Source organism: Artemia sp. Qi Xiang Cuo, chromosome 2, assembly GCF_049724085.1.
Source record: "Artemia sp. Qi Xiang Cuo chromosome 2, ASM4972408v1, whole genome shotgun sequence".
Classification (NCBI taxonomy): domain Eukaryota; kingdom Metazoa; phylum Arthropoda; class Branchiopoda; order Anostraca; family Artemiidae; genus Artemia; species Artemia sp. Qi Xiang Cuo.
In genome coordinates, this window is record NC_142795.1 from 16,520,875 (window position 1) to 17,052,111 (window position 531,237).

The 531,237-nt window shown below is 35.7% G+C and overlaps 5 protein-coding genes and 1 pseudogene across 15 annotated transcripts; 2 read left to right on the forward strand and 4 right to left on the reverse strand.

Annotated features, from left to right (window-relative positions):
- The first annotated feature begins 55,368 nt into the window (after window positions 1-55,368).
- LOC148954948 (uncharacterized) lies at window positions 55,369-108,590 on the forward strand. Of its 3 annotated transcripts, none has more exons than XM_089099334.1 (2): window positions 55,369-55,484; window positions 106,269-108,590. In XM_089099334.1, exon 2 carries the CDS (start codon window positions 106,270-106,272, stop codon window positions 106,798-106,800), a length of 531 nt encoding a protein of 176 aa, XP_088955460.1. In that variant the 5' UTR covers window positions 55,369-55,484; window position 106,269; the 3' UTR covers window positions 106,801-108,590. The 3 variants fall into 3 exon arrangements, with proteins under 3 accessions (XP_088955460.1, XP_088955468.1, XP_088955452.1); XM_089099342.1 differs by lacking the exon at window positions 55,369-55,484 and adding an exon at window positions 56,211-56,326; XM_089099326.1 differs by lacking the exon at window positions 55,369-55,484 and adding an exon at window positions 88,968-89,032.
- Window positions 108,591-108,725: 135 nt separating this feature from the next.
- Window positions 108,726-273,376, reverse strand: stac (C2 and C2B_Munc13-like domain-containing protein staccato). 5 transcript variants are annotated; one of them, XM_089099313.1, is made up of 21 exons: window positions 273,238-273,376; window positions 265,480-265,783; window positions 220,368-220,498; window positions 211,100-211,233; window positions 197,365-197,532; window positions 185,408-185,586; window positions 182,676-182,889; window positions 177,251-177,457; window positions 175,769-175,978; window positions 172,377-172,603; window positions 170,218-170,355; window positions 163,367-163,561; window positions 161,347-161,638; window positions 156,567-156,662; window positions 152,080-152,322; window positions 145,434-145,634; window positions 140,422-140,743; window positions 126,937-126,957; window positions 119,592-119,715; window positions 116,039-116,226; window positions 108,726-109,868 (listed from the first exon to the last, which is right to left on the reverse strand). In XM_089099313.1, the coding sequence occupies exons 2-21, from the start codon at window positions 265,779-265,781 to the stop codon at window positions 109,765-109,767; spliced, it is 3,696 nt and encodes a 1,231-aa protein (XP_088955439.1). In that variant the 5' UTR covers window positions 265,782-265,783; window positions 273,238-273,376; the 3' UTR covers window positions 108,726-109,764. The 5 variants fall into 5 exon arrangements, with proteins under 5 accessions (XP_088955439.1, XP_088955431.1, XP_088955406.1 ...); XM_089099305.1 differs by having other exon boundaries at window positions 273,164-273,249; XM_089099280.1 differs by lacking the exons at window positions 265,480-265,783; window positions 273,238-273,376 and adding exons at window positions 225,605-226,504; window positions 235,211-235,428.
- Window positions 273,377-295,129: 21,753 nt separating this feature from the next.
- Window positions 295,130-370,498, reverse strand: LOC148954950 (uncharacterized). Its single transcript, XM_089099353.1, has 7 exons — window positions 370,373-370,498; window positions 335,081-335,211; window positions 317,072-317,204; window positions 310,082-310,217; window positions 306,358-306,438; window positions 298,656-298,825; window positions 295,130-295,604 (listed from the first exon to the last, which is right to left on the reverse strand). The coding sequence occupies exons 2-7, from the start codon at window positions 335,201-335,203 to the stop codon at window positions 295,459-295,461; spliced, it is 789 nt and encodes a 262-aa protein (XP_088955479.1). The 5' UTR covers window positions 335,204-335,211; window positions 370,373-370,498; the 3' UTR covers window positions 295,130-295,458.
- Window positions 370,499-381,258: 10,760 nt separating this feature from the next.
- Window positions 381,259-441,416, forward strand: LOC148954951 (ATP-dependent DNA helicase Q5-like). Of its 4 annotated transcripts, none has more exons than XM_089099389.1 (13): window positions 381,259-381,390; window positions 396,702-396,799; window positions 398,538-398,662; window positions 402,413-402,754; window positions 406,205-406,384; window positions 408,889-409,106; window positions 413,756-414,001; window positions 415,549-415,767; window positions 417,454-417,694; window positions 420,226-420,426; window positions 430,476-430,763; window positions 435,696-436,530; window positions 441,257-441,416. In XM_089099389.1, exons 2-13 carry the CDS (start codon window positions 396,706-396,708, stop codon window positions 441,310-441,312), a joined length of 3,045 nt encoding a protein of 1,014 aa, XP_088955515.1. In that variant the 5' UTR covers window positions 381,259-381,390; window positions 396,702-396,705; the 3' UTR covers window positions 441,313-441,416. The 4 variants fall into 4 exon arrangements, with proteins under 4 accessions (XP_088955515.1, XP_088955507.1, XP_088955498.1 ...); XM_089099381.1 differs by having other exon boundaries at window positions 381,263-381,594; window positions 396,686-396,799; XM_089099372.1 differs by having other exon boundaries at window positions 381,263-381,594.
- A 10,040-nt stretch (window positions 441,417-451,456) lies between these two features.
- Tap42 (immunoglobulin binding protein Tap42) lies at window positions 451,457-521,455 on the reverse strand. Of its 2 annotated transcripts, XM_089107999.1 has the most exons (6): window positions 521,328-521,455; window positions 469,408-469,546; window positions 458,771-458,896; window positions 456,151-456,443; window positions 453,911-454,062; window positions 451,459-451,872 (listed from the first exon to the last, which is right to left on the reverse strand). In XM_089107999.1, exons 1-6 carry the CDS (start codon window positions 521,448-521,450, stop codon window positions 451,659-451,661), a joined length of 1,047 nt encoding a protein of 348 aa, XP_088964125.1. In that variant the 5' UTR covers window positions 521,451-521,455; the 3' UTR covers window positions 451,459-451,658. The 2 variants fall into 2 exon arrangements, with proteins under 2 accessions (XP_088964126.1, XP_088964125.1); XM_089108000.1 differs by lacking the exon at window positions 458,771-458,896 and having other exon boundaries at window positions 451,457-451,872.
- Window positions 484,088-484,923, reverse strand: LOC148954953 (uncharacterized; annotated as a pseudogene).
- Window positions 521,456-531,237: the final 9,782 nt, after the last annotated feature.

The window sequence follows — 531,237 nt, forward strand, 5'->3', positions numbered from 1 at the left end:
GTCTCTATTGTCCAAGACCATATTCATCCCTTTACATGTAATAAGGAATCATTGGTGAATACCATTTCAAATCAATTCGCTGATGAAGCATTGGCAATGAGCCTCCTGAGTGCACGTGCTAGTAGTTTAAAGGCATTGGAAGCATGCTTCGATGGAAAACCCAACCCCTTTTCCAAGGTTAAAGTAAAGACTATGGATTGCGACACAAAACAGGCCAAACGTTCAACGACCAAGACCGGTAGCAGCGTTTATGCTGAATTGGAAACTGTTAAAAGGATTTTGGTTACTGTTGGCACTAGTCCAGGATCTACGCTTGAGATTCTAAGTAAGATCATGCCGCACAAACATTTGCCCTACACCCCAGCAATATTTGAAGCAGTAGCTAGTGAACGTATTAAACTTCGATCGGGTACGAAGTGAAGTTTTCTCGAGTTCATTCGCACCTCTGCAAGTTTAGAAAGTTGGCCTAGCGAAGTACCGATTAACACGGGAACGGGTGTGGTGGTAGATTTCATGCCGTTAATCCGGTCGCAAGTGCCAGACAAAACCAAAACCGTTGAGGTATTTTCGAAACGAATCCTTGCAAGGCTCTTAAATTGACTCGCAAAATCTACAACCGAGCTGCACATTGTAGCTGATTGGTATGACGGAGTTTTCGGTCTTGTAAACATTTCCGGGAATCCTATTGTTCGAAAAGACAGTAGTGGATGTCATGAGCGGAGAGGAAATACAGTGACGAAGAGTTTTATCGTTACAAAGAGCATGGTGCTAGAAAACTGGGATATTTTGCTTATGCAGTCAGAGAGTAAGGCAAGACTTATCGAATGTATTTTTGAATTGTGGATCCATGTCTGTCTTTCTGAATTAAGATTTACCATTTACCTCTCTGGTGGATTCAGTGATAGAATGAAGGTGCTAAAACTGATCCCATCCAAAATGACTTTGGATCCGAACCCGGACTACGAAGCGAACTTGTGCAGCACACATGAAGAAACAGACACGCGTGTTGCTCTCCATGTTGCCGAATGCTACAGAAATGGATGTTCCAAAGTAATTGTTGAAGCAAATGACACAGACATTGTTGTCATTTTATTACAGAACTATCGCGAAATATTTCTCTGCAGGTGTGACCCAGGCTATGAACCCGAGCTCTATGTTCAGTTCCGTGTCAAAGTCTTTCCGATCCAGAAAATTGTGAATAGAACATCGTGGGCTGTTGTAGAGTCAATAGGGCTGCTGCATTGCATTAGTGGATGTGATACGGTCAGTTATTTCTTTTCGAAGGGCAAAAAAATATTTGCTACATATGCTGCTAAATCACAGCTCATTCAAGAAATGGCCGATCTGACACGGAAAGTGAGGAGTTATATCAAAAACATCATTATGTACGAGCCCGAAATCTTGCGTATCTGTACGAAATTGACTGTATCGGTATATAGGAAAAAACAGTCCGAATTTGATTCTCTCAATGACCTCCGAATTCATTTATTTCCCAGAAAAAAGAACTTGAACAGCTTACCCTCAACAGATGGTTCTTTCGTATATCACGTCAAGAGAGCTATGCTTCAGTGGAGCATTATTCTTCAGGCTGTGATTCCTAAGCCCTATATCTTCAACTCACTTGAGTTTAGCTGGACCCATGACGACATATTAGGGGTTAGTCCAGTAACTTCAGTACAGACCATCTGGCCTCTATTTGTTAACAAGGATTCAACCATTTTTTAATGTAAAACTGTGTGCTGTAAAAAGTGCCCTTGTTTGAAGATAAGGACATGCGACATTCTTTGCGCATGTGGTGGGCGATGTGGTGCCGACAGCAAGGATTCGGACGAGGATTAGCGGGATTTTTTTTGTATGTTTGAGGAAAACCGTTGGGATGTGCGGCAATTGCATTTTGACAGGCTGTAACCTGTAGCTTTACTTACAGTACTTAAAATAATAAACACTCTTTAATCATGTTACAGGTTTAAGTTTTCAGCTTCTGTCGATCATGGTTCTTCCGTGTCCGTTTACTACCTTGCAAAGCTTCGTAGGTTCGTTATAATCTGGATTTACAACTATATTTGCAAGAAAATCAGAGTTTATAGCAAATTAAATAGTATATAGCAATTAAAGTTGAAACACGATAACCAAGATAACACTACCCTTGGACTCGGCGTCAAAATTTGGCATAAAAACATGTCACATTTATAAAAAAAGCCTACAAATAAGTAATTAGCCTATAACAAACGAAGTTAAGATTGGGCTGCAAAGTAAAGTTCATATTCGGATTTGGCTTTAAATTATTGCATAAAAGATGTGTCATATCACCATTTTGGACAAATGTATTTTTGCATATATTTTTAGGCTTACACTTTTTCAAAAAATTTTAGACGGCTTCACCGAGCAGTTTAAGCTTTGAACTTTACGGCAATGTGAAGCTAAATACAAAAGGTAAATTCTGGAAAAGAATGAACAACAAAAAATTATTAGAAAGGTACGATATACGTGGTTTAGTTGAAAATGAAACTTGGAATCTTGAGATTTTCGGAGAAAATTAATAAATATTAGCCTATAGCTCTAGGGCTATGCAATATATCGGGAAAATTTAACATATTCTATGAGAAGACAATATTAGGACCAAATTGAGATGTCGCACCACTAAATCGGAGTGGTACAACCTTAGAAAAAAATAAACAATCTGCACACGTTTAATAGGCCTAAAAAGAGTGTTTGTTGGCTTTTACAAGGTCAAGCCTTGATCTCCAGCTCTGCCACCACCCATATTAGCATTCAGCGTGGTCGATATAGTCGGAACCTATTGTCAAACTGACTGTCTTTCTGACCACCTAGTTGTCACATTATAGTGGTCTGGCTCCCGGGCTATTATCGTATTTCCTTTAATGTGCATTCAGAGCAAGAGATCCTCGATGGCAGGAGATTTTAAGAAGGGGGTCGTGGAATCTTTTTGGTACTTACGTAATATACCGACCACACTCAAGAAGTAAAGATTGTTTAATCATAATGAAATTTACTAAAAAATGATGAAAATATAATCCTTTAGAAACAAAATTGTGGAAAGCAGGCCGCCCAGAACGCATTATATTAAAAACCTAACCAACTCTGTATATTAAATAGATAATTAAAGTATACCTGCATAGTAGTTTATCTCACTCAGGTTAAGTTATTATCTCCGAGTGCACACACAAAAACCGGCTTTAAACAGATCATGAACAACAGTGTGGTCGGTTTAATATGCAAGTAACCTTTTTTGTGGAGGATTGAATAAGAGCGATTCACTTTTCAGTTGTTTATGTTACATTTGAAATGGCAGACATTATTACCAAATACTTTCAGCATTTTTGAAATTGAGCTACAGTTTACATTGCCCTTGAAGTATCTTTGTACAGTTCTGTTACATAGGGGTTAGGATCTCGCCTTTTACAGCTGAAAAGCCTGGTTCAATCCCGTAGGAAATCACTACCTGAATTTTGTTAATACTTCAATTTGGTGCAGGAAATAACAAGAGGTGGCAGAAAAATAAATAGAGGAAACAAGTTTGTTGGGGGGGGGGGAGGGTAGCAAGTCGGTAGCAGAGGAATCAGGTTAACCTAGAAATGAGAAATTTTAAACCAAAATCATATAATAAGCAATTGTAAAGGCTATCGAGCCAAAACGGATAGTTTTGGATATAAAAGTACTAAATTTTATTCATTTGATTTGTTGGTAATTTTCTTTGAAACAGAATAAATTTAGTTGATAAACAGATTTTGACAAAATCTCTTTATTTGTTCGACAATCTCAGACTTAACTTGAGTCTTCTGTTGGCTGACCGGTGTAGAGAGGAACTATACTCGCTGCCTCCAGGCTCAAAATTATTGAGCCAAGGTTGGGGGCGTCTTTAGGAAGAACATTCACCGCCAAGGTTTAAAAAGCAGCCGTGGTTCTTCCGTCATCTAGCCCAAGGTCTCCTTTGCGGTGATTTACATCCATGCTGGAGGAACAAAATTGATAAATATTATATGAAAACTTCTGCTGACATTTGTAAAAGAAGAAAGGGGCTACTGGAAGATTGAAATGGCCTTTTTCCAAAATTGCAGCTCACCCACCAGTGATAAGAATTGTGTGTTTGACACAAAATAAAGCAATTCCAGTCACTAAGTTATCCTGTGATACTTTGTTTGTACTACATCAACTGTTCCAATGATTGAGAAAACTGCACGCCAAGGGGCATTTCCATAAAGGAATAAATCCACATACGTATTGTAGATACTTATTTTGATCTTACGGCTGCCGATTGGTTTTGACCAGACTATGCCATACATGCAAACCATGACTGATGGGACCTTCGCTGGATGTGATTGGATTTCATCCACAGTTGAGCCGTAGCATGTTACTGGGGAACCAAATTACGTAAATGACCTGACGATTTTGACTTGGTGAAGAGCTACCTTAAGAAATGAACTGCTGTTAGACGTATGATTGGCCTCAATGAGTATTACTTTGGAGTCTTGTTCCAGTTGATTTTCAGGCAAAATTTGAAGCCTGCTCATTTAGAACCGTTAAGGCTGCTTCAATCTAATTCCCAAATGAGCAGACGAGAACGGTGTCGTCTTCGAACTCAGAGTCCCTGAGAAAACTACTACCAAACTATAGTCCAGAAGTCAGATGCTTCAAGGTTAGCCGTTCATAATATAGTCAATCACACAGTTAAACATCCTGTTAGCTGCAACATATCCATGTCATTCTCCGGTCAGGATTTCAAACATTTGGCTACTATGTTCATTTGCCTGGATGAACCCTCGATGGTCAGAGTAGATCTGCTTGATGAATTACGTGTATTTCTCTGGTAAGCAAGTTCCTTGAAAATGTCAGGGTTCGTAAAAAAAGGGTTGATCAGGAGGTAGATGACGGGTTGCCAAAGATCGTCCTTGTCAGACAACCATCTACGGCCAAACGAATAGTAGGTCTTCCCCTACTTTGGCGTGGATGGGATAGGAGGATCTAGTAAGGAAAGATTTAAAGGAAATAGAAAAAGCTTAAGATAGTGTAAAGAGGAAGGCTTCGAGTAGATTGGAATGGAAGAGAAGCGTGCGTAGCTGTGTTGGCCTCAGGCAGCTTGGTGCTACCATAGGGTGTTAGTAGTAGTAGAACAGAAGGTACTAACAAAATTAGAACGGTATCAAAAGCATATACCAAACCTTTCGGGAGAGCGTTCTTTAAATGAAAAAATGCATGCAGAGCCTCATAATTGTAGACACTCTATCTTAATAGATCCAAGAGGTGAATTCAAGAAAGAGTTTGTTACTTACTTACAATGTTTCAAAGTTTCTTGAATGAAATTTCTGTATTGTGCATCCAAGAGGTGAATTCAACAAAGAGTTTGTTACTTACTTACAATTTTTTCATAATTTTTTGAATGAAATTTCCATATCGTATATCCAAGAGGTGAATTCAAAAAAGACTTTGTTACTTACTTACAATTTTTTCATAATTTCTTGAATGAAATTCCTGTATTGTGTATCCAAGAGGTCAATTCAAGAAGGACTTTATTGCCTACTTACAATTTTTCATAATGTCATGAATGAAATTTCTGTGTTGTGTGTCCAAGAGGTGAATTCAAGAAAGAGTTTGTTACTTACTTACAATTTTTTCATAATTTCTTGAATAAAATGTCTGTATTGTGAATCCAAGAGGCGAATTCAAGAAAGATTCTGTTACTTACTTACTTACAATTTTTTCATAATTTCTTAAATAAAATTTCGGTATTGTGTATTCAAGAGGTGAATTCAGGAAAGAGTTTGTTACTTACTTACAATTTTTTCATAATTTATTGAATAATATATCTGTATAGTGTATACAAGAGGTGAGTTCAAGGAAGAGTTTGTTACTTACATTCAATTTTTCATAATTTCACGATTGGAATTTCTGCATTGTGTATCCGAGAGATGAATTCAAGAAATAGTTCGTTACTTACTTACAATTTTTCATAATTTCTCAAATGAAATTTCTGCGTTGTGTATCCAAGAGGTGAATTCAAGAAATAGTTTGTTACTTACTTACAATTTTTTCCTAATTTCTTGAATGAAATTTCTGTATTAAAGAGGTGAATTCAAGAAGGAGTTTGCTACTTACTTAATATTTTTATTAATTTCTTGAATAAAATTTCTGTATTTTGTATCCAAGAGGTGAATTCACGAAAGAGTTTGTTACTTACAATTTTTTCATAATTTATTGAATAAAATTTCTGTATAGTGTATACAAGAGGTGAATTAACGAAAGAGTTTGTTACTTACATAAAATTTTTCATAATTTCATGAATGAAATTTCTGCATTGTGTATCCAAGAGGTGAATTCAAGAAAGAGTTTGTTACTTACTTAAAATTTTTTCAGAATTTCTTGAATTATTAGCCATTCTGTTCTCATTGAGTGAACATCGAAAGTGGATTATAGCTATTTATGACAGAAACTAAGGAATAAAAGTTGACTGGATTTAAACTGCATTTGAACGCTTGACTAATTACATCTGTGTTACCTGTTTGTGGATATTTGCCAAGTGAAATACCAATTAAGGCAATCAGAGTACCATTTGTCATGGAATAAACTAAAGATTTCACTTCGCGGATTTTGTAGTATTTAAAGATGTCATACGTCAGCCAATCGTCATTCGACAAATTTGTTAATTTATTCGGAGAAAAACTGGACAAAATAATTGCGTTTCAGGTGGAGTTTTCCAGCAAACTAGACTCAATTTCGGCGGAAGTTGTGTCGTTAAAAGTGATGCAACAACCCGTGATTCACGAATAGTTGAACTAGAATCTACACTAGATGAGCAGAAGCTTAAATCTGAAGCTCTAGAGAAACGATTGCTTGCTTTTGAAGTAAAAGACCGAAAGCTTAACTTGTTGGTTCACGGATTACCGGATGAAAAACCTAATGAAACGCCTGAAGCTAATGTGAAAAACCTTTCTACGAATAAGCTAAGAATTGATGATCCAGTATAACAAAGCGCTATCGTATTTATTCTCGTTCGGCAAATATTACTGACTCCCGCCAACGCAAAAGTAAGCAAAAGCAAGTGAAGCCTTTGCTTGTATCGTCTGGGTCCGAAAATGAGATTCAAGCTATAAAGTCAAACGTCAGCAAACTTAAGGCCAGTGGTATCGCTATTTGCACAGACTTGCCGCCTGAACTGAATATCCGAAGAAGTGAGCTATTGGCCAAAGCACGTGAGATGAAAATGAAAGGCGAAATAACGTCTTCTCGGGTTCCTCAAAAAGGCATAGACATATGGCTTGAAATTAAAGGATCTGCTTCGTCTTCGTGGTCTAGCGTCCGGATTAGTTAATGGATTAGTTGTGACATCGATTTTGATTTATTATTGTTCTGCTCGTTTTTTCACTCCTCGCATGCTAGAAATTTTCCGAGGTACCACTTTTTACTCATTAGCCTATCATTTCACATTGATTTTGGTAAGTTTTATGTGTATGATATTATTATGATATAAATTGTTAAATGAGAGAAAATCGGACCGGCTCCATGATTTTGAGAAAAAACAACTTGACCTAAATTAATTATTTAAATCGGTAGGATCAACTGGAGATGAATCTTTTGATCTTTTTATCCAGTCTTTTTCTCGTAGTAAATATATAAATAATGAAAAAATCCTTCCTTTTAATCAGTTAGAATCCTACCGTATCGTGTTTTGGAATTGTAGAGGACTGCTTTGTAGTTTAGATTTTCTATCCACATTCCTTTATAGTAATCGTATTGGTATTCTGGGACTATGTGAGACTTTTCTTAGTGATGGTAATAGTTCTTTGGTTGGTGTATCTGGGTACAGGATAGTTACTAGAAACAGGTCTACCTGTTCGAAAGGTGGACTTGCCGTGTTTATCGACCAAAATCTTCCTATCCGTAAAATTACGGATTTTAATGATTTGTATCAAGAGATGGAGTTTGAATTTTTAATGGTTGAGATCAAGTCTGGTAAGGAGAAGCTACTCCTATGCTTATTTTATCGACCACCGGGATCAAGTGCGTCAAATTTTATTCGTAAGTTGAATGATCTAACACAACGAATGAATCTTAAGAACCATAAAGTGGTTTTAATGGGTGATTTTAATATAGATTTGGGACTGGTGAGTTCGGAGTCCCAAGAGTTAAGATCTCTACCTGTAGATTTACTAACTACTTGCTTTTCTGCCGGATTGGTTCCAATAAAAAGAATACCAACACGTATTAGTGAACAGTCGGCATCAGTTATTGACAACATTTTCACGAATTTTAATCTACATTCGAGTTATGTCGTATTAACTGATGAATCGGATCACTCTATGTTACTTGGTGAATTTTTGATAAATAGACTGAAATCTAACCCGAATATAAGATTAAGAAAGAATATTCATGATAAATAATTAAAAAATTTGAGAGCTAAATGGACTTGTAGCGACTGGACCTCAGCTTATGAAGAAACCAACCCAGATGTAATGGCTACACTATTTATTAAGAAATTCTCTTCTGCCCTTGACTCTACCTACCCCTTTTCGAAAAAGCGCTCCAGGTATGTGACCCCGAAAAAGCCTTGGATCACCCAAGGTTTACTAACGAGTATTGAACACAAAAATATGCTATTCAGGCAATATATTGATAATCCTGATGTACTTGGTACACAATTCAAGAATTATAAAAACACTCTGACAACCCTGCTCAGGGAAGCTAAACAGGCTTACTACCATAAGCAGTTTCAAGAAGCAGAAGGATCGCCAAAGAAGACATGGAAACTGATAAATGAATGCCTGAATAAACAAAAAACTAATACGTTTCCTGAGACCATAACCAAGCCTGATGGAACATCTTCAATATCCCAACAAGAAGTAGCCAACACGTTAAGTGAATTTTTTGCATGCATTGGAGAAGCAACCACAGAGGAATATTATGGCCTTTCAACTGTCGTCACGGATAATTACAAAAAATACCTACCTTCGCCGTCTTGCTCCTCTATGTTTCTGTCGCCAGTCACTGAAGACGAACTGCTAAAGATTGTTCAAGCCATGAAAAACGGTCACTCCGAAGGTCCAGATGGGTCGTCAAATTACCTCATAAAGATTACCATCGATTGCTATGTCGGCGTTATCGCACACATCGTCAGTTCTTCATTTAAAGATGGCATCTTTCCTACTGTCTTCAAGTCGGTGAAGTTTATACCCCTCCACAAAGGTAACGACCCCGAGCTGCCTTCAAACTATCGCCCTATCTCTATTCTCTCTGCTTTTTCGAAAACTATGGAGCGTTGCATCTACAACAGACTGATGGATTATCTGACTAGGTCTAACTTCTTCAACAAATATCAGTTTGGATTTAGGCCTGGGCACTCAACCGAACATTCTATATTGGTTTTGCTACAGTTTTTGAATGATGTGATGGACCGTGATGTGACACCAACTACAATATTTGTGGATGTAAAAAAAACTTTTGACACGATTTGTCATCTGATTCTTCTGGATAAGCTTGACAACTGCAGAATAAGAGGTAATGCTCTCTTACTCATCCAGTCTTACCTCAGTGGTCGGAATTAATTTTCGGATGGAGGTGCAGTAAGATCGGTAAAAACGCCATGTTCTGAAAAAGTAGGAGTACCACAAGGTTCAATTCTTGGACCACTACTATTTTTAATATAAGCCAATGACCTTCTGAACACTATCACCGATGATGGACTTGCTTTACTATTCGCAGACGACACGGCTAATTCTGTCACAGGTTCAGATGAATCATCAGTCAGAGAAAACCTCTGTTTTGGTCTGAAGAAGCTATGGCAATGATTTGCTGGCAACCTCATGGTGTTAAACTCTTCGAAGACCCATTTTATCATCTTCTTTTGAATTTCACATACCGTACCGTCGATTTCCCAAATATCTGTCCGTTTTAACGGAGAACTAGTTACCATTGCCAGGAAGGAGTCTTGTAAGTATCTAGGGCTAAGAGTTGAAGAAATTTTTCTTGGAGACTTCATCTTGATAGGCTAAGGATACAGCTAGGAAGGAATGTGGGGTTACTGCGGTATCTAAAATTCCACCTCCCTTTCCCTACTCTCAAGTCAGTTTATTATTCTCTAATCCATTCTTATTTTAATTATTGTCCGATTTCTTATTTAAATACTTTCAAATCTCTAATTAAGCCCCTTCAACGTCTTTAAAATAATACCATTCGTACGTTAAAAGCACTCCTTCCTTCCCCATCTTCCCTCCCCGATAAATCCCCTACTAAGAGCCTTTATACATTTTTAAGAATATTGCCAGTTGATCTAGTCCTTCCTGTACATTGTGTCCTTTTCAGATTATAACAAATAAAAGAATTATTACTATTGGGTTTAAATTCTAGTAACTTCTCTTCACTTTCTTCTTTCCAGAATAATTATTATTTAGGAGGAAGTTCAGCCAAATTACCTTAACCTATAATCCGAAATGAAAGATCCAGATTTTCTCCTAAAAATTCAATAATAAAGTTCTGGAATATTTATGAAAGTAATATAGATTCGCGTTTTCCTATTCCAGTTTCTAAAGCTAAATTCAAACTATATCTAATAAGTAATTATAATTAACTATTCATTAATTATAAGTCATGTTGGCTGGTGCTATTATTGATAAAAATTTAATTAGGTGGTATTATATTGCTTTGAGGTGTGGGTTGTGGTCTCAGTGTAGTATTTCATTTTCTTCCGAGTATATCTAGTGTATTATTATTTCTTTTCATCATTTGTTATTATTATTGTTATTTCTTTTATTTTTTTAGGGTGCCTGTTGTCGAGTATAACTCACTGTGTAGGCATCCTCTGTAAATATTTTCTTTTCCATTGATTCATATTGTAAAAGTTTTATTTTGTCTTGTATTGATTTAATGAGAAATTAAATGAGCTTGAACTTGAACTTGAATAAAATTTCTGTATTGCATATCCAAGAGGCGAATTCAAGAAGGAGTTTGTTACTGACTTACAATTTTTCATAATTTAATGAATGAAATTTCTGTATTGTGTATCCAAGAGGTGAATTCAAGAAAGAGTTTGTTACTTACATAAAATTTTTTCCTAATTTCTTGAATGAAATGTCTGTGTTGTGTACCCAAGAGGTGTATTCAAGAAAAAGTTTGTTACTTACTTACAATTTTTCATAATTTCTTGAATGAAATTTCTGTATTGTGTATCCAAGAGGTGAATTCGAAAGAGAGTTTGTTACTTAATTACAATATTTCACAATTTCTTTAATAAAATTTCTGCATTGTGTATACGAGGGGTGAATTCAAGAATGAGTTTGTTACTTACAATTTTTTCATAATTTCTTGAATGAAATTTCTGTGTTGTGTATCCAAGAGGTGAATTCAAGAAAGAGTTAGTTACTTACTTAGAGTTTTTTCATAATTTCTTGAATAGAATTTCTATACTGTGCATTCAAGAGGTGAATTCAAGAAAGAGTTTGTTACTTACTTACAATGTTTTCATAATTTCTTGAATAAAATTTCTGTAGTATGTATACAAGAGGTGAATTAAAGAGTTTGCTACTTAAATACAATTTTTCATAATTTCAGGAATGAAATTTCTGCATTGTGTATCCAAGAGGTGAATTCAAGAAATAGTTTGTTACTTACTTACAATTTTTTCCTAATTTCTTGAATGAAATTTCTGTATTGTGTATTAAAGAGGTGAATTCAAGAAAAAGCTTGTTACTTACTTACAATTTTTTCATAATTTCTCGAATGAAATTTCTGTATTTTTTTTATCCAAGAGGTGAATTCCAGAAAGAGTTTGTCACTTACTTACAATTTTTTTGTAATTTCTTGAATGAAATGTCTGTATTGTGTAACCAGGAGGTGAATTCAAGAAAGAGTTTGTTACTTACTTGCAATTTTTTTCACAATTTCTTGAATAAACTTTCTGTTTTGTGTATCCAAAAGGTGAATTCTAGAAAGAGTTTGTTACTTACTTACAATTTTTCACAATTTCTTTAATACAATTTCTGTATTGTGTATCCAAGAGGTGAATTCAAGAAAGAGTTTGTTACTTACTTACAATTTTGCATAATTTCTTGAATAAACTTTCTGTATTGTGTATCCAAGAGGTGAATTCAAGAAAGAGTTTGTTACTTACTTAAATTTTTTCCTAATTTCTTGAATGAAATTTCCATATTGTATATCCAAGAGGTGAATTCAAAAAATACTTTGTTACTTACTTACAATTTTTTCATAATTTCTTGAATGAAATTCCTGTATTTTGTATCCAAGAGGTGAATTCAAGAAAGAGTTTGTTACTTACTTACAATTTTTCATAATTTTTTGAATAAAAATTTCTGTATTGTGTCTTCAAGAGCTGAACTCAAGAAAGATTTTGTTACTTACTTACAATTTTTTCATAATTTCTTGAATAAAATTTCTGTATTGTGTATACAAGATGTGAATTAAAGAAACAGTTTGTTACTTATATAAAATTTTTCATAATTTCATGAATGAAATTACTGAATTGTGTATCCAAAAGATGACTTCAAAAAACAGTTTGTTGCTCACTCAAAATTTTTTCATAATTTCATGAATAAAATTTCTGTATTGTGTATCCAAGAGGCGAATTCAAGAAGGAGTTTGTTACTGACTTACAATTTTTCATAATTTAATGAATGAAATTTCTGTATTGTGTATCCAAGAGGTGAATTCAAGAAAGAGTTTGTTACTTAAATAAAACTTTTTCCTAATTTCTTGAATGAAATGTCTGTGTTGTGTATCCAAGAGGTGAATTCAAGAAAGAGTTTGTTACTTACTTACAATTTTTTCATAATTTCTTGAATGAAATTCCTGTATTGTGTATCCAAGAGGTGAATTCGAGAGAGAGTTTGTTACTTACTTACAATTTTTCATAATTTCTTTAATAAAATTTCTGTATTGTTTATTCAAGAGGTGAATTCAAGAAAGAGTTTGTTACTTACTTACAATTTTTTCATAAATTCTTGAATGAAATTTCTGTATGGTGCATCCAAGAGGTGAATTCAAGTAAGAGTTTGTGACTTACATAAAATTTGTCATAATTTCATGAATAAAATTCCTGCATTGTCTATCCCAGAGGTGAATTCAAGAAAAAGTTTGTTAATTACTTACAATTTTTTCATAGTTTCTTGAATAAAATTTCTATATTGCGTATTAAAAAGGTGAATTCAAGAAAGAGATTGTTACTTACTTACAGTGTTTTCATAATTTCTTGAATAAAATTTCTATACTATGTATACAAGAGGTGAATTAAAGAAAGAGTTTGTTACTTAAATATAGTTTTTCATAATTTCATGAATGAAATTTCTGCATTGTGTATCCAAGCGGTGAATTCAAGAAATAGTTTGTTACTTACTTACAATTTTTTCACAATTTCTTGCATGAAATTTCTGTATTGTGTATTAAAGAGGTGAATTCAAGAAAGAGTTTGCTACTTACTTACAATTTTTTCATAATTTCTTGAATGAAATTTCTGTATTTTTTATCCCAGAGGCGGATTCCAGAAAGAGTTTGTTACTTACTTAAAATTTATTCGCAATTTCTTGAATGAAATTTCTGTAATATGTATCCAAAAGGCGAATTCTAGAAAGAGTTTGTTACTTACTTAAAATTTTTTCATAATTTCTTGAATGAAATTTCTGTATTGTGTATCCAAGAGGTGAATTTAAGAAAGAGTTTATTACTTACTTACAATTTTTTCATATTCCTCTAATGAAATGTCTATATTGTGTATCCAAGAGATGAATTCAAGAAAGAGTTTGTTACTTACTTAAAATTTTTTCATAATTTCTTGAATGAAATGTCTGTATTGTGTGTCCAAGAGGTGAATTCAAGAAAGAGTTTGTTACTTACTTACAATTTTTTATAATTTCTTGAATGAAATTTCTGTATTGTGTATCCAAGAGGAGTGAATTCAAGAAGGAGTTTGTAGCTAACTTAAAATTTTTTTCATAATTTCTTGATTGAAATGTCTGTGTTGTGTATCCAAGAGGTAAATTCAAGAAAGAGTTTGTTACTTACTTACAATTTTTTCATAATTTCTTGAATAAAATTTCTTTACTATGTATACAAGAGGTTAATTAAGGAAAGAGTTTGTTACTTACATACAATTTTTCATAATTTCAGGAATGAAATTTCTGCATTGTGTATCCAAGAGGTGATTCAAGAAAGAGTTTGTTACTTACTTACAGTTTTTGTACAATTTCTTGAATCAAATTTCTGTATTGTGTATCCAAGAGGCAAATTCAAGAAGGAGTTTGTTACTTACTTACAATTTTTTCACAATTTCTTGAATAATATTTCTGTATTGTGTATCCAAGAGGTGAATTCAAGAAAAGAGCTTGTTGCTTACTTACAGTTTTTCATAATTTCATGAATGAAATGTCTGTGTTGTGTATCCAACAGGTAAATCCAAGACTTAGTTTGTTACTTACTTCCAATTTTATCATAATTTCTTGAATGAAATCTCTGTATTGTCTATCCATGAGGTGAATTCAAGAAAGATCTTGTTGCTTACATACAATTTTTCATAATTTCTTGAATGAAATTTCTGTATTGCATATCCAAGAGGCGAATTCAAGAAAGATTTTGTTACTTAATTACAATTTTTCATAATTTCATGAATGAAATTTCTGTATTGTGTATCAAAGAGGTGAATTCAAGAAAGAGTTTGGTACTTACTTACGATTTTTTCATCATTTTTTAAATTAAATTCCCATATTGTGTATCCAAGAGTTGAGTTCAAAAAATACTTTAGTATTTACTTCCAATTTTTTCATAATTTCATGAATGAAATTTCTGTATTGTATATCCAAGAGGTGAATTCAAGAAGGACTTTGTTACCTACTTACAATTTTTTTATAATTTCATGAATGAAATTTCTGTGTTTTATATCCAAGAGGTGAATTCAAGAAAGAGTTTGTTACTTACTTACAATTTTCTTATAATTTCTTGAATAAAATGTCTGTATTGTGTGTTCAGAAGGCAAATTCAAGAAGGGTTTTGGCACTTACTTCCAATTTTTTCATAATTTCTTAAATAAAATTTCTGTATTGTGTATTCAAGAGGTGAATTCAAGAAAGAGTTTGTTACTTACTTACAATTTTTTCATAATTTCTTGAATAAAATTTCTGTATTGTTTATACAAGAAGTGAATTCAAGAAAGAGTTTGTTACTTACATTCAATTTTTCATAATTTCACGATTGGAATTTCTGCATTGTGTATCCGAGAGATGAATTCAAGAAAGAGTTTGATACTTACTTACAATTTTTCATAATTTCTCGAATGAAATGTCTGTATTGTATATCCAAGAGGCGAATTCAAGAAATAGTTTGTTACTTACTTACAATTTTTTCATAATTTCTTGAATGAAATTTCTGTATTAAGTATCCATGAGGTGAATTCAAGAAATAGTTTGTTACTTACTTAATATTTTTATTAATTTCTTGAATAAAATTTCTGTATTTTGTATCCAAGAGGTGAATTCACGAAAGAGTTTGTTACTTACTTACAATTTTTTCATAATTTATTGAATAAAATTTCTGTATAGTGTATACAAGAGGTGAATTAACGAAAGAGTTTGTTACTTACATAAAATTTTTCATAATTTCATGAATGAAATTTCTGCATTGTGTATCCAAGAGGTGAATTCAAGAAAGAGTTTGTTACTTACTTAAATTTTTTTCATAATTTCTTGAATTATTAGCCATTCTGTTCTCATTGAGTGAACATCAAACGTGGATTATAGCTATTTATTAAAGAAACTAAGGAATAAAAGTTGACTGGATTTAAATTACATTTCAGCGCTTGACTAATTCCATCTGTGTTACCTGTTTGTGGATATTTGCCAAGTGAAATACCAATTAAGGTAATCAGAGTACCATTTGTCATAGAATAAACTAAAGATTTCACTTCGCGGATTTGTAGTATTTAAAGATGTCATACGTCAGCCAATCGTCATTCGACAAATTTGTTAATTTATTCGGAGAAAAACTGGACAAAATAATTGCGTTTCAGGTGGAGTTTTCCAGCAAAATAGACTCAATTTCGGCGGAAGTTGTGTCGTTAAAAGTGATGCAACAACCCGTGATTCACGAATAGTTGAACTAGAATCTACACTAGATGAGCAGAAGCTTAAATCTGAAGCTCTAGAGAAACGATTGCTTGCTTTTGAAGTAAAAGACCGAAAGCTTAACTTGTTGGTTCACGGATTACCGGATGAAAAACCTAATGAAACGCCTGAAGCTAATGTGAAAAACGTTTCTACGAATAAGCTAAGAATTGATGATCCAGTATAACAAAGCGCTATCGTATTTATTCTCGTTCGGCAAATATTACTGACTCCCGCCAACGCAAAAGTAAGCAAAAGCAAGTGAAGCCTTTGCTTGTATCGTCTGGGTCCGAAAATGAGATTCAAGCTATAAAGTCAAACGTCAGCAAACTTAAGGCCAGTGGTATCGTTATTTGCACAGACTTGCCGCCTGAACTGATTATCCGAAGAAGTGAGCTCTTGGCCAAAGCACGTGAGATGAAAATGAAAGGCGAAATAACGTTTTCTTGGGTTCGTCAAAAAGGCATAGACATATGGCTTGAAATTAAAGGATCTGCTTCGTCTTCGTGGTCTAGCTTCCGGATTAGTTAATGGATTAATTGTGAAATCGATTTTGATTTATTATTATATTCCACGATTGAAAAAAGAGATTGGAATTGATCTCGTCATGGTACGTTTTTTGTGCCTTGTCATTATGTGTGATTATTTTCATGTTTTCTTTCTTTTCTGTCTAGCTCTAGTTGTGCAAAAAAGTTCTTGTTCTGCTCGTTTTTTCACTCCTCGCATGCTAGAAATTTTCCGAGGTACCACTTTTTACTCATTAGCCTATCATTTCACATTGATTTTGGTAAGTTTTATGTGTATGATATTATTATGATAAAAATTGTTAAATGAGAGAAAATCGGACCAGCTCCATGATTTTGAGAAAAAACAACTTGACCTAAATGAATTATTTAAATAGATAGGATCAACTGGTGATGAATCTTCTGATCTTTTTATCCAGTCTTTTGCGCGTAGTAAATGTATAAATAATTAAAAAATCCTTACATTCAATCAGTTAAAATCCTCCCGTATCATATTGTGGAATTGTAGAGACCTGTTTAGTAGATTAGATTTTCTATCCTCATTTCTTTATAGTAATTGTAATGGTATTCTGGGACTGTGTGAGACTTTTCATAGTGATGGAAATAGTTCTTTGGTTGGTGTATCTGGGTACAGGATAGTTACTAGAAACAGGTCTACCTGTTCGAAAGGTGGACTTGCCGTGTTTATCGACCAGAATCTCCCTATCCGTAAAATTACGGATTCTAATGATTTGTATCAAGAGATGGAGTTTGAATTTTTAATGGTTGAGATCAAGTCTGGTAAGGAGAAGCTACTCCTATGCTTATTTTATCAACCACTGGGATCAAGTACGTCAAACTTTATTCGTAAGTTGAATGATCTAACACAACGGATGAATTTTAAGAACCATAAAGTGGTTTTTATGGGTGATTTTAATATAGATTTGGGACTGGTGAGTTTGGAGTCCCAAGAATTAAGATCTCTACCTGTAGATTTACTAACTACTTACTTTTCTGCCGGATTGGTTCCAATAAAAAGAATACCAACACGTATTAGTGAACAGTCGGCATCAGTTATTGACAGCATTTTCACGAATTTTAATCTACATTCGAGTTATGTCGTATTAACTGATGAATCGGATCACTCTATGTTACTTGGTTATTTTTTGATAAATAGAATGAAATCTAACCCGAATATAAAAGTAAGAAGGACTATTGATGATAAATCATTACAAAATTTGAGAGCTAAATTGACTTGTAGCGACTGGACTTCAGTTTATGAAGAAACCAACCCAGATGCAATGGCTACCCTATTTATTGAGAAATTCTCTTCTGCCCTTGACTCTGCCTGCCCCTTTTTTCGAAAAAGCGCTCCAGGTATGTGACCCCGAAAAAGCCTTGGATCACCCAAGGTTTACTAAAGAGTATTGAACACAAAACTATGCTATTCAGGCAATATATTGATAATCCTGATGTACTTGGTACGCAATTCAAGAATTATAAAAACACTCTGACAACCCTGCTCAGGAAAGCTAAACAGGTTTACTACCATAATTAGTTTCAAGAAGCAGAAGGATCGCCAAAGAAGACATAGACACTGATAAATGAATGCCTGAATAAACAAAAAACTAATACGTTTCCTGAGACCATAACCAGGCCTGGTGGAACATCTTCAAAATCCCAACAAGAAGTAGCCAACACGTTAAGTGAATTTTTTGCATGCATTGGAGAAGCAACCTCAGAGGAAGCTTATGGCCTTTCAACTGTCGTCACGGATAATTACAAAAAATACCTACCTTTGCCGTCTTGCTCTTCTATGTTTCTGTCGCCAGTCACTGAAGACGAACTGCTGGAGATTGTTCAAGCCATGAAAAACGGTCACTCCGAAGGTCCAGATGGGTCGTCAAATTACCTCATAAAGAAGACCATCGATTAATATGTCAGCGTTATCGCACACATCGTATACTCATCCAGTCTTACCTCAGTGGTCGGAATTAATTTTTGGATGGAAGTGCAGTAAGATCAGTAAAAACGCCATGTTCTGAAAAAGTAGGAGTACCACAAGGTTCAATTCTTGGACCACTACTATTTTTAATATAAGCCAATGACCTTCTGGACACTACCACCGATGATGGACTTGCTTTACTATTCGCAGACGACACGGCTAATTCTGTCACAGGTTCAGATGAATCATCCGTCAGAGAAAACCTCTGTTTTGGTCTGAAGAAGCTATGGCAATGATTTTCTGACAACCTCATGGGGTTAAACTCTTCGAAGACCCATTTTATCATCTTCTCTTGAATTTCACATACCGTACCGTCGATTTCCCAAATATCTGTCTGTTTTAACGGAGAACTAGTTACCATTGCCAGGAAGGAGTCTTGTAAATATCTAGGGCTAAGAGTTGAAGAAAATTTATCTTGGAGACTTCATCTTGATAGGTGAAGGATACAGCTAGGAAGGAATGTGGGGTTACTGCGGTATCTAAAATTCCACCTCCCTTTCCCTACTCTCAAGTCAGTTTATTATTCTCTAATCCATTCTTATTTTAATTATTGTCCGATTGCTTATTTAGATACTTTCAAATCTCTAATTAAGCCCCTGCAACGTCTTTAAAATAATACCATTCGTACGTTAAAAGCACTCCTTCCTTCCCCATCTTCCCTCCCCGATAAATCCCCTACTAAGAGCCTTTATACATTTTTAAGAATATTGCCAGTTGATCTAGTCCTTCCTGTACATTGTGTCCTTTTCAGACTAAAACAAATAAAAGAATTATTACCATTGGCTTTAAATTCTAGTAACTTCTCTTTAGTTTCTTTTGTCCAAAATAATTATTGTTTAAGAAGAAGTTCAGCCAAATTACCTTGCCCTAGAATCCGAACTGAAAGATCAAGATTTTCTCCCAAAAATTCAATAATAAAGTTCTGGAATATTTATGAAAGTAATATAGATTCGCGTTTTTCTATTCCAGTTTCTAAAGCTAAATTCAAACTATATCTAATAAGTAATTATAGATAACTATTTATTTATTTGAAGTCATGTTGGCCGATGCTATTGTTGATAAATATTTAATTATGTGGTAATATATTGCTTTGAGGTGTGGGCTGTGGGTTCAGTGTGGTGTCTCATTTTCTTCCGAGCATATCTAGTGTATAATTATTTCTTTTCATCATTTGTTATTATTATTGTTATTTCTTTTATTTTTTTAGGGTGCCTGTTGTCGAGTATAACTCACTGTGTAGGCATCCTCTGTAAATATTTTCTTTTCCATTGATTCATATTGTAAAAGTTTTATTTTGTCTTGTAGTGATTTAATGAGAAATTAAATGAGCTTGAACTTGAACTTGAATGAAATTTCTGCATTGTGTATCCAAGAGGTGAATTCAAGAAATAGTTTGTTACTTACTTACAATTTTTTCATAATTTCTTGAATGAAATTTCTGTATTGTGTATTAAAGAGGTGAATTCAAGAAAAAGTTTTTTACTTACTTACAATTTTTTCATAATTTCTCGAATGAAATTTATGTATTTTTTTTATCCAAGAGGTGAAATCAATAAAGAGTTTGTCACTTACTTACAATTTTTTTGTAATTTCTTGAATGAAATGTCTCTATTGTGTATCCAGGAGGCTAATTCAAAAAAGAATTTGTTACTTACTTACAATTTTTTTCATAATTTCTTGAATGAACTTTCTGTTTTGTGTATCCAAAAGGTGAATTCTAGAAAGAGTTTGTTACTTACTTACAATTTTTCATAATTTCTTGAATGCAATTTCTGTATTGTATGTCCATGAGATGAATACAAGAAAGAGTTTGTTACTTAATTGCAATTTTTTATAATTTCATGAACGAAATTTCTGTGTTTTGTGTCCATGAGGTAAATTCAAGAAAGAGTTTGTTACTTACTTACAATTTCTCATATTTTCTTGAATGAAATTTAAATATCGTATATCCAAGAGGTGAATTCAAGAAAGACTTTGTTACTTACTTACAATTTTTTCATAATTTCTTGTATGAAATTCCTGTGTTGTGCATCCAAGAGGTGAATTCAAGAAATAGGTTGTTACTTACTTATAATTTTTTCATAATTTCTTGAATAAAATTTCTTTATTGTGTATTCAAGAGGTGAACTCAAGAAAGATTTTGTTACTTACTTACAATTTTTTCATAATTTCTTGAATACAATTTCTGTATTGTGTATACAAGATGTGAATTAAAGAAACAGTTTGTTAATTATATAAAATTTTTCATAATTTCATGAATGAAATTTCTGCATTGTGTATCCAAGAGGTGAATTCAAGAAACAGTTTGTTACTTACTTACAATTTTTTCATAATTTCATGAATAAAATTTCTGTATTGTGTATCCAAGAGGCGAATTCAAGAAGGAGTTTGTTACTGACTTACAATTTTTCATAATTTAATGAATGAAATTTCTGTATTGTGTATCCAAGAGGTGAATTCAAAAAACAGTTGGTTACTTAAATAAAATGTTTCATAGTTTCATGAATTAAAATTCTGTATTATGTAATCAAGAGGTGAATTTAAAAAATAGTTTGTTTCTTATTTACAATTTTGTCACAATCTTGAGTTTCGTTCCTGTATTGTGTGTCAAGGAGATGAGTACGAGAAAGAGTTTTTTTGCTACTTACAATTTTTTATAATTTCTTTAATAAAATTTCTGTATTGTGTATCCAAGAGGTGAATTCAAGCAGGAGTTTATTACTTATTTACAATTTTTTCATAATTTCTTGAATGAAATTTCCGTAGTGTGTATTCAAGAGGTGAATTCGAGAGAAAGTTTGTTACTTACTTACAATTTTTTTATAATTTCTTGAATGAAATTTCTGTATTGTGTATCCAAGAGGTGAATTCAAGTAAGAGTTTGTGACTTACATAAAATTTGTCATAATTTCATGAATAAAATTCCTGCATTGTCTATCCCAGAGGTGAATTCAAGAAAAAGTTTGTTAATTACTTACAATTTTTTCATAGTTTCTTGAATAAAATTTCTATATTGCGTATTAAAGAGGTGAATTCAAGAAAGAGTTTGTTACTTACTTACAGTGTTTTCATAATTTCTTGAATGAAATTTCTATACTATGTATACAAGAGGTGAATTAAAGAAAGAGTTTGTTACTTAAATATAGTTTTTCTTAATTTCATGAATGAAATTTCTGCATTGTGTATCAAAGATGTTAATTCAAGAAATAGTTTGTTACTTACTTACAATTTTTTCCCAATTTCTTGAATGAAATTTCTGTATTGTGTATTAAAGAGGTGAATTCAAGAAAGAGTTTGTTACTTACTTACCATTTTTTCATAATTTCTTGAATGAAATTTCTGTATTTTTTATCCCAGAGGCGGACTCCAGAAAGAGTTTGTTACTTACTTAAAATTTATTCGCAATTTCTTGAATGAAATTTCTGTAATATGTATCCAAAAGGCGAATTCTAGAAAGAGTTTGTTACTTACTTACAATTTTTTCATAATTTCTTGAATGAAATTTCTGTATTGTGTATCCAAGAGGTGAATTTAAGAAAGAGTTTATTACTTACTTACAATTTTTTCATATTCCTCTAATGAAATGTCTATATTGTGTATCCAAGAGACGAATTCAAGAAAGAGTTTGTTACTTATTTAAAATTTTATCATAACTTTTTGAATAAAATGTCTGTAATGTTTATCCATGAGGCGAATTCAAGAAAGAATTTGTTACTTACTTACAATTTTTTATAATTTCTTGAATGAAATTTCTGTGTTGTGTATCCAAGAGGAGTGAATTCAAGAAGGAGTTTGTAGCTGACTTAAAAAATTTTTCATAATTTCTTGATTGAAATGTCTGTGTTGTGTATCCGAGAGGTGAATTCAAGAAAGAGTTTGTTACTTACTTACAATTTTTTCATAATTTCTTGAATAAAATTTCTTTACTATGTATACAAGAGGTGAATTAAGGAAAGAGTTTGTTACTTACACACAATTTTTCATAATTTCAGGAATGAAATTTCTGCATTGTGTATCCAAGAGGTGAATTCAAGAAATAGTTTGTTACTTACTTACAATTTTTTCCTAATTTCTTGAATGAAATTTCTATATTGTGTATTAAAGAGGTGAATTCAAGAAAGAGTTTGTTACTTACTTACAGTGTTTTCATAATTTCTTGAATGAAATTTCTATACTATGTATACAAGAGGTGAATTAAAGAAAGAGTTACATTACTTACTTACAGTTTTTTCACAATTTCTTGAATCAAATGTCTGTATTATGTATACAAGAGGCGAATTCAAGAAAAATTTTTTTCCCTACTTATAATTTTTTCATAATTTCTTGAATGATTTTTCTGTATTGTCTATCCAAGAGGTGAATTCAAGAAAGAGTTTGTTACTTACTTATAATTTTTTCATAATTTCTTGAATGAAATGTCTGTATTATGTATCCAACAGGTAAATCCAAGACTTAGTTTGTTACTTACTTCCAATTTTATCATAATTTCTTGAATGAAATCTCTGTATTGTCTATCCATGAGGTGAATTCAAGAAAGATCTTGTTGCTTACATACAGATTTTTCATAATTTCTTGAATGAAATTTCTGTATTGCATATCCAAGAGGCTAATTCAAGAAAGAGTTATTTACTTACTTACAATTTTTTCATAGTTTCTTGAATAGAATTTCTGTATTGTTTATACAAGAAGTGAATTCAAGAAATAGTTTGCTACTTACATACAATTTTTTCATAATTTCTTGAATGAAATTTCTGCATTGTGTATCAAAGAGGTAAATTCAAGAAATAGTTGGTTACTTACTTACAATGTTTTCATAATTTCTTGAATGAAATTTCTGTAATGTGTATCCAAGAGGTGAATTCAAGAAAGAGTTTGTTACTTACTTACAATTTTCTTCTAATTTCTCGAATGAAATGTCTGTATTGTGTATCCATGAGGTGAATTCAAGAAAGAGTTTGTTACTTACATACAATTTTTCATAATTTCTTGAATGAAATTTCTGTATTGTATATACAAGAGGGGAATTCAAGAAAGAGTTTGCTACTTACATACAATTTCTCATAATTTCATCAATGAAATTTCTGCATTGTGTATCCAAGAGGTGAATTCAAGAAAGAGTTTGTTACTTACTTACAATTTTTTCATAATATCTTCTCTTGACATGACACTTATTGCGTTTCATGATCATACACAAATTTTGGCATGGTTTCAGTTGCGTCATGTCTATGAGCAAGCGTAGAGTACGATTGGTACAACCGCAAGCATATTTCATGTCATTTTTTCATAATTTCTTGAATGAAATGTCTCTATTGTGTATCCAAGAGTGGAATTCAAGAAAGAGTTTGTTACGACTTTCTTAAAAGTCAAATACTATTAATAGAATCAGCTATATTCTCGACGTGGATGTCCCTTTTTCTGAAAGCTGAAAACTCTCTATACCTGCGTGTCAGGGCGGGTGTTTGTTTGTCTATGGAGATTTTTGAGAAAAAAATTCATCTCATCTCTCTCAGACTTTGGTAAAAATTATTTTAACGTATCTCATTTTCTAATATATCCTCTATGAGCCTGCTAGTAGTATTATCTATATTTCTTTAAATTCTTTTTCTTACATCACCAACTTTTTAGTAGATATTCTAAGCATTTGAGGTGCTGGTGTACCCTAAAAATAATGGAAATACAACAAAGTAATGTATAATTTATTTTTAATGAAGTAATGACATGTATAATATTAATATAAGAATATGTTTCATACATTATCGTACATTATTAACATCGCTGAACAACTTTAGACATTCTGAATCTGCTCCATAAAATAATTCTTCGTTTTCTCTCTTGATAGTGCCCTCTGTAGAGATATCCATCTTGTCTATGTCTCTTCTTTAGATCTTTCTTTTCTGCTATATTGAACCTTTTTTTGTGAGAGCTTCCTTGTGCTCCTGATCTTCCTTGTAATGGAGAGGATGTCCTTTGTTTGTATTGTTTTTTGTAATATTGATCACTCTCTTCCACTGCAGAAACTGATGAGCCTGCCCTTTTTCTCACCATTTCATCAAAGATTCTTCTTCTCATTTCTTGCAGATTGTCCTTTTTTATTTCGTTTTCCACGATTTCTAAATTTGCTGCATTACTCTCATACGAATTACTGAAGTCATGATAGTGGCCATTACAAATAGCACATTCACAATAAAAAGATATTTCTAACTCAACAGTTTGATCCATGTTAAAATCTGCTATGTTGTTGATTTATGTAACTTTAGTTCTAAATTGGTGCAACCGTGTGGTGTCGATAACCGGCCATAGAGTACCACATGGAAAAGCGAGTTGTGTCTATGAGGAAGCATAGAGTACGATTGGTACATCCGCAAGCATATTTCATATCATTTTAAGATTCAAAAAAAAAATTCTAAGTCCAAAAAAATTCAGTCCAAAAAATGTGCAAAAAAAGTGCAAAAAAGTGATGAGAACATCTAAGAAGGGTAAACTGTGGTTATTTTCAAGTTCAATGGTGAACTTTATATCTGGATCCTGCTGGTTAAAAGTATTGAGAAAGGATCTTAATTTGTCTTCTGTCCCATTCCAAATTATTAAGCAATCATCTACATATCTAATGTAGAGTTGGAGATCCTTGGAAGGATCCAGATATAAAGTTCACCATTGAACTTGAAAATAACCACAGTTTACCCTTCTTAGATGTTCTCATTACCAAATGGGAAACTAGGTTTGACTTGAGTGTATATAGAAAGCCAACTCATAGTGATAGATATCTGAGATATGACTCTTATAACCACCCAATAATTAAAAATTCTGTAGTCTATTCGCTGGTTGATAGAGCGTTTGTAGCGTGTTCCTCTGATTTGGAGCTGAAGGCTGAACTTGATCATATAAGAGATGTTCTTATGGGCAATGGCTACCCCCAACAAGTCATTGATAAGGTTATCTCCAGGAGAAAGATTAGCACAAAAACCAAGAGCTCCCCTAAGACTGAAGAAGATAAACCCTTTTTGTCATTACCTTATATTAAGGGGATTACTGACAATTTAAGCTCCAAACTCACTAAGCTAGGCTTTAAGGTGTTTTTTCCTTCTGGAATGACCGTGTCCTCCTTCTTAAACAAAGGCAAAGATAAGATCACTTCAGATCCACCAGGAGTATATGAGATTCCTTGCAGTTGTGGTGATACCTATATAGGTCGTACCATGAGATCTCTACATCACCGATTAAAAGAACATGCTGATTCCATTGATGCCTGCCTTAAAAAGACAAAGCTTAAGGAGGAAGATACTTTTTCTGCACTAGCCCATCATATTTTTGAAAACCCTTCTCACTCAGTTGATTTTGACCAGGCTCAACTTATTGCTATTGTTCCACAATTCTTAAAGCAGAAAATCAGAGAAGCTCTCGAAATTGTTAAAAACAAACCAGCCATTAATAAAGACAATGGAGAGCTCCGCATCAGTGAAATTTGGGAACCCATTACCCATAGGCTAAGAACTCGCAAAAAACTCCACCCTACTTCTGTAGACCCAACCTTTTTGAGATCTACTAGGATAGCGGCCATCAATGCCTCTACCAAAATCCGGGCCATATTACAACAATATTTCCAGGTTCGACTTATTAATAGTGTTGTTCAGTGATTTTAGTTTTATTTTATTTAGTGATTTTATATTCTGGCAAGAGTCTTGAATTTGAACCTGATGATGACAGGCACAGGTCCTGTCGAAATTATTGTTCCAAGATAACATAATATCTGACATCCATAGCTTAGGTAAGCTTATTACCATTATTATATACTCAATCTGTTTCACCCAAATAATCCTCTAAAATGTCTAAATAATTTTCGCCCAAATAATCCTCTAAAATGTCTCAATCTGTTTCACCCAAATAATCCTTTAAAATGTCTCGGTCTATTTCGCCCAAATAATCCTCTAAAATGTCTCAATCTGTTTCGCCCAAATAATCCTCTAAAATGTCTCAATCTGTTTGACCCAAATAATCTTGTAAAATGTTTCAATCTGTTTCGCCTAAATAATCCCTTAAAAGGACTTAATCTGTTTCACCCAAACAATCCTCTAGAATGTCTCAATCTATTTCGCCCAAATAATCCTCTTGAAAATTATGTATGATGTTCTAGTTACACTATAAAGGCTTCAAAATAATAATAATTTCAGAATTTATCTCTTATTCTAAAGAATTTTAAATTACATATCACCTATACACTAGAATTTACAGGCTTCACGATGAAGCCATAATCATTCCCCTCTATATCTATTGCACTTAGAAACATATTAAATCTAGGTATTAATAATTCTTGGAAGTAAGGTGATGTCACTCCAGTTAGTATTCTAGCCCTCTGAATGGCCTAGAAATAGGCGTGTGATCTTGCACAAATTATGTTATCCCTGGACTGGTACCCTTCTCTCTACTGGTGGAACCTATTGTTAGGATATTGTGAAATATTGATACATTTAGCTCAATGAAAACGGTGTGTTTCCTTAAAAGCTCTTAAAACGGTTTAAATCTATCTCTAATATCACTCCCCCGTCCCTCCTTCCTTCCTGGGTTGATGGCTAGGAAGTCTTTTTTCCCCATGGGTTCCTGAGACAGGGTTACATAAATTTACGTTAAGCATGTTAGACCTTACCGTTTGACACTGGGTGTCTTGTGACATCAATGGAGTGTAGAGGTGTGTCATGGGAGTTTGGCCAAGCATCTTCCCTTTAATAGAACCGGTGACTGCATTGCGTAGAAGTGACGGCTAGAGGGCTCTGCTTGGAGTCTTGCCAGCTGACCGCATTGCACAGGTGTAACGGCTTGAGGGGGTGGTAGCTCCACTTATCTAATTTGCTAAAAAATAGCGGCTGCTAAGGGGAAATATTAGACATTTTCCATAATAGCCGTCTATGGTTTTCAATAGAAAAATCATCGTGGGGGTCTCTATCACCTGGGGAGGCATGTTTGGACCGTATAGTAGGAAAAACACCCGGGAATTTTGCCCAGAAACAAGGGGTGGCATTGGCTAGTAATAGCATTTATTTTCAAATACATCCAAAGCAACATCCAAAAACCAACATAACCATCAAACAACGCAACCATCAACAAACATAACCAAAACACATCAAACGTAACCAAAAAACATGACCAACAAACAACATCCAGCACTCATAACCATCAAACCACATAACCATCAAACATAACCAACAAACATAACCAACAACCATAACCATCAAGCAACAACCAACAAACATAACCAACGGCCATCCACCAACATCCAACAAACATAACCATTAACCAAAAAACATAATCAAGAAACGTCAAACATAACCATCAACAAACATAACCAACAAACATAACCAACAACCATAAAAAAAAACATCAAACAACATAACCATCAAACATAGCCAACAAACATGAACAAGAAACAAAACCAACAATCACATCCAACAAAACATAACCAACAAACATAACCAACATATCCAACAAATATTACCATGTAACATAACCAAGAAACAACATCCAACAATTACATCCAACAAAACATAACCAACATGAACATTTATCATAACCAACATAACCAACAAACATAACCAACAATCATAACCAACAAACATAACCAATAACCATCAAACATTATCAACAATCACATCCAACAAACATAAGCAACAAACATAATCAAGAAACCATATACAACAATCACATCCAACAAAACATAACCAACATGAACATGAATCATAACTAACATAACCAAAAACATGTCCAAAACATGACCAACAAACATAACCAACAACCAACAAACATAACCAACATAACCAACAAATATAACCAGCAATTATAACCAATAAGCAACAATTTAATACTATTTTCCCTGTTGATGCCATGACGTCAGAGGGTTCCCGTGGGAATATTACCAGAGCTGTCACAGGAATTTTGCTAGGGATAGGAATCTTTCCAGGGCGGGAATCCTGTCAGGGGTGGGAATCTTGCCAACTAGAAACAGGGTTTCCGTAGGAATCTTTCCAGGGCTGTCACGGGAATTTTGCCAGATGTGGAAATCTTGCCAGGGCTGTCATAAAAATTTTGATAGGGGTGTTGTGACTTCAGAGGGCTGTAATAGAAATCTAATACTATTTTTCCTATGGATGCTGTGACGTCAGAGGGCTCCGTTTAAAAAAAATTCTGTTTTTCCTACCTGTGCGGTGACGTCAGACGGTTCGTTGAAAATCCAATGCTATTTTCAGAAGGCTCCCGGAATAGCCTAATACCTACAACTTTAAAAAAAAGTGTCCAGATCGGGATTCGAAGGAGGTGGGGTGTCTTCGGATCTATGGATGCCCCACTATTTCTCACATAAGACTTTTCTCTGATGAATGACTTTAATTTTAAGACCAGAACTAAAATATAAAGAGATGATATCAGATAAAATACTGGCTAGCTAAGCCAAATGTGATCGGACCAAGAAGCATTTCAAACGCTTCCGGCTGTAAAGGAGGATTTCACTTAAAAACACAGCTTGATGTTTTAATCTAAAGGGGAAATAGTCATTTGTTTTAGCATTCTGGAGCTGTCGCGTTAAATTCAACTCAATTCAAACACTTTTTAAGTAAATCGCCAACGACTATGTGGCTGTACCCGTCTTTTTGTTTTAGTCCACACTTTGTGTAAAGAGTATTGCATAGGGTGACACTGGCTAGCCGATTGCGCTTTTCGGTCTTGATCGATTTTAAGAGACTAAAGAGTCTTTTACTATGACATTTGAAAATGGCAAACAGAAGAAAAATTTTACTACTTTCAAAAAATTTTCAAACTTCTTGCGTCCAGTTGGCGTTTTTACACTTACGACATATTTTCAGAACAAATTTAGGCCAACACTTTCAACAGTCCATGTCATCTGGGGGACAAAATTAAGTCAATTCTCGTCACTCTCTTTAAATTCTTGCTTTGTTCCATTAAGGAAGTCCAAAGGATGTGAAAAAAAGGTAGCAGGGTTTTGGCTTCTCCTGAAAGAGCGAAAGACGGATTGACAATTTCCACCAACTTGTATATTTCACCTTCAAAGAAGAATATTTCTGCATTTGTGTTACTACTTCTTTGTAGAATTCTCTGTTCATACTCTCGACTTGTTCGCTGGTTTCCGTGAATTGGGGGTCAGACATCAAATCCGAAAGGCAGCTTTTGGTGTTCAAACCAAGACACACCTGTTCAAGTTTAAGGTAAATGTTTTTGCTGACCACGTCTACATTCCTGATGTTTTTTTGTTCCAAAGATAGGAAGCAGCAAGGAAATTCATGCAGAATGTCTTCACTACATATTCTACTCATTTTTCCAACTTGAATAAAATGGTTACCTCACTTTGGAAGAGCGTATTTAATTCGTTGAATATTCCAAGAGCATATTCAACAAACTCAAGCAGTACCAGTAGTAACCGTATACACAGTATCAACCCTACAAGAATATGCAGCGTAGCTTCACGTACACATTGCAAAAAAGCTGGCAAACCTTTACCTATAAATTGGTCAAACACGCTTTGAGAGTATGGTTTTGATTGTATAAGATTTGAACGGGACAAGAAAACCTACGCCTGAGACACTACAGTTACACGTGGACATTTTAAAAAGCGAGATATTTATTATAAATTTGGAACAATATCAATCTTTGGAAACGGTTAACGATAACAAACATGTTTTCAACCAGATGGGTTTTTGAAGCACATTCAGCATGGCGTGTTATATTTTTTTTTTTTTTTTTTTTGGCAATTGACGTTTTTTGTGATAACCAGTACCATTCATTGCGATCATAGTTCTAAAAAAAGGGTTTAGCATTTGCGAATTGGATCGTATGAAGGTGGAGAAAAAAAAGGGGGGTTTAGCATTTGCGAATTGGATTGTAAGAATGATCTTATTTGAATAATAGGGGAAAAAACAGAGCTGGATAACATTTGCGAATTGGATCGTATGAAGGTGGAGAAAAAAAAGATTTAAACTGATTAGTAGTTAAGGAAACCCCGAAGGGCTTGTTAACTCAGGCACTTTATTATAAATTTGAGACAACATTAATCTATGAAAATGGTTAACGATGATGGAATGACATTGTGAGTTGACCTAGCTTTACCTCACCGATGTTTTCTGTATAATACACAAGTGGTGTTTGAATAGTGTTGTCGATTTAAAATAGGGTCTAACGTTATAGTATACTAAAAAGTTGATACTAAGAGAGATGTACATGGCAAGAAAAGAATTATGATAACAGATAGCTTTACTTATTCGATATGTCCTGTATAATACAAAAGTGGTTGGGTTATAGCAGGGGGATATCTTAAAGTACTTTTAGTACTGTACTGTGGGCCAAATTGCTTATGAAAAAACCCGAATGAATTAGTTGAAATAAAAATTTTAACCAGAAATGGCTGAAAAGTGTTTTGGGGGAGATGGGTAGATGGCAGAAGGATGTCTTAGCGTAGTTATAGTGTGAGAGTGGGGGGCGAACTTCTAGCCAAAAACCCAAATGAATGAGCTAAAATAAAATTTTTAACTAGAAATGCCTGAAAAGTGTTTTGGGGGAGATGGGTTGATGGCAGAAGGATAGGTGTGTGTTGTCTGAAACCTTCGATTTGGGATGTGCGGTTTGCTATTTTGGACTTTTCTGAGCTAGGTCTCATAGTATTTCGTAGGTCTGTGTTGTCTGAAATTTATGATTTGAGATGTGTGATTTACTATTTTGGACTTTTCTGAGCCTTGTTTCTTAGTCTTTCGTTGGTGTGTGTTGTCTGAAAACTTTGATTTGGGGTCTTTAGTTTGCAATATCCTGCTTTTCTGAGCTAGGTTTCATAGCCTTTTGTAGGTGTGTGTTGTCTGAAATCTATGATTCGGGATGCTATTTGGTCTTTTCAGAGCTAGGTTTCTTAGTCTCTCATAGGTGTGTGTTGTCTGAAACTTACAATTTGGAGTGGGTAGTTTGCTATTTCTGGCTTTTCAGAGCTAGGTTTCTTAGTCTCTCATAGGTGTGTGTTGTCTAAAACCAACAATTTGGGGATGGGTAGTTTGCTAATTCTGACTTTTATGAGCTAGATCTACTAGTATTTCGCAGGTGTGTGTTGTTTGAAACTTATGATTTGGGGTATGTAAATTACTATTTCGGGCTTTTCTTAGCTAGATTTCTTAGTCTTTCGTTGGTGTGTGTTGTCTGACTCTTATGATTTGGGATGTGTAGTTTGCTATTTCAGGCTTTTATGAGCTAGGTCTCCTAGTATTTCGTAGGTGTGTGTTGTCTGAAACTTATGATTTGGGGTATGTAAATTACTATTTTGGGCTTTTCTGAACTAAGGTTTCTTAGGATTTCGTAGGTGTGTGTTGTCTGAAACTTATGATTTGGGGTGTGTAATTTGCTATTTCCGACTTTTCTTAGCCAGATTTCTTAGTATTTCGTAGGTGTGTGCTGTCTGAAACCTATGATTTGGGATCTTTAGTTTGCAATATCCTGCTTTTCTGAGCTAGGTTTCATAGCCTTTTGTAGGTGTGGGTTGTCTTAAACCTATTATTTGGGATGCTATTTGGGCTTTTCAAAGCTAGGTTTCTTAGTCTCTCATAGGTGTGTGTTGTCTGAAACCTACAATTTGGGGTGGGTAGTTTGCTATTTCTGGCTTTTTAGAGCTAGGTTTCTTAGTCTCTCATAGGTATGTGTTTTCTGAAACCTAAAATTTAGGGTGGGTAGTTTGCTATTTCCGACTTTTATTAGCTAGATCTCCTAATATTTCATATATGTGTGTTGTTTGAAACAGATGATTTGGGGTATTTAAATTACTATTTCGGGCTTTACTGAGCTAGATTTCTTAGTCTTTCGTTGGTGTGTGTTGTCTGAAACTTATGATTTGGGATGTGTAGTTTCCTATTTTTGAATTTGCTGAGTTAGATTTCATAGCCTTTCATAGGTGTGTGTTGTCTGAAACTTATGATTTGGGATGAGTAGTTTTCTATTTTTGACTTTGATAACCTAGGTTTAAGATTATTTCTTAGGTGTCCGTTGCCTGAAACTTATGGTTTGGGATATGTAATTTGCAATTTCTAGCTTTGGTGAGGTACGTCTCTTAGTCTTTCACAGGTGTGAGTTGTCGGAAAACTATAATTTGGGATGTGTGATCTACTATTTCGGGCTTTTCTAAGCTAAGGTTTCTTAGTATTTCGTAGGTGTGTGTTATCTGAAACTTATGATTTGGTGTAATTTGCTATTTTTGACTTTGCTGAGCTACGGTTTCTTAGTATTTTGTAGGTGTGTGTTGCCTGAAACTTATGGTTTGAGAAGTGTAATTTTCTATTTCCGGCATTTATGAGGTAGGTCTCCTAGTATTTCTTAGGTGTGTGATGTCTGAAACTTATGATTTGGGGGATGTAAACTACTATTTCGCACTTTTCTGAGCTAACGTTTCTTAGTATTTCGTAGGTGTGTGTTGTCTGAAACTTATGATTTGGGGTGTGTAATTTGCTATTTCCGACTTTTCTTAGCCAGATTTCTTAGTATTTCGTAGGTGTGTGTTGTCTGAAACTTATGATTTGGGATGGTTAATTTGGTATTTCCAGCTTTTATTAGCTAGGTTTCTTAGTCTTTCGTAGGTATGTGTTGTCTGAAACCTATAAAAATAAACTATTTCCGTAAAATCTGAGCTAATAAGGATTTTTGACCGTAAACTCTAGTTTTGTGCAAGAAAATTATGTAAAATACATTTCATTGACTCATAGGTGAAACTGAAGTCCAGTTATGGATCGAAAAATAAACTATTTCTATAAAATCTGAGCTAATCAGGGTTTTTGACCGTAAACTCTAGTTTTTTGTAAGAAAATTATGGAAAATACAATTCTCTGGTTCAAATTTGAAACTTAAGTCCAGTAATGAATTGAAAAATAAACTATTTCTGTAAAATCTGAGCTAATAAGGGTTTTTGACGGTAAACTCTATTTTTTTGGTAAGAAAATTATGGAAAATACAATTCTTTGGTTCAAATGCGAAACTTAAGTCCAGTTATGGATCGAAAAATAAACTATTTATTTAAAATCTGAGCTAATAAGGGTTTTTGACCGTAAACTCTAGTTTTTTGTAAGAAAATTATGGAAAATACAATTCTCTGGTTCAAATGTAAAACTTAAGTCTATTTTTGGATCGAAAAAAAAAACAATTTCCGTAAAATCTGAGCTAATAAGGGTTTTTGACCGTAAACTCTAGTTTTTTTGTAAGAAAATTATGGAAAATACAATTCTCAGGTTCAAATGTGAAACTTAGGTCCATTTTGGATCGAAAAATAAACTATTTCTGTAAAACCTGAGCTAATAAGGGTTTTTGACCGTAAACTCTAGTTTTTTGATAGAAAATTATGGAAAATACAATTCTCTGGTTCAAATGTGAAACTTAAGTCTATTTTTGGATCGAAAAATAAAACTATTTCCGTAAAACCTGAGCTAATAAGGGTTTTTGACCGTAGACTCTAGTTTCTTGTAAGAAAATTATGGAAAATACAATTCTCTAGTTCAAATGTGAAACTTAAGTCCAGTTTTGGATACTCATAATGATGAGGACTGATGGTTCTAATTCAATATTTTTTTTTTATTCATAAAAACAAAATTTTTTTTTTAAACTTCGAAATTATTCAACTATATTTTTTTTATTTTTTTTTTTACGTATCTTAAAATGACAAAATATGCTTACGGCTCTAACAATTGTGCTCTATGATTGGTCAGAGACACGATTTGGCTTTCCCACTGGTATTCTATGTCCGGTTATCGACACTACCTAGTCTATTGCATGTGTTAAATCAGTATTTTTACGCAGTGGAACGATAAACACATAAGTCATATCTTTAAAAAAAGTGAAGGTGGAGCATTTTAATAAAGTGGGTTCACATAACAAGGTTATTGTAGCATTGAAAGCCGACTAGGAAAAGTATTTAAACTATGAAACAAGTACAAGTGGTAGTACTATTGGAAATGTATGCATGCATTGTCATGACAGTAAGGAATTAAATTTCTTTGGAATAGCGAAAAAATTCAACTGTTATGTTGGTGGTTATGCGAGATTGAGATCTCCAGAGATGATTGCAGTCAAAGAAAATGCCAACATAAAAATAATCGTTGATGATAGAGGACAACTCCTTGCTACTGTTGCAGGTAACACATTACCTACTGATACATCCAATCGTCAGCTTTCGGGTATTAGCATTCAACGGAAGGTCAATAAAAGAAAGGCCTACTCTTCTACAAATATCGTAAACCATATCTTGTCTACGTGCCGAAACTGTTACCTGTGTAAAAATAATAATGTGATAATAGACAGTGAAATTGGCAGAAAAATAAAAAGGGCATTGTCAGAAAATATCACTTTGGAATATAAAGATGAATCGATGAAAAACAAAGCACCAGCAAACGTTACTGCCATTGATCAAACGGTCAATGAACCAAGTAATACCAAAGACGAAAAGCATATTGAGCCTGTTGATGAGACACCAGTAAAAATTGTGTATGATTCAAAATGGAATAAAGATTATTCTACTGATTACGAACTAAGAGAAGACAATAGCTACAATATCAAGAGAGAACCTGGTGAACTATTTTATGGAACAGATTCAAAATGTCCAAAGATAATCATTTATATTAATAATGTATCATAATATATTTTTGTATTAATATTCTACATAGCATTATTTCATTAAAAATATTACATTGTTAGGTGTTCATTATTTTCTGAGTAAGCTAGCATATCAAACGTTTAGAATGTCTATTAAAACATTGGAGATGTAAGAAAAGGAATTTGCATACATCTATTGTCAGACACATGGGATAACATTAACAAAATCTAGGTATCAGAATGAATAAATTCTTCATCAACATCCATTGTTGGATATGTCATTATGAAAAAATTGTAAGTTAGTAAGCAAGTAAGTTAGTAACAAACTTTTTCTTGTATTTACCTCTTGGATACACAATACAGAACTTTAAATAAGGAGGTTATGAAAAAAATTGAAAAGATTCTGTTCTAATATTCACTATGAATTTGAGTCACTTCACTTACTAAAAACAAAACAATATCATAAAACATAAGCATAAGAGCGATTAAATTATATATAAACATCCATTTATGGGACACATAGGAAAAAGTTGTCAAAATCTAAGTGTTAGAGAGAATAAATTTTATTTATCAACATCTTTTGTCAGATACATCGAATAAAATTGACAGAATCTAAGTGTTAGAGTGAATAATTTTTTTTTATCAACATCCTTTGTCAGATACATCAAATAAAATTGGCAAAATCTATATTTCAGAATGAATAAATGCTTTAACAACATCCTTTATCGGATATGTTGGATAAAATTGACAAAATCTAAATATCAGAGGTACTACATTCTATGTCAGCATCCCTTATCTCGGATACATAGGATATAATATCGGATAAAACTGACAAAATCTAAGTATCAGATTGATTAAATTCTATATCAACATCCATTTCTCAGGTATGGGGGATAACATTGAGAAAATCTAGGTATCAGAATGAATAAATTCTTTATCAACATCCGTTGTTGGATATGTCATTATGCCATTATGAAAAAATTGTAAGTAAGTAATTAATTAAGTAAGTAAGTAAGTAAGTAAGTAACAAAATCTTTCTTGAATTCACCTCTTGGATACACAATACAGAAATTTGATTCAGGAAATTGTGAAAAAAAAATTGAACAAATTCTTTATTAACATTCATTATAGATTGAAGTCGCTTCCTAGACAGACAATACAGCAATTTCACAAAATCTAAGTATAAGAGTGATTAAATTCCATATCAACATCCATTTCTCGAATACATAGGAAACAGTTAACAAAATCTAAGTCTTAGAGTGAATAAATTATATTTATCAACATCTTTTGTCAGATACATCGGATAAAATTGACAGAATCTAAGTGTCAGAGTGAATAGTTTTTTCTTATCAACATCCTTTGTCAGATACATCAAATAAAACTGACAAAATCTAAATTTCAGAATGAATAAATGCTTTAACAACATCGTTTATCGGATATGTCGGATAAAATTGACAGAATCTAAGTATCAGAGTGACTAAATTCTATATCAGGATCCTTTTCTCGGATGCATAAGATAAAATATCAGATAAAATTAAAAAAATCTAAGTATCAGATTGATTTTTTATCAACATCTTTTATCAGTTACAACAATTATAATTAACAAAATCTAAATATCAGAGTGAATAAATGCTTTTTCAGCATCCTTTATCGGATATGTTGAATAAAATATGCAAAGTCAACATAGCTTTATTTCATTTTTTAAGGTTAATTTAGACGAGGTTACGTGCACGCACGTAACCTCGTCTAAATTAATTGTGTATCCAAGAGGTGAATTGTGTTTCCAAGAGGTGAATTCAAGAAAGAGTTTGTTACTTACTTACTTACTTACTTACTTACTTAAAATTTTTTCATAATGAGATAATGACATATCCAACAATGGATGTTGATAAAGAATTTATTCATTCTGATACCTAAATTGTGTCAATGTTATCCCATACGTCTGACAATAGATGTATGCAAATTCCTTTTCTGACATCTCCGATGTTTTAATAGACATTCTAAAAGTTTGATATGCTAGCTTACTCTAAAAATAATGAACGCATAACAATGTAATAATTTTAATGAAATAATGCTATGTAGAATATTAATACAAAAATATATTATGATACATTATTAATATCAATGATTAACTTTGGACATTTTGAATCTGTTTCTAAAATAGTTCACCATGTTCTCTCTTGATATTGTAGCTATTGTCTTCTCTTAGTTCGTAATCAGTAGAATAATCATTATTCCATTTTGAGTCATACACACTTTTTACTGGTGTCTCATCAACAGGCTCAATATGCTTTTCGTCTTTGGTATTATTTGGTTCATTGACTGTTTGATCAATGGCAGTAACGTTTGCTGGGGCTTTGCTTTTCATCGATTTTATCTTTATATTCCATAGTAATATTTTCTGACAATACACTTTTTATTTTTCTGGCAATTTCACTGTCTATTATCACATTATTTTTACACAGGTAACAGTTTCGGCACGTAGACAAGATATGGTTTACGATATTAGTAGAAGACTAGGCCTTTCTTTTATTGACCTTCCGTCGAATGCTAGTACCCGAAAGCTGAAGATTGGAGGTATCAGTAGGTAATGTGTTACCTGCAACAGTAGCAAGGAGTTTTCCTCTATCATCAACGATTATTTTTATGTTGGCATTCTCTTTGAGTGCAATCATCTCTGGAGATCTCAATCTCGCATAGCCACCAGCATAAGAGTTGAATTTTTTCGCTATTCCAAAGAAATTTAATTCCTTACTGTCATGAAAATGCATGCATACATTTCCAATAGTGCTACCACTTGTACGTGTTTCATAGTTTAAATACTTCTCCTTGTCGGCATTCAATGCTACAATAACCTTTTTATGTGAACACACTTTATTAAAATGCTCCATCTTCACTTTTTTTTAAAGATATGACTTATGTGCTTATCGTTCCACTGCGTAAAAAATACTGATTTAATACATGCAATTGACTAGGTCGTGTAGATAACCAAACATAGAATACCAGTGGGAAAGCCGCATCGTGTCTCTGACCAATCATAGAGTACAATAGTTAGAGCCGTAAACATATTTCGTCATTTTAAGATACGCACAAAAAAAAATTAAAAAAATAAATAAAGTTGAATAATTTCGAAGTTAAAAAAAAATAGTTTGTTTTTATGAAAAAAATATTGAATTAGAACCATCAGTCCTCATCATTATGAGTATCCAACACTGGACTTAAGTTTCACTGTTGTGAAGGATTATTCTATGGTATTTGGGGGTTGTAGTTGTAGAAGCCTTTATTCTCCCTTTATAGGGGAGATAAACTCTGGCCCTAAGGTAATTAAACTTTGGTAGCGTGCCTTAGGCTATGACCGAACTAATGAGGCGTTTCGACTGGGTATGTTCGAGAGCTAAAGGTAGATTGTAGAGAAGTTGTCTAAAATTAAATACTTTTATTCATTTAACAGATAATAATAATCAGATATATACTTTCTACTGGGACTGGCTGTCCCAAGTAGACCACAAGTCTCAAAAAAACAACAATAATATATAAATAGATACTTAGACACTTACAATGATAAGACAATGTCCCAAAGTATTTCTAAGACAACGGACCAGAGGTCAGTCTGGCATATAGTTAGTATAAGATTTTCCCTTCCGATAAAATGTATCTTTTATACATTTTTATCAACCACACCTTCCCACGTATTCGCTAGGAAGTGGTAATTTCTCAATTTCCCGTTAAACAGAATTTAGCAGGATATGTTCCTTATCTTAATAAAAAGTGGTATTTCAAAACTTCATATTTGCGTCTTATATATTTTTACTAAATTAATAATTAACTAAATTAGAAAGCTTTACCACAATACTCCCCATTTAAAGAAGAATTTTCCCAATTCTCAATATTTTACTTTTAAAACAACTTAATTTCGTTTACAGCTATTTTGCTGCCATCTTTGGGTCATTATGTGCATATACCCTCAATGGGTTTCCTTAGGGCTATGTTTCTGGTCCATTATTGGCCATGTTCTTTTTTCTTTTTTTTGTCGAAGGATTTCAATTTGAAATTCCTCTTTGTTTCTCTTTTTCTCTGTCTCTAGGACTAAGAATTTCTCTTTTACCATCTTGATCTGCATTGTCTGTTTTAATTGACCCCAAGCGGTGTGTACATGATATTAGTGATTTTGCTTGAATTAAATTTATATTAGAATAATCTTATGAATTTTTTTAGTTTAAATTTAATTCCCATTAATAATTGAATTTACCTGTGTGATATGGTTGATATACCGTTTTTTTTGTTTTAGAAATGCCTTGGGTAAATTACATATAACATTATTGATTTTTAAATTTTCACATATATTTTTTTTTTTCAGCACGAAGCATTTTCACATATTTCAATAACATAAGCCATTTGGCTATGTAGCACATTTTCTAGGCCTAAATTAAGTTCTGTTTTTATCTCACTTTCTGACGAACTTGTATTAAAGTCTGTATTACTGCTATAGTTTCCAAAATTTCAGTTGATTGAGTATGCGATGATAGTATCAGGATATATTTGAAGTGTCTTCAAAATTTGTTACTTCCCAAAAATGAGTCAAAATATGATTGAAGGAAAAATGGATCCGAAAAGATGCTACGAAAAAATTTGATTTCCAAAACAAATAGCTAATGCTGTATCTAAAATAAATATCCACATAAGTATACATATAAAGCATATATTTTTACATATATAGCAGAATGGAACACTCAATTTTCGTATATATCAATGCATTCAAAAGTTAATTACTTTTAATTACTTTCTCCACTTTTTTTTAATTACTCCAAAAATAATAACCCACTTAAATCGAAACATTACGTTTCTTGCTTGATTATTTTTAATTTAATACTAAACTGATTATTTCACAATAAAAATTTTTAATTACTTTGACTCGAGGTCAAACATTTACATAAACATCAAATCACTAGTTAAAACTTAAAGTTGATAAAAATATAGTATATATATATATATATATATATATATATATATATATATATATATATATATAAGCATTGTGTAATAACTTACACAATTATGTTAAGTAACAAAAACTTTTACCTAAAAATATATTTGGTTAAAGTTTTAGAAGTTACTTTAAAGCATCAAGCTTTTTTTTTAAAGTCGATTTTTCGCAAAGCAACACTAAAAAGTGGTATAACTTTTTTTTTTTTTTTTTTTTTTTTTTTTTTTTAACGATAGATTATGGTTTTGCGCAGACAGGGTTTCTTATATCCTTCCCCCCGATGGTTTGATGTTTCATAATATACCAAAATTTAAGACCCCATATAAACAATCCCAGAACCACGATAGTAGTTATGAAATACTGTAAACTATAGGCTAAGAAACCTTTATGGTAATTGATTCTTTCTATTTCTGTGTGGAAAATGTGATAATTCGTGTTCATATTATTATTTAGATTTTTGAGTTCTGTAAAAAATCTGGGAGTTTCGACTGTTATTTTTTCCGCTCTTAATACATCAATTAATTTTTTTAATAAATTTTTTGCTTTTCTAATTTCTTCATTATACTTGTAACTATTTGTTGCTTTAAAAAGATTTATGTTGGGTATCGGCTCTATACCCCATTTCTCCATAATTATCTCTGTAATTTTTACCATTGGAGATCATATAATTGTCTCTCTTGTCGTTAAACGACAGGATGGGGGAATATTCATTAGCTCCATCCCTTCTATTCGTATATCTCTTGTATTCTTCAACCCAGAAGAATTTTTGCATCTCAACTGTGCCATATAGGGTTGTGGAACACTGAATATGAAATCATTTTCACTAATATTTTTCCATAGCTCCAGATTAATTGCGCTTACTATATCAACATCACATTCTTTTGGTAGGGAATTTGAGTGATCTACCTCCTCCCAAACTTTAATAGCACAGATTTGCCTTGCGCGTAGATGCGATATAGTTCCTAAGTTGCAAAAGGGAAGTTTATTGTTTTAAAATTTGATTATCTCCTGTTGCTCTGGTATCCTATATTTTAAGTTGGAAATGGCTACATATGGGGGCAAATTATTTATCTTAATACAGCTTATGGTGTTCGTTAATCTTGTAGGGAAAGTATCTATTTGGAACAGTGCGTATTCTTCATTTTTAACTAGGGGTACCTTTAAAAATATCCAAATTAGTGCCTATGTCGTGCCAAAAGTTGCTTAGAGATAGGGGTTATCTTTTTACGGTTTCCCTATAAATTTTTTTTTATATTATTCGTGTCTGGAATTTTTCCTCAGTTTAATTTACGCCTTAGTTTTATACAGTCATTGAGTGTAATTTGTCCCTTTCGTGATATTTTGAATATTACCATGTTCTACGAGTTTATGTGTTTAGTGTCCGAGTAAAATTCCCCACATGCTATTTATTTTTTCCTAGCACGTGGAATTTTACCCGAACATTCAGCCCAAACCTCGTCCAAAGTTTGACTTTTTTTCTGATCTATATTTAGTTAGCTTGGTGGATCCCCCCCAATGACAAGACTCTTAGCATTTTTTTTGTTTTCAAATGCAGTTCTGTCATTGGTGTGTTTCACCTGCAATGTCGTCGCCCTGTTATTTCTGTCAACGGTTGGTTGTTAGTTTATTTGATATGTGAAATTAATTATACCAGAGAAAACTTTGTTTAACACGGTGTTAACTTTTTTTAAATTGTGACTCATTTTATTTAAGGCTTCTCATTTATATATATACCATCCTTACTGGTAAGTGTTTAAATTATTATATATTCTACTATTTATAACAAGATTACAGCTAGCTTCTACATGTAGTCGACTTAATGTAAACTCTTGCTGTTTTTCCTATTATAATTATTTTAAAATTCTTCAAAAACAATTTTTTTTTCAAATTCGGTTTTTCAATATACATATCAAAAGAATCGCCTTTTAATGCTGATTCTAAATATGTATAATTTAATTAGGTTCACTACACCCATTTAAAAGTTACGTGGCCTTACTTATTTCCTTTTTTTTGAAGCGAAGCCTAATATGTTTTGACAGTCTTGACATTTACCGCTCGCGAAATCTTATCTCGTATCGGAAACAAAAGTTTTGCAAGAACCTATGATGTCAATTCAGATCGGAGCTATTAATTTAGCGTTAGAATGTGACGGTCATAATTTTTTACTGGCGATATATATTTGAAGGAAAACTTGATGTTATTTATATACTGATTAAAAAGAAAATTTAGATATTTCTTTAGAGGCTTTTTATCCGTTTTATTTTTATTTAATAGGCTTTTTGTTTCTCTTTTTTTTTTGTTATAATTGTTTTAGTCAAATATTAATCTGCTGGGGGCTGTGCTTTTTCAGCCTTTCTCTGTGTTCTGGTACGAGTATTAAACTCCAAATTTTTGCTTTTCTTCCTAATAATATTGGCGAGTTTTTCCATGGTCTTTATAGTGTGGCTTTCAAGGCTCTGACTCCGAGTGATTTTTTGTTGCCTCGTCAAATATCTTTAATCGTTTTTTTTCTTGATATTTGGCCTTTTTCATAAGTGTTTTAGTGACTTGTGCTGCTGACAAAGGAACTTCTTGCTGCCCCTTTGGTTTCTTTACTGTTCTCCATAATTTTTCTCTCAAGGAAGGTTTTCTTGACGATGGCCCAGGTTTAGCTATATCGGTTTCTGTAGAAGAATTTTCGGTGTCACATTCTGTTAGCTCACGTCTGGTAGATGGCGTTTCTTCCAAAAGCCATTTTTGCGTTAATATTTTAGGTGAGTCTAGTGTATGAAAATCAGATAATTCTTTGGTTTCTTCCAATTTTTCTTCCTCTTTGGATTTAACCTCTGGTTTATTATGTCTTCAACCAGTAGGTTGTGTTTGAGGCTCTTCTATGTCGCTTTCATCGCTAGTATCCGATGAACATTAAACTTTTCCTTTTTTCTCTTGTTTGTTGTGGAAAGTTTGCAGCCAAGACTGGGCTAAATATTCCTTCCACTTCTCCCAACTGTTGTGGTCGTTAAAAAGGTCATAAAATTCATATGGTCTTCTAATATATACTGGATGATATTCATGTCTATCATATTATCTATCTTCTGAATAGTATAGGCTCATGATTTTCCACGGTCTTCTGAAAATATATCCCTTTTTCATTCTCTTATGGTGCACTATTTCTTCCTTTTCCTTATGCTGATGCTTTAGAACATATGTTAAGTTATTTGGTAGAATTTTTATAATCCTGTAGGGTCCATCCCATTTCGGTTTTAACTTTTTTGTTTCTTCCACATTTGTTTTGTAAATTTAAACCAAATCTCCTAAACAGTAACTCGTTTTATTTTTGCTTGTTCTGTCATATTTTTCTTTTTGTTCTGTTTTCGCATCTTCCAGATTGTCTTTAACTTGTTCCATAGCTTTTTTCATTCGCATCACCATCTCTTGCTTATATTGGTCTAGGTTCTAATATATTCTGTCATTTTGTATTTCATCTAAACAAATTCTGGGATCTCTTATATGTTTCAAAAAAATGGCGTTTCTTTTAAGGTACGTGAAAAAGCCGTATTTATTGCAAAGACTACAAATGGTAAATGTTCATCCCAATTTTTATTTTCCTCTCTTGTACTTATTTCCAGCATGTAAGCTAATTCTTTATGCTGACGTTCAACCTTTCTACTAGCTGCTGCCATATAAGACGAGGTAAGACATCGTCTAACCCCAAGATATTCTGTAATTTCGTCTAATAATTTGGCTGTAAAACATGGCCCATTGTCGCTAAGTAAAACTCTAGGGAAAATCCCATGTTCCAGAAATAGGCGATTGACCAAAACTTTCGTAATGGTTTTTGTCTTTTCATCTTTAATTGGAAAAGCGTATAAATATGAATTAAAATGGTCTACTACGGTTAGTACGCACCTATTTCCTTTCCTGGAAACTGGTAAACTTACCCCCAGATCCCCAAATGTCTATTGACATTATTTCTCCTACCCCTGAAGGGGTGGGGTATTGACCTAATTCAGCCCTAGGGGTCTTTGGTTGCGACTTTTGTTTGGCGCACTCTTGGCAGCTTTGTATAAAAGCTTTTACTTTTGAGTACATTTTTGGAAAATAAAATTTACCTTCAGTCTCCCCATAGTTTTTGCTTCTCCCATATGACAGCCAATCGTTGCATGTGCCATCTGTAAAACTTCTCCTTCCAGAGATTTTGGAATTACTGGAATAATTTTTAAGTCAATTTTTCTATGTTCTTGCGATGGTCTATGATATCTTACTAGAAGATTTTTACTTTCGTCCAGATCAAAATTATCTAAGTCCTTTAAAAAATGTTTAAAGTGCTCTAGCAGTTCCGTTCCTTTTGATAAAAAGGATTTCATCGCTAAACAAAAATAATCTTTATTTTGATGCTTCGAAACATTTTCATTAGACAGTATTTCTACCCCTTCCAGTTCGTTCTGGATGGTTGCTATCACATTTTCTTTCTTATCTGGATTTCGTGACAAATAGTCTGGTAAAATATTTGTACGGCCCTTTATATATATTGGGGTATATGAATATGCTTGTAGACGTAGTATCCACCGTGTCAGCCTGGCTGAAGTATTTTGCATCGTATGTAGCCAAACTAATGATTTTCGGTCTACTCGTAAAATAAATTTTTTTCCAAGTAAAAATCGTCGAAACTATTCTGTAAATATTGCCCATGATAAACACTCCCTTTCAACTGTCGAGTATTTATTTTCTGCTTCCGTCAGTGACCTAATGGCGTATTGAACTATTGATTCTACTCCTTCAGAATTTATGTTTAATAATATGGCCCCTATACCGTACCCCGAAGCATCTGTTTGCAAACAGAAGTCTTGTGACATATCTGGTAGTTTTAGTATTGGTGCCAGTAATAATTGCCTTTTTATTTCATTTATTGCTTGTTTTGCTTCCGCTAGACCTGCGAATTTACCTGATTTCTGTAAAAGGTTTGTCGAAGGTTGTGCTATTGTGGCATAATTTTTAATATATCGTCTGAAATAGCTTAACAACCCACAAACTGATCTGAAGCTTTTTTGATCTTTAGGAGGCTGTAAATTTTCTATGACTGTAAATTTTTCCGGATTTGGTGAAATAGTACCTTGGTTTATCAGGTGTCCAAGAAATACTAATTTTGGTACCACTATTTTTAACTTTTCTGGTTTTAATTTTAAACCTGCTTTTTCAAACTTTTCCAGTATTTTCTAAGTCCGACCAAGTGGTCTTCCAAGTTTTTTATTAAACAGAATTACATCATCTAAATAAGCCAAGGTATCTTTTTTTCTTCCTGGTTCGTTATCTTTAAACACCAAATTCATTAGGCGACTAAAACAATTTGGACTAAATGATAAGCCAAATGGCATACGTTCAAATGTGAACGTCCTCCCATCGTCTAAGATTACTGTAGCCTTATGCTTAGTTTCTGCATCTAACGCGATTTGCCAATATCCTGCTATTAAATCAAAACTAGTGTAATATTTTGAACCCCCTAACGAATCTAAAATCGAATCAATTCCTGGTAACTTCATTATGTCTTTAACCGTGACGGCGTTTAGTGATCTAAAGTCTATACATAATCTCCAGGTACTATCTTTTTTCTGACTATTACTAATGGAAAGCACCAATCACTAATACTTTCTTTAATTAATACCTGATATTCCATTTCTTTTATTTGGCTTTCTAGCCATGGCTTTAAATGATAAGGTGTTTTATACGGTGACTTTTTGATTGGAGGGCCCTCTGTGGATATCTTGTGCGTGATTAAGTGAGTTAATCTGTAATCTGCTTTGTGTCTTGCAAAAGTCCATTTAAAATCCCAAAGAGTACTTTCCACCCTTGTTTTTACGTTTTCCGGTAAATGTTTTAAATCAAATTGTTGCAAAAAATCTGTTTTCGACATTCCCTACTCTTTTTGTGGTTGCGGTTTGAATGAGGATAAATGATCGTTGCTAGTGAAGTTTACGCTTAATTCTGGACTGTTTATAGATTTTATTTCCGAATTTGAAATCTTTTTTACTGATCCAAGTTCTACCTGGTTCAGTTTTATTTTATTATTACTTAGATTTGATAGTTTTAAGTACGTTATACCATTTTCGATTTTTATAACTTGATTTTCCACGAAAATCATTGGATATTCTTTTATGGTGTACCCCCTATCACGGCATCCGTTGTTTTAACCTTTCCTTCTTTTTCATTTAATGTAGCTAGAACTTGAGCTGTCGTTCCCCCTTCTATTGTGATTTTTCCGCTTATTTTTAGGTTATAATTTGAACCTTCACTTTCGTTATTTGTTGTTAAGCAAATGTGCCTATTATTTTAATTTGCCTGGTTTATTGTGATTGTATTGGATATGGGTTCCTATACAATCCCATATTTTCTGATGGCATCTACTCCTAGAATACAAGGAAATGGTAGCTGCTTGCATATTATTGCTGTTAATGTTATTTCTATATCCCCTGCACTAAATTTTAGTGGATATTCTCCCAAAATTGTCAGCTTGTGCCCTGTCACTGATGTTAGGGTATTTTGGCATCTGCTTACTCGAGATTTAACACTAGGAGAAAACCTCTTAAAAATTTCCTCTCGAATTAATGATTTAGATGCACCCGTATCTAGTAAACATGGTAAATTTTGAAAACACTCAATTTTAAAACAACGCAGAACCGGTAAATTATTAGTATTTGTATTTGTATCACAATATTCTAAACTATATAGGGGTCTTTGTAAGGAAACAGCTCTGTCGACCCTTACAGGCTGGTTTCTTCGTTTAAATGCCCACTCTTTGGTCAAAAACTTATGAGATTATCCCAGTCTTCTTCAGCGATGCGACTTTTACCCTGGGTATTATTAACTGTTTGCCTTCTAGGTCTAAATTCAGGAATATTGTTATGTGTTTGTCAATTACTATTTGCTCCCTGCCTTCCTAAATTTCTGTCCCCCTGCGTTCTGAATTGGTGTCTTGTCTTGTACGTCTGGCCTTCTTTGTGTATTCTATGCCAGCAATCTGCTGCATAGTGGTTTGGTTTGCTAAAATAATAGCAATAAAATTTTCTATTAAATTGTTTGTTTGTTTCCTGGTTACTTCTAAATATTTTTGATCTGTCCTTGTTGGTTCCCCAACTATCTGTCTTTGGTGGGGGAGGGTGCCCATATTTTTTATAGTTATTAGCCGCTAATCTCTCAAGGTCATGGAATCTGTCAGCTATCTCCCTAGACGGCGACCCTTGGCCTCCGTCGCGCCTTTTTGGTTCACAATTCGGCTCCTCAAAGCTCACCCTTTTTTGTCCCATTTCATATTGTATACTTTCTTGTGCTCCCGTGTTATTTATTGACATTTGGTCAAACTTTTTCATAGCTTCGTCAATTTTTACCTCTGTTTCGACTAGTATTATAGCCTGCTCTAAATTTTCAGGTTTCCGTGATCATATTAGTCTTAATAACTTTTTTGGTAACCCTTGGGTAAAAGTATGTAGTTGTACTTTCTTTATTGTCTCGTCATTTCCGCGTTTTTCTAATCGTAAACACACGGATCTACAAATTTTGTCTGCATATTCCCTGATACTAGTTGAGGTATCGAATGTGACTACCCCTGTTCTTAGCCTCTCGGAGATGCTTGTCTCTATGAATCTTGTTTTAAAAGATTCAATTAGAGTACTAAGGTCCTTGGGCTCTTTCTTCTTAATTGCCTCGAAATGTTTAAGGATGCTTCCCTTTAGTCTGACTACAACGCATTGCTCTTTGACCTTATCCTCAAACGATTCAGCTAGTTCGTCGAAAATTTTTTATTTTTCTATAAACTCATCTACATCTGAATTTCCCGCGCATTTTGGTATAATTTTTGCAATTTAAAGTACTGTTGATAGGGAAGTCATTTTTTCCTCTGGTAAAGCCATCTTATTTCAATCTACTATTTTTATCTAGCCTTCTCGACCCAGTTTTTCTAGCGACCACCAGTTGTTGTGAAGTGTTATTCTATGGTATTTGGGGGTTGTAGTTGTAGAAGCCTTTATTCTCCCTTTATAGGGGAGATAAACTCTGGCCCTAAGGTAATTAAACTTTGGTAGCGTGCCTTAGGCTATGACCGAACTACTGAGGCGTACCGACTGGGTATGTTCGAGGGCTAAAGGTAGATTGTAGAGAATTTGTCTAAAATACAATAATTTTATTCATTTAACATATAATAATAATCAGATATATACTTTCTACTGGGACTGGCTGTCCTAAGTAGACCACAAGTCTCAAAAACTACAATAATATATCAATAGATACTTAGACACTTACAATGATAAGACAAAGTTCCAAAGTATTTCTAAAACAATGGACCAGAGGTCAGTCTGGCATATAGTTAGTATAAGATTTTCCCTTCCGATAAAATGTATCTTTCATACATTTTTATCAACCACACCTTCCCACGTAATCGCTAGGAAGTGATAATTTCTCAATTTCCCGTTAAACAGAATTTAGCAGGATATGTTCCTTATCTTAATAAAATGTGGTATTTCAAAACTTTATATTTGCGTCATATATATTTTTACTAAATTAATAATTAACTAAATTAGAAAGCTTTACCACATCACATTTGAACTAGAGAATTGTATTTTCCATAATTTTCTTAAAAGAAACTAGAGTTTGCGGTCAAAAACCCTTATTAGCTCAGGTTCTACGGAAATAGTTTATTTTTCGATCCAAAAATAGACTTAAGTTTCACATTTGAACCAGAGAATTGTATTTTCCATAATTTTCTTACAAAAAACTAGAGTTTACGGTCAAAAACCCTTATTCGCTCAGGTTTTACAGAAATAGTTTATTTTTCGATCCAAAATGGACTTAAGTCTCACATTAGAACCTGTGAATTGTATTTTCCATAATTTTCTTACAAAAAAACTAGAGTTTACGGTCAAAAACCCTTATTAGCTCAGATTTTACGGAAATAGTTTTATTTTTCGATCCAAAAATAGACTTAAGTCTCACATTTGAGCCAGATAATTGTATTTTCCATAATTTTCTTACAAAGAACTAGAGTTTATGGTCAAAAACCCTTATTAGCTCAGATTTTACAGAGGTAGTTTATTTTTCGATCCATAACTGGACTTAAGTTTCACATTTGAACCAGAGAATTGTATTTTCCATTATTTTCTTACAAAAAACTACGGTCAAAAGCCCTTATTAGCTCAGATTTTACGGAAATAGTTTTATTTTTCAACCCAAAATGGATCTAAGTTTCACATTTGAACCAGAGAATTGTATTTTCCATAATTTTCTTACGAAAAACTATAGTTTACGGTCAAAAACCCTTTTTAGCTCAGATTTTACGGAAATCATTTTATTTTTCGATCCAAAATGGACTTAAATTTCACATTTGAACCAGAGAATTGTATTTTCCATAATTTTTTGACAAAAAAACTAGAGTTTACGGTCAAAAACCCTTATTAGCTCCGATTTTACATAAATAGTTTAGTTTTCGAATCATAACTGGTCTTAAGTTTCACATTTGAACCAGAGAATTGTATTTTCCATAATTTTCTTACAAAAAAACTAGAGTTTACGGTCAAAAACCCTTATTAGCTCAGATTTTACAGAAATAATTTATTTTTCGATCCATAACTGGACTTAAGTTTCACCTATGAGTCAACGAAATGTATTTTTCATAATTTTCTTACACAAAACTAGAGTTTACGGTGAAAAACCCTTATTAGCTCAGATTTTACAGAAATAGTTTATTTTTCGATCCATAACTGGACTTAAGTTTCACATTTGAACCAGAGAATTGTATTTTCCATAGTTTTCTTACAAAAAACTACGGTCAAAAATTCTTATTAGCTTAAATTTTACGGAAATAGTTTTATTTTTTGACCCAAAATGGATCTAAGTTTCACATTTGAACCAGAGAATTGTATTTTCCCTAATTTTCTTACAAAATATTAGAGTTTACGGTCAAAAACCCTTATTAGCTCAGGTTTTACGGAAATAGTTTTATTTTTCGATCCAAAATGGACTTAAGTTTCACATTTGAACCAGAGAATTGTATTTTCATAATTTTCTTACAAAAAAAACTAGAGTTTACGGTCAAAAACCCTTATTAGCTCAGATTTTACAGAAATAGTTTATTTTTCGATTCATAACTGGACTTAAGTTTCACATTTGAACCAGAGAATTGTATTTAACATAATTTTCTTAAAAAAAACTAGAGTTTACGGCCAAAAACCCTTATTAGTTCTGTTTTTATAGTAACAGTTTTTTTTTCGATCCATTACTGGACTTAAGTTTCGCCTATTAGCCAAGGAAATGTATTATCTGTATTGTTGTTACACAAAACTACATTCCACGTTCAAGAACCTTGATTAGCTCAGATTTTACGGAAATAGTTTATTTTTATAGGTTTCAGACAACACATACCTACGAAAGACTAAGAAACCTAGCTAATAAAAGCAGGAAATAGCAAATTAACCATCCCAATTCATAAGTTTCAGACAACACACACCTATGAAAGGCTAAGAAATCTAACTCAGCAAAGTCAAAAATAGCAAACTACACATCCAAAATCATAAGTTTCAGACAACAAACAAACACAACGAAATTGTTTTATTTTTCGATCCAAAAATAGACTTAAGTCTCACATTTGAGCCAGAGAATTGTATTTTCCGTATTTTTCTTACAAAAAACTAGAGTTTACGGTCAAAAACCCTTATTAGCTCAGATTTTACAGAGATAGTTTATTTTTCGATCCATAACTGCACTTAAGTTTCACATTTGAAGCAGAGAATTGTATTTTCCATTATTTTCTTACAAAAAACTACGGTCAAAAACCCTTATTAGCTTAGATTTTACGGAAATAGTTTTATTTTTCGATCCAAAATGGATCTAAGTTTCACATTTGAACCAGAGAATTGTATTTTCCATAATTTTCTTACAAAAAAACTAGAGTTTACGATCAAAAACCCTTATTAGCTCAGATTTTACGGAAATCATTTTATTTTTCGATCCAAAATGGACTTAAATTTCACATTTGAACCAGAGAATTGTATTTTCCATAATTTTTTTACAAAAAAAACTAGAGTTTACGGTCAAAAACCCTTATTAGCTCCGATTTTACATAAATAGTTTAGTTTTCGAATCATAACTGGACTTAAGTTTCACATTTGAACCAGAGTATTGTATTTTCCATAATTTTCTTACAAAAAACTAGAGTTTACGGTCAAAAACCCTTATTAGCTCAGATTTTATAGAAATAGTTTATTTTTCGATCCATAACTGGACTTAAGTTTCACCTATGAGTCAACGGAATGTATTTTTCATAATTTTCTTACACATAACTAGAGTTTACGGTGAAAAACCCTTATTAGCTCAGATTTTACAGAAATAGTTTATTTTTCGATCCATAACTGGACTGAAGTTTCACATTTGAACCAGAGAATTGTATTTTCCATAGTTTTCTTACAAAAAACTACGGTCAAAAATTCTTATTAGCTTAAATTTTACGGAAATAGTTTTATTTTTTGACCCAAAATGGATCTAAGTTTCACATTTGAACCAGAGAATTGTATTTTCCCTAATTTTCTTACAAAATATTAGAGTTTACGGTCAAAAACCCTTATTAGCTCAGGTTTTACGGAAATAGTTTTATTTTTCGATCCAAAATGGACTTAAGTTTCACATTTGAACCAGAGAATTGTATTTTCATAATTTTCTTACAAAAAAGCTAGAGTTTACGGTCAAAAACCCTTATTAGCTCAGATTTTACAGAAATACTTTATTTTTCCATCCATAACTGGACTTAAGTTTCACATTTGAACCAGTGAATTGTATTTAACATAATTTTCTTACAAAAAACTAGAGTTTACGGCCAAAAACCCTTATTAGTTCTGATTTTATAGTAATGGTTTATCTTTCTATCCATCACTAGACTTAAGTTCCGCCTATTAGCCAAAGAAATGTATTATCTGTCTCTTTCTTACGCAATACTAGAGTTCGCGGTCTAGAAATCGTGTTGGATCAGACTTACTTGTAATATTTCGTTTTTAAATATTTCAGATAGCACACACTTGCGAAAGAATAAGACACGTAGTTAAGAAATACAGGAAATAGAAGCCTGACTCCCCAAGTTCATAAGTTTCAGACAACCCACACTTATGAAAGGCTAAGAAATCTAACTCAGCAAAGTCAAAAATAGCAAACTACACATCCAAAATCATAAGTTTCAGACAACAAACACCAACGAAAGACTAAGAAATCTAGCTCAGAAAAGCCCGAAATTGTAATTTACATACCCAAATCACAAGTTTCAGACAACACACACCTACGAAATACTAGGAGATCTAGCTCATAAAAGCCAGAAATAGCAAACTACCCACCCCAAATTGTAGGTTTCAGACAACACACACCTATGAGAGACTAAGAAACCTAGCTCTGAAAAGGCCAAATAGCATCCCAAATCATAGGTTTAAGACAACACACACCTATAAAAGGCTATGAAACCTAGCTCAGAAAAGCAGGATATTGCAAACTAAAGATTCCAAATCATAGGTTTCAGACAACACACACCTACGAAATACTAAGAAATCTTGCTAGGAAAAGTCGGAAATAGCAAATTACATACCCCAAATCATAAGTTTCAGACAACACATACCTACGAAATACTAAGAGACCTAGCTCATAAAAGCCGGAAAGAGCAAACTACACATCCCAAATTATAGGTTTCAGATAAAGCGATCCAGCGGAAGACTAAAAAATCTAGCTTGAAAAAGCCCGAAATAGTTATTAACATACCCCAAATCATAAGTTTCAGACAACACACACCTACGAAATACTAGGAGACCTAGCTCATAAAAGCCAGAAATAGCAAACTACCCCCCCCCAAATTGTTGGTTTCAGACAGCACACACCTATGAGAGACTAAGAAATTTAGCTCTGAAAAGCCCAAAGAGCATCCCATATCATAAGTTTCAGACAACACACACCAACAAAAGGCTAAGAAATATAACTCAGAAAAGCAGGATATTTCAAACTAAAGATCCCAAATCATAGGTTTCAGCCAACACACACCAACGAGAGACTAAGAAACATAGCTCAGAAAAGTCCAAAATAGTAAATCACACATCTCAAATCATATGTTTCAGACAACACAGACCTACGAAACACTATGAAACCTAGCTCAGAAAAGTCCAAAATAGCAAACCGCACATCCCAAATCATAGGTTTCAGACAACACACACCTATCCTTCTGCCATCAACCCATCTCCCCCAAAACACTTTTCAGCCATTTCTAGTTAAAATTTTTATTTCTACTCATTCATTTGGGTTTTTCGATAGCAATTTGCCCCCCACTATCACGCTATAACTACGCTAAGACATCCTTCTGCCATCAACCCATCTCCCCCACAAACTTTTCTGCCATTTCTAGTTAAAAATTTTATTTCAACTCATTCATTCGGGTTTTTTCGTAAGCAATTCAGCTCACAGTACAGCACTATAAGTACTCTAAGACACCCCGCTGCCATCAGCCCACCACTTGTGTATTATACAGAACACATCGAAGAAGTAAAGCTATCCGTTATTAAAATTCTTTTCTTGCCATCCACATCTCTCTTAGTATCATCTTTTAGTACACTATAACGTTAGACCCTATTTTAAATTGACAACACTGTTCAAACACCAATTGTGTATTATACAGAACACATCGGTGAGGTAAAGCTAGGTCAACTCACAATGTCATTCTATCATCGTTAACCATTTTCATAGATTGATGTTGTCTCAAATTTATAATAAATTGCCTGAGTTAACAAGCCCTTCGGGGTTACCTTAACTTCTAATCAGTTTAACTCTTTTTTTTCTCCATCTTCATAGATCCAATTTACAAATGTTATCCAGCTCTGTTTTTTTTCCCTATTATTCAAATAAGATCATTCGTACAGTCCAATTCGCAAATGCTAAACCCCTTTTTTTCTCCACCTTCATACGATCCAATTCGCAAATGCTAAACCCTTTTTTTTTAGCTATGATCGCAATGAATGGTACTTGTTATCAGAAAAAACGTCAATTGCCAAAAAAAAAAAAAAAAAAATAAAACACGCCATGCTGAATGTGCTTCAAAAACCCATCTGGTTGAAAAAATGTTTGTTATCGTTAACCATTTCCAAGGATGGATATTGTTCCAAATTTATAATAAATATCTCGCTTTTTAAAATGTCCACGTGTAACTGTAGTGTCTCAGGCGTAGGTTTTCTTGTCCCGTTCAACAATCACGACCATACTCTCAAAGCGTGCTTGACCACTTTATAGGTAAAGGTTTTCCAGCTTTTTGGCAATGTGCACGTGAAGCTACGCTGCATATTCTTGTAGGGTTGATACTTTGTATACGGTTACTACTAGTAACCGCTGATAGGGATTTATCAGCGTCAAGGGTCAAGGCGTCCCAATTCTCCAACAGGCCTCTTACAGTTTGTTGACAAGAGATGCATCGTTTAGGAGCAAGAGCAACAAACTTTCTTTCGGGAAATTGGGTGAATATTTAAAATTGCTTGTATGCACGTATTCGCTTGGCACTGTGCCTAAAATAAGAAGTTGCAGTTCGACAAAGATCCTCAAATCCTTTAGATAGCTTTTTGCAGGCATATTGATCACACAAATGGGAAAGATGCCTAATTGTCAAGCTGAACAAAGAAGTAATTTGGCATGTTTCTCGATGGCCTATTTCTCCAGCCTATTTCTTTTTTCCTTTTGGTGCATTAGGGTTTCATTGCCTCTGGGATATTTATTTAAATTTCAAACAAATTAGAGACAAAATTGATTAGCCCACAAAATTTTCAGGTAAAATAAAAAAAAATTACCCAAAAACCTATTGAAATTTTCAACCCAATTGGCTTCTTTATTTTCAAACCTTTTTTGTATTTCTTGCTAAATTATGACGTTCACACGAGTTGCTTGGTAATAATTCTGATCTCGTCATCCTAGCAAAAACTGTCAGCTAATAATCAAACATTGGAAAAAGTCTTAAATTATAATTTCATGTTTTACAATAATCAGAACTTTCTAATTTATAGCAAATGGTGCAATATTCCCACTTTTGTCTCAGACGCATCCTTGGAACTCATTGGACTGACAAAATCACAAATCACAAACGGTTTCATCCGAGTAAAAACGAAAGAGCTGCACGTGACTGATTAAATCACAAATATTGGCTGGCAAAACTCGGATCACAGGTTGCGCATGGACAAGGGTCGCCTCCCTCACGATGTGTTGTGCTAGGTCCGTTTCACTACCAGAAAACGTGAGCGACAAAAAACTCAATGGTAGTTCTGGTCTTTTTTACGCCTAGGGTAAAATCTTGATTAGCCACCCCCTTTTGTCTCCTTAAAAATTTTCAGGCAAAATCTTAACAAGATTTTCATTTATTTACAAAATAATTTTCTATTTAATAATTAATATTTTTCAAATCATTTTTTATATATTATCTAAATTATTTAATTATTATTATTTATTTTAATTATTATTATCTAATTAATTTTTAATTTATTTTCATTTTACTAATTAATTAGTTATATATCAATTATTTTAATTTATTAACTGCAACCTCTTCTTTATTGTAATAGAAATAAAATTTTAAAAGTTACAAAGTTACTATAACTGTTAGATAATTTATTTAAAATTTTGCACCTCTAAGATTTCTTCGCCAATCGCAAGTGGTCCTTCCCCTAAAACCACCTATGAAAAAACTAGAGTAGAACAATCTCTGGAGAAGGATGCTGTGGTGTTCATGTCATCAATGTAAGATCTTTATTCAGAGTTTATGGTGTAAAGACCTTTTTTTTTATTTAAACCTTGATTTATTTGCGAAGTATTACAGTCTCTTCCTGACCTACGGCTAATATGTAGATAATATTTAATTCGGTGACCAATACTTATTATTTCAATAAGCGGATTATTTTAGTTTTGCTACTTGATTGAAGATTCCTTTGGGTATTGTAGATATTCTGTGGATCAGCTTATATCTTGAAAACCTGGGAATACCGACCTGAATATGAAGTTTATATTCCACATGCAAAGAAAGTGGTGGCAGAGGAACAGTTCAATGAACAGTTCAATGCAATCAGTGGCTGCACCCCATATATGCTGAAATTATACAGCAACAAAGGTTAGAAAATGCTACTTTGCCCTGTTTGAACTGTTGCACCTATTATCCCAGCTCTCTTCAAGTTTTACCACCAGTTATCCCAGTTAAAACAAGTCCCTACAAGCCATTAGCACAAGAATTTACTCAAGAGACTTTAAGTCTTATGCCCGTGTCACATTATAGTCCCACTTGTCGATAAAATCAAAATTACGCACGACTACAGTGCCAATTCCGTTCGTAATTTTTCGAGTTGAACATTGTTCAACTTTCAAACATATATTCAAACATTCAATTGGAAATTAAAGTAGCTTGTACCCTTTTTAATAGTCGAAAGTGATTGGAAGGCAACTAACACCCCTCACACGCCCACCATTTCCCGAAACACATCCAATTTAGAGATAGCCATTTTGTTCAGCGTAGTTGATTTCTACATAGAAATTATGTTTTTGACGAGGACACTCCCCCCCAGCCTTCAGGGCAAGGGTTGGAAGTTATACCCTGGGGGTATATAAGGTTTTTATAGAAGGCGTTGTCGTAGAAACTTCACAAAATGCTCCTTCGATTGGAAGTTCAATGAGCTAGTACTCTTTTTAATAATCGAAAGTGATCGGAGGGAACTAGCCCCCCCCCCACGCCCATCATTCCCCCAAACACATCCAATCAAAATTTTGAGATATCCATTTTGTTCAGCGTAGTTGATTTCCAAATAGAAAATATGTTTTTGAGGAGGATACTCCCCCGCAACCCTTGGGGCAAGGGTTGTAAGTTATCCCCTGGGGGCATATAAGGTTTTTATAGAACGCGTTGTCGTAGAAACTTCAAAAAGGGTTCATTCGATTGGAAATTGAAATTGAATTGAGTTGAACTGCCCTTTTCAGTAATCGAAAGTGATTGAGAGACAACTAACACCCCTTCCACGCCCACCATTTTCCGAAACACATCCAATCAAAATTTTGATAGAGCCATTTTGTTTAGAGTATTTGATTTCCATGTAAAATTAGGTTTTTGAAAAGGTCAGTCCCCCATAGCCCTCAAGACAAGGGTTGTAAGTTATGCCTTCGGAGAATATAATGTTTTTATAGAAGGTGTTGTCGTAGAAACTTCAAAAAAGGCACATTCGATTAGAAATTCAAAGGGCTAGTGCCCTTTTTAGTAGTCGAAAGTGATTGGAGGGCAACTAACCCCCCTCTGACGCCCACCTTTTCCCCAAACACATCCAATCAAAATTTTGAGATAACCATTTTATTCAAGGTAGTTTGAAGTCCTGGAAATTAGGTCTTTGAGGATGACAACCCCCTCCCCCCCCCATAACCCTCAGGGCAACGGTTGTAAGTTATGCCTTGGGGGCATATAAGGTTCTTATAGAAAGTGTTGTCGTAGAAACTACAAAAAGGGCTCATTCGATTGGAAATTGAAATGACAAGTGCCCTTTTTAATAGTCGAAAGTGATTGGAAGGCAACTAACACCCCTTCCACGCCCATCATTCCCCAAAGACATCCAATCGAAAGTTTTAGATAGCCATTTTGTTCCAGGCAGTTTGAAGTTCATGAAATTGTACTTTTGACCAGGACACTCCCTCAACAGTCTTCGGGGCAAGGGTTATAAGTTATGCCCTGGGGGTATATAAGTTTTTATTGAAATATTTGTCGTAGAAACTTCAAAAAGGGCCATTCCATTGGAAAGTCAAAGGTCTAGTGCCCTTTTTAATAGTCGAAAGTGATTTGAGGGAAATTAACCCCCCTCTCACGCCCACCTTTTCCCCAAACACATCCAATCAAAATTTTAGATAGCCATTTTGTTCAGAGTAGTTGATTCCAGATACAAATTACGTTTTTGAGGAGGACTATCCCCCACAGCCCTCAGGACAAGGGTTGTTAGTTATGCCCTGGGGGCATATGAGGTTTTTATGGAATGCATTGTCATAGAAACTTCAAAAAGGGCTCATTCTATTGGAAATTGAAATGACTAGTGCCCTTTTTAATAGTCGAAAGTGATTGGAAGGCAACTAACCCCCCTTCCACGCCCACCATTTCTCCAAACATATCCAATCAAAGTTTTGAGATAGCCATTTTGTTCCACGCAGATTAAAGTTCAGGAAATTATACCTTTGAGCAGGACACTCCCTCCACAGTCTTCAGAACAAGGGTTAAAAGTTATGCCCTGGGAGCATATAAGGTTTTTACTGAAATCTTCATCGTAAAAACTAGAAAAATGGCTCATTCGATTGGAAAATCATAGGGCTAGTGCCCTTTTTAATAGTCGAAAGTGATTTGAGGGCAACTAACCCCCCTCTTATGCCCACCTTTTCCCCAAACACTTCAAATCAAAATTTTTAGATCGCCATTTTGTTTCACGCAGTTTGAAGTTCAGGAAATTATACCTTTTGAGCAGGACACTCCCCCCTGAGTCTTCAGGGCAAGGGTTATAAGTTTTGCCCTGGGGGCATATAAGTTTTTATGGAAATCTTTGTCGTAGAAACTTGAAAAAGAGCTCTTTCGATTGGAAATTCAAAGGGCCAGTGCCCTTTTTAATAGTCAAAAGTGATTTGAGGGCAAGTAACCCCAATCTCACACCCACCTTTTTCCCAAACACATCCAATCACAATATTTAGATAGCCATTTTATTCAACGTAGTTGAAAGTTTTGGAAATTAGGTCTTTAAGGATGACAACCTCTCCCCCCCACAACCCTCAGGGCAAGTGTTGTAAGTTACGCCCTGGGGGCGTGTAAGGTTTTTATAGAAAGCAATGTTGTAAAAACATCAAAAAGGGGTCCTTCAATTGGAAATTGAAAGGACTAGTGCCCTTTTAATAGTCGGAAGTGATTAAAGGTGATTGAAGTGATTGATATCCAATCAAAATTATTAGATATCCATTTTTTTCAATGTAGTCAAAGGTTCTGGGAATTAGGTCTTTTAGGATGATAACCCCTCCCCCAGAGCCCTCAGTGCAGGGGTTATAAGTTATGCCTTGGGGGCATATAAGGTTTACATAGAAAGTTGTTGTAGAAATTTCAAAAAGGGCTCATTTGTTTGGAAATTGAAATTGTGTGGTAAGATATTTTTTATGGTATTTAAGTGGTGTTGTGGTAGATGCCTTTATTCTCCCTTTATAGGGGAGATAGACTCTGGCCCTAAGGTATTTAAACTTTGGTAGCGTGCCTTAGGCTATGACTGAACTAATGAAGCGTACCAGCAGGGTATTTTCGAGGGACTAAACGTAGATTGAAGAGAGGTTGGGTATAACATAAGACTTTTATTTAGTTAACATATCCTGATGCAAGGTTTGATAATACATATATATTCTACTGAGAAGGTTTGTCCCAAGTATACCACAAGTCTCAGAGAACTACAGTAATATATAATAAGATACTTAAACACTTACAATAAATCAACAATACTCCAATGTATTTCTAAATCAAGGGACCAGATGTCAGTTCAGCATAAAGTTAGTATCCGTCTACCCCTTCCCAGAAAATGTATCTTTTATACATTTTTATCAGCCACATCTTCCTGCACCCAACCGACGCAATAGCTAGGAAGTGGTGATTTCTCAATTTCCCGTTAAGCAGAAACTTGGCAGTATATGTTCCTTATCTTAATAAAACGTAGTATTTCGAAACTTTGTATTTGCGTCTTAATATATTTTTACCAAATTCCAAATTGACTTGATTAGAAGACTTTACCACAATACTCCCAATTTAAAGAAGAGTTGTCCCAACTCTCAATATTTTACTTTAAAACAACTTAATTTTGTTAACAGCTATTATGCTGCAATCTTTGGGTCATTATGTGCATATACCCTCAGTGGGTTTCCTTAGGGTCATGTTTATGGTCCAATATAGGCCATGTTCTTTTTTTTTGTTGAAGGATTTCAATTTGAAATACATCCTTGTTTCTCTCTTTCTCTGTCTCTAGGACTGAAAAATACTCTTTTTACCCTTTTCATATGTATAGTCTGTTTGAGCTTGAACCCACGTAGCTCAAGGCATATATCATCGGTTCTGCAGAAATTAGATTTCAGGTCATCTTATGAACATTTATGATCTATTTGATTTTAAATTTAACCACCATTAATAAATTAATTTATCTGTGCGATATTGTTGATATACTGTTTATTTTTCAGGTTTAGAAATGCCTTGGATAAATTACACATAACAATTTTGGCTTTTAAATTTTCAAATATTTTTCCAGCGCAAAGCATTTTCACATATTTCAATAATATAAAGCCTTTCAGGCTATACAGCACAATCTCTAGGCCTAAATTAAGTTCTAATGTTCATCTCACTTTACGATGATCTGTTAGCAAAGTTTTTAATGCTGCATGGAGTTTCCAAAATATCAGTGGACCAGGTCTGGTTCAGTTTCTGATTGTATGAGATGTTACTATCAGGATGCATTTGACGTAGGTTCAAATTTCGTTATTTTCCAAAAATGCGTCACAAAATGAACAAAATGGATCCGAAAGGATGTTACGAAAAATTTGATTTCCAAAATAAAACTAAGGCTGTATCTAAAATAAATATTCACATTAGAATACACATAAAGCATAAAGTGTTACACATATAGTAAAAAGAACCACTAAATTATGTATATATCACTGCATTCTTTTTTTAATGAAAGTTAATTACTTTTAATTACTTTCTCCTCCTTCTACTCTTAATATATAATTATTAATTACTTAACAGATTGTTTCATAATAAAAATATTTATACGTTGACTAGAAGTCAAACATTTACATATAACATTAAATCACTAGTTAAAACTTAAAGAGAATAAAAATATAGTATATATATATAAGAATTGTGTAATAACTTACACAAGTATTTTTTTAATTCGCAAAACTAGATAGGATATTTAACTACTGGTTAAAAATTAAAGCATTTAAAAAAATGAAACACGGTACAGACAAGCATTTGAATTTATTACAGTTATTGTTTTGTTAATTGCTTATAAAGTATTAATGTAGATTACTTCTTGAATGATACAAAATGCAAAATAAAAAAACAAAATACTCAAAATATTAATTCACTATATTTACAGGGATAGTTTAGGTTAAATATATATATATATATATATATATATATATATATATATATATATATATATATATATATATATATATATATATATATATATATTTAACCTAAACTATCCATGTAAATATAGTGAATTAATATGTTGAGTATTTTTGTTTTTTATTTTGCTTTTTATATCATTCAAGAAGTATTCTACATTAATACTTTATAGGCAATTAACAAAACACTAATTGGAATTAATTCCAATGCTAGTCTATACCGTGATTCATTTTTTTAAATGCTTTAATTTTTAACCAGTTATGTTGATACATAACTTAATTGTTAAAAAAAATACTAATTATGAACCCTAATAATTTATTTAAACACTGCAATACCTGTTCTTTGTACAACTTTTAAATAAGTCCGTCAAGACTTTTATCTGATAAGTCTTAACTGCAACTAAAATATTTACAAAAAAAATAAACTCCAACAAGTACACTATATACTATAACTATAATAACTGTATATTACTATATATACTATAATATACAATAATAACTATAACTGATAACTGTGATTAGCCTCTATATAAGGGCTTGGCAAAAGTTTTCTAAACATCTTTATAACTGTATGTATTTTCTCAACATCATTTGTTACCACTATATAACTTTTCCAAATACGACTATATACATTTTCTTATCTTTATTTTACAACTTTGGTTCTGTTTCGAACCACTTGTGTCACTAACTGTTTTTTAGTTTACAATATGCCTGTTTGTTTATTCAAACTTTTGAGCTTTTTTTTAATTCTTTTCGAATTTTCAGGTGATTGAGAGAGTTAAAAAAAATTATTTGTCTGTAATCTCTTTATATTCCAGCCTTAATGTCCTTTTGGGACAAGGCTCCGTTTACAGCTTGATTTGATAAGCTAAAAAATTAGCTATTCGTCTTTTTACCTGTTATGGCACTATCAATTGACTCTTGCCTGCACCCTGAAGGTTTGCTTACCAGGGCTGCCTTCTGGTAGCTTTTTACAGTGTTTCTAGGTTCTCTGTCATCGGCTACAGCTAAAAGGACTATTATGAACCTGCACACACAATAATTAATTATTTATAGAATTGCCACACTTTTTTTTTATTTGTGGCCATAGTTTCTTCTTGGGCTATTCTGTTCTCAAACAAAGTGGCCCTTCTGCAGAAAATATACCTTGCCTTCACGGCACATGGTTATTAATTAATTTTTTTTACATACAAGTGATAATGACTATTTTCACTTTAACTTCCCAACTTTTAGTTGTCTTGTCTTATGTTTAAACTTCAACTTAGGTCCTTAAGGCTAATAAGGTGCCTTCTTTTAATTTTTTATGTCCTGTTAGTAATTTTTCCGAAAACCACTCCCACATAAGTGAGCGAAAATTTTTCCTGTCTACTTGGAGCATTTCTCCAATATTTTTATTAATCCCGGCCCGAGCTAACCACTGTAACGGTGGCTCCGTAGTATTAATGCAATTATTTTGTACCTATTTAGTACAATTTTTTCAAACTAGTCTTGTTTGGTCAGTTCAATATGCGCATATAACAGAGTTTAACTGACTCCGTTGAATTTCTTTTCCTGTAATTTCGTCTTGCTATATTTTCAACTTGAATCCTTCTCTTTTTTTGATTAATTACTCCAATAAAGCCAAAGGTTTTTTTTAAGTTTTTTTCCGCTTTTTCAGTACAATAGATCTTTTTAAGCCAATAATTTTATGTTTCATGTTTTATTCAATAACTTTTACAAGTTTTTATGCTGATTGCCCTTCGATGGTCAAATTCATTATCTTTTTATTTTTAAGAGGCGGGGGGGGGTGTCTATTGTCGCAACCTGTATTTTTTGAAATTATTTAAATGTCCCCTCCCGAAAGTGTTTGTGTTAGAAAAGTGCTGTCTTTTTCAGCTGATGTTTAGAACACTTTTAATTAAGTTTTGCCCCGCATTTGCTAGTTCTCATTTCTTCATAAAAATGCAATTTTTACGACATTATGGTTACAGATTTTATTTTATTTTTAATTACGATCTTATTTTATTTGCCAAAGAGAGACAACCATTCCCTTTGCAAGGCTATATAGCTTTGAATGCGATTATCACTATATGTGGTTTATTGATAAGCTTAAATACGGGAAAGTTGTATGAATGAATTTATGTTCATTACTGTAAGTTTTTTTGTTGTGTAATGTTATATTTTATTTTCAAAGAAAAGTGGATACGTTTACTTTGTCTTAGGGTTCAACAGATTGGGATTAGGGTGTTTGGGTTGGCACAGGTGACAACCAGTTGTTTAAACTAGGGATCTCCTGTGCCAGTTTGTTTTCTCAGATCCAATACATCGCTAGAGTTAAAATTATTACCTTGAACTACTGTGGTTTGCTTGTGACGATGAGATTTATTTTTGGCTTATTTTAATGGATTTTGTTGTTGGCTTTTACCTCCTGGTAATTTTTTAGGTTATAATTTGTTTTTCATTGCTTTTCATTTTTTTTTACCTAGCAGTTATTTTTGCTTTCTAAGCTTATTCTAAGTTTTGCTTAAACTTTTATAGCGCTTCTTTAAAAAATTTTTTTTCTTTTAACCATTTGTAACTAATAAAAAAGTATTATATTATACTATAGCTAATTATAATAAGATTACAGCTGGCTTGTACATGTAGTCGACTTAATGTTTACTCTTGCTGTTTTCCCATTATAATTATTTTAAATTTCTTCAAAAACATTTTTTTTTTCCAAATTTGACTGAAAGTTTCACCTCAGATAGTCAAAGGTCAGTAGATACTTAGCATTTACTTAACAACCAGAGACCAGCAGTGATTGAGCTCAACTCCAAATTTGCTAGCTTCCAATGACCCTATTTCAGTAGACTACCCTCCTTCTGTTTTTGTTTTTTTTTTAATTACCCCCCAAAATCATTTCTTTTTTCAACTTGTATATCAAACGAATTGCCTTTTAATGCTGATTCTAAATATGTATAATTCAATTAGTTTCACTACACCCATTAAAAGTTACGAGTCAACTATTAACGCCCTGTGTAATTGTTCCCGTGATAAGGTTGGCTTCCTAGACACAATTTATTTGTAGACTAGTTGGGATATAAGGGACTATTGGCTTCACTCTATTTGATTTCTACTATCAGACCGTATTTATCTGATATACACTCTATCTGATATGCGACTAAACTGTACGGATTTATTATTATACTAGACTTGATGGTGGTTCGTTAATGAGTAACCGTAAAACCGGACCAGAATTATCAATATTACCTATCCCAAAAGGATGAATTGCCTTCTCTGTTTGTCCTAATGTGGGCTTATATTTTATGTAAACAAGCATAACAGTTTTCAACACTGGCTCGTTTTACATCTACATGGCTCAAAAGCAGCCATGGTTTAAATTCAAATTTGAACTTTCTTCTGACTCATTTCGCGCAGCTAATTCAGAACTGAACTTTTTCTAACACCATTATTCAAATGAAGGTTCTCTGTGTAGGGAAAGGAGACCCTTTTAAGAGCTATCCCCGTGCCTCCATTTCCTGTGATTATCGGTTTTTCTCATCGAGTTTCTTGCCTTATGCAGACTTCCCATCACAGCTGGGTAACAATTTTTTTTTTTGCTTCCTTCGGCGACTTTTAATAAGATTTCACGTTTGTTTTCTTACTTATAAGGTTACTTTTCTCTTTTTTTCATCCTTTTCCTCAAGTTGTTTCATTACAAATCTATATATCTTTTCCTTCCCTTTGCTTGTGAAACTACAAAACTAACCTAGTGAAACTGCAAAAGTGAAACTACAAAACTAACCTAGTATTCGGATTAGCTTTAACAAAGGTAATTTTATTGCTTATTACGTCGTAAACAGCCATATTTTCAAAGTATCTCTGCTTCTAAAAAACTCGGAAATGGCAGCCTCTAACCTATAATTGTTCGGACCACAATTTATGTGTTTTATTTGCTAAATTGTAGCAGTGTTGTCTTTGAACAATAAGTCTATAGCCTGTACATGTAGTAAAGCTGAATTAGGACCCTATTGCTACTATTATGCCTAAAATTCTTCTGTTTCCACCAACGTTTCATCAGTCCAGCTAGATTTTTTCTTTACGTATTATCTTTTATTTTATTCTTTTAATTCGTGGTACAAAAACTTTATTATCTGGTGATATACGGCACTTCTACACTACAGTTATTACTAACACTAAGAAAATAATAATTATACACTTAATTCTACTTGCTAAAAACAAGATACTGTATTTGTTTTTACAATTCATTATGGAGCCTTTTTTTATTTTTTCTATTGTACCCAAATCTTTGAGGGGACACAAATCTATTTCTAATAGCCAAAGTTCGAGCTAAGCTGCTCGAAGTTTTGCTAATTCGAGCGCCGCTAAAAGCGAAGTCCATTGAAGTTCCCCTTTTGACAAAGCCATTTCTGTTTCAATCTACAATTTTTATTTAGTCAACTCGACCCAGTTTTACCAACTTCCACCAGTTGTGGTAAGGTGGTTTTTTATGATATTTGGGTGATATAGGAGTGGATGCCTTTATTTTCCCTTTATAGGGGAGATAAACTCTGGCCCTAAAGTATTTAAACTTTGGTAGAGTGCCTTAGGCTATGACCGAACTAACGAGGCGTACCAGCTGGGTATTTTCGAGGGATTAAATGTAGATTGAAGAGAGGTTGGGTATAATACAATACTTTTATTCAGTTAACATATACTGATACAAGGTTTGATAATACATATATATTCTACTGAGATGGGTTGTCCCAAGTAGACCACAAGTCTCATAAAGCTACAGTAATATATAATAAGACACTTAAACACTTACAATAATCCGACAATATTCCAAGGTATTTCTAAATCAACGGACCAGATGTCAGTCCGGCATAAAGTTAGTATCAGTCTCCCCCTTCCCATAAAATGTATCTTTTATACATTTTTATCAACCACACCTTCCTGTATCCGACTGACGGAATAGCTAGGAAGTGGTGATTTCTCAATTTCCCATTAAACAGAAACTTGGCAGGATATGTTCCTTATCTTAATAAAAGGTGGTATTTCGAAACTTTGTATTTGCGTCTTAATATGTTTTTACTAAATTCCAAATTGACTTAATTAGAAGGCTTTATCACAATTGCCTTTTTTAATAGTCGAAACTGAGTGGAAAATAATTGACCCCCCTCCCACGCCCACCATTTCCCCAAACACATTCAATCAAGGTTTGGAGATAGCCATTTTGTTCAACGTAATTTAAAGTTCTGGAAATTATGTATTTAAGGATGACAAAACCCCCAGAGCCCCCAGGGCAAAGACTGTAAATTATACCCTGGTGGTATATAAGATTTTTATAGTTAGAGTTGTCCTAAAAACTTTAAAAGGGGCTCATTCAATTGAGAATTGAGAGGGTTAGTGCCCTTTTTAGTTGTCAAAAGTGATTAGAGGGTAACTAACCACCCTCTCACGTGCACCATTCCCCTAAACATATCTAATGATAATTTTGAGATAACCATTGTGTTCAACGTAGTAGAAAGATCTGGAAATTAGGTCTTTGAGGGTGACAACCCCCCCCCCCCAGCCCTCATGGCAAGGGTTGTAAGTTATGCCCTGAGGGCTTATAAGGTTAAAGCGTTGTCGTAGAAACTTCAAAAGGGCTCGTTTGATTGGAAATTGAAAGGGCTAGTGCCTTTTTTAATAGTTGAAAGTGATGGGAGAGTGACTAACGCCCTTCTAACGCCCACCATTTTCCCAAACATATCCAATCAAAATTTTGAGATAGCCATTTTGTTTAATGTAGTTGAAAGTTCTGGAAATTATGTCTTAGAGGATGACAACCACCCTCACAGTCCTTAGGGTAAGGGTTGTAATTTATGCCTTGGGGACATATAAGGTGTTTATAGAAAGCGTTGTCGTAGAAACTCAAAAAGGGCTCATTCGATTGGAAATCAAAAGACCTAGTGCCCTTTTTAATAGTCGAAAGTGATTGGAAGGCTTGAAATTTTTATAGTAAAGATCGATGTGGGTATAGTGTATGATTTTTTTGTTGTTTTTGTTTAGACCAGGGCACTACTTATCGAAGGAGTTGTCGTAGGAACTTCGAAAAGGGCTTATTCGATTAAAAATAGAAAGGACTGATGCCCCTTTTAATTTTCAGAAGTGACTAGAGGGAAACTAATCGCCCTCCTCAGTTCAACCTTTTATTTTTCTTTTTGTTGCAAAATTAAATGATGACATAAGATTAGATCAAAATGAACTTTGTTAGTGCTAATTCGCAATACGATATCTCAGCAGTATTTCAAAAACGATTAAGGGTATTATGTTCAGACTTTTGGGGCTACTTTTGCTCTTAAAATTTAACCAAGTAAAAATAGCGTAAGTGTATCCAAGCTATTAAAGAAAGTAAGCAGATTTTTTTTGCGAATGGTATCAAGTTTTGCATTTCAGGTCAAGTAGAGGAGGTATTAAACGAAATTAAACACTACTATTTGTGTCCAGATTTTTAAAAGTGTGTATGTTGTTAAAAATTGCTAAAAAAAATTTCTCCAGCATACAAATAGCGGACCAAACTATACAGTTTTAAAAGAACAAAAAGATTTAAAGTATTACTTTCTTCTTCCCTGAAAAGACTATGTCAATATAAAACGAACAGAAATTTATTAAAAAAAAACTTTTTCCACAAAAAAAGTTTTTCAAAGAAAAGTAAAGAACTCCATTAAACAAAAAATGAGAAAAAATAAAATCAAATAATCTACGAAGCGTGAAAATACCGCAAATCAGCATCGATAAATAAATGAAACCCAAAACGAACAGAAATTACAATAAATAACCAAGTCAAACTCAAAACGAGCAGAAATTAACATAAGTTGTGCTCAAAACCCCTATGTATTCCCAAGGCCAGAACTTAATTTGCACTTTACTGAAAAAAATATAAATGTTTTTACTTTTATAACTTTAATAAATCAAATAATATTAGCATTTTCATTACTAAATATCAGTATAGGCCTATATATATTAAACTGACAATGCACATTTATTTGTATTCTTTTCAGTAAAGTGCAAATTATGGAATGGCTAGTGCAGCCTATCACAAGCAAATCTGGCACATATTCTTTTAACAGTACACCAAGACCTTTTTGATGTCCAGTATTAACACTGGCATTGTCAAAGGCAATCGCCATCAAATTTTGCAAAGGTATTCCTAGGCTTTCCAAATATCCAAGAATTAGACGTTTTTCCCCTCTTAACTGGCCTCACTTACTTGCAAAAGCCCCAGAAAGTCTTCTCGCACTATATCTTTGGAGTGTTTGTACTGTGCTCTAAGGACCAAGACCTTTTACCAAGAATTATGGGTAGATTCGTCAACTATTAAAGAGATATGAGCTTTCTTCAGTTCACAAAAAAGCACATCTCTTTCTACAAGTGCAATGACGTGTCTAATTATCCCACTTAGTTTTAGTTCTGCCCTGATTGAAGCTTTTACAAAGTTCCGAGTCTCCAAAAGCATTTTTCAGGACTGGGATTAAAGTGTCCATTTTTGTAATGGGAATGTCTTCCAAGATGACCCACGACGTAAGTTTCAAGCCATTGGGAACTTTCTCCCGCGGAAAATTACCCTATGAAGAATTTATGCCGCAAAAAATTCCCCCATGGAGATTTGTTCCAGCGAAAAACTACCCCATTGAGAATTTCTCCCGTAGAAAATCTCCCCCAAGGAAAAGTTTCCCAGATGATTCCAACCAATTTGGAAATTTCCTCTGGGCAATTTTCCCGGAACATTTGCACATTTAAAATTGAGTCGGCAAAGAGAAATTAAGTCAAATAAAAAGAATTTCGAAAAGGAATTCTGGCAAATTCCTCGTGTAAAATTTCCCCTTGAAGGTTCATCCCCGGAAACTTCCTTCCCCACGGAAAATTCTCGACAGTGAAAATACCCCCATTCCCTCGCAGAAAATTACCCCATCCTGAAAAATGTCAATTTACTTACCAATAACAAATACTATATGTAAACAGTGGTTGTCGAGAGTCATGCCATCCCCAAAAACATGGTAATTTACGATTTGCAGTAAGATTCCTTGACTTTTTGGGTGTGTTTCCCCAATTTTCGAAAATCATATATATTTTCTTGGGCTCGTACTTCTAATGGGTAACATTAAACTCAATGAATTTTACATATTTGGAATGAACATAAAAAAGCCAATTCTTTTGATGTACCTATTGTTATCAAAATTCCGCTTTTTAGAGTTTCGGTTACTATTGGGCGAGTCGCTCCTTACTTGCAATTCGTTACCACGCACTGTTTAGTTAATGTGTTTAAAAGTAAAGCAAAGGGAATGTGTCAAAAATGACAATTGCTATATTTTGGCAAAAGTGAACATTTTATTTTCATCTCTCCTTTGTTAGTTCATTCATACAATTCGATCGTGGCCAAAGATAAGAAAAGAAATTGATTTTGTAATGCAAAAGCAACAAAAAGCAGTCACAAGTATCTCTTATCGCTAATCGGATTGATAAATACGAAGAGAAACTATCGTTTAAATTCTGGAAGATAAAATGATGTTTTGAAGACAGCTGTTCAGCTGCATAAACTTAACACGTCACAATTTGCTATAATACCTTAATGTTGGCGTCTAATATTACAACTTTTTACACCATGTGACACCAGATGGGAGTAGCATTCCTTGAGACAGAATTCACTCGAGCTCCGTGTTTTCTGGGGGGGAATGAGGAGGTTTTTAACAGCTAAGTGGTCATTTGTATCGAGTTTTACCAAGTAACATCTAGATTTTGCTAAATTTGGTAGTATAGTGGAACAACATACCACAATCCTAGTGACACAATGTTTGGTTACTGTAGTTTATATAGAGCCATTGGGGAGAAGTCAACCCCCTGTCCTCAGTTTAATGTAATTTTAAAGAAAATCCAAGAGTGAGTTTTGGGTCCTGTACATATGCATCAATCTTAGCTGGCTTAGAAGCTATTTAGCCTTTAAACACATTTTTGGATGAATTTCAATAGAATCTGTTAATCCTAATTTTTAAAGAGACTATTACTCTACTAATTTGTGTTTCCTTTTGGATTGCTCTGGAAAATTATGTCTTTTCTTCTTCGTTTTCTTCGTTTTTATCTACTAATTCTAAAGACTAGTACTAAAATAAGCTCCAAAAGAAGTTTTCACCCTAAAAGCACCCACACTCATTAAGCTGCTAGTCCTCAAATTTTCTTCATTACGACATGATAAATTCAGCAACATAAGGTGATCAGAATGTTTTCAACATTTAATTTACAAATATTTTAAGTGTTTACCTTTAACTAATTTCCAATGTATCGACAGAAATGTATACTTTCAGAATAAATGCCAATAAGGCTCCTCCCCTGTAATTTTGTAAATATCATCAAGGAATAACGCTTATATTGATAAAACTTGCACAGTACAACTAAAGTCATTTCTTTAGTACCTGAGTCAGGACAGTTAGAGTTTAAACTCGGAGAAGTCCCCCCCACAGAAAATTTCTCTGGACCCCCTCCCCCCTCTGTAAATTTTCCCCCACAAGTTAAATTGAGCAGCCAAAAAGAAAGCATGACGAAGAAAAGAAGAAATTTTGGGATATTCTACCTGTATTCCAAAATATGGACAGAATGTGTGATGTAGAATATCCTAAAGTATTTATTCTACGTATTTTAATTATTTTTTCGTGTTTTTGGCACCAAGTTGTCATAGGAGGGTAGGGTAAAGGCTAAAGAAAATGATTAAAAGTGTAACATTAGTGGTTACTGTAAGTGCACAGAGATAACAAGCTGGGACTAAGAAGCACCGATAATTATCGAAAGTATTCGGGAAAATGATGGGCATGGGGTGGGGCATCGTCCCCCCCTATCGCTTTTGAAATATTTTTTTCTTGAATGTGTTCGGGGAAATGGTTGGTGTGAGATTGGAAATAGGAAGCTCTAATGCTCTTTTTAAGAGTCAAAAGTATTCGGAGGGCAACTAGTCCCCCTACACGCCTTGTTTTCCCCAAATACATCCGATCAAAGTTTTGTGATGATTTTCCGTTTTGTTTTTATTTTCTGTTTCTTCTTCTTTTTTGTTTTTTTCGTGCAATTGGTCTGATACCGACAAGAGGCATCACTAATCAAAATGAAGGGGAGGGGCAATTGAATTTAGGAGTGGTTTGTAATTTTTACCGACTGGTTTTGGGAGTGGTAATATGCTGAATTTAATGGTGTGATTTTCATTACGATCGTTTTTTTGTTTTTCCATTTTTTTGAAAATCTGGCAATTTTTTTCAGACTCGTGGCGCTCGATGTGTAACATAAAACTTTACAAACTTCATATTTTTGGGATTAGTATTAAAAAAAAATTTTGATGTATTAATTGTTATGTCATTGTTTAGGGTTTTGGCTACTAATGGCCCAAGTCACTGCTTATGCACAGCTTGTTACCACGAACTGTTTGACTCTACACCACACATTCTACATGTATTTTGGAATATAGGTAGAATTTCCATAATCCCTTCTTTTCTTCATTCTATTTATTTGGCTTAATGTCCCTTTGGCTGCTCAATTTTACATTTGGGGAGATTTTTCCGGCATGAATATGAATTTAAATATAAGGCATGATGAATTTTATATACTTGGAAACAGGGGCGTCGTTGGGGGAGGGGGGGCATTCCCCGTTATAATTTTGGGAAAACAATTATTATATAGCCCATACCCCTTGAATTTCCAGATATGGACCCCTCTTGACCCCCCTCCAGTAAAATACTGAAGCAACGCCCCTTCTCAGAATCATAGGCAGCGCGATAGCGCTGCTTAAGTAAAGAACGATGTGGGGACAATGTATTATTTATTTTTCTTTTTTCTTTTTCTTCTTTCTTTTCCATACCCGGGCACTTCGTATCGAAAGAGTTGTCGTAGAAACTTCAAAAAGGGCTGATTCTATTGGAAATTGGAGTGGCTAGTGCCGTTTTTAATAGTCGAGAGTGATTGGAGGGCAACTAGCCCCCCCCCCCACGCCCATTATTCCCCCGAAAACATCCCATCCAAATGTTGAGATAGCCATTTTGTTCACAGTAATTGATTTCCCGATAGAAAGTATGTTTTTGAAGAGGACACTCCCCCACAAGCCTCGGGGCAAGGGTTTTAAGTTATGCCCTGGGCGCATAGGGTTTTTATAGAAGGCGTTGTCATAGAAACTTTAAAAAAGGCTCATTCGATTGGATATTCAAAGGGCTAGTGCCATCTTTTATATTTGAAAGTGATTGGAGGACAACTAGCCCCCCCACGCCCATCGTTCCCGCCAACACATCCACTCAAAATTGTGAGCTATCCATTTTGTTCAGCGTAGTTGATTTCCTGATAGAAAACATGTTTTTGAGGAGGACACTCCCCAACGACCCTCGGGGCAAGGGTTTTAAGTTATGCCCTGGGGGCATATAAAGTTTTTATAGAAGGCGTTGTCGTAGAAACTTAAAAAAAGGCTCATTCGATTGGAAATTCAAAGGACTTGTGCCCTTTGTAATAGTCGAAAGTGATTGGAGGGCAAATAGTCCCTCCCATGCCCATCATTCCCCCAAACACATCCAATCAAAATTTTGAGATAGCCATTTTGTTCAGCGTAGTTGATTTCCAAATGGAAAATATGTTTTTGAGGAGGACACTCCCCCACAACCCTTGGGGTAAGGGTTTTAAGTTATGCCCTGAGGGCATATAAGAACGATGTTGGCATAATGTATCATTTATTTTTTTGTTCCTTTAGAGCAGGGCACTTCCTATCGAAGAAGTTGTCGCAGAAACTTCGATAAGGGCTCATTCAATTGGAAATTGGAGTGGCTTCTGCCCTTTTTAATAGTCGAAAATGATTGGAAGTCAACTAACACCCCTGCCATGCCCACCATTTCCCAAAACACATCCAGTCAATATTTTGAGATAGCCATTTTGTTCAGCGTAGTTGATTTTCAGATAGAAATTATGTTTTTGAGGAGGAAACTCCCCCACAGCCTTCAGGGTAAGGGTTGCAAGTTATGCCCTGGGGGTATATAAGGTTTTTATAGAAGCCGTTGTCGTTGAACCTTCAAAAAAAGGCTCATTCGATTGGAAATTCAAAGGGCTAGTGCCCTTTTTAATAGTCGAAAGTGATTGGAGGGCAACTAGCCCCCCCCACGCCCGTCATTCCCCCAGACACATCCAATCAAAATTTTGAGATAGCCGTTTTGTTCAGCGTACTTGATTTTCAGATAGAAATTATTTTTTCGAGGAGGGCACTCCCCCACTGCCTTCAGGGCAAGGGTTGTAAGTTATGCCCTGGGGGTATATAAGTTTTTATAGAAAGCGTTGACGTAGAAACTTCAAAAAAGGCTCATTCGATGGAAAATTCAAAGGGCTAGTGCCCTTTTTAATAGTCGAAAGTGATTGGAGGGCAAAAAACCCCCCTCCCTCTCGCGCCGATCTTTTCCCCAAACACATCCAATAAAAATTTTGATACAGCCATTTTATTAAACGTAGTTTTAAGTTCTGTATATTAGATCCTTGAGGATGACAACCCCCTCACATCCCTCCGGACAAGGGTCGTAAGTTATGCCCTGGGGGCATATAAAGTTTTTATATTACGCGTTGTCGTAGAAACTTTAAAAAGGGCTCAATCGATTAGAAATTGAAATGGCTAGTGCCCATTTTAATAGTCGAAAGTAATTGGAAGGTAACCAACACCCCTTTCACGCCCACCATTTCCCAAAACACATCCAATCAAAGTTTTGAGATAGACATTTTGTTCCACGCAGTTTAAAGTTCAGCAAATTATACCTTTCAGCAAGACATTCTCCCCACAGTCTTCAGGGCAAGGGTTATAAGTTTCGCACTGGGGGCATATAAGTTTTGGTTGAAATATTTGTCCTTGGAACTTCAAAAAGGGCTCATTCGAATGGAAATTCAAAGGTCTAGTGCCCTTTTAAATATTCGAAAGTTATTTGAAGGCAACTAGCCCAACTCTCTTGCCCACCTTTTCCTCAAACACATCCAATCAAAATTTTTAGATAGCCATTTTTTTCAGTGTTGTGGATTTCCAGACAGAAATTATGTTTTTGAGGAGGACACTCCCCTAGAGCCCTCAGGGCAAGGGTTTTAAGTTATGCCCTGGGGGCATATAAGGTTTTTATAGAACGCATCGTCGTAGAAACTTCAAAAAGGGCTCTTTCGATATGAAATTGAAATGGCTAGTGTCCTTTTCAGTAGTCGAAAGTGATTGGAAGGCAGCTATAAACCCTTCCACGCCCACCATTTCCCCAAACATATCCAATCAAAATTTTTAGATAGATATTTTGTTCCACGCAGTTTAAAGTTCAGGAAATTATACCTTTGACCAGGACACTCCTCCTACAGTCTTCAGGGCAAGGGTTATAAGTTATGCCCTGGGGGCATAAGTAGAGATGCTCGTCTGGATTTGCCAACGCCCCTGTACCAGACAGGTTTCTGGTTGGTATAGTCTGGTTTGGTGGGTACAATCTGGTTTGGTGGGTATAATCTGGTTTGGTGGGTAAAATCTGGTTTGGTGGGTACAGTCTGGTTTGGCGGGTATAGTCTGGTTTGATGGGTATAGTCTGGTTTAGTGGATATAGTCTTGTTTAGTTTTTCAAAGAGAGTGAGTATTTGACATTTTTGCAAAAAGGGATTCGCAAATTGGACACTATGAACGATATTAATTAATGTTTTGAATAATAGGAGTGTGAATGATTCTAATTAGTGATTGGATTGTATGACGGTGGAGAAAAAAAAGGATTAAACTGATTAACAGTTAAGGTAACCCCGAAAGGGTTGTTAACTCAGGTAATCTGTTATAAATTTGAAACAACATCAGTCTATGAAAACGGCTAACGACGATAGAATGACATTGTGAGTTGGCCTAGCTTTACCTCTCCGATGTGTCAATTTTGGAGTGAAAATAAAAAATACTCAGAATCGAAAATAAATGGGATCTGCCTCAAGGGGAAGGCTCAGAGTCCCTTCCTGCCCCCATTTCTGAGGGATGGGGAGAGGGGGGAGTTAATTTTGGAGGAAAAACCAAAAATGCTCAGAATCGAAAATAAATGGGATCTGCCTAAAGGGCAAGGCTCAGAGGCCCTTCGTTCCCCAATTTCTGAGGGCAGGGGAGGGGGGAGGGTCAATTTTGGAGTGAAAAACAAAAATGCTCAGAATCGAAAATAAATGGGATCTGCCTCACGGGCAAGGCTCAGAGGCCCCTCCTTCCTCCATTTCTGAGGGCAGGGGAGAGGGGGAGTCAATTTTGGAGGGAAAACCAAAAATACTCAGAATCAAAAATAAACGGGATCTGCCTCAAGGGGAAGGCTCAGAGGCCCCTCCGTCCTCCAGTTCTGAGGGCTTGGGTGAGGGGGAGTCAATTTTGGAGGGAAAACCAAAAATACTCAGAATCGAAAATAAACGGGATCTGCCTCAAGGGGAAGGCTCAGAGTCCCTTCGTTCCCCCATTTCTGAGGGCAGAGGAGGGGGGAGGTCAATTTTGGAGGGAAAACCAAAAATACTCAGAATCGAAAATAAACGATATCTGCCTCAAGGGGAAGGCTCAGAGGCCCTTCGTTCCCACATTTCTGAGGGCAGGGGAGGGGGGAGGGTCAATTTTGGAGGGAAAAACAAAAATACTCAGAATCGAAAATAAACGAGATCAGTCTCATGGGCAAGGCTCAGAGGTCCTTCGTTCCGCCATTTCTGAGGGGCAGGAGCGGGAGGGGGGCAATTTTGGGGGGAAAACCAAAAATACTCAGAATCGAAAATAAACGGGAATCTGACTCAAAGGGAAGGCAAAGAGGCCCTTCGTTCCCCAATTTCTGAGGGCAGGAGAGGGGAGGGGGGGGTTAGTTTTGGAGGGAAAACTAAAAATACTCAGAATCGAAAATAAACAGGATCTACCTGAAGGGGAAGGCCTGGGCTGATGTTTGCAAGTCGAAGAATTTGTCTTTGTTGTTTTGAATGTCTAAAGTGCCTGTCTTTCTCTGTTTACATGTCTGATTCTTTTTGTTTGCATGTCCGGGTTGGTGTTTGCAAGTCCAAGTTGTGTTTTCAGACCTACGTTTTTTTTAGATTTTCGCGCGTGTTTGGTTCCCGGGGTTTATTATTTGAGAGGTTAACTTTAGTATTTCGTGATTTGACGTGCCTGAAATCATGAATTAGAATAGTTAATTAGCTAATTGGGTTTTCAGACCTAGTTTTTTAGATTTTCGTGGGTGTTAGGTTCCTGGGATTTATTATTTGAGAAGTTAACTTTAGTATTTCATAGTTTTACTGGCCTGAAATCATGAATTAGAATATTTAATTGGCTGTTTGGGAATTTTCAGACCTAGGTTTTTTAGATTTTCGTGTGTGTTTGACTCCTGGGGTTTATTATTTGAGAAGTTAACTTTAGTATTTTGTGGTTTTACGTGACTGAAATCATGAATTAAAATAGTTAATTAGCTGTTTGGGTTTTCAGACCTAGTTTTTTAGATTTTCGTGGGCATTAGGTTCCTGGGATTTATTATTTGAGAAGTTAACTTTAGTATTTCGTATTTGACGTGCCTGAAATCATGAATTAGAATATTTAATTGGCTGTTTGGGGATTTTCAGACCTAGGTTTTTTAGGTTTTCGTGTGTGTTTGACTCCTGGGGGTTTATTGTTTGAGAAGTTAACTTTCGTATTTTGTGGTTTTACGAGCCTGAAATCATAAATTAGAATATTTAATCAGCTGTTTAGGGTTTTCAGACCTAGGTTTTTCAGATTTTCGTGGATGTTTGATTCCTGGGGTTTATTATTTGAGAAGTTAACTTTAGTATTTTGTAGTTTTACGTACCTGAAATCATGAATTAGAATAGTTAATTACCTGTTTAGGGTTTTCAGACCTAGGTTTTTTAGATTTTCGTTGGTGTTTGTTTCCTGGAGTTTATTATTTGAGAAGTTAACTTTAGTATTTCATGGTTTGACGTACCTGAAATCATGAATTAGAATAGTTAATTATCTGTTTGGGTTTTCAGACCTAGTTTTTTAGATTTTCGTGGGTGTTCGGTTCCTGGGGTTTATTATTTGAGAAGTTAACTTTAGTATTTCGTGATTTGACGTACCTGAAATCATGAATTAGAATAGTTAATTAGCTGTTTGGGTTTTCAGACATAGTTTTTTAGATTTTCATGGGTGTTAGGTTCCTGGGATTTATTATTTGAGAAGTTAACTTTAGTATTTCATGGTTTTACTTGCCTGAAATAATTAATTAGAATATTTAATTGAATGTTTGGGGATTTTCCGACCTAGGTTTCGTAGGTTTTCATGGGTGTTTGTTTCCTGGAGTTTATTATTTGAGAAGTTAACTTCATTATTTTGTGGTTTTACGTGCCTGAAATCATGAAATAGAATAGTTAATTAGCTGTTTGGCTTTTCAGACCTAGTTTTTTAGATTGTCGTGGGTGTGAGTTTCATGGGATTTATTATTTGAGAAGTTAACTATAGTATTTCATGGTTTGACTTGCCTGAAATCATGAATTAGAATATTTAATTGGCTGTTTGGGGATTTTCAGACCTAGGTTTTTTAGGTTTTCGTGGGTGTTTGTTTCCTGGAGTTTATTATTTGAGAAGTTAACTTTAGTATTTTGTAGTTTTACTTGACTGAAATCATGAATTAGAATAGTTAATTAGCTGTTTTGGCTTTCAGACCTAGTTTTTTAGATTTTCGTGGGTGTTAGGTTCCTGAGATTTATTATTTGAGAAGTTAACTTTAGTATTTCATGGTTTGACATGGCTGAAATCATGAATTTGAATATTTAATTGGCTGTTTGGGGATTTTCAGACCTAGATTTTTTAGGTTTTCGTGTATGTTTGTCTCCTGGGATTTATTATTTGAGAAGTTAACTTTAGTATTTTGTGATTTTACGTGCCTGAAATCATTAATTAGAATAGTTAATTAGCTGTTTAGGGTTTTCAGACCTAGGTTTTTTAGATTTTCATGGGTGTTTGTTTCCTGGAGTTTATTATTTGAGAAGTTAACTTTAGTATTTCGGGGTTTGACGTGCCTGAAATCATGAATTAGAATAGTTAATTAACTGTTTGGGTTTTCAGACCTACGTTTTTTAGATTTTCGTGGGCGTATCTGATGAAATAATTTAGGTCGTATGATCAATTTAATTTATTTTTTAATGCACTAGTTTTTCAGTAAGGACATTCGATATCCTAAAAGTGTTTAATTCAAACTTTTACCTTGACCATCGATGTTGTTAGCGGAATTTCAAAAGGATCATTTATGAATGCTGGCGTATCTTATGAAATAATTTAGATCGTATGATCAATTTAATTTATTATTTAATGCAGTGATTTCACCTCTTGGATATACAGTACAGATACTTCATTCAAGAAATTATGAAAAAATCACAAGTAAGTAACAAACTCTTTATTGTTTTCACCTCTTGGATATAGAATGCGGATGTTTCATTCAATAAATTATGAAAAAATTGTAAGCAAGTAAAAAACTCTTTCCTGAAGTCACATCTTGCATACACAATGCAGAAACTTCATTTAAGAAACTATGAAAAAATTGTAAATAAGTAAGTAACAAGTTCTTTCTTGAAGTCACCTCTTGGATACGCAATGCAGAAATTTCATCAAAGAAATTATGAAAAAATTGTAAGTAAGTAGCAAATTCTTTCTTGAATTCACCTGCTGGATCAACAAAAAGACATTTCGTTCAAGAAATTATGACAAAATTCTAAGTAAGTAACAAACTCATTTATTTCATTTTTTAAGGTTAATTTAGACGAGGTTACGTGCGCGCACGTCACCTCGTCTAAATTGACCCTAAAAAATGAAAAAAAGCTAGGTCGACGTTGCATGTGCCTCTCACTCTGTATGCGTGGCCACGATGTGTAACCAATCACCAATCATGTTATAGTATATTTAGCAATCTCCGCTGTCTCTGATTGACCCCTAAAAAAAATGGGGTGTTGTCTAAAAAACCAGTCTGGTTGAAAACGTGGAGTTTTCGTACTGCTCACTTTTTGCAATGTGTAGGAACCAGTGGGGAATACCCGCTCGTTAGGAAAGGTACCAAGGAAAGGCAAGCAAATAGCATGTAGTTTCAAAACGTGTTTAATCACGTGTAGAGGTCCCATAGAATGAAATTTCTGGATTGTGCATGCAAACGGCAAATTCAAGAATGAGTTTTTTTTACTTACTTAGAATTTTGTCATAATTTCTTGAATGAAATGTCTTTTTTTGTATCCAAGAGGTGAAATCAATAAAGAGTTTGTTACTTACTTTCCTTTTTTTTTATAATTTCTTGAATAAAATATCCCTATTGTGTATCCAAGAGGGGAATTCAAGAAAGAGATTGTTACTTACTTGGAATCTGCTCATAATTTCTTGAATGAAATTTCCATATCGTATTGCGCATCCAAGAGGGGACTTCAAGAAAGAGATTGTTACTTACTTAGAATTTTCTCATAATTTCTTCAATGAAATTTCCGTATTGGGTATCCAAGAGGTGTATTCAAGAAAGAGTTTGTTACTTACTTAGAATTTTGTCATAATTTCTTGAACGAAATGTCTTTTTGTTTATCCAGCAGGTGAATTCAAGAAAGAATTTGCTACTTACTTACAATTTTTTTCATAATTTATTTTATGAAATTTCTGTATTGTGTATCCAAGAGGTGACTTCAAAGAGTTTGTTACTTGCTTACAAATTTTCATAAGTTATTGAATGAAATTTCTGTATTGTATATCCAAGAGGTGAAAACAATAAAGAGTTTGTTACTTACTTGCGATTTTTTGTAATTTATTGAATGAAGTATCTGTATTGTATATCCAAGAGGTGAAATCAATAAAGAGTTTGTTACTTACTTACAAATAGTTTCATAATTTCTTGAATGAAATTTCCGTATTGTGTATCCAAGAGTTGACTTTAAGACAGGAGTTGTTACTTACTGAGAATTTTTTCATAGTTTCTGGAATGAAATTTCTACATTGGATATATTAGTCTTGAAAGCTGTAAAGAGTTTGTTACTTACTTAGAATTTTTTTATAACTTCTTGACTAAAATGTTTTTTTGTTTATCAAGAAGGTGAATTCAATAAAGAATTTGCTACTTACTTACAATTTTTTTCATATTTTCTTTAATTAAGTTTCTGTATTGTGTATACAAGAGGTGACTTCAGGAAAAAGCTTGTTACTTGCTGAGAATTTTTTCATAATTTCTTGAATGAAATATCCGCATTGTATATCCAAGAAGTGAAAACAATAAAGAGTTTGTTACTTACTTGTAATTTTTTTCATAATTTATTGAATGAAGTATCCGTATAGTTTATGCAAGAGGTGAAATAAATAAAGAGTTTGTTACTTACTTACAAATATTTTCATAATTTCTTGAATGAAATTTCCATGTTGTGTATCCAAGAGTTGACTTCAAGAAAGAAATTGTTACTTACTGAGAATTTTTTCATAATTTCTTGAATTAAATTTCTACATCGTGTATCTATTTCGTGAAAATAATAAAGAGTTTGTTACTTACTTAGAATTTTGTCATAATGTCTTGAACGAAATGTCTTTTTGTTTATCCAACAGGTGAATTCAGGAAAGAATTTGATACTTAATTACAATTTTTTCATAGTTTCCTTAATGCAATTTCTGTATTGTGCATTCAAAATGTTACTTCAAGAAGCAATTTTTTACTTACTTACTTACATTTTTTTTCATAGTTTCTTAAATGTAGTTTCTGCATTGTGCATCCAAGAGGTGACTTCAGGAAAGAGTTTGTTACTTGCTAAAAATTTTTTCGTAATTTTTTAAATGAAATTTTTTCATTATGTATCCAAGAGGTAAATTCAAGAAAGAGTTTGCTACTTACTTAGAATGTTGTCATAATTTCTTGAACTAAATGTCTTTTTGTTTATCCAGCAGGTGAATTCAAGAAAGAATTTGCTACTTACTTACAATTTTTTCATAGTTCCTTTAATGAAATTTCTGTATTGTGTATCCAAGAAGTGACTTCAAGAAAGAATTTGTTACTTACTTACTTACAATTTTTTTCATTGTTTCTTAAATGAAGTTTCTGCATTGTGTATCCAAGAGGTGACTTCAGGAAAGAGTTTATTACTTGCTTACAATTTTTTCATAATTTCTTAAATGAAATTTCTGCATTGTGTATCCAAGAGGTAACTTCCAGAAAGAGTTTGTTACTTACTTAGAATTTTGTCATAATTTCTTGAACGAAATGTCTTTTTGTTTATCCAGCAGGTGAATTCAAGAAAGAATTTGCTACTTACATACAATTTTTTCATAATTTCTTTAAAGAAATTTCTGCATTGTGTATCCAAGAGGTGAGTTCAAGAAAGAATTTGTTACTTACTTATTTACAATTTTTTCATAGGTTCTTAAATGATGTTCCTGCATTTTGTATCCAAGATGTGACTTCAGGAAAGAGTTTGTTACTTGCTTACAATTTTTTCATAATTTATTGAATGAAATATCTGCATTGTATATCCAAGAGGTGAAAACAATAAAGAGTTTGTTACTTACTTGCGATTTTTTCATAATTTCTTGAATGAAGTATCTGTACTGTATATCCAAGAGGTGAAATCACTGCATTAAATAATTAATTAAATTGATCATACGATCTAAATTATTTCATCAGATACGCCAGCATTCATAAATGATCCTTTTGAAATTGTGCTAACAACATCGATGGTCAAGGTAAAAGTTTGAATTAAACACTTTTAGGATATCGAATGTCCTTACTGAAAAACTAGTGCATTAAAAAATAAATTAAATTGATCATACGACCTAAATTATTTCATCAGATACGCCCACGAAAATCTAAAAAACGTAGATCTGAAAACACAAACAGTTAATTAACTATTCTAATTCATGATTTCAGGCACGTCAAACCCCTAAATACTAAAGTTAACTTCTCAAATAATAAACCACAGGAAACAAACAGCCACGAAAATCTAAAAAACCTAGGTATGAAAATCCCAAACGGGTAATTAACAATTCTAATTCATGATTTCAGGCACGTCAAACAATGAAATACTAAATTAAACTTCTCAAATACTAAATCCCCGGAGTCAAACATACACGAAAACCTAAAAAACCTAGGTCTGAAAATCCCCAAACAGCCAATTAAATATTCTAATTCATGATTTCACCCAAGTCAAACCATGAAATACTAAAGTTAACTTCTCAAATAATAAATCTCAGGAACCTAACACCCACGAAAATCTAAAAAACTAGGTCTGAAAACCAAAACAGCTAATTAACTATTCTAATTCATGATTTCAGGCACGTAAAACTAAAAAATACTAAAGGTAACTTCTCAAATAATAAACTCCAGGAAACAAACACACACGAAAACCTAAAAAACCTAGGTCTGAAAATCCCCAAACAGCCAATTAAATATTCTAATTCATGATTTCAGGCAAGTCAAACCATGAAATACTAGAGTTAACTTCTCAAATAATAAATCCCAGGAACCTAACACCCACGACAATCTTAAAACTAGGTCTGAAAACCCAAACAGCTAATTAACTATTCTAATTCATGATTTCAGGCACGTAAAACCACAAAATACTAAAGTTAACTTCTCAAATAATAAACTCCAGGAAACAAACACCCAAGAAAACCTACAAAACCTAGGTCGGAAAATCCCCAAACAGCCAATTAAATATTCTAATTCATGATTTCAGGCAAGTCAAACCTTGAAATACTAAAGTTAACTTCTCAAATAATAAATCCCAGGAACCTAACACCCATGAAAATCTAAGAAACTATGTCTGAAAACCCAAACAGCTAATTAACTATTCTAATTCATGATTTAAGGCACGTCAAATCACGAAATACAAAAGTTAACTTCTCAAATAATAAACCCCAGGAGACTAACACCCACGAAAATCTAAAAAACTAGGTCTGAAATCCCAAACAGCCAATTATCTATTCTAATTCATGATTCCAGGTACGTCAAACCATGTAATACTAAAGTTAACTTCTCAAATAATAAACTCCAGGAAACAAACACCAACAAAAATCTAAAAAACCTAGGTCTGAAAACCCTAAACAGGTAATTAACTATTCTAAGTCATGATTTCAGGCACGTAAAACCACAAAATACTAAACTTTACTTCTCAAATAATAAACCCCAGGAGTCAAACATCCACGAAAATCTAAAAAACCTAGGTCTGAATACCCTAAACAGCTAATTAAATATTCTAATTTATGATTTCAGGCACGTAAAACCACAAAATACTACTAGGTCTGAAAATCCCCAAACAGCCAATTAAATATTCTAATTCATGATTTCAGGCACGTCAAATACGAAATACTAAAGTTAACTTCTCAAATAATAAATCCCAGGAACCTAATGCCCACGAAAATCTAAAAAACTAGGTCTGAAAACCCAAACAGCTAATTAACTATTCTAATTCATGATTTCAGTCACGTAAAACCACAAAATACTAAAGTTAACTTCTCAAATAATAAACCCCAGGAGTCAAACACACATGAAAATCTAAAATACCTAGGTCTGAAAATTCCCAAACAGCCAATTAAATATTCTAATTCATGATTTCAGGCAAGTCAAACTATGAAATACTAAAGTTAACTTCTCAAATAATAAATCCCAGGAACCTAACACCCACGAAAATCTAAAAAACTAGGTCTGAAAACCCAATTAGCTAATTAACTATTCTAATTCATGATTTCAGGCACGTCAAATCACGAAATACTAAAGTTAACCTCTCAAATAATAAACCCCGGGAACCAAACACGCGCGAAAATCTAAAAAAAACGTAGGTCTGAAAACCCAACTTGGACTTGCAAACACCAACCCGGACATGCAAACAAAAAGAATCAGACATGTAAACAGAGAAAGACAGGCACTTTAGACATTCAAACCAACAAAGACAAATTCTTCGACTTGCAAACATCAGCCCAGGCCTTCCCCTTGAGGTAGATCCCGTTCATTTTCGATTCTGAGTATTTTTGGTTTTCCCTCCAAAATTAACCCCTCCCCACCCCTGCCCTCAGAAATGGGGGAACGAAGGGCCTTTGAGCCTTCCCCTTGAGTCAGATTCCCGTTTATTTTCGATTCTGAGTATTTTTGGTGTTCCCCCCAAAATTGACCCCCGCCCTCGCCGGCCCCTCAGAAATGGAGAAACGAAGGACCTCTGAGCCTTGCCCATGAGACAGATCCCGTTTATTTTCGATTCTGAGTATTTTTGGTTTTCACTCCAAAATTGACCTCCCCCCCTCCCCTGCCCTCAGAAATGGGGGAACGAAGGGCCTCTGAGCCTTCCCCATGAGGCAGATCTCATTTATTTTCGTTTCTGAGTGTTTTTTATTGTAACTCCAAAATTGCCCTCCCCCTCCCCTGTCCTCAGAAATAGGGAAACGAAGGGTGTGCGAGTCTTCCCCGTGAGACAGATCCCGTTTATCTTTAATTCAGAGTATTTTTGGTTTTCCCTACAAAATTGACTCCCCCTCTCCCCTGCCCTCAGAAATGGAGGACGTAGGGGCCTCTGAGCCTTGCCCTTGAGGCAGATCCCGGTTATTTTCGATTATGAGTATTTTTGGTTTTCCCTCCAAAATTGACTTCCCCTCGCCCCGGCCCTCAGAAATGGTGGACGGATGGTCCTCTGAGCCTTGCCCTTGATACAGATCCCGTTTATTTTCATTTCTGAGCATTTTTGGTTTTCCCTCCAAAATTGACCCTCCCCCTCCCCTGCCCTCAGAAATTAGGGAACGAAGGGCCTCTGAGCCTTGCCCTTGAGGCAGATCCCATTTTATTTTTGATTCTGAGCATGTTTGGTTTTCCCTCCAAAATTGACCCTTCCCCCCTCCCCAGCCCACAGAAATTGTGGAACGGAGGGCCTCTGAGCCTTGCCCGTGAGGCCGAGCCCATTTATTTTAGATTCTGAGTATTTTGATTTTAACTCCTCAATTGACACATCGGAGAGGTAAAGCTAGGCCAACTCACAATGTCATTCTATCGTCGTTAGCCGTTTTCATAGACTGATGTTGTTTCAAATTTATAACAGATTACCTGAGTTAACAACCCTTTCGGGGTTACCTTAACTGTTAATCAGTTTAATCCTTTTTTTTTTCCTCCACCGTCATACAATCCAATCACTAATTAGAATCATTCACACTCCTATTATTCAAAACATTAATTAATATCGTTCAGTGTCCAATTTGAGAATCCCTTTTTGCAAAAATGTCAAATACTCACTCTCTTTGAAAAACTAAACCAGACTATATCCACTAAACCAGACTATACCAATCAAACCAGACTATACCCACCAAACCAGACTGTACCCACCAAACCAGATTATACCCACCAAACCAGATTATACCCACCAAACCAGATTGTACCCACCAAACCAGACTATACCCACCAGAAACCTGTCTGGTACAGGGGCGTTGGCAAATCCAGACGAGCATCTCTACTGGCATACAAGGTTTTTATTGAAATCTTTGTCGTAGAAACTTGAAAAAGGGCTTCAGGAAAATAAAAAAATTAAAAGAGATTCAGGAAAATAAATGATTACACGAATCCTTCGCAAATTGCGTAATGCTGTAATATTTTTTTTTTTTTTAATGAAATTTAATCTTTTTATTTTAAACCAAATAGGTTTTTCATTGTTGCGGCTTAAACTCATACTGCTAATTGGATTAACATTTATACAAATTCATATTTTTAAGAATTCATCTAACCACAACGCGGCATAAAAATACTGCTAATATTTATACAAATTAATATTTCTAAGAATTTATTTAACCACAATGACGGACAAAGGGTCATAAGAATTTTCAGTAGTTGTATGCTTGGTAGCTTATTTTATTCTATTTTGTTCAGTAAACTGACCATACATATTTTTTTCACTAAATTCATTTGAATTTTTTCAGTAAAATACAAATTATATTCTAGCTTTTAGAACGCATGGGATTTAGAACCCTACTCATATTAATTTCTGCTCGTTTTGAGTTTGACTTATTTTAATTTCTGTTTGTTTTGGGTTTCACTTATTTATTGATACTGATTTGTTGTAGTTGTATGCTTGGTACATAATTTGATTCTATTTTTGTTCATTTTTGTTTAATGGAGTTCATTATTTTTTTTTGAAAAACTTATTTTGTGGAAAAAGTTTTTTTAATTAATCACCATAAAAAGCAGATTCCTTTGCTCTTTATATTGTTATCGAAACTTATTTCTTAGAGTTTTCTCTGCTATTAGGTCAGTCCTTACTTATAGTTCATGGTAACAAACTGTTTCGAACGTGGCCTAGACACCTTATCTTTCTTTCTTAGTGCAATATGGTTAAATCCTATTATACCTTAGCTCCTCATGCGTCCCCAGTAATCCCTCAAATGCGCTACTAACCACGTCTTCCCACTAGGGTTGGATTATCGCCTGGATGTGTTTAAGGTCTCACGAGTAGGTGTAAAAAAGTATATCACCCCCCCCCCCGTAGAACTTGAAGTTTTTTGTAATTGATTGGAAAGTGCCTTTCTTGTTGTTGTTTTCATTGAAATAGTAAAAAAAAAAAAAAATACATGTCCTCCCTTGATTTTAAAAAATACATTCTTGCCCCCCTCCTCACACACCTACATTTTCGTCAATTTATACCACTGACCAAGCTACTTCCTAGGGCGACATAAGTTCATTTTGATTATTAACACAGTTTTGAACTAGTTCTTCTTTTAAATTACTTTTTTCGTCAATAAATAAGGTTTCCATGATTTTTAAAAGAATTCTTTGTTGTTAATAAATTACATTCACCTCAGAGTGGCTATCAAACAGTTCGTGGTAACGAACAGTAAGTAAGGAGCGACCCGTATCAATGGTAACCGAAACTCTAGAAAGCGGGTTTTTGATACCAATAGATATATCAAAAGAATCACATTTTAATGCTGATTTCAAATATATAACTTCCATCAAGTTTAGTCTCACCCATCAAAAGTTTCGGGCCTGAGAAAATTTGGCTGATTTTCGAAAAAAGGGGGAAAGACCCCCTAAAAGTTATAGAACCTTAATGAAAATCACACCATCATATTAAGCGTATCAGACAACCCTACTGTAGAGGTTTCAAGCTCCTGTCTACAAAAATGTGGAATTTTATGTTTTTTGCCAGAAGAAAGAGCACGGATGCGTGTTAATTTGTTTTTTTGTTGTTTTTTTCCCCAGGGTTGATTGTATCGACCCAGTGGTCCTAGAATATCGTGGGAAGGCTCATTGGAACGGAAATTAAAAGTTCTAGTGCCATTTTTAAGTGACAAAAAAAATGGAGGGCAACTAGGGCCCCTCCCACGCTCATTTTTTCCCAAAGTCACCTGATCAAAATTTTGAGATAGCGATTTTGCTCAGCATGGATGAAAATATGATAAATATGCCCTTTAGGATGACTTAATCCCCCAAAGCCCCCGGGGGTAGGGCTGAAAGTTATGAACTTTGCCCAATGTTAACATATAGTATTGGTTATTAGGAAGTATACAGACGTTTTCAGGGGGATTTTTTCTGGTAGTAGGGGGTGGGTGGGTCAGGGGTTATGTGGGAACATCGTTCCATGAAGGAAGTTTTCATGGGGGAAGGGACATTGCTATGAAGGGGGCGCCGGATTTCCCAGCATTATTTAAAAAAAAGATCAGAAATTAAATATAAAAAAAAACAAGTTTTCCAACTGAAAATAAGGAGTAACATCAAAACTTAAAACGAACAGAAAATATTACGTGTATGATTGGGTTTACCCCCTAATCAATACCTCGCTCTTTAAGCCAAAGATTTTTTAGTACTTTCATAAGAGCTATTTATTCTAAATAACGGCCTTTGTGATTAAGAGGTCATTTTTAAAGAATTTGAATAAAATTCGAACTTTAGCTTAAAGAGCGAGGTATTGACTAATAAAAACGTTCGTAAATAATATTAAACAAGTTTCGAGAAATCCATTTAACCAAATAAAAGTAAAATTAATATGAAAATTTTGTTGTAATTATTCATGTACGGTGAGCCAAAATCAAAACCTGCATTAATTCAAAAACGTACAAAAATTAAATTAAAAAAAACAAGTTTTTTTAACTGAAAGTAAGGAACGACGTTAAAACTTAAAACGAACAGAAATTATTCCGTATATGAAAGGGGCTGTACCCTCGTCAGCGCCTCGCTCTTTACGCTAAAGTTTTTTATTGTTTAAGAAAAATAAGAGTTGTGAGAAAGTCAAACTTTAGCGTAAAGAGCGAGGCGTTGAGAAGGGGACAGCCCCTTTCATATACGGAATAATTTCTATTCTTTTTAAGTTTTAACGTCGCTCCTTACTTTCAGTTAAAAAAACTTGTTTTTTTAATTTAATTTTCTATAAATGAATGAAGTGACTTTAAAGTAAATACGTTATAGTAAAATGACAGTATTATAAGAACATTTATTAATATTTAAAAAAAATTATTTGACAAACTCACATACACTTTTATGAATAATCAAGTTAAATAGCGATTGACTAATGTAATGAGGTCTAATTAGTGATTAATTCATGAGAATTTTAAGCAGGCTTTTTAGGCCAGTCTTGAAGTATTAAATTAAAATAACTTTGTATCGTCAAAATCATTAAATGCAAACGTGAGCTCAGTCTGAATCCTGTGTACATATCGCTAAGTTGTTTTATCCTGTGCTGGCAAATTAGTCCTATTTGCAAGGTTTGTCTTCTTACTTTCTTTTTATTTTTTTATCTAGAATTTTTGTTTTCTTTCTTTAATCTAGAACTACGGAAAAGATATTTTAATAGCCTTTCAGTTTCAGAGTAAATATTGGCGTCAGGTGATCCGTTCACCCCTAAATATATTAACTAAAAAAAGCAAGTTTTTTTTAACTGAAAGTTCGCTCCCTATTCAATACCTCGCTCTTTACGTTAAAGTTCGAATTTTGTTCGTACAAACCCCTGAATCACAAAGGCCGGTTAATTAGAATGGATAGCTCTTTTGAAAGTATTAAAAAAACTTTAGCATAAAGGGCGAGGTATTGATTAGGGGGCGAACCCTATCATATACGTAATAATATCTGTTCGTTTTGATTTTTAATTTTGCTCCTTACTTTCAGTTGAAAAAAAAACTTTTTTTTAATTTATTTTCTGATCGTTTTTTAAATACTGCTGGGAAATCTTCATGGAAATGTCCCTTCCCCCAAGAAAATATCTTCCATGGAAAGATCCTGCCCCGTAACCACTACACCAGCCCCGTCCCCCCCCCCACTAGAAAAAATTTCTCCTGAAAACGCCTGTATACTTCCCAATAACCAACACACTATGTAAACAATGGGCAAAGTTTATAGCTTGCAGCCCTTCCCCCGGGAACTGTGGGGGATTTAATTTCCTCAAAGACATATTAATTAGATTTTCGACTATGCTGAACAACATTGCTATTTCAAAATTTTGATTGGGTGACTTCTGGAAAAAAATGAGCGTGGGAGGGGACCAAGTTGCCCTCCATTTTTTTTTGGTCCCTTAAACGGGCACTAGAACTTTTAATTTCCGTTCGAATAAGCCCTCTCACAATATTCTAGGACTACTGGATCAATACGATCACCCCTGGGAATATAAAAAAAATGAAAAAAGAAACACGCATCCGTGATCTTTCTTCTGGCAAAAAATACAAAGTTCGACAGTTTTGCAGATAGGAGCTTGAAACCTCTATTGTAGGGTTCTCTGATACGCTGAATTTTATGGTGTGATTTTCATTAAAGTTCTATGAGTTTTAGGGGATGTTTCCCCCTTTTTTCGAAAATAAGGCAAATCTTCTCAGGTGTGTAACTTTTGATGGTTAAGACTAAACTTGATGAAACTTATATATTTGAAATCAGCATAAAAATCTGATTCTTCTAATGTATTTATTGGTATCAAAATTCCGTTTTTTAGAGTTTCGGTTACTATTGAGCCGGGTCGCTCCTTATTTACAGTTCGTTACCACGAACTGTTTCATACGTAATCCATATCAAGTAAATGGCTTAGTCATTATAGACAGGGGAAAAAACGAAGGAGACAAAAATTCCCCTAGATTTGAAAAAAAACCTTTTTTGTTTCTCTACTTCAAAGAAATTAAAGTAAATTCCCCATCCCTTGCGATTTCGTGAATTAGCGCCACTAGTTGGTTAATAGACGTTTCTGAGGAGGGGGGGTGAAGACTCATACCGTACTTTCAATGTAATATAAGGTATTATGTTCATATGCATACCCAAATAGAGAGGGGAGGAGTCAGGGGCGGATCCAGTATTTTTTTAGGGGGGGGCGCAAAGTAGGTTGATCCGATAAAAAAATTAGAGGGGGGCGCAAAATAGGTTGATCGGATAAACTTGCACTAGGAACAAATTTAATTAACGCAAACTTGAGTTAATTAAGTGAATTACGCTACTTTAGACTACGCTAGGGGGGGGGGGGTCTCCCTCCCCCTGGATCCACCACTGGGAGGAGTTGGTGCATCCAGTAAATACATAACTTGTTCAAAGCTTTCCCTTGAAAAATTATACCCTGGAATTCATTCTTGACCATTCAAACCCTCCCCCCCCCCATCTCCGAAAAATATTTTAAGATATGGGCTTTCTCAGGGATTATCTATCTCAAAGGGCAGGACATGTGGATCAAGGGCGCCGGCAGAAAATTTTCCAGGGGAGTGGGACCAGACGCCAAAATAGCACAATAGATACTAGTTTAAATGAATAAATAAATCTTGAAACGAGTGAAACTTAAATTGAATATGCAAATCAAGCTTGAACGAAACAAAAATCACCACAACCAAGAGTTTGGGTATTGTCTCCTTCTCTCATTCTAAAAGTCTAAAACTTACTGCGTCATTGCCGCTTTACTGAAAACCAATTTTATTGAAAATATTACCTTTTGTACTTAATATTGCAAATAAACGTTAAAATTACATTAAAATTTTGAACTGATGAGCTTTCAGCAATTAATATCATTGTGCATCAAATATTCAGTTTAATTTATTAGTTCTTTCTAAAATTGTTCAAGACGAATATAGTTTCACTACATACAAGAGTTTGGATACTGCCCCCTTCCTTAACTGTAAAAACCAAAAGCCTACTGTGTCACTGGCGCTTCATTGAAAACAAATTATATTACAAATATTTTCTTTCCAGTTCTTACAGAATTGAAAATGAAAATAAAATTACAGTGAAATAAAATCTTGAATTGGGGAGATCTTTAAACAATTAAGATCATTATATATCAAATATTCGATTTTGTTTTGTTTATACTTCCCAAGGCTGTTCAAGACCCATATAGTTTTCAGTAAAGCGCCAATGACGCAGTAGGTTTTAGACTTTTACAGTAAGAGAAAGAAGTGATATCCAAACTCTTGTTTGTAGTGATTTTTGTTCGTTTCAAGCTTGATTTGCATTTTCGATTTAAGTTTCACACGTTTTAAGATTGATTTATTCATTTATATTAGTATCCATAGTATGTTTTTTTGCATTGATTCTATATTTAAGTTCCGTTCGTTTTGGGTTTCATGTATACTTCAATAGCAAAATAATTTTCTTCGTTTTAAGATTGATTTGTATATTCAATTTAAGCATTACTCACTTTAAGATTTATTTATTTATTTATATTATTACTTGTTGTATGTTTTTTTTTGCTATGATTGTTGATGTAATTTCTGTTCGTTTTGGGTTTCATTTCTTCTTTAATAGTAATTTCTGGTCATTTTGAGGTTGAATTTTAACAGGTATTTGTATCTGCTGATCTTAAGTTTAAAATGGCCTTTATTTTTTTTTTAAAAAATTTTGTTTCGGGAAGTTTTTTTTTAATTAATACTATAGAAATGTCAATCTTTTGGCTACGTTCTAATACACAATATTTAAAATAATTTCAAATTTTGACCATTTTAAATTTATTTACACAAATTAAGTTTCTTTGCTTTCGGCTCCTATTATTTTCTGGTTTATACGAAAATTAGCAGTGAAGCGTCCTGCAATGCTACAGTGATAATACACGGACAGGGATAAAAACATCTCAGTAGAAGGCTATCTTATACTGCCAGGACTCACCAGTGCTGCCACCTAAAACTTTTTTTACATAATTTATGTCTGTTTGTTGTCAGTGAGAATGAAGAAACGGGAATTTTGTCACATTTATGTCTGTTTTCATGGATGGTTATGTGTGTCGGTCAATATATTTGATGGTTTTCATGGATGGTTATGGATGATTTATGGTTTTTGTCAGTGGGAATGGAAAAACAGTATTTTTCTCACTTGAAAAATATGAATTTTGTCACATTCATGGATGTTTTTATGGTTTTTGTCAGTGAGAATGAAAAACAGGAACTTTCTCACATTTATATCTGGTTTATGGTTTTTGTCAGTGAGAATGGAAAAACAGGAACTTTCTCACTTTCATGGATTATTGAGTCATTAATCAAATTGTTTCCGGGCAAGGTTAATTAATGTCTGACAGATGACGTCAAGTTAATTACTGTCTTTGATGTATTTCCAAAGAGAATGTTTCCGAGGCAAAGTTTAGATCACACATGACAGATGATGTCATGATTGATTGATTGACAAGAAAGGGGAATTAATTTGTTGTTTCTAAAGAGAATTGATTTGACACGAAAGGGAACTAATTTGTTGTTTCTAAAGAGAACTGTCTCCAAGCGAATGTTTAGATCTTAGCGATGAAGAGATTGATTCACGATAGGGTTTCCAAATAATTTGAAATGTATCAGCGCAGAGATGCCAAACAAAAGGAACACCCTGAAATTACGCTTAGGGATTATTTGGGCGAAACCGTTTCAGTCATTTTATGGAATTATTTCGGTGAAACAGTCAGAGACATTTTAAAAGATGATTTAAAAGATGATTTTAGAAGAGGATTTGAGAGTGAAACTCTGTGGTCGTTATAATACATAAGTTCCATTTGAACAGTGTTGTGAGGTCCCCTACCACAACCCCAAAGGGTTCCGATCCCCCTACCCCAACCCCGAAGGAAGCCACCGGTCCTCAAAGGTCCCCCGGGCTCCCCAACGGCCCCCGGACCCCCAAAGGCCCTCCCCCTGTCCTCAAAGGTCCCCCAGGCTCCCAAAGGACCCCCGGACCCCCAAAAGCCCTCCCCAGACCCCCAAAGGCCCTCCCCGGACCCCCAAAGGCCCTCACCCGGTCCCCAAAGGTCCACCGGGCTCCCAAAGGACCAATCGGCCCTCAAGTGTCCCCAGACCCCCAAAGGCCCTCCCCAGACCCCCAAAGGCCCTCCCGGACCCCCAAGGCCCTCCACCAGTCCCCAAAGGTCCACAGGGCTCCCAAAGGGCCACCCGGCCCTAAAGGTCCCCCCCCTCACCCACAACATTACTTTACAGCTCTTGAAGGCCACAACACCAAGCAATACTTTTCAAAAGGCATTTCAGAACAAGTTATTTTCTTAGTGTCCCTTCTAAACCTATTTTCCAACTTGAAGTACCCATCCTTCTCACCCACAACTTTAGTTTACAGCTTTTGAAAGCTCCAACACCAAGCAATACTTTTCAAATGGCATTTCAGAACCAGTTCCTCTCTTAATGTCCCTCCTAAACCCATTTTACAAGTTGAAGTTCCCATCCTTTTCACCCACAACTTTACTTTGCAATTTTTTGAATGCCCCAACTCCAAGCAATACTTTTCAAAAGGCATTTCAGAACAAGTTATTTTCTTAATGTCCCTTCTAAACCCATTTTCCAACTTGAAGTACCCATCCTTCTCACCCACGACATTACTTTACAGCTTTTGAATGCCCCAACACCAAGAAATACTTTTCAAAGGGCATTTCAGAACCAGTTCGTTTCTTAATTTCCCTCCTAAACCCATTTTACAAGTTGAAGTACCCAACTTTTTCACCCACAACTTTACTTTACAGCCCTTGAAGGCCACAACACCAAGCAATACTTTTCAAAAGGTATTTCAGAACAAGTTATTTTCTTAATGTCCTTCCTAAACCCATTTTACAAGTTGACGTTCCCATCCTTTTCACCCACAATTTTACTTTACAGCTCTTGAAGGCTCCAACACCAAGCAATACTTTTCAAAAGGCATTTCAGAACAAGTTCTTTTCTTAATATCCCTCCTAAACCCATTTTACAAGTTGAAGTACCATCCTTTCACCCACAACTTTACTTTACAGCTTTTGAATGCCCCAACACCAAGCAATACTTTTCAAAAGGCATTTCAGAACCAGTTCCTTTCTTAATGTCCCTTCTAAACCAATTTTACAAGTTGAAGCATCCTTCCTTTTCACACACAACTTTACTTTACAGTCTTTTGCATACCCCAACACAAAGAAATACTTTTCAAAAGACATTTCAGAACAAGTTTTTTTCTTAATGTCATTCATAGACCAATTTTACAAGTTGAAGCATCCATCCTTTTCACCCACATCTTTACTCTACAGCTTTTTGGATACCTCAACACCAAGAAACACCTTTCAAAAGGCATTTCAGAGCAAGTTCCTTTCTTAAAGTCCCTTCTAAACCCATTTTCCAACTTGAAGCATCCATCCGTTTCACCCTCAACTTTACTTTACAGCTTTTTGGATATCTCAACACCAAGAAATACCTTTCAAAAGTCATTTCAAAACAAGTTTCTTTCTTAATGTCCCTCCTAAACCAATTTTACAAGTTGAAGCATCCGTCATTTTCACCCGCAACTTTTCTTTACAGCTTTTTGGATACCTCAACACCAAGAAATACCATTCAAAAGTCATTTCATAGCAACTTATTTTCTTAATGTCCCTTCTAAACCCATTTTCCAACTTGAAGTAACCATCATTTTCACCCACAACTTTACTTTACAACTTTTTGGATACCTCAACACCAAGCAATACTTTTCAAAAGGCATTTAAGAGCAAGTTCCGTTCTTAAAGTCCATCCTAAACCCATTTTACAAGTTGAAGTACCCGTACTTTTCACCCTCAACTTTCCTTTACAGATTTTTGAATGCGCCAATATCATGCAATACTTTTCAAAGACATTTCAGAACAAGTTCTTTTCATAATTTCCATTGTAAACCCATTTTACAAATTGAAGTACACATCCTTTTAACCCACAACTTTACTTTACAGCTTTTTGAATGCTCCAACACCAAGCAATACTTTTCAAAGGGCATTTCAGAACAAGTTCTTTTCTTAATATCCTTCCTAAGCCCATTCTACATGTTGAAGTTCCCAACCTTTTCACCCGCAACTATACTTTGCAGCTTTTTGGATACCTCAACACCAAGAAATACTTTTAAAAAGATATTTCAGAACAATTTCCTTTCTTAATGTCCCTTCTAAACCCATTTTCTAACTTGAAGTACCCATTCTTTTCACCCACAACTTTACTTTACAGCTTTTTGGATATCCCCAACACCAATAAATACGTTTCAAAAGACATTTCAGAGCAACCTCTCTTCTTAATATTCATTCTAAACCCATTTTCCAACTTGAAGCCTCCTTCCTTTTCACTCACAACTTTACTTTACAGATTTTTGGATACCTCAACATCAAGAAATACCTTTCAAAAGGCATTTCAGAGCAAGTTCCTTTCTTAATGCCCCTTCTAAACCCATTTTCCAGCTTGAAGTACCAATCCTTTTCACCCACAACTTTACTTTACAGCTTTTTGAATGCTTCAACACCAAGCAATACCTTTCAAAGGCATTTCAGAGCAACTTCTTTTCTTAATGTCACTTCTAAACCCATTCTCCAACTTGAAGTACCCATCCTTTTCACTCACAACTTTACTTTACAGCTTTTTGAATGCCTCAACACCAAGCAATACCTTTCAAAGGCATTTCAGAGCAAGTTCCTTTCTTAATGTCCCTCCTAAAACCATTTTACAAGTTGAAGCATCCATCCATTTCACCCACAACTTTACTTTACAGCTTTTTGGATACCTCAACACCAAAATATACCTTTCAAAAGGGATATCAGAGCAACATCCTTTCTTAATGTCCCTTCTAAACCCATTTTCCAACTTGAATTACATGTCTTTTTCACCACAACTTTACTTTACGACTTTTTTCCACACCCAAACATCAAGCAATACTTTTCAAAAGGCTCTATTATATTTTTTCAGAACAAGTTTTTTCTTAATGTCCTTCATAAACCAATTTTACAAGTTGAAGTAGTTATCTTTTTCACCACAACTTTATTTTACGACTTTTTGCACACCTCAAGATCAATCAATACCTCTCAAAAGACATTTCAGAGCAAGTTCCTTTCCTAATGTCCCTCCTAAACCCATTTTACAAGTTAAAGTACTTATCTTTTTCCCCACGACCTTACTTTACGACTTTTTTCCACACCCAAACATCAAGCAATACTTTTCAAAGGCATTTCAGAACCAGTTTTTTCTTAATGTCCTTCCTAAAACAATTTTACAAGTTGAAGTAACCATCCTTTTCACCCACAACTTTACTTTACAGATTTTTGAATGCTCCGACATCAAGCAATACTTTTCAAAAGACATTTCAGAACAAGTTCTTTTCTTAGTGACCGTCCTAAATCCATTTTACAAATTGAAGTACCCATCCTTTTCCTCACAACTGTGCTATAAGGCTTTTCGAATACCCAAACATCAAGCAATACTTTTCAAAAGCATTTCAGAACAAGTTATTTTCTTAATGTCCTTCCTAAACCCATTTTACAAGTTGAAGTAGCCATCCTTTACAACCAACACCAAGCAATACTTTTCAAAAGGCATTTCACAACAAGTTCCTTTCTTAATGTCCCTCCTAAACCCATTTTACAAGTTGAAGCACTCATCCTTTTCACCACAACTTTACTTTACAACTTTTTTCTTAATGTCCCTTCTAAACCCATTTTACAAGTTGAAGTACCCAACTTTTTCACCCAGAACTATACTTCACGGCTTTTTGAATGCCCACAACACCAACCAATACTTTTCAAAAGGCATTTCAGAACAAGTTATTTTCTTAATGTCCTTCCTAAACCCATTTTACAAGTTGAAGTTCCCAACCTTTTCCCCCGCAACTATACTTTACAGCTTTTTGAATGCCATATCATCAAGCAATACTTTTCAAAGACATTTCAGAACAAGTTCTTTTCTTAATGTCCATCCTAAGCCCATTTTACAAGTTGAAGTACCCATCTTTTTCACCACAACTTTACAACTTTTTTCTTAATATCCTTCCTAAACCCATTTTACAAGTTGAAGTTCCCACCCTTTTCACCCACAGCTTTACTTTACAGCTTTTTGAATGCCCCAACTCCAAGCAATACTTTTCAAAAGGCGTTTCAGAACAAGTTATTTTCTCAATGTCCCTTCTAAACCTATTTTCCAACTTGAAGTACCCATCCTTTTCACCCACAACTTTACTTTACAGCTTTTGAATGCCCCAACACCAAGAAATACTTTTCAAAAGGCATTTCAGAACCAGTTCTTTTCTTAATGTCCCTCCTAAACCCATTTTATAAGTTGAAGTACGCATCCTTTTCACCCACAACTTTACTTTACAGCTCTTGAAGGTCACAACACCAAGCAATACTTTTCAAAAGGCATTTCAGAACAAGTTATTTTCTTAATGTCCCTTCTAAACCTATTTTCTAACTTGAAGTACCCATCCTTCTCACCCACAATTTTACTTTACAGCTTTTGAATGCTCCAACACCAAGCAATACTTTTCAAAAGGCATTTCAGAACCAGTTCCTTTCTTAATGTCCCTCCTAAACCCATTTTACAAGTTGAAGTACCCATCCTTTTCACCCACAACTTTACTTTACAGCTTTTGAATGCCCCAACACCTAGCAATACTTTTCAAATGGCATTTCAGAACCAGTTAATTTCTTAATGTCCCTCCTAAACCTATTTTATAAGTTGAAGTACCCATCCTTTTCACACACAACTTTACTTTACAGCTCTTGAAGGTCACAAAACCGAGTAATACTTTTCAAAAGACATTTCAGAAAAACTTATTTTCTTAATGTCCCTTCTAAACCTATTTTCAAACTTGAAGTACCCATCCCTCTCACCCACAACTTTACTTTACAGCTTTTGAATGTCCAACACCAAGCAATACTTTTCAAATGGCATTTCAGAACCAGTTCTTTTCTTAATGTCCCTCCTAAACCCATTTTACAAGTTGAAGTACCCATCCTTTTCACCACAACTTTACTTTACAACTTTTTTCTTAATTTCCCTCCTAAACCCATTTTACAAGTTGAAGTACCCAACTTTTTCACCCAGAACTATACTTCACAGCTTTTTAAATGCCCAAAACACCAAGCAATACTTTTCAAAAGGCATTTCAGAACAAGTTCTTTTCTTAATGTTCCTCCTAAACCCATTTTACAAGTTGAGGTACCTATCCTTTTCACCACAACTTTACTTTACAACTTTTGTGCACACCATAATATCATGCACGTTTCCACTTCAGGTCAGATTTTTTTTATGCACGCCACAATATCATGCAAGTTTCCACTTCAGTTCAGATTTTTCTCAAAGAGATGAAAAAATTTAAAATACTGTTCCAAATTTTTTCATAGAAGATACAAAGTTCAAGTTATCTTCTGAATTTTATTAAAGAACTTGCAGTTCAATTTTAATTTCTCCAAAGAAAATAAAAATCTTCCATTTCAGTTCTTAATTTCACAAAGACAAAAGGAAATTTAAAGTTCTATTTGAAATTTCTCAATGAAGTGAAGAAAAGTTCAAGCTCTCTTTAAATTTTCTCAATGAAAAAGAAATTAGTTTTTGATCAATTCTATTTTTCCTAATAATATAAAAAGGTTCCACTTCAGTTCAGATGTTTCCCCAAAGAAATAAAATTTAAATTCTCCTCCAAATTTTTTGTAGAAGATAGAAAAAGTTACACATTGATCGTGAATATTTCTCTATGAAGATAAGGAGCTAATTTTCTCATTGATGTGAAGAAAAGTTCAAGTTCTTTTCCTAACTATCCATATGAGAAGAAATAAGTTACAGATCAATTCTATTTTTCAAGAAAAATAAAAATTTTCCACTTCAGTTCAGATTTTTCTCAAAGAGATGGAAAAATTTCAAATTACTGTTCTAAATTTTTCATAGAAGATAGAAAAAGTTTTAAATTGATCATAAGAAGTTAACTCAAGTCTGAATTTTATTAAAGAACTTACAGTTCAATTCTAATTTCTCCAGAGAAAAATAAAAATCTTCCACTTCAGTTCTTAATTTCACAAAGACACAAAGAAATTTAAAGTTCTCTTCTGAATTTTCTTAGAGAAAAGAAAAAAGTTATAGTTCAATTCTAATTTTTTTTCAAAGAAAATAAAAAATCTCCAACAAGCATGCATAGTAAGAGAGAAATACAAAGTCGACCTGGGGGGATTTTCCGGCGAGTATGGTTAGGTTAGACTAGATTAAGTTAGGTTTGATTAGGTTAGGTTAAGGCAGGTTAGGTAGGTTATGTTAGGTTAGCTAGCTAACCGTCTCTCCATGTTTAAGTTAGGTTAGGTTAGGCTAGATTAAGTTATGTTAGGTTAGGTTAAGTTAGGTTAGGTTCGCCTACGTACGCGCGCTTACGTAGGCTAACCTAACCTAACTTAACCTAACATAACTTAATCTAGCCTAACCTAACCTAACTTAAACATGGAGAGACGGTTAGCTAGCTAACCTAACCTAACGAGGAGGGCCTTTGGGGGTCTGGGGAGGGCCTTTGGGGGTCCGGGGGCCCTTTGGGAGCCTGGGGGACCTTTGAGGACAGGGGGAGGGCCTTTGGGGGTTCGGGGGCCCTTTGGGAGCCCGGGGGATCTTTGAGGACCGGGGGCTTCCTTTGGGGTGTGGTTAGGAGTATCGGAGCCCTTTGGAATTGGGGTATGGGACCTCACAACATTGTTCAAATGGAGCTTGTGTATTATGACGATCACAGAATTCCATCCTCAAATCCTTTTCTAAACTGATCTTTTAAATCATCTTTTAAATTATTTCTGACTGTTTCACCAAAATAATTCCACAGAATGCCTGAAACAATTTCGCCCAAATAATCCCTAAGCGTAATTTCAGTGTGTTCCGTTTGTTTAGCATCTCTGCGCTGATACATTTCAAATTATTTGGAAACCCTTTCGTGAATCAATCTCTTCATCGCTAAGATCAAACATTCGCTTGGAGACAGTTCTCTTTAGAAACAACAAATTAGTTCCCTTTCGTGTCAAATCAATTCTCTTTAGAAACAACAAATTAATTCCCCTTTCATGTCAATCAATCAATCATGACATCATCTGTCATGTGTGATCTAAACTTTGCCTCGGAAACATTCTCTTTGGAAATACATCAAAGACAGTAATTAATTTGACGTCATCTGTCAGACATTAATTAACCTTGCCCGGAAACAATTTGATTAATGACTCAATAATCCATGAAAGTGAGAAAGTTCCTGTTTTTCCATTCTCACTGACAAAAACCATAAGCCAGACATAAATGTGAGAAAGTTCCTGTTTTTCATTCTCACTGACAAAAACCATAAAAACATCCATGAATGTGACAAAATTCATATTTTTCAAGTGAGAAAAATACTGTATTTTCATTCTCACTGACAAAAACCATAAATCATCCATAACCATCCATGAAAAACATCAAATATATCGACCAACACACATAACCATCCAAGAAAACAGACATAAATGTGAAAAAGTTCCTGTTTCTTCATTCTCACTGACAACAAACAGACATAAATTATGTAAAAAAAAGTTGTAGGTGGCAGCAGGGGTGTCGTCTCGCAGTATAAGATAGCCTTCTACTGAGATGTTTTTATCCCTGTCCGTGTATTATCACTGTAGCATTGCAGGACGCTTCACTGCTAATTTTCGTATAAACCAGAAAATAATAGGAGCCGAAAGCAAAGAAACTTAATTTGTGTAAATAAATTTAAAATGGTAAAAATTTGAAATTAGTTTAAATATTGTGTATTAGAACGTAGCCAAAAGATTGACATTTCTATAGGATTAATTAAAAAAAAACTTCCCGAAAAAAAAGTTTTTCAAAGAAAAGTAAAGGTCGTTTTAAACTTAAGATCAGCAGATACAAATACCTGTTAAAATTCAAAATCAAAATGACCAGAAATTACTATTAAAGAAAAAATGAAACCCAAAACGAACAGATATTAAATAAACAATCATAGCAAAAAAAAACATACAACAAGTAATAATATAAATAAATAAATAAATCTTAAAGTGAGTAATGCTTAAACTGAATATGCAAATCAATCTTAAAACGAAGAAAATTATTTTGCTATTGAAGTATACATGAAACCCAAAACGAACGGAACTTAAATATAGAATCAATGCAAAAAAACATACTATGGATACTAATATAAATGAATAAATAAATCTTAAAACGTGTGAAACTTAAATTGAATATGCAAATCAAGCTTGAAACGAACAAAAATCACTACAAACAAGAGTTTGGATATCACCTCCTTCTCTCACTGTAAAAGTCTAAAACCTACTGCGTCATTGGCGCTTTACTGAAAACTATATGGGTCTTGAACCGCCTTGGGAAGTATAAACAAAACAAAATCGAATATTTGATATATAATGATCTTAATTGTTGAAAGATCTCCCCAATTCAAGATTTTATTTCACTGTAATTTTATTTTCAGTTGTAAAGTAAAGTTGTGGTGAAAACGATGGGTACTTCAACTTGTAAAATGGGTTTAGGAGGGACATTAAGAAAAGAACTGGTTCTGAAATACCTTTTGAAAAGTATTGCTTGGTGTTGGAGCATTCAAAAGCTGTAAAGTAAAATTGTGGGTGAGAAGGATGGGTGCTTCAAGTTAGAAAATAGGTTTACAAGGGACATTAAGAAAATAACTTGTTCTGAAATGCCTTTTGAAAAGTATTGCTTGGTGTTGTGGCGTTCAAGAGCTGTAAAGTAAAGTTGTGGGTGAAAAGGATGGGTACTTCAACTTGTAAAATGGGTTTAGGAGGGACATTAAGAAATGAACTGGTTCTGAAATGTCTTTTGAAAAGTATTGCTTGGTGTTAGTGCATTCAACAGCTGTAAAGTAAAGTTGTGGGTAAAAAGGATGGGTACTTCAACTTGTAAAATCGGTTTAGGAGGGACATTAAGAAAGGAACTTGTTGTGAAATGCCTTTTGAAAAGTATTGCTTGGTGTTGGAGCATTCAAAAGCTGTAAAGTAAAATTGTGGGTGAGAAGGATGGGTACTTCAAGTTAGAAAATAGGTTTAGAAGGGACATTAAGAAAATAACTTGTTCTGAAATGCCTTTTGAAAAGTATTACTTGGTGTTGTGGCCTTCAAGAGCTGTAAAGTAAAGTTGTGGGTGAAAAGGATGGGTACTTCAACTTGTAAAATGGGTTTAGGAGGGACATTAAGAAAGGAACTGGTTCTGAAATGCCTTTTGAAAAGTATTGCTTGGTGTTGGGGCATTCAAAAAGCTGTAAAGTAAAGTTGTGGTTGAAAAGGATGGGAACTTCAACTTGTAAAATGGGTTTAGGAGGGACATTAAGAAAAAAGTTGTAAAGTTGTGGTGAAAAAGATGGGTACTTCAACTTGTAAAATGGGCTTAGGATGGACATTAAGAAAAGAACTTGTTCTGCAATGTCTTTGAAAAGTATTGCTTGATGATATGGCATTCAAAAAGCTGTAAAGTATAGTTGCGGGTGAAAAGGTTGGGAACTTCAACTTGTAAAATGGGTTTAGGAAGGACATTAAGAAAATAACTTGTTCTGAAATACCTTTTGAAAAGTATTGCTTGGTGTTGTGGGCATTCAAAAAGTTGTGAAGTATAGTTTTGGGTGAAAAAGTTGGGTACTTCAACTTGTAAAATGGGTTTAGAAGGGACATTAAGAAAAAAAGTTGTAAAGTAAAGTTGTGGTGAAAAGGATGAGTGCTTCAACTTGTAAAATGGGTTTAGGAGGGACATTAAAAAAGGAACTTGTTGTGAAATGCCTTTTGAAAAGTATTGCTTTGTGTTGGTTGTAAAGGATGGCTACTTCAACTTGTAAAATGGGGTTAGGAAGGACATTAAGAAAATAACTTGTTCTGAAATGCTTTTGAAAAGTATTGCTTGATGTTTGGGTATTCGAAAAGCCTTATAGCAGAGTTGTGAGGAAAAGGATGGGTACTTCAATTTGTAAAATGGATTTAGGACGGTCACTAAGAAAAGAACTTGTTCTGAAATGTCTTTTGAAAAGTATTGCTTGATGTCGGAGCATTCAAAAAGCTGTAAAGTAAAGTTGTGGGTGAAAAGGATGGTTACTTCAACTTGTAAAATTGGTTTAGGAAGGACATTAAGAAAAAACTTGTTCTGAAATGCCTTTGAAAAGTATTGCTTGATGTTTGGGTGTGGAAAAAAGTCGTGTGTGAAAAGGAAGGATGCTTCAACTTGTAAAATGGGTTTAGAAGGGACATTAAGAAAGGAACAGGGTTCTGAAATGCCATTTGAAAAGTATTGCTAGGTGTTGGGGCATTCAAAAGCTGTAAAGTAAAGTTGTGGGTGAAAAGGATGGGTACTTCAACTTGTAAAATGGGTTTAGGAGGGACATTAAGAAAGTAACTTGTTCTGAAATGCCTTTTGAAAAGTATTGCTTGGTGTTGTGGCATTCAATAGCTGTAAAGTAAAGTTGTGGGTGAAAAGGATGGGTACTTCAACTTGTAAAATGGGTTTAGGAGGGACATTAAGAAAAGAACTGGTTCTGAAATGCCTTTTGAAAAGTATTGCTTGTTGTTGGAGCATTCAAAAGCTGTAAAGTAAAATTGTGGGTGAAAAGGTTGGGAACTTCAACTTGTAAAATGAGTTTAGGAAGGACATTAAGAAAATAACTTGTTCTGAAATACCTTTTGAAAAGTATTGCTTGGTGTTGTGGCCTTCAAGAGCTGTAAAGTAAAGTTGTGGTTGAAAAAGTTGGGTACTTCAACTTGTAAAATGGGTTTAGGAGGGACATTAAGAAAGGAACTGGTTCTGAAATGCCTTTTGAAAAGTATTTCGTGGTGTTGGGGCATTCAAAAGCTGTAAAGTCGTGGGTGAGAAGGATGGGTACTTCAAGTTGGAAAATGGGTTTAGAAGGGACATTAAGAAAATAACTTGTTCTGAAATGCCTTTTGAAAAGTATTACTTGGAGTTGGGGCATTCAAAAAGCTGTAAAGTAAAGTTGTGGGTGAAAAGGATGGGAACTTCAACTTGTAAAATGGGTTTAGGAGGGACATTAAGAGAGGAACTGGTTCTGAAATCCCATTTGAAAAGTATTGCTTGGTGTTGGAGCATTCAAAAGCTGTAAAGTAAAGTTGTGGGTGAGAAGGATGGGTACTTCAAGTTGGAAAATAGGTTTAGAAAGGACATTAAGAAAATAACTTGTTCTGAAATGCCTTTTGAAAAGTATTGCTTGGTGTTGTGGCCTTCAAGAGCTGTAAAGTAATGTTGTGGGTGAGGGGGGGACCTTTAGGGCCGGGTGGCACTTGAGGGCCGATTGGTCCTTTGGGAGCCCGGTGGACCTTTGGGGAATGGGTGAGGGCCTTTGGGGGTCCGGGGAGGGCCTTTGGGGGTCTGGGGAGGGCCTTTGGGAGTCTGGGGGCCCTTTGGGAGCCTGGGGGACCTTTGAGGATAGGGGGGGGGCCTTTTGGGGTCCGGGGGCCGTTTGGGAGCCCGGGGGACCTTTGAGGACCGGGGGCTTCCTTCGGGGTTGGGGTGGGGGGATCGGAGCCCTTTGGGGTTGGGGTATGGGACCTCACAACACTGTTCAAATGGAACTTGTGTATTATAACGACCACAGAGTTTCACCCTCAAATCCTCTTCTAAAATCATCTTTTAAATCATCTTTTAAAATGTCTCTAACTGTTTCGCAGAAATAATTCCATAAAATGACTGAAACGGTTTCGCCCAAATAATCCCTAAACGTAATTTCAGCGTGTTCCTTTTGTTTGGCATCTCTGCGCTGATACATTTCAAATTATTTGGAAACCCTTTCGTGAATCAATCTCTTCATCGCTAAGATCTAAACATTCGCTTGGAGACAGTTCTCTTTAGAAACAACAAATTAGTTCCCTTTCGTGTCAAATCAATTCTCTTTAGAAACAACAAATTAATTCCCCTTTCATGTCAATCAATCAATCATGACATCATCTGTCATGTGTGATCTAAACTTTGCCTCGGAAACATTCTCTTTGGAAATACATCAAAGACATTAATTAACTTGACGTCATCTGTCAGACATTAATTAACCTTGCCCGGAAACAATTTGATTAATGACTCAATAATCCATGAAAGTGAGAAAGTTCCTGTTTTTCCATTCTCACTGACAAAAACCATAAACCAGATATAAATGTGAGAAAGTTCCTGTTTTTCATTCTCACTGACAAAAACCATAAAAACATCCATGAATGTGACAAAATTCATTTTTTTCAAGTGAGAAAAATACTGTTTTTCCATTCTCACTGACAAAAACCATAAATCATCCATAACCATCCATGAAAAACATCAAATAAATCGACCCACACACATAACCATCCATGAAAACAGACATAAATGTGATAAAATTCCCGTTTTTTCATTCTCACTGACAACAAACAGACATAAATTATGTAAAAAAAAGTTGTAGGTGGCAGCAGGGGTGTCGTCTCGGAGTATAAGATAGCCTTCTACTCATCTCAAGTCAAAATCGAAACCAACTGACTGTTAGAGAAATTTACGCCTCAGCTACCCGTCATTCAACATCACAAGATGGTTTTCAGATTTGTGATTCGCTTGGAGTTACTAACATTACCAACTATGTAGGTAGATAGATGTTGTATACTGGCCAAAGTGCTGGTTTCACTAAACTTTTCATTACAACCTACCTCTCATGGCTGTAGACCCTTATATGCCCTTACCCGCTTTCTGGGTAAAACTAAACACAATAAATATTGATATTTTTAATTTGTAATTAGTTACACACAGATAAAAATACATAATCTAGGACATTCTTTTTTTTCAGGATGTCTTTGCTAGCAAATATGCCCTCAAGTTTCAGCGAAGTCGCTGCCTCCATTCCTCCAGTTGCCTTAACTCCTTACAGCGGCCCATTAGTTGATACAACGGTTACTGACATCAAAACTACAACCAAGGACAATAAAGGAATAATCATTGGTGATGGAGGCCTTGATCTTGCCCTTGTTCCCTACGCACTTCAAGTATTATTTTCTGTTGGACTAATAACCATCGTTACAGTAGTAACTGTGATTGTGACTGTGACGACCACAAACATTTTCTTTTTGACTTCTGTTAATATAGCCCCAATATTTTTCCCTGGGGCGAAAAATTACAAACCTAGGAAGAAGAAGAAGCCTAAGCGGCCATACCCAGAAATTATATATGAAGGACCATATTATGACTATGATAGTCATGAAGATGAAGCAGAAAAGGACCAAGTAGGGAAGCTTGAAAAATATGGCCCTAAAGTGGCAGAAAAAGTATATCAAAAAGCCATGAAACGAATATTAAAGCGAGAAAAACTGGTTCACAATTAACGTTTTTAGTGCTCTTAGAATAAATGACATATTTGATATTTCCATTGTTTGTTGATTTCTAATTGGTGAACGCCCCTCCCCCCTTTTTTATAAATCTAATTCAGCATCTTTTCCAGTGTTTTGCAGGAAAACATTCTTATTAAAACTATCGGTTGCTAGAAGTCTAGGTTTCGGTTTTTCATTTACCTTTGTACAGTTTCCGTGTAACTTCTTACGAATTTTCACAAGAAAAAGTAGAAAAAACAAATCATACAAGTACGGATTTTAAAGCTGAAAATTTGCAGTTTTTAACACTGCTTTTCACGATTGGCGAGATACATATTTTTTTTCTCTAGTATCTAGAATATTTTTCAGACTGCTACAAAAATATTCCCAGGGGATCGTTGAGGCTCTGTATTCATTTTTGAGACTTTCATTCACCTTCCTCAACTACTTTCCAAGAAAGATGAATTATTCCCACGTAGAATTTTACCAAAAACTTGAATTGAAATGCTTATTCTTCGTTCCGTACCGCCCCTCACATTCTTCGCTGCATACTCCCGTTCCATCCCTTTCTCTTCCTCTGTTTTATGGTAAATTCTATTTTGTATTAATTGTGTTTTACTCTTCTAAAGAGCTGAGTTCCAGTTAACTACTTATGGCTCTCTCTTTTTCTGGTTTCTTTTCTTCCTAGAAAAGATGCAGCGAAAATTTTCTACCTTTCTTCCAGCTTCATTTCTATTTTTCTGCTTTTCTAGACAGCAACACAAAAGGTAAGTTTCAAATTGTATTTTATTTAGCGATATTATAATAACAACAACAACGGATAAATATTATAAATATTTACATAGGTTACTCCATTTCAAGTAGTCAAAGATATGGTCAAAGTCGCGGGAATTTGCTTCAGAGAGGATCCCACACGCAGGAGGTGGCTGCAAATGGACGAAATATTTAGGAAAGAGGGGGGAGCTTCGAGAAAACAATAAAATATTGTTACTGTAAATAATATAAGAAATTGCAGTAAAATTTTGACATTTTTTTTAGAGGGGTGCTGTCCTAACTCTTACCCCTTTATGCATGACTGACATCAGCAATTGTTATCCTTCTTGTACCTTAATTAGAATACTTATAAATTAAAATATACTAATAAATATTAATTTATAGTCTGCCTAATTGTTTCCTGGACAATATGAAATAATTAGTTCAAATTTTGCTAATACACTACAACGAAGGGTAATAACGAAAAATAAAATAAAAATCACTCTCAAATATATTTCAATATAAAGAGACTCGGTCTCCTTTTGTTAAAAAAGTAACTTCCAAAGGAGACTCAATAGAAGGCAACATTTAAACTAATTAAATCGCAAGTGTTTACTAGCTAAACTAAAGCACCAGCCATTTACAAATGTCAATTAATAGTTTGGTTAAATTCTCATTGATGAAGCTACACTTACTAGCAGCGGCTTAACCGGCAGGATTGTTTCAGCCCTTCCAAAATTGAGAAAATTGGTGAATAAACCATTTTTATTGTAAACCTACTCAACAATTCAAGTGTCCTAGCAACTTGTACCTCTTGCTTGATGACTGGGGCACCATTTGTGAGGAGCAACATCCCCCCTCCCCGCCCACAGAATTAAAAAAATACCTTTTTTAGATATTTGTGTGGGGCATATATAATTTTTTAGTATTTCCATTGAAAAAAAACTGCCTCCCCTAGATCTTTAAACAAAGATTTTGTCTCCCTCCTATATTTTTGTCAATTAGCGACCCAGTTTAAAAAATTTCTCCATTCAAAGTAAAAATGTCAATACACTACCGAACAGGTATCAAGAATCAAAACCCATTAAGTAGATTTGTCACACGCTTCAGAAAAATATGATACAAAAGAAAAATTAATGAAATCTTATAAATGGGTGGACGAGCTGAACAATTCTCTTTTTTTGGGAGGGGGGGGGGATCTAACCGGAGATTTTCTCCCCATGGTATTGCTAAGGGCTTGAGACATCAATTGAAAAAAGAGAAAATTCTTAGAGATTGGTGAGTTTCAAGTCTGTTAAATTATATTGTATAAGTATATTATATAGTATAATTATATAGTATATTGATTTGAGGGAAAGCTGTTTTTATGCGCAAAATATTTGCAGATTATTCAGTCATAAAAACAAAAAATAACAGTAAATGTCATTTATTGTCTTAAAATTAGCTTTAGGCAATTAAAAAATTGTCTTTCTTACAAAGAAGACACTAACATATGAGATATGTTTATGATGGCTACAACGCTACAATATTTACCCTGATCTACCATAGTCACTTTCAGAAAAAGTCATCGAGTATTCACGGACTGCGCCAGTTGATTAAACGTGCTGAGTTTAAAACTACAAGCTACCAATCTCATTTTACAAAAACAAAAAACGTCATCTTATTTTGAATTACCACATGCAAATTGAATCAAAATCTGTTTCTTAAACCTAACAGGTTTTGATTTAAAACGACCATAACATAAAACCAACTAAGAGTTCTAACATTTGCCTTATTTTTAAAGAAACGTATGGTCAATTTAATTATTGAGAAAACAGTATTTTTAGACTAAGAATATACTTCTTTTTAAGTAGACTAGTATTTAATCACACTAATTTTTTTTAGCTCTCCTAATCAGGGTTGCCACAAACTTCCTCCAAAAAAATGTTTCCAAGGTTTTTACTTTCAGGGTATACTGCAGTTTTCTTGAAACTAAATCAAAAAAATAGCCTAATTTTTTAATTAGATTGAAACCAATCAAACTGGCCTCTGCATATTTCGTTTGAAAATAATGATTTCACATGCAAAGAAAAGTGCTTTTTCCGATTCAACTGAATAGTCCTGACTCAGCCAATACTTTCATTCCATAATCATAGTATCACTTTTGCTGTCCTTTTGTTGCTCCTAATTTGACTGGAAAATTTCCGTGTGGCAACCCTGCTTACAGCGTACAGGTGAAAATGTTCACTACTTCAACTTCGGATCAATGTTTTTCTTCTCGCGTTTTACAAAATTCTTGGCCAGCCTGTCCCAGCTTCTTAATTCCAGAGTGTCCAGCAAATCGTTTGATTCTAGTTAGAAAAAAAATTAAGTTAATTAAAATTCATTTAAAGTGATTAACACAAAACTGATTGAAATCTACAATTAAACGGACGCCGTTATGCATGAATCACAATCAATTTAAAAAGTTCATGAGTTTTAAACAGACGCTCAGAGCCGTTCCTAGGGTTGGTGGTGCCCGGGACAAAATCAGTTACAGCGTGTCCCTTCTGACTCAAATATAAGAAAAAAAAGCCCAATAAAAATGAAAATATGATCAAAGCGTGCAAGTCCCCAGCTTCATCCCTCCTCAACTTTGGTACCTGGGGCAGCTGACCCGGTCTCCTCTCCTTTCAACGGCTCTGCTGGTGCTTAATCCATCAGTTGTGCGCAGATTATAAGCTCAAAATGCTCACCCCCTCCCCCTCAAACGAAAAAGTAATATAAAAATTATCAGTGAGAAAATGAGTCAAAATCATGAATTAGGGGTTTTCAAGAGATCGGGACTCGAATAAGCTTGCCCAATTCTTCAAATCATTTCAGTTAATAATTCAGCTTTTCGTTAAAAACAGTACAACTTTTTTCCCAAATAAATCTAAAGCTTGAATTCTCTGAGACTGGATGATCAAACTTGTACGAGGAGAGATTTTATACAACAAAAACTGTTTAGTTAGCCACCTTATCATGAATTAAATATAAAAGAACAAATTTTTTTAACTGAAAGTAAGGAGCGACATCAAAACTTAAAACGAACAGAAATTATTCCGTATATGAAAGGGGATGTCCCCTTCTCAACGTCCCGCTCTTTACGCTAAAATTTGACTCTTTCTCACAACTCTACTTTGTAAAACAATAGAAAACTCTAACGTAAAGAGCGGGGTGTTGAATAGGGGACAGCCCTTTCATATACGGAATAATTTCTGTTCTTTTAAAGTTTTAATGTCACTCCTTACTTTCAGTTAAAAAAAACTTGTTTTTTTTTATATTTAATTGAGGTAGAATCGGGATCGAGAAAAATTGTGACAACGCCTCTTTACTAATAGATATACGCTATCATTATCTGGGTTCAGAACTACTAAAGCGTTCGTGCTCTTTAATTGAGTATTTGGGGTTTCATCGAACTGTTGTACAGCAAAAGCTTTATACAAATAAAAAGCTCAAAGGTAGTCGTGAACCGTGACCTTTTCTTTAAATATCGTAATTTTGACGGGGGAAAAGCACTTCATTCTGTTTGTTAGTTTTTTTTTCAAAATGGAAATTACAAATGTTTACTTTTGTAAAAAAAAAAATTAAATTATAAAAAATAACATGAAATTTAAACAAATGAAATTTCCCATTTTAGCAAATGAAACCAGTAAATTTAATTCTCCTGAAACTCAATAGAATTTTAAATATATTTTTTTTTTATTAGTTTTAAAGCCTGAAGTTGTGGCTATTGTGTGTTATTTGTGGCTATTTGAAGTCTTGTATTAGTTATTGAAATAGCATAAAAAAGATCATGAAAAACGTTCTTAGAACCGGGATCACCAGGCATCAAGGGGGAATCAGGGTGTACCTATTACTGGCAAAAATGTTATACTATAACCAGGAATCGGTTTTGCTAAGAAAAATTTTTAGTTTTTTCAATGAACTACTTAGGACTTGATCATATTGTTATGCGGCTGATAGAAATAAGAAGCTAAAAAATAAATCTAAACTTTGCCCTTTTCCTTTGTAGTTGTAACTAAGACGGGGAAAAACAAAATACTTCGTTTTCTTTTGTTTCTTTTTTAATGAGAAATGGAAATAGCAATTCTACTGAGACGTGAAAATTATCCATCTTTCATAGCATAAGCAAAAAAAAAACAGATACAAGCAAGAAAGCGACTTTTCAATGTCAAATATAAATTTTCCTTCAAAGAATACATTAGCGTACAAGTATATAAAACATGCAAAAAAATGTTTTATCCTAGTAAGATAAGATACGATATTATTTATTTTCAAAAGGCTATCACAAGTTCTAATAGAGCCGAATTCTCTTCATATGTCTAAAAGGACAGAAAAGGCTAAACAAAGAAATAAATAATAGAGCAAGAAAAGAAACACCAATCAAGCATGAAAATGGTCAATAAAAATTTTACACATAAAAGAAATCCAAAATCTAAAATGAACTTTGTGCGAATAATGGCAAAAACAGAAAGGGTGGGGGATTAAACAAAATCATAGGCAAGAAAAAAAACTGCCGAATTCGTATTCAAAGTCAAATACCGTAAAATAAAAAAAATACTTAAAATCAAGTCAAATTAACTGTCAAAATAAAATATATACAATTAGAGAAAGGATTACAATTAAAGGTCAAAAATGAAATATAGCATAAATAAATATCAGAAAAGGGCAAAATAAAAGTGACCAAAGATAAAGAAAAAAAAAGAAAAAAAATTACAAATGATCATTGTGGGCATACACCAACAACTAAAATAAGGGACAGAGGAGTTAATTTTGGTGTAGGACATAGTTCAGGAAGCCTGCTCACCGTAGACAGCAGCCTGCTCACCGTAGACAGCAGCCTGCTCACCGTAGACAGCAGCCTGCTCACCGTGATTGAAACAAAACTAGTGACACTTACATATTCTCTACATCATTTGAGTTATTTTTCGAAAATTCATTTTTTTTAAATATGACTTAAGAAATCAGGAAAAATAGAAAAGGAACCAAGGCCGAGGTGGCCTACCACGACAAAACTAAAGAGGAAAATTTTGAAAGTCAACAGGGTCTATGGCTAGTAGGAAGAAAAAGAAGATACAATCAACCGAAAAAGCCGTAAGAACTTCAAAAAGGAAGGTATCTAAAATAGAATTGAGTGAAAATATCAAAACAGTATACAGTACTACATGTTTGACATCAAGCAATATATACAAGAGTAGTACGAAAAATATTTCTGTATGAACAAACCCCGGAAGCAGAATTCATAATACTATAAGATGCTTCTGCAACAACAAAGAAAGGTAATTTCGTGAAGAAGCCAGTGTATCTATTGGTTTGGTTTATTCTGTTCATATTTAAGATTCCTTTTAAGTGGCATTTCTTACATTCTTTCTCTTTTTAAACGCTGAGGGCGCTGTGCTGTGTACGGGTAAAATATTCGGTTGACAATTTCTTCTTTTTCTTCCATAAACCAGTTGTTTTTCAATATTAATTTTTTTAAATCTTTCTCTGAAAAATAAGTTTTCCAGAGAAACTTAAAGAGCTACATTAAACCCAATACGAGCATAATAAATAGATATAAACAATTATTTAGCCTTTAAACGTCTATATCAATAAATCAATAAAACACGGAACGAGCAGAAAATGCAATAGATAATCAAGTAAACTTAAACTAAGAGACACCACCAAAAACAAGAGCAGGGCTAAGGCTCAAAAGCCTTCTAAAGACCAAAGCGTCATTTGCACTTTAGTGAAAACAATTCTCACTTCGAGTCGGTTTTTCTTTGTCATAAAATCAGCCAAAAAAGAACGAAAATCCCCAAACTAAACAGGATTAATGAAACTTACATGAATGTAGTTCAGAGTTTAATACAAATTGATATTTATTTTTGAATGTCTCAGGAATCTTGGGTTTATGAACGTTGTAAAAGAGAAAACATTTTAAAATATATTTCATTTTCAGAAAAGTGCAAATTAAATTCTGGTGTTTAGAAAGCTTAGGGGTCATTAGCTCTACTCCTGTTTGTGGTAGTTTCTGTTCGTTTTAAGTTATATTTGCTGTTCAATGTTCCTTTACATTTGCAGCTGGAGACCTTAAACCGTTAATTTATGCCCTCGGCAATACATTAAATATCGCAGACACCCTTGGCCGTTCCTAAGATATGTTATGGGGGTGAGATACCTTTGATCTAGTTGTGTAGGTGTCTAGAGTCTTTTGATTTTTGTTTTAAATTCCTATCAGCATGCCTTTAATATTTCAATTTAATACCCTTAGCCGCTCTGAGATCTTGCAGATACGCCCTTTGGACACCCTGCATGTCCGTCGTGTCTTTTGGTTTGTCCAAAATCCTCATCAAAATGCCCTGACATTTTCAACTTAATGTTCTCTGTTGTCCTTCATATATTGCTAATACGTTCTTTGGACAACCTAAACGTACTTACTGTGTTTTGATTTAATTCAAGACCCCGCTCAACACCCTCTGAAAATTTCACCTTAATACCCTTAGTCTTTTTGGAGACCCAAGTTCAAACATGAGCCCCTTTCACGATAACAAATCCTATATGTAAATAACGAACAATTTGCATAGATTACAATCCTTGCCCGAAAGGCTGTGGAGAGTCATAGTATCTCCGGAACCATAGTTTTTGGATCTTCCGAATATTTTGAACAAAATATCTATCTCAAAATTCTGATTAAATGTCTTTGGAGATAGGGAGCTAAAAAGAGCGTGAGAGGGGTTGGCTGCCTCCCAATCACTTTTGACTCTTAATCAGGACACTAGAACTTTCAAATCGAATGAGCCCTTTCCGAAGTTTTAATACACTCAAGCGTCCCTTAGATATTGCTGTTTCACCCTTTTGACAGTAGCAGTAACTGTGACAGCCACAGTGGCATAAGTAGTAGTCAAATCCACAGCACCAAGCAATTGCAATCACAGTCATAAGTAGTCACAGTCCTTAACAATCACCGTAGCAGCTGTAAGTAGTTGGAGACGCAGTCACAAGTATTTGCAGTCGCAGTCACAGTCCCAAGTAGTCAAAGTCACAGTCACAAGTACTAACAGGCGCGGTCACAAGTACTCACAGACGCAGTCACAAGTAGTCGCAGTCACAGTCGTAAATGGTAGTAGTAGCAGTGGAAGTAATGGCAGTAGTAGCTCTGGAAGTTTCAAAAATAGCACCCTTACCCGTTCCTCAGATATCGTTGATAGGCTCTTTTGATAACCTACATACACAAACTGTGTTTTAATTTAGTTAGACACCCCGTCAAAATTCGCTTAAGGTTTCACCTTATTATCTTAAGTTTCTTGCGAGACCTAGGATCAAACGTGCCCCTTTTTCGAAATAAAAAAGACTAAATATAAAAACAATAGGTAACTTATATAACTTGCTGCCCTTACCACAAGAGAGGGGGACATGTTACCCCTATCAGCATAGTTATTGAACTTTTTAACCATTTTGAGCAAAATACTTACCTAAGAAAGGGCAAGGGATGGGAACTGGTTGGCCTTTAATAAATTTTAAATCTTAAAAAAGACACTAGAACTTTCAGTTTTAAATCGAATGAGCCACTCTTAAGTTTCTTTGAACACTTGTTACACACGAAGTGGGCTGGAGAATAGGAAAATTATACATAAGAACCCACTTCATCCTCTATTTAGGCAGCACTATTAAGCTGCATTTTAAGCAAACTAAGGAATCAGATTTCTGTTTTTTGTGCTTCAAATTACTAGCATCAAATACGGCCGGACCCATAAGCAGAAATTTATTTCGGAAGGTATGTCAACAGGATGAATCTCCCTACTTAATGTGCACACACTTGTAATACGGCTCCAGTTTAGGCTCATTATAGTACTGCCACAGGCAGTATAGCGATGCTGAGATGACTGGAAATGTAGATTTTATTTTTAATTAATCGTTAAGATGATGGACACATTCAAACCACAATTGCATGCATTTAGAAAGAAATTAATAAACCTTTGCAAGGGACATACAGGCCTAAATATCACATTGGCTGGGTTCTACTTCTTTACTTCGAGACTGCATCAGAAAAGGTCCTCGGATTTTTCAAAGCGTTTTTTTTTTTTTTTTTTTTTTTTTTTTTTTTTTACCAGAGAAATTTTCGAGGAATAACTTTTCTCTTTTTAATAATGAAAGGGATTCAAAGAAAAAAATTAAATATATACATCATGACTGGACGTGTGACTAATAGTACAACTTGGTTGACCTCCCTCAAAATTTCCCTTCTACAACCCCGAGTAATGTTTCTAAAATACAGAGTCTTGGCTCACCTTATTCAAAACCTTTCTTTTCTGTATTAGAAAAAAAATTATGTGGACATAGAAATACGGTATACATTATTACAGAACAAAATAGAAAATACTTACGGGGCCTCGTTAGCCCAATAAGCATACAGTAGGAAGGAATCGGTTTTTGAAGGAGGGGGGTGTAATAAGAACTTTGTTTAGTAATGAAAGAGGTTTGAAGAGAATAATTAGAAAATACACGTTAAACGTACCCGTTGGACGTGTAAGTGGCATTACAACTTGGTTAACTTCCTTCAAATTTTCACTTCCCAAACCTCGAGCAATGTCTCTAAAGTGTAGAAATGCTTCTCCCATGAATTCACTCGATCCAACCAAGTCATAGTCTTTGACAGTGAAGACAACTAGACTATCACCTTTCTGGAGAGCTGGAGCAACAGGACTGAAAAAGGAGATTCAAATAAGCAAAAGCAACATATGGAGCGTGAATAGGTTTTGTAAGCTCAATGGATCACTGGGTTGAAGCCTGAAAGACTGAACTTACATAAACACTCCAGGAAGGAGAGGGCCTCCCCCCACAAAATATCAAGATTTTCAGAATCTTTAGAAAGTATTTTTGTATAATTCGAGATTTTTTTTGTATTATTTTAAATACCCCCTTGAAAAATCAAGGTATTCCGAATCTTTAGGAAGTATATTTTTTTTTATAATTCGAGGTTAGTTTTTTTTTCAAATCCCTCCTTGAAAAATCCAGGTTGAAACAAATTTAAACAAATATTGGGTATTTTATTCATATTGCCAATTATTTGATTGGTATCAAAATTTAAAGGTATCAAATTATAGTACCTTGGCACTATATCCGAGACTTCGATCAAGATTCCACTCAGGGGGAACGCCCCTGGGTGGACACTTTATGATAAAAGGCTTGCCTCTTGCAGAACAGGATGATACCTTTAGGGTTTTCCAGATTGAATAATACAGCTGATTATTAAAATCGCTTTATTTTTAATGCTGGAGTTTACTTTTCTTCTTGTAAAAGGAAACAAAAGGTGTAAAATTTTCACAACATGATTGATTTCTTATTAATTTAGATGAGTTTGGCCTATTTCATTGTTGTGACTGTTTCAGGCCTCATCTCCCTGAAGCTGATGGTGCGTCCCTAATTTGTACGGCTCACGTTATAGCAACTTCGAATTTTCTGCTAAACTTTTATTCTATTCGCAAAAGCTTGTTGAACTTTCTTAGTTCATTTTCTAGCAAATAAAAAGCTAAAAGCGAAAAAAGTAGACTTGTTAGTTAACTGAGTTTTGTTAAATCGAACTCAACTTAGTTTTGGCAAATCTTTCTTATTTACATTAAAGTGACGTATGAAAAGGTTTAACTATAGTAAATACCATGTGTATAGCCTCAGACCCCCCCCCCCCACCTATAGCTTTGTAACTATGGACTTTTAAAATAGCATTGTAGAAATTTTCTGTTCTTTGAGTTAGCTTCCGAAGTGTACTTTCGGGGACCGTAAATGAATTAATGAACACGCCGAAAGTGTAACGTCAAAAGTAGTTCAAAAATTTGTTAAAACTTGTTCAAAGTGAATTAAACTAACAAAATTTTTTGAAGACAATAATAAGTTTTATTACTGAGCCGAATTATAAACCTAAAAAATACATTGGGCAATAAAATCAGACCTAAACAACAAGAAGTTATCAAAAACCAGTAAAGCGTTTTCAGTAAAGCGGGAATGACACGGGTTGTAGTAGCATTCGTGCTGCGAGCAGTTAAATCTGATTATCATACGTAATCATGTTAGGAGCAGCTCTAGCAGCAGAAGTTATGGTAGGAGTGATTGTGCTAATAGTATCTATAGCAAGAGAAGCCGCAGCGAGGAGAGGTCAAGAAAGTAGTGGTCAAAGTAATAGCAGTAGGGGCAGAATTTTTCATTTGAAGCTAGGGTATCTGCAAACCAATATTATTATTTTTTTTTTTTTAATTCAAACTGTAACCACTCATTAATGTAGTTTATTCTCATGGCTGATATTTAGTCATTTAAGGATATTCCCTAAATAATCCTGCGTCGATAGCTATATAACATATTTATAGACACAAAATTGTAAGGGGCTCAAAATTCGAGTTCCAGGCAGTGTGGGGGGGGGAGGACTGAAATCACTTTGATAACTTTTCCCTCGTCAAATTCATTAGCAAGTAGGCAAAAACCTTTGCTTTGACTTAACTCCCGTCCCTCCTCGAAAATCGTTTTGGGGCCCCTTCATTTACTATGTTATTGATATAGTCTCTGTAAGAGCATCTATCTTTAGCCAAGCGAAGAAATTGCGGTGAATCCCGTGGCGAAGAAGAGCCATCGAAGACTATTTTCGGAAGATAGAAATTTGTCATATGTTGGATGTGGCCTAACCACACAAGTTGTCGTATTCTTTTATCTTGAGGCTTTCAAAAAGATTAATATTTGGAGTTCTATCCAGGTATGTAATGCCAGCAATACAGTGAGGTGCTTTTGTTTCAAATGGGGCTAGACACCATTGATCGTCTGTTTGGAAGATCCAAGACTCATGCATGCATATTTTAAGGGAGATAATCAATGTGTCAGAGAGTCTTGTCCTTCATAGAATCGACAAATTCGGAATTCAGTCGTGAGCCAGCGACTGAAGATCCTCAAGGATCTCGTATTTTCGGTCTATCTCAGCAGAATCTAATATAGTACTCATTATTCCTCTGATGGACACAACTGACAAAATTGCCGAAGAAGAAGAGGAAGATTTTATTTGAATAAATCAACATAACAAAAAAACATATACCCCCAACAGAGAGCAAAGCTCGTAAAATTGGGTATTAATTTGGAGGAGTAACAGGACAGTAGTAAGGAACATATTAAACAGTTCTGGAGAAAGTAAGCAGCTCTGCAGAACATCAGTTAATGCTACAAGACTACCAATAAGGCCCCCTCCCACCTTGATACGGATTCTCGACTTTGAGTACATATCTTTGATCAACGATACTAGGTTCTGTGGGGTACCAAAGTAAAGGAGAATGGCCCACAGATCCTTTCTCCACATGAGGTCGAATGCCTTCTGAATGCCAATAAAAGGTTGGAAAATACCGCGTCCAATTTCCTGGTATTCCATTCATAATCTTCATATTTTGCCGCATAGGTCACCAAAAAAGATTAAAATTACTGTCTGTGCTTTATTTTAACAGATAGACAGAGAGCAGAATAATGTGTTTTTATTCCCGTTCACTGCCCGTGTCAAGAGATTCCTAGGCACTTGCCGAGTCTTGACACTCTTGCGGAGTCAACCTAAGCCCCCTACTCATAAAACCGGGTAGTAAATATATAACTGATTGTTTACCTATTTTGGCAGAAACTGGCTGGATATAAGCAAAATCGGTACAAAATTAAACTGCAGGAAAATAGAAGGCAGAAGCCCCTCCCTCAATCTGCCTCTCCTCACACCTAAGAAATTTACACTAAATTTCGGTACTTGGATTTATAATAGATCCGAGTTAAGTTTAAAATTTTCGGAGTAGACGTGTCCGCGGTGAGTTTGTGTTATATTGATGTATCTGGTTCTGCCATTCAGTCTATGGTATTGTTTTCTTAAATGATGCGCAGACGTAGAGTTTTTTTCAGACTGATAGTTTAGTGTTTAAAACTGCTTGGTCCTCTCCTTGTATCCCACAACCAACATAGAAAAAAATACATAAGAAATCGATGTTTACCATGTTTACTTTGTATACTTTATAGAATCCACGTAATATTTAGAACACAAGAATAAATATACTGGCAAAACTTACAATATGAATGTTTCATCAAATAGGGGATATAAGTTGTTCTTGACTACCTTCGTTCGCTCCTTAGCGCTTTCAGGGTACCGTATTGATGGTTCAAGGCGTACTTTCACGTAGGGGTCAGCTTTTCCTGCAAGGATTGTTTATATGAGTAAAATAAAACTAAGACAACCCATCGACAAGGGCATCAATTATTGGGAAGGGGCAGTTGACACCCCCTCCTAGATTTTGAAAATTTTTTATTTTTCATTAAAGAGTGCCTTTTCCTTGTGTTTTTGTTGAAAACTTGAAAATATAAACCACAAAATCCTACCTCTAGACTTTGAAAAACACTCCCTATCCCCTGCACTTCCGTGAGTATACTTCACTACCAGTCAATCTCAAGCATTTTTCAATCTGTGTGTAATTTCTACAGACTTATGCAGTTTTGTATAATCTCTTTTATGAGGGGTATTAAGTAAAATATAAAACTTGAATTCATCGTAGGGTGGTCAACACTAACTTACAGTAAAGGCTAATGAGTCCCTTGAATTTCTGGAGAAGGAGGATTGAAGATAAAGTCACTCTTCAGTACCTAATCTTGCTCTTGCTACTCTCCCAAATGAAAAATATAAAAATAATCTCAAAATGAAAAAAAAAACCATTAGGTGGACTTTCATAGAAACTTTGAAGTCGACTTATTCGATTTGAATTTCAAAGTTCTATTGTCCTTTCTAAGAGCCGAAATCTAGCAAAGAACGAGCCCCGGGGAGTCAGCAGAGTCACTCGATAAGCAGGTCAGATCAGTCAGCAGAGTCACTCAAATATGACATCATCCCCCTGAGAAGCTACTTGCAAAAAGATGCGTGCATTATCTTGTATATGAATATGCAGTCTTTCTAAACATTATATCTTATTTTAATGATGTTCAACCCATGATTGACGTCATTTCTAGTTGTAATCATGGTTTCAGGGATAGCTACATCATGGTTGCGACAACAAATACAAAGAGCGAATAACAGCCGATAGTAACCAAAAACTTAAAAAAGCGTTTTGAAAAAAAACTGCGTACAGACGAAAATTACCATTTGAAGCTGATTAACAAATAGTGATTATTATCTCGATAAATATTAATAGCAAAAGTGTATTGCGAAATCAAACTTAAAAGAATTTCAAACAGTAACCTCAAAAATCTTGAAAATGGTGTTGGATAAAAAAAAATGTACACCGCTGGGGTTAATATTGCAAGAAATCCTATAAAAAAAAAACAACCTATAATTATCGCTTTTTTGCATAGGAAGCACTTATATTTCCTTTTTTTCTTTTCTTTTTTCACTGCTAGCGAAGCACTGGAAGATCCTAGAGAACTCATTTGAAAATAGAATGCTATATCTAGCGTCTTTTGTAAGTAACTAAACATAATATCTAAAATAAAATACAATTTTTGATAGAAACTACATCTTCATACGCAAGATGATATAGCACACATGTATTTTGACAAATGAGGATATAACACTCGTATCTTTTGAAAACTTAATTTTGCTGAGGAGTAATGTCATATTTGAGCGACTCCACTGCCTGACTCCCTGCGGTTTGATCTTACTCTCTAACACATACGATGTCATTTGTAATCTAACCTGTGACAAAAGATACGCGTGTTATATCATCCTGTATATGAAGATATAATTGTTTTGTCAAAAACTGCATTTGATTACAATATTATCTTTCTTTAATTACTAAAGGTAATAGACATACAACATGCTTTCAAATAAAACCTTAAACAACTCTAACAAGAAAAAAAGGAGACACGCCAGTGCGTCCCATGCAAAAAAAGTGATTTTCCTTGTTGTATATCACGTACTTGGTAATTTTTGATAAAATCAGACGGTATGCAATAATTCCATTAGAATGGCAATTGACAATCATAATTTTATACCTATCAAGACTAACAGACATTTAACCTTATCTCAGAAGCTAATAGTAATTATCGTATATGATTTGATATGTGATGACCTAGAAAAATAAAAACTCAGTCAGTAGAGGGTAACTTTGAGATTTACGGCAAATGTACAAGCATGGGCGTACGTAGCTTCTTGTTTAGGGAAGGGGGGGCAGCCAATTATGTGATGAAGGGCGGGGGGGGGGAGCTGAAGTTACATTGGCAGTTCACAAAACCTTATATTTCCAGCAAATTCTATCATATCTATGACATCTTTTTTAATAAGTAATCACCAAAAATCATAAATCCTCAATAAGCTTCAGCATTAATCTTCCTGGATTAGAACTAAAAATTTCCAAGACGTTATGGAATGCTGTTTCTTGGTTGACTTTTATTCTGTCATTCCAGCTGTTTATTTCCAGCTTTTTCAACCATCTACCTTTTATGAACTGCTTTTTGTTTACCCATCTACCTGTTTTCAACTACTTTTTCAACCATCTACGTTGTCAGCCATATCTAGTGTAAATTTGAAGTTCTTGGGGGGGGGGCATCCGCCCCTCTCCGTACGCCCGCGTGTACAAGGCTGAGTGGGCTTTCAGTGCTTGACATCCTGCTTTTGTTTCCTTTAAGAGCAAAATTGTTTATTTGTCCTGTATTGTAATTGTTTTCCAAATTATTTATCAGTCTATCCTCGCTGCTTTTATCTTCCATTTTTCCGGAAAAACTGATGAAAACCCTAACATCGCATAATCCGCGTAAAATTAATATTTACTAAAAGCATATTATGTAATACAGTTGCAGCATTCAATCTGACCCATTTTTCTTATAAAGGTGTTTAATGAAAGGTTCGTTGAAACCACTTGGTGATTTCTTATATCAGATTATATTCAAGCTTTTCAAAATCTTATCTCAACTATGTATCAACTACATTTCAAGAAACCTATCTATCATTCTATCAAAACCTGCAGCCTTTTAATTTACCAATCCTTTCCCAATTCCTCCAAGCTAAAAAAAAAATATTCAGTTAAAAGCTATATAACCGCTATCGTATTGTTTTTATGCCGTTCCCTACCAACCTCCCACCCCGTTCTAAAAACCCTCAAGATACTCAGCCCAAGTCTCCCTATTACTCTTTCTTTATAGAATCTTTGAAGCCAACAAAGTTGAAAGAAATTAGGTTTAAGTCGGACAAAACAATTCGGGGGGGGGGGGGGGGAGTAGAACCCTCTAACCCCTCCCTTCCCCCCTTCGGATACTGACTTGATGCAAACTATTACATTTCTGTGCAAATGTCCTTCCAAAAAAACTACTTCGTTTTCCTTAACTAAATATTACCAACAAAACTAACGAATTGAATAAATGACATTTTACTTTTAAAAGACTAAGATAAAAGTATGATCCATCAGAAGTCAGGGGCGGATCCAGAATTATTTTTAGGGGGGGTGCAAAATAGGTTGATCCGATAAACTTGTGTTAGGAGCAAGTTTAATTAACGCAAACTTGGGTTAATTAGGTAAATTACACTACTTTAGACTATGTTAGGTGGGGAGTGCCCCCCCCCCCCCTGGATCCGCCACTGTCAGAAGTGCCCCAGATACCATAAAATGTACTTGGTAAATTTTGCCATCTACCTGCAGCTTGCACTACTGGTAAATAAATCTTCGTCAGAATGAACAAAAACACACATTGCAGATCTCAATAGTATTTTTGCAACATGAAAGATTGAAGCATATGATTCCCAACAAATTCATTTTTGCTCCCCTTAGAAGTAAAAGCTTGTCACGTGGCTGAACATTTATTTATTTTTATTTGTATTTAACAGGATATTTTAGCTATTCAGAAACTAATGTGACTGAGACTATTTTATTGTTTGCGTTTTTTCTTACTGTGCTGTCAGACACCACTAGCTTTATACATTAATAATCAAAAATAATCCATAAAAGTAAGGGCTTTGTACCAAAAGTGCAATAAATGTTTTATCATCAAACTTCAAAACTAAGACCTGGAGGCCAATTTTACTAAGTCCGCACTAAACTAAGCTTAAGAACATTTTCTATTCTTGCGAACTCTGGAAAATCGGGGTGCTTACGAGGGCAGCTCTGAGCAAAAAAGTAATTTGCAGCGAATTACGATAGATAAAATCTGTTTTGTATCTGTAATATGCTAATAGATTTTGTTACGAGAGTAAGGAAGAATCGCACCAGGGTTGCACACTTTTAGTGTGAAACGCACTCTCTTTTACCTCAGAGGAGAAACTGAAGAGTTAAAATCACTCTTTTTGGGTGTCAGTTTTCATTCCCTTTAAAAGTCAATAGTTGGCAACTTCGTCAGAAAGGCAATTATCCATGGAACAGAGCTGCCAACTTGCAAACTTTTCGTTTGAAATAAACTGTTTTTTGCCTTAGCAAAATCACTTTTTTTTTCCTTGATTTGCACTCTTTTTAGACGTCAGTAGTTAGCAGCCCTGAATCGCACCCCCAAAGACACATTGTATCTCTAAGAAAATCTTTAAAAGTGATTAAAAGCTAACTATAACAGACAGTTGCAATTTTTCCTCCTAGCTCAATGCCCTCCCCCTCCCCAAAGTCAAATTCTCTACTTATGCCCATATATTTACTACATTATTTGTGATGTCATTTTTGGTGTCAATTAAATAAATAAAACAAGTTTTTTAAACTGAAAGTAAGGAACGACATTAAAACTTAAGACGAACAGAAATTATTCCGTATATGAAAGGGGCTGTCCCCTCCTCAACGCCTCGCTCTTTGCGCTAAAGTTTTTATTGTTTTAAAAAATAAAGTTGTGAGACAGACACAAACTTTAGCGTAAAGAGCGAAGCGTTGAGGAGGGGACAGCCCCTTTCATATAAGGAGTAATTTCTGTTCTTTTTAAGTTTTAATGTCGCTCCTTACTTGCAGTTAAAAAAACTAGTTTTTTTTTATTTAATTTCTGATCGTTTTTTAGTTAATGCAGCTTTTATTTGGCTCACCGTCATTGAATAAGTAAACAAAATCTGAATAAAAATTTTACTTTTCTTTTGCTAAATGGCTGTCTCTAAATTTGGTTCTGACGTAATTTACAAATTAACTTACGTAACTAACTTCTATATTCGTATATTTTTCTTCTGGCAAAAAATACAAAGTTGCAGATTTTTGCAGATATGAGCTTGAAACCTATATAATAATGTTTTCTGATACGCTGAATCTGACGGTGTGATTTTCATTAAAATTCTTTCACTTCTAGGGGATATTTCCCCCCTCTTTCAAAAATCAGGTAAATTTTCTCAGGCTCGTAGCCTTTGATGAGTAATACTAAACTTAATAAAATTTATATATTCAAAATCAGCATTATAAGCCCATTCTTTTGATACATTTATTGACATCAAATTCCGTTTTTAAAAGTTCCAATTACTATTGAGCCGTATAGCTTGTTTTTTTTATTGTTTTTTTTATTACGTATATGTTATTACGTATATGAGGGGTTCTCCCCTTAGTCAATACCACGCTCTTTACGTTAAAAGTAAAAAAAAAATTTATTCACAAACCCCTGAATCACAAAGGCCGTTTAATTAGAATAGATAGCTCTTTTGAAAGCACTAAAAAAAAAATGTAGCGTAAAGAGCGAGGTATTGACTTGGGGGAGAACCCCCTCATATAAATAATAATTTCTGTTCGTTTTAAGTTCTAATGTTGCTTCTTACTTTCAGTTGAAAAACTTGTTTTTTTTTAATTTAATTTCTGATCGTTTTTTAAATAATGCTTGGAAATCCGGCACCCCCTTCATAGGAATTCCAGGAATTGGAATTCCAGCCCCCCGCCTCACCAGAAAAAAATCCTTTCTGAAAATGTCTGTATACTTCCCAATAACCAATACAATATGTAAGCAATGGGCAAAGTTCATAACTTGCAGCCCTTCCCCTGGGAACTGTGGGGGATTAAGTCATCCTAAAAGACATATTTATTAGATTTTCGACTATGCTGAACAAAATCGCTATCTCAAAATTTTAATTGGGTGACTTTGAGAAAAAAATTAGCGTGGGAGGGGGCCTAGTTGCCCTCCATTTTTTTGGTCACTTAAAAAGGGCACTAGAACTTTCAATTTCCGTTCCGATGAGCCCTCCTACGATATTCTAGGACCACTGGGTTAATACGATTACCCCTGGGAAAAAGAAAAAAAAAACAAATAAACACGCATCCGTGATCTTTCTTCTAGCAAAAAATGGAAAAATCCACATTTTTGTAGATAGGAGCTTGAAACCTCTACAGTAGGGTTCTCTGATACACTGAATATGATGGTGTAATTTTCATTAAGGTTCTATAGCTTTTAGGGGGTCTTTCCCCCTTTTTTCAAAAATCAGCCAAAATTTATCAGGCGCGTAACTTTTGATGGGTAAGATCAAACTTGATGAATCTTATATATTTGAAATCAGAATTAAAATCTGATTCTTTTTATGTATCTATTGGTATCAAAATTCCGTTTTTTAGAGTTTCTGTTACCATTGAGCCGGGTCGCTCCTTACTTACAGTTCGTTACCACGAACTGTTTGATCATGTCGCCTCAAACAAAATCAAGTTTACAACCCATCCGTAAAAAAAATAACTTTATTAACAATATAATAGAAAACCCGTCTTTACTTTCCCAGTGGAAACGAAATTTGACTTCATTCAGGAGAGATAAAAAATTGAGCTAATAAAAAGTTCTGTAGTATCTAAGCTAAATAAAACGTCTATATGATAATATTAATAGAATTTATAATTTATCTATAATAATTCCAGTAAATTGAAATTTTATATTAATTTGACCGTATTTTAATCTTCTCAATGCTTCTGCGGCTACTACACAAGATATACAAATGTTGTATATACTATATATAGAAATATACAACAAAAAATATTCAAAGGTCTTCCTCACAAGGCTCTATGACCAAGGTCAACAAAATTGCATGGTCATTAAATCTTTAAATCTTTTCTCCACAATTTAAACGCCATTTCATGCTATTACAGTATCAATCACAGGTTAGATTTAATCTTGCAGGTTCGTCTAATCTTATCTAATAATCAAGTTTTTTTTTCTGTGAAACTTGCAAGCTAACAATATCTACAAGGCCAAGCATCAGTCTAGGCAAGCATACGTAACCTTGTAGTCAAGTATACGTAAGTTTGTAGTCAAGTATACGTGACCTTGCGACCAAGTATCCATAGCCTTGGCTATAATATTTACAATCTGAAGCATCTAATGTTATAGCCAAGTATACGTAACCATGTAAGCAAGTATTTGTAACCTTGTTACAAAGGATGCGTAACCTTATGCGGTCAGTAGTGATTAGTTTAAGATAAAACAAGATTGGACTAGTTTAACATAGCAAAGTTAATAAAGGGTGAGAAAGCATCTAACAAGCAGTGGTACTTCTAAATATTCTAGTATAGTACTTACCAGTGCTAAAAATTCCGCCTTCTTTTCAAGTTAGTTGCAAAAAAGAAAAAAAAATATATGAGTGTAAAATTTAGTAATTACTAGCGAAGGTTGTCAAAGAAAACTTGTAAAAATTGAAAAATTGTATGAACAAGACAGAATACTTTTACAGATCATTATAAAATTGGTTATTAGGGTAAACAACAATCAGGCCATCAAATGATTAATCGATGTCAGGTATTGAGCTGGGGAGTTAAAAATTAAAAAGAGAGAAGCAAACTTAAGCTGCACTGTCTTATGCCCTTACCATAGGAACTTTCACTCGTACAAAAGAGATTCATTTATTAATCAACAAAAGCCGGACATAAACTGAAACTGAAAGTCACAGAAAACCGAGAGCTAGGATGATTCATTCAGTCGAAAAGTCACCCAGAGTACCTGCCGACCAGCCAGTCTAAATGATTACGCAAACGGTAAACACTGCAAAGCTAAAATCACTATACAGTCTAGTATTAGGCTCTTACAAGGACCCTCCCTCCAACCCAGAATATCGTCTGATAACATCTTTTTTCTGGCTAAATAATCAAAAGTGGAAAATCTTCGACATTCACGGTAAAAACAAATTCTTTTCCTTATATTTAAATGAATGTGCCAAGAAAAAATATAACAATTTGTTGGCAGCCCCGTTTGTCATTTAACAGCCTTTTTTTCTGTAGCTAATTACTTTGCTTCCCAATTGGAGCGACAATACTGCCACACAATGGCACATTTCCACTAGAAAAATAATCAAACCTCCCCCTCCCCACTACAAGAGTTTCTTGATGCATCATGCAATCCTAGCTGCCTGGAGTCTATATTCAATAGCATTTGCGGGTTCACAGCCCCCTGGGTCAAAAGAACAATTATAGTTGAAACTTCTTCAATAAAAAGATAAAATGAAAGAAATTCTACAAATGTACCTACAATCGGGAGCCAGAGGGATATGTCAAGCAGTTCGCTCAATAGTAACCGAAACCCTAAAAAATGGAATTTTAGCTTCGATGTATGTTCCAAAAGAATTGGATTTTTATGACACATCGAGCTCTGCTCTCTTTATGGCTAAAGTGAAAATTTCGTTATTATAACTATTGTATTAATAATAATAATAGTAATAACATTTATTCAACTACCATCTACAAAAATAGATTATAGCGGCGCACTACAAAAAAGAAAAGAAAAAGAAACCAGCTTCCAAAAAGATAAAGATACGACACTCATTGTACTTCACGACACAAATAAATGCAGGTGAGAAACGTTATCAATCAAATTTAACTTTTAGCACTTAATTATTTCGAATGCTAGGCCATTGTTTGGATGGCTCTCTAAAACCACATTTTCAAGGCGGGAATTCCTATAAAGCTTGGGTATGTGCAGTAAAATTTTGCATATTTCTGGTAGCCCTTTATGACGTTTTCAGTGTCTCTCACTGACAGCAAGTGGGATACACCGGCGAGGTAGATTATGTGTGGTTAGCACACTGAACAATAAATCGAGGCAAGAGATTTTAGTCCAGGACTTTTAGGGTTTGACCCGGACAAAATTGCAATATAAACGGAAATGGTACCAAAATGATCAGAAAAAATTCTGTATAACATACTAAAAGTCCCCATAAATCCGAGTGGGGCGAGTACCTGAAAAACAGGGGAAAAGGGGGAAATGGGGGGGGGGAAATTGGGAAAAATGCCGAACATGCCCAGAAAATAGTTCAAAGTGAGTTTTCTGGGGCTTTCCCATACGCTGATCAAGAAACTGACATCTAAAATTCAGTATAGAATAAAAGTACTACGGAAAACGCGGGGAACAGGCAGAAGAGGGGAAAAAATTTAAAAATACAGGGTAGGGGTAGAAAGCACTTTGAAATATGTTTTCTGGGGTCTTTCTATCTGCTGATCCCGAAACTGACATCTAAAATGAAATAAAGAACATGAGTCCCACCATAACGGGGGAAAAGGGGGGAAGAGGGGAAGAAAAGGGACAATTGAAGTCAGGGTTAGAAATCAGTTTGAAATGTGTTTTCTGGGGTTTTCCTATCTGCTGATCAAGAAACTGACACCTAAAATGAAGGAAAAAAAACGAGAACCATGAAAACCGAACAAAACTGGAGGAAATAACGGAAAAGGGGAAGGGAAGCCTGACTCCTGAGCCAGCTGCTAATGGCTAATAAGTAGGCCTATGGACAAAATAATTCGCTTAAGTATCAAACTTTTACTTTCTTGAATCACAGACATTTCTTACAACCATTTGAATTACTAAACATAAAGAAAACAACCGCTTGGCAGTGATCACAGTATAAAACTTCAGCTATTATAGGTAAAATTTGTACTTTCAAAGACAATATCGTTGAATAAAAAACTAAAAAAAGAACTTCAGTAACTATAGGTAAAATCTGCACTTTTTAAGGCAGTAGAGTTGACTTGAAAAACACAACATTGATGCCACTAGTCGAGCTCCTCGTCTTCGAGAATCTCGTTGTCCCTGTTCAAACAGTTGATACCCTGACATTCTCCGCACACGAACGTACACGCTAATTCATTTTGCTTGTAGCTACACCGTGAGGTCTGGCAGCCTGTCTTGCAGTTGTATCTCACGACACTCAAAAGAGTCTGAAGTACGGGCAACAAATCGGTCATCACAGGTGAACATTTATGGTCTCTGAGGACCCAACCCCAGTCAGCCGGGTCGAGTTCAGCTGGTTCCCCTTTCCAACGGGATACCTGGAGGCGCACTCACTGGGAGTGGAATGAAGCTGCAGCTTCGGTTGGCGGAAGCCTTTCAGGCTTAACAAACGCCGTAGTATTTGACGAAGAAACTTTTTACAAGAAAATTCGATGTCGCAGCTTAGTGAGATCTTCGTTTGATCGTGCTTTATACAAGCTGAGGAGAAGATAGTCACCCGCTTTCACAATTTCATCTCTAGACGATTATTCATTCAGAAACACTTCGCATTTTTTTCTGAATACTTCGCTCTTCTTCAAAAGAGGTAGCACAGCTTGCTTTCCAAGTCCGAAAACTCGTGAGGTCGTGTCACATCCCAAGAGTGCGTGCGCTACCAGAAGTAGCCTGGATACTTCTCCCATTTTTTTTTTTAACTTCGCTGAGGCACCAGAGCCGCGTTATCGCTTCTTTTGCGTTCGTTGACGATTCGAAGTAAAGTGTTTTTGCATTAGGCGGGAGGTGATACAAGCGTAGAATCAGAAGGTCAGTGTCGTTGCCAAGAACTATTGTTTCAGAGTTTTCTGCTTTCGTTACGGCAGTCTTCACGATTAGATAGTCAGCATCGTCCTTCGCATGGACGACTTCAAATCCTTTGACTCTGAGTTTTTCCCTGATGTAGCTTATAATTCGCTGTTTGTTCTGAGAGTTGCTCAAAAACTCTTCCTTCTTTTTCTGGAGCTTCATCCCTAAACTGAAATCGATCACTTGATGCTGGCTTCCCTTACACCGTCAGTTGTGGGTAGCATCTTTCGTGGTTGGACCAGCGCTGTATCCATCGAAGACAACAGTAGGGGAGGTACAGCGTCGAGTAACGAAACTAACAAAGCTGTCACAGATTGAATCATAAGTACCACCAATCTTCCAAGGTACTTGCTGAAGCAGCCAACCTCCGTCAACTACAGCGACACGATCTGACACTGGCAGGTGGTGAATCGAGTCCGTTTTCGCTTCTTTCCACATTGCTTTCGCTAGTGCAGGTTTGTCTGGCTGACGCATTATGCCAGAATTCTCTAACAAAGCGGGCGGATAACTGCACAGTTCGTAACGTAGAGTTTCTGCCATGTCATTTTCAGATGTATGGGCAGCAGTCGAAAGACGTTGAAAAAGCAGTGCAGGGTCGATATGCAAAATCTCGCCATCTATCCTTACGTTCCCATCGGATGCCAGTGTAACGACTTTGTCTTTCTTCCTGAATGAAAAACTTTCGAGGGATTAGCCATCCATGCCCTGGAGGATCAGCTTACCTACAGCTTTAGCATCCTCTGCATTGACGCCTTGTTGGGCAATCAGCCCGGAATCTGTACTTCTAATCTCTGTGGAACTAGTGAAAGGACAGTTCTCTAGAAGGAATTCAAGAAATGTCAGTAGATCCTAAGTACCTCTCTTTATTCGTACTGCGGTTGCAGTAACGTGCTGTTCACTAGAACTGTACTCTAGGCCCGTCAATTTCTGCATTAGATCATTCACTGAAGCGAGCAGTGGCATAGACATTGTCCATATATTTCTCTGAAGCTCAGTCATCCCTTTTCCTCTTGTCAGCCCTCCATCTGTTTTTAGGCTCTTCATCAGCACTGTCTCGATGACGAGGTCTAGAGCCAATCCAGTCCAATAACGATCACTTCGTCGGGCAATAAACTTGCCGCTTGCAAACTGTCCGAAGAGCTGTGGATTCGATGTTTCAAGTTCCTGCATCATCTGAAGAAAAAGACGAACTGACTTGGCATAAAGATTATGCCCCGCAGCAGCGAGGTATGGGAGCATTTCAGAAAGAGAGGATAAGTAGAGATCCCAGTCTCCAGTCCTTTCTGCTTTCAAAAACTTCCGAAAGATCGAAACTATTTCGGAATACTGCATGAATAGTTTCGCAGTTCTGCTGGATTTCAGAGACGATTTTAAGGCTTCGAGGCGTAGCGAAACCACCTGAAGGGCTTCGTGATTAGCCGCTTCTTCCACAGAAATCTTTCCATCCATCAAATCGTCATACATCTGGAAAGACCGTCTCAGAAAACTAGATGTTACTCTCGCTTAATCTTGACGAAACGCAACTATAACCAAAAAGTAAGGCACCTAGGGAAAATAATGAATTAAACTTGGATTAGTACTGAAAGAAGAGTTGCCGATACGCAAAATTATGCTTGACTTAACAAAAAAATCTCGTCGTACCTTGATTTATCCTGCTACCATGTGACATGTGTAAGCATCCACGCAGACTGGGGACTATTGGATGCGCTAGGTGTCAGTCTATCAGGTAGGGTCTTGTCGTCAGCACTGGAACTCCGCGGTGACTAGTCTACCTTGCTTATTTTACTGAATGTCAAATTAGAACAGGATTATGTTGAAGAACCCACGCGCTTGTTGATAACGGCGAGGAATACGGAATAAAGTAATTTCAATATCTTTCCGTATTTCTTTCTCGAGTTTTTTTTTTGCCTTTTCCGAACCTATGGGGTAGCCGAACCTCTATAGATCTCCTGTATTAACATTTGTAAACATTTCCACCTGCTTTCTACCCCTACCCGGTATATTTCCCTTTTTCCCCTCCCTCCCCCCCCATTTCCCCGTTTTATGTTAATCAGTTTTTTAATATCATTTTAGTTCTCAATTTCGTAATCACCAGATAGGAATACCCCAGAAAATATCTTGCAAACCGCTTTCTACCCCTACTCTGTATTCTTCTCTTTTCTCCCCTCTTTCCCCTGTTCCCCCGTTTTCCGTAGTACTCTTTTTCTATACTGAATTTTAGATGTCAATTTCGTAATCAGCGTATGTGAAAACCTCAGAAAACTCACTTTAAACTATTTTCTGGGCATGTTCGGCATTTTTCCCAATTTCCCCCGCATTTCCCCCTTTTCCCCTGTTTTTCGGGTACTCGCCCCACTCGGATTTATGGGGACTTTTAGTATGTTGTACAGAATTTTTTTCTGATCATTTTGGTACCATTTTCGTTTATATTGCAATTTTGTCCGGGTTCGACACTTTTTTGAGCTAAAAGTCCTGGACTATTTCCTGGAGTAGGTTTTTGCAGGATCTGAAATTGTACCTTTCCATTTACTTAGTAACTACTTACTATGCTCGAACTTACTCCATTATGGAGTAGAGCGTTCATCGCTTGCATGTGAGTGACGCTATCGAACGTTTTCGATATATCAATAATGCACATATATAGAGGGGACTTATTTCTTCAGAGTCCATAAGTACGTTAGCCAGAAGGCAAAGAACCTCCGGGCACCCGAGACATTTCTTGAATCTAAGCTGATTGTCTCCAAAGTGTTGAGTATCAAGCTCAGAGAAGATAACATATTCAAACACTTTGCTCAAGATGCACGAGATAATTATGGGTCTATAAGACTTGCATTCGTTTGAATCTTTTCCTTTTTTGCTGATAGATGAGATAATCCCTTTCAGGAAAGAGTTGAGAACAAAACCCCTGGTGACAAACATTTGGAGAATAAGCTTAAAATGCGAATAGAAGCATTCAGGTAAGTGCTTGAGATGTTTTATTGAAAGACCGTAGCAGTCTATCCCATTCTTTGCTTTGGAAAGTACTTTTCTGACAGCTAACTTGATCTTCTCAACGGAAATGGGAACAACGCAATGCTGCCCTGAGAAATGTGCAAGCTAGCTGGAAACTTCATTTTCATACTGATTGGTTACAGTAAGATTCTCATCTCCATACATCGAAATATAGTAAGAGTCCCAATCCTGTAGTGTCAGAGAAGTACTAGATGGACAATCGTCTGGTCTGATTAGGCTTAGCCATGATTTCTTATTTCCAGTGAACTGTTGCTGATAATCCAATACCTCTTCATTTCAGCTTTATATTTGCGTTATGTGCTCCGTTTCAGCTCGAATATAGTCCCGCGTAGCGGTCTACCACAAGCAATACAAATTTTCAGCTATGTTTTTACATGTCATTTTCCGACTGGAGTTCAGAGGATTCGGACCACATCGGTTTTTCTGTCACAATTTTGGCTCGTCTTGTAGGACCCGCTTTTACTTCGGCAACTTTGAGAGCATGGATGACTTGATGGTAATAAGTGTTGAAATTAACCGCGGTTGAGACATTGGAAGGGCCAGAGCATTGTAGATGAAACGGAAGTTTTATGCAACCTAGGACCGAAGCAACAATGGCAACATAAAGGGGAATATTGCATTTCCCCAATTTTGCTTATAGCCCCATTTTCTGGAACAAGCGAAAATAGTGCTCTGTGTTGGCTGCATCTGACACGAAAGTCTGGAATGGTCACTAATCGGATTATCCATGCAAACTGTAACTGGAGGACTAGAAATGGATGTGCATGAAACTACGTGGTCAATATTGGAGCCATTGGAGGTATGACCACTAGTATGTCTGTACGTAAAATCTAGGGACTTCGGCCAAATCTTGAAAGTGGCGGGGAGGCAATTCATAAAAATATAAGATAAAATATTGTCCTTGCATGGGTCACAGTTGAGGTCCCCGGCAATTAGCCATTTACACCCACGAAGCTCAAGACACTCCAAGTGCTGTCTTAGGCCATCTAGTGCTCTTGAGAACTTTGTCAGAGAGACAGTATTGTTGTAGTTAGTAGACAGTGATAAGTTGATGAACTCAATTCCCTCAACAGACATACACAACAGACTACTGCTTGTAAGAGTCGGCTTAGCCAAAAGTTCCTTCCTAGCGTATATTGCCAGGCCTCCGGACGAAAAACCTGCCGTAGATCTCACCGGCTCTACAAAGACATCGTGCGACCGGGATCTGTTCAGGAAGTTTATATTCACCCCAGAAAGCATATACATATATACTTCTGGATATACTTCTGGATAAATAACACGTCATGAATTTGAAGGATGTTATCTATGTTTTTTTCTTTGTTGCGACAACCATTGATATTCAGACTAAAAAGTTGATATTCAGACTAAGAGATCTATTCATTGATTACTTTTATTTCTCAGAATCTCTCTTAATTTAGGACATCTTAGGCTGAAGCAGATTTTTAATATATAAATTAAAGATTTAAATATATAAGATTCATTAAGTTTAGTGTTTTCCGTCAAAAGCTACTAGCCTAAGAAAATTTGCCCGATTTTCAATAAAGATAGGAAACACCCCCAAAAAGTGAAGGAATCTTAATGAAGATCGCACCGTCAGATTCGAAGTTTTTTTTTTTTTTTTTTTTTTTTTTTTTTTTTTTTTGCCAAAAGAAAGATCAGGGATACGAGTTTATTTAATTTTTTTCCCAGGGGTGATGGTACCAAACCAATGGTCCAAGTATATTCAGAGAGGGCTCATTCGAATGACAATTAAAATTTCTAGCGCCCTTTTTAGGTGATTAAACAGATTGGAGAGCATCCATTTTTAGTTTAGGAAATTTTTGATTAAGAGAAAAGTCAAGACTGACAGACTGACTTGAAGGAAGAAAAGGCGAATTGAACTTCAAATACACTAAATATATTAGATATTGCTTTTACCCTAGTTGGGTTATATCTGTGACACAGTTTGTTGATTAAATCACAAGGGGCTCACCCCTTTGGGTCCCTGACGCCTATACACTTGGTGTACGGTTCAATTTTGGCTTGGCTTGTTTTGACAGTGCTTGCTTGAGAGTGCTTATCAACCTGTTTCCAGTGCCTGCCTCTGATTTACTTTGCAAGCTTTATATAGGCTAGCCCACTATTGACTTAGGGTTCTCTCCCTCTGCTTGTACTTGTATTATTTATTTGACTTTGCTTCAGCTGTTTATTTTTAACCTATAGGTATTCTGTTTGTTATGACTGACAGGACGGTTAGTAGTCCTGTTATCCCTGGCCTAAATAATTTTGGTGTAAGGATTCTGATACTAGGAGTAGAAGGTCCAAATGAGACCAGTAAAATACTGACCTTTGGGAGTAGAACAGTTATTGGAAAAAAAACTGTTTGAACACCTCCAAAACATGAGTATAGGGGCCATTATGGCTCAATGCTAGAAAGACTTGGACCTCATGGCTTTATTATCATAATAGCCATGAACCGGTCAGTATCTACTGCCATACTTTCTATGTCAGATATAGCAGTAAATGATTGTCAGGTAAAGTTTATGCTTGCTCCTAACTCCAACCCCAACTCAATCAGAAACAAAAAAGGTATTCCATTTATCTCATCTGAGGAGGTCACCAATATGGATGATTTTATTAGAGAGGTCCAAGATGATGATAGAATCCAACAAGTGACAGTGACCTTCAAAAATCCAAGTCCTATGGTTACCCCTTTGGTTTGCACTTTCTATCAGGATTTCCGGTTCCCACTAAAATCTCTGTTTAGGGCAAAAGCTATACAGTAAAGCAGTTAATCCCCCGGAAAATAGAGTGCTTCAATTGCCAAGGTTTTGGCCACGTGGCTTCTAATTGCCACAGAGGCAGAAGATGTCTACTATGTAGTGGACAACACGCCCTTGAAGAATGTCCCTAATCCAAGATAGTAAAGGAAGAGCAGGTACTTAAGTGCCCAAATTGCAATGGAAAGCATGATACTAACTCCAAGGAGTGTCCAATACTCATGGAAAAGAAAACTATAGTTACTTGCTCATTCACCAATAATGTCCTCATGAGGACTGCTGCTGAGGCTTTGAAGAAATGACTTCCAACTCATACATAACACATCCCCGAGTTACACATATTCTTTCCCTCAACTGACTCCTAGCCAACCTCCAGTTGAGAAACTCAACCTGAGGTACATGACCATGTTTGAAGGTGTTGCAAAGCAGATCTCTCATCTAACTCAGGTTATAACATCTACTTGCAAACTGCTTTCTAAGTTAGCACCAAAACATTTTCAAAATGCAGTCTGTAGCCTGAATAACTCAGTTGAAAACCTAAATAGAGATGGTTCAAGCCTTCCCACAATGTCAGCAGTTACCAGCAGTCCTGGAAAAGCAGAAAGGAAACGCAAAGGAAAGAAGTCTATACCTAGCCCAGAAGGTGCTATAACTAGGCTATTGAGACCTATTCTATCCCCTTCTCAGACAAATGACTTGTTCTCTCTCCACCATTTTTCCTTGATTTTGGCCTGGATGACTAAGCAGAAACCTATTAGGTAATTTGGTTAAGACTACTGGCTTGGTTCATTCCCTAAAATTTTTCCTTTTTTTTTAGAGTTATCTTATTTGTATTTTATTTGTTTATATTTTTATATGTTGATTTAGGTGACAGGTAACAAGTTATTTGTATTATTTATTATAATTGAGCTGCACGAGCATTATGATCGCTGTCTGATAAGGTAAATTGCATTATTTTGGTCCCTGTTTATATTAAATAAAAAAAAGCAAGTTTTTTTTTTACTGAAAATAAGAAACGACATTAAAACTTAAAACAAACAGAAATTAGTCTGTATATGAAAGGGGTTGTCCCCCCGTCAACGCCTCGCTCTTTAGGCTAAAGTGTTTTATTGTTTTCAAAAATAAAGTTGAGACAGAGTCAAACTTCAGCGTAAAGAGCGAGGCGTTGAGGAGAGGACAGCCCCTTTCATATATGGAATAATTTCTGTTCGTTTTAAGTTTTAATGTCACTCCTTACTTTCAGTTAAAAAAAACTGTTTTTTATATATTTAGTTTCTGAACTTTTTGAATTAATGCAGCTTTGATTTTGGCTCACCGCACATAAATAATTAAAACGAAATTCGCATATTAATTTTACTTTTTTTGGCTAAATTGCTTTCTCGAAATTTTGATCTGACGTAACTTACGAATTAACTTACGTAACGAGCTTCTGTATTCCTATATTTTTATTAAGTATATTAGGGGGTTCGCCCCCTAGTCAATACCTCACTCTTTACGCTAAAGTTCAATTTTTTTTTCCAATCTTTAAGAATGACCCCTTAATCACAAAGGCCGTTAATTAGAATGAATAGCTCTGATGAAAGTACCAAAAAAACTTTAGCGTAAAGAGTGAGGTTTTGACTAGGGGGCGAACCCAATCATATACGTAATAGTTTCTGTTCGTTTTAAGTTTTGATGTTGCTCCTTACTTTCAGCTAAAAAAATTGTTTTTTTTTTTTATTTAATTTCTGATCGTTTTTTAAATAATGCTGGGAAATCCGGCGCCCCCTTCATAGCAATGTCCCTTCCCCAGTGAAAACTTCCTCCATGGAAAGATTCTTCCACGTAACCACCGACCCCCCCCCCCCCCCAGTACGAGAAAAAATCACCCCTGAAAACTTCTGTTTATTTCCCAATAACCAATACTATAGGTAAACATTTGGCAAAGTTCATAACTTACAGACCTTCCCCGGGGACTGTGGGGGATTAAATCATCCTCAAAGACCTAGTTTTTATATTTTTCACCCATGCTGAACAAAATGGCTATCTCAAAATTTTGATCGGGTGACTTTGGGAAAAAATGAACGTGGGAGGGGGCCTTGTTGCCTTACATTTTTTGTCACTTAAAAAGGGCACTAGAACTTTTAATTTCCATTCGAAGGAGCCGTCCTGCTATATTTTAAGACCATTGGTTCGATACAATCACCCCTGGAGAAAAAAAAATAAATAAACACTCATCCGTGATCTTTCTTCTGGCAAAAAATACACAATTCCACATTTTTGCAGTAGGGTTCTCTGATATGCTGAATCTGATTGTGTGATTTTCATTAAAGTTCTATAACTTTTAGGGGGTATTTTCCTTTTTTTGAAAACGAGGCAAATTTTCTCAGGCGCGTAACTTTTGATGAGTAAGACTAAACTTGATGAAACTTATATTACAGTTACCATGAACTGTTTGAAATGCAGAAACTTGTTGCTGGTGATTAACTCCTATAAATAGCAAGATATGCGGTAGATGATCCCATATTATTTAAATCTTAGAGGCCCTGATGCCCCGTCACATATTATTTTATTTTAAAGTTATCCTATTAACTATTTTATTTGTTTTAAATATCCTTATTTTATCTGCTTATATTTTTATATCTGGAAGTATGTGACAGGTTATAATATAAAAATGTATTATTTATTATAATAGTGTTGAATATGTACTTTAATTGCTCTACGACAAAGGATAGTTGCATTATTTTGATTCCTATATTTCAATGCAGGCAACTGCTGCAGGTGAATAGCCCCCTACCAATAGCAAGTTAAGTGTTACATGATCTAGTTCAGCAAATATTGACTGAAGTGACACCCAAGCAAGCTAGTCATTACAAAAGGCACAGATAAACCAAGTGATAGGAACGCATACGACCTATTGGTCGAATGCATCAAACCCCAAACAACAAACAACAACAACTAGCTCCCCTCCCATGCCCTTTTTCCCATGAGTCGTCTGATCAAAATTCCGAGATGGCCATTTTGTTCAGAATAGTTTAAAGGTTCAATAGCTATGCTTTTGGGGATAACATGCCCCACAGGCTCTGGGGAAAACAGCAGTAAGTTAAGAAGAGCATGGGGGAGGGGGAAAATTTTCTGTGGCGGTATTTTCCACAAGAATAATCTCCCGAGGAGAGGGAAGTCTCCGGGGATGAACTTTGCAGGGGAAATTTTATACTGCGGGAATTTACCAGAACTCCTATGCGGAGATATCTTTATTTGTCTTACTTTCTCTTTGCCGACTAAATTTTACATGTGCCGATGTTAAGGGTGAATTGTCCGGGGGAAATTTTCAGCAGGGTTCAATTTCCACTGTGGGGGGGGGATTTCCACGGACAATTTTCCATGAAGGAGGGATTTCCAATATGATTTGAAAAACGATCAGAAATTAGTCTTTTTCAAATAAAAGTGTGCTAAGAAGAATTTTTAAGGCAGAATCGTCAACAAGAAATTTTCCAGGGGATTTTCAGCGAGGAAAGAACTGTCCAGGTGTAATTTTCCGAGGGAGAGGAGCCAGGTTTTCCAGCATTATTTGAAAACTAAAAAAAAACTCTTAAAACCCTAAAAAACTCGTTATTGAAAACTCTTGACGCTAAAGTTTGACATTTTGTCCCAGTTCTTTCAGAACGATTCCTGAAACATAACGGCCGTTTAATTAGAATGAGAAGCTTTCTTAAAAGTACTAAAAAAAATTAGCGTGAAAAGCAAGGTGTTGAGGATGGGGTAACCCCCTTCATATACGCATGCAAATTGAACGATGCAAATGAAATTGAAAGCGAAAGCGCACAAAATAGGGACATAAGGTGTAGACTACCCTTTTGAAAGAAGGAACAATATTCATTTTAATTTAGACAGGTTGAGTCGCAACTTGCTTGCGTCACAACTTTTGGACGGCTCTCTGTTTTAAGGAGTTGTGACTAAGAAAAAATAAAAAAAAACTATTGAAAACAAAAGATAGTTGAACTTGTACTCAAATAATTTTTTATATTAAAAAAATATATATATTAAAACAAAAAGTAGTCAAACTTGATCTTAGATAACCTGACATCGGAAATAAACATATTGAAAACAAAATACTCAAATTTACACTTAGATGACCTTTCATACCGGAAAGAAACAGATTGAAAACATAAGATATTCAAATTTATACTTAGATGGACTCTGTTTGACGATTTTTTCTGTGTAAAATATAGTACTATAAGAAATAAACATATTAAAAACATATAATACTTGAACTCTTACTTGGCTGACTTTCGATATCGAAAGAAATAATTCGAAAACGTAAAATATTCAAGCTTGATCTTCGAACACTTTTGATGTCTGGAAGATACATATGAGAACATAAAATAGTCAAATTTATATTTGTATGATATCGCAAAGAAAACCTTGATTTCGCACCTTTGATATCACAAAGAAAAATATTGAAAACATAAAATACCTCCAATATCCATTTTTACAAGTTTTCTGGCATTGAGCACCTCAACAAAGAGATTGGTGCCAGAAAACATTGCTTTAACCGCCAATGCGCCATATGGGGATTCAGCTAAATCTCGCTGCTGCTCATGTCTGTTAATCAGATATCTATGAATAATCTGCCATGTTTCTGCAGCATATATGTCTAACCAGGATTGAACTTCTTTTAATAAGGCTCCTCCCATTAATTCTTCAGTAATTTCTGGATCTTCAATCCCATAGAAGAAAAGGCACGTTGACTTGACTAGATTTGATATATTTTGGAATACTGCAGGTGGCTGCTTCTCCTACAAAAGAAAGGAATATTTGGAACATACCTGGATTCAATTTGACTTATTTTATAAAATACATTTTGACGTATTTTTCTTACAAAATATTGAAACCTCACTATTTTTTCAAAATATTGAAAAAATACTGAGACACACACCTCTGGTGGTTCAGCCATGTATAACGATGTCTTGGAGAATCAATGTTGAACTAATACCTCAACTTTTTACCGTTACCGTTGTGAAGGAAGCTAGCCAGTAGTCAAATGAATGTTATCTGCCATCAAGCTCTATTTGGAGTCGGTCAACGGATTCAGGAAATATGGCAGACGCTGGGTTCAAGGTTGGCTGTCAATCATTGAAGCATTAACTGCAAACCGATTCCACTAGAGTCAGACATACAACGATGTTAAAGACCTTGCAATATGAAACAATTACAGCAAAGCACAAATCTAGAATACACATCTCATTAAAACTTCATATTTAATGCAACTTAGTTGCTCATACTAACTTAAAGCCTTTTCTAGTGGCAAACTTAGACCACCGTAATCCTGACAATAGCTGAACTTAGACTATTCATCAAGGCATGAATTTCTAAGGGACAGGGGGTCACCAGGCCCTCCTCTGCCCCTCTATACCTAATTTTGTCCCCATATATTAATTTTCCCTCCCTAACACTTTTAAGCATAAATAATTTTGATGGTTATATCTGTGATTATGATAATGTAAATCATTATGTTATATACCTTGCTGACCAAAAATCCGAATCCGAGTCCTGGGATGAAGTAGCAATTTTAGAGTCCTCTGATGAAAAAGCTAAATTTTTGCAAGATAAATTAAGAAACAATTGTGAAGAATGCTTTCCTAAGAAAACGCTCAAGCGGTGCAACACAGATCGTCCTTACATAACCCAAGAAATTAAAGATTTGATTCAGTATAAAATTCAACTAAGAAAAGAAGAGAAAATAGGAAATGAAATGCTAATATGCTCCGCAACTAAGTAAGTAAAATGACAAGGAAAGCTGCGGCTGAGTATTACCACAAAAAAATTGATAACCTTTTTGAATCAAAGCCTAGCATGTGGTATAAGGAAATGAAATGAAACGAATTTGTGGAATATCCCCTAAGTGTTGATTTTTGTTCAGATTCTAATGATGAAACAGCTGCTGACCAGTTAAATGGTCATTTGGCCAGAATAATCCAGTCTTTGCCGCGTCTTGATGTAAATAAAACGAACCAAGAGTATAAGAAAATTCCATATGATGTCGTACCTTTACCTACTATTTCTGTGGATCAAGTTTTTACTAAAATAAAGAAACTTAAACGAATTAGTATAACTCCCATATATATTCTGATTGAACTTATAAAAGCATTTCCTGACAATTGACCAAGCCACTACCACAAATTTTTAATTACATCTCAACTTCTTCAGTTTACCCACAGATATGGAAAACGGGGTATGTTACTCCAACCCCTAAAAAGATACTGAACTTAATTTCGATGGTGTGAGGCCAATCACTTTAACCCCCTTGTTCAGCAAAATATACGAAAGTTTTTAGCAAATTGGCTAAAAGCTGAATTTGTACCCCTCCTTGATCCTCATCAGTACGGTAACAGAAAGAATACATCAACATCCCATTATCTAGTCAGTCTTTTTCATTTTATTTTTAAGCATGTTGATGAACCTGGTAAATGGCTAAACAAAATAACAATTGATTTTAATAAGGTTTTCGATTTGATTGATCATAACATTATAATTTCTAAGCTTTTAATTGATTTTAGAGTGAATGCTGCTGTTGTGAGAATGATTCAGAGTTTTTTAATAAATAGGTTCCAAATTTTTAAATATAAGAAGTCTTTCTTTGAACCCGAGCCAGTTTTTTGTGGTGTACCTTAAGGTGCCATTTTGGGTCTTATTATTTATCTAGTCATGATTAATGATATTGCTAAAGATTGTGAAAATTACTGGAAATATCTTGACTAGCCTACACCTGCAGAAATTTGTGAAGCAAATAAATGTAGCAAAGCTCAAATTTTAATTGATAATGTGAACACTAAACCTCCAGTTCAAATATGAAAGTAAATGACAGTAAATCTTCAATTTTAATTATTTCATTTTTAAATTCTTCTGAACCAAATTTTCTACCAACTATCTCTGATTCTCTTAAAGTAAGGAAGATTAAGCTCTTGGGAGTTATTATTACCAGTGATTTAAAGTGGGAAGTAAACACATCTAGTCTAGTAAAAAAGAGTAATACTGGGCTGCAGATGCTCAAGCTTATGTCGAAACATGGCCCCCCTCCAGATCACCTCCTCCGAATAATTACGTCTTTTATTCGCCCAATTCTGGAATATGCAGCTCCTGTATGGAATTTTGAGCTGACTACTGAGCAAAGCGCTAGGATCAAAAGAGCTCAGAAAAGAGCTCTAATGATAGTATCAAAGCAGGCAGAAATGTCGTATGAAGATCTGCTGACAAAGTTTAAAATGCAAACTCTGAAAAAAAGAAGAGAGAAACTCTGCATGGATTTCGGAAGGAAATTGCTGATCCACCCAATCCACAAAACCCTCCCCCCCCCCCCTCAATCCACAACGAAACGACTCCCGCGCAGGGTTACAGTGCCTTTTGAGAAACTTCCGCCGGTATGCTGTGCCCATCAGCGGTTAGCGAAAAGTTTTATACCTAGTTTCGTAAATATGTACAACGAAAATCAGGAGGATTGATTAGTTTTTTTTTTGATATCCAATTTTTAATGTGACTATAATGTGACTATGCTTTTTATAATGCGACTATACCAAAGACATTTGGCAGTGCCATGAAGATTTTGGTGAAAATAAAAGTTTATCTATATATCTATCTGTCCACAAAATCAAAATAGCCTGCTACTCCATTTGATTTAATTCTACCTACTGTAGGATTTTTGCTTATTTGACCAACTATAAGCTGTTCCTTGGAAAATGTGTTTACACCCACAAGGATCTTTGAATTTGTACCAATATAACCTGCTAGGTTAGCATATTTCTGAAGATACTCTTCGGAAGCCAATAAAAGAATTTGTGTTAGTATTCATGGGCTCTTTATCAATGTCTGTTGCGAGGAAACTAGTAGCCCTTGTTGCGAAGAAACTAGTAGCCCTTGTTGCGAGGAAACTAGTAGCCCTTTTTGCGAGGAAACTACTAGGAAGCTGCTAGGTAGTTCTACTTTCCTGCCTTATCACTTTTTGAATATTGCGCTCTCAATTCTCCATTTCTCCAGAAACGATTCGATTTTTTCAACTTTCTAACAATACACCTTTTTAACTGACAAACTTTATGATTTGGAACTATAATTTGAAAACTAACAAACTTTTCAACTGACAAATTTTAAATTTATTAACTAGATTTTAAATACACTATTTTACTGACAGTCTAGATCACGAATAGGCTGTAGCAAACTGACAACCGAAATAGGAAGTTCATAATCTAGACTATAAATTCAACAACTTTCTTCAAAAAAAAAATTTTGAAACCAATTTTGGTGGTTCATGTTTAGAAATTTTACGAAATCATAGTTTAATAATCGATAGTTAAGTTTGATAAGCTTCTTTGTTCGCCCGATAATTTGTCAGCCTGACATATTTTGGAAGCATAACGCATTCCTATAATAATAATAATAATAATCTGTATTTAAAAGCCAATTAAAGCCATATACAAAAAGACAAATACTAAAGAAAAATTACACTTCATTTGACATCCTTCCCATCAATACAAAATTTCCTACTGCCACAATATAACGGGGAGTCCTAGACCTCATTAACTCACAAAGCAGCCTATCTTCCCCCTCCTGGATAATTAATCCCCTTAAATGAGATAGTTGCTTACACCGGAGGAGGAAATGGCCCAACCCATAATCATTTTCCCAACATCTCAAGCAACTACACCCGGCCTCCGGACCTTCCCTCTTTTTCCTTGCAACCTTAGTATAAATTGGAAGACAATTTGCTCGAATCTGAATCCAAATCATTAGATAATTAATGGACAATCCCAGCTTGAAATAAAACTCCTGACCAAAACTCTCTTTTACTTCTCTATACAAAGTAAGACTCGGAGATTTGTCCACAGCTGCTTGCCATAGTTGCACTTCTTGGTCTTCAAGTCTTGTACTAAATTCCTTGAAGAACCGTATTTTAAAACCGTTTTTGTGGATTAAAAAGAATTAGATTAAATGACTCTGCAGAATATAGGCTAGTGAGAGATAAAGAAAGGGAGGAAGAACGAGAGAGAGAGAGAGAGAGAGAGAGAGAGAGAGAGAGAGAGAAAGAGTCAGTATATAAGAAAACAACAATAAACAAAATATACGAAAAAGTAAAAAAGATACCGACAGCTCTCTTTTTATTTAACATTGGGGACTTCTGAGCCACCACTCGTAATTTTTAGCTTTGTAGTATTGGAAAAATACTAAGCGCAAGACGAATTGCACTAACTTTTTTTTATTTAACTATTCGTACAAGCCAACATTTGAGAGCCAAATATACATATTTTGACCTTTAAAATCTGTTTTCATCCTCATGGCAGAATTAGTGGATAAAGGTAGAATAGGGAAATAGGGAATAGTAGAATAGAATAGGGAATAAAGGTAGAATAGGGAATTTTCAATGTAGGGTGCAAGTATTACGCTTGAGAGGAGCCATATCAATTTCTTTGAAAGTCTGAAAGGGAATTGTCTACCCACCTCAATTTTCTCCAAAACTATTTTACAATAGGCCTTCCACGCCAACTCGCAATGAACTGTAAGGCACTGTTGGAATAAATCATCACTAGATAGCCTTTCTTTGGCCATGTTAAGATTAATGTCATACTGGTCAAGAAGTAAATCTCGATTGTCAGAATTATCACAGGCAAACCGGGTAAATTGCAGAACATCTGGCATCATCTAAAAAGAGAGAAATTAGAACAGTGAAATAAAAATTAAAAATCGACGGAATTAGAAAGAAATCTGTTTTATCTTGGAAAGAAAAAAAACAGAGAACTTGTGACATTCTAAAAATGGTCCGAAGAAACTTTTGTTTTTTGGAGCAGAGAACTTCTGGCGTTATCTAAAAAAGGAATTAAAAAAAGAAAAAGAAAAAAAAGAGACAATTTGTTTGTAGTTTTGGCTGCTGTAATTCCAAAATCATTGTTATAAGGCATATAGCGAAGATGAATTGGTTGTAAAAAAAAAAAAAAAAGGGAGAACGAAGGAGAATTTAGAATTTTGCCATCGAGACATAGTTTGTATCATAGCTTCAACTTCGAGCTATCACCACAAACAAAACGGGAGATATTGAAAATTTTGAAATGTGGGAAAACCTTTGCACACCTAAGAAACGTCATGTTAAAATACATAAATTTGACAGAAAAGTGTAGAGGTTTTTTATTCGAGCAGAAGTATTTTTCCTGTTTTCTCGGTGTTTTAGTGCTGCATTCTTTTCTTTAGCGCTAGCGATGTTTTCCTTATGTCTATTCTGTGTTGTATATGCCTTTGTGTTTATTATATTGTCTTTATGTTAGGACAAGCACTGAGTGCTTACCGTTTTGAGCGACAATAAATGAATATAAATTTTCTACACCAGGCAGGTAAGCTAGAGGAAGGCTTAGAAAATGCTCTTGCTTATGTGTCTGTGTCACAGTGCACTACCGTACGTCTGCGCGATAGCGCATACTGCACTTGTCACCTAGAATAATTGCAACTCTTAAAGTTTCTAGCCAGAGTGTATTGGCTGTCCACGCAGGTAGTAATATATGTTTACTCTGATCCGGCACTGCAACCCCCAATAAAGTTTATCTTAATTGTTCTACATCACTACTCTAATGTGGTCATTTCTCTTCAATCAGTAAAGGACAAAATGTTTTTAAAATTTTTGAATATCAGTCTCCATCCACAATTCAGGACCTAACTATCTTAACCTATAAACACTGCTTTCTTCACTATAATAACACCCTAAGCCAGGTGATTACCGTGTCTTCTAATAAAACAATCTGAATTTCAAAATGTAACAACATACAAGTCCAAAATAGTTTTGTGAAGACACGTTGTGTTTGGACCATTAAGTCTTTGTCTAGAATTACAGAACGGTATACTAAGACGTATATTTTTTAAAAGATGTTTAAAAGACGTTATTCACAAAATATCACATCACAAGATCCTTTTCTATTGTACTGTTCTTAAATTTAGAGAAATACAAAGACTTTGACAAACCAAAGCGATTTAGATAATTTTGTTGGAGAATTTTCCTGGAACCAAATTTTTTTCCCAATTATTTTATTAGTTTATTACTTCCTCTTCTACCCCACTCCAAAGTCTATAGCTTTTTCCCCATTTAAAAAGCTATAGTAACATAAATCGTCGAAATTTTCAGAAATTGCCGCCGAAAACGTTTTGGTTTGGTACGTTTAACATCTGATACACCATGAATACATCATGAAACACCAGTGACGGTGAATTTGAACGACGTTAGACTTCAGAGTCAAGAGTAGTATGTCGTAGTATATGGTAGAAAGATAGAAAAGGCTCTTTCCTCGTACATGGGTTAATTTCATTCGTCCAATGAACCTGTCATTCAACTTTCAAAAATCAACCTTTATATATATATATATATATATATATATATATATATATATATATATATATATATATATATATATATATATATATATATATATATATATATATATATATATATATATATATATATATATATATATATATATATATATATATATATATATATATATATATATATAAATAATATATATATATATATATATATATATATATATATATATATATATATATATATATATATATATATATATATATATATATATATATTATATATATATACATAATATATATATACATATATATATACATATATATATATATATCTATATATATATATATATATATATATATATATATATATATATATATATATATATATATATATATATATATATATATATATATATATATATATATATATATATATATATATATATATATATATATAGACCCCGGCGCCGCGCCGGTGGATCGACCGAACGCTGCCGACGAGAGGCCCGGTTGACCGCCGCCAAAGTGTTGTATTGCCACCGGCGTGACGCAGGCACGCCGCCGCCGGCAGAGGCGGCACCGTTCGGTCGACTTTAATTTTTTTTTTACGGCAATTCTTTATTGCGTCAACCGCAAAGTCGGAGCTTTTCCTTCTCGTGTGGTTTAGTATTTCGATTTTCCTGATTAGAAATCAAGCAAAGCTTACACCATCCCCGAATTTTCGGGTATTTCCCCGAAAATCTATACATCACCCTGAAAAAATATTTGGTTCCCCGAATTCCCGAAAATCACGCAATCACGATGTCACCCCTAGTGATTTATCAGCAGTGACTTTCCCTGCCAAATATTACTTTGTATACCATAATTCTTCACTGCTCTCTTGTTCATTAATTTTCGTCTCTTTTGTTACTTTGCATAAAAACCAGACAGATGCAATATGCTATTGCAAATATTGCAATATACACAGTTCTTCATATGTTGACAAAAAAAGTATCGTCTTTATGAAATGAGTTTAAATAATTTCGAATGCAGTTTCCCAATCGCTATTTCTTACATCATTCGTAGTCAGAATTGTATTTTTAAGTAGAATAGAATTATAGAACGCATCCAATACAATACAGCTTCGTCCGTTTTTTGTATTTTTAAATTGACAGCCGACATTTTGTTTCTGCAGCTGAATTGTAAGTTTGCAGATTTTTTTTTTTTTTTTTTTGCTGTTTTTAGATAATAGTTTATTAATTTTTAATAATCAATTTTTGAACACCTGATATAAAATAAAATCTTCTTTCTGGACACTTTTTAGCCCCCCCCCCCCCACCAAAAAAAAAAAAACAGCCTTCGGTTGAGACAAAATTTAGCTATAGACTAAGCTATGTACAAGGTTGGGGAATTAAAGATTGAACCGGAAGTCACCCCAAAAATATGATTCATAAATAAATTGTAAATTAGTGCCTATAAGGGAGGGGGATAGGGGGCTTTCATTTTAAAATGATATTACCTCATTTTTTATTGAAAGCAGGGATGCCAAAAAGATAATTATTTTTTTCATTTAAAGTGGAGACATAAGAAAATGATATTAAATTCCCTATGAAGCCATTGAGATATTTTGATAGACCCAGGTCCCCCCATTAGGACTTCTTCATTGTCTTGGGTATATTACGATTTCTCACAGGCTACCGGCCTAATTTGGCTTTTGTGTGTGCTTCCTTTTAATTCGATTCTTTGGATCTTATGGAATGCCATGGCGAATCTATCACTCAGTTTTCCAATAATTTGAGGTATATCTGAATAATTTTGACATTTTTTTGTTGTCTTTGTACCCCTTTACTCATACCCTCAATTTTTTTTCAAGGGACACTATAGTGACCTTGTTAATTATTCAGTAAATTAGTTTTCTAATGAAAGCTGAGACGGTATCCTATCAAAGTGGTATCCAGAGGGGGGGGGGGTAGGGATTATATAGAGAGGTATTATATTTAAATGATAATAGGTCGAAATTTTATTTATTGAAAGCAGGAATCCCAAAACGTTCATTTTTTTTAACTTAAAGCAGAGACGGCATCCTATCAAGGTGGTATCCAGAGGGGGGGACGGGGGAATTGAGCTATCATATTTAAATGATAATACCTCGATTTTTTTTAAGCAGGGGTGCCAATAAGTTAATTTATTTTTTTTATTTAAAGCAGAGACGGTATCCTATCAAGATGGTATCCAGAAGGGGGGCATAGGGAGTTATTATATTTAAGTGATAGTACCTTGATTTTTTTTTATTGAAAGAAGGGATGCCAAAAAGTTGAAAAGTTGACAAAATTAACAAGATTTTCGTGAGTTATACTTGATACAGTACTTGCATGGTTTTATCGTCCAAAGGGAAAGGGACATATGCGTCCAATCCGGGTTTTTTTCCTATTGATGAAACAGGTTTACTTTGAAAACATTCATTCATATGTACCAGACAGATTCACACTAAAACGAATTGGTGTGACGAAAGCGATGTCGATATCCCCACCTAACGTTGCGCTCGAGTAACAATGGCGCCCTTGGTCCAGTGCCCAAGTTACATAAAAGGCCGGGTCATAATAAAACCTTTCAATTTGGGAGGTCCAAGGAGGAATCTTCGACAGTCTTATGACCTTAGGGTACTAGATGTTGCAATGTTCCTAAGTATCTACAGTGGTTTAAAAAATTCGATCACCCCACAAATGATTACCAAAAATATGCACAAATGTAACATTTGGAATATTATAACATTTTTTTCAAAGTTTTGAAGAAAAGCAAAAAAGTCTAAATACCCCTAACTACGCTTGAAAGCTATTTTAAAAAGAAACTCTTTGGAGATTTCCATGGAAATGACCATAGCAGAAGCTTTGAGCCTGGGTGGGGATCAAAGAGGAGTCTAAGTATTTGGACCACAGGTGACTTATTGTTGCGACTGTCTTAAATTTGGTAACTCTTGTGAGCATTTGGAAATCAAAGCTTAAACTCAATAACTGATACTAACTGTCCTAACATTTTGCTTGGATTAAAAGTGACGAACTAGGATGAACATTTCAAGTTGAAATTTTCAACATCTTCCTGGAGCTACTTCAGTCTGCATATTATTTCATTTAATTACACTTAAAACGGATGAGTTTTTCATTTTTTACCTAAGAAAATAGCTGGCACTTCATTTTTCTTCATAGGGAATAAACTATTAAGTGTTTTTTGTGTCATTGTAATTGAAGTGTTCTCATATGAAGTGCTCATCATGTATTTTTCAATTTGATAAATTTACTCCTTTTAGATACAGTTTATAATTTGACTGGTATTAGGCATTAATCAGTTTATAATTTGGAATGAATCCCCAAAAGAAAAAATGAATAATATCCAAAAGAGCGATAATAAGGCAGCAGTTCAGCCTTAGCCTGCATGACATATTTTCTATAAATAAGCCAAAAAAAACTTTAAAATAAATTTTTTTTTAAATTGTAATCAAAAAGAATTTTTTAATACAAGAAGGCTTAACAGAAATCCAAAAGACCAAAAAAACAATCAATATCTAAGCTGCCCATTTCAAATTTTTTAAATATGACAAAACAGATATAGGAAAAGAACATTATGAAAAAATTAAGCTTCTAAGTTCAAAGTTATATTTAAAGTTTTTACCCGGATAACTTACTAATTTTGTGATACGGTATTTGAATTTTTGTATGCAGCAATGCTCAATTAAAAAACTACTAATTTTGATAATTATTTATGTCAAGAATGCATAGATAATATATACTTCAACTACTCGTATTATGCAAGGATTTTGAAACGCCACAGCCATTTCGTTTCTACCAGATTTCTACTTCTCTTGATGAATAACAAAGAAGACCAGTTCCAGCCAGCGACTTGTGAATTTTTGAACTCATGAATAGGCTCGAATCTGTTGTAAATTTAAGCTGTGATTTGAGAAAGACTAATGAAAACATTAATGTTTGCGGTCAACAGTGATCGCGCAGGCGGCGCGCCGCCAATATCTTACCGGCGGCGCGCCCCCGGCGTCGCTACCGGCGGCGCGGCGTGCTGTTTTTTGCCCCGTCGCCGCCGGTCTTCCTTCATCGACAAAGAGTAACAAGACGGCCGAGGTTTCCAGGACATTTTCCAGATTGGATTAATTAATTACAAACAAAATTACTACTATTATGATAAGTAGCCACCTTTGAACAGACATTAAATTAACGGATACCAAGCAGCTACAATTATAATGCTCTCACAGCCAAAACTTTCAGATTTTCATAAAGACTAGTTTGCGTTGAGAATTCTGAAAAAAATATAACAATATTAGAATAAACTATAAAAGTTACGAGGTTATGTGTTACAGCTAAAGATGCAGAAACAATTCTATGTCGATCTTTCGTAGGTTACGAAGTGTATATATATTGTTATATTAAAATTTGCTTCTTTCTCAGTATTATAGATTTAAAGGTTGTGAGAGTGTTATAATTGTAGCTGCTTGGAATCAGTTAATTTAATGGCTTTTCAAAGGTGGCTACTTATCATAATAGTAGTAATTTTGTTTGTAATCAATTAATCCAATCTGGAAAATGTCCTGGAAACCTCGGCCGTCTTGTTACTCTTTAGCCATTTTTTATAAAAAAAAATATGTTCTAGCATGTTTTTGATTGTTCAGTACCCTGATGGCTTGAATGCAATAGTTTTACAGAGAATAACCGCAAAAATCCAAAACTAAATAAACAGGAAGAAGAAAAGGGGTCAAAAAGTATATTAAAATTTTCTGATAAGACTAATTAGTACTTACTGCTTCACCAAATTCATCCCACATTTCAGAAACCCTTGTCTCTATTGTTTCTGCACAATTAGCTATCAGGGCTTGGACGGTTTTAACATGAGACATTGCAACTGCTTCGTTGTGCAGCGAAGCTAACGCTCGGAGTAGAGCTGAATTTGGACGCCCATCTGACGTTAGTGAAAGACCCAACTCTGGAACTAACGGTTCAATTGAATCTCTTACAAAGATTAAATTATTCACAGCCATTAAAATCTGAAAAATAAAATAAGCCTGTAAATGCTAGAGAAGAGACGCATCTATGTATTAATAAAGCTAACAAGTTTATTAAGCCTCATACAAGCATAGCTGTGAGAACAAAATAGATGTGGACGATGCTTGAAAATCATGAACACAATATATTTCCCAAAAGTATCGATAATTTGATATCGATAGTGTATGTTTTAGGCAACATGAAGCAGGAATTTAACTCACGAATATTTCATACATTAAAATGTGAATATGAAAATAGTCTGTTTTTACTTTAGTTATGTTTTTTTTACACTGACAACCTTGGCAATATTAATAGCTGGGCTTCAGCTACAGTTCAGCTACAATTTGTGAAACATACTATGGATTTTGGAGAACTTTATCTGATGAAAATATCAAAGGAACTATCATATACACGTATGGATAACACTGAAATGAAGTACACCACTTAGCTTATCAGGCACATACATATTTTGGGGAGAAGGCTGGAAGTTTAGGGAGAAGGGATAGCTTTAAAAAAAACACCATAACTGGGCAAACATCAATAATTGGATGGAAGATATATGAAATTATAGGCAAAAGTGAAAAAAACTCCAAATATCTAGATGTATTTGGGGGGGGAGGTAGCACGGGTCCTGAGGAAAAGAAACTGAAGTGAAAATAAAAACGTAAAAAATGGAGAAGAAAGTTGACAAAAGAAAAATATGCACTTCTCTTGGATTATATCATTTTCCCAGCCAAACTAGAGGCTTAGAGAAGGTGACAATTCGGGGGCTTCTGTCCTTGGGTGTAGGGAATTTTAAAACAAAAAAGGCTTCAGGTGATTTGGGTTTGAAATATGTACACATGAAATAGAGATCTAAAATCCCAATTCTATTACAATTCTATTACGGCACACAGCAAAACGTATGATTAAAACAAGAAATAATTATATATTCTTAGGAAAAAATACATGGCAATTTGAACATTTGGTAATTTTATCATTAAGTTTCGAAATCTTAGAAGCAGAATTCAACCATACTGACATTTCTGTCAGAGGATTAACTGACAAAAAAAAGGATACGGCACTAGGCTTTACAGTCTATACCAGTGGTGCTGATTTCCGCTTCTTGGCGCTTTCAGTTCGAGGAATTGCAATGGGGGTTTGGGGCCTGTCATCTTGTGCTTATAGAAACATCCTCCAAATTTCATTGGAAGAAGGAGAAGACAATTCTTTTCCCGATGAGAGAAGAATTCACGAAGAATGCTAACTTTAATATTAATATACAAATTACTATTCGGGTAAATTCCTTTATATTTAAAATTAGCTGATTTAACTAAAATTACTTGAAATTTTCTCAATATAGTTAATCAGATACAAATAATATTCAACCAATCAACTTATTTCGCAAAAAAATACAAAAAAAAGTAATAATGTCAAGGTTCAACACGAGGCGACGTTGGTAACGATACCTAAGGCTTTATTCCCGGTGAACGTTTTTGGTATGCTGTTTTTTGGCAGTCTTGGGACTCTAGCATTTCAGCCCGTCATCCTGTCATCTATCTCCTCGTTCTACAGAGTTTATTACAACTAATTGCAATAATTTACTGAATAAGCGTAAATATTGTGATGTATTGAACGCGATTTGAACATTGTTCTGAATTTATAGCAAAAAAAATCTTGCAACCTCACAGAACCCTTGAAACTAACAAAATATTGTTAGCTTATCCTGATAGATAAATAGACCAAGTTGCTTGCAGATGAGGGATTTTCTATCTGCAAAAGGATGAACTTTGTAACATAATAAGAAAATAACAATTGCAATAAGTCACAATAATCACTTGTGGACACAGTTCAATAAGTGAAATTTGTTATTGAACGCCATAACTAAAATAAACTAACCTCAATAGGCACAAATAAGCGTGGGGCAATATTCACCTTTATTCATCTACCGAATTACATTTTTTAAATTTATTTTGCATTCATTGTTAGATTAAAAGAAACTGAAAATAGGTCAGAAAAATGACCTAATGTTTGTTTAATTTTAGATCCTTCTCAAGATTAAACGAAAAAAAAAGTTTTTTTCAACTGAAAGTAAAGAGCAGCATTAAAACTTAAAACGAACAGAAATGATTATTTATATGAAGGGGTTGCCCCTCCTCAACACTTCACTCTTTAAGCTAAAGTTTTTTGGTAGTTAAAAAACATTCTTATTGTTCAAATTAAATGAACCTTGTGTTTCAGTAGTCGTTCTTACAGAATTGGGACTAAATTTAAACTTTAGCTTAACGAGCGAGGTGTTGAGGAGGGGGCAACCCCTTCATATATGTAATAATATCTGTACCCTCTAGACAATTCAATCCCGGTGAAAATTTACGCCGGACAATTACCCTTAACAGCTCCACGCGTAAAATTGAGACGGAAAAGAGAAAGCAAGACATATAAAATAATTTCTTATAGGAATTCAGGCAAATTTCCCCAGTGTAAAATTTCCCCTGACAAGCTCATAGCCCGGAAAATTCCCTCCCCATGAAAATTCCCCCGTGGAAAAACCCCCAACAGAAAATTCACCCCCACCCCCCACCCCAAAAATGTGTGCATACTTCCCAATAACAAATACTATGCGTAAACAATAGTCAAATTTTATAAATTAAAGTCAATTCCCCTGGGGATTGTGGTGGGAGGGCTTATGTTATATCCAAAGGTACAGCTATTAGGCCTTTCAACTATGATGAACAAAATGGTTATCTAAAAATTTTGATCGGATGATTTTGGGAAAAAACGGATGGGGGAGGGGGCCTAGTTGCCCTCCAATCTTTTTGGTCACTTAAATTGGGACCTAGAACTTTTAATGTCCGTTCGAATGAGTGCTCTCTCGATATTCTAGGACCACTGGATCAATACGATCACCCATGAAAAAAAAAACACGAATTCGTCATCTTTCTTCTGGCAAAAATAAAAAAAAAATCCACATTTTTAGAGATAGGAAGTTAAAACCTCAGAAATGAGGTTCTCTGATACGCTGAATCTGATGGTGTGATTTTCTTTAAGATTCTTCGAGTTTTAGGGGATGTTTCTCCTCTTTTGAAAAATCAGAGAAACTTTCTCAGGCTCGTAACGTTTGATATGTAACACTAAACTTAACAAAAACTTATATATTTGGAATCAGCATATTAAGCCGATTCTTTTAATATATTTGCCGGTATCAAAGTTCCGCTTTTACAGTTTCAGTTACTATTGAGCCGTGAAGAAAAAAAAAATAAACACGCATCCGTATCTTTCTTCTGTAAAAAAAAAATTCACAATTCCGCATTTTTGCAGATAGGAGCTTGAAATCTCTACAGTAAGGTTCTCTGATATTCTGAATCTGACGGAGGGATTCTGATGGTCTTTCCTCCTTTTTTCAAAAATCAGGCATATACTTTCAGGCTCGTAAACTTTAATGGGTAAGACTAAACTTAATAAAATTTATATGCTTAAAATCAGCATAAAAATCCAATTCTTTTGATATACCTATTGGTATCACTCCTTTTTTACAGCTATAACGAACTTATAAAAATTAAAAAAAAACAAAACACAAAATTGCCTCCTTCCTCCCTCTAGATTTGTATATTCACATTTCTCCCCCACCCCAAGGCTAGATTCAAGTGGATTGACGCCCCTGGTGAAAAAAAATTAAGGGATTAAAATCCAACAGAAAGGATATGAGAAGTTCTTAAAGTAGAAAGGTATCAAATAGAAAACCACCAACACCATCTAACACTTGTAGACAGTGTTCCTTTTTTTAGCCTGTCCGAAACTATTACTTACTTGCCTTTTCAGGTACTTTAAAATGTAGGCGAAGGGAAAGAGAGGGGAATTTTGCCACCACTAGACCTATCCACTTAAAACTAACTAGTCTTCTTACCCTACAAAGATTTTCGGAAGCAATGCCTACTTTTAATTTGGCTTAAATAATTATCAAAGATAAAAATAATTCTGCTTAATTATCAATTATAGAGAAATTTCAGTTTGAAACTGTAAATTGCAGATTAATTATGTCAATCATCCATTTTTCTTTGATCATATTTTTCAGAGTGATTAAAATGAATTGTAAAATTCTGGAGATAATAAAATGACTCGTCAGAAACAAAGAAGAGTGCACTTAAGGGTATTGAACCATAGGTGCATACAGCTGCGAGCCTTAAGGGGGAGGGAATTCAGTCATATCTCAAGAAGGAATGATGTCCTCCTCTATGAGGTAAGATTAAAACCAAAAATAATTTCTTACCTCCTCTGTTATTTTGCCACCTATGTGCTCCTGAAGCATTTTATTGAACTTTGTAGCAATAGAAACGGAATAAAAGTCCGCACATCTGCAAATGTCCTGAAAAAAATTATTTCATGTAAATCTTAAAACGTAAAATACTTGTGTAAACACACGGCTAAATTAATTAAGAAATAAAAGAAACGTTAAACAAAAAAGCCCAGTTAAAACTTAAAACTTTATTATGACCAGTCCAAGCTGGTGTAAACAACTTTATGAGTGGTATGATAAAAATTTCTTAGTCAAAATTCAAGCAAAGAGACGTTAATAAATTTAAGATAAATTGTAGGCTTTAGGCTTGAACCTTTTACTATGTTAAAGATGTGATTCCGCCACCTCTTTGTTTGTTAACAATTTAATAAAGGTTTTGTTGACAATTTCAAACAGCTTTAAATAATTTGTAGTTCTTTCAGAGAGAAGGAGGACCTCCTAACCCACCACCCCCCCTCCTCAACAGGAAAAGCGTACAGGAAATCGCTAAATGAAATAGATATTTGTTGTCAAATTATTTTTTTTATTGAAAAAACTAGATCACTATGGGATTGAGCTTTGCAGCGATAGTTTCCCAACAATCGCATCAAGTGTCCAGGAAAGGCTGATCATATTTCAAAAATAATCTAAAATAAAACCCCTTAAGGCCGTTAGTTTTCTATTTGGCCCCAATAACTTTGATTTGGGGACCCCTAGCCCCTGGGCCCTATTTTGAGTCTCGCATCTATGTAGGATGTTACCATGTTTTGTTATGGTTGTTGTATTACATTGTTGTGTTATGGCTATGGTTGTTATACGACGTTCTGGTCGTTGTTATTATGGTGTTTTATCACAGGACATAACACCAAATTTTTTCTGTGAGACCTTTGCTTTCAAATGGACTATTGTCCATTAAAGGAATTTTCACTTTGAAGCCTTAGAGTGCACTCCGATAGCACCGGTTCCATTGGTTTCATACTCTCAAGTCTAAATAGCGATTATGATCATTATAGAAGTTGTGTTTTCATTCTCTCATTTAATATTTTGTCCCTGCTTGATTCTCATTTTTTTGGCTTTCGTCCAAAACATAATTCTGATTCTAAGAAGCTTCTAAATATACCAAGGGTCAAGACTAGTGAAGCAATGATTTAAAAATTTTTGGAATTAAACATATTCTCATGGCTCCAAAATTGTTCTTCGAAATTAACATTTCTAGCTTGAATAGCTGAGGCACAAATTCAGCAGAAAAATTAACATACTAACACTCACACATACTACTAAAAAGATTCCTTCACCGGCTCTTTACTTAGCCTCACTCCACTCGATTGGGTGAAGACCACCCTTGGCCCTTATGCCTAAAATTAACTTTTGCAAAGATGTTTTTCGAAAATGACTATTACATATGAAAAATTTAAGTTCCTAATATTTTCTTTAAAGGGGGACATAGAACGCCAAAAATAAGATAAAAACGACATCTCTACAAAATTTCTCGGGAAAAAAAAACAACGATCAAATTTCGTGTTTTCATACATAGGAACTAGAAATCTCGGCGAGGTGTTTGTAGATAAGCTGAATAAGCCGGTGTAGTTCAAGATCAAACCCCCATCTCCCTTTCTCCCTTTTGATAAAATTGTCCAAATTTCCTCAGGCTCACAGGTTTTTTTTATGACTTTGAAATTAGTGAATTTTGCACATTTAGAATTACCGTAAAATTAAAGCCATCCACTTAGTCAATTTGGTCGTTACCGAACAACACTCCTTCCTCCTCATTTAAGTGACTTAGTCTTGTTAACATTATCAAACCTATCCTCGCAGTCGGAACTCTCAAACCTCTGAAAATTCACTCATTTCAGTAATATTTCAAGCTAGATTACTCAAATTTTCTGCTTGATCTGTAGCATTTATCTTCCTTTATATAACCAAACACTACTATAAACTTTGGTGCGGTCCTTAAGACTTCAAAATAATTCATCTAAGCAAGAACATGGCAGAACTCCTTATTCCATACCATGTCATCCGAAGAGGCATAGTTATTGGACGTTTCAACTATGCTGAAAAAATGGTTATCTCAAAAATAAATTATGGCTTTGGAGTAATAAGGGGTGCAAGGAAGGGGATGGGGACTGGTTGCCCTCCAATGTGGCTGTGCAAACCCAGGACTACCCCTTCCTCTTGAAGGGAGCATTATGACATAGTCCTCAGGAATCTTGTGTAGGGGTAAAAATTTCTTTAGTTAATAAAATTGTCAAACTTGAATTGATAAGTTTAATTTTTGACCTCATGCAATTTGATTCCACACCATGTCATCTACTACTCCGCTTCTGACCCTCAAATATACTTTTAGAGATTCTTTTTTTAAGGGGCTAAATAAAATGGATCGTCGTGAGCACTTAAACGGGCCAAAACAGAACAAAGAGAACCTTAAACGCAGCTATGCTACACCCGAGCCACAATTACAGGCATAGGCGTGGACAAAACAAAAAAATTCGGACAACCACTGGACCGATAATGAATCTCGTACGTAAAATTGTCAGTTGAACTATGTTAACCTTCCAGGCAGGTCTTTGTGACTGACCAATTAGAGTGAAGACTCAAGGCATAATTTTTTTAATTAGAAAGAAACTGGAAGCCCGGAAAATAGTTTTCCTATTATATTGATGAATATGCTCAATTGTACATAGACATAGTATTATTAGATAGTATTTAGGAACAATTTAGCATTGTTGTAGGACTTAAAAACCAATTTCAACCCATTTCAATTTTCCACCTCAATAGTGCGATTTTGACATAATAATGAAACAAAAGCACAAATCATAAACAAATCTTGGCTTTTTTATCAATAAGTGTGACTTCGGTGTGGCTTGGGTCTCAGTCTCATGCTAACAAGTTTACCATACTTATATGGCATATCATTTAGTATAATCTCTAACTTTTTTTTATTATAAATCATCCTTAACTTTGTCCTTGAATTGTCAAACAAATTTCGTTCTTTGTCATGTTCGTTCGCTGCCAAATTTCGTTCACAGCATCAAACAATCACCACTTTTCTATTGAGGTCTCATTCCAACCTTTATCTAGGACAAGTGCAGACTGACAACTTCTTATCGAATTCTTTGCATGGCAATACAATGTTTTACTATAATACTGTTTGGTGGCATCTTCCACATTCCCAGTAATTTTATGGCCTTCATTTCACGTCTCCTAAATCCAGACTTTAATACATTATCTACTACACAGCTGTTCATCTTATTCTCGTAAGATCTATCACTCCGAAACTAAACCTCCTCTTTTTTCCACAAATCTTAAAGCGTTCACACTAATATTTTTAGCTAAATTATAACTTCTGCTGCTAATTCACAAACATTTTTCCCAAAATTATTCCATCCATACAGGGTATTCTACATTTCTAAACTCTCAATTTCATATCTAACTGTTCTTAGGAAGTTCCTCTCAAATAACATCTTGCAGTTTTTCAACGTCATAACTATCCTATAGGTAGCTACCCCTCCTAAATATAAGCCCTAATACAAATACTTTCTTGGTTACCATTGGCTACAGCAGTCTATTTACCATTACTATTTTCCTTTCCAGCACCAAATTCACCTAAACTAGGAAAAGCTTATAATTATTCAAAACCTTTCAGCAATTGATCAAAGTCAACAAATCCTCTTCCTTGGCTAAAACCACATCGTCCTTTGATTAGAACTTCTACTCTAGTAAGTATCAACATACCAAGCAATTTGGCCCCTAAGACAATAAAGCTAATGCTTGTTCCACTTTCATCTTTTTTTATAAAAGGGTTCGTTCCTATGACCCCCTAGGTACTTACATCATATTAAAATTTTCAGTACCCTTCTCTAACTTCATAACCATCGTATTTCAAAATTTATTTACCATACATTCATTACTTATCCTCAAATGATCAATGCAAATGAATACGCAAGAAGCTTGCAATCGTATTTGCAATCAATTAAAAGACTTGTCTTATATATAACATAACAAAATATATAGATAAATATCCTCAAGAGCCATTGCTGACGCTTAGAGCGTCGAATCGACGTTTCAGTTACTGGGTATGTTATACAGGGACAAATAGCAAGCCTGTCACCTAATTTTGTCACAGTGTATTTCTGTCCCTGGTCCCCCTATTACCAAGCAGATCATCAATCCAATGTGCCACAGCAGAGTATTATTTACAAATAGACAAATATTGTACATCACAAGGTTAAAACCCATCCGTGGGATATTTCTCAGTCACCTGTCGCTATTAAAGGAGCTGTTTCGCGTAAGTTACCCGTTGGCACCGTTTTAGCTTTGGCAAGATAAGCTACCTCATTGCTTCTATGACTGACAACTCTGTTTTGAACAAACCAGACTTCCTAAAATTGAGCCAGTCAAACAAATTCTCTTAGTTATTCCCGTTCGTTGCGTTCGTATTAGGTGTTCGACATGATAAGTAAAATTTTGTTTCTACGTCCTCATATAAATATTTTCCCTAACTCGTTTAGAGATTAAAGTACTGTCTATCCTCGTAACAGTTAGGTTACGAATAGGCGATAATCATCTCTGATATTAGTAATCTCCTGTGTACTTGGGCTCTTGAGGCCTCTGTGTTTGACGTAAGGTGGGTATTTTCGCTAGGTTTAACTTCAACTCCGGTCCACCTATATATATCTACCCATTCCTCCAAAATCAATCATACATTGTGAATTTACTATATATCATAACGTAGACCTCTATATATTACAACAAAATAAACAAATAAGAGACTTGCCTCCAGAATTTTCAATACATATGCTAGCGACTCTTCTGGGTTAGGCCATCCAAGTTGTTTCCACGATGTCTTGACTTGATGAAATACTTGTACACAATCCACAGCACTGGTGCTATATTTGTGATACGCATCCACTTGTTTTAAAGTGTCTATCTCAACAGCTTTCTCTATCAGATTAAGTGCTTTGATTGTTGCGATTTGCAACCACTTGGTAATTGCAGAGAAAAACCACCTGTTATACCCGTAAAGGCTCATCTGAGAAATTGTTTCTTCTGGAAAAGGTGTACTCAACCTGAAAAAAACTTCCTTGAAACTGAATTTCACAAAAAAAGACCGTAGTAAGAGATTTTGTTGAGCCGAGTCCTCTTTTTTAGAAAAATGTACTCTGCTTTTTCCATTAAATACATAGTTTTTTTTTTGTTTTTTTTAAATAAAATAATTCCACTTTGTCTCTTCTCAGTGGCACCAATATTTCAAAATAAAACACTATTTAAACCTTTAAAAAAAAACAGAATGCTACCTACACTTTAATTTACTTAAGAATAGCTGCCGAGGAGTGGTTTTCGCATTATTAGTAACAGTGAAGCGCTGTTTATTAAATATACGCATAGGGTGGGGATCGAATTCTTCAAAATAGTGAAGGAAGAAAAGCAAAGTTAGATTAAAAGATGGTAAGTTGAAAAAGGTGGTGGGATTTCAGGAAAGGGCCACAGAGACTACTAGAGAAAAACCTCTTTTATACCTCTTTTATTTACTCTACATCTTATAAACTTTAGAATTTCTTACGGGGGTGGGGTCAAATACTCCATTCTCTATTTAAGGTTTCAAGAATCGTTTCGTTTTAGATCTTGTAAAATTTTGAGTCCACACTAAAAATACGCAACAATCAAACATAAGTCCAACATTAGCTTATCAAAGACACGGTAAGTACTAATGTGTTTTTGTCTTCTTTGATTCTGCATCTACTATTTCTTCTTTCTTTCTCTCCTTCTGTCTTTCTTTAAACTTTCTTCCGTATAATCAGAGATAAGCCTCTCTATTCACTTTTCTACGACAAATAAATGGCAGTATTTAGATAAACTTACGATGAAAGAGTATTATGATCCTAACTAATATAATATCTAGGGCTATAATGAGAGAAAGGTTGAGATGGCTAGGGCACATCCAGCGGGTGAAGGATGATAGATTGAAAAAGATTGATTTTTTCGGCCAACCGTCAAGGGACAAACGAAAAGCAAGTCGTCCCCAATTGGGGTGGGAGGATGTCGTAAGGACAGATTAAAGGGGAATGCGGAGCTTCCTGGATGAGTTTAAAGAGGGAGGCTTTTAATAGATTGGGATGGAGGAGGAGCGTGCGTAGCTGTGTTGGCCTCAGGCAGATTGGTACTGCAGTGAGTTGTTAGTAGTGTAGTATTATAGTATATCAAACGAGTGGATATATCATGTTACTAAATTTTATTTATTTTCTTTAGTTTTTTACAATTGACAATCAAATCTAAAAATCCAAAGACAATGTAATTTTGAATATATTAGTTAGTTTCTCCCAAAGTTCTCTACAAGGGGGAGGAAGAGGAGGAGGGGGAGGAAGAGGAGGTTGAATAGATCTTGGAAGGAAGATTGTTCGATTGTCAACTCCTCTTCCCAAAAAAACTTTCCCATGGACATTGAAAATAATAATTAAGACTAATACATCATTCACACGCCACTAGAAAATCTAGACAAAATAATTTAATTTAACCTTATAATTAACCTTTTTATATAATTATATAAGATAATATAACCTGTTGCTTATAATTTAACCTATTGATTGGTTGGTTCTTCTTGTTTTTTTTTGTTGATATCCAACTTTAACAATTCAGGTTAATTATTATTAACTATTTTGGTGAGAATTAAATACTAAATTAATATCAATCAAATTAATTATTATCTAACATGACAAATTGACGCAGTTAATGGCCTGTGACAACAAATCACGCGGCATCAAAATTCTCACAAAACTCAAAATTATCATTTTACTTACTTGTGGAACTGCTGGAGTAGTAAATAGAGTTCAAACAAGGCTGCGCCCAGCGTTAACCCTTCCTTTTTTCCGGAACCATCCAATAGGAGATCGGCAAATAATCCTGTAGCTTCCTGTACCACAGGATGGGATATTTCTGCAAGCTTTTGATCGAATATCTGATATATTAACATGAAATATGGTGCATTGAGAAATCTGAAAAGTAAAGATATTAGTTGTAAGTTTTAAAAAGGATTCGTCACCATCTTAAATTTAATAAAGACCTAAAACTATTCTATAAAGATCTGAAGTCAAAGTAAAAGAATTGAAGCAGTAAACTAGGATTACGATAGTAGAATTCAAATATAAATCTGAATAGAAGAAGTCTAGTTAGGATAAAATAAGATATTTATTTCAAAAAATGACTATCACAAGCCCCGAAGGGCCGAATTTGCATTTCGGGGTCATATAATAAAAAAAGACATAGAAATAGCACAACAACCAAAAACCTGGCTAAACAATGCCAAAAACAACAATATCAGAAAGGCAAAGCCATTCATTAGTCTAAAAAAACAAAAAGTGTCAAATGTAAGAAAGTTAAAAAGGCACAAATTAAAACAAAACCAAAAAAAATTAGATAAAAATAGTGTTAAAAAGGTTTAAAAAAGAGTATATAAAAAGGGGAGGGAACGGAAGAACCAAACAGACACCAGCATGGGTACCACCAGTACAAAAAAAAAAAAAAAAAAAAATCTAGTGGTTTATTTGATCAGTAATGAGGGGGACAAAAGTTTTTTCATATCTGGAGGCTAAGCAACGGATGAGGGACAAGATAGGGATGGGTTCAGAAACAGTACGTGGCAGGTGGTGTCTGGATGGGGAGTGTCTTTTGGGGAAAATGTTTTCCGTGCGAGGGTTTATTATTGCATTTTTTGCAAAACGGAGGCACAGCGTTCCTCTCCTGTGCTCAAGAGTTTCCAGCTTGGCCTTTTTTTTAGAAGGAGTGAATATGGTACCAAAGATTCTTTAAAAATTATTCTTAGGGCTCTTTTTTGAATAGATTCAATTTTATCTGACTCATTACGGGAGATGCCAGGATTCCAAACTGGACAAGCATATTCAAGATGCGGGCGGACAAAGGAAGTATAAATCCTTAAAGAATGGGATGGGGGGACGTTAAATTTATTCAAGAGCTTAAGGAGAGACATGGACGCATTAGCTCTACGGACAATATCTTTCACGTGGATATCCCACTTTAAATTAGAGGAAATTGTAAGGAAGACAAGTAATTTAAAGGAAGACACAGAAATATCTGGGGGGATAGGGTCAAGGAAGGCGGGAATAGATTTCAAGAAATTTATCGTCATTATATTTGATTTAGTGGAATTTACTTTCATATTTAGGTTCTTAGCTTCATCCGAAATGTGGGTTAGAATTTCAAGGGGGTCACTTTTAATATTCCTGTGACATACTTCGAGGATCAACAACTCATCCACGTATTTCCACCTTTGGGGGAAGTCCTTACCAATATTGTTAATCATGACTAGAAATAAAAGTGGTCCCAATAAGGTTCCTTGAGGAATTCCACAATATATAGGGAGGGGGTTAGAGAAAATATTTTTGTATTTAACAACTTGGGATCTATTTGAAAGAAACAATATAATATTTACTAACAGAGGATCAAGTTTAAAGTTAATCAGTTGTGAACGAATTAGGGTTGTGTAGTCAACCAGGTCAAAAGCTTTTTGGAAATCAACTAAGACAAGGTTCAGCCAGACATTTGATTCATCAAGGTTACTTACGATGGTATGCATTAAGTGCACAAGGTAATGGGTGGTGGAAGTTTTCTTTAAGTTACCAAACTGCCGGGTGTCAATACGCGGACAAATTTTATCCTTAAGCCAGTCACAGAGGAAACCTTCATAAAGTTTGGAAAAAACAGAAGTGAGTGTAATGGGGCGAATGGTGGCGAAAGTCAGACTGGTACATTTTTTAGGGACAGGTGTTGTAAAATCTTGTTTCCAGCAACTTTGGAATTTACCAAATTTTGTGATGTGGCTGAAAAAATTTGATATGGGGTCAGCAATTTTGTCCGAAAAGGCTTTAATCAAGTCAACTGGGATGTCCAAGGGACAAATACTTGATTTTCTAAGCTTTAGGATTTTATTTATAACATCAGAGGGAGAGATAAAGGGGAAGAAAGTTTTGGGAGGAATAGTTGGACTTGAGCCAGTGAAAGGGGGGAAACTTTGCACGATGGAAGCAAGGTACAAGTTCAGATCGTTGGCAGTCTTATTAGGGGGCTCAGGGATATGAAAATCAACTTCGGAAGGACGCATATTTCTTTAATTTTTCTGTATCATTGCTTGGGCTTGTTAGAACATAGATCTTTGACTGTATTATTATAACAATGATAAGCTGCTTTTAATTTTTCTTTAAGAACTTCCTTAGACTATTAGACTCAGTATAATATGACCTGCTTTGAAAGAATTGATTTTTTTTCTTATAAGTATTTTAAAAGACTCAGTAACATAAGGCTTATCTGTAGAACACGTTTTAAATTTTTTCTCAGGGAAGTGGAATTCATAATTACTCCTCAATAGATTTTGGGAGAGACAAAGCCATGTAGTCAACGTCATTTGTTTGATACACAGTGGACCAATTTTCAGTAGTAATCCAGGAGCCAAAATTGAAAAGTCCGGAGTCAGTGAGAGGTCTATAAGCGGTTCAGTTATAGAAAACGACTGTTTAACTTTAGCCAGCGGTGATAGAAAAAGGATAAAGTGGTAACTACCCCCTGGAGGGGGCAGAGTGTTGGCGGGTTTGTAAAACTTCGAAAGATTAGTGCAAATTAAATCAAGAGTGGTATTGCCTTTTGTAATAGGGATATTGACGACCTGTTTTAAATTAAAAGCGTTACATGTAGAATCAAGTCTTATATCGTTTGCGTCACCCATCAGGAAAATTCCTGTATTTGAGTATTTTGATTGTAAGAAGTCAGCACTTGCATGTAATTTTTCGATAAAATTTATTTTGTCAGCGGATCTCTGATTAGGGGAGTAATAAAAACAACAAAAGACAATTAAATTAAAAGGACGCGGCAAGACTTTAGGTCGAACACACACCCACATATCTTCATCAAAGGGATTAAGACACTGAATTGGGATTTCACTGTTATATCAATCATTAAGGATAAAGAACAGAATTCCGCCACCTTTCTTACCCAGAAGGTGGTTTTCTGGTCTGAGTTTAATAAATTGAGAAAAACTGTTAATCTTTAACACGTGCAAATTTTGGAGCTTGAACTTCAGTAATAGCGATTACATCTAATCTATATATTTTAGAAAGGGTGTCTAATTCATTGAGTTTTTCAAAGTTAAGGCTTACAGCGCTGCTCAACAAAAGTGGAGGGAATCGGAAACGGATTGTGAAGGCATTGTTTTTATGCTATACTTTTTTTATATCACAGGTGTGATCATAGGTTCTATTGGAATTCCTGAGAGGGGTCAAACTCGGATAATAAGGTCAAGATACAGGGGGTTCAAATCCGTCTTTTTCAAATACAAATGCACTTAATTGAGCAGGTACTAGCGGATACTCTAAACAGCGGTAACTATTTGAAGTTTTAGAAACTCTGCATGGAGGTGTTAAAAGAGGATTGTTCTGCCTGCTTACTCTTAAACCAGAGTCATACTGGTAGGGTAGCCAGGGGGGATAAAGTGCAAGAGAAGGGAGAAAGGTTTCCTGGTGATCTGGGAATAAGTCAAGTTGGGAGTGTTCTTTAAATGGGGGGTCGGGGGGTAAGATGATGCTGAGGGAGGGAAGTACGGTGGGGGGTGTCTGAGAGGGGAGGGGTTGGGTTTGTTTCGGCAAATAACGAATGAAGTCCAGACCCGGCCGGTAACTTCTTGGACGCACGGAGAAGAAAAGAGTCGAAAGGAAGTGGATTTTTGGGAGGAATATGAGTGAGGGGGGTTTGGGGATGAAACAGTTCACACAGACGCTTGAGAAGTACGTAAATTAACTGTAAGTTGCAAAAGGGATAGTACCTATGTAAAAGGGAAAGCACAAAAAAAAATCAAAATAGTTAGTTTCTCGGAGAAGGAAAAAGTTGTAAAGGAAAAATGTTATAATTACTTAAAAAAGAAGATACATCTTAGACAAACTGAACAAAAAGGTGACTAGGGAACGAGACCAGAATTTAGGGTCAAGCAGAGACCCAGATATTTCCCAGAGCTTCTGCATATCCTCGTGAGAGCATTAGTCATTATCAGAGAGTAGAAATCTCATGGAGCTGTCGCTGTCAGGTCGTAAGCCAGCCTAAGTAGTTATTTAAGATTTGAGAAGAACTATTAGTCCCTAGCATATACTGGTGGGACCGTCTCCCTTTCCACTTTTCTTGGAACCTCTAATCCTTAGATAATTTGACCAGTACATCACACTATAATTTACATCAACATTGTCGTTATTACAATTGACATGGAGATTATGTAATTGAGATCGACAAAGCCAAATTTATAGAAATTTAAATAAAAACTGCATCTTCATACACAAAATGATATAACACATGTACCTACTTTTGAGACACAGGATATGAAATTATTATTATTTGATTTTGTTACCTGATTGTTTGAAATGTCGTCAGGTACAATTTTTAAATGACGCCATATATGGTAGATTACCACCATAAATAAAGTCATTAACAAACATGGTATATTAAAATAAAATTAATTTCTGACAAAACTGTATCTTCATATACAAGATGATGTAATACGAGTATTTCTTGAAAAGTTGCTTTTCTGGGGTATGATGTCATATTTGACTGATTCCATTGCCTGACTCACTTTGACTCTCTGACTCCGTTGTACTAGATTCCAACTAAGAAAAAGCCAAAGGCTCTTTTCGTGATACACATAATAATAATAATTGCCAGAAACTGCATCCTCACATCCATAAGATCCTCGGGAGAAATACAGAAAGGAATAGAAATATGAAAGCATGAAAAACAAGCGTCGTTGACACCTTCTCAGGACCTGAAAATATTCTTTACTTTGCCAGATACGGGGCTGAAATTTTCGTTCTTGGGTTCTTAGACGAGTCAAATGTGGTGGCACGATTTTTATCTAGAGCGCATCCCTTTTTGAAAGTTATACAAATTTTTGGTCCTCTAATCCCTCATAATGAAAATTCCAGGTACGGCCTTGCCTAAAATAACTTTAAAAAACAGAATTTTTCTGATGGAAATAAAGAAAGAAGTTGGAATTTAAAACGATAAAAAATTTTGCCTCACAGTTTATGTTTCATCTGCATAAGAAGAGCGACAAGGTTTACCAGTAGCTCGCTACCATGGATAATTTTTTTTGTATTTTGACGCTATCTCTTACAAAAAGAAAAACACGATGATTTACTTCTTGTCAGGAAGAATGATGCCATCACATTTATGTCGGAACAACTTCATTGTATCCTCTTTCCTGAGTTTTTGTTGGCAACCAAACTTGCCGGTGGCTACTCAGAAACCTGGACGTCCAAGGACAACATAGCAGTCAATGCCATAGATACCAATTGATGGATCGTATTTGATACCAAGATCAAAGTGTAACTGGATGCTAAATCCGAAATTGCCTGTATCAGCAAAAGCCAATCATTTTTTTTTCTAATTTATAATAGAAGAATATCGTAAAAACCAACATTTCATTTATGACAAAGCCTAATATAAAAAATATGAAAATATAAAAAAAATTGAGGTATTTTTTCGCTATGTATTATGTTTCTGTGTGTTTTGTAATTTGTTCTGTTGGTGATATAAAAAATAATATAAAAAAATAATATATATATATATATATATATATATATATATATATATATATATATATATATATATATATATATAATATATTTATAGTATATTTATGACAAAATATATTTATGACAACATTTCAAGGAAAATAGGGACATCCCTAAAAATGAGGCAACGGAGTCACTAAAATAAATCAACATCATACCCAAGAGAAGCAACTGTTCAAAAGGTACGTGAGCTATATCATCTTGTATGTGGAGATACTATTGAGCTGTTTGTTTTTTACAGTAGAAACTTAAGTTGCTCTGGTACCTTTTTCTCTCTTTATCCTTTTTAGTACGCTCTTTCAGGATTATGATCTGTAATTATCTGAAAAGATAGTCCACTAACAGCTACAGATATATAAGTTACCAACGGATATGCTCTAGATTTTACTTTTGTTAGACTTTAATTTGCAAAAACATTCGCTAGATCGGTTTTTCAAGACAGAGGCTCAAAATCACTCATTTATGATTTTAGAACGTAAAGAGTCATATTGACACACTGAGGTATATTGACCCTCTTTGGGTAGTAATTGATGTTATAAGACATAAAATGGCAAAAACGCTACTTAGCTGTGGTTTGTCGAGGTTGGAGGCTCAGAACCTCCTGTTTGTGGTTCTAGACCACGAAAAATCGATCAACTGTCTTAGAAGTTCTGTTTACTTTTATTTTGATCCACCTTCAGCAGAAATTAATGTCTGGTGGCACAAGATGGCAGAAGGAATCTTGTGACCCTGTGGCACACTTTGCTGTGGTACAAGGAATGTTCCAAGAAAAAAAATTAGGATAAAAAACCTCAAGAACTAAAAGAAAAACTCTAAAACGTAGAAAACACAAAATTACGAAGCAAATATCTTGTCATATTCTAAAAGGCCACTCTAACTTGAAACCTCAGGAGGTGGCTCATTGAAGTATACAGAAATATTTTGCATAAAAAAAGGATAAATACAAAGATAATTGACATGTCATCAAGTGAATGGCGATTCTGCTAATCTGTCCATAATCATCCACAAGTAGTATAGGGATTACTTACTCACAAAAAATGACGTTGTAGTGATCTAACGCCCTTCTTAGATCGGCTAACGCTTTGTTTGCGAGAGAAACTGCATGCTCAAGACGAGTACTAACATCACTTCCTTCTTTCCGCGTTGTGTCAATTACGTATTGCATCCTTAAAAAGACCGAAGTTGGAAATAAAATTTTAAATTAGCACCATACAATGCATTTACTGAAGCTTTAAGGTGTAAGAGTTTTTATTTGTAAAGCAGGGTCGTAAGTTAAGGTGGAATATCGGAAATGGGAGAAGGTGGAAAACAAGATGAAATAAGAAACGGTAAATCGGAAAACTGACCATAGTTCTTTTATGTTCCCCAGTCGAAAAACTTAAAGTTATGCGAGTCATATATTAATAAGGATCAAATCAAAACTGACTTGACCGCGTAGGTTTTCTAGTAACTTTATTGTCTATCTTATTGCGAATTGTTCACTAAATGTTTTCATAGACTGTGGTATTCGGCAATCAAACGATTTGGTTGCAGCCCTTGTGGCAACACAAACCTACTAATAATTGGCACAAATGTTTTCAGAATGTGAAAGAAAAATTTTTTGCTCTGAATTGGGATTCTATATCAAGGTGATCGTGGTAACAATTTTAAATCAAAAGCTAAAGAAAATTGACAGAATACCCTTACGTCTTTTCCGCTGATTAAAGTTTGTATTATTTCATCTTTCACTTAGAGAACATAACAGACCCTGATTCTATTCAGTTCCATTTTTGAAGTGAACACTAGAGTTGTTTCAAGAAAGACATCGCTTTTTTGAAAAGCTTTGCAGAGCTTTTCTCGACATTTCATTGGTCTATTAGTGAAGAATAATTCTAGATTTATCGATGTATCGATGTATCGATCTTTTGCTGCCTCGCTTGCCACTTCCCCCAGATGTTGAACATGTAGTTTTTGGGTGTTTTCATTGAAAATTGTCTTTTCCGAGTATTGCCATTGTAAAAGCTGAAAAAACGAAAAATCTGCTTCCCTTCATGCTTAAGTTTGGAAAATATATTCCCCCCCCCCCCGCTATATTTTCGTGAATTGATCCCATTGTAGAAACCACTGTTATTTTCTTTAATATATTTTGTATGTGACGAAAAATTATGCATTATTTTTGACGAAAACAAGAAGCATGTGACGAAACTTTCGAGGCAGATCACACAGCTTCACTCAAACAAAATAATGAACCAAGTTATCAGGACAATTTCTTCTGATTGAAACATTCTTCCTTATCTATGACCATTAATATGTTTGATTCTTTGGCCTTTGACAAACCCATCTGACTAATAAGACTGTTTTACGGTCCCATCCAACGTAGAAGATTAAGCAAACTATGTGACGAAAAGAAAAATTTTGCTTACAACTTTGACCCCTAAAATACATTTTCATTAGAGGAAATCCGCAGAAATATCCTAAAATCCCAACAAATTAGAACTTATGATTCTACTGTTTTTAAAATTTCTTCATGGCTTCATTCCAACAACATTAAAAACAAAGTTGTATAGATGGCTTCTCCTGGCAATAACCAACCTCATCTTTTTTTACCTTTGATCTTTGAAAAGATCAATATTTTTTTTAGAAAAATCTTCCAAAATCTAGGGTTTTGACAGTCAGGCCTCAATAAACTATAATAATTTTAGCGGATGTAAATTTTTCTGACATGGACCAACGTTGTCAAATCGGCACAATTGCAAATTTTTCGGTACCATTTAGGGGTCCTAGTACAATGTGGTCCATTTGGATATTTTATGAAAAAATCTTAAATTTCTGGTACATTTCGGTACATTTTGATTGCGTTTGCCTGGTTAAGCTTTGCTTTTCGCATTTTCGGAAATCCTCCGGTCACTTCATATGATGTAAGCAAAACAGAAGAGATTTTGTCGAACGAAAACGAGAGGACTAAAAAATTGCAAATTTTAAGAATCTCCGCAAGAGAAAACAGCACGCCAAATTAATTTCTTAGTGAGGATGAAGATGTGAACGAAGCAAAAAGATTGTTTACTTTTCAGCTTATTTGATATTTTTTTGTCTTTGGATACTGACATTAAATGCATTAATTGTGCCATATCTTTTGCGGCACAAGTTTGGACATAAAAGCGGTATAGGTTATCCCACAACGTTGGCAAAGCTGAACTAGACCACCAACCATTCGAGAGTTCCACTCAGGACAGCCACCTGCATCCGTTCTTTAATATCAGATAGCTTTGGGGGATTGTTTCTTTTTCTATCCAGCTGCACAACCACTGATAGACATTTGATCAAACATCGAAGTTGGTCAGGACCAGCTAATTCATAATGGATTTTCCTGTGTTTTCTTGTAATCTCAGTACAATATTCTGAAAATTTGTCCATCGCGTGCCACAGATACTCTTCCTAGAAAAATTGAAGAATTTTCAAAACAGTTATACATTGTTAGCTGGGCAGGCAATCATTTCTTGCGGCAAGTGGGCAAGCTAAAAAACAAAACAAAAACTAAAAAGAATGGACGAATTAAAAGAAAAATAAGGGGCAATAACGCATACAAAGTTCGCTAAAATCTCAATATTACAGGTGAGAGCCTCAACCCCAACGACCTCCTCTATGAACGTAACTACTAGTGGTAAACGTTTCCTCTTATAACAATTTCCACCCTCAAATCCTAATTGTCCTGAATTTCAGGGAACCTCTTATTCAGTCCTACTCAAGTGTAAAATATAATTTGTTCGTTATTAAGCCTTAAAAAAAAAAAATCCGACGGAGGTGCCTGATCCAGAGGCCAACTCGGTTAGCTCGTCAGCTAACGTTAACATTGGCCAATCCATTTTTTACTCAGCAATATTTGTAGAGGTAAGGGTAAAAGTGGTTTCACAGTAACATAGAGTAATAAAAGCCACGTAGTAGGGAAGTACGACCTTGATCAGTCCCTTAGAAATAGCTCTGTATTCCGAGCCCGGACCACACAGACCCTTTGGCCATTTGTCGTAGGAGAACAGAGTCCGCAAGGAACGATGCAGACCCTGAAGTAGAACGGTATTTTCTGCGTGGCCTGATGTCCCCTCCCCTTTTTTCCTACATGCATTTAGAGATACCATGAAAGATTTTTTTTTCCGCTTTTCCATCCAGAGTGTTTCCTTCCTTGTCCACTACAACATTGTTTCACGGACAGACTGAAGTGTCTGCTTTGCTTCGCGTTCGGAATAGCTCTGTATTCCGAATCCGGACCACGCAGACCCTCAGGTTAAGTGTTGGAGGAGAACAGAATCCTTGGCCCCTCCTCTATCCTATATCATGTACTAGACAAAGATGTTTAACTTTAAGGAAACATTAGGGCTATAAACTAATTCAAGGGATTGCCAAAAATATTTGTAATAGAAGAATATTTCGATTGTTTGCCCAGATATAAGTTGAGAAAATTGAATAATTTCTACATCTATGTACTAGATGTACCTTGTCAGGAAGGGGGGCACCTTCTTCCCCCATAGCTTTGTTTATGAAAAAAAAAGGTCGCAGTTGCTATTGTGGATATTTCCTTTTCTAGAGAAAGAAAAGGAAGGAAAAACAATAGAAGGATATATTTGGTAGCTTTGTCCGGGTTTAAAATTACAGGAAAAATTACTAGGTCCATTCACAGAGTTGCATTACCAAGTTTAATAGGAATAAAATAATTGCAAAAATTTTGAAACTAAAGTATACAAGCAGCGGAGGCACCACCGGCTTCTCTTCTTCTCCTTTCTTGTGGCTCCTCCTCCTCCTTTCCTCCTGTTCTTCTCCTTTCACCAAGTGTTCTGTGCCTCGCCTGGCATTTCATTCAGATGTTACGTGAGAGTTTTTTGTGCGTAAACTCTCCAGACTCCCAACACAACTGGCTGATATTATCGGATAATATCGGTAAAATTAAAAAGCCTAGACAGCTTTAAGATTTTAATAGGTAATGCTAGATAGGATGGAATGTTCATTTTCCTGATTTTCCATCTTTTTTTGCCTTAAAGACCAACCTGACTTCCTCTTCTAGTCTGTTAGAAATATGAATTGGTCACTCTGTATTAATTTGATGTTGTGGAAATTTTGTGCTAAATACTGCGGAAATTATGATTAATACTGCAATATGATGACGATTGTGATTACAATCATAGTCCGTATTAAATTAAAAAAGCAAGTTTTTTTTTCAACTGAAAGTAAGGAGCAACATTAAAACCTAAAACGAACAGAAATTATTACGTATATTAGGAGGGTTGCCCCCTCCTTAAAGCCTCACTCTTTACAACAAAGTGACTTAGCACTTAAGACAAACTTCTTATTGTTCTAATTAAACGAACTTTGTGTTTCAGCAGTCGCTCTGAAAGAATTGGAGAAATCGAACTTTAGCGTAAAGAACGAGGTGTTAAGGAGGGAGCAACCCCCATAAAATACCTAATAATTTCTGTTCGTTTTAAGTTTTAACATTTCTCTTTACTTTCAGTTGAAAAAACTTGTTTTTTAATTTAATTTCTGATCGCTTCAACAAAAAAAATGCCAGGATGTCTGGTTCCACTTCCACGGAAAAATCCCCCTCCGCACGGAATTATCCTCTGGAAAATTCAATCCTGGCGAAAAATTACCCCTTATTATCTCCACACGTAAAATTGAATCGGTAAAGAGAAAGCAAGACATATAAAGAAATTTCGTATAGAAATTCTGGCAAATTCCCCCTGTGCAAAATTTTCCCTGAAAAGTTCACCTTCTGGAAACTTCCCTCTCCATGAAAACTTTTCCCTGTTCAAAATCCCCCAGCAGAAAATTCGCTCTCCCCTCCCCACCCTAAATATGTATGCATACTCTCCAACAACAAATTCTATATGTAAACAATGTGCAAACGTTATAACTTAAAGATCTTTCCCCAGGGGCGGTGGGGGGGGGTCATGTTATCTTCAAAGACATAGTTATTGGGCCTTTCAACTATACTGAACAAAATAGCTATCTAAAAATTCTGATCAGACAATTTTGAGAAAAAAGTGGCGTGGGAGAGGGCCTCATTGCCCTCCAATTTTTTGGTCACTTAAATAGGACACTAGAACTTTGTATTTCCGTTAGAATGATCCTGCTCCCAACGTACTAGGCTCAGTGGATCTATATGATCACCCCTGAGAAAAAACAAAAAACAAAACACGAATCCGGGATCTTTCTTCTCGCAAAAATTACAAAATTCCACGTTTTTGCAGACAGGGGCTTGGAACCTCTATAATAGGGTTCTTTGATACGCTGAATCTGACGGTGTGATTTTCATTAAAAATTCTAGGACTCCCTAGAACTTTTCCTAGAATCTTTCCTCCTTTTTTCGAAAATCAGACGAATTTTCTCAGGCTCTTAACTTTTGATGGGCAAAACTAAACTTAATGAAACTTATATGTTTGGAATCAGCATAATAAGCCAATTCTTTTGATATATCTGTTGGTATTAAAATTCCGTTTTTTAGAGTTTCGATTACTATTGAGCCGGGTCGTTCCTTATTTACAGGTCGTTGCCACGAACGGTTTGATTAAGAACGGTGTATAGCACAAAGTAAGAAGTTCAGATTCGTACCTGATCTGCTGAATATTTTTCCTCCTCGATAGTCCTTTTAATTCGTTCCAAGATGGGTAAAAATTGCAAAGGGTCAAGAGCACGATGCAAATTAATATCAAATAACGACTTCCATCGAACTAGGTCAGATTCGTATGAAGTAAGGCCGTGATGGCATGCATGCTGGACAATGATCTGTCGAGCTTCTGCTGGCAACATTCCAAACCAGTCCTACAAATATGAATAGTAAGAAAAGTGACAAATAAAAATTGACAAGAAGACAAATAAATCAACTGATCACCCATTTGCTGCCACCTAATGCATATATCGGAGGGCCACGTGTGCCTCAGAGTTTCGCCGCGCATGACACAGTCCCCCCAAGGCTTGGCACACGTCACCCAGTGTATTTGATTTCTGAGAACCGACATCCCCTCGGATAATATACTCTTTTTAGAAAAATAATATAATGAATGGAAAAATACAGATGAGGTATACTACAGGTTTTCGTTTGATAACGATCATTTTAAGAACTATGTTTCATTGTAACATTGTAATTTAACATTATACATTTTATAATGATACTAATTGCAACATTAATGTTAGTCCATAGACATTCCAGTGAATTCAATTTATATTTGTGCAACACCAGGTCTTGGTGTATTTATGCATTGTTTTCTTCGTAAAAAAAGAAAAAATTAAGGTCTCAGTTTATTTGTATGTGTCAGTATGCCTTTTTCCCTCGTAGTTGTTTTTATCGCTAAAAGAATTGTCGTTCATTAACACCGTCCAGCCACTGGACGTCCTGCCCAATGTCAGACCGGGAGGATCGGTATTTTGACGAATACACTGCAGAGATAGGATGTAAACGGGGGAGGGGGGTTCATACCTCGGGGGGGGTGATAATCCTTAAAATATAAGCACTGACTGTGATGCAAGAATTGCGCCCTTGTATTCACCTAGGGACTGTAGCGGCCAAAACAAAGGGCCGCTACACCTTGATGGAGAAGGCCTTCCGTCATTCAGGTTTGAACAATACCCTCCATAGTTTCTAGGTGCACAAAAAGGACCACAATATTTTATTTTCCCTCGCGCCTTTGTTTTTTTAGAATATGAAATAAGCAAGAAATTCCACAAAAAAGAATAAAAAGCATGATATATATAGCTGTCAAAACATTTAGAAAGGATACCGCCTGTAGCTCCCATTAAATGTTTCCTCGGGCGCAAAGTATTAAGTCTACTTAAACCCTCGAAATAACAAAAACTGATTTTCATTTTATAAGTAGAATTCATAAAAATTTCGCTTTCTTATTTTTTTCAGAATTCCGCTTTCTTATAGCCTTTAGTTTTTAGTTTTATGCTTTTAGTTTCTGAACGTTATCAACGGTGTGTCTCTTAACTCAAGTTAGTATACCATTTTATGTTTATTGTGTTTACATTGAAAAGTATTCAACATTTATAATTTTGTTTTAACACCAGTTGAAAAAATCAAATTCAACACTTTACCTCATCTTTTCGAATTTCATGGTCATAAATATAACGTAGAAACTGTTCGTGTTTGATCATAGCAGGTAGAGTGTATAATCCTTTTGCATTGGAACTTGTTAATGCCAAGTGCAGCCTCAATTCACCTCTATTTTTCTTTGATTTATTAGCATCTGGATTCTTTCCTTCGATTAAATACCACCTTTCGATTCCACTGGCGGGAACACTCTGTAAAAAAGAAGCTAAGTTTTTTCTTATGAAACCTTTTATATATTTAAATTGGTCATACAATATTAAAAATAATCCTCACAAGCAGCAGAGTTTATGCTTGGGGTGGAAAACACTTAATTAACAAAGTTTTGAAAAAAAAAGAAAAAAAAGAAAGACAGTTCTTTACTGGAATCCAGACGCAAAACCTAATCTCAAGTACACCAAAAATAAAATTGATAAGCCCACAGGAAACTTATTTTCAGAATATTACATACGAGGTCTAATCAAAAAGTGAAGAGACTGTTAATAAAAATATACTTATTTATTAGAAAAAGTTATTTACATTCAATCACCTTCAAAATGTGCTCCTTCTGAGTCTATACATGCTGTCCAACGTTCCTGGAAGCCAGTTTTAGAAACTCCTCGTAGCTGCTCCGTCGTATTCTGTTTTATTTCATCTACATCTTGAAAACGTTTACTCTTAAGCGCCATTTTTATCTTTGGGAATAAAAAAATCACATGGATCTAGGTCTGGTGAATAGGGGGTTGAGACACAACTGAGATATAATGTTTGGCCAAAAATGGCAGGACAACATGGGCTGAATGGGCTGGTACAATATCGCGATGCAATTTCTAGCTACCAGACTCTTTAAACTCGGGTCTTTTTCTTCGTACAGCGTCTCGTAAACGGCGAAGAACCTCAAAGTAGTAATTCTTTGTTATAGTCTGTCCTTCTGGAGCATACTCATGATGAACAACATCTTGGTACACTTTCACTTGACTCCAAACTTGACGAGCTCTTTTGGGTCGTGATGGATTATGTGTCTTCAACTGCGAAGATTATACATTTATTTCAGGATCGTATCCATACGAGTCTCGTCACAAGTTATAATTGATAAAAAAATCATTAGATTCAGAACACTATCGAATCAGTGGCGATCTGTTTTCGGTTTTCCTTTTGCTCATCTGACAGCAGTTTTCGGATAAATTGGTTGCAGCTCTTCTCATGTCTCTCATAGTCGTCATTATGGTTTGAACTGACCCAAATGACATTTGGAACTTATAACTAAGTTCCAAATGACTAAGATTGTCAAACGACGGGTTACCTCGTATTGCTGTTCGTATTTTTTGGATCATTTCCTCATTGCGGCTTGTTAAGGGGCGTCCTTCACGTTCATCACTTTCAACAGCTGTTCTACCCTCTTTATATCGTTTAAACCATTCAAAAATGTGAGCACGGGACATGGTTTCATCTCTATAAGCTAGCAATAACATTTGGTAGATTTCAGTAATGAAGTCCGACAGAACGTAAAAGCACAATTTACTTGATCGTACCTAGAGGCTGACTGAGACAATTTTAATCTAACCTATGTCTAATATATTTTCCCAATGTATGCATACAATTTTTGTTTCATCATATAATTAATTACCAGCTTTACCCCTCACTCCATATGAATAAAAAAAATTATCTGGGTGTGACAGTCCTACAAGCATTAAGGCCATGCGGTATCTTAAAGAATCACCCTATCTCGTCGATTATAAACCTTTTAAGCTTAGTTTTACCGAACTATTCAATATTAATTGGACGGTCTCGCCATAACTTTTAGAACTTGGACATGAGATCCAAATAAACAACAGAAAACTAAAAGTTGACATACTTTCCCGGATATCTTAGAAAATCTATTTAGCCTCCCAAATTTTGTGCTGAAGATAGAAATATTCAATTAGATTTGCATCATCAGAAAGTGTGATTTTTTTTTGATTAAACGGATCAGTAGTCATTAACTTTTTTTAGCATACCTGCTCAGAAAACGCTAAAAATCAATTCAAAGTAATTATCATTTGAACATTTTCCCCGCTTTGGGGGTCTCTTGTAGTGTTTACCCGCTTCGATTGACAAACTCGCCGACAAAAGGAAAATAAAAATTCACTGTCTTTTCAGTCAAATTTACTGTCAAACCATAAATTCTTGAAAACTTTCGACGATCGCTAGTCTTCTGGGAAGTTTCGCTAATGGAGCCTTTGTCTCTGAGACGGTTAGCCGACGCTGAGGTTCGTAAAATGATTTTTAAGATATCGCATCACTTTAAGACTAAACGTTTGGTTGGTATCATGCTTGTGGAAAGCAACCCTATCAGGACATTCAAATACAGAAAATAAATCCAAAAAGCACTCAGACATTTTTTACAATTTCTATTCTTATGCAAGAAAAAAAACACGTGAAGGCCAATGGTTATTGAAGAACTGAAATTTATAATTCAATTCAATTTGTTTATAACCTGTCGAAACAAAAAAGGGCGCAAGTCCCCTAAATGACAGAGTACATAAGAGAAATAAAAGAAAAAAGACAAGAAAACTTATACACTGAACAAAAATAAGTAAACAAAAATAAGAACAAAAATAATGTTTTTTTAATTTAATATCAATTATTAACAAAAACTTAGCACCCCCTCCTAATACCACGGCGTGACATGGAGGAAGGATGTATTTCAAACATTCCTTCTTATACTGTCTTTGGTATTATTTTGCGTTTTTCTTTCTCTTTTTTGTACAATAGATTTATATAAAACACAGATATATTTATTAAGTGAGGCGGTTGAGGTGAGGATTGCAATGTCATATCACTTTCTAGATGAAGCTGATAAATTTATTCAAGATTTATCCCTAGATACTAAAGCTACAAAAGAAATAAAATAATTTTATATAAAATGTTTAATAAAACATTTTTATATAAACTGTTTTACAAAATAAGAAAATAAAGATATTTTTGCCCCTAAACCCATCTTAGGTCTATTCATACTTGAAAATGAAATTTCCTGGGAATTTTCTTTTGGTAGTTTCAAAATTACGAAGCTTTTAGAATAGTAGTTTTCACCAATGTTGCCTCGCTAGAGCCGCAAAGAATAAATAAGCAAAACAGATTAGCTAAATTTGATACTGCTTTTCGTCCGAAAAAATTCAAACCTTTAGAATGTTGATTCCCAAAGACAACTAAGAAAAGTAATATTTTAGTCAAAGGAAAGCAACATTTTCTTAAGCTATTTGCTGCTATACGTTTTTAGCTTATTTTTAAATAGTTTTTCACTCAAGTTTCTTTTTCCATAATTTGGCGCATGCAACTACCAAAAACTGGATATTCAACTTTTTCGTAATATTTGATATATTTATATAATATAAGGGTATATTATTGCGCATACCCTTATACCCATATATACCCATACACACATGATTGTGTGAGTTTCCCTTTAACCCCCTCAAAGGATCAGAATTCTTTTTTGCCGTCCTTGGCTAATAAAGTATAATCCTCGAACTAAATAATGAACATAATGAAAAATGAAAAAAAAACAATTCACCTTTTTAAAACCAAGCTGGGCTAGCTTACGCAATATCAGACTTATATTTTTAAAGCAACTTGCAGCTTTCTAATAGCCCTGAGAATTGATGCCTCAGCTCGTAGGAATTTACGTATTTTTTTTAATATATAGATACATGTAGATATACATAGAATATAGAACATATAGATAAATACATAGATAGAATATAGATAACATAGATTAAAATGGATAAATAGAGATAATATAGAAAAACTGATTTTTCTATACAGTCTTCTTCTGAGTGTGTTTGAAGTGTTTGAACAAGCCTTCACCTATTTAAGACAATTTTCTTCTTTCTGTTTTTTTTTTTTTTTTTTTTTTTAATTGAGAGCGCATTTTCTTGACTGTCTCTGAAAGCATTCTAAAATCACGTTTTGAAGGGTAAACAGTCCATAAAATTCCCTAGTTTTATATAAGATTGAACTGCTTTTGGTTAATTTAGGTGTTGGTCGAGCAATCCGAGGGTTGACTTGCACGGGATTAAGCAATATTGTAACCAAACTTAATGTGCAGTTTTAGATGCCAAGATGTGGCTGAAGAGGAACTTTGGCAATTAAACCGTTGCCTGTTCACAAGAAAGTGCCAAGCACTGGTATCAATGGAAAGTGGACTTATAGTTTAAAAGTAAGACATATGTACAGACTTTTCCTAATATCAACTTTAGTTTGCTCTCAAAGCTAAACAAGTTTTCACCGAAACACAAATATTGGTGTTGTGGCATTTTAAAAGCACAAAAATTATTTAAATATGTGACTTTAATAATTAACTTTGCAAGCCAAAGCAGCAAAATTCCTCTTTAAATACATTTTATTTATCAAAAAGTAACTCAAGCCCCAGTGCCAAGGCTCAGTGACGCACAGCAGTAACTCTGAAACGCAGATCAAAGGTTCAGAGTGGCACCAACAACTTTGTCAATCAGATTCGACTTGAACGCTTTAAAATTGCAACAAAACACTACAAAGTAAAAGAATTTAAGAGTAAAAACGAAACCTGTAAGTTTCTTCAATAAAGAATCAATCTGGACGATCTTCCAGATTTACAATTTGTTGTTGCATTCTTATTGTTGTTTTTGAGTTTTTTGTGCTATTTTAAACATTTGTTTCAATTTTAAAGTCAAATTTTTGAACTTTCCGCCCGATTAATATGTTTCTAAAAATTGCTAACTCTATAGATTTCTATTGGCTAAGAATTTTGTTTCCATGAACAAAAAAAAATAATAGTAAAAATTGAAATGGCGGAAACAAATCTTTAGTCAATTACTGTTACTCTACTGTTACTACACTGTTTTATCCGTATAATATTGAATATGGGCGAATATTCTTGCAAAAATTAATACACTACCTTTTCCTTATCTGATTAATCTGATTTGTAATCGATGCCCACGTTGGCTCGGTAATTTTAACTTATATTTCATACTATCTGTTTTAACCCGATAATTTGAAATAATTTATTTCATACTTTCGGTTCATCCAAAAAGATTTTGAAAACAAACTTGGTTCGTCTAAATTGATTGAAACGTTGTAACGTCAATTTCAACGTCAATCTTTAACGTTGCGCATTTTGTTTGACTTGGTCAATCTTCAGACCCTAGCAGTATCTAATGATAATGAAATACCAGGTTCAATTTTAGCAGTTTTTATCATAACTTCTGTTTTTATTCTTATATCCAATTCTAGGCCTTTAATTTTATTCTTCTCATAAAGTTTAGATACTGGCCTTTACTTTTAGTATAAATTCATCTACAGCCTAGTGGATTTCATTTCATTCATGAAAAATAGCATTTAAACTTAAGTGGAGCTTTAAACAAATAAAATAGAAAACCATATTCTAACTGTGCTTTAAATAAAAAGAACAGAACTTACCTTAAGTGGCACAACAACACTTCCAAGAAACTCATGGTTTTGATTATTTCCGTTTGAGGAGCTACGAATACCAGTAACGTCTTTGAACAATTTACCAAAACCTCTCATAGATTTGATTTCAGATATTTGACCCAGTCTTTCAACCACACTCTGCTCTGGATCATAATCGTAAAGTTCAAGATGGAGCGTTTCAGCCTGCGGATTTCGAACTTCTCTGAAAAATTAAAATCAATTAAAATGCTGAATTTTTACAAGCCCTTTACTCTTGGCGGACGCTATAGACAAAGCTAGGCTGAATAATAAGCTAAATGTTAAGAAAGTCAACGTATGTTAAGTAAAATATACATTTTAGTCTGAATAATCAGTATGATCAATAGTAATAGAGTTCTGGAACTAGATATTTGTTCACAGTCGTTTTGAAGGACGGAACCTAAATTTTTTTGCGCGCAGTCAAGTTGGTGTTGCGGATGCAGTTAGGTTGTGCTTGTGTATGAGTATTCCTTAGAAAACCCATTCAAATGTCTTTCAGAGCCTACAGCCAATAAACCCTAATCTTCGACAGGAGAGAGATCGTAGGTTCAAAAATCCTGAACGGGAGAAAAACAAATAAACTGAATTTAACTTCTTTATCAGTTCTAAGGTATCAATTCAGTTGCTGCATTTGAAAACTCGCTGAGTTAATTTTAAAAACAGTCATTTTAATTTTTTTTTTTCGTTTTGTTCCTTTGGGTTTAGCTTAGGAAGAAAGTCTCAAAAAGATTAAAAAATACGCAACTTAATTATTTAATTTTTGGTCTTTTTTATACTCATGTATACTCAATAATGAGAAAAATACACACATTTAAAGTCTTTAAGTCATTCGGACCTTATTTACGGACCCTTCATTCATTGAAAGGGTGAAATTTTAATAGCCAAATCATTTAAGTACCAAAGGTGTGACATAATGAACAATATAAAACTAAATTTTCCTAAAAAAAACACAAATACCGAACAGTTCAATCATTTCCTTATGAATATCAAGGTTAGAACTTACCCAGCTAGATATGTGGAGCCTTAGGATGTTGTACGGTGACACTAGGGGTGTCATGAAATTCACCAGAAGAGTCTTGGGGATTTTTGAAACCCTCCTTCCCCTCCACTAATCAACTAATTTGGTTAATCACCTAAAGGAAATTTTTTGTCTTTTTTTAGGTCGAACTACGGCTAGCGTTATATGCAAGGAAAATTGCCAACATTTTTTATCAAAGAGGAAATAAAACTTCAAATCTGAAGTAAAAAATAATTTATCTGATATACATTTATTTTAAAGTAAATAACCTTACTATTCAGCCTCAGTAGCCCCTTGCACCACGTCTTCTATTTTGAATCAATTGATTTTAATCATATTAAATGCTCTCAGTTTCATTTTTGTCCATGTGTGATAAGACTCTCGATTTTATTTTGAGGAAGGGGGGGGGGCTCCATCTTCCTCAACCCTCGCTATTTACGCTAAAGTGTGCCTTTTCAGCCCAATCTTTTAAGAACGACTCCTGAAAGGCAAGGGTCGCTACTAAAAAATTTGGCGAGCGAGGGTTGAGGAAGGGATAGCCCTTCCTCATATACGGAATAATTTCTGTTCATTTTAAGTTTTAATGTTGCTCCTTACTTTCAACTGGATTTTTTTATTTAATCTTATAAAAGGATTACATAAAAGAAATGAAAAAAAGATACGATTGGTTTTTGGTTCAAACTCTCTGATATTTGAACCAAAAACCAAAACCTAAATTGAAAAACTATGGAATAAACTATTTCCATGAAATACAAAGAATTTTGTCATGGGCAATTTTTATGAGCAATTTTCCGTTTGAGCTTCTACTGCGAAACTATCTGATTAAAAAAAAAAACAAAAAAAAAAAAACACGTGTTGTATTATTAAAATTATTAAATACGAAACCTTTAGGCCTATCTTAATTTTCCTAACAAATTTCACAGAAAATTCAGAGTAGCATTTATTTTATACTTCTTCTCAAAAAAGGCTGCACTGTACTTCAAAATTGGACGTAAAAAAAAAGCAGGAGGGCAAGAAGAATATACAATATTTCGAAAGGGATATTTGTAGGTCAAATGATGCAAAATGCTCATTATTGAACTGAAGTCTTCAGGCTACCCCTTCACTAAAGGATGGCTCATGTCTTCGATAACATAGCTTGTCAGAAGCACAGATCAAAGTTCGTGCTTGCACTCTGCACCTCTAGGTTGCTGCAACCCCTAGGCACCTATAACCAATTAAAATTCATTGAGAATAGTTGACAGTTATTTCGATTATAGAAAACTTTTTTTTATAGATATTTATGTTTATTCTACGAAAATAAAACGGCAATCTATATAAGGTAGGAGATGAAATCTCATACTCAAAAATCAGTGCTCTATAGACTGATATGTTTGTCATCAGGGAGTGAGGGAAAAATTATCCACCATTAAAAGTTCACCTAAACCCAAAATAGGGGGGTAGGTGTATTTTGAAATTCTGCCCTAGACATAGATACGGGTAATATAATTTCAGGCAAATTTTTTAAAGAAAATTAATCAAGTTAAACAGTATTTGGTAGCCATGAGTTCGCCTGATATCAGACAAAAGCACTTCAATTTTCAGGAATGTCATAGTAGCAAAAAATGTTTTTTGTATAGAAATTGTAATATTATTCGTATATTCGCTTAGGAAATACAACATGAATGGAACAAAAAATTCTTACAAAATGAAGTTTTCCTTCCAAACTGGATTTAAATCTGTCTCTTTGTACGTGGATCTTGACTTGTGACTTGGATTACTCGATGTCCAGGTAATACAATATGGATCACTTGTCCCTCTAACATCTTTTCCTCTCAAATTTCGTGCTTCTATCAATCCAAGCTTCAATAGAACTTGCGGAGGCTAAAATAAAAAGAAAATATAAATATAGAAGTATGCAATAATATGTAATACAAAGAAAAAGCGAGAAAAAAAGACAGCAGAAGAGAAGAGTGATAACAGGTTCCATCAGAAGGATCATGCTTGTTAGATGGCTGATATTCTATCAGAGCGAGTCTCCCTGAGAGTTATGATATTAGCACCACTATGAACATCAAATCAATCAACAAACCGCAGAGGACAAAATCGTGTGACAATTCAATTACTTGTTTTAGTTCGATTCTGAATTTTTTTTTTCCATTGGCTGCGTTTACATTTCCATGCACCTCAGCATTTTCACTATCCTGACAAACGCCCTACAAGGATAGGCTGGGTATCAAAGGTTTGAGCTGTTCCGGTGCTGTAAGATAGTTTGGAGTCTCCTCTCCGTCAAAACATCTTTCCTCCGTCCCTATCCTCGAAAGGAATATCCTGCTCGCGTGGCTTCATAGTGGCATAAGGGCGGACCTTTCACGAGTTTGCCTTTCCAGAATAGTGCTGAAGAAAATATTGCTGCTTGTCAGATAGTTGGTGTAGAAGGAACGTTACTGATGTAACAATCAAACAAAAAATATGCAGGGCAAAATCTTGGAGATATGCAGGATTTCTGTTTCCTTCAGTAAAATGATTAGCAATATGCAGCCTCTACTGATTTCTTAATCAATTTCATTTCCTTTTCTTAAGCAGTGTACATTTTTCAGCTGCATAATCACTTGCTCTTCCCAGCATTGCAATCTGATTTTTCAAACCCATGTGACTGTAATTATTAGAAATTTCTTTTCTTTACCTTCTTTTGTTTTGCAAACGATTTTCTTGAGGGATCTTAAGGTGCAACTGATGATAATAGAAGGGCAGACAAAGTAAAATCCTAGGAGCAACTCATTTTGGGAATTACCAATCTCATTAAGTCTAAACCTCGATAATTTGTCATAAAAATCATTCAAGTAATGAACTTTAGTTTCACTGTCGACTGATTATATTTTAGCCAACATTGATTCAAATGAACCGCCTCCCTAGTACAAATGGTTAATTTACTCACCTATATATGATAGGTGTTTTCAAGCTCTTATCTCTACTCCTAAGCTAAATAATTAACTTTTCTTGAAGGAGGGACACATGGGTGTCAGCAGGAGAATCAGATGGGAAAGAAACCCCTAACAAACAAGAAGACAGTAAAACAATGTTTAAAAACAGAAACATATGAAGCATTTCCACTAAATCTTAAAAAAAACCTTAAGGTAGAACCAATAATAATAAACAACCTTAAATCCTTGGAGCAGTTCATTTTGGAAATTTCCAATCTCATTGTCTTTAACTCAACCAATTTTCATAAAAAATAATTCAAGTAAAGAACTAAGGTTTTATTGCTAAATTACTATATTTCCGTCAATACTGATTCAAAACCCACCCGCTGCCTAGTAAAAAAAAAAAAAAATGGCGCATATATATATATATATATATATATATATATATATATATATATATATATATATATATATATATATATATATATATATATATATATATATATATATTAAATAGATGGCATGATAGTACCTTTTTGTGCAAAGTCAGTAAGAAATAGGTTAAGTATTTAATATATGCTATGCTTTGCCGGCTGTAGATCTAGTTTTTGTTTCTGCCTAAACTAATTGTGAGAAGTATTTTGTTGAGTACTCAAATATCAGTTTTCATTATTCATTAGTACTATATTATTTGAAGCAGTCACAGCATTTTGCATTTTTTTTTTGTTTTTATAAGAAAAAGTAGAAAGACTCATTCAAATTTTAATATTAATCGCCATCTATATAACTTTATTCATTTACCTAGGGTAATTAAATTAGCGAGCTGTAATACGGATCTCAGTTTCCTCTGTTTCTTGGATACCCAGACTAAAAGGCTGCTTTTCCAATTTTAGTTCCCAGAGGGCACAAGTCTGGTCAAAAGGACCGATGTTCAGTAGAAGTAAGAATAATGGTACAATAATGCAATTATATAGTTGGTAATCGTTTCCCAGGGGGTGGGAACTATGAAATTAGGTGATATAGAATACATTTACTCTGGCAGGAAGGGTGGGGTGAATAAGCAGGGAGTAGAACTTATGATGAATAAGATAGCTGCTATGTCTTGTTTAGGCTGGGAAGGTATTAATAATACAATACTTATTGCTCATTTTATGACTAAAAAGTTCAGGGTATCAGCCATATTAGTATATGCCCCTGTAAAACCGACTGATGGAGAGAGTAGTAACTCAGATGAATTTTGCTTACAGCTACAGGAAAACATAGACAGGCTCCCAGGTAGGAATATGGTATTTTTATTAGGGAATTTTAATGTCCAGGTAGATAGAAATAGGGATAGATAATATCCTAGCCGTAGTAAATTCGGTATAGGAAAAGGAAACAGTAATGGTTACAGACTGTTGCAATTTTGATAGGTATAATAATCCAGCTATAACTAACACAGTATTTGGTCATAAAATGGCCCATATGCTAACATGGTATTCACGTGATTGTAAGACAGGAAACCTTATTGATTATGCTATTGTAAACCGAAGACTGTCAGGATCAATACAAGATACAAGGGTATATAGGAGTGTATGTCATCGATGTTAAAAGTAAAGATCACCATCTAGTAGTATCTAGGGTTACTTTAAAGCTGAAGTTTAAGAAGGCTAACTACCTTCTGGAAAGACATAACGTTGGTAGATTCCAGGACGAGAATTTGAGAGAAACTTTCCAGGAACAGCTGAATACTGAAGAGTTTAAATTTGACAATATAGAAGATGGATGGAATAATTGTAGAAAAATAGTTTGCGATGTCGCTGATGGTGTCTTAGGGAAGAAAGTTAGAAACGCAGCTAGGGATATTAGTGAAAGTGCTTTATATTTAACAGAGAGGAAAAGGGACTCGTACAAGAATTATTTGAGTGATAGATCATATCATATCATCATATGAAAATAAGAGGAATGTAAAGAAAGTTGAGAAAGAATTAAAATATGAATTAAGGAGGTGTTAAGTGGAAGCAATGGATACGATTGCCGAAGATCTTAAAGATGCATCGAGTAAAACATTGTACTGACATGTTAATAAATTGAGAGGGAGTAGTCAATCTGGACTTGTCCCAGTTAAAGATAAGAATGGGGCCACAATCAGTGATAAGGGAAGACTTAGAGAGAAATGGGAAGACCATTTTGAGAGTGTGCTAAACAGAAGGAGTTACGGGGAAAGATATAGAAAAGAATGAAAACGTTTGTGAAACTGTGGACGTGAAGGAAGATTTGTCACTTTTCCTCCATAAGAAAGGGGAGAAGGTTAAGTGTGATAATTATAAAGGCATTAGCTTGGTTTCTTTAGGAATCAAATAAGTTTGTATGATGGTACTTTACAGACTTAGAGATGCTGTAGATAATGCTTTAAGAGAAGAACAGTGTTGTTTTAAGAAGGGTAGAGAATACGTCGTTCAAAATTTCTGTCTTAGATTAACAATTGAGAAGTGCCTGAGTCGTCAGACCCCGTTAGTCTTCAGTTTTATAGATAGCGAGCAAGTGTTTAGTTCATCTGATAGAAGAGTTTTTGCAAAGGTCCTGTCCTTGTATGGTATACCAGATAAATTTATTAAAGTAATTATTGCTATGTACGAGAATAACACTGCTGCGGTTAAGGTAGCAAATGCGGTTAGTAGCTGGTTTCGTATTAAATCAGGAGTTAAGCATACGTTCTATCTCGATTTACATCGACCATTATGACAGACTTTGTCCTAAGGAACCCAACAAAGGCAATGGGAGAACAAAGAAACAAATATGGAAGTAAAACTCTCCTCGACTTGGATGGTGGTAATGATTGTGAGGATCCAATCATCACATTGATGTTGTGAGCATCCTAGATGAAAATACTAGCAAAATGAATAAATTTTTGGAAGTTTTACGAGTTCATGGTGCAAGAATAGGTTTAAAATTAATGTTAAGAAGACTAAGCCGCTAAGACTAGGAACAACGGAAGATGAAGAGGTGATATTGGGTAATGAGAAGATCAGCAAAGCGGGCAGCCTCATATAGCTTGGTAGGTCTTATTAGTAAACACGGTAGGTGCTGTGAAGATGTTAAAAGCAAAACAACCTAAGCTCCAGGGTTTTTTTCACAGTTGAAAAAAATTTAAAATAATAGGAAGATAAGTCTGCGAACCAAGGTTAGAATATCATAAGCTATAGAGATGAGTGGTCAAATATGGCTCTGAAGCGTGGGCGCTCCGAAAAATGGAGGTTTTGCTTTATGTTTTCCAAAGAAATTGCCTACGGATTGTTTTGGGTACCCGACTGACTGACCGTATCTTAAATAGTTAGTTTCTTAAAAAATGCTGAGGTACCCCACTTCTTAGTGCTATAATAAGAGAAAGGATGAGATGGCTAGGACACTTTCGGCAGATGAAAGATGACAGATTGCCCAAGATTGTTTTTGTCGGCCAACCATCTAAGGCCAAACAAAAAACAGGTCGTCCCCGAATGGAGTGGGAAGATATCGTAAGGAACGATTTAAGGAAAATAGAAACTTCTTGAGAGGGTGCAAAAAGAGAGGCTTTGAATAGATTGGATTGGAAGGGGAGCGTGCGTAGCTATTTGGCAGCTGGTGGCTTGGTGCTGCAGTGAGTTGTTAGTAATAGTAGAGGTAGTAGCAGTTGTTTCGCAAATTGAACATTTCTTATATCCATTATCAGGTTAAGCGTTGAAACTTGAGCTAATTTGTATTCAGTAACGTATATTGGGAAGAACCCGCAGTATTGGGTTTAAGGGCGGGTCCAAGATAGCCAGAAAAATTTTTCACCTAAAATTCTTCGCTTGTTCAGACAAAAACAACCATTTGTCATCATAACTTTCCCCCATGGGTTTACACGACTCTTTTCTCTGTTCAACTTTTTCTGGCTTAGAATAGGGTAGTGAAAACCAGTTTATTCTAAAATTGTCAATCTCTTTAAGTCGAGAAAGAACAGTTCGTCTGGGAAAATAATTAAGCCCTATTCCCACTTGGCACTTTACACACAAAATAGATTAGGCGATGAAACATCCGTTTTGTAATTTTTTTTTTTTTTTTTTTTTTTTTGAAAATCTATACTTCTTATTTGTTCATCGTTTTGTCAGTAAAATGCCAAATAAAAATAGGGTATTAGTTATTTTCAGCTTCCAAAAAATTATGACATTTGAAAGTAGTTAATTTGTTTAATGAAGATTTGTAGCTTACTAGACTCAAGATAATATATAAAATATATCTCTGTAATAGCAATAAAATATATACCAAATATACATAATCATAGTATTAAGTTTATGCTCAATATACACTAAATATATGTGCTGTAAAGATGTGTTGTAAAAGTATAATTAAAAGATTCCAGTAAATTGGAACAGTACTTAATTTTCAAACATTATTATTGAAAATCTATTAAAAATATATTTTGTGCTAATTAAAGGGCAAATGAAACTAGTCGTTGTTGACTCAACTTTCTACGATCATTCAATTCTTTTTGGTTCTGGAATTTGTCAACTTCCTAAAAAAAGAATTGAATAGAATACGGATTAATTATTTAAGATTTTGGCCATTATATGTCCTTACGTAAATGGAAAGGTCTGATGTTACGGGCAAAACTGTAAATAAACTGGCTCTTATTGAAAGTCGTGCTATTGAAAGTTAGAGCTTTCCCTTTTGTCTTGCTGGTTATCTGCCCATTTCTTTCGCAAATTGCCAAACAAAAAAGAGCTTACTTTGCCGGCTGTCATAAAAAATCATAATATTTACTTTCTCCTTCTAATAGACGATATGAAGAGGCAGAATAAAACATGGTCCTTCAGAATGATGTAATACCTCTTATAACATTCTTTTGAGGATACTTAGTCATAAGCACTTGAGAGGTTATCAAGAAGTACCGTTAGCATTTAATATACCAACCAGCGTGGGAAATCTCAGTTATTAAATTTTCTTTCTCCAAATGACTGAACAGATCTATAGTTATACTACAAGTCTGTTATATTTTAATTTTTTGAGTTGTCTTTTTCTTCTTGTTTGGATTGCTATTGAGGCACTTTCACATCATCCTCACTGGAATCAAATTTTGAGCCTTGCAATGTGTTGATACGGCTGAGCTCAAACTCTGGGCCCCGTGTTACCAAGCTGAGATCAATCCCACTACGCCACTATTGGACTTCTGAATAACTATCAAATGAGAGATGTGGCATCGCCACAAATGTCTGAGAGTACGCTGGGTATTAAAATGCTCAGAGAAAGTGCAACTAACAATTTTATAGCAATCTCCCTTAATTGTATTTAGATCTTCTTAACATTCTGAATATGTAAAAATATTTATCCTTCTGAATAATCCAACAGTTCGTGGTAACGAGCTGTAAATAAGGAGCGACTCGCCCCAATAGTAACCGAAACTCTAAAAAACGAATTTTAATAACAATTAATGCATCAATACAATCCAATAACTATGCCTCTGGGGATGACATGACCCTCCATAGCCCCTGGTGAAAGGAATATAAGTTATATAATTTGTCAATTGTTTACATGTAGTATTCCTTATTGGGAAATGCACGGTTGTTTTTTTTTGGGGGGGGGGGGGGATTTCTGTGTGTGTGTGGGGGGGGGGATTTCTCTCGGGGAAAATTTTTCATGGGGAGAAAAGTTTCCGGGGACAATCTTTTAGGGGAAATTCTAAACGGGAAGGGAGGGGGGATCAAATTATGCAATTTGAACATTGTTTACATATAGTATTTGTGATTGGGAAACATACAAAAACAATCTAAGGGGAACTTTATATAGGGGGGGATTTTCAGGGGGAGATTCCTCACGGAGGAAGGGGAATTCCCATCATGATTTAAAATACAAACAGAAATTAAATTAATAAAATCATTTGAATGTAAGGAGAATTTTCCAGGGGGACTTGTCCGGGGGCAGTTTGCAGCCAGAAGGGAATGGCCCAGGGAGAATTTGCAAGATAGAGGAATTTAAGTGGGGATGAACTTTACATGAGGGAATTTCATCGGGAGGAATTTTTTGTGACGGACATATTTTCCGGGGGGGGGGAGATTTTTCACAGAGAAGGGAGGTGGGTTTCCCGGCATAATTGGAAAAACGATCAGAAATTTAAAAAAAGATTTTTTTTTCCAACTGAATGTAAGGACCAGAATTAAAAGTTAAAACGAACAGAAATTATTTGTAATACGAGGGTGGCTACCAATTCCTCAGCCCTTGCTCTTTACAGTGAAGTTTGACCCTTTGGCTCAATTCTTTAAAAATGGTTTCTAAAACGCAAGAGCTGTTTAATTAGAATAATACGCTTTTTTAAATCACTAAAAACCTTAATTGCAACGAGCAAGGGTTGAGGAAGGGGCAGCTCCCCTCATATACGACATAATTTCCGTTCGTTTTAAGTTGTAATGTTGCTCCTTACTTTCAGTTAAGAATTTTTTAATTTGATTATAAAAAGGGTCACTTTTGCTATTAACGAAATACCTACACAAAGTTTACAAAATCTTCATATATCCAGGGAAAGTGAAAATGATAAATATATACCAAAATCCGAAGCATGTTTCCGGATTTGCTTAATATTCTATTCTGAATAGTTTATTCATCCGAATAATCCTGAATGATGTGTGCAACTCAACTCCGTTTGACTCAACCTGTTTAATTCAGCCTTCGTTCGACTAAACCTCAGTCAAACTCAATTCCATTTAACTCAATCCCCAAGCAACTCAACTCCAGTTTAAATCAACCCCCCCCCCCCCCCTGCAGCTCAGCCCCCATTCAATTCAACTCCTGTTTGACACAATATACATTCAAATTGGCAATGATTAAGTTTGAATTAGCACAGATTAGAAGCTAAAATTTTGTTTTATCTTCACTTGCAGTTCCCACCTTATATTGCAATTAAATATAAAAAAAAAGTTTCCTTTAACTGAAAGTAAGGAGCGACATTAAAAATTAAAACGAACAGAAATTATTCTGTACATGAAAGGGGCTGTTCCCTCCTCAACGCCTCGCTCTTTACGCTAAAGTTTGACTCTTTCTCACAACTTTATTTTAAAAAAAAACTATACAAAAATTTATCGCAAAGAGCCAGGCATTAAGTAGGGGACAGCCCCTTTCATATATGGAATAATTTCTGTTCGTCTTAAGTTTTAATGTCACTCCTTACTTTCAGTTAAAAAAACTTGTTTTTTTATTTAATTTTTGATCGTGTTTTAAATAATGCAGGGAAATCCGGCACTTTCTTCATAGCAATGTCCCTTCCCCCATGGAAAAAACCTCCCACGTAACCCCCCCACCAACTACCAGAAAAGATCCCGCTAAAAACGTCTGTATCAAACAGTTTGTGGCAACGAGCTGTAAGTAAGGAGCGATGTGGCTTAATAGTAACCGAAACTGTAAGAAACCGAGTCATGATAATAATAGATACATCAAAAGAATCGAATTTTGATGCTTAGTCAAAATATATAAAATTCATTAAGTTTAATGTTTCCCATCAAAATTTACGGGGCTGAGAAAATTTGCCTAATTATTGAAAAAAGAGGGAAACACCCCTAAGAAATCAAGTGATCTTAATGAAAATCACACCATGAGATTCAGGATATTAGAAAACCCTACTGTAGAGGTTACAAGCTCCTATATACAAAAATGTGGAATTTTGAAATTTTTGTCAGAAGCAAGATCACGGATGCGTGTTAATTTGTTTGTTTTTTTTCATGGGTGATCGTATCAAACCAGTGAACCTAGAAGATCGGGAGAGGGCTCATTGATCGGAAATCAAAATTTCTAGTGCTCTTTTGAAGTGACCAAAATATTTGAGGGCAGCTATTGAAAAACTATCAAAAATTAAATTTCAAAAAACAAGTTTTTTCAACTGAAAGTAAGGAGCAACATAAAAACTTACAACGAACAGAAATTATTACGTATATAAGGGGTTTGCCCCCTCCTCAGTACATCGCTCTTTACGCTAAAGTGTTTTTTGAATTTGTAAAAAGCTTATAATTCTATTTAAATGGTTCTTGTGTATCAGCCGTCATTCTTGAATAATTTGAACAAAAAGTCGAACTTTAGCGTAAAGAGCGAGGAACTGAGAAGGGGCAATCCCCTTATATAAATAATAATTTCTGCTCGTTTTAAGTTTTAATGATCCTCCTTATTTTCAGTTGAAAAACTTGTTTTTTTATCTAATACGTCCCAATAACCAATACTATATGTAAACATCGGGCAAAGTTCATAACTTGCAGCCCTTCCCCCGGAGACTTTGGGGGATTAAGTCATCCTCAAAGACATAGTTATTATATTTTTCGACCATGCTGAACAAAACGGTTATCCCGAAATTTATATTGGATGACTTTGGGAAAGAAATTAGCGTGGAAGGGGGCTTAGTTGCCCCCCCATTTTTTCGGTCACTTAAAAAGGGCACTAGAGTTTTTAATCTTCGTTCGAATGAGGCCTTCCACGATATTCTAGGGTCACTAGGTCGACACGATCACCCCTGGGGACAAAAAAAAAACAACAACAACAAAAAAACAAATAAACACGCATCCGTGTGATCTTTCTTCTGGCAAAAAATACAAAATTCAACATTTTTGCAGATAGGAGCTTGGAACCTCAATGGTAGGGTTCTCTGATACGCTGAAACTGATGGTGTGAATTTCATTGATGTTCTATGATTTTTAGGGGTGTTTCTCCCTTTTTCGAAAATAAGGCAAATTTTCTCAGGCACGTCACTTTTGATGGGTATGACAAAACTAACGAAACTTATATATATTTGAAATCAACATAAAAATCCGATTCTTTTGATGTATCTATTGGTATCAAAATTCCGTTTTTTAGATTTTCGGTTACTATTGAGCCGGGTCGCTCCTTACTTACAGTTCTTTACCAGGAACTGTTTGATTCCCTAAACTTAAGGTCAAACCAGATATTTTTATAATTTTACAGGGTTTAAGCTTTAAGTGAAATCAGGCTTTTTAAGGTTTTTTGGTAAAGGTTTTAGCGATAGATTAAGGTAGGATAAGTTATTGTTTTTTATTGCTTTTTTTTACAAGGTCAGGGGATAGTATTCCTTAACGCAACTTTAAAAAAAAGCAGCATAAATTAAAAACACTTATATGAGAATTGACCAGTAAATAAAGATCATTTCATTCGAGTCAAGTATTATCACTTCCAACAATAAGGGCTGAGTTGTATTTTCTAGTTATATAGTTTATTTAACGAGGGTTGATCTGAAGGGGGGTTGATTGGACGATAGTTGAGTTGCATGATGTGGGGGGGGGGTTGAGTTACATGGGGTTAGGTTAACGGGGTTGAGTTAAATGAGGGTTAAATTGTACGGAGATTGAATCGAATGAGGATGGAGTTGCATGGAGGTTGAGTAAAATAGGGTGATTTGAATGGAAGCTGATTTAAACAGGGCTGAGTTAAACGACAGCTGAGTTAAACGTGGGTTGAGTTAAACGGGCTTTCCTTTCCAAGGAAGCCAGTCTGAATATTTATCTTCCTGAATAATTACCAGACGGATATATTTAAATTTTATCTATTCCGTTAGATGTGATTGTACCGGCTCATACCAGCACAAATGGGGGAGGGAAGTTGAAGTCCCGACCTAACTCTTAAATTTCTTTCCAGGCGTCAAGAAGGAAATCCGTTCTGAAAAAACACTTGCACATAGTTTGCAAAATTTTGATTTATTTAGGTAAAGTGTAAATGGTAAATTTATTCTTCTATAAAACTGAGTATTTATCCTTCTGAATAATTATCAGGCGAATAGCTTTAAATTTCGTCCTTTTCGTCAGTTAGGATTAAATGATTAATATTTACAAAATCTTGATATGTCGAGGTAAAGCGTAAATGATTATGTATGGCAAACTTCCAAGTATGTTTTCAGACCTTATTCTGAATTATTACCAAGCGAATAGCTTTTGATTTCATCCATTTCATTTGATGAGATTGTATTGACTCATATCAGCACATAAAGGACATGCTGAGAGATGTCATCCGCTTTTAACTTATTTTCGTCACTTATTGTCAAGTGCCAAACATGGCATCAGCTATTAATAAAAATACTTGTACAAACTTTGCATATACTTTGTACATACGATAAATATACAGCAAAGTTCCACGTGTATTCTCAGACCTTCTTAATATTCCATTCTAGTCGTCGAATTTTGAGTACTTAGTCAAAAGGACCAGAGCCTGATTTCGCAAGTTTCTTAAAAAAAATAATTATTTTATGATTTCAATTTTAGGTCAGATCATTTTATGGTTTCAGTTTTAGACCAGCTTTCTTAAAATCATTGTTGAAAGATTAAAGTTTTTTTCCCAATCTGGGAGGACAAAAAATGAATATTAATTTTAATATCGTTTAATAATCTCAATAGATGTACCTCACATCTACACTGTCCTGTTAGGCCCGTTAGAAAACTATTAGGAGGGGAGGGGTTCTGCATACAAAACTCAAAACCAATACCATGAACAAGGGTAGAGAGGCTAACAATTAAATTAGGCTGTTGTTCTATTTTAACTAATTATTTAATATTTTTATTTCAAAATTGTGTAAAAATGTAGAACAAAGAATATAAATCTGTAAACAGACACGAAAAGATCAATTTACTGAACAAATTGTTAAGCAGCGGCAATGCTTTTAAGAAACATGCCATTGAGTTTACATTATTAAAATTGTTCTGTAAAAAATGTCAAAAAACGTGTGTTGTTTATTTGCTCCAACGTCAAAATAGAATCTTACCGTTTTTTCTTTGACAGCTTCCAGATAGGCCTCATGTTTACCTTCACTGACTGAAAAAACGGATCTTAGATATTTATAGAGCTCTTCTTTATTCGACGATATGTCCGCTGCATCAGGGCCAATTGGGAAATATGCGTAATATAAAGCTTCTTCATAGAGGGATTCGGCCTAGAACGCAATCAATTTTAATAAGAACATACCAATTAATCGGCATAGGAACATTATATTCAACGGGGGGGGGATGGTACATAGCCTCCTCTGATAAGAACAGCGAAGAAAAACACAGAAAATTATGTTTTTTTAGCAAAAAAGAATAGCTTCAGGTGAAATTTCAAATCCAAAAAAATCTTCTAATAGAAATGCATATAAATCTATCAGCATATTCATTTTATGTTTATTGATTTTTCTTCTTACTCTTCCCCGGTCAATGCCCTGACAAGGATAGACTAAGTGTAAAACGCTGGAATTATTCCAGTGCTATAAGATGTTGGGGTCTCAACTCTGTTGTGAGCTCCTTCCACCGTCCCAACGACAAAAATTAAAATGGAGGAATTTCATTCCTCTTTTGATTTTGTTGTACGCCTTGTTTTGTCATTAGGGCTCAGAACGTATTTCATTCCTCCCTGCCCCAAAAGAAAACCCTACATACAAGGCCGTACCCAGGATTTTTTTTCGGAAGGGGTTTTACTAAAAAAAAAATCGGGGGGGGGGGGTTACACAAAAAACTAAAAAAACGCATACAAAATTTGTTTGTATCCATTTTTGTTATATTTTTGTTTACGAGTCAAAAAATATTTCGGGAGGGGTTCAAACCCCCCTAACTCCCTCTCTGGGTACGGCTATGCCTACATACATGCTTCATAGTGGTATTGGGGTAGATTTTTTACGAGTTTGCCAAACCAGAACTGTGACTACAAACAGCGCTGCTGTATGACCCGAAGGAGTTGTGACCTTCAATGAAATTATTGTGACAGACACAGCACTACACTAAATCACTCAATCCTGGTTAATAGATAATTCTTCTGGCTACCGCTTTGTTTTGGAGGACTTTTTAGAATGAGCAACCTCTTACCAAAAGTTTGAGATTGCTTGTATAGGACACGTCGAGTCTTGTAGATAGAAGAGAATCGCCTTCTGTGGAAAACCATTGCAAATACTAAGTTGGGTCTAGGCTTGCAGAAACCCTCCATTTTCTTGAAGGTCCAGGAGACTTCTTGCTGTCCGGTTCTAAGCCGGCTTTAGCATTTTGCGCAAACTTGAGATGAAATGATTGGTCCCCGACCTGCGATGGCGAGGCCCATTCCTTTTCTTGAGGTCATAACAATTTAAATTTTTACATTAGGATAAATTACTATGTGAAACATTACGACGTTGGAAAAAAGCTATCCTATTGACATTTTGACTCAGGAATTAAGACCTTTTGACCTTAATTTGTAAAAAATTTCAGTAACTCACCTCGCAGGGTTACAAACCTGCATAAAATATATAAAAGTCGACGTTGTTCAGGAATTTGGTTTTTGATTTGCATATCCAGACACTAGCATTATGTCATTGTTATTCTAGTTAATGAACCAAAACGTGGGCGTCGCCATACCACACCTTCAAAGATTTTCTTTCTCTGAACGGTCAACAATATAACTGAGACAATAATTTTGGAATTGCCAAATTGGCATGCACCCAATTTTTTTCTTCTGGGGAGGCAATGACAAAAGAAATAGTGAGGGGGGGGAGACAATATCAAAATAAATTTCGTGAAGAGGGGGCAAAAAAACAGATTTGATATTTTGACGAAGAATTGCTTAGAATCAAAGAAAAATTCAGGGTTTTGGGGAGAGAGACCAACACCTAGCGTACGTCCCTGGTACCAAGTACTAGTTCCTAATATCTTAAATGTTGTCGATGTCAAGGGAAATATCGAGCTGACATATCAAATTTTTATGTTACTGACATGCCAACAGATGGAGGTAGATGGAGGTATATCTCTACATAAGAGGTCAAAAGGAGCAACATCCAAAAATAAGGAAAATCAAACAAATCAAACGTTTGCCTAAAGCAAACACTTTCATTTCAGACACTTGCATTGAAAATCCTCGTCCCAACAAAAAGAAAAGCTTTTAAATGTGTTTATTCGTGCAATAGATCTTTCTTGTAATGTTGTATATGGACCATTATCCTTTTTATGACTATCAAAGCTGTGGAAAATATCAAACAGTTCGTGGTAACGAACTGTAAGTAAGGAGCGACCCGGCTCAATGGTAACCGAAACTCTAGAAAACGGGTGTTTGATACCAATAGATATATCAAAAGAATCAGATTTCAATGCTGATTTCAAATATATAACTTTCATCAAGTTTAGTGCTACCCATCAAAAGTTATGCGCCTGAGAAAATTTGGCTATTTTCGAAATAAGGGGAAAGACCCCCTAAAAGTAATATAGCCTTAATGAAATTCCCACCATCATATTCAGCATATCTGAAAACTCTACTGTAGAGGTTTCAAGCTCCTATCTACAAAAATGTGGAATTTTACATTTTTTGCCAGAAGAAAGATCACGGATGCGTGTTTATTTGTTTGTTTGTTTTTTTTGTTTTTTCCCCAGGGGTGATCGTATCGACCCAGTTGTCCTAGAATATCGTGGGAGGGCTCATTGGAACTGAAATTAAAAGTTCTAGTGCCCCTTTTGAGTGACAAAAAAAATGGAGGGCAACTAGGCCCCCTCCCACGCTTATTTTTTTCCCAAAGTCATCCGATCAAAATTTTGAGATAGCCATTTTGTTAAGCATGGTTGAAAATATGATAAAAATGTCTTTCAGGGTGACTTAATCCCCCGAAGTACCCAGAGGGAGGGCTAAAAGTTATGAACTTTACCCAATGTTAACATATAGTATTGGTTATTGGGAAGTATACAGAAGTTTTCAGGAGGTTTTTTTTCTGGTAGTGGGAGGGAAGGGTGGGTCGGTGGTTATGTTGGAGGATCTGTTCATGAAGGAAGTTTTCATGGGGGAAGGGAAATTGCCATGATGGGGGCGCGGGTCTTGCCAGAATTGTTTATTGTTTATTGGGATGTATACAACAATTTTCTGTATGTTTTTTTTGTGGCGGGGGGGGGGCTAGAGGAGGGGGTTACTCTGGAAGAATATTTCCGTGGAGGTTTTTTCTTCGGGGCAAGGGACATTTCTATGAAGAGGGCGCCAGATTTCCAAGCATTATTTAAAAAACGATCAGAAATTAAATTAAAAAAGACCAAGTTTTTTCAACTGAAATGTAAGAAGGAATATTAGAACTTAAAACGAACAGAAATTATAACGTATGTGAGGGAGTTCTCCCCCAAGTCAATACTTCGCTCTTTGCGCAAGTGTTTTTTTTAGTGCTTTCAAAAGTGCTATCTATTCTAATTAAACGGCCTTTGTGATTCAGGGGTTTGTGAATTAAAATTTTTTTTTAACTTTTAACGTAAAGAGCGTGGTATTGACTAAGGGGAGAACCACATCATATACGTAATAACATATACGTAATAAGAAAAAAACAATAAAAAAACAAGCGATACGGCTCACTAGTAATCGAAACTTTTAAAAACGGAATTGTGATGTCAATAAATGTATCAAAAGAATGTGTTTATAATGCTGATTCTAAATATATAAATTTTATTAAGTTTAGTATTACTCATCAAAGGCTACGATCCTGAGAAAATTTACTCGATTTTTTAAAGAGGGGGAAACATCCCCTACAAGTGAAAGAATTTTAATGAAAATCACACCGTCAGATTCAGCGTATCAGAAAACCCTATTACATAGGTTTCAAGCTCATATCTGCAAAAATCTGCAACTTTGTATTTTTTGCCAGAAGAAAAATATACGAATATAGAAGTTAGTTACGTAAGTTAATTTGTAAAGACATCCATTTAGCAAAAGAAAAGTAAAATTTTTATGCAAATAAAAGCTGCATTAACTAAAAAACGATCAGAAATTAAATAAAAAAAACAAGTTTTTTAAACTGAAAGTAAGGAGCGACATTAAAACTTAAAACGAACAGAAATTATTCCGTATATGAAAGGGGCTGTCCCTCCTCAACGCCTCGCTCTTTACGCTAAAGTTTTGACTCTGTCTCACAACTTTAGTTTTTAAAACAATACAAAACTTTAGCGTAAAGAGCGAGGCGTTGAGGAGGGCACAGCCCCTTTCATATACGGAATAATTTCTGTTCGTTTTAAGTTTTAATGTCGCTCCTTACTTTCAGTTTAAAAAACTTGTTTTTTTTTATTTAATCTCTACATAAGAGGTCAAAAGGAGCAACATCCAAAAATAAGGAAAATCTATGCCTAAAGCAAACACTTTCATTTCAGACACTTGCATTGAAAATGCTCGTCCCAACAAAAAGAAAAACTTTTAAATGTGTTTATTCGTGCAATAGATCTTTCTTGTAATGTTGTATATGGACCATTATCCTTTTTAAAACTATCAAAGCTGTGGAAAATATTGAAGAAAGAAGGAAAGCTAAGCGATCAAATCTAGTTCGGGCTTCTGAGGAGAAACAAGTACAGTTAGTTGCATAGTCACTGGAATTGGGTCGCACATGGCTATATAAAAACTCGCTTCGTTTTCCAACAAAAGCTGTGAGAGAAGGAGTAAAAAAGGGAGATGATGCAAGGGGTACATAGACAAAAAAGGAAAAACATCCAAAAAGAAATGTAAATATTGTAAGATATTTGGAAATATCTGCCTGATATAAAAAGAAAAAAAATCCCGTTGTTTGTTTTTTGTTCGTTTCTTCCTATTCTTCATTACATAATAGGTGTATAAGTCTATATAGGAAATAGTTCTCGCAAACCTATTGAGGCCTAGGTTATATTTGCTGATTTCCGAAACAGGATAAAATAATATTTCCGGTGCATACATAGAAGCAACAACTGCTTTTTAGTTTTTGGTCTGCTTCGGCTTCGGTCTATACTTGTCTTGTTTGATCCCATACCTGGCTCCTCAAATTTTTTAAGTTTTTATGACTTCTCCACAGTTTTTTTTCTGTTTTTCGCATATTCACCCAATTTTCCGTTAAAATAAATTTTTCACCACCAACCTATTGCCTTCTCTTTCTGAAATAATATATCTTGGTATACGCCTGACCAGTAAAAAACTAAACTGTGCATGAAGATTTGTGTGAAGCAATTTTGAGCCTACTGTGCTACACTGACAGATAATGCCCATGGTGTCTGGATAAGTTGCTTCATTTTCCAACAAAAAACTGTGACAGAATTTTGTACTTAATATAATTTGATTTACTTAATAGATATTTAAAATAATGTAAATAAAATAAGATTTCTAGATTGTATAAAATAAAATGGTATTTACTCATTGGCCTCTTCTGAAGGAAACATGCTGAACAAAAAAAGTCGTACCATTGGATTCCTAACTTTATACTATTTCCAAATATCATGGTCACTTTTCTGATAATAAACCTCACCCCTTTCTCGACTGATGCAATCTAGCTTCGTCTGGGATTGTTAGAAACTTTTAACAAAATTAATGATAGTTTTAAAAAAATGGATAACAATTGTAATTAATAGAAACATCCCGCATTTTCTAATGTAAGAATTTCATTGTTTTAGTCTTTTCATATTTTTTTTTATATATAGGGCTGCATATGCGACAATCGGAGAGGGGAGGGGATGACAGATAAACTGACCTTATTTGGAAATAGCATAAAATATGGTACCTAATGGTACTATTTTTATTTGCTTAGTATATTTCTTTTCTTTCAGTAAAAGCCAACCATTAAATAACTGGCAAATACCTGGCAAAACCTGGCAAATTTTATAAAATGAAATTAAAATTTAGCTAAAATAACCTATAGAAAAAATAGGAACATATTGGATATCAGTAGATTCCATTGGATTTCGCGTTCCAGCAATCAATTCTTGGAGACTACCATTCTGAATTCAATTATACCTCAATAAACGCATGGTATATCCTTATGGATGCGGCGGAACTCTCCCAACAGCTTTTGTGAGGCCAAGAACGCTTCAAACAGTATCAAACAGTTCGTGGTAACGAACTGTAAGTAAGGAGCGACCCGGCTCAATGGTAACCGAAAATCTAGAAAACAGGTTTTTGATACCAATAGATATATCAAAAGAATCAGATTTCAATGCTGAATTCAAATATATAACTTTCATCAAGTTTAGTCCTACCCATCAAAAGTTACGCACCCGAGAAAACTTGGCCGATTTTTAAAAAAAGGCGAAAAGACCCCCTAAGTGCTATAGAACCTTAATAAAAATCACACCATCATATTCAGCGTATCATAGAATTTGACGGCTGTGGTTAAAAGCACAAATATACAAAAATGGTTAATATTCCATATTTTGCCCGAAGAAAGATTACTGGTACATGTTTATTTGTTTGTTTGTTTTTTTTTTGTTTTTTTTTTCCCAGGAGTAATCATCACGATCCCGGGGTCGTAGAATATAGTAGAAGGACGCGTTGGACCTGAAATTAAAATTTCTATTGCCCTTTTTAAGTAACAAGAAAAAATTCAGGGCACCTAGGCCCCCTCCCACGCTCATTTGTTTCCCAAAGTCACCCGATCAAAATTTTGAGATGGCCATTTTGTTCAGCATGGTCAAAAATATGATAAAAATGTCTTTTAGGATGACTTGATCCCCCAAAGTCCCCAGGGGGAGGGCTGAAAGTTATGAACTTTACTCAATGTTAACATATAGTATTGGTTATTGGGAAGTATACAGACTTTTTCAGAGGAGATTTTTTCTGGTAGGGGGGGGACGGAGCGGGTCGGGGGCTATATGGAAGGATCTTTCCATGAAGGAAGTTTTCATGGGGGAAGGAAAATTGCCATGAAGGGGGCGCCGGACTTGCCAGCATTATTGATTGGGTAGTGGGACGTATACAACCATTGTTAGGACGGATATTTTCGGGAGGGAGGGGGGCTAGAGGAGGGGATTACTCTGGAGAATATTTCCGTGGAGGATGTTTCTTTGGGGTAAGGGACATTTCTATGACGGGGGCGCCGGATTTCCAAGCATTATTTAAGAAACGATCAGAAGTTAAATAAAAAAAACAAGTTTTTTCAACTGAAATGTAAGAAGGAATATTAGAACTTAAAACGAACAGAAATTATAACGTAAATGAGGGTGTTCTCCCCCAAGTCAATACCTCGCTTTTTACGCTATAGTTTTTTTTTAGTGCTTTCAAAAGAGCTATCTATTCTAATTAAAAGGTCTTTGTGATTCAGGGGTTTGTGAATTAAATTTTGTTTTAACTTTTAACATAAAGAGCGTGGTATTTACTAAGGGGAGAACCCCTTCATATAAGTAATAACATATACTTAATAAAAAAAAACAATAAAAAAACAAGCGATACGGCTCAATAGTAATCGAAACTTTTAAAAACGAAATTTTGATGTCGATAAAAGTATCAAAAGAATGTGTTTATAATGCTGATCCTAAATATTTGTAAATTTTAATAAGTTTAGTGTCACTCATCAAAGGCTACGAGCCTGATAGAATTTACTTGATTTTTTAAACAGGGGGGATACATCCCCTACAAGTAAAAGATCTCTAATGAAAATCCCACCGTTATACTCAGAGCATCAGAAAACCATCTTACATGGATTTCAAGCTCATATCTACAAAAATCTGCAACTTTGTATTTTTTGCCAGAAGAAAAATATACGAATATAGAAGTTCGTTACGTAAGTTAATTTGTAAATTACGTCAGAATTAAATTTAGAGACAGCCATTTACCAAAAGAAAAGTAAATTTTTTATGCAAATTTTGTTTACTTATTCAATGCCGGCGAGCCAAAATAAAAGCTGCATTAACTAAAAAACGATCAGAAATTAAATAAAAAAAAACAAGTTTTTTAAACTGAAAGTAAGGAGCGACATTAAAACTTAAAAGGAACAGAAATTATTCCGTATATGAAAGGGGCTGTGCCCTCCTCAACGCCTCGCTCTTTACGCTAAAGTTTTTATTGTTTAAAAAAAAGAATTGTGAGAAAGTCAAACTTTAGCGTGAAGAGCGAGGCGTTGAGGAGGGCACAGCCCCTTTCATATACGGAATAATTTCTGTTCGTTTTAAGTTTTAATGTCGCTCCTTACTTTCAGTTTAAAAAACTTGTTTTTTTTTATTTAATCTCTACATAAGAGGTCAAAAGGAGCAACATCCAAAAATAAGGAAAATCTATGCCTAAAGCAAACACTTTCATTTCAGACACTTGCATTGAAAATGCTCGTCCCAACAAAAAGAAAAACTTTTAAATGTGTTTATTCGTGCAATAGATCTTTCTTGTAATGTTGTATATGGACCATTATCCTTTTTAAAACTATCAAAGCTGTGGAAAATATTGAAGAAAGAAGGAAAGCTAAGCGATCATATCTAGTTCGGGCTTCTGAGGAGAAACAAGTACAGTTAGTTGCATAGTCACTGGAATTGGGTCGCACATGGCTATATAAAAACTCGCTTCGTTTTCCAACAAAAGCTGTGAGAGAAGGAGTAAAAAAAGGAGATGATGCAAGGGGTACATAGACAAAAAAGGAAAACCATCCAAAAATAAATGTAAATATTGTAAGATATTTGGAAATATCTGCCTGATATAAAAAGAAAAAAAAATCCCGTTGTTTGTTTTTTGTTCGTTTCTTCCTATTCTTCATTACATAATAGGTGTATAAGTCTATATAGGAAATAGTTCTCGCAAACCTATTGAGGCCTAGGTTATATTTGCTGATTTCCGAAACAGGATAAAATAATATTTCCGGTGCATACATAGAAGCAACAACTGCTTTTTAGTTTTTGGTCTGCTTCGGCTTCGGTCTATACTTGTCTTGTTTGATCCCATACCTGGCTCCTCAAATTTTTTAAGTTTTTATGACTTCTCCACAGTTTTTTTTCTGTTTTTCGCATATTCACCCAATTTTCCGTTAAAATAAATTTTTCACCACCAACCTATTGCCTTCTCTTTCTGAAATAATATATCTTGGTATACGCCTGACCAGTAAAAAACTAAACTGTGCATGAAGATTTGTGTGAAGCAATTTTGAGCCTACTGTGCTACACTGACAGATAATGCCCATGGTGTCTGGATAAGTTGCTTCATTTTCCAACAAAAAACTGTGACAGAATTTTGTACTTAATATAATTTGATGTACTTAATAGATATTTAAAATAATGTAAATAAAATAAGATTTCTAGATTGTATAAAATAAAATGGTATTTACTCATTGGCCTCTTCTGAAGGAAACATGCTGAACAAAAAAAGTCGTACCATTGGATTCCTAACTTTATACTATTTCCAAATATCATGGTCACTTTTCTGATAATAAACCTCACCCCTTTCTCGACTGATGCAATCTAGCTTCGTCTGGGATTGTTAGAAACTTTTAACAAAATTAATGATAGTTTTAAAAAAATGGATAACAATTGTAATTAATAGAAACATCCCGCATTTTCTAATGTAAGAATTTCATTGTTTTAGTCTTTTCATAGTTTTTTTTTATATAGGGCTGCATATGCGACAATCGGAGAGGGGAGGGGATGACAGATAAACTGACCTTATTTGGAAATAGCATAAAATATGGTACCTAATGGTACTATTTTTATTTGCTTAGTATATTTCTTTTCTTTCAGTAAAAGCCAACCATTAAATAACTGGCAAATACCTGGCAAAACCTGGCAAATTTTATAAAATGAAATTAAAATTTAGCTAAAATAACCTATAGAAAAAATAGGAACATATTGGATATCAGTAGATTCCATTGGATTTCGCGTTCCAGCAATCAATTCTTGGAGACTACCATTCTGAATTCAATTATACCTCAATAAACGCATGGTATATCCTTATGGATGCGGCGGAACTCTCCCAACAGCTTTTGTGAGGCCAAGAACGCTTCAAACAGTATCAAACAGTTCGTGGTAACGAACTGTAAGTAAGGAGCGACCCGGCTCAGTGGTAACTGAAACTCTAAAAAACAAGTTTTTGATACCAATAGATATATCAAAGGAATAAGATGTTAATGTTAATTTGAAATACATAACTGTCATCAAGTTTAGTACAACCTATCAAAAGTTACGCGCCTGAGAAAATTTGGCTGATTTTCAAAAAAAGGGGGAAAGACCCCTAAAAGTTATAGAACCTTAATGAAAATCACACCATCATATTCAGCGTATCAGATAACCCTACTGTAGAGGTTTCAAGCTCCTATCTACAAAAATGTGGAATTTTCCATTTTTTGCCAGAAGAAAGATCACGGTTGCGTGTTTATTTGTTTGTTTGTTTTTTTTTGTTTTTTTTTTTCCAGGGGTGATCGTATCGACCCAGTGGTCCTCGAATATCGTGGGAGGGCTCATTAGAACGGAAATTAAAAGTTCTTAATGAGAAACAAGTACAGTTAGTTGCATAGTCACTGGAATTGGGTCGCACATGGCTATATAAAAACTCGCTTCGTTTTCCAACAAAAGCTGTGAGAGAAGGAGTAAAAAAAGGGAGATGATGCAAGTGATACATAGACAAAAAAGGAAAACCATCGAAAAATAAATGTAAATATTGTAAGATATTTGGAAATATCTGCCTGATATAAAAAGAAAAAAAAATCCCGTTGTTTGTTTTTTGTTCGTTTCTTCCTATTCTTCATTACATAATAGGTGTATAAGTCTATATAGGAAATAGTTCTCGCAAACCTATTGAGGCCTAGGTTATATTTGCTGATTTCCGAAACAGGATAAAATAATATTTCCGGTGCATACATAGAAGCAACAACTGCTTTTTAGTTTTTGGTCTGCTTCGGCTTCGGTCTATACTTGTCTTGTTTGATCCCATACCTGGCTCCTCAAATTTTTTAAGTTTTTATGACTTCTCCACAGTTTTTTTTCTGTTTTTCGCATATTCACCCAATTTTCCGTTAAAATAAATTTTAACGTTTGTGAATCAAAATTTTTTTTAACTTTTAACGTAAAGAGCGTGGTATTGACTAAGGGGAGAACCCCTTCATATAAGTAATAACATATACGTAATAAAAAAAACAATAAAAAAACAAGCGATACGGCTCAATAGTAATCGAAACTTTTAAAAACTAAATTTTGATGTCAATAAATGTATCAAAAGAATGTGTTTATAATGCTGATCCTAAATATATAAATTTTATTAAGTTTAGTATTACTCATCAAAGGCTACGAGCCTGAGAAAATTTACTTGATTTTTTAAAGAGGGGGAAACATCCCCTACAAGTGAAAGAATTTTAATGAAAATCACACCGTCAGATTCAGCGTATCAGAAAACCCTATTACATAGGTTTCAAGCTCATATCTGCAAAAATCTGCAACTTTGTATTTTTTGCCAGAAGAAAAATATACGAATATAGAAGTTAGTTACGTAAGTTTTTTCAACTGAAATGTAAGAAGGAATATTAGAACTTAAAACGAACAGAAATTATAAAGTATGTGAGGGGGTTCTCCCCCAAGTCAATACCTCGCTCTTTACGCTACAGTTTTTTTTTAGTGCTTTCAAAAGATCTATCTATTCTAATTAAACGGTCTTTGTGATTCAGGGGTTTGTGAATCAAAATTTTTTTAACTTTTAACGTAAAGAGCGTGGTATTGACTAAGGGGAGAACCCCTTCATATAAGTAATAACATATACGTAATAAAAAAAACAATAAAAAAAACAAGCGATACGGCTCAATAGTAATCGAAACTTTTAAAAACAAAATTTTGATGTCAATAAATGTATCAAAAGAATGTGTTTATAATGCTGATCCTAAATATATAAATTTTATTAAGTTTAGTATTACTCATCAAAGGCTACGAGCCTGAGAAAATTTACTTGATTTTTTAAAGAGGGGGAAACATCCCCTACAAGTGAAAGAATTTTAATGAAAATCACACCGTCAGATTCAGCGTATCAGAAAACCCTATTACATAGGTTTCAAGCTCATATCTGCAAAAATCTGCAACTTTGTATTTTTTGCCAGAAGAAAAATATACGAATATAGAAGTTAGTTACGTAAGTTAATTTGTAAAGACATCCATTTAGCAAAAGAAAAGTAAAATTTTTATGCAAATAAAAGCTGCATTAACTAAAAAACGATCAGAAATTAAATAAAAAAAACAAGTTTTTTTAACTGAAAGTAAGGAGCGACATTAAAACTTAAAACGAACAGAAATTATTCCGTATATGAAAGGGGCTGTCCCCTCCTCAACGCCTCGCTCTTTACGCTAAAGTTTTTTTATTGTTTTAAAAAATAGAGTTGTGAGAAAGTCAAACTTTTTATTGTTTTAAAAAATTAAGTTGTGAGACAGAGTGAAACTTTGGCGTAAAGAGCAAGGCGTTAAGGAGGGGACAGCCCCTTTCATATACGGAATCATTTCTGTTCGTTTTAAGTTTTAATATCGCTCCTTACTTTCAGTTAAAAAAACTCGTTTTTTTTATTTAATTTCAGAAAGCGACTCTAGGCCCAGTGCCTCTCCGAAAGTTGGTGGCGGTGGAGTTTTGAAGTGCAAAGAAACCCGCATATGTACTAATTAAAGAACACAAGAAAAAAATAAGAGCAAAGTTAGAAAAAGAACGACATTTGAATTATAGGCTGGAAGTAAGCAGAGGGAACAATACAAGTTTTTGGTACTGCCTATACCCCATGGACCCACCAGTAGGAGCTTAGAATATTCAGAAAATGAGAGAAGATATACAGAGTTTGCGGACAGCTGAGAAAAAATAGTGTCGCCACGTTGCTCGTACATTTGAAAAAGCAAACAAAAGTTGTAAAAAACTACGTTCTAAACTAATACAAGGGACAAGGTTGCAAGATAAAATCCCACTTCTTGTTTAATAAAAAATATTTACAAACGAGACAGTTAACGACAAAAAAAAGAAGAAAACTCCTTAAGACAGATCTTAAAAGTTAAAATGAAAAGAGAAAAAAGTAGACCATTTACGTCAGAGGCGAAAAGAAAAAATGGGAATGACATGCGTCGGTAGCCATGAACGAAAACATTATTGTATTTAATATGAATTAATGACAGAAAATGACATATGTCTACTAATGCCCACTACTATGGTAAAGAACTATTGTATTGTCATGTTTACACTATGCTTTTGTTTTGCTATGGTTGAAAATCCAAAATAAATCACGATAACTAGCAATTAACAAAACCCAGAGCAAGGAATAAAATCCCTCATGCTAAACAAAGCGTGATAAAACACTATTATTTGTATTGTAACAAACACTGCAATTATTCTGATGAGGAAAATTTTTCATATCAGCAAATATCATCAGATGACTACTTTGCAGACCGTTTTTCTTTTCTCCCTTCTTTCAGTTTCGGTTACTATTGCGCGACGTCACTCTTTACTTACAGTTCGTTACCACGAACTGGTTGATGACTCAGATATAATAGCCGGTAAAAAATTAAAAAAAGAAACAAATCTGGCTTATGCTAGAATAATTTATTCTTCCAAGCACAATTATCACCAATGACATAGGTAGAGACATAGGGGAGGGTGAGAGGCATTTTCCTGGGGTTAGGAAGCCAAAACTCAAGAAGTTTTAGGTTAATATGGGCTATAGGCTATGTAGTATCACATCTGAGATATTGGGAAAATTTGGATTGATCCTTTTTTGAGGAAAAGAATCTTAATCTTTAGAGGACCTTTGGAGGAAGAGAATTTTAAATATCTTTTAAATTATGCCCTTATTTGTGAAAGATTTGTAAAACTACTAATTACTAACATACCTTTTTAGCTGCTTCTCCTGTCAGTATAGCAACAACACGAGCAGCTTTGGCAAACTTTTTTAGCTGTGTGGTCTGTCTTAGCCGTGGCCTTGGTCGTGGAACCGTTCCATAACGACCTTCTGCATCTAACTCTGCTACAAGAATAAATTGAAAATAAATAAAAGATTAAATAGTCAGGATAAATACTTTGAATATTCAAAATTGACTTAATTTGATAATTAATTATGTGAAGAAGATGCGCCATCTCTGCTATAAAGTTTGAAACAAGTAAAAAATAAGCAAAAACCTGAATTTGAGTTTTAAGTTATAAATTAAGTTATAACACTAAAGGCTCAGTGAAGCATTTTGTGAGTAAGATACTTTCCGTTGCCTTATTTATATATAAATTCCTTAAAGTGTAAAGAAATCAAAATTAACGAAGCTATTGAAAGTTAGGGAGGAAGGGAAATTCTCTCCATTGCCTGCATTATTTTAAAATGACTAATATAATGTATCTTGGTAAAAAAAAAAAAAAAAAAAAAAAAAAAAAAATATATATAGCCTACCAAAAAACCAAAATAACAAACATAACCATTAATCTAAGCTCTTAATCTGCTTTACCTCGACAATAATTTCAGTGCGTACAAATACACGCACATAGCACACGATACAATAGTACACGTTAATGAGGCGCTAGTGATCCCAAGGAAAATTTTCAATTAGAAATTTCTAAGGCATCAGTTATAAAAAAAAGAATATTCAAAATAATCAAAGCTGAAATAATCAGCTTTCCGTGCTTATGTAGACACTCAAAATTAAGCCTTTAAGAGACAAATATTATCGTTTTTTTTTTAAGTAAAAAAGAAATTGATTGATGTATCCAGGATCCGTACCAAGGATTTTTCTTCTTTTTTTATGGGGTGGGGGGAGGGGTACAAAAATAACAAAAAAGCATAAAAAATGTGTTTATATGCATTTTTGTTACCTTTTAGTAGTCAAAAAGGCATTTCGGAGGGGGAGGGGGCTTTCAAACCCCCTTGGATACGGCCTTGTTTTTCAGGCTACTTCAACACTAAGTGGTACTTCAGAACTTCTATTACAAAGAAATTGTAGTCAATTTCCAAAAATAATTTTGTTGCATCCATACGGCAGGATATTTGGTAAAATACACCGCCGAAGTTGGACGGACTGAATGCAGTAATGCCTGCCAAAACCGTACCAGGGGAAATAATCTCCAGGATATGGAACATAGACCATGGTACAAGAAAAGATCACTTGAGGCTGGCCCAAGAAAATTTTTCGGGAAGGGGACAATGATTGCAAAGGAAATTCGACAATTTAAAATTTGCAATGATATAACTTTTTCAGTAATTTGAACCAAAAACGTCTGGAAATTCAGAGAAAAAGGATTTTTTTCTGGAGGGGGGCTCCTTGGGTACATCTTTGAATTGAGGAGCAGATCGAGGTGGGAAAAAGCAGTTCTCTTGCTTATATCAATTCTGAGAATCAGATGCAATCAGTGGAGTAATAATAGGCAGCGCGATCACGCTGCCTAAGTAAAAAACAATGTTGGCACAATGTATTATTTTTTTTTTCTTCCATACCAGGGCACTTCGTATCGAAGGAGTTGCGCAGGAGCTACGAAAATGACTAATTCAATTAGAAATTGGAATAGCTATTGTCTTTTTGGATAGTCGAAAGTGATTGAAAGGCAGCTAACACACCTTCCACGCCCACTATTTCCCCAAACACATCCAATCAAAATGTTGAGATAGCCATTTTCTTCAGCGTAGTTGATTTCCAGATAGAAAATATGTTTTTGAGGAGGTCACTCCCCACAACCCTCAGGGCAAGGGTTTTAAGTTATGCCCTGGGGGCATATGTATTATCGTTGGCATATGTATGTTGTTGGCACAATGTATTATTTATTATTTTTTCCTTTAGACCAGGGCACTTCGTATCGAAGAAGTTGTCGTAGAAAGTTCGAAAAGGGCTCACTCAATCGGAAATTGGAGTGGTTTGTGCCCTTTTAATAGTCGAAAGTAATTGGAAGGCAACTAACACCCCTTCCACGCCCAAAATTTCCCGAAACACATCCAATCAAAATTTTGAGATATCCATTTGTTCAGAGTAGTTGATATTCAGAAACAAGTTGTGTTTTTAAGGAGGAATCTCCCCCACAGCCCTCCGGCTAAGGGTTGCGAACTGTGCTCTGGGGGCATATAATGTTTTTATAGAAAGCGCTGTCGTAGAACCTGAAAAAAGGCTCATTCGATTTGAAATTCAAAGGGTTAGTGACCTTTTTAATAGTCAAAAGTGATTGGAGGGCAACTAACCCCCCTCTCAGACCCACCTTTTCCCCAAACACATCCAATCTAAATTTTGAGATATCCATTTTGTTCAACGCAGTTGAAAGTTCTGGAAATTAGGTCTTTGAGGATGACAACCCTCCCAGAGCCCCTAGGGCAAGGGTTGTCAGTTATGCCCTAGGGGCAGATAAGGTTTTTATAGACAGCGTTGTCGTAGAAACTTCAAAAAGGGCTCATTCGATTGGAAATTCAAATGGCTAGTGCTCTTTTTAATAGTCGAAAATGATTGGAAGGCAACTAACACCCCTTCCGTACCCACCATTTCCCCAAACACCTCCAATCAAAATTTTGATATAGCCATTTTATTCAAAGCAGTTGAAAGTTCTGGAAATTATACCTTTGAGCAGGACACTCCCCCCACAGTCTTCAGGGCAAGGGTTATAAGTTATGCCCTGGGGGCATATAAGGTTTTTATTGAAAGCGTTGTCGTAGAAACTTCGAAAAGGGCTCATTCGATTAGGAATTGAAATAGCTAGTGCCCTTTTTAATAGTCGAAAGTGATTGGAAGGCAACTAACACAACTTCCACGCTCACCATTTTCCCAAACACATCTAACCAAAAATTTGAGATAGCCATTTTGTTCCACACAGTTGAAAGTTCTGAAAACTATACCTTTGAGCAGGACACTCCCCCCACAGTCTTCAGGGCAAGGGTTATAAGTTATGCCCAGGGGGCATATTAGGTTTTTATTGAAATCCTTGTTGTAGAAACTTGAAAAAGGGCTCATTCGATTGGAAATTCAAAGGGCTAGTGCCCTTTTTAATAGTCAAAAGTAATTTGAGGGCAACTAACCCCCTCTCACGCCCACCTTTTCACCACACACATACAATCAAAAATTTTAGATAGCCATTTTATTCAACGGAGTTGAAAGTTTTGGAAATTAGGTCTTTAAGGATGACAACCCCTCCCCCCCCCACACCCCTCAGGGCAAGGGTTGTATTTTTTTATAGAAAGCGATGTTGTAGAAACTTGAAAAAGGGCTAATTCAATTGGAAATTGAAAGGGCTAGTGCCCTTTTTAATAGTAGAAAGTGATTAAAGGGCAAAAAAACCTTTTCCCCAAACCTTTTCACCCTTTCACGCCCACCATTTCCCCGAACATATCCAATCAAAATTTTGAGATATCCATTTTGTTCAACGTAGATGAAAGTTCTGGAAATTAGGTATTTTAGGATGACGACCCCCTCAGAGCCCTCAGTGCAAGGGTTGTAAGTCATGCCCTGGGGGCATATACGGTTTATATAGAAAGTTGTTGTAGAAATTTCAAAAAGTGCTCATTTGAGTGGAAATTGAAAGGGTTAGTGCCCTTTTTAATGGTCGAAAGCGAGTGGAGAGTAATTAACTCCCCTCTAACGCCCACCATTTCCCCAAACACATTCAATCAAAGCTTAGAGATTGCCATTTTGTTCAACGTAGTTGAAAGCTCTGGAAATTATATATTTTTGGATGATAAACACCCCCAAGCCTCCAGGGCAAAGGTTGTAAGTTATGCCCTGGGGCATATAAGGTTTTTATAGATAGCGTTGTCATAAAAACTACAAAGGGTCTCATTCAATTGGAAATTGAAAGGGCTAGTGCCCTTTTCAATAGCCAAAATTGATTGGAGGGTTAACCCTCCTCTCACGCCCACCATTCCCCCAGTCACATCCAATCAAAATTTTCAGATAGCCATTTTATTTAACGTAGTAGAAAGTTCTGGAAATTAGGTCTTAGAGGATCTCCCTCCCACCTCTCCAGCCCTCAGAGAAGGGTTGTAAGTTATGCCCTAGGGGCATATAAGGTTTGTATTGAAAGCATTGTCGTAGAAACTTCAAAAGAGCTCATTTGATTGGAAATTGAAAGGGCTAGTGCCTTTTTTAATAGTTGAAAGTGATTGGAGAGCAACTAACGCCCCTCTCACGCCCACCACTTCCCCCAACACATCCAATCAAAATTTTGAGAAATCCATATTGTTTAACGTAGTTGAAAGTTCTGGAAATTAGGTATTTGAGAATGACAACCCCCCTCACAGCCCTTAGGATAAGGGTTATAATTTATGCCCTTGGGGCAAATAAGGTGTTTATAGAAAGTGTTGTCGTAGAAACTCAAAAAGGGCTCATTCGATAGGAAATCGAAAGGCCTAGTGCCCTTTTTAACAGTTGAGAGTGATTGGAAGGTTTGACATTTATCAAACAGTTCGTGGTAACGAACTGTAAGTAAGGAGCGACCCGGCTAAATGGTTACCGAAACTCTAAAAAACGGAATTTTGATACCAATAGATACAACAAAAGAATCAAATTGTATTGTTAATTTAAAAAATAATAATTTTAGTAAGTTTAGTCTTACCCATCAGAAGTTACGCGCCTGAGAAAATTTGGCTGATTTACCAAAAATGAGGAACAGACCCCCTTAAGAGTTAAAGAACGTTAATGAAAATCACACCATCATATTCCGCGTATCAGAGAACCCTATTGTAGAGGTTTCAAGATCCTATCTACATAAATGTGGAATTTTGCATTTTTTGCCAGAAGAAAGGTCACGGGTGCGTGTTTATTTATTTTTGTTTTTTTGTTTTTTTTTCCAAGGGTGATCGTATCGACCCAGTTGTCCTAGAATATCGTGGGAGGGCTCATTGGAATGGAAATTAAAAGTTCTAGTGCCCTTTTTAAGTGACCGAAAAAATGGAGGGCAACTAGGCCCCCTCCCACGCTCATTTTTTCCAGAGTCACCTGATCAAAATTTTGAGATAGCCATTTTGTTCAGCATATTCGAAAATATAATAAGCATGTCTTTTAGGATGACATAATCCCCCGAAGTTCCCGGGGGGAGGGCTGAAAGTTATGAACTTTACCCAATGTTAACATATAGTATTGATTATTAGGAAGTATCCAGACGTATTCAGGGGAGATTTTTCCTGGTAGTGGGGGAGGTCGGGGGTTATGTGGGAGGATCTTTCCATGAAGGAAGTTTTCATGGGGGAAGGGACATTGCTATGAAGGGGACGCTGGACTTCCCAGCATTATTTAAAAAAAGATCAGAAATTTAATATAAAAAAACAAGTATTTCAACTGCAATAGCAGCAACATCGAAACTTTAAACGAACAGAAAATATTACATATATGATTGGGTTCACCCCGTAGTCAATGCCTCACTCTTTAAGCCAAAGATTTTTTAGTACTTTCATAAGAGCTATTTATTCTAATTAACGGCCTTTGTGATTAAGCGGTCATTTTTAAAGAATTGGAACAAAATTCGAACTTTCACTTAATAAGCAAGGTATTGACTAGGGAGCGAACCCCCTAATAAACGTATTAAAAATATATGAATATGGAAGTTCGTTACGTAAGTTAATTCGTAAGTTACGTATATTTATTACTAATAAAAACGTTCGTAAATAAAATTAAACAAGTTTCGAGAAAGCCATTTAACTAAATAAATGTAAATTAATATGAAAATTTTGTTTTAATTATTCATGTACGGTGAGCCAAGATCAAAACCTGCATTTATTCAAAAACATTCAAAAATTAAATAAAAAAAACAAGTTTTTTAAACTGAAAGTAAGGAGCGACATTAAAACTTAAAACGAACAGAAATTATTCCGTATATGAAAAGGGACTGTCCCCTCCTCAACGCCTCGCTCTTTACGCTAAAGTTTGACTCTGTCTCACAACTTTATTTTTTTAAACAATTAAAAACTTTAGCGTAAAGAGCGAGGCGTTGAGGAGGGGGGCAGTTCTTTTCACATACGGAATAATTTCTGTTTGTTTTAAATTTTAATGTTGTTCCTTACTTTCAGTTTAAAAAACTTGTTTTTTTTATTTAATTATAGTAAAGATCGATGTGGGTACAATGTATTATTATTATTTTTTTTTTTTTTTTTTTTTTTTTTTTTTTTTTTTTTTTTTTATATAGACCAGAGCACTTTGTATCGAAGGAGTTGTCGTAGGAACTTAGAAAAGGATCATTCGATTGAAAATAGAAAGGGCTGATGCCCTTTTTAATAGTCAAAAGTGATTGGAGGGCAACTAATCCCCCTTCCGAGCCCACCCTCCCATTTGCCCATTATGTTTAAAAACTAAATGTTGCCTTAAGATTAAATCAAAATGCACTGTGTTAATGCTAATTCCCAATAAGGCATTTCAGCAATATTCCAAGAACGACTGAGGGTATTATCTTCAAACTTTCGGGGCTACTTCTGCTCTAAAATTTTACCAAATAAAAATAGGGTAAGTGTATCTAAGCTATCAAAGAAAGTAAACAGATTTTTTTGCGAATGGTATTAAGTTTTCTATTTCAGGTCAACTAGAGGAGATATGAAACTAAATTAAACACTACTATTTGTGTTCAGATTTTAAAACGGTGCATGTTGTTAAAAATTGCTGAAAATTTAACTCCAGCATGCAAAAAGCAGGCAAACTATAAAGTCTTAAAAAAACGAATATTTAAGGTATTATTTTCTTTTTCCTTGAAAAGACTATGTCAATATAAAACGGACAGAATTTAACTAAAAAAAACTTTTTCCACAAAATAAGTTTCTCGAAGAAAAGTAAAGAAGTCTATTAAACCAAAAACGAGCAGACATGAGCAAAAATGAAACCCAAAACGAACAGAAATTACAATAAATAACCGAGTCAAACTCAAAACGAGCGGAAATTGACATAAGTTGGGCTCAAAACCTCTATGACTTCCCATGGTCAGAACATAATTTGCACTTTACTGTTAAAAATACAAATGAATGTGCATTGTCAGTTTAATATACATATACTGATATTCAGTAATCAAAATGTTAATATTATTTGATTTATTACAGTTATAAAAGTAAAAACATTTGTATTTTTTCATCAAAGTGCAAATTATGTTCTGGCCTTGGGAAGGCACAGGGGTTTCGAGCCCAACTCATGATAATTTCTGCTCGTTTTGAGTTTTACTCGGTTATTTATTGTAATTTCTGTTCGTTTTCGGTTTCATTTTTGCTCATTTTTGGTTAATGGAGTTCTTTACTTTTCTTTGAAAAACTTATTTTGCGGAAAAAGTTTTTTTTAATTAATTTCACAATAAAACGCAGTTTTTTTGCAATGGTTCAACAACGCACAATAACTGATCAAACGCATACCTCTTATTATATTCCGTCCACAGTTTATATAATTAGCAGTATGATCTTTCCCTATCTCACCCATTATAAAAACCCGGACCGAGGTGCGAGTGCTCCAGAGAACCTATAAACATAAGCGGCATTAGATCTTTTCACGGGTAGACAAAGAATAATCACCTACGGAACAAGTACTTACAAAACCACTTGACCGGCTCAACCAATAAGTGCACAAATAAGTGGGAGGAGCTTTTTGTTCGCACCGAGAAAGAAGAGCCAGAAATCATCTGCGGTAAACATACTGGATAATTATATAAACTGTGATTCCGTCATAGCTCCTTACACTGTAAAATAAAATACTAATAATTTCAATCACCACCCAGCCCATTGGTCATGTGGCCAAGTGTCTGAACATGGGGCAGGGTTTTTCGAGAAATGCACCGCCACGATTGGATGGATTGAAGCCAGTAAAGCGTGACAAAATCATGAAGACAAGGAGGGGATTCAGTCTCCCTGGAAATATCAAGTGCTAATCTTGGCGCAAGAATAGATCCCTGGGAGCAATCTGAATTGATATGTAGGTTCTGTTGCTAGTACCAATAGTGCCGCTTGCCGTAAATGGTTCGTAGGAAGAGTGGCCTTTCCTTTTGAAGGTCGATTCTTGCCTTACCAAGCCGCACTAAAGCAGGCGGGTTGGCTTCAAGGAATGGGGGGAAATCAATAGTGGAGTTACAGACACTTCCAATGAAGGCGTGTCTATAAAAAAGAAAGAAAAAGGAGACAGACAAGCTCTACATGAAAGTACCGTATCCGAGATTGCACCAATATTCCAGTCATGCAGTTTTTGGTTGCAACTTCCGCGAAGTAAAAAAAGGGTTAAAGTAAAAAGGGCTAAAAACAAGGCGCCAGGGATTAAAAACAGTTTAAGAAGATGTGGGTTTTCTTTGTGGGTGTTTTTGTCTTTAGTAATTAACATATTGTTAAGCTTTGAATTGTCATGGACAAAAGCGGTACCGAATTTAATTAGGCTTGCTTATTCGTTTTCGCAGTTTAACATAGTAAGAGTGACGAAAATATGGTACCGCTCTATACATTTCATAAGTTAGAAACAATAAAGGAAATTTCAAAAACTATATGCAGAAAAAGAGAAAACAGGTTTTGGTTCTTTTCTGTTTGTATTATCGCTCCATATTAATCACATGTTAAATATCACATTATGCATTAATAATTACCGCTGCACAGTGACTTTGATGCTCTCTTTCGAATTTGAAGGATGCGAGTTCAAGACACTTTGCGGTAACATAAGCCTTGCTGCATTTCAACCGAGTTCAACATATTAAGTATTTTTAAACAATTTTATCTACGAGACGAAATCGTTGCTTCAATAGCCTTTACCCCTCCATTTCGTGTTCTAGTTTCTCCTCTTTTGATGTCTCTATTTATCTGATGCTTAATTCTTCGTTTTTTGTCATCTTTTCTCAATCTTTTCCCATCTTTTCTCAAGTTAGAAACAACAAGAAAAAACCTCAGTAAATTGAAGTTTTTATGTATGAATAGACAAACTTTGGTTCAGGGGGCAGCAGTGATTTTATTTTGTTTTAGTTTTGCTTATTTTTAATGTTTTTTTTTATTTTTAATGTTTTATCTTTGTCTGTGGCACTTTAAAGCCTGGATTATCAATTTTTTGTGAATATTTCTTTTTTTGGGAGGGGGTGTGGGTTGGCATCAGCAAAAATTGAAGTTTCACAAAGTTGGAATGTCTACACCCAACTGTTGTTGCGTGAATGAAGACAAGCATTTTTTTTTTTTTTTTTTTTTTTTTTTTTTTTTTTTTTTTGGTGTGCGTGACATACCTTCATTTCCAGCTATTGAAGATGGACGTCTTCTTTCATTTTCATTTTTTTCATCCAATCTGTCTTTTATTCGAGAAAATTCATCAAAAAATTCTGCATTTTCATCACGAATTCTTGTATTTTCTTCTGTGCTGAAAAGAGAAAAAAAAAATATTAGAGAAATGTTGAGGGGTTATAGACATATAGGTTACAATACATATAGGTTGGCGGGTTACAAACCAAAGGACACTATGCTAAAATAAGAAGAGAAACTTCGAGGATTTGAAGATATATTTATTCGACTTTTTAGGTCTCTCGTACATTTGCCCTATCTTGGCATTTGCACGGCAATATCTAGGCATTAGGGGGGATGATTCGGATTCAGCCAAACTGGAAGCAACTCTGAAAATACAATTTGTCAATTTGTTTATTTCTATTGAAATAAGTCCTTTGTTATTACAGTGCTTAGTTTGGGAGAGGCCATTCATAAGACCAATACTCAATTCAGTTACAAACTTGATTAGTGCACATGATTTTACTGAACTTCACAAAATTATTCAAACTGAAGTCACAAAATACGATTACAAGGTCACAATGACGTCACAAGAGTCAAAATGAGTAATTCAAACTGAAGTCACAAAATACAAGACCTATTTGCTCCTTCTTAACAATATTAAAGTTAAGTTGGATGTAATGATATAGCCGATGGGATGTAATGGGATGTACTAGTATGTAATGGAATTTCCAATATAGTATTTAGAGGGATTTCCAATTTGAAAAAAAAGATTTTAAAATGTTCGACCACAAGTAATAAAGTAAATCTACTAAAGGAATCCATACGGAATTATCTAATTCGTTCTACTATTTCTGTCAAGTATTACTCAATTATGCTGAAAACTGCACAGTTCATCATGTGTATTTTAGAATAGCCATATTGTTCAGCATAGTTGGAAAGTCCAATAACTATGTCTCTGGGGATGACATAACCCCCACAGCCCTTGAATTGTCCATTGCTAACATATAGGGTTTGTTATTGGGGAAGTGCAAAAAAGAGAGGGAAAAACTAAAAATTAAGAAACCAGAGCGTATGTGACTAAGATTAATCAGACACCGTAACAATGTTCAAGCTGAGTTCATAAAAGCCAATAAAATATAGAGAAATAAACTGCAAATATGGAAACCAGCTAGGGCATACCATAATTTAATACTTCGTCAAGTGCACGAAACGCGGGAAAACACAGAAAAAAAATTACTGATGTACAGACTATGATTCGGCTACAAGATACGATTTGATCCGCCTCCGTAGCATTGAACCTGAGTTTATGAAAAACGAGAAAACGTAGAGAAGGCAGTTGCAAATGTACATGAAGCCTTCAAGTGGGGAATAGACAACCAATTGAACTGCTCATTATAATAAGCAGTAAGTATTGAGTAACCCTAGTTTGTAGTAAGTAAATAACTAAAATAAAGTCGTTTGAAAACAGGGGATGAGCGTCTTGGGGGCTAGATCCATTTTTCTTTAAAATTTCCTTGGGCTGGAAATCTCGATCCGATTGGATTCTTCCATATGAGAAAGCTATGCTGTTCTAGGAGCCAATTACCATCCAGAAAGCTTTTTGATAGAGCTCCAAAACCTTACTGGTTCCACTCCACTGAATCCGAAATAGGTTCTCAAAGGGCATTTGTAGCACCGATCAGGTACCATTGCAACTTCTAACCACAAAGTTTGATGTGGTGACAACTACTGTTTTCTACTAATACACCCCACCCCCACTATTAGCGCCCATAAGCTGAATTCCAGGGGGGTGGGCTTACCTGGTCTAATTGGCATTTTTAATGCTATATAATAGAAATTTCAAAACAAAATATAAAAATAAGGCAGCATCATTCAGCCAAGAGGGGACTGGCGCCCCATCCTGCCCCCCTATGGGCGCCCATGCCACCCACCCTCCGACAAGCTGTCTGTATTTTTACCGGCGTTTGTCGATTCAACACGGCATATACACAGAAACATGTAGCAGTCATATTACCTACAATAGAAAAAAAACCACCGAAATAACTACTTATAGAGCAGCTCGTCTCTATTTGCATTAGTCACCCGGGGGAAGTTATAACAGAAACGTCATACATTGCTTCCTTTACAAAGAACTTCAACCGACACAAATGAAGGAAGAAACCTAGATAAATGTTGATTAAAACCACGCGGCCTGCCGCCATGAAACTTGTTATAAAAGGTTCAACATTTTGACCCTCTCTACATTTTGTTATAAAAGGGTCAACTTTTTGACATATTTCAACATTTGAAATTTGCGACACAGAGAGTCCCTTCCCCAGCTAAGTCATATCATATTCAGCGCAATAGCGCTACCTAAGTAAAGAGTAAAGTGGCCTCTGTGTATCACTGTTTTGTTTTTCATTTTCCCAAGGGGTGATTGTGCCCGACAAATGGTCATACAAACTTAGGAAGGAACTCATTCAATTGGAAATGAAAATTTCTAGTGCCCTTTTCAAGAGTCAAAAGTGATTGTAGGGCTACCACCCACACTCTCGCAGCCCACTTTTCTATACTTTTCCTCAAAATCATCTGATCAAATTTTTAGAATAGCCATTTTGTTCAGCATAGTTGGAAAGTCCAATAACTACGTCTCTGGGGATGACATAACCCCAACAGCCCTTGAATTGTCCATTGCTAACATATAGGGTTTGTTATTGGGCAAGTAAGTTACGTTTCATCCTTGGACTCCAAAAGGGCTAAGGGTATTCAGCTCAAGATTTCAGGGAATGTTGAGGGGGGTATTGAACTAAATCAAAACACACTGTGTAGATGCAGCTTGTTAAAAGGCCTGTCGGCAACATCTCTGGAATGACTCAGAATATTAAGTTGAAACTTTCCAGGCACGTTGAGGGGGTTGTTGAACTAACCAAAAGGCACTAAGCGCATACTAGTAGTATTACTACTACTATGGCCAGTACTGCAACTGTTACTACTACTACTACTTCTACACTACTACTACTAATACTACTACTACTAATACTACTACTACTTCTACTACTATTACAAGAACCAGCACTAGCACCACTAGTGCTACTGGTATTACTACTACTAATGTTAAGCCCAAGGGTAATAACCAATAACCATACTACATGTTGAGGGGATGTTGAACTGACCAAAAGGTACTATTGTGCACACTAGTACTACTACTACTACATTGCCTCACTCTTACTGCAGAAAATCCTTTTCTTTTAATAAAAAATGTTAGATCCCAGTCCCACATTACATCTTGATTAGGCCGGGACATGATTTGAAAAATGATAGGAAATTTAAAAAAAAATCAGCTGAAATTATTAACACTTAAAACGAAAAGAAATTATTCAGCGTATGTGGGATGCTGCGCCCATCTCAATCCCCCTACTTTTTATGCTAAAGTTTGAATTTTGGTCCCAATTCTCTAAGAACGTTTTCAAAAACACAAGATCCGTTGAACTGGAATGAGAAGTACTTTTAAAGAACTATAAAACTTAAGCATAAAGAGTGGGGATATTGGGATGGGGACAGTCCCCCTCGCATACGAAATAATTTCCGTTCTTTTTCAGTTTAAATGTTTCTTCGTGCATTCATTTAAAAAAAACAGCTGTTTTTTTATTTAATAAGGATAAGGGTCGAAGTAGATGCAAAGATAGAACCAGCAATAGCTCAAATGAAACTAGCCGAAAAATTTGTGTGACTAGCATATTCTTGAAATGTACTATACTTGTTATTAAACCATAGCACGCTTACAGGGTCACATCCAGGATTCTTTTTTTCGGTGGGAGGGAGGGGTTACAAAGAAACTTAATGATTAGTTATTACCAAGGTTTATGTGCACAAAAATTTGTACGAGCCGGACAAGAATTTAGGGGGGTTCGGACCGGGTAATCCGGTCCCCTGGATAAAGCCCGCCCTGCGCACTTGTACGTGTTAATTGCGTTTGCTGATATATGGAACTAGGATCAGCCCCAAGATGGTTTATGGGGTAGGTCTATGCTAGCATAAGTCCGGTTTAGGGAAAGAACTTATAGGAAAAATGCTTAATATTTCGAGGGAAAAGCGACCCAACGCTTCATCTCTCTGCCAAGGTGCGAATGTATCGACCCCTACAATACTGCTCTTAAAACTAGGGGTCATATTGCCTATTGTCTAAGTGACGTCATATTTATCTTAACAGAATAGTTCAGGTTTCGTTATTATTATTTTTCATTGCAGTCACACGAGGATGCTCGGAGGAATTTTATGAGCAACTGACATTACATTGAAACTGGTTATGCCCATGCCTGCATTTTGTTTCAGGGGGTATTTTATTTTAAACCAAGAATGGATAAATTATATGGAACTCGTAAAAAATAACGAAAATACATATAAATAAACTTTTGGTGCGTTTTTTAAAGGTTTTTGGGTACTTGGGCACTATATGGGCCTTTACAAGGAAACCAGTCACGAAAAACCCGTTTTTGACGGGTTAACCGCTGTAGAGTAATACAATGATAGAGTGGTTTTTATTGCGTATACGATATTTAAACTGTTATTTTTGGGGGTTTATGGGGGGGGAAAGGTACCTAGGTTAGGTTAGCTTAAGTTAGGTTACGTATTTAATATATGCTATGCTTTACCCCCCCCCCACCCCCCTGTGTGCAAATATATGTGCAAATATATAGCCCAAATTTGTTTATAAACTATTATATATTCATCCTATTTTGTTTTATTTCATTAGCATTAATCAAACTTGACTTTTCAGAAAGGCCCATATAATGCCCAAGTACCGGTTTTGTACCCCGCCCCCCCCCCCGAGAAAAAATCCTGGATACGACCTTGCCGGGGTGAGAGGTTAGAACAATTTGATTAACTTTTGATATTAACAAGATTTCTTTTCGGGAGGAGGTTTGTAGAAATGTTTTCATATATTGAGGATGGATAGGTCGTAAATCAAATACTGATGTCAGTTGTGGCAAACAAAACAACGCATGATGGTAGTAGAAAACATTAAATCCTAGATACACTATATTTTTAATCCTTATCCTGAATTATTTTCAACAACAAAATATTACAAAGAAATGAAAACCAAAAAACATATTTCAAGCAAATAAAAGGAGAACATAAAAACAAACGCAATTGTCTAAGAAATTATTTGTTAACAAATCCTTAAATCATCGGTTTTTTCAGCTGAAAATGTCACACTTTCAATTGAACTATTAAAATAAAAACAAACATGCTTTCTAGTTACCGTTTGATACCATTCATTGGCCTATTCTTCCGATTGTTAGCTACGACCCTTCTTCGCCAGCTACCCTTCTCGTTCTCTGCTGTAACTTCACATTCTTTTTTAATCGAAATCACAGTTGAGCCGTTTTTTCCAGAAGAAATAGTTGTTTGTATGTTTTCTGCCGGCATAGTTAACACAGTTCGTCCGATATCATCAGGGGTTGTCACGACTGTCCTTTGATCATTTTCCGGGAAGACCGGTGACCGATTCATTCTCAGCAGTGTTCTTGCGGAATGGGATATACTGAGAATGGACCCTGTAAATGTCTTTCTCATTGTCCTTAATGAAGGGACATCCTTTATAGTCAGGGTACTTAAGCTTTTCATTTTAAGACCCATATCTGAAAGGGTCTTTAGACCTCTTAACAGTTTAAAGACCTATTTTAAAATATATTAATCTGGAGTATTATCGTGAGACCAATTATTAGTTCTAACACAATATATACATTATAAAAGCACCTCACATGTCTAGATGAAGTTGTCTAGATAATTATTCACATTCATCACTATAGAACCAGCGTAATCGTTTGATTTATAGATATGAAATTTAACTGAAAACTATATCAAATCCAAAAGACAGCAAGTGCAGCAGAATCATTGAGCTCTTCCAATAACAATCCTCAATGTGATATATCCAAAAATAAAACATATGGAAGCCCCACGTCTTTCAACACAACTTAATTCTGGATCTTCAAAACGTATAAAATTGAAGCGTTTCGGTCAAAGCCTTTGAAATCACTACTGTAATAATATTCCTGTCATAGTTTGTTGTGCCGTCTCAGCCAGGAAGTAAGGGATTCTATCCGCACGCCATAATTGACTTCGCTATGAAATTCAAATTTCCGGCAGATCCCTCGTGTATCTGTTTTTGGAGTGACACTAAAATCTCAGTCAACCGTAACAGTTCAAGGAGCTGAATTTGTTTTATTATATGTTTTTATTATGTTTTATAATGTTGAATTTGCCCATGTTTTTTTGTTTACTTTTGTGGGGAAAAAATGTGGAAAATATTAATTTGAAGATTATTATTTTTCCAAGAGAAAATATAGAAATAAAAAAATATGTATTTTTGTAATAAAAAAACAATAAAGAAAATATAGAAAATTAAGCGAGTACGCTGTCATAAAAGCTCAATTTTGAACCCATAAGGCAAGTGTTATTCTGCAGGTGTTGGATTAATTTATTCTTTAAGAATGTTGTTGTTCCTCTGTTCCAAAATTGTGTCAGGTGACTTTCCTGTATCCAGTTTTCAACAGCCCATTTTTACTTTCAACACACAAAATTGTTATGTAGGAACATGTACGCAAGGGGCTGTCGAGCCACCCACAGCCATATTTACCATGATTGTCTAATCTCCAAACTTGGTTCCTTAAAAGAATTTTCTTTTAAAGGAAAAATCCTTTAACTCAATTTGCATAGCTTTGAAAGAAAGCAAAAGTAAACTTAATATTAATTAGGATGAGGGGATCAAGCCTCCCATACCCCAACTTCTAAATTTTGGGCTAAATATGTGTATTTTGAGCTCTAAATTTAAGTACTACAGATAAGACGCACAGCTTGGGCCAATTACCTAAAGGAAGACACGCTAAGAACCTAGTGCTTGAGGAAGAGCTTCCTCCGGCGTTGCACTTCTATCTGGAACGATTTGAAAAGTGAAAATGAAAATTCCTGCAAACTCCTGTGCTGACTCCTACGGAAGAAGGTTCAACAGACATTTGAAACCTCGAGGTTTCGGAACAATGTAAATGAACAGCGGTATATCAGATACATTTACGTACCTGACGTCGTGAATATAGGAAAAACAAATGACATTAAGCCAATTTTAACAGTTTATTTTAACTTTAAAATGGCTATGTTACAGTTTATCGTAGAAGCAGGGTCGTATCCAGGATTTTTTTTTCCGGTGGGTTTTTCACTCAAGGATTTTTTTTTGGGGGGGGGGAGGGGGGTACACAAAAAAACAACCAAGAAAACGCATAAAAAATTTGTTTGTATCCATTTTGTTACGTTTTTACGAATCCGACAAACATTTCAGGAGATAGATTCAAACCCCCTAATCCCCCCTGGGTACGGTTTTGCGCAGAAGGATGGCAGATTACCAATAATTGCGCTTTTGGCCGTTCGTCACGAGGGGTGTGTGAATGTAAATGAACCATCATTTAACTGAACCCCGTCCAACTCAACCCATTTCACCTAACCCTCGTTAAACTGAACCGTCTTTTAACTCAGCAAACTCTAACCCCCCCCCCTTTAACTCGAACTTTATTTAAATCAACCCCAGTTCAACTCAACCCCACTTCAATTCAACGCCGACGCAATTCAACCTTCCTTTAACTGAATTTTAATACAACTTACCCCCCGAAGAACCCAACCCTATTTTACTCAAGCCCGATTCAACTCCATTGCTGCAACCATGAAATTCAAGTGTGTCCGGGTCCTGAGCATGTAAAATATTTCTAATTTCAAATACATAAGGCAGGAGGATAAATTTTGTTTTTTATTGGGGAGAGGAGGAATAGTTTTGCATTAAAGCAGTGTAAAAAAAAAAAAAAAAAAAAAAAAAAAAAAAAAAACTTACATAAGAATTAACAAATGAATAAAACCATTTCATTCGAGTCAACATTTATCACTTCCGACAAAATTGGCTGAATTACATTTTCTACTTAAGGGTTGAGCCGAATGGGTTTGATTCGAGTTAAGTTAAGTCAAATAAGAGTTATTTAAACAGGGGTTGGGTTGCATGAGGTTTGAGCTAAATGAGGGTTGAATTGAGTTGAATCGGGATTGAGTTAAACGAGGGTGAGCTGAATGGGGGTTGAATTTCATCAGGGTTTAAATGTCCGCGGATTGATTTGAATGGGGGTTGAGTTGCACAAAGGCTGGGTTAAATGAAGGTTAAATTAAATAGGGGTTGAGTTACATGAAGGTTTAGTTAAATGGAGTTGATTTGCATGGGGGTTGAGCTGAATGAGTGTTGAGTTGCATGGGGGTTGAGTTGAATGTGGGTTGAGTTGAAAGGGGAATTGTGTTAAACAGGGTTTGATTCAAACAAAGGTTGAGTTAAACTGAGATTGGTCTGCATGAGGATTCAGCTAAATGGGTTTAGTTGCAGCAGGTTTCAGATAAACTGGGTTCAGTTGCACGGGAACCGTTGGGGGCCAACCAAATATTAGGTTGTCACCAAATATGATTAGAAAAGGTCTTAAGAAGAAATTTAAAGGAAACTGAAACTTCATGGGAGGGGGCAAAGAGTGAAGCTTTGAAGAGATTGAGGTGGAGATGGAGCCTGTGTAGCTATGTTGGCCTCAGGTAGATTGTTGATGCAGTGATTTGTTTCAGTGGCGGTAGTGGTAATATTTTAATTTTCGACGAAAGAAACGGCTATAATTCCAAATTTGCTAATAGTTTAATATACGTCTTTGAGCCGTTTCGGCGACTTTTAAACGCTTTTTCACCAAACTCTTACAAATGTAAGCGGAATATACACAAAAATAAGCAAAATCTTCTATTTATTGAAAAGGAATTTGGGCATCAGAGACCCCCCCCCCCAACAAATTTATTATCCCATAAATACCCTTCCCCCTGAAGTGAATTCAATGCAATACATTAGTAACCTAGGCAGGAATTTAATTCGAAGAGGAAGTGGCGAATGAATTCGAGAAACTTGAAAACACGTAAATAATACAATATTAGTTTTCAGTCCCCCCCCCCTGTGTGCCTGATTTCTGCGTACTGGTCTGACCTTGGACAGCCTAAATATTAGGAAAACATGGCATTTTAGTCAAAATCACTTCCTTGTTGATTCCTGGAACAATTGATTTATTTAGCTAGCCATCAAACACTTCGTGGAAACGAAATGTATTTAACAAGCGACTCGAGCCAACAGTAACCGAAACTCTAAAAAAAAAGAATTTTGATAACAACTATTAAATCAAACGAATTAGCTTTTTTCTGATCTCAATACATTAAATTAGTTAGGTTTTATGTCACCCATCAAAAGCTACGAACCTGAAAATATTTGTCTGATTTTTGAATAAGGGGGAGAGGGGACAACCTCCAAAAGTCAAGCGATCTAATTGAAAATCACACTCTTAGATTCACCATATCAGAGAACCCTACTATATAATTTTGAGCTCCTATCTCAAAAAAATGTGGAATACTGCATTTTTCTTCCAGAAGAAAAATCACGGATGCGTGTGTATTTAAATTTTTTCCAGGGGTTATCATATCGGATCAGTGGTGCAAGGAGATCGGGGGGCGGCTAATTCGAACAGAAATTAAAAATTATATTGACTTTTTAAGGGACCAATAAGATTGTACCATGGATCTCACTGACCAGATCGCTATGTCAATAAGATTGGTATTCTCTGCCATTTCTGGTACAAAACTATGAGTTTACCCCAAAGAGGACCAAGTAGCTACCGCATTGAAGATTACAAGATAGCCAATCGGTTTAAAGCCTAAAAAAAACTACGGACTGGATTTCTACTTGCACAGGAGGTAATGCCGCATAATGGGGCATTCGCGCCTGAAAAGTCACGCAGTCTTTACAAGATAAATGCTGAACACGGGCATTTATCTTAATGCTTGATTTAACTAGCTTGATTCATTTGATTTTTCATGAAATTATGTTTATTAATGTAGCCTATAATTGCTCATTAGCTATTATGAAGTAAGGGCGGTGGGTCATTGTACTGGTGAGGTGGGAGGGGGGCAGGTGCCTAAAGGAGCAGACTTCAATGCCCAAGTTGTCTAACTTTCCATGATCCTTCAAATAAATTAAATTAAAAAAACAAGTTTTTTAAACTGAAAGTAAGGAGCGACATTGAAACTTAAAACGAACAGAAATTATTCCGTATATGAAAGGGGCTGTCCCTCCTCAACGCCTCGCTCTTTACGGTAAAGTTTGACTCTTTCTGACAACTCTATTTTTTAAAACAATAAGAAACTTTAGCGTAAAGAGCGAGGCGTTGAGGAGGGGACAGGCCCTTTCATATACAGAATAATTTCTGTTCGTTTAAGTCTTAACGTCGTTCCTTACTTTCAGTTTAAAAAACTTGTTTTTTTTATTTAATTTCTGATCGTTTTTTAGTTAATGCAGGGGATGTTTCCCCCTCTTTAAAAAATCGAGTAAATTTTCTCAGGCTCGTAGCCTTTGATAAGTAATACTAAACTTAATAAAATTTATATATTTAGAATCAGCATTATAAACACATTCTTTTGATACATTTATTGACATCAAAATTCCGTTTTTAAAAGTTTCGATTACTATTGAGCCGTATCGTTTGTTTTTTTATTGTTTTTTATTACGTATATGTATTACGTATAGGAGGGGGTTCTCCCCTTAGTCAATACCACGCTGTTCACGTTAAAAGTTAAAAAAAAATTTGATTCACAAACCGCTGCATCACAAAGGCCGGTTAATTAGAATAGATAGCTGTTTTGAAATCACTAAAAAAACTGTAGCGTAAAGAGCGTGGTATTGACTTGGAGGAGAACCCCCTCACATACGTTATAATTTCTGTTCGTTTTAAGTTCTAATATTCCTTCTTACATTTCAGTTGAAAAAACTTGTATTTTTTATTTAATTTCTGATCTTTTTTTAAATAATGCTTGGAAATCCGGCGCCCCCTTCATAGAAATGTCCCTTACTCCAAATAAACATCCTTCACGTTAATATTCTCCAGTTTAACTCCCTCGTGTTGCCCCCCCCCCCACTCCAGAAACAATCCTTCCTGAAAATGGTTGTATACGTCCCAATAACCAATAAATAATGCTGGCAAGTCCGGTACCCCCTTCATGGCAATTTCCCTTCCTCCATGAAAACTTTCATCATGAACAGATCCTCCAACCTAACCACCGACCCACCCTTCCCTCCCACTGCCAGAAAAAAACCTCCTGAAAACTTCTGTATGCTTCCCAATAACCAATACTATATGTTAACATTGGGTAAAGTTCATAACTTTTAGCCCTCCCTCTGGGAGCTTTGGGGGATTAAGTCACCCTAAAATACATATTTATCATATTTTCGACCATGCTGAACAAAATGGCTATCTCAAAATTTTTATCAGGAGACTTTGGGAAAAAAGCGTGGGAGGGGGTCTAGTTGCCCTCCGTTTTTTTTTCACTTAAAAATGGAACTAGAACTTTTAAGTTCCGTTCCAATGAGCCCTCCCACGATATTCTAGGACCACTGGGTCTATACGATCACCCCTGGGAAAAAAAAAACAACAAACAAACAAACAAACAAATAAACACGCATCCGTGATCTTTCTTCTGGCAAAAAACGGAAAATTCCACATTTTTGTAGATAGGAGCTTGAAACCTCTGCAGTAGGGTTCTCTGATACGCTGAATATGTTGGTTTTATATTCATTAAGGTTTTATAATTTTTAATGGGTCTTACTCCATTTTTTCGAGAATTGGCCGACTTTTCTAAGGTACTTAAATTTAGATATGTAGCAGTAAACTTGATAAAAATTATATATTTGAAATCAGCATTAAAATTTGATTCTTTTGATATATCTATTGGTATCAAAATTCCGTTTTCTAGAGTTTCGGTTACCATTGAGCCGGGTCGCTTCTTACTTACAGTTCGTTACCACGAACTGTTTGATATAGAAAAAGGTATGGAGGAAAGGAGTTAATCCATCATCTCTCTTCATTTAGAATAAGCCTGAATGAGTGTGCTGCGGGGTGTACCTAAACTTATTTGATTCATATTTCAGAAAACATACACAGTGATGTGCAAGACTGCATCTACTGCAACTATCGTGAAGGAGGATCGGTGGGCCATTTTTTAGGGAATGGGGGGGGGGGTAGATGAATCAAAGATTGCATTTTAATGCTTGAATGTCTTAACTCTCGTTGAGCCTTCAGATAAATATAGAATGAATTTTGGGGAAGGGGATGCGGTAGAAATTGATATTCAATCTCTCTTGATTCCCAGGAATATTTTTGGTCAACACCTTTATTATTGGTGCCAGGGCAAGGGTTAATATTCTCCCTTCCGTTGTGACAGTCTTTACCTACGTAGCACAAAATATCATATAATAACATAAACGTGCCTACTGGAGCAAGGTGGAAAAGGCGATGCGGGGCTTCATGACCTAAAAGGGGGGGGGGGTTATGCAGGCACTGGTTATAGAAAATTTCTTGGGTGGGAGGGTTGGCAAGCGCTACTAGGAGTTCCTTTTTCAGCGATTTTAAATGGTAATTTTTCTCATTTCCTATCTATATACATTGTTTCAATGTAATTAAACAAATGTTTACACTGTTTTTTAATATCAGAGAACCCTATTGTAGAGGTCGCTGTGCCTTTAGCAGCGTAAAAGAACAAAATCCGTGCAGAATTTCCTTCCATACGAACAATAATACCCCTTCCTCTCACCCTAAATTTTGTAGTAAAAATATTGTTAAGGACTTATTCAACAAAACTACTGCTCATAGAAAATTTTGACTAAATATTCCAATTTTATCCAAAATATTAATTACCATATTTTAATTCTTAAGCAGGCAAACTGAAAAAGCGGGAAACTACCAGTGAATTTACAATTATTGATATAAGAAATTTGGTGCACATTCTTCTCAAGAAGTATTTTGTTACTTGTGCTTATTTTGCAGACGAACGATATAATTTTTTAAATATAGGAGACGGAAGAAACAAGTTTTTTTTAAACTAAAAGTAAGGAACAACATTAAAACTTAATAAGGACTGAAATTATCCCGAATATGAGGGGGGCTGTCCCATTCTCAGCCCCTAACTCTTTACGCTTAAGCTTGACTTTGTCATCCGAAACTTCTGCTGAAATGCAACAGCCGTTGATTTCGAATAAGAAACTTTCTTAAAGCACTAAAAACGTTTAGCCTAACGAGCGATGGGTTGAGACGAGGGCAGCACTCTTCGCGGAATAATTTCTGTTCGTTTTAAGTTTTAATATTGCTAGATGAGACCAAGTGGCACCAAGCCACCCTCATCCCAGAGTTGCTTAGGGATCTGAAGTCAATGAACGGTATTAAAGATATGCGCTTTTCAATATTTTGAGTAAACAACAGATTTTAAAGGTAATTAATCTTGGATCAAGCTTCATGAACACAGACGCCTGAAACTAGCGAAGCCCGCTGGTACATATTCTTCTCAAGAAGTATTTTGGTACTTGTGCCTATTTTGCAGATGAGCGTTGTAATTTTAAAATATAGCGGAGGGGAAAATAATTGTTGTTTGTTTTGTTCAAAGAAAATACAAAAACATGTATTTTCAACGAAAGTATTAAAGAGATGTTTTTCAAAATCCAAGGAGGAGGGGGAAATCTATGGCAAATCCTGGGACAAAAATCTAGGACAAAAAAAATATACATATGCTAAAAAAAAGTTTGAATATTTCGGCTTCACATCCATAAGCCTTTATCAATAGAAGAACTTCTCTTTTATAAAGAAAGCTTTTCTGAAATATTCGGGCTTTTAATAGGGTTTTGCACCTATTTTATGTGCACTATTTCACAGTCGAAATCGTAACCATTAAGTACTAAATAGTAATTTAAAGCCGAACCTTTTAGTCAATATACCGAAGCATATTCAAACTATATGGTAATAGTTTTACCCATTCTGTTTAGATGTTATCGGTAGACCGCTTCACTTAAACACTCACTATTTAAAGCTGTTGAAATACACCTTTTAAGCTTAGGAGGCACCTGAGGAATGAATCGACTGTGTTCCCTAATAAAAGACCTATATAAGCCGGCTGAAAGACCGTTGAAAGTACCAGAAAATCCTGAAAAAAGTAGCAAATCTGCTATCCACAGCAATAGTGTAAGAAAGGAGGATAAGGAATCTATCATGGCCCGGTTGCCGCTTGCAGAGGAGCACAAAATGGTCCCCAAAACAAACAAGATTTGTTACAATAACATTTACTGTTATAATTAGTACAGATATATATATACATATATATATATATATATATATATATATATATATATATATATATATATATATATATATATATATATATATATATATATATATATATATATATATATATATATATATATATATATATATATATATATATAAATTGGTTAAAAACTGTAGGTTTCACAAAATAGTATCAACATGCAAACTAAATACTGTATTAGCTTCTTTACTAATTGTATATGTTATTATGTCAGATTTAGAAATACCAGAAGAATGACTGACAAAAACAAAATTACTAGGATGATCAAGTGTGCGCATGGGGGATTTCCTGTGTTTTTCATATAATTCACCTGCCCCGTGCTGATTTTATAAAAATTGCCCCCTCCTCCACTTACCTCCATCAAAACAGACCACTGCGTGCACGCCCAAAGGAGTCAAGCATATAATTTGTGTCTACGTTCTATACTCCCCTTTTACGTCAAAACAGGTTTTTCCATAGAAATCAGAGCCTAAAACAGCTGCTCATTAACCATTTGTGTAACAAATATGCGTTCATGTTTTACATCGAAATCACTGGCAAGAAGACGAACCATGACAAAAATCAACGTACTGAGAGATAAAATTATTTTTGTCATTAAAATGCAAAAAAATAACGTCACTCCATTAACATTATACAGTCATTTTTTACGTCGAAAACGGAAATTTCTGGAAATAGATTAGAATGCGAGAACATTAACTGTTGATTTTTCACTTTTTAAAAAGGATATAAACTTTATTCATCCATGTTTTGCTCTAAAATCACTCGCTAGAAGGTAAACTATGACAGGAATCGAAGCACTGTGAGGTCATTCCAGTTTTTCAAATGCCAAGGAAACAAGAGCCAAACAAAGTGGAGAAGTCACCAGCATCACTCGGAAACGAAATTGGAACTGTTCCTGTGTTGGAACATAATTGAAGATCCCAATGGAAATTATAGACAGTTTTGTTTCTACACGTGAATCTGATTTCCGGCTGGAAAAGTGCCTAGGTTAGGGACGTTGTTTTGCAAAAGCCAAACGGGGGCTATTTTTGGTAGGACACACGTTTTACTTGATTCTAGTTGCTGTAAAATTTTGTAGAGGCCAAAACCCTCCTAAATATTCTCCCGGCCATGGGCACCCATAAGCTGTATTTTAGAGGGGCTTACCTGGTCTAATCGTCACTTCCAATGCTGTATAATAGAAACCTCAAGACAAAAATATAAGGTAGCATCATTCAGCCAGAAGGGCTGGCGCCTCCTCTGCCCCCTCCCTATGGGCCCCCATGTTCCAAACTAACGGAATCCAATAATTATGTAAATTTATTTGCTTCGGATAATTGGATAATATTATAACCGTTGCTGTGGATGCCGGAGTACGATGGAATAAACGTTTGCAGGTCTCCATGGTCTATCGGGCCACCCGCCACTAAGGTCATTGCCAATGCCATCCGTGAGCCTGCTCACTAAAAGATAACTGATTTTTATTTTCTCGTTTTTGCCTTCAAGGCGCCCTTCAAACAGTTTGATTTAGCCCTAGCTCATTTCCAAGAATTCCCGTTATGGCCAGTCAGTCCTGCAGATTGTTAAAGACAGCAAAGGTGAAGAAAACTTCATTGTTTTTGGCTACGGATATCACATGGAATAGGACTCACTGAAAAAAAATTTCCTAACATATGAAGTTAATATAAAGGAAGCGTCACAAAAAACGGGAAAATGAGTAAAATTTGCGTTTGAAGAAGCTAAAAACTCTCCCGAAATCTACAAACAAATCAAATCCCTACGTTGCTCTCAAAATCAGCGAGCCAGCCAGCTCGTCATCTCAGCTATTGGAGAGTATTATTGCTAGCGAGGATGAGATTGCAAGAACGCAAAGATCAATGATGGAAAAAATTACTGAGAAAGTTTAAGAAAAGTGCGGGGATAAACAACAGAAAAGTGAGGAATCCTTAAAGTAATTAAATAAAAAAACAAGTTTTTTAAACTGCAAGTAAGGAGCGACATTAAAACTTAAAACAAACAGAAATTATTCCGTATATGAAAGGGGCTGTCCCCTCCTCAATGCCTCGCTCTTTACGCTACAGTTTTTTATTGTTTTAAAAAATAAAGTTGTGTGACAGAGTCAAACTTTAGCGTAAAGAGCGAGGCGTTGAGGAGGGGAAAGCCCCTTTTATGTACGGAATAATTTCTGTTCGTTTTAAGTTTTAATGTCGCTCCTTACTTTCAGTTTAAAAAACTTGTTTTTTTATTTAATTTCTGATCGTTTTTTAGTTAATGTAGCTTTTATTTTGGCTCACTGTCATCGAATAAGTAAACAAAATTTGCATAAAAATTTTACTTATCTTTTGCTAAATGGCTGTCTCTAAATTTGGTTCTGACGTAATTTACAAATTGACTTACGTAACGAACTTCTATATTCGTATATTTTTCTTCTGGCAAAAAATACAAAGTTGCAGATTTTTGCAGATATGAGCTTGAAACCTATGTAATAGGGTTTTCTGATGCGCTGAATCTGACGGTGTGATTTTTATTAAAATTCTTTCACTTGTAGGGGATCTTTCCCCCCTCTTTAAAACATCAGGTAAATTTTCTCAGGCTCGTAGCATTTGATGAGTAATCCTAAACTTAGTAAAATTTATATATTTAGAATCAGCATTATAGACCCATTCTTTTGATACATTTATTGACATCGAAATACCGCTTTTAAAAGTGTCGATTACTATTGAGCCGTATCACTTGTTTTTTTTATTGTTTTTTTTTTTATTACGTATATGTTATTCCGTATATTATGGGGTTCTACGCTAAGTAAAAACCAAGCACTTTAAGTAAAAAGTTAAAAAAAAAATTTATTCAAAAACCCCTGAATCACAAAAGCCGTTTAATTAGAATAGAATAGATAGCTCTTTTCAGATCACTAAAAAAAACTGTAGCGTAAAGAGCGATGTATTTACTTGAGAGCGACCCCCCTCATATACGTAATAATTTCTGTTCGTTTTAAGTTCTAATGTTGCTTCTTACTTTCAGTTGAAAAAACTTGTTTTTTTCTTGAATTTAATTTCTGATCGTTTTTTGAATAATGCTTGGAAATCCGGCGCCCCCTTCATAGAAATGTCCCTTATCCCAAAGAAACTTCCTCCACGGAAAGATCCGCTCGAGTAACCCCCACCTCCAGCCCCCCCCCCACCAGACCAAAATCCTGCCTGAAAATGTTGGTCTAAGTCCCAATAACCAAAACAAAATGTAAGCAATGGGCAAAGTTCATAACTTGCAGCCCTTCCCAGGGGACCTGTGGGGGATTAAGTCATCCTAAAAGACATATTTATTAGATTTTCGACTATGCTGAACAAAATGGCTATCTCAAAATTTTAACTGGGTGACTTTGGGAGAAAAGGAGCGTGGGAGGGGACCTAGTTGCCCTCCAATATTTTTGGTCATTTAAAACGGGCACTAAAACTTTTAATTTCCGTTCCAATGAGCCCTCCTACGATATTATAGGACCACTGGGTCATTACGATTACCCCTGAAAAAAAAAAATAAACACGCATCCGTGATCTTTCTTCTGGCAAAAAATGGAAAATTCCACATTTTTGTAGATATGAGCTTGAAACCTCTACAGTAGAGTTCTCTGATACGCTTAATATGATGGTGTGATTTTCATTAAGGTTCTATAACTTTTATGGGGTCTTTCCCCTTTTTTCGAAAATCAGCCAAATTTTCTCGGGCGCTAACTTTTGATGGGTAAGATTAAACTTGATGAAAATTATATATTTAAAATCAGAATTAAAATCTGATTCTTTTGATGTATCTATAGGTATCAAAATTCCGTTTTTTAGAGTTTCGGTTACCATTGAGCCGGGTCGCTCCTTACTTACAGTTCGTTACCACGAACTGTTTGATCGTGCAAGACGATAATATTGAAATATATGCCCCAGTGTCCCTTGAGTTTACACCAAAGCTTCAGAGCATATTATAGTCGTACAAAAGTTTGAAAGCAGAAATTCAAGGTTTGGAAAATCGTGTGGTACAGATGGAAAGTAGAATAGATGATTTTGAACAAGAAAAGCTCCTAGATAGCTCAGTTTCCAACGGTGAGAAGGGGAAGGCGTCATAACATCTAACTGTCAGGAGCACTAATGTCAGGACATCGACAAAATCAGTCACAACATCGACAAAAAATCCGTCGGAACCACTAACCGTCAGAACATTGACAGTCATAACATCGACACGTCAGTTCATCGACAGTCACAATTGCTACCCGTCAGAACGTCGACAGTCATAACATCGACACGTCAGAACATCTAAAATTTTAAAACTTTTGTTTTTGGGGGTTTAGGGGGGAAAATGCACCTAGGTTAGGTTACGTATTTAATATATGCTATGCTTTACCCCCACCCCCCTCCTGATGCGCAAATATATAGCCGAAAATTTGTTTCTAAACTATTATATACTTATTACTATCATATAAACTTATAAATTTTTTTCATAACGAAAATTCGTCAGAACCATTAACCGTCAGAACGTCGACAGTCATAACATCGACACGTCATAACATCTAAAAAAATTTAAATGTTATGACGTGTCGATGTTATGACTGTCAACGTTCTGACAGGTAGCGATTGTGACTGTCGATGAACTGACGTGCTGATGTTATGACTGTTGACGTTCTGACGGTTAGTGGTTCTGACGGATTTTTCTTGTCGACGAAATGACGTTTAGTGCTTCTGACGGTTGTTCGAAATGGTAGCACCCCGGTGTGAAGCAGTTACCGGGTGAAGATTCGAAAACAACAACTACGAATATCATAACACAGAAAATGAGAGTCACCGGTTTTTTGCAAAATGACATTCAGAGTATTTACCGCTACCATTCAAATAATTCCACTGCGCAAGGCCAAAGAGATATTGCACCGGTGATTGACCGGTGAAATTACATGACCTGTGATGGTGGAATAGAATTTTTTTTATTACTATTATTATTATTTTTGTTTATAATTGTTACTCATGTTGGGATAGCCTTCCATGCCCACTTGTCCAGCGTTTGTTTTCTATATGTTTTGTTCTGTTTTTTTTTGTGTTTTTTCTCTTTAAACAGGTTTTTTTCTTTCTCTCTTTTCGTTATGTTGAGAAAATGTTTTTTTTTGTGTGTGTGTTTTTTATTATTATTAATACCCAGTTTTACGAGCTCTGCACTCTGTTGGGGATGTTTTTTTTATGTTGAATTAATCAAATAAAACAGTTTAAACCGGTTTCTCGCAAAATGACATTCAGAGTATTTACCGCTACCATTCAAATAATACCACTGCACAAGGCCAAAGAGATATTGCACCGGTGATTGTGAAACTGAGAAACAGGCGAAATGGCAAGGAAAGTTTTCAAGACCAAAACTAAACTTGCTAAGTCGGGAATTTTCGTGTCTGAGGTCCTAACGAAACGCCGTCGGGACATTCTGAATACGGCAAGGGATAGTTTTGAGTGCGAAATGTCTGGTCTGATTGTGGGCTAATTCTCGCAAAACATTCAACAGACACCATTGCTCGCAGGATTCGGTCACTGACGGATTGCTTTTAGTTGTTTGTGCTTATCGTGTTGTATTGGTTTATTGTCTAATAATGTTTTGTTCTCTTTTCATTTATTATTCTTATAATTATTTACCTGTTCCTAGAGCTCAGCTGCGCCTTATTTTTCCTTTTTTTTTCTTTTATTATTTTTTTTTCACAGTAAGAGCTATGAAAGCGTTTATTATATATAAATATGTGTGACGTACCAATCGGCACCATGTCAAGGTTGAGCCGGTTGGAAAGTTGCCCGTTTAACATTGATAGTTACTTACTTTCAGATTTGGCGAAGGAAGAGTCAACAGTGAGTTATATACCTTTGCCCTATAGTAAATATTGTGATTCCTCGTATCTTGGGGCTATGCAAAATGCTGGTTTCAATGCGTGTTTGTGGAACTGCCATCGTACTTCTCCGTATGATGAGATATTTGATTTTCTTTCGAAATTTCGGAATATCCATGTTATGGCCCTTTGTGAAACTTTTTGAGTCAGGATAGTTCTCTCTCGTCTTTTAGTTTTCCGGGCTATCAGCATATCGCGAGGAGTAGAGCTTCAATGAATCGCGGCGGACTCGGTTTTATAGTAAGTGATCCACTTAAATGGAAGCCAAGGGAGGATCTTGATGTCTGGAGAGAAGATAAGATAGAAACATTTTCTACTGAAATTGAGATTGGTATGAGGTTCGGTGTGAGGAAAATGATCCTAGTTTATAAGCCTCCAAGTGCGTCGTATGAGGATTTCCCAGAAGGTTTCCAAAGTCTTCTAATGATGATTCAGAGGTCACAGCAAGACTTTTTGTCCATGGGTGATTTTAATTTTATCTTTTATCTCAAGGTGGTTTTCATTAGATTTTTTAAATTTTATGGTTTCTAATGATCTTTTCCCCACAGTGACAATACCTTATAAGATCACGGATCACTCTGCTACTCTGATTGACAATGTATTCGTCTCTTCAAAGTACATCCGAAAGGAGTTTTCTAATATTGTAGTTAATTCGGCATCTGATCTTTTCCCAGTGGTATTTAGTTTAGATTTACAAGCGTCAAGCCAGAAAAAGCAAAATAAAATTGTTCGAGAACTGTGGTAGCCTGAAAACGTTTGTTGATTGTATAGTTGATTGAGAACAAGGTTTTAAGAAAAATATTTGTGTATTATTAATGTATTTTCACAGTGAAAGAGGTGCCCTATGGCGGAAGGGCACTCTGCAAAACCGGGAAGGGTATTTTTTGTGGTTTTGAAATTTACAGTAGTATACCATGTTTTCATTAATTATGTTTGGCTACCCAAATTTAAAATAAAAGAAGTTTTTAAACTAGTGTAGGTGACATTAAAATTTCAAATTAAGTGAAAAAGATTATTATGTCACAAAGAGGAGAGGAGGTGGGACTTAAAAAAAAAAAAAAAAAAAAAAAAAAAAAAAAAACTGAAAACGTTTGGATGTTTAAAGAAGAAATAGGTGCAACATCTTTTGAATTTATCTTGAACCAGGAAGTCCCGTGTTAAGCTTTTGCGCATTTTAGTAGCATCATAACTACTGCATATGATAAAACTTGTCGACTAAAGACACTCAGACAGAGACCCAATATGCCGAGAATACCATGGATATATGAAGAGCTAGTTAACTTATTTGAACGGCGTGACAGTGCGTTTCAAGATTATCTGAGATCTTCGAAGGAGGAAGATAATGCTCATTCTAGACATATTCGGAATATGGCGAACTCACTGAAAAGGAAAAAAAGAAACAGTATTACTCGGCACTTTTTGAGGAAACTAAACCAGATCCGAAAAGAACTTGGAAAGTTATCAATGAACTGGTTAGCGGGCCTCGGAGAACTCAAGACCCTCGCATTAAAATTGAAGGAGTGGTTGTAGAGGATAGACAAGAGTTGTGTGACAAGTTTGGTGATTATTTTACCAATGTTGGAACGATTTGATCCAACAATGCTGGGTTGGATGGTGTTAACCTGATGACGATTCAATCAATTCTGGTGTACATTCTTCCTATGTTAGTGCACCTAATAAATTTATCAGTGGAGAAGGGAGTTTTTCCTAAATTGTTGAAAACAACAAAAAATCTCCCTCTCTACGAAGGTGGCACTCAAAGGGATATATCCAACTGGGGCCTATTTCTATTTTGCCAGTGTTTTCGAAAGTTTATGAAAAAGGTATCCATGAAAGACTCTATGATCACCTCACAAGACTGTATGCATAGTATGATGGCCAGTTTGGATTCTATAAGGGCCATTCGACTAGGCATGCTGTACAACATCTTTTAGAAAATGTTAATTTAGCTTTAGAAAAGGGTGAGTATTGCATTAGTACTTTTATAGATTTTAAAACAGCGCTTTATACCGTTTATTTCAGTATTTTATTGGATAGATTAAGAGATGTGGGTGTAAAAGAGAGGTGTTTGGATTGGTTTAGTTTGTATTTAAATGGTAGGTCAGTGAGGATAAATATAGGAGAGAAGTTTTATAGTTTTTTCCTGTTTCATGTGGAGTTCCTCAGGGTTCCGTCTTAAGAACGCAGTTGTATTTAGTGTAAGTCGACAGTATGCGGTTCTATAATCCTGGTACGTCTATGAAATCTTTCGCTGACGATACAGCACTTGTTGTGGCAGCGAATTGAAGAATTGGTCCGGAAAGCAAAGAGAGCTCTGGAAGGGTTGAGTGAGTTTGTAGGCACTAGCTTACTTAGAATTAACGCGGCAAAGAGTTATTATATACTGTTTAATCGGACTGGTGTATCTACAAATCTTCTCAGTGAAATAGCAATAAATGGTTCTTTAATAAAGCGGATTGAGGAAGTGTAGTACCTAGGATTCATTCTCGATCCGAACCTCAGCTGGAGAAGACACGCTAATGTGGTTGGGTGTAACGTAGCCCGTGGCCTTGGGATTTTAATACGTTTTCAACATTTTTTACCTTCTCATATTTTAGTTATTCTATATTATTCTTTGATTGTGCCGTATATAAATTATTGATCTATGATTTGGGCTAATAGTTTTACGTGCCATTTTCAACGAGTGTAAATTCAGCAAATTAAAGCACTGTGGTTAATTGGTAAGTATGATACAGGAGTTTTAAGTACAGAGTCGAATTTTAGGAAACTTTGGATTTTGAATGTTGGTCAGATTAGAGATTTTCAGATTGGTATTTAGTGTTTCAGAGTTTGAATGGTTTCGCTCCTGATGTTTTCAGTAATTTTTTTTCGTTTTAATTCATTTTATAACAGATATGCTACTAGATATGCTGAAGACCTGGTAAGTGAGCCAAAAAGTACGGTTCGTTCATGCCGTGTGGCAAGGCACACGGGTCCGGTGGTCTGGAATACCTTTCCAGACTCAATTTGGGAAGCGGAAGGTGTGCCGCAATTTAAAATCCGGTTAAAGAAGCATCTCCTTGCGGGGCGGTTGGTGAGCATGGGGCTGGATGACGAGAGAGGACAAATTAAGTGATTTTTGTCTTTCTTCTGTTATTTATAACAGAAGAAATTTTATTATTCAGTAATTATTGTTATTATCTTTTTTTTTATTGTTCTTTATTTGTGTTTATTTCAGTGATGATTTGGCTAGTGGTATAATTTAGTTATAGTATACTGGTTGCGTTTTTCAAGCATATTTGCGCTTTGTTTGTAACCGGTCAAGGCGCCATGAATTATTTTTAATAAAGTCGTTGAATCCTTAATCCAATATAGTGTAGTTTACGAATCATACACTATATACTGTTCCTGTGCTGGGACTAACCAAAATCTCAATGGAATTCATAAACAGTTCTATTTCCACACGCAAATTTGATTTCTGGCTGGAACGGTGACAAGGCTGGGGATATCCAGGGGCATCGTTTGGGGGGAGGGGGCAGTTGCCCCCCAATAGTTTGGAGAAAAAATATTATATAACCCATGCCCCTTGACAATCGAATATGGACCCCACTTGCTCCCCCCCATAAAAATGTTGCAGCCACGTTCCTGGGAAATCCTTCCACAAAATCCTAAGGGGGAGGCTATTCTTGGATAGGGCAGATTTTTCCATGATTTCAACTTGTTTGTAGATTCAAAAGCCGAAATCTGTTGTAACTAGTGAATCTGTGAATATGTTGGTACTTTTTTGGCTACGTTTGAATATACAATCTTGACTTTTTAATTCGATTCATGTTTTGTGGTACAAATTTTCTTTCTTCCGAAATTTTGGTGTTTTGGATTTAAAAAAAAAGCCTCTTAGAAATAGATCTAGCGCAGTTTTATTTTGCTGAATTCAAAAAGTTGCTATTTTTTGTAAGCATGGTTTATTCGTGTATGGTGTTTAAATTCTTATTTTGTCAAAGGTTAAAAATTCAACAAAAAGCTTTTAAAAGTCTTTGCGTAAGAACTAAGCGTGCTCGAGAAAATCCTATTACATTTTCTGCATACTAAATCACACTAGAAACATTTTCTAAATAATCAAGATTACTTTTTCTTCTTTTCCCAAGCGCCACAATTTCACTTTTTTGTTTTATCTCTAATCAAGAACTAATCAATAATGTTTACAGTGATACTGAATTCAGAAGGGGAAAACAAAGAACTACACCAATTTTCAATGTGAAGTATTTCAATTGCTGTGCAGTACAAATGGCAAGTGTAAAACCAAACCAATAAACTTGAATATTAACAGCTAGAAAGAAAACATTCTACAATATTTTTTTATTCACGAGAGAAAAGGCCCTTCATATTTTTGTTTTTATGTGTGTAAAGTATGTAGAACATCAATTCGAGAAGCTTTTCCTGATGTCGCATTTCTTACTTATTTGGGCATTTATGTGTCAACGAGAGCGGTCCAGGGGGGGCTCTTGGGACTAAAGCTAGTCGTGGGAAAGGGCTCGTTCCCAGGCCTGGAGCTTCCGTTCCAGGAAAGTTCTAGTCTTGGTTCATTTCTAAAGGCAGTCCATCTTTCGCCTTTGTCGTAGCTAGTTGTTCTTGTGCTACTTTATTTTCTCTATGTGTATTCTCACGTTATTTAATAAAGACCATGTACCAACGTTTATCGTCTATCTTTGGAATTTACGTAAACCATTCTATATGCCAATATAAAAGGGCATACAAATAAAAAACTAAAAAAGAGATTTACAGAGTGGTGGCAAGTGGTTAAAATTAGTGGAGCATATATCACTAGTGGAAAACCTCCAAGTGACGTTTGAGTGACCGTTATAAGTACTTACGACATCTTACGCTAAATACTGGCAACATATTGAAGAGCTATTTCGCCCGCTATCAAAATTGTTGTGATATTGAGCTGCAAATACTGCAAAAGAGTAATTAATAAGACATCGAAACGTTACGAGCTATTGAACTTTCTTCTATTCAAAGTGCCTTCTTAAAAAACACTTTCGTTTAAACGAACATTTTGAAATAGGCTGTTATACAATGCCTAATATGGATTTCCTTGCGATAGATTCTACCTACTAATTCAAATTCCTACAACTGAGAGACTCCGGTTGATTACTACCTTCAATTAGCGATTCTACGTTTGGTGTTTTTTTTTTACCTGCTTTTATACAGTCGACGTGTGATCTATATTTGACAGTTTTCAACCAATGTTTAACATTTTGAATTCGATAATCGAGATTTATTTCTCAATTGTGACTCCATTTGATGCTAGTGTTTTTATTGAGACCAACTGCAATCGAATTTGGGACAGCCTATCTTTCGTAAGTGTTAAACGGCTAAACAACCCAGTAAATTTTATTAGACCCTTGTCGTTAGAACTGAAGTTTATTGCCCAAAATCTAGCGGCTGTAATAAAAAAAAAGGTTTTTAAGAACAATATTTAAATTTTTAGAGTAATTGCTTTTTCAAATTTTGATATCAATATGTCAGTTATTATTTCTATATTTGATCTGGAGGAATCTGGATATAACAAAAGGTTGCTTTTGATTTTGTAAAACAGTGGAGGATAAATGGCATATTTCCATTTCTTTTATTTGACTCCCCTCGATTATAAATTTGTCAAGTTTAAAACGTGGATTACTTGTAGCATATGCCCCAGGCAAAATAGTAGGCAAAATGGTTGCAGAGATTGTAGGCGTGGCTCAAATTTAGGGATGAAAGGGTATATCTATTCAATAGAAGGATACAAAAATTAGGAAGGTCATGTAGGGTGTCCTTAGAAGCCAGGGATGATGGCGTAGTTCTTGGAAGATTTGCTCGTAATTTATTCAAGGAGGGGATCAGACCGTCCTACAAACGGTATTTGTTAGAGAATAGTGCAGAAATTTTTTTTTGTTTAGGTGATGCGTACAAGGTTGCAAAACCATATGAACAGATAAAACAGATAGTGGGGAAAGGAGACACGTCTTCCTTTTCCGATGAATTTCTTTCTGCGCTGACGAGGGTGAAATTTGGACTCAATGATAAGGGTTTTAATGCACTGCGAGATGGTACTGATGCCTTGCAGGGCGGTTTGGCTACCCATGGAAAGGGAGCTGGTTTTTAGGTCCAGTGGGATGGTAATGATGCCTCATGGGATCGTTTTGTTGCACTGCGAGATGGTACTGATGCCTCGCAGGGTGGTTTGGCTACCCATAGAAAGGAAGCTGGTTTTGAGGTCCCGTGGAATGGTACTGATGCCCCACGGAATGGTTTTGTTGCACTGCGAGATGTTACTGATGCCTCGCAGGGCGGTTTTGCTACCCAGGAAAAGGGAGCTGGTTTTGAGGTCCCGTGGGATGGTACTGATGCCTCACGGGATGGTTTTGTTGCACTGCGAGATGGTACTGATGCCTCGCAGGGCGGTTTGGCTACCCAGTAAAAGGGAGCTGGTGTTGAGGTCCCGTGGGATGAGAAAAAAAAACGTAGAAAGGGGGCTGGTTTTGAGGTCCTGTGGGATGAGGTTGATGCCTCACGGGATGGTTTTAATGCGTAGCGCTAATAGTTATGTAGAGAAAAAAAAAGGTGGAAAGGGGGCTGGTTTTGAGGTCCAGTAGGATGAGGTTGATGCCTCACAGGATGGGTTTAATGCCTAGCGCTAATAGTAATGTAGAGATATCCCCAGTAGTACTGCCATTTGTTGAACCACAAGCTAGTAGAGAAAAACTAAATAGGTCTAAACCGAGGCGTTCCGCAGCAATAAAACCCCGAGGATTTTATTGGGAATAATATCTAAACCAAATAGGTCTAAACCGAGGTGTTCCGCAGCAATAAAACCCTGAGGATTTTATTGGGAATAATATCTTAACGTCATTGCAGCATGGTATGATTTTTAAAGTTTCTGCAATTTCATTTATGTGTCGCCGGTATTTTCAGGATTAATTAGCCTTTCTCGGTCCTTGATTTTGTCTTAATTCGAAATTTATATATAACCCCAACTTTCCTTGTCTTAGCCAAAATTCAGCAGATGGGTAACAAGTCTAGTTCAAAGTATACAAAGAAAATTAAAATGTTAAAACATCCAGTTTTCGACTATCGTTGTTAGTGTGGTTCGTTTTTACTATGTAAGTTTTTACTTATGCAAGTATTGTGTAGTGTTTGTATTATGTAATTGTTACTAGTTCATGCTGTAGAATGTTTGTAGGTGAGAAGTGAATAATTTGGGAAGGGAATGTTTTGAATTCATTTAAAGTTTGAGGGTTTAATGAGAAGGGGATAAGACAAATTTGGGAAATTTAACTTAAAACAGGGGGGAGAATCTGTAAAGTATGTAGAACATAGATTCTAGAAGCTTTTCCGGGCGTCGCATTTCTTAGTTATTTGGGCATTTATGTGTCAACGAGAGTGGTCCAGGGGGGGCTCTGGGACTAAAGCTAGCCATGGGAAAGGGCTTGTTCCCAGGCCTGGAACTTCCGTTACAGGAAAGTTAAATTCTTGCTTCTTTTCTAAAGGCAGTCCATCTTTCGCCTTCGTCGTAGCTAGTTGTTCTTGTGCTACCTTATTTTCTCTATGTGTATTCTCACGTTATTTAATAAAGACCATGTACCAACGTTTATCGTCTATCTTTGGAATTTACGTAAACCATTCCATCTGCCAATATAAAAAGGCATACAAATAAAGAACTAAAAAGAGATTTACATGTGTTAATTGTATTTAGTACATGACAAAGGATTCGTGTTTCGAAATATACATTTTTTTATATGTTTTGAGCGGGGGTCAAACTCAACATAAAGATATAAAAACTGTCATAGCGAACAATTATAAAAACAAATTCTCCAGTTACACATTTTTCTGTTGAAAGACCTTATATCTCTGGGGGGGGGGGAGGTTTAAACCACAATTGATTTGTAGGATAATGATAAAATAATAATAGACATTGGAAACACAGATTTCTCTCATATATCCTATGTATGAGGGCGATTTTAACCATCTTTAACATTAATTTCTTACTCTATAAGTTAAATATTGACTGTTCTGCCCAAAGCTTAAGGACAGATTGCTGTACCCTGTATCACAAGAATACTATTACAAAGAGTCAAACTTTTTCACCACAATGCTTCAGGGGTGAAAAAAAAAGTCACATACACTAATACACATAACACACAGACTCAGGGGCGGATCCAGGCGTAGTCTTTGAGGCATCTGCATCCCCCCCCCACCCAGGAGGTCCGAATTTACCTTAATTACAGGACTAAGGGGTGAAAAACATCAATAGATGAGCTTAAGTTCAGTTGGTGCCCCCCCCCCCAAACATTAGTTCTCTATCCGCCACTGCGCAGTCACAACGAGTTTTCCCAATGGTAAATAATTGGTAAGTAATTAAATAGCTTTTTGTGTATAAAAGGGCTGTAAATGTTGTATTTTTAATTGCCCCAGAAAGGCAATAGTCAGTTATTAGAAAGAAAGAGCTGGAGCTGAAGGATTGGAAGCCCCCCCCCATATATTGAATGACTTCTGTTTGTTTTAAATTTTAACTCTTCTCTTTGCTTTCATTGGAAAAAAAACACCTCCTTATATTTAATTGCTATTCAAGTGGTCCTTTATTTATAAAAAAAAATAAAATAAATAGCTAAAAATATTACAGTTAGTTGCAGACAGTCCCATAAGAGAGTCTACTTTCAGTTCTCTTTTTCGATAAAATTCTAGATGATATGATTTTCAGTATCTTGGCAAGAGGTTGCGTTACGTGAATAAAAGATTTGAAATGAATCCTCTGGAACCATTTCCTTTAATATCCCCCCGAAGATCTTTTCAAGCACTAACCTATTTCTAATCGTTAGAAGATTGCATAGAAGACAGGTATACCTGATTTAATTTTGGCAAAATAGCTCATCAAACAGTTCGTGGTAACGAACTGTAAGTAAGGTTGATACCAATAGATACATCAAAAGAATCAGATTTTTATGTTGATTTCAAATATATAAGTTTCATCAAATTTAGTCAAACCCATCAAAAGTTTCGAGCCTGAAAAAATTTGCCTTATTTTCTCCTTATAGAAAGGGGGGAAACACCCCCTAAAAGTCATAGAACTTTAAATAAAAATCGCTCCATCAGATTCAGCGTATCAGAGAACCCTACTATAGAAGTTTCAAGCTCCTATCTGTAAAAATGTGGAATTTAGTATTTTTTGCCAGAAGAAAGATCACGGATGCGTGTTTATTTGTTTTTTTTTCCCTGGGGTGATCGTGTCGAACCAGTGGTCCTAGAATAGCGCAGGAGGACTCATTCGAACGGAAATTAAAAGTTCCAATGCCCTTTTTAAGTGACCAAAAAATGGAGTGCAACTAGGCCCCCTCCAACGCTCATTTTTTTCCCAAAGTCACACAATCAAAATTTTAAGATAGCCATTTTGTTCAGCATAGTCGAAAATATATTAAATATGTCTTTGAGGATGACTTAATCCCCCACAGTTCCCGGGGGAAGGGCTGCAAGTTATGAACTTTGCCCATTGTATACATATATAGTATTGGTTAATGGGAAGTATACAGAAGTTTTCAGGAGGGATTTTTTTCTGGTAGGGGGGGTCGGAGAAGAAGGTCACGGGGGAGGATCTTTCCATGGATGATGTTTCCTTGGGGGAAGGGACATTTCTACGAAGGGGGGGCCGTATTTCCCAGCATTATTTTAAAAACGATCAGAAATTAAATAAAAAAAAAGTTTTATTAACTGAAAGTAAGGAGCAACATTAAAACTCAAAACGAACGGAATTTATTATGTATATGAGGGGGTTCGCCCCCTAGTCAATACCTCGCTCTTTATGCTACAGTTTTTAAGTACTTTCAAAAGAGCTATTTATTCTAATAAACCGGCCTGTGTGATTCAGGGTTTGTGATTCGAACAAAATTCGAATTTTAGCGTAAAGAGCGAGGTATTGACTAGGGGGCGAACTCCCTAATATACGTAATAAAAACATGCGAATATAAAAGTTCGTTGCGTAAGTTAATTCGTAAGTTACGTCAGAACAAAATTTCGAGGAAGCCATTTAGACAAAAAAAAAGCAAAATTAACATGCAAATTTCGTTTTGATTATTTATGTAAGGTGACCCAAAATCAAAGCTGCATTAACTCAAAAAGGTTCAGAAATTAAATAAAAAAACAAGATTTTTTAACTGAAAGTAAGGAGCGACATTAAAACTTGAAACGAACAGAAATTATTCCGTATATGAAAGAGCCTGTCCCCTCCTCAACGCTTCGCTCTTTACGCTAAAGTTTGACTCTGTCTCACAAATTTATTTTTTAAAACAATAAAAAACTTTAGCGTAAAGAGTGAGGCGTTGAGGAGCGGACAACCCCTTTCATATACGGAATAATTTCTGTTCGTTTTAAGTTTTAATGTTGTTCCTTACTTTCAGCTAAAAAAAACTTGTTTTTTTATTTAATTTGGAACGAAAAGCGCCTCTTTATACTTAATCGCTATTCAAGTGGTACTTTATTTATAAATAAAATGAACTAAATAAATAAATATATTCCATTCAATAGAAAAAGACAGGTTAACCTGGTTTAATTTTGACAAAAAAAAATCCTTACTTTCGGTTTGAGCATATTTTTCTACGACTCGTCTTCTGCGACTACGACAAGTTTTTGAAACACAATTCCAATGGTTCGAGCTGGAATTCATGCCATATTAGAATTTCCTTTTTTTTTAATTTGACAAATTCCTTTTTAATTCTTAAACCCAATAGATTGGAATTTATTAAAGATATGAGGGTCAAAACCCTGCCTATGGGCTTCAATTACGCTGTAGATGTTTTTGAAAGTTTCCTTCTTATATGACAGGGTTAGCTCAAGTTTACCCAATCTAAATGCCCTTTGTAGGGGGAAGGTGTTGTGTAGATACTTCAAAAGAACACCCTGAATATTATTTAGGCTCTAATCCTTCCCTGAAAGTTTCGTTTACCTAATTCAACCACTTTGCAAAATAGCCAAAATCTCCTTATTTAAAACTTTACCAAGTTATCCTAGGTAATTTCTTTTTTTAATTTGACAAGAAGTTTTACCACCTGAGTCTGTTCCAAATTGAAAATCTAGTAATATAATTTAAAAATGTGACCATTTGTAAACCAGTTGTAGTCATAATAATTTAAGTTCCCCTTTACAAAAAAAGAGTTAAAAATACAAAATGATAGTGTATAAACGTACCTAGATATGCTAGATTCTTCGTATTCACATTCCCTGGCACCCAATAACTGCGGCCTTCTCCTTATTCCAATTTTTTCGACTCTTTGAGCAAATTTAGAAAACAACAAAGAAACTGTTGGCTGTTTTTTAAATATGTATCCATAGAATTGTGCCTCCACATTATGCAACTGCTCTGCTAAAAACCAATCTCTTTTATGTCTAATAGTTTCAGCTTTCCAGAAAAATCTTTTAGAAATGACCTGTCCTACCTCTTTTTCATCTTTTTCAAAGCTCAAAACAAGACTTTCAGTTCTAAATGCTCTTGGATTGGCCATAATTTTCACAAAATGTTCAACAACATAATAAAACTACAAAACTGCCAGGAGAAGACTGTACTTTTAGTTACCCCGGACTTGTTCAGCTCATTTAATTTCAGAAAGCGAACTCAAGTTGTGTCACACTTTGGGATATACTTTGGTCAGCATAATTGGCATAGAATCTGAATCGGGTTGTCTACGAAGGCAATAATCGACGAAATTAATTGATGACGAACATTTGGAAAAGTTTTCAACTTTGGCCAAGTAGAATTTGAAAAGTTAATTTTTATGCGGTGGTGTAAGCAGATTTCTATATAAAGCTGGGTATGTTTATATGTATATTTATGTTCGATGCATTTGTAGATGAATTTGGCCAAGTAGACTTTGAAAAGTTGATTTTTTTTGCGGTGGTGTAAGCAGATCATAGGCAGCGCAATAGCGCTGCCTAAGTAAAGAACGATGTGGGCACAATGTTTATTTATTTTTCCTCCATACCCGGACACTTCGTATCGAAGGAGTTGTCGTGGAAAGTTCGAAAATGGCTCATTCGATTGGAAATTCAAAGGGCTAGTGCCATTTTTAATAGTCAAAAGTGATTGGAGGGCAACAAGCCCCTCCCCCCGCCACGAAAATCATTCCCCAAAACACATCCAATCAAAATTTTTAGATAGTCATTTTGTTCAGCGTAGTTGATTTCCAGATAGAAAATATCTTTTTGAGGAGGACACTCCCCCAAAACCTTCGGGGCAAGGGTTTTAAGTTATGCCCTGGGGGCATATAAGGTTTTTATAGAAGGCGTTGTCGTAGAAACTTCAAAAAAGGCTCATTCGATTAGAAATTCAAAGGGCTAGAGCCCTTTTTATTAGTCAAAGGTGATTGAAGGGCAACAAGCCCCTCCCCCTGCCACGCAAATCATTCCCCAAAACACATCCACTCGACGTCCTTAAACTGTCATTTTGTTTATTATAGTTGCTTTCACGATATAAAAAATAATTTTAGGAAGGACAGTCCCCCTCAATCCTCGGGGGAAGGCTTGCAATTTAAGCTTTAAAGGTACATAAGAACAAGGCAATCACGTATAATTTTGTATTTCTTTTATTCCTTTAGAGAGAGGTACTCTGTATTGAAGAAGCTGTCATAAAAGCTGCAAAAAGGGCTCATTCAGTTTGAAGTGAGAGTGACTATTGCCTCTTTTAATTGCCGAAAATTATTGGAAGGCAACTAGCTCCCTAGCAAGACCCACCATTTCCCGAAACACATCCAATCAAGATTTTGAGATACCCACTTTGTTCAGCGTGGTTGATTTCCAGATAGAATTTTTTTTTTTAGGAGGACACTCCCTCCCCCACAGCTTTTAGGGCAAGGGTTGTAAGTTATGCCCTGGGGGCATATAAGGTTTTTATAGAACGCGTCGCCGTAAAAACTTCAAAAAAGGCTAATTCGATTTGAAATTCAAAGGTCTAGTGCCACTTTTGATAGTTGAAAGTGATTTGAGGGCAACTAGCCCCCTCTCTCGCCTTCAATTTCCCCAAATAAATCCAACCAAAACTTTTAGATAGTCATTTCGTTCAACGCAGTTGATTTCCAGATATAATTTATGTTTTTGAGGAGGACACTCCCCCACAGCCCTCAGGGCAAGGGTAGTAAGTTATGCCATGGGGGCATGTAAAGTTTTTATATAACGCGTCGTCGTAAAAACTTAAAAAAGGGCTCATTCGACTGGAAATTGAAATGGCTAGTGCCCTTTTTAATAGTCGAAAGCGATTTGAGGGCAACTAACCCCCCTCTCACGCCCACCTTTTCCCCAAACATATCCAGTCAAAATTTGTAGATAGCCATTTTATTCAACGTAGTTGAAAATTTTGGAAATTAGGTCTTTAAGGATGACAACTCATCCCCCACAACCCTCAGGGCAAGGGTTGTAAGTTATGCCCAGGGAGCATGTAAGGTTTTTATAGAAATCGATGTTGTGAAAACATCAAAAAGGGCTCGTTCAATTGAAAATTGAAAGAGCTAGTGCCCTTTTAATAGTCGAAAGTGATTGAAGGGCGACTAAACCTGGTCTCAAGCCCACCATTTCCCCAAACACATCCAATCAAAATTTTGAGATATCCATTTTGTTCAACGTAGTCGAAGTAGTTCAACGTAGTCGTAGTCAAATTAGGTCTTTTAGGATGATAACCCCATCAGAGCCCTTTTTACCCCCATCAAATTGCCCTTTTTAATAGTAAAATGTGAGTGGAGAGTAATTCACCCCCCTGTCACGCCCACCATTTCCCCAAACACATTCAATCAAAGTGTTGAGAGAATCATTTGGTTCAACGTAGCTGGAAACTCTCGAAATTGCATATTTGAGGGTGAAAAGACCCCCAGAGTCAACACGGCCCAGGCTGTAAGTGATGCCCTGGGGGCATTTAAGGTTTTTAATGATAGATTTGTCGTGAAAACTTCAAAAGGGGCTCGTTCAATTGGAAATTGAGAGGGCTAGTGCCCTTTTTAATAGTTGAAAGTGATTAGAGGGTAACTAACCCCCCTCTCACGCCCACCATTCCCCCAAAAACATCCAATCAAAATGTTCAGATGGCCATTTTGTTCAACGTAGTAGAAATTTCTGGAAACTAGGTCTTTGAGGATGACAACCCCCCAGGTCTCAGGGTGAGGGTTGTAAGTTATCCTCTGGGGGCATATAAGGTCTTTTTTGAAAGCTTTGTTGTAGAAACTTCGAAAGGGCTCAATTTATTCGAACTTGAAAGGGCTAGTGCCCTTTTTAATAGTTGAAAGTGATTGGAGAAAGACTAACGCCCCTCTCACGCCCACCATTTTCCCAAAAACATCCAATCAAAATTTTGAGATAGCCATTTTGTTTAAAATAGTTGAAAGTTTAGGAAATTAGGTCTCAGAGGATGACAACCACCCTCACATCCCTTAGGGTAAGGGTTGTAATTTATGCCCCGGGGGGCAAATAAGGTGTTTATAGGAAATGTTTATAGGAAGGTCTAGTGCCCTTTTCAATAGTCGAAAATCATTGGAAGGCTTGACATTTTTATAGTAAAGATAGATGTGGGTATAATGTATTAATTTTTTGTTGTTGTTGTTGTTTAGACCAGGGTACTTTGTATCGAAGGAGTTGTCGTAGGAACTTCGAAAAGGGCTCATTCGATTGAAAATAGAAAGGGCTGATGCTCTTTTTAATAGTCGAAAGTAATTGGGGGGAAACTAATCCCCCTCCCACGGCCACCCTACCATTTGACTTTTTGTTTAAAAACTAAATGTTGTCATAAGATTAAATCAAAATGCACTGTGGTAATGCTAATTCCCAAAAAGGCATCTCAGTAGTATCCCAAGAACGACTGAGGGTATTATGTTCAAACGGTTAGGGTTTCTTTTGCTCTTAAGATTCAACCAAATTAAAATAGCGTAAGTGTATTCAAGCTATCAAAGAAAGTAAACAGATTTTTTTGCGAATGGTATCAAGTTTTCCATTTCAGGTCAACTAGAGTTTGACTCGGTTATTTATTGTAATTTCTGTTCGTTTTGGGTTTCATTTATTTATCGATGCTGAATTTGTGGTAGTTTCGCGCTTGGTAGATTATTTGATTTTATTTTTGCTCGTTTTTTGTTTAATGAAGTTCTTTACTTTTCTTTGAAAAACTTATTTTGTGGAAAAAGTTTTTTTAATTAATTTCTATATAAAGCTGGATATTTTTATATGTATATTTATCTTCGATGCATTCCTAAAGAAACGAATCAAACATTTAGAGAATATTAAATACATTCTTAGACCACACTGGCTATACATGACAAACGAAACTCAGAGAAGAGAGAAAATAACAAAATGAAAAATAAAATCAAAGAGGGTGAAAAAACGAGGATTTTGTCAGCCAGCGAACCATGAAGAAGACAAAATATAAGCAAATATTTCGACAAGGACCTCCCCCAAGTCGTCCTCAGTGCTAAACAAAAACAAAAAAGAGAAGAAAAAAAAAAACGAGAAACTAACCTTTCGAAGTTTCCTGTACAAAGACAGAATAGACACTGAATAAAAAACCAGGCAGGAATCAATGAAAATAAAATTTACAAAGATGATTGTGTAAGGATCTTTCGTCTTGCATTAATTTTGGCTGGTCTACAATTTCGGTTTTCATTAGATATGCAAATAGGTTCTTTTAAGTTTTTTCGGGTGAAAATATTGATTGAGTCCTTCAAGATTAAACTGTCGTAAATTGGGCTCAATGAAATATCTCCAGTATCTCTATTTATTGCTAAATTTTGGTTCATATATTTTTTTATCTCAATTACCTCCTTAAAAGTTTGTAGTACGCCATTAACAGTTGATATTAAAGTTGCCTCGTCAAACAGAACTAGATGGGTCAGGTTTACGAAAATATGCGAAGCCAATGCCATTGGCTTCGCATATTTTCGTAAACTCGACCTGTCTAGTTCTGTTTGACGAGGCAACTTTAATATCAACTGTTAATGGCGTACCACAAACTTTTAAGGAGGTAATTGAGATAAAAAAATATATGAACCAAAATTTAGCAATAAATAGAGATACTGGAGATATTTCATTGAGCTCCAATTTACGACAGTTTAATCTTGAAGGACTCAATCAATATTTTCACCCGAAAAAACTTAAAAGAACCTATTTGCATATCTAATGAAAACCGAAATTGTTAGACCAGCCAAAATTAATGCAAGACGAAGATCCTTACACAATCATCTTGGTAAATTTCATTTTCATTGATTCCTGCCTGGTTTTTTATTCAGTGTCTATTCTGTCTTTGTACAGGAAACTTCGAAAGGTTAGATTCTCGTTTTTTTTTTCTCTTTTTTGTTTTTGTTTAGCACTGAGGACGACTTGGCGGAGGTCCTTGTCGAAATATTTGCTTATATTTTGTCTTCTTCATGGTTCGCTGGCTGACAAAATCCTCGTTTTTTCACCCTCTTTGATTTTATTTTTCATTTTGTTATTTTCTCTCTTCTCTGAGTTTCGTTTGTTAGAGAATATTTTGGACATATTTGCTGTTAAAACCATAAGAAACACGGGCTGATCAGTTTTCTTTGTAAATGAAGGAGAAAGGAAAGTTCGTGAAATTCCCATTAAATGGCTTGACTCATTCATGAGTATCGATGGGTAAAATTTCCTCCAAAATGAAAGAAGAGCGTTTGCGCTCTTCCTGTTTGCGGAGGCTCAAGACTCGAGCTGCTAAGGGCAAAACAAGAGTCATTCAAGAGGGCTGAAGGCCTGAGCTACCGCCCAGGCGAGGCGAGGGCCATTTATAAATACGTACATATATATATATATATATATATATATATATATATATATATATATATATATATATATATATATATATATATATATATATATATATATATATATATATATATATATATATATATATATATATATATATATCAAGGAGGCACACTTGTGCCTCTATAAAGAGGCGACCCACCACAATGTTAAGCGATTTCAGGTCCTAGAGGTCGCAGAGAGACGGCGGTAATTGCATTTTGTAGCCCAAGCTCAAACTAAGAAACCTTGCAAAATTTCATCCTCCTCCGACTTTATCTTCATGGGGTAAACTGGGCCGGAAGTTTGGACCCTCCCACCACAGCCCCCCTTTAACGTTGTCCGATTGGGCTGAAATTTAGAGGTTGAGCTTTCCTAGAGCCCGGGAGCTTATCCTCGAAATTTCAGCTCAATCCGATCACTCCTTCCCTGTTTTCAAAAAAACAAATATAGCCACTTAACGTTCATCATTTCTTTTTTTTTCTTAGCCACGCCTACAGGCCACAGTTGGCAACGGATCCGGGTGAATGAGGACTCATTCGAAGAAGAATTCGACCTGTTAGGGCCTTTTGATATTTTCAGACCGAAAAAATTATCCCCCGAATTTACATTTACGAAAAACCTCGTTTTCCTATATTAGCCCATGTTAATTTTTCCCTCCACAACCCCCCTTTAACGTTGTCTGATCGGGCTGAAATTTAGAGGATAAGCTTTCCTGGGGCCTGGGAGCTTATCGTCGAAATTTCAGCTCAATCTGATCACTCCTTCCCTATTTTCCAAAAACCACATATCAAGATTTTTGGGAATTTGCTTGCGTCGAAAATACCTTCCATTTGCTAAACAACAATTACTACTGTGTTTGTATAGTCCAGCGGCTGAGACTTCAGACTTTCAGGCGGAAAACTCGGGTTCGATTCACCATCAGAGCAACTTTTTTATTTACTTTGAAAAGAAACTCAGTTTCTTTTTTAAATTATTTGAAAAAAATTACGTTTTCTAAAGAGTTAAAGAGGCTGAGTTACAAGGTCGACCCTTAAAACGTACAGGGATTAGGAGGCACAGTTGGGGGCTGTTAAAGAGGCTGAGTCACAAGTTCGAACCTTAAAACGTACAGGGATTAGGAGGCACCCTGTACGACGTGATTTGAGTATTCAGGAATTAAAAGCCTTAACACAAGAATGTTCAAGAGCGGGGGTTTGGGGGGCGGCAGCCCCCCAACTTTAACTCCTGACACGATCAGCTAACAGTTAGTCAAGCAATAATAAGTAATAAACTGTACAAAAACGTGCAGAAATTATTTGAAAAAAACTACGTTTTCTAAAGAGTTAAAGAGGCTGAGTTACAAGGTCGAACCTTAAAACGTACAGGGATTAGGAGGCACAGTTGGGGGGCTACCACCCCAAACCCCCGCTTTCGCAGCCTTTAAATATAAAAAAAAATTCTTTAAACTGAAAGTAAGGAGCGACATTAAAACTTAAAAAGAACAGAAATTATTCCGTATATGAAAGAGGCTGTGCCCTCCTCAACGCCTCGCTCTTTACGCTAAAGTTTTTATTGTTTAAAAAAAGAGTTGTGAGAAAGTCAAACTTTAGCGTAAAGAGCGAGGCGTTGAGGAGGGCACAGCCTCTTTCATATACGGAATAATTTCTGTTATTTTTAAGTTTTAATGTCGCTCCTTAATTTAAGTTTAAAGAATTTTTTTTTTTATATTTAAAGGCTGTGAAAGCGGGGGGTTTGGGGGGTGGTAGCCCCCCAACTGTGCCTCCTAATCCCTGTACGTTTTAAGGTTAGACCTTGTAACTCACCCTCTTTAACTATTTAGAAAACTTATTTTTTTTCAAATAATTAATATACATATATATATATATATATATATATATATATATATATATATATATATGGATAGACTATTTTATGCTTACTAGTTCTCTCTTCTACATTGCGAAGGTCTAAGGTCTACAAGAGTATTTGCAATGGAACAATTTATAAGTACTCTGTGCTTAACAAGGTACTAAGCGACCAAGAGCAGGAGAGATTGCAAGTTGTAGGCCTACTCTGAAGCAAAATAAGAAAATAATAATTGCTATTGGTTGTAATGAGTACTTTGAGATACAAATCAAATAATTGCTAATTCCTTTTTGAACGCCAAATGTAATAAAAGTGAATTGCAATAAGCATTATTGAACGCAGGAATGATCTTCGTCAACATTTGTTTCTCTAGAAGCGAAGGATATATAGGCGTTGAATAGGAAACACCCCCAGACACATCCCCTAGTCCATCATCAACCTAAACACCCAAAATATCAACATTTATGACACATTGCGTAGACCTGTAGCGATAAAATTCCCCAAATTCCCACGATAGACACACGACAGGAAGAAGCAAGCCCATTAAAGGTTTTTAACAGCAAGAGGTATCTAGAAAATAAAACGAAATCATTTAATAGCTTTGTGATGAATCTGCGCTATACGGCAAAGTTAAAACCACCTTTATTTCTTGAGTAAGTGTTAGAGGATTTCAGAATCATTCTAGCAAAAGCTTTCTAGTGTTTATAGTAAAAGCATAAACTATACTGAGCGTCGTTCAATTCTAGATTTGGCAGTCCATATAAATGTCAGCATTTTCCAAATATGGTACTCAGACTGAGTACCATATTTGGAAAATGTTTGGAACTGAGTAACTCAGTTCGTCGTTTCTGTTGACAGAGAAAGAAAGCCTGCAATTTTTTTTATCAAACAGTTCGTGGTAACGAACTGTAAGTAAGGAGCGACCCGGCTCAATGGTAACCGAGACTCTAAAAAATGGAATTTTGATACCAATAGATACACCAAAAGAATCATATTTTAATTCTGATTTCAAATATATAAGTTTCATCCAGTTTAATCTTACCCATCAAAAGTTACGCGCCTGAGAAAATTTGGCTGATTTTCAAAAAAAGGGGGAAAGACCCTCCAAAAGCTATAGAACCTTAATGAAAATTATACCATTATATTCAGCGTATCAGAGAACCCTACTGTAGAGGTTTCAAGCTCCTATCTACAAAAATGTGGAATTTTTCATTTTTTGCCAGAAGAAAGATCACGGATGCGTGTTTATTTGTTTTTTTTCCCCAGGGGTAATCGTGTTGACCCACTGGTCCTAGAATATCGTAGGAGGGCTCATTGGAACGGAAATTAAAAGTTCTAGTGCCCTTTTTAAGTGACCAAAAAATGAAGGGCAACTAGGCCCCCTCCCACGCTCATTTTTTTACCAAAGTCACCCAATTAAAATTTTGAGATAGCCATTTTGTTCAGAATAGTCGAAAATCTAATAAATATGTCTTTTAGGATGACTTAATCCCCCACAGTTCCCAGGGGAAGGGCTGCAAGTTATGAACTTTGCCCATTGCTTACATATTATATTGGTTATTGGGAAGTATACAGACATTTTCAGGCAGGATTTTTTTTGGGGGGTGGGGGGCTGGAGGATGGGGTTACTTGGGAGAATCTTTCCGTGGAGGATGTTTCTTTGGGGTAAGGGACATTAGTTGTTTTTTTTAGTGCTTTCAAAAGAGCTATCTATTCTAATTAAACGGCCTTTGTGATTCAGGGGTTTGTAAATTAAAAAATTGTTTAACTTTTAACGTAAAGAGCGTGGTATTGACTAAGGGGAGAAACCCCTCATATGCGTAATAAAAAAACAATAAAAAAAACAAGCGATACGGCTCAATAGTAATCGAAACTTTTAAAAACGGAGTTTTGATGTCAATAAATGTATCAAAAGAATGGGCTTATAATGCTGATTCTAAATATATAAATTTTATTAAGTGTAATACTACTCATCACAGGTTACGAGCCTGAAAAAATTTACCTGATTTTTTAAAGAGGGGGGAAAAATTCCCTAAAAATGAAAGAATTTTAATGAAAATCACAGCGTTAGATGCAGCGTATCAAAAAACCTTATAAAATTGGTTTCAAGATCATATCTGCAAAAATCTGCAACTTTGTATTTTTTGCCAGAAGAAAAATATACGAATATAGAAGTTCGTTACGTAAATTAATTTGTAAATTACGTCAGAACCAAATTTAGAGACAGCCATTAAGCAAAAGAAAAGTAAAATTTTTATGCAAATTTTGTTTACTTATTTAATGACGGTGAGCCAAAATAAAAGCTGCATTAACTAAAAAACGATCAGGAATTATATAAAAAAACAAGTTTTTTAAACTGAAAGTAAGGAGCGACATTAAAACTTAAAACGAACAAAAATTATTCCGTATATGAAAGTGGCTGTTCCCTCCTCAACGCCTCGCTCTTTTGGCTAAAGTTTGACTCTGTCTCACAACTTTATTTTTAAAAACAATAAAAAAACTTTAGCGTAAAGAGCGAGGCGTTGAGGAGGGGACAGCCCCTTTCATTTACGGAATAATTTCTGTTCGTTTTAAGTTTTAATGTCGGTCCTTACTTTCAGTTTAAAAAAATTGTTTTTTTATTTAATGTCGTAAAAAGATGACATTAATGTCGACAGAGAATAAATCGAACATTCGAACATTCTACTGTCGATATAAATATGAATCGGACGCAGAAATTCACTGTTTTGTTGACATATTCTACGAAACGAATTAGGCTTTAGCCTTGTTTCTGGGAACCTTGTTTCTCAGAAAAGATAAAAAAAGAAGTTTTTTTCAACTGTAAGTAAGGAGCAACATTAAAACTCAAAACGAAGATAAATTATTACGTATGTGAGAGGTTGCCCCCTCATCAATACGTTGCTCTTTATGATAAAGTTTGACTCTTTGTTCCAATTATTTAAGTATGACTCCTGAAACACAAGGGCCGTTCAATTAGAATAATAAGCTTTATTAAAAGTTCCAAGAACTTTAGCATAAAGAGCGGGGTATTGATGAGGGACAACCCCCTCATACCCAGCATATAATTTTTACATACCGCAAAGTATGTAATGATTTTTTTTTCGTGATATATTTGGATTTTCGATGTCTGTTTGTGTGTGTGATTTTTTTTTCTATCTTTTTGTTGCTTTAGTTATTATTCCGTCTGTGTACCTTTTTTTTGACGGGCAATAAATGAATAATGATAATAATGTACGTAATAATTTCTGTTCGTTTTAAGCTTTAATGTCGCTCCTTACCAGGGGCAAATCTCCAGCATTTTTATTGGGGGAAGGGGAGGCAAGAGGGGTCCATATCCGGACAGTCAAGGGGCATGGGGTATATAATGTTTTTCCCACATTGCTGGGGTGGGGGAAATCCCCCCCCCCCCCAAATGACACTGCTCCTTGCAATCAGTTGAAAAAACTTGTTTTTTGTTTCTTATCTTTTTTTCAATAATGCCGAGAAATCCAAGTGCTCCTTCATGGAAAATTCCCTTACCCACAAAAAAATTCTCCATGGAAAGATCCTCCAGCGTACCCCCTCCTCTCCCGAAAAATGTGTGCAAACTTCCCAATAGTCAATACTGTAAGCAATGCGCTAAGTTCATAGCTTGCATCCCTTCCCTAAGGGGTTATGAGGGGAGGCAAGGCATCTTCGAAGACATTGTTATTAGATCTTTCGACTATGCTGAACAAAAAAGGATATCTCAAAATTCTGATCGGACGACTTCGGGAAAAACAGGGTTAGAGAGGGAGATATTTGCCCTTCAATATTTGGTCCTTATATAGGACACTAGAACTTTTTATTTATGATGAAAAGAGCCCCTACCTGGTCTTTTAGGATCACTGGTTCAATACCATCACCCCTGGGAAAAACAAGCAAACAAAAAAACAAATAAACACGCATCTTCGATCATGCTTCTGGCAAAAAATGCAAAATTCTACATTTTTGTATATAGGAGCTCGAAACCTCGAAAGTAGGATTCTCTGATATGCTAAATCTAATGGCATGATTTCCATTAAGATCACTTGATGTTTTGTGGGTGTTTCCCCCTTTTTTAAAAATTAGGCAAATTTTCTCAGACTCGTAACTTTTGATGGGTACCATTAAACTTGTTAAATGTTATATATTTTGAAAGAATCAAATTCGATTCTTTTGATATATCCCCATTTATCAACACTCTGATTCTTTGAGTTTCGGTTAGTATTGAGCCACATCACTCCTTACTTACAGTTCGTTACCACGAACTGTTTGATTAGCCAAAAAAACATGCAAGTTCTAAAAGCTTAAGTTAAGATATATGTTGAGAAAGTAAAGAGAGGCTAGGCTTTACCAGACAAAACGAGTGCCATTTCTGAGGGCCGAATCTGAAGCACCGAGGGGATATGGCAACAAATTTTCAAAAAGCCGGCTTTCTGCTAGCTCCAGTAAGTTCCATATATTTATTTATTTCCATATATATTCCCATTGAATTAACATGTTATTTCATTTTGTTTGATTTGAGTCCCTCTCCAACTTTTTTTCCTATCCCCTTTGCAAAATAGATTTCTGAATTCCTTGCTGGGCATATCTATATTTACAATTAACCCGTTGAAAAAAAAAAGGATATGCAAACGAGTAAACACGCAACTTTTAGTAGGCATCTCAATGGAAATACAGCACCTACGATTTTTATTGTGACACACAAACTTCACTTGTTAATTGGCTAATGGTTGATCGTCTACTGGCTGATGCCAATCAGAAAATTCTACGAAAAATTCTTATTGGCTCAAATTAGCTCTAAGCGAAATCTCGATATTGGTAAAATCTCAATGTGAAAGGGCCCTAACTTGTTAGTTGTTAGTTGCTGAACTTGATGGAATGATTTTCATCAAGATTATTACTCCGTTAAGGGATCTTAGCCACCTCTTCAGCTTTTTCTCACTTTTCCGGGAGAGGGATCTCTGAATTACTTAGGAGAAAGGATTTTCACCGTATTGCACGCCCATCGTATATATACAGGTATGCGTATAAATTTAACCTTCTAATCTAACTTTCAACCCCAAAAGTAGTTGCTATCCTTCCACAACATTTCTAAACGCGCAACTTAAATATATCACTGCAAATTAAGGAAGCTAAGTTGTATCCCCCCAAGTTTGCTCCAAAGGACTTTTTTCAGAAGAAGAAAGACTAGAGCGCACCTCCCAGTAAAATTAACGTTTAATTACTAAAAGCTATGCCGAGGGGTCACCTGCTTTCAAGCGAGGCCTACCCTACATCATGTAGCACATGCCACAGGTGCAACCAGCAGTTATTTACATGGAACATACTGATTCCTTTTTTTCGGAGAAGGGGGATGCTTCATCTGAATCTTAAAAATGTGTTACCATTTAATGAATTCTTGGTCTTCCAAGCGCGGCGTCGGTCCCCTACCAGTTCCACCCGTTGCCTTGTAAGTGCCAGTGGCATCTGGAATACTATTGTAATCTGATCACTTATAGATAGTTTTCAATATCGAACCATGTGAAAATTTTTCTTTCCTCAGATTGTTATACCTATTTCCATTTCCACTTAATTTAGGAGAATAGATTTCAAAAATGAAAACAAAATCTGACACCTAAAACATGCTAATCAGAAAAAAAATAACAAAGATCTTCGTAACATCCTAAAAAGAGGATTTTACAAACTTATATTTAAAAATTCATTCCCAAAAGCACAATGCCTTTTCTTATTAAGCGACAATTCTAAAAAAAGAGCGAATTGAGACGACTTATTTCACCATGTCTAGACTGAAATAAAACAAAACTGGCTTAATCCAAAGGCTAATTCAACTCATTCCTTTTTTAGCCCCTTCCTAAAACTTTCTAGCCATCTATTGAAAAACAAGGAAGGTCAATTTGACTATGGCAATGGCATTAATCCAAAGGCTAATTCAACTCATTCCTTTTTTAGCCCCTTCCTAAAACTTTCTAGCCATCTATTGAAAAACAAGGAAGGTCAATTTGACTATGGCAATGGCATTAATCCAAAGGCTAATTCAACTCATTCCTTTTTTAGCCCCTTCCTAAAACTTTCTAGCCATCTATTGAAAAACAAGGAAGGTCAATCTGACTATGGCAATGGCATTAATCCAAAGGCTAATTCAACTCATTCCTTTTTTAGCCCCTTCCTAAAACTTTATAGCCATCTATTGAAAAACAAGGAATGTCAATTTGACTATGGCAATGGCATCTCAATGCTTGCGCTTTTGCTAATTTTATTATTATTTTTTGTAATATAATCTCAATGCGTTTGTGTATTATCTATCATTTTAATAAAACGCCATGCCTAATGTTCTATGCATTAGTTGGATCATTAAAAGTCAGGATAATCTAACTTACCCATCAAAGGCTTCATCATTATAAACTTCACCCTCTTCATGAAATCTTTCTTCTTGTTCTTCATTGTTTCCCAGAAATTTTTCTTTTTTATCAGATATTAATAGACCTTGTATGCCTTCATCAAGATCGAACTGTGTTTTTAAGTCATTAAGTTTGAGTACATCGTCAGAAACAACAGAATCCACTTCAATAGGTCTATACTTTACACTCGCTGAGCCAATTTCATCATAATCATCATCTGAGTTCTCGAGTATATCGCTGATGTTCTCATTTGCTCCCGTTTTAGATGCTTCAGCAGTCATTTCTTGAAACAAGATTAAGTAAAAAAAATTAAATACATTATTCAACTATAGAATTAAAACAATATTTAGTTTGTACTGAGTCAGGGAAATGAGTTTGCAGGGACGCGAAATTCGGAGACTGCGCTATGAAACGCATTTTTCTGTATTCCTCGTAGCTAAGCTCTTATTAAACGTTAAAACTAATTTATTCGCCAGTAGATCATTGCAGTTAATACCGTTTTTTCTTTACTTTTGAGTCTTTCTTTTGTTTTATATACCGTTTATGTTTTGCTGTTCCCTTTTCTTTATTTGTTTTGTTTATTTTAGGTTAGTCTTCTCTACTTTTATTTTCTTTTCCCGTAGATAAAAGCTTCTGGACAAAAAGCTAAAATATTCGGACCTTTATGATAATTAAATTGATAAAACAAATTTTTTCAACTGAAAGTAAGGAGCAGCATTAAAGCTTAAAACGAACAGAAATTATTACGTATATGAAAGAGTTCGTCCCCTAATCAATACCTTGCTCTTTACTCTAAATTTCGAATTTTGTTTGAATCACAAAAGTCGTTTCATTAGAATAGATAGTTCTTTTGAAAGTACTAAAAAAAACTTCAGCGTAAAGAGCGAGGTATTGACTAGGGGGCAAACTCCCTCATAACGTAATACCTTCTGTTGGTTTCAAGTTATAATGCTGCTCCTTACTTTCAGTTGAAAAAACTTGTTTTTTTTATTTAATTTCAGATCGTTTTTTAAATGATGCTGGGAGATCCGGCCCCCCCTTCATCGAAATATTCCTTCCCCCATGAAAACATCCTCCCTGTAAAGATACTCCAACGTCTCCCACGCCATCGAGCTCCCCCCCCACAAGAAAAAATCCCTCCTGAAAACGTCTGTATACTTCCCAATAACCAATACTATCTAACAGTTTCGTGGTAACGAACTGTCAAGGAGGCACGCTTGTGCCTCTATAAAGAGGCGACCCACCACAATGTTAAGCGATTTCAGGTCCTAGAGGTCGCAGAGAGACGGCGGTAATTGCATTTTGTAGCCCAAGCTCAAACTAAGAAACTTGCAAAATTTCATCCTCCTCCGATTTTATCTTCATGGGGTAAACTGGGCCGGAAGTGTGGACCCTCCAGCCAAAGCCCCCCTTTACCGTTTTCTGATTGGGCTGACATTTAGAAGGTAGGTTTTCCTTGGGCCCGGAAGCTTATCCTCAAAATTTCAGCTCAATCCGATCGCTTCTTCCCTGTTTTCAAAAAACCAAATATAGCCACTTAAATTTCATCTCTCTTTTTTTTTCTTAGCCACGCCTACAGGCCACAGTTGGCAACGGATCCGGTTGAATGAGGACTCATTCGAAGCAGAATTCGACCTGTTAGGGCCTTTTGATATTTTCAGACCGAAAAAATTATCCCCCGAATTTACATTTACGAAAAACCTCGTTTTCCTATATTAGCCCATGTTAATTTTTCCCTCCACAACCCCCCTTTAACGTTGTCTGATCGGGCTGAAATTTAGAGGATAAGCTTTCCTGGGGCCTGGGAGCTTATCGTCGAAATTTCAGCTCAATCTGATCACTCCTTCCCTGTTTTCCAAAAACCACATATCAAGATTTTTGGGAATTTGCTTGCGTCGAAAATACCTTCTATTTGCTAAACAACAATTACTATTGTGTTTGTATAGTCCAGCGGCTAAGACTTCAGACTTTCAGGCGGAAAACTCGGGTTCGATTCACCATCAGAGCAACTTTTTTATATACTTTGAAAAGAAACTCAGTTTCTTTTTTAAATTATTTGAAAAAAATTACGTTTTCTAAAGAGTTAAAGAGGCTGAGTTACAAGGTCGACCCTTAAAACGTACAGGGATTAGGAGGCACAGTTGGGGGGCTGTTAAAGAGGCTGAGTCACAAGTTCGAACCTTAAAACGTACAGGGATTAGGAGGCACCCTGTACGACGTGATTTGAGTATTCAGGAATTAAAAGCCTTAACACAAGAATGTTCAAGAGCGGGGGGTTTGGGGGCGGCAGCCCCCAATCTTTAACTCCTGACACGATCAGCTAACAGTTAGTCAAGCAATAATAAGTAATAAACTGTACAAAAACGTGCAGAAATTATTTGAAAAAAACTACGTTTTCTAAAGAGTTAAAGAGGCTGAGTTACAAGGTCGAACCTTAAAACGTACAGGGATTAGGAGGCACAGTTGGGGGGCTACCACCCCCAAACCCCGCTTTCGCAGCCTTTAAATATAAAAAAAAATTTCTTTAAACTGAAAGTAAGGAGCGACATTAAAACTTAAAAAGAACAGAAATTATTCCGTATATGAAAGAGGCTGTGCCCTCCTCAACGCCTCGCTCTTTACGCTAAAGTTTTTATTGTTTAAAAAAAGAGTTGTGAGAAAGTCAAACTTTAGCGTAAAGAGCGAGGCGTTGAGGAGGGCACAGCCTCTTTCATATACGGAATAATTTCTGTTCTTTTTAAGTTTTAATGTCGCTCCTTACTTTCAGTTTAAAGAAATTTTTTTTATATTTAAAGGCTGCGAAAGCGGGGGTTTGGGGGTGGTAGCCCCCAACTGTGCCTCTAATCCCTGTACGTTTTAAGGTTCGACCTTGTAACTCAGCCTCTTTAACTCTTTAGAAAACGTAGTTTTTTTCAAATAATAAGTATAAGGAGCAACCTGGCTCAATAGTAACCAAAACTCTAAAAAACAGAATTTTGGTACCAGTAGATACATCTAAAGATTCGGGTTTTTATTCTGATTTCAAATATACGAGTTTCATCAAATTTAGTCTAACCCATCAAACGTTACGAGCCTGGAAATATTTGCCTTATTTTTTGAAAAAGGGGGAAACACCCCCTAAAAGTGATAGAATCTTAATGAAAATCAAACCATAAGATTCAGCGTAACAGAAAACCCTACTGCAGATGTTTCAAGCTCCTATCTGCAAAAATGTGGAATTTTGTATTTTTCGCCAGAAGAAAGATCACGGATGCATGTTCTTTTTTTTCTTTTCTTTTTTCAGGGGTCATCGTATCGATCCAGTAGTCCTAGAATATCTTGAGAGGGCTCATTCGAACGAAAATTAAAAGTTCTAGTGTCCTTTTTAAGTGACCCAAAAAATTGGAGGGCAACTAGGCCCCCTCCCACGCTCATTATTTTGCCAAAGTCACCCAATCAAAATTTTGAGATAGCCATTTTGTTCAGCATAGTCGAAAACATGACTAATATGTCTTTGAAGATGACTTAATCCCCCACAGTTCCCGGGGGAAGGGCTACAACTTATGAACTTCGCCCATTGTTTACATATAATATTGATTACCGGGAAGTATACAGACGTTTTCAGGAAGGATTTTTTCTGGGTGGGGGCCGGAGGAGGGGTTACGTGGGAGGATCTTTCCATGAGGGATGTTTCCTAGGGGGAAGGGACATTTCTATGAAGGGGGCGCCGGATTTCCCAACATTATTTAATAAACGATCAGAAATTAAATAAAAAAAAACAAGTTTTTTCAGCTGAATGTAAGGAGCAACATTAAAACTTAAAACGAACAGAAATTATTATGTATATAAGGGATTTCACCCCAGTCAATACCTCGCTCTTTACGCTTCAGTTTTTTTACTACTTTCAAAAGAGCTATCTGTTCTAATTAAACGGCCTTTGTGATTCTGTGATTTGTGATCCGAACAAAATTCGAACTTTATCGTAAAGAGCGAGGTATTGACTAGGAGAAGAACCCCCTCATTTACGTAATAATTTCTTTTCGTTTTAAGTTTTAATGTTGCTCTTTACTTTCAGTTGAAAAAATGAGCGTGGGAGGGGACCTAGTTGCCCTCCAATTTTTTTGGTCACTTGAAAAGGGCACTAAATCTTTTAATTCACACCTCTCACGATATTCTAACACCACTGGATCGATACAATCATCCCTGGAAAAAAAAAAAAAAAAAAAAAAACAAAAAAACAGGCAAGCGTTATCTTTGGCAAAAAAAAATACAAAATTTCACATTTTTGCAGATATGAGCTTGAAAGTTCTACAGTAGGGTTTTCTGATATGCTGAATCTGATGATGTGACTTTCATTAAGATCCTATCACTTTTAGTGGTTGTTTAACCCTTTTTTTTCAAAAATAAGGCAAATTTTTTCAGGCTCGTAACTTTTGATGGGTTAGACTAAACTTGATGAAACATATATTTGAAATAGACATGAAAATCCGATTCTTTTGATGCATCTACTGGTATCAAAATTCCGTTTTTTACAATATTGGTAACTATTGAGCAGGGTCACTCCTTAGTTCGTTACCACGAACTGTTTGATAAGTGAAAAAGTTTTTTCTTATTATTCTTCCATTGTCTTATTGAAGAATAAAATGCGTATCTCTATATGTCCATTACGTTTTAATTGCAGATCTACGTGTAACGTTAAGGGAACCCGCTCTGTTTTTTCGCACGCTATAATCTATTGTGTAATAGTGACTACTTTTCTTGTATTTTTTTTTCCTTACCCATATCAAAAATCACTACAGCATCTAGCTTAAAATGGAAGGCACTTAAATAGGTTACCCACTCTCCAAAACTTTGCGCATATCCCCGAGCATCACTTGCTGCAACTACCATGATAAATCTCCGCCAAGCCACATCCCTTTGTGCCACACATGGCGTGCACCACCAGATACACATAATTTCTCAAAGTGGGCACCTCTCGCCTAAATATTCGCGGAAAAATATAGAGGAAAAGGGAAAATCACTACCTACAGAGCTTTTGGGTGAGAATCCTGCAAGAAATTGAAAATTTGATGAGTTGGCAAATAATTTTTTTCACATATAATTTCTGATAATATAAGAGCTAGGAGAAGACTATCTTTACAGCAAGGCCCGAGAGAAACTTTGCGTTTTTTTTACTGAGCGCTTCTTAGAGATGTACAGGATAGTATTGCGACGGGCATATTGCTTGGTAAAACAAACGCTCGGTAAAAAACGCCAATTGTGTCTCGGGCCTAAGAGTTGACCACCTACATCGATACGAGTCAGACCCTTCTTGAACTAGAATCCTGGCAGCATTCCAAAAAGTGCCTTAAAAACGATACACAGACGAAATGTGCATTTTATATTGGAATCAGTGGCGTCGATTGACTTTTTATTTTTTTGGTGAGGTAAATTTATTTTACAATATCTAGGCGGGGGGGGGGCAAAGTTATTGGTTTTTCAGTTTTCTCAAAAAAAAAACCAAAAAAGGCTATTTTCAATGAAAATATCCCCAAAAGCTATTTTAAAAAATGTAGAGGGGAAAAAAGAACTAGGCGGACAAACTAGACATGTGACTAAGAATTTGTTTTCAGTAGGATTGAACTCGGGAAAGAACTAGGCCAATTATGCAAAATATGTGAGATTATAAGAAATACTCTTAAATTCTCCATATTTGTAGGGATTAGAGTCCCTTTGTAATCATCTAGTTATAAGAACTTTAATATGCCGTTAAATATTTTTATACTTCTCGCTAACGATGCAGAGAATATTAACAGTGCATTTTGTCTTTTGGGTAATCTTTTCCAAACTGCTCCCCTTGGAGCGGATTCTGTGTTATATCGTTTTTTAAATATTCCGTTCATCATGATAAATGTTACAATCCAAAATAAAGGTAGCTTCTGTATCTACAAATTAAATGTCAAAACATAAATATAACATTTACACAGCTCACGCCTTTTAATATTTACTGTTTATTTTACAGCCATTATTGTAATATGTCACCTGTGACAACTCACACAGAGCATTGGCTACCCTTTTTGGCCAACCCGTTATCTCTATCTCTTAGCTGTTTTGCTCCAACGCTGTCCCTCTCTCCTAATTCCTCTATTCATTTTTTGAAGACTTTTTGGTTAAAGTATACGTTAATTATAATTAAAATAATTACACACACACACATATATATATATATATATATATATATATATATATATATATATATATATATATATATATATATATATATATATATATATATATATATATATATATATATATATATATATATATATATATATATATATATATATATATATATATATATATATATATATATATATATATATATATATATATATATATATATATATATATATATATATATATATATATATAATAGCTTAATATTGGCAGACCGCTCTTTTTTTACACTTGTGAGCTTTATCACAGGCGGCGCAATCGCGCTGCCTAAGTAAAGAACGATGTTGGCACAATGTATTATTTTTTTTCCCCTTAGACCAGGGCACTTCGTATCGAAGGAGTTGTCATAGAAACTTCGAAAAGGACTCATTCGGTTGGAAATTCAAAGGGCTAATAACCTTTTTAATAGTTGAAAGTGATTGGAGGACAACTAATCCCCCTCTCACGCCCACCTTTTCCCCAAACACATCCAATCAAAATTTTGAGATAGCCATTTTGTTTAATGTAGTTGATTTCCAGATAGGAATTATGTTTTTGAGGAGGACACTCCCCCCATAGACCTCAGGGCAAGGGTTGTAAGTTATGGCCTGGGGGCATATAAGGCTTTTATAGAAAGCTTTGTCGTAGAGGCTTCAAAAAGGGCTCATTCGATTAAAAATTTAAATGGCTAGTTCCCTTTTTAATAGTCAAAAGTTATTTGAAGGTCATTAATACCACTCCAACGCCCAACTTTTCTCTCAATCAATTCAAACAAAGTTTAGAGCCATAAGTTTTATTCAACGTAGTTGAAACTTTTTGCAATTTTGTGTTTGAGCAGGGCAGTCCCCCACAGTCTTTAGGGCATGGGTTATAAGTTATGCCCTGGGAGGCATATAAGGTTTTTATTGAAAGCTTTGTCGTAGAAACTTGAAAAAGGGCTCATTCGATTGGAAATTCAAAGGGCTAGTTTACAGTATTTAAACTTTAGTTTTTTGTGTTGAAGGGGCAAAAAAAGATACCTAGGTTAGGTTAGGTTACGTATTTAATATATACTATGCTTTACCTCCAACCTCCCCACCCCCACCCCTAATGTGCAAATATATAGAGTAATTTTGTTCATAAACTATTATATTTTTATTCTATTTTTTTTCATTAGCATTAACGAAACTTCACTTCTCGCGTACTTACCAGTTTCTACACAAGTACCGAAATATCTAATTGCGGCTATATATTTGCAAATTAGGGGGGTTGGGGGTAAAGTGTAGCGGCACAGCATCGCAAATGTGTTAGCAGCAATTACTCTGTATATTATAAGTTAAGAATTAGTTTCATAACATGTTTTCTTCTCAATAGTCCCTAATCTAGACCTATACCGGCTATTTTCTAAATCTCCCTTTAGTTTACAAAGTTTCCGTTTAAGAATATCTATCACAAAAATTCTACTAATGCGTTTCTGAATAAAAATTTAACGAGAAACAAAGATAATTACCAAAGAAATATTAAATTTTATCCGAAACACTTAAAATAAAAAACTAAGAGGGTATAACAGAGACAAAAATCTACCGGGCTGTAATTTTTGTGTGAATAGCTCGTTTCAGTTATTTGCATTCTTGGCACCAAATCTTCCGCCTTGTTGTGACGTAATCTCGAGTTCATTTTGGAGCATCTCGCAAAATACTCTCAATATTGCGATAAGAATTGTATTGCTTTCACCTTCACTTTGCCATTCTGTAACAGAATCTCTTAAGCACGAGGATCAGGGTTGCCACTGCGGTCAATTCCTAAAGTACTAAAATTGCCCAAATGTTCGTGCTAACGATTTTCGGCGCAACAGTCAAAAATTTTTGATCCGTTCAAGTGTACTTGGATTAGTTTTAAGTTAAGTTTTTCGTCTGGTTATTTGAAACTTAGCGACAATCTTTCGAAACAAACACGGCAAAAAGTCGGTCCATGTTTTATCAACTTTGCGCCAATATTTCAAAAAGTAATACGGGAAAAGGCGCTTAGTACTTTTTGTACTATTTGTAATAGTCGAAAGTGATTGGAGGGCCACTAGCCCCCACCCCACGCCCCTCATTCCCCCAAACAGACCCAAACAAAATTTGGAGATAGCCATTTTGTTCAGCGTAGTTGATTTCCAGATAAAAAAATGTTTTTGAGGAGGACACTCCCCCACAACCCTCAGGGCAAGGGTTTTAAGTTATGCCCTGGGGGCATTTAAGGTTTTTTATAGAAGGCGTTGTCGTAGAAACTTCAAAACAGGCTCATTCGATTGGAAATTCAAAGGGCCAGTACCCTTTTTAATAGTCGAAAGTGATTGGAGGGCGACTAGCCCCCCCACGCCCATCATTCCCCCAAACACATCCAAGCAAAATTTTTAGACAGCTATTTTGTTCAGCGTAGTTGATTTCTAGATAGATAATGTAGTTTTGAGGAGGACACTCCCCCACAACCCTCAGGGCAAGGATTATAAGTTATGCCCTGGGGGTACATAGGATTTTTATTGAAAAGTTTTGTCGTAGAAACTTGAAGAAGCGCTCATTCGATTTGAAATTCAAAGGACTAGTACCATTTTTAATAGTCAAAAGTGATTGGAGGTCAACTAACTCCCCTCTCAAGCCCACCTTTTCCCCACACAAATCCAATCAAAGTTTTAGATAGCAATTTTGTTCAACGTAGTTGAAAGTCTTAGAAATTTGGTGTTTAAGGATGATAACCCCTCCCCCCAATGCCCTTAGGGCAAGGGTTTTCAGTTATGCCCTGGGGGCATATAAAGTTTTTATTGAAAGCGTTGTCGTAGAAACTTCAAAAGGGCTCATTCAATTGGAAATTGAAAGCCCTAGTGCCTTTTTCAATAGTTGAAAGTGATTGGATAGCAACTAACGCCCCTCTCACGCCCCTCTCACGCCCACCATTTTCCCAAACACATCGAATTAAAATTTTGAGATATCTATTTTGTTCAACGTAGTTGAAAGTTCTGGAAATTTTGTCTTATAGGATGATAACCCCCTCAGAGCCCTCAATGCAAGGGTTGTCAGTTATCCCCTGGGGGCATATACATTTTTTATTGAAAGCGTTGTCGTAGAAACTTCAAAAGGGCTCATTCAATTGGAAATTGAAAGCCCTAGTGCCTTTTTCAATAGTTGAAAGTGATTGGATAGCAACTAACGCCCCTCTCACGCCCCTCTCACGCCCACCATTTTCCCAAACACATCCAATTAAAATTTTGAGATATCTATTTTGTTCAACGTAGTTGAAAGTTCTGGAAATTTTGTCTTTTAGGATGTTAACCCCCACAGAGCACTCAATGCAAGGGTTGTGAGTTATGCCCTGGGGGCATATACTGTTTTTATTGAAAGCGTTGTCGTTTGAACTTCAAAAGGGCTCAGTCAATTGGAAATTAAAAGGGCTAGTGTCTTTTTTAATAGTTGAAAGTGATTGGATAGCAACTAACACCCCTCTCATGCCCACCATTTTCCCAAACACATCCAATCAAAATTTTGAGATATCCATTTTGTTCAACGTACTTGAAAGTTCTGGAAATTAGGTCTTTTAGGATGATAACCCCCTCAGAACCCTCAGTGCAAGGGTTTTAAGTTATGTCCTGGGGGAATGTAAGGTTTATATAGAAAGTTGTTGTATATGATTTATAGAATAGATTTCGGTCTTCCTCAAATCCAATTTTTATTTACAATATATTCTACCTATTCATGAGGTAGAAACTTTGCGAGTCGCGTGATCTTTCTTCTGGCAAAAAAAAATACAAAATTCCACATTTTTGCAGATAGCAGCTTGAAACCTCTAAATTAGGATTCTCTGATACGCTGAATCTGATGATGTGATTTTCATTAAGATTCTATGAGTTTTAGGGGGTGTTATCCCCTTTTTTCGAAAATAAGGCAAACTTATTCAGGCCTGAAACTTTTGATGGGTAAGACTAAACTTGATAAAACTTAAATATTTAAAATCACCATAAAAATCCGATTCTTTTGATATATCTATTGGTATTAAAATTCCGTTTTTTAGAGTTTTAGAGTCCGTTTTTTATTCCGTTCTCAGTTACTATTGAGCCGAGTCGCTCCTTACTTTTTGAAAAATAAACTGTTTGAAAATTGTTTTGTACTGCAGTTCTTGGCGCTAAAATATTTAGCTGCTTAATTGTTGCAAGAGAAGTGAAAAAAACAGATCCTAACAATAATTATACCATTTATACTCTCCAATAGGTAAACTATCTTTGGAAGTGATCAAATTTGGAAAAAATTTCTTGATTTAACAAGCTTCGGGATGAAAAACATCTTCCATAAAAAGTGTTAGCTGGACGTTGATTGACACCTTATTAATTATCAGCGTATCCAGAAGGGGGGGGATAAAGTCTTTTACCACCCCCCCCCCCCAAATGTAGGCTGGACTCGTAAAAACACAACAAAAATTAATATAAACAAATTTTTGATGCGTTTTTCAATTTTTGATGCGTTTTCAAGTTTTTTTTTTGTAAACTCCTCATCGGAAAAAAATCCTTAAGTAAAGCCTCCCCAAACAAATTTTTGTATCTCCAAACAAAAATTATGGATATGACCCTGAAGTCTCTTATGAACATATCAGTAGGAACCTATCATGAGTTATGAGATACACTGCGTGCTGCCATCTACAATTGAGTCTAACTCCGTACGAACACCATATATGGGCATAGCCTCCCTAGGGGAAATGGATTTCCGAGAAATTGATTTGTTGATGTTAGTCCAGGAGAATTGTCTCTGGGCAAAGTTTATTAATGTCTGATGGATGATGTCAAGGTTGATTGATTTGTTGGTGATAGTCCAGGAGAACTGTCTCCGGGCGAAGTTTATTAATGTCTGACGGATGATGTCAAGGTTGATTGATTTGTTGGTGTTCATCCAGGAGAATTGTCCCCGGACGAATTTTTTTATCTTAGAGATGAAGAGATTAACGCGGGGAAGGGTTTCATAGAAATTTCAAATGTGACAGCGCAGGGATGCCCAAACAAAAGGAACACGCAGAAATTACGTTTAGAGATTATTTGGGCGAAACCATTTTGAGACATTTTAGAAGATGATTTAAGCGAAACCGTTTTTTGGCATTTTAGAAGATGATTTTAGAAGATGATTTAGAAGAGGATTTGAGGGTGAAACTCTGTGGTCGTTATAATACACAAGTTCTATTTGAACAGTATTGTGAGGTCCTCTACCCCAACCCCAAAGGGCCCCCATCCCCCTACCCCAAACCTGAAGGAAGCCCCCGGCCCCCAAAGTCCTCCCCGGCCCCCAAAGGGCCCAAGAGACCCCCAAGGCCCCCAAAGCCCCACCGAGGCCCTCCATTCCTCCCTCGCTGATTGAATTTTTTAATTTTTTTCGGACTGAATTTTTTAGACTTAGAAATTATCCAACATTTTTCCGGTTTTTTCTTTAACCCATTGGCAGAGTTTTAGCCTAGAGTTTTAGCTTAGTTAAATTTAGAGCAGAAGTTTACTTTAGTTTTAGTTAAGAGTTTAGACTTCTACCATAGAGTTTTAGCTTGGAGCTTTTGTTAGAGTTCTAGTTTATTTTAGATTTTGTTAAGAGCTTAGAGTTTTAGATTAGAGTCTTTGTTAGAGTTCTATTTTAGTTTAGTTTTAGTTAAGAGTTTTAGCTTAGAGTTTTAGTTAGAGTTGAATTTCAGTTTAGTTTTAGTTAAGAGTTTAGAGTTTTACCTTAGATTCTTAGCTTAGAGTTCTAGTTAGAGTTGAGGTTTAATTTAGTTTTAGTTAAGAGTTTAGGGTTTTAGCTTAGAGTCTTAGCTTAGAGTTTTTGTTGAAGTTCTAGTTTAGTTTAGCTTTAGTTAAGAGTTCAGAGTTTTAGCTTAGAGTTTTAGTTAGAGTTGAAGTTTAGTTTAGTAATAGTTAAGACTTTAGAGTTTTAGCTTAGAGTCTTAACTTAGAGTTTTAGTTAAAGTTGTAGTTTTAGTTAAGTTTTAGTTAAGAGTTTAAAGTTTTAGCCTAGAGTCTTAGCTTAGAGTTTTTGTTGAAGTTCTAGCCTAGAGTATTAGCTTATAGTTTTAGTTATAGTTGAAGTTTAGTCTAGTAATAGTTACGAGTTTAGAGTTTTAGCTTAGAGTCTTAGCTTAGAGTTTTAGTTAGAGTTCTAGTTTTGTTTAGTTTTAGTTAAGAGTTTAGAGTTTTAGCTTAAGAGTAATAGCTTAGAGCTTTTGTTGAAGTTCTAGTTTAGTTTAGTTTTAGTTAAGAGTCTAAAGTTTTTTAGCTTAGAGTCTTAGCTTAGAGTTTTTGTTAGAGTTCCAGTTTAGTTTAGTTTTAGTTAAGAGTTTAGAGTTTTACCTTAGAGTCTTATCTTATATTTTTAGTTAGAGTTGTATTTTACTTTTTTTTTATTTCAGAGTTTAGAGATTTATATTATATTTTTTGATATAGTTATTTATTAGTTTTTTTATAGTTTATATTTATTAGTTTTTTTTATTTATATTTTTATTATAATTTATTTTAATTTATGATATTATATATTCTGTTATATTTATATTGTATTTTAGTTATATTTAAGAGTATAGAGTTTTTTGCTTAGAGTATTAGCTTAGAGTTTTTTTTTAAGCTCTAGTTTAGTTTAGTTTTAGTTAATAGTTAAGAGTTTTAGCCTAGAGTTTTAGTTAGAGTTGACGTTTAGTTTAGTAATAGTTAAGAGTTTAGAGTTTCAGCTTAGAGTTTTAGTTAAAGTTGTAGTTTTAGTTTAGTTTTAGTTAAGAGTTTAAAGTTTTAGCCTAGAGTCTTAGCTTAGAGTTTTTGTTGAAGTTCTAGCTTAGAGTATTAGCTTAGAGTTTTAGTTAGAGTTGAAGTTTAGTCTAGTAATAGTTACGAGTTTATAGTTTTACCTTACAGTCTTAGCTTAGAGTTTTAGTTAGAGTTCTAGTTTACTTTAGTTATAGTTAAGAGTTTAGAGTTTTAGCTTAGAGTCTTAGCTTAGAGCTTTTGTTGAAGTTCTAATTTAGTTTAGTTTTAGTTAAGAGTTTAAGAGTTTTAGCTTAGAGTTTTTGTTAGAGTTCTAGTTTAGTTTAGTTTTAGTTAAGAGTTTAGTTTTACCATAGAGTCTTAGCTTAGAGTTTTTGTTAGAGTTGAAGTTTAGTTTAGTTATAGTTAAGAATTTAGAGTTTTTAGCTTAGAGTTTTAGCTTAGAGTTTTTGTTACAGTTCTAGTTTAGTTTTAGTTAAGAGTTTTAGCTTAGAGTCATAGCTTAGAGTTTTTGTTAGAGTTCTAGTTTAGTTTAGTTTTAGTTAAGAGTTTGGTGTTTTACCTTTGAGTCTTAGTTACCTTTGAGTCTTAGTCTTAGTCTTGAGTTTTAGTTAGAGTTGAAGTTTAGTTTAGTTTTAGTTAAGAGTTTAGAGTTTTTTGGCTTAGAGTCTTAGCTTAGAGTTTTAGTTGAGTTCTAGTTTAGTTTAGTTATAGTTAAGAGTTTAGAGTATTATATTATAGTCTTAGATTAGAGTTTTTTTTATATTTGTAGTTTATTTAAGTTATATTTAATAGTTTGTAGTTTTACAATAGAGTGTTAGATTATAGTTTTAGTTATTCTTGAAGTTTAGTTTAGTTTTAGTTAAGAGTTTAGAGTTTTTTGCCTTAGAGTCTTAGCTTAGAGTTTTAGTTGAGTTCTAGTTTAGTTTAGTAATAGTTAAGAGTTTAGAGTTTTAGCTTATAGTCTTAGCTTAGAGTTTTTGTTAGAGTTCTAGTTTAGTTTATTTTTATTTAATATTTAAGAGTTTTAACATAGAGTCTTAGCTTAGAGTTTTTGTTAGAGTTGAAGTTTAGTTTAGTTATAGTTAAGAATTTAGAGTTTTAGCTTAGAGTCATAGCTTAGAGTTTTTGTTGAAGTTATAATTTAGCTAAGTTATAGTTAAGAGTTTAGAACTTTAGCATAGAGTGTTAACGTAAAGTTTTTGTTATAGTTCTAGTTTAGTTTAGTGTTTTAGTTAAGAGTTTGGTGTTTTAACTTAGAGCCTTAGCTTAGATTTTTTGATAGAGTTCTAGTTAGAGTTTAGTTTTAGTTAAGAGTTTATAGTTTTGGCTTAGAGTTTTTGTTAGAGTTCTAGTTTAGTTTAGTTTTAGTTAAGAGTTTTTAGCTTAGAGTCTTATCTTAGAGTTTTTGTTGAAGGTCTAGTTTAGTTTAGTTTTAGTTAAGAGTTTAGATTTTTAACTTAGAGTCTTAGCTTAGAGTTTTTGTTCGAGTTGAAGTTTAGTTTAGTTATAGTTAAGAGTTAAGAGTTTTAGCTTAGAGTCTTAGATTAGAGTTTTTGTTAGAGTTCTAGTTTAGTTTAGTTATAGTTAAGAGTTTGGAGTTTTACCTTAGAGACTTAGCTTTAAGTTTTAGTTTAGTTTAGTTTTAGTTAAGAGTTTTGGAGTTTTAGCTTAGAGTTTTTGTTGAAGTTCTAGTTTAGTTTAGTTTTAGTTATAAGTTCAGAGTTTTAGCTTAGAGTTTTAGTTAGAGTTGACGTTTAGTTTAGTAATAGTTAAGAGTTTAGAGTTTTAGCTTAGAGTCTTAGCTTAGAGTTTTTGTTGAATTTGTAGTTTAGTTTAGCTTTAGTTAAGAGTTTAGAGTTTTAACATAGAGTCTTAGCTTAAAGTTTTTTTTATAGTTGAAGTTTAGTTTAGTTTTAGTTAATAGTTTAGAGTTTTTAGCTTAGAGTCTTAGCTTAGAGTTTTTGTTAGAGTTCTAGTTTAGTTTAGTTTTAGTTAAGAGTTTAGAGTTTTAGCTTAGAGTCTTAGCTTAGAGTTTTTGTTGAAGTTCTAGTTTAGTTTTAGTTAAGAGTTTAGAGTATTAGCTTAGAGTCTTAGCTTAGAGTTTTTGTTAGAGTTGAAGTTTAGTCTAAACTAACATAACCACAAAATTCCACAATATTACATAGATATACCAAAACCATAGGTTAGATTAGGTTAGGTTAGAGGTTAGGTTTCTCCATATTTAAGTTAGATTAGATTAGCCTAGGTTAGGTTAAGTGGCAAGCGCCACTTAACCTAACCTAACCTATGGTTTTGGTGTAATATTACATAGTCTATGTAATATTGTGGAATTTTGTGGTTATGCTAGTTTAGACTAAACTTCAACTCTAACTAAATCTCTAAGCTAAGATTCTAGGCTAAAACTTTAAGCTAAAACTCTTAACTAAAACTAAACAATAACTCTAACTAAAACTCTAAGCTAAGACTCTAAGCTAAAACTATAAACTCTTAACTATAACTAAACTAAACGAAACTTCAACCCTAACTAAAACTCTAAGCTAAGACTTTAAGGTCTTTCCCTTCATGTATGAAGTCCGCCCGTGTCATTGCACTACACAAAGGGGGAGATATAAAAGATCCGTCCAACTATAGGCCCATATCTATTCTATCTGCTTTCGGAAAAATTATTGAACGTTGTTTGTACGTGAGGATTGTAAATTTTCTTGACAAGAATGGTTTTTTCAGTAAGTCCCAAGTCGGGTTTTGAAAAGGACATTCTACAGAGCATGCTATTTTGGCAGTAACCCAGTTTATTCATGATGCCTTGGATAAGGGTGAAATTCCAGCTTCTATATTCGTGGATATACGGAAAGCGTTTGACACTATTTGTCACATGATTTTAAATGAAAAATTGTCTAATTGTGGTATACGTGGTCCGGCTAAATCGATAATATTGTCATATTTAAGCGATAGAGTCCAGTGTATTGATGGGGGCGAAGTTATATCAACGTCTTCGAACCAGTCAAATAAAGTTGGAGTGCCCCAAGGTTCAATTCTCGGCCCTCTGTTGTTTCTAATTTATGTTAATGATATTAGTAATTCAGTTGAGGACCTAGGGCTGACCGTTCTCTTCGCAGATGACACAGCTTGTAGTGTCTCTGGAATCGATGAAGATCGTGTCAAACATAATTTAAGTCTAGTATTCGATAGACTAGTAGCATGGTTTATGGCAAATAGGCTAGCTCTGAACACTTCAAAAACAAAGTTTATGGTATTTTCGCGTACGTCACGGGCACTTCCATGTCTGAAGTTGATTAAGTCATCTGTTTCAGGTATAGATATATCACGTGTTGAAATTATTCGTTACCTTGGTGTACTGGTTGACTCAAATTTGAGTTGGAAGCCGCATATAAATGGTATAAGATTGAAGCTTGGGAGGAACGTGGGTATTATGCAACGTATGAAATTCATTTTGCCGCTCAAAGCTATGCGTTCTATTTATTTCGCTCTTGTTCATTCTTATCTAAATTACTGCCCACTTATTTACTTGAATACTTTCAGATCCCATTTAATTCCGCTTCAGAGGCAACAAAATAAGGCGCTTCTTATTTTAAAAAGTTATCTTCCTTCCCCAGCGTCTTTCCCCAGTAAGTCTTCTACAAAGAGTTTATATTGTTTATTGAATATTCTTCCTGTTGAGCTTGCAGTTACTTTTAACTCGATATTATTCAAGGTTAATCATAATCTCCTGTCACTGCACAGTTATTTCTTTTCTTTTGATTTGTTCCCAGTTGCTCCGCCATCTTTTCATCTAGCTCGCAGCATACGCAAACTACGCCAGCCGTTGATAATTTCAGAGAGGTCCCGGTTTTTTCTACGAAATAGTGTGGTCGCCGCGTGGAACCATTATGAATTTATTTTTGATTTTGATGTGTCGATTTGAATTTAAAAAAATAAAATAAAATAATTCCTTTTTGAAATTTATTAGTCGTATAATATTTTAAATTTTTTTTTTTTTTTTTTTTTTTTTTTTCTTTGATCTCTCTCGGATCTTGATATCCTTCTTCTTGTCCCATTACTGGTTGAGAGTTGTTTATGTATCGTCGGGTGGGTGTCTGCCGTGATGTGGTGAGTAATTAACCTTACATTTATTGATTTATTTATATTTGTTTGTGAAGTCTACCATTTTGAATGAAAATCCGTATATTTCTTTATTGTTTTTCTTTTTTTATCTGTGCAAAACGAGCTTTTCTCACTGCCAGATATCTGTATATATTTAGTGTCATTATGTAAGATTGAATAATAAATGAACCTGAACCTGAACCTGAGGTAAAACTCTAAATTCTTAACTATAACTAAACTAAACTTCAACTCTAACTAAAACTCTAAGCTAAGACTTTAAGGTAAAACTCTAAACTCTTAACTAAAACTAAACTAAACTAGAAATCTATATCTAAAACTCTAAGCTAAGACTCCAAGCTAAAACTCTAAACCCTTAACTATAACTAAACTAAACTTCCACTCTAATTAAAACTCTAAGTTAACACTCTAAGGTAGAACTCTAAACTCTTAACTAAACTAAACTAGAACTTCAACAAAATCTCTAAGCTAAGACTCTAAGATAAAACTCTAAACTCTTAGCTAAAACTAAACTAGAACTTCAACAAAAACTCTAAGCTAAGACTCTAAGGTAAAACTCCAAACTCATAACTAAAGCTAAACCTAAACTTTTCAACTCTAACTAAACTCTAAGCTAAGACTCTAGGCTCTTAACTAAAAATAATCTAAACTAGAATTCTAAATAAAACTCTAAGCTAAGACTCTAAGGTAAAACTCTAAACTGTCAACTAAAACTAAACTACACTAGAACTCTAGAAAAAGCACAGAGATAAGATACCAAGCTAAAGCTTTAAACTATTAAATAAAACTAAACTAGACTAGATCTCTAACTAAAATTCTAAGTTAAGACTCTAATTTAAAACACTAAACACTCAACTAAAACTAAACTAAACTTCAACAATTACTAAAACTCTAAGCTATGACTCTAAGCTAAAACTCTAAACTCTTAACTATAACTAAACTAAACTAGAACTAAAACCCTAATCAATGATTCTAAGCTAAACTCTAAACCCTTTACTAAAACTAAACTAAACTAGAACTCTAACAAAAAACTCTCAGCTAAGACTCTAAGGTAAAACTCTAGACTCTTAACTATAACTAAAATAAACTAAACTTCAACCCTAACTAAAACTCTAAGCTGAGACTTTAAGGTGAAAATCAAAACTCTTAACTAAAACTAAACTAAACTAGAACTCTAACTAAAACTCTAAGCTAAGAATCTAAGGTAAAACTCGAAACTCTCAACTAAAACTAAACTAAACTAGAACTCTAACAAAACTCAGAGATAAGAATCTAAGATAAAACTTAAAGCTAGTAACTAAAACTAAAGTAAACTAGAACTATAAATGAAACTCTAAGATAAGACTCTAATGTAAAACTCTGAACTCTTAAATAAAACTAAACTCAAATACAGCAATAACTAAAACTCTAAGCTAAGACTCTAAACTAAGACTCTAAACTCTTAACTAAAACTAAAATGAACTATAACTAAAACTCGAAGCTAAGACTCTAAGATAAAACTCTAAACCCTTAGGTATAACTAAACTAAACTAGAACTCTAACAAAAAACTCTAAGCTAAGACTCTAAGGTAAAAATCTAGACTCTTAACTACAACTAAAGTAAACTAAACTTCAACCCTAACTAAAACTCTAAGCTAATACTTTAAGGTAAAAATAAAAACTATTAACTAAAACTAAACTATAACTATAACTAAAACTCTAAGATAAGAATCTAATGTAAAACTCTAAGCTCTAAACTAAAAATAAACTAAAGTATAAAACTAACAAAAACTCTTAGCTAAGACTCCAATATAAAACTCTAAACACTTAACTAAATCTAAATTAAACTAGAATTCTATATAAAACTCTAAGCTAAGACTCCAAGCTAAAACTCCAAACCTTTAACTATAACTAAACTAAACTTCAACTCTTCGTGAAAATTTAAGCTAAGACTCTAAGGTATAACTCTAAACTAAAACTAAACTAGAACTTTAACAAAAACTCTAAACTAAGACTCTAAGCTAAGACTCTAGGCTAAAACTCTAAACTCTTAACCAAAACTTAACTAAACTACAACTTTAACTAAAACTCTAACTAAAAGTCTAAGACTCTAAACTAAAACTCTAAACTCTAAACTAAAACTCCAAACTAAACTCTAACAAAACTCTAACAAAAAACTCTAAGCTATGAATCTAAGCTAAGACTCAAAGCTAAACTCCAAGCTCTTAACTGTAGCTAAACTAAACTTCAACTCTAACTAAATTCTAAGCTAAGACTCTAAGGTAAAACTCTAAACTCTTAGCTACAACTAATTAGCTTAACTAAAACTAAACTAAACTAGAACTCTAACAAAAACTCTAAGCTAAGACTCTAAGCTAAAAACTCTAAACTCTTAGCTATGACTAAACTAAACTAGAAGTCTAACAAAAACTCTAAGCTATGACTCTAAGCTAAAACTCTAAACTCTTAAATAAAACTTAACCAAACTACAAATTTAAGTAAAACTCTATGCTATGACTCTAAGCTAAAACTCTAAATTCTTAACTATAACTAAACTAAACTTCAACTCTAACTATATCGCTAAGCTAAGACTTTATAGTAAAATTCTAAACTCTTAACTAAAACTAAACTAAACTAGAACTCTAACAAAAACTCTAAGCTAAGACTCTAAGCTAAAAAACTCTAGACTCTTAACTAAAACTAAACTAAACTAAAACTCTAATTAAAAGTCTAAGTCTAAGCTAAAACTCTAAACTCTTAACAATAACTAAACTAAACTAAAACTCAAAGCTAAGTCTCTAAGGTAAAACTCCAAACTCTTAACTATAACTAAACTAAACTAGAACTCTAACAAAAACTAAGTTAAGACTCTAAGCTAAAACTCTTAACTATAACTAAACTAAACTTCAACTCTAACAAAAACTCTAAGCTAAGACTCTAAGGTAAAACTCTAAACTCTTAACTAAAACTAAACTAAACTAGAACTTCAACAAAAACTCTAAGCTAAGACTATAATCTAAAAACTATAAACTCTTAACTAAAACTAAAATAAACTAGAACTCTAAGAAAAACTCTAAGCTAAAACTCTAAACTATTAACTAAAACTAAACTAAACTAGAACTCTAACAAAAACTTTAAGCTAAGACTCTATGCTAAAACTCTAAACTCTTAACTAAAAATAAACAAAACTATAGCTATAACAAAAAATCTAAGCTAAGACTCAAAGGCAAAACACTAAACTCTTATCTAAACCTAAACTAAACTAGAACTCTAACAAAAACTCTAAGCTATGACTCTAAACAAAAACTCTAAACTCTTAAATATAACTTAACTAAACTATAACTTCAACTAAAACTCTAAGCTATGACCTTAAGCTAAAACTCTAAATTCTTAACTATAACTAAACTAAACTTCAACTCTAACAAAAACTCTAAGCTAAGACTGTAAGGTAAAACTCTAAACTCTTAAATAAAACTAAACTAAACTAGAACTCTAACTAAAACTCTAAGCTAAGACTAAGCTAAAACCCTAAACTCTTAACTATTAATAAACTAAACTTCAAATCTAACTAAAACTCTAAGCTAAGACTCTATGCTAAAACTCTAAACTCTTAACTAAAACTAAACTAAACTAGAACTCTAACAAAAACTCTAAGCTAAAACACCAAACTCTTAACTAAAACTAAACTATAACTAAAACTCTAATCTAAAACTCTATGCTAAAACTCTAAACTCTTAACCAAAACTAAACTAGAAATTCAACAAAAACTCTAAGCTAATACTCTAAGGTAAAACTCTAAACTCTTAACTATAACTATAACTAAACTTCAACTCTAACAAAACTCTAAGCTAAGACTCTATGGTAAAACTCTAAACTCTGAACTATAAAATAAGTAAGCTACAACGCTAACAAACCCACTATTCTAGCTTTCTATGGTAAAACCCTAAACTATTGGCTGAAACTTAAGTAAGCTGAAACTTTAAAAAAATTCCAAGTTAAGACTCTATGCTAAGACTTTAGGTTAAAACTTTAAGCTCTTATCTAAAATTTAACTGAAACTACAACTTTAACTTAAACTCTAAGCTAAGACTCTAAGCTAAAACACCAAACTCTTAACTAAAACTAAACTAAAATTTCAACAAAAACTCTAAGCTAAGACTAAGCTAAAAACTAAACTCTTAACTGTTACTAAACTAAACTAGAACTCTAACAAAAACTCTAAGCTAAGACTCTAAGCTAAAACTCTAAACTCTTAACTAAAACTAAAGTAAACTTCTACTCTAACTAAAACTATAAGCCAAGACTCTAAGGTAAAAATCTAAACTCTTAACTAAAACTAAATTTAACTTCAACTCTAACTAAAACTCGAAGCTAAGACTCTAAGCTAAACTCTTAACTAGAACTAAACTAGAACTCTAACAAAAACTCTAAGCTAAAAACTCTAAACTCTTAACTAAAACTAAACTAAACTAGAACTCTAACAAAAACTCTAAGCTAAGACTCTAAGCTAAAACTCTAAACTCTTAACTAAAACTAAAGTAAACTTCAGCTCTAAATAAAACTAAGCTAAGACCCTATGCAAAAATTCTATGCCAATGGGTTAAAGAAAAAACCGGAAAAATGTTGGATAATTTCTAAGTCTAAAAAATTCAGTCCGAAAAAACTTTAAAAAATTCAATAAGCGAGGGAGGAATAGAGGGCCTCGGTGGGGCTTTGGGGTCTCATGGGTCCTTTGGGGACCGGGGGCTTCCTTCGGGGTTGGGGTAGGGGGATCGGGGCCCTTTGGGGTTGGAGTAGAGGACCTCACAAAACTGTTCAAATAGAACTTGTGTATTATAACGACCACAGAGTTTCACCCTCAAATCTTCTTCTAAATCATCTTCTAAAATCATCTTCTAAAATGCCTCAAACCGTTTCGCTTAAATCATCTTCTAACTAGTCTCAAAACGGTATCGCCCAAATAATCTCTAAACGTAATTTCTGCGTGTTCCTTATGTTTCGACATCCCTGTGCTTTCACATTTGAAATTCCTAGGAAACCCTTTCCCGCGTTAATCTCTTCATCTCTAAGATCAAAACATTCGCAAGGAGACAATTCTCCTGGATGAACACTAACAAATCAATCAACCTTGACATCATCCGTCAGACATTAAAAAACTTCGCCCAGAGACAGATCTCCTGGACGATCACCAAAAAAGCGATCGTCCTTGACATCATCCATCAGACATTAATAAACTTTGCCCGGAGACAATTCTCCTGGACTAACATCAACAAATCAATTTCTCGGAAATCCATTTCCCCTAGGGATTCTATGCCCATATATGGTGTTCGTTCCGGAACTCATGAGGTTAGGTTACGCAATCAATTTCTCGTAAATTGATTGCGCCGCACCGCCGCCGCACCGCCGGGGCCAAAACAGCACGCCGCCACCGCACCACCGGGGCCAAAACAGCGCGCCGCCGGTAAGATGTCGGCGGCGCGCCGCCAGCACGATCAATGTTGACCGCAAACATTAATGTTTTCATCAGTCTTTCTCAAATCACAGCTTAAATTTACAACAGATTCGACCCTATCCATGCGTTCAAAAATTCACAAGTCGCTGGCTGGAAACTGGTCTTCTTCGTTATTCATCAAGAAAAGTGGAAATCTGATAGAAACGAAATGGCTGTGGCGTTTCAGAACCCTTGCATAATACAAGTAGTTGGAGTATCTGTAAGCTATATATTCTTAACATAAATAATTATCCAAATTAGTAGTTTTTTTCATCGAGCATTACAGCATACAAAACTTCAAATACCGTATCACAAAATTCGTCAGTTATTTGGGTAAACACTTTGAATATAACTTTGAACGTAGAAGCTTGATTTTTTCATAATGCCCTTTGCCTATATCTGTTTTGTCACATTTAAAACAGTTGAAATGGACGATTTTGATTGTTTTTTTTCCTCTTTTGGATTCCTAAAAAGCTTTCTTGTATTAAAAACTGGTTTTGAATAACAATCTAAAAAAAATGCATTTTAAAGTTTTTTTTGGGCTTCTTTATAGAATATATGTCGTGTAGGCTAAGGCTGAACTGCTGCTTTTTTATTGCTTTTGGCTGCTCTTTTGGATATTATTCATTTTTTCTTTTGGGGATTCCTTCCAAATTATTAACTCATAAATACCTAATATCAGTCAAATTATAAACTGTATCCTCGTAAAAGGAGTAAATTTATCAAACTGAAAAATACATGATGAACACTTCAATTACGATGAAACAAAAAACACTTTATGGTTTATTCGGTATGAAGAAAAATGAAGTGCCAGCTATTTTCTTAGGTAAAAAATGAAAAGCTCATTCGTTTTAAATGTAATTAAATGGAATAATATGCGAACTGAAATAGCTCCAAGAAGATGTTAAAATTTTCTTCCTAGTTCGTCACTTTTAATCCAAGCAAAATGTTAGGAGACTTAGTATGAGCTATTGAGATTAAGCTTTGATTTCCAAATGCTCACAAAAATTACCAAATTTAAAAAAGTCGCAAAAATAAGTCACCTGTGGTCAAAATACTCAAAGACTCCTCTTTGATCCCCACCCAGGCTCAAAGCTTCTGCTATGGTCATATCAATGGAAATCTCCAAAGAGTTTCCTTTTAAAATATCTTTCAAGCGTAGTTATAAAGCGTAAGGGTATTTAGCCTTTTTTGCTTTTCTTCAAAACTTCGAAAAAAGTGTCATAATATTCCAAATGATACATTTGTTATATTTGTGCATGTTTTTGGTAATCATTTGTGGGGGACCGAATTTTTTAGACCACTGTAGATACGTAAGAACGTTGCAACATCTAGTACCCTGAGGTCACAAGACTGTCAAAAACTCCTCCTTGAACCTCCCAAATTGAAAACTTTTATTATGACCTGGCCTTTTAATGTAACTTCGGCACTGGACCAAGGGCGCCATTGTCACTAGAGCGCAACGTTAGGTGGGGATGTCGATATCGCTTTTGTCACACCAATTCGTTTTAGTCTGAATCTGCCTGGTACTTATGAATGAATGGTTTCAAAGTAAACCCGTTTCATCAAAAAGGAAAAAACGGGTTGGACGCATATGTCCCTTTCCCTTTGGACGATAAAACTATACTGTTGCTGACTTTTCAACTTTTTGGCATCCCTGCTTTCAGTAACAATAATACAAAATCAAGGTACTATCACTTAAATATAATAACTCCCTATTCTCCCCCCCCCCCTGTATACCATCTTGATAGGATACCGTCTCTGCTTAAAAAAAAAAATTAACTTATTGGCATCCCTGCTTTAAAAAAAATCGAGGTATTATCATTTAAATATGATAGCTCACTACCCCCCCCTTGATAGGATGCAGTCTCTGCTTAAAATTAAAAAATTTTTAGCTTCTTGGCATCCCTGCTTTCAATAAAAAAATTCGAGATATTATCATTTAAATGTAATACCTCCCTACCCCCCCCCCCCTCTGGATACCACCTTGATAGGATACCATCTCAGCTTTACATTAGAAAAATAATTTACTTAATAATTAACTAGGTAATTAGGCCAGTAGCCTATGAGAAATCGCAAAATACCCAAGACAATGAACAAGTCCCAATGGGGGGCCCTAGGTCTATCAAAATATTTCAATGGTTTCCCAGGGAATTTGATATCATTTTCTTCTGTCTCCACTTTAAATGAAAAAATTATTATCTTTTTGGCATCCCTGCTTTTAATGAAAAAAAATGAGGTATTATGATTTAAAATGATAGCCCCCTATCCCCCCCCCTATAGGCAATAATTTACAATTTTTTTATGAATCATATTTTTGGGGTAACTTCCGTTTCAATCTTTAATTCCCCAACCTTGTGCATAGCTTAGTCTATAGCTAAATTTTGTCTCAATAGATGGTTGTTTTTTTTTTTTTTGGGGGGGGGGGGGTTCCGGGGTGACGCATAGATTTTCGGGGAAATGCCCAAAAATTCAGGGATAGTGCAAGCCCTGCTTGATTTCTAATCAGGAAAATCGAAATACTAAACCACACGAGAATGAAAAGCTCCGACTTTTCATTCTCGTGTGCATTTCCATTTTTGGGCATTTCCCCGAAAACCCCGAAAACGGATACGTCCTTGCTTCCAGGTATAGTTTCCGCTAGGTTATATCTAAATTATGTTATCCAAACCTCGTACTGTTTTGTCTTGCGGGGTGCTGGACAGTCCAAAATTGACATTAAGCAGCCGAGCTCACTACAAAAATCCCAACAAGTGTTGCAGTGCTTTTCAAATAAAAATAGCACAGTCCCATTCGAGCATTTTCAAAACGGCACTACGAGTCCTCATTCCACTTTCACCCAGCTAGAGATCTGACACGGTCCATTCCATAATATTTACTTCCAAAAGCGTAGTAGCACAAGCGAAAACAAAGCCAAACAAAAAAGAGCTGGTCAAGCCAAGCAGATGCATCCTTCTGTTTTAAAATTTAATTATTCCTTATTCCTGAGCAATACTTGTCTGTCAAACCATTTTTTTTTCACAGCAGTCAAACATATAGAGCACTGCGTCTACAAATAAGTGACACACCATGGGACAGCAACACCCTTACACAAATTAAATACTAACACAAACAGTGACACCCTAATAAAAATTAGTCGGATTCCTTTATTCTGTAAAAGAATATTTATTTTTAATTTTGCCTAAATTCTAAATCAGTGCATTTTTCAGCATTCAGTGATCCTTCAGGTCAATATAGAGAGGGGCAGAATTTAACGCCCAATCTACCTTCATTATCCACGATTCATAAAAAAAAAATCTTAGAGACCACCATGGAAAAAATTATAAGAGATTGGAAACTGCTGAGCTAAAGATGCCGCAGTATCTCTGTCCCAAATGTGACGTGTTTTCTTCCCCTATGCAGCAAATTTGCTTCCGCGAAAAGGAGTAGCGGCCGAACCCAGCGATTCTTAATTAAACAATAACTCAATTTGAGAAAGCAGGAGATGCACCCTTATGGCAAAACGTTATTCCCGATTTCGGCACAATACACGACACATATTGCAAGTCTGTATTACTTGATACTGTCTAAACAGTTTTAGTCGTTATGAAGCCGATCGAATAGGGGTCTCTTACCATTTGCGTACCATCCCATTCATGTGATAAGGACACAAGTGACAAAAATGGTAAACTGAGGTATTTACTTTCCATTGGCTGAATTCTCTTTCTGATTAGGTCAGTAAAGTAAATTTCCCCTCAATTAAGCCAAAAGTTCACAGAAGACGAACGAATCATTTCTTAACTAATTCATACAATATTTTTTACAAAACCTTACCTCTTCTTCAGTTCTCTTTTTGTTGGTTCACTTGACCCTAATCGTTTTGGCCTCAGGAGGAGGAACTTTACAACAGTTATTACAGTCCTTCAAAATTTGGAATTGCGTATTTATCCTCTTATCGCATGAATTATAACGTATGGATTAATCTGTTCCAGACAGAGGTAATTACATTAATGATTATAACTTCACAGCTGTCAAAATGTTTACATATATCTGAACGATTAGAGCTTAGAACCCTTACAGAAAAAAGGAGAACCAATATTAAAAAACAAATTTATTTTTCCCTCGGTTATACAAAAGCAACTTATAAAATTAAACGAGATTATATAAATCCCTTCTTTCTATATATACAACTAAAAGTAAACTTGTTCCATGTCACCTCGATGGATATTAAAAAAGGCATTTATACAACACTACATAATTTTGAAGTTAAGCACAGCCAATCCCACACAGAACACATAGATAAACACAGAATTTAATTTTCGACTTCAAGGAGTGTCGAAGACCATCAAGATTGGACCAAGAAATTTTACCAAGTAGCAAATTTTCCTTCTTTTAGAAGTTCCCAGAAAATGGTTACAATTTCCCAAATTTTTCAGAGGAGACAAATTTTTGAAAATTGCAGTCCTAAATGAAATACTGTATCATTTAATTTGGCTTTGAGCTCTGATCCAAGCAAATTGCACATTTAAATTCGGAGGAAGGGGGATTTTCCCTCTATTCTGTTGTGAGGCGAATAAAAAAAAGAAAAAAAAAAGATAGTGATGTCACACTGCAGGAATTCTCATTTAAGTTTGAGTTAGGTTTGAAGATTATTTCTAGATTTTTATTCACATTAGAAGGTCAAATTTTTAAATTTCCCACCCAATCAATGTCCACTAAGCTAGTTAACAATTGTTTCTGCGTGATGACAGCACATTGTTAGCAACAGCTGTACAGCAGAAATAGGCCTACAAATGATGCCATATCTACAGATCATAAGTTATGGATTCAAAATTTCATGAAGCTCACAGTCCCAGTAGAAAAAGCCATTCCAGAAAGACCCTGACATGAGAGAGCTCAAATAAAAAATATAAAAAACAAAATTTAAATAGTCTTTTTCATGACCATTAAAAGCATAAATATTAGAAATCAAATCCCAAATGAGCTTTGAATTCTTTGTGCAGAATTATACTAGTAAAGAAAAATTCGATAATCACATAAGTTTAGAAAAGAAATACAATATAAATAATCAATTTGAATTAGAAGTTCCAATAAATTCGGGAATTATTAGATTCCGGGCGATGGAGGTTCCGGCCCAGACTCCCTGCGTAAGAACATGCCGTTGAATATGCACTTCGGATATGGTATGCATAAGCATTGGAACAGTCTTAACACTGTTAAGAATTATTGTTTAAACTAGTATCTGTTCATTGGGCTTCTAAATATGATGCTTGTATCTGATTGATGAGACCAAATGAAGAAAATCACGATAATCTAATCTCATTCATGATAATAATATTATACGTATATAAAAAATATAGTTCACATATGATTTTCCTTTATGAAATTTTTCTGAATTAGATTAACTCTGCGCTGAGAATTCAGAAAATTTTTTTAATTTGCTTTCTGAAATTTATAATTCTAAGGGTCATAAAGTAGGTTATTTGAATTTTATAGCTTAGCTGATATCTTTATCAACTCAAGGCCCCTCTAGGATGGATGCTTTTTTCCCTGAACTGTGAGCTTCTGGAAATTTTATATCTATAAATTATGATTTGTAGCCACAGCATCATTTTTGTAAAAACAACCGAAACAAAAGCTTTATTACTGCCTGTCGCTAATCCTCTTGTTCTTTGCCAAAGTGTAACATAACATAATATCGAGGGTTGCCTACTATCGCATATTGTAAACATCAGGTGCTGGCGCCATGTGTTGTCAAAATATATGGCGTTGGGTGGAACTAAGGAAGCACTTGGATTCACACCAAGTGGTGAAGTGTTTGCAACCCCTCGCATGTTTTATTTTCATAACGAAAAATAATATATAATGTTGTTCACTAATGAGGTTTTGGACTTAGTCTTCTCACTAATTCAATTGTTGTTTTACTTGTGAAAGCAGCAAACTGTAAATTGATAACATCAGGATAATATATATCAAAACTGAAATTTGGCAAAAATGAGCGGTTTTTGCTGAAAAGAAAAATGCACTAGTAATCATTATATTTGTTCTAAAAACTTACTCTAAATTGGTCTAAACAATATTTCTAAATAGTACTGTTCTATATCTGTAGACTTTAAGTTAACTTCGAACACTGATCGTCAAAACTACCCATCTAAATTGCAGAAACTATTTTCTTGCTGGTCCCTCTATTTTCCAAAAAATACTCTAAATTAGCCTAAACAATTGCTCTAAACAATTTCCATCTATTGCTGCAGTGCTTAATTTGGCTTTGAGCACTGATCGTCAGAAATTATCTATCAAATTTGCAGAAGTTGAATCCAAAGGGGGGGGGGGGGTATCTCTTTGTATGAGGTCAATTTACTTAGGAAAAAGGTCAAAAATGGTCACGGCCATTGCAAAATGTATATTTTAAGTTTTGAAAATTACAGATCTAAAATTCAGCTGCACCCCTTGAATCAGAAAAAAGATCCTAAAATTCAATCCACCCACCCCTTAACAAATGCACGGATTCACCACTGATCAAAATTCGACATGGAAGTAAAGTAGTCTTGGATTAAAACTTTGAGATGTTATCTAGTTCACGTAGATTGGAAATGTTTTCCACAAAAGTAGAGTAGAGAAACTATTCACAATGTCGTACCCACATGGGAAGGGGGTGAGGAGACCCGGTGTTAATCTTGATCCATGGCTAAAAATAGAAATCCACCAACATTAGGGTGCAAAAGGAGGAAATTGAAGAGGAGTACCAACGAGATTACAAATTTTATCACAAAGTTACATTAGAAGGGCTATACAGCGAGGGATTTAACGATTAGAGCTATCTTAATTGCAACCCTCTCTCGTAAGTGTTTAACTTACTACACCCCCCCTCCCTCATAAAGAAATTAAGCGCAAATATTCCATCAACTGTGATTAAAGAAGGAAGGACAAAACACAAGGCACTTACCCAATTAAGCCCCCCCCCTCCCCACCAAAAAAATCAAAAAAAACAAAAAAACGTTGAACTAAAATGAGAGACATCAAAATCACATATCTACGTATTGAATGGAGTATTATTCTGATTTTCAAGACTTTTAAAGAACTGACAACAGAATTGTTCAAGAAATATGATCCTCGAAAAAAAAAAAAAAAAAAAAAAAAAAAAAAAAAAAAAAAAGCTTAACCATGCTTAACCATACTACCATACTAACACTCATGCTTAACCAGACTAAATTTATTATTCTGACCAGGCACGTACCCATATTTTTTTTTGACGGGAAGGGGGGGGATATCTTTTTTTAATGATTCGAATTAGACGTACCAAAAGATTCGAATAAAGGGGGGATCCAGACCCAGACACCCTTCCCCCATGTACAATATTGTACATGCCTTTAAAAACAGTCTTATTACACCATTTAAAAATTGCTTGTAACAGCGGATAAGAACAAGTGTAGAAAAAAATCACGATAAGTTGTTGTCTTTTAAGTTACACTTTACTTTAAAGTTACACTGAGAGTGATGGAAACTCATCCTCGAGATTCGTTTTCGGCGCATTAATTTCAGACGAATACAGGGCCAATGAAGGTACATTCTCCACCGATGGCTTTGATGGCACACTTTGGATGTCAAAATTAGCTGCTAACTTCTTACCTAAAAAAAAATATATAATAATATCTTAAAAAAAATATAATATAATAAACGAATTTTCTAATTTAAATAAATTCTTCCCAAACTAAAATCTGACTGAAGAAATAACCATAATATTTGTTTAATTAATTCTAAAATTAGGTCAATAAAAGCTATAGTTTGAGTCAAAGAGTATGGGTAATTTATAAGAGTGTAAACTCGTGGTAGCGTCGGCAAAAAAAAAAAAAAAAAAACAACAACACTCAATTTATTCAAACAATAAATTCACAACAAAAACACCTCAACATAGACTCCCGCATAAGACTCTATGGCCAGGAAAAAAACAGGAGAGAAACAAGAATGAAACAAATAGCCGACTAAAATTCAGCATAATACATTTATACCATTCAGACTCAACACAAGGAAAAAAAAAATCAAAAAGAAAATAAAATGTTTAAGAAACTTAAACTTTAAAAGACTTTAGAAAACCCAAGATAAAAAAAAAAAAAAAAAAAAAAAAAAAAAAAATCGTTGTAAGCTTTGAAATCGTTTTTCTGTCACGAACTGAAATTAGACACTTATTACTACCCTCAATTTACCAACTACACAAATTAAATTAGTAATTCCTATTTTTACACAGAAAAAAAAATACTAGTATCACTGAACGCTAGATGTTGACACTAGCAACAGTTCCCACTCTTGTACGTTACCCATACGTTGGAGTTGCTTAATTTACTTTTTCCTCGTCATTGGCTACTTCTTTTCTTTTTTAAATCTAGTATACGATGCAGAAACTAACAAAAAGTTAAAAAACCGTAAAAATAGAAAAAACACTGTAAAAAAAGACAATTAAAAGCTACAATAAATTAGAAAACTAGACCAGAGATGGAGAAATCATAGCATGGTGTAAAATATTTGAAAATTAAAAATTCTTACAACATATCTTCCTCGTAGGTATTTCCGAAGACCACACTGCCTTTCCATCACGTAAACATAAAAGTTCAATAGGGACAAAGCCTTTTATTTGAAAGTGAAACAACAACAAAAAATCTCTGAACATTTTGGTCACATATACAGTGGCCGTCTTCAGCAGACAAACTTTATCTGGTGAAGACGGCCACTGTATATGTTTCCGTAGAATCCAGACATGTTTGTTGTTTCACTCTAGGATTGTTGAATTCTGTAAAATCCTGGAATCCTGGATGAATCCTGGAAAATCCAGGATTGTTGTTTCACTGTCAAATAAAAGGCTCTGTTCCTAATGCAATTTTATTTGTACATATTTTCCTCGTAAGCAGAAAGCTTTTTTTTTGTTTGGTATAGTGAAGACATCCAATTTGGGGCAACAAAAAACGCACGGCAATACTTTTTACACCGAAGTGAGAATTTCCTAATTCCCACCTTGTAACTTTACAAAGGTTTATCTTTCTTGAGTTTTAGTTCAATAGAAGTCAAATTATTATTATTTAGTCTAAACCATGCTTTCAATTGCCCTAAAGTAGAGGTCCCCGCTCTGCCAAGTAAACAATAGATGTTTTTATAAGAAAAGCATGGTAAAATACCTGATATTGGCTGGTAAAATATGTTTTTTCTATAGTTAGACTTTTTGCTTGATAAATTGAGAACATTTACTTTGGGGTAATTTACAAACTGCATGGCAATACTGTTTATATAGGATTGAGAATTTTTCAAGTTATCCAGACCTGACCAGTAAAAACGTGATTTTGGCTACAATTCTAGAAACATATACCGTTGCAAAACCTACGAACTGTAAAGTTTGAAAATGATCGATACTGGAACAGAACAATGCAACAGAAAAAAAGTACATGGCAATACTTCATAGACAAAAGTAAGGATTTCCAGAATTTCCGACTAGGCCACTTTGTTGGACGATTGCATGTTGTATGTTTCTGAAATTTTAATATAGTACAGATAAATAGATCAGTGTATTTCAAAAGCTCAAGGCCCATAAAATTCATACAAAACAAGGAGAAAACAAACTACAAAACGATAAATACTTAATCTGCAAACCAGATAACTAAATCCTTTAAACTTTTTTTTTTCTTTCTAAACATTTATCCATAAACACAACAACTCGAGTTATTGTTTTTGGTCAAGTTATATTCAATCTATATTTGCTAAAAGTCAAAAACCCATTTTTATTGGCAGATATCTGGTATTTTGCCATACTTCTCTCACAAGAAAGCATCTATTTCTTTTTCATGGCACACGTAATGACCTCTACTTGAGGTAATTATAAACTATATGGTGACTTTTTTTAAACAAAAACGAGAAACTTAAAAATCCCTAGCACTTTGAAATGGTATACTTTCTGATATGGCATACTAAATGGTATACTTCTAAAATTTTAGTAAAAGACAAGTCCAACTATTATTGAATAAAAGTCAAACGGGAGGACTCAAGAGAAATAGTTCTTCGAGGGTGGCGGGAAAGAGAGACCCTTGGAATAGACTGGGGTGGGGTAGGAGTGTAGCTATTGGCATTGGGCGGCTTAGTCACGGGGTAAATTGTTAGTAGTCGACATCTGGTATTTTACTATAAGAAAGTATCTATATTATACCAGGGATCCGGTTTTGAAAAACAAGACTTATTTTAGATCAAACCCTTTTCTTGTGCTCAAAACACTTACTCCTGCAAGGTTTCGACGCCAGATTACCAATTTTTTTCAGAAACAAAGTGGTTAGTGTAATTCTTCATACAAAAACCGACGCTTTAAATTATCTGGTTCCGACTCCTCCCCCCCCCCCTTACAGGAAACGGCGGATTGCACATTAGCTATACAAGTAGTGTATTCACAAATTATGTATGCAGTGTCAACATTCAAGGGTATATCTGATGTAAAAAGATACCAACAGATTAAATAAACTACAGAGAGGAGCCAGAATTAGACGAGTGAGTCTGAAGAGGGAGAGCCTTTGACACTCCAAAAAAGAACTCCATTTTCAAAGCCAAAATACTAAAAATTCAATGCAGTTTAAGATGTATTCGTTTTATCAAAAGTTATGTACACTTATAATGACAGTAGACATAAAATAGAAAATCTTGACAACAAACCTTTCGGCTTTCGTACAGTGGTCGGAGCAGGAGGGGGTTGAGTTGGAGCCTGAGGTTTAATAATAGTGACATCCTTCTGTCTTGATGCACTCGGTTGGTGACCCGCAGAAGGCTGATACGGCAAACGGGGCAACGTGTGATTTCCTGACGGTATATCAATACCATCTCCACTAGAATCAAAATACAACGGCTTAATTTAATAACGCAAAATTGTCACAAAGAACAGGAAATAAGCCGAATAAGCAGGAACTAAGTAGAATGCTTAAAATGTTACAAAAAATAACGATATTAAGTTAAATTTGCTAGAAAATTACATTAGTTACCTGGATAATATTAAACAGCTACCCCTCTCCTTTTTTTAAGGACAATTTTCAAACCTTTTAGATACAGCCTAATTTCAGAACCTTTAGTGGGCGTTCAGACACTGGATTCTGTCTAAGACTCTGTCCAAGTTTCCTGCTCAGAATGGTTGAAAGTCCAAGGTATTTTCAGAAATAGGAAATTCACAATCATAATTGCCACCTAAATAGGTGTTTTTAGTTCTGAAAATATTGCTCGATAGTTCCTATTTTCAGCGGGAAAAACTGAGCGGGAAACCTGGACAGAATCTGAGACAGGATCCAGCGTTTGAACGCCTACTTATTCATTCTTTAATTAGAAGGATGTAGATGGCAGTGTGTATTTCAGAACTATATCTAACTTCTATGTCGTGACTCTTCATTTAAGTAATTTATCATTTTTCTAACTTTAGTTTTTCTTTTGTTTGGCGAAGAAAAAAAAGTCAATATATTTGTTTTTAATGTCCTGTGAAAGGTATTTTTTTTTTACTATTTGAACTGAATTTAATTATTTCTCTTCTTGTCAAAATTCTCTATTTTTTCCAATTTCTCTATTCTTTTCTATTTTTTCTCTATTTGTGTCCGTGGTTAATAATAATTTTTTGCCAATTCCCTGGTGTATTTGAACTCATCTAGCTTCACAATGGTTAGAATATCCAAAGGATAAAATTAGGAACATGTAAATTTATAAATAAGACTACATTAAATACAATGATACATACTCCAAAAAAAAAATTTTTTGTCCAACTCGCAAAAATGTAACAAAAAAGCATATAAACAAATTTTGATGCGTTTGTTTAAGATTTTTAACTTCCTCCCCCCTCTAAAAAAATCCTGTATACGGCTTTGTTCAATATATATTTAAATGAAATATTAAACAGTGACAACTAGTTGTTGTTTTTTTTTTTGGGGGGGGGGGGGTGGGGTCAATTTGCAACATTAGTAAACAGAAGGCGATTACCATGGAAAACATTTGGGAAAATAGTAAAATAACGAAAACATTTAGAAAAATAGTGATACTTCTGTCAGGGCCAATACCCAATATCGGGACCAAACACTATTTATAGTAAAATAGTAAACTACTACTGCTTCTACTAACAACTCAATGCAGCACCAAGCCACCCGAGGCCAACACAGCTAGAAACGCTTCTCCTCCATTCCAATCTATCTAAAGCCTCCCTCTTTACACCGTCCCAAGAAGCTCCCATTTCCCTTAAATCTTTCTTTAAGACATCCTCCCACCCTGTTTTTGGACTACCGGCTTTTTGTTTGACCCTAGACGGTTGGCTGACAAGGAGCATCTTTGGCGATCTGTCATCCTTCTTCCGCAGAACATGTCCTAGCCCTCTCAACCTTTCTCTCATTATAGCCATAGAAAGCCAAAAGTCAATCCAAATTTTCAAAAAAAGAAAAACGGTATTTGCCATCTAATATTATCTTCGGTGCTAAGTTGTCATAATAGCAACCTAGATGAAAAAGCAGAGGAAATGACACAAGTAACTGGAAAGCGCTCGCAAGTGACGTGTCTTTCTTTTGCTAACCTTTACTTTTAATTTAATCAAAAATAGTCCTTTGCAGAAACATTTCTAATACAATTTTTTGATTCCAAATCCATGGTATACTGGCTCCAAAACTGGACAGCGAAAAAAAAAAAAAAAAAAAAAAAAAAAAAACCGGGCAACAAATTGATTTTTTTAATTCTCAATTTTTAAATATAATTTTTTAAATTTATTTTGATACTTTTCTCATAGCAAATCCTAACTACAATGACATCTTTTAGCGAAAACATTAGCAAATCTGTCGGAAACTGACACTGGATCGCCAGCAATTTCATTTTTGCACAATTTCTGTCCGTTCTGGGCTTTATTTATTTATTGGTTGTCATTGACGTTCGTTTAAAGCATGAATTATTATTTGGCTCTATTTCTGGTCATCTTTAGATGAATATGGACCTTTACTTTTATTTCAAAGTTTCTTTTGTGGAAAACTTTTTTGAATTTGCTGAATACATAATTTGATTCCTGGCATGTCCAAGATCTTTCTCTGGAGAAAGTAATTCAGAAGTAATGCAAGCCAAGTTTCCGGGGCAGTTTCCCCGGACGCAGAAATTCTAGGGGCACAAAATTCCAAAAAAATAATCCACTATACTTTAATCCACAATAATCCATTTTACTTTATTAAAATAAAGTAAAAGGTGCAGTTGGCAGTAAGTATAAGCAAATTGAATCCAAAATTTTGCTCAATACACAAGAGTTATTTCCTGCATTCAGTAGGAATGCTAATAAATTTCATTATTAAATTAAAAATTGTCTTGACAAGTTTTAGAAGATAGGGGGGGGGGGGGGTGAAAATCGATATTTTTTCCCGGGAGCAAGAGAGGCCAGAGCCACCAATGGGCCACTTAGTATTATGGACCAGTTGTTGATAAGAATAATTACAAAGGATAATGACAAACCCACACAATCAGTAATTTTTTGTATATAGTCAGGTAAAAACAGGGGGGGGGAGGTGAATCAAGTGACTTTCTAAGAATAATCAACGCTCTGTTAGTGGAATAATTTTATTTGTCATAGAAAAATGAAAATTGAAAATTTCTTAAATTCTAAGGTATTGCTGCTCCTTATTTTTGTTTCATTTGCCAGAATTTCTTTTCTTTATTTGACTTATTCTTTATTTACCTCATGCAAGGTGTTAGAGATCGGTACCTGCGCAACGCAGACCTTTGGTCAGCATGCGAAAAAGTTTTTTTTATACTTAAATATGCACTCTCAATACCACAACTACACTTTTCACCTTCTTCTCGGGGTCTTCTGTGTACCACCATTTGTCCAAGTAACAAGCCAAACACGTTGGAACATAACTCATTTTGATTTCCCTGAAGGAGGAAACACCCAGGTAAGAGTACCCAAAACATTGTTTGTTTGTTTTTGGCACTATACACTCACTTGGAACTATCTCCACGAGAGGGTATTAATCTTTTCAAAAGAAGGCTCAATGGAAGCACAAAAGCAAGGATGCAACTGAGGAAAGACTAGCGGTCAATGGGAACTCACCAAGTGCCTAGCGCCAAAATATATATCAGAAAAAAAAAACACAGCATTCTTTTGAAATACCAATGATATCAATACATGAACATTTTTACCTCCCATGACCTTACCGCCATCTTAAAACTATACATGTCTGAATACCATGATTTTATGAGAATTCTTTGTCGTTTTTTTTAAATTATGCACCTTTAATGGTAGCATTATATTTTTGAGAAGATTAATAATCAATATTTTAATCTCTTAGATTAATAATTGAGAAGTGCCTGAGTCATCAGACCCCTTTAGTTTTTAGCTTTATATATTATAGGCAAACGTCTGATTCAGCCGATAGAAGAGATTTAGCGAAGGTCGTATCCTTGTATGGTATACCAGACAAATACGTTAAAGTGATTAATGCCATGCATGAGAATTCGAACATGTTGGTTGCGTTCTATCCCAATTTATATGAATCATTTTGATGGACTTTGTCCTAAGGAACACGGCAAAGCCAGTGTTCCTAAAAATGTAACAAAAATGCATATAAACAAATTTTGATGCGTTTGTTTAAGATTTTTAACTTCCTCCCCCCTCTAAAAAAATCCTGTATACGGCTTTGTTCAATATATATTTAAATGAAATATTAAACAGTGACAACTAGTTGTTGTTTTTTTTTTGGGGGGGGGGGGGGGGGGGGGGGTCAATTTGCAACATTAGTAAACAGAAGGCGATTACCATGGAAAACATTTGGGAAAATAGTAAAATAACGAAAACATTTAGAAAAATAGTGATACTTCTGTCAGGGCCAATACCCAATATCGGGACCAAACACTATTTATAGTAAAATAGTAAACTACTACTGCTTCTACTAACAACTCAATGCAGCACCAAGCCACCCGAGGCCAACACAGCTAGAAACGCTTCTCCTCCATTCCAATCTATCTAAAGCCTCCCTCTTTACACCGTCCCAAGAAGCTCCCATTTCCCTTAAATCTTTCTTTAAGACATCCTCCCACCCTGTTTTTGGACTACCGGCTTTTTGTTTGACCCTAGACGGTTGGCTGACAAGGAGCATCTTTGGCGATCTGTCATCCTTCTTCCGCAGAACATGTCCTAGCCCTCTCAACCTTTCTCTCATTATAGCCATAGAAAGCCAAAAGTCAATCCAAATTTTCAAAAAAAGAAAAACGGTATTTGCCATCTAATATTATCTTCGGTGCTAAGTTGTCATAATAGCAACCTAGATGAAAAAGCAGAGGAAATGACACAAGTAACTGGAAAGCGCTCGCAAGTGACGTGTCTTTCTTTTGCTAACCTTTACTTTTAATTTAATCAAAAATAGTCCTTTGCAGAAACATTTCTAATACAATTTTTTTATTCAAAATCCATGTTATACTGGCACCAAAACTGCACAGCGAAAAAAAAAAAAAAAAAAAAAAAAAAAATCCGGGCAACAAATTGAGTTTTTGAATTCTCAATTTTTCAATATAAGTTTTGAACTTTATTTTTATACTTTTCTCATAGCAAATCCTAACTACAATGACATCTTTTAGCGAAAACATTAGCAAATCTGTCGGAAACTGACAATGGATCGCCAGCAATTTCATTTTTGCACAATTTCTGTCCGTTCTGGGCTTTATTTATTTATTGGTTGTCATTGACGTTCGTTTAAAGCATGAATTATTATTTGGCTCTATTTCTGGTCATCTTTAGATGAATATGGACCTTTACTTTTATTTCAAAGTTTCTTTTGTGGAAAACTTTTTTGAATTTGCTGAATACATAATTTGATTCCTGGCATGTCCAAGATCTTTCTCTGGAGAAAGTAATTCAGAAGTAATGCAAGCCAAGTTTCCGGGGCAGTTTCCCCGGACGCAGAAATTCTAGGGGCACAAAATTCCAAAAAAATAATCCACTATACTTTAATCCACAATAATCCATTTTACTTTATTAAAATAAAGTAAAAGGTGCAGTTGGCAGTAAGTATAAGCAAATTGAATCCAAAATTTTGCTCAATACACAAGAGTTATTTCCTGCATTCAGTAGGAATGCTAATAAATTTCATTATTAAATTAAAAATTGTCTTGACAAGTTTTAGAAGATAGGGGGGGGGGTGAAAATCGATATTTTTTCCCGGGAGCAAGAGAGGCCAGAGCCACCAATGGGCCACTTAGTATTATGGACCAGTTGTTGATAAGAATAATTACAAAGGATAATGACAAACCCACACAATCAGTAATTTTTTGTATATAGTCAGGTAAAAACAGGGGGGGGGGAGGTGAATCAAGTGACTTTCTAAGAATAATCAACGCTCTGTTAGTGGAATAATTTTATTTGTCATAGAAAAATGAAAATTGAAAATTTCTTAAATTCTAAGGTATTGCTGCTCCTTATTTTTGTTTCATTTGCCAGAATTTCTTTTCTTTATTTGACTTATTCTTTATTTACCTCATGCAAGGTGTTAGAGATCGGTACCTGCGCAACGCAGACCTTTGGTCAGCATGCGAAAAAGTTTTTTTTATACTTAAATATGCACTCTCAATACCACAACTACACTTTTCACCTTCTTCTCGGGGTCTTCTGTGTACCACCATTTGTCCAAGTAACAAGCCAAACACGTTGGAACATAACTCATTTTGATTTCCCTGAAGGAGGAAACACCCAGGTAAGAGTACCCAAAACATTGTTTGTTTGTTTTTGGCACTATACACTCACTTGGAACTATCTCCACGAGAGGGTATTAATCTTTTCAAAAGAAGGCTCAATGGAAGCACAAAAGCAAGGATGCAACTGAGGAAAGACTAGCGGTCAATGGGAACTCACCAAGTGCCTAGCGCCAAAATATATATCAGAAAAAAAAAAACACAGCATTCTTTTGAAATACCAATGATATCAATACATGAACATTTTTACCTCCCATGACCTTACCGCCATCTTAAAACTATACATGTCTGAATACCATGATTTTATGAGAATTCTTTGTCGTTTTTTTTAAATTATGCACCTTTAATGGTAGCATTATATTTTTGAGAAGATTAATAATCAATATTTTAATATCTTAGATTAATAATTGAGAAGTGCCTGAGTCATCAGACCCCTTTAGTTTTTAGCTTTATATATTATAGGCAAACGTCTGATTCAGCCGATAGAAGAGATTTAGCGAAGGTCGTATCCTTGTATGGTATACCAGACAAATACGTTAAAGTGATTAATGCCATGCATGAGAATTCGAACATGTTGGTTGCGTTCTATCCCCATTTATATGAATCATTTTGATGGACTTTGTCCTAAGGAACACGGCAAAGCCAGTGGGAGAGTAGGAAATCCAATGGAAAAGTAAAACTTCTAGACTTAGATTATGCTAATGATTTGAGCATCCTAGACGAAAATTTTAGCGTAATTGAATGTTTAGATGACCAGAAAAAGAATCTTTAAATGTTTTGAGAGTACAGGGTGTAGAAATAGGCTTGAAAATTAATGCTACGAAGGTTAAGTGGCTTAGACTAGAAATAAGTGAAGATGAACAAATGATGTTGGGTAACCAGATGATCGATCAAGTGGACAGTTTCACTTACCTTGGTAGTATTGTTCGCTCGATGCAGCGAAGGTATTACAAGTAGAATAGCCAAGACTTAGGGAGTTTTTTCATAGTTGAAAAAAGTTTGCAAGAATAGGAGATAAGTCTGCAAACCAAGATTAAAATACCGGAAGCTACAGTGAAGACAGTGGTCAAGTCTGGTCTGAAACGTGGCTGCTCCACAAGACGGAGGAGGATTTATTGGATATTTTCCAGAGGGATTATCCATGGATCGTTTTGGGTACGAGTATGACCGACCGTATTTCAAACAGTAGGCTAAGCTGTATGAAAAATGTGGTTCTATTCAGCTTTCTACGATAATAATGAGGGAAAGATTGAGATGGCTAGGACATGTTCTGCCGATGAAGTTGACATATTGCTTGACAGATTGATTTTGAATTGAAGTTATTAAGTATTTTGTAGTAGGTTGCATCAAGATATGGCTAATTGTAGACAGAGAAAAGCCAAGACAGATAGTCCAAGTAATTGAGAGGCAAATGTTTAAATAGCTGGGGCACGGGTAAATGGCTAAAGTATGCATGACTCTCTTATTGGAAATCGTCCTTGAATTGGATGGCAGGAGTTCGTTAAGTAAGATCTAAGGAAAATTGGAACTTTCTGGGAGGCTTTAAATAGATTGAGACAGAGGATTATGCGTAGCTATGTTGCCCAAATTATCAATGCCAAAATGAAAATGAAATAAATTGCAATTGAATTGGCAGAAATCGTTAACACAATACAATTATCGTAATCGTATTACTTACAGCGCTTGCCTTCCTCCAAGGACAATTCTCGCCTGGTTGCGATATTCCTTCCTTTCGGCTTTTCTTAAACCAGAGGCAACCCTGGAACAAATAAAGCAAAATAATGTAAGATAATAAAAAAATAATTGAAAATAGCAAACGAATTGTTAATGGGCCCACAGAATAACTTCTACTCTGGTCACTTAGCGAAGAAAGATTGTTTTGTTATAAATCAATTACGGCATATTATCAGAAATAACGCCAGCAGTAAAGAACGACAATCCTTCAATATATTGTTTATTTTCTTTTTTTTTTCAGAGCCACTTCATATACAGGGTAGTCCTAGAAACTTCGGAAGGAGCTATTCAGTTGGAAAGGTCTAGTCCCCTTTTCAAAAAATCAAAAGTGATCGATAGACACCCAAACCGATAGACACACAAAACTAAGGATATTGGATCAAAATTTTGAAAGTCATTTTGTTCAAAATAGTCAAAGGTCCAATTAATGTGCCTCCAGGATGACATGATCCCCACAGTCCTTGAAACAATGGCCGTGAATATTGTAAATTGGCGATTGCTTAAACAAATGTTCTAAAATGGAAACGTGGGCTTGTGCAATAGCTCAGGAACGGCTGAGGATACTAAGTTGAAACTTCTAGGAAATGTTGAGGGGTATATCCTAGATGAAGTGTGAGCAGAATGAATGAAGTTTTAGATGTTTTGCGAGTTTAGGGTGCTAGAATAGGTTTGAAAATTAATGTTAATAAGACTAAGTCACTAAGGCTAGGAATAAGTGAAGATGAAAAGGTGACGTTGGGTAAGGAAAAGATTGATCTGGTGGACAGCTTCACTTACCTTGGTAGTATTATTAGTAAAGATGGTGGGAGCAAAGAAGATGTTAAAAATAGAATTGCCAAGGCTCAGGGTGTTTTTTCACAGTTAAAAAAAGTTTGGAAGAACTGGAAGATAAATCTACAAACGAAGATTAGAATATTAGAAGCTACAGTGATAACAGTGGTCAAATATGGCTCTGAAGCATGGACGCTCCGAAAAGCGGATGAAAATTTGCTAGATGTTTTCCAGAGAAATTGCTTAAGGATTGTTCTGGGTACCCGGCTGACTGACCGTATTTCAAACAATAGGCTATACGAAAAATGTGGTTCAATACCACTCTCTTGGGCTATAATGAAAGAAAGGTTGAGGTGGCTAGGGCAAGTTGTGCGGATGAAGGATGACAGATTGCCGAAGATTGTTCTTTTCGGCCAACCGTCTAGGGATAAACGGATAGCTGGTCGTCCTTGTCTGGGGTGGGAGGACATCATAAAGAAAGATTTGAAGGAAATGGGAACTTCTTGTGAGGGTGTAAAGAGGGAGGCTTTGAACCAATTAGGGTGGAGGAGGAGCGTGTATAGCTGTGTTGGCCTCAGGCGGCTTGGTGCTGCAGTGAGCTGTTAGTAGTAGTAGTATATTGAACTACATCGAAAAACACTGCTTGCATCCAAGTAGTCAAAAGGGCAAGTCTATAATATTCCTTGAATGGCTAAGGGTGTTATGTTAAAACTTTCAGAATTTGTTTAATACCCTCTGTAGATCCAGGTTGTAAAATGGCGTTTCTACAATATTTCAGGAACGGCTGCGAGCATATCAGTTGAAACTTCCAGGCAGTGTTGAGGAAAACGTTGAACTCAATAAAAATTTATAAATTTCAAGGTTAATGGGCTGAAATTTTCACGGTTTCCACAAACCGTGAGTTTTGTCAATATTCTGTTATTATACACTAACGATGATTATTCTAATTCGAAAAACTGTCCTGAAACAAAACTTGTATTAATACAGAAACATCAACAGAAATTTATTTTCATTTTTGGCCAAAGGATCTTTAGAGGGGCAAGGGGTTGGGAGGTTATCTGAGAATTTTCCTGAGGATACGTACTACCACAACCCCTTCTTACATTTATTTGTAAGGATAAGCCAGACCAAAGGATTATGATTTTGTGTGTAGAAAAAAAAAGGATAGGAATTAATGGGTTAATCATAAATGGGGCTTAGATAAGTTTCTCCAGTATCTCTATTAAGGGCGATCTTTGGTGGATATGCTTTTTGATTTCAACTGTATCCCTGAAAACTTGCATAAACCTTTAATGGGGGGATAATGGACGTGTTATCAAACAAAATGAAATGGTGTGGGTTGTCATAGATTGTTCTACACTATATTCCTGACAAACTAGGAAGAATAAAAAAAAAACGTAAGGTTAATATCAGTTCTAAAATTTAAACAAAATAGAGGACTTTTTCAACTACAGCAAGGATAAAACCAGCCCCATTCTGAGTAGTGGTGGTTATAGAATCCCCTGTTCTTGCGGTTGTTTTTATATTGGAAGGACCCAACAACAATTAGGAGAGAGGTTATCGGAACACTAATCTGTATTTTTTACTATTTTATTCTGCAGTGAAGACGGTCGAGCGGAGGTCTCGACCAAAATATTTACACAGTTTTCTTCTATTTTCCACTGGCTCTTATTATCCTCGTTTTCTCTTCTTTACTATTTTTTTTCGTTATGTTAAGTTGGAACCTTCAGGGATTGTTGAGGGTAGTGTTTGAAACCGAAACAAACTATGTGCATCATGGCTGCAAAAAAGGCGTATATCTATTTTTAGTGTAAAGGTTATGACGCTGAAATTTCCTGGAAATGTTAAGGGGGATGTTTAACTAAATAAAAACACACTATTTGCATCCTGGTTGTCACAAGGGCTATCATCAGTATCTCAGGAACGACCAAGGTATATTACAGGTATTATGTTGAACCTTCCAGGGATTATCTATCATCCATCCTTACCCTAGAGTAAGGGGGATGTTGAATTAAATGAAATGGCAATATGTACATCTAGGTTTTAGAAAAGCCGTATCTGCAGCATCTTAGGAACTGGTAAGATTATTAAGTTGGATATTTCAGGGAATATTGAACTGAATCAAAACAGAAAATGGGCATACTGGTTGCCGAAAGAGCGTATATTCAATATCTTAGGAACGACAAAGGTTATTGTCTTGATGCTTTTCGGGGGGTGTTGAACTAAACGAAAAGACACAATGTGCATCCTGGCTGTCAAAAGCCCGTATCTGCAACATATCAGCCATATCTTAAAAACAGCTAAGCATACTAAATTGGAACCTTCAGAGAATGTTGAGCTAAATTGAAAGGCACTACGGCCATCCAGGTTGTCAATAACATATATCTACAATTTTCAGTTTTCCAAGGGGAGCGGTAAATACATGAAAAACAAGAAGCCATAAAGCACTTTTTAGGAATGACAGTAAAAAAAAAGTTTGGAAATCTCCAAAAAGTGAATTGTGATGTTCACAATGTTTACAGATAGATAGATGTTGCAACAAAAGCCACTTTGGGCATTGGCAAAAAACAGAAAATGACACAAAATAAGCACACAAAACAAAACATGGTACATAATAATAACAATGAAAAAACAAAACAATAGCAAATCCAAACACAGACATAATAAAGCACATAACACCATAAAAACTAGCTCACATAATTACACAAAGTTTTACACACATGATAGATAGGTATTAAATGCTTTAAACCCATATGGACCATGGCTAAAAAAGGGAAAAATAAGATTTTTCAACCATACTCCCTACCCTTACAAAAATCTCTCTCTATGGGTCATTCCTAAAAAAAAAAAAAAAAAAAAAAAAAAAAAAAAAAAAAAAAAAAGAGGAAGAAACTTACGGCGCAATCTGCAAATTTTTCATGTTCTTGCTGGGATCGTACGGAGATTCATTTACTTCATCATCCCAGCTTTCTTCACACTGAAGAACCGTACCCAAAGGTTTGACTATGTTCCTCACCATAGCACATTCCTCGGCTAAATAATACAAATAAAACATAAAAAAGTTTACAGGCGCCAAAAAATGACACTGAAAATAATTTCCATAACAACAACGAGGTAAGAAATAGAGATAATTTAGAAGCAATGACAGTAAAATATTTTAATAGTTTTTTTTTACAAGAAATTTTCTTTTTTATTTGATTTATTTTTATTTAATTTATTTGACGTGTTAAAAAATGCTTTCATCTTTTCCTCTTTTTAAAATATGTATTCTCTCTATAAGTAAATCTTATCAATAAATATATGCAGTTTTGGTTCCTGTCCATCTTCTTTCAAAGCTTTTATCAAGTGATTATTCGCTATATTACTCTCTCCTTCCACAGATTTGAAAAAAAGATGTACCTTTGGTTCCCACTGGTGCGATTTTTTTTTCAACGCAAAACGGCTCACAGATAGTGGATGCGGGAAAATCGCAAAAATGTTCAAATACAAACCGGTCACTGCAGCACTTGAAGCGCAAATATATTAGGATAAATTTAAAAAAGCCTATGCATAGGAATAGGTTAAATCAAATTCTTCACGCCAAGAAAAATATTCAAAGGGCTAACCTGTTATAGTCTAGGCTAACTATGCCTAATGAAAAATATGTCTTACCTCCTTGATTCATTTCCTTGTAAAAATCCCCACAGGACTCGCCTATTAAAATTTTGTGTTGAAAGGACAGAATCCTCATGTTGTTTGTCAAGTATTAACAGAAAACTTTTGAGAAACATGTTTAGTTTCTAATTTACTTGCAATTTACGGTTCTACAAAGCTTTCAATTCAGAATACCGGATGCGGTTTTCAACGGCTCAGCAGAAATACTTCAACGCAACCGTTGAACCGCTGTGACGCAGAAACTTGCAGCAAAAAACGGAGGAAATTTGACGGATCACATAAAAACGGCAATCGCATCAGTAGGAACCCAGGGATAGATTCCTAAATGCATTCCAGCATTAAGTAAGATTTGTTTTTAACATCTCAAAGATTTTCATCGGACGTTTTTTCTACCTCATTGGTTTTTTTGCTTGCTCAATTTTTTTTCCTATAACAGGCTTTGTATTAACAGCATTAGAATAATTATAAGTTTGAAGATGAGCAACTTACTCAAGAAGAGAGCAAAAGTACCGAACATTAAGGCTAACATTCCATAAATGATAGAACTTCCATCCTTATACAGGATGGGAGTCTTTGGGCTCTATGCCTCCAAACAGTTAATTAAACAAAATCCTATAATATCTGATATTTTCTATCTTTTCATTAATTTTAACATGGTTCAGATGTTTGCATAAATCTTAATTTATTTTTAATTATGGACTACAAGACCTACCAAAAAGTACAACACAGCGTGGAGAAATAGAAAAAAATGAGAAAAGAAAAGAAATACATTGATTTTATTTATAACCAATAAGAAAAGGAGGGATACCCCAAAAAGAGGGACTAAAGCAAGAAGCAACAAAAAGAAAAATACACTTTACCAAGCATTCAGTAGAAAAATCATTATAACGCTGCAGGAAGGAGTTACACGTATATGTTGGGAGTTCCATCAAAAACTTCAAATCTAAATATAGGCGGTGAACTTGCCTCCTCTTACCAAAATTAAAAATAGACCAGAGGAGAGAGAGTGAGCAGATGAGCAACTATTAGGCTATTCTAAACTGAGAGCGGTGTGCTAAACTCAGATTCGAACCGTTTGAAGCCAGGGTTGCATGTGCAGCCCAGATCTTACGAGCCTAATTTTTCAGTGCCAGGTTTGCGGCTTCTTTCAGATTCGCTTCAACAGTCATGCCCAAGCAAGTAAAACTGCTAGCAAAAGGAACTTCAATGCTTGATAGACTTATTCAACATCTGCTTCCTGTATAGTTAAACGGTAGAACAGCCATCTTATCACTATTAAAATTCAAGCTGATATGCTCAAAATACTGATGGACAGGCCTACTCACATCAATTTTCTAACGCCTCTATTTGACTTTGTCTGATCATGTCTAGGATTAAAACGTGTGGTCATTTTTGGGTCTACTTCCCATGGTCGAAATCAGCCAAATTTAGCATATTCATTAGTTTCTAATGAGTAGGCATGAATAAATTAATATTAACAAATAAATTGTAATTGAAACTAGATTTTAAGGGCTATCAAAGAGTTTGTGGTAACGAACTGAAAGTAAGGAGCGACCCAGCTCAATAGTACCCAAAACTCTAAAAAACGGAATTTCGATACCGACAAATATATCAGAAGAATCAGATTCTTTTGCTGATTTCAAATATATAAGTTTCATCTAGTTTAGTCTTAAACTTGATTCATCAAAATTTACGCGCCAGAGAAAATTTGCCTTATTTTTGAAAAAATGGGGAAACACCCCCTAAAAGTCATAGAACCTTAATGAAAATCACACATCAGGTTCAGCGTATCAGAGAACCCAACTGTAGAGGTTTCAAGATCCTATCTGCAAAAATGTGGAATTCTGTATTTTTTGCCAGAAGAAAAATCATGGATGCGTGTTTATTAATTTTTTTTCCCCAGGGGTGATCGTATCGACCCAGTGGCCCAAGAATATCGCAAGAGGGCTTATTTTAACGGGAATTAAAAGTTCTAGCGCCCTTTTTAAGTGAAAAAAAAAATGGAGAGCAACTAGGCCCCCTCCCATGCTTATTTTTTTTCCAAAGTCACCCGATCGAAATTTTGAGATAGCCAATCTGTTCAACATGGTTGAAAAATCTAATAACTATGTCTTTGAGGATGACTTGATCCCCCACAGTCCCCGGGGGAAGAGCTGCAAGTTATTAACTTTGCCCATTCTTTACATTCAGTATTAGTTATTGGGAAGTATACAGACGTTTTCAGGGGCATTTTTATCTGGTATTAAGGGGGGGGGTCGGGGTTACGTGGGAGGATCTTTCCATAGAGGAAGTTTTCATTGGGGAAGGGACATTGCTATGAAGGGGCGCCAGATTTGCCTGCATTATTAAAAAAAAACGATCAGAAATGAAATTAAAAAAAAAGTTTTTCAACTGAAAGTAAGGAGCGACATCAAAACATAAAGCGAACAGAAATTATTATGTATATGATCGGGTTTGCCCCCTAGTAAATACTCCGCTCTTTACGCTAAAGTTTTTTTTTAGTACTTTCATAAGAGCTATTTATTCTAATTAAACTGCCTTTGTGATTAGGGGGTCATGTTAAAGAATTAAAACAAAATTCGAACTTTGGCGTAACGAACGAAGTATTGAATAGAGGCCGAACCATCTAATGTACGTAATAAAAATGTACGAATATAGAAGTTCGTTAACTAAATTAATTCGTAAGTTACGTATATTTATTACTAATAAAAATGTCTGTAAACAAAATTAAATGTTCTAGTGCCCTTTTCAAGAAGCCAAAAAATTGAAGGATAACTATACTCCTTCCGCCGCCCCTTTTTTCCCAAAATCTTCATATAAAAACGTTGAGAAAGCAATTTAGAAAAAAAAGTAAAATTAATATGCAAATTTCATTTTAATTATTCATGTATGGTGAGCCAAAATCAGAGCCTGCATTAATTCAAAAACGTTCAGAAATTAAATAAAAAAAAAAACAGTTTATTTTAAATGAAAGTAAGGAGTAACATTAAAACTTAAAACGAACAGAAATTGTTCCGTATATGATAGGGGCTATTCCCTTCTGAACGCTTCACTCGTCATGCTAAAGTTAGACTCTTCCTCAAAACTCTTACTTTTTAGAAACATAAAAAACTTTAGATGAAATAGCAAGGCATTAAGGAGAGGACAGCCCCGTTCATACACGGAATAATTTCTGTTCCTGCTAAGTTTTAATGTCACTCCTTACTTTCAGTTAAAAAAAACTTGTTTTTTTTATTTAATTCATACTACTGCACTGGCTCCGCTTACAAGATTACAGATAGATAGATAGATATTTATTGGCAAAAGAACTATCACAAACGCTAGTGGGCCAAATTCGCATTTCTTAGTATAAAAAAAAAAAAAAAAAAAAAAAAAAAAATAGTGACAAAAAAAAAAAAAAAAAAATTAACAAAAACAAAACAAAAAAAAAACATAGTTACCAATGTAACAAAACACAACAGGTAACAGTCAGAAAATACAATAAAATATCGGTCATAATTATAATAAGGTCATAAGGTCATATATATAATTATAAATAAGGTCATAATTATAAATATTTTATAGGTCATAAATAAAAAGATAAAAAGGGTAACAAATAAATAAGGTGATGGAATGACTATTTTCTCGGAAGGAGAGGAGGGCATGGTCCTCTAGTCATTTTTAGAAGACAGAATCTTTAGTCAGGTTTGAGTTCAAATAGACAGGAACTCTTTTTTTTTACATATCATTACATTCTGAAAAATAAATCTAGCTTCATCAATCAGATATGCAGTAAGTTCTCATTAATAAATCTCTGAAATGTGCAGAAAACCAATTGATGAAACGTTTATCGTACATTTCATAAGTTTTATTTAGACATTACTTTCCTATATTTTTGAATGAAACAGAATAAAAACGAAAGGTTTCGACAAAAAAAGCATCTTATAAAAAGGTTAAAATAAATCCTACGTCACGAATACAACTATTCAGAAATCTTCGTGTTCGTTTAATCAAATAGCTTTCGTAGCAAACAAAACTGAACGCTCAATTATGCTATTTTTACAGTCATTTAAGAAACAAAAAATATCACTTATTTAATACACTAACAAAATATATGATATGAAGGAATTTGCAAATCTGTACGTTCAGCACTTGACGGGTTGTAGTATGTTCTGATGCCTGGTGAGTTTGGGGGTCGGTGCGGTTGGAGGAAAAATCGAGCGATGTTTCTCGTTTGATATGATTAATTTCCTAAATCTCATTATCAAGTCGTGTCTTCGAACAAACAAAGTGGGCAAACTTATAACCATACGGACATGCTCGTTAAACTAATGTCTGGGTCCAAAAATTATTTTAGTAGCACGTTTTTGAACGTCTTCTAGTTCTTCTGATATGTAGGCAGTGTTTTGTGCTTGGGGACCCCAGACAGAACAACAATATTCAAGGATTGGCCTGATGTATGTCGTGTAAGCCAGTAAGAGCTGACGATCTGAGAAACCCAGCCTTCGCATACTCGTTAAACTTTGGATTGAGTAGTGTCCTTTGCGTACGATATTGTCTACGTGCAGTTTAAACGAGCAATCGCTTGTAAAAGTCACGCCTAGTATTGTCGCGGACGAAACAGTTGGAAAGTGAACATCTGGTATTGTAATATCTCGTTTGAGCGGGTTGAAACGTAGAACATTCGATTTCTGCTCGTTCAGATGCAGGCTATTAGATTTACACTGGTTAACGAATATTTTTTCTATTCCTACAGTCACCATTAGTATTATCATTTTCTTCTGTTTTTTTTTATATGTTTTGACACATAGTAATACAAAACATATAAATTGCTTATTTTTTTCAATAAAGCAAAAACGACGCTGACCTTTGAGAGACGTGGTAGCCCGACTCTTTTCATGGTAGTTCTTATTTGAAAACTTTCGCTAAGATTATTGTTGCGATTGTTGAAATGAAAACTGTTCGAAAAAAAAAAGAAGCACAAATGACATTTTAGTCTCTAGAGAACTGAAGCAGGGCGATGCTCCCACTTTTATTTACGATAATTTCTATTCATTTTAGGTTTCAGTTATTTATCCACAGTAGTTTCTGGTTGTTTTAAGTATGAGTCAAGGGTGTGCTAGGATTTATGGTCGCAGGGGGTGGGGGTATTTTACACAAGGAGTTTAGAAAATATATTTATTTGTATTTTTCTTACGTTTTTGAGCCGGAAAAAATTTTTTGGGGAGTGAGTTTGAACCCGGTAGCCCAACCTCCTGGGATAAGGCCTTGGTAGGAGTTAATATATAACTTTTAATCTATCCGTTTTATGCTTTAATTTCACTCTTGCTTTTCTTTGAAAAACCTTTCTAACAGAAAATGTCATATGAATTTATAACATTTTGGGATTAAACAATTGTTTTATTTTTTTTATTTTCACTCAAGTCACACCTCGCTGCACTTGTTTGTTGAAATAAAATTAGAAACTGATACAAAGAAACATAATAAATAGGCTGATATCAGTAAGTAAAACTTCCTACCCTCGAGCTTCTAAACCTTTTACAGTCTAATTGCCTAGTACCACTTTATATCTAGGAGATGTTGCTTCAAAGACATTGGACTGTGCTACAGAAATATCCAGGGGGGGGGAGTATACGGAGTTTGACCCCCTTTCTCCCCAAACACGGTCCGACTCGTAAATTAGTAACAAAATCCATATAAACAAATTCTGGTGTTTCTTTTATTTTTTGTTGTACCCCCCCCCCAGCCCAAGCGAAAATTCTGGATAAGCCCTTGACATGAATACTAAGTATATGGAAGACTACTATACAGAGCAATATTCCTATCAGAACGCATATTTTGCCCCACTATTCGTTTCTAATTGACATAGTTTTATTAATGGTTATTTCTTTCCGCGTTTCTGCTTAAAAATCAAATCATCAGAATGAAATTTTGAACATTCAGGATGGGGATTAGGGAGGTTGGGGATTATTAATCACACCAATTGAAAGTCAGCGTAATTGTGAATCGTTTACAAACGAAACAACCGAATAATTTTAATAATAGAATTATTAAAATTAAAAATAATTACGATAATTAGTAAATGATCTCCCAGGACGCATAGAAGCTAAGTTCTTACAAGTTTCGGGTTGATCATATAAATTGAAAATCTGCCTAATTTAGGTTTTCTACAATACTGGCCACATAAACGCCAGGTTTCTACACAATTTAATAAAAATTGTGCATATTATTAAAAATATTTGCATATTACTCACCTGAAGGATTGGCATTCAATGCTATCTTCCTATCCGGACATTTATTTTCGTGTGACACCATCTCAGTCTTCAACACAATATGCGTCTGATTAAACCTGCATGTTCCCATTTTTGCTGCCAAATCTGGATGATTCTAAGAAAAAAAAAAGGATTATAGTCATGTTCACTTACTTTTAATCCTTCAAAAATTTTTCAACGTTAGGCACATGCCCCCTTTACTTTTTTCCATTGGGTGTTCAGGTTCCATTATAAAATAATTTTCCAAAGTAAGTTTTCAGACAACTTGAAAACACATTTAGGCTTGTATTTTTCACACATGTTCTAATACCCCTGAAGGATATTCCACGTCCGCTGACTCCCAAGATAAGGTTCTCCTCTTGCCCCCCCCCCCCCCGAAATAAAAATACTGTTGCTACACCGATAAGGGCAGTTACTATGCATACAGGTACCGGTAGTTTTTTTTTATGGACTAAGCCTGCTTTTTTTTCACTTTCAAAAATTTGCTTTCCCCTATTTGTATGTGCCAGATACAGTCCTAAAGAACAAACTTAAGGCTTTTTTGGAAGAACTGGTGTGTGATTTTGATGAAAGTTCACAAAGTGAATTCAGGAACACAAAGGTAATACAAGTTATTCTTTTTGTGCAAGTTTTCTTTTATGCAATACACTAAATTAGCAAAACTCGTGTCATTTAGAAATACGATTAAAATGTAATTAAAGCGGGATATGCCGTAATTAATTGATTTTTTATTTCTGCGCCTTCTCAAAGATAAATCAAAGCTTGATTATCCATACTATAGACCGAAATAACAAGATTTTATATATCAAGGGGCATTGATTTGTAAACTCTCTTTCTTCCTCCAAACCTCCTTTTATAGTTTACCTTAAGACTCAAGGAGTTCAAAAATTTCAGTGTAAAATGCAAATTTTTGAGGCATTAGGACCCCCATCCATAAACCCTCACAACAATCCACAACCCCTGTTCCATAATAGCTGATGCACAATTACACATCACTGCAAGGGCGGATCCAGGTTTTCTTTTCGGTTTTTTTTTTACTAATTTTTGACTCAGTTTTCGACTAGTTTTACTGATTTTTACCTAGGTTTTACTAATCTTCGACTCGGTCAAAAATTTCGGGGGGGGGGGTTCAAACCGGGTACACCCCCCCCCCTCCCTGGATACGGCCCCCTGGATACATGCTTAAAATCTCAACAGCTTAGCTTGCGTAACTAACAAGTTTGACCACTACTGTGTATTAGTGAATTGTTATAGCTGTGACGTCAGAATCTTTTAATTAGAGACATAGGGATCTATCATTCAACGAGTGAACTTGATTGACTAGTTATAGTGGTCTTAGACCAGTCTCCGTCATTTGGATACTGCTTGGATACTTGCTAATTAGTCCGTATTTGATGAAATTCTAAATTAAAGCATAAATCTCACCTGAGAGCGGATTTTATAGCTGGAGAAATATGTCGTAAGTCAGCCAGAAAATGTTTGATGATGGAATGAAGGCCCTGGGAAAGAAACTGGGTCTCATAATTAACCAACAAAAAGAGTTTGCTGTTACACTGTCCTCGATTTCGGATGAGGTTCAGACTTTGAAAAATGAATTGAAGTCTCGTGATGCGAAGATTGCTAGTCTAGAAAGCCAGCTTGAGGAGCAAAAGTCAAAGTTTGATACAATCGATACGAAACTGCTGGAAATCGAAGTAAAAGACCGAAAACTCAACTTAATCATCTTCGGATTACCGAAAGAGAAAAACCAACAGTCAGATCTCACGAATGTGTCTACGTTACTGACATCAAAAATGGAAATCACGGATAAAATTCAAATATCACAGTGCTACCGAATGCCTCAGAAGTCAAATGTGTCTAGCCGTAAGCTGATCACCCCTCCAGTTTTTGTAACAGTGTCGACAGAAAAAGATATTCTATCAATCTTCAGTTCAATATCAAAGCTGAAAGGAACTGGGGTCCGGATTTGCACGGACTTGCCACCCAAATTAAACTCTATTAGAAACGAGTTACTGTCTAAGGGTAAGGAAATGCGTGAGAATGGATCCGCACAACTCACACGAGTGAAACAAAAGGGGCTAAACTCTGGCTAGAGTATAAATCGGATTCTGAGTCGCAGTGGGCAAAAACATAAGAAATATTAAAGGCGACTTGTGTATGATGTTAGATCAATCCCGCTCTAGATTGATAATTGTTTCGTTTTTTTGATTGAGATATCTTGGTTTTTTATTTTGATGTGTTATTTAAGCTAGCTCGGTTCAATTTTATTTTGATTATTTCTACCCCAGTTATTTCTGTTCTACTTATACCTTCTCAACTTTGGTCTTCTCGAAGGATGATAAGCATAGTAGGTTTTCATGACTCGGCAGTGGTTCGGGCTCCTTATCACGCGGGCTTACTGGCGCGGGGTGGGATCTTTCGAATATTATTTAGTTGACTTTAAAGTTTGCGGGTGCGGGGGGGGGGACCGAGAAACTGGTAGCTTTTGAGGGGAAACCCCTTAACCTATCTTTACTTTCTGAAACTTTTCATGTATTCGGTCAAAGAGAAAACAACACTTTTTCTAAAATCAAACCGTCATCGTACGTTTCTCCTGATGAAATAAACAGACTTGAAGATAATTCATTGCGAATGGGGTTTGTGAATGTACAAGGACTCATCAGTTCTATTGATGAACTAACAAATTTATTGACAGCAAATCAAATTGACATTTTGGGGATTTGTTAAACATTTATTAATGATAAGACACATTATAATGTTAAAATCCAAGGATATAAATTCGTTGATAAGAATCGACTAGTCCATGAAAAAGGTGGCCTTGGGTTATTTTTGAATGATGGAGTGCAGTTTCAGCGACTGCCAGAACTTGAAAAATATAATGTTGAAAAAGTGTGTGAAATACAGGGTGTTGAATGTCGGCTTGGGACTAAAAAAATTCAAGTTTGTGTTGTGTATAAGCCCCCGTCGGCCCCAATACCACTTTTTTTGCAATCTCTGGAGTCTTTACTAGTATCTTTGGATTATGAGGATGTTGTGGTTATGGGGGATTTTAATATAAATATACTGGAATTTAAAGAAAATACCCACACAACAGAATTTATTACATTAATGTCATCGAATTCCCTAATTCCTTCGTGTACAATTCCAACGCGTGTTGCATCGACTAGTGCAACTCTCATTGACAACATATTTTTAACAACACCAGCCACGTCTTCACAGGTTGTTCTGACGGATTTCTCTGATCATTTTTTTTTTTAATTTCTGATGTGAGATTCCAGATTCATAAAATAAAATCTCCAGAAACAGCAACCCGGATTATTAATAAAAAAAATCTAGTATGTTTAAAGGATAAACTGAATTTAACTGATTGGTCTCCTGTATTTGATGCTGATGAAATAAACTCTGCGACGGATTATTTTTTAAAGGGATTTCATGCTGCATTTGATGAGCCGTGCCCAAGCGTAAAAAAAAAGAAAACGGAAATATAATCAACCCATCCAACCATGGATATCGCCAGCCCTTTTGACGTCAATAAAACATAAAAACAATCTCTATAAAACTTTTATATCTTTCGAAAGGGACGAAAATAGAACAACCTTGAAAAATTATAAAAACCTACTTTCAAAAATAATACGCAATGCTAAAATGAAATTTTATTTTGATTCTTTTAATGAAGAAAGTAAGTCCCCAAAGAAAACTTGAGAACTAATCAACTCATGTTTAAATCGATCGCGGACGTCTTCTTCACCATCAAAAATACGGGATGCCCATGGTAATACAATTGAAAGGGAACTAGAAATGGCAAATTACATAAATTTTCATTTCGTGTCAATCGGGCAGTCAATAAACTAATAAGCTCCAACATAATATGTCCCATGGGCAATGTAATTATCCTACGTACCTAGGAAGTCCTTCTGCGAATTCTATGTTTTTAACTCCGGTAACACAAGAAGAGCTTGCTAAGGTTGTTAAGCTTTTAAATAATGGAAATTCCCCTGGGATTGATGAGTCGTCGACCAATATTGTTAAAGCCATTTTACCTAGTATTAATAAAGTTATGTGTCATTTAATAAATCTGTCATTTAGATCGGGAACTTTTCTGTATTCTTTCAAAAAAGCGAAAGTGTTACCGGTATATAAAAGTGGTGACCGGACTAATTGCTCAAATTGTAGACCCATTTCTATTCTTTCAGGTTTTTCTAAAGTAATGGAGCGATGTTTTTATAATCGAATGTATAATTTTCTCTGTTCAAAAGATTATTTTTCAAAAACTCAGTGTGGATTTAGAAAAGAGCATAGTACGCAGGATGCTATATTAACTATGGTATAATTTATTCACGAGTGTCTGGAAAAAAATGGATCCCGGCGAGTATATTTTTGGACCTTGAGAAGGCCTTCGATTCGTTAAGCCATGAAATATTGTTGTATAAATTAAATCACGGTGAGATACGAGGACCAGCGCACGATTTTATCGCATCTTACCTAAGTCGTCGCTCCCAAGTGACTATGATCAACGATATAGTTTCGGATCCATGTCTGTCGTCATATATTGGTGTCACGCAAGGTTCAATCCTGGTACCCCTGCTTTTTATAATATATATAAATGACCTTCCATCAGCGACAGAAAACCTTGGTCTGAATATTCTTTTCGCTGATGATACCGGATCATCACTTACTGGATATTCGGAAGAGGATCTCAATGAGAAGCTGGAAATCGTATTTTCACAGCTTCTTGTATGGCTAAAAGCTAATCGTTTGTCACTAAATGCATCAAAAACCAAATTTACAATTATAGTAGAATCGGGCAGAATGCACAAGGAATTTCAACAATATTTGATCATGCTACAAATATTCAAATTCAAAGGGTAACTTCGTTCCGGCATCTGGGTATTATTATTGATGAAAATCTGTCATATAAAGAACATTGTAATAGATTACGGGTTAAAGTTGCTCAGGGGGTTGGTATAATGCGAAGGTTTCAGCATTTTTTTCCATATGAAATCCTACGTCTAATTTATTTTGCGTTGGCTCATTCCCATCTTACGTATTGTCCTCTGATGTATTTGGCAACATTCAGATGTCATGTGAAACCGATACAAATTCTTCAAAACAGGGCTCTTCTAATTTTAAAGAAATATTTACCGTCACCGTCTTCGTATCCTAATACGAGTAAAACTGAAACTCTATATCTTCCAACTAAAATTTTGCCTGTTTCACAGATATTCACCCTCGATTCTTTCAAGGAGGCACACTTGTGCCTCTATAAAGAGGCGACCCACCACAATGTTAAGCGATTTTCGGTCCTAATGGTCGCAGAGAGACAGCGATAATCGCATTTTGTAGCCCAAGCTCGAACTAAGAAACGTGCAAAATTTCACCCCCCTCCGACTTTATCTTCATGGGTATAAGTGGGCCGGAAGTTTCGACCCTCCGACCACAGCCCCCCTTTAACATTGTTAAATTGGGCTGAAATTTAGAGGTTAAGCTTTCCTAGGGCCCGGGCTTATCCTCGAAATTTCAGCTCAATCCGATCACTCCTTCCATGTTTTTCAAAAAACAAATATAGCCACTTAAAGTTCTTTTTTTTTTTAGTTATCCACGCCTACAGGCCCCAGTTGGCAACTGATCCGGGTGAATGAGGACTCATTCGAAGCAGAATTTGACCTGTTAGGGCCTTTTGATATTTTCAGATCGAAAAAATTATCCCCCGAATTTACATTTACGAAAAACCTCGTTTTCCAATAAGAGCCCATGTTAAATTTTCCCACCACAGCCCCCCTTTAACGTTGTCTGATCGGGCTGAAATTTAGAGGATAAGCTTTCCTGGGGCCTGGGAGCTTATGCTCGAAATTTCAGCTCAATCTAATGACTCCTTCCCTGTTTTCCTAATACAAAATCTCAAGTTTTGTGGGTGTTTACTTGCGTCAAAAAAGATTCCGTACACTAAATATACAAGTACAATTATGTCTGTTTGGTACAGCGGTTGATACTCCTGACTGTTATGCGGAAGACCCGGGTTCGAGTCCCTGTTAGAGGAAATTTTTATATACTGAATATAAATTTAAAAAAAGAAACTCAGTTTCTTTTTTAAATTATTTGAAAAAAATTACGTTTTCTAAAGAGTTAAAGAGGCTGAGTTACAAGTTCGACCCTTAAAACACCCTGTCGAGAAAGAAAAGAATAATACACAATCATCTAACAGTTAGTCAGGCAATAATAAGTAATAAACTGTACAAAAACGTGCAGATATTATTTGAAAAAAAACTACGTTTTCTAAAGAGTTAAAGAGGCTGAGTTACAAGGTCGAACCTTAAAACGTACAGGGATTAGGAGACACAGTTGGGGGCTGCCGCCCCAAACCCCGCTTTCGCAGCCTTTAAATAAAAAAAAAGTTTTTTGAACTGAAAGTAAGGAGCGACATTGAATCTTAAAACGAACAGAAATTATTCCGTATATGAAAGGGGCTGTGCCCTCCTCAACGCCTCGCTCTTTACGCTAAAGTTTGACTTTCTCAACATTCTTTTTTTTAAACAATAAAAACTTTAGCGTAAAGAGCGAGGCGTTGAGGACACAGCCCCTTTCATATACGGAATAATTTCTGTTCGTTTTAAGATTTAATGTCGCTCCTTACTTTCAGTTTAAAAAACTTTTTTTTATGTAAAGGCTGCGAAAGCGGGGTTTGGGGGCGGCAGCCCCCCAACTGTGCCTCCTAATCCCTGTACGTTTTAAGGTTCGACCTTGTAACTCAGCCTCTTTAACTCTTTAGAAAACGTAGTTTTTTTCAAATAATTTTTATTTAAGGTAAAATATGACCGGTCGGAACTACCTACGTACTTTCGTTCGAATAATTTTCCCTGTGCAACATGCCCGTTCTTATGAAAACCGACATAAATGGTACATTCAGCACCTAAAATTAAGCACAGAGAGATCACGGTTCTCGCCATTATTTTCAATTACGGGTTCATGGTGTCTTCATCTACCATTTATTGATTGCAGCAAATATCTTCCAAATATAAAAAAGCAACTTCATTCTATCCTTATAAATAATTTTAAGAATTAATAATATATTGAAAATCTGGGTACATTTGATAACATTGTTTTGTTGGGTGTTTTGCCCTGAGGTGCCGGTCATCGGTTACCCTTATTCGCCCGTTGTTTTGTTTTTTTTTTTATTGGTATTTTCGGTGGATCTTTGCCCGGTGTCGGTGGGTTTGTGGGGTAGGTGCCCGTCTATTGGTGAGTCATTGAATAACTCTTATTTATTTTTTTGTTGTCAAACAGGTTTATTCCGATTAATGTACCGGGTTTTTGTCATTCGACCTTGTGTCTCCGGCTTTTACCCTGTATTTATGTCTATTTTCTACAGATATTTTAAAATTAAACCTTGAACCTATAGAATAAATGTTTATATTAACACTTGGTCTTGAATGAACATGACTTTTTAGGAACGAATTTGCCACCGCGTGATACTACTACTTCTAAAACCAGGAAGATTAATATATTGTTGTTTTTTTTATATTATTGAATCGATTAACAACTTGTTAATTTCCAGTCTATAGCAACCAGGTCCTCTCTAGGGCAAAATGGTACTTTGCAGGAGACGCAACATTACTGTGGCAGTTTTTTCGATTACTTAAAAAGGGCAATAAAACTTTTAATTTTCGCTAGAATATGCCATTGCTCAAGTTTTTAAGACTACTGGTTCGATACGACCTCTACAAAAAAAAAGACACCCAGCTGTGATATTCCTTTAAAAAAATCCAACATTTTTGAACATAGACGCTTGAAACTGCTATAACCAGGGAACTCCTGAAGTGGTAAATTCGAGGGTGTCATTCCTGTCAAAATCACTTGCTCTCTTGTGGGATTTTCTCTCTTTTTCAAAAATTAGGCGAACATTTTCAGGCTTGTAGCTTTTGATGGGCAATTTAAACTTGATTAAAATAAAAAAAACAAGTTTTTTTTAACTGAAAGTAAGAAGCGACATTAAAACTTAAAACAAACAGAAATTATTATGTGTATGAAGGGGGCTGCCTCCTCCTCAACACCTCGCTCTTTACGCTAAAGTGTTTTAGTACTGTTAAAAAGGCTTTTAATTGTTCTAATTAAACGACCCTTGTGTTTCAGGAGTCGCTCTTAAAGAATTTGGACAAAATCAAACTTTAGCATAAAGAGCAAGGTGTTGAGGAGGAGGCAACCCCTTCATATGCGTAATAATTTCTGTTCGTTTTAAGTCTTAATGTCGCTCCTTACTTATAGTTTGAAAAAAACTTGTTTTTTTTATTTAGTTTCTGATCGTTTTTTAAATAATGCTGGGAAATCCGGTCCCCCCTTCATGGAAAATTCCCTTCCCCACATGAGAAATTCCTCAATGGAAAGATCCTCCCCCACCAGAAAAAAATCCCACCTGAAAACGTCTGTATATTCCCCAACAACCAATATTATATGTAAACAATGGGCAAAGTTCACAAGCTGCGGCCCTTACCCCAGGGACTGTGGGGGATTAAGTCATCCTCAAAGACACAGTTATTAGATTTTTCGACTATGCTGAACAAAATGGCTATCTCAAAATTTTGATTGGGTGACACTGAAAAAAACTGAGCGTGGGAGGGGGTCTAGTTGCCCTCCAATTTTTTTGGTCACTTAAAAAGAGCACTAGAACTTTTAATTCCCGTTCCAATGAGCCCTCTCACGATATTCTAGGGCCACGGGGTTGATACGATCACCCCTGGAGGAAAAAAAAAAAAAAAAAAAAAAACACGTCCGTGATCTTTCTTCTGGCAAAAATACAAAATTCCACATTTTTGCAGATAGGAGCTCCTCTACAGTAAGGTTCTCTGAAATGCCGAATCTCATGGTGTGATTTTCATTAAAATACTATGACTTTTAGGGAGTAAAACTAAACTTAATGAAACTTGTACACTTGAAAGCAGCATAACAATCTGATTTTTTATGTATCTATTGGTATCAAAATTCCGTTTTTTAGAGTTTCAACTACTATTGAGCCGGGTCGCTCCTGAATTACAGTTCGTTACCACGAACTGTTTGATGAATTGTATACAGTTGGAATCAAGGAGGCACACTTGTGCCTCTATAAAGAGGCGACCCACCACAATGTTAAGCGATTTCCGGTCCTAGCAGTCGCAGAGAGACAGCGGTAATCGCATTTTGTAGCCCAAGCTCAAACTAAGAAACGTGCAAAATTTCACTCCCCTCCGACTTTATCTTCATGGGTAAAAGTGGGCCGGAAGTTTCGACTCTCCGAACACAGCCCTCCTTGAGCGGTGTCTGATTGGGTTGAAGTTGTATAGTTAAGCATTTTCAGAGCTTAAAAGAGCTCCCTCAGAATTTCAGCTCAATCCAATTCTGCCGTCCCTGTGGTTCAAAAACCAAATATAGACAAATCTGGTTCATTTTTTTTTCTTGTTAGAATAGGGTACAGATACAATGTGGAAATTTCCACTGGCAACTGAAGCCCAGTTCGAAGCCGACAGTAATTTGTTTTCCCTAATTCATATTTTAAGGCCGAAAAAAATATACCCCGAATTTACATTTACGAAAAACCTCGTTTTCCTATAAGAGCCCATGTTAAATTTTCCCACCACAGCCCCCCTTTAACGTTGTCTGATCGGGCTGAAATTTAGAAGATAAGCTTTCCTGGGGCCTGGGAGCTTATCCTCGAAATGTCAGTTCTGTTTCCAAAAACCAAATATCAAGTTTTGTGGGGATTTGCTTGCGTCAAAAATAGATTCCACATACTAAAAATACGATTACAATTGTGTCTCTTTAGTACAGCGGTCAATACTCCTGACTGTCAGGCGGAAGACCCGGGTTCGATACCCCGTCAGAGCAAATTTTTTATATACTGAATTTAAAGTTAAAAAAAAAACTCAGTTTCTTTTTTAAATTATTTAAAAAAAACTACGTTTTCTAAAGAGTTAAAGAGGCTGAGTTACAAGGTCGAACCTTAAAACACCCTGTCGAGAAAGAAAAGAATAATACACAATCATCTAACAGTTAGTCAAGCAATAATAAGTAATAAACTGTACAAAAACGTGCAGAAATTTTTTGAAAAAAACTACGTTTTCTAAAGAGTTAAAGAGGCTGAGTCACAAGTTCGAACCTTAAAACGTACAGGGATTAGAAGGTTCAGTTGGGGGTCTGCCACCCCCTAAACCCCCCGCTTTTGCAGCCTTTAAATAAAAAAAATATTTTAAAACTGAAAGTAAGGAGCGACATTAAAACTTAAAACGAACAGAAATTATTCCGTATATGAAAGGGGCTGTGCCCTCCTCAACACCTCGCTCTTTACGCTAAAGTTTTTATTGTTTAAAAAAAGAGTTGTGAGAAAGTCAAACTTTAGCGTAAAGAGCGAGGCGTTGAGAAGGGCACATCCCCTTTCATATACGGAATAATTTCTGTTCGTTTTAAGTTTTAATGTCGCTCCTTACTTTCAGTTTAAAAATTTTTTTTTATTTAAAGGCTGCGGAAGAGGGGGTTTGGGGGGCGGCAGCCCCCAACTGTACCTTCTAATCCCTGTACGTTTTAAGGTTCGAACTTGTGACTCAGCCTCTTTAACTCTTTAGAAAACGTAGTTTTTTTCAAATAATTTCCGTAAAAAGCTAATCGTAATAATGTAGACTAAATATTGGAGCCTACACTTCTTTTTTTAGAGTTTCACTTAATAGGAGCCTATTTCACGCCTTACTTACAATTCACTACCATAAACTATTATACTCAAATTGCACTGTTCCGAATCCTAAGCTTAAAATTTTTCACCCGTACAAAAGAAATTCATTTGTTTATACACTAAAACTCGACATCATAGGCAGCGCGCTAGCGCTGCCTAAGTAAAGAACGATATTTCTTCTTCTTCTATTTAACAGCAGGCGGGCTTTTCAGTAAAACTATTTAGCCCTTTTCCTTTTGCTTCACTCTGTGGGCTACAGAGCTACTGGCTTGATTGCCTCATATTTATTAGATATGTTAAGATATCTTTCAGCAGATCTTTTGACTCTAGGAGTTCAAATATAAGATGATAGATGTCGTTTTCTATGCTCTGTATGCTCGTATAGTTGGCTAGGCTCTTGGCTGATAGTGGGATTTTGTGGTGTTTAAAGTATTTTAACAGTTTAGAAAGCACGGTATATTGTGCAGACGTCAGCATATTACATTCAAATAGGCAATGGTCAATTGTTTCATTATTCATATTACAATGCCTGCAAAGAGGGGACAGGGGAATTGAACCACTTGAATTAGAAAGCTTATATGAGAATGCAAGGAAATTTAGTCCATTTGTTCCAGAACGAATTCTATGATAAATTTTAGAAAGATACTTATTGGGAAAGGGGGAAAGGATAGGATTAATCTTATTAAAATTAATATCTGATAGCCTCCATCGGTAAATATCTCTAATTGGGATTGGTCTCCCACTTGGCTGGTCAATATTTATAGCATTTTTTGCTATTTCATCAACCTGATGATTACCACTTATGCCAGAGTGGCTAGGAATGTACTGAGAGTAAGTTTTTATGCCACTTGAAGCAAGATTATCAATAATACTGAGACAATGATAAGTGTCAATGTCCAACTTATATTGAGGAGCTGAGGCCAGCAACTCAAGGCTTGATAAAGAGTCGGAATAGATGATAATATTATTCGAATTTTCAATCAAAGATTGGTTTTGCTTAAGGTGTTCTAATGCCATGATTATGGCATTTAACTCGGCAGACATTATAGATAAATTATTAAATAATCTCTCGCCCATTGCAATTTTCAGGTGAGGAAGGAAAACACCACTTGCAACCTACTCATTCATTTTTGACCCATCAACAAATATTTAGAAGTGATTTTAATAGGTAATTGTATTAAGTTCTGCAATTTTTTTCTGAACAAAAGCAATGGGGGTTAAATCTATTCCATTTTGAAAATTCAGTATTTATTATGGGAAATGACCAATTCCATGGAGGGGATTGGGGGAAAGTAGGTGCAATAGACTTTGCTGGTACAGGGAACTTCTTTTGAATGTTGGCATACTCATCTGCAATACCTCTATACATGGCTGGATTTCTTAACCAATTATGTAAGGTGTGTGAGCTATTTGATTCAATTTTTGTAAGATGTCTTATCAAGAGAAAGCTACGTCTCTCCCTTATTGTTGTTAATCCACTCTCCATAAGCAGAAACTTGGTGCTTGTGGGTTTCCTAAGACCAAATATGAGACGTATTATATCATTTTGTGTTGTTTCAATTTTTTGTATCTGGGTCTTTGCACATGCACCATAGACAATGAGCCCATAGTCAATATGGGGTCTTATATGTGATTTATAAAACTGGAGTAAGGTTTTCACCTTACAACCCCAGGGTGTGGAAAGAAGTCTTTTTAGTATATTTGCTTTCCTATAGCATTTTTTTATTGTGTTTGAAATGTGGAGGTGGAAATTAAGTTTTTGGTCAAGCATGAGACCTAGGTAATTATTATTATTATCTTCTGGAATAGTTGTTTTATTTAGAGTTAGTTTCGCATTAACATGGTTTCGCTTCCGGTGAAATTGGATTATTTTTGACTTGGTGGGTGCAATGGGTAAATCTGAATGTTGAGAGAATTTTTCAAACTGGAAGTGACTTTTGCAGATTTGACTGTGCTATCTGAAAGGTGTTGCCAGATGACCATAGCACCAGATCATCAGCATATTGTAGATTCGTGTGGGGTAGGTTCATGTCCCAGAGATATAGAGCAAATAGGAGGCAACTGAGGACTGCTCCCTGAGGTAGGCCTTTGGATATTGTCTTTTGGTGTGAAGAGGCTGAACCAACACAAACAATGAAACTTCGCACTTATATGAAGGATTTAATAAAGGATACTAGCTTAGGAGGTACTCCAATGTTTGCAAGTTTATTTAAAAGGATTTGGTGGTTCACATTGTCATATGCTCCTTCAAAATCTAGGAAAGCTGCCACTAGGATATTATTTTTTGAGAAAGATTCATTTATTGCATATGTTAGCAAAATGAAAGCATCTGCTGAGGAGTGGTATTTCCTGAATCCAGTTTGAGTGTGTGGGATCATGTTATTTTTCTCAATAAACCAGAGGAGTCTGTGATAAATCATTTTCTCCATTATTTTCCCCATCACAGGTGTAATCAGTATGGGCCTATAAGACTCAGGGTTATCTGTTGGTTTATTTTTCTTTCGGATTGGTAGGAGGGACGAACATTTCCATATATTGGGGAACCTAAAAGATGCCCAAGCGTGATTATAACAATTTAGCAGTTCTTTTTTGTATGAAGGTGTGAGATTCATTATCCATGTGGGGTGTATATTGTCATAGCTGCTGCTAGTTTTGAACCTAATATGATGTATTGCATTATTCAATTCCTGGATTGAAAATGGATTAGTTATGTACTCGGATCCTGGGCGCGGTTAGTAACTAGGGTTCATAGGAATTGTGGACAGTTTGTTTTGATAATTTGATGTTAGCTTATTAACAAAAAGAGTTGCAAATAGGTTAGCCTTTTCAATATCGTTGTCATAATGGGTATTATTATGTAAAAGCTCATACAGGAGTGGGTTGGGAGAAGTCTTTTTCCCACATATGTGGCTTATGACTTTATGTATAATTGGCTCATGCATTTCTCTGGAGAGATTATTTGCAAAATTATTCCAGTATTTATATTTAGCATCTATTATAGTCCTTTTTAGATTAGATTCTGCTTGTAATTTTTTTAAATATGTAGTAGGTGTTGTTTTTTTTATGAATTCTGCCCTAGCTGCCTTTTTTATCCTCCATTTATTTAGGCACTCATTTGTCCACCATGCTTTAGGAATTTATTTAGGGAATGTTTTCTTAGGTGTTGTCATGGGGATAGCATGATTAGCTGTATTTATTAGTAAAGATGTCAAGGCTTCAGCATGTGTGTCAACTGTTGTGTTAGAAATGCATGAACTTTGGGTGAAACTTGTAATTTCATCATTTAGCTTATTTTGGAAAATAGACCAATTTGCTTCAGTGTTGATATATTTGGAGGTATGAGATGAAGTTTCAGTAGGTTCATTAAGGGAGCAAACTATAGCAAAGTGGTCTGTACATAGACTATCAATTTTATTTATGTAAATTTTGTTCAACAAACTAAAAGACATAATTCGTAGGTCAATTGTGGAGAATTTGCCACTTTTGGGGTTAAAATATGTATTCAGGTTTGGAGGGGTAGCAACAGCTAATTCATTATTATTTGAAGTCAAATCCTCAATAAATTTACCAGCTTTATTTGCTGGTTTATTCCCCCAAAAAAGGCTGTGGGCAGTGAAATCACCACAAATAATGATATTATTTAACATATTAGAATTATTTATATAATTAAAGAAATCCTTGGCATCTGTAGTTTGGCCATTAGGGTTATAAAAGCTTATTATGTAGGTTTTTAAATTATTCAGCCAAACACTTATACCAATTACATCAACATCATTTTCAAAATCTGGAAAATTGATGCCACAAAATTTTATATTATTATTAACTAATAAAGCTACACCACCTCCTTTTCTCTCTGAAGATCTATCCTTTCTCAGGATAGTATATTCCAGAGACTTTATTTGTTGATTTTGGGTTAAATGAGTTTCCTGGAGGAAAGCAATATTAATGGAATTATTATTCATAAATGATATTAGTTCATTTAGCTTATCTTCTGTGAGTGATCTTACATTCCATTGGAGTATTGATAAATGTTGTGTTGTTGATTTATTCTTCATATGACTGTGTATCAATGTTCAGCTTTGTTAAAAGTAAAGCAAGATCTTTTTTTGCTTGAATGAGCATATCATCTTGGATGTAGATTTTTGCCAATTCTGCAATAATTTTTGTCTTCTGTAGTTGATGTATGTTCATGGCCTGAACTGCATTACAGTTTAGAATGAATAAGCATATATTTGGGGATTGCATTTTTGGTAGTGCATCCTGTTTGTTGGTTAAGAGATTGATTCCTGGTAAAGTTTCTGCTTTGTTTCTTCTTGGGAGGGAGGGCCAGGCTTCCCTCATCTCACCGGAAAACGAGGCTTGTTGGCTTGGTGATTCCTTCTGATAGGGATTTGAGCAGGGGTGCTTAGAAGATATTATTTCATATGGGGCGTTTGATGCATTTGGTACATTTGACTTGGGGGTTTTGGTTGGTTTCATTACAGGCTTTATCTGGTATTGTTGGGCAGCATTTGCTTCCATTGCTGCAAAGGGGTATGGGATGGCCTTCTCTGTTGATATTTTGAGTGTTAGAGCTCTTTTCTTGTATGCAGGGCATAATGATTTATTTGTAGATTCATGTGGGCCTTTGCAACTGATGCATGTAGGCTGGGTGTTTTTGCAAGTTGTCAGCTCTTTAGGATGGAAAGATTTACAATTACTACACTCTTGGAGAATTTCATTACATTTGTTTGTCGTGTGTCCCAGTTTGAAACACTTCTGACACTGAATAGGCTTAGGTTTGTATTCCTTGTGTGGTTTGATTTGCCCAAACAGGAATAATTTTTCTGGGATATCAATTTTATCCTTTAGTGCGAATAAAAAGGATCTACTAGTTTTTAGGCCAGTAGAGTTAGGTTTTTCAAGTTGGGTAACATCCTCAACTGGGATTGTGTTTCCAGCCCTATCTGAGAGGCCTTCTTTTAACTCCTGAGTAGATATCTTTGGGGGAACATTATAAACTACAATTTTTGTTGGTGATTCTTTTGGGTTCCAATTAGATGCAATAATGGGGATATTCAGAAGGGATTTAAGGTTAATTATTTTATCCGCTGATTTTTGATCTTCTACAGCTATTAGCAGAGATCAATCACGGTTAATGTTAAGAGAGAACATTGATTTTAGCAATTTAAAAATTGCAACTCTTATTGCAGTGATCATTTTTATTTCAAAGGGGGTAGTGGGTGTAATTTTAAGGTAAATTCCTAAGTTTTTGGAGGGAGGACCCTGGGCAGGGAGAGGGGAAATGCTTTTAATTGGTGAGATTTTTTTCATTTTTTTAGAGCTTCTAGAAGGGACCTCTTGAAACCCATTATCATCATTTATGTTTGCATTAGGATCTACAGTTATCATTGTCCTATTCTCCGAATTTGAGGTATCATTAGAACTTTCAGATAATGTGCTTGACCAGCCAGGATGGGTATCTTTCATTATGGAATTTGATTTGGGATCTGGGGGGACGTTTTTTTTGGAGGACTTTTAGACATTGCCTATTGGAAAAAGCTTTAAACACAAATATAAAACTAAAACAAGAAGGGGAAATAGATGATATCAAACCGTCTGCACTATACGATATGGGCACAATGTGTTTTTTTTCTTCTTCTTCTTCAGTCAGGCACTAAGGAGCTGTCGTAGAAACTTCAAAAAAGGGCTCATTCGATTGGAAATAGGAGTGCCTAGCGCCCTTTTTAATAGTCGAAAGTGATTGGAGGGAAAATAGCCCCCCCCCCACGCCCATCATTCCCCCAAATACATCCAATCAAAATTTTGAGCTTGCCATTTTGTTCAGCGTTGTTTATTTCCAGATAGAAAATATATTTTTGAGGAGGACAATCCCCCACAACCCTCAGGTCAAGGGCTTTAAGTTATGCCCAGAGGGCATATAAGAACGATGTTGGCATAATGTATCATGTATTATTTTTTTCCTTTAGAGCAGGACACTTCATATGGAAGGGGTCGTCGTGGAACCCAAAAGGGGCCCATTCGATTGGAAATTGAGAGTTCTAGTGCCCTTTTTAATAGTCGAAAGTGATTGGAGGGCAACTCGCCCCACGCCCATCATTCCCCCAAACACATCCAATCAAAATTTTGAGATAGCCATTTTGTTCAGCGTAGTTGATTTCCAGATAGAAAACATGCTTTTTAGGAGGACGCTCCCCCACAACCCTCAGGGCAAGGGCTTTAAGTTATACCCTGGGGGAATATCAGGTTTTTATAGAAGGCGTTGTCGTAGAAACTTAAAAAAAGGCTCATTCGATTGGAAATTCAAAGGGCTAGTGCCCTTTTTCATAGTCAAAAGTGATTGGAGGGCGACTAGCCCCCCCCCACGCCCATTCTTCCCCCAAACACCGCCAATCAAAATGTTGAGATAGCCATTTTGTTCAGCGTAGTTGAGTTCCAGATAGAAAATATGTTTTTGAGGAGGACACTCCCCCACAACCCTCGGGGAAAGGGTTTAAATTTATGCCCTGAGGGCATATAAGAACGATGTTGGCACAATGTACTATTTATTATTTCTTTTTCCTTTAGAGCTGGGCACTTCATATGGAAGGAGTCGTTGTAGAAACTTCAAAAGGGGCTCATGTTTTTACTTTTATAAGTTTAATAAATCAAATAATTTTAACATTTTGATTACTAAATATCAGTATATATATATATTAAACTGACAATGCACATTCATTTGCATTTTTTCAGTAAAGTACAAATTTTGTTCTGGCCTTGGGAAGGCATAGGATTTTGCGCCCAACTTATGTTAATTTCTGCTCGTTTTGAATTTGACTCGGTTATTTATTGTAATTTCTGTTCGTTTTGGGTTTCATTTATGTATCGGTGCTGATTTGTGGTAGTTTCACACTTGGTAGATTATTTGATTTTATTTTTGCTCATTTCTTGTTTAATGGAGTTCTTTACTTTTCTTTGAAAAACGTATTTTGTTGAAAAAGTTTTTTAAATTAATCATAGAAAACAGACAGATAAGATGATTAATTCAATCTATGATTCAGCCATACCACGTGATGACAATCCAATCGAAGTGATAGCACAAATGATATATGCTACATAAATAAAAACCATACAAAAGTAGCATTTCCAATAGAAACATGCACTTCTGCAGTCCTGGAGGGAGGCTGAAATGGCTTCCTCCCAAGTAAATTCTCCCCCCTCCCCCTCTAGAGGATTAGATCTATGAGCACCACAAGTCTACTATAAAATCACAAATTAATAATTTCCCTTATTAATAATAAAAGTAAAATAATTATAGTTACCTTACTACAATTTATCAGATGGCGCTGGAAACGCTCTGGATACAAAATATGGACCGCGTCATAAGGGCAGACTAAAGTCGGCTTTACAACAGGGTCGTTGTTATGTACATATCTTGACGTCATTTTCCTATCTGAAAAAGAAGGATCATTACCAAGATGAAGAATTATGGCAAAACTGAGGCAGTAAACTTCCTCAAATATAGCAAATACAAAATTCGGTCAATAAATTTGTTTTTTTGTTTTTTTTTAATACAGAAAGCAAATTTCTTGAATGGTTTCATTACTAAGACATTTTTGTAATTTCACACATTGATTTGAACAAATCTGCAACTAAATTACCAACATTAAAAAATAGATTCGAGTTATAAATGACAAGCAATTAGCATGGTTGAAAAAAGGAACGACTATAGTATTTCAATACAGCTAAACAAGGGCACCCGCAGATAATGAAAAAATTTATTTACCCCTAAATAAATTTTAGGATAAAATGTGTTAAAAAAAACAAAAAACAGTAGTTCATCAACGAGTTGAGTAGTATATCTAACTCGGTAACAAGTGATTTTAACTATAGAACCATTGAAAGGAGGAAACTTCATCAAATCAAAACTTGATCAAATCAATTCCCTGTTCCGAATGTTTAGTGTATAAAATTCAAGGATGTGCCAGTGTTACCAGATGTCTGGTTTAAAGTTGCGCTGACACAATAGTAAAATTGCGCACCTCCATCCCAAAAAAGCGCCGATTTGAAAAATTCAATGCGTAACCGCCTCAAAAAAGTGCCAAAATGGCGCAAATCCAAACCATTTAGCAACTCGAGGATGTACTATGGATCAAGCAGTTACGGATCAGGGCAAAAACTTTTGCAGAAGTTCAAGCATCTGTCCCTTTGAGCCGGTTCCATCTCGAGAAGACTTACAAATTGAAGACAGGACTGTGACAATTTTTCCCATTTTAATATCATGATACTGACACCTAAATACAAAAGGCAAAAGGCAGATGTGCAAATGGAGACACTTAATTTTTACATAGGAAATGAAATAAAATTCAACAAAATTTCAAACGGCGAGGCATCATGGCAAATAAATTAAACACTTTTTCAATATGCACTTCTTATTCAGTATTTAATTTTTTTTATGGACAGATAAGAGGCTGTAAGAAGTGTCCTTCTAATTTTAGAATCATTATCAACTTGCTATGAATCCGGTTCCTGCCAATGCCCTTTGAAAGTATAGTTGAACCCGATAAACTTATTTGCAAACATATACACACCTTTTCTTAGAACCTTTGATTTTAACTTTGTTTGTTTGGCAAGGGGGAATGCATGTTTTATATAGAGATACACTGACAAGGCAAGTAAGTCGGGGTTATAGCTTTGCTCAAGCATCTTGTACGCATATAGAATGTAAGTCTAATATGTTCCTTGCTATTACTTCATTTTATTATGTTAAATCCTATTAAAGGCGTATATACCCCATTCTTTAATAATCTTATTAGATTCTTCCAAACAGGAACATGTTAGTCTTGCCACATTAGTTAGAACGCTTGCTTTTCTTCAATAGTAATAAATTCCACTTCTAGCCCATACAAAAACAAGAACTGATCTTTGATTTCTGAAACTGTGAATGATTAATCTTGAATTTTCAATTATAACGAAATAACTTAAAGTACTTAATTAAAATTCTCTTCTTTGATAGTAAAATCTAGTTTTTTTCCTATACCTGTGTTGTCTAGTTTATTTTATCACGATGTTAAAATTTTGTCAGGGTATCTATCTCACTTGGTTCATTTCTTTCATTCAAGGCTTACTTAGGGGTATTCGGGTCTCATGGCTGAGTTTGGACATGGAGTCATCGCCAAGAACCCCCCCCCCTTACAAGACATAATCCACTGAACAGATCCTCTGAAGTCGTACTTCTTAACCATTTTTTGCTCTTATTAGTGTGCAGAAAATTATACAGTGTACAGAAAATTATACAGTGTGCAGATATTAGAGTGCAAATTATTAGTGTGCAGACTAGAGAGTATCATTTTGAGAGAGATATATATTTATTTATTAAACTAAAAGACATCAGTATTAACAGCCACCTCCAGAAGTAGGACCGCTTGTCCGAGGGAGGTGGCAAAAATACATTAAAAATAATACAGGACTAAATAAATTATAAAACAACTAATACAAATCGCACATCTTAATCGGCGCCACAAAACTCACAACAAAACAAATTCAACTTTACCGTTAATATCAACCATAATAAGCTTCTCAAAATGAGCTACGGTACTCATGTAGTCATATTTTATAGTTGGGAGTGATTCATTTCTATCATTACTGCGATTCAAATGAATAGAAAACTGGACTTCGGAAATGAATTATTTAGAGACCCAACACCGAAATTGCAAGAAATTCACAAGTAAACAAAAAATTTATCTGAAGGGGTCTCTGACGCGAAAGTAATTCCATTTTCATGAAACTTTGATACCCAAAAAGTGAAGTAATTAAAATCGGCCAAGACAGTGTTAGTAAATGACACACAATAATGATAACTACATTGCTCTAAGAGCCTTAGAGTAGCAGCAATACAAAATAAGAAATTAATTTCTAAATAATACAAACAAAACTGACATAAACAAAAACATTACACTGATACACTGAGTAGAAGATCCACTCAATCCTCATCCACACTTACAACAAACGGTACTTATGCATTATATCTTGCACACGGCTATATGCTGTATCGGGAAACACTAAAGGAAACAGTCAAACGGGTATTTGCAATAGAGAAATGGATCGCAAAGCGTGGTTTCTCATTGTGATTACAATATTTAAACTATTGTTTTTTGGGGTTAATGGGGGGAAAAGGTACCTAGGTTAGGTTACGTATTTAAAGTTTGCTCTGTTTTACCCCAACTCCCCTAATGTGCAGATATAAAGATCAAATTTATTTCTAAACTATTACATTTCCTCCGTGTTTTGTTTTATTTCATTAGCATTAACCAAACCTGACTTCTTTTGTGTTTAAGATATAATGCATAAGTAGCCTACCCAAAAAACTTTTCCCTCTTTATACTCGCAAGTAATCTTTCGTCAAACCTCCGTCCTGCTTATACTTCCTTTTTTATTCTCTTACCATTTTTTTTTTTACTACGGACAACCATGTAAAATTATCTTCGAGGTGAATAAGCAACTTGTTAGTAAGTTTTTTTTTTGTTTTTTTTACCTGAAAGAACTTTCGATAACAAACGTAGTCGCGAGACAAACAGAGCAATTTTAATGGCTTTCGAGATTGTAGATAGAAAGAGGGTATGCTCGTGCTCTAGGAGATGAATCAACAGCATTTTATCAATGTCAACAGTCACATTAATGTTTTCCCAGAGGTCATACCATGTTGCCAACTGACCGATAAGATACATTCCTCGTTGAGTCCGGGTATCTTTTTGTATTTTTGTAAAAATTTTGGGTGCGGTTTCAAAACCTCAACTGCCTCTTGGTTTGTTTCAGAAACCTTTCCATCAAAGATTCAATAACGAAGTCTAAGTATGGGATGAAAGTTGATTTTTTAAAATAGTGACGAATTGTTTCATATGGTTGATTAGCCCTATCAGATTGTTTAAAGATTAATCTAGGCATTAGGGGTGTGTTACTCCAGCGACCTCCAAATTACACTGCACAGCCTCTATAATTTCATTAAATAGAAGTTCACTATTGCTTCGGTCAGCTTGAAAAAGGCTAGTTAACTTTTGAATGAGGCTCGATACTTTCCGTAAATCGACTTTTACTCCCTGAAGCTTCTGGCTTTAAGGAATGCAAAGGCACTACTTTTATTTGTTTAGAATTTTACTTCAAGAGGGTCGCTGTTCTGCACATCTACTGCAAAAAAAAAAAAAAAAAAAAAAAAAAAAGTCACAGTATAGCTTTCAAACTGGTTATTAGTGCTAAAAGCCTAGCTTTAAGTGCTAAAATTCAACAAAAAATGTAAGGTAAAACTCTAATTTAGGGGTTTCTTGCAACTTGGAAACTAGTTGAATTAGGTGAATGAAAATTTCCGGAATTAATTCTAGAACAAAAACATGTTCAGAGAAGGAAGTACTTAACACCACTCCTTCTTCCTCCAGAGGGTACTGACCTTTTATTCCCTTTACCAATTCTTATGTTATAGAATTAAAATTTACAAAAAAAAATTCTGCTCAAATAAGGCACAGAAAGTGCTTTTAGCCTCGTAGCTTTGCTCAATCCTGATTTATAGGATTTAAGAACCCTTCATAGTCCGGGGGTGCCAGACCACTATAATGTGACAACTAGGTGGTCAGAAAGACACAGTCAGTTTGTACCGCTCCGATTTAGTGGTGCTACATCTCATTTTTGTTCTAATATGGTCTTCTCATAGAATATGTTAAATTTTTTCCGATATCTTGTATAGCCCAGGAGCTATAGGCTAATATTTATTGATTTTCCCTGGAAATCTCAAAATTCGAAGGTTTATTTTCAACTAAACATCGTATCTCGGACCTTTCTAATAATTTTTGGTTGTTCATTCTTTTCCAGAATTTATCTTTCGTATTTAGCTTCACATTGCCGTAGAGTTCAAAGCTTAAACTGTTTGGTGAAGCCGTCTAGAATTTTTTTTTAAAGTATAGGCCAAAAAATATATGCAAAAATACATTTTTCCAAAATGATGTGACACATCTTTTACACTAGAATTTAACGCCAAATCCGAATATGAACTTTACTTTGCAATCCAATCTTAACTTCGTTTGTTATAGGCTAATTACTTATTTGTAGGCCTAATTTTTTTTTTTGATAAATGGTATTGCAGGACATGTTTTTATGACAAATTTTGATGCCGAATCCAACGGTAGTGTTGACTTGGTCATCGTGTTTCAACTTTAGTTGCTATATGCTATTTAATTTGCTATAAGCTCTGATTTTCTAGCAAATATAGTTGTAAATCCAGATTATAATGAACCTACGAAGCTTTGCAAGGTAGTAAACGGACACGGAAGAAGCTGAAAGCCTACACCTGTAACATGATTATTCCCGCACATCCCAACGGTGTTCCTCAAACATACAACAAAAATGCCACTAATACTCGTCCGAATCGTCGCTGTCGGCACCACATCGCCCACCACATGCGCAAAGAATGTTGCATGGCTTTATCCCCAAACAAGGGCACTTTTTACCACACACAGTTTTACAGTAACAAAAGGTTGAAGCCTTGTTGACAGATGGAGGTCAGCGCTGAAGTCACTGGACTGACTCCTAAGTGTCGTGATGGGTCCAGCTAAACTCAAGTGGGTTGAAGACATAGGGCTTAAGAATCACAACCTGAAGAAAGTGTAAGATCAGCAATTTCTTGAACGAGCTGTGATATAACAGCAGATGTAGCCAATGTTTTTTTGCCCTTCGAGAAGAAAAAACTGACCATATCACATCCATTAATACAATGTAGCAGCCCTATTGACTCTAAAACAGCCCACGATGTTCTATTCACAATTTTTTGGATCGGAAAGACTTTGTCACGGATCTGAACGCAGAGCTCGGGTTCATAGCCTGAGTCACCTCTGCAGAGGAATATTTCGCAATAGTTCCGTAATAAAATGACAACAGTGTCTGTGTCATTCGCTTCAACAATTACTTGGGAACATCCATTTCTGTAGCATTCGGCGACATGGAGAGCAATACACAAGTCTACTTCTTCATGTGTGCTGCACAAGTTAGCTTCGTAGTCCGGGTTCGGATCTAAAGTCATTTTGAATAGGACCAAGTTTAGCACCTTAAATCTATCACTGAATCCACAAGAGACGTAAATGGTAAGTCTTAATTTAGAAAGACTGACACGGCTCCATAATTCAAAAATACATTCGATAAGTCTTGCCTTACTCTCTGACTGCATAAGCAAAATATCCCAGTTTTCTAGCACCATGCTCTTCGTAACGACAAAATTCTTCGTCACTGTATTTCCTCTCCGCTCATGACATCCACTACTGTCTTTTAGAACAACAGGATTCCCGGAAATGTTTACAAGGCCGAACACTCCGTCATACCGGTCAGCTACAATATGCAGCTCGGTTGTAGATTTTGGGAGTCGATTTAAGAGCCCTGCAAGGATTCGTTTCGAAAATGCCTCAACGGTTTCGGTTTTGTCTGGCACTTGTGACCGGATTAACGGCATGAAATCTACCACCACACCAGTTCCCGTGACCGTGTTAATCGGCTACGCCAAGTTTCTAAACTTGCAGAGGTGTGCGAATGAACTAGAGAAAAACTTGACTTCGAACCCGATCGAAGTTTAATAAGTTCACTAGCTACTGCTTCAAATATTGCTGGGGCGTAGGGCAAAAGTTCGTGTGGCATGATCTTCCTTGCCATCTCAAGCGTAGATCCTTGACTAGAGCCAACAGTAACCAAAATCCTTTTAACAGCTTCCAATTCAGCATAAACGCTTCTGCCGGTCTTGGTCATTGAACGTTTGGCCTGTTTTGTTTCGCAAACTATAGTCTTTATTTTAACCTTGGAAAAGGGGTTGGGTTTTCCATCGAAGTATGCTTCCAATGCTTTTAAACCACTAGCACGTGCACTCAGGAGGCTCTTTGCCACTACTTCATCAGCGACTTGATTTGAAATGATATTCACCAATGATTCCTCATCACATGTAAACGGATCAATATGGTCTTCGACAACAGAGACCAAATTACTGACAAGTTTTTCTCGGCGTTTCTCAAAGGTTCCGTTTTTGCTTCCTTCACCATCGAATTCACTCATGCTCTCAATTCCAGCAAGTCGATAAAGGGTAGAGGAAACCTCAGCACATAATGGTATGGTGGTAGTCCACTTAGCAACTGCCATTGAGTTCAGTGTGATTCCCTTTATTCCTCCCTTTTGTTTTGATTCAAGGTTGAGTATGGATTCCAGTGCATGATCTGGGGAAACACAATTCATCTTACAATTTTTCCGCTTCACGTTGAATAGTCCTTTGAGAAAGATCATGCAAGCTAGGTGGCAAGGTTTTCATGTCACTCAAATACTGGAGTAGGCATGCAGTGTACTTATAATACCCTGCAGCTGTCAAATACGGCAACATGAGGGTTACACCCATAATATGACCTTCCCAGTCTCCCCCCCCCCGCTCTGCCATCAGGAACTGGAGAAGAATCAGCACAAGATCCATATACTCCATCCACGGTTTTTGTCACGCGACTTGTTGAACTGGTTCATCAAAGGCTTCATAGATTCCAAGTGTTTGCCTAGGTTGTCCAAAGACATTAAATCTGACAGCTCATCAAAAGTACTCACTTCTTTGTCTGATTCAATGTAATACTATTCAAGAGCATTTCAATATACTCTATACAAGGCCTTTACTACGATGATGTGAGCCTCCATACACCTGTAATAGGGTTTTCCAGTCATAACTTTTTTAGCAGTTCCAGAGAGTAAGATGCCAGCCTTACTAAAGATTTCTTCAAGCCCCGAGCCTTTCATGAGGTACCCAATCACACAAAGGAAGTTCATACACAGATGCAATCCACCCATTCTTGGAATAGCATCACTGAATGCTTCAGGCTGTTTCTTTTTTAATGCGATAATAATCTCGTAGATAGCTTGGTCACACGTTATTACAGTATGTGGTAACTTCAGCGCGTGAGTTGTACGGTGCATAATGTTTATTGCCTCTTCAACAACTGCTGGATTAGATGGGGGACTTATAATGACTAGTAGGTATCCGATAAGAGTAATAGGTATCACTTCACTCTCTATCTGGCTTGCATAAAATAATTTGAAACTGGGCAATTCTGCGCTGGAGTCAATAACAGTGGCATCGATAAGATTGGTTGGAATATACCTACAGAGCGCCTAGGCCACAAATATGGGCTGAATTGGAACAGTCACTAATATCTCTGAGAGTGAGTTTTGAGTCACCAAGGACTGTTTTTCTTTTCAGAAATGTTTTGCCAAATTTACCGAACAACAAAGATGACATCTTAAGTGATCTGTTTTCAAACACTCACAGTCACTTAATCTTTCACAACTATATTAAAAGGTTGGCTTAACAGAGGGCAAACTTTGAAGATTCTGGGCAGTTTCTTGGCTTAGGATTTGTAGGGAGACTGTCACTGTCCCATTCTTATCAGCAAATAAACTGAAAATCAGTCAGCATTGTAAATACAATTTGAATCAACACCAAAAAAAATAAGAAGAAGAAAAAAAAGTTGTTATTTGGTTGAAAAGTAAAGTTCATATTCGGATTTGGTGTTAAATTCTTTCATAAAAGATGTGTCACTACATCATTTTGGAAAATCATCATTTTGTATTTTTCAGCCTATACTTTTTCAAAAAATTCTAGGCGGCTTTACCGAACAGTTTAATCTTTGAACTTTACGGCAATGTGATGCTAAATACGAAAGGTAAATTCTGGAAAAGAATGAAAAACACAAAAATTATAGAAAGGTCCGAGATACGTGGATTAGTTGAAAAGGAACCTTTGAATTTTGAGATTTTCGGGGGAAATTAATAAATATTAGTCTATAGCTCTTGGGCTATACAAGATATCGGAAAAAATTTAACATATTCTATGAGAAGACTATATTAGGACCACAATGTGATGTCGCGCCAATAAATCGGAGTGGTACAGCCTTAGAAAAAGAAACAGTCTGTACACGTTTTATAGACCTAAAAAGGGCGTTTTTTTGCTTTTAAAAGGTCAAGCCGCGATCTCCAGCTTTGCCACGACCCATATTCGGATTTAATGTGGTCGATATAGTCGGAAACTACTGTCAAACTGATTGTGTCTTTCTGACCACCTCAACTCAGAAATAAACGTCGACATACGGTTAAGTGGCCCCTGGACTATGATATGCCTCAAAAGTGTACAGGAATAGTAGGATTTGTATTTTGAGAAACTAAAGCAAATGAAAAAGAGACTGTAATCCCAAATTAAGGTAAATATTTTTTTTCAGCATTCAGATAAGTATAGACCTGACATGTATACAATCTTCTAATAAGCCCTAAACCAAGAAAAGGGTAGACATAGTAAATTAAAAAAATCTTCCCAGGAGTATGTTTTGGCCCCCGGATTCATTCCTGGCATGTTTCATTAACCTAACTCAACTAGTTTCCAAGCGAGCAAGAAGCCCCTAATACCGAAAATCCAAACATTCGAATCAAATTGTTTATCACGAAAAAATCATACTTCGCTTCATGAAATCGTATATTTTTGTGATTGTAATAGTTTGCTAACACAGGGAAAATGGTCAACGTTTCAATGCTCTGCCTGATTTTTAACAGTTGGACAGGACAGTAAAGTATTGAGAGAAAAATTATGAAAAGTAAGTAAAAAAGTAAAGTAATTACGAAAAACAAGAGACATACGGGTTTAAAGGGATAATTCCAGGAGGATTCCCAGGGGGATAAGGACTATTATGTCTAAATTTGGCCATCAGATCCAACTACGCCCTAAGCGATAGAGCTTAAATAAATGAGAGATACAGAGAAAATGGATTAACAAATAATCCAAAACTCAAAATAAAATATACAAGGCATAGAAAAACTATCAGCTTCCCTTTTCTGCATGATTACCTGCAGCAAGTTTTCCTGGAAAACTTAAAAAAAAACTTTTCGCATGCTGGCCAATGGCCTACGTTGCACAGATATCGACCTCCGGATTCGATGCCTTCGGCCGGAAGTGCAATGCGCGCGCGGTTGGGGGCAAATCATACGACACTTTCGTGTTTTCCCTCTAGACTTCTCCAGGTACCCATTCAGAGCTGGGTCGACTCTCCCATTCCAAACCAAATAACCAGCGACACCAGGACTCGAACCCCTGACCTCAGGGTTTCAAGTCCGTAGCGCTAACCACGGGTGAAAGGATGAATTTTAATATTTAAATTATTTAATTAGAATTAAAATAATTTTCAAATTCTGATATCTTCAGCAAAATCTCTGCTTAGGTTTAAACTAAAAGTTAGAATTCATTATCAAACAGTTCGTGGTAACGAACTGCAAGTAAGGAGCGACCCGGCTTAATACTAACCGAAACTCTAAAAAGTGGAATTTTGATACCAATAGATATATCAAAAGAATTGGCTTATTATGCTAATTTCAAATATATAAGTTTCATTAAGTTTAATCATACCCATTAAAGGCTATGAGCCTGAGAAAATTTGCCCGATTTTCGAAAAAAAGGGGAACACCCCCTAAAAGTAATTGAATCCCACCATCAGATTCAGCGTATCCCTGTAGAGGTTTCAAGCTCCTATCTGCAAAAATGTGGAATTTTGTACTTTTTGCCAGAAGAAAGATCAGGAATGCGTGTTTTTTGTTTTTTTTCCCCAGGGGTCATCGTATCGACCCAGTGGTCCTAGAATATCATGAGAGGTCTCATTCGAACGGAAATTAAAAGTTCAAATACCCTTTTTAAGTGACCAAAATATTGAAGGGCAAATAAGTCCCTTCCCCGCCCCTTTTTTCCCAAAATCGTCCAACCAAAATTTTGAGATAGCCAAATTGTTCATCATATTTGAAAGGCCCAATAACCACGCCTTTAGATATATTATGAATCCCCCACAGCCCCAGAGGAAAGGTCTAAGTTATAAAATTTGCCCATAGTTTAAGCATAATATTTGTTATTGGGAAGTATGTATACATTTTGGGGTGGGAGGAGGATGAATTTTCTGCTGGCGGTTTTTCCACGGGAGAATTTTCCATGGGGATGGAAGTGTCCAGGGGGTGAGCTTGTCAGGGGAAATCCTAAACTGGGGAATTAGCCAGAATTTCTATACAAAATTTCTTTTTATATGTATTACTTTCTCTTTTCGGTCTTAATTTTACGCGTGGAGTTGTTAAGGACAATTGTCGGGGTCAAATTCTCCCTAGAGGTGGGGTCAGATTTCCTGGTATTATTTAAAAATGATCAGAAATGAAATAAAAAAACAAGTTTTTTCAACTGAAAGTAAGCAGCATCATTAAAACTTAAAACGAACAGAAATTATTACGTATGTAAAGGAGATGTCCTTCTCTCAACACCTCGCTCTTTACGCTAAAGTTTGAATTTTGTCCCAATTCTTTAAGAACAACTCCTGAAACACAAGCAACGTTTATTTCGAACAATAAGAAGCTTTTAGGGGGCAATCCCCTTCATATACGTAATAGTTTCTGTTCGTTTTAGGTTTTAATCTTTCTCCTTACTTTCAGTTGAAAAAAACTTGTTTTTTTATTATTTAATATTGAAAGGAAGGCAAGCAAGATATTTAATAGTATAAAACTAACTGAGTTAGTCTTATGTAGTTAAGCTAATAATATAATTTTTGCAAAATTGAAATTTAACCCCTTAACTAGGATTTAACATTCTATTAAGCGTAAAGACACTCTCAGGCCTTTAAATTTAGCGAATTCAAGAGTTTTTAAATCTAGCAACAGTATATCTGATTAGACAAATTTTATATTGTGTTCGGAAATAAATTTAGGTTTCCGTTTTAGCAATGTAAGCTTTAATTATTTAATAACAGAATATTAATAATACTGGTCGGGTATAAATTCACGTTTCTGTCTACGTCTGTCACGTTTCTTTGTTAAAACAAGAGAAGTGGGGGGGGGGGGGGGAAGGTGATCTTTAAGATTTCTACGTAGCAAGAACTTATGCTTTTAGTAATGTAAGCTTTAATTAGTTAATAACATAATATTAATAATATAATCTAGTATTTGACCTTACTCACCTATTCAATCACCTATGACAAAAACAGAAAATACAACTGGATCTCCTTCCTAAAATTTTGCGTCTGATGCGTTGATAGGCCTACAGGTCGGAAATATATTCAGGCTTCTGTCTAGATTCAGAAAAGGGGGGGGGGGGGGTTGAACCTGCAGAAGTCCATTTATTGAGACTTTTTTTTTTAGCAATGTTGGCTTTAATTAGTTAATATTTGAATATTGATAATAAATTTACCAGATAAACAACAGTAAAATCATCAATTTTTTTACACTATTTGCATATAAATTTTTTTACGGGTTTCTATTATGTCTATTGACATAATTTTTTTTTTTTTTACGGCTTAGAGTAAACCGTACAAACAATAAAACATATCCTATTTAAACGAACCACTGAAAAACAGCAGCCAACAAACAAGAAATTGGAATGTTTTTTTTTTCATATGAAAATTTCAAATTCTTTATTCTACTTAAAAAAAACCTGTAGCAAAATCCTATCCCCATGACTGCCAGAATTCGATTTCCTAATATTAGTTACAAAATCCTCAAGTTCATTGAACTACTTGCCTTTTTAGGTTTCTTAGGTCTAAAGGCCCAACGATAATTGTTTTCATTATTATTAAAGTACCTGTGTAATTCTTAAAAGGGTGCTTCTGCTCAAAAACTCAAAAAACTATCTACTACTACTAGCAACTAGCTGAAGCATCAAACCACCTGAGGTTAACAAAGCTACGCACGCTCTTCCTTCATCCCAATCTATTTATAGCCTCCCTCTTTAAACTATTACAAGAACTTTCATTTCCCTTAGATCTTTCTCTACGAGATCCTCTCACCCCATTCGGGAACTACCTGCTTTTCGTTTGGCCCTAGACGGTTGGCCGACACTCTTTGGCAATTTTTTATCCTTTATCCTGAGAACGTGTCCTAGCCATCCCCACCTTTCTCTCATTATAGCCCTAGAAAGCGGGATTGACCCACATTTTTCGTAAAGCTTACTGTTTGACATACGGTTAGTCAGTCGGGTGTCCAAAACAATCCGTTGGTAATTTCTCTGGAAATCATCTAACAAATCCTCCTCCGTTTTTCGGAGCGTCCACGCTTCAGAACCATACTTGACCAGTGGCATCACTATGGCTTCCGATATTCTAATCCTGGTTCGTAGACTATCTTCCAAACACTTCTGAGGCTACATAGGCTAATGGAGAGAAGCCTTACCAGTGCTCACACAGCGATCGACAATTTGCACAGGTAAGAATACATTTTGCTATTGTCAAGATGTTGAGCATCGTTACACATGTTTCAAGTGCCTAATAAGCTTATTAAGAAGAGTATCTGGGACACCCCTTCTGAGAAACCTTAGAATGCCAATCAGCTTTCCCTTGATTCTGGACTAATATATAATTCTATCCGGATTTCTTTCTGTATTTTAAGGGGCTTTTATTGCATATTATTAAGCAAGAGGTTTGTGCAAAAGAAGAGCCGGTGGGCCCGTAAAATATTTCATAATTTATATCATTCTGTTTTATTGTGGGCCTGTTTTTCCGGGCTTGTTTCTATTACATAATTCTATTACAGAGACCAGTGACAGGTTTGGTCTCCGCAAGGGAAGCAGACACAAACACCCAACCCAATGGCCCATAGTCTGACAGCCTCACTGTTTGAGATACGGCCAGTCAGTTGGGTACCAAAACAATCCGTTGGCAACTTCTCCAGAAAACATCTTGTAAATCTTTTTCCGTTTTTCGGAGCGCTCACGCTTCAGAACCATGCTTGACCACTTTCACCCCCGTAGCTTCGAATATTCTATTCTTGGCTCGCAGACTTATCTTCTTATTCTTCCAGACTTTTCCCAGCTGTGAAAAAAACACCCTGGGTCTCGGATATTCTATTTTAAATATAGAATTTAGCTTCTCTATATAGAATTTTGAGGATAAAAATAGCAAAAAGAAAAAAGTGAACAAAAGTGCGAAACGTCGTGATTATATATTTCCTACAAAATACCATTATTTTACCGTTGGCCCCACGCTTCAGAACCATACTTTTGACCGGTGGCATCACTATAGCTTCCGATATTCTCACTGCACCTACCGTCGTTACTAATCATTAAATAAAAAAAAACAAGTTTTTTTTTTTAATTGAAAGTAAGCAACGACGTTAAAACTTAAAACCAACAGAAATTATTCCGTATATGAAAGGGGCTGTCCCCTCCTCAACGCCTCGCTCTTTACGCTAAAGTTTTTTATTGTTTAAAAAAAAATAGAGTTGTGAGAAAGCCAAACTTCAGCGTAAAGAGCGAGGCGTTGAGGAGGGGACAACCCCTTTCATATACGGAATAATTTCTGTTCGTTTTAAGTTTTAACATCGTTTCTTACTTTTAGTTAAAAAAGCTTTTTTTTATTTAATTTTTGAACGTTTTTGAATCAATGCAGGTTTTAATCCTGGCTCACTGTATATGAATAATTAAAACAAAATTTAAACATTAATTTTACTTTTATTTGTTTAAATGGCTCTCTCGAAACTTGTTTAATTTTATTTACGAACGTTTTTATTAGTAATAAATATACGTAACTTACGAATTAACTTACGTAACGAAATTCTATATTCATATATTTTTTAATACGTATATTAGAGGGTTTGCCCTCTAGTCAATACCTTGCTCTTTAAGCTAAAGTTCGAATTTTGTTCCAATTCTTGTAAAATGACCTCTTAATCACAAAGGCCGTTAATTAGAATAAATAGCTCTTATGAAAGTACTAAAAAATCGTTGGCTTAAAGAGCGAGGTATTGACTGGGGGGTGAACCCAATCATATACGTAATATTTTCTGTTCGTTTCAAGTTTTGATGTTGCTCCTTAATTTCAGTTGAGAAACTTGTTTTTTTTATATTTAATTTCTGATCTTTTTTTTAAATAATGCTAGGAAATCCGGCGCCCCTTTCATAGCAGTGCCCCTTCCCCCATGAAAACTTCCTTCATGGAAAGATCCTACCACATACCCCCCCCCCACTACCAAAAAAAATCCCCCCTGAAAATATCAGTATACTTACCAATAACCAATACTATATTTTAGCATTGGGTAAAGTTCATAACTTTCAGCCCTCCCCCAGGGGACTTCGGGGGATTAAGTCATCCTAAAAGACATAGTTATCATATTTTCGACCAGGCTATACAAAATGGTTATCTCAAAATTTTGATCGGGTGACTTTGGGAAAAAAATGAGCGTGGGAGGAGGCCTAGTTGCCCTCCATTTTTTTGGTCACTTAAAAAGGGCACTAGAACTTTTAGTTTCCGTTCCAATGAGATATTCTAATACCAATGGGTCAATACGATCACCCCTGAAAAAAAACAAAAAAAACACGCAATACATCCGTGATCTTTCTTGGCGAAAAATGCAAAATTCCACATTTTTGTAGATAGGAGCTTGAAACCTCTGCAATAGGTTTCTCTGATATGCTGAATGTTATGGTGTGATTTTCATTAAGGTTCTGTAATTTTTAGGGGTCTTTCCCCCTTTTTTCGAAAATCAGCCAAATTTTCTCAGGCGCGTAAATTTTGATGGGTAGGACTAAACTTGATGAAACTTGTATATTTGAAATCAGCATTAAATACTGATTCTTTTGATGTATCTATTGGTATCAAAATTGCCTTCCCAGGGTCAGAACAAAATTTGCACTTTACTGAAAAAATATGAATGTTTTTACTTTTATAACTTTAATAAGTCAAATAATATTAACCTTTTGATTGCTAAATATCAGTATATGCATATTAAACTGGCAATGCACAATCATTTGTATTTTTTCAGTAAAGTGCAAATTTTGTTCTGACCTTGGGAAGGCATACGGGTTTTGCGCCCAACTTATGTTAATTTCTGTTCATTTTGAGTTTGACTTGGTTAATTATTATAATTTCTGTTCGTTTTGGGTTTCATTTATTTATCGATGCTGATTTGTGATAGTTTCACGCTTGGTAGATTATTTGATTTTAATTTTCTCATTTTTTGTTTAATGGAGTTCTTTACTTTTCTTTGAAAAACTTATTTTGTGGAAAAAGTTTTTAAATTAATTTCTGTTCGTTTTATATTGACATATTATTTTCAGGGAAAAAGAAAATAATACTTTAAATCTTATTGTTTTTTAAGACTTAATAGTTTGGCCTGCTATCTGTATGCTAGAGAAAATTTTTCAGCAATTTTAACAACATACACCCTTTTAAAAATCTGTACACAAATAGTACTGTTTAATTTAGTTTCCTACCTCTTCCAGTTGACCTGAAAAAAAAAACTTGATGCCATTCTCAAAAAAATTTGTTTACTTTCTGTAATCTGTTGGATATACTTGCGATATGTTGAATTCTCTGAATTTCAAGAGCAGAAATGGGTGTGTTGGTCTGGTTGGGTGGTGGCGGAAGGGGGATTAGTTGTTCTCATATCCCTTTCGACAATTAAAAAGAGCATCAACCCTTTCTATTTTCAATCAAATATGACGTTTTCCAAGATCCCACGACAACTCCTTCGATACAAAGTGCCCTGGTCTCAACAACAATAACAACGACGAATGATACACTATATCCACTTCAATCTTTACTATAAAAATGTCAAGCCTTCCAATCACTGTATACTTTTAAAAGCGGCACTAGACGTTTTAAATTTCAATCGCATGAGTGTACTTCGAAACAACAGCGCTTCCTATAAACACCATATGTGCCCCTAGGGCATACATTACAACCCTTACCCTAAGGTCTGTTAGGGTGGTTGTCATCCTCTAAGACCGAATTTCCAGAACTTTCACCTACGTTAAACAACATGGCTATCTCAAAATTTTGATTGGATGTTTGGGGAAATGGTGGGCGTGAGAGGGGTGTTAGTCACCTTCCAATCACTTTCGACTATTAAAAGGGCACAGGCCACTCCAATTTCCAATTGAATGAGCCCTTTTCGAAGTTTCTACGACAATTTCTTTGATACGTAGTACCCTGCTCTAAAGAAAAAATTAATAAATAAAACATTGTGCCAACATCGTTCTTATGTGCCCCCAGGGCATAACTTAAAATCCTTGCCCTGAGTGTTGTGGGGGAGTGAACTCCTCTTTACTTAGTCCCCATTTCTTGTATCATTCTCGAGTGTCCACATTCTTTACTTAGGCAGCGCGATCATGCTGCCTATGATTTATACAACAACTTTCTATATAAACCTTATATGCTCCCAGGGCATAACTTACAACCCTTACACTGAGGGCTCTGATGGGGTTATCATCCTAAAAGACTTAATTTCCAGATTGTTCAACTACGTTGAACAAAATGGATATCTCAAAATTTTGATTGGATGTGTTTTGGAAAATGGGGGGTGTGAAAGGCGCTGTAGTCGCTATCCAATCACTTTCAGCTTCGAAAAGAGGCACTAGTCACTACCATGTCCGATGGAATGAGCTCTTTTGAAGTTTCTATGACAACACTTTTAATCAAAACTTTATATACCCCAGAGTATACCTAAAAACCCTTGCCCTGAGGGCTGTGGGGGGAGTGGGTTGTCATCCTTAAAGACCTAATTTCCAAAACTTTCAACTACATTGAATAAAATGGCTATCTAAAAATTAAAATTGGATGTGTTTGGGGAAAAAGTGCGCGTGAGAGGGGGGTTAGTTGCCCTCAAATCACTTTCGACTATTAAAAAGGGTACTATCCCTTTGAATTTCAAATTGAATAGGTCCTTTTTCAAGTTTCTACGACGAAGATTTCAATAAAAACCTTATATGGCCCCAGGGCATAACTTAGAATCCTTGCCGTGAGGGGTGTGGGGGAGTGTCCTCCTCAAAAATATATTTTTTATCTGGAAATCAACTACGCTGAGCAAATTGGCTATCTCAAAATTTTTATTGGATGTGTTATGGGGAATGATGGGCGTGGGAGGGGGATTAGTTGCCCTCCAATCACTTTCGACTATTAAAGAAGGCAATAAACCTGTCTAGTTCTAATCGAATGAGCTTTTTTTGAACTTCTTACGAAGACGCCTTTTATAAAAACCTCATATGCCCCCAGGGAATAACTTAAAACCCTTGCCCCGAAGACTGATGGGGAGTGTCCTCCTTAAAAACATATTTTCAATCGAGAAATCAACTACGCTGAACAAAATGGCTATATCAAAATTTTGATTGGATGTGTTTGGGGGAATGATGGGCGTGGGGGGGGGCTAGTTGCCCTCCAATCACTTTCGAATATTAAAAAGGGCACAAGCCCTTTGAATTTTAAATCGAATGAGCCTTTTTTGAAGTTTCTACGAAAACGCCTTCTATAAAAACCTTATGCCCCCAGGGAATAACTTAAAACCCTTGCCCTAAGGGTTGTGGGGGAGTGTCCTCCTCAAAAACATATTTTGTATCTGGAAATCAACTACGATAATCAAAATGGCTATCTCGAAATTTTGATTCGATGTGTTTGGGGGAATGATGGGCGTGGAGGGGGGGCTAGTTGGCCTCCAATCATTTTCGACTATTAAAAAAGGCACTAGAACTCTCAATTTCCAATCAAATGAGCCTTTTTTGAAGTTTCTACGACGACCCCTTCCATATGAAGTGCCCAGCAACAAAGGAAAAAAATAATAAATAGTACACGGTGCCAACATCGTTTTTATATGCCTTCAGGGCTTAACTTAAAACCGTTATCACGAAAGTTGTGGAGAAGTTTCCTTTTCCAAAACATATTTTCTATCTGAAAATCAACTATGCCGAACAAAATGGCTATATCAAAATTTTGATTGGATGTGTTTGGGGAAATGATAGGCGTGGGGGGTTAGTTGCCCTCCAATCACTTCCGACTATTAAAAAGGGCACTAACCCTTTGAATTTCTAATGGAATGAGCCTTTTTTGAAGTTTCTACGACAACGCCTTCTATAAAAACCTTTTGTGCCCCCAGGGAATAACTTAAAACCCTTGCCCTAAGGGTTGTGGGGGTGTCCTCCTCAAAAACATATTTTCTATCTGGAAATCAACTATGCTGATAAAAATGGCTATCTCAAAATTTTGATTCGATGTGTTTGGGGGAATGATGGGCGTGGGGGGGCTAGTTGTCCCCCAATCCCTTTCGACTATTAAAAAGGGCACTAGAACTCTCAATTTCCAATCAAATGAGCCTGTTTTGAAGTTGCTACGACGACCCCTTCCATATGAAGTGCCCAGCAACAAAGGAAAAAAATAATAAATAGTACACTGTGTAAACATCGTTCTTATATGCCCTCAAGGCATAAATTGCAACCCTTGTCATAAAATTTGTGGGAAAGTTTCCACCTTAAAAACATATTCTCTACCTGGAAACCAACTACGCTGAACAAAATGGCTGTCTCAAAATTTTCATTTGATGTGTTTGGGGGAACGATGGGCGGGGGGGGGGGGGGGGGGGCTAATTGCCCTCCAAACACTTTTAAGTATCAAAAAGGGCACTAGCCACTCTAATTTCCTATCGAATGAGACCTTTTTGAAGTTTCTGCAACAACTTCGATGCGAAGTGCCCGACTGAAGAAAAAAAAACACATTGTGCCCACATCGTTCTTTACTTAGGCAGTTCTAGCGCGCTGCCTATGATAAAAAATGACCTATGTTGAGTTAATCTAAGATCTAAGAATTGAATTAAATTCTTAATTAATTCTAAACAAGTTCCATAGCAGTTCTTAAAGACAAAACAAAAATAAGAAATTCTTTTTCTTTGATTAGTTGTTACACTTCTATTTTCTTCCTACTCTGGTCTAAATTTCAGGGGGGGATGCCCCCTGCAGGCGCCCATACCCTTTATATGGATCATTTTGATGGACTTTGTCTTTAAGAGCACAGGAAAAGAAATGGGAGACCACGGAATCAAATGGGAAGGAAAAACTCTCCTGGACTTATGATGATTTAAGAATCCTAGATGAAAGTGTGAGCAAAATGAACGAACTTTTAGAGGTTTTGCGAGTTCAGGACGCTAGAATAGGTTTGAAAATTAATGTTAAGAAGACTAAATCACTAAGGTTAGGAATAAGTGAAGATGAGAAGGTGACATTGGGCCACTCCGAAAAGCCGATCAAAATTTGCTGGATGTTTTCCAGAAAAATTGCCTACGCATTGTTCTGGGTACCCGGCTGACTGACCGTATTTCAGACACTAGGCTGTACGAAAAATGTTGTTCAATCCCGCTTTCTATGAAAGAAAGGTTGAAAGGTTGAGATGGCTAGGGTACATTGTGCAATTGAAGGATGAAATATTGCCGAAGACTGTCCTTTTCGGCCGACCATCTAGGGCTAAACGGAAAGCAGGTCGTCCTCGTCTGGGGTGAGAGGACGTCGTAAAGACAGACTTAAGGATCAAGGAAACTTCCTGAGAGGGTGGAAAAAGGGAGGTTTTGAATAGATTGGGACGGAGGAGGAGTGTGCGTAGCTGTGTTGGCCTCAGGTGGCTGTGGTGCTTGGGTGAGTTGTTAGTAGTAGTAGTATGATAACATAAAATAGATTCGGCAAAGAGAAAGTAAGAAAAACAAAAGAATTTGTACAGGAATTCTTGCGAATTTCCCCTGGGAAAGTACAACACCTATAAACTTCCTCCTTACGGAAAATTGTGGGGAATGCCGAACTAAATCAAAAGGCATACGGGTTGTCAAAAGGGCATATCTGCAAAATATCAGGAGTGGCTGAGGGTGTTAAGTGACAAAAAGCTGAGGGTGAGGGTGACAAAAAGGGCAAATTTCACAAACTACAGGCCTTTCCCAAAAGGCTGCAGGGGTGCAGCCCTGCAGCACCCCTGCTATCCCCAAAGGTACAGTTTTGGTCACTTTTGCAGATGGGAGCTTGAAACCTGTACAGTAGGGTTTCAATGCGCTGAATCTGATGGTACAATTGAGATTCCTTGTCTTTTAGGGGGAGTTCCCCCTCCCCTTTTCATGCAGAATATGCAGATGCTCTCAGGCTCGTACCTTTATATGGATAACACTACATCTAATGAATCTTATATATTTAGAATCAATATAACAAGCCAATTCTTTTGCTGTATATACTGATGTCAAAATTCCATTTTTAAAGTTTTAGTTGCTATTGAGCCCAGTCCCTCCTTACGTACAGTAACCACAAACTGTTTGATACTACCTAGCTAAGTGAATTTATCCACTTGAACGATCTTCTCATTACCCAAAATCACCTCTTTGGGCTCATTAATTCCTAGTCTTAACAAATTAGTCTTCTTAACATTAATTTTAAAACTATTCTTGCACCCTGTACTCGCTAAACCTCTGAAAATTCATTCATTTTGCTAAAATTGTCATCTAAGATCCTTAAATCATCAGGATAATCTAAGTATAAGAGAGTTTTACTTCCTCATTTGACTCCATGTTCTCTTATTGCACCTGCTGGGCTCCTTAAGACTAAGTCGCAACCGCCGTAGCAGTTTTAGTCACGAGTTTTTATACTCGCAGTCGCACTTGCAGTCGTAAGTAGTAGCAGTTTTAGTTGCAAGCAGTCACAGTCACAAGTATCTGTAGTAACAGTACAGTTGCATTTCTATTCGCAATCAAAAGTAGTTGCAGTCACAGAAACAAGTTGTCCACAACCGCAATTAGTCTTAGTCGCAAGTATTTGCAGGCTCAAGTAGTCAAAGCCGCAAGTAGTCACTGTCACGTCTGCAAGCAGTCATAGTCACAAATCCGCACAGTCGTAATCGCAAGCAACCTCAGTTACAGTCACATAGTCGCATTCGCTAGTATTTGCAGTCACTAGCAGTTGCAGTCAAAAACAGGCAAAATAAGAAGTAGTGGCATTGGCAGATGGAAATAGTCACAGCCGTAGGCACAAGAAGTTGCTATCGCATGTGTTTACAGTAGCCGTTACAAGTAGTCGCACTCATTATCTCAAGTAGAGGTGGTCAAAGTCGCAAGCAGTTACAATTGAAAATAGTCCCAAGTAGTAATAGTCAAAGTCACAAATACATGCAGTCGCAGGTATTAGCAGTTGCAGTCACGGTATTGGTAGCAATAATAGTCTTGAACGTATAAAGTCGATACCCTTAGCCAGTCCTAGGATATTGCATAGACATCCTTTTGATAACTTGCATGCATATAGTGTCTTTTGATTTAATTTAAAATACCACTCAACATTCCCTCAATTTTCTTCTTAATACCCTTAGCCTTTTCTGACACACTATGAATCAAACCCTCTCCCTCTTTCCCAATGATAAATCCTGTATGTAAACAATTGGCACATTGCATAATTTACAACCCTTTTTCCAGGGACTGTGGGGGAATGGCATCCACAGAGGATAGTTATTAAACCTTTTGACTATTTTGAACCAAACGTCCATTTCATAATTTGATCAGTGTTGTCGGGCCCTTTGGCCTCCAAGCAATGTTCAACATGCCCTGAAAGTATCACCTTAATACCCTCAGCCGTTAATGAGGTATTGCTGATGCACCTTTTAGACAATCAGCATGTGCAGTGTTTTGATTTGGTTCAACAGCCCCCTCGACATTCCCTGACAGCAGTCACAACTAGATGTAGTTGCAAGCAGTCACTTTTGCGGCCGCAGTAGTAGTAGTATGAGTTATAAAGGCCGTGAAAATTTCAAGTTAATGCCCTTAGTTGTTCCTAAGATATTGCAGAATCTCCCTAATGCTAGTCTTGATGCACATAGTGCCCTTTGATTTAATTCAACATCCTTCTTAACATTCCCTGAAGTTTCACCCTAACAGCTTCAGCTTTTTGGACAAACCCAGAAAAACATTCCCTTTTTGCAATGATAAATCCTATTACACCTTTTGACTTCAAATTATTACACCTTTTGACTATTTTTAATAAGTGGCTTTTGAAATTTCTATCAGTCTTAAGGGGGGCATCTAAAAGGGCAATAAATGGACTGGGTTGGCCCTGGTCCCTCTTCAATATTCCCCCTCAACATGCCTTGAAAGTTTTGAATTAATACCCTTAGCCGTTCCTTAGATAATCCTGTTGAGCCCTTTCGACAACCATCCTGCAGATAGGCTAGTGTGTTTTGATTCTGTTTGACATCCCCCCAACATATTCTTAAACTTTTACCTTAAAACATCGAGCCTCTTTGGAGACTCAGGATTAAACATGCCCCCTTTTCTCAATAACTAACCTTATACATAAAGAATTGGCAACTTACATAATTTACAACACTTACCTCAGTGGTTGTGGGGGTTATGTCATCCCTGGAGGCATAGTCATTTGAGCTTTGGACTATTTCAATAATGGCTATTTCAAAATTTTGATCAAATTCAATTGGGGGCAGGGCAACTAAAAAGGGCAAGAGAGGGGGGCTCGTTGCCCTCCAACCACTTTTCAAAAAACACAAAAGTTTACATATTGGTGGACAACGGTTTGCAATCTCTGCTTTCAGGCACATAAAACATGAAAAATTTTATGGCATGATTTTCACCATTGTTATAACTCTTCCTTCTAGACGGGGGACTTACTATATTCCCATAACTGGACAATATAACAAGGGCGGAGGTCTTAGAAGACCAATGTTAGAAGCATCTACCATGTATATTGTTAACATGCATGATGGAGCCTTGGTGAATCAATTTTCAATGAGATACTTGGAGCTTCAAACTAACAAGTAATTCAAGGTATTGAATATAGTTAGCCAAGCTATATGTACAAGGATATCAGAGACGTACGCTTGGGCCTGTACCCCCAGAATCCTAGGTTTCTGATTCAAGTTTCTGGGTAATTCTCATTTAAATTATCAAACAAATTTATAAGACCCCCACAAAAATAAAAAATTCTTACATGCATGCCTGATGAAAATTAAGAAAAAAAGCAACCAAGCAACTCGAGTTATCCACATTCTACTTCTGAAGATATAACTTGAGGGTTCCCAGTTGGTTCTGTAACTTCCACCAGTCAGGAAGTTTATCTCAAGTTCAAGTTAAAAAACATAGATTTTCGTAATTAGGCTACTACTATCTTTAAAAACGAATGTCTCAGCTCCTAATTAAGATAGAGACACGAAAGTTATTTTAAAATAACGCTTTGTAAATAGGTTTTAATATGCTATGCAACACAAGCACTTTTAGGTTTCAAATTACTTTTTGGAAAAAGCTTCCTTAAAAAAAAAAAAAAAAAAAAAAAAAAAAAAAAAAAATGCATTTTGTGGATTGGCATAACCTTAAACCACATTTAAAATTTCAAGTCAGTAATCTGAATTGTTTTTGCATTATTACCAAATAACTGTCAGGGGTCACCAACTTTCAGAGACAAAGTACACCAAGTTGTAAGTACCAAGCTGCATAGCAAAAGTTTGCCAAACATGGCAGAACTGTATTGCAAAGAGGGCGCTCATGGATGAACACCAGGTAGAGGAAAATGGACAACTGCTTGCTAATCTTGAAAACATAATGAAACTAATTTGGTAATAACTTAAAAACTCCTTAGACTACCATGTTGGAATTTTGCATGTGTTTTAAACTCCCCCTAATCTACAGCCAGGGGCGTCGTTTGGAGTTGGCAGGGAGGGGGATGGGAAGTTGCTCCCCCCCCCCAATAAAGTGGAGAAAAAGTATTATACATCCCATGCCCTTTGACATTCCATATATGGACCCCTCTTGTCCCCCCAATAAAAATGCTGGAGATTCGCCCCTGTCTAGAGCATATATTTTTTCAAAATTCAACAAAATAATCTTCTTTAAGATTTTCTAAAAAAAAAACATTTTTGAGCAAAAATATTGTAATTATGTTGCACATCACATGAAACCTTATTGAAAAGGCTATAACTTGACCAAAATTTTATGTGTCTATATTTATTAGGAGCTGATATATTCTTGTTTAGAGACAGTAACATTTCCTAAAAATCCATTTTTTCAAATTTTACTGTTCTGTAACTTAAAAACACACACAAAACAAAAAACTAAAACCTTGCAAATTAACTTACTTTATAGCCAAGAATAAGTGTACAAAATTTCATGTAGCTCTGAAAATGTTGGGCTGTGGGCTGTTTTGAAATGAGATAGACTGATGGAGTGAATCTTGGGCAACAAGAAAAGAAGCTGTAACTGAACCTGCAATTACCACAAAACCTATCCAAAGAAATTCTGACAATACACCAACACTAAACTTACTGCTCACAGAAGTGGACACTCCTGAGCTACAGAAGTGGAGAGAGGAAAAAAGCAAAAAAATTAAGAAGTTCTCAGTGCCTTCTTAAGATCAGTCTACTCAACCAAGCAAAAACCTGCTGAAACTGAACACCAAAGCAAGAAACACAAACTAATCCTTCCAACTACCAGCCAATTAGCCTCACCTCCCAACTGAGGAAATACGTCAGAAACAGAATCATAAAGCAAATGACAGGCAGAAACCTCCTTAAACCGGAACAATTCAGCTTTAAGGACTAAAATAGCTGTACTAACCAGATCCTTGAGGTGCTGAACAATATAACCAAGAATATCATAGAGGGGTTTGGCACATTGCTAGTAGTTTTTGACATTAAAAAAACTTTGACCGGCTCCCCCACCATGTAAACCTCAATATACTAAAAACAGAGAAGATTGATGAGGCTATATGCACCAGAGTAAGATCATCCCTGGAAAATAGGGTGCAAATATTCACTGTAGAAGGAGCAAATTTCTCACAGTATTGCTCAAGAAAGTGTTCTTGTACTGCTGCTTTTCTTACTTCCTATTAAAACTGTAAACTATTGAGTCAATGGAGCAACATAAAGCTATCTGTTGACACTGAAAAAATCTACACATAATGTCTCAAATCCAATTCAACTAAATGCAAAACACTATGGAGAAGCCCCCGAAAAAGCATCTTTGACATCTCATTTACCCCCAAACATGATAACCAGAGGTCATTCATCAAAAATGTTTGTTTTTAGGAAGACCTTGCACTTATGCCTGCAGCCAACTAAAGTTCCATAAACACACAGCTAAGGCTGATGCAGCAGGAGACCAGCTTGATAGACTAAATAGGCATTCTTTCTAACACCTTGACCAAAACATTTGATTTCCTGTACAAAGTACTGGTAAGGCTAATAATGAGGATGCTAATATCATATGGTGTATGTATACAAAATTCAACATTGAACTAATAAAACAAAGACAGAAAGGAGCAAGAAAACAACTACCAAAACTAAAAACCTAGTAAATAGAAACTGGCTACTGACTCTTAAGCTTCCTTCACAGATGTAGCCTACTGTAGAAAAAGAAGGGATCTTAGGCAAATTTACACAAACCCAGTGCTTGTACTGGTCTGTAAGAGCCATAAATACAGGGAATGTGCCACCTGAAAATGTGATTGTAGGGCATTCTGTGAATCCATTTAAATATTTACTACCTAGGCACCAGATGACTGAAACATAGGCCAATACATGGATTAAACATCAATAGACTTGGAAACAGACATACAACTAGAAAAGGCTCACTTAACAGATATCAAACAACTTAGGACCCATCTATTCATAATTGACATACATAACTCACAGGAGATGTACTAACAGCCCCAATACCAGCCTTCCACCAGTTATTATCAATCATCTAGCACAGAAAATCAAAAATGATGAGTGTGTTGTTGACCTATGAACTTGAGAGTACTTTAACAGGCATTTTTACCAAATGATACTGTTCCAGATGGTTAAACATCAATCAAATTATTCAAGAGCCTAAGAAGAAGCATCAAGTGATATATTCACTTTTATCAGCTAAATTATGTTGAAAGCTGCAAAATCACCAAAAATTTTAGCTAATCATTTTCTTCATAAGAAAATTTAAACAAATCCAATGGTGAAGCAATCTACTTACTAGATACTTTAATAGAGATTTTGCAGTGACTTAACTATTGAAGTGGTGATTAGCTGTTCAACTATTACTAATCATAAAATAATACCAAACATCTTATCACTGTAGCATTTGGAGTGAGGCTAATAGATAAATGCACAGATTACCCAGATTAGTTATTTCCTAGGTTTTTGAATATAGCCCAATTTCAATAGCCTAGGCCTACACAGAATATTTTGGGTATGTCTACCCTAGTTTACATGCAAGAATATTACAATGATGTTGAAAATAAAACAAAAAAAGATGGCTAAGACTTATACAAGAGAGACAAAAACCAGTAAAATTCTAGTTTCATTACTTTTTGCTATCATGGAAAGAGGTTAGGTTAGGAAAATGAAACTTTTAAGGATGGGTCTAAAGACTAAAATATGTCCTGGGAAGATATTTTGAAGTACCTATCTCCACTTCTTCTCCCTCTAGAGGGCAGTGACCTTCAAAAATCTTTGTGCTATAAAAGTGAAAATAGATGTTCTGCTTAAATAAAGTAGCCTATAGCAAAACTGTTTTTAGCTTTACAACTTTGCACAATCCCACTTTATGAGGTTTCTGCAAATGGGCCTACATTTAAATTTTTTTTAGAAAAGACCATGGATATGGCTTAAAATTCTACTCAAATAACAGGAAGGCCAGTTGCATTTTCAGAACTAAAACCAGAGAAAAGAAACTAATAACTAAAAATTTAAGTAAATGAGGTAAAATTCTACTTTAGCTACTTTTGGCTATCTTGGAAAGGGGTTAGGTTATGAAAATGAAACTTTCAGGGATGGGTCTACAGGCTAAAGCATGTCCTGAGAAGGTATTTTGAAGTACCTACCTTCACTCCTTCTCCTTTTAGAGGGTCCTGAAATATGCCTACATGACAGGTCTGTACCTATTGAAATTTTGACAAAACAACATTTTATCTTAATTTTCAGTTATCAGTTTTGGTACTTATTTAGTAGCCTGTAAAAATGCAAGAAGTGAAGTTTGATTAATACTAATGAAATAGAACAGAGTATGATAAAAATTTAATAATTTAGAAACAAATTTAGGCTATATATTTGCACATTAGGGGGGGAGGGGGCAGTAAAGCATAGCATATATTAAATAATTAACCTAACCTAGGTAATTTTCCCCCCTAAACCCCCAAAAAACTAAAGTTTAAATATAGTTCCCAGAGTGAGAAACCCCTTGTTTATTCAGTGTCTCATAGGGATTACCAGGTAGCCTAATGCCTCATTGATCTTTGCCTTAACCATATAAGTTTGGCAATACCTTCCAAGAGTATATTTTTGGCCAAGGATTCACTACTGAAAGTCTCATTTTTCTAACCTAACCCCTTTCTAAGATGGCAAAATGTAGCTAAACTGGAATTTTACCTGAAAACCCCTTCAAGGATTGTACCCTGGCCAGGCCTAGGCTATTTCTTTTTTTGGTAAAATTTTACTTTAACTACTTTTGGCTATCTTGGAAAGGTTTTAGGTTAGGAAAATGAAACTTTCAGGGATGGGTCTACAGGCTAAAGTATGTCCTGGGAAGGTATTTTGAAGTACCTTTCTCTACTCTTTCTCCCTTTAGAGGGTCCTGACCTTTAAAAATCCGTGTGTTATCAAAGTGAAACCTTGCAAAATAGATCTTCTGCTTAAATGAAGTGTAACAAAATAGTTTTCAGCTTCACAACTTTGCTCAATCCCAATTTATAAGGTTTTAAAGATATGCAAATATATTTCCTTTGAAAACTTTGAAAAAAATGATATGGCTTAAAATTCAACTCAAATAACAGGAATTGTATTTTCAGAACTAAAGCCACAGAAAAAGAAACTGATAACTGAAAATTAAGTTAAAATGTTGTTTTGTCAAAATTTCTATAATATAGGCTAGACCTGGCATGCAGTCCATTTTTAGGACCCTCTAGAGGGAGAAGGAGTAGAGGTAGGTAATTCAAAATACCATCCCAGGACATACTTTGGCCTGTAGACCCATCCCTGAAAGTTTCATTTTCCTAACCTAACCCCATTCCAAGATAGCCAAAAGTAGCTAAAGTAGAATTTTACCAATTCAGTTTGTCAGCAAATGCAATGTGTCAGCAAAGAGAATTTGACAAAGAGGGATTTCTTATCTACTTTTGGCTATCTTGGAAAGGGGATACCACTGTAATATTCTTACCTTTCTGTTCTAGGTGACCTGGGTTTCTATTTCAAATGAATAAACATTGAGACTTTCTACATGGTGTCAGATCCTCTAAAACAACATGGAAGCCAATATCTCATACCCTACAATGGACTGGACAAGTGATAACCTTAAAGAGGCATGGACAAGATTTAAGAATCATGCAAAACTGATGTTCCAAGGACCCCTTAGCGGAAAGACAGAAAAAGTGCAATGCGCCTTCCTGCTGATCTGGCTTGGAGATAAAGGGCGAGACATTTTTAGTACCTTTACAATTACAGCTGATGAACAGGACAAAGTTCTACTATACATGGACAAGTTCAGTGAAAATTTCCTCCCTCAGTGCAATACAGTGTTTCAAAGATATCTTTTTCATAAGCGTGATCAACAAGATGGTGAAACAGTGGATCAATTCATAACTGATCTGAATCTTTTGGCTCGTGAATGTGCATATTCCACAACAGCCATGAGAGATGAAATGGTAAGAGACCGACTTGTATGTGGCATCTCTTCAGCAAAAGTCAGAGCAGGTTCCAATCTAACTCTGTCACAAGCAATTACTATAGTGCAAACACATATAGAAACCCAGGTGCAGCTCGGGACAATGTCACAGCCTGATACTTGTGGCAGCCAAGCTTATCAAGAAACATGCATAAAGCATGAAGTGGATTTTGTCAGGAGGGCAAAGAATTCAAACCATGCCCCATCTGTAAGACAATGCTATTTCTGAGGAGGGGATTATTCACCTTCCCACAAATGCCCCGCAAAAGGAAAAAAGATGCAATAACTGTGACAAACCAAACCATTTTGCAAGGGTGTGCAAAAGCAGCCAAAAGGTGGTGAACATAATAAATCAACAACATCAAACAAACGAGCATCAACCAGACAGCAATGATGAGCTCTTCATTGACACCATAAACATGAACAAAGGTGATGATCAACCATGTGTGAAGCTCATAATCAACAAACACATCAGTATCACTTTCAAAATTGACATGGGTGCACAGGCCAACATCATACCTGAAACATTTTTTAATACCCTCAAACCAAGGCCCAAAGTCAATAAGATGCTACAAATTCTTACTAATTTTGGAGGATAGAAGATCCCAACGCTTGGCGTTTGCAGCCTTAACTGCACATATACCAACGGATGCACTGAGACACAGCCCTTCTTCATAGTGAAAGACGCCCCCGTCCCAATCCTAGGCTTTGAAACCAGCAAGAAACTAAAATTAATTAAGCTGATGCTTACTGTGACAAAACCAAACTCATTCATCAAAGAATACAAAGATGTATTTCAAGGTATAGGACAGCTTGAAGGTGAGTGTCACATAACACTGAGTTTCGCGGCATTGGTTGTGCGGAAGCGCTCCATGTCGTTGCATATGCTCTCCTGGATGCGCACAAATCAGGAGAAAGTCTAGCGATCGGGGGCTTAGACCTGCAGAGAGCGTTTGATTCATTGATTCATGCACGTATGTTGCTAAACTCAGCTAAAAGAGGAGTGAACCCAAATATCATCCGGGCTTTTTGTGATATTTATTCTCGCCTTTGCGTGTAACTCAAGTTCCCTCCCGATACAGGCCTTCCACCAGCCCCACGGCCAGCCTTGATACCAGTCCGTACGGGTGCCTCTCATAGAGCAGTTTTATCCCCCAATTTCTTCAATCGCTCAAGTATTAAGCATGAAAGTAGCTGTCCATCATGTATTTTCAGTTCCATCAATATCTCCCTAGTATGCTATGCCGATGACACGCTGAATCTCAGCCGGACGCTTAACCGCCTTTCAGAAATATTCTCATGTCTGCAGTCCAACTACGAGAAAGTCGGTCTGAGATTTAACTCCCAAAAGTCGGAAGTTTTGCTTTATAATTGGAAGAATGACCCTCCTACTAATATCACACTAGGTGATTGCTCAGTAAAACCAGTTGATAAAATAGTATATCTGGGGCTTCCAATAGGTTCCTCATTACAGCATACCTGTTCCCTCCTGATCTCACATCTTGAACGGCGAATTTCCAGCTCCTATACTTTGATCGTTAAATCCACTCTGAGATTTAACCGTCCACTACCGGCAAGTATTTACAACGCTACTGCTCTGCCACATATATTATATGTGACCCCTTTCTGGAATTTATTGGAAACGGTGAAAAGTTTAAAATCCGCTCTTTATTTTTCCGTTTTGCAAAGTACCTACTAAAATTGCCACCTTGGACAAAAAATAGTTTTCTGATGAAAAAATAGCTATAACCTAGCGGACCCAAATCTAGCTGTTGAGACACTTATTAGCCGGCAAAAAACAAAACCAGCAATTCTAAAGCACGAGTGGGCAAGTTTGCTTGTTTAATTTTCCCTTTTGTTTCCTTTTTTTTCAAAAGTTGTTGTCTTTGTTGCTATTTTCGAAGAAGTTGTTGTTTCTGTTGTAATCTTTGAGTATGCTAGCTTTCAGTTTCCACTTTTTGTACTATTTTGTATACTATTTAAGAGGTTGTTGCTTTTGCTGTTATTATTATCATTTTGTCTCCTCTTTTCGTATTTTTGTATACTCTGTCATTGTACATTTTGTATACGACGGGTTTTCAATATATATTATATTATTATATTATATATATATTATATATATATATATATATATTATATAACACTCAAAGAAGGAACCAAACCTAAGGCTGTACCAGCCAGACACATCCTAATATCTCTCCAAAACAGGTTCAAGAAGGAAATAGACAGTATGATTAAAAAAATGAAGCACTTGGGGTCATCAAAAAGGTTACTTACCCCACAGATTGGGTAAATGCTGCAGTTGTGGTCGAAAAGCCTTTGGGTCTGCATTGACCCACAGGACCTGAACAAGACCATCAAAAGACCCCACCACCCAATGCCCACATTTGACGAAGCAATACTAAAACACTCTGGTGCTAAATTTTTCACCAAGCTGGACACCCGTCATGGATATTGATCTCTCATCCTTGACAACAAATCATCTCAACTAACAACATTTAACACTCCATATGGCCAATACATGTTCAAACACATGCCATTTGGGTTGATTTCAGTGCAGGATGAATTTCAACACTGTATGGAAGAGGCATTTGAAGGCATTAGAGGTTTTTCTGTCATAGTCAATGACATCATTATATCTGGGGAAACCATAGAGGAGCACGACGCAAATGTTCACAGTGCACTAATCAGAGCATGCGAAAGGACTGTGAAATTCAACCTAAAAAAATGTGTGTTCTGGTGCAACAGCATACCATACTTTGGACACATAATATCAAAAGGTGGTATCCACCCAGACCCACAAAAAGTCTATGCACTGAAAGAAATGAGACCCCCATCTACCAAGGATGAACTACAGACCATACTGGGAATGATGACCTACCTAGCAAGGTACATTCCCAATCTAGCATCACTAAATCAGCCCCTATGTAACCTGGCAAAACAGCGACAGCTCAAGTGGGAGCCACAACACAATATAGCATTGAACAACATCAAAGAATCCATTTGCAGCTCATTGACATTTTTTGATCCAAAAGCAGGGAACATCAAACTACAAGTTGACGCTTTGAAGTTTGGCCTAGGAGCCACCCTTATTCAAAATGGGAAGTCAATCTCCTTTGCATCACGCTTGTTGAACACCACCAAGCAGAACTACTTGCAGATAGAAAAGGAACTATATGCTATTCTCTTCGGCTGCATACACTACCACCAGTACCTCTATGGCCAGAAGTTCATAATCAGATCACAAGCCTCTCCAAGTAATCCTGAATTGCCCAATATCAAAGTCGTCACTGAGACTCCAGCGGATGCTACTGAAAATCCAACCATACAACTTCACCATAACATTCCACCCAGGCAAAGAGAGTCCAGTTGTCAATGCCCTGTCACGCATGCATCTCCCTGAAGAGGATGGAGAGATGCAAAAAGAGATATAATCATATGTGCATTAGGTTATGTCAATCCAACCAATCAGCAATGACAGACTTAAAAAGCTCAAACAAGAGACAGCAGCTGACACTCAATTGGTTGAGCTGGCATCCTGAAGAAACCCTGGTCATACCCTGATTGCCTGGTCATACCCAAAAACTCCTGCAAAGATATCCTCAACTGCATACACGCATCACATCTGGGTATCAAAAAAACTAAACAGCATGCTCGCTCAGTCATTTTTTGGCCAAGGATGACAAAAGATATTGAAGAACATATCAAACACTGCTATGCATGCACCAGACTCCATAACTCCAACCAGAAAGAGCCCTTGATGCCACATGACATCCCTGACTTACCATGGGAGAAAATTGGTTGTGACCTCTTTTACAAAAACAGAGAATACTTCCTCATTACTGTCGATTTTTCAAAGTCGACAGATTGGGAAGCAGTACATATGCTCACCAAATAATTCTGTACCTGAAAAAGCACTTTGCTTGTTATGGAATTCCTCATATGCTCATTACCAACAATGGCCCACAATTTACATCATCCATCTTCCAAAAATTCATATTAGATTAGGAAATATCTCCGACCACATCCTCACCACATTTCCAATCAAACGGATTGGCAGAAAGGTCCATACAGACGGCCAAAGATATCCTGAGTAAAACCGATATTGCTGGAAATGATTTTGAGCTGGTGTTGCTAGAGTACAGGAACACCCCAGTTGATGGTCTGGCCTCACCATCACAATTGCTAATGAGCAGAAATCTCAGATCAATAGTCCCATGCACCAAAGAATTGCTTGCACCAGACCATTCACCACAAGCAATTTCAACAGAATCGAATGAAGCAACAGTCACGCCAGAGCAAGTACTATGATCGACAGTCAAAGCAACTGAAACCCCTACAAATTGGACAACCTGTACAGGCCCAAATCCATAGCAAACTCTGGCAGGCAGGCATTGTCAGAAGAGCAGATGTGAATCCCAGATCCTACATAGTCAAGACAAACGATAGAACAACCTACAGAAGGAACAGGCACCACATAAAGATAGTCTGTCAGCAACCTCAGTCACCAGATGCCACCACAACTGAAGAGATTCCCCATACAGATGCTCCAACCACACCACTGAGTCTATCAGAAACAATGCCTACCCCCGTCCCTAGAACACCAGATGAAAACTATCTGAAACCCTTCACTTGCGTTCATAGCCCAACATTTAACAGGCCCATACCTGTACCAAGCACCAGTCACGTGACCCATACAGAACTCCATGATAACCCCTACATAACCTGTACTGGTCACGCTGTGAATCCATTCCAGAGGCTTAACCTGTGAAATGGTAATCGGTGAATTAAAGGAATACCACCACCCCCCTGTTTTTCAGAAGTTAAGTGAACATTGTGAAAAAAAAGGGGAGCAAGCCTAGCGCCTCCTCATAAAGAAATAGAGTAATGTATTATGGTAGTGTGTTTAGTATTTAAAAGTGGAATTTTTTTATTATATTTTTGTACCACCTTGCTAGTTTGGAAAGGAGGAAGGATGTAATATTCTTACCTTTCTGTTCTAGGTGACCTGGGTTTCTATTTCAAATGAATAAACATTGAGACTTTCTACACTACCAGATGGCTAATTTGACAGTTTATATATATACAAGTCTTTAAATTAGCCAACCAGTATGTTATGCCTAGGAGTCCAGCTGGACACAAGGAACCTTATTAGGAAAACAATTCTTACTCCATAATAATCCTAGTTAACACATTTTCCAGGGGGAGAGCCTTTATCTTTTCCTTGTTTTTCTAAGAAATTCATGAATTTCTTAGAACCTAAATATTCACAGAATATATACCCCTATCCCCTAATGTGGAAATATATACCTAGAATTGCATCCTCAATCTAAATATAGGCTAACATCCATTTACATCACAAATAAACTTTACTCCCATATTAGCCATGTGGTGGATGCCCCTTGGAAAGGGGTTGGGTTAGGAACATGAAACTTTCACGGATGGTTCTACAGGCTAAAGTATGTCCTGGGAAGGTATTTTGAAGTACCTTTCTCCCTTTAGAGGGTCCTGACCTTTGATGGCCTTTAAAAATCTGTGTGTTATCAAAGTAAAACCTTGCAAAATAGATCTTCTACTTAAATGAAGTGCAACAAAATTGTTTTCAGCTTCACAACTTTGTCTAATCCCAATTTAGCCTATGAAGTTTTCAAGATGTGCAAATACATTGCCTAAATTTTGAAAAAAAAACATTGATATGGCTTACAATTCTACTCAAACAAAAGGAATTGCATTTTCAGAACTAAAGCCAGAGAAAAAGAAACTGATAGGCTAGCCTAACTGAAAATTAAGGTATAAAATGTTGTTTGTCAAAATTTCAATAGGTATCAATAGAAGTTTGAGGTTATGATAAAACAGACCTGTCATGTAGGCAAATTTCAGGACCCTCTAGAGGGAGAAGGAGTGGATGTAGGTACTTCAAAATAGCCTACCTTCCCAGGACATACTTCAACATTTAGACCCATCCCTGAAAGTTTCATTTCCTTAACCTAACTGCTCTTTAAGATATCCTAAAGTAGAATTTTACCCTTTTTTCTAGCCTAGGCCTACTCAAATCTACATTAGGCTATAACTAGCTGTAGGCTTGAATATTTGTCCAAATTCTATTTGCTGTAGAGGAAAGTAGTATAAATATGAAGAAGACATACCTCTTAATGGTCTAGCCTTCAAAATTTTCTTGTTTTGCAATAATGAAAATCCTTAAATTCACTCCAAGCTGCAATTTTATGTAATTTAAGGTACCCTAACTGACCTTCTAGTTTTGTCACTCTTCAATAACTGCGTTCGTTTCCAGTGATACCAGGTGCTTGACTTTAGATAGCGCACCAAGGGAAGCGAAAATGTGCCAACGGCGCATTTTCGCTACATATTTTTTTGGGTGGAGTTCCAGATTCAGGGTAAATTAGATCTTGCAGGGATGAGTGAAAAAAAAAAAAAAAAAAGAAAAAAAAAAGAAATTCAGAGACAATGCTACCAGATAGTCTGAATTTTGCTTTTCATAATACTAGAACTCAAAATTGGCAGGATTCAGTCTTCATTGACAGATTTCGGCTCCCTGTTCTGAAATCTGGCTTGACAAGAAAGATATTTTTCTTAGTTTTCTGTCATGTCAGAGAATAAGATAAAGAGGGAATTAAAGAAGATCTTAAAAAAAAACTTGCCAACATCTAAAGTGGTACTTTACATTAATTTATGTCTAATATGCTGAATTATTCTCTATCAACAATATAAATTGTGGTTAAAGAAATAAAAAAAAAATACTTGCCAACATCTAAGGTGGTATTTTACATTACTTTCTGGCTAATATGCTGAATTATTCCCTATCAACAATAGAAATTGTGATTAAAGAACTAAAAAAAGTAGGTACTCAGTATACTGGTCTTGCAATATAGATAAGTTATACAAAAACGTAAAAGTTAAAGGCGCATTTCACAAAGACAACTAATAGACAGGATCTTCTAACTAAACTTAGAACTAAAGAGAAGCATAATCCTTGAAGGTCACACCTCTCCAATATGTCATTTAGGTAAGTGACATCAAAGTGTACTTCTTTATACAATGTTTTTATGACATTGCAATTCTAAACTTCAAAAACACATAAATTCTCAAACTTATTTATAATAACAAAATTTTTCGTAGTTTTCAAAATATGAATTAGAGCGACCAAGCCAAAGAAAGAAAATTAGATTGGCTATTATTAATAAAACAATCTATAAAATTTCAGGCTAAAGATAATGTTATTAGATTTTGTCATGAAACAGAAGCTAAAGACATTCATATGATACATAATTAAGTTTGGCAAGGCCTTTCAACAGTTCCGATTGTTATTTTATTTGTGTTTTCCTTTTAATAAAATTCGAATCAGCTTTGTAAATTTTTCAATCATATATTGTATTGATCTTCGACTAGTATTCAAGATCATCTTCAAAGTTAAACAGTAAACCATCCTTCTATATCACACAAAATTTACTCAACAGTTTCATTTTCATTGTCATTGGACGGTTTTCTGATGTCATGCATGTCAACGGTAAATCTACTTAGCACAGCGGGTGTAGGATCGAAGTCCCTACTGCACTTTCCCTGTAAATTTAGCCCAATATGTATTGTAATATTAGATTTAAGCATTTTGAGCTGCATCCTGTTTCGAATTTTTTACTTTATTAAATAAAAAAAACAAGTCTTTTAACTGAAAGTAATGTGCGACACTGAAACTTAAAACAAACAGAAATCACTTTGTGTATTGAAAGGGCTCCCCCTTCCTCAACCCCTCGCTCTTTACGCAAATTTTTTTATTGTTAAAAAAAACAAAGCTGTGAGACAGAGTCTAACTTTAGCGTAAAGAACGAGGGGTTGAGGAGGGGCCGGCCCCTGTCATATACAGTATAATTTCTATTCGTTTTAAGTCTTAATCTTGCTCTTTTCTTTCAGGTAAAATACTTGTTTCTGTATTTAATTTCTGAACTTTTTGAATTAATGCAGATTTTATTTTTGCTCACCGTACATTAATAATCAAAAAAAAATTTGCGAATTGATTTTACTGTTTTTTTTTGGCTAAATGGCTTTCTCGAAATTTTGTTCTGACTTAACTTAAAAATTCTATATTAGAACTTCTATATTCGTATATTTTTATTACATATATTAGGGGGTTCTCCTCTTAGTCAGTACCTCGTTCTTTACGCTAAATTCAAATTTCGTTCCAATTCTTTAAGAGTGACTCATTAATCATAAAGGCCGTTAATTAGAATAAATAGCTCTGATGAAAGTAAAAAAAACTTTAGCGTAAAGAACGAAGTAATGAGTAAGGGGCGAATACATCCTACATGGAAAGATCCTCCCATGTAACACCCAACCCCACTCCACCCCCACCCCCCAACTACCAAAAAAATCAACCCTGAAAACATAGCTATGCTTCCCAATAATCAATAAGCCTACTATATGTGAACAATTGGCAATGTTCATAACTTGTAGACCTTCCCCCGGGGATTGTGGGGGAATCAATCATCCTCAAAGACATAGTTACTATATTTTTCGACGGTGCTGAACAAAATGGCTATCTCAAAATGTTGATCGGATGACTGATATAATGATATATGATTTTTCAATTATATATTGTATTAATCTTCGACTAGTATTCAAGATCATCTTCAAATTTAAACAGCAAACCATCCTTCTATATCACACAAAATTTACTCAACAGTTTCATTTTCATTGTCATTGGACGGTTTTTTAATGTCATACATGTCAATGGTAAATCTACTCAGCATAGCGGGTGTAGGATCAAAGTCCCTGAAGCACTTTCCCTGGCAATTTAGCCCAAGTTGGATTGTCATAGTAGAGTTAAGCATTTTAAGCTGCATCCTGTTTCGAATTTTGTACTTGATTAAAAAAAAAACAAGTCTTTTAACTGAAAGTAAGGAGCGATATTAAAACTTAAAACAAACAGAAATCACTCTGTGTATGGAAGGGGCTGCCCCCTCCACAACCCCTCGCTCTTTACGCAAATTTTTTTATTGTTTAAAAAAAAACAAAGTTGTGAGACAGAGTCAAACTTTAGCGTAAAGAGCAAGGGGCTGAGGAGGGGCCAGCCCCTTTCATATACAGAATAATTTCTGTTCGTTTTAAGTCTTAATGTTGCTCCTTACTTTCAGGTAAAATACTTGTTTTTGTATTTAATTTCTGAACTTTTTGAATTAATGCAGATTTTATTTTGGCTCACCGTACATGAATAATCAAAGAAAAATTTGTGAAGTTATTTTACTTTTTTTTTGCTAAATGACTTTCTTGAAATTTTGTTCTGAATTAACTTACAAATTCTATATTCGAACTTATACATTCGGATATTTTTATTACATGCATTAGGAGGTTATCCTCTTAGTCAGTACCTCGTTCTTTACTCTAAATTCAAATTTCGTTCCAATTCTTTGATAGTGACACATTAATCATAAAGGCCGTTAATTAAAATAAATAGCTCTGACGAAAGTAAAAAAAAACTTTAGCGTAAAGAACGAAGTAATGAGTAAGGGGCAAACACATCCTACATGGAAAGATCCTCCGATGTAACACCCAACCCCACTCCCCCCCCCCCCCCCCCTACCAAAAAAATCAACCCTGAAAACTTCGGTATGCTTCCCAATAATCAATAAGCCTACTATATGTGAACATTGGGCAATGTTCATAACTTGTAGACCTTCCCCCGGGGATTGTGGGGGAATCAATCATCCTCAAAGACATAGTTACTATATTTTTCGACGGTGCTGAACAAAATGGCTATCTCAAAATGTTGATCGGATGACTGATATAATGATATATGATTTTTCAATTATATATTGTATTAATCTTCGACTAGTATTCAAGATCATCTTCAAATTTAAACAGCAAACCATCCTTCTATATTACCCAAAATTTACTCAAGAGTTTCATTTTCATTGGACGATTTTTTAATGTCATACATGTCAACGGTAAATCTACTCAGCATAGCGGGTGTAGGATCAAAGTCCCTGCAGCACTTTCCCTGGAAATTTAGCCCAAGTTGGATTGTCATAGTAGAGTTAAGCATTTTAAGCTGCATCCTGTTTCGAATTTTGTACTTGATTAAATAAAAAAAACAAGTCTTTTAACTGAAAGTAAGGAGCGACACTAAAACTTAAAACAAACAGAAATTATTCTGTATATTGAAGGGGCTGCCCCCTCCTCAACCCCTCGCTCTTTACGCAAATTTTTTTATTGTTATAAAAAACAATGCTGTGAGACAGAGTCTAACTTTAGCGTAAAGAGCGAGGGGCTGAGGAGGGGCCGGCCCCTGTCATATACAGAATAATTTCTGTTCGTTTTAAGTCTTAATATTGCTCCTTACTTTCAGGTAAAATACTTTTTTTTGTATTTAATTTCTGAACTTTTTGAATTAATGAAGCTTTTATTTTGGCTCACCGTACATGAATAATCAAAACAAAATTTTTGTATTAGTTTTACTTTTTTTTTGGCTAAATGACTTTCTTAAAATTTTGTTCTGAATTAACTTACAAATTCTATATTAGAACTTCTATATTCGTATATTTTTATTACATATATTAGGGGGTTCTGCCCTTAGTCAATACCTCGCTCTTTACGCTAAATTCAAATTTCGTTCCAATTCTTTAAGAATGACCCATTAATCACAAAGGCTGCTAATTAGAAATAATAGCTCTGATGAAAGTAAAAAAAACTTTAGCGTAAAGAATGAGGTAATGAGTATAGGGGCGAACACATCCTACATGGAAAGATCCTCCCATGTAACACCCAACCCCACACCACCCCACCCCCCAACTACCAAAAAAAACAACCCTGAAAACTTCGGTATGCTTCCCAAAAACCAAAAGTCCTACTATCTGTGAACATTGGGCAATGTTCATAACTTGTAGACCTTCCCCCGGGGACTGTGGGGGAATCAATCATCCTCAAAGACGTAGTTACTATATTTTTCGACGGTGCTGAACAAAATGGCTATCTCAAAATGTTGATCGGATGACTGGGAAGAAAATGAGCATGGGAGGGGGCTTAGTTGCCCTCCATTTTTTGGTCACTTAAAAAGGGCACTATAATTTTTAATTTCCGCTCAAATGAGCCCTCCCGCGTTATCCTAGGACCATTGATCACCCCTGGGAATAAAAACACGGATCCGTGATCTTTCTTCTGGCAAAAAATACAAAACTGCACGTTTCGTTTCTGCAGATAGGAGCTTGAAACTTTTAAAGTAGGGTTTTCTGATACGCTGAATCTGATGGTGTGGTTTTCATTAAACTTCTATGACTTTTAGGGTTTTTTTTCTCCTTTTGATGAAACTTATATATTTGAAATCAGCATAGAAATCTGATTCTTTTGATGTGTCTATTGGTATCAAAATTTTGTTTTTAGAGTTTCGGTTACTATTGAGCTGGGTCACTCTTTACCTACAGTTCGTTAGCACGAACTGTTTGACAAGATTCATAACAGAAAAGACTCTCTAGACAAAGGAGTTGCTGGTGGGTAAGCCTAAGACAAAAAGAGCTGCTTGAGCTATGTCGAACAAAGGTCAGCTTTTCCCACTCTTCTGTATTTTTTTTTATCGAAATTTTACCACTTTCCCATTTGGTTTTTACGCTAAGGATAATGCACTTCGATAACTTAAAATTTAGGTTGTCATGGAGCCTGGAATGCGATATGAGAATCCTTACGGGGTTCCGAAAATTCCACTTGTCTTCATAGACAGATTCCTGAATCTGTCATTAAAAGTTGTCAGTAAACCCTAAGCTTAAAAATTTTTGAGTTTTGTCATTGTTACTGCGAAGGCAAGATGCGCCGACTTTGCGAGGATTTTTTTTTACATGCGCAAAATCGGCAGAATGTGCCAGTTTGAAAAATTCAATGCGCAGTCAGCTCAAGAAAGCGCCCAAATGGCGCCACCACCTGGCAACTATGTTTGTTTTCGCCGTCTGTCTCGTGTTGCCAGGTATGTAGCATAACGTATAGCCGAAAGAGGAGCAATACTAGCCCAAAAATAGCCCAAAGTAGCCCAAAAATAGCGAATGCTATTTTTGGGGTACTTTGCGAACTCTAAAACGAGGAAGAAATACAATCGGTATATCAGATGACCTACACATAAGTACAGGTCAAAAGCAAAAAAGAGCTCTGTGAACGGACAAAAATAACAACCCCCACCACGTATACCGTCGTAAAATTGACAAGTGTTTCACTGAAAACAAAAAGGCAAACTGTTCTCTACACACTCGGTTTAATGCATGCATACCACGATCAAACAGTTCGTGGTAACGAACTGTAAGTAAGGAGCGATACGGCTCAATAGTAACCGAGACTCTAAAAAACGGAGTTTTGATACCAATAGGTACATCAAAAGATTCAGATGATTTCAAATATATAAGTCTCATCAGGTTTAGTCTTACCCTTCAAAAGTTACAAGTCTGAGAAAAATTTCCATATTTTTGAGAAAAGGGAGAAAAAACCCCTAAAAGTCATAGAACTTTAATAAAAATCACACCATCAGATTCAACGTATCAGAGAACCCTACTTGAGATGTTTCAAGCTTCTATCTGCAAAGAAGCAGAATTTTTTGATTTTTTGACAGAAGAAATATCACTGATGCGTTTTTAATTGTCTTTCTCCCCCCAGGGATGATCGTATCGACCCAATAGTCCTAGAGTATCACGAGAAGGCTCATTCGATCGGAAATTAAAAGTTCTAGTGCCCTTTTGAAGTGACCAAAAAAATGGAGGGCAACTTGACCCCTCCCACGCTCATTTTTTTTCTAAAAGTCATCCAGTCAAAATTTTGAGATAACCATTTCGTTCAGCATATTCGAAATCTAATAAATATGTCTTTGAGGATGACTTAATCCCTCACATTTCCCGGGGGAAGGGCTGTAAGTTATGAACTTTGCCCATTGTGTACATGTAGTATTGGTTATTGGGAAGTATACAGACGTTCTCAGGAGGGAATTTTTCTGGTGGGGGGGGGGGAGTCAGAAAAGGGGGTTACAGGGGAGGATATTTCCATGGAGGATGTTTTCTTGGGGAAGGGGACATTTCTATGAAGGGGTTGGCGGATTTCCCAGCATTATTTAAAAAACGATCAGAAATTAAATAAAAAGTCAACTTTTTTTCAAATGAAAGTAAGGAGCAACATTAAAACTTAAAACGAACAGAAATTGCCACCTAGTCAATACCTCACTCTTAACGCTAAAGTGTTTTTTAGTACTTTCAAAAGAGATATATATTCTAATTAACCGGCCTTTGTGATTCAGGGTTAGTGATTCGAACAAAATTCAAACTTTAGAGTAACGAGCGAGGTAATGACGAGGGGGCGAACTACCTAATATACGTAATAAAAACATACGAATATAGAATTTCGTTACGTAAGTTAATTCATAAGTTACGTCAGAACAAAATTTCGAGAAAGCCATTTAGCCAAAAAAAGTAAAATTAATATGCAAGTTTTGTTTTAACTATTCATGTACGGTGACCCAAAATCAAAGCTGCATTAATTCAAAAACGTTCTGAAATTAAATAAAAAACAAGTTTTTTTTAACTGAAAGTAAGTAGCGACATTAAAACTTAAAACGAACAAAAATTATTCTGTACGGTATATGAAATTACTAATGTTTACACCGTTGTTTACACGTTCTGATGCTCTCTGTCTGGTATTTGCAGGTAATTCTCATTGCCACTTATTCTTGAACCACACACTCCCTTGTTCTCGCTGTGACATATCTTTCAGCCGCATATTTTTTTGATTTTTCCTTTTGTTTTTGAGTAGTTTTAATTTTTCCTGCAGCTTATCTTTGAAACATATATTTCTTTGCTCTTTACTTTTGTTGTTGACTCGTTGTAACAGTTGCTGACGGAAGTATTCTGACTGTATATACTTGTTCTTCATTATCTTTTGTCTCTACTTTAAAACATATTTAATTTTCCCCAGACACCACCAACCCTATGAACAGCTCTTTTTACAGTTACAATTAAGCTAAATACCTGTTCCTAGTTTCTGTCTGACTCCAAGATCCTTCTCCATGATTAAATTTTTCAAACTAACAAAATTATCTCTGTCTTTTTGGCTAATTTCGCTGTGATTCCGAAACACTCAGAATGCGAAGTTTCATTACATTTTTCAATAACTTTTCACTCTGATTTCTTGCGTCTAGCATTCAGAAGCCGGAAGCGGATGCTCAGAAAAAAGGTGTCAATATATTATTTGTATATCTTATGTTAATTGGGTTGGGACGGTAGAGTATACGTTCTGCATATTTTTATTTTTAAGGAATGGTGATGAAGATATGGGGTGGGGTACCCACAAATTAGAAGGGGATAACCACAGTCAAGAAACATTATATTTATATTGTGGTTCAAATCAACAAAGAAGGTAAATGACCAAATAGGTAAAATTTTCAAACATGATTTTTTGGGGGGTTTCAAGCGAATTCAATTTCTACCCCAAAAGTAGCGAGATTTAAAACATTATAGCCCAAAAACCCGCCTCGCGGGTTTTTAGTAACTTGTTCCGCGAAGCTGAAAACTTTATAGCCCAGTTGGCGGGAAATGGCCCAACCGGGCAAAACTGCGTTCGTCGTTCTAAATTTTGGTTTATTTTGTCGTTCCAAGAACGTCGTTTTAGCTGAAAAAACGGCTTATAAGAGCTTCCTTAAATTCAAACCACAGATGGAATTTCAATCAGTAAGATAGAATTTCAACCGCAACGAAAATGGAAAGGATAGTTTTGAATACAGCAAACAAGCATTAGAGTTGCTAGAGCAGGAAAGTGATCCTGAGAAAGATATCCAGCTAGAAACTGTAGCAGACGATGTGACATCAGGAACCTCACAGCTATGTTTTGCACCTGCTGCTGGGGAATTTTTTGGAGCTGACATCGAATAAAATTAAAGCTGTGCATTTGCTTTGCTGAAAATTTTTCTTAAAAAGTACTACGGTTAGAAAATGATGTAAATATTCATAAAGTTGATTCAGTAAACTTGATTTTAAAATCCCTGTTGCATTAAAACATTTTAGAAAGAGTCTAAACCAACCATGGACAAAATTCTGTTACGAATGATTTGGGAGATACTTTAACACTAACTTTAATTAAAATGAAGTTGCAATTAAGCAAGGGCTATTTGGAGGGCAAATCTGGCATCAGCCTTATTCAGGATCGAACAAAAATGATATTATATTACTTGTTGATAGATAGTCTATTATCCATCGATCCATCCTAAGGCAGAACTAAGGTAGATAGTCAAAGAACTAAGGGATGATCAAGATGTGTATTTTGACTCATGACAGACAATGTCCACTGGACTTGTATGCAAAATTCTGGCCAGAAATTGCTCGGACTCAGTGGGGAGCAAATTACTAAGCCTAATAAGCTTGGTTCCTCAAGTCTCAAGCGTCTCGCTTAGTCTCAAGCGTCCCTATTTTACATAGCATAATATTTGTAGGCATTAATACATAATGAACCGGAGGTAATAGGCTTGAGATTGTCTGTGCAGGATTTCGACTCTTGTTGATAGAAGAGCATCGCCAAGTGCTGAAAACAATGTTGTGACCAAGATGGGCCCAGGATTGCACAAAGCCTCCATTCATGGAGGTTCCAGGGACTTCTTGCTGTCCGGTTCTAAGCCGGCTTAAGCACTTCGTTGTAGACTTGAGAAGATATGTGATTCCCGGCCTGCACTGGTATCCGGGATCATTGCTTTTCCTGAGGCGAAAATAATTTCAATGATTTAAAGAACATGAAAGTTGAAACTTGGAATGTTAAGACGTTAAAAAATTACTATCGTATCGATATTTTGACTGACGAATTCAGGCGATCAGAACTGGATTTATTAGGAGTTTCAGAAACTCATATCCTAGGCTTAGGAAGCATGAAATTAGGTGATATAGAATTTGTTTACTCAGACAGGAAGGATGGGTTCCATAGACAAGTAGTAGGGCTCATGATGAATAAGGAAGCTGCTAAGTCTTGTTTAGGCTGGGAAGGTATTAATAATAGAATACTAATTGCTTATTTTATGACTAAAAAGTTCAGGGTATCAGTTATTGTAGTATACGCCCCTGTAGAACCGACTGACGGAGAAACTAGTGACTCAGATGAATTTTACTTACAGTTACAGGAGCAAATAGACAGGGTCCCAGGTAGAAATATGGTGTTGTTGCTTGGAGATTTTAACGCCCAGGTTGGTAGAAATAGGGATAGATGGTATCCTAGCCTAGGTAAGTTTGGTGTAGGAAAAGAATACAGTGACGGCTACTGAATGTAACATTGTTGTACATATAAAAATCTAGCTATAACCAATGCGGCGTAGGGTCATAAAATGACTCATAAATTAACGTTATATCCACGAGAAGGTAAGACACCAATCCTTATTGATTATGTTGTTGTAATACTGGCATGATCAATATAAGATACTATGGTATATAAGAGTGCCGTTATTGATGTTAAAAGTAAAGATCACCATCTAGTAGTGTCAAGGGTTAATTTAAAGCTGAAATATCGGAAGGGTAATTACCTCCTGAGAAGTTGTGATGTTGGTAGACTCCAGGATGAGAATTTGAGAGAAACTTTCCAGGAACAGTTTAGTACTAAACTTGAGAGTTTAAAATTTGATAATGTGGAAGATGGTCGGTATAATTTTAGAAAAATAATTTGTGAAGTTGCTGAAGGTTTACTAGGGAAGAAAGCTAGAACTGCAGCTAAAAATATTAGTGAAAAGGTTTTATGTTTAATAGAAAGGAGAAAGGACTTGTACAAGAATTATCTGAGTGATAGATCGTATGAAAACAAATGGAATGTAAAGAAAGTGGAGAAAACGTTAAAGTATGAACTAAGGAGGTGTGAAGTGGAGGCCATGGATAAAATTGCCAAGGATCTGGAAGATGCAGCTAGATGCAAAATCGCAAAATAGGCGCAATGCGCCAATTTGAAAAATTCAATGCGCAATCAACTCAAAAAAGCGCCCAAATAGCGCAAATGCGGACCACTTGGTAACTATGGTCACTATGGCCGCTATGACTTTGCCACGCACAAAATACAGGGAATAACGAATAAGCTCTATAAATTATACTGTTTCGATAAAGAGTAATTTTTCTGGAATGTAAAGGACTCGGTTCTGTTCTATATCACGGACTCCTCAGAAGGAAACATCCTGGTGGAATTAAAACATTGATTTCCTTTCTCTATGCTAATTTTGAATGTCATATTTGCGTTTCTTACAATGTAACCCTCCCCTCTCTGATGGCCCCATATAGGCTTATATCTTGAACAATGTATGTCTTTCATCTTGTGGTGCATCATATAGGCCTAATGGGTAGGCTAGCTCCAGTCTTGGCTTGATCAAATCTATTTTTGCCCAGTAAGTTTGGTAATTTTTTGCAGTTCATATTATTGACTTACAAATAAAGTAAACATACCACTCAATGCCTTTTTTATGCTCTTTCCAAATATAGGCTAATAATCATTTTTGCCACAAATGAATTATACCCCACCCCTATATATAGGCCTAGCCTACCAATTTAGGGTATAAATTTGCTCATTAGGGGGGGGGGAGGTGATAAAGTTTAAACTTGTCTCTCATTTGCATCAGAATATACAAATATATACCCTGAATTGGTATATATATGGGTGGGGGTAAAATTCATTTGTGGCAAAAAGGACTGTTATATTTTGAAAGAGCATAAAAAAGGCATCAAGTGGTATGTTTACTTTGTTTATAACTTACAGGAACAGTGCCTCTTACTAGGATGTCATATCATGTTATGGCACTCTCTAATCTTGGCTCAACATAGTGCACAAAGCCATATCACTTTTGTATGTTATGTATTATGAATAAACACTTCTTTCTGTAGATGCTTGCCAAGATGGTTTTTGAAGCTGTTTAGAGTTGGTGCAGACAATGCTTCTTCAGGTAATGAGTTCCAGTCTTTAACTGCTCTAACTGACCAGAAAGAAGATCTCTGTCTAGTTGATGCTGTTTGTTTCTGGATTTTCGCAGAATTACCCCTAGTATAGACATTAATCTGACTACAGAAGAATTTGTCAAACTTGGTTTTATCTAGATTGTTACTTGATTTGTAAATCTGGTTCAGGTCCCCTCTTTTTCTTCTATAGTTTAGGCTTGGCAGCTTCATTTGCTTCAGGCACTCTTCATATGGCATTTCTTTTAGTCCAGGGAGTTGTTTGGAGGCATGCCTAAGCACCTTCTTGATTTTGATAGCATTGCCAATGTATGAGGGACCCTACACTATGTTTCCATACCCAATGGTTGGTTGCACAAGGGCTTTGTAGAGTCTGGTGAAGGTTTTGGTGTCTAAATGCCTGGTTAGACCAACCAGCCTGCTTGCCTTATTTGCAAAGAGATCTGTGTGTTTGTAAGTCAATAATATAAACTGCAAAAAAATTGCAGTAAATTTCAATGGAACTGTTTGGATAGAATATTCTTTAAAAAAAAATTGAAATTTGTAAAATAATGGAAGGAAATATAATAGTAAAAAGCCCCGAGTAGGCTGCTCAGACAATGCCTTATCCTGGACAATTCAAGACTAATATGCATCTTTTCTAAAGATAGACAACATGCTCCTAATCTTGGTTGTTTGTAGGCTTAGATAGTTGACATTGGCTAATAGTTAGAGTTAAGCTACACTAGTCAGGATCAGGGTTGCCACTCAGCAGGTTTTTTGGTACCAATTTGGGTGGCAAAATAGTGTCACTTTAGTATAAAAAGTGTCATTTTACAAAAATTTGCTGCTTACAATGCTTCACGTTTCTTGCACTGATATCAATAAGTTTTTCAAATTTAAAATAGGGTCATTCTTTTACTCATCTTTGTGCTAAGATCTTACATCTTTTGACAAAGAACACTTTAAAGTGAAATCTTAGCACTAAGATCTTACATCTTAGTGTTCTTTTGTAAACATCTTTCATCATTCTGCTCTGATCAGCAGTCTAAGAACAATGATGAGAATATTGTCAAAGTTCTCTTATCATTGTGCTATGCGACAGAAAGATGGCATCCTTCACAATTTTTGCTAACATCAGTGAGCTGTAAGATCTTAGAACAAAGATGATTTAAAAGAATGGAAGTCTTTGCAGAAAGATGTGAAATCTTATATGTAAGATCTTAGAATGGCCCAAATTTTGGCCAATCCACTTGGGATCACCTCCAAGCAGTTTTCCTAAATTCTCCAATATAAAAAGTTGGCTCTAATGCCATCTATCAACTATAAAAAAGTAATATTGATTTTACATAGGTGGTGCTGATTCTCCACTTTGCACAGCACTTTCACTCTTGTCAACTTACCAGCCCCCCCCCCTAAAAACCCACTAAAACACAAATGGTGTTTACTGTATAAAATGGGTATTTGTTCCCCAGAGTACTTTTTTCTTTTTTTTCTGAGTAGTCTTTGCTAATAGCATGAAAAAGGAATGAAAAAATAAAAGAGGAAACATTGTCAGCTTTTTTTCTTTTGAGAAAATGGAAGAAAGGGACAGCAATACTTGTCTACATTGAGACATTTTCATCCAGTTTTTCCACAAAATTGACTATCTGGATTATTACAGTGCATTCAGGTACTTGAAACTTTTCTTTTCTCTGAAAATACATAATAGAATGCCACAAACATAGATTGCAGCTATTATACAACTAATAGACGATCAAACACTAACTCTTTCAAATAATTTATTTGGCAAAAACATTAGGATATCCTTCTGCTGAGATATATTGGAGACAAAACTTAAGGGAAATATGACTTCTTACACTCAAAAGTTTGTGACCAGAAAAAACACAAAAAGAGGAAGTGTCTAAATTCAATTTATGAAACAACGCAACAAACATTCAATACTGCCAAGGGTTTAAAGAAGAAATATAACAATTCCAAATGGGAATGTTGCTTTTCTTCTTTGAATTGTGGTCAATCCTCAACTTGTACTACATAAAAATTGGATTTGGTCCCACTCAAGAATTGCAACCTGTTTGGCTGTTTCATCATCTACAAGCCTACAAATTATGGCAAAATTACAAAATAGTGGGCAAAAAATGACTTCAATAACACATTTATTTAGACATTTATATCATTTAATCTGTTTATCACAACCTGAATAGAATTAGTTTCACAAGAACTGCAACCACTCCCAATAAACTTTTTTTTTCCAATGTCTCCATGGACTAGATGTCTCCATGGGTGCATAAAAAATATGATTTGTTCCTAGTTTCTAGAGCTGTAATGAAGGAAGGTTAAATTGCCAACATTACTAACAATAATGAATTAGGTTGTTTGTCAGGCTCCAAATCAAAAGCAGGATGTCCTCAAATATGGCTGGAAGAGGTCCAAAGAAAGAATTTAAAGCGAAATAGAACTTCTTCACTTACTTGACTTAGGCCTCCTGCCAGGTGCTGCTTAGCTAGAGAGTGATGTGTGCCTCCTACATCCACTTTGGTTGAGTACAAGCGTTTGTGATTTGCTTGGTCTGATGTTTGCCATCACCAGAAACTTGGACAGGCTGTTGGACCATCCTTTCTTTGGTTGGTTGTGGGGTTGCTTCAAACTGGCTTCCATAGGGTTAAAGTCAAAGATTGTCTTTGGAGGTAATTGCAGGGACATTCAAAGTAGGTGTCTGAACCATTGCAAGGCATGCTGAGCTGCTTGAGTAGAAGACCAAGACTGCCTGGTGAGCTGCATCTGCTTCTCATTACTCATAAAATCAAACCACCTTAGACCTTTGATCCTTCTCAGGCTCTTCGTCTGGAATACATCGATGGCCTATAGTGTTGCGGTTGGTGCATGGCATTGTCTCAGCTCCGTAAAGCATTACAGAACCGACGAGGGCATTGAAAATCTAAAGTTAAGGTGAACAACTGATGTTTGGTTTTTGCAAAGATGATGGTTCAGCCTGCCCGTCTGCTTTGAGTATCCTTGCTTCCAGCTTGGGGAAGCAATTTTCTCAGAATGAGAGGCTGAGCTTAGGCAATGAATAGGTACTATTTGGAAGATGAAGATGGCTTTAAACGATTGTTTGCCTGTTATTTCAAGCAAATTAATGGTCCTGTGTCAATTCTAAATTCTTGCTCAACCTTCTTAAGACCATAGGCAGGCGTGCCTCTCATTCCAGGTAATTTAATGGTCCAACGACAATTTTAAATTCATGGTCAACCTGCCTGAGACTCTGGGCAGGCTGGCTGGCATGCCTTTCCAAAAACTAACAAACAAGTATTTGTCCAATAAGAGAGTCATACTTACTTACTCCCGCCATTTACCTGTGCAGCCATTTCAACATTTGCCTCTCAGTTACTTGGACTATCTGTCTTGGATTTTTCTTTCTACAATTAGCCATGTCTTGATGCAGTCTACTGCAAAATAACAGACTTGGTCTTCAATTCAAAATCAATAGACTTGGTCAAGGCAATCCATCTGAGGAAAATGTAGAGCCCATGAAGGTGAACTTTTGGACAACTCCAATGCTAGTTGTTCTGTCTAGGCTAACTGGAGAATTGACTGCAGGAGAAGATGGTTCTGTAGCCATAATTTTCGTTATATCCCAGTTTATCTGCAGTCCAACATTTACAGCCTCTTCTTGTAAGATCCAAAGTACATCCAGCAACTGATCCTTGAAGCCTGCTAGGATGACCAGGTCATCAGATATGAGAAGACACAATCTCCAAACTTGAACCCAAAACTGAGACATGAAGTTTCCTTTGTCATAACATGGTCTGTGATGACATTGAAGAACAAAGACCTCTTTCTAACTGTAGTGACAAAAAATTCACTTTTTGGAACTTTATTTTGAGTAAAATTTTAAATAGAAGGGGTGGAGAAGGAGTGTGTCATTAGTGTCTGTTCACAATGTTGTTGTTGGGGGGGGGGGGGTTGGTAGGAATTTTGGGATGAAATTACCAAATAAAAGCTGTCTTAAAAGAGAAATGCCAAAAAAAGGAGGGGAAATTCAGTAGCAGAAGTAAATTTTCCTTGCACTTTCCACCTGATTGGCACTACTGGAGAATCCTTCTCTGTTTTGGTATCAATTGACTTGGCCCTATAATGAGTTGTTTGTAACAGCAACACAAATTAGTAAAGATTGTCAGATGAACAACAGAACAGTTAATTTTTGCTATATGAAAAAAAATAATAAAGCTCTGGTAGCCTCTTTTTTCCTCTTTGATAACTTGTTAAATTTGTTTTGGTTTATGCTGATTTGGCTTTTCCTTGTATTTATCGTAAAAGCTTTTTCCACTAAAGAACTATTCAAAGAAAAGTAAAGAGCTACATTAAACCAAAGATGAGCAGAAATAAAGTCAGATAATCTTCCAAACATAAAACTACCATAAATCACCATTAGTAAGTATATGAAGGCCAAAACAAACAAAAATTACCATCAATAACAGAGTTAAAACTAAAACAAACAAAAATTAAGAGTAGCAATGGCAGCCCTCATGTCTTCCAAAGACCAGAGCATAATTTGCATTTTACAGAAACCAATCCTGATTTCAAGCTGTATGTTTCACTTTCTCATAATATAAAAAAAAAATAAATCTCCATCATAACAAAGATAATTGAAAAACGATTATTAGACTTAAACTCAAAACAAGCTGAAATTAAGTGGGGCATGACACCCCCATGCCTTCTAAAGACCAGAATGCATTTTGCACTTACTGAAAACAATCTTTATTTTAAGCTGTGTGTTTCTATTTCTCATAATATAAACAATTTAAATACAATAAAAAAAAACAATATAAATCACTCTCATAACCAAGACTATGGAAAAAAACAACAAATTAATCTTGATTGACATTCTAATATATACATGTATATTAATTTCTAAAAGTCTTACTAATATTGGATTTATAAAAGTAAAAAAAGTTAAAAATTTTTACAGGCTTCATGGCTCCATCACGGATGATGATTTGCCACTAGTCCTGGTAATTACCTAATTTTCTAACACTGATGTATTTATTATACCTTCTCTTGAAGGTATCAAGGGAAGGATTTTCCAGGATTACCTCTGCTGGCAATCTGTTCCATGTGGCAACCAATTTCGGGGCGAAACTCGTTTTCAGATATTCTTGGCTGGGAGTACCTTGCTCTAGGTAGTCCTGACGAGCTGTACTTTGGCGAGTTGATTGCAAGGGCTTTGCTTTATCTGGAACAAGGTTCATTAGCTCCTCTGATGGAGGGTTATACAAGTACTCACAAGCCATACATCTGCCCATGCCTCAATTTTCTTCAGGTCAGCCTGAAGCTCCTTATGGGTTTGCTGGGATCCTTGTCTTTTACAATTGATGTTTTTTTTGTTTTGTCATCAGCAAAATGGTGAGGTTTCTTCACAAGGTTGTCCCCTAGGTCATTTATGAACACCAAGAAAAAAGTTGGCCCAAGAATATTTCCTTGGGGTACTCCTGATAAAAACTGAGTGTTCTTTTGATATGAAGCTGTCGTGGACAACTTGCAATGATTGTTGATAAAAGAAAGTCAGCAAGCACCTCAAATAGTCAACCATGAATTCCATAGGTTTTCAGTTTACAAAGAAGTCCCTTGTGCCATACACAACCAACAGCTTTTGCAATGTCAAAGGAGAGAAGGCAAATATCATGCCCCTAAGAAAGGAGCTCAACCCACTCTTGATACTTTGCAATCAGACTGTCTAATGTAGACTGTTTTCTGCAAAAACCATATTGCGTGTCTGCCAACAACAGATTTGACTCCAGGCATTGGTAAAGGTTCTTATTAGTGATGCTTTAATAAACTTTACCTATGCAGGACAGTAGAATTATTGGATGATATCATATGATCCTATATTAGTAAGGTCAAACTCTGCCTTTGGAACAGGGACTGCATGAGCAGTTTTACTGGCTTTTGGGAATGATCCCATTGCAAAGCATTTTCTATACAGAGAGGCAAAAGGACCAGCAAGTTCAGGGGCACATCTTTTTAGGATGAACTGGATCAGTGTCCCTTCAACATGAAGTGAGGGAATTGATGTGGATTTAGATGATGGTAGAGCTTCTTTGACAACCCTGTGCCACCGCTTGGCTGGGGCACTTTTCAGTTTGTCTTACATACAATTAACATACACAGTACTATACAATTTAACCCATTGCTGGAAGAAGGTTTGCAATTAATAGGACGTGTCCACATGCCGGTGGGCCCTGCTCAGTTTGCATCAGAGGGGCCTTCTTCATCTACCTATATTTATGGCGCCTCCCTTTATGGGAGGTACCCTACATATCTGTAGGACATTCCCCTATCCGCCACCTGAAGACGCGCTGAGTGGCCTGGAGAGGGCCCCTTCTGAGAAGGTGACTCAGTAGGTCTTAATGTAAAATGTATTGTGTTTTCAGTGAGGTGAAGATCAGGGGCACATCTTTTAAGGATGACACTGGGAATCGTGTCAGGTCCTGAATCTTTGGTGACATCCTGCTAGCTTAGCATTCTGAGCACCTTCCTAATATTTATGTTAACGCTGGTGCTTTTTGCATCGGTTTTTGGCGGAAAGGGGGAAGGGGAGACTCCATCCTCGTCAAGTTAGGATACCTTTGAAAGAGCTTGTGCAAGAGCAGCTGCCTATTTCTGGCATAACTAGATCATTATCCCTTCAACATGAAGCGAGGGAATTGATATTGACTTAGATGACGGTAGGGCTTCTTTGACCACCCTGTGCCACCGCTCGGCTGGGGTACTTTTCAGTTCGTCTACAAACTTGGGCTTTTAGTTTTCTCTACCTTGACGTTTAGCTTTAACAGACTCGTTTCAAGCGCTAATAAAAGCAGCCCAGTCCTTGTCAGATTCCATTGAACGCCATTTCTTGTGAGGCTTCTTTCTGGCCCTTGTTGCCTTTCTACAACCAGCATTGAACCAAGACTTATCTCAAGATGAGACTTTTACTGTTTTCAATGGGACGAACTGTTCAATGGCCTCTTTAATCGCTTTTTCGTAAAGTGCTCCTGCTTTATGTGGGACTTCTTTCAAAAATTTACTCAACATTTTTGCCGATAAGAAGTTTTGCAGACCATCCCAGTCTGTGCAGTGATACTGCCTGATGATCCGCTCGTGCTTTACAGGTGGAGGTATTTTGAGATTTCCAGAAGCTGTAACTGCCACATGGTTACTGGCAAAAGGATTGCTTTCAACACTGAAGGAACCACCTCCACCAAAAGTCGAGCTTCTCGGGATTTTGCGATCCAGCCTTAGCAGAGTGTAACCAGGAATGTTGATCGCACTATCAATGACGCTAGAATTCAGGATGATTTCGGATACACACATGAAGGGGAGACCTCATTCATCATATGCTATAGGTGATCAAACTTGGATCGGAGACCACGTACATTGCAGTAGGTAGCAGTAAATGTATCCGTAAGAATTGTCTTGGGGCGCGCATTTGGTCGTCTACTGGAAGGAAGTCTTATCCGAGGCTGTTTTTTCCGTTGTAAAACTTGGTAAATACCGGCTGAATGGGTAGTTGGCCCAATCAGAGGACAAAAGAACTCCTAAGACAGACTTTGCCTGATCAGATAAAGAACAGTCATAAGACCTGATACTTAACCTCAACAAGGGTGGTGGTAACCCCAATAGGGGCAAAAATCAGCACCTTGCCGTACCTACCATTCTCAAGCTCTGCGGGCAGGGACACTAACCCCTGAGTGGTTTGCTGGAGCATACCCAACATGCAGAGGTCGTTGTCCAAATCTGGATCTTCTGCCCTATTTTGCAGTTGTCCTCCTGGAGAGGATCCTCCCACGATGGTATCCTACAGTACCATACAATTTAACCCATTGCTGGAAGAAAGTTTGCAACTAATAGAACGTGTCCACATGCCGGTGGGCCCTGCTCAGTTTGCATCAGAGGGGCCTTCTTCATCTACCTATATTTATGGCGCCTCCCTTTATGGGAGGTACCCTACATATCTGTAGGACATTCCCCTATCCGCCACCTGGGGACGCACTGAGTGGCCTGGAGAGGGCCCCTTCTGAGAAGGTGACTCAGTAGGTCTTAATGTAAAATGTATTGTGTTTTCAGTGAGGTGCAAATTATGTTTAAGTTAAACAGTCTGTGGTAACAAACCTGGCTCAATTGTAACCAAAACTCTAAAGGACGGAAATCTCTAATTTTGATACCAATAGATACACCAAAAGAATCGTATTTTTATGCCGATTTCAAATATATAAGTTTGATCAAATTTAGTCTTGCCCATTAAAAGTTACAAGCCTGTGAAAATTTGCCTAATTTTTGAAAAAAGGGAGAAACACCCATTTCCCCCTTTTTATGTTTACCTTGAATTTTGAATTTTATATTTTTTTGCCAAAAGAAAGATCAAAGATGCGTGTTTATTTTTATTTTTTTTCCCAGGGGTGATTGTATTGACCTAATGGTCCTAAAATATCACCAGAGGGCTCATTTAAACGGAAATGAAAGCTCTAGTGCCCTTTTTAAGTGACCAAAAAGACTGAAGGGTAACTAAGCCCCCTCCCATGCTCATTTTTTCCCCAAAGTCACCCAATCAAAATTTTGAGATGGCCGTTTTGTTCAGCATAGTCGAACAATCTAATAGCTATGTCTTTGAAGATGACTTAATCCCCTACAGTCCCTGGGGGAAGGGTTGCAAGTTATGAACTTTGCCCGTAGTCGACATATAGTATCGGTGATTGGGAAGTATACAGACGTTTTCAGGGGAGATTTTTTTCTGGCGAGGGGGGAGGGGTTATGTGGGAGGATCTTGCCATGGGGGAAGGAAATTTTCCATGAAAGGTGCTCCGGATTTCCCAGCATTGTTCAAAAAACGATCAGAAATTAAATCAAAAAAAAGTTTTTTCAGGTGAAAGTAAGGAGCGACATTAAAACTTAAAACAAACAGAAATGATTACTTATATGAGGGGTTTGCCCCCTCGTCAATACCTCGCTCTTTACGCTCAAGTTTTTTTAATATTTCAAAAGACCTATTAATTCTAATTAAACGGCTTTCGTGATTCAGGGGTCATTCTTAAAATTTGGGACAAAATTCGAACTTTAGCATAAAGACCAAGGTATTGACGAGAGGGTGAACCCCCTCAAATACATAATAATTTCTGTTCGTTTTAAGTTTTAATGTTGCTCCTTACTTTCAGTTGAAAAACTTGTTGTTTTTTTAATCTTCAGAAGGCACAGGGCATCAGCCCTACTCTTCTTGGTTTCTGCTTTTTTTAGTTTGACCTGGTTATTTATTGTAATTTCTTTTTGTTTCGAGTTTTATTTATTAATTGAGGATCATTTATGGTAGTTTTATGTTCAGAGAATTATTTGAGTTTATTTATGCTCATTTGTAGTTTAATATAGCTCTTTATTTTTCTTTGTAAAACGTCTTTTGTGGAATAAGTTTTTAAAATTTAGAACTGTAAAGCACAAATGAATGTGGATTTACAATTTAATATGCTAATATTCATTCATGAAAGTCTTAAATCATTTTAGATTTATTAAACTTAGGAAAGAAAAAACGCTTGAAATGTATTCTGTTTTTAGTAGAGTCCAAATTATTGATCAGGTCTTCTGGCCAGGAGAAAATGCTCAAAATGTATTTGTTTTCAGCGCAAGTGCAAATTATTAGTCCTATTCCTGTTTGTGGTAGTTTTTGTTTTTTGAGTTTCACTTGGTTAGTTATTTTGGGTTTCTCTAAATGAAACCCTTTTGGGTTTGATTTATTTATTGATTGAGATTTATAGCTGCTTTTATTTGATTTTATTTCTATCCATCATAGGTTTAATGTAGTCTCTTCACTTTTCTTTGAAAAACCTCCTGTGAAAAATTTTTTAAAGCTAATTTCTGTTTGTTTCTAATTGACATAGCCTAGTTTTTTTTATTAGTCAAGAAAAGAATATTTTGAATATTTTCAGTTTTTCTTTATAAGAACCCTGATTTTGGCTGATTTATATGTTGGACAAAATCTTGGGGCGATTTTTAATAATAGTTTTAAAATATGCATAGTCTTTGGGGTTCTATACGGGTTTGTGAGTTTGTTTTGCAAGTTTTGAGATTTTTTGTGACGTTAACCATTTGGAAGGTTTTAAAAGGTTAATAACTTTGTCAGCTGACAAAAAGGGAATTGATCAAAATCTCGTCGGATTGCACAGTTTTTGTCTCCGGCAAACGTAACGGCAGTGTGTGGTCGCCCCTCCAGCGGCCTCGCGCTTTTGATTTGCTTACCCTGTAAGTCGATCGAAGTAGGGGACCATATTCTTGCAGTGTCATATCTGAACACGTCCATAATGAATGTTTACCTACCAACAAACTATCGTAACGAGACATCCGACGCGAAGTTTATTGGGGCTTGCAAGAAACTATGTAAGTTGATCAAGGAAAACGCAAAATCTGCAGTCACGCGCTCGATATTAATAGGTGACTTTAACTGTGATTTGACTGATAAAACGATCCCCAGAAGTCAGCTCCTTTGGAGCTCCATTCCTCCTTCGTATTCTTTAGTTGACAAAAATGAATCCTATACCTATGTTGACCCCAGCTATTTAACTTTGAACCTCGATTATGTTGTTTCTTTTCCCATCAAACAAGCCGCTGTACTTCGTGAAGGCTACCACTACTTACCTATTTGTGCGACAAATGAGTGCAATGTCGAAAGCAAAACCCTACAAGAGGAAAGTGGTTTTATGTTCAAGAATGGAGTCACGTTGATTGTCAGTTATTCATGTCCGAGTGTGACACGTTACGCAACAAAATTAAAGTTCCTTTTCACCTACTTAGTTCAGAATGCAGGTCTTATATTAGTGAGTACGAGATCGAAATACAGCTTACGAGTTATCTTGCACAAATCAATCACGCGCTTCTATGCGTAGAAAAGTGTATAGTCCCATCTAGACGTGTTCGCAAAAATACGTAAATCACCAACTGGTCTAAAAATCAAAGTATCGTTGCAACTTGTAATTCAGCTAAATTGTGGCTCCGAATTTGGGACTAATCCGATAAAACGCGCTCCGGTATAATAAATGAATTGCGTCTGAAGACAAAAAGAAAGTTTAGCCCTTAAAGACCACAAAATAATGTTAATTCAAAAAAATGGTGATAAAATAGCTAGTGATCCTTCACTTTTGTGGAAAAGTTTTAAACGCAGTGATCGGACTTCTGTCGGTTGTATTCCAGAAAAAAGCTGGATTGATTATTATAAAAGTGATTTTCCATCACTTCGACCTTGTTGCAGAAAGAAAATAAGAAAAAGAACTTGACTATATGCTTGCTAATTATATGCAATCCTCTTTTATAGTGACGCCGTTTTGTATTAAGTTTAATGATAAAAAAATAAGAAAAAATCTTCTGCCGGTGTTGATTTAATATCTCCTGAACACTTTGAACATTGTAGTAGTCTTTTGTTGCAGCACCTTCCGTTACTTTTTTAATTGTCTATTTCTTCTGTCTAAAAAAAAGATCTCGATGATTGTCGATCGTATCGGCCTATAACCGTTTCTAGCACTACTTTTAAAACATTTGAGTCTATTATTCTTAGAGATATTTCCCAAATGTGTTCTGTGCCTGCGCATCAGTTCGGTTTTTAGAAAGAACTTAGTCGTGAGCATGCTCTTTTTTCCCTTTTTAAGGTTCTTGTAGATGTGGAAGGTTCTGCGGATTTTCTTGTTCTGTGTGGTCTGGACATAGCCAAAGCATTTGATTCGTGTATTTTTACCCAGATCTTGATAGAAGCTTTAAAGAGAGGGGTTGACTTCTCAGTTATAAAGTGTCTTCGATACATGTATAAACATCTTCGTGCCAAAATGAAGGGTGGTTCAGAGCTTTTTAATGTGCTAAAGGGCGTTAGACAAGGAGGTCTCACTTCCCCTGCGCTTTTTAATAATTCAGTCATTCCAGCCCAATCTTCTATTGAGTCCACCTGTTTTTGCGGGGGTTTAGACGTCTCTTTACTTACGTATGCTGATGATATCCTGAATCTGAGTCGCACTTTCTTTGGTTGTGAGAGCACTTTCTCGAAGTTAAAACTAGAATATCAGCAGATTGGTTTAAGTTTTAGTGTGGATAAAACTGCAGCTGTCGGTTTCAACCTCAAAGGATACACTGATAAATCCTTCCAACTTACTGAAACTTGTATCCCCCTCTCTAAAAGCCTTATTTACCTGGGAATGTCCATTGGAAATTCAATTAAGGAAACTATTAAGCTTACCATCCAAAATCTTGGAAAAAAGGCACGGAAAGCATATGCGTCACTTGTCTCTAACGTTACACACCTTAGTCGTTTCCATCTTTCTAAAATTTAGAATAGTCTAACTGTGCCTCATCTTCTTGCTCTGTCTCCTATTTGGCAACCTTTTCCTGCTTAAAAAAAAACTTGTTTACTGGATTTATTTTAAATTTCCTAAATTCCTTTTACATATACCCCCTTGGACTAGTAACTCTTTTTTGTCCCAAAAATTTCAGGTCATTTTTCCTTCCACAATTATTGATAATAGAGTGAAAGATTTTAAATCTTCCGTCAATAAACTAAATCATGATTGGTCCTCTTTATTTTTATGATTTTTATGATTGGGTTATGATTTTTTTGGTGTTTTTTGATTTATGTCTTGATTATCTTGTGATTATGATATATGATTTGTGGTTATGTCTATGATATTATGATTGTAAAAACTACTTATATTTGATCACTGTATAAGTTTTCTTCTCTTTTCTCTTTTTTTCCCCTTATGTCTTCTGTCATTTAGGGGATCTGCGTCCTTTTTTGTTTTGAAAGGTTATAAATAGAATTTAATTGAATGTATATATATATATGTATATATATATATATGTATATATATATATATATATATATATATATATATATATATATATATATATATATATATATATATATATATATATATATATATAAAACGTAATATTTTAATTCAAGTACATACGAAAAGATTGCTCCACTATGCTTGGGAAGGAAAGGGTTAACTTTAAGGACTGAAAGGATTTGTGTAGATTAGGATGAGGCTCTTGTTGCTATAGATAAGAAGTTACAGAATATAACACTTACCACCAATAATTTGATTCATCAGATGCTTTTGAAGAGTGTGGAAATGGAGTTTTTCTGTCTGCTTTTTAAATTTCTAGGGACAGAAAGGTCATCTCCATGTTTCTAGACTTGTAGCTTAATAGAATTCTGTAATTTGATGCAGCAACGATAGGAAAATAAAAAAGGGGGCTAAATAGTGTTCACTGAAAACCTCATAAACCATTACAGAAGAGCAAGATGAAGTTTTTTCTGGGAAATGAAAATCCATTGGCAATTGGCTAGGGATTGTTCTGGGTACCCGGCTGACTGACCATATTTCAAACAGTAGGCTGTACGAAAAATGTGGTTCAATCCCGCTTTCTACGGTTATAATGAAAGAAAGGTTGAGATGGCTAGGGGTTGAGATTCTGCGGATGAAGGATGACAGATTGTCCTTCTTGGCCAACCGTCTAGGGCTAAATGGAAAACAGGTTGTCCTCATCTGCGGTGGGAGGATGGCATAAAGAAACGTTTAAAGGAAATGGGAACTTCCTGGGAGGGTGTAAAGAGGGAGGCTTTGAATAAATTGGGATGGAGGAGTGTGCGTAGCTGTGATGGCCTCAGGTGGCTTGGTGCTGCGGCGAGTTGTTAGTAGAAGTAGTAGTAGTAGTAGATCTACAATTCCAGACATTTTTAATATACTGACTGACCCCTAAAACTTTAAACATAATTGCTCTGACTCCAGCTCCGAGTCCTAACGTTTTCTTCATAAGAAGTAAGAACAATTGAACAAATTGTTTCAGTAGTAGTACTGTAGCACTATGGTGCAAAAAAAATCTTATTCACTATCATTAGCCTACAATATTAATTTTGTTTATTATGGCAACTTTTAGTAGTATTTAAGAGTATTTGGCTTGATCCAGGCTTTATGTGTTTGTATAACACCGACTAGAAAGGGTCTTCTGGAGTATCTCTGTTACTCCAACTCTGACTCCGTTCAGCCAAGACTTGCCAAAACTATGACTCCACAACTCCGACTCCTCAGCTATAATATCCATTCTGAAAGACCTTTATCAGGAGAAATAGCAATAACATCTTGAAATTAAACAGCATGGCTAGAACAGCTAAGAAGGTGTTCAGTCAAAGCAGTATCATCAGCTCTTGAAAGCTTTTTTTAGTTTGGGATTCAAAAGCACCAAATAAAAATATTTATAAAACCTTCCTCTCTAAATTCACTAAATAGTTTTTTTCCCACTACTTGCACAAACAAAATTTGGCAAGAATAAAGAGACTACATTACGTAGTCCTGACACATTTTATGAAAGAATATACTCTATACTACGACCATCCCACCTTTTTCTTTTTCTAATAGCACTTTGGTGCTCAGTAAATTAAGACCAGTAGGATGAAAATACCTGCAGAACTAAGATGCAAAAATAAGCACATACAATTCAAATGTTGAATTGTGGTAGAGGTGCTTAAATTAATTAATTTAGATTTATTCCATTGTAGGGATATGGAACGAATCCATGACGTTTTGTTTGAAAAGTTTGGCCATTCTGAATTCAAATCTGACCTTCAGAAAAGAGCAGTCATTTGTATTGTACAAGGTATGTTTTTTAATATTTTATGTTATGTTAAGGTGATTGCTTATGCATATACCAAAAACTACAAGAAACATAAAACTTGACATATCTCTTAGAGATAAACTAGGATTGACTTTTCCCTCTCATTTCAGCAGTTCTACTGCCCATGCTTATGTAATTTTGTTTTAAGCAGTGTACTTGCTTCTGCTACTTGAATTTTAGTCTTTAAAAAAATCAATTGAGGAATGAGATAATACATTTGCAACATCTTTAGAAAACTCAAATAGAAGTATTAAATTATTGAAGTATATTCACTAGCCTTTCAGAAATTCTAAAAAGCTCTCTCTGAACTTTTTGTATGAGCTAGGTTTTGTCATAGTAAATATAGGGGATTTTAATTGTATTCAGAGATGCAAAACATCTCACAGATTTCTCTTTGTCTTTTAATCAAATGAAGAAAAAGCAGTAAACATGAATTACACAGGAAGCTACTGGTTAAAAAGGAAACATCAAAATTTAAACAAATGCTGTTTACAAATTACTCAAAGTGAAAAATGAGCCATAGCCCTTAAAGGTTTTCTTGCAAAATGCAGTAAATTACACACTCTATATTATGTGTATTAAATAAAAAAAAACAAGTTTTTCCAACTGAAAGTAACGAGCAACCCATGGCGGATCCAGGGGGCGAGGGGGTGCCCCCCCCCCTAACGTAGTCTAAAGTAGTGTAATTTACTTAACTAACGCAAGTTTGCGTTCATTAAACTTACTCCTAACTCCAGTTTATCGGATCAACATATTTGCGCCCCCCCTAAAAAATCCTTAATCCGCCCCTGGGAGCAACATTAAAGCTTAAAGCGAACAGAAATTATTACGTATATGAGGGGGTTCATCCCCTAGTCAATACCTCGCTATTTACGCTAAAGTTCGAATTTTGTTAGAATGACAGACTCCGGAAACCGACCGGTCGGTTGGTTGGGCCAGAAAGATCTTCTGAAAGTGGTAAAATAAAACTTCTGCATAAAGGGTAGGGCCTTGAAAAGGGGGCGGACCCTCTCATATGCAAAACAATGATTGGGCTTTCAAAATTACGGCGCTGCTTCTTTATTTCAGTTGAAAATGGATTGTTTTTTTATTTAATTTCTGATCGTTTTTTTTTAAATAATGCTGGGAAATCCGGCGCTCCCTTCTTGAAAATATCCCTTCCCCCTTGAAAAAAATCCTCCATGGAAATATCCTCCCACGTTTTTGCCTTGCCAATTCGAGAATTAGTGTTCCTGTACTATACAAAGGAACAACAAACTTACTTACAAAAAACTTGAGTCCAAAATAACAATTATTGTTTTTTGCCAATTTCTTGCTTATATCACACTAAGTTCAATTGAAGGAGGCAAGATATAGGAAACTTCCTTCTCCCTTTTACTGTAGATGGATTTCCTTCTCCTGATTTTTTTTCCAGCTTAAAGACTAGGGAAAAAAAAATGAATTAATGCCCTTTGCTTTTGAAATTAGATGAACTCACATTCAGTCTTAGTGCCATCCTAATCTAAAACGCCTTTATAAGGTTTCAAGTTTAATTTTGGCTAAAAATAAGCAAACTTACGTTTTTTTGTTATTTATTAGTTTTGTTTGGTAAGTTATAAGCCATTTTCTTTTGTGATAACTTCCACAGAAAAATATACGTGCTCGATGTCAAGATGGTTTTAAAATCGAGTTGAAATAGTGGTAATTGTGTAGCTTTTGTTCACACTTTCCCTTCTTTTAGGAAAAAATGATGTGTATGTTAGTATGCCCACTGGGTCTGGGAAATCTCTCTGCTACCAGCTCCCAGCCGTTTTAAAAGAAGGCAAAATAGCATTAGTGGTGTCTCCTTTGATTGCTCTTATTAAGGTATATTATTTCTCCTTTTTACTATTTTGTGACTGTGATCTCTTCTTAGAGTTTGAATGTTTACCTTTGTCATTTTAACTTGTTAGTATTAACGCTAGAATACTAACGGTGGGTAAAATTTACCCCTGCAAAATTAAATCTATCTTTTTTTCTTACCCTGAGGGCTATAGAAAGGAGGTGGGATTTCTTGTGTTTTTTCTTTGACCATAAGGGAGCTAGTCGGTCAATTGTTCTTGCATTAGACATCAACGGAGACAGAAATACATTAGGTAAATGGGTAAATTCTACCCATCTTGAGTATTTGTGCAACTGTTTTTGCTTTCAATCACTCAATCGATTTCTCAATATTTGAGGCTTAATTGCAAATCTGACTCTGCTTTTAGTGGTCTAATGTAGTTAAAAAGGCTGTACTGATGTGTCTAATGTAGTTAAAAAGGCTTTACTGATGTTGTAGTTGACAGCATATATATATATATATATATATATATATATATATATATATATATATATATATATATATATATATATATATATATATATATATATATATATATATATATATATATATATATATATATATATATATATATATATATATATATATATATATATATATATATATATATATATATATATATATATATATATATATATATATATATATATATATATATATATATATATATATTTATGCCTGCTTATAATGAAAACTAGAAAAATAGCGGAGCTCCAAATAATAATAAAAAAAAAACATAGCTAGTTCTAAAATTTAATTCACGTCATCATATCAACCCAATCACATAAATAGTTGAGTCATCGGTGAATTCTACAGCTTGCTGAGAGGCTACACGGAAGCTCTCCGCTCTAGATTAATCACTTTTGTTGATGGATTGAATATTCCGTATATCGATGAGATCTCCGTGTTAGAGAACCTGAGTGGAAGTCCCAGCAAAGGTTTGCATATCGGTAATAAGTGCTCCGTATTTTTCTATGCTCGGTGAGACATTACATTTCCCGCAAAGGTGATATGTACCAGATTATGGGAGAGACAGCAGCAAGGAAAAGTTTTGAAATAATAAAACGATTGAATGACTTCTTGCATTTGACAGTTTTCCCATAAGCCGATCGGATAGATCTACACATTGATTCAGTCAAAAAGTCTCTAGTTAAACTAAGCGTTTGACCGTAAGTTATACCAAGGAATTTCAGAGACTGGGACTGCTGGATTCTGATACTATTGATGGCGATATTATATGTTTCACCCATTCATGGTAGTATTACTGTGGTCTGTTCAGGGTACTTTCTTCAGTAATGAGCCAGCGTCCGCTTTCGGACAAAGAAATTACCAAACTTATAGATGAAGATGAAGAAAATTAAGATATACAAGCAAGCGGCAGCGATGGCGAAGACCATTCTGTTGAAGCAGAGTGCCCAGAACTGTCTAACAGTGACGAGGAAAATCTTACTTGCGTTCCTTATGACGACTCAGAAGAAGTGATGCCACAAAATAGGTCCTACTGCCCAAAGAAGGGCAAAGTAGTCCTTTTGCTTTCAATTTGTAACGAAGAATGTGTTCTATCAAAATCTTCCAAAAAGACCGCCTTAATTGAGTTCTATCATCAAACTAAGGGAAAGTTGACTCCTTTGATCAAATGGGTTTGAGCATGAGTGCAAGTTAAAAGACAAGGCGTAAACCGATATGCGTGCTGTATGGCATGATGAATACAGCTTTCATCAACTTTTTTTTCATCATTTACGCACACAATATGCACCGCCTGAGACAAAAACCTTGTCAGCGACGTGGCTTTATGATAACTTTGTAAGAGACGATCGTAAAGCCACAGATGCAACATCGTTATGAAACGCCAGGTTTGCCGCTTTGACTTCAAAAAACCATCAGAGACATCCTAAAGGTGAATCCTGTTCGTCAAACAACAGCCTCAGGTGAGGGCAAGAGGACAAACTGCCTATTCTGTCAACTCAGTAAGCGCTGCAAAACCACTCATCTTTGTACCTTATGCCGGAAACCATTTTGTAGCAAACACCGATCATTATTGTGCCTAGAGTGCGGATTAGAGTAGCCCAAAGATGTAGGAACACCAGTGATCCAGAAGAGAATTTTCTACTTTGGTGTCTGATTTTCATCCCAATCATTTTTGAATAAACGTTAGCCGATATATCATCGATGTCAAAGACGAGGGGGTATAATCTACCCACCTTTCGTAGTAATGTTCCTCGGTACATCCCCTCCCTTAGTATTTTAGGGTTAAACATGGCAAAAAAGTAAAAAACAACAATATTAAAAAGACTAAAAAAATAATTTTATCTAAAACTGCACTAAAAAGTGAAAAACCTTTATTTTTGCTGCTACCCTAAACAATTGAAAGTCTGAAAAGTCTGAAGGTAAAAAAAGAAAAAGGCGGGTTGGTCGTAATATAGAGTATTCTTTGATAAAATATGTCAGAACTGCATAAGGTAGTCTCTTCATTCTCGCAAAATTTTGTTTGTGCAAGTACTGGGAAAAAAAATACCATTTAGTGAATTTAGAGAGAAAGGTTTAATTTTTAGAAAGGTTTTATAAATATTTTTATTTGGTGCTTTTGAATCTACAGAAGATTTTCTAGGGCACAGCATATTAAAAAACCTATGATTCTCTTTTGCTTTATTAATTTTTTAATATGCTGTTTGTTTATCATATTTTATTCTTTTTTAATATCAAAAAGATATTCGTAGAAAAGAAAAGTAAAACTAAAATAAAGTAAATAGCAAAGAAAAGTAAAGTGAATAATGATATCTAGCCTAAAGCAAGTAGAAGTAGAGTCTCTTAATGATTCAAACTTGAAGCGAAAAAAATTGCTTTGAATGAATAAATGAAACCTAAAAGGAACAGGAATTAAAAGGGCTCGGTTCAAACCTAAACGAACAGGAAGTGCGACGTTTGTAACTAGGACTACTGCTCACATAAAATATCTAAACTTTTAGCCCTTAACCCCTGCCAAGAATTGGGAGTCTCCACCCCCAACCCTCTGAAAGTTTCAAATCCATTCCCTTAGTAGTTACCATGATATTACAGACGTGCTATTTTGATAACTTATATATTATAGTGTCTTTTGATTTACCACTGCCCCCTTTTCCAAGACAAAATTTGAGGTCTACTTGGCACCTAACCCCCTGAAAGTTTTAAACCTGAAAGATCCTCCTAACCGTTCTTGAAATATTATGCATGTACTGTTTTGATAACATGATTTTAGTACCACTGGAGTTTAAAGTTCCAAAAAATTTAATGAAATTGCAGTGAAAATGCTTAGTTTTCTTCCTCTGCCTACTCCCTCAAGTCAAAATTTTTGTTGTTCCTATTGCCACACCATCTCTAATACTCCATACTCCTAAAAGTTTCAACTTGATTCTTTAAGGCATTCTTAAAATATTGCAGATACGCTATTTTGGTAACATTGATAAACGTAGAGCCCTTTCATTTACCTATTCTCTTCTATGGAAATAAAACTTCAAGGTTTCCTTAGCCCCCCTCGTATCGGGGATACATGGATATCTAGGGCAAATAATTGCGTGGGATGAGGCCCAGTTGGTTCGTGGGATCCCCCCCCCCCCCCGAAGCTTCTGCAACTATGCCTTCCCTGCTAATTGTTAGAAAAAAAAATACAAGGGACGGAAATTACTTTACCAAGGTACAGCTAAAGCGTTGCCTCTGATATATTACGTTTACATTCTATTTTCGTTTTTTTTTTATAGGATCAAATAGAGCATCTTGCCGCCCACAAAATTGTTGCCGAGTCCCTTAATTCGAAAATGAGTGGCTCTGATCGAAAGCGTGTACTCAACGACCTCCAGTGCATGTCACCGAACACTCAACTTTTATACATCACGCCCGAACAGGCTGCTACAATTGCTTTTCAAGATCTAGTCGAGAAACTTTATAAGTTCAACAAATTGTCTTATTTCATTGTTGATGAAGCACATTGTGTGAGTCAATGGGGGCATGACTTTCGACCAGATTATTTAAAGCTTGGCCGCTTAAGAAGCAAATTTCCTAGTGTTCCTTGTGTTGCTCTTACAGCCACTGCTACTGCAAAGGTATGCTTTGTGTTTCCTCATATTTTTCTAAGAAATGTGGTTGATTATTCAACCAAGTAGAATGACTAGATTTCCACTAGAAGTTTCTTCTTCAAAAATTACATGTTTCTAGCTTGAATAGTTTTGCTATTTATTTAAGCTTCCAAATGTTTATTGACACCACTCAAAATATCAGATAAATGTTGTAATTTCAAACCCTTTATTTTTTATTCTGCTGCTAATGTTGGACCTTAATAGACTAGGCTAGAATTCTTAACTACCATATTTCACTGTTGTTCACTATAATTTACCCGCTACAATTCTTCACGGCTATAGCTTCAAGCTAACATGACTATAATCACATTGAAAAAAAAAATAATAAAGCAAAAGGGTTAAAAAAAACAGCATCGACAAAATCAAAAGTAGTAGGTGCTCCTTCAACGTCAACACATTAAAGTGAAGTCAATTACTCATATCAACACTTCAATAAGAAATGTCAGGTAATAAAATCACTGGTCAAAATGACGAATAAAATGTTGCACGAAGGAATTGCGATATTTTACTGGGTGAAATAAAGTTTTCTTGAAATTTTTGGTCTCCTGGCTTTTTTGAGCTAGTCTAGCCAAGCACAATATGTACTCTCCAAGCATTCTTGGAAAGGAGGACGAATGTGACGGTGAAAGTCTGACTGTAGGTAAAATCAATTAATCATAGGCTATGTTAATGATACCCTATACAAAGACCCAAAGTTCTAAAAAGGATTTGCCCCACCATTACTCAATTTCTCTAATTAATAAATGTTAACAAAACATATTCAAACGTCTCATTTTATTGCGTAACAAATGATTTGATTGATTGAGCATTTTGAAGAACTTATTCATATTTTAAAATTTTAGAAAGCACAGATGTCAGTGCTTCGGTAAGTGGGTGGTAGTACGCTAGGAGAAGCATTTCGCTTCTCCTAGTGAAGAACTAATAGCAAGCTAGGAACATTTTGGAGAACTTGTTTATATTTTAGAAAGTACAAATGCCAATGCTATGGCCAGTGGGTGGTAGTGTATTAGGAGAAGCCAAGTCCCCTGTTTTGGAGTGATACTATCTGAAAAGAAGTAAAGAAAGAACGAAGAAATTTCCGGCATGTCTTAAAAATCTTGCTCATAATTTTAATGTATTTATGTGACATGGGTCATAAAATTTGTTTATATTGCTGTTGAAACAGATTCGTCTTTTCCCTCGGTAAGTAAATTCTTCTGTTCATCCCTGAGCTTGATCACCCAAAATTAAAACTCTATACGTTTGTCTCCTTCGTTTTAAGTTTGATGGGGTCTGTTATATCGATTGGTGACGTATGAGAAAGAGCTTATGAACCACATGAAAAATTGGAGAGAGTCTGTAAAATATAATTTAAGTCTTTACCTTGGAGATTCTTTCCATGGGAAGTGGCTTCTTCAATATCGTCGTTACAGGAATAGAACTTTGGCAACTCATAACTTCAACGGTGACGGAAAACCTCGTTTAAAGCCAGAAGAAGTACCGGTAACTCTATATCTCTCTCTGTCCTTTTATCCCTCTCTCTCTCTCTCTCTTTTTTTTTGCGAAGGAATTCTTTTTCTATCTAATTTATTGTAATACATCCTACGTCTTCCTACTACAAGCCAGCTAGGCGAACACACGGATGAGCAATGGCGGAAAATGCAAAAGTTTCGCTATCTTTCATTTGTATCCTTTAATCTCTCGCTACAGGAATGTATATATATATTTTTTTTTTATTGGCTAGCGAAGTCTGACTAATTACCTATCGAATTTTCACTTGCTAATTTATAGATGTTTGTTTTATCTTTTTTCTGACAGTATATTTTTGCTTATATGTTTATTTTACTCTATTTTAACCTATTTTGTTCGTTTTGCTGCTATTGTAGTTATCTCTTTACTTAAAGATAGGAACTTGCTGATCGGATTTGTCCATTTAAGATTATGTGCCTGTTTTTATTTGTTGTTCTAAAATAGTATTTTATTCTATTCTTTTTTTTGTATATTTCGTCTCGCTCTTCTCTTTCTATACCTAGTGTATAATGATAAACAAGCAACATCTATACACAGCTGTTTTTCAAGGGAGCTAATTTGAACAGGCAAGCAAATACCCTTTGCGTTTGAAAGAACATCGCTTGAAAGTGCCATTGTGTGATTGAGTGTTAGCTAGTATAATTTTTGTGCCTCTGTCAAAATATTTATACTTGCAACTACTTGACATGTAACCTATTGGGAAGATGTGTTGTGTATCCTAACAATAGAAAAGTTTTAATTGGTCAATTATGTAAAACAGTGTTTTCTTGCCTATTGGTTAAATCGATGGCATCACATTGCTATCGGATATTAAATATTTGCACAAAATAGGATGTTTTTGGTTCATAGGACCCATTTTCCCTGGGGAAAGTCAGAAATTTTTAGACGGGAAAACTTTTCCTATTGCTACCACTACTAACAACTCACTGTAGCACGAAGTTGCCCGAGGCCAACAAATCTGCGCATACTCCTCTCCCCGAAATTTTCACTGGTTTAAAAAATTATTTTTTGTCCTTTTCTCTGTGCTAGAGCTTTCGAATTAGTGCGTCATACATTGCACACTTCCGTAAGCATCAGTGCCAAGTTTACCATGTTTTCCTATGTTTTTTTTTAAATAGTGCTTTTAAATTCTCCTCTATTTGAGGTTATGACAAATTCCCCCCCTCCCAAAAAAAAACAACAACAACAAAAAAACGTGCTGCCTCGGAATAATTTTTTCCGCACGTTCCTGGTCTCTTCATATTCAGTCCAGCATCGACAAATCTTCCGGACCTCCTACCCTCACCCCACAAAAAGATCGCAAAAAATATGGTTCCTGCTTCAAGACCAAAGGGTCATATATTTCGATAATAGTTTTGAAAATTATATTTATATCTTTATGAAAAATACTGATATGAGCTAGGTCATTTTCAACTCACACTAGCCATACATATTTTTTTAGTTTTAGTTTTAGCCGTAGAAAAGCTATATATATATATATATATATATATATATATATATATATATATATATATATATATATATATATATATATATATATATATATATATATATATATATATATATATATATATATATATATATATATATATATGTGTGTAGAGAGAGTATATATATATATATATATATATATATATATATATATATATATATATATATATATATATATATATATATATATATATATATATATATATATATATATATATATATGTATATCCATTTCTATTTAGGTAAACTAAAAAAAAAACTCAAGAACGAATTTGTTGGTTAATTAAAACAAAGGCCTAATTAAATTTAAAAGTAGACCAAAGACTCTTATGGGTTTTTATTGTAAAGAAAGAAAAACCCTTAAAGGTGATTGTCTGTCTGTGCTGTAATAAATATTTTGTTTAATTGTGTTTTTAGGTGCAAGAAGACGTATATAAACAGTTGAGCCTCAGACACCCAGTGAAATTTAAGGTCTCTTGCTTCAGATCGAATCTATTCTATGACGTCGTGTTTCAAGACTCCCTTAAAAACCCTGAAGATGATTTAGCCCAATTTGCACTAAAATGGATTGGTGAAGACTGGCACAGTAAATCTCCAGTGGGTTCTTTTCTTCTTACCATTTTCTCTCTTGCCTTTACACTCAGATCTGTTTAGTAAGTCAGTGTTGCCAAAAATTTGTACCACTACTGACTTTTGTCAAAAAAAAAGCAAAATTTTCAAAAAGATCGAAGTCACATTACTGGAAAACAACATATTCTGTAGTGGCGCAGTGGGTTTGACCTTAGCTTGGTAATATGGGACCCAGAGATCGAACCTTGCTGTAGCAACAAACTGCAGGGCCGACGCAGGGACTATAGTAGTCAAGAAGCGTAGTTAGTGTGATTCTTTACTATGGGAAACAACAAATACATCGACCAGTAAAAAACGACATGTTTATTATTTAACATCCCTAAACATTACAAACTATTTTGCATACTTTGTATAGAAATACTGCTAATCTTCAGGTGCTCAAACAGTCCAAATCTCCACCAAAATTGATTAAAATTATGTTTTCGTAGCTACTGAAGTCTAAGACTGTCTCAGTTGCTTAGGTTTGGTATATCTTGACTGAAATAAATCCTCCTTTAGCTTGTTGAACATGGGTGCAGGTTAAGCTAGGTTCGCTCCGGCGGGATGAATCTCATTGAAATTCGCTTTGGTGGGTGGATTTCACACCAACCCAATAAAAAAGAACTTTTGGGGTGAATTCTTGGTTCGCTCCTATATCGCGTCAATTCTCGGCCGAAAAAAAAAATTATTTACAGTAAATAAAAGTCCCATTTTTATTTTCTGGTAAAATAGTAACTAGTGCTGCCTTGGGATCGAAAATATGTATTTAAAATAAGAACCTGCCTTCTATGATAGGGGAATGTTCTAGGGAGACGACATAAAATTTCCCTTTTCAAACAGATACATCAGCTGTATTTCGTCTGACGTCGTTTGGTCGATTTGTAAAGCTAAATTTATTGTCTGCTGCCAGAAATTAGCAGAATAACTGCTTCAGCCATACCCTGTGTGGATATTTTTTGTTACCAAAACGTAAAAGAATTCCTTGTATACCCATTTAAATCTTCAAATGAAATAATGGTGACAACTGATGAGTGATAGAGCATTGCTCGTTTATCAGTCTTCAAATAAGACATAATAGACTAGTGTGATCATTAGCATGGTCATGTTCACTTGACGTAAAAAAAATTACGTGGTATAGGTGGCAGCGTAGACTAGCTCACTAAATCAAGACATATACGAAAGAAAAGAAGAAACGCTTTAAGTTTCATGGACATCGCGAGGTTTCTCATAGTTTTAGTCACGCTGTTTTACCGTTGGTCTTCTTTTGAATATTTAATCTTCCTTTTATTTTATTTTTTCATATAAAATATCTGCCTTCCTTAGGAAGGTGGGGGGGGGGGCTCATCTTTGGTTTGTATTAACCAAATGACTCGATGGTTCATTAAAACTGCTAAATTAAATTCATTGCATGACGAAAAACATTATTCTATAAGTTTTCAGGAGGGAACAAAATTTATATTGGCAGTCTAAATTTAGATGAATTGGTGAATTTGAGATAAGTCCTTAGACGTTTGCTGTAATTCTTAGTTTTTGTTCAAATGCAATTTTCTGTATCTCGACAAAAAGGATCCTATTGCGTACATGTCTTTTATAAATAAACAGAACTGTTGTAAAACAATGGAAAAAACTAGTCAAGCTCCGATTTATTTATTACTATCCCTTTAGTCACCAACCCAATGCCACCAGTATCAGGAAACACTACTTCTTTTTTTATTCAGGGACGCTAGAAGTAATTTTTTATTAATTTGTAAGGTTTTCTTTAATGAAGGACACAAACATATTTACAAGACAGAAACAGGTGTAGAAGCAGGGCAGAAAATGCCTCCGACTTTTTCTCTTTTTTTTTAAACTATACTAGTAATTTTCCAGGCCAAGCAATTCTTTCTACTTGCTAGTAGTCTGTTTATTTTGTATGTATATATATATTTTTTCTAGTAATTGTAGAACTAACTATGTGGACAAAACTGAGATACTATTAATTCAGCATAAATCTTTTACTTCTTTTTTTTATATTTAGTTTCTAGTTATATACTATAGTTTTTATATAAATCTGTAACACAGTGTTTGTAATTGTATTGTCAATTTCTTGTATTTTGGGTGGGATTTTACACCTATTTCCCATTAAAATTCTTGGATTATGAAATTTTTCCTCCGGTCTCTGTGGACGTGATAGATATACTTTTATGTGATAGATAACTTTAAGCATACATGGGCACATTGATCTCTCGAAGGCGAGGGGGATTCAGTTTATCTTTCTTCAGGTAAGGCCTTGAGCCCGGATCGAAAGCACAAAGCTGGGTATTTTCAGACCAGAATTATCACATTTCACTGGGAGTTGAGGGGGAGGAGCGATCCCTTTAATTAGTCTGGAGAGGAGGGAATTACTCCCATATTCCACTGTATACAGGAACAGGTCAATATAAATTAAAAACTAGGCATCCGTTTTGGTCTGTAAGCCTCCATCTTGTCCTCATGATATTCTACTTTTCTAGAGTGAACGTGATTGTGGTATTGTCTATTGTCGAACACGCGAAAGCACTGAAGATTTGGCTCATAGATTAAGTTCAAGAGGTATTCCCACGCGTGCTTACCATGCTGGACTTCGTGATCGGGAAAGAAATCAGGTCCAAGAAGATTGGATGGATGGAAAAATCCCTGTAATATCTGCAACGATTTCTTTTGGCATGGGAGTCGATAAGAAAAACGTTAGGTAAACTTATTTGAAACATGCAAGGGCTTATGTTCAAAAGACATATATGATTTTCTCGAGACATTGACAGATTACCGACAAAAACTAATCAGGGACTAGAAACTTCATAAATTGAAATACAGGGAAAAACAGTGCTAGGCCTGTGCGCTAGTACTTATTGAAATATATTAGTATGTAGTGCTAGGTGAATTTTTTCACGTCGCCTCCTTCTGGGCTCTAAACTGACCCAGGTAACATGTAACAAATTTTAAGCATGACTGTGTTGAAGAAACCACCATGTCTCTATCTTTTTCTTAGCATAATAAGTATAGTTAGTATACTAATTATAGTATGCTTAGTTAGTTAGCTAGTATAGTTAGCTAGTAAGTTAGTTAGTTTGTAATTATGTTAGTAAGTAAATTAGTTAGTTTGTAAGTTAGTTAATTAGTTAGTAAGTTAGTATAGTTAGTATTCCCCCTTTTCTTTGAGAAGGAGGTAATATTGTATACCAAAATAGAAAAAAGGGCTTTAGGCGATATGCTTATGCTTATGTGCTGCAATTTAAAGGAAAGGGATCTGCAAGGGTGTTGGGTTACAGCTTTTTTAGCTGTGTAGAGATAAAAGTCTTGTTAAATATTATCAAGACTATCTGTATGGTGTTTTTCTTGTGGTTATCAGAGGTGTAAAACTCCTTGGATTGTCCTTTTTGTTAGCGCCATCTTTCTGCTTTAAATACAGCTTTCTCTTTATTCCTCTTCAGCCTACCGGGCCTCCAAAGAAAGTAAACATATGAGATGAGAAGAAAAGGACAACAGGGAAGAGATACAAAATAATATATGTATAAAGACTGACTAAGTCGTTTATACCCCCTTCCTCAGTCAAAATGTAACCTCACTATGTTTAGTGAAACACGTCAAGAAACAGTCAGTAGCGTGAGGACCATTTTAGGAAATGTCAAGACGAATAATTTATTATAGGATTTGTTTTGCTCTAAACTTAATATCTGTCAAAGTTTATATGTTATCTAAAAATCAAGGATATTTATGACTGCCGAAGAATAACACAACTCTCTGGATACTCAACCCCTTGATAATGACTAGATTTTGACTGTCTCTAAGAAGTTGAAATCGTGATTATCTGATTTAGCTTTTTCTCGCAATTCTTCATGCTGCTAAGAGCAAAGGCTCTAATCTTAAGTCTGATAATGTAACTACTACTGATAGTTCCATTTATAACAATTCCTGTTCAATTTAGGAGCATTATGTTTTCACATTCCCTTATATTTAGACTTTAATTAAACTTCAACTCTTATTTTTTGCATTATGTTTGCTTCTTATTGTTTATTTATTTGCTACTTGATGCTACTTGATTTTAGTGTATATGTTTCACTTGCTTTTAACACTAATTGCTACTACTTCTTAATTCCTTTATGCTTAGAGTAAATTTACCATTGACGCTTTATTTTACTTATTTAATTTTTTACAATTATCTGTTTATACTTTCATTATTCCTGAAAAGCAGAAATTCAGCTTTGCCATAAAAATTGGACAATATAGTCCTCCTTTCTGACATTAGATTTGTATCAATTATCTCCGTCTCTGTTTGAAGCAAATAATACACTAAAAAAGGTTTTTTAAAATCTAGGTAGGTGGGAGGGGGAATTTAGGGAACGCTCACCTTTTGTTATACCTCCTCATGCCCAATTGCCCCCCCTTAGTTTAAAAAAATATCTTTTTTGGAATTTTCATTGGAAAATGCATTTTCTAGGGTATTTTAATCGGAAAAAATAAAATTGGCCCCTCCCTAGATTTTGAAATTACATTGACCGCCTGGGTCTGAAGGGGGGGGGGGCAGATGGGAAATGATTCTTGATGAATAACAAGTGAATCACGTGCTTGATACTTATAATAACAGACGTAATAATAAAATGCCTCAAAATAAATCTCTGGAATTGATTTTAATTTTCTTCTGCAAAAAGTACACAAAGATTTGGCTCAGGTCTTACAACGGCCTTATTGACGAGAGCAATCTCCATAAAGTTTAAAAAGAATTTTTCACGACCTTCTAAGGGTTTCTCATGAATTATCAACTGTAATAATAATAATTTATGGTAAATTATATTAAGAGTAAATTATATTATAATTATATTATAATTATATTATAATTATTATAATTATAATTATAATATATATATTATAATTATATTATAAATTAATTATTATAAATATATATAATATATATATTATAATTATAATTATATAATTATATTATATTATATATTATAAGAGTAAATTATATTATAAGGTAAATTAATTAAATAAATTATATAAAGAGGAACACTGAAATAACTCTTTAGGCTAAAGTTTAAATTTTGTCCTACTTCTTTAAAAACGACTCCTGAAACATCAGGGTCGTTTAATTAGAACAATAAGCAACTTTTTTTTAAAGGGCCAAAAAAATTTGGCGTGAAGAGCGAGGTGTTGAGGAGGGGGCAACCCCCCCCTCATATACGTAATAATTCCTGTTCGTTTTAAGTTTTAATGTCGCTCCTTACTTTCAGCTGAATTTTTTTTTTTATCTAATTGCTCACCGAAGAACAGCCTGTGTGGATTCCACATAATGCAATAACAGATTTAGAAAAATATTAAACCAAATAAAGTTCTAGTCTGCACAGTAAAACTATATTAAGCCGGTTTAGTTACATAAACGCAAGTACGTGCAAATCTGATTAAAAGAAGTGTAAGATATTTACTGAAATGGATTATTCAAAACCCAAATTTCAATAGCGGGAATTTCTATTTCAATCATTCACATATGAATGTGAAAACTTTACTTTACATTCATATAATAAGGTCTCTTACTAACGAATCCATGCTAGGCACACTGGATACAAGGGGGCAGCTAGGGCTTCAAGTTTGGAGGAGGGATTTAAAGAATGTATTGACAAAATCGTCCAGTGACAAATGCTGACAAATAAGCTAATTTTCCAAGGTAAATAGGTGAATTTTCCAAAGTTGTTAGCACGTAGTACCGACACTTTAGAACGAACCCCTTCCCCACCTTACGACACCCTCTCCCCTCTTAGCTATGCTCCTGACTGGATATCATGGTTTTAATCGACTGAATCTTGAATCTTTCACCCACGCAAGTGAACATTCATTTTTTTTTCTTATTTATTTATTTTTTCTTTTTTTAATTTAAACATTCATTAAACAGAAATGTATGCTTTATCGTAATCTTTTTAGTTGTTTTGGTAGAAGTTGTTTGTTCTTGAACTCTCCATGCATTTCAAACATTGCTGTACCAGGTGTGTACTGACAAGTATTGACAAAAAAATACTTTGGATTCATTTGACTAACCTCTGCTGCTTTCCTCACCATAGTCAGGATTAGGTAAGATAAGATTTATTGCTGAAAAACGGCTATCACAAGCCTAAATGTGCCGAATTCGCATTTTACCATCAATAGAACGAAAAAAGAACCAAAAATAAACAAACAAACAAACAACAGAAAATTATAAAAGGGTCAATGTCAAATACGTAAAAATGTTAAAAACAAAAACAAATTAAACTCATAAAATTAGAAGGTCAATGCGAAATCAGCAAAAATGTCAAAAAAAATGAAAACTCGTAAAATTAAAAAGGGGATACAAAAATTAAAACAGTAACGTAAGCTTGTTATGTGATTAAAAAAATAAAAACCTCCAAATTTGCAAAATGAATATTAAAATTAAAAATTATGAGGTAAAAAGGGAGTGGGGGGGGGGGCTGTGAAGATTCACTTTTTGAAAATATCAACTATGTAAGGGATGAAAGTTCTTCTATATCTTTCAGTGCAAACTCTTATTGGGGTAAAAAGGGGGATTCTTTTTGAAACAAAACGTTGGAGGCTGGGCCGAAGGGGTGAATATTGCCCGGGGAAAAGGGGAGCTGTTCGTGGGTTATGAAGGGAATTGTTAGCGAAACGCAAGGAAATTTTTGCTCTCCTTTCCTTAAGGGTGACAAGATTAGCTCTCCGAAAAAGGGAAATATAAGGTACTCTGCCCTCATTGAACATAATTCTTAGGCACCTTTTTTGGATTGCCACTATTCTGTCTGACAATTCAATGGATATGCCAGGATGCCAAAAAGGACAGGCGTACTTGAGGGTTGGGTGTACAAATGAGAAGAAAATCCTCAAACAAACGTTATTATTTTTAGCTTATCTGGTGGCTCTGCCCATAAGGACTGGACAAGCCAAAATTACTGGAGAAACTCTGGCGCCACCTTCTGATTATGTTGCATATTAAAAAAATAAATAAAAAAATCGACCTATATCCGATATATTGTCTGATGTTGAACAAAGATATATGTATAATCTGTAATCTATATATATAGAGAATAATATATATATATAATCCATTACTTTTAATAAGTCAACTGGCCAATGTCTGGGAGTTCTGATGCTAGCTGAATTGGTGTTAAGTATGAAGAGTAGGTTCGAGTTAAGGTACGTCACGTGTAGGCACGATTATGAAAAAGAAGTGTGCTTGGAGTTTTTACACTGCACAACAAGTTTCACAAAAATCTTGCTTTCCAAAAAGATCTGTGTTGCCTTACCATTTTGGCCAGGCTTTAATTTTTATTTTTACTTGGTCTTACGGCTTGAAATATGTTTGGCTATATGTTTTAGGTTCGTTGCTCATTGGTGCATGCCTCAGAGTGTTGCCGGCTATTATCAAGAATCTGGTAGAGCAGGCCGAGATGGAAAACTGTCGGGTTGTAGAATATATTATTCACGACGTGACAGAGATGCGGTGGCATTTCTACTGAAAAAAGATCAGTCAAAAGCAAAGAAAAAATCTGAGAAGAAAGTGGATATGGCTAAATCTGCCATGAAGAGCTATGAGCTTATGGTGCAGTATTGCGAAGAAGTCAAGTAAGCTAATATTTTTGCAAAATTTCCTTGCACTTTAATTCTAATGAGTGGGACAATAGAATGATAGATGAAGAGTTACACAACAATAAAAGGTTTACAAAACGAAATAAAATCTAATAAAGAAAAATAAATATTTAACTTTGAAAATAAAAAGTCAAGCCTATAACATGGCTTTATGCAGGATTTCCCCTTGACGGGAGGATTTCGACTGCGAAAAGTAATTTTAAATCTTTTTAGCAGTTATTAAAAAAAATGTCAGTTTTCATGTCATTTTTTACACCTTTTTGGGAGTGGGACATGAGCAAAAATACAAAATTAGTGTTTGAAAGCTTTGTGTAGGGGTTTCCCAGTATTTGTACTGGAAGACAAAAGAATTTGAGGATTTTGGTTCCCCTTGTAAACTGAGAACCGAAGTTAAGATAAAGAAGCAAAGAGAAAGATCATTACTAGCGCATGTCTGGGATGTTCAAATTGTACATGTCAATTTTAAAATATCGTTGCAGTCTCTTAGCTGAAACATATTTGCCACTTAAAATATAATTGGTATTTCCTGCTGATCACATTTTGACAATTGAGGTTTGGGCTGAAACATTGCTGATTCACTATATTTATTAGAAAAAGATAAAAGAGCTCGCTTCAATTAGGATAAAATATGAATGACAAAACATGAATCTATTATCATAATATTTAAATTTGTTAATGGTGGCTATTCAGACAATCCTTTTCCTTTGGGGAGTTTTTCCATCCCACCTAAGCCATATGCAAGTATATGAATGTAATCTTTTATTCTATAAGCTCAAAATATTTTTACAATAAGAGGCAAGTGGTTTGAGACACCCTAATATACCCAATATAAAACACGCGAAATTCTCTAGAACGTACTAGCAAACCATAAAATAATGAGATATCTGGTAAAGAAGCCACGTGGCCTTTCCTTTCCATACTTTCCTTTCCAAATTTATGGGGTCAATTTAGTAAACAAGTGGAACAGTTAAAATGGAATATCTTTTTCTGTCTTTTGAGGGATTATTTATTGGATTGAAAATGTTTTCAGAATGTTAGGGACAGAGTATTAGAGTATGAAAAGCGTGCTCATTTTTGGTCAGTATAGTGAAAAACAAGAACTATATATTGTTTAATAGCTCAATAGAGTTCAGTTTCTGTCAAAAAGAAAGAAAGAATCTAAGTATGATGAATGGCTTTGGAAATAAGTTGAATGCATAGGATAGTTTGTTTTTTTTACAGAGGGGAAACTATATGTAAATGTACACAGAAACCTTTATAGTAAATAATTTTCTTTAAGAACTTGCAATCAATGGGATTCAAGCCCACGGCCTCCTACTGACTGAACTGGCTCTGCTGACCATTAAACTAGGACAGTTCACTGATAAGTTCATCACGTCAAATTACAGATTAGAAAAGCTATGTACACGTAGGAACTATTTGGCTGAGCATCTGGCTAGCACAAATGAGTGCAATGTACTTTGTCATCAAAATTTGCCTCCCAGGCATCTCAATTAGGTTAAAATATCTTGTAATATTTCAAGGTGCCGTCATGGAACATTTTCCAAATATTTCGGTGATGATCCGCCCGATTGTCAAAAGCATTGCGATGTCTGTGAAAGCCCCAAGACTGTGGAGAAAAGAATCAAAGAGTTTTATGACAATGTCATGCGTAACAAGTCTTTCAATGCAGGCTCATACTTACTAAATACTGAAGAAGAAGATTCTGAACTTTATGGCGGAGGGAGGAGAGGACAAAAAAGGTAGGATGAAAAATTTTTAAATTTTGTTCTTCACTTTTTTTATACTGTAGATATAATTATGTAATTATGTTTGTTATGTTTTGTTATGTTATAATTATGTAATTATGTATAATTATGTTTGTCCAAAAATAATTGAATTTGCCATCTTCCTCTTCGCCGTCTTTATGAGGATCAAATTCTTTGATTTTATAAGAGCATAATGAACTGAAAAAACGGTGGCGCCATAATGGATTTAACTAACTTTAGAGAAGTGAAGCTTATAAAACTCAAATATCGGGACTCCCTCTAAGATGAATCTAAAGCGGAAAAGTCCTATATCTATTTTTCTTAGAAAGGGGTATGATGGGTTTAGAGCCAAGATTTTCGAAAGAATATGAATAGCTGTCTGTCATTAAAGTTTATGCTTCAGTTGCTGCTTTTACATCTGTCTTAAGAAGCTTTTAAGTTTTCATCATTGTATAAATATGAGGTTAATCATTATTACAATTTTATGAATAAATTCTATTATAGATTCACACAGCCAAAGATAGCTGTTGAGTTTAATTTTTGTTTGTGGGTTTGAAAAATTGAAATAGGGGAATCCCTTTGCAAGATTTTCCAAAGGGAAACGTCATACTACTTTTTTTAGCAGGTGGATGAGTGGGGGGGGGGGATTACCAAGAGTTTTTAAAGCTCGTGAAAATTAATCAGTGCTTAAAATTCCTGTATGACTAGTATGTCAGTTTTCAGACGTTAAGAAGTTTTTATAATTTTGAATATATCAGGGGTTAGTCATAATCATCGTTATCATTAAATTTTATGACTGGTTCACGAAGCCAAAGGTAAATTTTAATTTAGTTTTGTTTTTATGTTTTGCGTTTAATCTGTCTTTTAAGTGGGCTCAGCACAAATCCATTTCACGTTCTCTAGTGAAAATTTAAAGCTTTTTCATCTCACGTCTTCTTATCGTGTTGAAATCTGTATTCTCAAAATGACAACTTACAAGAATAAAATGCCTGATATAGAATTCAGAAATATTTGGAAGAAATAAAAATTCAAAATTACCTTTAAAAAAATAGAGAACATAGGAAGTCCTGTGGTGGCGCAGTGGGTTTAACCTTAGCGTGGTAATACTGGATTCAGAGATGGATCCTTGCTGTAGCAACGTATTGCAGGGCCGACGCAGGGACCTTAGTAGTCAAGAAGCGTCGTTAATCCGATTACTTTAAGAACATAGAAAATTATCCTACAGTGTTGTTCATGGCTATCAATTCGCTAACGGAGTAGATAAAACTGGTACTGCTGCCAAATAAAATCCAAGTGAGCAATGATGTTTCACGTAAAAAAGTTAATTACATGGGGTCTTCTGTAATATTCTTCATTACAACATGGTATAGTGTGTATACACAGAGCAAGTGCGACCCGAGTCAAAGGACTAAGACGTATGGACAAACAGTCTGTTTGCTAGATCAATATTGTTCTTTAAATTACACAATATTTTCTGGTGGATTTAATTCAACGAACGTATATTCTATTTCCTAATTGAACAAGTGATGTTTTATGTACAAAACATCACTCAATGCTTTCAGAAGCATTCAGTTCCTGATTGGAATTATTATTATTTTTCTTATTTTGAAACCTTAAAGGGTATCTAACCATAAAGTTTAGCGAATAAATATATTTTTTGACGTGGCTCTTAACTTACAGGGAAGCCGATGCGTATGAAGGAGATGGAAGTGATGACGAAAGGAAAGTGGAGGATGAACAGAAAGCAAAGAAAGAACGTTTAGATTTAATCAAAGAGCAGTTCGCTTTAAGGAAAGCAGGTGGAGATAGAAAGAAATGTGGATATGAGATTGGAAAACCAGTTGAATCCGAATTGGTGAAGAACACTCCAGTTAAATGTCCGGAAGCAACTGAAAAAAAAGTTACTGGATTAACCATTGCAGTAAGTGCATTCCCTCGGATTTCATAGATCCACTCTTGTACTCTATAATCTCACGAGTAGGGTTGGGGATTATAACTGCTTTCTTATGTTCCTCATTTTACGATCCGAGATTACCGTAATAAGATGACAAAATGGAATCGAAATCCGAAAAAAAGAAAAAAGTGAAGTGAAAATACTGGTAAATAAATTGTTTTAGTCTACTTTTTTGTAATCAAAATAATATCGCGTTTTATGTCAGAGTTGCCAAGCACCACCTCCAAAGATTGGATATCATCTTGAGGCACCCCAAACACTTGAGCTGCTCTTAGAGGATCCCCCTAAGTGGGAGAGGGAGGACTGGACACCGGCAAAACTAGTGTTGCTGGCTTTGACGAGCCTGGGGTGGGTGCCGAGGGAACAGGTATCAACTATTGATGTTGCCACCCCAAGGAGAATACAGATGGGAAGCACTTGCGTATGCCAACTGGTGTAAAGTGGTATCTAATAGAGGTTTGGGGGAAATGTAACAACTTCTGATTGGAGAAGGAATCCTCCAGGGATTGTTTGCGGTAGGGAATGGTTACGATTTTGATTGGTCATGATTGATTTGACAGGGTTGATAATGGTGGTAGGTGAAGAGTGTAACCACTGATTGTCAGAAAGGCTGAAATACATCTTGAAGAAGGTAAATGATACTTTTTGGGAAACCGAGTCGCGGGAATTGATTTGCCGATAAATTTGTCTGCCTCAAAGTTTTCTAATACAAAAGGGAAAATTACAATTCGAAACGATTTTTTAAATTTGTATTAAAACCTGAGATGAAAACTTAAGAAAATCTTGTAAGAGGGTAAGAGTGCACTGCTCGAACTCTAGTGCACTGTCAGTGCACACGGAGCAGTGCACTGATTCTACTCTATGATTCGCCGTTCGCGAAGTACTAGATATTCAAATTAAAAAGAAGAATTTTATTTGACGTTAAACAAAATGTTGCGTATGTTCCTATAAGCTCTTTTTTTTAAGGAAAAATGATAAATAATATTGAAAGATTAATAGAGGGGGGCTGAGTGGAGCAGTAGTCTCTCGCACAAGAAAACTATGTTTGCTTGTTTTAGATTTAAATTATATTCTCGTTTGACATAGATGCCGTCCATTTGGAGTAAGGTGGTCAGGGACTGCTCCCGGCCATAGAAATAGTTTTGTGTAAATATGCCATGTCCAAGGAGAGCAGTGAAGGGGAATAAGGAGATGTCCCTTCTACCTTTCTAGCTTGGGCGTAGTTTTTTTTTCATTTTTTTTTTTTTTACTCACATTTAGATGAATTTGTAAACCTCATCAAGGTACGGTTTAATTTTTGTATGGTTTCTACTTTCATTTATACGAATTTGTAAGGCAAAAAAGGACTTTCTTCAACAAAAATCCTGTTATCTTCTGGTTAACCCCTTACAGGTGTTAGATACAAAAACCCAAACTTAGCGCGGGAGATAAATGATATGAGACCAGATTGAGTCCATGCCGTTTAGCAGGGATGCACCGAAAGAATTAATGTAATCAGAAAAGAGGCATCAAATCCGTTGACATTAAAAGAGAGGGCGGGGGTGAAGATGGATAAAGAAAACACGCCTTTTGCTTGGATAGAAAAAAAAGACTTTTTAAAGAAATATTTTTCATCTCTTGCTTCATATATAATTTCTCGGAAAGAAAGTAAATGTATTTGATTATCAGATTTAGGAATGTATATTTTCTTGAAGTATATTTACTGACACAACAGAGAGGAGATGGAGGAGGTATGGACAGGAGGTGTGGATGAGGAGGATTGCTAAACATTTCTAACTTTGCTGAAGTTCAAAAAAGTTCGTTTGAGGCTGTAATGCATGGACACTCTTAATATGTTGTTAATTATTTTCCTTGAAGGGGGAGACGAAATTTAACTGATCTTTTAAGGAATGCAACCCCGTCCTCTCAACCTTATGTATAGACGTATTTACCGTTGTAAAATATAATTTCAGAATTATTCTCTGTTGGGGGGGGGGGGATTTGGACCCCTCCGACCCCTGGGGACTTCTCTTCCCTAGGAAAATGTCTTTGGCCGTTCCCTAATGGTCAAACCTTTGTGTATTTATGCCTTTTCACATTGGTGTTAATTTGAAGGATAATTTTGAACTTTAGAGGCCAAAAATTCTAACGAATGCATTATATGTGTATTTTTTATTATTTTTTTTTACCAGCATTATTACTTGAGGGAAAAAAGTAAATTACAGCAACTTAAAATATACCGTAATACACTCCCAGGATGAATGCCAATCGTGCATTCAAATAATTACTGTCTTGTTGCTTTAGCACAGAAAATGAACGCATTATTTTAATAAGAACCGCAGAATTTCATGTAATAAAGGTGGAAATATCCTATGAAATTTTATCCGATTATGTCGTCACGCTGACGCAAGAGAGTTAGTCGAACTCTGCTTATGTGGCTGAGAATTCTTCAATTTTTCATCTGTCTCTGATTGGCAACGCTGTTTTTTCTCTTAAGTTTTTTACATTTTCTGTTGTAGGTGAGAGAGAGTTTCTTGAAAATGTTGGCTCAGACGTTGTGGAGCAATTATACCAATTTTAAAAACAAAAATCCAGAATTAGATGTCAGATACTACACTGAAAATCATATGGTCATCCTTGCATCTGAACTTGAATATGAAACCTTTTCGTCAAACCAGGTTCGGGTTATGACTATGTACAGGAGAGGCATGGCAAGTCATGTGAGTATTTTATTTTTTCAGTTAATTTGATTGTTTTACCACTACTACAACTACTTCTAACAACTCACTGCAGCATCAAGCTGCCTGAGGCCAATACATTTGTGCACTTTCCTCCTCCCCAATTTATTCAAAGGCTCTTCCTTTACCTCTTCCTATGAAGTGGTAACCTCCTTTAAATCCTTTCTTATGACCTCGTCCCACCCCAATCGGGGATGACCAGATTTTGCTTGGCTACAAATGGATGGCTAAAAAGCAGAATCTTTGGCAACCCTGTAATGTTAAACTTGACCCAGCCACATTTTACTCCTTATTTATTGCTTGTTCTACTGCAAGGTAGAATAATGGTAGTGTGCTAGAATAAATGTCAAATAGCCTGTTTTCCAAACTTAAAAGGATGAGATGAGTGGGTTGGGTGGTCTCCTTCTCCCTTTTTGAATTTTCGTCAGTGTTGCCATGGTACAGGCAATAAGCCTTTTGTTAATATTAATTAACAAAACTTTTTCCACAAAATCAGTTTTTCAAAGAAAAGTAAAGAACTCCATTAAACAAAAAATGAGCAAAAATAAAATCAAATAATCTACCAAGCGTGAAACTACCACAAATCAGCATCGATAAATAAATGAAACGCAAAACGAACAGAGTTACAATAAATAACCGAGTCAAACTCAAAACGAGCAGAAATTGACTTAAGTTGGGCTCAAAACGCCTATGTCTTCCCAAGGCCAGAACATAATTTGCACTTTACTAAAAAAATATAAATATTTTTACTTTTATAACTTAAATATATTAAATAAAATTTACATTCTGATTACTAAATACCAGCGTATGTATATTAAACTGACAATGCACATTCATTTTTATTTTTCTTAGTGAAGGGCAAATTATGTTTTGGCCTTGGGAAGGCATAGGGGTTTTGAGCCCAACTTATGTCAATTTCTGCTCGTTTTGAGTTTGACTCGGTTATTTATTGTAATTTCTGTTCGTTTGGGTTTCAGTTATTTATCGATGCTGATTTGTGGGAGTTTTACGCTTGGCAGATTATTCGATTTTATTTTTGCTCATTTTTTGTTTAATGGAGTTCTTTACTTTTATTTGAAAAACTTATTTTGTTGAAAAAGTTTTTTTAATTAATTTCTGTTCGTTTTATTTTAACATAGTCTTTTCAGAGAAAAAGAAAATAATAGTTTAAATCTTTTTTTTTTTAAGAATGTATAGTTTGGCCTGCTATTTGTATGCTGGAGAAAAATTTTCAGCAATTTTTAACAACATACACCCTCTTAAAAATCTGGACACAAACAGTAGTATTTAATTTAGTTTTATACCTCCTCTTGTTGACCTGAAAAGGAAAACTTGATACCATTCGCAAAAAAAATCTGTTTACTTTCTTTGATAGCCTGGATACACTTACGCTATTTTGATATGGTTAAGTTTTAAGAGCAGAAGCAGCCCCGAAAGTTTGAACATAATACCATCAGTCGTTCTTGGGATACTGCTGAGATGCCTTATTCGGAATTAGCATTTACACAGTGCATTTTGAATTAATCTTATGGCAACATTTAGTTTTTAAACATGAAATCAAATGGGAGGATGGGCGTGGGAGGGGGATAAGTTTCCCTCCAATCACTTTCAAATACTAAAAAGGGCATCACCCCTTTCTATTTTGAATTGAATGAGCCTTTTTCGAAGTTCCTACCACAACTCCTTCGATACAAAGTGCCCTGGTCTAAACAACAACAAAAAATAATACATTATACCCAAATCGATCTTTACTATAAAAATGTCAAGCCTTCCAATCACTTTTGACTATTAAAAAGGGCAATAGGCCTTTCGATTTCCAGTCAAATGAGCTCTTTTTGAGTTTCTACCACAACACTTCCTATAAACACCTTATATGCCCCCAGGGTATAAATTACAACCCTTACCCTAAGGGCTGTGAGGGTGGTTGTCATCCTCTAAGACCTAATTTCCAGAACTTTCAACTAGGCTAAACAAAATGGCTATCTCAAAATTTTGACTGGATGTGTCTGGGAATTTGTTGGGCGTGAGAGGGGCGTTAGTCTTTCTCCATTCACTTTCAACTATTAAAAAAGGCACTAGCCCTTTCAATTTCCAATCAAATGAGCTCTTTTGAATTTTTTACGACAGCACTTTCAATAAAAACCTTACATGTCCCCAGGGGATAGCTTACAACCCTCGCCCTGAGGGCTGGGGGGGTGTCATCCTCAAAGACCTAATTTTCAGAACTTTTTACTATGTTGAAAAAAATGGCTATCTGAAAATTTTGATTGGATGTGTTTGGGGGAATGGTGGACGTGAGAGGGGGGTTAGTTACCCTCGAATCACTTTCAACTATTAAAAAGGGCACTAGCCCTCTCAATTTCCAATTGAATGAGCCTCTTTTGAAATTTTTACGACAACTCTATCCTTAAAAACTTTATATGCCCCCAGGGCATAACTTACAACCTTTGCCCTGGGGACTCTGGGGGGTTTGTCATCCTTAAATACATAATTTCCAAAACTTTCAACTACGTTGAACAAAATGGCTATCTCAAAACTTTGATTGAATGTGTTTGGGGAAATGGTGGGCGTGAGAGGGGGTTAGTTGCTCTCCACTCAGTTTTGACTAATAAAAAGGAAAATTTCAATTTTCAATCAAATGAGCCACTTTTGAAATTTCTACAACAACTTTGTATATAAACTTTATGTGCCCCCAGGGCATAACTTACAACCCTTGCACTGAGGGCTCTGATGGTGTTATCATCCTAAAAGACCTAATTTCCAGAACTTTCGACTACGTTGAACAAAATGTGTATCTAAAAATTTTGATTGGATGGGTTTGGGGAAATGGTGGGTGCGAGAGGGGGGTTAATTTGCCTTCGATTACTTTTGACTATTAAAAGGGCACTAGACATTTTAATTTTCCAGTTAAGAATCCATTTTGGATGTGTTGAAACAAACGCTTTAACAAGGCATATTCTCTACTCTAAGAGCAAAACGAACCCCGCGGCACTTGAAGGTTGTGGGGGGGGGGATGGCGTGTCACTTCTGAAAACCAAATTTCCAAAACTTTCAAATGTTTTAATGGATATCTAAAAATTTTCATAGGATATTTCTGGGGAAAAGGTGGGCGTGAGAGGGGGGTTAGTTGCACTCAAATCACTTTCGAGACTATTAAAAAGGGCACTAACCCTTTGAATTTCCAATTGAATTAGATCTTTTTCAAGTTTCTGCGACAAAGATTTCAATAAAAACTTATATTTTCCAGGCCATAACTTATAACCCTTGCCCTGGAGACTGTGGGGGGAGTACCCTGCTCAAAGGTATAATTTCCTGAGCTTTAAACTGCGTGGAACAAAATGGCTATCTAAAAATTTTGATTGGATATGTTTGGGGAAATGGTGGGCATGAGGGGTGTTAGTTGCCTTCCAATAACTTTTGACTATTAAAAAGGGCACTAGCCATTTTAATTTCTAATCGATAGAGCCCTTTTTGATGTTTCTACGATAATGCTCTTAATCAACACCTTTTTTGCCCCCTGAGTCGAACTTACACCCCTTGCCTTAAGGACTGTGGGGGCGTGCCCTCTGCAAAAACATAATTTCTATCTGGAAATCTACAACGCTGAACAAAATGGCTATCTAAAAATTTTGATTGGATGTGTTTGGGGAAAAGGTGGGCGTGAGAGGGGGGTTAGTTGCACTCAAATCACTTTCGAGACTATTAAAAAGGGCACTAACCCTTTGAATTTCCAATTGAATTAGACCTTTTTCAAGTTTCTGCGACAAAGATTTCAATAAAAACTTATATTTTCCTGGCCATAACTTATAACCCTTGCCCTGGAGACTGTGGGGGGAGTGCCCTGCTCAAAGGTATAATTTCCTGAGCTTTAAACTGCGTGGAACAAAATGGTTATCTAAAAATTTTGATTGGATATGTTTGGGGAAATGGTGGGCATGAGGGGTGTTAGTTGCCTTCCAATAACTTTTGACTATTAAAAAGGGCACTAGCCATTTGAATTTCCAATCAAATGAGCCCTTTTTGAAGTTTCTACGACAATGCGTTCTATAAAAACCTTATAAGCCCCCAGGGCATAACTTACAACCCTTGCCATGAGGGCTGTGGCGGAGTGTCCTCCACAAAAACATAATTTATATCTGGAAATCTAAAACACTGAACAAAATGGCTATCTAAAAATTTTGATTGGATGTGTTTGGGGAAAAGGTGGGCGAGAGGGGGGGTTAGTTGCCCTCAAATCACTTTTGACTATTAAAAAGGGCACTAGCCCCTTGAATTTCCGATCGAATGAGCCCTTTTTCAAATGTCTACAACAAGGATTTCAATAAAAACTTATATGCCCTCAGGGCATAACTTATAACCCTTGCCGTGAAGATTGTGAGGGGAGTGTCCTGCTCAAAAGTGTAATTTGCTGAACTTTAACTGGGTGGAACAAAATGTCTATCTCAAAATTTTGATTGGATGTGTTTGGGGAAATGCTGGGCGTGGAAGGGGTGTTATTTGCCTTCCAATTACTTTCGACTATTAAAATGACCACTAGCCACTCTAATTTCCAATCGAATGAGCCCTTTTCGAAGTTTCTACGACAACTCCTTCGGTACGAAGTGCCCGGGTATGGAGAAAAAAAAAAAACAAAAAAAACATTGTGCCCACATCGTTCTTTACTTAGGCAGCGCTGCCTATCATTTGTAATTAACTTATGGGATCCAAGCATGTCTTTGATTTCAGTTTTGCTATATACCAGCAACGCTGAAAATCTTGTTTGAGTACGCTCTAATACCAAGTAGAAAACAGTTTCAGAGAGATAACTTCAATTTGGGGATATATCTTTCAATAGAACTTATATCGAAGGCAGCGCGGTAGCCTGCCTAAGTAAAGAATTATGTGGGCACAATGTGTTTTTTTTTTTTTTTTTTTTTTTTTCTCCATATCCGGGCACTTCGTATCGAAGGAGTTTTCGTAGAAACTTCGAAAAGGGCTCATTCGATTGGAAATTCAAAGGGCTAGTGCCCTTTTTAATAGTCGAAAGTGATTGGATGGCAACTAGCCCCCCCCCCCACACCCATCATTTCCCCAAAAAAATCCAATCAAAATTTTGAGATAGCCATTTTGTTAAGCGTAGTTGATTTCCAGATAGAAATGTGTTTTTGAGGTGGACACTCCCCCGCAACCCTCAGGGCAAGGGTTTTAAGTTATGCCCTGGAGGCATATAAGGCTTTTATAGAAGGCGTTGTCTTAGAAACTTCAAAAAAGGCTCATTCGATTGGAAATTCAAAGGGCTAGTGCCCTTTTTAATATTCGAAAGTGATTGGAGGGCAACTAGCTCCCCCCACGCCCATCATTCCCCCAAATACATCCAATCAAAATTTTGAGATAGTTATTTTGTTCAGCGTAGTTGATTTCCAGATAGAAAATATCTTTTTGTGGAGGACACTCCCCCACAACCCTCGGGGCAAGGGTTTAAAGTTATGCCCTGGGGGTATATAAGTTTCTTACAGAAGGCGTTGTCGTATAAACTTCAAAAAAGAATCATTTGATTGGATATTCAAAGGGCTAGTACCCTTTTTAATAGTTGAAAGTGATTGGAGGGCAACTAGCCCCCTCCCCCACGCCCATCATTCCCCCAAACACATCCAATCAAAATTTTTAGATAGCCATTTTGTTCAGCGTAGTTGATTTCCAGATAGAAAATATGTTTTTGAGGAGGACACTCCCCCACATCCCTCAGGGCAAGGGTTTTAAGTTATGCCCTGGGGGTATATAAGGTTTTTATAGAAGGCGTTGTCGTAGTAACTTCAATAAAAGCTCATTCGACTGGAAATTCAAAGGGCTAGTGCCCTTTTTAATAGTCGAAAGTGATTGGAGAGCAACAAGTCCCCCCCTCCCCCACCCCACAGTCCCCCAAACACATCCAATAAAAAATTTGAGAAAGCCACATTGTTCAGGGTAGTTGATTTCCAGATAGAAAACATATTTTTAAGGAGGACACTCCCCCACAACCCTCAGGGCAAGGATTATAAGTTATGCCCTGGAGGCATATAAGGTTTTTATTGAAATCTTTGTCGTAGAAACTTGAAAAAGGGCTCATTCAATTTGAAATTCAAAGAACTAGTACCCTTTTTAATAGTCAAAAGTGATTTGGGGGCAAGTAACCCCCCTCTCTTGCCCACCTTTTCCCAAAACACATCCAAAACACAACAAAATTTTTAGATAGCCATTTTATTCAAGTTAGCTAAAAGTTTTGGAAATTGTGTCTTTAAGGATGACAACCCCTCCCCCCACAGCCCTCAGGGCAGTGGTTGTAAGTTATGCCCTGACGGTATATAAAGTTTTTATTGAAAGCGTTGTCGTAGAAACTTCAAAAGGGCTCATTCAATTGGAAATTGAAAGGGCTAGTGCCTGTTTTATTAGCTGAAAGTGATTGGAGAGCGACTAACACCCATCTAACGCCCACCATGTTCTCAAACACGTCAAATCAAAACTTTTAGATATCAATTATTTCAACGTAGTTGAATCTTCTGGAAATTAGGTCTTTTAGGATGATAAACTCCTCAGAGCACTCAGTGCAAGGGTTGTAAGTTATACCCTGGGGGCATATAAGGTTTATATAGAAAGTTGTTTTATATGATTTATAGAATAGATTTTAGTATTCCTCAAATCAAATTTTTATATGTTTAAAAACTAAATGTTGACTTAAGATTAAATTAAAATGCACTGTGATAATGCTAATTCCCAATAAGGCATCTCAGCAGTATCCCAAGAACGACTGAGGGTATTATGTTCAAACGTTCGGGGCTACTTCTGCTCTTAAAATTTAACCAAATCCAAATACCGTAAGTGTATCCAAGCTATCAAAGAAAGTAAACAGATTTTTTTGCGAATGATACCAAGTTTTCCATTAGAGGTCAACTAGAGGAGTTATGAAACCAAATTAAACAGTATTATCTGTGTCCAGATTTTTAAAAGGGTGTATGCTGTTAAAAATTGCTGAAAATTTTTCTCCGGCATACAAATAGCAGGCCAAACTATAAAGTCTTAAAAAACGAAAAGATTTAAAGTATTATTTCCTTTTTCTCTGAAAAGACTATGTCAATATGAAACGAAAAGAAATAATTAAAAAAAACTTTTTCCACAAAATAAGTTTTTCAAGGAAAAGTAAAGAACTCCATCAAACAAAAAATGCTAGGTAACTAAAAATCAAATAATCTACCAAGCGTGAAACTACCACAAATCAGCATTGATAAATAAATGAAACCCAAAACGAACAGAAAGTACATTAATTAACCGAGTCAAACTCATTTTTGCACCACCTATGCGCTGAGGACGCCATGTTGTTTAGACATACAAACTTTTCCCATTATATTTATAATATTTGAACTTTACTAGCCTAAAGTCCTAATTCTCTTTTATTTCCAAGTTTCGAGAAGGAGTGTTTGTCAGCATGCCAGCCTCTAAAGGCTGAGATGCTGTCATATAGACAATGCTCTTATTATTCTCTGAATTTATAGAAGGAGTATTCTTCAGTGTATCAGTTTCGGGCGGGTTAACTCTTCGACGAGATTAAAATTGATGCATATTAACATAATTACATATTTTATAATATATTTCATATTAATAATAGTCTATTAATTAATAAAGTGTATAGCTAATGCATAGAAAAGTTACTAACTTTTAGGAAGATTGTTCGTCAGAAAGTCAGCCTTTACTGGTTTAACGCTTTAGCAAATATGTAGTAGCCTATATAATGCCACTGCACTTCCTCACACGCTGTAAGCCACTCCCTATTGGATATCGCTGAAAAAAAAAAACTGATTTTGTTATTACTGAATTTAACTGATTTGTTAAACTAGTATTGTTAACGAAAGCTCAAAATAAGATCAATGTTCTTCTGACTTGCTAAATATCTGCTTTGCCTGCCTCCGTGGTATGGGACTCACAAAACGTTACTAGATTCAAAGTAGCGGCCCAGAAGCATCGTTTTCTAGAAGAACCACAAATGAATGGGTGAGAGTATTAAAGTTAAGTTAAGTAGTTTGTTTCATTCATCTGAGTGATTTTTTTTTTTGTTGTTTGCCATATATTTTGAGTTTTTAGATGGCGTGTTTATCTGTGTTTCACTCTTGAACGGCGTAACGGTGCGACAGCTTTTTAGTTGCAGAAAGGGCAATGATCCGAGCTTTGGCTGGTTAATGTTGTGACAAGTTTTTGTAGTTGCAGTATAGATAAACATTTCCTGTTTTATTGGAAGGTAGTTTGCATACATTAGCAGTCACTAAGCCAGAGTTTCACTAAGAGTAGAAAATGCACTTTAGGAAGATCTAAGAACATAAATATTTAGATGACAATAATTAATGTAAAAATTTATTTTAAAAAAATAAATTTTTAAATGAAGAATATTGAAAGTAGCGAGTAAATTACCATTACACAAATCGTCTTTTGTCGTTTGCCCTTGCTTGGTTTGTGATTCACCAATATTCAGACTCATAAAAAAATTAACACCCATTGATGCTAAATGATGAATATATACATCTATTTCTGTTTCTCTTCTATAATCCTTTTCTTCTATAATAGTCTAGGGTTTTAGTTGTTCTGTGATGTGGAGTGGAGCAAAAAAAAAGAGAAAAAAATACAATTGGAAAAAAAAACAACTAACCGACCGGCAAATAAGGTGCTCTTAAGGAAAATTTCCTGAAGTTGAATTTATTCTCTTTTTACCATATAAGCCTACAAAAAAGAGAGAAAAAAGGAAAAAAAATAGGTGGTGAGGCAACTTAATTGAAAGACCTTTTGGTCAAGTTTCTCTTCTAGTATTTATGCTTCATAGGTTTCGTAAAGCCATAAAAAAAGAGTAAAGAAATAAAAGATATGTCATGTTAGTTTTATTAGATTGCAAAATTATCTGTCAAAAAAGGTTAAACTTTCTAGATTCATTTAACAAAAATGGCTATCGTAGTAACCGCTAGTGTCGTAGCTAATTTACGCTATCTCTTACACATAATAAACAGCAAGTACGACTTATCACTTAACTAGTAAAAAAAAGGAACGAATTAATTACTGAAACGGTTTGCTCTGCAGTGCACAGGTTCAAACTTGTTCTTGTGGCGTGTGTATCTATTGACTTTAGTGAGGGGGGTAGTAGGGAACGGTGTTTATTGTTCAAAAGCACTGGGTGTCCAAACTTACACATCAAACGGTACCTATGTCCTTTAAAGGTTGGCATTCATAGAGTTGTGATGGCAGAGTCGTAAGTGACATACTTGGTTCCTAGGATGATGTTTAATGCCCTTTTTTGCACTGTTTCAGTTTCATCGTTGAGGTACTCGATCTTATGCATCTGTGGTCCCCAATCTGGACATGTGTATTCAAACAGAAGGCCTACATAACAAGTGTACACGAGCAGCAATTGCTTTATAGGAAACCGAATCGACGCAATGTGGTTAAGGATCGCATCACGTAATTGCCGTTTCTTACAAGGTTCGTAGCGTGTGGGCGAAATGAACAATCTTCAGTGAATATCACACTAATGACAACTGTAGTCGATGTGGTGGGATACCAGGGGTCAGGGCAAGCGACGTCTCTTCTCAGAGAATTGAAGTGCATCACTTCGGTCTTATTAACGTTAATCTGAAGCCCATTTGAACTGCACTGATCTTTGAATTTATCTTTTAGGTTATTATCGAACTGTGGGACTCATTGAGACCTCTCAATGAGATTGTATTTCATCAGGGCAGAAAAATAGCCCATAAGAATACCTTTGGAAATACGAGGAAAATCTTGAAAATTTGTAATTTTCTCGGGTTGGGCCCTAGCTTCCCTTCCGGTCATACGTGCCTGACCCATTATCTAATTAAGGTATCCCCCTAAAAACCAGGCACTGTTAAATGGGGTTTCCACCCCTTCTTCTTTTTGTTTTCTAGTCATTGTTGATGTAAATTTTACAGGCAGCCCTTCCACTCTCTGACATTGAATTATCTTAAATGACAAGTAAACTTTAAATATGTGCAAATTTTTATTTTTCTTGTACTTAATTCCAGATTTCTAAAGCAAGAAAAGATACCGACGCAGATGCCTTATTTGATGCCTTACTCAATTTTGAGCCAAAACGAGAACCGTCCCCTTTGCCTACCACTTCCTCTTTAGTTCAAGAGAGCCAGGAGAGTTTAAAAGATGAAAAGAGACTTGGGAGTGTGTTTCGTACCGCAAGTGAAGTTTTAAGACAGAATAAGAGCAAATTTGAGCAAAGGAAATCAGCTTTTCGAGTTAATCGAAGTCCAACAAGACAATCGAAGTTGAGCAAATATTTTGGGGCGTCCAGTCAGGAGGTAAGATTTCTGTTCTATATATACTGTAGTAGTATTTTTTGTATAACACTGAATTACTTTAGAGTAGCCCATCTTACTGGAGGAGTTGTATGGAGAAATGAAACTTGTGGACGATGGACGATGAAGTACTTGAAGAAGTAGATTAATTTGTTCACTTGGAAATTATTGTAACCAGGGTTCAGGGAAGATGTCAGAATTTGGTTAACAAAACCACATTATAGTTTTGCTCAATATCTCAACACACATTGAGAGATACAGTTCAGAATAGAAAGTGTATATTCGTCGCAATAACTCTAAGTAGACGCCGGCGCATGCATCGAACGTAACCGACGAGAGACTCGGTGTACCGTTGCTAAAGTGTCGTTACGCCACCGCTGGCCGAAGCGGTGGCGTTCCGCTAACTTTGAATTAATTTGAGCCAATTCTTTATTGCGTCATGGGCAAGGTTGGAGCTTTTCTTTTCTCGTGTGGTTAAGGATTTTGACTTTCCTGCTTAAAGCTCAAGTGTGGTTTTCAAAATTAAACAAACAGGTACGAACACAAATTGTTTGCCAGAATTCCGTGTGCTTCCAGGGTTAGTTTTTATTCAGCACTAGTTCTTGTAGCGCATCCATTGAATAGACAGTTGTCTTTCGACCATACACCAGATTAAATTTCTGGTAGAAACTTGAGATGTAAAGACCTCTCTATTTCAAGACAATTGTGTAATGCAAAGAATAAATATTTCTTGAGTCCTCATGGGCTGGTGTTTATAAATACCGAGGTTCCCGTGATTCCGTGACATAGCAGCATTTCTTGAAACGGGAGGTTCTGAAAATTTTTATTTTCCTAACTGTTTAAATCTGAGTTTAACATCGAGGACAATTAATGTGTTCCTTATTTGTCATGGAACCACTGGGGGTATAATAACTAGGAGGTGTCTAATTACATGAGGGGGGACCTATTTCAGACGTCGACAGAAAAGAATGGGAAGGAAACTACAAATGCAGATCTCCCTAATCACTATCTCAATAGTTATATCTATTATACCACCAGGAAAATTAATTTTTCTCTACTTACTCTGTCCAAACTTTCTTAATAAGTATTTCTTTGATTTGAATATTTCACCGATATACAATGGTAACTATTTTAAAAGCACAGACGCTTAATAGTAGAGGACTAATTGTAAATGTGAATTTTTTGCTTGAGTCTAATCTTAGAAAATAGGATACTGCTCAATCTTGGACAGAGGATCTTAAAATTGATGTATCTCAATCATGGACAGATTCAATCACTGACATGTTTTGTGAAAAAGACTAATCATATTTAAATGGCTTGGCTATAAGATTGTAGTCAGCTAATCCCAACTATATGCACCAGGTCCAAGATTAAGAACATGCTGTCCTTGTTTAAGGAAGATACATTTTAGTCAAAACGTTTGTCCAATATCACACACTGTCCATGTAGTGGGGATTTTTACCCTAAATCCTCTTTCATGTAGTAGATATGATTTGGCTATTCCGGCCACTATCACACATTACCTCTCCCACTACTCATAGCCGTCACACTAACCTCCGCAATAGGTTCTACCTTCTCCCTAATGGCCCTCAGAGATGACTTTTACAAAGTGGTCAACTGCAACCAAAATAATATTAAGTTCGCATTTCTTTTCACTGTCTCACCCAAGAGAACTGTTTGAGTTGTCATCAACAGTCACTGTCTGAACCTTTTCAGTTTCATTTTCACCCTCAATACTGTCCTCTCCCCAAATTTCTTCATAGCCTACTTCTTTGTTTTGCTTGCTTTTGTTGCTTCATTTTTTTCTTTTTCACCTCGTCTTTGCCTTCCTTGTAACAAAGGCAGTTTCAATCTTGGCCTTCATTGATGTATGAGTGAGCACATTTGTTTTGCCCTCCTTTCTTCCTTGAAGCATTTTGTTTTCTTGGTGGTGCTGGGATGTGGTTGTGCTTGTTCAGGTGTGACTATCCTATTTCACAATGGCTGTAAAATCACAGGGCTTACTGAAAGCATTGGGTGAGAGGATGGCAGTGCAGGTTGGGATGGGGCTGGAGTTACCTCTGATGAGCTTGGCAATTTGCCACCAGCTTCGTGAGCTTAGAAAAACATTTGGTTGGTCTATATTAAAGAGCACAGATCTTAACTTATGAAAATAATCTGGATTGAAAGGGGATATACCTTCCAAATCCCTTCTGGATGTTTGATTGTATGAAAGTTAAGTGGAAAGATTTTTCTACCAATCCGCTGTGATGTAAATGGTGACAGTTCTTCTCGATGGTGACGGTTGCTCGATGAAAAAAAAAATGTTTCTAATTTTGATAAATAATTCGTTAAGAATACATAGCTGTTATATATTTCAAGTATTATGCAAGGGTTCTGAAATGCCACAGCCATTTCGTTTTTACCAGATTTCTGCTTCTCTTGATGAATATTGAAGAAAACCAGATTCCAGCCAGTGAATCGTGAAGTTTCTAACTCGTGAATAGGCCGAAATTTGTTGTAAATTAAAGCTGGGGTTTGAGAAAGACTGATCAAAACATAAATGTTTGCGACCAACAATTATTGTACTGGCGGCGCGCCGCCGGCATCTTACCGGTGGCAGCGCGAAAAAAATGTCGGTGGTGCGCCTCCGCTGCTGTTTTTGCCCATGCCGCCACCGGCCATCCCTTATCGGCGTGGCGCCGGGGTCTAGCTCTAAGCTAACATGAGCTGGTGAATATTTAAAAAGAAAAACAATTAATAAATCAGGGCTAGAAAATGTCGAATAACAACGAGAAACGGAATACATCACAGCCAGTGAAAAAAGAGAGAAAAGTATAAATACTTCGATCGACACCTCAACCCATATGTTTTAGGTGCAGAGACAAGATAAAATCCCACAGGACAATATAAAAAGACGAACTATGAAAAAACTAAAAACTAAAATAGAAGACGCTTTTTCCAATACTAAACACAGTTTAGGTAGTCCTGTCCGATCATATGGGTCGATGACGAAACGCTTGAAGAGCTAGAACAGTTTCTGGGATTTGGCGTATGACCAAGGGCATATTGTTTTATCGGGCATATGTTTATGACTAATGATGAAATTTCAGGGAAGACATTGGAATTAGATTAACAAAAGCGTGGTGCGTTTTGCTCAATATGGCTGCGTACGGGGGAGCTGAAGTATATAACAGAATATGTTTATTCATTACAATAGCTATTAAGTGAACATATGCGAGTCTATTAAGAAATAGAGCTAAAAAAAAATAGCAGCTACAAAAAACAGTAACACCAAAAACCTAAAATAGTAATCTCAAGGTTAACAGGCATACAGATACAACTTTTATTTTAAACTTTTTCTCTTGACGTCTTATTTCATTTAGTGAAGAACTCCGCTTGCCATGTTCATCCAACCTTTGACTTGGGTACCTTCTACCATCACAATATCCAGATTTTCAGGGATTTTTTTAGCATATGTTACGAAGTTTTCACATAGTTTTCACAACATTTCTTGCGGAGGATTCAATCCCCTCCCCTGTACACTTGGATATCAAAAGTAGGCGTCTAGGTAACATATATAAATGGACAATTTGAATAATGTTAGTTTTTGTAACTGCTGATTGGAGGGGGAGGGGGAGGGGGAACCCTTAGATTGGTCAAAAACCATGAGATTTATCTAGACTTTTAATTTCACTCTCAATTCGTTTATTCTTTTTCTGGGTTTTGGTTTGAAATACTACCTAGGGTAAGGTTTTTCAAGACTAAAATGAAAGTTTCATGCATTTTAAATAAAACTAAAATAAAAGTTTTGAGTTTTATCCAAACTTATTTTACGTATTCAGTTAATTTTTTATTCTTATGAAAATTTCGGCTTTTAGAGTTTTGTTTACTATAGGCATATGTTGCTCTTTGCTTGCTCATCACCACCACGAATTGCTTGATTGCATTCTGGCCTCTAGCTGGTTTTAGACCATTTCTTTCTAAATCTGCTCTGTGCACCAATGAGTATTCTCTGAGATCCGACTTGTATTTTGCTTGAATGACCTCAAAACCGCCTCAAAACCGCCTGCCCTACTAGTACTCACAGGTGGATAAACTCTGATGAAGAATCTGGTTGCTCATTAACAAGCTATTAAAACTTCTGGCTAGCATTGGGCCAGTCTTTTTCTAAATCTTCCTCGAACCTATTAACTGTCTATGCTCATTCTGTAGAAATGGACAGGCTTTGCCCTGCTGTTATGGGCGTGCAGTGCCCTCTTAAATACTCATTGCACAAAAATCCCAGAAGCTTAATTTAACCCCTGCTCCCTTCAGAGATGACTGATCCTCTTCTAACTGGCCCATTTGCGAAAGGAAAAAATTCTAGCTGCACCCATGCATACTAGATTAGCATTGAAAATTCTTGTTCGACCCAGGTTTCTATCAAAAATATACAGTACCTTCTGTTTTCTCTTTCAAGATGTTGTCTGATGAAAAAAAAAATGTCTATTTCACTTTTTTTTCAAGTACAGGAAATACCTTCTGTTAGAAATTTCAGCCGCTTCCCTCCACCCAAATTCTCCCATCCACCCATTGAACATTTTTTTTTTGCTTTCTGCGGAAAAAGAAAAATTAAAACTGTCAATATTAGTAAGTACTATCAGACGGGGACTGGGTTAACCCCCTCTCCCCTTCGAAACTTAAATAAGTAGATAAATATAAGCTTTATTGATTAATTAGTTGCTGTAAAATACCTTTCATATGCGAGAACGGGCAAGGGCCTTTGGCCCTCGAATCATGCGGATTCAATTTTCTTGCAACGACTCGGATTTTTAAAAGGGTACAATATTTCCATCATTCGCGAAATTTTGTGAATTTTTATATTTACGTTGCAACCTTAGATTCTTAATTGACAAGCTGAGAAATCAGTGGTAAATTAGCATGCTTTGATATTTAAAATTGTTTACATTTTAGGGACCGGATGACAGCACAGAGGAGAAAGAAATGCTGCAGGATTATGCAATCGAATACAGCATGCAGGAATTGCATGCAGGAATCGAAGAAACAGAAGATTCAATAAATAACCGGATCGATTCACCTCTAAACACTCTTAGTATAGAAGAGTACGAGTCGCATTTCACTGAGAAAAAAGAAGATGATGAATATGAATGTAACGGTGTAAGGGGGTTTAGTACTGACTGCATGGATTCAAATGTCGACGACGGGGAAGATTTCTTCGGTACCCCTAAATTGACCAATGCACATGCTGTATTTAGTAGTCGTAAAAATACATCACCACCTTCTGAACTTGCTGTGAAAAAGGAAACAGAAAGCAAAAATTTCGAAATTGAGAACATCAGTAACCCAACTTTTAATGGCATAAAAGAAGAAATTACTATAAAAGAAGAGAATAATTTTGATAATGTTAAAGTAAAGAACAATCAAAAGAAAAATTGTATAAATGGTAAGAGCGACATTTTTCGTGACGGAAGTACTAAATTGGAGATGATAAAGATAAGTGAAAAACATGCTAAGGTAAAAAGGGAGCAAAAGGAACAAGCTATCGCCTCAAAGACTATGGAAAACTGTAAAGACCCAAAAAAGAAAGAGGTGAAAAAGGAGCACAGAAAACATGGTGAAGTGAAACCTACAAGTGAGGAAAGACTTGATAAGACAGTTGTTAGTGAATTGGTTGTTCGATATTTAATGCCGGCCTATAAAAAGAAGCTTCTTGGTGACAAGGAAGAATTTAAAATTTTAGCAAAATCATTGACGCATCAAGCATTAACAGACAGAAAATCTATAAGAGGTAAGAAACATTTTTCGTTACTCATATTCTTGTTATTAATTTTAAAAAGAATTTTCCACAAAAATAAAGTTTTCCAAAAAAATTAAAGGGCTACACTAAACCAATGATGAGCAGAAATAAAGTAAAGAATTTTTTTTAAGTAAATGAAAATTGAAAATTTCAATGAATAACCAAGTCAAACTCAAAACTAATAGAAACTACCATAAAGAGGAAAAGGACTAATGCCCCCCCTAAAGCGCCTCCTTCTAAAGACCACAGCTTAATTTGCACTATGATTCAATTTTTAATATTGTCTATATAATTATTTGATATCAAGTTGTAATTTTATTATTGGTACTAATTAGCTCTTGTTTTGTTAGTCATTTTATGATAATATTTGATTGCTTACTCTTTAAAAATAGTCATTTATAATTTACTCTTTTATAATTGTCATGCTTTCTTTGCAAATTATTTACTATTTGTATCTTTGCTGCTTGAAAACCATATAAATTTAATGTTTTTGGTGTGATATCATATCAAACCAAGGCCGTACCCAGGGGGTTTACCCCCCCCCCTTCCCTCCCCCAAAATGTTTGTCTGAGTCGTAGAAACATAACAAAAATGGATATAAACAAATTTGTATGCGTTTGTTTGTGTACCCCCCCCCCCAAAAAAAAAAAATCTTTGAGTACCCCCCCCCCCCCCTCCGAAAAAATCCTGGGCACGGCCATGTATCAAACGTTGTGATGCAAACGTTATCATTCTTGCTGTGATATCAACAAAGGATAAAGGTCCCTCTGTATGATTCATTCATACTTTGTAAGCTGACTTGGGTATTCCCTAAAACTAAGGGCAAATATAAAATGTGCATAGTAATCACATGCTTTGATGCACTAGAATTCTGCTGAATATCTGACTCATCTTCTGGTGAGGCACTTGTCAATGAAAAACAATTTTTGCTGAGGATGAAATTAGGAGTTTAAGCAAAATGAAGAAGAATTATTTAAAAAGTAGAATAGCCCTGGGTTTTTTTTTTCACAGTTGAAAAAAGTTGGGTAAAATAGGAAGAAAAGTTTGCAAACCAAGATTAGAACATTGGAGGTACAATGATAGGTAAAGTATGGTTTTGAAACATGGGTACTTCGAAATAAGGAGGATTTGTTAGATGTTTACCTGAGGAATGTTTAACGGATAATTTTTGGTGCCCGTTTGACTGACCGTATATCAAACAAGAAGCTGTACAGAAATATGGTTCTATCCTAGTCTTTTAGGGCTGTAATGAGAGAAAGGCTGAGAGGCTAGGATACGTCTTGCGAATATAGGATAACTTATTGCCAAAAATCGTTCTTTTCGGTCATCCATCTAGGGCCAAAGTAAAAGCGGGTGGTCCCCGAATAGGGTGGAAGAAGTCGCAGTGAAGGATTGAAAAGAAATTGGAATTTCTTGGGAAGGGGTTTAATAGTGATGCTTTGAATAGATTCGGGGAAGAAAGAGCTTGCGGAGCTGTGTTAGCCTCAGGTGACTTGGTGCTGCAGTGAGTTCTTAGTAGTAGTAAGATGAATAATCTCTTCTTGGTCGATGCTTTCTTTGATATGTAATGAAGCTTATGTAAAAAATCAAAGAAAAGTAATGGGAAAAAGGCTTTTCCTAGCCGTCAGTATTATAGCCTCTAATGTTGACTAAAATACTACTACTAACAACTCACCGCAGCACCAAGCCGCCTGAGGCCAACATAGCTACGCACGCTCCTCCTCCACCCCAATCTATTCAAAGTCTCCCTTTTTATACCAGCCCACGAAGTTCCCATTTCCTTTAAACTTTTCTTTATGACGTCCTCCCACCCCAGACGGGCACGACCTGCTTTCCTTTTAGCCCTAGACGGTTGGCCGAAAAGAACAATCTTCGGCAATCTGTCATCCATCATCCGCAAAACGTGCCCTAGCCACCTTAACCTTTCTTTAATTATAGCCCTAGAGAGGGGTATTGAACCACATTTTTCGTACAGCCTATTGTTTGAAATACGGTCAGTCAGCCGGGTACCCAGAACAATCCTTAAGCAATTTCTCTGGAAAACATCTAGCAAATCTTCATCCGCTTTTCGGAGCGCCCATGCTTCAGAGCCATATTTGACCACTGTCATTACTGTATCTTTCAGTGTTCTAATCTTTGTTTGCAGACTTATCTTCCTGTTCTTCTAGACTTTTTTCAAATTTGAAAAAGCACCCTAACCCTAGGCTATTCTATTTTTAATATTTTCACTGCTCCCACCGTCTGTACTAATAGTACTACCAAGGTAAGTGAAGCTGCCCACCTGATCAATCTTTTCATTACCCAAAGTCTTCTTTTCATCTTCACTTATTCCTAGCCTTAGTGACTTAATCTTCCTCACATTAATTTTCAAACCAATTCTAGCACCCTGAACTCCCAAAACCTCTAAAACTTCATTCATTTTGCTCACACTTTCATCTAGGATGCTTAAATCATCAGTATAATCCAAGTCCAGGACACTTTTACCTCCCCATTTGATTCCGTGGTCTCCCATTGCCTTTCCTGTGCTCCTTAAAACAAAGTCCAACAAAATAATCCATATAAAGGGGGATAGAACACAACCCTGCTTAACTCCTGATTTAATTTAAAACCAGCTGCTAACCTCATTTCCTACCTTAACTGCAGCAGTGTTATTCTCGTACATAGCACTAATCACCTTAATGTATTTGTCTGGTATACCATACAAGGATAAAACCTTTGCTAAAGCTCTTCTCTCAACAGAATCGAACCCTTGCTCATAATTTATAAGACTGAGGACTAAAGGTGTTTGACAACTAAGAGTGAAAATTTGGTCGACACATCCTCTACCTTTTCTAAAACCGCACTGTTCTTCTCTTAAAACTTTGTCTAAGGCATCTCTCAGTCTAAAAAGTATTTACTACGTACAGAGACCAGAATAATGCTTCGATAATTACCACACTCAGTTTTATCACCTTTTTTAAAAAGTGGGTTAATTAAGATTTTCTTAAAATCTTTTGGTACTTCCCCTTTTTCAAAAGTCCTATTCATAATTTTCAGTAACGTATTTCTATCCTTAGAGCCACCATATTCAAGAAACTCATTTACCACTCTATCAACATTAGGAGCATAATTCTTTTTTAATCTTTTTAGTAATGTCGCTAATTCTTCCTCACAAAACAAATTTTCCTTCACATCTAAGGTATGACAAACTTTTTTATTTTCCTCTGTGTCTTTTCCTGCAACTCTATGTTGGTTAAGGAAATCGTAAACTGTTCGATCCATCTCCCTTTGGATTCTTCCTTATCGCTAAGTGTGGCTTTATTGGTATCTTTAAATGGATCAAGTCTAGATTAACTACTTTCTCTCATTTTGTTAACATGCAAGTATATTATTTTACTATTATGCTGTCTAGCTGTATCTTCCAGATACTTGGTGATTTTATCCATGGCCTCCACTTCACACCTCCTTAGTTCATATTTTAATGCTTTCTCCACTTTCTTTAGATTCCTTTTCTTTTCATATACTTTTAACAAATTAACTTCAAAAAAAATTAAACAACTGTTTCATTTAACAGCAGTTGACAAATATAATTTAGCGTCTATTATGAGCTATATTTGGTAAAGGGTGCAATCTCCGAAATGAAATTAGATGATTTTTGCCAATGCTGCTTCAAAAACAATTTTAGCGGGTGTCCGGAATGGTCGCGGTTGTGTCCAGAATTATTTCGCGCTAGTGATGCGATTAGATACCCTACCCATCAATTAGTCCCCGTTTCAATGGAATTCGATTAATGCGATTGATAACCACAGATAACAATGCTCACATTTTCAAGGTTGTAAATAATTCTGTAATTGATGCTATTCTAGTAATTAAATGCACCTGAATTAGTTTTTGCTATTAAATTATTTCTAGTGTTCACCTTGTCAAGTTTAGATTCATCCTTAAATAAGAATGGATCGATTATTTATTTACAAGTGACATATGCCAGTATCTTCTAATGTTCTAAAAAATATTCAACCCCTCCCCCTTTTTTTTAAATGTTATACCCGTTTTTGGCTGACATTTCATGAATTTGTATTCTTAGGAAATGCATCCCTTCTAGGTAATGAGTAATCCCAAATTCTCTGCACTTTGGGTCTATTGATACACAAGGTTTATCAGTATACCAGTCGGCTATCAAGAGTTTCGGAAGTGTAATTTTTCCAAAAATGTGTTATCCCTTTCAGAACCGTGGCCAGGGGAAACGGGGGAGAGGTGTAGGGGTCTGAGAATTATGCCACTTGCCATAGTAACAGTAGACATTGTTACTATGTGAAGCTCATGTACCAGACCTAACAACAAAATTGACCACACTGCAAAGAAAGTTGTCAGTCTCAACGTCCCCCCCCCCCATTGTCTCCGCATCATGATTTGATTCGGTTATTTCAGTAATTGATTTTTTATGTTTAGATTTGCCTTGTGGTTTAATTTCATTTCTTGTTTTAATTACTTCAGTAATTGAACTATTTATTTCATTTACACCAATAATCTCATATATTTTTCATTGATGTAGGTTATAAATAAGTTATCATTATTATTGATAATAAATGACGATAATTTACTGACAAGGATGATAAAATACGTCGATAATGTAACTCTGGCATAATGGTACCCCATTGATGGCACTTACATCAACCTACTCTTTTCCATAAATGAGAGCTTATCCAACTCTTTTACTGATGCTGTTATATTCTTTCAGGTGAAAAAGACATACAGGAATTTGTAGAAAACTTTTGCACTGCTCTGGAAAAGTAATTTATTCTTAAGAAGAAGCTCCAGAGAACATTGTTGATATTTTTATTTATGTTTTAGTTTTTCGGAAAAAAAATCTCTTTAATTTTATACAGTTCTCTGAGACGTTTTTTTTTTAATTAATTTTATAAAAAAACCTGGTTACAGACTAATGGTGTTTTAAAACTTTGTTGTTTAAACTTTGACACTGGTGTAACTTAAGATTTTACATTACGTTGTTTAATATTTCAGAGGAAAAATGCCAAGTTGACTCTACTTCCCCATACAACTTTATGTTTCGTAAGTTTATGTTAAGCTATGGAAAAGCTGACATAGAGGCAACGAAATAGTATCGCTGAATGAGCAATTTGAAAGTTTTGAAAATAAATCAACCAACTTTTTTTTAGAAAGCCTTTCGCGCCGTCGTTTTTTCATCAGCGATCCTGCAGCAATAACCATAAAACTATCATAGCTTGAAACTCTGTGTCTATTCCATATCTTTAGTATTAATAGTTTGCTTGTGATGATTGTGATGACTTTAGACGTTTCATGGATTTGTACATATGGAAGTACTTGTTTGAGTTTGACAGGTTATACATAGCATAACGTAACTTAGTCACTAAGCATAAAAACTTACGATGGAAGTGTGAAAGCTGCTTCATACTTTTCATAACATTCAAAGCAAAAGGATGAACAAGTTCATCAAATGACGTTTTAATGCTTTTTGGTAAAATATGTCACAAGAATTCTAATTGACGCACAAATTTTAGCTTGTTCACTTAGAGCAATGGTGGCTACAACTTTAGGCGACTGAGCGACCTTTGAGCTCATTAACCTTAGTGTGAGCTAGTCATTAAAGTAGAAAAATAGAACACGTTTTTCTTGAAATCAGACAGTATTCTATTACCTTTAAATATACATTTCTAATTTATTTGAAAAATTACCAAATATTTGAATCAGAAAAACATGTTTCAATGTGATGGGTGGCATTTTTTTCGGTCATCAACATTTTTTTTTATTAGATTCATACGTTGTAACGTCCATTCGAATGCAGTTGTCCAAACGTTCGTCAGTCAATCAGTTCTTGTACTTTTTTTAATGAATTTTTTACCGAAAAACGAAATCTCGCAACAGATATGCTGAACTGAACATTGACTTCATTTGTAAACCAACCCGAACCAAAATGGAATAATTTTGCTTACGAACAAAATGCGAAATAGTTTTATTTCTTCAAGTGAGTGATTTTACCGAAAATTTACCCTGGGTTATATTTTTCTTTACAGCTACAGATTTTTTGTGAATGAGGCCACGTCTGAAATGGTTTCGCCAATATCTTCGTCTTTGACTGGAAGTTCCAAGTTAAGTATGTTTAGCTTTTCAGTTTTGACTACAAAAAACGCAAAATCTCGCAGACAAACCGGATCTTCTAACTCTTGCAATGAATCACCTCGTTTTTTCAAAACTTCACCAAAGCAAAAAGTAACCCTGAAAAGTTGCAAAGCCCTCCCTCTGCTAAGCCGACGAACTTCTGTATATAGCCGTGGATACCATATTGGCATTGTAACTCTTCATTCAGAGTCTTCTAGAAAAGTCTCTGAAGTGTACAAGCTCTGGCTTTGTTTACGACTTTAACGACTGTTTTCATCTAATTGCGCATGCTCAAAAACTTGCCACTTACTGACTGCTAATGAACTATGGAATAGCAAGACAGAAATTTTGGGACAGAAGAAACATAAAGTCGCCTGTGTCTTTTTGGGTTCTTGGCATTTATCCCCCCCCCCGTGGAAAATAAGGCTTTCCAAATTTGAGAATATTATTCGAGCTGTGTTTTTTTTCATTTTCCGTTAGGGGAAAGGAATTTTGGTACTTGTATATTATACGCCACTCACTCAAGTTTACGATATGTAAAACTCGAGAACAAACCGGTTTATTCGTTAATTTCTTCGTTACTTTAGAAACAAATTTGGGTATTATATTTTTACATTAGTTGGGGGGGGGGTTAAGTATAGCGGGTCTACATTTGAAATGTGTTTGGTATAATTATTATGTATATTATGAAGTAAGAATTGTTTTCTGACTTCAAACTGTCCAAATAGTTTACCCCACCCCCCCCCTTATGTGCAAATATATAGCCCAATTTATAATTTTCCCATCTATTCTGTCACTTGTCTTGTCTCACGCTAAGCTGAAAGAAAATAACGAAGAAACCGGTTTGTTCACGAGTTTTACACAGCGTAAACTTGAGTGAGTGGCGTATAATACACAAGTACAAAAATTCCTTCCCCCTAAGTAAAAAAAACTCAAATAAAATTCTCAAATTTTGAGATTTATTTTCCACGGGAGGGGGTTAAACGGTGGCCTCCGTCTTTTCGACACGAGCCAATAAATCCTCTCTCACCGTTTATCATATCGGGAGCTTCATATATTGCCAAACCCACCAACCTTGGTACATGAATATTTTCGAGTCAATGAACTTTTTAAAAGCAGAATATATGTCATGTCCCGTAGTTTGTCCTTGAAGTGGTACAACTTTTACCTGCTTTTCTTTTGCTTGGAAGTCATTAAAAACCTTTCATATAAAAAAGACCATCTGTGCGATATCAACCATTTCGGTTGATCCGTCAAATTACAGGGAAAAATAATTGCAACGATTTGAAACAGTTTTAAGTTGTGAAACTAAATCAAATCTCATTGATTCAACTGCTCTCATGGTATTTTCAGACATTAGTGTTGGGTGATAATTTGATTAATCGATATATCGATGTATTACTTTCGATATTCGATATACCGATTTCAATATCTCTGATATTTTTTTTTTGCTCAGATTTACTCCTAGTTTTGCCAAAATTCAATTACAAAGATTGTAATTAAAAGTATTTTGCGCAATTTTTTTCCAAATATTAAATAAAATACAAGAAAAAAAAATATTTGGCAATTTGAAATTAGTAGCATGTCATGTTTTTCCCTGAGAATTAGTTCTGCCTTTCAGTGATTAAAGTAAAAAAAAAATGTTTTTTTCAAGTGAAAGTAAGGAGCAACATTAAAACTTAAAAGAACAGAAACTATTCCGTATATGATGGGGGTTGTTCCCTACTCAATACCTCGCTCTTACCGCCAAGTTTTTATATCTTAAAAAAGTTATTGCTCTAATTAAACGGCTTTTGTATTTCAGGACTTGTTCTTAAAGGATTGGGACAAAAGTCAAAATTTAGCGTAAAGAGCGAGGTATTGAAGAGGGGGCATCCCAAATACACTGGAAAACTTGTCTCTTGTCTCCATGGAAAATCCCACCCTCTACAAAAATTCTTCTTTGGAAATTTCCTCCCGCATTAGATCCCCCTTCCCCCAGACAATTCCATCCCTGCTGAAAATTTCCCTCAGGAAAATTTCTCGCCGACAATTCCGCCAGGAAAATTCTTTTTTGCCTACTTTCATTTGAAAGAGGATTTGTTTTTCTTCTAACTTCTAATTATTTTTCAAATCATTCCGAAAATCCTCCCTCCGTGGAAAAATTTTCCTGGAAACTTCCCGCTCCCAATGTCCCAATTGCAAGTTTTTCCCGCGGAATATTCCCCCATGGAGAAATTCTCCCACGGAAAATCCCCAAAACAATTTCAACCCCTTTGAAAGTTTTCCCCGGACGATTTCCTCGAAATACCTCAACATGTAAAATTGAATTAGGAAAGAGAAATTAAGTAAAATAAAAAGAATTTTGTGAAGAAATTCTGGTAAACTCTCCCCTGTAAAGTTTTCATTTGAAAGTTCATCCCCGGAAACTCCTTCATACGGGAAATTCCCTATCCCTGAAAAATGTGTTTTTCCCAACAAAAAATATTATATGTAAACACTAGGAAATTTCATAACTTACAACCCTTTCCCCAGGGACACTGGGGGGTCCTTTCATCCCCAGAGGCACAATTTTTTGACCTTTCAGCTATGATGATCAAAACAGCTTCCTCAAAATTTTGATCGAATGACCTTGGGAGAAAAATGTGCATGGAAGGGGGGGGGGGGGTCTAGGTGCCGTCCAGCATTTTTGGTCACAAAATCGGGACCAGAATTTCAATTTTCGTTCGAACAAGCCATCTCCCGATCTTCTAGGACTATTGGTTCGATAACGATCTCCCTGGGCAAAAAAACAAAAACAAAAAAAAACACCCATCCGTGATCTTTCTTCTGGTCAAGAATACAAAATTCCTAATTTTTGCAGATGGAAGCTAGAAACCTTTATAGTAGGGCTCTCTAATATGCTGAATCTGACGGCGCAGTGTTCATTAAGATTCTTTGACTTTTTAGGGGTGTTTCTGCGCTTTCTCGAAAATCTTGCAAATTTTCTGAAGTTCGTAGCTTTTGATTGGAAGCACTAAACTTGATGAAATTTATATATTTGGAATCAGCATAAATAGCCAATTCCTTGGATGTGTCTCTTGTTATCAAAATTCCGTGTTTTAGAGTTTCAGTTGCTATTGGGCCGAGTCGCTCCATACTTATAGTTTTTATTACCACAACCTGTTTAATTAACTGATTAGGATTGGATCCACTCTCAGAAGGGACACTGGGGGCGGGCATGGACATTAATTTTATGACAACTTATTATACATATTTCTGAGACCTATATTACGACACTACCACGTCTTGAGTGGAACGGTTTTGCTCGGAACCAAAAACTCCCTACTGGAAATCTGAAGAGCCGAGACAGATGCGGCTGCTGGAAAAGCCTGCCTTGCGTTGACTAGTGAACCTTCGCCATGTAATCCCCACAAACTGGTTTAATTCTGTAGTGGCTGAATCACAAGGACTTTCACGGCACTTGCATTTGTTGATACAGATTCTAGCACGGCCAAATCCATGTGGGAAATATACAGTTTCTTGAAACGCAATCGCGACGAGTATGTTCTGAACAAGGCCTCTAAGCCTAGAAGTCATTTTATCTAGCCAAGCCTTCCGGAGATCCTCAGCAACATTTGAGAGTCCATCCTCACTAAACGTAGGTCGAGTTTGAGAACAGGCTATTTCAATGGATACAGCCATGTATGCTGTGTATCAGCATTCATGAGTCAATGGATTGAAGAGATTATTCCTCTTCTTCTCGGCTACTTGCGAAACAATTTTCTATGTTGGATCTTTTCTCCTGGACGTTCTCAACCAAACTCAACCTCAACACCATTGAAATTTCAGGTCACCCATATGGAAGAGGATGCATGAGAGTTTCTGTCCCTTTGGCTTTTAAACTTCCTTCAAAAAAAAAAATAATAATAGATAAAAATGCATTAGAAGTATATCACATTAAAATACATTGACAATTACGGAAGACACCACATATTTCAAGATTTCAGTGACGGGCTCCAAAGGCTCCTTGATAATGCAGACATGTCTCGGGGAAACTAATGTATGGACCTGCACTCCCTGACAATAAAACTTCTCGCCCAGACCTTTATCCTTTAGAGCTTGTAAGTACGAAGACAACACTGTCTTTCTGTCAGTGATGAAGAAGGTATGTAGAAATGAGGGCTATATAAAGAAAGCCATTAAAATCAATCCTAAACTAATTTTCAGCTATATATTCAAATAACGTCATCAGCATATAATAAAGACATTAAATAAAAACACAAAAAAGCTTATAATTGAAAATTCGTTTTTAAATAGGACGAAAGATGAATTTAAACAAAATCTTGAGAAAACTGACAGCAATTTTAAAATAATTTTTAATGAGATTAGGTTAAGCCTAAAAGCGGACATTTACCCTCCGCCATTGGATTCCAGTGGAGCAATAAACCGAGATAGTAAGTTCACCTAAAAAAGAAAAGAAAAAAAAGCAGTAAATGTGTAAATAAAAATAATTAAATCAAATTTAAAAGTTTAAGTTTCTATACAAAAAAGGGGACAAATATCGCTTCACCAATCAATTCAATCGTGATACAAAAAAAAATAAATAACAAAATGTTGCGGTATAAAAGAAAAATAAAATGCTGAGAAAGCGTCATGAAATTGGAAGACTGATATCTTTCGGTAGCATTGTTTTTTTTTTCGAGGTTTTAAACAAAATTTTATATTTGATTTCTAATAATTTCAGCCATGAAAAATGATTAAAATTTTTAACATTAACAGTTTTAAGATTGGTGCTTCGAACCTTGAGATTTTTGTTTAAGTTTAACGTAAAATAACACATTCGCATACTTACCTACATATAAAAGAAGGACGGGATACCCTTTAAAAAAATATTTCCCCCAAGAATCCCCCTTGAACAGTGTTTAAATTACGCACATAAAATTACTTTTTGATATTTCAGACCCTGTCCCCAGGGACACGGTCTGAATTTTTTTTTTTTAAGGGTGGGCTTTTTCAGGAATGATTACCATTCTTGATGGATTATTGGAAAAAAATAAACGTAAATAGTTGAGGGGTTAGTAGCCCCTTCACAATTAAGTGAGCCATAATCCTAACTTGCTGATAATGAGCCGTAAAATAAAGGGTTGATCATGCCAATAGGAACGGAAACTCAACAAAACAAGATTTTGATTCAAATATATAATCGTAAATCAAAGACACCTTTTATGCTGATTCCGAATCATTATTTTTTCTTAATTTACCCACAAAAATTTTATTGATACAAGGAAATTTCCCAATTTCAGGAAATTAGGTGATCCCAAAGCTTTAAAAAAAGGGGTATAACTCTTGATGATAGCTATACCATGGAGAACCACAGGCTCCGACCCAGAAACAGAGTTTTCACGCTGTTGGATACAAAAACACAAACATGTCATATTTTTACTGAGAAGATTCGTACCTTTTTTCCCAGGCATTTTTGTGCTGAACCAGTAATCGCAGATTCAAGGATCACAGGAATGGGTCTATTTGAATGATCTTAGCGTCTTTTTTAAGTGAAGAGATCACAAAACAGCCCAGTGCTGATTTTAAAATTTTATCCCCCCCCCCACTGGCATAAGCTGTTACATACATCCCCAAAACAGTCCTTTTGAAAGGATCCGATATCTTATTCTAGTTAGCGTAAAACTAACGGTTATGGAGCGTTGCTAGTGACGTATCCGGTATTCTAGTGGAGGTTTTAACAGATGGTCCCTTAGAGGGTCTCGGGGTGGATCTATTGCCTCAAAATGTGTATTTAGGCCCATATTCTTAAATTTTCTATGAGGGTGCTACAAGCAAATACCAAGGGAGGGGATTTGCTGACTGACTTCCATTTCCAAGAAGATGTTTGGACTAAGCCATATAGAGACGGCTCATCTGTTATTGCTGGAAAGTTATTTTCCATGGGGAGCTTAAGGTTTTAAATATCAAAGCGTTGTGATAAAATGTTAAGATTAAGTGTAAAAAGCGGTGGTTTGATGGCTGATCCGTCTTATTTAGTAAAATTTTACTTTATTTGAAAAGCATATAACCCTCGGTGAGTTCTTTTTCGCACCCTAAAATGCTTTGAGTAAAGCTTCGCAACTGTTAGTTTAAGCAGCTGGGGTTTAGGGGCGATGTGCCCTCATATGCAATGTAATTTCTGCTCTTTCGAGTTTTATTGTCGCTCTTTACTTACATTGAGAGAAAAAAAATATACTTCTTGCTTAGCTGTTATTCTATTTTAGGAGGGGACCAGCTTAGAAAAGCAGCGGGGAGGGGGGGCGGGAGGTGTCCCAAGTTGCGCGTATATTCTTCATATCTCTAATACACGGTGTGAACATAGCCTAAGCCAGGGATGGTCAACCCAAATTATCTTGCGGGCCACTTTGGAATTGCATCATAACTCCGCAGGCCGCATATATAATTATACATACCGATATTAGATTTAGACCCATTATAGATATTTTTGGGAGTGACAAATTGAAAAATAATGAATTTTCGGTACTTATGCTTTATATCAAACACACGAAAGAAGTCAAGTTTGGTCAATGCTAATGAAATAAAATAGGATAAAAATATAATAGTTTAGAAACAAATTTGGGCTATATAATTGCACATTAGAGGGAGGGGGGGGGGGGGTAAAGCAGAGCGAATATTAAATAGGTAACGTAACCTAGGTACCTTCACCCCCCCCCCTAAACCCCAAAAAACAACAGTTTAAATATTGTAAACGCGATAAGAAATTACGTTTTGCAATCCATTCTCTCTTGCAAATAGCCGTTTGACGGGTAACGTGTCTGCATTCCTTGTACAGTCTATAGCGTTGTTATATATAAAGCATAAGTACCGAATTTTTATTAATTATGTTTACTATTATTTTTACATATAAACATAGATAATATAATAATAATAATAATGCTAAGTGCACATTGTAGAAAATATATAATGCTAAAAATAAAAAACAATAGCGAAAAAAAAAATTATATCATAGAAAAATATTTATTTCACTAGGGCGATATTTGTTTTTCCCCTTTTTCACTTAACTTTTGCAAATCGATCTCAATTTGGGTATTTGCACATCATAATTGGTGTTGAAGGTTGGTATCCGTTATGTTTTTTGCGTGTTTTGTATTTGGTCAATTTCATTTTCGCCTCCACAGCAATCCCAACTTCCTCTCGGATCCATGCTGTTACAGAAAGGTTTCGAAGAAGTTTCGTCCCCTTTATCTTGGACATTTCGCAGGTGTGAGTTGAACCAAAAGCGCTAACAACTTTTTGTGCCAAATTTCTTAAATTGGATAATTTTTCTGTTGTGACGTAAATGTTAAAAAGAAAATTTTTCTCTATTCTGAATTCAGTATGCGTTTTAATTCATTATTGCACTGAATGTCAATCAGATCCATTTGGGGATATTCTGGGACAAACTCAATTTCACCATGAAAAGGAGATGAATATATTTCAAAAATTTTGATGTATTTTTTCCAACTCAATTATTGAATCAGCTTTCAAAAAGCATTTGCAAGTTTTCTTATTTCTTTTGCATATTTGACATAATTGTTAAATTTTGATTTCTTAAATTTTTTCAATAATGGAAAGTGGTGAGCATTATTAATTTTCCATAGTGATTCAAATAACAGCAATTTTTTCTCAAATGCTTTGATGTGATTAAATATGTCGACTATGAGGTTATCGTTTCATTACAATGATATATTTAGTTCATGGAGTTTGTTGACAATACCCACTAAAAAGCATAAATCCAATCACTACTCATAATTTCTTAATTCTGACACAGACCTTTGTTTGTCATTCATAAACAAATCAATCTCTTCTCGTAACTGATCAAATCGCAGTAAACACTTGCACAAGTTAACCATCTGATTCGGCTGAATGCGGCCCACGGGTTGGCCACCCCTGGCCTAAGCAAATATCTAATTTGGCTTCTGTAGTCCAGCTCGATATGCTGAGAAACTACGTTCAGTTTTTGCATTTCGCAGGGAGAGGTTCAAAGCACCTCAAATCATCCCTAACTGTGCCAAAGATTGTACAAATTCCTTCCAGCTCTATAATTCAAAGAACTGGATTATGAACTGACTTGTTTGCGTGCCTTATTTAGTAGATCAATCAGACTCGATATAAATCTTCCACTTTATAATAACTTGCAAGTCCTATTCCGAAAGGACATTAAAGGTTTTAAGTCAATGAGCAATACACAGAAACTCATAAAAAATAAATGGTGCCCTGAAAATGTTAGAAAGCACACTATATTTGACAATGCCGTATTTGAAGACCGAAGTTCCAGAACGATTTTTTTTATTTTTCTGTCTACAGGTTTACTCGAAAAGTCATATGAGAATACAAACCAAGCTAGGACTGCTATTTGAGTATTATTTTTTTTTTTTTACTGATAAAACTGCTCGGATCTAACCGCTCTATCTAGAAAAATAGATTTTAAGTTAATCAGAAAATTAATGGCCCTAGTTTCAACGGATTACCATCAAAGTCCTTAATCAAGGCCCGTTCCAATTGGTAGAAGCCATATTAGCGGAACTTACCATTTAACGTTTGGGATTAATGATCTTATGTCAATTATTGACATTAAAAGATTATATTTGTCTTTTCTTTGTATTCATGTCTGAGAACTAAGGGTCGACTGTTAACTGGAAAAAACCTTGCCTGTTTCAGAAGCCCATACCAGGGCTGGACGAGGAAAATGATGATCTGTAGGAATATTTTCTGGAAGGCTTCCTATAAAATTGCATCATGTATAGAGTAGTATTCCAGCCAGAGCTTTTTGTGTACTCTAAAGGGGGTGTAAAAACAACAAAACTAAATTTTATTAATATCTAGCTAAAAAATTATATTTTTAAAACGAATTAGAATAGAAAAAAAAAAGGAAAATTAATAATCAGGCCTTTCAGTCCGGATAACATTCAGTTATGACATTCCGATTGTTTAACACACCACTATTTCACGTTTATACTAAGGAGATCGTGCAACTTCAGCAGTTCTATCACACACCTTCAACCCATATTATGTCTGTTTCCTTCGCCTCTCCTGTGATCATCTTTCCAATCATCCCATGCTCTATCTTTCATCAAAGCTTCTTCATCGTCCACTTCCACTTTACTTTCTTTTTCAGCTTCGTCTCTCTCCTGCTCTGAAAGGGCTACTTCACCAGACATACCTGCCAAATCCTGAAGAGCGGAGGGAGATTGTTTAGTCAAGTCACCGTACCTAGGAATAAAAAGTGATTAAGAAAAGACGAGCAAGGACTCAAGGATCCTACTTATGAAATATTGGGGGAAAAGGACTAAAAAAACACAAAAGAGAGGAAAAATCAAGTAAATTTTGGGATATCATGAGATTATTGGGACCAGCTTATATTACAATTTTGCTTTACATCTGTTATTGCAGGTTTTTCAAGAAGGTAAAGAATCTTCTGTGGAACATGATCCCCTTATCCTGCTCTAACTATGCCCATCATTATAGTGACATAATATACATATCTAAATAAGAATGCATAAACATGTTCCAGGCAACGCAAATAAGGGCTCAAGGGTCCCTCTTTGGACTATCCAGGAATACCAAAAAAAGAGGCAAATCTCTGATTTTAATCAAGTGTAACGCAGCCTGAAACTTCTATTAAAAAAGGACAGAAATCCTTATTTACCATTTTTTGAAAACCAAACATTATTTGCGAAAGTAAGTAATTTATAATTGATAATTTATTACAGAGTTTAACTCTACTTTTACCCTGCAATGTTGACAATATCTAATTTGCCACCTCCCACAAAATTTCAGATTTTATTACGACTAAAATTAATCATTATGCTTTGCCAAAAGAGCTTATTTTTATGCAATTTTTCAAATTTTTGGGAGCTGGGGGAGGGCTTAGGAATGAGCAATTGTTTCATAAATAAAGTCGTATAAAAATATAGGTAAGTTTCACGTAACGAAAAATATCTGTCTTGAAGATAGTAATAATGCTCTCAAAAATCATTCTCTCTCTCTCTCTCTTACCCCCCCCCCCCTCTTTCTCTCGCTCTCTCTCTCTCTCGTAGTATAATCTTCTAATTTTGGTAGCAGTATACCATTAGTATTATTTCAGTGATGCCGAACAGAGTACGTCTAAAAGCTAGCTAGGAGAAAAAAAAAGTCAATGACAACTTTGCTTTTGCTTAAAATATCTACGAGTCATAGTCTAAGCTATTGTATCATCATAAAATTATAAGAAACATAAAATAAATTTTAATATTTATCTTAAAATTTAAGACTAATCTTATAAATTTGCCTCCCCGAATACATTTCAGGGAGCCTCGATCACTGTAACTCCTGGGTTCGTCTCTGAATAGCACTTCTATTGGTAAGTGTCTTTGGTTAAAGCAAATAGAATAGTCAAAATGCTTTGTGTGAAGCTATTTCGATATACCAACTGACGATTCCTCATTTGTTTATGATACATACCATAGATATATATATATATATATATATATATATATATATATATATATATATATATATATATATATATATATATATATATATATATATATACATATAAATTATATATATATATATATATATATACCTCCTTTTTTGGGTATCAATTAAGAATCTCATTGTCCTAATCAGAATACAACCATTGCAAAATATGGATTTTAAGTTGGCTATAAGTCATATAGTTTTTAGTCCTATCTAACGACTGGCATATATTTAAAAGTATGTTTGTATGTTATCTTTTGGTCATCCCCATAATACTATGCTTAAGATCCTTGGTAGCTTATGACCGTTATATCTCTGGTAGCATTTGGTAGAGATAGCTCTTCGAAAGCAACGGGTTTGAACCGGATTCAACGGAGACTTAAACGGGTTTCAAATGCGAAGATTTAAACAGCCTGAGGCTATTTACTATGAACACAGAAGGTACGACGTAAAACGAAATTAAAGTTTAAATCTTTAAGTTCCTTAAAGATTGATTACAATATTGCAAGTAAGTCAACTCGAAAATTTTCCAATCAAAAACTAATCTCATGAAGACGAATTTTAAACAATTAATATCATTAGAAATTTCTATCAACTAAATATTATTCATTTAGTCGGTTAGGAGCCATACATAAAACAGTGTGTGACAGTATATACACTATTTAATATAATATAAGGTTCATTTCCGAAAAATGGCTACCTCAAGCCCAGATGGGTTATATTTGCATAAGAAATACAACTTAAAAACACATAGTAAAAAAATATGTGAAAAAATTCAAAGGTCTCCTACCATCCTTCTTCCAGTCTAGACTTCATTAGCTCTTCGACACTAAGCACAGGATAACTTGGATATCCCAGACCATATACAGATTTTTGAAATTTATCTCTAGTAATTATCATAACTGGGGGCAAGTTAGATTTCTTCGGTTTTGGCCGAGTAACCTGAAATGAAGTTTTTCGTCAATTTCTTTTTTTAAGCAGAAAAAAGGCCTTATTTGGGTTGAGCAGAACCCTGTGGATTAACCGTGCCGACTTTTTTTTTCTATCACCTTATCACTATAGCAAGGCTTTATAGTGATGTTTTAGAAGTTCCTCGAAGCCTTTCAAATAATCAAATTCAATTAATCTGAGAACCCCAAAGCAAAATAAACACTTGTATTTTCTTTCAGCGGCCGTGTTTATTTTTTTTCCCAAGGGGCGATCGTGCAAAGCCAGTGATTGCAGAATATTTGGGGAGAGCTTGTCCTACCGCAAACTGAAAGTTCTAGAGCTCCTTCTAAGAACCACAAGCATTAGCTCCAGAGCACCAAGAGACTATTTCTGCCATTTTGTGGCGGACAACAGTAATTTTGTGTCAAACGGGTTCAGTTCAGAATGATAACGAGTGGAAATTTGCACAAATCAGCAAAGGCAAATGGACTCACAACTATTGTAAATAAGTTCGTGCAGCCTCCATTTCCCTAAATCCCATTTTTGACATCACAGTTCCCTCTCTGCCCAAAAAACAATTGAAGGGTAACTTTTTTCAGGGATGATTATCATTTTTGAAGACACATTACTTGACAATCCAATACGAGAAAAGCATAGAAGGCAGTGTTTAGGGGAGGTGGCCCCCCTCACGACTAAAAGAACTCTGGATGGGGTAAACAATAATAAATAATGGCCACTTTGTCAATAGAAACAAAATTCTAAGCAACGATTTTTTTCACAATACAAGCATAAAATAATTGCTTTTTATGCTGGTTTTAACTATACAAACATATTATTTTTAGATTTACCCATTAAAGCCCTGAGATAGCCAATTGGTTTAGGACTATCAAATGGGAGTTTAAACATGGGAATTTAAGGTCTAAATGGGAATTTGGACCACCAGGTCCAAAGGCCAACCGTTATTATAGACATTAATGAAGTAAAAAAAAACGATTAGAAGGTATTGCATATTATTAGGGCAGAGGTTGGTGGATTTTTTGTTTGTCTGCGTGTGGTTGGGATCCGTCTAAAGCTTTAGGCCCTTATTTACAAACTTTTCCATCAAAAATGCTTCGGATGAATATGAAGGGGAAGTTTCAGCCGCAACCTCTCCTTAGTTAGGAAGAATATTACACGACCGAGCGCGAAATATGGATTTTGAAGCATCAACAGCATCCTCTTATAGCTGAAACGCTAGTGTTATCAAAACAGCCACAAAAGCTCCCAGCAGGAGCAGCTTTGCTAAGATCGCGGACACTGTATTGAGCAAATAGTAAAAGAAAAGAAGAAACGAAGAAAGAATAGAAAGAGGAGGAAGAAGCGTCAGAAAAGCATATTTAAAGCATGTAAGCCCCCACCTTTTTTTGATCAACTAGGTGCCTTTGCCCTTTATCCTAGTAATATGGCTTGGGACCCAAATTCTTTTTTTTTTTTACCAAAGAACTAAAATACTTGATTCTTATACTGCGTAACACTAATTTTTGGGCGAGTTTTTTCAAAGTTTGGAAATTATCTTTCAAAGTTTGCTTAGTTACGAAATTTGGGTATTTGGGATATTTGTTTAACTTAACTTTTATCAGCTTTAGAGTGTTTTTGTAGGCTAGCTTTTGAAAGCTAAGCTAACCCATAAAATGCAATTATTACATTCTGTGTTCAACACTGTTTTGCTATAAAAAAAAAAAAAAAAAAAAAAACTCTAATACGACTTTGCATGCTGAATCCGAAAAATAACAATAATTCTTGCACTACTCGCAGTTTTACGTCTGAAAGTAAGATATTATGAAGTCTTAGTTTTTGCTAGGTAAACAAAAATTCAACAGCAGATTTCAAAAATTCATTAGAAAAAAAAATCCCAGATGGTAGGGAAACCCTGATTATATTTTCAAATTTAGCATAAAAACGGTGTTAAGAGATTTTGCTGAAAAAAATATCCAAAAAGCGCAAAAATTTAAGTTATGTTAAATATAAAATTCGGACTCAGTGTAAAAACTTTCATTTAGAGTACCAAAGAACTTTTTTGCACGAAAGACCGTTTTTTTCCAGTGTAACTATTTAACGCACCTCCGGCACATTTCCAGATTTCATCTTTTTCATATATTCAACAACAGGTTTCTCCATAGCAATGGCACGTAATTCTTCCAAGGCAATCTGAATGAATTGAGAAATTAATAGTAGGTGATATTCTCTGACAATCTCTTCGTCAGTGCTTGGATTCTTGATTGCCTGTTCTAGCTCCTGCAATTTTGCTTCCCTCTCTTTCTTTTCTTTCAGCTTTTGAATTTTGGCATCTCTTTGTTTAGCCATTTCTACAAAACTCATAGGACCTGGGTGGGCTGGCTCAATTTCTGAAGTGGCTGTAAGAAAAAAACAACTTACAATTCAACATCAACTACTGAAAACTCATCGCGGAACCAGGCTGCTTGAGGCCAACATAGCTGCTCATGCTCCTTCTCTACCCCAGTCTATTCAAAGCTTTACTCTTTACTTCCTCCTATGATATTTCTTGACCTTTCGAATTTCTTGACCTTTCTGGCCTCTTCCCATCCTATTCGAAACCGTTTTTTTTTTTAGTTTAGCCCCAATGCTATTATGAATAAGCAAAATTTTGGCAGCCTAACATCCTCCAAAAACACTTCTTTTCTTTGACTGTAGCCCTAAATTTTATTTAATAATAACCGTTGAAAGTTTAATCTTTCGAGACAAAATCTTTCTTCCATTATAGCCCTAGAGAGAGGGATCCAGCCATATTTGCCAAACAGTTTAAACAACAGACAATTCTTCTCAAAAATATCTTGAGAACTCTAGGAACATCTGAAAAAAAAAAATCCTATTCTTAGTTCCAAAAGTGATCTTCCTATTACTGACAAGTTTTAGGGAAAAAAGCAAGTCAGCCTCGGCCTTTCTCCTTTTGTTTATATTTTCACTGCATCACCCATCCGTAGTTAAGAGGGAAATTTATTTAATATATCAAACAAAATAACAGCTTCAGTTCAAACGCTACCCCACGAAGTAACAAAAACTCACCTAAGGGGTTGGCAAAAGTTTATTTGTTTTATTTGTTTTCATTTGTTTCGCAAACACTTTTATCTAACAAATCAATCGTCAAATACAAATCTGGTAGCTATACCTACCCACTTTCTCAATTTCAGAAGAGTAGCAGCGATTTTTTTTAAATATAGTGGGAGGTATTTTTTAAATTTTGGTCACTAGAATCTGAATAGTCAATTTAGTGAAATTTCTACATGGATTTCATAGAGAACTCTGCTTTCTATAGTTTCATCTTGAAGCACTCTTTCTGGCTCCATTTGGTTGACAATATTTTGTCTGTTTGGGAACATGCACATGATTCTCTAGACGATTTCTTGGTACATTTAAACACTTTCGATTCAAATATTCAATCTACATTTCAGCTGGAACTTTCAGGGAAGCTTCCTCTCTTAGATGTTTTAATTCTAGAAAAAAACTCCTAATCTTGATTTTTCTATCTATAAGAAACCTACCCACAATAATCATTCCCTGCATTTCTCGTCAAACCACCCGCCTTCTGTGAAAAGAGGGGTGGCAGTCTCTTTAGTCGACTGAGTTCTAAAATCTGTTCACACTATCATTTAGGCTCTGAACTTAACTATGTAGAAGTTGTTTTATTCTGTAATGGTCACCCCATAAAACTTATTGAGAATATTATAGACAGAAGAATGAAAAAGGTAAAACGAGAAAATAATGAACCCATCCCTCTTTCTTTAGTGGTTTTGGAAATTTAAAACAAAACCTTTACCACTTTGCCATCCCGAGACTCAGCGACACACTTAAAAACATAACCTCTCTGTTTCTTTAAAAAATGAAACAAAAATGAAACGTTTATTTTAATTCCCAAAAGGACAAAACTGAGCCTATACTGGGTAGTGGGTAGTGGTGTTTACAAAGTCCCGGGTTCTTGTGCATGAACGACAGCATAAATGAATGCACGCACATAAGACTTCAACAGACAAATCTCTGAGATGTGAAAATAAAATGATGATTTTGATTCTGCCTTGGCCCTCCATATTTTTGAAAATCATGATCATTTAATTATTTTCGATGAGGCAACTTTGGTATTCACAGCAAATGGCTTGGCAAAATCTTTTAGGGAGGCAATTGAAATTAAAAAAAATACATACATAGATATCTTGCTTTAAATAGAAATACTTGAGATACTCCTATAAACATAATTTACAATAACTTAGCACAAAAAGATTCAAATAACATTTTTCCTCAGTTTAAATTAAGATTATCTGGCCACACTTTTAATAAAAATCGGGTAATTGGGCAAGCTAAGTAAATCGCAAGGTGGAATTCTTGCCCAATCTAATTGGTGAATGGTCTCATTTATTCTGGCTTAGTTTTTTGTTATTTTGATTTAGTTTTTCTTCTGCTCTGTTTGAGTTTACTTCAAAAGGTTAGTCTTTTTCCTTTCTTGAGCACTGAAGATATCTTGGCAGAGGTCCTTGCCAAAATCTCCGCTTTTGTCCTTTTCGCTTCTTTTCTATTTACTGGCTGACATTAACCTCGTTTTCTCGGTTATTTAACTACATTATTTTTTCTTGTTTATCATACAAACATGAATCCCATTCAAGAGCCCCCCCCCCCCGTATATAATTTGATAAGGAACTTACAACAAAAAGATCATTAAACTAAAACTTACATGTAGGGATTTCAACATCAGTGATTTCATAATTCTTACATCTTTGAAGGAAATCTTTATAGTACGTTTCACAGATTACTAGCTGTTCCAGACGATCTTCCTGCATCTGTTTTTGTACAAGGTCCCCTAAGTAAAATAAATAATAATACAATCAAGTGCTAGCTCCATATAGTATGCCACAATGGCCTCAATCCGCGAAAATTTAAAGGGGATGAAATTTTCAAAATCTGGGGAGGGAAAATTTACCAATTTCTGCAAGGCATTTTTCAATGAAAATACTTCCCAAGTTTAGAAGCCTTTCGTACTACCCCCTCTCCCCACAGAAATATAAATCTGTTTAACAAATTTATATTATTATTTCTTTATCAAAATATTATCACTTATCATTTTTTTTAATCAACGTCAATTTTTGGAAATAATTTGTTTCCAAATATTTTCAATCCAAAAACGTGCACTGTTGCCAGATACCATCTCAAAAGGATTGAAAATCATGTTTGTCTGTGCTTAAACAATGTAAGAATCTAACAAAATGATACATTTGGAAAAAAAATTAAACTCGCAGGTTCTCAATTTCCCACCATAGCTCATTATATCAAGTCTTAACATACAAAGAACATCTTAACATCCAAATAAAAATGTTTTCACCCCTGGATCCATCTTAGGTTTATTCCTACCTGAAAACCGCAATTTTCGAAGATTTTTCTTTTGGTTGTTTCAAATCGTAGCTACACAATTTTACCGTCAAATAATGTCATCATTGTTTTCTTTGCCATTACCAAGACTGTCATAGGACAACGTGTCATCAGTTTTTTTCCACCATAGGACAAACTGTCATAATTTTTCTTTTCATCGGATAAACTGTTTTTGATTTTTCTTGCCATTTGATGAACTATCATTGTTTTTTCTTGTCATCGGATAAACTGTCATTATGTTTTCTTATCATCGGACAAATTGTCATCGTTTTTGTTTGCCACCGGACAAATTATCATGGAGTTTTATTATTATCGAAAAAATCGACATATTTTATATTTATCAAAGGACCGAGTGTCATTGTTTTATCTGTGATCGGACAAAATGTCATTGTTTTTCTGCCATTGAACAGAAGGTCAATAGTGAGTATTTAGCATGCGTCTAAACCCCTCCCCCTTTTCAGGTGACAGGCTAGCTTATAAGGTGTTTTCATAAACATTCTACTCTTAACTTTTTACCTACCTTTCACCTAGTTTTTATGCAGCATTTTTACTTTAGCCTCCAATCGCAAGAAGAAAAATCCAAAGCTGAGGCTAATACTGTTCTTGAGGACTTTTTTTTGCTGGGCTTTAGACTGACTTTACTCGGCTATAAGACGTTTGAGCTGCAGATTCATAGGCCAAAGTCCAATGGCTCAGAGACTGAAAGTCGAAGAATAGGGTGAAATCTCGGCGTCAGCCTGTACCCTTGAATAATGGTGATCAAGTCAGTAGCTTTGTTGATGTGACCTGATATTTAAAATTTTTGCTTTTCAAACGGCCGATTCCTTCAAAGCTGACGAACAGCTAGAACTTTTCTCTAGAAGAAAAACGGCTGATTGTTTTGAAAAGACGGCCTTTTCTCCCTCCAAATAGTCAATTTTCGACAAACAATCGGTCCGTCTAAACACGGCATAAGACCTGAAGAATGTTCAAATTTAGTATTAAGAAGTATTTTTTATTTCTTTGCATATTTTTTCTTTCTTCAATTGGTTGTGATTAAGACGGCTTCCGAACAAAAGGGGGATCGGATTCAATTTTAAATTACCCTAATATGACCTCGTGATTGTTTGGTCTAACGTATCGCCAAAATATTTGAATTTCTCCCTCTGAACTAATATCATAAACAAATATTCTTAGAAGAAGGTACTCTCGAGACGATATTCCATAACGCACATATTATATGTTAGATCAGCGTCATTTGCGTTGTCGCGAGTGTTGAAGACGAGAAAAGCCGGAAAGTTCATATAGCACGACTACAACGCAACACGGAGAATTAGCACTACCTATGCAAACTTGATGCAATTCTTTATTGATTGCTAGATAGCATGTGTGATTTTTCGCTTTGTACCCCTTAAAGGATAATTTCTAATTAGTATATTTTTCCATGAAATTCATATTTTGTCAAATAACCAGTAAGAAATGGCTTTTTTCTCTCTTGGAGCCTTTGGCAAGACTTTGGCTTGGAACCCCCAACAAAAACGCCTTGTAAGCAAGTCAAGTCAGTTTAAAGACTAACAGTCAAAGTCCTCAAGACTTTCTTTTAACGCATTACCACGTTAAAAGGGAGGAGGGAACAAATTCGTTTGCATTTTTCTAAATACGCAATTTCTAACCCCCTACTGAGGAGATCTGCCCTGATTTTCACGACCCCATTAGACCCTGACACCTCCGCCTAGCCTCCTTGGCAATCCCGACGTATTCTTCAATCCATGCAGTTACTGAGAGGTTCCGGAAAACTTTTATCCCTTTATTCTGGAGCGCCTTAATAATTCCTGATCCTTGTCCAAATTAACCCCTCCGTCCCTTATTCTATTTGATGTTGTATGATTGCAATAATCATGCCCACTATTTTTTTCTTTTGTCACTTTTATTTTGCCCATTTGTGAGATTTATTTATGCTATATTTCCTTTTTAACCTAGTCTTCGGTACAATCCTTTCTTTAATTGTAAATATTTCATTTTGACATTTTGTCAGTTAATTTTACATGATTTTAAGTGTTTTTTATTTATTTTTCAGTATTTGACTTAGAATACGGATTCGACATTTTTTTTTAACATGCGATATCGTTTTATCCCCCACCCTTTCCGTTTTTGCCATTAATTGCATAAAGTTCATTTTAGTTCTTAGACTTAAAATTTTTTCTCTCTCTTTTTTTCCCATTGAATTTGTATTAACCATTTTTATGCTTGTTTGGTGTTTCTTTTAAATTTGTCTTGCTGTATTATTTGTTTCTTTGTTTCGCTTCCTCTTTTTGGACATACGAAGCGAATTCGGCTCTATTAAAGGTTGTTATAGCCTTTTGAAAATAGTTAGACACATGCTAAAACCCAACTAATGACCATCTGTCCAATGGCAGAAAAACAAGGGCAGTTTGTCCAATAACAGGAAAAATGATGACACTTTATCTGATGATAAATAAAAAAATCAATGGCCATTTTTCCAATGACATATGAAAACGATGACAAAAAAAAATTATGACAGTTTGCCCAATGGCAGTAAAAAGAAAACCGATGACACGTAATTTCATAGAACCGTTTCACAATTATGAAGATTTATGATAGTGCCACATTTCCCTCAGTTCTGTCACGTTAAACTTTGAAAATATTTAAGCAACACTAATTATTTAAAAATTGGTAGCGCTTTTTATCTATAAGAATTCCAGCAGTAACCATCTGTTGATTCTCAAAGACAACTACTCTTCCAAAGAAAATCTACACCTTCGTATGCTGTTTGCTGCCATGTGTTTAAAGTTTTTTTTTATTTTTATTTTTTTTAGTAAATTTTACACACACATGTTATATATATATATATATATATATATATATATATATATATATATATATATATATATATATATATATATATATATATATATATATATATATATATATATATATATATATATATATATATATATATATATATATATATATATATATATATATATATATATACTATCTCTTTAAACGAGCAACAAATACGAGCAGCCAAGGTAAAGGGTATTGAAAAAATGTTTAAAGTAATGATAATCGAAAATGGAGAACAAATATATGCAGTCAGAATATTTCCGACAGCAACAATTATAACGAGTCAAAAACAAAGTGAAGATCAAAGAAACATACGGTTCGAAGATAAGTGGCAGCAAGAACTAAAACTATTCAAAAACAAAAGTAAAAAACAAAGAAATATGCGGCTAAAAGATGTGCCACAGCGAGAACAAGGAAATATACGGTTAAAAAATAAGCAACAGGGAGAATTAAAAGCAGTGTCGAGAAAGCGACTATCGGAACGTGTCAAAAATGGTTTGAAAAACAAAGAATTGTGCTGTTAGAAGACAAGCGACAGCAAAATCAGAATGAGTCAAAAATGAAAATGACGAAGAAAATAATATTACGTTAGAAGAACATTGCCATAGCAATCTTCGACTGCAACAAAATGTGGTGCAAAACCCAGTACAAACCTACCAAGATGCCATAAACAACGCAACTGTTGATTACAAGTCAATGTGACCCATCGAAATTCTATGCGTTCCCTGAGGAGCTCTCTATTTTTCTGAGGAAAGAGCATCAAACAAAACTGAATCGCTTGGAGGTTGCTACTTACAGCGAGAATCAATATACACAAGCCTACAACATGCCGAGTGCCAGGGCCCGGTTTCTAGATCGGCTACGCAGTCTTTTTTCTCAACTGGTATATTGACATTTCTGGCCACTAAAACGATTTAAGAAGGTCACAACTTTAAGGAAGAATTTGTATTTTTCCCATGGTGGTTGTATCGAGCCTATGGTGACACCATGACATACAAAAGAGGCTCACATTGTCTGCGGTTACAAGATAAGTGACACTGAGAATCAATATATAGCCTCTCGCGTAGAGGCTTATATTCTTAGTTCTTCAAGGAGTTGATAATAAGCAGTGGCGTTGTTCATATTAATGTAGGGTAGTGAGCCAAGGTACTTTAGAGACTTGGAAGGAGAGACAGTGGTAGGACGTATTTAGAGTAGGCAGTCTGGATGCTGACGATGACCAAAAAAAAACAAAAAAAAATCAGTTTATCAAGAAACTACCGATATTCCAGTATTAAGTAAACTATTATAAGATGTGTCAACAGTGGTCGGTAGCAACTGTAAATTATCAAAGAGGATTTTTCTACGTAAGAGAGACAAATCGTATCGATAGGCGGCTCAAGTAGGATAGGTGCATTTCACTTGTGGAAGAATAAGATAAAATTAAAGGAACAAGCCCTTTTCAACCCTTTTTCGCATAGAAATCCAGTTAATATAAAGGCTTTCCGCTTGTACAGGAATAACCACCTTTTAACGCCTTTGTCATAGTGGTGCAGATAAATGGGGTTTTTCCCATACTTCAGGAAAGTATCTCATGTGCCTCATATATATGTGCATATATATGTATCTCATATATATATATATATAAATATGTATATATATATATATATATATGTATACATATATATATATATATATATATATATATATATATATATATATATATATATATATATATATATATATATATATATATATATATATATATATATACGTGTATATATATATATATATATATATATATATATATATATATATATATATATATATATATATATATATATATATATATATATATATATATATATATATATATATATATATATATATATATATATATATATATATATATATATATATATATATATATAGTTACTGCACTGAGTGTGTGCTCCTAATATTATGAGTTTTTATTTCACAATAAATTCACCACAACAAGAATTAGCTTCAATATATTCTCCCCGTTAACACCCATAGCCAGGAAAGAATTTGAGAAAAGAAACAGCAATAAAAAACATAAAAAAAATCCAGTCGCCCATCTCACAAATAACAAACTAGGAAGAGGAGTAGCGCATTCTTTTATACATCTGTAAGAGTATAAAGTGCATGAGTTATCAAACACCTTTGGTACTCAGTTTTACAGAATATTAATTAAAAAAAATTTTCCACAAAATAACTTTTTCAAAGAAAAGTAAAGAACTCCATTAAACAAAAAATGAGCAAAAATAAAATCAAATAATCTACCAAGCGTGAAACTACCACAAATCAGCATCGATAAATAAATATAACAAAACGAACAGAAATTAAAATAAATAACCGAGTCAAACTCAAAACGAGCAGAAATTAACATAAGTTGGGCACAAAACCCCTATGCCTTCCCAAGGCCAGAACAAAATTTGCACTTTACTGAAAAAATTATAAATGTTTTTACTTTTATTAAATTTAATAAATCAAATAATATTAACATTTTGATTACTAAATACCAGTGTATGTATATTAAACTGACAAAGCACATTCATTTGTATTTTTTCAGTAAAGTGCAAATTTTGTTCTGGCCATGGAAAGGCATAGGGGTTTTGCGCCCAACTTATGTTAATTTCTGCTCGTTTTGAGTTTGACTCGGTTATTTATTGTAATTTCTGTCATTTTGGGTTTCATTTATTTATCGATGCTGATTTGCCCCTAGATGCTGATTGCCCCCAGGGCATAACTTACAACCCCTTGCCCTGAGGGTTGTGCGGGAGTGTCATCCTTAAAAACATATTTTCTATCTGGAAATCAACTAGCCTACGCTGAACAAATAGGTATCTGAAAATTTTGATTGGATGTGTGTGGGGGAATGAGGGGCGTGGGGGGGGCTATTTGTCCTCCAATCACTTTCGACTATTAAAAAGGGCACTGGCCCTTTGAATTTCCAATCGAATGAACCCATTTCGAAGTTTCTACGACAACTCCTTCGATACGAAGTGCCCGGAGATGGAGAAAAAAAAAACACATTGTGCCCACATCGTTCTTTACTTAGGCAGCGCTAATGCGCTGCCTATGATTAGCAAGGGTTCGATTAAGCTGATAGAAGAGGCTTAGCGAAGGTCTTATCCTTGTATGATATACCTGACAAATGCATAAGAGTGACTAGTGCTAGGCCAATTTTCTAAGGCCAAACGAAAAGCAGGTCGTCCCTGGTTGGGCTGGGAGGATGTCTTAAGGATATTTAAGGGAAATGGAAATTTCCTGGGACGGTGTAAATTTGGAGGGTTTGATTAAGTTGGGATGAAAGAGAAGCGTGGGTAGCTGTGTTGACCTTAAGCGGCTTGGTGCTGCAGTGAGTTGTTAGTAGTAGTACTAAAAGTGTTTGCAAATTTAACTAATTAATTTTACTTATTTATTACCATGTTCAACGTGTTAACACTGACAAAATGTGATACACCTCTAAAATCATCATAATTTTCAAAAAGACAAATTTTAGGAAATCGCGGTTTTCAGGCATAAATAGACCTAAGACTAGTCCAGGAAGCAAAACATATTTTTATTTTAATATTCTTAGTTCTTCAATTTGTTGGTAATAAGCAATGGTGTTGTTAATATTAATGTAGGATGATGAGCCAAGGTACTTTAGAGACTTGTAAGCAGACACAGGGATAGGACGAATTTAGAGTAGGGAGTCTGGATGCTGACGATGACCAGAAAAAAAAATTATCAAGAAACTACCGATATTCCAGCATTAAGTAAACTAGTATAAGACGTATCAACAGTGGTCTGTAGCAACTGTAAATTATCAAAGAGGATTTTTCTACGTAAGAGAGACAAATCGTATCGATAAGCGGCTCAAGGAGGATTGGTGCATTTCGCTTGTGGAAGAATAGATTGCATTAATGAAAATTAAATGAACAAGCCCTTTTTAACCCTTTTCCGTATAGAAATCCAGTTAATATAAAGGCTTTCCGCTTGTACATCTTTTAACGCCTATGTCATAGAGTGGCGCAGATGAATTAGTTTTCCCCCAACTACAGGAAAATATTTCACGTGCCTCCTCTTTCTTGCTGTCATTACAAAGAACAAATGATCGTAGAAAGGTATAAGAAGGGTGAATTGATCGTAGCTCCTTATGTATAACTGAGAAAAAAAGGAAATAAATAATGGCATGCATACTAGCTATACTGCAAAGTAGCAATTTTCAGCCTTTTTTTCAAAATGGGGGGCTTACAACCTCCAGTTGAGGGTTTTAAGCCGTGACGTATCGTTTGGCTTTCTTAGAATATGTATTTCCTGATATTTTGACCCCATTTGGACGAAAGTGGACGTTCTATGGCACAAATTGGTAGGAAGCGTCACTTTGCTGTGGCACAATCTCTTTTATTACTTGAATTTCCCCACTTCTATAAAAATCCACTGACCATCCTTAACAACAGCTGATGCAAAATAATGCATTTAATTAATAATAATAAATACTATTATATCAGAATACCTAATTTGTCGTTTTTGTAAAAAATAACCCTGTACATTTTGAGCAAGGCCTTATATCTTCAACCGAATGCAAAGAAAAGATAATCAAAACTAAAACTGTGGCGGAGAAAAATATTACTTTATTTATTTGCATAACAAAAACACCCTTGAGCCTGATAGAAACCGATATTAGAAAATAATTCAAACAAAAGAAAAAAAAATTATAATACTAGTTTATTTAAATAATTCCTTGCAACCCGCGGGGTTGAACCGGAGAACTTATTATCGTAAGTTCCGGAGTCACATCCACTACGCAGTGACAAGGTGATTAAATATATGATTCTTCTTAGAGGCTGTAAGGACACCTTTGATAGAGCCCTCATAATGGAAAGTTTGTTGTTTGTTGTATTTTTTTCAGGGGGGGGGGAGGAGGATGAAGGGGCTAAAAAGTAATGACTTGTTTTCAATTAAGAATTTAACAAATTTATTTCCCTTTTTACATTGTTATGCTATTCTTCTCAACTTGTCTTTCGTTCTTCAAAATACGCGCTATTTTGTCTTATCATTTCCCTTCTGCCGTAAATTCGCTTTTTTCCTCTTTCTTTGGTATTAAAAAATTGTCATTTATTCTAATATTTATTACAGCTTACTGAGCGTTGCAAACTTATTTATATCATTCTACTTTTAGAAACAGCTTAAATTTTGGAAATTATTTTAATAAGAATTTACGTCAGTAAAATATCTTTAATAACAATATCAACGTCAATATCTTTTACATAGCAATATACTGATCCCCCTGCATATGGAAAAGAACCAACAAAAGAAATATTTCAACTCATTTTAATACCCTATGGTTCTATCGCATCCACCGCAATTCACCCGATTTCTTATCTTCTTACTTTAACCAAAGTCAAATCCCAAATCAAAAGGTATCAAGAGAGAATTCTTGATCATATTTTAAAAAGTGTTACACAATAAGGGAAAGCAAAGACCACACCCTTTTCCTAAGTTTTTACTCGTGGAGATAAAAAAAGGAATTCCTAGGAATCAGAACTTTTTGGCAAAACAAATGTAATACATCTTTCTAAGGAAAATGCTTGAGCTTCCTGGAAATAATTTATGCATCGCATATATATTTCAGTAGCTAATCATCTACTCAAGCTTTTATCGAGTTTTAGTATTTATTATGCACTCCAGTTTAATATTACATCTTATTACCTGAAACTGTTTGCCGTCGAAACTAAGTGCATTTTTACTGTTTTTATGTGATCATATTATTTCGTGAATAAATTATTTACAAATGGCGCTGCCCTCAAGGGCAAAATTTTCACCCAGAACCTGAATAACTTCGTTAATTTTGATTTTCCTCAAGTGTAAGAAATACATCCATGCTGCGTCACATAGCATCTTATCAGAGGCAACGCTATAGCGTTGCCTATAGTAAATGCCATACAGCTCCAATGTTTTATTATTATTGATTATTTTATTTTCCAGAGTCACTTCATATGGAAGATGTCGTCATATAAACTCATTCGATTGGAAATTGAGAGTTCTAGTGCCCTTTCTAAGGGTCAAAAGTGATTGGAAGGCAACTAACACCCCTTCCACGCCCACCATTTCCCCAAACACATCCAATCAAAATTTTGATATAGCCATTTTGTTCTACGATGATTTTTTGTTGATTTCCAAATAGGCACTATGTTTTTGAGGAGGACACTCCCTCCACAGCCATCAGGCCAAGGGTTGTAAGTTATTCCCTGGGGGCATATATGGTTTTATTGAAAACTTTGTAGTAGAAACTTCAAAAAGGACTCATTCGATTGGAAATTCAAAGGGCTAGTGCCCTTTTTAACAGTCGGAAGTAATTGGAGGGCAACTAATGATCTTCCGTAATTTTTTAAGACATAAATCACTGTACAAGTTTACACTCGATGAAGTTTAGACTGTTGCTTGATTGCTAGCAATTTTTTTCTTTTCAATAGAATTTCACCATAAGCATCTCTCACACAAAAAAAGAAGTATATTCAGAGCTCAAATTTTCAAACTGTTACCAAACGCTTACATATTTTTCTCAAAAGGTTACAGGGAGGGGGAGGGTGGTTCTCACAAACTTTTAAGAAGAAAAAGTGCATCAACTTTTGTTTTGCATTACTGTTAGTTTTTACTGTTATACCAAGACAACTCATACAAACAATTAAAATTACTAGTAATTGTCAATAATAAAATATTGACAATAGCAAAATAACATACTTTAGTATTACAGAGGTTGAACCAAGACTTTGAGATAGGTGGTGGTTAAGAATTTTGACGACTTTTTTTTGGCTTGACAGATTTGTATAAATGTATACACAAACAGCACACAAATAAATTCGACCCAAGCGACCCACCACTGAAACTAGGGAGGGGCAAAAGATTGCAAATCAGGTATCGGACCAATTAGTAAGTTTGTTTTTACTTAAACATTTAAACTAAAAAAATTGAAAATTTTTTTATGGGAGAAAAAATCCGACAAAAATCTCTTTTTATTGCAAAAACAAAACGACCGCTTCCACCATATATATAAAAAGATTTTAAGCTATCACTAATGAGACAAAGGGAAAGAAAAGAAAAACTTACCTAGCAGCACAGGCAAGAGCAGAAATTTTAGATTGCTTGTTGCAACTTCACTAATAGTTTCATTTGAACTAAATAGGGCAAGACTATTTACAAGTTTAGTTGAATTTTCAAGGGATATTATTGCAGTTTTTACATTATCCTGAAAAAGAAAAAACATTGTATAAACAGTTACAGAAACAAATTTTCACCAGTTACAGAAACAAATTCAAAATTTCCCAAAATTTTGATTTTTGATGATTCTGGTAAGCCAGTCTTTTATACATTATTGTTGTTGACAATAGCTTGTTCTATCAACAACTTCTATCCTTACCAATTTAATTAATGAACAATCAAAAAAGTCAATGGAGCAATGTCAGATTTAAGAATTTCTAGTCTGGTTTTGCACTAGACTGGCATATATTATAGTCAACAGTGTAACCCCTATACAATTTTAAAATGAAGTGAAGGCACAACTTGTCTGAAAAATGTGAAACTCGTCAAAGCCCACAAAACAAAAATATGATAACAAAAATAATCTTAAGCAGGAAGTAAAAATCAACTTCACAAATTCTCTATGACCAGGCCGTATCCAGAGGGGCGGTTAGGGGGATTTGAACCCCCCCCCGAAATGTTTAACTCGTTAAAACGTAACACAAATGGATATAAATAAATTTTGTATGCGTTTCTTGAGTTTTTTTGTAACCCCCCCCCCAATTTTTTTTTTAGTAAAACCCCCTCCGAACAAAAATCCTGGGCACGACCTTGCTCTATGACGACCATAGTTTTTTGTCAGCTGGCTAAAAAAAATGCCATTTTTTTCTATACCACTATCTTACTTGTCTAAGTGTTATTCTTCAGTGCAGTATTCTCAAAAAGTCTAAATCCAGCCAATTCTCTAGTCCAGTGATTCCCAAAGTTAGGGCTAGCCCTCCTGATTGGTGCTGTAGTAATTCAGGGGGGGGGGTGCCCACAATTACATTTAATTTTATTTCATTGAAAACCTGTCTGCAAAACAAATAAAAAAAAACAAGCATTTGCACTTGCAACACAACAACAACATGAATAATTTGCAGCCTAATTAAAGATAAAAACAAAAATGACAAATCTAACATAAATCAAATACGAATTCTAAACCATAGGTGACCTGCAATTTAATTTTTTTGTTTTTCACACCGTCTTGAGGGCAATCATTAGCTATAAGGGGATAGCTAATGCATAAAATAAAGAATACGATATTTCGAAAAATTGATTTATGTTTTCCACTTATAATACTTAATTTTTCCTTGACTTATGTATGGACATTATGTATGACAAAATCAAAGCTGCATTAATTCAAAAACGTTCAGGAATTAAATAAAAAAAACAAGTTTTTTTTGTCTGAAAGTAAGGAGCGACATTAAAAGTTAAAACGAACAGAAATTATTCCGTATATGAAAGGGGCTGTCCCCTCCTCAACGCCTCGCTCTTTACGCTAAAGTTTTTTATTGTTTTAAAAAATAAAATTGTGAGATAGAGTCAAACTTTAGCGTAAAGAGCGAGGCGTTGAGGAGGAGACAGCCCCTTTCATATATGGAAGAATTTCTGTTCGTTTTAACTTTTAATGTCGCTCCTTACTTTCAGTTAAAAAAAGTTGTTTTTTTTATTTAATTCCTGAACGTCTTTTAATTAATGCAGCTTTGATTTTGGCTCACCATATATGAATAATTAGAATGAAATTTGCATATTAATTTTACTTGTTTTGGCTAAATGGCTTTCTCGAAATTTTGTTCTAACGTAACTTACGAATTAACTTACGTAACTAAATTCTATATTTGTACGTTTTTATTACGTATATTAGGAAGTTTACCCCTAGTCAATTCCTCGCTCTTTACGCTAAAGTTCCATTTTTTTTCGAATCACAAACCCCTGAATCACAAAGACCGGTTAATTAGAATAGATAGCTCTTTTGAAAGTACTAAAAAAAAAACTTTAGCGTAAAGGGCGAGGTATTGACTAGGGGGCAAACCCCCTCATATACGTAATAATTTCTGTTTGTTTTAAGTTTTAATTTTGCTCCTTACTTTCAGTTGAAAAAACTTGTTTTTTTTTATTTAATTCCTGATCGGTTTTTAAATAATGCTGGGAAATCTGGCGCCCCTTTCATAAAAATGTCCCTTCCGCCACGGACACATCCTCCATGAAAAGATCCTACCCCGTAGCCCCCTCCACCGATCCCCCCCCCCCAACAGAAAAAATCCCTCCTGGAAACGTCTGTATATTTCACAATAAACAATACTATATGTAAACAATGGGCAAAATTCATAACTTGCAGCCCCTCCCCTGGGAACTGTGGGGGATTAAGTCATCCTCAAAGTCATAGTTATTAGATTTTCGACTATGCTGAACAAAATGCCTATCTCAAAATTTTGATTGGCTGACTTTGGGGAAAAATTAGCGTGGGAGGGGGCCAAGTTACCCTCCAATTTTTTGGTCATTTAAAAAGTGCACTGGAACTTTTAATTTCCGTTCAGATGAGCCCTCTTACGATGTTCTAGAACTACTGGATCGATACGATCACCCCTGAGGAAATAAAAAAAACAAAAAACAAAAAAAAACAAACAAACAAATAAACACGCATCTGTGATCTTTCTTCTGGCAAAAAAAAATACAAAATTCCACATTTTTGCAGATAGGAGCTTGAAACTTCTATAGTAGGGTTCCCTGATACGCTGAATCTGATGGTGTGATTTTCATTGAAGTTTTATGGCTTTTAAGGGTTGTTTCCTCCTTTTTTGAAAATAAGGCAAATATTCTCAGGCGTGCAACTTTTGATGGGTGAAAGTAAACTTAATGAAACTTACATAGGTGAAATCAGCATGAAAATCTGATTCTATTGATGTATCTATTGGTATCAAAGTTTCGATTTTTAGAGTTTTGGTTACTATTGAACCGGGTCGCTCCTTACTTACAGTTCGTTACCACGAACTGTTTGATAACGCCCTCTATTTGGAGATATTTTACCATACGACACACGAATATTTTTTAATGCATTAGTAACCAACTCGGAGCAAGTTTCAGAAATAAACGGGCAAGACGGGCGATATACCAAGCCACTTAATATTATCCAAACAAGGTAATGAAATCGAACCAAGTTTTAGTGGAGATACAGAAGTTCTACAATTTAAGCACATAAACTCACACTTTACCATATTAACAGATAGGCCAATATCACTAACTAGAGAAGACAGCTTACGGAAATTCTGAGCCAACCCTCGACGAGAAAAACTAACTAAAAGGATATCGTCGGCATATTTAGTATAACTTAAACCGATATCACTAAAAAACACAGTAGGAGATAGATGTTTTAAACAAGTAGTGAGGACACATTTTTATATATAAGAAGATAAAACACCTCCCTGTCTAACGCCTTTCCTAACAGCTTACCGAATCAGAAATATGTGACATCCACTTAATAAAGAATTATCATACCAACATCGCAATATAGAAATAACTGAATAATTAACTCCGGAACAGGCAAGGGAATCAAGGCCTGGGCGTGAACAGCATTGTCAAAGGCCCCGGAAATGTCTACTGTACAGCTATATAATGAAAGCTTTTGAGCACAAGCTTCCTTTAACACCCGGCTGAGCACATGACGTGCCTGGGGACAGCCATCCGCTTTTCTAAACTCTAATTGGAAAGACAAAAAATCGCACTTAGAAATTATTTCAGGAAAAAGAATGTATTCAAAAATCTTACTCATAAAGCAAGGTACAGTAATCGGTCTGTAATTCGAGCATGAATCTGGATCTTCACCTCGTTTAAGTATAGGCGTGACACTACCAAAAAGAAAACTATCAGGGAACAGAGACTGAGCTATATAATTGTAAAATAATAACTGCGGGTGTTTCAACAATAATGGGAAATAATAAACAAAACTTCTAAAACATAGGCCATCACAATCAAAAGAATCTGATCTTTATACTTTCTTCAATGCCCGATATAAATCATACTTATCGCAAGAACTCTATGGTGACAAAGAGACTCTGGCAGGACCGAACTAAGTAGATTGGAAAAATGTTTCTGAACATACTGGTTGAATACGGAAAATATGTCAATATAATGGTACACAAAATTCAAAAGGTTTAATTTCTACTGAGCTGGAGGAGTACACTTACTGCTATTGATAACACTATTCTATGTCTTTTTACTATTTGGAGCTTCTCATACGTTAACTCTTGCGTTCTGTATACAGAATTTGTATTCTTTCTTCGTTTTTTGCTTGACTGTAAACGCAGCACCGGAAGAAGGTCGATCGCAAGCGTTCCACAGTCACAACCAAAACTTCGCACAATTCTTTACTCTTTTCACTTCCGGATGTACATTCCACAGGGGCTTGCGAGACCCAGAACGCACGTGCTCACCTGCAGCTTTTGGGCCGACTTTAAACATCCCACAATCTGATAAGAATACGAATTTAGGTCTTCCTTAGAATCAGGGCAATTAATCGAAGTCTGGAGCAAGTGAAACGGGACTTTAATAGTTGAGAATAGAGTGCATAAAATAGTAATATACATCTCAACGTTTATCCGATTCCAATTGGGCTTTTGATACCATTTTGAATGGGAACCCTTAAAGTAGGCTTGAACATCAGGAGGGTCAATTAGGCACGAAATAGGGAGATGTTCATCACTGATTTTATCTTCATCAACAGACACCTCGGATTTAATTAGACCAAACTTAGACGCAATAATATGGTCGAGGTCGGATTTAACAGAGCCTCGATTATGAATGTAAGTATAAGCCAGGTTCTTAGCAGTGACATGATAGACACTTGGCAGAGACTCTAGAAGGAGTTCAGAGCGATCAGATGAGGTCAATATGTCAGTATTCATATCCCCGGCTAGGATCCAATCAACATTTTTATCTGCAAATTTTGTGAAAAAAGATTTCAGTCTTTGGTAAGCTTTAGCAAAAGCAGTAAATGACTGAGTATTTCGAAGATTGCATGGGAGATACACATTTACAAAAGCCATGTTGTTACACTGGATTGCTAGAATATTAGCATCAAAATAAATTTGCATAGGCTGATATCTCGATCGAATGAAGATGGCGGTACCACCGGAAGGGAGACCGCGGGTCTTTTTTGCTTCTCGAATACATATATCATGGGTAGCAGACCGTCTTAAACTGGTCGTATTAACTTTAGAAAGTAGATGCTCCTATAAGAATACAACATCAAAATTTAGCAGCTCGTCAATTAGTAGATCTTTATCTTTAGTACCATTAATGTTCAGAGAAACAAAACTTAAGGCTGAAGGAGAAGTCATCATAATGTCTTGGCAAGCACATTTGTCAATACCGAGCATTTTAAACTAAAACAAACATGTTTTCTTCCGCAATTGACGCACTTAGGAGCAGCTGAGCAAGGGTTCTCTGCGGTGTTTTCGTGAGCCCCAGCACAGCGGGAGCATTTTGGTAAATCAGGAGAACGTGGGTATCTAGCAATAGGGCGATCTACCCCTTGGCACTGGAAACAGCGACACGGTAATTCTTGATAGTCTTCAACACGAAAAAGCTCATATCCAAGTCGGAGACCATGGTTAATTGCATTTTTCAGTGCTAGCTGATCCAAAAATTCCAAACGAAAACAATTTGAGTGTCCTATTTTTAAAGCAAGAGTTAATCCCAGTATACTTTCCATTTTAGATGATTCTGTCACAATTTCAGGGATACCCCGAACAATACCTAGTACTTTTTTGTCAAAGACCTTGGTTTGAGCATTAGGTAGGCTCTTAAAGGCTGAGGCGGAAAGGGATACGGGTGACTGCCTATCTCGAGTAACTACGATCCATTTTTTATTCTGAATGTCAGGTTTTAGACTTAGAATCCCTTCAAGAGCTTCAAGCGTGTCCAATTTATTTTTTCGCAAGCCAGAATCACTGAAATCGGTAGGACCGTTTATCACAATTGCTGCATACGTAGGTTTGTCTTTAACTAAAGGGGGAGCGGCGGAGGGGAAAGGCGGCTGGGTTTGAAGCTTTTCTGACCAAGCGCGAAATTCATTAAAACAGGCGTTTATCTTACTACTAAGCATGGAATATGCCGAAGCAGAAATTATCGGGATTTCACTCGCGTTCCTTATCACAAAATCCAGTACATCTGTATCTTCAGAGTCGCATCTTTCAAACGCTGCAATAATATCGGCAATACCATTTGGTTGGACATTGATATCAACTCGCCTGGACGGAACTTCCCTCGGAAACACTTTCTGGAAGAAGAGCTTTCTCGCATCCAATACATCAGTAGCCGAAAAAAAAAATCCAAAGCATGTTCTTTAATCGAATCATGGGAAATCCCTTGTTCGAGACTCTTCTGTATGAAATTCAACACTGGATCATAAAAAAGTTTCAGGAACTCATGTTCAAAGGTTAGAAAATATCAAAATAGGTGATATAGAATTTACTTATTCAGATAGGAAGTATGAGATGTATAAACAGAGAGTAGGGCTCACTATGATTAAAGAAGCTTCTTAGGTTGAAAAGGTGTTAATAATAGATTTTTAGTTGCGTATTTTGTGACTAAAAAATGCATAATACTGGTCATAGTGGTATAAGCCCCAGCAGGATCAACTGATAGAAACCACAGTAGCTCAGATGAATTTTACACATAGTTACATTTTCAAATGGACAAGACCCAGGGCAAAAACATAGTAAGGAGACTGCAATGTTCAAGTAAGCACAAATAGGGATAGATGATATCATGACTTAGGCAAATTTAATGTTGGGGGGGGGGGGGAAAAAAGCAATGGTGATGGACAGCTATGGTTTTGAAGGTACAATAATATAGTTACAGCCAATACAGCATTTGGTCATAAAATGGCCTATAAGTCCACAAGGTTCTCACATGACAGTATTGTAGATCAAAAACTGGTAGAACGATTGCAGGGCATGAAGTATATAGGAATGTCTTTACTGATGTTTAAAGTAAAAATTAGAATCTAGTAGTATCTAAAGTTAATTTTAAGATGAAACTTAGGAGGGGTAACTATCTTCCAGCTAGATGTGATGTTGACAGACTAATGGATAATAAAGTGAGAGAATCTTTTCCTTGAAGAAATGAAAAAAGGAAAGTTTGGAATTTGACAATTAATAATAAAGATAATATTTTTTTTTTTTTTGCAGTTTATTTGAAGTTCGGGAATTTTGAGTTAGTGAGACAAGCGCCTGCCTTAATAGCAATTCTACATGACATTTGAATGTATTCATCTACAAGTGATTATTTTATTAATTATTTACCCTTGTTATTTTAGTCTTTGTAACCAGTATTTGTTCTCTTCATTTCTATAATTATTTATATTGCTGTCAAGGGTAGTGAGCCAAGTGCCTGTCTGATCCTCACCTCTATCCGATACATGAAATTTGTTTGATAAATTCATAAAGCTTGAAAACAGTGTACTTACCAGCTTTGTCAACAAGGGTTTAGATGAACGATTATTGCCAAATAATTACACCAAATTGACACAGAAGTGCAGAATAATGACACCAAAGTGATATTGTGTGAGCCTCCCAAAAAATGTCTGATAAGCATACAGCATGTGAAAAGAATTTAGACAAGGATTATAGTGCTAGGAAATATAATTATGTAGCCTCTAGATCTGCACTGAATGTCTGTATGTGCCTGGCAGAATACACTCTACTGATTTAAATGACATGGCAAGTTGGCTGTGAGTGAAAATGCCCAGTTTGCAGAAATAACCCTCATGTGACAAACATGGCATCTTTAGAAGATATCCAGAAAATTATGGATAAAAAATCTTGAACCGTTTTGGAAGTTTGGTTACATAGAGGGCGAAAGCAAAGCGTATTTTCTCTGCAACAACAACAACCATTTCGGTCAACTCTAAATAAATATAGTAAACAAATTGACATTAAAGTTAAAGGTGCAGTGAAGGAAGCATTTGCGAAATTGGAAAATTAGTTAACAATCAATATAATTAGAATCAGAATCAGAATCATGTATTAACATAAAAGCTTTCGTAGTCAGGGTTTAAATCCCGACTAAATCGCGCTATTATTTACAAAGTGAACAAAGACACAAAAAATTAATACACATGTCACTTATTGTAGACAAAAACATAAAAATGCACAAACGAATTTCTGAAGCGATTAGTGCGACACTTGGGCTGGGCTAGCTTTGTTGCTTTTGATCTTTTAGTTACTTTTTTTGTCAGCATTGGGGGTAATATATTTCTGTGTTTATCACTTGTCAGAAGAAACTGGCCAAATTTACAGATAAGTTGAAAACGGCGATCGTGGAGTGACGGCAAATTTAGTTGAGACAGTTCTGATTCGTAATCGGTGTACTGATCAGCCAGTATGGCCTTCACCGCTCTTTTCTGGACTGATTCGAGTACTTCGCTCATATAGGCAGTGTTCTGAACCTGTGGACCCCATACAGGGCACGCATACTCTAATATCGGGCGAATATATGTCAGGTAGGCTGTTTTCAATTGCGGCACTGAAAAACCAAATCTTCGCATCAGTAAAAGGGTACGCATGGCACAGTTCGCCTTTTTCACTACCCCTTGGACGTGGAGGCTAAACGAACAGTCAACGCTGAACGTAACACCGAGAATAACTGCCGACGATACGCTTTGGTATGGAGGAGGAGGGCACTGAAAATCCCTTTTGAGAGGGTTAAATCGAAGAATTTTGGTTTTCGTTTCGTTGATTTGGAGGCTGTTTTCAGAACACTGGTCTCTAAAGTTGTCGATAAATGATTCACTGAACTGGGGAACGGTTTGAGACTTCTCAATTAGGTATTTTAAGAGGGTGGAAAGGTCATCTACGAATTTGAACCGTTCGTCAAAATCGGCAAGGACGAAGTTGATCAATGCCAAGAACAAAAAGGCAGCGAGTTTAGTGCCTTGTGGGGCACCACACGTAAGCTCAGACCATTCCAAATCAGTATCACCCGGGTAGAGACCATATACACTCTGTAGTCGGTCACGTAAGAAATCTATTATTAATAAGAGAATATGTCTGCAAGCTCCCATAACCTTCAGATTGTTCACTGCAGTATAATTGCGTATCAAGTCGAAGGCTTTTTTATAGTCCGCTATGAGGATATCTATAATTGTGCCTCCTTGGTCAAGCCGTTCGACAATAAGGTGATACAGACACACAAGATAAACAGTTGTACTACTACCTTTCAAGCACCCGTATTGGTATGGAACAAGAGAGCCCTGGACTTGTGACATAAGTTCACGATATATAAATGATTCCACTACCTTAGAGAGGTTCGGAACTATCGAAATTGGGCGGAGTTGGTCGCAAGATTTGGGTTTTTCACTTTTGGAATGACGCGCACATAAGCTCTCTTCCAAACACTGGGGAACACATGTTCGCGAAAACACTGGTTAATAATAGAGCTGAGTGGCTTTGCGAGAAAGATGGAGAACTCGCGTAACAACTTTACAGGGAGTTCACCAGGGTAAGACGCACAGTTTACTTTCAGTTTCTGAAGTTCCTTAAAGACGGCATATTCAGATACTTCACATATCTCATCAGTCCCGGTGTCGGCAATGATACTCTCAATTTCTGAGTTGGTGATTGATGGGTATGTGGTACATATGCCGGAGAAAAAATTGTTCACTTCAGTAGCTGAGGTCAGTGTGCCGTCATCTTTGAGTAGTCTCAGGTCCTTTGGCGTTGATTTCCCTGCAAGGGTTTTGACCGAGGAGTGCCATTTGTGAGGGTCAGTATGCAGTAATGGCGTTATTTTCTCTTTTACATACTGTCTTTGGGCTAGTCTGTTTAACTTCACAATTCTGTTACGCAAACTGGCAGCAGTCAGTTGAGTGGCATTGATAGCCTATTGACAACTCTTGAACAGCGTGTCTAATTTGACCAGGTAGCAGTCGAGAGCTTGGTTGAGTTGGAGACTCAAGTTCAGGTTCTTTTATTCTTTAAATATCAAAAACTCTAAATTCCGAAAAAATCCGAAAGGGCCCAGAGTTAACAGTGATAACAAAACAAATTTAACACTATATTTTAATCATTGGTCCTGACCTAGACCCAGACAAAAATAAATAAGAAGTCTACCAGCCCAATGCTCACACAAAGATAATAATTCTCCACATCATCTTTCAACATCAACAAATCTCATTTCATGGACAACATCAAGAACCAACACCAACTACTTGAAAAAATATTGAACAAACTCCACTCCATTAATTATACTTTTTAAAGCTACTTTATTTAATTTTGGTGAAGGAGCAGCGAAAGTTTTGTATTTCTTTGCTTGTTTTTTCTTTATATTGAGTTTACCTGTTTTTAAAATGTCGTGACTAATTTTAGTTGAAATAATGGGGAATGAGTGGATTTTCATTCCAACAATTTTAATTTTGGCATTCTTTTACTAGTCATTTAATTTTTGTTACTTTTCATCCTTTTTTGTTTTTCCTGTTTTACTTACTGACCCTGAAATTTTAAATTTGGCCCTTTGCAACTTATGGTCGCAGTTTTTGGAAATAAAGGTTTTATCTTATCAAACAGTTACAGAACTGTAAGGAGCGACCCGGCTCAATAGTATCCAAAACTCTAAAAAACAGAATTTTAATACCAATAGATTCATCAAAAGAATCAAATTTGTATGCTGATTTCAATTATATAAGTTTTATCAAGTTTAGTCCTACCCACGAAAAGTTACGGGCCGGAAAAAATTTGCCTGATTTTCGAAAAAAGTGGACAACACACCCTAAAAGTTATAGAACCTTCATGAAAATCACACCATCAGATTCAGAATATCAGAGAGCCCTACTATAGAGGTTTCAAGCTTCTATCTGCAAAAATGTGGAATTGTGTATTTTTGCAAGAAGAAAGATCAAGGATGCGCGTTATTTGTTTTTTTTTGTTTCTTTTCCCCAGGGGTGACCGTATCGACCCAGTGATCCTAGAATATCGCGGGAGGAATCATTCGAATAGAAATTAAAATTTATAGTGCTCTTTTCAAGTGACCAAAAAATGGAGGGCAACTAGGCCCCCTCCCAAGCTCTTTTTTCCCCCAAAGTCACCCGATCGAAATTTTGAGATAGCCATTTTGTTCAGCATGGTCGAAAATATAATAACTATGTCTTTGAGAATGACAATCCCCTACAGTCCCCGGGAAAAGGGCTGCAAGTTATGAACTTTGCCCAATGTTTACATATAGTATTGGTTATTGGGAAGTATACAGACATTTTCAGGGGGATCGGGGGTTACGTGGGAGGATCTTTCTATGGAGGAAGTTTTCATGGGTGAAGAAACGTCGCTATGAAGGGGGCGCCGGATTTCCCATTATTATTTAAAAAATGATCAGAAATTAAATATATAAAAAATAAGTTTTTCAACTGAAAGTAAGGTGCAACATCTAAACTTAAAACGAACGTAAATTATTACGTATATGATTGGGTTCACCCCCAATCAATACCTCACTCTTTACGCAAAGATTGGTTAATATTATCATAAGAACTATTTATTCTAATTAACGTTCTTTATGATCAAGGGTCATTTTTAAAGAATTGGAACAAAATTCGAACTTTAGCGTAAAGAGCAAGGTATTGACTAGGGGGTGAACCCCCTAATATCGGCATATATAATATATGAATATAATATATAAATACAGATGTATATAATATATGAATATAGAAGTTCGTTACGAAAGTTAATTCGTAATTACGTATATTTATTACTAATAAAAACGTTCGTAAATAAAATTAAACAACTTTCGAGAAAGCCATTTAACCAAAAAAAGGAAAACTAATATGCAAATCTCGTTTTAGTTATTCATGTACGGTGAGCCAAAATCAAAACCCTGCATTAATTCAAAAACGTTCAGAAATTAAATAAAAAAAAAGTTTTTTTTAACTGAAAGTAAGGAGCAACATTAAAACTTAAAACGAACAGAAATTATTCGGTATATGAAAGGGGCTGTCCTCTCCTCAACGCCTCACTCTTTACCGTAAAGTTAGACTCTTTCTCACAACTCTATTTTTTAAAACAGTAAAAAACTTCAGCGTAAAGAGCGAGGGGTTAAAGAGGGGACAGTCCCTTTCATATACGGAATAGTTTCTGTTCGTTTTATACTTTTAATGTCGCTCCTAACTTTCAGTTAAAAAAAACTAGTTTTTTTAATTTAATATGTCTCCAAGATTGACCATGAAAAAAGAGAAAAATTACACAAGGAGTTACAGGTTAGGTAAGCACAAGTTGAAACTGATTTGGTTACTCAGGGCAACACTATAATAAAAAATTCCATAAAATATGCATAATCTTGCAGCCCAGCCAGCTGCAATAGAACTCTATATGATACACCTAGCAAAGCAAATAATATAATTAGCCAGTTAGATGATGGTGGACAGCAGTTGCAAGAAAATAGCCAGAATTAGCATTGTATTCAGGAATGACAGCTCTTTAACTTCAAATTTTCAGGATATCATCTGTCCTCTCTACAAATGAGACTGAGGTTTATGCATTTTTGTGAAATCAAACCAAAGCATACATCCTCACCCCTGATGGAAACCTAGATAAAGATCTCCAGATAAGGATTAATAACTAAACTATTGGAAGATGCTATATGTATAGGACACAATCCTGGCAGGCTCTATTGATCAAGCAGGCTCTTTTGACCAAGTCAAAATATGACTTGATGCTTTCCAAAGTTTTGGGGGATTATCTTAGACCCTAACATGACCTGGAAGAATCAAAGTGAGTCAGTAAAGCAATCTCTTGTAAAGAGACTTTTGATTGTGAAGCAGCTAGCAGGCACAAAATGGCTTTCTCACTGTGATGCTGGGTTTCTACAAAAGATTCATGTGTTCCAAGACAGGCTAAATATTTCATTGAATTGTTTGAAGACTGCTGCTAAACTAGTCAAGCAAAGCTGTAAACCATTCAGAACATGGCAATAAAGTTGGCTCTTGGACTCCCAAGCCATACACAAATTTTTAAATTCAAGGTCTCTTTGGAATGCCAACAATACAGGATACGACAAATATGTTGATTGTTCAATATTTCAACAAGATCCAAGCAGTTTGTTCTAATCACCCAGCTTTCAAAATAACTTTTGCCTCTAGTCCCTTGGAAAAAGCAAGTGCTGAAATTACATCTTGGGTGCGTTTTGATGGTTTAGTTTTGACATGGAATGAAGTGAATAGGTTCTGCTAATTTCAAGAACTCCCTAAATAGAAAATTTAACCTATTGACACTTATTTAGAGCTTATCCAAGACAAAATGCCAAGTTATATTCCAAGTCAAATACAAGCTATCTTCAAGCAAAAAATTAAAATCAGCTTCATGAATTTCAAATAAAAATGGTTCTCTGAAATGAAGCAAGGCAGCTGCAGCTGCAATAATCCCTGGATATTCCCTTTAATATTATGCTTGCTTGTTATGTGGCTTGATGCTTATTATATTATGCCTGCAATATTTGGTAGATAAATCTTTATTTAAAACCCAGGCACCTATGATAAAGAGCACTATAAGCGAAGCACAAGCATAAGCGCATAAAGGCAAATAAGCATAAGCACATAATAGCAAGCTGGTGAACAACCACAAGCATGAGAGCAAGGCATCACATAATGCACCATCCTCCTTTAGATATTTCCAAAAGGATGAGCACCTTTTACCTCTAGGCGTGGAAGCGCTAAGCTTACTCCACTAACTGCCGATGACTTGGCAAATTATCACTCACTACAGGACACAACAGAACACTACACCGGGAGGCGCGATGCTCACTCTTATCAGCTGCTAATGGGTTTTGGCAGAAAAACACTAGACACGAATGCCACATTGTCACTTGGTTATTCCTTATAGGTTTAGTCTCTCTGGTGCCTTCACCACTCTGCCGGATCTCATAGCCTGAGCAACTATGACTTGTTCTGGAATTCTGCTTGACAGTTCACCTGCTGGTAGGCGGGGCTCAGCTACGGCCATACCGGGCTTGGTGGCAGTTGTCAGGAATCTCTGTAATGATCTGTGCGGACTCAAGCTTGCGGTAGTGTCAGGGCAATTCATAAACCGACTCGGGTTTAGTGACCTTGATATAGCCCTGGGGGGATTACATGGTAGGTCTATCATCAGGCGGGGAACGAGAGGCTGCTTTGATAAAGTGTCTTCGGTTCTGGTGAAGGATCAAACCATCTTTAGATGACAAGTAGTACAATCTAGGTTCATCTGCCTCTTTTATTATTTTCCTGCTTTTCCATGGCGCTTCTGGCTGTTTGCTGAAAAAAACTTGGTCGCCTCCTCTGAGTTCGGGATGTTCTTTAGCATACCACTCATGATAGGATTTCTGCCTGTGTTGAGCCATCTCTCTGCTGGCCAAAAATTTAGAAGTCTGTACCACTCCCTTTACCAAGTGCTTTTCCTTGCATGGCAGTTTCGAGCGGAGCTGACAGCGGCTCATGAGCACTTGTGAGGGGGCGTTCAGTATATATCAACCAGTATCCTGAACATACATCTAGCTTTGTGAAGTACTTTTCTCCATGCAGGTTGAATTGAGAGTCTTCTAACGTTGGGATAGCGTAGTGGACTCTTCTGATGGATTTATTGAGATCCACAGGGTCAATAAAGAGGCGGAGAGGCCCATCTTTCTTTTGAACGGTCACCATATTGCTGACCCATTCAGAAGGGACCGTCACCTTCTCGATGAAACCATCTTTCTCCTTTTTATCAAGCTTTTATTTAAGCTTGTTGCAAAGAGCAGATGGAATTTTCCTTACAGCATGAACCTTAGGGATGGCTCCATCCTTCAAATAAAAATGGCACTCGCCATCCAGCTTTTTAGCCCATGAAAGACATCATTAAACTCTTTAATAGCCTCCGAAACAGAGTTGCGGATTGGTTCGTCAGTGCTTGCAGCAAAGTTGAAATTCATGATCCAATGAATTTCAACTTTGGATCAGATCCAAGCTTGATCTGAAGCCGATTACGGGAACATAATCTGTTTCCACAACGTAGAACTGCTGGTTGGAAGGCCTAGATTGTTCGTAAGTACAGCTCACAGTACATGTCCCCTGAACGGGAATCCTGCCACCACAGTAACTAGTAAGCCTCTGCTTAGCCTTGGGTATTTCTGGCTTTGGCAAGAGTATGTCAAAATACTTGACAGGAAGGATATTTGCTTGCGCTCCTGTGTCAACATTGAAGCTAACTGGCAACTGGGCGTTTATTGTGAGGGAGACTATGGCTTCTTCCTTTTTATTTGTTTAGGAGACTTCATGAAGAAATATCTCGTCTCATTATCAGAGTTTTCAAGTGTGTTGTTGGTGCCTGAAACTAGATTTACAACCTTGTTGGTTCTGCAGACACGCGCAAAATGGTTAGGCTTGCAGCACTTGGTTAATGTCTTTCCTTTTGCAGGACATGCATGATTAGGGCTGTAGCTGCCACAACAGAAGTAGCATTTCGTCATTTCTTCAGCTTGGACGGCGATTGATTTTGTGGATGGAATCAATTTCTTTTTTATGCTACATTCATCAAAGGTTCTTAGCAGTGTCAGGGTTGTTTCAAACATTCGATATTTTTCTATATTTGTTTCGAGGGTTAGGGCATCCCTCCCTTTCAACTAGCAGGCGCTCTCTGATACGTGGGTTCAGTATTCCACAGACTATTCTATCTCGTACCATTTCGTCTGAGTCCCTGTAGCGGCATGCTTTAACCAAGATTTTCACCTCTGTTACGTAGCTTTCTCTCTTATGTTGGTTTCGTTTCTGAAAAACGTACCATGCAAACATGCTGTTTGTTTTAGATGTCGCATAGTTTTTGAGTTTTTTCAGGTATGGCTCAAGCCTGTCCTTTTCACTCTCGATGAAAGTGAAGGTATTAAATATCTTTCTTCCCTTGTCTTCTACCCAAATAAGGAGATAGGCGCACATGATCTTCTCGGTTTTGCCAGATAAGGGGCCAGCAAAAATAAGACGAGCATGCTGTTCAAATCGTTTCCACTCATCTGGAAGACACAGCGAATCCCAACTGATACTTGGCTGGTTGATATCCAATACTGGTCACCCACTTCTGACACCCTGAAATGTTTGGTAGATTAATCTTTATTTAAAACCCAGGCACCTATAATAAAGAACACTATAGGCGAAGCAAATTAAGCATAAGCGCATCAAGGCAAATAAGCATAAGCACATAATAGCAAGCTGGTGCAAAACCACAAGCATGCAAGCGAGGCACCACATAATGTTACAATACCCTTTTATTATAGGTGCCAGGGTTAATAAATTGATTGATCCAGAAAAAAATACATGGTGTCAGAAGATGGAAGCCAAACCACCAAGCATCAATTGGGACTCACTTTCCCTTGGGGGTGAAATTAAACTCTTTGAACAACATGTAAAATTCATGTTTTTGGGACCTTTATCTGGCAAGTCTCAACAAAACAAGTGTGCTTACCTCCTCATTTGGGCTGGAGAAAAGGAATGGCAAATATTTGACACATTCACACCCATCGAAGAAGAAAAAAACAAACAAAGTAGATGCTTACCAGTAAAAATTCTATGAATGTGCAGCACCCGTCATCAACAGCGTATTTACCAGATATATTTTCTAGAAGGATGAGTAGTATGATGGAGAAAGCATAGAGAAATGCATCACAGAATTGAAAATTCTACAGAAAGCTTGTAGTTATAATAGTGTTGATGACATGATGCAGGGTAAAATAGGTAGTGGTATCAAAAACCACAAAATGTGAGAGACTTCTTATAGAAGGTGAAAACTTAACATTACAATCAGCAATTGAAAAATTTTGCTGATAGCAAACAGCTCAGGGACAGCTACTAATATTTAACGAACCCAGCCATGTAAAAAAAAAAGATTGATGCTCTTGAGAAATACAAAAAAAAATACCATTCTGGAAATACAAAGATGCAGCAGTCTTGCAAAAACATTTCTGCAGAGGCACATACTCACCCAGCCACGCCTGTCATGGAAAAGGGAAATCTGTGCCAAGTATAAGAAACTCAATCACTTTGCACGTGTTTGCAAAAGTAACAAGGCTGTCAATGCAGTGATAGAGTATAAAGATATTCAGGCTGCTTCCAGCAGAGAAGATGACGATATTTTTCTTTATGTGATAGAAAACAAAAAGAACAATGATGAAGCCCTTGTTACACAGGAAGTAAACAATGTAATGTCAATTAGATTGAAGATAGACATGGGTGCACAGGCTAACATTTTACCAGCCAATTCTTTGCTTCTCTATCAGATCCTCCACTGCTGGGGAAAACCAGCCAAAAGCTAACTAGCAACTGTGGGTCAAAAATTCCAGTTAGAGGTGTATGCCAGCCCAGCTGCAGACATAAATACAGCAATGCAGAGAACCTGCCTTTTTTATTATGGAAACTGATGCAGTTCCAATCCTTGGATTTCACTCCAGTATTGACCTGAATGTAGTAAAACTGGTGTTGCATATTAACAAGGACAGTGGCGGATCCATTCACGAGAAAGAGATGAAGATGATGGACATAATCAGCAAATTCAAATTCATTTAATTCAAAAACAAGACATAGCTCTCGTGAGCAAAGCCCAAATATGATGTCTCTTAGTCATAATTAGCAAAATAAAGTTGTCTGATAAAACTATGTCAGGATAAATACACTAAAGGATAAAAACACGAGATTGAGAATAAAATTGTCTGATAAAACTTCGTCAGGATAAAATAAACTAAACATAAAAACACTAGAGATCATTGTAATATTTCACAAAGCTTGTCACAAAGATTTTACTGTAGTGCATGGTGTTACAGAGGACTGGTTTCGGAACCTTCTCAGCCACTTCCCTGGGGGGACGAGATCTTAAACAGAAAAAAGGTGGGGGAAGGAATAATTGGAAGACGGGATGATGGAGGAGGGAGGAGCCTAATCTTTGGCATAATTTTTCTCGGCGGGAAGAAAGGGATTCAAAATTAAATTCCTTGAGATTTTATCAGTTTCATCATGGGTAAGGGCAAAGTGCCAAACCGGACAAGCATATTCAACTAAGGGGCGGATGAAAGTGTAAAATATTAGTTTCAGCTTGTCCTTAGAAACTTGAAATTTTTTCAGTGTTTTTAGCATTTGGATTGCGCCGTTAGCTTCTTTTATAATTGTCTTAGTATACTCCCGCCATGAGAGGTCAGAAGAAATCACCACACCAAGTAAAGTTATTTTATGGCTTATTAGCTCGGAAGCGATAGGAGGTTCGAAAAACGGTTGAGTATTCTGAAGAAAAGAAAATGTCGTGACCGAGCATTTGTCTTTATTCACGACCATGTTTAGTTCAGCCGCCTCTGAGGTAACTTGGTCGATGAAACCAGCAGCATTGCTCTTCGAATCCTTAGATACGATTTCCATTAAGGACAAGTCGTCAACGTATTTCCATCAGTCCTCCAGCTCAGCAGCAATTTCATTTATCATGAGGAGGAAGCCCAGCGGCCCGATCACAGTTCCTTGTGGAATTCCACCAAAAACTGGCAGAGAAGTCGAAAATTGGTCTTTATACTTCACAGTTTGCTCTCTATTTGTTAAGAAGCTCTTGATGATTTTAATAATAAAGCTGGGTATATTTTTTTCCACCATTTTTTCTAAAAGGATTTTGTGATCAACAAGGTCAAATGGTTTTCTGAAATCAAATGCAATTAAATTTATCCATTTTCCAGGTTCATCCAGGTGTTTTAAAATAAAATCAATTAAATTAAAAAGGTAATGAACTGTTGGACACTTAGGGATATTACCAAACTGCTTTCGATCAGTTACTTTAAAAAAATATTTTTTCAACCATGCGGCAACAAAGCTTTCGTATATTCTGCTAAAAACTGACGTAACTGTGATCCACCGGACACCAGAGAAATCCTTAGCGTCTCCTTTCTTTGGAATGGGGGTAATAAACACTTTCTTCTATTTCTTTGCAAAATATCCTGTTTTTGTTATATTATTGAAAATTATCTGAAGGGGAAATGATAATTCTTTAGCAAATGCTTTAATGAGAGCAACTGGAATGTCTAAAGGGGCAACGGAAGTTCTTTTTAACGAAGAGAGTTTACGGATTATAATTGCCGATGAAATATCAGCAATTAAGTTATCATCTGAAGGAGTAGTTAAATTTACTGGAGGATCCTCAGGTGGAAGAGGGGGGTAAGACTGCATATTTGAAGCAAAATGGGCATTTAAATCATTTGCAGTTTTCTCTAGAGGCTCCTTTTTCATAAAGTTAACTGGCTCAGAACTTTTGACAGCCAGACTTTTTACTCTACTGAAAAACTGCGACGGCTTGGACTCCAAAAGATAGTCAATTTCATTTTCATAGTAGTTTGCTTGCGCCTTTTTGATTTTCCATTTTATTTGGTTTGCCAACTGTTTTGCTTGGTTCACTTGACCTTTTCGTATTAGGTGCAATTTATGTTCTATCAGTTGCTTTATTTTTGAATTTACGTATGGTTTATCACTAGAACAGAATTCAGTCTTAAGTTCGGGAAAGCACTCGAGAAATTTTGAATTTACCTTATTATGGAATTCTTCTACTTGGGAATCCAATTCTTTAGCTGAAGAGACCGCGACCCAGTGATCTCCCTTTATTCGGTCACCGAATTGCAGCAGACCATGGTCAGTAATTAGCCTTGAAGTAACTTCGGTTACTGAATATTTAATTTTTACTTTTTCCAAGGGGTTCCACTGTAACATATAATGATAACTTCTACCAAGTGGTGCTAGTTTACTTGGATTCTCGTAACATTCCGAAAGATTTGTCAGGATTACATCCAGAGAAGTATTCCCCTGCAGCAACTACAGAGACATCATTAAAGGAATAGTAAAAATCAGTTACTTGGATTCTGGTAATATTCCGAAAGATTTGTCAGGATTACATCCAGAGAAGTATTCCCCTGCAGCAACTACAGAGATATCATTAAAGGAATAGTAAAAATCAGTGGAGAATACCTACATCTAAAAGATGGTGATGTCTATAACTTCAGCTAGGAGTATCTCATACTCCCTCCATGGAAAGCTTGGAATCGAACTTAAAAGAATAGAAAGTGAAGGATTCATTAAAAGTGTCCAAGCCTACAGACTGGGTTACCTCAATGGTTGCTATGAAAAAAAAGGTAGCCTTTGGATATGTATAGAAAGACCCTATTGATTTGAACAATCCTTCTTTGGAAGATGTAACACCCAGATTGCATGGAGTTAAGTACTTTAGCAAAGTAGATGCAAGGTCAGGCTATCGGTTGCTATTCTAGATGATTCATCAGCAGACCTTACAACATTGAACACCGTCTATGGGAGATACTGTTTAAAGCATATGCCATTCAGTATTATTTCAGCTCAAGACAAATAGAAGAAGCTTTGGAGGGATTAAGTGGCTTTACTGTCCTCATTGATGATCTTCTCATATACAGCTCAACTCTTGAGTAATACAACCAGAGATTGATAGCAATACTTGATCATAGGCAGCGCGCTAGCACTGCCTAAGTAAAGAACGATGTGGGCACAATGTGTTGTTTTTTTGGTTTTTTCTCCATACCCGGGCACTTCGTATCGAAGGAGTTGTCATAGAAACTTCAAAAAGGGCTCATTCGATTGGAAATTGGAGTGACTAGTGCCCTTTTTAATAGTCGTAAATGATTGGAGGGTAACTAGCCCCCCACGCCCATTTTGTTCAGCGTAGTTGTTTTCCAGACACAAAATATGTTTTTGAGGAGGACACTCCCCCATAGCCTTCAGGGTAAGGGTGGTAAGTAATGCCCTATGGGCATAAAAGGTTTTTATAGAAAACATTGTCCTAGAAACTTCAAATAAGTTTCACTCGGTTTGAAATTCGAAGGACTAGAGCCCTTTTTAATAGTCAAAAGGGCATGGCTCGTACCCCGCCCCCCCCCCCCCCACGCCCATCATTCCCCCAAACAAATCCAATAAAAAATTTGATATAGCCATTTTGTTTAGCGTAGTTGATTTCCAAATAGAAAATATATTTTTGAGGAGGACACTCCCCCACAACCCTCGGGGGCAAGGATTTATATTATGCCCTGGGGGCATATAAGGTTTTTATAGAAGGCGTTGTCGTAGAAACTTCAAAACAGGCTCATTCGATTGGAAATTCAAAGGGTTTGTGCCCTTTTTAATAGTCGAAAGTGATTGGAGGGCAAATAGCCCCCCCCACGCCCATCATTCCCCCAAACATATCCAATCAAACTTTTGAGATAGCCATTTTGTTCAGAATAGTTGTTTTCTAGATAGAAAATATGTTTTTGAGGAGGACACTCCCTCACAACCCTCAGGGCAAGGGTTTTAAGTTATGCCCTGGGGGCAAATAAGGTTTTTATAGTAAGCATTGTAGTATAAAATTCAAAAAAGGCTCATTCGTTTGGAAATTCAAAGTGCTAGTACCCTTTTTAATAGTCGAAAGTCATTGGAGGGCAACTATCCCTCCCCCCCAAGCCCAGCATTCCCCCCAACACAACCAAACAAAATTTTAAGATATCCATTTTGTTTAGCGTAGTTAATTTACAGAAAGAAAATATATTTTTGAGGAGGACACTCCCCCACTACCATCAGGGCAAGGGTTTTAAATTATGCCCTGGGGGCATATAAAGTTTTTATAGAAGACGTTGTCGTAGAAACTTCAAAACAGACTCATTCAGTTGGAAATTTAAAGGGCTAGTACCCTTTTTAATAGTCAAAAGTGATTGAAGGGCAACTAGCCCCCCCACGCCCGTAATTCCCCCCAACATATCCAATCAAAAATTTTTAGATGACCATTTTGTTCAGCGTAGTTGATGTCCAGATAGAAAATATGTTTTTGAGGAGGACAATCCCCCACAACCCACATGACAAGGGTTTTAAGTTATGTCCTGGGGGCATATAAGGTTTTTATAGAAGGCGATGTCATAGAAACTTCAAGAAAAGATCATTCGATTGGAAAATCAACGGGCTAGTGTCCTGTTTAAAAGTCGAAAGCGACGGGAGGGCATTTATCTCCCCCCACGCCCATAATTCCCCCGAACACATCCAATCAAAATTTTGAGATAGCCATTTTGTTCAGCATAGTTGATTTCCAGATAGAAAATATGTTTTTGAGGAGGACACTCTCCCACAACCCTCATGGCGAGGGTTTGAAGTTATGCCCTGGGGGCATATAAGGTTTTTATAGAAGGCATTGTCATAGTAGCTTTAAAACAGGCTCATTCGATTGAAAATTCGAAAGGCTAGTACGCTTTTTAATAGTCGAAAGTGATTGGAGGGCAACTAGCCCCCTCACGCCCATCATTCCCCCAAACACATCCAATCAAAATTTTGAGATAGCCATTTTGTTCAGCGTAGTTGATTTCCAGACAGAAAATATCTTTTAGACGAGGACATTCCCCGACAACCATCGGAGCAAGGGTTTTAAGTTATGTCCTGGGGGGCACATAAGGTTTCCCAAGGCTTATATTATAATAAAAAGTATTTATTCTTCCCAAGGCATTTATATACTGAATAAATTAAAAATTTATAAATTATAAATAACTTATATGTTATAAATAAGTTATTAATTTATTACAATAAATAACCGAGTCAAACTCAAAACGACCAGAAATTAACATAAGTTTGGCGCAAAACCCCTATGCCTTCTCAAGGCCAGAACAAAACTTGCACTTTACTGGAAAAATACAAATGTTTTTACTTTTATAACTTTAATAAATCAAATAAAATTAACATTTTGATTACTAAATATCAGTATATGTATATTAAACTGATATTATATTACTTTACTGACTGAACACATCAGTAACCACATCCTTATTATGTTATTTTGTATCTATATTTATGTAATGTTATGTTAAAACAGGCTCTTTCGATTGGAAATTGAGCCCTTCATTCCCCCAAACACATCCAATCAAAATTTTGAGATAGCCATTTTGTTCAGCACAGTTGATTTCCAGATAGAAAATATGTTTTTGAGGAGGACCCTCCCCCAAAACCCTCAGGGCAAAGGTTTTAAGCTATGCCCTGGGGGCATATAAGGTTTTTATAGAAGGTGTTTTCGTAGAAACTTCAAAACAGGCTCATTCGATTGGGAATTCAAAGGGATAGTGCCCTTCTTAATTGTCGAAAGTGATTGGAGGGCAACTAGCCCCTCCCCCACGCCCATCATTCTCCCAGACACATCCAATTAAAATTTTGAGATAGCCATTTTGTTCAGCGTAGTTGATTTCCACATAGAAAATACGTTTTTGAGGAGGACACTCCCCCAACAACCCTCAGGGCAAGGTTATTAAGTTATGTCCTGGGGTATATAAGGTTTTTATAGAAGCCGTTGTCATAGAAACTTCAAAAGGGGCTCATTTGATTGGAAATTCAAAGGGCTAGTGCCCTTTTTAATAGTTGAAAGTAATTGGAGTGCAACTAGCCCCCCCCCCACGTCCATCATTCACCCAAACACATCCAATCAAAATTTTGAGATAGCCATTTTGTTTAGCTTAGTCTAGTTGATTTTCAGATGGAAAATATGTTTTTGAGAAGGACACTCTCCCACAACCCTCAGGGCGAGGGTTTTAAGTTATGCCCTGGGCAGTGGAGTATCCTGGATTTTGTTTCGGGGGGGGGCCGTCCGTCTACCTTTTTATAGCAGTCACGTGAGCAAGAAAATTATCTATCATAGTGCAAGATTTCAGGCGGGGGGTATGGGGGGGTATCTAGGTAAAGAAATGAAAAGTACACACTTGTCATGAGTATTTCTAGTTGTAGACTTTTTTTTGTTTGAGAATGGATGACAAAATTTTGCCAACAAAGTCAGAATTTATAAAAAGTTAGAAGCAGTGAGAGTTTCTATTTTGGGCGAGTAGATATTTTGGAACTGCCACGAAGCGGCAGAATTTAGAAAAGAAAGAAGTGCATTATTCCTTATATTTGCCTATGGGACCCTTGTTTTAGAGAACCAAATAAATAAAAAATAATATTATATCAAAGACAATTGCCCAGAATTTGGTTTCGGAGGGTAAGGGGGCCTCAGTCTACCTAATATAGCAGCCATGAAAGCAAGAAATGTATTGATATTAAGATTGTCTACAGAGGATGAAGCACAATTAAAGTTTAAAAAACAGAATCAACTGAAATTAGAGAAACGAGCAACGAAAGACGACCTAACCTCTCACAGTAACAGCCGCCGGTCTTTTTTGGCTGCAAATCGATCAAAAACTTGGTCAGCATCGACCTGGATATCGTGGTTCAGGGTCATGTGAGCTAGTCCGTTCAGACGCTCCTCGCCCGTTGAGCTCCACAGATAGGTTTTTAATCGCTTAAGACAGCTAAAGCTCCTCTCAGCAGAAACGGTAATCACTGGTATTATCTGACAAATTGTCAACAGTCTTCGAATGTATAGGAAAATTCTTGCATCGCGTGACACAAGAGTCAAAGCAATAGTTCATGGTTTTGTCAAACCTTCTGATTCACTTCTGTCTTCAAAGGACTAACTCACATTCGAGCGCACGTCTACCCCCGTGAAATCCCTCGTAAACAGCAACAGCGTTCAAAAATTCTTTAACTTTTAATGACTCGTTGTTAGCTGGCGAAAGCCTTCTGATTTTGAAAGATGCCTCCTGATGGCGCAAAAATCTTTGATCAAATACTTCAATAAGTGAAGCAAAGTAAGGTTTGAACACCTTGATGGACTCATTATCGTTGATGGACTTTCGGCGGATAGACCTTGGAACAACCGGAGCCACATTTAACTCTTGTGCAAGCTCATAGGCTTTCTGAAAAATCGTTTCAAAATTATTTTGTTTTGACTGCAGTAAAGTATCAGAAAATAGCTTAACATGCCGACAGCACTCAACTAAGTCTAAATCTTCGGCTTACAGCGCCTTAGAGACAGAGAGCATTATGGCACTTACAAACTCTAGCATAGCCATCATGAACATAAAACTAAATTCGGTTGCTGCTGAAACCAACACATTCGCTTTTGAAATAACTTCCGTATCGCACCGTATGCTACCAACTATTTCCTCAAGTACAGAAATAATCGCACAATACAAAGACATAAAAACTAAAATGCAATCATGAAACTCCACCCATCTCGTTTCGCACAACTTCACAAGCTTCCTCATAGGACTATCGGGACAAACGACAGCGACCGCTTCTACAAACATATTCGTTCTTTTGGGTGAGGATGATAAAAATTATATTATTTGCTGTATAGTAGCAAAGGTTGACCTAACAAGCCCCACCCTACTAGTTTTACATAAAGCCAAACTTAAGCTGTGCAATTCACAGTGGGTTTAGATCACATGTGGATATTTTTTCCCAATTTCTGCCTGTGAACCAGACTAGCAGCCAGATATGTTGCTGGTCCCATCAAAACCAACCCACACAAATTTCTCCATTTTTAAGCCGAAAGCAAAGCATTGGCCGATGATTTGTTTCGCTACTGCAGAGCCAGTGAGATTTCAGTAAACAGAAAACCCGAGAAACCCCTCTTCAAGTAAGGCACGAGTTTCATATTAGTATCTGACTACAAGAACTAACTAGAACTAATTAAGCTTGTCAGCATGTATATCAATAACTGTACAACGAACCTGAAGAATCCTTTGACGCTATATGCTGATGACTACAAGCTATCATATGACTGGCCCAAATCGACATTAATCTATCAACTATGCTAGAACATCTGGACAGACTATATAGATGGTCATCGGATTGGTGTCTACAGTTCAATGCCTTAAAATGTAAAGTTCTACATCTTGGACGCAATAATCCAAAACTTGCGTATCACATAGGAGATGCCCAGCTTGAGGCAGTCAGTGAGGAGAAGGACCTGGGGATTATTGTTGACAATGATCTGAAGTTTCACTGCCACACACGAGCTCAAGTTGCAAAAGCAAACCAAGCCCTTGGCCTCATAAAGCGAACATTTACCACCAGGAAGTCAGGAGTGATTACGAAACTGTACAAAGCCATTGTCCGTCCTCACCTGGAATTTGGCATGATCCTAGCCTCTCCGTACTATAAGACGGATGTGAAACTACTTGAGAGTGTCCAAATAAGAGCAACTAAGCTTATCTCTGCATTCCCAGACAAATCTTACAAGGAACGTCTCACCTTACTCAAACTCCCTACCTTAGTATACCGTAGGAAAAGAGGAGACGTAATAGCAACTCGTAAGTTGCTAGAAAATGACCTATTAAGTCATGTCTTTTCCCCGTCCTTCTCAACTACCACAAGAGGACACACCAAGAAGCTGCAGGCCCCCCGTTGCATCAAGCGAGAGCGCCAACAGTTCTTCTCAGTCCGTTCCGCCCCACTCTGGAACTACCTATCCGAAGCCACCGTCCAATCTAAAACTCTAAATGCCTTCAAGAAAGGAGTTGATCAAGACTGGGCCAACGCCGAATGGAGGCTGAACTGGGATGTCAAATCATAACCTTGAAACACCACCAGCAAGGTTTCTACAGGAGGCTCAACACCACCTTATTTCGCTGAACAAGCGATTTAAGGTAATTTAAGGTAATTTACTTTCTTTCCTCTCACGTGACCTTTCTGTGTCAATGCTTAGCTTACACTAGAATTATAGCAGCATTTAAACCTTTGAATGAACTATCGCCTATTAGTCCGATTCCTTATCGCAATTCAGTCCTTGCAGAGAAGCTAGTGCTTATAGCTGCGGGTGTTAAATAGTGAGAAAAATTTCTTGACATCTTGTTTGATTTCAGGAGGCGATTGCACGTTTGATGATAAAATAATGATATAAGCTTGCCGGAGAAATGGATAGCCATTTAACAAGAAATGAAAAATAGAACGGGTGTTGCAAATAACTTAAAAGCGTGAATATTTCGGGACTTACTATATTGGCACTTAAAAAAAAAGAAGAAAAGAAATTTCGGGGGGGCCTGGCCGCTCCGCCCCCCCTGGATACGCTACTGGCCCTGGGGGCTTATACGGTTTTTATAGAGGGTTTTGTCGTAGAAACTAAAAAAATGCTAATTCGATTGGAGATTCAAAGGGCTAGCGCCCTTGTTAATAGTCAAAAGGTATTGGAAGGCAGCTAGCCCCACCTTCACGCCGATCAATTCCCCCAATACATTCAATCAAAAGTTTGATATAGTCATTGTGTTCAGCGTAGTTGATTTCCAGATAGAAAATATGTTTTTGAGGAGGATACTCCCCCACAACTCAGGGCAAGGGCTTTAAGTTATGCCCAGGGAGCATATAATGTTTTTATAGAAGGCGTTGTCGTAGAAACTTCAAAAAAAGCTCGTTCGATTGGAAATTCAAAGGGCTAGAGGCCTTTTTAATAGTCGAAAGTGATTAGTAATATTTTTTGTTGTTGTTGTTGTATAGACCACGGCACTTCGTATCGAAGGAGTTTTCGTGGGAACTTCGAAAGGGGCTCATTCGATTGAAAATAGAAAGGGCTGATGTCCTTTTTAATAGTCAAAAGTAATTGGAGGGCAACTAATCCCCCTTCCATTCCCACCCTCCCATTTGCCCATTATGTTTAAAAACTTAATGTTGCTTTAAGATTAAATCAAAATGCACTGTGATAATGCTAATTCCCAGTGAGGCATTTCAGCAGTATCCCAAGAACGCCTGAGGGTATTATGTTCAAACTTTGGAGGCTACTTCTACTTTTAAAATTTAACCAAATCAAAATAGTGTAAGTGTATCAAAGCTATCAAAGAAAGTAAACAGATTTTTTGCGAATGGTATCAAGTTTTCTATTTCAGGTCAACTAGAGGAGGTATGAAACTTAGTTAAACAGTACTATTTGTGTCCAGATTTTTAAAATGGTGTAATGTTGTTAAAATTTGATGAAAGTTTTTCTCCAGCATACAAATAGCAGGCCAAACTATAAAGTCTTAAAAAACGAAAAAATTTGAAGTGTTATTTTCTTTTTCCCTGAAAAGACTACGTCAATAAAACGAACAAAAATTAATTTAAAAAACTTTTCCACAAAATAAGTTTTTCAAATAAAAGTATAGAACTCCATTAAACAAAAAATGAGCAAAAATAAAATCAAATAATCTACCAAGCTCGATACTACCACAAATCAGCTTCGATAAACAAATGGAACCCAAAACGAACAGAAAGTAAAATAAATAGAGTCAAACTCAAAACGAGCAGAAATTAACATAAGTTGGGCGCAAAACTCACTATGCCTTTCCAAGGCCAGAACAAAATTTGCACTTTATTGAAAAAATACAAATGAATGTGCATTGTCAGTTTAATACATATACTGATATTTAGTAACCAAAATGTTAAAATTATTTGATTTATTGAAGTTATAATAGTAAAAACATTTATATTTTTTCAGTAAAGTGCAAATTTTGTTCTGGCCTTGGGAAGGCATATGGGTTTCGTGCCCAACTTATGTTAATTTCTGCTCGTTTTGAGTTTGAGTCGGTTATTTGTTTAAATTTCTGTTCATTTTGGGTCTAATTTATCTATTGATGCTAGTTTGTGGTAGTTTCGAACTAGGTAGATTAATTTATTTTATTTTTAGTCATTTTTTGTTTAATGGAGTTCTTTACTTTTCTTTGAAAAACTTATTTTGTGGAAAACTTTTTTTAATTAATACAGCAAAAGAAGGAGGCATTAAATTCAACAAGGAAAAATTCCATTTTTGTGTTACGATTGTAACGTATTTTGGACACATCATTAGTGAACATGGGTTGTAGCCAGATCCCAATAAACTAAAAGCCATCAACAACATGCCTACTCTATCTTATTAAGACAACCATTCGAAGCAGATGGTCTGGCTCTAGAATGTTCTACAGATCTCATCAAATACTGGAATATCATGCATAAATAATCCTTTATCAATGGAATCATATTCAAGATCTTTAACGGTTCAGATCTTTAAGATCCATTAATACTAACCTAATACAGACATATGGTGCTAAGGACCTCTCAAAAGCATTTGACAGGGTTTGTCAAGAATTCCTCATCACAAAACTAAAAATAGCAGCTGTTGATGCTGTTATTGTTTAGTGCATACAGAGTTTCCTTTTAGAAAGAACACAAGTTGTAAGAGGTCATGATTCTCAAGGTGTCCCTCATTTCTCCTTGTCTACAACTTTTTTGAGTGGTGTTTCCCAGGGGACTATTTTTGGACCAAATCCCTTCAACTTCTATAAAAATGATGCACCCAATCTTTTCTCGAACCTCCTACAATCTTTATGCTGATGATTCAAAACTTGTTGGTAAAGCAGCTACACCCTCTGACCAGCAATCTATCCAAAGAACCATGACAATCTTGAGGCTGATACATGACCCCTCTCTTTTAATGCTGATACATACCATGTAATCCACTTTGGCAATCACAATCCACATCAGCAGTACCATCTACAAGGTAACCGCCTCTCTGCAGGTTCTGAAGAAAGAGATCTTAGAGTCATTGTTGATCATCAACTTAAGTTCAGCACCCAGTTGTAAGTTATGCCCTGGGGGCATATACGGTTTTTATAGAAAGCGTTGCCATAGAAACTTCACAAAAGGCTTGTTCGATTGGAAATTCAAAGGGCTAGTGCCCTTGTTAATAGTCAAAAGCGATTGGAGGGCAACTGTTGGGGTTCCACCATTTCTTTCGCTTCTTTTCAGATAAATGACCTATTTTATTTTCTGTAATTATATTTGCCTAAAAGATAAATTTCGATCGTAAGTTAACTCTCTTTGCCAAGGCAACAATTTTGCAAGAGAAAGTAAATTGATTTGATTATAATTCAGTATGAGTCATTGCATGGGCTTGCTAAAATTTAAGTAATCGATTCTGAAATATATGTAGGACAGATTCAATTGAGGGACCTGATACATTTGATTGGCCAGCGTCACACTGGCCCATGTCCCAAGTGCCAAGATTCTTTAAGTCTCCTATTTTTTTTGAGTTTAAGTCAGTATTCATATTGGACGTTGAGACGCCTTGTGAGGATCTATATATGTGTTTTTTTCTGAAATAACACTTCTTTTGGAAGATTACAAGTAAGCTATTTTCTATGGCAGTGTAGACTATTTTTCTAGAAACCCAGACAGGGTAGGAATAGAGTTGCAAGATACCGTCAATTATTATATTGACAGGGGGCCAGTTACCTTCCAAGGAGATAGCTAGAGATTTTAGTGGTGACCCAGGTTGGGTGCACCCTTGGCCTTTGAGTTTGGCCGTCTGACCATTCGATCACGTTACCATACCCTGGGGAAGGGTATATTATAAATTGGGTTCTAACATACCCAATGTTAATTAGTTGCTAATTAATTTGTTAATTTGTTCAAAGTAGTTAAAAGGTCGGGAAATTACATCTAAGAGGATGACACCCCTCCCCCCCCAGCCCTCAGAGTAAGGGTTGTAAGTTATTCCCTGGAGGCATATAAGGTTTTCATTAAAGCTTTGTTGTAGAAACTTGAAAAAGGGCACATTTGATTGGAAATTCAAAGGGCTAGTGCCCTTTTTAATAATCGTGATTTGAGGGTAACTAACCCCCCTGTCACGCCCACCTTTTCCCCAAACACATCCAATCAAAGTTTTTAGATAGCCATTTTGTTCAACTTAGTTAAAAGTTTTAGAAATTAGGTCTTTGAGGATGATAACCCCCTCAGTGCCCTGGGGGCAAGGGTTGTTAGCTATGCCCTAGGGGCATATAAGGTTTTATATAGATAGTGATGTTGAAGGAACTTCAAAAAGGGCTCATTCGCTTGGAAATTAAAAGGGCTTGTGCCTTTTTTAATAGTCAAAAGTGATTGGAGGATAACTAACGCCCCTCTCACACCAAACATTTTCCCAAACATATCCAATCAAAAGTTTGAGATAACCATTTTGTTTGACATAAATAAAAATTCCAGATATTATGTTTTTGAGGATGACACTCCTCCCACAGCCCTCGGGGCAAGGGTTGTAAGTTATGTAGTGGGGGCATTTAAGGTTTTTTTTTTTTTATAGAAAGCAATGTCATACAAGTTTCAAATAGGAATCATTTGATTGGAAATTGAAACGGCTAGTGCCCTTTTAATAGTCAAAAGTGAATGTATGGCAAGTATCCCCCCTCTCACGCCCACTCTTTCCCCAAACACATCCAATCAAAATTTGAGACAGCCATTTTTTTCAACGTAGTTCAAAGGTCCAGAAATTAAGTCTTTGAGGATGACAACCTCCTCACAGCTCTCAGGTCAAAGGTTGTAAGTTATGCCCTGGAACATATAAGGTTTTTATAGAAAGCGTCATTGTAAAAACTTCAAAAAGGGCTCATTCGATTGGAAATTGAAAGGGCTAGTGCCCTTTTTAAAAGTCGGAAGTAATTGGAGGGCAACAATTCCCCCTCCCACGCCCACACTTTCCCCTAACAGTTCCAATCAAAATTTTGAGATAGCAATTTTCTTCAATATAGTTGAAAGTTATGGAAATTAGGTCTTTGAGGATGACACACACCCCCCGGCCCTCAGGGCATGGGTTTTAAGTTATGCCCTGGGGGTATATAAAGTTTTTCTTGAAAGCATTGACATAGAAACTTCAAAAGGGCTCATTTGATTGGAAATTAAAAGGGCTAGTGCCTTTTTTAATAGTTGACAGTGATTGGAGAGCAACTAATGCCCCACTCACACCCACCATTTCACCAAACAAATCCAATCAAAATTTTGACATAGCCATTTTGTTTAACATAGTTGAAAGTTCTGGAAATTAGGTCTTTAAGGATGACAATCCCCTCACGGCCCTCAGGGCAAGGGTTGTAATTTATGCCCTGGGGGCATATAAGGTGTTTATAGAAAGCATTGTTGTACAAACTCAAACAGCGCTCATTTGATTGGAAATTGAAAGGGCTAGTGTCCTTTTTAATAGTCGAAAGTGATCGGAAGGCTTGACATTTTTATAATAAAGATTGATGTAGGTATAATGTATTATTATTTTTTTTTACTTATTTAGACCAGGGCACTTCGTATCAAAGGAGTTGTCTTAGAAGCTTCGAAAAGGGCTCATTTGATTGAAAATAGAATGGGCTAATGCCCTTTTTAATAGTTGAAAGTGATTGGAGGACAACTAGTCCCCCTCCCTCGCCCACCCTCCCATTTGCCCATTATGTTTAAAAACTAAATGTTGCCTTAAGATTAAATCAAAATGCACTGTGTTAATGCTAATTCCCAATAAGGTATCTCAGCAGTAGCCCAAGAACGACTGAGGGCATTATGTTCATACTTTTAGGGATACTTCTGCTCGTAAAATTTAACCAAATCAAAATAGCGTAAGTATATCCAAGCTATCAAGGTTAGTAAACAGATTTTTTTGCAAATGGTATCAAGGTTTCTATTTCAGGTCAACAAGAGGAGGTATGAAACCCTAGTCATGGTTGGTTTTGAGCCCTAGTCATGTTAATTTCTGCTCGTTTTGAGTTTGACTTGGTTATTTATTGTAATTTCTGCTCATTTTGGGTTTAACTTATTTATCAATGCTGATTTGTGGTAGTTTACGCTTGGTAGATTATTTGATTTTTTTTTGCTCATTTTTGGTTTAATGGAGTTCTTTGCTTTTCTTTGAAAAACTTATTTTGTGGAAAAAGCTTTTTTAATTCATTTCACTAGAAACCAGGTGATTATGAGGACAATTGGGGCAGATTGTGTCAGAGGAAGAGCAGTACTTAGATGTGTGATAAAGTTCAAAACGTTTTGAGCATTCAATATGCTTTTCTTGGCATGTTTTATAAGCTTTAAGATGACCAAAAAGGAGCAATGAGTCAAACTGGGTGCTCACTGGTAAGACAAAAAGGACACTCTTACTGTTTAGTAACCCGTTAGCGTCTGGCTTGCCCATCAAATGGACTTCAAGGACCTCCAGCATTTCTCCCTTATTATTCATGAGACCATCTTTCAGGTCTTCAGTTAATAGTTCGATTGGGACATTATAGGCTACATCACTATTTTCCGTGTGTTTTTCATAGGTGGACTCCGCCATTCCAAGGTAACTGGTATATTACCAATTCTATGTTGATTAAGAGCTTTGCAGGCATCCTTTCTGTCTTAGAACACAACCGTAAGAGAGCCATCTCTGTTACCATTTACAGTGAAACTACATCTAAAAGATTTGAATAGATTCATTCAAATGTTAGTGATATTTTTGGTAGCAAACACTTGGTCTTTTACTGTTGGGGTGAAAAGGATGATGGGTTTGTTCTTCATTTCCATAGTTGGAACTGTGTTAGGGATTTCTGTCATTTCAGGAGGGCTTTTTAAGTTTCTACTTTCTAATAACTGTCTGAATTTCATCATTGAGCTAGGAATCAGTTTTGGGGTTTTGGGAGTATGACACTGTTATCTCAGTATTATCCTGGCTGTCATCACTAGAGATTGGAGATACAGCAATGACATTGGCAGCTATATGGATGTCAGCTTCTGAATACCAATTTGATGCTTGACCTACTTCCCTGAGGGGACTAGAAGAGTTAGGATACATACAGTTAAGGAAAAAAAAATCCAAAACAAATCCTACACACAATAAACCTAAAGGAAAAAAGCAATAAAAAACTTTCCCAAATATGAAAATAAAGGCTTAATTCCAATCACTGAGAATGAAAAAGGATATCCATAATGTAAGTTTTTCCTAATATCCGGGTTCAGATATTTCCCAATAACAAGTAGGCTATATACAGAAGAAAAAACTGGCTCAAGCAATATACAGAGTACCAGTGTTCAATATTTCTGCCATTTTCAATTTCTTTTGTAATAAAAGAATTTCAAACGGGCATTTTGTTGCCCACAAGGTATGCAGCAATTTTTAAGTGACAGTCCAGGAAAATAGAGAGATGGTTGAGGGATTCTAAATAGCTGATGAGTTAAAGGATAGTTTAAGTAATTACAGTTATTTACTAGGATCTTACTCTCAACCTAATCAGGAGATGCAAGTGGTGTCAGATTTACCCCAGAAAAACCACCATTTGGGGTAAATCCAAAATGCAGACATGGGCGCCCATAAGGGGGGGGGCACCAGCCCACTCCTGGCTGAATTATGCTGCCTTATTTTTTATATTTTTGTTTTGAGATTTCTATTATACAGAATTACAAGTGCCAATTAGACCAGGTAAGCCCCCCCCCCCTGGAATTCAGCCTATGGGCAAATACAAGTGGCTAGTTTTTTGCAATTCTAGCCTAGGTTTTACTGTATTTGTCTACTATTCAGAATTTTAACAATACATAATATACAAAAATATATCAATATGAACAAATTCAGTACTCATTTCACAAATAATTGGCCAGGTGAAGACTGGTGGTTTGAGTTTAAGAAAAGAAACAACATCTTGCTTAAAAAACCTCAGCACTGTACAACAAGCAGACCCTTTCATTATTTTAGGATTTATAATCTTCTACAAAAAAAACAGCAGAAGAGCTTGACATCTTAGACAAACCTGAATGTTGGTACAACTTTGACAAAACTCCATTTTGTCATGATTCTGATAGCCTTAAAATCACAGGTGCAAAAGGATCCCAAGGAAAGCAGCAAACTGGTGGCAAAGGGTGTGATAACACAACTGTTCTTGAATGTATTAGTGCATCAGGTGAGGAATTGCCCCCACTGGTAGTGTTATTGAGGAAAAACACTTGGAGTTCTTGGCTACCAGTTAAAGACCATCCAGATGCATGTTTTTTAGCTACTAAGAGGGGATGAATGACAGTGGACCTCTTCTATAACTAGTTTCAAGATGTTTTCCTGCCTCAGGTGAAAGCAAAAAAGTAGAGCTTCATAAACACGCTTGGGAGTCTGCTAGAGATAGGTCTTTTGATCATTCCGAGAGATTGGAGGGCAGACGATGATACAGATTTTGCATGGGTGCTGAACTTTAGTTGATGATCAACAATGATTCCAAGATCTTTTTCTTCAGAGATTGCAGAAAGGGGGTTACCTTGGAGGTGGTATTGCTGATGTGTGCTATAATTAGCAAAGTAGATTACATGGCATTTGTCAATATTGAACGAGAGGAGCCATGTTTCAGCCCAAGTCCCAAGGATATTAAGGTCATTCTGAATAGATTGCCAGTCAGAGGTTGTGGCTTCTTTACCAACAAGTTTTGAATCATCAGCATAAAGAGTGAGGAGGTTTGAGAGGAGATTGGGTGCATCATTTATATATAAGTTGAAGAGACTTGGCCCAAGAACGCCGCTTAAAACGGTTGTAGAGAAGGAGCAATGAGGGACACCTTTAGAGTCGTGAACTCTTACAACTTGTGTTCGTTCTGAAAGGAAACTCAGTATCCACTGGACAATAACATCATCAACAGCTGCTGCTTTTAGTTTGGTAAGGAGGAATTCATGGCAAACCCTGTCAAATGCTTTTGAGAGGTCCAGGAGCGCCATATCAACAGGTACATCATTATCCAATAATGATGTAACATACTCGCATGTGTGTATAAAATTGGTGTCAACAGGTTTTAAAGATCTGAAGCAACGTTGAATGGAAGTGAGGATGATGTTAGTTTGCATGTACTGGATTAGAGCTTTATTAACAGACCTATCAATCACCTTTACAGCTGCAAAAGTGATGCTAATTCGATGGTAATTTTCTACATTATCTTTGAGGCCTGTTTTTCGGACCGGTGTTATACAGGACTTTTTCCAACCTAACTTTAGTTCTCCACGTTGTAGGGACAGCTGGAAGAGTCCACACAAGGGAGAACTGAGAACAATTCGGCATTCCTTAAGAAGCCTTGGGTGTATTCCATCTGATCCTTTGGATTTATTAACATCAAGTTTTTCCAGGCTATTTAAGACCATATCTTCGGTAATTGATAGTTTTGGTATTGGATGACACATTAAGTTGGATGGTACTACAGGTAAAATTGAACAAGGTTGGATGGTGAAGGTAGTGGCAAACTGGGTAGGCCTATTTAAAACATTGGCCTTATCTAGTGGAAATGAGTGGGCTATGCCACTATGTCTTAGACCAGGAACGGTGAGACGGTTAGGAGATTTGGCAGACATAGGGCTCCAGAAGGATTTGGGATTTGTCTTGATATCTGTGGCAAGCTTTTCCTCATGCTGAGACTTCAATTCCTTAACTACATTAGAGGCAAGATTTCAAGCCTTTGCATACCTTATCCAACTTTCCAGAGATTTCTCCTTGTTGTACCTTTTCAAGGCTCTGGCTTTCCTGTTGATTGTTCTTTTTGCATTCTTTTAAGTAACAATGGGTTTATTTAAAAAAAAAAAAAAATATATATATACATCATCGATTCCCTGAAGCAATGCTTGTGCGGGAGAAAACCCACCTAATAAATCAAAAAACCAAGAAACCAAAAAAGAAAAAAAAAAATAAAAAAGAAAAAAAAAGAAATAGAAAAAAAAAAAAAAAAAAAAAAAAATTATAGCGCAACTTACCGGACCCGAAAACCAACGAACCTCCAAACAACACCCAACAAAATTATAATAATTATAATCATATTCAGCTGCAACTAAACCCTCCTCAAAAACAAAACTTAAGTGGCGTGGAATAATCCATTCAAAATTGTGAGGAATGGAAGTGTTTTTGGCTGTTTTTGGTAGATGATACGGGAGTACTTTTATTCAATTGATAGGAGGGCTTCTTTAAAATTTTCCATGATATATTAATATAAAAAATAATAAGTCTTGACCAATTTATTGAGGCTAGTTCCTTCTGTATCGTTTGGTAGTCAATAAAAGTTTGAGGACAAAGATTAGGTTGCAGATGTATGTTCAAGGATAACACACAGAGGATAGCTGAGTGGTTGCTGTTGTCAACTGGATGAAGAAATTCATTTCTGATAAGGGAATCTGGATTGCTCAAAATTATAAGATCCAACAAGGAAGGATTCTGGTTGCCACAATGCCTTGTTGGCTTTTCAACCCTTTGGTAAAAAAAAATATCAGACACAAATGGTGAATCTCCATTATTAGATACTACATGACCAAGACCATCAACCCACTCGATAAATGGGAAGTTGAAATCACCGATAATTATTAAATCAGATGATACTGTGGATGCCATTTCATCAATGATAGTTTTAAGATGTATTTCACAATCATTAAGACTGGGCGCATTAGGGCTTCAGTATACACACCCGATACAGATTTTTTTAGTTTCATGAAGAGTAATATCAAGCCATAAGCTTTCCATCTAGGGTACATCAAAAACTAAACGGTTAATAAGACTAACCTGGAAACCTTCCCTGACATAAATACCAACTCCTCTTCTGCAGTTTGGTTGCCCCAGATTAGTGAAGCACTGAAAACCAGGTATCTGCAACATAAGGTTGGTAACAGGTATTTTAGTAAATTTTTGAAGAATCTCCACTAACCCAGCAATATCTGCTTCTTCATCTTTTAAGAGCAATTGGATATTTAGAAGTTTATTTGTAAGAGAATCAACATTGCTAGATATGACACGCAGGGTATTATTATTTCGAGGCTTACGTGACCGGTTGTCCAGAGGCAGAGGTCTTGTAGCTGCGACTGTATTTGACAAAAGAGGGGTAGATGTTAGTTCAGAAATGGCACTCATGAAGCTCGATTTACTCGAACTGTCACATGAAAAGAAAAATTCACTAAGTTCATTTTCAGTAGATACACTAGTATTAACACTTGAAGTTCTACAAAGCAAAGAGAATAACTGCAAGAAATCAGGGCTATTTACAGGAGGTGAGGGACAAACTGTTATATCTCCATAGCGGCTGGGTTCAGGGCTGGCTTTGGAACTTTCCAACCGCAATGAGCTGCAACGTTTTTTGTCACAATTTGGCCTTTGAAAATTATGAGATCTTTTTCACGAGAGTTTATTCGCGTTTTTAGCGTATCTATGAGAGTCTTATGTTTATCATGCTAGACCTTTGATGTGTCACTGCAAAACTGAATATCTGCATGGAGTTCACGAGAATGGTTAATGATTTTCCTTTTGATGTCTACACTGGGAACAGAGAAGAGGATAGGTGGTGGGCATGCATTTACGGACTGTGAGTTTGCAGGGATGGGAAGTCTTTTCACATTTGTAATTTGAATGTCTTGGAGTTTGTAATTTTGGCTGAGGTATGACTGGATGTAGAGTTGTTCATCTTATTGTGACGGATACCATATGCAACTATGTTTAGAACTCTACGTTGTCTATCCTGCTCTTCAGCAAAAAGGCACTGAACCTCACAATTAAGATCTTGGGCAATCAGTATTTGGCCAGGCAGTCTCTTGTTGCATAAGGGTTTTGATTTCAGCACGCACATCAGAAATCAAGCACTTCTCAGCAACCTGATGTTCAAGAGCTGACTTTTGTGTTCTGATATCATTAACTGATTTTGAAATCTCTTCTTTAAGCATAGTTTCAAGGTTATTTACTGAAGACTGCACAATATCTTGGATAATGGCTTGGAATGGGATTTTATCAATAGTATCTCTCTTCGTACTGTTTATCGTAGCTTCGACGATACTATCAGCACTTGAATACTGGTTAGAACTGCTTGGAATCATAGGAAAGTTTTTACGAAACGGACAATTTATGGAAACATCAACCTGTCGAGAAATTTTTGTGAGCAACATATATTTGGATTTAGGCATGTCCCTATAGTCTATGCATATCCACTTTCCACATCCATCACAGAGAATTGCCAAGGAGTCATCATTTAGGTCTATTTCACATACCAAACATTTATCACACCCTTTTTGGGCTAGCGCAAGCTCTTTTCGAAGCCCCAGTAGGCGTTGCATTGGTATTGCAAGTCAACTGTTTAGGGGGCATTATATTGGGTGAAATAAAGTCTCTATGGGTTAGTTTGTGTTAGATTACTTCTGTGATTCAAATCAGCCTTAAATACAAAAAAAATTCAAAATACAATTGCAGAAAAAACACAAAAAACCGCTGAGTTGCCACAAACTATAATTCTATGGAAATATAGTTGGCAACCATGTAATTCACAAATATGTAAGTTCAGAATAAACAGATGAAACTGCTGGTAAACAAATGATGAAACACATGATGAAACGACAGCAACCGTACAAGAAAATCGAAATATATTTTCTTGATTATTATCGCTTCTAATCAGTAGTTGTACCAAACCTATCCTGCTCAAGTCATCCTCAGGGCTATACTGTGGTGTTTATCCTTCCCATAGTATAGTGCAGACGGTTTGATATCATCTATTTTCCCTTCTTATTTTAGTTTTATATTTGTGTTTAAAGCTTTTTCCAATAGGCAATGTTCAGAAGTCCTCCAAAAAAAACGTCCCCCCAGATCCCAAATCAAATTCCATAGTGAAAGATACCCATCCTGGCTGGTCAAGCACATTATCTGAAAATTCTAATGATGGCTCCAATTCGGAGAATAGGACAATGATAACTGTAGGTCCAAATGCAACCATAAATGATGATAATGGGTTTCAAGAGGTCCTCTCTAGAAGCTCTAAAAAAAGAAAAAAAATCTCCCCAATTAAAAGCATTTCCCCTCTCCCTGCCCAAGATCCTCCCTCCAAAAACTTACGAATTTACCTTAAAATTAATCCCACAACCCCCTTTGAAATAAAAATGATCACTGCAATAAGAGTTGCAATTTTTAAATTGCTAAAATCAATGTTCTCTCTTAACATTAACCGTGATGGATCTCTGCTTATAGCTGTAGAAGATCAGAAATCAGCAGATACAATAATTAACCTTAAATCCCTTCTGAATATCCCAATTATTGCATCTAATTGGAACCCAAAACAATCACCAACAAAAATTGTAGTTTATAATGTTCCCCCAGAGATATCTACTCAGGAGTTAAAAGAAGGCCTCTCAGATAGGGCTGGAAACACAATCCCAGTTGAGGATGTTACCCAACTTGGAAAACCTAACTCTACTGGCCTAAAAACTAGTAGATCCTTCTTATTCACACTAAAGGATAAAATTGATATCCCAGAAAAATTATTCCTATTTGGGCAAATCAAACCACACAAGGAATACAAACCTAAGCCTATTCAGTGTCAGAAGTGTTTCAAACTGGGACACACGACAAACAAATGCAATGAAATTCTCCAAGAGTGTAGTAATTGTAAATCTTTCCATCCTAAAGAGCTGACAACTTGCAAAAACACCCAGCCTACATGCATCAATTGCAAAGGTCCTCATGAATCTACAAATAAATCATTATGCCCTGCATACAAGAAAAGAGCTCTAACACTCCAAATATCAACAGAGAAGGCCACCCCATACCCCTTTGCAGCAATGGAAGCAAATGCTGCCCAACAATACCAAATAAAGCCTGTAATGAAACCAACGAAAACCCCCAAGTCAAATGCCCCAAATGCATCAAGCACCCCATATAAAACAACATCTTCTAAGCCCCCTAGCTCAAATCCCTATCAGAAGGAATCACCAAGCCAGCAAGCCTTGTTTTCCGGTGAGATGAGGCCAGCCTGGCCCTCCCTCCCAAGAAGAAACAAACCAGAAACACTACCTGGAATCAATCCCTTAACCAACAAACAGGATGCACTACCAAAAATGCAATCCCCAAATATATGCTTATTCATTCTAAACTGTAATGCAGTTCAGGCCATGAACATACATCAACTACAGAAAACAAAAATTATTGCAGAATTGGAAAAAATCTACATCCCAGATGATATGCTCATTCAAGCAAAAAAAGATCTTGCTTTACTTTTAACAAAGCTGAACATTGATACACAGTCATATGAAGAATAAATCAACAACACAACATTTATCAATACTCCAATGGAATGTAAGATCACTCACAGAAAATAAGCTAAATGAACTAATATCATTTATGAATAATAATTCCATTAATATTGCTTTCCTCCAGGAAACTCATTTAACCCAAAATCAACAAATTAAGTCTCTGGGATACACTATCCTGAAAAAGAATAGATCTTCAGAGAGAAAAGGAGGTGGTGTAGCTTTATTAGTTAATAATAATATAAAATTTTGTGGCATCAAATTTCCAGATTTTGAAAATGATGTTGATGTAATTGGTATAAGTGTTTGGCTGAATAATTTAAAAACCTACATAATAAGCTTTTATAACCCTAATGGCCAAACTTCAGATGCCAATGATTTCTTTAATTATATAAATAATTCTAATATGTTAAAAAACATCATTATTTGTGGTGATTTCAATGCCCACAGCCTTTTGTGGGGGAATAAACCAGCAAATAAAGCTGGTAAATTTATTGAGCATATGATTTCAAATAATAATGAATTAGCTGTTGCTACCCCTCCAAACCTAAATACATATTTTAACCCCAAAAGTGCCAAATTCTCCACAATTGACCTACAAATTGTGTCTTTAAATTTTTTGAACAAAATTTACATAAATAAAATTGATAGTCTGTGTACAGACCACTTTGCTATAGTGTGCTCCCTAAATGAACCTGCTGAAACTTCTTCTCATACTTCCAAATATATCAACACTAAAGCAAATTTGTCTATTTTACAAAATAAGCTAAATGATGAAATTACAAGTTTCACCCAAAGTTCATGCATTTCAAACACAACAGTTGACACACATGATGAAGACTTGACATCTTTACTAATAAATACAGCTAATAATTCTATCACCATTAAAACACATAATAAAACATAAAATAAACAAATTACTAAATCAATGTTGACAAATTAGTTACTAAATAAATTTAGTATAAAAAAGGCAGCTAGGACATAATTCATAAAAAAACCAACACCTACTACATATTTAAAAAAATTACAAGCAGAATCTAATCTAAAAAGGACTATAATAGATGCTAAATATAATTACTGGAATAATTTTGCAAATAATCTCTCCAGAGAAACGCATGAGCCAATTATACATAAAGTCATAAGCCACATATGTGGGAAAAAGACTTCTCCCAACCCACTCCTGTATGAGCTTATACATAATAATACCCATTATGACAATGATATTGAAAAGGCTAACCTATTTGCAACTCTTTTTGTTAATAAGCTAACATCAAACAATAAAAGAAATCTGTCCACAATTACTATGAACCCTAGTTACCAACCACTCCCAGGATCAGAGTACATAACTAATCCATTTTCAATCCATGAATTGAATAATGAAATACATCATATTAGGTCCAAAACTAGCAGCAGCTATGACAATATACACCCTACATGAATAAAGAATCTCACACCTTCATACAAACAAGAACTGCTAAATTGTTATAATCACGCTTGGGCATCTTCTAGGTTCCCCAACATATGGAAATGTTCGTCCCTCCTACCAATCCTAAAGAAAAATAAACCAAAAGATAACCCTGAGTCTTATAGGCCCATAATGATTACACCTGTGATGGGGAAAATAATGGAGAAAATGATTTATCACAGACTCCTCTGGTTTGTTGAGAAAAATAACATGATCCCACACACTCAAACTGGATTCAGGAAATACCACTCCTCAACAGATGCTTTCATTTTGCTAACAAATGCAATAAATGAATCTTTCTCAAAAAATAATATCCTAGTGGCAGCTTTCCTTGATTTTGAAGGAGCATATGACAATGTGAACCACCAAATCCTTTTAAATAAACTTGCAAACCTTGGAGTACCTCCCAAGCTAGTATCCTTTTTTAAATCCTTCATAGAAGTGCGAAGTTTCATTGTTTGTGTTGGTTCAGCCTCTTCACCCCAAAAGACAATATCCAAAGGCCTACCTCAGGGAGCAGTCCTCAGTTGCCTCCTATTTGCCCTATATCTCTGGGACATGAACCTACCCCATACGAATCTACAATATGCTGATGATCTGGTGCTATGGTCATCTGGCAACACCTTCCTGATAGCACAGTCAAATCTGAAAAAGTCACTTTTCCAGTTTAAAAATTCTCTCAACATTCAGATTTACCCATTGCACCCACCAAGTAAAAAAAAATCCAATTTCACCGGAAGAAAAACCGTGTTAATGCAAAGCTAACTCTAAATAAAACAACTATTTCAGAAGATAATAATATTAATTACCTAGGTCTCATGCTTGACCAAAAACTTAATTTCCACCTCCACATTTCAAACACAATAAAAAAATGTTATAGAAAAGCAAATATACTAAAAAGACTTCTTTCCACACCCTGGGGTTGTAAGGAGAAAACCTTACTCCAGTTTTATAAATCACATATAAGACCCCATATTGACTATGGGCTCATTGTCTATGGTGCATGTGCAAAGACCCAGATGCAAAAAATTGAAACAACACAAAATGATATAATACGTCTCATATTTGGTCTTAGGAAACCCACAAGCACCAAGTTACTGCTTATGGAGAGTGGATTAACAACAATAAGGGAGAGACCTAGCTTTCTCTTGATAAAACATCTTACAAAAATTGAATCAAATAGCTCACACACAGTACATAAGTGGTTAAGAAATCCAGCCATGTATAGAGGTATTGCAGATGAGTATGCCAATATTCAAAAGAAGTTCCCTGTACCAGCAAAGTCTATTGCACCTACTTTCCCCCAATCCCCTCCATGGAATTGGTCATTTCCCATAATAAATACTGAATTTTCAAAATGGAATAAAGATTTAACCCCCATTGCTTTTGTTCAGAAAAAAATTGCAGAACTTAATACAATTACCTATAAAAATCACTTCCAAATATTTGTTGATGGGTCAAAAACGAATGAGAAGGTTGCAAGTGGTGTTTTCCTTCCTCACCTGAGAATTGCAATGGGCGAGAGATTATTTAATAATTTATCTATAATGTCTGCTGAGTTAAATGCCATAATCATGGCATTAGAACACCTTAAGCAAAACCACTCTTTGATTGAAAATTCGAATAATATTATCATTTATTCCGACTCTTTATCAAGCCTTGAGTTGCTGGCCTCAGCTCCTCAATATAAGTTGGACATTGACACTTATCATTGTCTCAGTATTATTGATAATCTTGCTTCAAGTGGCATAAAAACTTACTTTCAGTACATTCCTAGCCACTCTGGCATAAGTGGTAATCATCAGGTTGATGAAATAGCAAAAAATGCTATAAATATTGACCAGCCAAGTGGGAGACCAATCCCAATTAGAGATATTTACCGATGGAGGCTATCAGATATTAATTTTAATAAGATTAATCCTATCCTTTCCCCCTTTCCCAATAAGTATCTTTCTAAAATTTATCATAGAATTCGTTCTGGAACAAATGGGCTAAATTTCCTTGCATTCTCATATAAGCTTTCTAATTCAAGTGGTTCAATTCCCCTGTCCCCTCTTTGCAGGCATTGTAATATGAATAATGAAACAATTGACCATTGCCTATTTGAATGTAATATGCTGACGTCTGCACAACATACCTTGCTTTCTAAACTGTTAAAATACTTCAAACACCACAAAATCCCACTATCAGCCAAGAGCCTAGCCAACTATACCTGCACACAGAGTATAGAAATCGACATCTATCATCTTATATTTGAACTCCTAGAGTCGAAAGATCTGCTGAAAGATATCTGAATATATCTAATAAATATGAGGCAATCAAGCCAGTAGCTCTGTAGCCCACAGAGTGAAGCAAAAGGAAAAGGGCTAAATAGTGTTACTGAAAAGCCCGCCTGCTGTTAAATAGAAGAAGAAGAAGATGAAAGAAAAATTAACTTACTTCAAAGTCCAGGTAAATCAAATAAAACTCTTAGAAGGACCACTTAAAATGTCACTGAAGGTTGATATAGTTATAAAATATCACAAAATATGTAGGAAAATGTCTTAATCATATAAATTGGGCATATAATCTTTTTTTTAATTTCACCCAACCTGTTGCTGTTGAGTTGAAATCATAACTGATTGATTGGAAGGGTTGTTTTCAAAGGGCTGAAATCATCCTTGGAGCAGAAGCTCATCAACCGGCAATAATCACACCCAGTTGACGTCTTACCAAAACAAAGATTTGTGAAAATTTAATGTCAGATCTGGGACACTTACCTTACCACTTCACTGATTAAATTATCACTTCAAACAACATGAATTTACAATCCTGCTATTCCAGCCTATATCAATTAAAAAGTGATTGAAAATGCAAAGTTTGATTCAGCCAAGTTAAAACAAAATGTTGAACAAAGAAATCAGATACTCAGAATTTAAAAAGAGTGGCAACAACAATGAATACTGCAACTGATCAGATTACTATTTCAGTGTTGGTTAGTCCAGAAAAGATTCATATGCTTGAGAAATCAATTCATGAACTTATCTTGGACTCAGCATGCCACCTCAGCATCTGGGACATCTGGTAGGCAGAGAATTACTTGAGAAGCTGAGGTAGAGGCTTTGAGAGTGCTTGAACAAAGAGAGAAGGAGAAAAAAGAAAAGCTTGAGAACAAAACAGGAAAAGTAAAAAGGAAGATGCTCAAGCCAAAAATGAAACAGAAGAATGATCTGTCCAGTAAAGAATCTGAAGTCTCACTGGGTTCCTCAATTGACAAAATGGACATCTGTTATACTATCAGAAGTGAGAATCAAGAAGAGGAGGAAAAGAAGCTAAACAGCTAGATCAGTTCCATGCTGTGGCATACAATACCAAACATGATCAACAAGGCTGATATATTAGAAGGTTGCTTGATTTTCTGGATGAAAATCTTGTTTGTATAAAATATTATTACTGCCTGAGCCTAGCCAACTATTCATATGACTGGCCAAAAAAGGATGACATTGACAAAGATGAAGAAGAATACATCTTTGCCAGACAATTGTACCTTTTTGGAGCTGGTCTCTTCACTCTACCATCATTCCAAATTCAGCACATCATCAGCCTGTACAAGAAGCACACTAGGGCCTGCCAAACTTTTTGGCATTGCTAACTCACATAAAATTCAACACAATCTAGACATGCTACAAAATTGGACTCAAGACTGGCTTCTCAAATTAAATACAAGCAAGTAATATATTCTATACCTTGGAACTAATAACTACATGGCTACATACTCAATTTTAAATCTAATCACTAATATAAGGGACCATTTAGTGAAAAAGAAGAAGAAAGGGACCTTGGTGTGATCATTGATGGGGGGGTTGAGGTTCCACAGCCATGTCCAGCATGTTGTCTCCCAAGCAAACTCCATCCTGATTAAAAAGGACCATCAGTACCTGAGAGGCAATAATATTCATAAAACCTTTTAAGGCTCTTGTTAGACCCCATCTTGATTTTGGCATCTGCCTGGCTGGTCATTCTTACCAGGAAGATGTTAGGCTTATTAAAAATGTCCAGAGATGAGCAATATAGTGCACAAAAAGCCTAAAATTACCTTCATATGAGGAACATCTCAAGCTACCTACCCTTGTCTACAGACACATGCATAGTGATATTACTTTACCTTACCTTAAATCACAGCTTGGAGTGAAATAAGGACTTTCGATCCTGTTGAATCACTCCTTATAATGACTGTTGTAGTTGGTTAAGTTCTGGTGGAAGATTCTGGTGCTTCCCAGTCAAACTTCCATGGTGTATCTTTCCACTCAGCATCCAGATGGCGTTTGAAAGCATCTGTTGATTCACCAGCAACAGTGTCCTCCTTGAGGTTATTCCAGAGGTCCTCAATCCGATTCGAGAAGAAATTGCATTTTGCTCCAGTTGTAGCGTGATGTTTGCGGATTCGTCTAAGGTGTCCTCGTGTTTTGTGGGAGGTGTCGATCTCCAGGATCTCATTTTCTCAATTGGTTGAGAGGAGTTTGTGCGCCTGAATCATGTCTCCACGTTTCCGTCTGTATACTAAGGAGGGGAGGTTGAGTTCCTTCAGCCGTTCACTGTATGTCTTGTTTTCCATGCCGACAATCATCTTAGTGGCCCTTCATTGGATTTGCTCAAGAACTGCCTTGTCCTTTTTGAATCGAGGGGTGGCCAGTATCGTCCCCACCTCCAGTCTAGGTCTTACTAATCCTTTGTAGAGTTTGATGATTACATGTTTACTCCTACTGGTGATGCTGTGTTTGATGATGCCTAGGGCTCTACTAGCATTGGCTGATATTTTTTGTGAGTGGGAGCTGAATTTCAACTGGGAGTCAACAATGACGCCAAGGTCACTCCTCCTCCTGGACAGGCTCAATTGTGTGGTGACTTCCCGAATTTTGGGTCATGAGGTACTGATGTTTGGGGTTTTTGTGTCCAAAGTGTATGACCTTGCATTTTTCTGCGTTGAATTCCAGCAGCCATGTTTTGACCCAAGAGCACATGTGGTTGAGATCAGTTCGGAGGGATTGGATGGAAGAAGAGGTGTTGGCAGGACCTATGAGTTTCGAATCATCCGCATATAGGGTGGTTTTGTTGCTGGTGATGAGGGGTAGATCATTTATGTAGATGTTAAACAGGGTGGGGCCCAGGACGCTGCCCTGGGGAACCCCACTAGTGACTTTGATTTCGTCAGAAAGGACATGGCTATTTGGTCCAGTTATCACTTTCACTTGCTGTGTTCTGTCCCTCAGAAAGTCCTCTGTCCAACTGACCACTTGTGGACTAACAGATAGAGTAAGTAGCCTGTGAATGAGGTAACGGTGACAAACCTTGTCAAATGCTTTGGCTAGGTCTAACAATATTATATCCACAGGTAATCCTCTCTCTAGTAGGTCAGTTACAAGACTATATGACTCAAGAAGATTTGTGTCCACCGATCTCTTTGAGCAAAAACCATGCTGACTACTGCTGATAAGTGAGTTGGCCTCAAGATGGTTAATGATACGCTTGTTTATGATTCTCTCCATGACCTTGCATGCCACACATGTAAGGCTGATAGGTCTGTAGTTTGCTGCAGAAGTTTTGCTATCCTTCTTGTGAATTGGGATGACTATTCCCTTCTTCCAGTCCCCAGGAAGCTTTCCTTGTGCCAGCAACAGATTGAATAGTTTTACCAGTGGGGCTGATATTGCAGGGCTTAATTCCTTCATCAGTTGTGGGCTGAGACCATCAGGTCCCGTCGATTTATTGGGATCGAGGTCCTTAAGCTGTTTGGTTACTTCTTTGATTGTGACTGGGGAGTGTACCATCAGGAAGGGAGTGTGAGCCTGTTCTGCTAGTGGGGGGGTTGAGTGGGGTTCATCCATGGAGAACACTGAGGCAAACTGCTGATTAAGCAGGTTTGCTTTTTCAGAGGGGCAAGAGGATAAAGAGTTGTTGCTTACCAGGTCTGATACCGTGTGTCTGCCTGGCTTCTTATGGGAGATGTATTTCCAGAATAATTTTGGGTTTTCCTTGACGTTTTTGGCCAGTCGTTCTTCGTAGTTTGAGGTCAGTTTTCTAGTTTCTTTTCTGAGGAGGTTCCTTGCAGTTTTGTACTGCTCGTACAAAGCTGTAGTCTTTTGTTTCATGTACTTCTCCCAAAGTTTTTTCTTCCTGTTGCGTAGTTTCTTGATTTTTGGGGTGAGGAAAGGTAGAGTTTTGGGTTTCTTATTCCATGTTACGCTGGTGTGTTTTGCTTGGCTCTCTAGTAAGGTCTTTTTTAGAGTTAGCCATGAGGCTTCAACATCTTCTGATATAAGTGTTTCCAGGTTAGCATCTAACAGCTCTTCCACCATCATCTTGTAATTTGTAAAGGATTGCTTGGTATATTTTGATGGTTTGGAGTTGAGTTGAATAGATGAGAGAACTGGCGTGTGGTCACTTGAGCCAATGGGACTGAGAGTGTGTGTGTTGATCACCTTTTCTGGGTCATTCGTTATGACTAGGTCCAGTACGGAGGGATTTTGTCCTGGCCACATTCTTGTGGGCATAGTTACTGTTTGGTACAGAAAGTTGTCGGAGAGGGCTTGTACTAATGGGTTTTGTTCAAGGCTTGACTTGGTCATACCTTGGCCATCTACCCAAGATACGTTTGGGAGGTTGAAGTCACCTGTCATGAGCAGGGTTGCCTTTGGGTAATTGCATAGTATGAATTGCGTCATTTTGGCAATTGCTGTTTCAGAGGACAGCTGGCAAGGGCTGCTGGGGCTCCTGTAAATTGAGCTTAGGACAAACTTTTCGTTAGGTAGGGACAGGGAGACCCATGTAGCTTCAACACAAGGTAAGTAATAATTTGGGACAGAAATTTCTTTTACCTGGAATTCCTTGGAAGCTAGAACAGCCACTCCTCTTCTGCAGTTTGGATCAGACAGATTGCTGAAGATGTTGTATCCAGAGGGGCAGATTGAGTCTTCTGTCATTTGAAATCTTGAGTTCTTGGGGCGAATTTCTGTCAGAGTTGCAATGTCTATTTGAATTAGTTGGAGCACTGTTGCCAGTTCCGGCATCTTGTTGGTAATAACATCAACATTTGCCGTCATAATGTTCACAAGTTTTTGGGTGTGTCTGGGCAAGTTTTTATTTTGCTCACTAATATTCTTGCTTTTGGTTGAAGTGGGTGAATTGCAGCTTAGGTACACAAAGCTGATAATGAGAGACGAGGCAGAAGGGCATGGGGACATAACTCTTAATTCACTGTTTATACATTTACACAAACTTGCGTTTACAACGTTATTATCACTCACACATGAACAATTTACAAGGGGGACGAGACGGTTGGAGATAGTGGTTATTTTTGCATACTCGAGCATCTCTCCATCGGAATTGCTCGAGTTTGACCGTTTTTTGTGATTTTGCCCTTTCTTATTACTAGGTCTGTTTCTCCGTTTGCCTGTCTTTTCTTCATCTCTTCCAACAAGGCTTTTCTAGCGTTGCGATCTTCTTTGGAGCTGTCGCCATAGAATCGAATCGGGTCTTTACGCTGGTAGGACGCATCCAGGATAAGCTTCTTGTCAGTGAAGCTGGCTACCGTGAACAGGACTGGTGGGTGTCGCAGTGGTTGTCTGGCCATGGGGGCCGAGGCTGGTAGTCTTTTCACGTCGAAGACTTTGGTCGCTAGTTTGTAGTTGTCCTCGAAGTATTTAGCAAGGAAGTCTTCATCACTTGCTTGGATCGGAATGCCGTATCCGACGACGTTAAGTTTGCGTATCTGCCTGTCTTGCTCACTTCTGACTGTACGCCGTATTTGTTTGTCAAGTGCTTCTGGTGCAAGCCCTGTCACTTGAGCGGTAATTGCCGATTCAACAATTGCTTTTACCTCGAGAACATTGCATTTTGTGGCAAGTTCATCGTGAATCTCTCTGAGACCCTTGTTGACTGTGGTCGTTATGCTAGCAATGTCCTCTTGCACCTCTGATTTGAAAGATTCGATGGCTTTGGTTAGGGTGTCGATGTCGCGCACAGGCTTGTTCAAGATGCACCGGGGGCAGCTCCATTCACATTTCATTGTACAATTCATTTTCTCTAGCAGGACGTACTGTTCATCACTTAATCCTAGGCACTCAATACAAAACCAGTTAGGACATTTGTCACAGTTGACGGCTTGCGAGTTCTCGTCCAGGCCTTTTGCACATCCCGGGCACTTATCTTGTCCTTTTACGGGGCTCTCACGTTGTCTCTTTTTTGGTGCCATTATTGCCTTGACAATCTTTGAGGTAGACAGAATGTGGGAAGTGCAATACTCAAATCACCTATTCCCAGCAGTTTAAGGATGAGCCAACGTAATCAATGGTGGTTTTAGTATTTAGTGTTTGGCAACTGCGCTTTATACTGACTTATAAACTCCAAAAGGAAAACTCCACAATTATCAGGGGCAACCACAACACCAGCCATCATCTCACAAAAGGACATTCAAAGAAGCTACCAAAATTAAGCTCCAAATCAAGAATCTGTCAAATGTATTTTCAAAAAAAGTAATTAACCCCTATAATAAACTGAAGGACTCTACTGTCAGCACTCTTTCCATCCAGTTGTCCAAACATCAACTTGACAAGGAGTGGGAGAAGAAGCAGTGGAGAATTGGGGGGAGTCATCAACTCAAGAGCACTACAGGTCCAGAGGACCTTAAAGCTCTCAAATGGATAAAGGTAAGGTAAGATGATTTTTCCCTTTTAGCATTCTCTGAAAGTTCTAACTTAATAACCAAGTCAATTCTTGAGATATTTTGCAAAAATAAAGTTCAAACATTCATGCCTTTCTTAATGACATATACTATATGTAAACAATAAACAAATTGCCTAACTTACAGCCCTTAACCTGAGGACTTTGGGGAGGTTGACATCCCTAAAGACATAATTACTGGCCTTTTTAACTATGCTGAACAAAATTGCTATCTTGAAATTTTTATTGGATGCTTTTGGGGAAATGATGGGCATAGGAGGAGGGGGTCTGGTTGCCCTCCACTCACTTTTGACTATTAAAAAAGGCACTAGACATTGCAATTTTAATCAAATGAGCCCTCTTTGAAGTTTGTATCTTAACTCCTTCTGTACAAAGTGCCCTGGTCTAAAACCAAAAACAGGGGGAAGCTGCCCTCTGATCATTTTGACTCTTAAAAAGCGTAGGCTACTAGAACTTCTGATTATCAGTCCATTGAGTCCTCTCCAAAGTTTATATGACCAACCTTTATATAAAAACCTTATATGCCCCCAGGGCATAATTTACAACCCTTGACCTGAAGATTGGGGGGGGAGGGGTGTCATCTACTAAAACATACTTTCCAGACCTTTCAACTATGTGAACACAATGTCTATCCCAAAATTTTGATTAGATGTATTGGGGGAAATGATAGGCAGGGGGGACTGGTTGCTCTCTAATCACTTTAGACAATTAAAGAGGGCACCAGTCCTTTCAATTTCTAATCAAATGAGCCCCTTTTGAAGTTTCTACAGTAACTCCTTCTATACAAAGCACCCTGGCCTAAACTAAAAATAATTAACACATTGTTCCTACATTGCTCTTTACTTATGCAGTGCTATTTTGCTGCCCATGATAGCAAAAGTAACTTGTCTAGAATTTTAAAAATATTCTCAAGATATAGCCTATTAAGATTTCTTTAATAGGCCTAATTGCAAAGTATTAGGCTAGCCAACCCTATTAATATTGAGAGAAATAGCAGATATTTTGGGAAATTAACAACACAGGCAACTGATATTTTATTGTAGATTAGTAAGAAAAGCCTAATTATTTTAAATAAAAATAAAGGATCTATAAAAAAATCTTGGAAGTCTGCAACCTTGGATAAATTTGTGAGGCAATAATGACAAAACTTACTTGGTAATGTTTACTTGTTGAAGGTTCCATGGTCTTGGAAACCTCATTATATAAACAGAGGGCTTCATCAAACAGTTCAGAAACTGTCTTGTCATTATCAATTTGTGAGATTCTTTTAGCCATGCTTTTCGAATTTAAAACTCACTATTTTCACCAATATTCACGATATGTCTGGTTTGAAGTTCCACTGCCGTACAAGTAAAATAAGCCGAAGTCACTATTTTTCTCGTGAATAGGCGCCAAATCAATGAATATGAATTCTCGGAAGAAAAATCGGCACAATGCGCCAGAAACCAGAACTTGTAATAACTTCATAATCATTTGTAAAAAGACAGGCATAAAAACTCGAACATCACAGTTGGCTAAACTTAGAAAGTTAAAGCTATGTTCATACACGTTCACGTAGGATTCTGACCAAATTTTATATTCAAATCTTCAAAAGTTTCAACAAAAGCTGTTCAGACATTAGACCCCAACGCCAAACCGAACTTTTGGTGGAATGTCACCGACGATGGACCCGCCGGCGTGGAGAAAATATTCGCGGCGCACTAGCGGCCTGCCTGTTCCATTTGTGTGGCGGCACACCGTCGGTCGGCATGTATTTACCTAAATATTTTTGCAGTGATTTGCTGATTTCGGTGTGCTACGTAACCAAACGTGCTAAGTTACTTTATAAGAGTCTATTGACTTTGAGCTCAAACCAAAAAGTGGGAATAAGAGATTTTAGACAGAGTTAAAAGTGGCGTCTTTAAGAAGAGGACAAAGAGCATGGGTCCACTAGGAATTTCTCAGGATTTTTTGAAGAGCTTATTCTCTCACTGGCAGCAGTTCTCTTGATTTCTAGCAGCATAGTTTGATGATTTATTAGAAGATATTCACAACAATAGCAATTTTCCTCTTAACAGATCTTATTTTGCTTTTAATTATCTATTAATTTTATTTAACAGTTTTCAATAACAAACTGTAAGTAAGAAGCAACACGGCCAAAGAGCAATCAAAACCCTAAATACATAATTTTGATAAAAATAAATACATAAAAAGATATATTTTCTTTACCCTGATTCCAAATATTTAAAATTCATTAAGTTTAATGTTATCTATCAGAAGCTACGATCCTGATAAAATGTCTGTGATTTAAAAAGAACGGGAAAAACAATTGCGATCACGGATGATCACAGGAGTGATGTTTGTTTTATGTTATTTTTTTTGTTCCATGGGGTGAACATATAAAAAAAATGGTCCTAGAAGATTGGGAAAGATCTAATTCAAACGGATATTAAAATTTCTAGTGCTTTTTTTAAGTGAACACAAGAAAAAGAGGACAACTAGCCCCTTTTACACGCCCCTTTTTCTGAAAATACACCTTATCAAAATTTTGAGATAGCTATTTTGTTCAACATAGCTGGAAGATCAAATAACAATACGTCTGCGGATGACTCGACTCCAGTAGAGAAATTTAGCTTTATCAGCGTAAGCTGGCGGTAAAAGGTCTGTGGCAGAGTTGAATCAATACCACTTTTAGGTTTCGTTAGAGAATTCTAACACAGCCGAGCGGTTTTAAGGTTTCTACAATATCTTCCTGCACTAAAATTAGAACTAGTATGGGTTTGAAAAGTATACTACCTTTAGAAGGGTAAGGGCCACACTATTCGGTACAAGGTGCCACAATCTTTGTCACCATCAATTCCTCTATAAATATGTTTGGGGAGGGGAAACGGACCCTCTTGGCAATACTGTAATGACGGTACTTAAAAAAAAAATCTTTTCCGACCCTGCCAGGGTTTGGGGAAAAATCTCATCAGCTCACTTTTATTATTTTCCGATGTCAGCTTCGACAAAAATTGATCTAACTACAAAATCACTTTATCCATAAATGGAAACTTGCGTTGGGGTGGGTTCCACATGGCACTGGCCAATCTGATAAATAAGATGTTTAAATCAATTGGCTTTTCTCATAACATTATTTTTCAATGACCCAGTTAAGGCAAACGGAAATAGAATCCAATAAATATTTTACTTTTTGTGAAATTACTACTGTGGCAACAAGAGTTAAGCTTGTACTTTAAAATAATACTGTAAGCAACACTAAGCAAAAAGAAAACGGGTCATTTTTTTGAAAAGAAAAAAGGGCACACACCCAATACCTCCCTCGTAAGATAAATTACAGTCCATTTGCCAAGTTGGTCCACTCCCTCAAACAAGAAACACTAAACGTCAACTTTACAATCACCATTAGCCTTCTTTCTTCCATCTCTGACCAGTGTATATACTGCTACTTCAACAGCTTGGCTCTGGATCGGTCACCATCCACAAGTTTCCACTGCATAGCAACCAGGGTCTAGACTGTATGGGCATCAGAATAAGGTTAAAGATTTTGAAAAATTAAAGTCCACAATACTAGCAGAAAATAAACGTGCCAATTTAATCAAGCAATCTTCTGGCCTGACCAGAGTAAATTCAATTCCCCAATCCACTATCATAATGGGAACATCCCAAAAGGGATACTGATATTGAAGGTTTGAGTCAACCTTAACTAGGGGTTGGCAGAACGATTAACAAAAATATTCTTGCTCTCACGGAATTTACAGTTAGGTAAAAGGAAAAATTGGCTTCTGGCACATGTTTCAATGCCAGACGACAAAAAAAGATTGGGTGAACTAACCTTTTAATCGCCTGTGATGAAAACCAATAAATATCTCAATTGAAACACGAATTGCCCCTTGGCATAATTTGAAATCTTCCATGGCCAAAAATGCAAGGGTTCGCAAAAACGATAGAGTAACTCCCAACCCAACGACTCAAGGATAGGTGAAATTTTGGCAACTTGGTCAAAATCGGTTCACCAGTTGTCCATTGAATGAATCGTCCATCATTCAAGGCTCGCGACGGAGGGGGACCCTCCCCCCCAAAAAAAAAGAGATCAAATCCTCCTTAGAGTTTATAGACCAATTTCAGATTCCTTCCCAAGCTTTCCCAATCCAGCCCGAAAATCAATACTTTCCATCCCTTCCACATTCCATTGTAATTTAATCAATTCTATTTTATGATTCCCCAATAGGTCCTAAGCCTTTTTGTTCCTCCTAGGCTCGTTTTGTAACTCTTCCAAAATTTTACTCTCCACAATCGCGGACTGAATATGCAAATTTTGTCTGTGTTTTGCATTTATTTTTTCATTTCTACTTTCCTCATTTTTTCCACTAGCGTAAAATAAATCATCACCAAATGTGAATTGGATTCCAGTGTCCACCATCTTTGTCTGCCAGAATATGATTTCTACTTAACTGAAAAAAAAATTTAATGAATCTACTGAAAAAATCTGCATTGTCAGTTTACTATACATGTGCTGATATTTATTCCTTAAATTTTAATTGATTTTTGATTTCTTAAAGTTAAAAAAGTTAAAACATTTAAAAGAATTTTTTCAGTAATGTACAAATTATATTCTGGATTTTAGAAAGCTTGGGGTTTAGAACCCTACTCATATTAATTTCTGCTTGTTTTGAGGTTGACGCTTACTTGTTTAAATTTCTATTTGTTTTGGGTTTCATTTATTTAATGATACTGATTCTTGGTAGGTGTATTCTTGGTAGAGTATTTGATTCTATTTTTGTTCAATATAGTTTAATGGATTTCTTTACTTAAAAAAAAAAACTTACTTTGTTGAAAAAGTTTTTCTTAATTAATTTCTGTTCGTTTTATATTGAAGTAGTCTTTTTTAAGAAGAAAGACTGAGCCTCTTCTAAAGATAAACAACCATCCCTTCCATAAAAACCTTAAATACCCCCTGGGACCAGCTTACAACCTTTGTCCCTAGTCTCTGGGGTTTGTTTCAACCCCAAAGGCCTTGTTATATGATATTTAGACTATTTTGAATAGAATGGTTGTCTCAAAATTTCTATTAAATGCATTTCGGGACAATACGACGTGTGTGTGTGTGGGGAGGGGGATGGTAGCTGCCCACCGATCACTTTGACTCTTAAAAAGAGCACTAGAGTGCCTGAGTACCAATACAATGAGCCCCCATCGAAGTTTATGTAACCACGCTTTCTATAAAAACCTTATGTGTCCCTAGGACATAACTTACTACCCTTACCCTGAGGATTGGGGGTTTTGTTATCCTCAAAGACATAATTTCGAGACCGTTCTGATACGCTGAACAAAATAGCCTTCTAAAAAATTTGATTGGAAGTGTTTGGGGAAATTATGGGCGCGGGGGGGTATTTACCCTCTGATCCCTTTCTACTAATAAAAAAGGCACTAGTCTTCTCAATTTCCAATCAAATGAGCCCCTTTTAAAGCTTCTACGACAAAATGTTCTATAAAATCCTTATATGCCCCAAGGGCCTAACTTACGACCCTTATCCTGAGGGCTACGGGGGGAAGGTTGTCATCCTCAAAGACATAATTTCCATACCTTTCAACTACGTTGAACAAAATGGCCTCATCAAAATTCTGATTGGATATGTTTGGGGAAATGATGGGTGTGAGGGGGGATTCTACCTCCGAATACTTTCGAATATTAAAAAGGGCAATATCCCTTTCAATTTCTAATCTAATGAGCTCTTTTTGAAGTTTTTACGACAACACTTTTTATAAGAACATTATAGGCCCCTCAAGCCACTTACAACCTTAGCCGTGTGAGCTGTATCGAAGGGAGGGGGGGAGTCATCCTCAAAGACCGAATTTCCAGAGCTTTTAACTACGTTGAACAAAATAGCCATCTCAAAATTTTGATTGGATGTTTTTGGGAAATGGTGGGCGTGAGAGGGGGGGGGGTTGTTACATTCAAACTACTTTCGACTGTTAAAAAGGGCACTAGCCCTCTAATTTTGCAATTAAAAGAACCCTTTTTGAAGTTTCTACGACAATACTATTTGAAAAAACCTTATATGCCCCCAGGGAAAACTTACAACCTTTGCCTTGGGGTCTCTGGGGGGTTTGCCATCCTCAAATACATAATTTCCAGAGCTTTCAACTTCGTTGAACAAAATGGCTTTCTCAAAACTTTGTTTGAATGTGTTTGGGGAAATGGCGGGAGGGAGTTTAATTGCGTGAGAGAGAGTTTAATTGCTCTCCATTCCCTTTCGGCTATTAAAAAGGGCACTAGCCCTTTCAATTTCAAATCAAATGAGCCCTTTTTGACTTTTCTACGACACAACTTTCTATAAAAACCATATATGCCCCCAGGACGTAACTTACAACCCTTGCCCTGAGGGCTGTGGGGGGGTTGTCATCCTCAAAGACCTAATTTCCTGAACTTTCAACTACGTTGAACAAAATGGCTGTCTCAAAATTTTGATTGGATGTGTTTGGGAAAAAGGTTGGCGTGAGAAGGGGGTTAGTTACCCTCCAATCACTTTCGACTATTAAAAAGAACACAAGCCTTTTCAATTTCCAATTGAATTAGCCCTTTCTGAAATTTCTACGACAAAGTTTTCTATAAAAACCTTACATGCCCCCAGGGCATTACTTACAACCCTTGCCCTGTGGGGTATGGGGGGTTTGTCATCCTCAAAGATATAATTTCTGGAGTTGTCACTACGTTGAAAAAATGTCAATCTCAAAATTTTGATTGGATGTGTTTTGGGAAATGGTGGGCGTAGGAGGGGTTTAGTTGTCTTCCAATCATTTTCAACTATTAAATAGGGCACTTGTAATTTGAATTTCCAATCGAATGAGTCCTTTTTAAGTTTCTACGACAACGCTTTCTATAAAAACCTTATATGCCCCAGGGCACAACTTACAACCCTTGGCCTGAGCGCTGTGGGGGGTTTTCATCCTCAAAGACCTAATGTCCAAAACTTTCAACTACGTTGAACAAAATGGCAATTTAAAAATTTTGATGGGATGTGTTTAGGGAATAGTTGAGCGTGAGAGGGGGGTTAGTTGCTCTCCAACTACTTTCGACTATTAAAAAGAGGACTAGCCCTTTGAATTTCCAATCGAATGGGCCTTTTTTCAAGTTTCTTAAGACAAAGCTTTCAATAAAAACATCATATGCCCCCAGGGCATAACTTATAACCCTTGCCCTGAAGGATGTGGGGGGAGTGTCCTGCTCAAAGACATAATTTCCAGAACTTTCAACTGCGTTAAACAAAAAGGCTATCTCAAAATTTTGATTGGATGTGTTTGGGGAAATGGTTGGCATGGAAGGGGTGTTAGTTACCTTCTAATCACTTTCGACTATTAAAAAGGGCATAAGCCCGTCCAATTTCCAATCGAATGAGTCCTTTTCGAAGTTTCTACGACAACTCCGTTGATACGAAGTGCGCTGGTCTAAAACCAAAAAACCAATAATACATTGCGTTAACATCGTTCTTTACTTAGCCAGCGCTATTGCACTGCCTATGATTTTAATTCTAACCCTATCTTACGGGCATGGGTTCTTATCTCTGTTATAACATTGTGTCGTAACTATATCTGAATAGTTAACTTCTTTTTTCTTAATTAAATTACTTTGTACGTAAGTTCAATCGGTACAAAAATTGAAAACCATTTCTACCAACTGTCCATTTAGTTTACCGTATATTTTATATGATTCTACAAACGCATAGTTTTTTTCATTATTATTATTGCCATGGCCCAGGCTGTCGTCTTATGTGTTACTTTCTCATCACTATTATGACAATTTTTGGAACAATGCTTTGAGGAATCACGTTTTACCGGATTATTAGCAATGCAAACTGGAATATCAAGCGTTTCATTTTTTAGATAGGGCGGCTTTGCCTTCCATTTGGTTTTATGGGTCGGTCCACCTCCCCTCTAGACAACGAAGCAGCCTGTTTTTCCGCCTTATGCCGGAATCACACGCATGGGATTTTCCATAGGAAAACCATTTTGAAAAACCCGACACTTGTTCACACAAATAAGATTTCATTCCGTCCGTTAAATGGTCATTTGTAAATTAAGCAGCAAAATATTAAAAAAATATAGGTCATGCAAAATTTGCAAGATTTTCAAAGTTTGCAAGATTTGTAAGACCTTGCAGACTTAAATGATTTATTAGAATTAGATGAAAATTTTACTCAGCTGGAGACAAATACAGCCAGGAAGAAAAGAAAATGGTGGGTTCATCCATCATGGGAAGTAGGTAGCCTAAATTATGCAGAATTTTTCAGAGTCAGAAAAACCTCAGAAATGAAGTTAGTTTTGCTGTGGTGTGATGTGTAAGGAGATTCAGGCTATTTAAAAAAAAATCCGGATCTCGATGTCTGGTTTGCTGTTAAAGTCTATAATGCTGTGTAGCATAGGTTATAGGCCTAATGCACCTGTACCAAAATCCCGAGATTGCTCCATGCTGCAATTTCAAGAAATTTAATTTAAGGTAAAGCTTTTTTTTTACCATACTTTGTACTGTTTTACCTTTTGGGGTACCATTAAAGTCCTAAAAATGTAATTACCCCATAAGTAATTAATAAATTATGAAAGATCACTAAAGAAATTAAGTGATGTGTTAACTTCTGGGTCAATATATACGAAATCATATTATTGAGTTAGGACTAAAGTGAATACACCATTCAATGCCTTTTTTTATGCTGATTACAAATATAATAAGCATTTCTATCAGAAATGAGTTCCCGTCCCCCCTATATAGACCATTTCAGGGTTAGGTTAGGTTAGGTATAAGCAATATAGGGGGGGGGGGGGCTGAAATTAATTTACAATCGAAATGCTTATTTTATTCGTAATCAGCATAAAAAAAGGCATCAAATGGTGTATTCACTTTAGTCCTAGCTCAATAATATGATTTTGTATATATTGACCAACTTTTGTCCTAGCTAAATTATGTTGTCATCTATAAATTTACCTAAGTCTCTGTTAGCAAGTTTGGAATTATTTTTCTATGTAGCCTAATAACAATGCTTTTCCATAAGAAAATCCAACTAAGAACTTGGCAGCAACTTCCATGACCATAATTTAAATAGTAAATTTATCAATACTGTCATTAATTTGCTAAATAAAAGATGAACATACCATTGTGTTTTTGTTCAAGCATCAGAATGATCAAAAAGAAATAAATACCATTCTGTGCTGTTTCTAAATATAAGAATTACTTTTTGTGGTTATAGTTTTTTTGACATCAAAGTTTTTATTCATGCACAAGATAAAAAAACATGCTTTTCAATTCATTATCTGATTGTCTTTTTCCCCAGCTCCATCTGTAACGGGGTCCAATATAACCATTTGAATAAATTCATTGCTTCTGTTTTTTTTCAATTGGTTTTTATTGGCATTCATTCTCAATGTAAAAATAGATAATAAAACCATGGCTGCTACCTACCTTTCAGAACAAAAACTATTGGTGAGATTAGACATGTTCACAATTTAAGGCTAAGATTGATTAATAGGCAGTTGCTCAGTGTGTTCTGATGCTTTTGACATTGTTTGCCAAAAGAGTAGTGTAATTAGCTCCTTTTAGCTACTTGGTCAATTTTGTTTAGATCTTCCAAACATGACAGTAAAAAAATGATTGCATTAAGACTAATTGTCACCCACTCTGTAAATGTGAAGATTACATAGACATTCCTATTAAGATGTTCTTTTTCAGCTTTGTGACAACCATGGCTTTTATGGAGCTCTGACCTTTGAGTTGGAAAATTTAGATCCAAATTTGTTTTTTGAAACCTACAGAATAAACCCACAGAAGTTCAATTACCTAGACAGGCTTGTCAGGCCAATAATTCAAAAGCTAGATACAACTATGAGACCAGCAATACCTTCAAGAGAATGTTTGGCTGTAACTTTACAGTAAAACCCTCTAAGATTTGCACTTTGTTGAAATATTATGTGATACAAGTACAGATTACTGTCTATATCTATAGTAAATGAAGATCTGTCAGAATTCTAATGGGGGGGTTTCTGTTAAAAATACAATTGTGGGGGGTGTCTTTTAAGAATATAATTGTACTTATTTCTTCTGATGTTTCCTAATACGGAGATTCCGATTAATTAATTCAATGGGGAAATTTAGTTAAACTCTTAGCTGACGGTTCGCGTGTGGCCTTCCTGAGTGGAGGCTGAATTTCTAGAGTGGGCAGCTTAAACTAGGAGTACATGTAGGGAGCTTATATTAACGGCCGTACTGAGTCGAAATCAGACTGATAATTTTCAGTTTCCCTTAGGAGCGAGTAGAGCCACAAGGACTAACAAACTTGAGAAATATTAACATAGAGAGAATAAAATAAGAAAGTAATGCATTTATTGTTACTCACATAATAGTCGCAGAGCTTCGGTTATATCAACACAATTGTGATACAAGACACTAAGTATAAAATTGTCATCTGGAGCGATGCTACGCAAAAGTTAATGCACTGACAAAAAGTTCTCTCGAAAGTTTATTTTGAATGAACTCACATAATATAAATCACAAGAAATTCCTTGGTTAGACTGGTGTATAACCCTCTGAGATTTCAATAATACTGAAACTAAGACTCAAAAAAGACTGGCGCAAGAATTGCTAAGTTCTAACTATCTACTCTTCCTAATTTCGCCAGAGGTTACATTCGGGCGTTACTCACAAGTATATTTTACAGTCCCTTTTGGCTGCACTATTTGTCCTACATCACTATTGGACGGGCTTTCACCAATGGGCTACTTGGGTTTAATTGAAGTTTATGACTTTTAAGATATCACTCTGGAATTTTTCTAATAAAGCGAGGTTCTACCTTGTAACTTTAATTACAATTTATAACTTTTTATAATAACACTTTGGAATTTTCTCGAACGAACAAAGTTTTACATTTTAACATTTTGCTAGCAGGGGGTCGCTTAAATTTCAGGAGACTTATAATTTATTTATGTGTAAATTGGTAAAGGATAAAACAAATTAAATTCATTGAGATATCTAGTTCTAAACATAATATCCAGAACAATGCAACAATGATATTTTTCATCTTAAGTGACTATTTTT

Bases quoted from the DNA above. Each gene is read 5' to 3' on its own strand.
- Tap42 (XM_089107999.1), bottom strand. From the start codon at position 521,450: ATGGCTAAAAGAATCTCACAAATTGATAATGACAAGACAGTTTCTGAA. The intron at 469,547-521,327 runs GTAAGTTTTGTC...TTTCTTTTTCAG, and splicing joins CAACAAGTAAACATTACCAA to GATAATGTAAAAACTGCAAT. The intron at 454,063-456,150 runs GTGCGTTAAATA...ACTTCATTTCAG, and splicing joins AATCTGGAAATGTGCCGGAG to GTTACTCGGCCAAAACCGAA.
- LOC148954951 (XM_089099365.1), top strand. The intron at 398,663-402,412 runs GTATATTATTTC...TTTTTTTTATAG, and splicing joins CTTTGATTGCTCTTATTAAG to GATCAAATAGAGCATCTTGC. The intron at 409,107-413,755 runs GTAAACTTATTT...TATATGTTTTAG, and splicing joins GTCGATAAGAAAAACGTTAG to GTTCGTTGCTCATTGGTGCA.
- LOC148954950 (XM_089099353.1), bottom strand. From the start codon at position 335,203: ATGACGTCAAGATATGTACATAACAACGACCCTGTTGTAAAGCCGACT. The intron at 306,439-310,081 runs GTAAGTTTCTTC...TATTTGTTCCAG, and splicing joins AAAAATTTGCAGATTGCGCC to GGTTGCCTCTGGTTTAAGAA. The intron at 295,605-298,655 runs GTTTGTTGTCAA...ATTTTTTTTTAG, and splicing joins CACTGTACGAAAGCCGAAAG to GTAAGAAGTTAGCAGCTAAT.
- LOC148954948 (XM_089099334.1), top strand. From the start codon at position 106,270: ATGTCTTTGCTAGCAAATATGCCCTCAAGTTTCAGCGAAGTCGCTGCC.
- stac (XM_089099280.1), bottom strand. From the start codon at position 225,981: ATGGGTCTTAAAATGAAAAGCTTAAGTACCCTGACTATAAAGGATGTC. The intron at 185,587-197,364 runs GTAAGATTCTAT...TTTTTATTTTAG, and splicing joins AAGCTGTCAAAGAAAAAACG to CCTCCGCAAGTTCTATTGAA. The intron at 182,890-185,407 runs GTAAGAATTTTT...TTAATTTTTCAG, and splicing joins TGGAAGGAAAACTTCATTTT to AGAAGTTCGAAATCCGCAGG.